A 576,716-nucleotide genomic window follows, 5' to 3' on the forward strand; every position below is an offset into this window, starting at 1 on the left:
ACCATTGAATTTGTAAATGCTTATTTGCTAACAGTTCGTTTCTCCTTTAAACTTGGCCTTTGTTTATAACCTTGACATTTGTAGATACTTGCTCTTTTAAAGTTCGTTTTTTCTTTGACTTTAATATCTTAAACAAGAACCTTGTAAACATAAGGTTACTTCATACATTAACTCTGTAGCCTTGCCGACTTCCACTGGAACGGTCTACTATCAAACTCTTCGAATAAACCTTGACAATATTTATCAGTTTTCTGTAATATAATCTTCAAATGTAATTTTACCTCACAGGAGTTTCTGTTCTGAAGCGAGCTCTCTCTCCACACAGCTGATTCCTGTCAGACCTCAGTTGAAGTGCAAGGCTTCCAGCTGGAGAGCTCGTAACCTAGCAACCAACCGATTGCAAGACTAGAACTGTAACTAACCTTCAGGACTCACAGCGGCCATCTTGGATCTTCTCTTCTTGATTCTTCCTTTGAAATAAGCGCAAGATTACTCTGCAAACCTTCTTCCAGTTTGGGCTTTGCTGTCTCCACTGAGGATATCTCTTTGCTTTTCTCATGCACTTCTTTGATTTGACTTGGCAAGTTTGTGTGGTCATGACAGTACTCCCCCTCAAGGAACAGTTCTCCAATTTAGGTTTGCATGGGTAGGTTCTATGAAAGTTTCTCACTAATCTTGAAGCATGTACATACTCGTGCGGCTCCCAGGATCGTTCCTCTGGACCATAACCTTTCCAATCAGTTAGATAATAAAGCTGGCCATTACGGATTTTGGAATCTAAGATTTGATTGACCTCATACTCTTCTGCAGAGCTAATCTGGATAGGAATTGGAGGGGAGTTTTGACGTAAATTTGGAGGACTGTTCTTTAACAAGGAGACATGGAAAACAGGATGTATCTTTAGATGAGCTGGCAACTGCAATTTAACTGCCACTGGATTGATCATCTTGTCAACTTTGAATGGGCCTATAAATCGTGGCTGAAATTTGCGATTTCCTTTGAGACGTAAATGACGAGTGGATAACCAAACTTTGTCTCCTTTCGAATAAATGGGGCTCTCTCTTCTTTTTCTATCAGCCTGAGTCTTATATGAGTCTTTTGCTTGAATTATGTTTTTTCTAGCCCTAACTAACGTGGTCTGCAAATCCCTCACCATCTCTTCTACTGCAGGCACTGAATCATCTTCTTTACCCAACATTACATTAGGATGTCTACCATGGTTCAGATAACAGGGGGTGAACCCAGTGGTGGAATGAACAGCATTATTGTAAGCAAATTCAGCTGCCCACATCAACTCGGGCCATTCCTTCTCTTTATCGAATAAATTGAGTCTTAAATACTGTTCTAACTCTTGATTCACTCTCTCTGTTTGCCCATCGGTTTCAGGATGGTAACTGGTAGAGTAACGAGAATCAGTTCCTAATCTTTTACTAAAGGCCTTCCAAAAGCGAGAAACAAATTGGGACCCCCTGTCTGAAACTAGAATTTTTGGGATACCATGGGCGCGTACTATGTGTTGTGTAAACAACTGTGCAACCTGTGGGGCTCGAGGGATTTATTTCAAAGGAATGAAATGCGCCATTTTAGTGAAAGTGTCTACAAAAACTAGGATAGTGTTAAAACCTTGGCTACTAGGGAGGTCCACTATAAGATCCATAGTAACAGTATGCCAGGCATGGGGTGCAGTGGGCAAAGGTCTTAACAGACCTTGTGAAGCTGTTCTATTTGATTTCCCTCTTTGACATTTGTCACAAGTTGACACATATTGTCTTATCTGAGTTTTCATTTTTGGCCACCAAAATTCTCGTTGTATTAGATTTTGAGTCTTTTGAATTCCTTTGTGTCCAGCCAATTGATCGTCATGATAAGCCTGAAGAATTTTTTCTTGCAGCTCCACAGTCGGAAAATACAGTGCACCTTTAAAGTATGGCAAACCTTTTTTGATTTCTCTTCCTTGGCCTTCTTTGGACCACTTCAGCATTCCTTCGAATGTTAAGTTTTCTTGAATTTCTTTGGTTAAATTTTCATACAATATGGCAGATATGAACTTCTCTTGTGGAATAATCAATTCTTTTTCTGGAGGCTCTTTAACTGCACCGGTATCAATTCGAGATAGAGCATCTGCCTTGCCATTTACTTTTCCTGGTCTGAAAGTGATAACAAAATCAAAGTCTGCAAAATATAGGGACCAACGCAGTTGTCTAGCTGTTAGAGTTCGAGCTGATTTTAAAAACTGTAAATTTCGGTGGTCCGTGTAAACGGTCACTTTATGCTTAGCTCCCAAAATGTAATGCCTCCACTCACGAAAAGTTTCTTTCACTGCCAATAGCTCCTTATCCGCAATTGAATAATTTATCTCTGGTGGTGTTAATTTTCGAGAGAAATAGGCCACTGGATGTAATTGACCTGTATCTTTATGACGCTGGGAAAGGATACCTCCTATGGCAACATCTGAAGCATCTGCCTCCACATAATATGGCTCATCTGGATTGGGGTGGAGCAAGATTGGAGCTGAGACGAAGGAATTCTTCAAAAAATTAAAAGCATTTTCAGCTTCTTTTGTCCACTCAAACTTCACTCCTTTCTTCAACAATCGAGTAATGGGTGTAACTGTTTGAGAAAAATTGGATATGAATCTTCGATAAAAATTAGCGAACCCCAAGAAACTCTGGATCTCTTTGACATTGCAAGGAGAAGGCCAATGTTGCACTGTCTTTATCTTGGCAGGATCCATACTAACTCCTTCTGGTGACAAAGTGAATCCTAAGAACTCAACTCGTTCCACATGAAATGCACACTTCTCCAATTTTACATAGAGATGGTTTTCTTGCAACCTTGTGAGGATGGATCGAACATGGGAAATGTGCTCCTGTAGATTGTCAGAAAAGATTAAAATGTCATCTATATAAACCACGGCAATCCGGTCGAGGAATTCTCGTAATATATCATTAACGAATTGCTGGAAGGCAGCGGGAGCATTGCATAACCCATAAGGCATCACTTGATATTCAAATAATCCGTATCGAGTCCGAAAAGCGGTTTTCCATTCATCCCCTGAAGCCACTCGAATCAAATGATATGCTCCTCGCAGGTCCAATTTGGTGTAGATTCTAGCATTCTTTACTTGATCTAATAAAACTGACACTAAAGGCAGTGGGTATCGATTCTTGATGGTAACCTGATTGAGGGCTCGATAATCAATGCAAGTTCGAAGACTCCCATCCTTCTTTGGTATGAAAAATAGTGGGGATGACACTGGAGATTCAGAAGGACGAATAAAACCATTAGCAAGATATTGATCCAAATACTCCTTTAAATGTTGATTCTTTTCTTCGGTCAATGCGTATATTCTGCTACATGGCAATATCGCACCTGGCTCCAGTTCAATTTTGCAGTCGTAGGGTCGATGTGGTGGCAATTTCTCAGCCTCCTTTTCATCAAAAACAGCGACTAAATCCTCATATTCTTTTGGGATTTCTGCTGTCTTTAGTGCACAGATCATTGAAGAGTGTGATGATAAACAGGCCGCTTGGGACTTGGTGGACACTTCCACTCCATCGTGAAAGCAATTCTCTTTGCAGTAAGAGGAATTCCTCTTGATCGTTCTTTTGCTCCAATCAATTTGTGGATTATGTTCTGTAAGCCAGGGCAGACCCAAAATGAGTTGAAATTGTGGAGCATCTATCAAATTAAAGATTATCTGCTCCTGATGTCCACCAAACCCTTGCATCTGAATTGGTTCGGTCTCATGGGAAATGGGTCCTGAAGAAAGATTGGTTCCATCCACAGCTCTTACTACTTCCAAAGTAGATTTCTTGATAAATCGAATACCCATTTTACGAGCGTATTTGATATCACAGAAGTTGCCCGTAGCTCCAGAGTCTATCATAACTGAGATCCCTTGAATTTCCTTCTCCAGGGTCTTAACTGATAATGTTTGTACCAAATGTGGCGCTGCGGTTTGTAAGTTATTCGCCACTCGTTGATCTAAAGGAGTTGTCTTGGGTTCTGCTTTCATCAGGGCAACTCCCTCTACTGATGAAGCTGGCCTTTTCCCGACTGAAGAGCTTTGGGTTTCTTGGGACAGTTTTTAACAAAATGCCCAGATGCACCGCAATATAAACATAGTTGATTCAGTCTTCTTTTCTCTTTTTCTTCCTTAGATAAAGGACCTCGGATGGAACCAATTTGCATTGGTTCTTCTATCGTTATCCCTTTTCCGGCTCTCGTATGATCCTTTCTTACACAATCAATTCTCAGGGGAAATGGTCGATACTCTCTTCTCTTTTCTGCTCTTCGTTCAGTTAACCGGTGGTCAATCTGTAACACAAGATCAATTAACTCCGAAATTTCGGTGGGTCTATTTGGAACTTGTGCTAAGGCATCTTTCAATTCATCTCTCAGTCCACGATAAAATATGGCTGCTCTTTTTGACTCCGGCCAGGCAGTCTCTACAATGAGTTTATTGAAATGAGCCAGATAGGCTACTAGATCTTTATTACCTTGCCTGATTTCCAGTAGTTCATTGTCAGTGGCTTGAGCTGCAGTTCGCCGATCAAATATTCTTAAGAACTCTTCCTTGAAATTTTGGAAATTATATAAAACAGGATCATTTCTGGAAATTATTGGCATGGACCATGCGGCCGCATCTCCTGTCAGATAAGACAATATAAATGCCACTTTGGACTGGTCTTCGGAAAAAATGACTGGTCTACATAAAAAATGCAATGAGCATTGGGTCAGAAAAATCTGCGCCTTATTTGGATCCCCACCAAAGCACTCGGGTTGAGCCAAAGGAATAATAGGGGAAACCGCATGAATTACTTGAGTGGATATACCTGCAGACTGTGAAGGGCTAGGGATTTGTGAAAACACAGATTCATTTGATTTAGCGGTGTTCCCTAACTCATTTATTCGCTGTTTTATTTGGACTGTTTCTTCTATGGTGTTATTTAATTGTTTCTGTAACCCTTCCAAAACGGTGGCTAATGCTTTTATATCAATTCCTTCTGCCATTCTGCTCAGGAGGAAATCTGTTTTTTCCCTAAAATTAGGGTGATGGCACTTCAATCTGCCAGGATACTTCAATTCTATTTCCTCAGAAGCAGAAGATAACTCCTCAGTCCCGACCCGAGCTACTCACAACGAATATTAATCCTTTGTGCTGAGTACCCCGGAGGGGGAAAGGGGAATGGGATGGTAGAGAGACTGCCACAGAGATGATGAACGCCAGTACTCAGTCTGCCTCTTCACATCTAAGATTGGATACAGCACCTGCAAGAGTCACAGTCGCAATTACTAGGGACATACAACATCAGTTTTTCACTTTCTACTCTCAACACTTAATTCTCTTTAATTCTATTATTTCTTCACTCACCCTGAGTTCTCTGTAGCCTTGCTTCTCTCTATAAATGATAGCTCTTCTTAAAAAAATGCTTATTACTGATTCTGGAAGAACTTCTCAACCTTTGTTAGAGATTGGTTTTATGTTGCTATATATATATATATATATATATAGTTGGTGATAATGCGTTCTTCAAATCAGCTGATGTTATTTAATTTCTCCTGTCTTATTGTGACTTCTGTCAATACTTGTATTTGTAAATGCTTGTTTATTAAAGTTCGTTTCTCCTTTCTTACTTCGACATTTGTTGATAACTTGTTTTTGTAAATGCTTGTTTATTACAGTTAGTTTCTCCTTCCTTACTTCGACATCTGTCGATAACTTGTAGTTGTAAATGCTTGTTTATTTAAGTTCGTTTCTCTTTTAAACTCTATTTTGGTTTATTACCATTGAATTTGTAAATGCTTATTTGCTAACAGTTCGTTTCTCCTTTAAACTTGGCCTTTGTTTATAACCTTGACATTTGTAGATACTTGCTCTTTTAAAGTTCGTTTTTTCTTTGACTTTAATATCTTAAACAAGAACCTTGTAAACATAAGGTTACTTCATACATTAACTCTGTAGCCTTGCCGACTTCCACTGGAACGGTCTACTATCAAACTCTTCGAATAAACCTTGACAATATTTATCAGTTTTCTGTAATATAATCTTCAAATGTAATTTTACCTCACAGGAGTTTCTGTTCTGAAGCGCGCTCTCTCTCCACACAGCTGATTCCTGTCAGACCTCAGTTGAAGTGCAAGGCTTCCAGCTGGAGAGCTCGTAACCTAGCAACCAACCGATTGCAAGACTAGAACTGTAACTAACCTTCAGGACTCACAGCGGTCATCTTGGATCTTCTCTTCTTGATTCTTCCTTTGAAATAAGCGAGAGATTACTCTGCAAACCTTCTTCCAGTTTGGGCTTTGCTGTCTCCACTGAGGATATCTCTTTGCTTTTCTAATGCACTTCTTTGATTTGACTTGGCAAGTTTGTGTGGTCATGACAATATTGCATAATTTCCTGGGTGGATGCAACACGTTTTCTACAAATGCGTCATTTTCTTCTGACACATCGGTAGAGAAATAAGCAATGCGTGATTTATGCATAATGCCTGCCAATGGACAATGTATCATTTTTGATGCATTACAATGAGGCGTGGCCTCTGACCGATGCTGTGGGTGCAATGCATCGAACAAAAGACCAATGCATGTGTTTACACAACTAACTTATTTTGTGTGGTACAGTAAAGTGAACTCTGCAATGCAGGTAAACAATCCCATGGCTCTCTTTTCCTACTCAAATTTTCTTAGCTGATATGCTTGAAGACTTGAGGTGTGTTGCATGTGTATGTTAGCAGTGTGCACATGTGACTCATTGATTTCATGGTGCGGACAGTGGGACAGGCAATATATTTCTGTAAAATACACATACATATTGTGAACTGTTGAGACCATTAAATTTTTTATACGTATTACAATTTATATTATGCTTAGCTGAACGTCATGATAAGCCTGTATGTAATACACATTGTTATACATGATTGTGCCCAAACTTGAAGATCGTACTATCTGTTTGCATTCCTGACATAGGATGAATTACACTCCCAGGGAATGACATACACTAGCTGCTTTCGCCAGTCTACAGTGTATGTGGCATCCAGCTCACAGATTGACTGTATAGATATGAAAGGTATGTGGCAAGGCCAATATGACACATGTTAATATGTGCGAGTCATCATTTACCAGACTAAAATACCCAACAACTACTACATAATGTTGAGGTACAAACACATCTGCTGTTTGGGCTTGGTATCTGGCACAATATGTGTGGCACATGCACACTACACCTGAAGAAAGTGTTTGCTAAGTATGTTAGCCTATATTTTGATCATCACGAGGCTAGCTTGAGTATCCCAAACAAGTGTGTTGACTTCCAAGTGGAAATATGTTTACAATTTCCATGCATCACATTATTCTGTAACAGAAAGGGCTGATTTGAACTTAGAATGTGAGTAGGCATTCACACCAGATGGTCATATGTGCATTTACTGACTGGTTATGCCACTCTAACCCGGAATGTGTCAGTGCATGCTATCTTGGTAGGAGTGATATTGCATTTAGTTAAACCTTGACCTCTATTTTGCTCTTTGATTTTCTTTGTGCTCTGTATGTATCAGCACACATAGTTGGAGCTGTAGGAGTCACATCATTGTATGCTTCAGAGTAAGACACACAAAATCGGTCCCATCAGTTCCTGCATGTAACAGCTGCATCCTTGCCTAGTGGGGCAAGTGTGCCTGCACTGGGTCTAGGTAGCCAATCCAGCACTGGCACAAGTAAGGACTCAACATTTATGTGTTATGTCAGATCCTACATTGATTTTACTATGTGCTTGCAAACATTGATATAGCATATAGAGACTATCTTTTTTTTCACTGTGTGCCCATGAACACCATATGGGACTCTGTTCACAGATATGGGACTATAAGGTCACTATACGGGCCTCCACAAGTGTCAAGCAGTAACACATGCCAATATGTACAACACACACACACTCAGTCTATGCACATAGTTTACATTTACACTCCCTTTGGATTGTGGTAGGATGTCTGACAGTCAGTACACTGTAGCAGCACACATACAACATTTAACACTGTTCTACATTGCTACCTTTGTTCAGTGCATGCCTTCCCAAAGCACATGTGTTTAGCACATGCTGATATGCACACATATTGTGGTCTACATGACATTGTCCTACAGTGAGTGTAGCACCTAACTACTTACCTTTGTGATTGGCTGCATTCTATTAGGTGAGATGCGAGTGTTTGATGTTGACAGTGACTGCGAAATGAAATTGGATACACAAAGGTAGTGTTCATTCATTTATTTAATTTTTGAACAATCTTTCAAATCAAAAAATAGATTTATGGGCATCAAGCTTCTTCATGTTTCAGTGAAAACATTCTGTACAATGAGGTTTCTTTGCTGAGTACCTGTAATTGTGGCTACAATTACCCCTCTGTCCTCATCTTCATCCTCATCCAGTTCTTCCTGGTCCTCATGGCCCACGTCTCAAAGGGCATTTGTCTGCACACAGATGTTGTGCAATAAGATCATTTTGCAGACCATGGGGGTGAGTACAGCAATCTCCCCACAGACATGTCCAAGCGGAACCAAGACTTAAGTACCCTGAAAGTCCGCTTCACAATACCCCTGGTCTTGCCCAGTACCTGGTTGCAGTTGCGCTCTATCCGGGGATGTGCAATGGGTCATGACCCATGGCTGCAGACCATATCCTTGGTCAGCTGAAAAGAAAAAGAAATAAACGTCCCTCAATGATCATGGTGATTGATCAACCCACATTCAAGTACATATCTGTAATGTGTACTGAATGACTCATACACATTTCTCCCAGTATTGGACACCACAGGTTACATTTAGCTTAGCACATTTAATCCCACATGTCTATTCCTGTTCTCTGTGTCATATCAAAAGAGATGCATGGCCTGCTACTTTTTAGAGTGCCACAATCACAGTTCACAGTTGGGAAGTAACTTAGTGTGATAGATGTTTTGTAGGTCCATTGCCACTGTAAGTGGCTGTATGTTGTTCACAAACTGAGATTTTTTGTCATCCATAGGTACACTGTACCAGTACAAACCTATTTTAACCTCACACATACATGTGTCCCTGTGGAACCATTGATGTTGTTGCTGCACTACTTGACAATGATAGAGCCTTTGGTTTGTTCACTTTCTTTAGAATGGGAAATCTGGTGAGTACATGTGATGCATTCTAGACATGTTACCTGGATAGCTGTATGATTCATTGTCAGCCTTCAGCTGTTCACATTTTCATTAGGCAATAAATATGTCATGGTCCACTGGGATTGACACGTAGGTATGCAATGTGGGGCAGCTCTATGTAGGACACACTGATGTTGTACTAGATAACTGTCTAACACAGATCTGTACACCATACAATGCTATTCACAGATATGTGTTGTATTGTAAATTGTACTGGATTAAGGGGGTTATTCTAACTTTGGAGGAGGTGTTAATCCGTCCCAAAAGTGACGGAAAAGTGATGGATTTACCACCAGCCGTATTACGAGTCCATTATATCCTATGGAACTCGTAATACGGCTGGTGGTATATCCGTCACTTTACCGTCACTTTTGGGACGGATTAACACTCCTCCAAAGTTAGAATAACCCCCTAAGTGTCTTTTTGCAATGGTTCTTATTTCATTATAGTCTCAAAGCGATGTTGAGATTGCTATCCTGAGTACACTGTGGTGCCTTGTCCAGGATGTATTATCATCTATGTTGATGATTGTTTTTTTGCCATATTTGCCAACATTGTTTTGGTATTTACAACTATCACATTGCTGAAGTCAATTATTTTTGCTTGAGGCAAATTAACTCCAGAACAGGTGAAGCAACACATTGTTTGCATCTGTTGATGTGGCTGTATAGCTGAGTGTATGTCTGTACGTGAACTGTCAGTATGGGTGGGAGATAAGTTGTTTTTGTACAGTTGATGTCACTTTGTAAACCTGTATAGGCATTGACCTATGTCTGGGACCTACACTGACATTGAATGGCACATATGGTCTTCCAAAGGATAATTTCTAACACTTTGATACACATGCAAGTATATTGGCATGTGTGACACACTTACTAATTTACAAAATACTTTTCCTCATTAGCCTGAAAATAATGATTCATAACTGACATGGAGAGTATGGATGCCATTGAAGAGACATTCATATCTCACTTCTATATTGTACTGGCTTGGGACACATTGGATTTATGGCCTACACTATGTTTTATTTTTTAATTTGATACCCAGTGCGGATGATGAAGTCCCATTCATTCACACAGATTTATATGTGACAGTAGTAGTCACTGATGTTTAGTAGCTACTGCCAATGATAGATTAGTGAGTGCATGTCTAAGTGGAACCTCATTGTCTACATGTTGCAGTGCGTTTGGGTCGATATGTGGACAGGGCACAAGGGCCCAATATTTAGAAATGTTGCACTGTACACTGCAGCATATAAAATATAAGCACTGCACAGCCTCACTGAGAAAGGGCAGGGTAAGACATATTTTGGGCCATACAGCACAGTCCTGAGTTTTGAAGCTACACTGGCACACTATAGGCTGCATCGCACCAAAACAGGCACAATTGCAACATGGTGATTGTGTGGCTGCATTTAATGTGAGATTTACAGTGTGCATGAAAGGCCACCTTCCTGCACAGCATGAATATTTGGAGGCCTGATAGTCGATGTCCATGTGCCACAGAATGCGCCACACATAGGTGGCAAGAGTGCGTTGATTGAATTAGGAACTTTTTCCATGGTACACATGACCTGGGCAATTGATTTTGGAAATTTCACAGTTTACCTGGTGTGGGATACATGTCATGCCTCACAAACCATGGGAGTTACATGTGGGCACACTGGCAACAGCCATGGAAGTCCTTCATTGCACACAGTGATGCAACACTTCATTTTTCCTAGCGTTGCATTGCTCTGGATGTTACCACACACAGGGCCATATTTATACTTTTTGACGCAAACCAGCGCTGGTGCTGGTTTGCGTCAAAAATGTTACCGCCGGCGAACGCCATTCCTACGCGCCATGCAGGCACCTTATTTGAAGATTGACGTTAGCCGATGCTGCGGGCTGGTCAGAGTAAAAAACTTTAACCAGGCACCGCCGGTGTAGGGGAAAATGGAGGTTGTGCGTCAAAAAATGGCGCAAGTCAGGTTTGAGCTAAAAATCATGGCTCAAACTGGACCTGTGCAATTTTTTGGCGCACAACCCCCATTGAAATGACTCCTGTCTTTGCAAAGACAGGAGTCATGCCCCCCTGCCCAATGGACATGTCCAGTGGACTTCTGTCCCCTGGGCATGGTCATTGGGCACAGTGACATGTCGGGGGCCCAAATTAGGCCCCCTTATGCCACTTAAAAAATACTTAACTCAACTTACCTGTACTTAACTGGGATGGGTCCCCCCATCCACGGGTGTCTTCCAGGGGTGGGCGAGGGTGGCAGGGGGTGTCTCTGGGGGCAGGGAAGGGCACCTCTGGACTGCTTCCATGTCAGAGACCCTAGAAGTGAGCCCACAGGCCCCTTAACGCCTGCCCTCACCCAGGCGTAAAAAAATGGCGCACATCAGGCTGGGCGCCATTTTTTAAGGCCCGCCCCCTCCTGTGCGTCAAAATGACGTGGGAATATAAATAAGGCGCACAGGCCTTAAAGTCATTTTTTGGACGGGAACGCCTACCTTGAATGTCATTAACGCAAAGCGGTTTCCCGCATCCAAAAAATTACGAACACGGACGATTTTTGACGTCCGCGGGGTCGGGCGTCAAAGTATAAATATGGGGCAAGGTTTGTGCCGAATGTGTATCAAAATTTTCTACGCACATTCAGTGCGGACAGAGTATAAATATGCCCCACAGTACCTTAGCATGTCTTCACATTCGTGACATGTGAGGTTGCATTGCACATGTGCCATAATGTATGGTGCAAGTATGAGGCACACCACCAACACATATGCACTGTCTCAGTCACCAAGCAAAGAGATGGCTATTTTGTCACACATTATTTGCTGTTATTTGGTCTGTAATGTGCTTCAGATGTACTTACCGACCAGTAGGCCATTCCCATATTGCCCATTCTGGAAGTGTTCATTGATGATTGAGTCATGAGCACTCCTAAGGTACTTCCCCAGCACATTCATGAACATCCCCAGATAGTCCACAATTGCCTGTACGTTGATGGAATATGTGTGCTTCTTATTGCAGTACAGGTGTGGTGTTGTAGCAGGAGGCACCAGATGCACAGTTTTGATTGTACTTTAAAGGGCCCTGCTAGCATCACACACAAAAGAACCTAACTCCAGGCCTATTTGGACCCAAAACCTAGGTAGTGGAGAACTGACTGGAACCAATTTTGGAGATAGGCCAGAGAATTCTCGCACGCAAAGACTGAAACCAGGTATAAAAGTGGGACCTTCAAAACCTCTCAGCAGAGCACTCCTTAATCTGCATCAGAAGAAACACTGTTCTGCTGTTTGAAGAAGGAAAATTGGACTTGCTTTCCTTGAACCAAGGCTCTCCAGAGTGACTCCAAGGGCCAGTTGACTCAACTCCTGTTTGAGCTGCAGGGATGCTACAAGCTTTCAGATGCCTCCCTCCAACCGCCCAGCTGACCAGCACCATGTTAACCTACCTTGACCTACCTGAGTCCTGCCAGTGGCCTCTGCTGGACTGAGTCCTGATCCCCAAGAGATGAATCCTTGGTCCTGGACCCTTGGATGGCATTAGAGATACAGAATTTTGGACTCCTCACAACAGCAAAGTGACCTCTTCATGTACAGAAATTACCATCTACTAAGATCGCCAACATGAACCTTCAGTGAGGTCTGCTCTTCGAGCCGACAGCGACAGCGTGTGTCAACTGCCAATGTGAAACTCCAGTGTGCGCTTCTCTTTGCACTGACAGCCTATGTCAACCTCCACTGCAAATCTACAACAATGGGTCGCTCTTCACACTACCGTGACCACCATCTATGATGCCGATTAAGCATTGTGCTGACATTGACCTTTTCATGGCTCCCGTCAACACGAACAGAACTCTTTGCACCAAATTGAGAAGGTAACTCTTCAGCAGGACTAACCTAGTCCCTATAGCTAACCCATGTTCCACTGTGGTTGGCCTAAACTTGTGGCTTTACACTAAATAACTGTGAGTCACACTTTGTGTATTTTGACACTATGTTTACCTAGATTTGTTTTTAAAACATATTTCTGGTTCTACTGATTAGATGTTTGCTGTTTTGGTGTCATTTTATTTATCAACAATTACTCTATGTTTCTATATTGGTTTGGGATTTTACTTGTGTTGTGTTTTCACTTTATTACTGTTTGTGTGCTACATAGCTACTTTCCACATTGAATATAATTTAAGCCTGATTGTTTTTGTGCCAAGCTACCAAAGGTAAGCACAGGTTTATTTAGTGACTTTTGTTGTTCACCTTCACAAGAAATGTGTTTATTATTTGAGTGAGGCGTTCACCCCTCTTGACTAATAACCTATTTTCTTACACAGGTTAATAAACTCTATATTTTTATATATATTTCTCAACCATGTAGCTGTGGAGCCTTTTCCCATCCTGGTGCTGAGACATTTTTATGTTTGGGGCGCATCACACGCCATCATAAGTTTGTGTCCTTTTTCATCAAGTATTAAAGTCTATTCAGATTCATAAGGTGCCCAGGGTTTCTTGATTCCCGAAGAGATAGCTAAGAAAATAGCCAGAATATGGTAAAAAAAATAGATATATTTTTTTATTTTTAGGAAAATGGGAAAAGGCATTTGTAACAATTAGTCACCCATGGGATTCCTGGGTTATGTTACTTTATATAAACCACTGGTGCCTCGTGGGCTTTCTACCTCTCGTGAAGAGCAGATTGGGATAAATCCCCAATCTTCCCTACGAGGAGAGGGGCAGAAAGGCTGCTGAACCCTTTAGGGGATGGGAACTTGGCTGAATGCCAGAGCAGCCCAACCCAACCCAACCAAACCCATTTTTTATAAAGAAAAAATTTTTACTAGGTCTAGTGAGCTTTCTTCCACTGGGGGAGGGGGCGGTGAAGCCAAATGCTTTGGTGGGCCCCCCCCCTATTTTTCTTTAAAGAAATCTCTGTGCTCTTTCTTCCCCTCCATGAAGAACAGATTAGGGGAAACCTCCAACAAACAAGGGGGAGGGTCAGAAACACTGTTGGGCCCTTTAGGATCTGGGGGCACAGCCATGTCAGCGCAGGATGCTCCCTTTCCATTTTTTTATTGACAAAATGTTCCTTGGGTCTAGTTTGCTTTCTGTCCTGCTGTGCAGATTGGGTAAATCCTCAATACTGCCACCCCAAGGGGGAACTAAAAGACTGTTGGGCGCTTTAGGGGGAGGGCGCCATAACTGATGCCAGGGTGGGCACCCCCACCTTATTTTTTTGAAAAGGCTCCCTTGGTCTAGTGGACTTTTGTCCCCCTCACGGCAGACAAGGGGAAGATATACTGTTGGCCCTTTAGGAATGGGGGTCATGCCCAATGCTTTGACTGGTTTCCCCCACCCCATTCTTTTTTTAAAGAAATCTCTTGTATCTTTTGGGCATTCTTCCCCTGGTGAGGACAGAAAGGGGGGTTCAACCCCTAGTCCCCCCACTGTGAGAGCAAAAAAACAATGTGATCTTTTGGCAGGTGGGGGCACAGTGCAATGCCACTTCCCGCTATCCCACCCTATTTTTTGCATCTAAAACAAATAACTCTGGCAACAGTGGGCTTGGGGCCAAGTTGGTGGTAAATCTCCCAACCTAACCAAAGGAGGGGACCCAAAAGCTGTTGGCCCTTTAGTGGGTAAGGGTTGAGGCCTGATTGCTTGATGTTTGCCCCACTCATTTTTTTAAAGAAATGCCTGGTCTGTAGTGGGCTTTTTGCCCACCAAATATCATATTTAATGTAAAATCCCCAGCCTGCCCCCCACCCCACAGTGGGGCAAGAACACTATGTAACCATTATGGAACAGGGGCATTGGTCAGGTGCCTGTGTGAACTGCGTCATCCTTTCTTTTTTTTATAACATTTTCCATTCTGTGTTGTGGGCTTTTTCCCCTCTGGGGGTGCAAATTGGTTGTAACCTCCCCCAATTTTCCAAGCCACCTGGGAGGGGCAGAAAGACTGTTATGGTGCTGTGGGGTGGGGGCCCAACCCAATAATTTGACAGGTGGCCTCACCCTTTTTTTAAAACTTTTCATTGTATCTAGGGGCTTCCTTCCCCCTATAATATTGAAAATGGCGACAAACCCACCAATATGCTTCTCAGGGAGAGAAAAACTGCTGTGGCCATAATGGGCTAAGGATACCACCCAATACCTGGTCGGGCTGCCCCATCCATCTTTTGCATGATGTTTTCCCTGGTGCCTAGTAGGCATTCTGACCTTGGGGGTTGCAAATTGGATTAAATACCATCAATATGCCCCCTGGGTGTGCCAGCAACACTACGTCTCCCCCAAGGGTGCATATTGGTGGAATGAGGGCATGTTATGATCCTTGGAATGGTAGCCCCACCTCTTCTTTTTTAACATTTTTATCCCTGGTGCTAGTGTGCTTTTTGTCCCACTGAGAAGTAGATTGAAGCAAACATCCCAATAGACTCCCTAGGGGGCACAAAGACTTTATTGATTTTTTTCTCTGTCCATGCCCGGGGAGGCATTCCAACCAAAATGTCATCCCTGGTGGCTAATGAGTGAATCCCTGCTTGAGATCACTCTCTTGTGGTGATCTTTAAGTAGAGTTCCAATTGATAACATTACCGCTGGAAAGGGTGTTGTGACAAGGCCTGTTTAGACCTTGTCTATTTTAACAATGTGCTTGCTTGCATTATATTTTTTCTCTTTTTATTTTAGAGTGTGAAGTGTTGGACACACAAAGACGAGTTAGAATAAAACCTGCCTCCTATCTTGCCAGGCATATATTTATTATTTTATTAACTGGTGCTGTCATAACATCATGGACGCTTACAGTGGGAGCTGACACATTTTTATTATAGTTATAGTGTATATTATCTATATACAAATTAAGATGACACAGTTATCTCCCCATTTCTTTAGTCTTGTTTAGACCTTCATGTCTGCAAACCATGTTTTATTTTATAAATCAGTGATCAGATACTATATGAATGCAGGTATTTGACCATTAATTAGAGTAGCTTCACTATAGACCTATCAATCAAAAGGTTAAGCTAGTTTGGAGCAACAAGTAGCCTTAGTCTGGGGCTGTTCTGGGGGCAGTGCAGAGAATTGGCCTTCAACCTGGCACTGCTCATCATTCTCAGGCAGAAACTGTGATAGGTAAATAGCGAAATTGATATTTTTGTTACCAAGAGAAGGTATGCTGTGCTATCCATCCCAAGAAGCTCAATTCATAGGCTTGCTATTATCTGTTTGTGCTAAAATTTTGCATAGCACTTACAAGTAGTGATAGTGTGTTAGGATGCTAGGATAACCATTTTAGGAATGCTCACATTATTTTTGCTGACCATGTCATGCATTACCATGCTTATTTTTTCATTCTGTATTTCTGAGTGCTATTTTAATTCTAATTGTAATTGTATTTATATTTGCCCTTACTACCCCTGATGAAGTATTGAATCAATTGTTGGTGAGTACCACTCTACTCTGGAACCCACAATGGATTAGTATAGGAAAATATAAGTTGTTCATTTGAGCGGTGGACATGTGAGCCTCTCAGTTTGATTGAATAGGATAGTGGCGGGATAGTGGAGGACAGAGTCTAGAAAGTGATATTTGGGGAATCATAGTAGTAAGATGATGATTGTGATAAGTCAAAGGAAGGCTACATTAGAGAAGAATTCAGAAAAGGGTTATTTAGGAGATCATAGTTGTAAAATAAGGTTTACTGTGAGGCAAGGAAGGATAGAGGAGAGAAGAGTCTAGAAAGGGTTATTTGGGAGGTCAAAGTCATGGAAGGCGGTTTGGGATGAGTAAGAGGGTAAACGTTAGAGGATATATTGAGAAAGGTATAGGATGAGACATGGAGTAGTGCATTGGAGAGAGTCAAATGTTTTTTTCTTTTTCTACAGAGGGAGTAAAGTAATAAATATAATAAATATATAGATACACAACTACATAGAAAATGTTTTGTGTAAAGTCTCAGATGTGTGCATGTGCAGATAGATAGAAACTCAGACACACATACACACACACACACACACACACATATATATGTAAATATATATATATATATATATATATATATATATATATATATATATATATATTATAACAATAAATAAATGGAGATTGCCTTAAACAACCCCTGAGAGTTGTCTTTTGGTATGCAAATAACGGGGGCTTGGTCTGAGAACCCCATGCCGGCACCAGCAGGCCGAGCGTATCGCAATTCAGACCAATTGTTTTGTGTGTATAGAGATATATATATATATATATGCATATATATATACATATATATATATATATGTCTATATATATATACATATATATATATATTTGTATATATATATATATATACATACATATACACACACACACACACAAATATATATATGTATATACACACATATACATATATAAAAACCATAAGTAATATATACATTTGTTAAGCAGTCCTAAAGAATATCTATGTATTGTTAAACCATAGGTCATATATATAATTGTAAAAAAAATGCACATATCTAAATACTTACATATAATCAAATTATGAATGTGAACTTACACAGGCATGTGCATGTGTTTCGGTATTGTTTGTTATGTAGGAAAGAGCCAGTTCTTGAATAGTCTTCTGAAGATAAAATAATTATCCTTGTATCGTATATCTGGGAGTAAAGAATTCCATAGTTTGACTGCTTGAAATAGTAAGATGTACCCCCATGTTTTTTTCTTGTATGCTGGGTTTTTGAGGCGAGATGCTAATCTGGAGCATAGGTTTCTTTGCAGTATGTTTTTGGTGATTTTTATTCCTGATGAAAAGTGACCCTGTTCTGTGCACCACTTTGTGGGTGATACAAACCAGCTGGAAGGTGGATATTCTGGCAACTACTTACCAACGTAGGACACACCAGGCAGAGGAGATGTGGGCGTGTGGCTTTACATGCAGGAGTAGTCTGGCAGCAGAGTTCTGAATTTGTTGTAGTCTCTTCATAGTTGATAAAGAGGATCTGTGGAAGAGGCTATAGGCGAAATCAAGTTTAGACAGTAAAAGAGAGATGGTAGCTTGGACCTTGTTTGAAAATCCTAGGTGAAGGGATATGCTTTGCAGAGTTTTCATGGTAATGAAGTTTGACCTTGCTAATTTTGAGTGTGTTTTTCATTTACAAAAGAGGGTTTAAAGTTCTACTGTGTTCATGAACTCATCTAGTTGAACTGATTGTGACCAGAAAACAATTCCTAAATAGAACTGCTCATTCGGTTGTGTATGAGTCGCAGTCCAGCTAAATTTCTAATTTATATTGCTGTCCTTGCACCAGGAGAATAGAAATCTGACAGCTCTGGGGCACCAGATTGTAGGAGGGTGGCCTAGTTTGTAGTGGGTACCTAAAGTACTTACACCTTATACCAGGTCCAGTAATCCCTTATTAGTGAAATGCAGTCAGTGTCATGAAGCCAGGCTGTCTAGAGGTAGCTGTAGGCAGATCAGCCAAGGCTGAACTAGGAGACATGTAAAGTTATTGCAATACCAATGTAGTCACACAGTACTTACAGACAAGACAATACTCAGTATTACCAAAAATAAAGGTACTTTATTTTAGTGACACAAGGCCAAAAATACCTTAGAGGATACACTCCCTTAGGAGGTAAGTATTATGCATAAAATATACACTAGTAACAAATATCAGGTAAGCAAACAGTAATAAAATAGTGCAAATAGTGAAAATCACCTTAGGTTACAATGGACCTAGCAGGAACACAAACCGTATACTAAAATAGTGGAATGGAAATGTTGGTTTACCACCTAGGCAAGAGGAGTGTGTAGAGGGGCACTGGGAGTGTAAGAAAACACCAAAGGTAAGTAAAGTACCCCACCCCAGAGCCCAGGAAAGCAGGAATCAAGAACAGCAAGTTTCCTCAGAACACACTAGAAGTCGTAAGCAACACTGCAAGACACCAATGATGGATTCCTGGACCGGAAGACCTGCGGAGACGGGAGACCAAGTCCAAGAAGAGCTAAAGAGTCCAGGAGTAACAGGAGCCCCTTTGATCCCGGATGAAGGTGCAAAAGTGGATTCTCCAGCTAGAGGAAATAGTCAGAAATGCACCAAAGATAGCTTCAGGTTTCTACTTGGTGCAAGAGATGTCCCACATCGAGTCGAAGGATGCAGGCTGGTTTTCATCAGTTGATTCCACCAACAAGCCGAGGCTCACGCAAAAGATGTGCTTGGCAGGAAAAGGCACTACCTGGACCCAGGAGGGACCTGGGGGTCTCAACTTGGACTGAGGAGACAGGGGGGCTCTCAGCACTTCAGAGAGCCCTCAGAAGACCAGGCAGCACCCACAGGAGACCCATGACACTGGGACAAAGGAGTTGCAAATTGCGATCATCGCAGCACTACATAAAGGAATCCCACACCGCCGGAGAACAACTGAGGGAGCTGAGCATCGCAGGACAGAGTGCTGGGGAGCTGGACTTTGCTGTGCATGAAGGATTCCTTGGAGAAGAGCACAGAAGCCCTACGAGCTGCAAAACACGTGGTGCACAGGGGTACTGTCTGGCTCCGGGAGGCAAGCCCTTACCTCCACCAAATTTGGACAGCTTGACCTTTGGAAAGTCAGTGTCATTTTGGTCTACCACCTGTGTTCCAGGATCCACGCTCATCATCAGGAGGGGGGACCCAGAGCAATGGTCGTCGCTGTAGAGAGGTGACTGCTGAAGCACGGAAGTGACTCTGCCACTCCACTGGAGATTTCTTTGGTCCTTCCGGTGCAGGGTGAAGACAGGCAGTCGTTGGAGCGTGCAAGACCTGGAAACTGTTGCAGTTGCTGGCAGGAGCTGAAGTTACAGAGTTGCAGTAGCCTTCTTGGATACTTTGTTGCAGTTATAGAGTTCCTGGAGCATTCTGAGGTTGATCCGTCGGTAGAAGGTGAAGCAGAGGTAGCAAAGGATCCCTGCTGGAGACTTGCAAAACCGAATCTGAGGAATCACCCAGAGGAGAGACCCTAAAAAGCCCTGAGAGGGGGATTGGTCACCTAACCAGGTAACCACTTATCAGGAGGGGTCTTTGACGTCACCCACTGGCACTGGCTACTCAGATGCTCCCAGAGTTCTCCTGACCATCCTGAAAACAAGATGGCAGAACCCAGGGACACTCTTGAGGAGCTCTGGGCACCACCCCTGGTGTGGTGATGGACAGGGGAGTGGTCACTCCCCTTTCCTTTGTCCAGTTTTGTGCCAGAGCAGGGACTGGTGGTCCTTGAACTTGTGTAGACTGGATTATGCAAGGAGGGCACCGTTTGTGCCCTTCAAAGCATTTCCAGAGGCTCTGGGAGGATACCACTCCAATGCCTGTAACACCTATTTCCAAAGGGAGAGGGTGTAACACCTCACTCCTAAAGGAAATGCATTGTTTTGCCTTCCTGGGATTGAGCTGTTCAAGCCCCAGGAGGGCAGAAGCCTGTCTGTGAGGTGGCAGCAGCTAGGGCTGCAGTGGAAACCTCAGAGAGCTGGTTTGGCAGTACTGGGGGTCCATGGTGGAGCCCCAGGGGTGCATGGAGTTGGCCCCCCAATACCAGAATCAGATTGGGGGTACACTTTCCAGCTCTTAGACATCTCACATGGCCATATTCGGAGTTACCATTGTGAAGCTACATATATGTATTGACCTAAATGTAGTGCACACTTATAATGGCGTCCCCGCACTCACGAAGTCCGGGAAAATGGGCCTGGACAACGTGGTGGAACCTCTGCTAGTGCAGGGGTGCCCCCACACACAGGTACTATGCACCTAGATTTCAGGGTCTGAAGGTTAGATATATAGGTGACTGCTAAGTGATCTGGTACAGTGAAAATGGCTGTGAAATAGTGCTTACACTATTTCACTCAGGCTGCAATGGCAGACCTGAAGAAGTGTTTGTATGAGCTCCTTATGGGTGGCAAAAGAAATGCTGCAGCCCACAAGGATCTCCTGGAACCCTAATGCACTGTGCACCTAGGTACCATATACTAGGGACTTATAAGGGGGGTCCAGTATGCCAATTTTGATTGGAATACTGGGTTACCAGTATGTAAGTACAAATTTGGCATCAGAGAGAGCACTGGAGTTCTGGTTAGCAGGACTCCAGTGACACAGTCAAGCATATTGACAAAACAGTAAAACATACTGACATGTAGGCCACAAACTATGAGCACTGGGGTCCTGACTAGCAGGATCCCAGTGAGACAGTAAAAATACACTGAAAAACACTGACAAAAAGGCCCAAAATTGTGCTAACCATGCTTGAAGAAAGCCACCTTACTACACAGATCATGACAAGAGGACATTGAACCCTTTCTAAAGGTACGTCTCCTGCACTGATTGTTGCTTGGGGTAGGGTCAGAGGTATGTCCCACGGACACCATTAAAACTGAAAGTAGTGCATAATGGCACCAACTGTTTCAGTTTTCAGTTGTACAAGCACCAGAAGGATTTTCTGCCCCTAGATGCACGACAAAACACTGATGCCCTCACCACTTGGAATGTACTGCAGAGGACATGAACATCTTGTGCTCTGCGTTAAAGGAGTTAAGGTAACAGCATTAATACAAATACAAACAGAGCATGTAATTACTTATTTGAAGAAGGGCAAAAAGATACGAGGTAAATATACCAACAATTAGATTGTGACAATTAGTCAGTAAAAAAGAGTTTACCAGAGAACGATAAGGACTAACAAGGAAAATGCTGCAAGAAAATGGTACGTATAGACCACAGAGGGTAACCCATAAACCCAAAGGGCTGGGTAGACTCCAGATAGCAAAAAACTACTTGGCCCCAAGGGAAAACAGGAACTATTTACATATAGCCTAAAGCAGCATAGGTGAACCAATAAAGAAAAAAGAAATCATTCTATTCATTAACATATCAGCAATAAAAACACAGCTCTATACATTTTTCATAGGAACAACCCATCTCAGAATGAAAAAACAAGAAGGACAGACCAAAGTGATGAAAAAGTGCTCGGGTGAAAAGTGAACAAAGAATAATCAGTATCCCAATTATAAAAAGAAAACGGGCAGCCGGTTGGTTCTATTTTCACTGCACTGAATCAATATCAAATCATCAAAGAATTTGAATCTCTTTCTTAAGTCCTTCCTTAATCCTCTACACAGAAACCAATCCAGACTGAGATATGTATACGTCGACGTTTCGACCCCTCTATATCCTGGGCCAAATCACTGCTCCATAATGGGTCTTCTTCAGGACTAACCAATGGGAGTCCCCTATCATATCTTCTGACACTCTTACTCGTTACATGTTCTTATTTTTCAAACAGTAAAATCTAAGTATATTAGAAGCGATCAGGAGACGTGTTTTGAAAAAGGACAGAGACTTCCCCGGAGATTGAATTGGATGAATTTTTGAGACGGCATCTAGGGGAAGTATTGGGAATAAAATATGGATTGGTGTGCGTCGGATTTAAAATACAGCGCATCATGGTGCAGGTTAGAGGGCAATAGCATCATTCAATGTGACGCTATTGTTGTGCTCTGCAGGAGTGTGCCAAACTATTGGCGCTACTCTTGCAGAGTACATAGGATCCCATTCTAAAGAATGGAAGCCCCTTTTAACGCCTGCTCTGAGCAGGCGTTAAAAGTGCTGCAAACAATGGTGCACGGAAATCTCATAGATTTCCTAGCGCAATTTTTTCGCCCCCCCCCCCAATGGGGAATGCCCCCTTTGCACCAATTATGCCTGGCGCAGGCATAATGTAGCACAAAGGGTTACAGAGTGGCGCAATGCATGCATTGCACTACTCTGTAAATACGGTGTGGAGATTTCGGCCACGTTGGTACACATTAAAGTAAAAAGTAATGATGTTAATGTGGCGCAAGGCAGTACTAGGGGATTATGAATATGTCCCTAAATGAACAATGGGCATATTTAAAATTATATCAGCAATTAGGAAAGCATCAATGAAGCACATTTTTTTAATTTTGACAAGTGATGGAAACACAAATTTCAATAGGATCAAAATAAATCAAGACACTTTACTTGGTAATGTGCAAATGACAAATATTCTCTGAAACCTCATTTCCTCACATTATTGCGTGCTCTGTAATGTTCTACCAGTAAAACTGCATTTGTATGCACATTTTGAGTCCTTATCAAGGAAAAATGTGCTGGCAGTAAATTGACAGTGTGCTACCTCACCAGTGCTCCAGCTACATACCACCCTTACACCCTTAACACTCTCCTGCTGGATGGGCATGGCACATTTACTAAAAAATATTTGTGACACTTGGATTTTTCACTCTCCATGTGACTCCAGTGATATTAATGACTCCAGTCCCAGTCTGAAAATGGTTCCAGCAACACTGAGCATAATTCCAGTTCCAAACCATTAGGACATCAAGTTGCGAACCATGCAGAAAAGGGTACTGCCATTTCACCCTTTTTTTTATGAATCATAATGTTTTGCAGAACGTCCATTGAGATTTGCAATGTCTGAAACATTGCAACTTTGGACTGCGAGGTCAAAAAGTCTATTTTTTTTGCATATCGCGGGTTATCAACCAGAAATCCATTAGTATATCAGGCTCCTCCTTTAGTCAGAAAAGCCATTAGGAACGACTACCTTCTCAGAGAACCATACGAGAGGTGAGAGGTGGCATAATGAACCCTGTAATGAGTGCTATTACAAACTCCTTACAAACGGTGAGGATTCTTGAGCTGCATGCATCTCTTTGTTTCATGTATTAGATGATTGCAGGGGTAATGCTGAGATAAGCTTTTATGTCTACTACAAAGCGATCTGAGAATAGTGTGGGCTCAGCAGCCAAGTATTGCCCTGGGGTATATTGTGCGTGCAGTTCAGTCATGCAGTCTTTGGAAAGAACAAGCTTTCCCGAGGTGTTCAGCACCGGCGAATCTCACATCTTTTCCCAGCTAGAACATATCCGGGGGAAACGAGTTTCTTTATTCTTGGTAAAAATATGTTTTGTGATTGTTCAACAAGCTGTATTCTCTTGATAATTTCGTCTAGAGACATGGGATCAAGAAAAGTTCACTTTTCATTGTAAATGTATATTTTCATATCAGATAAGATTGTGAAAAGAATTAGAAGACTTCAACGTTAGATGCCTGAAATCACATCATGTGATCCTATGTGCATTGTGGCATATATTACCCAATCCTCAGAAATTACACTGGGCTCACTGTAATGTGTTGTTTGTGGTGAGCAAACACGTTTTTATTGAGTATTAATAGAAAATAATTACGATCATAAAATGAGCACAAACCCGCACCTACAAAGGTTCTAAAAAGCATGACCATCCATAAATAATGAATTTGATCTTAGAATAGTTAGGACTTTTTGAAGCAGCCAGTTTAATTCATAAGAAAAGAGTGACTGTAACCTGAAAATTTAAAAGCCCTTAGCGCCATTCCAAATTCACATTAGCATCATATTTTTATGCTAATGTAGCGTTAGAAGGCATATATTTACAAAGTGGTGCAATTCATGCATCTAGGATAGGTGCACCATGGCAGTAGTTAGGAAACTAGGGTCAAAATTGTTGACGCTAGTTCGTAGCTTTGCAGGATTAGAGTCAACAATTTTGACGTTAATCCTGCAAAGCCCATTGAGGCCCATTGTAAACAATGGTGTGCCTCCTTTTAATGCCTGCTCTGAGTCGGTGTTAAAAGTGGCAACAAAATGAAGCAAATAAATCTCTTAGATTTGTTTGCGCCATTTTTTCGGCCCCTCAAATGGGAGAACATCCCCTTTGCATACATTATGCTTGGAGCAGCCATAATGTAGCGCAAAGGCTTACAAAGTGGCGCAATGTAGCACTTTTTAAATTTGGCGCAGCAATTTTTGCCTCGTTAGGCTACATTAGCGTAAAAGAAAAATAATGCTAATGTGGCACACGGAGGTGCTAGGGGCTCTTAAATCTGCCCCAAAGTGTTAAGTGTTCCAAATCTTTTCACAGAGTCACATGACAGCAAAACCCAGAATAAAAATGTATAATATTGTGTTATTTCAAGGAAAATGTTTCATCAGCATTCTGTGAAAAACTAACCAGGGGAAGGCACAACGATTTGTTATTGGAATTGTTTCAAAACATTTTGTGTGACCACTGATTATAACAAACACAGGTCCTTACCATTCATAAAATCTCTTTTCTACAGGTACAAAGGCAATATTTTCAATACTAGTTTTAACCAAATTCTGTGTTTGCTTCCTAAACCTTTAAAAGAACATTATATATAGCCTAGTACCTGTTGGCCTGACTTAGGGCCTGATTTAGATCTTTGTGGCATTGATTCAGCTGATGTATTTTCGTCAGATATCATGCGCACACCTTGGCGGTCGGCCTGTTCTATTTAGATATTGGCGGTCCCATAGACTAAAGTCCACTGGTGAACCACCGCCAGAATTGTATACCCACGTTGATGAGGGTAAAAGGGAAAAGCGGCTGGCAACAGGACCACAGACAGTTTAACCGTTGGCCCAATCAAGATGTTCCTTCACACATCAACATGGTCATCGCCGGAGCCAAAGGTAAGTGACTGTTTTACCTGTTACCATTGGAATTGTCTGTGTACATTAGCTGGACTCGTGCATGTTCCAAAATACTTGCAAGCAATAATACAATGATGTCCAGCGCATATGTGTGTAATGTGGAATTTTAAAAAACAAAGAAATGCACCTCTATATATTACTTACAATCACCAATTTTGTACCAACTGCCTTAATGCCAATGGATACTTGCACACAAAGTTCCATTAATCCCTAATTTCAATTGTGTCCATAAAGGTATGTGTGGTCATTTACCTTAAAATACCATGTCAGATCTATAAACAGTATATATTATTGTAACTACATAAATCCAAAACAATGTGATAATTGCACTACACAATGCAACAAGTGGGTTAAACAAAAGGCACATCCAATGTCACCTTTAACCTTTAAATATGTCATAGATGTATTAAGGTCTTGTGCATTTTCTGTTAACCAATAGATATCATTTAACTCCAAAACGTTATTTTCCCTGTGTGATGCAGATGTGTTTATTGTTACCACACACATCATGTTCAAATAAACAAACTTGCATTTACAAGTTACAAAAATATAAACCTATTATTTTGTTGTAAGTGTCCAGTCTCATAATGAATGTTTACACCAAAATGAAAATGTCCATCACAAATGTCCAACACTAATGTATGCACTATATAAAATATCCGAAATAAAACCTGTGGTTGTAACTGTCAGAAATGAAAATAAGTGCATGTCACACACATTTGCTTAAATAACATTGTCAGCAATCAATTACTAATAAATTAAAAACAATGCTAGGACAAAGTTAGAGAAAATAGATGAAAATGTATTCTAGGAATGAGATACGTCTCTCATATTGCATTTTTAACAAAATTATTAATGATTGTCCATAGAGTGTGTATGGAAATTGTGGGCTTCAGGCCCAGAACTTGCTTCCTAATTACACTGCCAAGTACAACATCCTCAGTAATGGGCATCTAGTGGGCAGAGCACGCGTCTCAATGATCTTTCTTGCAAGTGGTGGGTTTGGGTCTGCCAGGGGTCAGGGACAGGGCAAGAGTAAAAGTGTCTGGAGGAGAAGGTGTTGAAAGAAGTAAGAGAGGATGGTGTTTGGGAGGTAGAGGGAGCTGGAGTGGATATTGTGCATGTGCCTGCCTGCTGTGCAGGTGCATGTGAGGCTGGTGTCTGTGGTGCATGTTTGGGTGTGCATGCCTTGGAAGGTGTGTGATGTTCGGGTGAGTGTGTGCATTGGTGTTTGGTGGGTGCTAGGGGGTGTGTAGGTGTGTGTGTGTGTGTAACTGTGTGTGTTTGGATGAGTGAGATGTAGAGGTGGGTGTTGTGGTGCATGTGCCTGTGGTGGCAGGTGTTGTGGCTGTAGGTATGATGGTTGTGTCTGTGGTGGTGGGTGATGTGGGTGTGGTGGGTGCATCTGTGGTGGTGGGTGTTGTGATGGTTGCCATGTGTGGGTTTGGTGGTAGTGTGTGTTGTGGTGCCTGTGGGTGGAGTGTCAGTAGTATGTGTCTGTTGGATGGGTGTATGCTTTTGTTTCTTGGTGTGTTTGTGTTTATGTGTGTGTGTGTGTGTGCTTTTTTTGTCTGTTGGAGTGGGTGTGTGCAAGGAAGTGAGTGTGCTTTGGATTGGGATGGGAAGTGGGAGGGGACTTTTGGGGATGAGAAAGGGACAGGAGTAGGGGCACATGGTGGGGCTGGTTGGGGGGCTGCGGTCAGTGCAGGGGCTATCTTTGCAACTGATCTCTGCATACCAGACATGGAGCTATGAATGGCATCCAGGAACGCAACCATTTGTTGCACTTGGGAACTTAGCCCCTGGATGCCAGTCACAATTGTCGTCTGGCTTACAGAGATGCTGCGTAAGAGATCAATAGCCTCTTCACTGAGGGAAGCCAGAGGGACAGGGGGATGGGGGCAGGTGCTTCCAGCAAAGGAGACGCCATCCCTTTTAGTGGGACAGGTTTGGCCAATTGGGAGGGAGCAAGAGGGAGGCTGGAGATGAATATGTGGGTGGCGGGCAAGGATGCAGATGGTAAATTTTCTGTCGGGTCTGCCACCACTAGAGACTGTTCTTCTTTGGAGGCCTCCAAAGAAGATTTAGAGCTGATGGCCTCCTTGCCAGTCCTCTCACCATCTGTGCCACTGTGTCAGTCCATGTCTGATGTTTCTGCACCCAAAACACAGAAGCCATCTTCTTCGCTGCCTTCATGGCCAATGTCTCCTTCGTCTGCTCCTGACAGCATTTTTAGAATGTCTGTGCAAATATAAATTTTCATGAGGTTCATTAAGAAAACCTTTCACACTTTTATTGTTTCACCTACTGCAAGGTGTTGAAACGTAAGTATACTTCACCATTAGCCCATGCATGTTTGGGAACGTATCATGAACCCATTTGCTCACAGTTGTACATTACTTCTGAATGAGTCAGATAGGTTGTTTTGAATAGTGAGTTCATGTCACAAAATTAAATATCAAGCAAGAAAGTTTTGTAAAATGTATATTGTCCACCTGCAGAAGTCCTTTTTTATTAATACCTTTCCTTCAATGTTAATTCATCATCTGGACATAACAAAGGACATACAAATGTTGTTTGGGGTAACTTTGTTACCAATGTGTGCAAATTCTTGTCTGTTTCATTAAAGAATGTTTGCCTACTAAATTCATATTTGTTGAAACAGACTGACCTACATCCACATTTGTGAAGGAGTAAGGATTAATGCTACTGTCAACATGAACTGACTTGAATCTTGAAATGAAAATAATTTTATCATATGTCTCTGCTAAGAAATATTGCCATTGTACTCATGTAATGACTTCTGATGAATTCCTGAACCTATTACCAGAGCGGGTGGCAAGTCTCATTTGCAATAGGCCGAATTTTACTTTATTAGGAGATTTTAATATCCAAGTTGATAATTTAGAACTGATGGCAACTAAGCGGTTAGTGAATGATCTGGAAGCTCTGGGATTACACCAGTTGATCAGAGGTCCCACACAGGAGAAAGGGCATACCTTAGACCGGGTGTTAAGTAATCTTTCATCGTTGGCCGCACTACCCCCTGCCCCTGTAGCATGGTCCGGTCATTTTTTAATCACCTTAAAGGCTAATATAACTAATAGGTTTGGACACCACCACCACTCCAACAGTAAGATTAGGAAGTGGAATAAACTAAAGACAACAGAATGGGTCAATTCACTGAGTAGAAATAAAATATATTTTATGAGGGACCGGCAGATAGACCCTACCTCTTTTAATGAGTGGATCTCTGATAGTCTGGACAGAGTGCTGCCCTATACACCCCTCTCTGGGCAAAAGAAGGGAGGAAAGGCTCCCTGGTTCAATAACCACTTAATGACATTGAAGAGGAACTGTAGGAAGATTGAAAGGAAATGGAGGAAATCACTAAAGGAGGACAGAGAAGAGTACAGAGGTTCAATTAGGTTGTACCAGAAGGAGATCAGATTAGCCCAAGCGACCTTTTATGGAGATAAAATTGAAAAGGCAGCAGGATCTCCTAAAGAAATTTTTGGTGTGCTCAAGGAGCTATTGTATATTCCTGCATGCCCGGAAGCAATGGAAGCTTCAGAAGAACATAATAACAATTTTGCCTCCTTCTTCTTAAAGAAGATTGAGGACATCTATGAAAACTTCTCAGGGGAAGTAGGGGGAGTCGCAGGGCATGCAATGGAGAAGAAGGAAGGTGACAATGTTTTACAGAGTTTTCTTCCAATCTCTGAGGAAGGAGCTTTGGGGCTCCTCAGTAAATTAAAATCAGGCTCTCCACTTGATCCCGCACCTCCCCATATTATTATTCAGGGAAGAGTAGCGCTAAATCCGGTAATAACCGAGCTGTTAAACAGCTCGCTAAAAAGTGGGATGGTGCCGGACTCCTGGAAACATGCAGTGGTCAAGCCCCTTCTAAAGAAGCCTAATCTAAATGGAGCGGTCTTTAAAAACTACAGGCCTATCTTGCTCCTTCCCATGATGGCAAAACTTAGTGATAAGCACGTAAATATACAACTATTGCGCTTTCTAGAAGAACATAAGATTTTGCATATAACTCAAAAGGGCCACAGCACTGAATCTGCCATGATTGCGGTTACGGAAGAAGCGAGAAAATGAATGGACCAAGGTCAGGCAACTGTAATAATAATGCTAGATTTGAGCACGGCATTTGATACGGTCAATCATGATCTACTCATTCAAAGAATGGGAAATAGTGGGATTAAAGGAAGGGTGCTTAAATGGTTAAGCTCGTTCTTACAAAATAGAACCTTTCAAGTCCTGGATCGTTCTTTTTTCTCAGCCCAGTTGAAACATTTATGCAGAGTTCTGCAGGGCTCATCTTTGAGTCCCACTCTGTTCAACATTTACATGTCCCCCCGACATGGAAGGGTTGCCATGTGTATCTGTGACAACATGGTTTTTGATGATGTATGAACAAGTGTGTTTGGAAAGAAACATACTTGTATGGGTGATTGAGAGCCATATGTCATATGTACTTGCAGCACAGGGTATTACTTTCCTCATATGTGACACCATTAAATGGTTAAAACATACAGATACACATTTTTCTGAAAGAGGGCTAAAGTTAAAGTGAAAAAATATTCAGACAAGTCCATTACATTTCCCTCATTTCAACATATGGCCGTGTTTTTCACTAATACTTATTTTTTGTTTCAATCTGTTTATTGGTTTTACATGTAATCCACCACATTAAGCAGTACAACTATGATTTCATCTGTGCTCAGTATGACATAATCAACAGTATACAATATTGACAGACAAACATTTTCATCTAAGACTAACCATTTAGTGACAGAAGAAACATATTAGTGTAGTAGCTTTTCACTAATGTTAAGGTCAATAGATTCATATATTTAACAAACAGTTTATAAGAAATCAATTCAAAACAGTCAGCTTCTTAGATCATTAAGCTTAATCAGGTGCCATTCCATTGTTCAGGCAATGCCTTGAAAAAGTAGCATGGTTCACCCCACTATTTAGCGATTCGGAAGGTGAGATTCATATGAGATGTATTTTTCCATTTAGGGCTTAGAATACCTTGCTAGCATACATTGTTAAGTAAGCAGCAATATATCTCAGTGGGTCTGACGACTTCCATTGTCTTGTGATGAGCTGTTGGGCCACTATAAACCCTAAGTTAAGAAAGAGGGAAGTCACTCTTTGTCTCTTGTTTCTATGGTACAATCCCCTCAAGCATGATTCCCAGTTGTGGAGGGTTGCATGTCCTGTGCATGCTGTTAAGGTGGACGTAATAGTTAGTCAGTAAGTGAAGAGTTTGGGACAAGCCCATAACATATGTGATAAGTCGACATCTACTAATTTGCATCTTGGACAGGCTGCTTCTGTTCTATGATTAAACTGGTTTATATTAGCAGGAGTAAGGTATGCTCTATGAATAATATATAGCTGGATAAGTTTAAACTGGGCATTATTGGGTATGTGCTTGGGACCTTACAGTAGGGTTATCCATTGTTGATCCGAACAAGGCTGTGTGAGGTCAGTTTCACAATGACGTCACAGCTGTGCAAAGGGGAGGCAGCATGGATTCGAAGGGAGTCAGCAAACCAAATTATGATGCGTCTCACAAGTCCCATGACATGTAAATAGTCTACTGTGAGGGGTGCTGGCTGCTACTTGGATGGCTGCCCCAGTGTCACTCCAGTGTGGTTAGTAATGAATTGTAGAACAGAATTTGTCCATGGGGTAAGTCTTCTTCCCTTGTCAGTACTTTGAATGTGGCTAGGACACTGTCACTGTATAGGTCACCCAATGTGTGTAACCCCGCATCGTGCCATGTGTTAAGTTCTGTTGCTAATGTGCGACCCTTGGGGATGGGCGTTCCCAGTAGGGGCAGTCCTGGCACAAATGGAGGGGTTTGTTTGTGATGGTAAGACTTCGTCTATAGCATGGCACACTATACCTAGCAGAAATGAGTCAGGACCTTGTGTGCATGTACAGGGATGGAACAGATATAATAAAGCTGATAAACTCCAACTAGGTGACAATGTAGCTGTGTCCTGTAACTGCAACCCTGCTAACCATTTGGCAACCCATTGAATTTGGGCAGCCAAGTAATAGTGTTTGTAGTTTGGGACCGCCAAGCCTCCTCTGTCTGTAAGGAGGCGAAACTTAGTTGACGCCACTCTGCACCTTGAGCCATGCCAGATAAAGTCACAAAGCTTTTTATCAAATTTTCTAAAGAAGGTGTCTGGTATATAATTAGGCAAATTAGTTAAAGAAAATACAGTAATCTAGGCAGAACCACTATTTTTAACAATACCACGCTTCCAGTCACTGACAGTGGCAAGGTGTGCCAAAATGCCAGCTGCGATCCCGTTGAGATCACTGCATGTGTAATGTTGCTGTCAAAAAAGTCGGTGTGAGTATGGTACACACGGACACCCAAATAGTAAAATATATGCTGCTGCCAAGCTAGGGGCATTCATGCAGTAATGCTTTTGGGATCATAAACAGTAGATAAAAACGGGAACAGGCAAAACTTGGTTCAGTTTACCCGGAGTCCAGATATGTTTGCAAAGTGGGTTAATGTTTGTGGGATTGTGTCATGTATGCTGTCGGTATCCCAAACGTATAATAGCATGTCATCCGCTTATAGCAAAATCACATGTATCCCATGCCCTAGCACGATGCCCCAAGCTGTCCCTGCTCGCATATATGTAAAGCTAGAGATACCATTGCAAGTGAAAACTATACAGGCGACAGTGTGCATCCCTGTCTTGTTCCTCTATGTATGGGGATTATGTTAGATACAAGAGGTCCAGTCTTGACCCTTATTAGGGTGTCAGTATACAGCAGCTTCACCAGTCACATAAAGCAGTGCCCAATACTGTAACATGACAATGCTAGGAAAGTCCAGTCCAGAGAGTCAAAGGCCTTTTCGAAGTCTAAGACCACACAGCTTGCATGAGGCCAATTTTGATTGCCATATGTCATAACCCTGAAGAAGCAATGTGAATTTAGGGAGGTGTTGAGGGCTGGGATGAACCTGTTTTGGTCCACACAAACCAGACCTGGGAACAGTGGTGCCAGCCAATCTGCAATTATTTTTGCTTATATTTTACAATTGGTGTTGAGTAGTGCTGGGGCCGATAGAAACTGGTAAGCAAGGGGTCTTTGCTCGGTTTGGGTAAGAAGATGATAATCGCCTCCCTTTTGGAATTGGAAATTCTACCCACAGCAGAAGCCTCTTTGTACAATGTTAGTTGTGGGGCTAATGTGGGAGCAAAGGCCTTGTATAGTTCATCGGGCAGGCTGTCCGTTCCCGGAGATTTACTGGTAGCCAATGACCTAATCACCTCTGTGATTTTGAATAACACTGCTCAGTTGGGATACAGGGTACTATTCACTAATATGTATGGTACTGAGCTAACACCCACTAGAAGTAAGAGGTATGCAATTTGAAAATAATTATGTTCCCTGCTAAATTATTGAGTTAACTATACTCCAATCACAACACTTCGCTCAGGAAATAAAAGGGGCAAATTAGCCTTTGTATTTAAGAAAACAAGTAACTTAAAAACACATTTCCCATTCAAACATGTACCTGTTCCTCTGGGTTCCCATACAGCTGGATGTACAGGGACAGGACCTCTTTGGTGAGGATTTTTAACTCCTTCGGTGAGAAGTTAGGTGTCCTGTCACTTGCTTTGCCCGCTATTCTGGCTCCCAGAGGCCAATAAAAACAGCAAAAGTGGAGGAGGTGTTGTTAGCTGCAGTGTTAGTAGCAAAGCAAGCTTTTCTTTCTCCTAATGCTGCATTCATGTACATGAAGTATGTGATAGTCGGTGGAAAAGGACACAGCCCTTGGATTTTGTGGATTGCCGTCACACATGTTAGTCTATGGCTGTGTCCGTTGTAGAGTGTTCCACCTACTACATAGTCAACATCCATCAACGGCTGTCAATTTTGCAATATCCTTACAGCAAGATCAGGCAGCTGCTAAGTTAGGTTGTGAACCAGTGTATTTATTAAATGTTAAGTGCATCACCACAACTCAAAACGGTGGCTAACTTGTCTATTAATGTCAAATACACAAATTTGATTAATGTAACATATTAGAATATAATGTGTTACTGTTTTTAAAATCAACAGTGACCTGGTGTATTTTATACTTCCATTGATGAAATTATGGAAAAAAAGATTACATTTCAAATGTGTTATTTACACATTATTTAAAAAAAAATATTGGATGTAAAAATTGCAATTCTAAGTTGATGTGTACATTTATGTCACAAAAACATATGTAATTTTACAATTACATGAAATGTGTGTTGATTATCAAAGTTTTGTATGACCATTTTAAGTGATGTTTTATATTTCCTAAATGCAGACATATACATTCAGGCAGAGGTAGAAGACGACAGACTCAAGTGTTCAGACCTTTTCCAGACCTTGCCATAATGGAGGAAAGGCACATTATAAAAAAAATCAGATTGAAGAGGCAAACAGTCCTGGATGTATGGCATCAGCTGGAACCAGATCCTCTGTCTCACAATAGGAATCCCACAACAGTAACAACAATAGTGAAATTCATGGACGTGCTCCATTTTGTGGCCACAGGATCCTTCCAATACAATGTGGCAGTATCTGGAGGCATGTCACAACTAACTTTCAGTGGTGTGCTGCAAGAAGTATTTTCCTCAATGATGAGACACATCAACAACTTCATCCAGTTTTCAAGGCATGAGGATTCTGCAAATGTAAAGGGAGATTTTTATGTTTTGGGTGGCATACCACATGTGGTTGGAGCAATTGATTGCACACATATTACATTAGAGCCACCATAAGCCAGGGAACAGGTCTACCACAATCGGAAGAACTTCCATTCAATCAATGTGTACGCTGTCTGCATACTAGATTTGTGCATCTCAAGTGTGTGTGCCCGTATCCCAGGGTCAGCAAATTATAGTTTTGTACTACAGAACAGCAGCATACCCCTGCAGATATCACACCTTGGACATGAGAGAGCCTGGCTTGTTGGTAAGTACAATATGACAATAGGATGATTTGCTTTTTTATAGTTTAGGAATAATCAATGGGATGAGAATTTATTGCTCAATATATTTTTTACATTCATGTAGGAGACTCAGATTATCCTAACCGACCATGGTTCTTAGCACCGCTTTGGAATCCAACAACACCAGTGGAAGTCTGCTTCATTGAGGCCCATGGAAGAATATGAAGGCCAGTGGAGAGGGCTTTTGGGCTCCTGAAAGGCAGATTTTTTTGGCTAGATAAGACTGATGGAGCTCTCCTCTACTCACCCGCTAAGGCTTTGTAATGCCGCGCCCCCCCCCAGTTGAAAAATAAAAATCATTGGGCCCCCCCTCAGAATTTTTCACAATTATTTTATAAACATGGCAATGTTTAAATATGTCTAAACCTATTTAAACATTGCAGTTAAGTACTGTTACCTTTTTAAAACTGCTATAACATGTTTCTGCTTAAAACAAAGGCCTGTTATCTGTATAATATTTATTTTGGCCAGAGTCTGGGCCCCCCCTGGGATCACTTCAGGCCCCCCTAGGGGGGCCCGCCCCCCAGTTTGATGACCTCTGCGCTAAGGTGTGCCACATCACAGTTGCCTGCTGCATGTTGTACAACCTAGCCCTGTGACTGAACATCTCATACATCACAGTGGATGGAGTGGATGGGGACCACGGAGAGCCACCAGGTGAGGATGTTAAAATGGCAAATGAAGATGACAGTGGTGAAGAGAAAGGAACTGACATACATCAAGATGTCATTGACCAATCTTCGCATGCGTGTAAGTATATCTTTACATAATGTTAGATTCACTTCAGAAAAACTTGTAATGTGATACACATATCAGTATGCACTGGACATATTTTAGGAATGGGAAGTTCTGGAAAATTGCCAGCAAAGGATGTTTGTTGATCAAAAGTATGATACACTGACTACTGTGTTCATGTACATTGATTATCTTTGATTGATCCACGTGATTGTGTACTCATATTTGTAAGGTGTCTATTTTGTCAGGAAAATAAATTAATTTCTTCTTGCTCTTCTGTTTTAGGATTCTCCACCATGCCATCTTCATTTGGACATTTCAAAGTTGTGACATTTGCTATTATATGCTGTTTTTTGCTAAGTACAAAGGGAAAAAGTGTTGATCCTGTGAAACACAAACACTTTAGATGTACACATCTTGTACAAAGACAACTTGTACATTGATTTTTTTATTTTTGATATTGCATTAGGCTTGTTTTATGTTGTATGTTGCCACCATAGCAATACGTGCTGCTTAACTTGCTCTAACCACATTTGTGATTTGAACCATAGCATACTTATCTCCATTCACATTTACTAAATCCTCATTTTGTGTTAAATGTTCAAGGCTGTTGATGTGTCTTGTCATTGTAAGGAGAACATATTGTAGCACACCACTTTCTGTTGGTTGTGAGATTTTACCAGATACTGCTACAGTGAGTTGGATTGATCCTGTGTACACAAAGGCAGTTCTACCATTATTTTGACTATTTGTGTTATTGATGCAGGATTCCTCTTGTGAGTCTGAATTTCTGGCTCCAACGATTACATGAATCAAGATTAGTTTGCCTATTGCATCTTTTTTGTTGTATCAAATTACTTTCTTCCATGGTGTCAAAGTCTGTAACTGTACTTGTAGTAATGGCCTAGACAATTTATTTCATGCCAAATTTGTACTTTATTTTACTTTAGTGTGACCAACAACTCTTCATTAGAAAGATTTGTGCAGATACTAATCATGTTACATGTTTGGAAATGGGATAAACTTTACCTAAATGCAGCAATTTGTTTGAAACTCTCTTTTTGTTTTCTTTTTTTCAAAATAGTATGGAAATAAATAAAATTAAAACAATTATACCATAAGAAAAACAACACCATTCTTTGAATTTGTGTGTTGAGTTTTATTTTCACAAATACACAGAAACTCAAACTGGATGAAAACAATTATACAAATTAAAAACAAAAACAAAACATTCAGTCAAGGTGAATGAAACTATTTTTGTAGAGGCAAAAGTGTTTGAAGCCCAATGTATAGAATACAACTGCCCTCAAAAAGGTAAATGCGTCCAGAAATAGCCCACTGTGTAAATGGTAGTCACACACTGGAGGAAATGAAGTTCTGTGTCTGGTGGAGGTCTTGCCATGCTCTCCTGGTGGTCCGGATGAACATCCCCTCCTGGGGGAGGAGCGGGGGAATGGAGATATCCACTGTTGCACGGACTGCGTTAGTTGCAGATGTTTATACATGTGGCAGGGTGTCTCTTTCTCAGGCTGAGGCAGGTGCATGGGGCCAGATGCTGTAAGGCCACAGGAAGGGGTAGATGTTGCTGGGAAAACCCTGCACATATGGTGGGGAATGTCAAACAATACCTCAGTCAGGGAGCTCATATAGGAGTTGTGATTCTGCATTTCTAAAATGTGCTCCCTCTGCAACTGCTGCATGTCCCAGAGCTCTGTAGGGACCTGGTCCATCATGTCTTGAAACTGAAGTAGGGCTTCCAAGACTTGGTCAATGGTGGACTGGGTGAGAGTGTACCCAGTACCCTCACTTTCCTGACCCACAGATTCCCTCCCATGTCCCCTACTCCCATTACCCTGTGTCCCTCTTGGTCCTGGCTGAACTGGTAGTGGTGGTTTTGTTGGTGTTGTCTCAACAGAAACCAGTACGGGAGGCACAAGATTGGGGTGATATTACTTTGGAAACAGGAAGTGGAGGTATCAATTGACGGAGGTGTTGTAACCACTGGGTTGGGAGGTATAGGTATGGGCAGAGTGAGTCTTACTTGCGTTGTCAGTACAGACAGACCAGATGGACCAGGCAGCTCGCTATCATCCAGACTTGCAAGAGTGGAGTCCTCACTGGAGGCTTGATACTGGTCTGATGTTGAGGTATTCTCTGTGACTAATGATTGGCCACATACTCTGGATGTATGGAGGTTCTAAGATGAATTGCAAGGGAATCATATTATAAGAGTCTGGATTATGAGTGAAATGTCTTTTTAGCTACATATGGAGCAACCTGAATGGAAATACTTTTACAACTTCTGGTATGGTTAGACCTTTTAATGTATGTGGCATTTTACAAACCCATTAGTAATTACCCTCATGCTAACTTCAGAAAATACTACATACAAAGAGATGTCCTGGGAAGGTAACACTTTCTTAGGAAGGGCACATGTGATACACCACACTTAGTTGAGAGGAGAATTGTGAAAGAAACCATTCCAAGGCCAAGCATGCTCATAATTAGATTATCATACTCCTTGGAAGGATTTCTGGCATTAGACATCATAAAAACCTTGCTAGGTACATTTAATATCATTACAAAGTGGGTTCTGCATAAAACCTTTAAATCAACATACTTTGATTTGTGAGACCAATTGCATCAATTCAATGGACTGATAAGCAAGAGAGACCACACAATATTGTAAATCGTGCCATTTTCATTCATTGCATCAAACAGGGTTTGTGTAATGTGTGAGACCTCAACACGTGCATATACATTAGAAAAGAGAGGATAAGAAACATCACAGTGTAAACATGTTGTCCAGGTCCAGAAACAAGGCATCATGGCAGTTGTAGTCATTTCGACTACTTTACAAAGATGGAAAACAGATTTTAAACAGCTAACTTAAGAGCAAACACTACATTTCAGCCATTTAGAAGTATAACTTACCAGTCTCCACTTCACCAGGAATTCCAGTCAAGTCTTCACAATGTGGAATCTGCAGGATCTTCTCCTCTCAAGGAAAAGGTTGTAAGGGGGCTGGGAGAACCACCACCCATCCTCTGGGCCTCCAGGTGATGATTGGAGGCCAGGGAAGGCACTCTCCCCTACGCATTCCTGATTTCCTCCTGTGTGTGCATGTTGCTTGCTACTGCATTCACACTGTCAACCCTTCTGGCCCACATTTGCCTTTTCTGAGATATGGCCGTAATTTGTACTTGTGTTCCAAACAATTGTGGCTCTACTCGGATGATTTCATCCACCATGACTGACTATTGTCCCACTGTAAAACGAGGATCTCTCCTGCCTGCCGTAGTGAGAAACTAGAAATAAACTAAAATGGTGGCCCACAATACTTTAAAAATGAAACAAATGAAAAATGAACAGAGGAAGAAAAGAAAGACAGTAACCTGACTTCTGAGTGGCACATTCAGCAGCAAAATGGTGCTCCGAAATGGTGTGTGTTAGACCTGACAGCCTGAGGGTGGTCACCCCTAACTTTTTGCCTGCCTCCCTCTACTTTTTGGACACTGTTTTTGCTGGTTTTAGGACTCTGCACACTTTACCACTGCTAACCAATGCTAAAGTGCATATGCTCTCTCCCTTAAAACATGGTGACATTGGTTAATACCCAATTGGCTTATTTAATCTACTTGTAAGTCCCCAGTAAAGTGCACTACATGTGCCCAGGCCTGTAGGTTAAATGCTACTAGTGGGCCTGCAGCACTGATTGTGCTTCCTATCTAAGTAGCCCCTTAACCATGCCTCAGGCCTGCCATTGCAAGGCCTGTGTGTGCAGTTTCACTGCCACTTCGACTTGGCTTGTAAAAGTACTTGCCAAGCCTTAACCTTTCCTTTTTCTACATATGAGTCACCCCTAAGGTAGGCCCGAGGCAACCGCTAGGGCAGGGTGCTATGTAGATAAAAGGCAGGACATGTACCTGTGCAGTTTATATGTCCTGGTAGTGTAAAACTCCTACATTAATTTTTACACCTCTGTGAGATCTGCTCCTTTCATAAGCTAACATTAGGGCTACCCTCATATACTGTTTGAGTGTTAGATTGTGATCTGAAAGGAGTAACAAGGTCCTATGTAGTATGGCCAGAATGGTAATACAAAATCCTGCTGACTTGTGAAGTTGGATTTAATATTACTATTTTAGAAATGCCACTTTTAGAAAGTGAGCATTTCTCTACACTTAAATCCTTCTGTGCCTTACGATACACGTCTGGCTAGGATACTTGAAAGCTCCCTTGTGCATTTCACTCAGACAACCCCAAAGGGTGCTCAGTCACACCTGCACACATCTGATACTGAATGGGTCTTCCTGGGCTGGGAGGGTGGAGGGCCTGACACTTACATGTCAAAGGACAGTGGCCTGCTCTCACACAATGGACTGCCAGACAGGATGGACCTTAAAGGGGACCTTCTGCACTTCTAAGCCACTCTTTGAATTCTCCCCCACTTCAAAGGCACATTTGGCTATTTAAACAGGGCCTCTGACCCTACCAACTCAGACACTTCTGGACAAGATACCACTGGTGAAGAAACTCTGAACCAGACCCTGCAACCTGCGAAGACGAACTGCCTGGCTGTCCAAAGGACTCACCTAACTGCTTTTCTCAAAAAGGACTGCTGCCCTGCTCTTGCCCTGCCGCTTTGCTACCCTCTGGCTCTGCTGAGAAGTGATCTCCAAGGGCTTGGATAGTGCTTGGCCCCTGTTCCTTGAAGTCTCAGGACCAAAAAGACTTCCTCCTGCAAAGAACTCCTTGTGCTGTGAAAATTAGACAAACAGCCTGGCAGAAATGACGCACATCACGGTGAGAAAATCACCACAGCCTGAACTGGAACGACGCAGCCTGGCTCCCCGAGAGGAGATCGATGCAGCACCAGCATTGCGACCGGAACTTCAATGCATGGCCCACTGGATTGACGCAAAGCCAAGCTGCCACATCGCAGCCTGACTTTCTGAAAAAGAATCAACGCAGCACCTGCTGTGAGACCGAAATTTCCACGCATCGCCCACCGGATCAATGTAGCTCCTGTGATTTCGCCCTGCGCGCCCAGGATTTCTCTGCATCGTCCCCGGGGCGTTGGAAAACCCTGCAACCCGAAAAGGATCCAGGTCTGCACACCGGAAATCGATGCAAAGGCTTCCCTGCGTGGAAAATTATTGACACATCCTCTGTGTGCGCCGGAGAAATCGACGCACACCTCCCCGTTCTCCACAAATATCCTCCTCTTCGGTCCCTTGCAGAGAATTTGAGCCAAACCAGGTGCTTTGTGCTTGCAAGAGACACTTGTTGCTTTTTAAAGACTAAAGACTCTTTTTATCATTCTCTGAAGTGATATTTTAACTAGTACTTATCAATTCTTGATCTTTTTGACCTTCATTTAACAAGATAAACATTATATATTTTTCCACACACTGTGTGGTGTATTTTTGTGGTGCCATACTGTGTTATTGCATGATTCGTTGCACAAATACTTTACACATTGCCTTCTAAATTAAGCCTGACTGCTCAGTGCCAAGCTACCAGAGGATGGGCACAGGATAATTTGGATTGTGTGCGACTTACCCTGACTAGAGTGAGGGTCTTTGCTTGGACAGGGGGTAACCTGACTGCCAACCAAAGACCCCATTTCTAACAGTGTGGGTTTTGTAGTATGGTTTGCAGGTGTTCCTAATTGGCCAATATAAATCAGGTGTGTGCTGCTAGCATTTATCCAGGAGTCACAGCCATTGCACATTGGTGGGCAGATCCTACAATGGAGTTGAGCTGTCAGGAATCCGCCGTCAGAACAACGCCAGACCAGCTGTGAAACCTAAATAAGCTCAGTGCAATTCAGCTGCCCTGACGGCAATGGAGTACCTTTAGCCAGCATTGGAGCCCGCCGCACTGGAGGCAGGAGACTGCTTACATGGCAGACTCTTTCAACGCATACAGAGGTTCAGTTGCCATAGATCTAAATAAGGTGGTCAGAAATACATCAGCTTGATAGAGTACATTGAACCTCCCTCATGGCAAGATGATGGAAATCAGGCCCTTATAATTTGGTGGACAAGTTACTTTGTCACAAATGTCTTATAACAATTAAAACTAATGGCACTGTGTCCTATGGCACTTGTAATAAGGCAGATGGATATCCATCTTATAACAGGTGAATTATATCCTATGGCACTGTGTCCTATGGTACTTGTATTAAGGTAGATGGATGTCTGTCATGTTTGTTGATGGAGTAACCTGTCTGCCAAATTCTAAATCAATCTCTCTTTTATATATGCACTTAGGTTGCATTCCAGTGTGGAGTAGCTTTATCTACACCCTTATATCCTCAATTCTGCAAGAGAGATCTGAAAGAAACAAACATACATAAATGTATGTGGTAAATTAAGGAAAGAGGTTAAACTACATTTTCTTGATTCACAGTGTGTGAAATAGGGTTTAGGTTGGCTAGGGTATGCACCTAAGCCAGGCAGAATCCACCCACTCTAGTCAGGGCGAGGGAGTTACACACCCAAGATAACCCCTGCTCATCCCCTTGGTAGCTTGTCACAAGCAGTCAGGCTTATTTCAGAGGCAATGTGTAAAGTATTTGTACCAACACACACAGTAATACAGTGAAAACACTACAAAATGGACACCACACCAGTTTAGAAAAATAGGCAATATTTATCTGAATCAAACAAGACCAAAATGACAAAAATCCACTATGCAAATGTCAAGTAATGAAATTTCAATTTAAAAAGAGTCTTACTCCGTAGAAAGTAATAAAAATGTTGTTGTTGCAGAAAGTACCTGGTATGTGTCAAAAATTAGACTGCACAGATGAGCGCGCATCAGAAAAGTCAGAAATGCGTTAATTGCCTAGTCGCAAGTGAGGCCATGCGTTATTTCTTCTCCGGTCGAGTAGACGATGCACCGTTTTTCTCTTCTGCAAGACAGCAATACATTGCTTTCCAAACGGGACACCTTGAATCCATGCAGGTTCATGTTGATTTTGATGCCCAGTGACGATGCATGAAAAATACGGCTGCACAGTAATGGAAAACTGTGCTGTGTGGGGTTCGCTTCAATTTTAGTAGCCCCAATCTGGTGTTGTATGAAAATTTTCTCCACACAGCTTCCTGTGCATGGATTTCAGTCCTTGTTCTACCAACTTCACCTTTCAAGGGCCCAGGGACTTGATAGGGATCACTTGGCAGGGCAGGAGTCTCAGCAAAGAGTGCAGATGCTGGCAGAGGAAGTCTTTTATGGCCCTGAGACTTCAAGACAGAAGACAAGCTCAATCCAAGCGATTGGACACACTTCACAAGCAGGAATATACCACAAAGTCCAATCTTTGCCCTCTTTAAGGCAGAAGCAGCAACTGCAGGCCAACCTAACAAAGCACAGTCAAAGGCAAAGGGGGAGAACATCTCCTCCAGCTCTTCAACTCTTCTCCTTGGCAGAGGTTCCTCTTGATTCCAAAAGTAATCTGATAATCTGGGGTTTTGGGTCCACTACTTATACACCTTTCTGCCTTTGAAGTAGGCAAACTTCAAAGGAAACTCTCTGTTGTTCAGGCCTGGCCCCAGACACACACCAGGGGGTTGGAGACTGCATTGTGTGAGGGCAGACGCAGCCCTTTCAGGTTTAAGTACTCCATCCACTGTAACCCAGATGGCTCATCAGGATATGCAGGCTACTCCCCAGCTCCCTTTGTGTCACTGTCTAGTGGACATTCACAAACAGCCCAACTATCAGTTTGACCCAGACAAGGAACACACAAGCAGGCAGTGTCACGGAATGGTTTAAACAAGAAAATGCCCACTTTCTAAAAGTGGCATTTTCAAACAGACAATTTTAAACAAACTTTACCAAAAGATGTATTTTTAAATTGTGAGTTCAGAGATTCCAAACTCCATATATCTATATACTCCCAAAGGGAAACTGTACTTTAAGGATATTTAAAGGCAGCCAGCCCCATGTTAACCGATGAGAAAGATAGGCCTTGAAACAGTTAAAACTGAATCTGACAGTGTTTCACTGTCAGGACGTGTAAAACACATCAGTACATGTCCTGCCTTTAACATACACTGTACCCTGCTTATGGGGCTACCTAGGGCCTGTCTTAGGGGTGCCTTACATGTACAAAAAGGGAAGGCGTGTAATTGCCAGGTTGAATTAGCAGTTTAAATCTGCACACACAGACACTGCAGTTGCAGGTCTGAGCTATGTTTACAGGGTTACTCAGGTGGGAAGCACAACCAGTGGGGCAGGCCCACTAGTAGCATTTGATTTACAGGTTGTGGGCACCTCTACTGCACCTTACTAGGGACTTACAAGTAAATCAAATATTCCAGTCTTGGAAAAGCCAATTAGACATACAATTTACACAGGGAGCACTTGCACTTTAGCACTGGTGAGCATGGAAAACAGCCAAAACAAAGTCCAGCACACAGTCAAAACATGGGAAGCAGAGGTTAAAAAGGCAGGGGAGACCACGTCAAGGATGCTAGGTCTAACACACAGTGATAACAAAAGTACCAAGCACATACGCACAGTGTTTCTTTTGTGCCAAATGCTGCATGTCAGCTTAGGTTGTACCGCAGAATGTAGAGGATAAAAAAACAACCTGACAAAATATTGTGTCACAAATGTAAATAAACAGATATCATATTCACTCCATCTTTATTTGCAAATGAGAGGTACACATAAAAGCACATTAAAATACATATAACAATTATTAAATATTGCTTCAATAAAATACTTTCAACAATTTATTAAAATGCATCCCTTAAAATTAATCATTGCATTGTAACATAATTTTCCAATAGATGGACATCAAGCTTCTGAGATGAATCTGCTCCAAAACAAGCTGCACTCTGCACCAACTCTAAAAGCTTCAGTAAATATGGCACTTAAAGGGCAACAAAATGAATTACTACATTATAGCATACTTTTCTTGAGTAAGCAGCTAACTTCAGATATAATCCTACTCATTAACAAACATGTTTGATAGATCTCCCAAGAAAGGTAAAACCAGTTTGCTACAGCATATAAAATTAGAACTAGTTCTTCCCAGTCTGTAGCAGATGTCAGGTGGAAGAGCCCTAAACTTGTTCATCATAATAAGCGACAGGAAAGGACTGAGAGTTGGAAATAGAAACAATGGGTGGGGCAATGCCTTACGACCTACTGGCCACATTACATGTCTTAGGACCTCATGCCATATTGTGGGATTTACTGAAATTAGTGGTCAAAACCAAGTTAGTCATAAGTTTATCAAAGGAGTATACAAACCCCCTCAGCATCATGGATGTAAGAGTCATGAGAACAGCATTGTCTGCATAGAGTAACGGGGGCAAGGCCACACTGCCAATTTCTGGAACATCTTCACTGGCTTTCACAAGAATTGGGGTCAAATTATTGATATACAAAAGAAACAGCATGTGTGTCATCGTGCAACCCCATGTTCAAAACTAAATCCCTCTTTGATTTCTCTATCTTGACCAAACCTCACCCTTGCCCTAGATGCGCATGCAAGGAATGTAGAAAATGGACTAGGGCAACATCCAGCCCTGCATCCACCAATACCCTCCCTAGCTTAATACTGTTCGCAGTCTTGAATGCTGTAGATAGGTCCATGAATGATAGGTCCAGTGGGCAGTGCATAGCAACAGTATATTCCCCTACACAAATGTGGAGATTGAGGCTCTACTGTAACCATACTGAGTGAGGTGCAATATATTGTTCTCCCCTGCTAAATCTCGGATCCTATTAAAATGACCCTACCCTAAATCTTTACCGAAGTGTCGATCAGGAAAAAGGATGGTAACACTGGGGTCACAATCATGGAAAGAGACCAGGAACTCTAATTGATTAATACATTAGTCCATGGTGGTGCCCAGAGTTCTGTGTTACATTTGACCAGACCAATAAGTACCCTGTCCAGCCCTGGTGCTCTGGAGCTGGGGCCTTGGAGATGGCATCTTGGACTTCTTCAATAGCGACTACTTTCCTTAGATACAGGGTAGACACATTTTAAAAAGTGTAATTAGGCATTAAACTACGCTGTGGAGGGCCATATATAATGCACACATGTTCAATCTAGTCAGTAGCATTAAAATTACTACAGATCTTAAGATATGGTCCCCCAGGCTTACAATTAAGAAGTGTGCTCCAAAAGGCTTTGTGATTTGTTTTTTATTTCGAGTGGACCATGTCATTCTGTGGGGGTTTAGATCTCAGCAAAGAAGAAGATAACGCCAAAGTCAGAGCATTATGATAGTTAACTGTTGTTTTTTCTTACTCCTACCCCTGAGACTTATGACAACAGGTCCCTACTAACAAAAATATAATCTATCCTAGTTGCCCCTACCATGGAAAGAAGGGAGCATCCTATCTTTACCATGTAGATAATCTAAGGCGCTCACTAAGTGAAACTTAGTGATATACCTCCCAAACTCCTTATTCCTTCTATTTTGAGCACTGACCCTTAAACAAGGAGAAGTGTTGCATATCTCCACAGAAATAATATCACATTTTGCATTAAAAACACCACAAACCCCTGAATTCAACACATCGGTATGACACTGATCACCTAAAATACCAAAGACAATAAACAAGTCATCAAAGTACTCCTGTAGTCATAATTAAATAAATGAATCAGATTAGAGGGTAGGTTGTTTCTACCTCTATTATGAATACATTGGAAGGCTCGATGGACAGTGAGGATCTCCTTCAGATCCAGTTTAAAAGAAACTCTAACCTAAATAAAAAGTTCACCTTTTGCTCATCCCGAGAATCGCAGGCTCTGAGTAACAAACATGTTTCTCATGTGCACATGTCTCCCTAGAACTATGCCCATGGAGAGCTATATAAGCTTCTTATGTTATCCGAATGCTCCCTTGTCTGCATTACAATTGAGTATGGTGGGAGAGAACACGTCTTGTGTGGTCATGGGAACCTCAGGGCAGGCTCTCTCATGGATAGACACATATTGCCATTGCTCTTAACTTCCCTGGGCCCTTTCTCCTCATGGATGATAGTTTCCACCGCAGAGGGAGGGGGAACATCTCCGCAGAAAATGAACGATCAAATATGTGATCTTGACCTCGAAGAAAGGTTATCAATTGAATTCAACAGCTTTTGGCCATAAACCATCCAGGGTTAAATTTGGGCAAGGCACTCCACTATTGATAGCAGTTCTATTCTAAGCATGTCTTTAAACATAGTACGGCAGTCCTCCAACATCCACACTCTTTCTACCTTCCCCAAATTAAGAGGAGTATCAACACCGAAAGCCTTGTCTGAGTGCCTTTTCTTTTTCTTTTTGGTGCTGGAAAGCCCAAAGATGTATAGTCAGTGTAAATGGACTGAGAGGCATTAGTTCCCCAAACAAAATTCTGAGCTGGGGAATTTCTAGGAGTCTCTGTTGGACCTGTTCCAGCTGCTGCTCCGACCCCTGAATGTGCTCATCGGAAGGAGTCACTTTACAGTGAATCCAGTGAGAGCTTCTGTTCTGTTTGTGTGACTTAGATTGAAATTACACCCACAGCTTTTTCTAACATTTTACCAATTATTTTCCCCCTAAAGGTAGTGGTCACGCAGCCCTGTGCTCTCCTTTTCCCCAGAATGAGGGACCACAATCAGGCAGAATCAGCCAGTTAATGATCAAAAGTTGGAAGTCAAGTTGGATTTTCGGGGCCTCATTTACAAGAGTCCTGCACCACCACAGCCTCACTTTTTTAGGTGCTCCGGGGACTCATGACTTATTCATGTCTATGAGGTGACGCAAAGTCACCCTGCATGGTTTTGCATGGCCTCATCATTATGGAGTAAGGCAAGGCAGAGCAAAACCAGTGCAACACTCATGGATTTTGATGCTGCCCCAGATTTATAAAAACACATAAATCTGGGGTAGCAGCAAAATTGTATGCCTCCACAGAGCAAGCATAATAAGGAGAAATGTTTCCATTTCTCCTTGTTTTTCCTCTTACCATGTGTGCTGAACTCTGCAGCACACATGGAACAAGGAAAATGCCTCCATGGATTGTTTTTGTGCTGGACGGTGTCCCTTCCTGCACAAAAATATTCCTGCCAACAATGCAGACACCCTTGCACCTTGGTGCCAGGAAGTCTGCATTGGTGCTAGGCAGCAATTTCTGTGCCTGCACTGGCTGAAAGGACAGGAATGCCTCGCATCTCATAGATATGGTGCATTCCTGTCCTTTCAATTTGGTGTAGGGCAGTGCAGCTAAAAGACTTGCGGCGTTGCCCTACCCCAAATCTTTGGTTCTCGGACGTATTTACAATCTTTTGATGCAGGGCAGTGCCGCAAGCCTTCTTGATGCGCTGCCCTGCATCAAAAGAAGAGGGCAGGAATGCGCCATAACTCATTCCAATGTAGAACCTATTATACTCTTTAGAGTTTGCGCAAGTCTTCTATATAAACTTTTTGCCTCTTGTAAAATTTAAAAAAGTATAAATATGAAACAATGCAAAAATTCCAATACAGGACTACAAGATTGTTGACAATCATTTACCCCCTCCCGTGATCCTTAATGACAACAGCCATTGCTACAAACCACAGGCAATGGATGGTCTTTCAGTACTTTTCCTTTCTGCACAGCTTTGGACATTAAAACATAGGACTATACTTGCTGGTCGAAAGTGGTAGTCAAAATGGTGCACACCGAACCCTAGTTAAAGCCAGACCACCACACAGATGTGAAACTGTCCTGCTGCAAGCTGTGACTCGCTCGGATCCCCAAGGTCAGTCAAGCACATTGGCAATGAGGGGCTGCTGGAGCTGTGGGCCTGTAGTCACTGTCACCTTCTATAGCAGGATGAGCAGGAAGTGGGTTGGAAGTAGGGAGACCCTTATAGCAGGTGACAAACTGACAGCTATGTGGTCCGGCTGCCACCCACCAGAGAAAAGCAACCAGGAAGCAGTGGACTCCTGTGTCCTTCTCATGCTCCTACGTGGTCCTCATTCTTCTGCATGAAGCTTGCCTTTCAACAGGCTGATCTAGTCTGTGGGTGGGCATGAGCACAGCATGGTACGCTGGGAGGCTCTCTAGTTCCAGCAAACAGAATATCAAGAATGTTAGTAGATATTTACTCTTCGTATCTCCACATCTACATACTTTGAAGAAACGCAAATGTTCAAGGGACATGTACATGAAGGCAAGCATAATAAACCCAAACTTATTTATATTTATATTTACTTATCTTCATTATAATCTGGTAGTCTATATTTTTGCCGTGATGTTTTGGCAGGTTAACATTAAAACCCTAATATTTTGGTAGTAAAAAAATCCTTATGAGAGTCAAAGACTTTTGGCTTCTGCTCCTCCTTAACATTCACATGGCCCGCTCGCATCCATCATCAGAAACCACAGACTGAACATCTTCTCCTATGCCGATGACACCCATCTGATCATCTCACTGACCATAAACCCCACAACTGCCAAGAAGAATTTCCACGACTGGATGGAAGCTGTTGCCGCCTGAATGAAGAACAGCTGCCTCAAGCTCAACGCTGACAAGACCGAGATCCTCATCGTGGGACCCTTCACATCAGCCTGGGACGACTCCTGGTGGCCTACTTCCCTTAGCACACCCTTCACCCCAAACAAACACACACGCAACCACAGCTTCATCCTGGATTCATTGCTCACAATGACCAGGCAAGTCAACTCAGTCACATCCTCCTGTTTTCACACACTCCAACTTCTCTGGAAGATCTTCAAATGGATCTCAAACGACTGCCGCAAAACGGTAAGCCATGCCCTGATCATCAGCAGACTCAAATATGGGAATGCCCTCTACGCTTGCAGCACCCAGAAAAACCTGAACAAACTACTGCACAATCCAAAATGCCTCCACCAGACTCATCCTGGACATCCCCCACCTCAAACACATCACCAGACACCTAAGGGACCTCCGTTGGCTTCCTGTCGAGAAAAGAATCAACTTCAACCTCCTCGTCCACTCATACTAGGTACTCCGTGACCTAGGACCCACCTACCTCAACCACTGCATCACCTTCTATACCCCCACCAGACCCCTCTGCTCTGCTCAACTGGCACTAGCCACCGTACCCCACATAGGAAGACCTCAGCGGGAGGAAGATCCTTCACCTGCCTTGCGGCAAAGAGTTGGAACACTTTACCTCTTCACCTCAGGCATTCACCATTGTTGCCTCAATTCAGGAAGGACCTTAAGACCTGGCTGTTAAACTGAAGCACAGAGGACCAACCCCGTCAGTGCCTTGAGATCCTTATGGGTGAGTAGTTGAGCTCTATAAACCATGATTGACTGAAATGTCCAATAAAATCCAAGTCCTTCAGAGTACTAGTTAAGCAAAATGAGGGATTGGGATCTAGTCTCATTATTATCTCCATCTCCCTCCAAGCCATTCCTGTGATAGAATCAGCAGGGGCAGTCCAAGCTTTAACAAATGTTTTAATGATTAAGCCTGCAGTTTCAGAGACTGCCTCCTTAACTTAAACTCAAAGCAAATCTGGGACTTCACTACTTGGAACGGTAAGCAGAACATTGATCAGAAAACAGTGCATTGTACAAAGCATGAGTCAAATGTTTCTGCAAATCCTCCCTTCAAAGTTCATGAATCCAGTTTCAAGCCTTTCAATCTTCCCCTACAGGTCCCTGGACACTTTGTTCAAATGGAGTATCCCAGCAAAGAGTGTAATCTCATTTTACATGTTCTCCAGGTCATCTCTCTTCATCCACCAGGCTGTGTAGGCTGCAGGCAGAATAAATCATTGTTCTATTCAATAACCATCTGTTTATTTCCCTTGGGTGGCATTCCCTAAGTGTACATACTGTTAGACCTGACAACTTTAGGGTGGTCTTCCCCTAACTTTTTTGCCTGCCTCCCTCCATTTTTCTGATCTCGCTTTTGTTGATTTTAGGACTCTGCACGCTTTACCACTACTGCCCAGTGTTAAAGTGCTTGTGCTCTCTCGACTAAACATGGTAACATTGGCTCCAGCCAAATTGACATATTTAATTTGCCTAAAAGTCCCAGGTACAGCACACTACACATGCCCAGGGCCTGTAAATTAAATGCTACTAGTGGGCCTGCAGCACTGATTGTGCCAGCCACATAAGTAGCCCCTTAACCATGTCTTAGGTCTGCCTTTGCGAGACCTGTGTGCGCAGTTTCTATGCCACCTCAACTTGGCATGTAAAACCCTTTGCCAAGCCTCAAAACCCCCATTTATTGCATATAAGTCACCCCCCGGGGTAGGGCCTATGTTACCCACTGGGCAGGGTACAGTATATATGAAAGGCAGGACATGTGATAGTAGGTTTTACACGCCCTGGTATCATAAAAAATCCCAAAGTAATTTTGCACTCTTGGGAAGCCTGCTCATCTCATAGACCAGCATTGGGGGTGCCATAAAATATTTTTAAACTGTAATTCCTGATCAGAGAGGAGTGGCTACCTCATGTTTCATACCACTGGAATGCTAATGATAAATCCTCTTTCTTGGTCAGGTTGGATTTGATATTTCTATTTTAGAAATCCACTTTTAGAAAGTAGGCATTTCTTTGTCCTTAATGCTCTATGTGACTTACAGCCTGCCTGCAATCCACGCCTGATCTGTGCTGAGTGACAGCTCCCCTTGTGCATTCCATCCAGACAGCTATAAACACAGGATACTCAGCTGCATCTGCATTCATCTGCATACTAATGAGTCTTCCTGGGCAAGAAGGGTAGAAGGGCTCACACTTACATTTCAAAGGGTAGTGGCCTGAGCCCCCACAATGGATTGATGAACCCCACAGAAAACCTGGCAGACAGGTCTGGGCTGGAAGGGAACTAGTACACCTACTGGACCAGAAACTAAGACCCTGTCAGAAGAACTGTCGGGCTGCCCAAAGGACTGCTTTCCTGGAATAACTGCTCTGCTGCTTGTTGCCCTGCAGCCTGTTGCTGTAGGGTGCTGCTGTGTGAGGTCCCTTTAAGGTGGAGTGCATAGCCTTTAAGGTTACGCGTTGCACCCTGACGACTGCTCGTCATTTGTTTTCCCTTCCACAAACACACCTGTGTTGACACAACATTCTCTGTGTCGCATCTCTGAGTGCTCGGCATTCGCGGTTGACAGTGCTTCCTCATCGCAGCACCGGTTTTCTTAATTTTTTCTTCTTGCATCCTGTGGATTTCTGCAATGGAATAATCACCAAAGAATTATAAAGCACAATCCATTAACTGGGTCACATTTACAGTATATGAATGGACAAACAAAAAGAAAGACTTATTTGATTGGATTTGGTGGCAAAGACTGGTGAGGTTCACCATTTCTAAGTGATCTCTTCGCCTACTAGGAAAAGAAAGACAAGACATTGGTTATATTCGTGTTGTGCATTATTATTTCAAATGATTACATTTCAGGTAGATGCCATATGTTGTTTATAGTTACCTGCTGCACAGTGAACTTAGTAGAAACAATAACAAATTGTTCCTACAATTACAGAAGAAGAAAAAACGATAATTCTATATATCATTCAGAAACCTTGATGTGGCTGAGAACTGATTATGGCCCTCATTACAACTTACCGCCAAGTTGTAACCGCTGCGCGGGCGCCAAGCAAACCGAGTCTCCACCCGCCAGCCGAGCGGGGATGATGGCTGCAACATGGGAGCCGGCTCCAAATGGCAGTTGCACCCGTTGCGCTTTTCACTGTCTGACAGTATGCAGACAGTGAAAAGCTTCATGGGGCTGTGCCAGGGGGCCCCTGCACTGCCCATGCCCCAGGGGCCCGTGACTCCCTTTTCCGCCAGCCTTTTCATGGCGGTTCCTACCGCCATGAAAAGGCTGGCGGGAGGTCTCTTAATCTCCTCGGCAGCGCTGCAAGCAGCGCTGCCCTGGAGGATTGAATCCGCCGGAACTAACGTGGCGGAAAAACGCCGGTCCCGGTGATGTGACCGTGGCACTTCCGCCACGGTCGTAATGTGCGAGTTTGCACCGCCAGCCTGTTGGCGATGCAACCTCCAGAACAACCGTGGCGGTCTTTGACCGCCAGGGTTGCAATGAGGCCCTATGTGTCAAAAATCTAGGTAGGTGCTAGTAATAATTATCAACATTTGCACTTGTATACTATTTACATGTGGTATTACTACCTATGGGTTTTGTCCCTTAGACACATTCCTACACCACATACAGTCTCCAGGAATCAGAACCTTGCAAGAAAGGTAGAAGGGATTTGAAGTAAATCATTTGTCGGTTATATCAGATAGAAGGCATTGTATGGTAACTTCTAGGTCTGAAGGACTTTCTTTTATGTTTTCTAGACACCAAAGGCCACACACTTTGCCTGGTGGAAGTCATTGTTGGGTCCTGATCAAGGTTCGCCCCTTCATCCCGGTGGGCCAGATGTGACTTAATTGAGGTATTTAGTTAGATAGGGAAATTACATTGTGTCCAATTTATTTCTGTGGAAAGGCACAAGTCTGACAGACGCTCTCTGACCCTATAAGGACTCTACCGTCTTACCAGAAGTGATTTACAAGGGCTTGCTGGCTTGCCCCCTGTTTTTCTCTGGGGTCTCAGGGACATCAAGGACCTCGTGCATGGTGCTTCATCAGCCCCAGCACCACTCTGACAAGGTGGAACTTTGTCACGGACTATGTCAAATGAGCGTGGTGCTACTCTGCAGTCCTGCGGTGCTTTTCTGAAGTTGTGCCTGTTGTTCCAAAATAACTTTAGCTAGCGCAGTGCTTCTCTGCAGCTTCCCACACAGGTACTGTCTTAGGTCCGCATGCTCTTTCAGCTGCCCTCTATCCAGCGCCCATTCATAGTTTCTGTGCCTGCACACTGATTTACTGTACCACACCCAAGAGTAGTGCACCCAATTTGCAAAGCACTGCAAGGATACTTTGTCAAAGATTTGCTCATTGTACACTTATTAGATCTGTACCATTTATGATCTTGATTCCTACAGATGTCTATTTTTCTAACTTGGTGTGGAGTCATTTTTGTAGTGTTTTACTGTGTTGCTGTATGTGTTTTTGCACAGATACTTTACCTATTGCCTTCTAAGTGAGGCCCACCTGGTCTATGCCAAGCTAACTGTGGGTGAGCACAGGATAATTCTGCTTGTGTTGTGACCTGTCCTGATTAGAATTGTGGTCCCTACTTGGACCGGGTACATACCTCTGCCAACTAGACACCATAGTTTTTAACACATGCCACAGCACACAACTCTTTTCTGAGGTCTGTGTCTCTGAATAGCATCAGACGGTTGTCTGCAGGTGCGTATTCTCTCTGTAGTCAAGTGCTGGCCTGACTCCACTCTAGGATCACTCAGAAACCTGCAGCCTTGAATGCAGCCAGCTGCTCTCTCTCTCTCTGGGGACATTTCCTCCAGAACTGCTCGGCGCTAACACAGTGGAACTGTTCCTGCACTGCTTCCACTCAACTCCATTCACCTCACCTCACCCAAGGGAGCCTACATTAGTTTAGGCTGAGTACTTCTATGCCGCCAATCTAAACAAGTGCAACTCAGTGCTCCTGCCTGAAAACCACCATGATGTTTTTGGCTCAATCTTTCACAAGGATGGTGGGTGCCAACACCTGACAATATCTTGGCATCTGCAGGGATCTTAATGTTGGTGGACTTCTAGTTGCATGGACTGCCACCTCCACCACGCAACCTCTTGTCTCCATAGAGACTCCTCACAGGAAAAAAGTCTTCCTCATCCTCAAGATCCACTCTGGCCTGCAACTAGTCCTAATACACAATCTTAGTTTTGTCTATATTTATGAGTAATTTGCGTTATATTTCTAAAGAGCCCTGCAGCCAGTAAAATCTACATATTAGACACAGATATATTAGCAGGATAGTGCAAAAGTGATTAGTTTGTTTTGGAAAGCGGGTCGAGGAAGCAACACAAGCAAAGGTGTAGAAGCAACAGAGGGGCAAATTCAGTAGGGGGAACTACACATGTGGGCATAGGTGGGGAGAAGCAATATAGAATGTGTGGTGGGGAACAAACTGCAGAGAAGGGGTGGCAACCTGGAGTGCAAAGGATGGGGAGAGAAAAACAAATGAGAGCAATAGAGAGGGAGAGAGAGTGCATTTGGGGCTGTGAGGCTGTAAAAACACGTAGGTGAGAAAGCATCGTAGCTCGGGGCACACAAAGGTTAGAAGAGAAGCACTCTGTGGGACAGCTGGAAAACACATGCAGTATTGTAGAGTCCTTAAACAAAAAGAAAATGGTAGCGCCGGAAAAAGCAAGCAGTATAAGGATAAAGTAAAATATACAGGTTCTAGGGGAGGGATGAACAAAATAAGAGGAAGGAAAGCTCTTATGCTAAGGAGGGAGAAACAACCAAATGAGAGTGACCATGAAGGCAATGAGTAGGTTTTAAGCCCCCTGTAAGCTAACAATGTGTCTCACAACAGACAGCATATGCACTGTCTAATAGACGAAACCTGAAAATGAATCAATATGTGTGCTTTAATGGGTCAGTATGGACAGAGCCAAAAGACGGCCAGTAGTGGTCAATTAGAGTGAACCCTGTTTTGATAAGGATGTAAGACAGCCTTAGACAGTACTCTGTGCGTACCTTTTTAATTATATATGAGATTATGTAGCTTTATTCATGTGAGTTATTAATTCAATTAAACATACCCTTCTGGACAGGTAACTTTAAACCCCCAGGATTCTCTGTGTAAAATGTGGTTTGCTTTTCTTTGACATTCCTTCCATATTTTCCTCTTTTTTTTACTGTACATTTTTCACATCTTATTCAAGCTGTTTTGAATATTTGAACACATTCTTCAGGATATGCACATCTTGAACAATAGGTAATGATACGTGATATGATCTTCCAATGAATATCCTTGTTTAACAAAGTCTCTTGACAATGTATTTAAATCCTACTTCATTACAATGATGTGCAAACAATTAGAAGCACATTTGTACTTCCTTGATAGCTTCACTGTACCTGTGTTGTCTCCTTAAAAATAGATTATGAGACACTTGAAAAACCATCAAGGGTTTAGCAATATTAAAAAATTAATTTGAAAGTTGTTCAAGTACAGCTGTCATACACAGATTTTGAAAATGTCAAACCTATACAATTTTTTCACGTGTTGTTGAATCAATACCCATTTAATGTATACGAAAAACCTAAACCTGTAATAGAAATCATGAACACACTTGTGAAATCACATTATGTTTTGTATTCTTCAGGGTAGGGAAATGATTGTCTGTAACAAGTAAATGTGATATTCAGAATATTTTCAGAATGTTAACTGTGTTCTTACCAGCCCTTTCAACGGAGTTGTTGTTAATGAATTTCTTGTTTTGTTCATTTCAACTGCACCGTAACAAATAATACAAATGTGTAAATGCATGTGTGCTAAGAAGTGTGCTCTGAAGAAAGGCTCCAACAGGAACCATAGGTAAGTGATTCCACTCTTTAACAAGCATTTGCAATGCAATAGGTCTCGCATTTGCGAGAGTTTGAGCTATTGGCACTATAAATGACAAAGGCCCTCATCACAACCCTGGCGGTAAATCCCGCTTACCGCTGTGCAGAAGACAGCCAACATACCGCTGCGGCCGTGGAATTCCGCTACAGGTATTACGACCCACAGCCCGGAATCCGCCACAATACAGACACCCACACAAGTCTGCCACACCAAAGGTCAGTGATAAACTGGTGATAACAAAACCGACACCATCACGTCAACAAGCATACGCCCACAGTATCATGACCCACGAATCAACGCAGCGGTCTTTCAACCGCAGTAAACCATTGGCGGTACATACCGCTGCGCTCAAATTACACACACATATACAAAACACAACCACATTGGACAATGCGAAATACACACACCTGATACTCATACACACTCCACACCCACACACCCACAACACTAAAAAACACACACCCACATTACCCACAAACCATTACTACCAGAAAATTGAAAGCAGGCCAGAGAGAGACACTACCTAAAACAACACTAGCATCCACAGACACACAACACCATCACTTACACAACATCCACATACCTCAAACCACACACACCAATACATCCCCACACACATCACAACAGACACCACCTCACACATCACCCACACCACATCATGGCACCTCAAAGACACCACAGGTTCTCTGAGGAGGAGCTCAGGGTCACGGTGGAGGAAATCGTCCGGGTAGCTATTCGGATCACAGGTGCAGCAGACATCCATTGCAAGGAAGATGGAGCTATGGCGCAGAATCGTCGACAGGGTCAACGCAGTGGGACAGCATCCAAGAACACGGGATGACATCAGGAAGAGGTGGAACGACCTACGGGGGAAGGTGCGTTCCGTGGTCTCCAGACACCAGATTGCTGTACCCACCTCCTCCTCCACAACTAACAACATGGGAGGAACAAGTCTTGGCAATACTGCATCCGGAGGCCCTCGCAGGAGTAGCAGGAGGACTGGACTCTGGTAAGGCAAATCTTTACTTCCTTATCCCCCCCACCCCACCTGCATGCCATCACATACTCCCACCCTTACCCTCACACCCATCATCCCAACAACCCACAGATACCCCACCGACACAACCCACACATCCCAAAACCAAGCCCTGCATGTGACACCAATGCATGTACACCCTTCACACAAGCATGGCCAGTACAGACACTCACTCATGCCCCAAAATCACCAATCACACAAGGACCAAGCCAATAATACAAGCACTGGAGTAGAGGGTCACTCACCCATTGCACACGATGGCACACACACATACAATAATTATGAATTTACACCCCAACAGGACCCCTACCCAACATCACCGGACAGGAGGTGTCAGACATAGCCAGTCCCCCCACAGAAGAGGCCCACAGTGATGACAGCAGCTTAGCACGCCTGGATCAAGATGACCAGCCCGGCCCATCTGGGACCTCGGGACAGTCGGTTCCCCTGCCGCTGTCACAAGCCACCGCAGAGCCTCCTCCCTCAGGAAACACCAGCACAGCACCCACCCAGCAGGCCCATCCCTCTGTCCCCAGGACACTCAATCAGCAGTGTGTCCACCACTACAGGGAACCCAGGCAACCCCACTAACACAGGATGATCAGGGACCTGGGGGCAGTGGCAGTGGGCACACGGTTCAGGAGCCTGAGGCACAGGATAACAGGGAAGCTGGGAGGACTGCTGTGTGACAGGGGGAGGACAGGCCCAGGGAACCCACTCTCCGTGAGGCACTCTCCAACATCATGGGAGCTTACCATCATTCGCAGGAGACAATGGCAACGGTACTGGCCAAGTGTGAGAAAACAGGGCTGATTGCAGAGGCCCCATAACTTTTTGCCCCCATTTTCCACTTTTTGCTGGTGTTTTCCTGACTTTAAAGGTGCCCTGGGTACTGCTAACCAGTCCCAGGGCCTGTGCTCTGTGTAAAATGGATATGCAAATTAGGCTAATTATAAGTGGCTAAGTTAACCTACCTATAAGTCCCTAGTATATGGTAGGGCATGTAGGTTTAGGGACCACAGCATAGGTGGTGCACACCTAGGTGCATTGCTGAGGTGCCCAGTGTCATTTTAAAAGCAAGCCTGCCTTGCTGGCTGCTTTTAAATTAAAGTTATATGCAAATTCGACTTAGGAATTAAAGGTACTTCCAAAGTCTTAAACTACCTTATTTTTACATATAAGTCACCCCTAAGGTGTGCCCTATGTGCCCCTAGGGCTGGGTGCCATGTACCTATAAGCAGGGACTTTATAAAAATAGATTTATAAGCCCTGGTGAGGTAAAAACAGCCAAATTCGTTTTTCCCTCATTGAAGTAAATGGCCTTCATAGGCTAGAATGGGCAGACTTTATTTTAAATTTTAAAGTCTCCTTAAATGTTGCATACCAAGAATTTGGTATCAAATTAATTGTTGTAATAAATCCTACAACTTCCAGTTGTTGGATTTAATATAACTAGTTCAGGTAAAAAGTTTAGACTTTACCTAAAAAGTTGCCAATTTCAGCTCTACATTGTTTTTGCTGCTGTGCTCTGATTGGCCAGCCTGCAGCAGCTTCTGCCAGGCTGTCTTGATGAGGTGTGAAGTGGCCAGGCTTCACACAAAGGAATGTGCTTGGGGGAGAGAATCTCCCCTAAGCAGATGGTGAGGCAGGAAGGGGGAGGGCTGCCAAACTGGTCTTCAAAGGCAGAGAAGGACATTTGCAGCACCCAGCAACACCCCCACATCCTGCAACCCCAGACAGCTAGGTGCCCCCTTGATAAGATTAGGAGAGGGCAGGAGAGGGGTGTGTTTATGATTTTTAGCCACACCAGTGGGTGGGCACAGCCAGATGTAACCTCCAAAAATCAGATTCATCCATGTTGGATTTTTAGAGACTGTTGCCTTCTGGGATGGATTTTTGCCACACTTCCCAGGAAGTGGTCATCACAGGGGGACGACCCTGTCCCTGATTGGAGAACCAGGGCCCCCCTGCTTTTCACCCAGGAGCAAGGATAAAACTGGCAGACCTGCACCCACGCCTCAGATCCCCTCCAGAATTCAACAAGAAAGGAACTAAAGAAGAAGGACTGCCCTGCTGGACCCCTGGCCTGCACCTGGACCCTGCACTCAGAAGGACTGCACCAGCTGCACACTTGGGCTTCACCACAAGAAGGACTTTGCCTGGCTTCAACTGGTTCAAGGAGGGACTCCCTGTTTGCTACAGGTGAAAAATTGCTAAACCAGAGTCCCCTGCACCAACTCCTGAAGAAAGCGACCAGCTGACCACTGTCCAGTGGCCAAAAAGGAGTTTGCGCAAGGTGCATTCTGGGAGTTGAAGTCTGCACCCCCCAAGGACCATCACAGAACTTCTGGACCCTTGGGGTGAGCTGTGGACCCCAAAAGAACCTTAAAAGAACATCTGGGTGAAGCCCCAGAAGTTTGGAAAAGATTTGAGAATTTTTGGAAAAAAGCTCCAGAGAGGGACCGACCCGCCGCGGAAATTCTAGCCGGCTTGCCTCAACCGCAACCCGGCCTGACTTCGTGGTTCGTCCCGGTAAAGAAAAACATCCAAAAAAGAGACTAAGTCCGAACGTAAAAAGTTGACCGGGACCTCCCAGCCATCGTATCCGAGAAGGGCTCCATGGATGTCGGATCAAGATCCAGGTTTACCCCGGTCGAAGGATTTTCATCTCGAAAAAACGACTACGTCCGAAGGTAAAAGTCTCCACCGAGGAAACCCACATCGCGTATCCGGACAAGGGCTCCAGGAGGTCGGATTCAACTGGCAGGTTCGTCCCGGTGAAGAAAAACTTCAAAATAAAGACTAAGTCAGAAGGTAACTTTTTAACCGAGGCCTCCCGCGACCTGTAGCCGAGCAGGGCTCCATCGCGGTCGGCCTGAAAGTTTGACTTTGCCCCGGTCGAGGTGCAACCAGATGACCAAGATTGGCGCTTTTTGTTTCTAAGCGCTAGAAAAGTACTAATTCTTTAAAAATTCATATCTCCGGTTCCCCTGAACCGATTTTAATCGTTTTTGTGTCATTTTAAAGATAAAAATATAAACTATTTTTATAAATTGGTTTTGGATTTTTAAACTGTTTCCTGTGTTTTATTTAATTACTGTTTTGTGATATTTGAATGCTTTACACTTTGTCTCCTAAGTTAAGCCTTGACGCTCGTTGCCAAGCAAGGGTTGAGCTGGGATTAATTTACTGAGACCTAACTGTATCTACGTGGAGGTTAGTGGCTTGTTGCTAGGTGTAGGTACCTACCTGCCCTACCAATAACCCATTTTCCAACACCAAGTTTCTAGAGACCCAGCGGCTGCAGGAGGAACACTACCTTGGGATCAGGGAGGACTTGAAGTCCATTAACACCACTCTGGTCACCATTGCAGGGGTGCTGACAGGCCTTCTCAACACCAGGAGGGGCACAGTGGCACAACAAGGGGCCCCTGACACTAGCCTGGACGATGAACAGCCCTCCATCTCCGCCGCCGCTAGTGGACAGGAGGCACCACCACAGGAACAAAAGGACCCCATCCCCTGCAGATGGAGAACCACCCTGCAAACGGTCCCTGAGATCCAGGAACAAGACAGAGAACATTGCCAAGACCCCCACCAGTAAATGAGACTCCCCAAATGTCACCCTTCTGTCCCACTATGTCACCCTGTCCATCCTTAAACTGCCATTGCTCCACTTCCTATGCCCCTTTGGACAATGCACCTGTGAAACAAATAGACTGGACTCTGCCATGGACATTCCTCCACCATCCCCCCAGCTCATTTTACAACGCCCTCCACTTATTAGCACAGGAATAAACACACTTCAATCACAAAACATTGTGGAGTCAGTCTCTGCTTTCACAAATGTGTAATTGCAATAACTATGGAATATAGCAATGTCAATGTGCTTATTCACATACCAATGTAACACAGCTGTAGGCCAGCAGTAAATATAGCAGAGCGCACAAAGTGGGACCCAGATCTGTGAAATGAAAAGTCAAAGTGACAAGTCAGGGTCCATACACTAAATGAAAATGACAGATGTATGCTAGCTCAAACAATAGCATGAGATGTGGGAAGCAGTGACATCTTCTTACCTGTGTCTCACTGGAAGTATTGCATGATGATGTTGTTTTGGTTGTCGATATCCTCTTCTTCTGCCTTCTCTTCTTCACTGTCCACAGGCTCCACAGCTGCCACAAGACCACCATCTGGCCCATCCTCCTGCAGAAAAGGCACCTGGCATCGCAAAGCCAGGTTGCGCAGCATGCAGCAGGCCACGATTATCAGGCACACCTTCTTCGGTGAGTAGTATAGGGAGCCACCTGTTAGATTGAGGCACCGGAATCTGACCTTCAGGAGGCCGAAGGTGCGTTCGATCACCCTCCTAGTTCGCCCATGTGCCTCATTGTAGCGTTCCTCTGCCCTTGTCCTGGGATTCCTCACTGGGGTCAGTAGCCATGACAGGTTGGGGTAACCAGAGTCACCTGCAAATGTCGAGGGACAATTGTTAGACACACACTAACCCTTAGGGACAGCCCCATACCCAGACACCTATGTCAACTGTATTGGGACCTTTGCCTCACCTATTAGCCACACACGGTGCCTCTGGAGTTGCCCCATCACATAAGGGATGCTGCTATTCCTCAAAATGTAAGCGTCATGCACAGAGCCAGGATACTTGGCATTGACATGGGAGATGTACTGGTCTGCCAAACACACCATCTGCACATTCATCGAATGATAGCTCTTCCGGTTTCTGTACACGTGTTCATTCCTGCGGGGGGGGACAAATGCCACATGTGTACCATCAATGGCACAAATGATGTTGGGGATATGTCCCAGGGCATAGAAGTCATCTTTCACTGTGAGCAAATCCTCCACCTGAGGGAACACAATGTAGCTGCACATGTGTTTTCAGCAGGGACATCCCTGATGCCATGGCCACTGTTGTTTGAAAAGACCCACTGGCCAGGAAATGGAGTACAGACAGGTTCCGGCACTAGAGGGGGGTTCCTGTGGGATGGCGGATAGATGAAATCGGGTCTGGCTTCAACTGGGCACACAGTTCCTGGATTGTTGCACAATCAAGTCTGTATGTGACTAGGATTGGTCTCTCTTCCATTGTCGACAGGTCCACCAGGGGTCTGTACACCGCAGGATGCCGCCATCTCATCACCTGCCCGAGCACACGTGCCCTATGGAGGAGAACAGCGAGCAGAGAGTCATCCAACACTGAGGTATCACAATGTGTTATTTGCAGAAACTTTATTAATTTGCAATGTGCCGGTATCTGTCTATATTCCCGGCCTAGATAGGTGTGACGCAGTTAACATCCATACCATGTGGCCTCCTGAAATGCCGGCTGTCTGAACTGTAAGGTGGGACAAGGGGATATGAGGTAACTGCGCTGGCGTTGCACACCGTCGCAGTGGGCTGTCGAAGACCGCAGTGCAATTCTGCATTGGTTAACATTGGGCCCTATGGGTCCCAGGAGCCAATGACGATGTACGCCGGCGGTGACGGTACGCACCGCCGTGGATGTGACCGCCATTTTCTGTCTGTTCACTCACTTGATACCTGACCTTCAAAAGGAGAGGACCTACACTGCAAGTGCTGCTGTGACCTGTGTCTGGAAGAGACGATGGCTCATGTGTCTGGGGAAAGGGCCATTGCCTTTACTTTGGAGGAGTTGGAGAAACTAGTGGATGGGGTCCTCCCCCAGTACACGCAACTGTACGGTCCTCCAGACAAACAGGTGAGTACACTGTGAGCATGCTACATGGGGAATGCCTGTATTGAGTGGTGTCGATGGAAGATACATGGGGGGCTGAGGCCTGCATGTGCGGATGGGGAGTGTATGTGCGTCAGGGCATGGGTGGGAACTGGGGGGCAATGAGTATGATGGTCCAGACGGGTAAGTAATTTCCATTCTCCCTGTACCATTCTTCTAGGTCAGCGCCCACCAGAAGAAGGGTATTTGGCGTGCCATCGCCAAGAATGTCCAGGCCTTGGGGCTCTATCACAGACGGAGAACCCACTGCCATAAAAGATGGGAGGACCTGCGCCGCTGGAGCAAGAAGACGGCGGAGGCCCAGCTGGGGATGGCCTCCCAACGTGGGATGGGTGCCCGTCGCACCATGACCCCCCTGATGTCCTGGATCCTGACAGTGACATATCCGGAGGTGGATGGGCTCTTGAGAGCATCACAGCAGCCACAATGGGGTGAGTATTATGAGGAGTCTGGGTCGGGGAGGTGGGCAGTGGGTTCCCCTATGCCAGGGAGAACTTGGTAGGCAAGGTCCCTTGTGAGGCAGGCCATGTGGCACCCCAAACCCACCAGTGGTAAGAGCCATCTACACCTAGTCAGGCTCCTGTGACTTCCAGGTGTGCAGCAATTGGTTTTAAGCCTCGTACCCCATAGTCAGCTGAAATTTCTAGGAACTGTCAGGGCATGGCGTAGTGCAGAGGGCTGCTCCCTCTGTGTTGTGTCCGCCAACGGTATTGGTGTTGCATGCACTGAACAAGTCTTCCTTCTGTCTCCTCCCCCCTTTTTGTGGTCTCCCTGTTCTTGCGTGTAATAGCATCATCAGGCGGAGGAGCATTGGCACCGGAGCAGGAGGGAGCTGCAACCCACTTGGCCCTGGAGGGTGAAACAATGGAGTCTGAAGCCACCAGTGGGACGGAGGGCGAAGGGAGCTCCACAGCAGGGACAGGCGCGGACAGCAGTGACAGCGACTCCTCCTCTGATGGGAGTTCCCTTGCATTGCGGGCACCTCTGTATCAGCCTGTATTCACCTGCATCAACAGGTGAAGCCAGCCCCCCCAACCAGCACCGCCCTCCCAGCAGCCCCTCAGCATGTGTCCCGTGCCCGCTCAACCAGGAGGGTGAGCATCTCCTTCGCCCCAGGCACCTCAGGCCCTGCCCCAGTCAGCCCTGCTGCCCTCGTGAGGAAGCTATGGACCTCCTGAGATCCCTCACTGTTGGGCAATCTACCATTGTGAATGCCATCCACGGTATAGAGAGGCAGTCGCAACAAACACATGCATACCTGGAGGGCATTAATTCTGGGCAGGCGTCCCTTCATCGAACCCTGCAAACTCTGGCCTCAGCACTGATGGCAGCCATTGTCCCTGTCTCTAGCCTCCCCCCTCCAACTTCCTCCACCCAGACCCAATCCCCTGTACCCCAGCCTATCCCAAGCACACCATCAAACCAGCCTGCACACACGTCAACACACAAGGGAAGCTCAGGCAAACATAAGCACCACACGTCCCACAGGCACTCACGCAAGCATCACACACATACAGACACAGCAACATCCACCGCCTCCACTGTGTCCCCCTCCTCCTCGTCTCTCTCCTCCCTCCCAGTGTCGTCTACATTCTCACCTGCATGCACTACCACTACAGCCACTAGGTCCCGCACCAGCACACCCACCACCACACCCCGCTCACCTGCACTCACCTCCCCCACTACCATTTACACGTCCCCTGTGTTCTCTCCCAGTGTGTCTGTGACGCTCCCTCCCAAAGTAAACAAACACAGGCACACACCCACCCAACATACATCCACCTCACAACAGCCTCCAGCGCATGCACCTGCACCCAAAGCCACAAAAGTTACACCTCCTACAACCACCTCCTCTTCCTCCACTCCCAGACCCTCTCCAGCTACCCGTCCCAGTGTACCGAAGAAACTTTTCCTGACCAAGCTTGACCTCTTTTCCACCCCCCCCTCCAATTCATAGGTCCCGTACTAGCACCTCAGCCAAAAAATCTCCGGTACCAATGGTGCCTGTTAGAGGTATGCGGAGTGCACCGGGCACGAGGGCAGCCAGTGTGACACGGAGCCACAGCACAGCCAGTCCCCCCCTGTGAAGCACCAGAAGTTGGACAGTTCCCGGTGGGAGTGGGGGAAGACTCCAGCCAGCAAAGCCACTCACAAGGGTCCCGGGGGGGAGTGTCCACTCAGCTGTGACTCCTCCCAAAGTGGGGAAGGGGCAGAAGAAATCGCAAAGTCTGGGAAGAGCAGCACGGCAGAGAAGACCGCCATCATCCCCGCTGCCCAGGAGGCCACCGCCAGCCCCATCGTCACTGGCCAGGAGGCCACCGCCAGAGTCAGTGCCCAAGAGGACAGCCCCATCGTCACTGGCCAGGAGGCCACCGCCAGAGTCAGTGCCCAGGAGGGCAGCCCCATCGTCACTGGCCAGGAGGCCACCGCCCGCCACAGCCCAGCTGCCCAAAGAAGGACCGCCAGCCCCAGCCCAGCTGGGCAATGAAGGACCGCCATAGCAAGCACTGCTGAACAGGTCAGACACTGCAAACTCAAGCACCGCTGAACAGGGCAAAGACCGCTGAACAGGGCAAAGACCGCCATGGCAAGCACCGCTGAACAGGTCAGACACTGCAAACTCAAGCACAGCTGAACAGGGCAAAGACCGCCATGGCAAGCACCGCTGAACAGGTCAGACACTGCAAACTCAAGCACCACTGAACAGGGCAAAGACCGCTGAACAGGGCAAGGACCGCCACCACTAGCCCATGAGCAGCAGGGCCAGTGACGGAACTGGGACCATCACGGGGAGAGTGATGCACTCTGGGCACCAGTCCCCCTCCAGAACCAGTGGAGACGTGCATCCACTACCTCTGTCCTTAACAGGATGAAGCACTCTGGGCACCAGTCCCCCTCCAGAACCAGTGGAGACTGTCATCCACTACCTCTGTCCTTCACAGGATGAAGCACTCTGGGCACCAGTCCCCCTCCAGAACCAGTGGAGACATGCATCCACTACCTCTGTCCTTAACAGGATGAAGCACTCTGGGCACCAGTCCCCCTCCAGAACCAGTGGAGACGGTCATCCAGTACCTCTGTCCTTAACAGGATGAAGCGCTCTGGGCAGCAGTCCCCCTCAAGAACCAGTGGAGACATGCATCCACTACCTCTGTCCTACACAGGATGAAGCACTCTGGGCACCAGTCCCCCTCCAGAACCAGTGGAGACTGTCATCCACTACCTCTGTCCTTAACAGGATGAAGCGCTCTGGGCACCAGTCCCCCTCCAGAACCAGTGGAGACTGTCATCCACTACCTCTGTCCTTCACAGGATGAAGCACTCAGGGCACCAGTCCCCCTTCAGAACCAGTGGAGACTGTCATCCACTTGAGAGACTGTGACTTTGCACTCCCCAGGATGGTCCAGTGGGCAAACCACCCACTATAGAGACTTGAGAGACTGTGGCTTTGCACTCCACAGGATGGTACTATGGGCAAGCCACCCACTAAAGAGACTTGAGAGACTGTGACTTTGCACTCCCCAGGATGGTCCAGTGGGCAAACCACCTACTGTAGAGACTTGAGAGACTGTGGCTTTGCACTCCCCAGGATGGCCCACTGGGCAAGCCACCCACTGTAGAGACTTGAGAGACTGTGGCTTTGCACTCCCCAGGATGGTACAGTGGGCAAGCCACCCACTGTAGAGACTTGAGAGACTGTGGCTTTGCACTCTCCAGGATGGTCCAGTGGGCAAACCACCCACTGTAGAGACTTGAGAGACTGTGGCTTTGCACTCCCCAAGATGGTACAGTGGGCAAGCCACCCACTGTAGAGACTTGAGAGACTGTGGCTTTGCACTCCCCAGGATGGTACAGTGGGCAACCCACCCACTGTAGAGACTTGAGAGACAGTGGCTTTGCACTCCCCAGGATACATCAATGGGCATGGAGCCCCCTCGTGGATCTGGCGTGGTGCACTCATCCAGCTGAGGTGCCCCCCCTTCCCTTCCCCCTGAGGTGCCTGTTGTATTTCTATCTGATGCCCCAGCAGTGTTCTCTCCGTTTTGATCAGGTATCTGATGTGGGCCTCGCCTATGCATTTTGGGCCCAGTGGTCCACGGACAATGAATGGTGCATTACCTGCACTACTAATCGTGATGTATATTTTGCTGAATGTGTATATATATATGTATATATTTGCTTCCTGTATATTAATATATTTCAATGGTTGAACTCATTTCCTTTTGTCTTTGAATTCTTCCGGGGGGTTGGGGGTTGTTACTGTAATGTTTGGATATGCATTGGTTTGTGTGTTGTAGTGGGTGAGGGTCGGGTGGGGGTGTTCCGTGTGTGTGTCCCTGACTGTTGCCTCCCCCTCCCGTATGTCGTAGGTGTAGTACTCACCGTTGTCTTCGGCGCCGCCGTTGATGATGGTCGTACAGGAGCAGGAAGACTAGTGCAGGAAGTATTTGGAGTTCCGGCTCCGTGGCGTCCTCCTTCCTCGTGAAGTGTGTAGAGGTGAGCGTTTTCCCTTTGAAATGGCTGTTTCAGCCGTGTTTTTATCCACAGTGAATCCGCCCCGGAAAAGGTGGCGGATTGGTGGGTTGTGCTACTGTGGGCGGTATTTTGTCTCCCGCCTGTCTGTTGGCGGTGACCGCCGGCCTGTTTGCGGTCTTACCGCCGCTTTAACACCGTCCGCCAGGGTTGTAATGACCCCCATAGTTAGGAGACCTGATTTATTGGAAATTATGTTTAAGGGAGTAGGTCAGATTGGTATTCAGTGATTATATCAGTGTCTCAGTGAGTAAATTCTGTAGGAAAAATAGTCTAGTCTGTTAGGACTAGAGATGGGCCCTTCAATGATTGCCTCAGCTCTCATCACTCTATGCTAAATGGTTGTCCTCAGAATGACTAATCTGCACATCTTTGCAACACAAGGAATTTATTGAATTACTAATGGGAATCCACTGTCTGGGAAAGTAACCTCACCTTTGTCAGGGTCAGGGTTTTCTAAAATGAAACCCACAGGCTTTCTTCGTTCTGGCTCAGTCAGACACAAGTGATACATATGTCACATGGACCATCACACATACATATGCCAAGAATGTGCTGGGCTCTTAGCACAAGAATGTATGTCTAGCTTGTAGGAGAGGAACATAACAGGAGTGAGACATTACTCCTTTGACATAAATTAAAACGGTCTGGTCATGACTATGGCCCGCGTTTTGACTTTGGCAGTCTTTTTTAGAGACCGCCAAAGCCGTGGGTGCCAGAAGACCGCCAGTGCTGGCAGTCTTCCGCCCACCATATTACGAGTACTGCTGGATTTCTGCCACATTTTGGACGGGAATCCAGCAGTAGTCATGCTGGCAGGCAGAGGCGCATGTGTGGTTCTACCACCGGTCCTGCCAGAAGGACTCCACCAGCCTTATTAAGACCAGTAATACAGCCTGGCGGTGTTCTGATAGCGGGAGCTGCCATCAGTGGAAGCGCCTGTTCCCGTTCCATGCCGGACGACCTCCTCGCTGGGTAAGATAAGTCGGGCGTCCGACGGGGAGGGGGATGAGAAAGTGGGTGGTGTTGTGTGTGTGTGAGTGGATGTTTATCAAGCGTGTATGTATGCATGATTTTCTGTATTGATGCATGCATGTGTGCATGCGAGAATGAATGTTAAAGTGAATGCGTTTATGAGTGCTGAAGTGAATGCGTGTACGAATGTTGAAGTGAATGCACATATGAGTGCTGAAGTGAATACTTGTATGGATGCATGTGACTGAATGCGTGTATGTCAGTGTTGGGAAATGAGTGTATGCGGGTGTGTTTGGATGTCTGTTTGCTTGTGCATGCATGCGGGGAGGGGAGACGGGGTGCTGTACCTGGAGAGTTGGGGGTTATTGTGCTTGCTAGGGGGGGGTGGGGGAGTCATCTGCCAGTGACGGTTAAGACATTCCCTGTCACTAGTAGCCTTTCCACCAGGGTTTTCATGGCGGTGCTACTGTCGTGGAAACCCTGGTGGAAAGCCGACTCAAAATACCAACGGCAATCTTCTGTGGACCTCTGGGTCAGAGATACTCACCTCCAGCTCAGCGGCCCAACCGCCCTGGCGGTATGAGTGAGGATGTGGTGGGTTGGCAGAGGACAACCTGCCACACTCATAATGTGGCATTATTCACCGCCAGCCTGTTTGCAGTGAAACCGCCACCGTGGCCCTGGCCATCATAATGAGGGCCTATGTGATCATTGAAACATAATAGGTAGCTGCCACTGCTATACATGCTCGTATCCATAACAAAGAAGGTAGTCCACTGTCACTAAAGAGTGCAGAATTGGTGCAGCCCTCTGGATCCAAGACCACACTCCACACAAGATGCAAGCCTCGGCCTTCACACACACTCTTGAGTATCGTGAGGCCGGGTCCAAAAGCAAGAATACCAGATACTCACAGTTGGGCATTCTGGGCCCGGGACACTACTGTACCCCATCTAGGGGACATTCCATCCAGATAAATATGCCAATTTAACGAAGATACAATTGCTAGGTGAGAGTATTACTTTGATTGTATTAATCTCTACCATATTAGAAGCATGAACTTAGAGATCTGGTTAGAAATAATTTGTCTGTCAACACAAATTTGTTTGCATGTTAATAGTAATCCAGATACACTGCACAGAATTTCACATACTGCCTAAACAGCACACGTAGCCCAAGTAGCACACACACATATACAGACACACAACTAATGTCAGCCAGGAACAATTCCACACTAGGGAAAGAAATGCATTACAAAGATGTAACCAGGAGACCAACTACATTTCAATTTAAGTTATTATTCATAGCGAAATTATTGCAAAAAACAAAGGCCATAGGCCAGTCCTTGACGGATATTGTCTGTATGCACACAGTGCACAGATGTGTGCCCCAAACTTATTTGTTACTGCCATGTAACCTCCACAACTAGGGGAATCTATGGGGCAGGTAGGCACCTCAGCGGTTATCAGGTAGGGGGCAGAGGGTGGGGTTTGTGTCGAGGTCTTGGAGGGGGGTCTTTGGGATCTGGCTTGGGAGGGGGTTTGGGCTTGGATTTAGGTTTAGGGGAGGGTTGGCTTTTAGGTGGAGATGTAGACTTCTTGGCAAGGGAAGGGGCATGGGAACCTATAGGGGGGCAAGGGAGGTTTTGGAGGTAGAAGGGCTAGACTTGGGGAGGGACACAGCACATTTAGGGGTATCACAAGGTGGGAGAGGAGTAGGGAAAAGGGCAAACTCTGAAAGGAAAGCTTTCTTATACACAGCGATGGTCATACCAAAAAGGTTTGGGTGTGGAAAGAGAGGGAGTGGCTGTAAAAGGTGTTGGTGTGGATTTCTTGGGTGCATGCTTGTGCTAGGTATGCATATGGGTGGTGCATGTCTCTTGGGTGGGTGAGAAAAGGCGTTGATGTGTCTTGGGAGGGGGTGTAGGTGCTGAGGATGCAGTGGTGGGTGGGTAAGTGCCTATTGGCGTAGTGACTACAGGTATGGTGGATCTGCTGCATTTAGGCATGTCTGTGGTTGTGGTATCTGTGGGTGTGGTGACTTGGGTGGATGTCTGAGGTCTGCTGTGGTGCCGTCTGTGGGTAGGATAGGTGTATTGGCTGAATCTGTGAATATTGGTGTGGTGTCTCCAGGTGTGTCAGGTGTGCTGTCTGTGATGCTGTGATGCTGTGATGCTGTGGGTCATGGGGGTGTCAGGGCACGTTGTGACTGTTTCTGTGTGCAGGTGTACGTTGCTTGTGTGCATGCCAGTGGTGTGTCTTGTGATGCTTGTGTTGGTCAGAGCTACCCTTGGATGTTGAGGTGAATGCATGCTTGTCTGTCTGTCTGTGTACTTTGGGTGGGTCTGGAAAGAGGGGTTTGGGATTGGGAACAGGAAGGTGAAGGGGGGATGGTAGACAAATGGTGACTGTCTGCCGTCAGTGTGGAGGCCAGAGCCTGAAAGTATCTCTGTAGGCCAGCCAGTGCACTGGGAATGCCCTCCAGGAACGGATTACTCTGTTGGGTCTGAGTTGCAAATCCCTGGATGGCATTCACAATGGTCAACTGACCCACAGAGATCGACCTCAGGAGGTCAATAGCCTCCTCTTTGAAGGCAACAGGGCTGACAAGGGCAGGGACAGACATGTAACTCCCACCCACTTGGGTGAGCGGGCATGGCCAATTGGGTGGGGGGCTACAGGGAGGGCAGTGGTAGTAAGGGGGTTTTGGACAGAGATGGTACTGGGGTGGTCCCAGATGGGCCCACCACCGCCAAGGAGTGTCCACTGAAAAAGGAGTCTGAAGATGAAGACATGTCTTCCCCATGGCACTCCCCTCGACCTCCGAGCCACTGGGTCCCCAGATGTTGGTGGTTTCAGCACTCTGGTTCCCAAGGCCAGCAGCTTCCCCACTTGGCTGTTCCCCATCTCCTTTTCCTGCTGATGCTGATGCAGAGAAACAGAGAGAGAGAGAGAGAAAGAAAGAAAGAGAGAGATAAAGAGGGTCATCACATTCTTAATCTACACATACATTACACAATACACAACATTAACAACACATCTATGTCTAATGAAGCCCCTGTTAGGATCATTTAGAGCCTACATCATGTCACAACTACATACTTCCAACACTCCTATATGACAACAGTTTCACAACAACATAAGGCAACCATCTGACCACTACTCAGCTGTAACAAAAACTATTCATGCACAAGATGAATTGGCTACATCAAATGTCTCTCCCTATACAGATCATCACTGTATCAACAAATCACCCACAGAAAATGCTGTTAACTGACAGCACAATATCATGCCTACCCCTAATCCACACTAGCCCAGTCCATCACCAGTAGTCATGTTACATGAAAGTAAACTCATCTCACTTCTAATACAACACAGCATGTAACTTTGCAATCAAACACCTAACATGTGACTCTGTCCATAACATTCACAATGTCAAATACCTCAGATGAAATCACAACATGGCATACCCAAAATGTGAGCTTCATAAAATAACATAGTAAGTCATACAAACATCTATTAAAAGTATCTTTAAAAGGGTTAGAAATAGTTTTGCAACACAGTAATCTTACTCATTGACATATAGACAAAAATGACATGTCCAGCAATAGGGGCCTACATAGCACACAGGATACACCCACGGATAACCACAGGGAGCATACCAAAAACTTCAATACATTGAACACTAATCATGTGCATAAAAGCTACATACTATTCCACTATTCATGCTGAGTATAAACTTCAGCATGAATACATCAAAATACTTACATCACTAACAAATGTCCAGGCACGTGTAAACTAACACCTTAGGACTTGAGTAACACTGACATAATCCACTACTAATGTAACCATGATTGACACATACACCTAAAGTTCAACAAATCGACTGACAACATATACCATTGCATCCAATATGTGTTTGTCAAATGGAACCCAGCTACACTATTAAGTGAAGCAGAAACGTGCCGATCGCTTACAAAATCTGTCTTACCTGCCTCAGATTAGCAAAGGTAAGTCTGGCAAAGTAGAGGCTTCAACATAACAATAGGCATGATATACCAGCTGACACATGTTGTAGGCACAAAACAGTGTATGTTGCACCCATATAGGTATGGTATAGCCCTGTGTAGCATGGACAAAATACATGGCCTAAGGGATCAGCAGGCTGGCCACTTACCTTCTCAACACCATATACATGGTACAAAATGCTTAAAAGCACATGTCAATAATAGGTCTAGTACTCTTAATGCTTTATTACCACCGTGCTTTTCACTATGTAGGATGTCCACCCTGATCAACCATCACAATTGGTTGACATTGGTGAGTGGCATGTCCCTATACACAATACTATGTCCACATCTGTATATCAAAGTTGGCAACTGCAGTACTATGTCTCCCTAGGATTCCCTTTACCTGTACCACTTACCACACTGTCACAGCTGAGATACTTAGATATCATACACCTAACTGGCATAGGTGTAAACATGTGTTAAGTCAGTACTTACCCCCTTGTGGCTGATGTGCTGCCCTCAAACACCCCTCACCTCAGGATAGGCCACCGCCAAAATGTAGGCCATTAGGGGGGTCAGGGTCCGATGGGCACCCCTCCCTCGTTTGGAGGACATCCCCAGCTGGGCCTCTGCGGTCTTCCGGGCCCAGCATCTCAGGTCCTCCCACAACTTCCTACAGCGAGTGCTCTGCAGGCTGTGGACCCCCAGGGTCCCCACTTGCTTGGCGAAGGCAGGCCAGATTCTCTTGATCTGCATGGATGACACAGGCAAAAGCAAAAGGTCATGTCCACATGAACCATACCAACACAAGTGGACAGAACACTTCAGTGACAGCAAGTAGACAAACATTACCATCCTCTTAGTTCACACTCATGCACAATTTAGCATCTGCATGCATTAACACCTTCACAACTTCACATTTCAGGTACACCATCTTGCACCCCAACTTTTGCACATTGGTATACAATTGGACCCAGCTGCTCCTCTGGTGCAACATATATCTGTCCATACAGGGGTAGGACCTGGGCTGTGGCCCTATCACCTGCAGGATGTGGCATGATAGCTCCCAGAGGCATTACACAGCTGCTCAGGTAGTGGAGGTCTTGCTCGCAGCAGTGTCAGGAGTCAACTCTGCAATATTGCAGAAGATAGCGGTCACGTCCACCACTTACATGACCGTCACAGCCTGTGGACTTCACCACTGGCCCAAGTCAAAAAAAGGCAGCAATATATTTCAATGACAATTTTCACTGTGGTTGTGACCGCCTACCGCCATGACGACATCCGCCGGCGGAGATAGGTCACTTCCACATGTCCAGTACAGTAGGTCAGGTGGCTGCCATTTGGAGCGTATTTCATGTATGGAAATGTTTTTGAATCAGTGTCATTAACAAATCCCTATATTGTGCTAATTATCAGTAAGAACTGCCTTCAGGTTTATAAGTCTATTTGTGCATGTGAGTGGTTAAAGCAGTGTAACAGAGGGATATGTGCTGATATAAATGCACACCTATTCTCAACACCCTAAGTACATTGGTAATGTAGATGTAGTCTGGTTTTGAAGGATGTACTGTCAGCATTGTTGAAACACGTGGGCAGCTACTTCAGGTTACCCTAACGTGCAGATTTGGCCTATGTGAAGGCAGAGTGTTATGCAATGGGACAAATTTCACATGTGGTTGGAGCCATAGATGGCACCAATGTAGCCTTGGTTACCACCAGTGCCAATCAACAGGAAAAGCTACCACTCCATGATGTGTTGTTGGCAGACCAGTACATTTCACAAGTCAGTACAAAGTTTCCAGGATCAGTCCATGATTCCTTCATCATGTGGAACAGCAATATCCCACTGCTGATGACACAATTCAGCACAGAGAGGGCTTGGCTGGTTGGTAAGCTAGATTTGACATGTGTGTTTGCAAAGTCTATCTCATGCTATCACAATTGTGCATGTCCTTGATATATGTTTGTGTATTTCTATCTATTTATTTACAGGTGACTCTGGCTATCCTTACCATCATTGGTTGATAACACCAGTGAGATACCCAACCACTCCAAGGGAAGCCTTCTACAGTGAGGCCCATGGATCAACAAGGCATGTTGTGGAGCAGACTTTTGGGCTCCTGAAGGCAAGATCTCGCTGCCTGGAGAGATCAGGAGGAGCTCTCCTCTACTCACCCAACAAGATATGTCAAATAATTGCGGCCTGCTGCATGCTCCACAATCTTCCCTTGAAACGTCAGATACAATTCCTACTAGATGAGGGGGAGCCAGCAGAGCCTGTGGATGGAAATGCATAGCAAATTTGCTAAGTGATGATGAGCCAGATGAAGATGAAGAAGGAGACTCCTGGGCATATATCATCAATCAGTACTTCAACTGACTCAAGGTATGTGATGTATTATTGATGCAGTTATTTAAATTTGTAACCTATGATTGATGGGTAGCATGTCACCTCCTTTTTACCATCAGCTATGAGATTTTCGGTAGCTCCAATGCTTATGAGATAGTTGTGCATGCAGACTGTAATTTAGTATTGTGGACAGTGCAGAGTGGTCTACAGTGTCATGTTTGGTTAATGCACATGCAAAGTCACTCTTGTGAACATGACTTTTCTGAATTGAGGAATGTTTTCTGATATGTCATATCTCTTATCTATGTCAATCACAGATTTGCTGAGTTTCAGTTTGGCTCCTCATCCTTGGCAAGTCACAGACATTGTCCAAAGCAGATGGGAATTGCAGGCACACATGAGAGGTGGACATGACTGAAACCAGGTAATGATTGCAATGAATATGTCCAGTGTATGGCAAGACTGTCAGGACACCAGGGTGGAATTGTGTTTACCCATCAAGATAACCTACAGGGTACTGGAGGTGGTCAAATGGTATAATTTGTGAATCCATATGTGCTTGGCACACGTGAAAATGTAGAACCATAGACTCTACTATCACAAAGGTTTTTGCTGTATGCAACCTACCTTGGACCTAGCTTTCAGTGTGTTCCAATGTGCATGTCCCTTTGGACTGACATAGCTGAGTGGAAAGCCTACATGTATGTGTCCAATGTAAGTGAAAGATCCTTGGACTGGGGACATCATTGTTGATATCTGTCTGTACAATGGGGTATGTATATTAGGAAGCTAAGGGATGGTTCTGTGATAAGGTTTTACTAGGTGATACAAAGGAGCAGTCTGTATGCCCTCTGGCTTGAAGGAAGTCTGACATGTCCTTAACTTCTGTATCTTGTGGATTAGCAGTGTCTGACACCTTAGCAAACATCCCAAAGTTACTATCAGTCATAGTCTATGTGATGTTTGTATGTCTACCAGTAAATGTGTGTAGCTGTAGCATACAACAGTTTACGAATCTGCCCATGTTGGGATCCTAATTCAATGAGTCTCCTGCAGACAGAGTCCATGTGTGATGTTCATAACATAGGTTGTACAATATAGAGGGACATATTGATAGCAAAGTTGCCATGCATATCAGTTGTACATGGTTGATAAATGACACATACACATGACCTGTGTTCAAGTGTGATTTATTGTGAACAGTAAAACAATGTGTGTGACTAGTAACTAACAAAAACACTATATAAACAGTGAAGGGTTCAGTCATGGTGGCTGGAATCATGAGGGTATCTCCTAGATACACAAGTCCAGCGTCCCACGGAAAAGAGTTTAGTTTCAGTCAACAGGGTGTATCTGTGACACACAAGGGGAACAAGTCAGGAGAGGTACACTTCCTGTCATTGGGTTTGGTCTTGGCATCTGCTCTTCTTGGATGTCTGGGTGGACATCCACATTTGCGGGGAGACGGTCCTCTGCTACAGAGGGTGGGGTGTCTGAAGCATGTCATTCCCCTGACAGGGCCTCAATTCCACTAGCAACCACAGATGTTGAAGGGCCTAAAGACTCATTACTAGTGGAAGAGGCCTCATGTTATGCTGCTGACCTACTCAGTGTAGTGTTGATGTCCCTCAGCACCCAAGGAATAGAAGCCAGGCAGGCATTTTGTGCCTGCCACTGCTGCATGACTTCCTGGTGGTGGTACCCATGCAGCTGTTGGATTTTCCCCAACATGGTCATTACCTGGCCCATCATGCCTTGGGAAATATGGTATGCTCCCAAGAATTGGGAGATGGTTTCCTGGTCAGTATTATCCCTTTGAGCACCCAACCTCTGGCCCACACCATCCCTCCCATGCACCCTAACCCCATGTGCCTGTATCCCTGGCACAGTGTGCCAACTCCCAGTGGTGGCAGGACCATCATTGTCAGGGGTGACAAGAGGAGACTCAGGTCCCTGTACCGTGGTGCACACAATGGATGATACAGACCTTGGGACACAGGTTTGGGGGTGAATACTTGCCTGTGATGTATGTGCAACAGAGCTGGGAGGAGTTGATGTGGGCAGGGTGAGACTCACAGTTGTGACTGACCAGGTGTCCCTGATGGGCCAGCTTCCTCTTCATTGTCCACACATCCACGGGTATTGTCCTCACTGGGGCCTTCATTCTGAGGGGTTGTGGCAGTCTCTGGTATCTTATCCATGGTGAAATTGGCAAGGTTACCTGTGGGAGACATAGAACACAGAGTTGCTGTTACATTTTGAGTATTATTGATGTTGTGTGAGATGCAGACAGTACCTCAACACGATCACCAGAAATGACAGCTACTGTACAATCCTGCTTTGTACAACCTGAGACTCTGTAATTTCAATGTCATACACCATGCTTGTAGCTGTTAAACTATAGTGGTAGTGATTGGACTGCTAATACCATCTTATGTTGTCTGATTATTGACATAGGTATTCATCTTCGTTGCCTTCTGAAGTGTCTGGCATGATACGTGGCATAACACACAATAGTGTCAGAGCAGTGACACAGAATGGGAGGAAGCAATAGACATTGACCTGTAAATGGTTGTACTACATGTGCATTCACTTTGGCATCTAGATTTCAACCCCAGGTGGGTATAATTCAATTTTAGGAATCTTTATTCTAAGGGCATTGTGATTGGGCTCTTAGCTATAGCTGTGTTTTGCTTGTTATGATAGTGGAGTGGGCCATTGCATTGCTGTCATTGCCATTCACTTTTTCACACTTGCACATCAAAATAGTGTATATTGGTAGTTAGTTTCACATGCATGACATCTCACATTTGGTACACTGTTCAGATTTTCACAATGGTGGGAAATTGCATTCTTGGAATTGTAGTGCCATGATTTGCCAGTACTTTATGTGCCATTTTCATTTCCAAGGGCTGTGGAGCCAGATGAGTTTAGTGGACATGTGGCATGCCAGGGAGGAGGATTGTAATATTTGGACAGAGGTGTAGTGGGCTGCATGTGATTTGGGCTGGGTTAAGATGGTGAAGGAGCATGCAGGACATGACAATTGGGTGACATGGATTTTGTAGGGACTTGCCAGACTCCACTCACCCAGGTATTCCTGTCGGGCCCTCTGGATGCAGTATGTCCAAGGTGTGAAAGTAAGGGGAGGAGGTGGGGGCCGACCACCATTCATGAATACCATCAGCTGGTACCTGGATGCCATGGAAAGTGCCTTCCCCTTGAGGTCGTTCCACCTCTTCCTGATGCCTTCCCTTGTGCGTGGATAGCTGCCTACAGAATTGACCCTGTTGACTATTCTTTGCCACTACACAATTGTGCTGGCAATTGATGTTTGCTGGACCTGTGCTCCAAGCAGTTGTGGTTGTACCTTGACAATTCCGCCCACCATGACCCTCAACTCCTCATCCGTGAAATGTGGGTGTTTTGTGAGGATATGGTAGTGGTGGTGGAGACAGTGTTGTAGTGTTCAAAGGAAAAAGGCTGCAGTAAAAGGTAAATGGTGAGGTGTAGGTGCTGTGATGTGAGTGGGTGACAGTTGTTGTGGATGTGTCTGGTAGTAAAATGTGTGTTTTGTATGTTGCACAGCTGTGTGATGTGTGCATAGTGAAATGTATGTGGATGCTTAATGTTGGTTTTTCTATATCTGCGAACAATTTAGCTTGTCTGTGACTGTGTGTGGTGTTCAGGTTGCAAAGCGTTGTTGGTTGTGCAGGGGTGTGTTATATAGTGCAGTGTGCAGGTGTGTCGGTGTGTGTATGTGTGTCAGGTGTGGGGTATGTGGTGCTGTGTTCATTATCATGTGAGTTGAGACTGCCGGTTCGCACCGCCAATGGTTTTCCACCATGCAAGAACAGCTGTTGTGATTTGTGGATCGTAATCTGATGGATGAATTTATGTCGGACTGGCGGTGCTAGTGGTGAAACTGCCTATTTCCATCCTCCATTGTCCTTGCGGTTTCAGAAATGTGGCTGTTTTTTGGCAGACTTCTCAGTGTAATAAAGTGGTCGGATTACCGCCAATATGGTGGTCTTTTGGTGGCCGCCACCGCAGCAGCCTTACCATCAGACTGCCAAACTCATAATGAGGACCACAATCTCATTGTTGATGCACTGCAATTTCATAAATAAATAGGTCTTCCAAAAACTGTGATTTGATTTTATAAATGTATAACTAGTGCTTGGAGGATAATTATGAAATATATGGAATTAAAAGGATGGTGAGATACGATTGTTGGGCCTTCAGACGGCTCATGGAATTTTTTTATAGCCCAAATATATTTGTATCTTGAACTTTATCTGTATTGCACTTCAAGTAGTTAAGACTTTGACTCAAACTGACCTTTGGGGCACCCCATATGTTATACCTTCATTATATAATTGTGATAACTGACTTTATAGTATTTTAAATGGCTTTTTGGTTTCATGAGAGATAATATTAATGTTGATATATTTATATTTGTGGTGTTAAAAGGACCAAATGAGTGATAATCACAGAAACCACAGTTATACTGAAAATGAAGTGTGCAGTTAGCAAGGTGTAGAGAAGGCCTGGTTCCCCTTGGAGGCCAATGATCATACTCACAGTAGTGGTCATGCAGTAGAAAAAGGAAAAGCAGATGAAACATGCCAATGGTCAAATTGGAGTCATTTGCAGTTCTGCATGTGAAGGGGGAAACAAGGTTAACAACACTGTATGAGAAACAATACACAGTCTTTGGGAATCAGGAGGAACTCTGTTAGTGAGAAACCCCCCAATAGGTCAACAAAGAAAAGAGTGCATGATCATACAGCAAAGGTAATGAAAGAAGTGGGGTGGGGCTTATCTCACAGGTACAACTGCAAGAATCACTGATGACAACATAAGAGCCAGAAGGTCGATATCTACAAAGAGAAGCTGTTATTTTGTGAAGCCACAAGATGCTACATGAACAGGAAGTTCACAATGTGAAAGATTGTGTGGTCTATGTTGGAGGTATTTTGGTGTTATACATGAGGTTCAGAAGTGTGCTCCAAACTTCTTGCAGCAAAGAAGAAGGTGATGCTGTAAGGGGGGAAAGTGGTTAAATTTAACAAAGAGAAATGAGGGGCCAGCAAAGGTTTCAGGGAGCATGAGCAAGTTTGAATTAGGCAGAGGATTTCTGTCCCTACCTTGCTCCTGCCGCTAATGGGTGCAAAAAGGTAGATGCCTTAAGAAGCCACCTCTAGAGTCTTCACCCTTTCACTGTATTCAGGGTCTCAATACACTAGACAAAGCCCTTAAATGAAGGAAAACCAGTCATGGAGTTTATGAAGACATTTGACATGTGTGGGTTTATTAACACCAGGCAAGGCTTCAATGGGTGGAAGGCAGGGAAAGAAAGGCCAATGAGAAGGGCTGGACTGGAAAAAGGAAAGATGAAACACAGGAAATACCAGGGTTATAGGTCTACCCCGCAGGTGAAGGATGGGACTCTGGTACATTCACCAAGGATTATGCACCCTACTAGTCTTACTTGATGCAACTAACATTATTGTTAAATGTGCTACTCATCTGTCTGTGCAAAAAGGAATGTCTGGAGATAACCCCCTCACTTTGAAAGTCAATTTGCATCTATCTCAAGGTACTGAGTTCCTCAGGCTCACTCTTAAAAAACCTCACTGTGTTACAAGAATGTGTCCTCGATGCCAACTAGAGTGTTTGGTGAAAACAGGAATGTAAAAGTGAGATTGATTGAATGTGGAGAAACAGGCATAGGAGAGTGGTTGTCCTAAAAGTGTAAATTCAGACCCTTGTCTATAGAATAGAACCATCTTCGAGAAATACATTTTCAAATATCAGAGTAGGGCTGCAACTCAGGAAGAAAGGAACTACTGCTGTTGAGCACCCACCAATATTAGGTCTTATTGTAGAGGGTACCTTATTCGATCTCACTGAGAATAAGGCCACATTGCAGAATGGATGAGTACCCAATAATATAACGTGAATTAAATTTATTTCAATAATATAACTGATATATATATACATTTATACTAATTTAAACAAACCCTTGCATACATATGTATGTTTGACTACACATATATAAAGTAAAAGTATTATGAAAATAATAAATGTAATATATGTTATATGGGTTTATATTATAATGTACACATTTTTATAAAATATAAAAATATAACAAGCATGAGCAAGTTTGAATTAGGCAGAGGATTTCTGTCCCTACCTTGCTCCTGCTGCTAATGGGTGCAAAAAGGTAGATGCCTTAGGAAGCCACCTCTAGAGTCTTCACCCTTTCACTGTATTCAGGGTCTCAATACACTAGACAAAGCCCTTAACTGAAGGAAAACCACTCATGGAGTTTATGAAGACATTTGACATGTGTGGGTTTATTAACACCAGGCAAGGCTTCAATGGGTGGAAGGCAGGGAAAGAAAGGCCAATGAGAAGGGCTGGAATGGAAAAAGGAAAGATGAAACACAGGAAATACCAGGGTTATAGGTCTACCCCGCAGGTGAAGGATGGGACTTTTATTATATATATATATATATATATATATATATATATAGATAATAAAAATAAGAATTAATTAAACAAAAAAGTAAACAATATAAAACAATACATTTTACTAAAAATATATTATACACTACAAACATTACTTATTAAAAAATAACATTTAAAGTACAAAGAAATATTAAAATAATGATTTTAATTTTAAAGAATATAAACAAAACTATAACTTTCAAGGGAAAATACATATAATATTCCTACTGCGCAGTCTGTGCAACAGTAGGGAAAGCGTTTGACTTAGGAGGGGTAAAATGTACTATTCCCACTCTAGTCTGTGCAACAGCAAGGAAAGTGTTGGACTTTGGAGGGGTACAATTTACTATTCATAATCCAATCTGTGCAACAGTAGAAAAAGTGTTAGACCTAGGATGTGTAAAATGTATTATTTCTACTCCAGCCGGTGCAATAGTAGGGAAAGCTTTGGACAAGGGAGAGGTAAAATTTACTATACCCACTACAGTCAGTGCAACAGTAGGGAAAGTGTTGGAATCAGGAAGGGTAAAATTTACTATTCCCACTCTAGGTTGTGAAATAGTAGGGAAAGTGTTGGACTCAGGATGGGTAACAAACATTTACTTTTCCCACTCCAGTCGGTGCAACAGTAGAGAAAGCTTTGGACCCAGGAGGAGAAAAAATTACCATTACCACTCCAGTTGGTGCAAAGGTAGGGAAAGCTTTAGACCCAGGAGGGGTAACATTTATTGTTCCCACTCCAGTCAGTGCAACAATAGAAAAAAACATTTACTATTCCCACTCCAGTCAATGCAACAGTAGGGAAAGCGTTGGACCTAGGAAGGGTACCGTTTACTATTTCCACTCAAGCCTATGCAACATTAGGGAAAGTGTTGGACTCAGGAGGGGTAAAATTTACTATTCCCACTCCAATCAGTGCAACAGTAGGGAAAGTGTTGGACTCTGGAGGGATAACATGTACTATTCCCACTCCAGTCAGTGCAACAGTAGGGAAAGTGTTGATTCAGAAAGGGACAAATTTACTACTCCCTCTCCAGGCAGTGCAATAGCCGTGAAAACGTTAGACTCAAGAGGGGTAAAATGTATTATTTCCACTCGCATTGGCGTGACAACAGGAAAAGCGTTGGACTCAGGAGGGCTCAAATTTACTATCCGCACTCCAGTCGGTGCAACAGTAGGGAAAGTTTTGGACTGTGAAGGGGTAAAATTTATTATTCTCACTTCAGTCTGTGCAACAGTAGGGAAAGTATTGGACTCAGGAGGGGTAACACTTATTCCCATTCCAATCTGTGCGACAGTAGCGAAAGCTTTGGACTCAGAAGGGATTAAGGGCCACATGTACGAAATTCAGGTTTTGGGACTTGCAAATTACAGGTACGAAATTCAGGTTTTGTGACTTGCAAATTGCGAGTCATAGCGACTCGCAGTTTGCGAGTTGCAAAACCTCATGTACAACAGTGTCAATGACACTGTTTGCTATTCCCAAACGGGTCACAAATGACCTACCTCATGAATATTCATGATGTAGGTCGCAATTTGCGACCCCATTGGGAATGGCCGCCCTCAGAGGGATGGTGGGATGCTGGAGACAGCAGACCACCATGTCTGTGACCGCTTTTAAATAAAGCATTTTTTTTTAAATGCAGATGCATTTCAAAAACAAAAATGAAAAGTTTTCTTTTCAGTTTTTCAGAACAGGCAGTGGTCCTTGGGACCACTGCCTGCTCTGAAAAAATATTTCCGTTGCCATTCACAAAGGGGAAGGGGTCCCGTGGGGACCCCTTCCCATTTGCGAATGGGTTAGCACCAGTTTGAAACTGGTGCTAACTATGATTGTTTTGTGACCACATTCACGGTCACAAAACAATCGTACATGGGACTGCGACTCACAATTAGGAAGGAAACACCACTTCCTAATTGTGACTTGCAAACCCTTTTTGTGATTCGGTAAATAGATTACCGAATCACAAAAATGGGTCTGTACATCCCAAACAGCATTTTTCAAGTCGCAGAAGGCCTGATTCGCCATTTGCGAGTTGAGAAATTCTTCGTACATCTGGCCCAAAATGTACTATTCCCATTCCAGTCTGTGCAACAGTAGGAAAAGTACTTCACCTCAAACACATACCTTATTGTAATAAAAGTACTAATAACATAAAATTAAATATATACATTAAAACAAAAAATTTAAATAATTATCAATGTTTAATTCATTAATATAAGAGAAAACTGTTATTTAATCATTTCATTCAAATCCCACACTATAGTAGCACATTAAACATATATAAAAATTCTAAAATTATAATATTTACACATTTTACATAAATAATAAATAATAATCAAATAATGAATTATAAATGCATCATTTCCATTTAATCAATTATTATTTAATTAACGTCCCACCCTATACCCCTTTACACCCAACACCCCGCACCTAAAATATAAATTAAAAAAATTATTAATTACATAATTTACGTTATTAATTATTAATTAACTAACTAATAATCTGTAGCTAAACAACAATTTATTATTTATCATTTAATCACTGTCTACCCTATATCTCTACAAACCCAACAACCTGCACTTAAAATATAACTTAAAAATATTATTTGCAATATTTACATATGGAATAATCAAATAAATATTTAATATTAGTTTACAAAAAATTATTATACCTAATTAACTTCCCAGCGTGTACCTCTACAAGCTTCGCAACACTCTTCGACAGTATAAATGACTAGTTCACTACTAAATTAAAATTTTAAATAAATTGCAAGCTATGTTTAAAAACAATAACAACATAGACAAATAAAATATTGCGTGAACACATAAAGAAAGCAAAAAACAATATTTCTTACCTTAAAACATCAATGTTTTTGTCAGCAATATTTTTGCACACAATATTTCTGTGTCACAATATTAAAAACTCAATATTTCTGCAAGTTAATATTTTTAAATTGATATTTTGTCTGAACACCGGTAGTAAGAGGGAATCTAAATTTAAGTGAGTCCTCCTTTGTAATGTGTTTTCCTTAGGGACATTTAATTTCTTTACATGTAATACAATTCAGGAAAAAGATTTAGCCCCTCATTACAAGTTTGGCGGTCATACAACGGGACTGCCAAACTCAGAGGGAGGGCGCCACCCCCCAGCGTATTAAAATGTTCCCACCAGGTTGACCGGCAGGAACATTGCTGAATATTTTTGTCAACAATATTTTTGCACACAATATTTCTGTGTCACAATATTGAAAACTCTAAATTTCTGCAGCTTGACATTTTGTCAAGATGTCTTGATATTTTGTCTGAATACTGCTAGTAAGAGGGAATCTAAATTTAAGTGAGTCCTCCTTTGTAATTCGTTTTCCTCAGAGCCATTTTATTTGTTTACATGGAATAAAATTCAGGAAAAAAGATTTAGCCAGGAATTACAAGTTTGGCAGTCCTGCCAAAGGACCTCTAAACTCACAGGGAGGATGCCACCCCTCAAGAGTATTACAATGTTCCCACCAGGCTGACTGGCAGGAGCACTGCAATGCGCGTTCCGGTCAATGAGCTACGATATAGCACTCAGCTCCCCTAATGGAGCAGAGTGCTATATTGTAGCACAGAGGGGTCTGTCCAGCACCCTCGGAATGTGCATTGCCTGCAAATCAGACAGTGATCATTCTGACAGTATAGGGCCCCCTCTGTGGCCCCCTGCACTTGTTCTCTGCCAGCCTTTTCATGATGGGGAAATCGCCATGAAAAGCCTGGCGGAGAACAAGGTTGTGATCAGCCAGGTGGCACTGAGTTCAGCGCTACCCTGGCTGACTACAACCAAGACTGTCATCAGCCCATCGGGAACAATGGTCCCGGTGGGGATGGCGGTCCCCTGGTAGGATACACCCACCAATGTCGTAATTGGGCAGGCAGATTGTGGTGGTACGACCATCCGCGCAAGTGTGGCAGTCCTCAGACCGCCACACTTGTAATGAGGTCCTTAAACTTAGTTGAGACCCTTTTTGTCCTAGACTTCTTTACTTTCAACAAAAGTAGAGGAAGTTCCTGACTTTGGCTAGACAGATTATCGAGATTGGAATTGCCATCATTAATAACAAGACAAACATTGATGCTAGCCTGGAAATGATCTAATAGTGACACGTCTGTTGAGGTAAAAGGAAGTATTAGAGGATATTTAATCAATCGATGAGTTTGATCATTTAGTGAACAATCCTTGATCTGAGGGAATTTAATCTGATTTGGTGTTTTTTGCATAGATAATACACTTATGAGTGATAGGACCATTTCTAAAGATTATCTTGAGCTGTGATTTTCTTTGCAAATAGTTTGACCATTGAGCCCAAAACATTTTGGATTGACGTCATCATGGCTGATAGAGTATCAACTACTGCAGGCTGAGGGACATTTGTTATGGTCAAGGCAGGTGACCCTACATTCATGTGGAGTAGGACACAATTTATCAAAGAGCGGTTGATGCTGTGGCTAAAATCAGTACACAAAATAGGTTGATCCAAATTGTTCTCAGTTAACAATAATTGCTGATACAGTTGACCAGAAGAGAAATCCAAGTAACTTGTTTGTGAGAGTCTAGGACTAGATAAAGAAACAATGATTGCATGCATTGGAATATTCTGTTATAGTCATGAGAGACAGTTGTTTTTTATCAGTTTTGTTGTTGTGAAAAAGTTCACAACTATTCGTTGTCAAAGGTTTGACTGTTTGACAGATGGTAAAATAGCCAAGGAAAGTTTTTTTTTTTTTAACGCTTCTGATCAGATTGTTTGACAATTTTAGAGGCAGCATTCAAATGATATATGAGAAAAAGAGTAGGAGACAGAAATATATGATATTTTGTGGCTACAGAGAGAGAGGTTGACATGTTTGAAAAATATCAGGCATAGAGACAGGGTGCTTTAGAAGATAAAAAACAATTTCCTAAAGACTAAAGAGTAAATGAAAGGATCTTCATGTATAATCACCCCTATATAAGTACACTAAGGTCACTGCCTCCACCTTGTGGCCTTCTTATAGCTACAAGATAAATCTCCAGCCGGTAAGGTTTGCACATCAGGGCAGCACCTTTAGCCCTCCACACTCAGGCCACCATATTATTCCTATAACACTGCAAATCTAATAGGTGGCTGAATGAAAAAGCAGCAGGGAGGTCTGAGAAACAGTAAGCAGCACTGGGCGTCACTGGCATCTGCGACATTGGTGCACAAAGATGCTGCGCACTCTGTGCGCCATCTTTGCAGACTCACCACACACCGCTTGGCACCCCTGCTTCCCGGGATGGACAATTGTTGCTCACTAGGGCAATGGCCAAAGTGAAAAATCACATGAAGGATGGCATGGATCAGCAGTGAACAGAGCAACATTGTTGCAGCAGAGAGAACCTAAGCACACCAGCCGCTTCTGAAGCAAAAGCTATCCGAGGCAAAGAACGATCCGGAACAATCCTGTGTATGCTCTAGAATCCAGAACTTCAATCCTCTACCCATCCTCCATCACTTCAGTGACTGGAGGTCCACTTTTTAACCACAGGAATGAAGTCAAGAAACGTCCACTAACTATTGTCGCTGTATCATCCTCCTTCTTGTGTCAAGGGTCAATCAAATGAAGAGCACTGGACCCAGCACTCAAATTTATGCCACACACAAAGTTTTACCATCATATGTATGTTGTACATTCCCTGTACATACACGCACTTGAGATGCATCTGAAATGCCAAAGCAAGTTTATTGGATTCTCATAAGAGTGGAACTTAGTATACGAGAAACCAGTAGGCTCGCCCCTCCTTAACACAGAGAAAAACGTCTGGTCACAACACAGATTCAAATAAGATGGTGGCTGCTACCACCGCTTTATATGATGTATTCAGGACATGGACAGTAGTCCATTGCCTTCTAAAAGGGCTTGCCTGGTGAACCCTTCCAGACTACAGAACAGATTGGGAATCTTGCATTGCAGTTCTTCTAGGGTCTAAAAGAAAGAAGAGACGGAAGGGAAAGGAGGTCGGTGAGAAAACTGAGACAACAGATCAGGAGATCTGATTGCTCAGATGCAAGGGCCCTCACATATCAAGGTGGGAGTCATGCTTCATCATCGGGCAGCTCCTCGTTGGGCCAGCGCTGTAATGCCCAACAGGCCCCTTGGGGTAGGGCTCTTTGCTGGAGGGCTTTTAAACATGACACCGTTGTGAAGTCTAAAAAGAGGTGCTCTCTGAGTAGATTGGTGTGGAGTGGATTAAAAATAATGAAGAGTTGTATGCTGGACCTAAAAGCGTCTTAGTTCCTTCTTTATGTTCGGTCTGAATCTTGCATTGCCAGGAACAGGCTTAGGCCTTAGCAGATATACTAGATTAGGAGGCTGCAGCTAATGCCAAAATAAAATCAGGATGCCAGTTTCATACGAAGTCGGGCACTCAGGGCAGGGTTATGTCCCCACTCACCCTTCAGAGGATATTCTTGTCCCAACAGCACTTCACATATGTTTATGCTTTCACGTGTTTCTCTTTACTGAGAAAGCTGGGCTGGCAAAAAGAGCTAGTGATCACCCTGGAATTGAATCCATTAAAAAAGCAGCGAGAAATTATTTTGCCTTAGTTGCATTATGAAGCACTGAGACAGCATGTGAATAATATTTTTGTGTAAGATCCTAAATGCCAGATATGTAATGGCACAAAAGGCCTGATGCCAACCTTGGCGGAGGGGATTACTCCGTCCCAAATGTAACGGATATCCCGTCCGCCGTGTTACAAGTTCCATACGATACAATGGAACTTGTAATACAGTGGGCGGGATATCCATCACATTTGGGATGGAGTAATCTCTTCTGCCAAGGTTTGAAAGCAGAGGCAGTGATGTCGTGAGGACTTCTCTGACCTATGTTGGTTACCCCTGTTTTAGCCCCATTTACCTTTATTTTACATTTTACTTTTATTTGTTTTAGCAAGGTTGCCTTTCGCAAAGACCTTTTACGTATTTCATTAGCTTACTTTTATCCTAGGGAAATAGAGAAATCGCTGCTTCTTTAGTTTCCCTTTGCCCGACATGCAATCAGTCCTTTCTGTCCAAGGATAAGTACACTGTACATGATATATTAGTTTGTGTTGCCTGTTCATCTAACTTCCGACACCTAGACACAGCATTCCATCAGGAGTGTGCTTCCAGCACAGTATGATTTTATTATACAAGAGGTGCACTGACCCAGGAGGGGCATAGGGCTTTCTGTCCTGGGACAAATGCTGTTTGACATGCTGTTCTACTGGTGCTTATCTACCAGCCCCCAAAAGGATTGCCATTTATACCACAGGCCGACTCCTGACACTTCCTCCAAGCATGGGGCTGGGGCTAATCCCTAAGATTTGGCCCGGCAGAAGGGTACACCCTCTATGCTCTTGCGTAGTTCTTAGGGTTAGGTGGGAATGTTTAGAACCTCTGGCACATCTTGAATCACACTTACCATTGTTGGGTTGTTTATTTTCTTTAGCATGTTTACAATGCTGATTAATTTGCTTTGGTTCATCTGCCTAATTATTGTAGCTCATTCACTTTATACTAGATTGTGATTTTTCCAATAAATATATTGAAAACTTATCTTGCATCTCTTTTGTGTTTTGCCTGGGCATGCATGTATAATACAACAAAAGAGTAAGATCTATTTCTACAACTTCCCTGGAGCATCAGAGTGTCCTGTTCAGGTTGCCACAATCACGATCAAACCCAATTGGACTGGATTTCAGGTGAGACGCCGTGAGCTAGCCAAGAGTTGGGCCAACAGTTTCTGATTGTGTGGAAGGACTTGTGTGGTAATTCCGAGTTTGGCACCACGCTGGTGGTGTTATCACCGCCACCAGGGTGGCAGTGCAGACCGCCATAAAACGAGTAGGGAAGTGAACCCAACATAACACAGACAACTCATTGCCAGCACCACAACCGCCGATGAGCATCACTGGCGGCGGAAGCCAACTTCATTGTGGCGGAAGTCGATGTCCCGCCCACCATATTCCGAGTCACCACGCCGCCAAGATATCCGGGACGGGCTGGCCGCTATGAAAAACCTGGCAGAAACAGAAAGTACCAAAGTAGACACCCACCTCCACGCACAGAAATGCTTCTGCGGCCGCCATGGCAAACAAACTTCTAATCTTCCCAGCATTGTATCTCACCATACACCTTCAGGACCACCCACAACAACGAAGACGACAACTGTAACTACACCTAGCACAGAGAGGAGAAAATGGCAGTGATACACTCCCACACATAACACACATTCCTCGCACAGACAGCGAAGGCCACTCACAGGCACACACAATATATGTCAATGCCAAGTACCCAATACACACAGAAAGCCAAGCAGATAGGTACCAACCATACAGCACAACTCACACCAACACCACCAACAAGCCCCATAACCACACAATGACAACTAGACCACAAACACCTCAATGCAGGCATAGACAGGTACATTGTGCGACACCGCACATACACACACACCATGAACTGTAAGTAGCAATGACACACAATCAATAGCAGCGAACACACATCCAAACACTGACATAGGTGACACATCATGTACAACCAACAATCAAGGAAATCCACAAGTGCAGCACCATACACACAGACACACACAACACCCCAAACAATCCCAGAAGCAAGCAGTCAGACACATTACAACATGCCTATGGCACAACCCATCTACCCAGCGCATGCAACAACACAGATACAACCCATACACAGATCTCACACACCGTTGCAGACAGATATCACACCACCAAGTAGAAGAAATCCAGGACAAGCATCTCACCTTGCCAACCACAGCAATGTGGGCAGATGTATTTGGAACCATAAAAAATGATTATAAATACATACAAAATTTGCCAAATGGCAAGTCCAATCTGCATTAATGTAGAACCGCATAAAGTGATGATATATCATGGCCCCAACTTGACTCCTGTCAGGAAATAGGCCTCCACTTCATAGGGGCATCAATGGGACAGGCAGGCACCTCAGGGGTTTGGGGGTGGTGGCGGAGGCTTGGATGTGGAAGGGGCACGTTTCAGTTTGGACTTGGGAGTGGTGACTTTGGAACTGGGAGGGGTGGATTTCTTGCTGAGTGAAGGAGCAGGGGAAACACCAGAGGGGGAATCCAAGGAATGAGAGGTGGAAGGGCCTGAGAGGGGCAGGGGAACACTGCATTTACAGGGAACACGGGGTGGGAGAGGAGTATTCAAGAGGTTAAGGACGGCAAGGAAAACTTTCTTAGGTACACAGGGGCGGTCACATGATTGAGTGTTGGGAGTAGAGGTAGAGGTAGTGTTCGTCTGACATGTTTGTGTGCTGTATGTGGATGCTAGTGTGTACAATGTGTGCATGTGTGTTGTGGGTGAATGTTGGCTGGGTCAGTGGGTGCATGTGCCTTCATTGGGAGGAGGGTGGTAGAGATGCCAGGAGAGGGATTGGGAGATGTGTGAGTGAATGTTGCAGTGGTTTGTGCAAGTGAGGTGGATGTGCTGCAGATGGCAGAGACAGTGGTTGTAGTGAGTGTGGATGCGGTGTGTGGTTTGTGTGTCTGTGTGTCTACTGTTATGGTGATTGGGGGCATGACAGGAATAATAGCAGGACCAGTGTGTGATAAATCAGTACTGGCCGGTGTGAGTGGAGATGTGACTGTAAGGGAGGAGGTGGAAGGGGAAGTGTCTGTTGTTGTGTTTTCAGATGTGTGTTGTGTGTGTGCATGCCTGTGTGAATGTTTGTGATGCCTGTGACTGTGTATTATAATGGGTGTATGCTGGTCTGTAGGTGTGCTTCGGTTGGGTGTAGGGAGAGGAGTCATAGATTGGGAACAGGTAGCTGGAGGGGGGACGGAAGATGAAGGGACACTGGCTGCCATTAACAAGGAGACCAGAGCCTGAAATGATCTCTGTAGGCCAGACAAGGCACCGTGAATGTCTTCCAGGAACACATTGCATTGCTGCATCTGGGATGCCAGTCCCTGGATGGCATACAAAATGGTTGTCTGCCCCATAGAGATGGACCTCAGGAGGTCAATAGCCTCCTCATTGAGGGCAGCAGGGCTGACTGGGGCAGGGGCAGACGTGCCCGCGGTGAAGGAGACCCCCACCCTCCTGGGCGAGGGGGCACGGGCAACCCGCTAAGGGGCTACTGGGAGGGTGGTGCTGGTATGAGGGGTGGCAGCTGTACCTGCAGCTGGGGTGGTCACAGTGGTGTCTGCCACCTCCAGGGAGCTTCCATCGGCGGAGGTATCTGATTATGTGTTGTCATCTTCTGGCTCTGCAGTGGTACTCGCCTCGCCCTCCGTCCCACTGGTTCCCTCAGCATCAGTGTACTCTGCCTTCAGGTTCCTGTGGGATGCAGCTCCTTCTGTCACCGGTGCCTCTGTTCCTCCATCAGATGATGCTAATGCACACATCGACAGGATGACAGAAGAAAAAATAGGGGAGAGACAGAGAAAGGAAACACTGGGTCAATTACTGCACCAACACCTCAGTTGGCATACACAGCTCTGTCACACACAGGGATCAGGATTGCGCACTATGCATTGCACTGCCAGTGATTTGGCTAGATGCCATGGAAAGATGAGTGCCACACACCACCAACTGCACCCCTCCTGGCATCAACAAAGCCCTGACTGACATGGAATGCTAACAAGCTAGGTTACCTGCATTTGCCATACACCCATTACCCTTGAGCTGGATCACGCTGCAATGTCTGACCTGCCTTTAAGGGGCAACCACTAACTCACACCCACCACCCAAATCCCATGCCACCTACCAATTAAAGTTGTAACGCCCACTGTAATCACCCCTTTGTGGCTGCTGTGATGCCCTCAAGCACCGATCCAGCTCTGGGTAGGCCACTGCCAGTATACGGGCCATCATGGTGGTCAGGTTCTGCCGGGCACCCCTTCCTTGTTGGGAGGCCATCCCCAGCTGGGCCTCTGCAGTCTTCCGTGCCCAGCCTCCTACTTTTTTCGACAGTGGGTGCCCCGCCTGCCATAGGCCCCATGGTCAACACGTCCTTGGCGATGGCATGCCATAATCCCTTCTTTTGATGGGGGCTGACCTGCAGAGGTAATACAGACAGGAGGACACCATTACACATACAATTCAGCCTGTTACACATATGGCCCACCAATCCCGTTTCCATCACCATTGGCACACACATCACCCACGCACACCATGTGCACCACCACAAGACACCCCCTGATGACATGATGCTTGCACACACATCTCCATGTCTCCTTCACACATTCATCGTGTCCAAGGTGTACTCACCTGTTGGTCTGGAGGCCCATACAGCAGTCCATACTGGGGTAGGACCCCATTCACCAATAGCTTAAACTCCTCCGCAATGAAGGCAGGGGCCCTTTCCTCGGTCACACGGGCCATGATAGGTTCCAGACACAGGCCACAGCAGCACACGCAGTGTAGGTGTTCTCCTGTTGAAGGTCAGGAAACAGGTGAAGAATCTGATGGAAAATGGCGGTCATGTCTGCGGCGGTATACACCGTCAGCGCTGATCCCCATTGGCCACTGTACTCCATGTAACCCCATATTATTCAATGAGGAATTGCATGGCGGTGCAAGACCGCCTTCCGCCATGATGCCCAGCGTCGGCAGAGTTACCTCACTTCCACCTGTCCCTACATGCAGGACAGGCGGTCCCTTTTTCGTGGTGGTGGACAACGATCATATTAACCTTAACTGCGTCACAGCCTAGATTAGAACATACCCTGCCATTCCCACTGTTCCATCACATAAGTGCCCTATGTACCAAAATGTAGTGGTTCCATTGTTCAGATTGTGACAGCCTACTCACTCTTTTGTCCCTCAGATACATTTTTCTGTGGATGAATAGGAGGAGGAGACAACCCCTGTGTACAGACCCTTTGTGGACTTGGCCACACTAGAGGACAGGCACGTTATACTCACCTATGGACTGGATAGGGCCACAATCACAGAGCTGTGTGCCCAATTGGAGCCAGACCTGATCTCAGCTATCTGTCATCTGACTGGGATCCCCTCTCTTGTGCAAGTGCTATCAGTGCTCCATTTCCTGGCAACTGGTTCTTTCCAAGTGACAGTGGGCTTGGCAGCAGGAATGTCACAGCCAATGTTTTCAATCGTGCTGGCAAGATTTTTGTCTGTCCTCGTTAAACACATGTGCAGCTACATAGCTTAACCCCAGGTGGAAGATTTGGCCACTGTGAAGGATGAATTCTATGGAATGGCACATATCCCCAATATTGTTGGGGCGATTGACGGGACACATATAGTTTATTCCACCCCGCCAGAAAGAACAGGTGTTCAGGAATCATAAGAGTCTCCACTCAATGAATACGCAAATGGCGTGCCTGGCGGACCAGTACATCTCCCATGTCACTGCCAAGTATCCTGGGTCGGTGTGTGACACCTTCTTCCTGAGGAATAGCAGCATCCCAAATCTGATGGCCCAACTACAGAGGCACAGGGTGTGGCTAATAGGTGAGCAAGGGTCCCCACCCACTGTATGTTAGTGTGTGCCTTCAGGTGTCATCCCCATAGCATTGTGTGAGGCTAAATGTTGTCCCTCAATACTTGCAGGCGACTGGCTACCTAAACCTATCAAGGCTCCTGACCCCTGTGAATAATGCCAGGACAAGGGCTGAGAATCATTACAATGAGGCACATTTGTGAACCAGAAGGATCATCGAGAAGACCTTCGGGCTCCTGAAAGCCAGGTTCAGGTGTCTCCATCCGACAGGTGGATCCCTGTCCTACTCACCCGGGAAGGTCTGCTAGATAGTAGTGGCATGCTACATGTTTCACAACCTGGCCCTCAGATGGCATGAACCTTGTCTGCAGGAGGAGAAGACTGGAGATGCCCCTGTGGCAGCAGAGGACCCTGAGGACAGTGAGGATGAGCAGGCAGAGGATGAGAACAACAGAACATCAGTTATACGTCAATACTTCCAATGACACACAGGTGAGACAGTGCAACTGACAATTTCTCTGACTATTGATGTTTTCTGTGTGGCTGTAGCATGATGGCATCAACTTCCTTTGCACCTCAACCTACTGTCGCCTATAGCTTGTCATTTTACAAATGTTGGTGATATAACAACTGTGTACTGATGTGATGGCTACAGACAGCTACAGGTCATTAGTTCTACGCTCTTACAGTGTTCAGATAATTTGCACTAGATGTGACTGTTTCCATAAATGCACATTTTCACCACATAAAATACTAGTAGTCAAGTTGTGTTCAAGGGTGTTTGTTTTAGTGCTATGAAATTGAGGGAAAAGTACAATGCAATGGGGTGATAGTGGAGGAAAGTCCATGGTATTGTTCCAGTCTGTTTGTAGCACACGTCCAGTGTCCAAGGGGCCATAGGAAGGGGAGCAAAGGCAGTTCAAAGTGGACAAGGTGACAGTGTGGGACACAAGGGGGACAATCAGGAGAGTCTTATTTCCTGGTGGTGGTCTTGGCAAGTGTCTCTGGCTTCTGTCTGGGTCGCAGGGAACGTTTGTGGGGTGGTTCACCTTCTGCAGGGGGTGGCGTGCTGGTGGCCTGTGGGTCCTGTGTTGGGGCCTCCAGCCCACTAGCTGCAGCAGAAGTGGAGGGCTGGTCAATGGACTGGCTAGTGATAGGGGCCTGCTGCTGTGCTGTTGCTTCCCTCATGATGTTGGCCATGTCTGCCAGCACCCCTGCTATGGAGATCAAGGTGGTGTTGATGGCCTGCAAGTCCTCCTTGATCCCCTGATACTGTTCCTCCTGCAGCCGTCTGTTCTCCTGCACATTGTCAAGGATCTGGCCCATCGTGTCCTGGGAAGGTTGGTAGGCTCAGAGCATCTCAGTGAGTGGCTCCTCGAGAGTTGGTTCCCTGGGCCTGTCCTCCCCCTGGCACAGCGGTCCTCCCAGTGTCCCTGTTGCCCTGTGCCTCTGTCCCCAGGACGGTGTGCCCACAGCCACTGACCCCAGTCCCTGATTGTCTTGGGGCGAGGTGTGGACTGGAGTCCCTGTACAGGTGGGCACACTGCTGATTGATGTGTCCTGGGGACAGGTTACCCCCTGTCCAAGCAAGGACCCTCACTCTAGTTAGGGTAAGTCACACACAATCCAAATTATCCTGTGCCCACCCTCTGGTAGCTTGGCACTGAGCAGTCAGGCTTAACTTAAAAGGCAATGTGTAAAGTATTTATGCAGTAAATCATACAATAACACAGTAGAACACCACTAAAATACACCACATAGTGTTTAAAAAAATCTTTAATATTTGTCTGGTAAGATGCAGGTCAAAATGATCAAGATTCAATAAGTATATGTTGAGATATCACTGTAAAAATGATATAAAGTGTCTTTAGTCCTTAAAAAGCAACAAATGTCTCTTGCAAGCACAAAGTACCTGGTTTGCATTCAAATTCTCCGCAAGGGACTGCCGAGGAGGAGTTGCGTGGAAAACGGGAAGGTGTGCGTCAATTTTTCCGGCACACACAGACAATGCGTCGTTGAGTTTTGATGCAGGGCAGGCTTTGCTTCGATTTCTGGCTTGTATCCTGGGATCCTCTTCGGGTTTAGGGGTTTTTGGACGCCCCGGGGACGATGTGTTGAAATCCTGGGCGTGCAGGACGAAGTCACAGGGGCTGCGTCGATCCAGTGGGCGGTGCGTAGAAAATTCTACTGCATGGCAGGAGCTGCGTCAATTCTGCTCCGGAAGTCAGGCTGCATCATTTTGGCTCGGCTTTGCGTCGATCCAGTGGGCCGTGCGTTGAATTTCGAGTCACAACGCTGGTGCTGCATCGATCTTCTTCTTGCGAAGTCAGGCCGCGTCGTTCTGGTTTGGTGTGCTGTAATTTTCTCACCGCGATGCAGGCTGTGCATCGTTTCTTGCAAATCCAACCTCACCATTAAGCAGGATTTTGTATCACCATTCTAGCCATACTAAATAAGACCATATTATTCCTTTCAGATCAGAATGTACCACTCGAACAGTATATGAGGGTACCCCTAATGTTAGCCTATGAAAGGAGCAGCCCTCACAGTAATGTAAAAACGAATTTAGAAGTTTTACACTACCAGGACATATAAACCTGTCCCATGGGTTACCTAGGGCCTTCCTTAAGGGTGACTTATATGCAGAAAAAGGGGAGTTTAAGGCTTGGCAATTACTTTTAAATGCCAAGTCAAAGTGGCAGTGAAACTACACACACAGGCACTGCAGTGGCAGGCCTGAGACACGGCTAGGGGGTTACTGATATGGGTGGCACAACCAGTGTTGCAGTCCACTAGTAGCATTTAATTTACAGACTCTGGGAACATGTAGTACACTTGATTAGGGACTTACAAGTAAATTAAATAAGCAAATTGGGTATGAGCAAATGTCACCATGTTTTATGGAGAGAGCATATGCACTTTGGCACAGATTAGCAGTGGTAAAGTGCGCAGAGTCCTAAAGCCAGCATAAAGGAGGTCAGAAGTTTGGAGGTGACCCTGCAGAAAGGCCATTTCCAACCGATTCTGATGGTGGAGGCTCTGTAGTGGACTGGGACTGGGCTGGGGTGACCGACTGTCCAGTGGTCCCTGATGGACCAGGTTGTTGATCCAGATCCTGAAGTCCAGAGTTACTGTCATCACTGGGGGCATCTTCTGTTGGGGGACTGGATAGTTGTGGCACCTCCTCTCTGCTGATATTGGCTGGGGCACCTATGGGGATGTAAGTGATGTATTATGCTTTGTGTCTGTGACATATTATACTTCCCTGGCTTCCACTCTATTGTTGCTGTTGCCCTGCCACCTTTGTTTGTGTATGGTTATGTATTGTAGGATTGTTAGTTTTGCTATGCTTTGTGATGGGTGTCCATGCAGGGCTGGGAGGGCTGTCCATGCATTGGTATGGCATGCAGGGTTTGGCATTGGGGTTAGTCATATGTGTAGGTACAGTGTGTGGGATGGAGTTGATTGATGGGAGTGAGGGTGAGGGGGTGTGATGGCATGCAGGTATGGGGTGATAAGTAGTAAATATTGACTCACTAGTGTCCAGTCCTCCGGCTATTCCAGGGAGTTCCTCAGGATGCAGTAATGCCAAGACTTACTCCTCCCATGCTGTGAGCTGTGGGGGAGGAGGTGAGGGTCCACAGCCAGTCCTCTTTATGTTGAGCTGGTGCCTTGCTGCAATGGAACGCACCTTCCCCTGTGGGTCGTTCCACCTCTTCCTGATGTCGTCCCTTGTTCTTAGGTGCTGTCCCACTGTGTTCACCTGTGTCCATGATTCTCCGCCATAACTCCGTCTTCCTGGCAATGGATATCTACTGTACCTGTGCTCCAAACAGCTGTGGCTCTACCCTGACCATTTCCTCCACCATGACCCTTAACTCCTCATCAGTGAAACAGGGGTGCCTTAGAGGGGACATGGGTGTTGTGTGGTGTGTGTTGGTGAGTGTGTGTTGAGTAATGTGGTGGGGTGTGTGATGTGGGGTGCGTGAGGGATGTAAGGGTGTATGTGGTGTGTGCGCCTAGTTGTCTATGTGCTGTACGTGTCAATCTCCTGGCAGTAATTGTTGTTCGTAAATGGTTGTGGGTAATGTGGGTGTGTATATTATGGTGCTGTGGATGGGTGGGTGTGGTGGGTGTATGAGTGTCAGGTGTGTGTTTTTGGTATTTGCCAATGTAGTGTTGTTTTGTATTTGAGTGTCCATTCTGAGCACGGCGGTATGTACCGCCAATGGTTTACCGCCACTGAATGTCCACCGTGGTGATTCGTGGATCATGATGTGGTGTGCGTTGTTTTGTTGGCGTAACGGTATGGGTGTTTGTACCAACACTTTAACACTGACCTTTGGGGTGGTGGATTTGTGTATTTGGCAGTATTCTGTCAGACTGGTGTGTGTGTGTCATAATATGAGGAACAGATATGCGCCACCGCAGCAGTATGTTGGCAACCGTCACTGTGGCGGTAAGTGGGATTTACCACCAATTTTAAAATGAGGGCCTACCCGTTTTACCATAACTTGAATACTCAAGAATTTCTCCAATATGAACTGATATATCCGATGCCCACTAGCATTTTGCCTCTTGATCAGTATATATATATATATATATATATATATATATATATACATATTATTTACACCAATGGCTCATCTCAACCAGCTGTAGGTACCAAACATAAATACACTGAGGCTTGCGCAGCTGTTGAGGGAATAATGAGGGATGGAGTGTTCCACCCTCAACAAACTTTCACACAGTCACTTGGGGATTGCACAGCCAGCTGAATTAAAAGCCTTGATTCTATCACTGGAACATACAGTTCCTGAATTCCTCACTCTTATTGTGTGCAATTCCTATTACTGTATCCAGTCTTTTAATTAAAATTTACACTACTGGCACCTAAATGGATTCAGAGATTCTAATAGGAATACTATAAAGCATAAAGGGCCAGTTGTTTCAAAGGATTTTAGATTCACAAGTGGCGCGAATCGGTAAATTTCACCGTTTGTGAATGCAAAATAGCCATTCACGATGTATGAAAGGCATTTGCGGTGCATTTTTAAGGAATCGCTAAAAAAGCGATTCTTTAAAATTGTGACTAGATTTTGTGAATCGCAGCCTACGTTTCGCAAAAAAAGAAACACAATACAATGAATCAAGTATTCCCAAATTGCAATTAGTCGCAAAATGGGTTTTTGCATGTGAAATTTACCACGAATTGAAATCAGGTGGTAAACAGGTGCAATCTATTTAATCTATATAAAGAGGCCCAGATTGCATCAGTCCTTTTGAACAAGGGCTGCACTCTACGTAATAGCAAGGAGAATGAGGATCCTGGCAGGTTTGAGGAGAGGGAGGAGGAGACAGGAACGCATTTTCAGAGTGCACATTGCCCAATTTGATCAGACAGAGGAGGAGATTTATGACAAGTACAGGTTGAACTCTGCCATTATACTTGACTTAATAGCTGATTTACAGCCCCTACTGCAGCGACACAGACACACAGAGTCATTGCCATACCCACTCATGTGCAGGTATTATGCTCCCTGCACCTCTTTGCCTCAGGAAGCTATCAATGGGTCATAGCAGCAGCTGGAGGTGTATTTCACATTGCACTTTCACACTTCTTTAAAGCATTACTAAATGCAATGTTAATAAAACTTCATCTGCATATAAAATTCCCAAACACCCCACAGGATTTACAAAAAACTAAGGCCCATATTTATACTTGTTAAGCGCCACATTTGCAAACTTACATAATACAATTGTATTTTATAAGTTTGTGCCTCTTTTTGAGTCAAAAGCTGTGCAATTGTGGCACTAAAAAGTATAAATATGGGCCTAAATTATATTTCTACCAGGAAGCCCAATTTCCACACATCATTGGCTGCATTGATGGGACACATATAGCAATCTGTCCACCATCTGCAACAGAATATATATGTAGGAATAGAAAAAGTACACATTCTATGAACATCCATGTCATATCCATTGCCTCCAACATCATAAATGATCTTGTGGCCAGATACCCTGGTAGCACACATGATTCATACATCTTCAGGCACAGTGGAATACACACAAGATTTATTCGCCAAACTCCCACACAAGGGATCAGTGTGATGTTGGAGGCAGTGCATATGACATGGATGTTCGGCCTACTGAAGAGTCCTTTCTGATGCCTGCATAAAAGTGGGGGTGCACTGCAATATAGTCCAGAAACCACCTGCAAGATTGTGGCCACATGAGCAATGTTGCATAACATTGCAACACCAAGAGGCATACCAGTCGAACACACAGAGACGGACTCCGCTGAGGATGACGTCCCCTTGCCACCCCTTCACCCAGCAGACAGAACCAGAGCGCAAAGGGCAGGGAAAGACGTGCTGAGATTATGTGCAACTATTTTTGATGTTAGAAATGATAACACCACATCTACTTTCATTTTTTGCTGTAGGTATCACATTTATTGCCTTGACTTCAGGACACATATGTGTGAATAGGACGTAGATATTCAAAAGACACAATCAGGTCCCAATTACATTGTGATACTATAGACATCATAGTATCACTGTATTGCTCTACAATATGCAAGGCCCTGAACTTCTCAGCATTACTTTTTACGTCCAGGCACTCCACTTAAACACTCAGTAGGCTCAGTGGCACCTCTTGTTGCGGGTTCAGAGACAGAACTGTGTCTTGAACTGCAAGGCCTATGATCCATCACAGGGGCTGTGACACTACTGAGGCTAGAGAGCTCCTCACTATCCCCACCACCCAGATCGCTGTTTGTACAACTCTGGGCTGTCTGCATTGTCTCCAATAAATTGGTGACTTGCACCAATCCTGGTGCAATGTCCTGACTGCAATGTGCAATTTCCATTTGCATGCCTATAGCACGCTGTGACAGCAAAGCAGTTGTGTTAGTGAGCTGGTTGACATATCTGCTGAACCCATCCAACCTACCCATCAATTGGTGATGGCGCCTGCCTTCCTCTGTGCTCTCTGCCTTCTTCACAATGCCTCCTGAGGGGAGTAGACTGACGCTGGAAAAGGACTGCTGTCTGTGGGTGCTTCCACCCTCTAAATGTGGTGTGGGTACATCTTCCTGCAATTCATCGCAGTCCAAAGTAAACTCAGGGAGAGGTTCCACTCTTGCCCTGCATATGGTTGGTGCTGGTATGATGGACTCAATGGTGTTTGAATCTGACTGTGGATGACTTTCGTCAATCCCCCCGTTCCATTTTCTGCTGTATCAGGGCCTGGAATATCTGCAACAATGCATAGCATGTCATTCATGATGTTCACCTTGCATTTGTAATTTTACAGTTACTTTCATGATAAACATTTCCCCTGGCATAGTGCCTCTAATAGTCTGTTGTGTTGTTTCTCTGTTTGGTTTTACACTATACTGCTATTTATGTAGTGGATGCACTTTAGGGTATGGACTACCACCCCCATAAGGCATTATTGTGTTGAATGAAAAATGTGGCATTTAGTATTTATCACAGTACACAGTACCACTGCAATTTTGTAAGGGGCATTTGTACATGCACATATGGCGATTCAAATCATTACTGCCCTTACCTTTGCTGGTGGCACGTGTGCCTCAGGTGTCTATACTAGTGACACCACCTACTGCTTCAAGCAACAGTGTTGACTCCACCATGTCCTCCAAGGGGGTGGACTGTGTCTGGATGGGTGATCCACCACCAGTTCTCCTTGCTTCCTTCAGCCTGCTTGCTACCCTCTCTTTGGCACATGATCTCAAGTTGTACTAGCGCTCACGTATCTCCTCAATTGAATGCTGCGCATCACACACCACGCAAATTTTGTTCTGGATGTCAGTCCACATTTTCCTCTTCTCACTTTCTAGGACATGTAGTGAGTGTTTGCCAAATAACTGGCCATGGTTCCTGGCCACCTCTTCTGTGAGCACCTCCAATTTGTGCTCACTGAATTTCAGTTATCTTTTTCTCCCTTCTGTGTCCTTGCCATTTCCATCAGTGGCCATTGTGTTCTCCTGGTCCTGGCTGACACCTTCTGAGTGCCTCCGTGGTGCTGTGCTGGGTCTCTGCCTGCTCCTGTGGCTCAGACTTTTGGAAAGAGCATGCACTGACTCACTTCCTGTTTGTGATGTCATCAAACTGCGCCAGAATACAAAAATCCCAATTCTCTATTTTACCGAATCGCTATTTGGTACTCGCTATTTGCGATTGCGAATTTTAAGAAATCGCAAAAAACTCTGCAATGTTATTGTTACAGCGCATTTTACGAATCCCAGTTAGCGATTTGGTAAAAATCGCTATTTGGTAATCACAAATGCGAACCTTTATATATATGTCCCAAAGTGCTTTGGGGAAACATGGTAGAACACAAAGATAGGCTGCCAAAGGCTCAGGAAATACATACATTGGGTCATCAAAGTGTTAGAATACACATTGTAGGTGATTCATTGGCTGATGAAGCTGACAAATGTGCAGTAATTACTGCAGCAGTAGCTGCAATTACTCATTCCCGTATGAGGATGGATGAAGAAATACTGACTGCCATGAACACTTCAGCAACCGACACACCTTTGCCTGAAGCATATCCAGCAAAATATTCCTACCACTTAAGTGCCCAAAACATTCCTTTTGTGACAATCTCAGAGGTAGGTGATTGGGTGATCCCAACCAAGACCTCAGGTTAGAATTAATTGTTAATTAAAGAAGCCGATAAGGGGGTTGCATATCCTCATGCTAGTGTGCGGGCTACAGTCTCTTTACTACAAAAACGCTACGGGTGGTATGCTCTGTACAAACAGGCAAAGCAATATGTCCTAGTTTTGACATCTGCCAGCAACTTAAAGGCTCCACTGTCAAGCGCCCACTGCAAACACCCCTCCTAGTCTCCAACAAGCTACTTCAGCGTGTATACCTGGACCATTACAGATCTTTGCATTTGGATGGTGCATTCAAGTATGTCCTACTTGCTTTAGATTCTTGCTACAGACATCTTTCTGTGTGGACACAACAATTGGCTGACGCTCGCACTGTTATTAAAAACTTGCAAGTCTTTGTCTGGAAATATGCAGTAGCTGCATTCCACTTGGACAAAGGCCCTTCTTTTGCTTCCAAAGCATACAGGGATACCATGGCACTGCATTATTTTTCCTCCTTATCATCCAGAGGGAAATTCAATAGTGGAGAAGAAAAATTGAGACTTAAAGCAATCCTTAACAGCTAAAATTAGGTCGCAGTTGGATCTACCACCTATATGGAGTCCAGAAAGCATTACATAATCTGCTGAGAAGATCTTTAGGTGGCCATGACCCATATAAAGTCCATTTTGGCATCCAGATGCATGTCCCAGATCTTGATGGTCCTGGTGCAGTGGAGGCAGAAACACCTTTTGACATATTAATGAACATCTCACTGTCTTACAGGAACTTCACGAATTCCGAGATGAATGTTCTCCTACACATGCCATTGCTGTGGTAATGAGGAATACACCAGCATCTACTGGCTGGATTCCAAATATTGGAAATCTAGTCCAAGAAAAGATTGTGGTGAAGAAAGAATTTGGCCCATCATACCATGAACCATTGCTAGTCCTTGTATTTCAAAGTATCAGTACTCTGATCCTGCCACTGCTTGCTGGTTGTAAAGAAAAATGCTTTGTCTCCATTGATCAAGTCAAATTGTATCATGTGTCTGATCCTACACAGTAGGCCTCAAGGATTCCTTGGTAGTACCCTTTTCCCTCTCATTACGATACAAGAAATACCTCTTATTGGGTTGAGCAAAACTAAAATTGTTTCCCCTAGGTTAGGGAAGATGGAAAATGAACTTCTGCAAATTCCAGTTACAACTACAAGCACTAGCAATGCACCTGATGTAGGTCTAAAGTTCTCTACTACTTCTCAAATCTATGGAGTTGTTTATGATGAATCACCTTTAGAGGCTTCTACCAATTTTCTTTCACCTGCTGAGGCTCCTGTTTTCAGAAAGACTGCTTATGGGCATTTTATTGACATTGATGACTTCACTTCATATTCTACTGACACTTCTTTCCATGGCATACGTAAACTCTTTAACTTGCATAAATATTATTGTTTGGGATAAGTTTCCATGTGATTTTTTTGTACTAGAGAGACAATTCAAATTCCATATGTCTTTAAACTTTTGAGGGACAATGTAATCACTCCCGGGGTTGTGTCTGATGATTGGAGGTAGAAACAGTTTCGTCAATGCTTTCTGAGTTTGAATATTATATTGTTTTTGAAAGTGAGGAGAGGTAGTTGAATTCTGCAAAATTTTGAATAGCGAGACGGCTCTCAGTTTGAACGCCTCAACCTTTTGCTGCTTTGTCTGTGTAATGCGTTTTCACTATCGATACTGACGCAACTAATACTACATCAATCCCTTGGTAAGAGCTGTCTACTTATTATATTACATAAATTACGGTCAGAATGATCAGCTACATTGGTACTGACACATGGGGTCATATATTCAAGCCCCCATGTGAGTCCCATACTACAGTTTATGAATTTATTGGAGACAAAGCCCTCATGAGGATTCCACACTGCGGGTGGGATTTATTAGTACCGATCATCGAGTTGGCCCCACAGGGTTCCTACTACCACATTTTACAGTGTTACCATGTGATAGACTGATGAGACTAATACACTGATTTCAACATTTTATGACCAGTTTTGCCATTTTCTTTATGATAGTCATCTTTGAGGTGGTGTTTCTTTAATTGGATACATCTATATATACCCAGGTATCTAGACCAGCTTGAACCACTGATGCTTGTCGCTATCCTGATAGGGCCCATCCTTTAATATAAGGAGGGTAAGGATATTTCCTCTAAATTTAGAGGACTATGGCCCTCATTACAACCCTGGCGGTCAAAGACCGCCAGGGCTGTTCTGCCGATTGCACCGCCAACAGGCTGGTGGTGCAATCCTGCTAATTATGTCCGCAGCAGAAGCTCCGTGGTCGCACCGCTGGGACTGGCGGTTTACCGCCACGTTGGTCCCGGCAGTTGGAATCCCCCAGGGCAGCGCTGCTTGCAGCGCTGCCCAGGGGATTACGAGTCCCCCTCCCACCAGCCTTTTCATGGCAGTAGGAATCGCCTCTGCAATGGGCAGTGCAGGGGCCCCCTGCCACAGCCCCATGGAGACATAGCAGACAGTGAAAAGCACAACGGGTACAACTGCACTCGTTGCACCACCGCAACACCGCCGGCTCCACTTGGAGCCGACTCCCGTGTTGAGGCCGACATCCCCGCTGGGCCGGGGGCGGAAACTAGGTTTCCGCCCACCGGGGATCTCGTAATGACCACTGCAGGAGTGCGGCCGCATGGCGGTTACAACAATGTTGTAATGAGGGTCTATATGTGTTGTCTGTGTTTGTCTCGCTACGTTGTGCACTTCACGTAAGGGATGAGTCACTAGTATGGTCCAAATCTCTCTACCCCTTCACAGTGTACTCTACTTTAATTGTGACATTTTATTATATGCTTTTCCCTTTTTAGGTTCCTGTGAATAACTCAACTATAGGCTTAATGCAATATGAGGATACGGTAGGTTTGGTCCTGATGAATCACACTGACCTTTATTGACTTTAAACATGAGAAACATGTTGAGCCTTGTTTGAGGCAGTATAGGGATCACTATACTGGCACTCCACACACTCTCTGACTGTAGGGATTGTATATGTATTGTTTTCATGACTCTTTTGATTAGAGTTGATTAGACATTACAATTAATCTTCTTCCCCTACTCTATTGTTTTTAACCATGACAGGGGTTTAATCTCTATTAAACATTGACTCCTTATACCTCTAGTCATTTTTAACTTCACACATTTTTTGTACCAATCCCACATTCTAGCACTCACCAACCGGCATTTCTACATCAAAAGATCTCCGGCAAAGAGTCCCCTTGAGGGGCCCATCAGGCATTGCAGTGCCGGCCTCACGAAGAGCAAAGCCCAATAATGAAGCATTTCACCAATTGGTGAGTGAGGGCTCTTGTTCCAACTAGATCAGACTCACAGGGACATTCCTTTATTTGTTTTGTTAGTATCTCTTTTGTTCTGGAAATGTGTACTTTCTTTTTTATGGTAAGCTTGATGGGAGTATCGTATACAGGACCATTTGTCTTGACTTAAAGCTCCTGACACTCCAGCCCTTTCTGTTTTGTTTTTGAGAATCCAGTAGTCTCCCATGTCCGATAGATGCTGCATGGCTCTCCTGGAGTTCTCCTGTATTACCACCTCCGTATCAGTGTGAACCTGAAAACCTAAGCAGCACACCGGTCTGTTGTCCATTTGAGGGGAAACTTTAGCGGTGTAGGGAGCCTGGCCTCAGTAAGCAGAAAAATCAGGGATTTGTTCCAATTCACCCACAGTTCAGAATGGCCCCCAAAGCACACCTCCTCCCTAGGGACAGGGGTTAGATTTTGCTTTAGTTCATGTATATATATAATAATAGGGTATCGTTAGCGTATGTTGATATTATTAATTTATCGGGCAGAAAGTGAATACCACGGTGGGTATGATACTTGTGTAAGGCACAGGGCAAAGGCTCAGCCACCACAGCGTACAGTAACTGGGATACCTCACTGTCCTTGCGCATCCTTCTCAGAAGAGTTGCCAGCATTGGACCTGGCCTCTCACCTTCCACATATACTCTAGCCACAGCATACTTGCCTAGATGTGTTACCTTATCCAGTGCTAATTCATTATACTTATCCAGCTTCCTACGAATCAGCCCTAGAAGCGTCCCGTCTGCTGTCACCACATGAGCCTGTTCCAACGCCACTATGTCCGTCCCTAGTTTCTTCAAGTGCCTATGTATTGAACGAAGTACTCTTGAATGCTTAACAATTGTAACCCATCTTATATAGGCCTTGAAGACTTACCATATAGTTGTGAATTCAGTGACAGAACCTAAGTTGTTGAGAAAGAAGTTGTCTTTCATCTGAGCCACATTTTCCCTGAATGCTGCACCATGCAGGGAATACTGCGGGAATCACCAGGTAAATGGACGCACAGTGGCACACGCCAGCTCCACAGTCTGCAATACTGGGGGGGTGATCAGAATATGTGAAGGGTAAAAGATCCCATCGGCGCACTCTGGACATCAGAGTCCACAACACAAACCAGTAGCTAATGTGTGTGTGTATGTTGTGCACCATTGAGTAGTGCGTGTAGCTTCTTTTCTGAGGCAAGAGGTAGTGCCATACATCAACCAGCCGGTTTGTTTCATCCACCATTGCCACGGCCTGAGTGGCTAATGAAGGACACCTCACGCCCGGGAGTGACCCAAGCCTGGATTCTGCATGCAAGTGATACCCTCCCCAAATCTGAGGCAGTTCTCCATAAGCGGCCAGCTTGGACTTCAGGGAGTAGTAAAACTGGGGGTCATCATAATAGGGACCATAAATTCCCACCAGGAGTGCATCTAACTATCCTGTGCTACAGCGTGCCACTACAAAACGGCCATTCAGGTCTACACACATTTCCTGCAAATTAACCCCAGAGCTATGACTCACCCATATGAGGACACCACATGCATGTGTGGTAAACCCTGCAGCGCAGCATACCCCTTTCATATGCCGCGAAGTGAGCACCCCACCCTGGGGAGCCAAATGTGTCTCCTGCAATATGGCTACATCTTCCTTTTGTCCTTGCAAATAAAGCACAACTTTACAGATTTTATTTCAATACTCTAATATTCCAGGTTAGGAAATTCAAACTTGACGTCAGTGATGACGGAGCACTATTATCCCCTATCATGACGAGATCGGCCCTCCAGATCCTCAGCTTTTGCCAGCAGTGCTGCCACATCCCTCTCCAGCTGTTTCTGTGCCCCTTCTGACGTAACGCGCTCATCCTCGATGTCTGAGAGGTGCCTTTCAGCCATATTCAGGTGATCCGCATGCTTATCAATGCGGTCAGACATCCTGTCCATTCTGTATAAAAGTGATCCGATTTTTCCATCTATTTTTGTGAGGTTCTGCTGCATTGTTGTGAGGATTAAACATAAAACATTACTCAGTTCATGACTCAGGTCCCCAGGGACCGACGCAGCAGTAGATGAGCCATCTTCGCATGTCCTAGGCGCTTTACCTAGCTCAGATTTCAATTTTGCCTGGGCTTAATCCATTTTCACCATGGTGGACAGCACAAAACAACTCCTGGCACAAGTCAAAGATGAGAGTTCATATCAGCGCACAAAACCAGGCGTAGGCCAGGAATGTGCACGAGCAGCTGGGTGCCCCAAACATTTAATGAGTACAATGTCTTCTGTATTGTTACTTATAACTGCACTGCTAGGCAGCCTGAGCTCACTAGGATAGACTATGACAGCATGCTGTGGCCTTCATATAGCGCTACTGATGCTACTTAGCCATATCACAATTTGCACTATACACGCCGATTATAGCTGAAAAGTAGCATTGATTAGGCAGTGGAAGATGGCATCATGCAAGGCCCCCAGCCTAGTCTCTGTCTCTTTGAGCTGGTCCCTCGCATCAACTCCATGAGGCCAGAATCACAGCTAGGTGGTCAGCAGCAGCCAGGCCCCAGCATCCACACACCGCCTCTTGCGCACATTGTCACACAAGGCCCCCCAGTCACCATCCAGCAGTGGAGGCGAATCCTGAATGGGGAGCTAAAGGCCGATTTGCGCCACCCAGCACAGATCTCGAGTGGGGGGGAAGGCCCCAAGCATCCACAATTGGCCAGTGAAGCAAGGCCCAATCGTCCAGCCGATATAGCACATCTCGTGGCCAAGCCAACAGGCCACTGTATGCCCCCCCGGACTCCCGTAGTTCACCTCCAGGCACAGGCTGGTCCCACCAGGCCTTCAATAGTGCCCCACTCTCCTCCGGCCAGGTCCACATTCAAGGTAGCCCCGAATCCCCCGGGCCCAGTTGACTCAGCAAGCGTCCGGCAGTGGGGCAAGGATCCAGTACAGCCCAGACGTCATGTCAGGCGTAGTCTTTCGCCGTCACCCAGGTCATGCCGACCCCCAGTCGCCAAAGCCGGTAAGGCCTCACCGGACTGCCGCAGGCCACCAGTGCCCTCCGAGAAGCCAGGATCACAACTGCAGACAGTTCGTCAGGAGAAGCTGCAGCAGTCTACTTCTTTTTTGTGCAAATTATATTCAGTGGAGCAAATATTATTAAGGATTATTTGAAAATGCCAGAGGAGCTTGCCTAACAAGTGGCCATCATTGGTTCAGGCAAACTCTGCCCCCCAAACAAATTCCAAGTTAAGAGCATTTCATACATGTTCTTTGGTTTGGTCAAGTTACTGTGAACTAAGGTGTGAACAGAATACCGCTGAACTGTGGTTATTGGCCAGTGAACAAACCAGGATAGAACTCATCATGCTGTCAATTATGACTGCAAGCAGCTATGCTAATTGTGCACTTGAAAGGCTGTCATAGAATCCTCAGGTAATCGATGTGTGAGCTTGTTGAAGGCAATTAACATTTTTTTCTTTCAGTTAAGTTCATACTAGCTACCTCATCTATATGTATAACATATAGTACCTCTAGTGGGCATAAAGTGATTGTGCTAATCTCAAGTGCCATCTCATTCCAGATCTCCCTCCCTGCATTACCCTCCTTAATACCTTTCTCCTCATCCAGCCACTCTGATCCTCTGTTTAAGAACAAACAGAGTTAGTGCTGCTGGAAGGTTGGCTTTTCAGGGGATTGCTCCCTTGAAGCTGTGAGCCCGCACTCCTCTGCGGAGGCAGGATCTCTTGGATTCCATCTCCACTGATGTGTTGGCGGCCTCCAATGACTTTTAAAATCCTGCTGTTTGTTTTTCATGAAATTTGATGTTTTAATTGACTTGTTTTAATTTTGTTTGCTCAGCTTATTGATGTGAACATTTTAATTAATTTAGTATTTTGTTTCTTTTAAGAATCTGTCTTTCCTGACTGGTGAGGGGAGCATGGCATTTGGAACTCTTGGAGCTGTGTTGGTTCCCCCGTTTCAGCTCCATTTAACTTTATTTAACATTTAATATTTTATTAATTTTAGCCAATCTGCTTTCAGCAATGAACTTTCACATATTTTATTAGCTTTCCTTTATTCTAGGACTATAGAGAATTCACTCCTTGTTTAGTTAGCCTTTGCACAACATGCAATTAGTATTTTCTGTCCAAGGCTAAGAACACTATACACAAAATAATACTTTGTGTTGGCCATTCAGATGGCATCTTCTAATACCTATACAAAGCATTACATCAGGACTGTGCTTCCAATGCAGTCTGATTTCATAACATAAGTGATGCATTGACCTGTGAGGGGCAAAGGGCATTCTGGTCACAAGAGTACTGGGACTAATGCTGTTTGACATGCTGTTCATCTGGTGTTTATCTACCAGCCACTCAAAGGATTGCCATTTACATTGCAGGCCAACTCCTGAAACTGTCTACAGGTATGGGGCTAGAGCTAATCCCTTAGGTCAGGCCAGGCAAAAGGGTACACCCGCTATCCTTTCGGGTGTAGTCCTAGGGTTAGGTAGGAACTACTAGAACCTCTAGAACATCTAGAATCACATTCGCCATGGTAGGATTACATAATACAACAAAAAGGTGTGATCTGGTCCTTAAGGAGTCAGAGTGTCATGTTCATGTTGACACAATCACCTTCCACCCCAGTTGGTTTGGGGTTCAGGTGATGCACTGTGAGCTAGCCAAGATTTGAGCCAACAGTTTCCGACGGTGTGGATGGATTCAGTCTCTCACAATCCTATATACTATTATCATAGTAGGAACCATATAACAGTGCCAGGTGTTTACCAAATAAGCAGTGATACTGGGTTTCAGGACACTCATCTTCATTACATAGAAGGGGAAAGTTGAGAGCAGTGCTAACAAAGTGGAAGTGTGGACAGTGGTCTTCTTCACTGCAAAAGTGCTGCAGACCACATGAAATGCCCTTGATGGCCATATGGTGGCCCGCAGATTGTATGTTGTTCAAGACTATTTTAGGCATGTATGTTAATGCTTTGCCTTTCCCATGGCATTTACCACATATTACCAATCTGCATCTATATCTCACATTTGATCATTTGGGGTGTGAGTGCAGATGTCACAAAAAGATTAGTAAAAAGTTTGGTTATGGGGTGCAGGTATCAACACTGCATCCAATACAGGGGTACATCGGCCAAGGGGTATCATGGGCTCACTTCAGTGCAGAGAATGATAAGCATACCACTGGATCCCGGTTCCAGTAACTACTACTGAGTCACGTCTGAGTTCTGTCCACCTTGGAGAAATATGCTGTATTTGTCCTGGTGTCATTTTCTGAGGGACATTTTCAGCAGCCCCCACATGTCTATTTGGAGCAGCAACCTGCAGGTGGCAAGGTGACTTTCTTACTTTCTCTTCCAGCTGGGCCCAAAACAAAGGCCTGATTTAAAGGGTCATCAGCCTTACTTTTGTTCGAGTAACACCCTGACTGAAAGCCATCTGCAGCCTAATACCTATACGCCAGGAAACAAAGTCACACAGCTTGTTAACACTTCACAAGAGCTTAAGAGAAACTATGATTTGAAGCCAGGTTTCTAACTTTGTGTGAATGCCAGATGTACCTGTGTGTATGAGTAATTACACAAACAATGATTTAAGTGGTACTTACCAATATATATTTTTTAATGTTTTATCATACTATTCATCCCAGTGAAGGGTGTCAGAGCACTTTACACAGGGAGTTAGAGCAATTTACATCACACACGGAGAGACCACAATTCATACAAAATGTGTAAATCAATGAACAGAAAATGTTATATAAGACAATGACGTTTATAAGATGCATGGGTCAGATATATTCGAAATGAGTCAAAATTGTGACTAGACAAAAACAGATCTTTCCAGTAAGTGTGTTCACCACCAAAGTTATAATACGAATATTGTAATCCCCTGAAATTTGATAAGCACACAAATATATCTGAAGAAAAAGCAATTATCCATGTTATTTTAAAATGTGACTTCTTTAAGACCAATGAATTTAGCCAACCAGATTTACTGTCACATTTGTCTTTATTATCAATTTCTTTGCAGAGACCACTGTTCATGACTCCACCCCTTGTAACTCCATCCCTTTTCTTCTGCCACACCTTGACCCCCAATTTATAGGATCCCAGAGTGTTTTTTCCAGTTCCAGCACTGGTTCACTTCACCCCGAGGAGTAGTTGATATTTAATATGAAAGCAGATGATATGCTCACTTTCCTTGCTTGCATTAGTGACCATGGCAGCCTTGGCACTACATTGATTGGTTAAACTTTAAATCAGTTCTTAACTTTTAAATAAAAACGTGCCGGTGCCCAAAACCCTCCTCTTAAACATGTGCGGCTGCTGCAATTAAATGTGGGAACACAGAATACTATGGCAGCGTAATCCCGAAGCCATCTCAGGCCTCTTCAAAACATATAAAGCCACTGCCTGCCCCTTCAGCTCACTCTAGCAGCTTTGTGCTTTTTCCCATTGTGACGCTTTTTCGTTTTTCCCTTCCTCCGTTTTTCCCATATGTGTCTTTCGCTCGTAGCAAATGATTGAGGCAGAAGAATAAGGCCCGGCCCGCAAAAATAAGTGCGGGTGCTTATCACCGGAAACAACAAGCACAAATTAAGCACTGCTTTAAATATGGAATGGAAGAATGCACAACAAGCTCCTGGAAAAATACATTGGCTGTTGACGGGAATGCCTGAAAAGACGATTCACCTCTATGTCACAAAACCAGAAGGTTAATTAAAAAGAAAATCCCCAAAGGAATATGTGCCTATTGCATATCAAATGCGCCTGGGTAAGTGATCTTCACACGTACTTTTTCTGGACATCGACACCCAAGGAAACCTCTGCCTATCTTTTGCTACATGCCCACTGGATAACTTTGGCTTCTCGTGGCCGTGGGACCAGACATTTCCTGTACGGTTCTACCTCTTACTCCCCGCAACACAACTCATTCATGACCAGGGCCACTGGAATTATGCAAGTGTGCGTCCGTGGACATTTTCGCATTATTATGGATTTGACGCATTTTCCACTTAATCAACCATCTGCTACATAATATGCAGATTTTAACAACATGAAAGGTGGGTTTCTAGCTCTAACGGTTGAAACATTACTACAAATGCAGCAACATGTGTTGCCATGCACAGCAAGGTCCTTTGCAAAGCTGGGCTGGTCCTCTTTTTGTTGTTTATTGCCATAATTGGGTATTTAAATTGTAGTAATGAGGTGCAACAAATACCTAGATAGTGTTACCAAGTTTAAAAATGACGAAATGACGAATTACTGTTTCTACACATTTTTGCCACCTTATGGCGCATAAATTTCTCAGCCCTGACACATAATTTGGCACTCTCCTGCCGCATAATTCCAGGGGTCCTGTTCATGACCTCCCCTTTCTCTAGAGTTTGAGCGTGAGGGCGGAGCGCCAGAGGCAGACGAGGCTCCTTCCGCTCTCTACCGTCCTCAGGGTGTTTGCGAGAAGTAGGTGCTTCATTTCCTCTCAGTTTCGCAGCTGCATCCTCTTGAGAGACTCGCCAAGTGGTGCGGTACATACCGCTTTCCGAACCATGTCCACGTTTAAGACTTTCATCCAGTCCCTGGACCCCAGGACTCTGCCCCGCGTGCTGCGCATTCTTTCTGGCGTGTACTACCAAGGTGAGCGAATTGCACAGGAGACACGTTAGCCTTGTGGCCCTCGGCAGCACTGTGGGCTAGTTTGTTCCGTTGCTGATCTATTTAAGCCACGGTGCATGAAAGGAAACTGTTTAATTTGCCCCGCCATGTTAACATATAGCGGGGCATAGGTACCAGCCTTACAAAAAATGCCGAAAGTAGTGTACGAGACACAGGTTAGGTAGGTTTGCAATGTAGATGGAAAAAAGACACAGCTCTGCAACGTGCGAATAAAGAATGATGGAAATTATACATAACATTATATGGCATGGCCAAAGAGAAAATGGAAAATTATGGATATTTCTCCTAACTTTAGTATCCACGAGAATATCTGGAATGTATGACGCTAGCAAAGCTGATGCGCTGACAATTTATATGTTATGAATCACAATCAACCTTTGCAGAAGTCAAGAACGCGTTGTTTTAAAAACATTTAAAAGTATGTCTGAGCCTTTTAGAATAAAGTCTGCTACATCTAGACAAGCTACTTTCATTTTTTCCTTTTGATGTATTATTCCAAACAACCTTAAAAAACATAAAGAGCGCCACTCACGCTGGTAGCAACATTTTGAGCAATTGAAAGCCAATGCTATTAGTGTTTGTGTGCCGCATGTAAAGAAAGGAAGACAGAAATGGAAACCGAAGACAAAGGTGTCGTAGATAAGACTTGCCGTTCCCTTACAATACAACCGAGTGCGAACAGCTGCTCAACACTAACAAAAAAGTTACCTCAAATCCCACAGAGCATATTATGTACTCTCCTCGGAAAACTGCATGGTGTTCTAGCACCCTTGAATTTTTCAAAATTCCTACGTATTTGCTGTGAAATAAGCTCTAAAACGTGTATTGCAATTTCAAGACAATTACGATTAAATATGTACGAGAGACCATTTGCTCGGATTCCGGATCTACCTTTATAAGCGTCTTTAAGGGGCCAGCCTATTTCGTTAGAGTTAGTTGGTGTGCTACAGTTACTTCTAAAGAGTATAACACCATTTCCTTCTCAAAATTCATATTTTTTAGGACGAATTTATCAGCGTGCTTCTGTATACTTGTTTGACCCCAGGCTTTAGCACCCTTATTCGAGTGAATGTCTAAGGCTTTCAACGTGTGGCGAACCCACTGTGCTTGCTTGACCACTTCCTTGCATGGCTTCTATAGGAGTTATACTGAATGAAAGGTCTGATTCTTGAAGGGTGCGACTCACAATTATAATTGAATCATGATTTAACTCGTGTACTGTGCGTGCTGAGGTGCACATTTTTAATTTTTATTATTTTATTTTGTTTAAATTTTGTAAACTTTTTTTTGCCTTTTTTTTTTTTTAAATATTTTTATTATTTCAACAGTGAGATACAAAGATCAAACGACAGTTGTGATACATATTTGTACTATTATTTATGTGTTCTAATGCTAATTCTTCCATTGTACATGCATACTTACTGGTATGAATACGATTATGCAATTTGAAAAGGATTCTTGGAAACATTATGTTCACACTGAGTGCAAAGCGAGGTAAAAGAGAAAAAGAGAGAAAGAGAAAAAAAAAGAGAGAAAACAGGAGAGAGAGAATTGTGTAAGGAACAGAAAGAGTGAGGTCGTATTTGGAGCTGGAGCGTGCAGCGGATGGGGGAGGGGCAAGGGAGGGGGAGAAGGGCGCCTCCAGGCCCCCCCATACACACAGGGCCCCTTGAGGTAGCTGGAGCATGTGTTCTTATTATAATAAAGTGTTGGGGAAGGCCAGAGGGACCCAGTAGTCGCCCACATCCCGGGGTGGGGCAGGGAGGAACGACTGCCCAGACGAGGAGGGGCACGGCAGGAGGGACATCCAGGGAAATCTACAGCTCCGGGTGCGTATTCACCCAGGGTCTGATCTATTACCAGCAAGCGCCCGTTTCTCATTGTAGTTATAGTATACACTTCCGCAGACTCCACAGATTCAATTATTTCTTGTTGGTACGCCATTTGATTATGTCTTCCGGATTAACCTATAGTGTCCATATTTCAAGACTGAGCTGTCAGCTGTTAGGTATTGCCCGTCATTGACATTTGGTTGTTTATTTATTTAGGGGGGTCGTTATCATCCTTGCTTTCCATGATTATCACGAAGGAATTCCATGTGTCCACTCCTTTGATCTAGATCCCTTTATCCTGGAGTGATTGTAATGTCTGTGCTTCCGCCTTGGCCCAGCTCAGCAGCTCAGATTGCCACTGATTAATACTTGGCGCGCTAGGCGCCTTCCAATGCATGGCTATTAAGCGTCTATACATCACTAGTGCTAGTGCTATGCATCTGTGAGTCTGTTTCTGCATTTTGGATCTAATCACTATTCCAAGTAAACATAATTCGGTATTTGAGGGACGGCGGAATGTCAGTCCATTCGGTTAGCATGGTTAATATGTCGTTCCATGCACACAGAATTGGAGGACAGTCCCATGTCATATGGAAGAAGGTGGCCTCTGTATTGCCGCATCTGGGGCACTTCTGTAGTGTCTGGGGGAACATGCGCTCTAGCCGGTGGGGTGATAAATATGTTTGATGTACATAGTTGAACTGGGAATAGCGGAAACAAGGGTTATGTGAAACTTCATGGATCATTTTCATGGCCTTGTTCCATGCGTTCTGTGAAAGTGGTTCTGGCAGAACCTGATCCCATCTGTTTTTTGCTTGCTCCTGTCCGTGTTCGATATGTGTGGTCAGAATTTTGTAGGTCCTCGATACATTCATTGGGGTAGCTATGTTATCAAGCAGATCATGTAATATAGGGGCCGTATTTGGTTCCCCATTTCTGCGATTCCAGACTGAACGTACCAGGTGACGTATTGCACCATAGGCGCGTAAACTACCCTGACCCAGGGTGTATGTATCCGCCAGTGCCTCATATGTCAAAAGATGCCCGTTACTGTAAATATCACCTACGGTAAGTATGCCCTTCTCGGGCCATGTACTCAAGCCTACCGTGGTTGCAATCTTAGTAATTTTTGGGATAGCCAATAATGGGATCCTGGGGGAATACTGTGTTTTTTTTCTCTCCTATGAGAGCGTAGCGTCCCAATGCCCAGTGTGCATTATTCAGTAAGATATTTCGTGAGTGTTTAGCTCCATCTCGGTTCATCAGGTGTTGCAAGATGTTAGTGTGTCCTAGGTCTGAGTGTATCATCTGTGCTTCTACACTCGTAGGGTTTCCGATCCATTTAAATATCCATTGCAATTGGGTGGATGCGTGATATAATTCAAATCTTGGTGCCCCCTGCTCTCCTAATCTAAGTGGTTGATATATTTTGGATAATGCCACACGCCGCCGGCCATTGCCCCAAGTTAAGTCTATTAATATGCTATTCAATGATCTGAAAAAGGAGGAGGGCAGTGCCAGTGGGAGAGCCATGAAGAAGTACAGTAGACGTGGTAGTATTAACATCTTTGCTATGGCCACTCTACCCATGGGCGAAAGTGGAAGCGAGCACCAAAAAAGACAGAGAGCCCCTGGCGGATCGGATCTCTTTTCCCAGGTTGCCGTCTTTGAGGTCCTGGGAATCATGATACACATTTATCCCTAAATATTTAAAGGTGGTGTAACACCATTTCAAGCCACCCGGATTAGAGGTTAATTGATATATTACCGGAACCGGTTGCATAGGGAATAAACATGATTTGGACCAGTTCACTTTTAACCCGGATACCGAGCCAAATTGGTGCAGTAATTTCAATAACTCGGGTAGGGATTCTGTGTGGTTTCGTAGGAATATTAGTGCGCCATGCACGTATAATGACACTATACAGTGTGTGTGTCCGTCCGGGATGCCCCAAGCTGGGGCTAGTGTGCGAAGCCGGGCAGCTAAAGGCTCTATAGCTAGGGAGAATAACAGTGTGGACAGTGGGCAGCCCTGTCTGGTGCCTCTCCCAATGCTGAACCTTTCAGATATCATGTCTCCTGTTTTTACTCTCGCTGTTGGGTTAGAATATAGTACCCTCACCCAGTTAACGTATGTCCTGCCAAAGCCCATGCGGTTGAGAGTTTCAATCAGAAAGGACCATCCCAGCGTGTCGAATGCTTTTTCGATATCTAGTGATACAACTACCCGGTTGTGTTCGCCCACAGGGGAGTTTGCCATAAGGTGTAGTAGATTCCGTATGTTTATGAAAGTATTGCGGCCCGATATGAAACCGGATTGGTCATGGTGAACTAGGGCCGCCATCCATGGGAGCAGGCGATTTGCTAGAATTTTACCAAGCAGTTTGCAGTCTGTGTTTAACAACGATAGCGGCCTGTATGAGCGAACATCTAGTGGGTCCCGGCCTGTTTTATGCAGTACCGCTATCAACGCCTCGCGTAAGGTGTCTGGTAGTTGACCGGGTTCAAGAGCCTCCTTTAGCATTGCTAGGTAAGGTATTTACGTTTGTTTTGGGAACGTGCTATAATACTCTATGGGGATGCCGTCACTGCCTGGTGCTTTGCCATGAGTTAATTGTTGTAGAGCTTGTTGTATCTCTGCTATATCAATTGGTTTCTCCATGTCCACCAACTGAGTGGCAGTTAGTTGGTTTAATTTGATGCCACAGAAGAACTCTTTTAATTTTTCTGCTGAGGGAGGGGGGGGCCTTGTATAATGCACTATAATACTCTCTAAAGGCGCTGTTTATTTCCACTTGAGTATTCACAATTATCCCTGTATCCAGGCAAATGGCAGCGATAGGGGATTCCGATGTTCATTTCTCAATAGCCATGCCAGTAATTTACCTGATCTATCCCCTTCCGCATGTGTGTGAGCCACGTAGTGGCGGTAATCATAGTGCCTTAGGCGCCTATCTGCTTCGCTCCATTCTGTGCATAGTCTGAGCTCCGTGGCTGTGACAATGCCCTCTATTTGTTTACATTCTGCAATACGGATGTCCCTTCTAATTTTTGGAGCTCTTGCGACAACGTATGCCGTGCCCCCACCGTCATAGATATGCATGTGCCCCTCAAAACTGCTTTGTGTGAATCCCATTCATATGAAATGTAAAATACAAGGAAATGTGTGTGGCTATTTATTTTCTGAACGGGGGGTCTTGTAGTAATTGGGGTTGAAGACGCCAGGTTGGAATGCAAGCGCGTGTCCTACCCCACCTAATGTGGACGTTAAGAGGGCAGTGATCCGAGATTACCCTAGCGGTGTACTCTGCCGCCGTGAATCTGTGTATTAAGTCCTGCGAGGTGAGGATGAGGTCTATGCGGGTATGTAGTAAATGTACAGGGGAGTGATAGGAATATTCCCTTTTTTGGGGGTGAAGATGTCTCCACACATCCACCAGGCCGCGGTCTGTTATCCATGTTCGTAGCATCTGTGAGTTTTTCGCTACTGGGGCGGCCACCAGTGGGGGGTATGATCTAGCCATATCAATTTGCGGAACACAATTCATGTCCCCGCCCCAAATACTTGGTATTGTTAATTCGTGTGATAAGTGAGAGATCGTTTTTTGCAGGAATTCACCCTGCTTAATGTTTGGGACATACACCCTGTTTATCGCTAAGGTTTCACCGTCTAGTGAACCTACTAATTGTATGTACCTGCCCTCTTTATCCGTGGTACTGCGTTTTAATCTGTAGGGGACCCTTGGCGCTATCCACATCAGCACTCCTCTTGCAAATGTCGATGTTCCAGAGCCATATATTTGCCCCGCCCATCTTTTCTCAATCTGCGTAATATCTTCTGGTGTGACATGTGTTTCCTGTAGAATAGCTATGTGTATGTGGTGGTGTTTTAAATGTGAATATATTCGATTGCGTTTAGTTGTTCCCGCCATGCCTTTCACATTCCATGTTAGTATGTTGTAAATAGGTTCCTTGTGCATTGTATCGTGTGGAATTGCTGAAATCCACAAGGAAACACACAGCGGGTCAAGTTTCGCTCTCCGACCCGCCACCCAGCCACCCCCGCGTGCGCATCCCCGCAATCCGCTCCCTCACACCCCGAGCCCCCACGCCATGCAACATCGACCCTGGAGATGGAGAATAGTCCCCGATGTAAAGAGAAAGGAAAGGAGAACCAACAAAAAATGATATTTTGGGCAAGGCCCTATTTGAAACAAAGTGGCACAACCAGTGCCTAAACTAGAGTCTGAACAGTTCAGTTCCATTCGGGTACCGTTCAGGTGGAGGGGGACATGAGTTGGTTGAGGTAGGCACCTTCTTGGCCCGCCTCCAATATGCTTCTTTCCCTGTGTAGCTCAGAATGCAGACATGTTGTCCAGTGTTGGTTACACCGCGGCTTATAGGATCCTTGTCATTTCAGCCGTTGTCACAGGGTGACCATGTTTATCAGTGTTATAGCTCGGGGGAGGGGAGGAACCGCTCCCGGCCGACTCAGGACCAGACGGCCCGCTCGAAGCACATTCCGTGGATTCTCAAATCTCATCTGCCAGCTGCAGGGTGAAGTCAGGCCCGACGAACAATTGAGATAAGGATGAACTGGACCTGCTGTCTGGATAGCCACTATCGTTGATATCCACTTAACTCGTGGTGGTTGAGAACGATCATGCAAATGTGCTGGCTTCTTTTAAAGTTTGCGCTTGATCGGCAGCCATCTGCGACTTCGTTGGGCGCACCGTTGTGTTTTTCTTTTTCTTTCCCCTAGCACCGGGGGTGATCCATGCCTCCTCTGTTGTGTCGCCCGCCGATGAAACGGCCAGGCCCTTGGCGAGTATCCATGTCCAAGCATCCTCCGGCGTAGAGAACATAAGAGTCTTTTAGTCGATTATGATTCGGAGGCGAGCTGGGAACATGAGTGAATAAGTAATTTTGTGTTCACGCAGTATTTGTTTAATTTTGAAATGTGATGTTCTTTTACGTTGTACTTCCATTTTGTAATCTGGGTAGGCAGATACGTTGCTGTTTTCCAAGCTAATTATGCCTGTGGATCTGAAATGTTGGAGAACTAGATCTCTGTCTCTTTAATTTAGGAACCGCACTATCAGAGGTCGAGGTGGGGCGCCAGGCCGGGGGGGTCTTCCTGGAATTCTGTGTGCTCTTTCTATTACCGGAGCCTTGGTGTTGTCCTGTATTTTCATTATATTTTTCAGCCAGTTTTCTATAAATTCCTCTGCTTTGGGAGTCTCCAAGCGTTCCGGAACACCCAGGAATCTGATGTTATTACATCTGGAACGGCCCTCCGCGTCCTCAGCCCTGCACTGCAGTTGCGTCAGTTCTAGTTCCATTTGTTGAATTTTGACTTTCATGTTTGCGACCTCTAGTTGGACAGTTTTTAGTGCAGATTCTGTGTCATTAACCCTGTCGGTAAGCTTACGATGATCTGCACGGAGCAATGAGACTTCTAACACCACAGCATAAATTTTGCCTTCAAGTGATGTCTTAGTGTCCATTATTGCTTGCAAGAGTTTATCGAATTGCAGGGAGTGCGTGCGCAGCGTTTTGCTCACCTGAAGAAGTGTTGTGATTTGCGTATCAGAATGACTTGCGGGAGGGAGGATGCCACCATCTATGCGGCTCTCCGATTTAGGGTGTTTTGGCTTGACCATTGCGACACGAGACGATAGTCACCGCTGGGCTGCTCACTGAGGCTAGTTTCAGATAAAGTTGCCAAAGGGTGCAGGATAGTCGTTTAAGGTTGCTCACGATGGGGCGTACGGGCTAGCACCCTCCCAGGTTGATATTTTTTAAAGAAAAACACCGTCTTGAGGGCCAGGATCAAAGAGAAGCGGTGGCAGGCCCTCGTCGCTAACTTTACGCCCTGGGGCCCGGTGCCAGCCCACCCGGCCCGGTCCCAAGGGCACGGGTGCAGGCGTCCGCGGCGAGGGAGCCAACCTCGACTCACCGCAGTAGTTGGGGTCGACCAGGCCGAGGCCCGAAAGATGGTTGCTCCGATTTGGCTGGGGTGCTTCTGCGTGTTAATGCACACGGCTTGAGTCTTACAGTTCCTATTCACTCATCCACGTTTCAGCCTCTGCAGCATAAAAGCACTATTGCTGAACCTTGTGTGAATTCGCCGGCCCCATAGCGTTGCTTAGACTCCTCAATCAAGAGGTTCTACAGCCTCTGGGAATCGGCAATCCTTTGTAAGTCTGCTATCTTTGAGATTATTTAGGCTCCCCCGAGAGATCATCGTTTCAGTACTGATGGCCCTGGGTGACTTTCTGAGGCCTCTCACGGGTGCGTGTTGGTTCAGCCGTAGTCTCCACGGACCGCCCCGCCCCGCCTCAGGGGGCCCAGTCTGGGTGGTCGCAGCTGGGGGGGCGGCCTGCCCCAGCAACACGGTAAGGGAAGGTCCGATCCGGGACCCAGGGAGACCGCATCCGGCAGCAAGCGCCTCCCGCCTCCCCCGCGCTGAACGCAGTGAGGCCCCACAGGCCCAGTCGTCGGCCGCGGCGCCTTCTCAGCACAATAGTTGGGGCCTCCCAGGCATGGGCCCAAAGGATGGTTGCTCTGTCTTAGTCGGAGCACTCTTGTATCTGGGCGCACACAGCCCTGCACCCTCCTCACGGGCGCGTTTGGGATTAGCTGCGGTCTCCTCCTCGGGCACCCGCCTCAGGGGGCCCGGCTTGGGCGCCCGTGACAGGGAGGGCCCGTTTCACCACGGCATAACGGCAGGGGAAGGTCCAGTCCCGGACCGCAGAAGGCCGAATCTGGCAACGCACGGCTCCCGCCTCTCCCGTGCCGAGCGCAGGGAGGTCCAACAGGCCTGATCACCGGCCGCCGCAGCTCCCCGAGATCGGGGAAGCCGAGACCCGTCCAGGCAGTGCGCGAGCCCCTCCGGTCACCGGAGCATCCCGACACCATTGGGGGTCCCCGTGGGTCACTGGCACGGTGGAGAAATGCCGCAGGGAACAGGATATATGCCGTATTTGGTGGGTCGCGAGCGGAGCCTCGGAATCAGGCGTCCGCTCTGGCCGCCATCTTGGCCACGCCCCCGAGGTGCACTTTTTTTTATACATGTCTGAAAGGCATTAGTAGCTGTGATTGTATTTATGAAGCATCTTACACTATTGACAAGGCTTCATAGCGCTTTCAGAGGACAGGTAGTATGCTCCAACAGAGAGCAGTCCATATGAATTCCTCAGTGCAGCAGTCCCCCGTGGCAGAGATTTGGCCCTGGTTCCAAAAGTGCTCTACAAATCATGGGGCACGAGCATCTCTACTTATACTCAATAATGCCCAGTCTCTAGAAGGTGGGAGAAGGTTCCAGCCAAATCCGGCCAATTGTAAGAATTTCCATTCTCCTCTACCTTGGCTCCAGACATCAGTAGAGGGTAAGCGAGCCCTTTGAGTGTAAAGTGTGTAAGGCCTCCCTCTCTCCCAGCCCAGAAAGACCATCAGTATGCAGATCTAACCATGTCACACCTAACCCTCCCTGATGGATGGCTTCCTGGGGGGTATGCACAAGTGGAACCATCACCCTGCCCTAGATGGGGATTGGAGTCATGCTGCAAAGCACCAGCGTTACAAGCACAGAAAAGTGCCCGCTTTCTAAAGGTGACATTTCTAAAATAGTAATGTAAAATCTACCTACAACAGTAAGCAGGATATCTCACTACGATTCCAAACATACCAAACATGCCCACATTGCTCCTTACAAATCAGAAATTACCACTTAGGCATATATAAGGGAATTGGCAGGCCTGAGACAAGTTTGAAAGGCTACTTCTATGGGTGGCGCAATCTGTGCTGCAGGCCCACTAATAGAATTTCATTTACAGGCCCTGGGTATACAGTATACCACTTTACAAGGGACTTATAGGTAAATTAAATAAGCCAAACAAGAGTAAACCAATTATACCAAGTTTTAGGGGCGAGAGCACGTGCACTTTAGCACTGATTAGCAGTAGTAAATTGCCCAGAGCCCTAAAGCCAATAAAAAGAGGGTCAGAAAAAATAGGGGGAGAAAGGCAAAACGTTTCGGGATAACCTTGCAAAAAGGGCCATTTCCAACAGTTATGTAAGCAGCTAGGAAGTGATTTCAGGGGTTTGCTACTGCTGATGTTTCCAGTTTCGCTCTATGACTGCTTTGTCACCAGTTTGCAATTTCCATTTTGAGGATTGTGGAAGGAAGCATGTGTCTATAAGGCTTAAAAAATGGAAGTGATATGTGATGTATTTCGGTCAGAGTTGGGCTTCTAGATAATACAAGCACATTGAGGAGTCTGGGTGGGGAAACATGCAATGTGTTCCATGCCAGGGTCTGATTGGGAGAAATGAGGGAGGCGCCACGGAATGACACTGACTACCAGATGGCGTTATTGCATTGAAAGTGTGGAGAAAACACTTTCTCCTCATGACTGAAGTGAAAGGATGGAAGGAGCAGAAGCTCCTTTGGCAAAAGAAGTTGAGCAGTCGGTCTTGGTCCTGTGCGTAGCAGGCCACTTGCTGCCTGCACTCTCAAATGAGGCCCGAGGGCAAGTACAGGTGGGTGCCCACTTTGGGTGCCTCGATAAGGATAAAGGAAGCAAGTTATGTGTGTGGGTCACCGCTAGACAGGAGAAAGAGCATGCCTCAAACATCAAAGGCATGCAAAGAAACTGCTAAGGTGAACAAGGGGTTGCTGGGAGCAGAGGCAAACCAATACAGCTTTCGGCGTCAACCAGTAAGCAGAGAAAGGGCAGTGCCCCAGGCAGCAGTGTTGCAATGCAGTCAGGATGAGCCACCTTCTGGAGCTCCCTCCATTTCGGGGGGATCTTCTAGGTAAGGTTGAGGCAGCGACAACGAAGAGTGTAGGCATGAACATAGGGAGCAGTGGTGTAACTACTGAATCAGTCAATGAGGTCCCTTAGAGGTAATCAACAATGGATCTTTCACTAGCACCTGTAGTGATGCAGGATGAGCCACCAAGGTCAGGGGTATGACAGATCCTCCTCCAACACAAGAACCCAGCCTGGGCAGCCAAGGACAGGTAGAAACAACAGTGCCCTGTAAATAGCAAAGCGCATGGTGGCAGCCCATGACGAAAATGTTCAGGGTGGGGCCCTCAAGAGTTGTTGGGAGGTCCCAGAGGAAGATTGGTGGTCCAGAATTCCAGTTCAAAAGGGCAGGTCTTCTGACGTAGACACCATTGATTCAAAGAAAACGCTGAATTGGCAAGGGCCAGGTGTACCAACTCCTTGGTGCGAGTACACATGGCCGTGGTCCAGGATGAAGAAGGTGCCAATGTGGACCAAGGCAAGAGAGGGAGAACTTTTGAGGGATGGCAGAGTAGGGGGGAATGTGCCATATTGGTCAATAGCAGTTAGGGTAGAATGTGCCATATTGGTCAATAGCAGTGAGGGTGCATCACCAGTATGGGCGTTTGAGTGAAGATGGACACACAATGTTTGCTTTGGAATGGCAATATGGGGGTGAAGAGATGAGATCTAGCAAGGGAGAGTCAGGGCTGGGAACAACTGCACTGGGGATAGTCTGCTACAAAGAGTGTGTCAGCTGTGGACTCAGAGAGGGCAAAGGGGTGTCAGGAGAAGGGGTTGGGAATTTGATGAAGAATCCAGTGACAGTGGTATAGTAAACCCTAGGGGTTTTAGGGAGGAGCATGAACCATTTGCCATGGCACAGACATGGATAGCGAAATTAAAATCACAGGTCTGACAGAGGGCAAAGAGAGATTGGAGCTGGATACACAGTGTAAGGGGCAGGGATGTGACTATAAAAAAGACTGGCCACATGCTTTGGTTAGAGCCATGGGTAAGAGGGGTGACAGGGCAGGTAGAGTGGATCATAATTAGGGGGAGCGTGAATATGTTAGATAGCATGCAGAGAGCATGGCGGGAAGATTCTGAATGCAGCACATTCTTGCAAAAATCTCATTGGGACAGACACAAGGGGTAGCCAGTACTGGGAATAGTCTGAGTGGTAGGGTGAAGCAGAGCTGGAGGCTGTGACCCCCTGTGACTGCCAAGGCTGGGTGATAGACTATAATAAGAAAGAAGGACAGAAGCACACCCCAAGGGAGGAGTCATGTACAGGGAAGTGTATAACTATGCAAGTGAGGTGGTTATTCCATTTATTGGGACTGGTGAGCCCAGCATTTGCTGGTGAGTATGAAAGAAGGACTTAGGCAAATTAGTATGTGGACTTCTTTAAATTACTGCATTGGGATGCAAAATGCAAAGAATGTGTAAATACAGAGGAAAGAGATTTGGCAAAGTAGTCAATAATACTGTAGAATATACAGTAGACACATGAACAGTACCATTTTTAATGTACAACAGCATGAATTGCGAAAAGACCCAATACTGCAGCATAGTACTGTGGAAATATTTAGGGGCAGATTTAAGAAAAGTGGTATTGCACCCATTGCATCACCACTTTTCTTGCACCCCTTAGTGCCCGCCTACTCCACCATGTGTGCACCGTATTTAAAATACGGTGCACCATGGTGCAGCGTAGGGGACAATAGCATCAGAAATTTGTATGCTATTGAAGTACTGTTCAAGGTGAATGCCAGCATACTGGCGCTGACCCTGAACAATACACAGGGGCCCATTGTAACCTATGGTGTTCCCCCTTTTAACGCCTGCTCTGAGCAGGTGTTAAGAATGCCGAAAAAAATGGTGCAAAGATGTCTTTTAGATTTCTTTTTTTCATCCCCCCAACAGGGGAACACCCCCCTTGCGTACATTATGCCTGGCGCAGGCATAATGTTGCACAAGAGGTTACAAAGTGGTGCAATGCATGCATTGCACCACTTTGTAAATCTGGTGTGGCGATTATGGCCTCGTTGGGCCACATTAGCGTAAAAAAATGATTTTAATGTGGCACAGGGAGGCGATAGGCCCTCTGAAATCTGGGCCGAAGTTGCCATCAGAACACCGAATATCAGTTTCAGTTGTTATGATTGGCTCTGGTACCAAACAGCAGTCTTGCACCTGAAAGAGTCTATCACCAGGAAAGTCTTGGGAAGAAACCAACAATAAACTGAGGATAAAATGCAATGAACGATTTACATATAATGGTTGAAGCACTTCACATCGGCAAGAGGCAGGTAAGAGGGCGTTGGCTTTTTGATGATTTTTTGGCTACTAGCAAAATTGTGTTTTAAAGATGAATTTATGAAAAAAGGATCATGTGTGTACCTGAATCGTGGACCATCAAGAATTCTTTGTATATAATCTTTTTACTGAAGTCAGAATATTAATACTTGTCTGGCAGGCTATCATATTATATGAGAATAGACTTTACCTTACTCATACTCCGGTAAGCCCCTTCTTTGCATTACTATTGCCTTCACTGATTTAGGCAAATTATGACCATTAGCGTTGGTCATTCTCCATTCTATCAACTTAACCCACATTTAAGTGAGTGTAGCTTGTTCGCTTCCTTTTACTATACACATCTGTTCACCAAGAGAATCTTTGTGACTCATTCTTTTTCTCATATATAGCTCAGTGCCCAGTACAGTTCCAGATGGTTTCATATCAGATATTTCTATCTGTGAGAAACCTTGCTGACATTACTAAGTGTAGTAAGGTACTATTTGTTGCCAATAGCACCTTAACAAACAAGTCGGTGCCTTCCTGTTTCCTACTAACCAAGCATGGATGGATTTTTTAGGATCTCTCAGTCATTTCTGTCGCAGGCATGAAACCACTCAGAAAGGTGTGACCGTTACTCTTCCAGCTTAGGGAATCTTTTCCTAAGTGCATGCAGCTTTTATCAGTTTTAATGAGGTTTGGTTTCTTCTTTTTCACCAACATCAGAGCAGTATCTTATTCTTCACTGCTCTATTCAGCACAGATGTATTTTGCGCGGTATAGGCAATTATGTTAGATGTTTTATATCTTTGTTTTTGTATCATTTAGAGTTGAATCTTCTTTATATCTGTGCATAAACAACACAATTCTGAAGATGGTCTTGTGGATACTTACTAGTTGAGACCGAAACGTCAACACACAAACCATTACTCCTTTGGACCACTTGCGTCGCTCCAATAAGTTTTTGTTTCAATACTTTGATGGACATTCTTGTGTTGATTTGAGAGAGTGGGCTACCAAATGCCAAATGTCTTAAAATTACAAAGTTTATTCTTTGTTGTAGACAAACGCATTGCCAATGTACTATGCAATATAATTTATTTTGAACCCCGTCATTTTTTATATGTCTTCAATACAACACGCACAAGCATATACACCTGTGAGTGTGATTCATTCAATAACTGTTTTCAAAGTTTTCTCCGACTAAATACAAGACATTTCCTTAGGATGTAAGTCTTGGGCATCTGGCCTGGCAAGTCACTCAGGAGCTATAGTTTGCATCTGAATTTGTCCTTATCTGGGGCCAGTAAAAATGGATAACCAGGAAATGAAACGATTTTACCTGCTCCAGATATCCTGCCAAAGGAATGTCCTTATCCAGCTACATTAGGAAGGCCTGTTGCATCGGGGACTACGAATACAATTGTTGATCCTAGCTTAAGGATCTTAAGCTCACTATACAGGAGACTGTTCTCCCAGTAAATGAGGTGATCACGAGAGGTGTTGCCATTTTTGTGGGTCTCAGTCTGCTGCCTAAGATCCTTAAGAGGGGGGCTCTCACTCTGTGCCTTGCAGAAGTCTGCTGATCCTCCTGCAGTTTACTAACCAGATAGTTCAGCCAGGTCGCCCAGGATAGATACATCCTCCTATGTCGGTACCTGCACCCCCCACCCCTCAGGATTAGACTTCTCCCACACATTGGGGAAATGTGGGGTGGTGTCTCATGCCCCAACCACCTCTGTTCTTGATGGGATCATGGGCCACTGTTTCAGGCACTAGGTTCTTCTGACCACCCTGATGGGTTGTCATGGACCATGTGGTCATGAACACCCTCTCAGTAATTCTACCATTTCAACATGTGACATGAGTTCTAGCTCTCTCCAGGGAGTTTGCTTCAAGTTATTCCCTAATAGATAGCCTTCAGGCATAGCTGGATTCATAGCTACTTTCCAAAAACCAGAGACCCCACTATACTCCAGGGCAACCATTGCCAAGAGATAGTTGCTCACCTGGTTGTCCGTCATCACTAGTTGGTGGAGTTTGTTAGGAATAACCTGTTCTGGTGACACCAGATTCCACCTGACTTTTGTCATACTGCCTCACATGTGTATCAGAGCCTCTATCCTCTGCCTATAGTTTTTAGTGTCATCTGGCATGTCAGCTTTGGGTACCATCTCGTTGTTACCCAGGGACACTAAAGTTACTTCTGCTCTTTTCCCAAGTGTAACTGTGACAACTTTCATTCCCAGCACTACACTAGCGATATCTGGTGATGTATAATCAGTAGGAACCTTTTTGTGGCAAATAGCATCTCCCCCTTGTGCCCTGACTGGAGACAGTCAAAGCATATGGAAAGATAAGGCCTCTCAGGCTTCTTTCCCTTAAAATAATTCTTGTGGTCTGAAGAGGAATGGTAATCCCTTACCTGGGAACACCTTTGGGGGCCTTTAGCAAACTCTTTTTGGTTTTCTTGGCCACCCCCTTTTCTTTAGTTGGTGGGGACCTGGTCTATCTTTTCTGGTGCCCCCCCGGTACCATCTTGCAGACACCTGTAATGATCCAGACGTCAGCCTCCTTCCCGAGCTCTGTGGGCATAGTGAGCCTAGTGTCTTTGAGGTGCTGGTGCAACTCTGTAAAACAATTACTTACAATGTCCTCTCTCAAAATCAAATTCTGCGATCCATCATAATCTTTTACTTTGCTGCCCTTCACCCAGCCATCCAGTACATTACTAGATGAGTCCACAATGTCCACACATGACTGATGTGGCTGCTTTTGGCTCTCCCAGAAATGTAGACAATACTTCTCAGGAGTCAAACTAAATGTAAAATAATAGCTTCCTTCATGGGGCATATTTCATCTGGGCAACTACCTCTAGGTACCCCTCCAGCACTTAATACGTTCTTTTAGATACTATCCCCCAGTCCTTCTCTGGGACTCTGTGCATACACAGGGCCACCTCTGATGCTACAAACCATTTACCTATGCCATCCCCAACACATTGCTAGGCACCAGATATTTGAGGATGTGTACTCTTTTACTTCTCCTAGGCATTACACTCCTTCTGCAACTATTTTCATTGGACTCAGAGGACCTCTTGGACTTCAAATCCATCTTGTGGTGTTTTTGCAGATGAGTCATCAAGGCCTCCACAAAGGCCATGTTAACTTTTATTTTCACCAGTAACAAGGTTGCTGCTGCCACTTTCTCTTCAGCAGCCAAAGCAACTTTTTCTCTTACCAGAGTAGGCCATTCAGGTGCCCTCTCTGCCTGTCTGTCCGATGCACTGGGATGACACACTGCTCCCTGCCCTGGACAATGCATCTGAGGCTCCCCTTGAGGTTACACACTTCTTTGGCACTCTAGCTTCCTCAATGGTATCCTCTTCTCCCTCTTCCACTTCCTCCTCCTGCTCATGTATAGTGAATTATAGAAGCCTGATATCTTCCACATTTTTAGGGAAAGATGGTAGTCCTTCCTCTTAGACTCTCTTTTCAGCTTCTGCCTCCTTTCTTTGAACATTTTCCTCATCTCTGCCATGCTAAGACCCTCGTGCGTCTCCAAATCACCCCCATTTTACCACAGCCTCAAGGTGCCAAAATTGTGGGAAGGAGTGAATTTAGGAAAAACAAAAATGACCCAATAAAAATCAAAAGACAAATTAAAAATCAAAATATCAATTTTTGCTGCTAATTTAAAAATGTGTGTTTTAATTTCAACTTAAAGTACTGAGTGGCCCAGGATTTCACCACTGAAAACCAATGTAAGAAATCAGTTTGTTAGTTAAAGGGGGTGACTATCCACATCAAGCTAAAAATGCAATCCTTCTCTGGGCACCACTTAAGTCACTAAATAAGTTTGAGCACAACTCTCTGGTAACTATGGCAGAGAGTAGAAGGCTCACTTACAGGCAATGTGGGAAATATGTATGCCACATTAGAACAGTAATAGGATTATAACACAACACAGGAAAAAACTGTGACAGGGGAAGCCCTTTTGAAGATAATCAAATTAGTTAGCAGTGCCTGAACGGTCATCCTGCAAGAGGGACAGAAAGACACCCAAGCCTTTGTCTACGATCTGGGAGCAGTTTTCACACCTCATGAAGGGCTTGACCTTTCCGAGAGCTACACCAGAACGCTAATGCAAATTAGCATCCAGTGACTTTAGACAGAAAAAAGTTAACATTCTAAAAGTACTGTTTCAATAATATTTATCAAAATGTGATGGGAGGGTGTTAGTAAGCATTACAAAGAGTCCACAAATGATATTTCTAGGTGTTTCCTAACCATATTAGCATTTTTAAATGTAATAGTGTGTCTTATTGTTTTTCTCTGGCACAGCAAGTCTTGTTACAGTGAAGATAGTATTTAGGTTCTAGCCACTGTAAGGCCATGTTCAAGATTAGGGTCCAGATTTATGCTAACATGGTGCAGTGCAGTGCTGCCCAAAAAATAGCAGTGCTGCACCGTGCCACTTCTGAAACGCAGGGGTGTGCTGTATTTAGATGAATATGGCGCACCCCTGCATTTCCTCCTGTGCTTGCGCTGAATTAGGCTGCCTAGCGCCAAATGCAGGCATCCTTGCTGCACATAAACAATCTATAATGGTGATTTGCACTTCTTTGTGTGCTGCAAAATGCAGCACCCATAGAATCACAAAATCGTCATTTTGAATGATTGTTTTTGTACAGGGGGTGTCCCTTCTTGCAAGTAAAGAATCCGCCAGGACATTTTCCTTCTTTTTACGTGTGATGCAGAATGCAGCACACATAGAAAGTGCAAAAAACGAGGAGGCATCAAAGCATTCCTTCTCATTTTGCCATGCAAACACCACCCCTGGGGTGGTGTTGGCTTTTGGCGCTGCCTCAGATGTACAAAAACTCGAAAATCTAAGACAGCGGCAAAAGCAATGGGTGTTGCAATGGAATGCCCACTGTAACACCCATTGTACCTCCCTCTGACACTGAAAACTGCATCGGAGGGGCCCATATTTACAAGGAGGCATAGCACCACAAAAAAGTGGCGTTACACCTCCTTGCAAATATGGAGCAGTGCTTAGCGCCACCGGAGCGTCACAAAAAGTGACGCACCGGTGGCACTAGGGGCTCCTAAATATGCCCCTAAGTTTCTGAACATCCTACTTTTTAATACAGTGCACTCTGCCTTATGGGCTATAAGGCCTGCCTAGGGGTAACATATTAATGTTAAAAATGAAGTTTTAGATCTGTCAAGAAGTATTATTTAAACAGGTCAAAGTGCCGTTCAAAAAATGCTTCAGTCAGGTTACAGTGGTATTCCTGATGCAATGTTTACACCCCCCCGGCAGTAGATGGCACCTATGGTGACATTTAACTTGCAGACCATAGGTACCCTGAGAACCATATACTGATGGCTTATATATGTTACAAATGCTAAATAGGGTTATTCCATTTCAGCTATGTGAAAAGGGGCGCACTGGCACTTTACTGTTGCTTAGAATGGGTAAGTAGTTTTACAGCCAGCAAAAACAGGGCAAACATCTAGGAGTATACCATCCCAAAAATATTCCTACTGTCACTGTTGGCAACATTTGCAATACATCGACTATGGAGGCTATTGCTGTATGCACAGAACTCAATTATCGTGGTCAGTACACTAAATGTTCTTCAGATGCAATCTTAAAATATCCTGTGCAATATGACCAGGTATTATATCACTGTGTGTGGCATGTAAAGGTTGACAACAAAGTGAAAAGATTAAAAACCTGATCGAAAAAGGTTATTGTCAGAGGACTGAGTATTTCTGTTGCTTACGGATTACTAATGCATCAAATAATTCTTGAAGTTTTCACACCAAAACAGCATTTTGTTTAAGGTGGAAGCAGCTGTCAACTGGATCAAATGCTTTGGCATAAATCATGTACTTTAAAACAACACTCTCAAAACAGTCACAAAAAATAGATCAGCCTCCTACTCTATTGCCATGTGACTTTGTAACTGGTAGCAAAGCAAGATCCAAATGCTACAAATCAATATACTGCAATACTTGTCCCACATCTTTGAAGAATGTAGTATATGCTAATCAATACGAGTAGCACATTGCAGAGGGGTAACATCCTACATGCCCATCAGCCTCATCAATAACAAAGCAAGACATTTCTGGAGGATGCTTTTAAGTTATCTGAATTACTGGATAGATGATAAGATGATAATATCACTACATCAGGGAATTAACCTACTTTATACAACCTGTCTAGCTTTAATCTTCACTACCTTGATTCATATATTTGCAGAATAAAAATATCAGCAAGGTTATTTTCCATTCTTGGGTTAGTCATCTGCTGTTGATTTAATACCAAGACTCCAGCTGTGGAAAGAATTGGAGGAAACCTCCATGAATAAAGATACTCTGGCATTGATTCAAGAACTATTTCCTCACAGAACACGAAAGGGATAATATGATCTGAAAGGTTGATTGTCATCCATATTGGCACTGAACAAAGAAGTTAAACAGGGATCAGTGTACTCTTCAATATAATTTTTAAAGTATGTTAATTGCTTAGAAGAACCTCTGCAAAGAACACTCTTTTGTGTTCTAAATATAGAAGGACGAACATTTCATCATCCCTTTACACAAATCACACTCAATTCTAATAGTATTGAAAGGAGAGAATGTACAAATATGCCCTGCTAAACCAAATGGTAATGTATTGAAAACTAATCCAAATAAATGAGAATTGATGGAACAGGACATAGAGTTTAGTTTCCTGAACTGTAAGCAAAAGGTGTATAAAATCTACCTGACATGAAGAGACCTAGAAAAGTTCTTTAACTTCAGCTCCCCAGCCATAATGCTCAGTTTGCCCTGACCAGACATGAGGACGCTTCTAGAAAGCAAAGGTCGATGTGGGGGAGTGTGGTCCAAAAAAGCAACGACACAAGTCAAAAATATCTGTCAGATGAAGTGTGAAGTTATTTGCGCTCTAGACAATGAAGCATCACAGAAGGCAATCTCCAAAGAAGGCAAAGAAATTTGGAAAGTGCAAAGAAGATTCTAGAGAAGGACATTGTAATTGTGTCAATTTTTCACTTGAACTTTGTTACACTCTGAACGTTGATATTCATTGCTAGACATTATAGCTACAAAATCTCAAAGTTTAACATGGACCAATCCTCAGAAGTCAAGAACAAAATCTATCTGTCCGACCCGCTCGCCTTCATGCAAACAAGGGATTTATCCGAGAAATATATTGTGATGGAGGTGAGCAAGGGATAGAAGGGAGACAGTGTGCCTCTCCTCTTACTTTTCATGTATTCCTTGTATTGCTGTTATCATGCTGGGCAGCAACTGTAAAAGCAAGTGGGCTATCAAGTAATGGATACCTAATGCACATAAGAACATTTGAATGGTGAATTGAAGTGCCTGTGACGCTATTGCAGCTATATGGAAATTAAGTGCTCCAGTTCAGGAAGTTATTTATATGGAACTGTGCATTATGGGAGTTGGAGTTTGGTTATTGAAGTCACATGACTGTGTATTTAAAAAGCACTAGCTCACTCACACCTGCTCTACTTACCTGTGAACAAGGCATGCTGTTGCCGAAACGCGTCAGGATTTTTTGTCTTGCTACTCAGAAATGCTATTAAATGCTTGGATTTTAACATGGACTGGTGCCTGGTCTTTTTGTGTTTAGGAGATATGTTCTGTGGGATGCTTCGCCTCAGTAACCCAGGCCTCCCTGCAGGGTCTGCTGATAATCCTGCAAGACCGACTTTCTTTAGGGGGGTTTATAGCTGTACATTGGATTTCGTCCTTTTTGACCTAAGGGTCTGGCATCATATAAAAGATATGAAAGTGGGAAATCAGTATACTAGTGACCATGATCCCCTTCTAATAGCATATGATAGACAATTCTTTTTAGGCATTGTGCCTTCCCCTTTTCCGTATCCTTTGGAGCGTTGAAGGTGTCCGGCAGTAAGCGTGTGGTGAGATGGGACTCCTTTCAGAACTCTAACAAATTGTAGGGCAAACTATGCATTTTAGTGTCTAGTTACCAGCTCTTCTTTGATCCTTTTTCACTTACTCCTACTAATAGAGCGAACCGTAGTAATAATTTACCTGTGTTCGGACGCTCTTTAGGCCAATGAATCTTTTGACTAAGTGGGAACTCTCCGTACTCTTATATCGATCAGTCGCATCAAATCAATAATCAATAACGAACATAAGCAATACCTTGATCAACATAACACTTAACAATTAATCCAGAATACATTTCGGCGAACCCTGACCTTTCAGTCAGGAATAACCACACCAGTTTATTGCAAAGTTAGTGAATTTATTTCCCTATATTAACAAAGCTAGCACAATATATATGTGTCTCAACACCAAATGATAAACATAAATGAACATTAATAGCTGTCCATAACGGCGAAACAAGTGTAACCTATGTAGCATTTGAATCACAAGGCATTCGATAATGGCAATGCAAATCACTAATACGATAATCTGTAATGAGCTAATTGCGTACATTTAGTCAGCATAACAAGATCTCAAATTGCATCGTGCGACATATGGAATCCTCGTCTAACCTCAAATTAGCATCGGCATGTGGGACTTCATGCAAAAACAATTTAGCAACATAAATTTAGAAAACTCCTAGCTAGGGCTCTTATCAAAATCAGCAGTTGGTTACCTAAAAGAAACACAATGCAATTTTACAATTTTCCTTTCATATTTACCAATTACGATCAGCATACAAGGAAGTCTTCGTCTCACAGGTACCGTTTCTCGATCAGCATGGGACGGGGCAAAGGGGCAGGGGTGGACGGGGCAATTGCCTCACGGCGGCAATAAAACTACTACTTCATGCAAAGGGCATTTCAAAGTTAAAGTCTCTAGGGCAAGAATCATTTAAAGTCTCTTTCTCTCGATTAGAGAAAGCATCAAAGTCTCTTTCAAAATGGCGTCGCAGCAAAGTGGGCCATAATAGCTACGAAATGACGCAATGTCGGGCAATAGCTGGTAATGGCTTAATTTCTTCTTGTGCACCTGGTTTTTATAGACAACAGTTCGAATCCAGTAGGGTCTTCCATTGGAGGGTTCATAGGTTAGCTTCAAATTGTCCAATCAAAAACGACAGTTCTCAAGCTTTTACTTAAGCATACATTATCCTTGGAGATGGGTACGCACGTTGCAACATTGTATACCAATTAGTTCACTTTCAGAGCCTCCATTGTCCGCACCTGCAAATCGACCTTGGAGTAAAGAGAAAATATGCCAGGCTGGCACGAAACTTTAAGATAAGCATGTGAACGGTCTCAGTGGAAAAGTACAGCTTCAAGCAAAAATACACGTTTAATAGCACATTGGAAAAATACGAGCATCTAAACCGTGAGACCAGGCAACTAGGCCAAAGCCTCCATTAAAGTAATGCTAAGCTAAAGCATTTCAAACAAGCAAATCGTAGCACACGTTTATGATTATGTCGGATTAGTGCAATTCTAATACACCACGTTATATAACGCACGCTTATAAATGTTGGCAAACTACTCTAAGGGCACATTTTGTCCCCGTACAATCTTTATTAGTTCGGTTAAAGTCACACATGATTATTTCACACTACGTTTATGCGTTAATAAATCAAAACCTTCATTTTCTGCTTCATCAATCCCTCCTCTGATGACTACTGGTCATCACACAAATTAAGCCCACAAATTTTATTCCATTAAAATTCTGTCAGTTCTCTTTTCCTTTTAGTTCCCCTAGTTTGCGCTTTGTATTCTTCTGCCATTCTTTTCATAATTTTCTCCTCCTTTCTTCTTTTAATTCTTTCCATAATCATTATTATTCCCCTTTTTATTCCCCAAATTCCAAATACACAAATTATCACTATTAAAATTCCCTCTATTATTTTTAACAATATTCCATTCCAAATTCCCCCAATCCAATGTCCCACGGAAGCAAGTCCTTTTCCAACCTTCTCCCACACTCCTGGTTCTTTCAGTTCCTTCAAATCTGCACTTTCTTTTGTTAGATTAGCAAGCATAGTTTTAATTTTCACACTATTGTCAGGAATATATGTACAACAGTGTCGTGCACCAAGCATTTTGCAAACGCCACCATCCTTTGCTAAAAGAATGTCTAAAGCAAGCCTATTTTGAAGAGTCATAGCTCTTTCCGCTGCAAGTTCAGCATCTATCAGGATTATAGCACCTGAAAACTTTGTCAACATGTTATCCACTATAGTAGACAACTTTCTTATTTTGATGGAATTCAGCACAACTCCCAATGAAGGAATCATGGCTCCAAATATATCTCCTACCACAGCAGCTGCGGTCTCTCTTTTCTGGATACGATGGGATCCAGATGTCTTTTGAATCATCGATAGGTCATCCAGTTGATAAACCTTTGGGAACACTATACCCAAATAACATCTCCCCCACCATCCCTTTGGAAGACGATAATAGGCATTATACCCACAAATGTAATATACACCTGGAATGACAGGGTCAAGTCCATCCATCATGAATGTCCATTTGGCCTTAAAGATAAACGTGTGTTTACACTCACTCGCTCCTACAAAAATGTTGTCATAATAAGATTCACCTCGATATATACAAAACTTCCCTACATGCCAAGCATCTAAAGCAATTTTCCCTTGTGTCTTTATTGCAGCAAAATCATAATTATCTACTGAAGTCCTCTTATGTAACTCCTTTTCTAATTTCGCCTTCATTTGTGCCCTTCTATCATCTGTACGATCTAAAAAGCTTATTTCTACTGCAGAGAGCGAGCAGGTAAGATTTTCCCTATGAGCGTGAGCCGTTTCAAAAGGTAGCATTGGCTCGAAAAATTCCCTCATTATCTTAGCATCCCAATCTTTAGCAATCTGGCTTAGCTGCGCTATTATAGGAACATAAGCAAAGGTAACATCATAATTTGAGTAAAAATACTGTATGTTAGTTTGACCATAAAACCTAGACATTACTATACTACATGTAATCCCGTATGTAAGAGGCATGTGGTGATATGTCACCCCTTCCTTCACTGATGTCGATATCTGTGTACACACATAACAATCTTTCGCATCCATTGTCTCAACATATTCTGTTAGCAAGCGATAGAAAACATTATACGAAAGCTCTTTCTTATCGTGCAAGAGTCTCTCATCCAATGCTAGCCTCTTCAATGCGGTTAGTTCAGTGACAGTAACAGGAGCAAAAGTAGAAGCAGCAATTTTCTCATTCTCACCCTTTCCATGCATTCCAAGCACAATTGCCATTATTATTAGTACACATGCAATTACCAAGCCTATACACACATATTTACAATATTTCTTTCTATTGTTTTGCGTCATGATCTGTATAGAATCAGAGAGCTAGAAGCACCTATAAATGAAACTATTTAGCAATTCAGTTACAAAGCTGAACGAGCGCAATGTTCACACAGTTTTCTTCAGGAGGCCAGTCACTTATCGGTTAGCAGCATTTGTCTCAATTCGGCAATAACTCAGTCTTTATCGGTTTAGCAAAGTCTCAGCTGGTTGTTTGTTTCACTTTAGATTGTAGCAAGCAGTATCATTTATCACCCTTTCAATCAACACTGTCCATAAAACTTTTCTTTTCTATTGGTATCTCTTCCTCTTCTTCGTTCTCGATGCTTAGAGATACAAACTCGTCAGTCCAATCGTCATTGACTGCATATGCCCATTCAGGACCGGAATACCTTCTGTTCGGTATCCTTTTCCTTTTCAATTTTGCTTCTCTTTTCGATTCTGCCTCGCTGGTACTTTCCTCTTTTGTCAAGTCTTTTTCTTCACTCGAGGTTGGTACCACGACAGACACTTCCTTTCTTTTCTCTTTCACTTTTGGCCTTTCTCCGTCGTTCAAACCTTCTCCAGTCCTTTGTTTTACTGGTGATATACTTAGTCTCCTCTTTGCACCGTGTCCATTCGATGGACCTGCGACCTTTTCTGTAGAAGTTTGAACCTTTTCGCTCTGTTCTGCCTTGTCCCCTCCCTCTGGGGAATCGATCACGTTCTCTTTTTCTTTTTCTGTATCGTCTGTTTCTGGGAAAGCCCTCCTCTGATCAGGCTCTCCTGCTTTTTCACCTTTTTCGAGCCCTTCTTCACCGTTACTTTCGTCAGGCTCTGTATCACTTTCAGCTGCTTCAGGTTCTTTGTCACCTTCAGCTGCTTCAGGCTTTTTGCTACCCTCAGCTGCTTCAGGCTCTTTGTGACCTTCAGCTTCTTCGTCGCTGTCTGAACTTTCTCCTTGGTCTTCCCCAAGTGAGTCGGACTCTTCGTTCTCCAATAATATCTCTCTCTCTCCTGCTTCTGCCTGTCCGCTTTCAGTTCGGTTTTGTTCTGTCTCAGCACTCGGCACTGTTTTATCAGGCACTGGCAGTTTCAGCGCTTCAACTTCCTCATCTGTGGGACACAACACCTTCTTTGTGTGACTGGCGTGAATCCAGTTGGGAACCCCCGCACACTTCACAGCGGTAGTTGTCGTCAGGATCACTTGGAAAGGGCCTTTCCAACGGGGTTCCAGACACGACTTTCTCACGTGCTTCTTTACCACGACCCAGTCACCTGCTTTCAGTGCGTGTCCTGGACCTTGGATCGGTGGCAAGGTGGTCGCTTCCACCTGGTGAGAGAAAGAGCGAACCACGTCAGCCAGTCCTTTGCAGTAGTCTAACACCATATCATCTGTAATATTCAAAAGCGCGTTTGCGGGAACTGCAGGAAGTCTCATAGCCCTGCCCATGAGAATTTCGTGCGGAGACAGTCCAGTTTTTCTATCAGGGGTGTTTCTCATTGACATTAGCACTAAGGGCAATGCGTCAGGCCATTTCAAATTTGTCGATGCACATATTTTCGCCATTCTTGATTTCAGTGTACCATTCATCTGCTCCACCAATCCTGATGCTTCAGGGCGATAGCTACAATGCAGTTTTTGCTCAATGTTCAGCGCTTCGCAGAGTAACTTTATCACCTCGTTATTGAAGTGACTTCCCCTATCTGATTCTAAAGAGATCGGGAATCCGAAACGTGGTATTAATTCTCTCAACAATAGCTTTGCAACTGTAAGGCTGTCATTTCTACGTGTGGGGTATGCCTCGATCCAGTGACTAAAAATGCACACAATCACCAACACATACTTTAGACCTCCATGCACAGGCATCTCAATGAAGTCCATCTGCATACGACTAAAAGGCCCGCTTGCCCTACCAATGTGGCTCGCGTTCACAACTGTTCCCTTTCCTGGGTTCATCTGCTTGCAAGTGACACATCGATGGCAAACTGCTTCTGCAGCTTGACGAAATCTGGGGTTAAACCAATCAGTTTTGAACAATCTTATCATGGCATCTCTTCCTAGGTGAGCTTGCCCATGATAGAACCGCGCAAGCTGTGATAAGAGACTGTTTGGCAAAACAAATTTTCCCTCATTTGAAACCCATAACTCGTCTGGTCTCTTTATACACTGTGATTTAATCCAGGAATCTCTTTCATCCTCCCTGACGTTATTCTGCAATGCTTTTAATTCATCTATCGTATCTACGACCTTCAAGGCAAATGCTTCAGCTGGTTCTAGTTTTGGCTCACTTATTGAATTCCATTCATCTCTGAGTAATATACAGTTCAAGGCACAAAATCTTGCGACTTGATCCGCATATGCATTTCCCAGAGAAACATAGTCCTGTCCTTTCGTGTGGGCACTGCACTTTACCACTGCAACTTCAGCTGGCACTTGAATGGCGTGTAACAATTCCCTTATCCTTTCCCCATTCTTCACTGGGGATCCTGAAGAAGTCAGGAAACCTCTCTGTGACCATAGTTGTCCAAAGTCATGCACAATCCCAAACCTGTATTGACTATCAGTGTAAATGGTGACTTTCATCAATGCAGACAGTTGACATGCTCTGGTAAGGGCTACAAGTTCTGCTACTTGTGCAGAATAGACTCCTTGGAGCCATCCCGCTTCCAAGACACCTGTTACAGTACATACAGCGTATCCTGCTTTCAAAATCCCCATCCCGTCTCTTAGACATGAACCATCAACAAAAAGAATTTGGTCATTTTCATCAAGCTTAGTATCCTTAATGTCCGGTCGGGGTTTTGTGCAAAATTCAGTCACCTGAAGGCAGTCATGCTCGACGTCTTCAGCGTTCTCAATTTCAGCATTTTCTCCAGGAAGCAAGGTTGCTGAATTCAACGTAGTGCACCTTTTCAGCTGCACATTCGGTGAGCCCAGAATAATCGTTTCATACCTTGTGAGTCTTGCTCCAGTCATGTGTTGTGTTCGGGAGCGGGTCAAAAGTATCTCAACTGAGTGAGGGACCATGACTGTTACTGTGTGTCCCATCACTATTCCTTCACTCTGAGTGAGGCTGATACCAACTGCTGCTACGGCGCGCAAACACCCTGGAAGTGCTGCTGCGACCGGATCCAAAGTAGCTGAAAAATACGCTACTGGTCTGTTTACGCCACCATGGGCTTGAGTCAAGACAGACAAAGAACATGCATCACGTTCATGGCAAAACAATGTGAAAGGCTTTGTGTAATCAGGCATACCTAAAGCTGGAGCCCTGCACATGCATTCTTTCAGTTCAACAAAAGCATCCATCTCATCTCCTTTCAGCTCAATTTGATCCAAGGCATCCTTCTGGGTCAGCTTCAGTAAAGGCTTTGCTAGAGTCGAGAAGTTGGGAATCCACTGGCGACAGTAGCCCACCATTCCCAAAAACTTCCTCACCTCCTTTCTCGTCTTGGGCGGACTCATTTGAAGTACACTTGTTATTCTTTCCTTCATTATTCTCCGTGACCCCTTCTCTATCTGGTGACCCAAGTATTTCACTTTCTCCTGACAGAACTGCAATTTGGCAGGAGACACCTTGTGCCCATTCCTTCCCAAATGGTTCAACAGAGCAATGGTATCGGCTGTGCAGCCACTTTCTGTCTTTGATGCAACCAGTAAGTCGTCAATGTATTGTACTAGGGTTGACTCGAATGGCAATTCTAACTCTTCCAAGTCTTTCTTTAGAATCTGATTGAAGATTGACGGTGACTCAGAAAACCCTTGAGGAATTCGACACCAACTGTACACTCTGTCTAAGAATTTGAAACAAAAGAGGAATTGGCTGTCCTCATGAAGAGGCACAGAAAAGAATGCTTGTGACAAATCGATGACTGAGAACCATTCAGCGTCGCAAGGGACTTGAAACATTATCACAGCTGGATTCGGTACTACTGGGCAACATTTGACTATGATGTCATTTATTTTCCTCAAGTCCTGCACAAGTCGGACCTTTCCACTCGGTTTTATTAGTCCCATTATTGGTGAATTACATGGACTGCTTAACACTTCTTTCAGTACTCCCTGTTTTACAAATTCATCAATAAGTTGGGCAACTTTCATGAGGGTGTCTTGTGCCATGTGGTATTGTGGGGTCTGGGGAAAGATCGCATTGGGCTTTACAGTCACTTTCACTGGTTCCACTCCTTTCATCAATCCCACCTCTTTCCCTGTCATGTCCCACACCTCCTTTCCGACTGTTTCCCGTAATTCGGCTGGAATATCTTCTTCAGTTATCATCGGGAAAAGACAAATCAGAGGATATTCTTCATCTACCGTTTCCATCTCATCCCCCTCTACACTGTCCTCTTCTTCCCCATCACTGCTCGTCTGGATTGTTATTCCTTCGTTCGAACACATGATCGAACAACCCAATTTGCACAATAGGTCTCTCCCTAACAGTGCTATCGGGCTTGAGTCACATACCACAAACTGATGTACCCCTTGATAGTTACCGATGCTGACTGGTACCGGATCTGTTATTGGGTTCGTCAGGTGCCTGTTTGCTACTCCCACCACTTGAACTGTCCTCCCTGAGAGTGGCAAATTCGGTACTTCACTACTCTTAACAGTTGAACGTGTGGCTCCTGTGTCAACCAAGAACGAGACACGATGACCCATTACTCTTCCCTCTACGTACGGACCCTTTTGATCAACTTCCAAGGATGTTGCAAGCACACAATCTCCTTCTTCTTCTGAGCTCTCACTCTCCCATACATTGTTTATTCCACTCTCACTGTGTAATGGGAACTGTTGTACGGTGCCATTTGTACTCATTACCTGACCCGAGACCTGTGGAGGAACCATCACTTGCTGCTGACTCATTGGTGCCAAAGGTATTTGCATTTGCTGATTAGGTACCATGGGTAACTGCTGTTGCATTGGCTGCATTTGCGTCATCTGCATACGGGGCATCTGCATCTGCTGCGGCTGCATAGGTTGCAATCCCTGCAATTGATTTACGGTCTGAAAATTTGGGTTTGGACCTCTCATTTTCGGTCCCCTCATTGTCTGAAATGCATTGACATCATTGTTTTGCTGACCAACACCTACACCTGCACCTGCACCTTCCTGCACCACCATCGGGCACTCGCGTTTCCAATGACCGACAATTCCGCACACGTGACACGGCATCACCTTCTTCATTGCCTGCACTCCAGTCACAACAGTGTTCAAATCCGGACCATTATTCACAAAACCTCCTCTGCCTCTGCCTCTGGCCTGTGGCTGAAACGCCATATTTCCCTGCAACTGCGGCTGCGGTTGCGGTACCTGCTGTTGGAACCCTTGCATCCCTTGCAAACCTTGCAGACCTGTCTGAGCTGCCTTAAGTTGCATCATCATCACCTTCTCTTTCAACTTTTTCTGTTTCACTTCAATTTCGTCTCTACAGTATTTCGCATAATTCAACACCTCATCAATCGGTTTCGACTGCCAACAAATCAAATGCGACTTTATCATCTGACTTATCTCTGGCTTCAGCCCTTCCACAAATCTGAACACAAAATTAAGCATGTCCTTCGCCTCTATTGTTTCCGTGCCACTGTAGTTCTTGAACGCCTTCAACAACCTCTCATAGTAACTATGAATCGACTCTTTAGCCTCTTGGGCCGTTCGATCGATCTTCTGCCAATCCACATTTTTCGCGGCAACCTTCGTCTTCAAATGCTCAACCACCTTGTAGTACAAGCTCATCACCATAGGTGATGGTGCACCCGTCTCCCTGTCTCTTTCTGGTTCACTTGTCGGCCAACCTACAGCTCTTTTGCAATCCTCCCACAAATCTGCTGGAGCTACAATCTCGAAGAGAGTGTTCAGGTCTTCCCAGAGACATTTTGCAAGCTTCACAAACCTATCGGTCTGTTGATACCATTCAATCGGTTTCTCTCTCAGTTTGGGAAAATCATCCGTAAAAGACTGAATATCGCTTCTGTGCCATGGTACATGTATTAATTTTCCCCCTGCTGTCTCCCTCATTGGTAACATGGTTACTGTTTCGCTACTCTGTGGTCTTTTCTCATTATGCTCTGTAGCACTGTCCCTCCTCTTTTCCTTCCTCTTTACCCATCTGCTTTCCCACTTGTCTAAGCACCTCCACACTTGTGCACTCTGCAGCAATTCTCTAAGGTGCGCCTTCATGCCTGCTGACCTCATGTGTTCAAAATCTGTGGCCCCAAAATCCAACCTATAGCTTCTGCTCAAGTGTTTCATCTTGTCTATGTCAATCCCGTTTCTGTCCGCTACTTCCTGCAAGCTTTTATATACCTTGTTCACTTCTTTCGTAATCTTTGGACATAGGTATCTCAACTCTTCTTCCGTGTAGGACTCTAACCTATTCACACCCATAGTCCCTTCCACCAATTCTTGTGCTTCCATGTTCAGCCTCATCCTATTCAGGTAATCTTCTCCTTTCCCACTGTCTGAACTTTGTGTGGAATTCAAACTGTTGAACCACTGTGTCAGCTGTTGCGCATTTACCCCCATCAGTGTAGCATTCACATCGACTGCCATTGATGGTTGCGGCAACTTTTCAGTATTCGATGTTAGAGGTATTATCAGTGGGGGCTCGACCTCACCAGTGTTGACTGAGCACATATGGGACTAAACTCCATCAAGGACCCAGATCCATTTGGCTGAGCCGCTATAGGAGTTATCCCTGGAGTGTTTTCTATGCACCTCCTCTCTGTCCCATTCTGCAGCATTGATCCCTGACTGCTCATACCTAAGTTAGGCTGACTATACAAAGGTACCGGTGGACCTACAGTAATGGGTAGGGATATCGCATCTGGGTTCTGTCCATTTCCCATGTTCTGAGGCATGTTCATTCCCACACCATGGGTCATCATTGCCGGCATGCCCATCTGACTCCCCGTCATTTGAGCATGTGCGTTTCCCCCCTGCATCTGCTTCTGAGGCATCAAAAACTGAGTTGATTCAGCTTGTGTCATTGTTGGATTGTGACCATTCTGTACTCCCCTTACGGTTGGATCTAGAATCATTCCTGCACCGTTGTCACTGCTGTAGTACCATGGCATTTGCGGCTGATAATTTTCTGCTGGTTTCAGCATGGGCACATCTGGGTATATTCTCCTAACCTGCGGTATCTGCGGGGTGAACAGTAAACTCGGGTCTTTAGATCCCGATGATGCTCCTGAACTCTGGGTTTCACTGTTCCGTACCGGTGCCGGAGGGGCAGAACTGGTACTTGGACCTTGTCCATTCTCCGCATAAGGTGGTGGACGGTCGTTCAGCAATTGCATTATTAACTCCTCATCCTCTAACTCCTCTTCTCTTCTCAACTTTTCCTCGTCCTCTCTATCCTTGGAACACTTCCTGTCTGTCTTACAGGTAGCTTTCTTGCCTGTCTCTTCTTCTTCCTTAGTAATTGCGTGAAACAGTTTTATTCCCTGCAGTACATCTGACCTCCACACCTTCTGTGCATTATCCCACCTAGCATCCGCTAGTGTCTTTTCTACCTTTCTCATCCTGGTCTCAAAATTCTTCTGCTGTTGCTGTCTGGCCATTAGTTCCCAAATCGCTAGAGCCTCAAACTGTGCTGGCCTTGGAGGTACCTTCATGTCGTACATCGTGAATCTCAAATTCTCTAGGATCCTTATATTGAATGTCCCATGTATCGGGAACGCTACGCTCCCATGTTTCTCTGTCAGTTTGTGCCATTGCTTTAGCCAAAGACACGGAGCTACCCCCTTCTCTTCCATTACAATGTAAGCTGGTGCACCTTCGGGCGGCGTCTCCTCTCCTACGCTCGCTTTAATGTAAGACTCCCCCTTCATCGCACTCCTAAATGCTTTAAGGAATTTCATTTTCTCGTCTTTTATTTCACAAAGTTTGTAATCAATAGGTGACTTTGATTCCCGGAATACTCTTCGCTTGCCTTTCCCCTTCCAATCGAGCCCCACGGACTGCGTCCAATCCGTGCGCGACCCTTCTCTGCAACCAACCTATCCCAGCGCGGCTCCTAGTGACGTCACACTCACACACACTGCGGCTAACAAAGCCTCGCGGCTAGTCTTCCTTCACTCACCTCTTTTCGTAACAACTTCTTGCATATATTGCGAGCTATCAAAAAATAAAACAGATCTGTCGGTTTACTACAGGAAGGGTAACACAGTCGCTTCAGGACCTTAGGGACCTTTCACTAGCCTCGGCCGCTATTCCGTCTTTCTCGGTCCCCACGTTCGCAAGCAAATCTGACCCGCAGACCTACTCTCAACTTGTCAATGATCTATTCTAGTGCACTTAGAATCTTGTCAAAGCCCGAAGTCGAAGTTCCTTTCACTCCCTAACACCCGTACCGACTTGTTGACCACGCCCGATCAACCTACTAAACCGCCCAGACCACAACATGGATCAACATACTCCGGAGTCTCTTGACCTCGCAGGGCCCGTCTCAACAACAACAACCATGTGGACCTTTTTATGCACAAAGCGCCACATGCACATGAAGTTCGACGACTTCCCTACTCTCACACTCGGAGTCGCACCTCCGCTATTTCTATGAAGTTCGACGACTTCACTACTTCTACACTCGGAGTCGCACCTCCGCTATCCTCTAAAAAAAAAAAAAAGATTCCTCGCAACCTTTTCATACACCCTGCGGCAATAAGCTGTGCAAGCGCAAAACCCTAACTTCACTCATACCATCACTAGTACCGCCAACGCCGAATCCACACCTCCATTCTCTCCATTCGCAAGCTCCGAGATCCCGGGAAAGTCGCGGTGGACCTAGCCCATCATCATTCTGTCAATCTATTTTATCCAAGAAAAATCTAATTCAACTTCTCGAGTGGGGTCTCAAAATGCGTAACCGTTAATTCAACACCATGTACTTTAAGAGTACAGGGTCCCAAAAGAAGTAACCGTCCTCTGCTACCATCTACTGATAGAGCGAACCGTAGTAATAATTTACCTGTGTTCGGACGCTCTTTAGGCCGATGAATCTTTTGACTAAGTGGGAACTCTCCGTACTCTTATATCGATCAGTCGCATCAAATCAATAATCAATAACGAACATAAGCAATACCTTGATCAACATAACACTTAACAATGAATCCAGAATACATTTCGGCGAACCCTGACCTTTCAGTCAGGAATAACCACACCAGTTTATTGCAAAGTTAGTGAATTTATTTCCCTATATTAACAAAGCTAGCACAATATATATGTGTCTCAACACCAAATGATAAACATAAATGAACATTAATAGCTGTCCATAACGGCGAAACAAGTGTAACCTATGTAGCATTTGAATCACAAGGCATTCGATAATGGCAATGCAAATCACTAATACGATAATCTGTAATGAGCTAATTGCGTACATTTAGTCAGCATAACAAGATCTCAAATTGCATCGTGCGACATATGGAATCCTCGTCTAACCTCAAATTAGCATCGGCATGTGGGACTTCATGCAAAAACAATTTAGCAACATAAATTTAGAAAACTCCTAGCTAGGGCTCTTATCAAAATCAGCAGTTGGTTACCTAAAAGAAACACAATGCAATTTTACAATTTTCCTTTCATATTTACCAATTACGATCAGCATACAAGGAAGTCTTCGTCTCACAGGTACCGTTTCTCGATCAGCATGGGACGGGGCAAAGGGGCAGGGGTGGACGGGGCAATTGCCTCACGGCGGCAATAAAACTACTACTTCATGCAAAGGGCATTTCAAAGTTAAAGTCTCTAGGGCAAGAATCATTTAAAGTCTCTTTCTCTCGATTAGAGAAAGCATCAAAGTCTCTTTCAAAATGGCGTCGCAGCAAAGTGGGCCATAATAGCTACGATATGACGCAATGTCGGGCAATAGCTGGTAATGGCTTAATTTCTTCTCGTGCACCTGGTTTTTATAGACAACAGTTCGAATCCAGTAGGGTCTTCCATTGGAGGGTTCATAGGTTAGCTTCAAATTGTCCAATCAAAAACGACAGTTCTCAAGCTTTTACTTAAGCATACATTATCCTTGGAGATGGGTACGCACGTTGCAACATTGTATACCAATTAGTTCACTTTCAGAGCCTCCATTGTCCGCACCTGCAAATCGACCTTGGAGTAAAGAGAAAATATGCCAGGCTGGCACGAAACTTTAAGATAAGCATGTGAATGGTCTCAGTGGAAAAGTACAGCTTCAAGCAAAAATACACGTTTAATAGCACATTGGAAAAATACGAGCATCTAAACCGTGAGACCAGGCAACTAGGCCAAAGCCTCCATTAAAGTAATGCTAAGCTAAAGCATTTCAAACAAGCAAATCGTAGCACACGTTTATGATTATGTCGGATTAGTGCAATTCTAATACACCACGTTATATAAAGCGCGCTTATAAATGTTGGCAAACTACTCTAAGGGCACATTTTGTCCCCGTACAATCTTTATTAGTTCGGTTAAAGTCACACATGATTATTTCACACTACGTTTATGCGTTAATAAATCAAAACCTTCATTTTCTGCTTCATCACTACTGAGGTCATGTGTCTTCACTTGGACCTCTTTCGACTCTTAAAAAATTGTTTTTTAAATCTGCCAGGGTCGTAGCCCACTCATCTTTCCATCCCAGCAATAAGTGGTTTGACAAAAGATGTAGAGAGGCCAAGTGTTCCTTGATAAAAGCACTCAGAACAAAAGATAGAGAAGAAATTGTTAAAGCTAGACAAAACTATGCCTCCATGTGTAAGTCTTGTAAGAATGACTGGGAAGAGGCGCTATGGAGAGAACTGGCACATGCCACTAGGGTTTCCGACTCCAAAAGTTTTTGGTCTCTGGTGGTCCGAAATGTTCAAAATCAGGCACCAAAACCAGAGTGTTACATTCCTCCTGAAGTTTGGCTTAACCACTTCAAGGAACTGTATGGATCTCTATCCGACTGTGACTTTGCAAGTCCGCGGGAGCCACTATCCCAAAATCTGGCCCTGACTGTCCTGGCACCCTTCTAACTGAAAGAAACCGAGCTTGCCATTATTGCGCAAAAATCAGTGAAGGCTCCATGGCCAGACGGCATCCCCTCTGATATGTATAAAGCTGACTTGAACAAATGACGTGAACAGGGTCTCAAATGCCGCTTTGGAAAACAGATCATGTCCTCCATCTTGGAAAGAAGCAACCATTGTGCCTATCACAAAAAGGGAGAGAGAGGAATTCCAGGGAACTATAGACCCATACGCCTTTTAGATAATTTACAAAAATGTTTTTGCCATCAGCTCCTAAATAGATTTAAAAAAATGGATAGTGGATAATCAAGTGCTCAGCCATCTTCAGGCGGGGTTTAGAGATAAAGTGAGCACAATTGATCAGGATGTGGATTTGAAATCTGCCTTTGATCTTGTCCCACGCCAAAAGTTATGGGTAGTCACGAGCACCACAGGGGTCCCTGGTTCCATGGTAAACATAATTAAAGATCTTTACACTGATAATTGTGCTAGAATCCGTTGGGGCCCGGGGCCCGAATGGTGAGTTAACATCTGAGTTTCCTACAAATCGTGGTGTGAGGCAGGGTTGCGTCCTGGCTCCTACACTATTCTTTTTATTTATAAACGCTTGCATCCCTTACCTTCTAGAATGCTCCGATGATGCCCCCAGACTGGGAGGGCAAAGGATCCCATGTCTGCTATACGCTGACGACACATTGTTAATATCACAAACAGCCACTGGTCTTTCCAATCGGCTTACGACATTCGTCGCTTTTTGTAAAGACCATGGCCTAGAAATTAACTCAAACAAAACTAAATATATGGTATTCGGGATGCAAGGTACAAGATGAGGAGACACAGCTGCCTGGAGGGCACCCTATTGGAAAGAGTGGGAGCCTTTGATTATCTAGGTTTAAAACTGGAAGATTCACATAAATGGCATGCCCACCTCCAAAAATCAGCAATGTGCCTAAGACAAAGGGCGGGTGGCATTGCAAGATTTGCAGCCGGGTCCCCCAGATTTGCAGTTACTCCGGCTATAAAAATATACAAATCTCAAGCAAGCGGGTGGGCTCTTTTTGGAGCCGAACTATGGGGTTACTGCAACCTGGAGGACCTGGCAAGAGTGGAAAACTCCTTTCTAAAGAAGCTATTAAGGGTTCCTCCTAGAAGTCCATCTTTGCCAATTCGAATGGATCTAAATCTTTTTCCAATAAATCAGAATGCTGCCCTAAGGCCATTGTTGCACTGGATTCGGATCTGGACCTTGGATTCTCTTATACCCTACAGACTTGGGCTGAGAAACCTGGCGAGCACCAGCACCACTGTGAAAATCAAGCGGTGCATTTATGTAGAGTGAACTCTTTTTACACTTGGGCTGGGGAACTACTGGACAGATCCACTTTCCATTCCAAAAAATGCCATCCAGATCCTAAAGGATGCATACTGACTCAATGTCCAAACTTTGAACTTAACTGATGCTTCTCTCTCCACTATGACTAGCAGTTTTTTGCAAATTAAATGCAATTATGAGTTTGAATATTATATGGACACAATACTTTCCCCATTTGCATGCACTTTGTGCATCAGATTCAGAGTAGGCTCTCTCCCCCTGCGCACTTTAACTTACAAATGGCCCAACTCAGCTGATAAGTCCAAGGTATGTCCAATGGGATGTGGCTACGAAGAATCCATGACCCATGTCCTTTTCCAATGTCCTGCATACTCAAACAGAGGGTTTGTTGGATTATCCCTTTGTGCAAGCGGATGGGATTCAGGAATTGCTGACCAGCTTTAAGGATACTAAAATCAGATCCATCTGCGCTATTGACATGCTCTTTGGCAAAATTCTTTGAATCAATTTGGCCCTTCCGACTTGGAATTTTAAAAGGCAAACTTTAGCCATTGCCACAGACAGCAGGCAATACAACTATATAGCTGTGCAATATAATGCAGGACTAATTGTATAGACTAGACAATGTGTGCCCACACCTACTCATTCATTTAAACCTTTATGTACTTTTGATTCATTCCCTAAATTGTATTGTATTTTAAAGTCTTGTTCTCTTTTTTCTCTTTTAAAATGATAGATTTTATGTTTTATCTTCTTAAATTGTTTTTGTACTGTGCTTTTAAGGTATATTGTTACCGAAATAAAGCGGATGATGATGATGATGAACACTATGTTACACTTTTGTGGGTAACAAAATAGCGCTCTTGTTGGGTATGTTGCCACGCCATGTGTTTATGCAAAGCAACAGCCTGATGTGTTTCGGCACAAGGCCTTTCTCACAGCTCTAAGGAATCTCATTATAGTAAATCATATATAAAGTGTACCTTATTGTGAACATAAACCAAAGACAAGCATACAGGGGCATGTGGCCGTACATTGCAGTGGGGCATATTGAAATAGTATAAAGTGCATGTTGTTAATGCTGCTCAATTTGGTCAACCAACCATAAAGTAGCTTCACACTTTTCTTGAGCCAAAACATTCTTCCTCGAGCTGACAAGTATCCATTAAAAAATGTACAATTAATAATTCTTTGCAGATTGAGTTCAATGAAAAACATTAACCACATGTACATTATACTATTCCATGAGAAAAGTCTTGTGCTGAAAGGAGTCGGGCCTTTGACAACTTTGGCTAAACATATGTCATAGCAGCATATCGAGTGAACACAGTATTTTGTTATCTACAAATTTTTCTGAAAACAGATTCCAATTGCTTTTTGTTATGTGTGTTTATGTGTGTATATATATATATATAGATTATACATATGTATATAGATTTACCTGCTGGCAGTCATCAGGAGGTAGGTATAGTTAGGACCTAGTTTCCATAGGGAAAACATTTTTTGTTTGGCAAATAACTTTCGTGCCCTTTGTTGAATCTTAACGGAACTTAGTACGGCACTTCTTCAGCTGGGGTCTGAAAATGTTTTTTTTTTCAATGTTGCCGTTATATTGTGGAGGGTCTGCAAATTTGTGCAAAATTGAAAAAGTGTGGTCTCCCGCTCTTGTTTTCCTTTGAGCCACTGGGTAGGCCAGGCCCCAGGGGCATGCCATTTTGTAAACATAAGAGGAGCACAAGCAGCAGGATTTATATGATCTGTAACCTATGTTTTTTTTTTTTAAAGAAAATATATATTCTGGTTAACAATTTTTTGTATTTGCATAACGGGTAACAGTATTCTAGTAACACATTTTTTGATAAGACACAAGTCAGTTAATATTGTTGTTCAAAATATTTTGTCAAACATCCCCCTTAGTACTGCTTTTTAATGATTACATTAGCTCCGACAAATGGCTCAATCTGTCTCTAGTCAATCTAAAATGTAGTTTAATTCACACATATCTACATATTAAAAATAACATTTCAAATATACTCTGTGAAAACCAGACCTCTGTTTCCCCTCTTGAACCAGATCTCTGTGTAAGACAATGTCTCTTTGTTAAAATTCATAATGGTGCTTCCTTTCACAATGGAAAATCTCTTTGTTTTGTATTTGTCCTGTAGTTGCCCTTCATATTGGATTTGTCAGATAATTGACACTATAACACCCATTTCCATTCAATTTAATAGAGAGTTCACATGTAAATAAATCTCCTTCCAACATTTGTCTTCTGAGTACACATTGCAAAGCCGCATCCTTTAGTAATTGAGAAGATCTGTGGTAACAATGACTCTTACAGTTGAGGAATGGAACTACTTTGTACGTGGGTTATGATAGCTGATGACCAACCAAATACTTGTAAAGTAGAAAATTGACAAAGTGGTGAAGTTAAAGCCCTGGATCACCTTATTGATGGACACAAACTGAACACCAACTATACCCCTTTTGCCTCACTGTGCTGAGTGTAAAGTGCTAATCAGTCTAAAGCTCACTATTGGAGGTGGTGCATAACTCATAACTTCACAAAGCACAGAATAACATAGACATAATTAATTAATGTCAATACTTTACTTTTTAAAAGAGAATGTATGTTCATTCGGAACCTTATCCTAAGCAAAACATTGATAATGTACAAAGTGAAACTGACTTCTCTAGCTTCTTTTGAATGAAAGATATGACTATGAATGTCCGTCAATGTTGACAGCGTAAAATGGTTTCCTATTGCATTTTGCAAGAGAGTTTGCAATTTAAAACCTATTCGTATTGGAAAGGTTTCAAAATGTAAAGCCCTTTCTACTGTATTTGTTATGGAATTATGTCATACAAAGCTCTATCCCACTGCATTACAGATAAGATCAAAATATATAATATATAATTTATGGAACTACGTCATAGATGTGCTAACACGACTGCTGCCATATCTATTGAAGACAGTCTCTCACTGTTAACAATGTATACACACATTCCAATGGTGCTTGTCACAATGTCCATACTGTAGAATTTGTTCGTATTACATTTTTCAAAGAGTTCACAATACAAATCATCTGCCTATTGTACTCTTCATGAAGTTCCACCAGAAATACCTTTCTGGTCTCTACGGAGCCAGAAAAAATTATAGGAACCTCTTTCAGTGTCAAACAATGTAAACTCTCTTTTTATTATATGTGTCACAGAGTTCCCCTTCCTGTTGAATTCATAACAGAGCTCATAGCGTAAACCAGCTTCCTATTGTATTTGGCATGGGGGAGTGGTACCACATTACCCTAACCAAAATATTGTCTGACAGAAAATTCTTCCTAAATATTATTTACTAAAATTGACAACAAATGGGTCAACCTTCTGTAAGTGATATTATCCAATAATATTTCTACTAGTGATATTGTTACATACAATAATCATGGGCTAACACCAGGCAAAGTGTCCAAAAAAGTGATGGATGGAATGCTTGAATTAATCTCAGCCAATGGCGACTACTTGGGCTGCATCCCAGTTCATTGTTGTTTTGCACACTGAGGCCCTCATTACGAGTGTGGCGGTCTCAAGACCTCCACACTCGCAATGGCGGTCAGACCGCTGCAGACAGGGCGGTCTGACCGCCCCATTATGATCATGGAGGAGCCGCCACAGTCGAACTGCCGACACCGCCAGGCTGCAGCCAGCCTGCAGCCTGGCGGTCCCAGCAGTTGTAATCCCCATGGAAAGGCTGGTGGAATCGGGATGTCGGGGCCACTGGGGTCCCTGCATTGCCAATGTACTAGGCATTGGCAGTACAGGGCCCCCCATGGACAGCCCCATCATGCATTTCACTGCCCAAATTACGAGCATTGAAATGCGCGACAGGTGCTGTTGCACCTGATGCATCACAACATTGCCGCCGGCTCAATTATGAGCCGGCGTCAATGTTGTAGTGAGTGTTCCGCTGGGCCAGCGGGCGAAAACAGCAGAACACTCCTTACTTTGGCGGGCAAAAGACCTCCAGGACTGGCCATCTTTAGCCTGCAGCGGCTTTGGCGGTCCTAGAAAAGGACCACCAAAGTCGTAATGAGGCCCTATGTCACCATAGTTTTCACACAGATGTGGGTTCTGTGCTCAATGTGCCACTGGAATCAAGCTATACCTGGCTTAAGAGCCAATATTTAGGGTGAAACCAGACCCTTGCTTGTTTCCGAGGTCGGGGAGAAACTGGCCTGGTAGTTCGGGCTGGACTGGTCTGATTAGAGCAGAGTCAAGACTGATTTGCATATGGCTTGGTCCAAACTGAGGTGCCACAATGGGTGAAAAATGATGGAGTGGGATGAGGGCCAAGCGATTGCCAGTGGCTGGAATTCATTCAAGCAGTCCCTCCATCCCACTGTTGTTGGAACACCAGGCAAAGCCCCTTCCTACTGCATTTGACACAAGGTCTGCGCTTACAGTGTCTCTGTCAGTTAAGAGGATGAAACTACTTCATAGAGCTAGCACAGCTGTGGAGACTATAAACATAGGAGCAAAGGCATCATGTTGCGCTCAATAATCCTTCCTAAAGCTTTTTTTTAATGATTATACCTTAAAGGTTTTTTTAGCGATTACATGAGCTCTGGCACACAGCTGAAGCTGTCTATGTTCAGACCGAAGAGTAATTAAAATTAAAGGGTCACAAAATGTTCAGGGTGTGGAGAACTATCATATTAACATTATAAGTAATAATAACAAGAATAAATAATGGGTTCACTCTTGCAAAACTAGTGTTGGCTTTGTGATGTTCTTCTAAGTTTGCTGTAGGTGTGCACGCTATTTCCAAGCAGTTGCAAACACTGAAATATTTTTTCTTTTATTTGGAAAAATGTTTTTTCACATGATTAATTAAAATGAGATTCTCTCTGGCCATTTTAATGCAAAGGAATGTCACTAGGGCAACTTTTCAAAACAAGAATGAATGATTGCAAAGACATTAAGCAAATTGGTTATGAAAGACTGACTGTTGATTTCTTCAATTGGAGGAAAGACTTTACATGGTTATTGGCTTCTCAGAGTAATAGCCAATTGAGCGATAGTTATTGTACTCCTCATCCTCCAGTTTGTCACTTCAGCTATCCCATTTGGAAAAAGATCATACCTCGTTGTCAACAGATAACCATCTCTCAATGAAAGTTTTAACAGGTGATTTTAATAGGAAAAGTAATTGTCCCAATTTGATGAGGTGTGAGTTATTAGATGAGCAACTGTCTTCTTGTGATATACCAAGAAGATAGTATCATCCCTTGATTATGGAGGTAAAGGCAGTGGTTCATGGATCTTTGTTGTCAGAATGAAGCTTCATTTGAATGAATAGCTAGTTTCCCTATGACATGCCAGCGCAAAAAATCGTTATCCTAGTTTAGCCATGGCCCTAATTGACAATAATTTAGTTTTTGTTCAAGCAGTTTGATCTTATTTATTAACTTTGTTATTTAGGAGAGAACAAAAAGCATCATTTGAAAGTTAGTGTCAAAATTCAATCCGGTCTCAGAAATTATTCTGCCAATGACCCATCCTTAAAGTTAGGTGGTCCTCAGAAAAGTGCAAATCTGATTATCAAAAGAGACATTAAAGCATCTTATTAAGGTTCAATTAAATCAACCTCTTCTAGAAGGTTGGATCCCCAGGGTCTTGCTGGATAGGTATGATGAATTATTAACAAGGGTGGCAGCAAGTATAATGGTAGTGGCAGTGTCTCACAAAAGTGATGCAGGTGGCTTACTGCTGCAATTTTTTAAATCTTGGTTTAACTCAGAGTGTGGGACAACAAAGTCTTAACTGCAGTCCAAATAGTGAGCCTTTAAGAAATCTCCTATCTGTGAAATAGTTGCTAAGATCCAGTCTATAAAGCAAAAATTCTGATATTGTTTAAAGATAATAAGCTTGCTTTTGTTATGAGTAAGTAGGAAGAGTTGATGGAAATATTTGGCTCTAGAAATACATAACCCTTTTTGAGATTGGGGAATTAGACCTATAATGTCACTATTGTTCTGTCAAATTTGCAATGTGTTAAAAACTACTACATTCAGTTGGAGTTTGTAAAATATGAAGAGCTTCTCTTCCTCATGGAGCCTAAGCTGCTTTTAGATGTAATCATGTTAATAAAATTGATTCGGACCATTTGCCTGATAACGCACCAGCAGAATTATTAAGACAGCAGCTTCAGTGGTATTTCACAGCACTTTCCCAACTTTTTGAATTAGTTGCGTGTGAGGGGGTAATTCCCGCATCATAAAAGGCAGCAGTTATTAACCCCAGCCACAAGTGAATTAAATGGGCCCCGGAGAAATATTTCTTAATCTCCCTCCTCAATAGTCCCTCAAAAGTATCTGCTAGACTAGTTGTGTGCATTCTCTGCACATGGGTAAAGAAAGAAAAATTGTCCCCTTCTGAATACGGGGGTGGGGAGGTTAGGTCAAATTAGTCAGCAGCTGACCATTGCTTTTCCTTAGGGTCCATAGCTCAAAATGCAACTCATTCAACAGGGCGGCTGTGTTGCTGCTTTGTCAACCATATAATTTTGGACTATACACCATTTGGTTCACAGCAAAAGGCACGTCTTTGATAAATAGGGTATGGGTAATACAATAGTTATAGCTGTGGCACCAACTAACACTGATATTTGCCTCAAGGACACAAAAATGTACAACGTGGCTCAAAGGGCTTAGATTGAAACAGATTTCCAGTTTTTAAGTTATAGGGGACAAATTCCTTATGAGTTATAGTGGCTTTACACATTATCAAAATCACTGGAGTACGTGTGGGAGCTCTTTAGTATATTAAATTATTACAGCTAATGTTTTCATTTTTATTGGCTCACTCTGTGCATTTTGCACTTTGGGGTTTCTGAGAAACATTTCATGTTACTCTTATTTGGAGGTTAGATATTTCGAAGAAATCTTCATGGTTTTCCCAGTCCACCCACACTGTTTGTTTCTCTGGTGATAGGAAGGAGAATGTACCACTCTGACCATCGTTTTTGTCAGTTAGCAGTTTAGACTTGGCAGTGAACATAGGGCAGATCTCTAATTAAGGATCTACACTCTGTGAGTCTGGTCAGTGCGGCACTCCAAAGGCAGACCCATCTGTGCCCATCCACACCTAATCCGTGCAGTCGGTTTGAGATGCTGCCGGTTTTTCAACTTCCTCAAAGGCCCTGTGTAAGTGTAACTACACTCTAGAATCTTTTAAGCTACGCAGCTACTTTTATCGATATTGATTGCTCCTTTAAAGAACATTTATTGATGTTGGGTATGTATTCTAATCTATCAAGGGATTCTATGTAAGTTAATGAAAGTCTTAATTATGTTAAGTGGAGCTCTGGATGAAGCCAGCTTACTGAAAACAATAGCAAGCCAGGGACAGAAACTGATGGTTTTGAAACTTTGCAAATAAGACTTCAGGGATTCTGACTGGAGTTCACTTTCAGATGGATTAATTAGTGTTTGTTCTCCTCCTGAGCATGTTATGGCCATTCTGGACCTCCTGCTCTTTGGCAGCTGGCTCTTTTTATTTATAAATGATGTCTAGTTGCATGATGAGCCATCTCTGAACTAACTGAAGCAAGTCCTGGCTGTTTTAAAATTCTTCATGTCAACCTGCCTGCTGTGGTGGCTGCGGATAGATGGTGGGAATAGAGATTGTCTTTAGAGAGGAAATACTTTGCACAATTGTCCCTACCCACATGTCAGGTGTAGTGGATGGTCTTGTGCAGATTTTCACCTTCAGCAACTTGCTAATTCATTTTTTTACTTTTATTGCTCACCTAATGAGGAGATAAATTACCTCAGACAGCTGTTAGATTTACTGTAAACATTTCTTTTACAAATTAAAATGTAATCATTCTGGGTGAGGTTAATGTGCACATTGATAAGTTTCCTAAAACACAACAATTTATTGAGGCCATTTATTTCTTTGTGAGGGAGCAGATTACTAATTCTCCTTCACATACTAAAGGTAATTTCTTTTTGGTCACATTTGGAGTGAGAGCCTATATATTTCAATCAAGGATATTGTAGCCTTACCCTGGTCTGACCATAATCTATTTATTTTCAGGTTTGCAAATAATTTTGGAAAGGATGCTACTGTTACTTACCTTACTTGCCTTACCTAAACTGGAAGCAAAAATCATGCATTGGAAGAAAATAATCCTCAATCACTAAGGGCTGATTAAGACCTTGGCGGTAGGAGTACTATGTCACAAACATGACGGATATCCCACCGGACATATTACAAGTTCAATTATATCCTATGGAACTAGTAAAATGGCGGTTGGTGTTGCATAGCTATTTTATCCATATTTTAGACATGTTAATTTAGCAAACTAGGCCTGCCATTCAGCACTTTAGCTCAGATACATTTTATTCAGCATCGCTTTATTTTTCTAGCAATAGCCACATTTGCTGTGTTGTTTTATTTTTCTCTATCTAATTGTTCTTTCATCTAGGAAAGCGTTACGGTCTTAGTAGGACATTCATTTCACTTTGTGCTTTCTTCAAGCCTGCAGTCAGATAGGGTTCTCTGCAAAAGTGGTACGATGTGTCTCCAACATTCACAGAAACATAGACACTCATACAAGGGGACCATTTCTTAGAATGTCAACTGTTTTCTTATAAAAATGCTCCTTTGTCCCATTAGAGGGAGATTCCAGCAGGATGGCCACGACTGATTGATGATTGCCTCGCTACAGCTTAGACTGTCGAACCCCTGGCCTACATGGGGACGGTGTCTCTCTAGACTTCAGGCTTCTTTACTCAGGCATGAGGGATGATGTTTTCCCAGGGGGGAAACCTGAAGGGCGGATTAGGCTTCTAATGCTGTGCTCTAACATAGCTGAGGTAGGAGAACTATATATCACTTCTATTGACAGTGTTAGCACGTCTGACCTTATTAGGTAAACTTACAAGGGGACGCAAATAGGTCGATGAACCTTTTGAATCGCAATTAAGATGTTCCCACCATAGATCCAGTACGGGCAGACCAATAATCAATCAATAACATCAACAATCAATGATAATCAATTATGTTAATAATCATTGGAGTCAGTAATTGTTACACACCATGACCTTTCAGTCATGAATAACAACACCTTTTAGTAAAAGTTAGAATATTTATTTCCCTATATTAACAAGGCTAAAGTCACGTAAATTTATCTAAAAATCAAATGATACACATATAGAAATAGCACTGGCTGTCCAAACCTGCGAAAGAGATGCAATCTAATCAAAGCTTGAACTATTACACATTCTAAGGTTATGGTACAAATTAATAACAAGAATAATTACGCAAAAAACATCACATACATATAGATTCAGCAGAGAAATTCATCAAACATTATTCCCTATTGGCAGATTTTCATTAGTGAGAATCCTTATAGAACATCAGATTAGCATCAGCATGTTGGGCTTCATGGAAAATAATTTAGTAACTCAAATTTGGAAAACATGTAACTATGGCTCTATCAAAACAGTGCTGTTGGTATCTAGAAAGAAAAAAAGCAAATGGGCATAACAAACACATGGGTACAATAATACCTCTCCTCAATTGGATCGACAAGCTAAGATAGTCTTTGTCATCAGGAAATGAGTTCAGTCAGCAAGAATTCAGGATTCCGCATCAAAGCTCAGAAATGCAAAGTCTTTAAGAAACTTGAAAGAATAGAGGTAAACCCTCAAGTAGAATAGAAAGAATGGCAACAGCACAATGGCAAACGCGCAAAGGTATGCTAGCTTCTTTTCAGTGCAGTCCTGTTTAGTTAAATTCCCTAAAACAACTTCCCAAGTCCCTATTGGTCAAGGCTTTTGCATGTTCAGACTTGTCCAATAAAACTAAAACTTCAAATCTATGAATTCTACCACTACTCCGTTCACATGTCGCTGATTGGTTTCTCCTGCAATGTCCTCATCATCCGGCTTGTCAGGTAACAATATTGCTGCAGCTTATACTCCAGTCACTGTCTCCATTGTTCTGCTCCTGAGAAAGTCAGTCTTACACACATTACACTCATAATGTTATATTCTAGCAAGAACAGCATCTTCTAGCAGTCGATTCTCATGAGAAAACTTTTAGCTACAAGCACATTTACACTATACAATGGAAAATCTCAGTTTAACTCTCTAGGACAGCCATTTTACTAAACGTTAAGAAATACAACTTGACATGAGGCCGTGCAACCAGGCAAAGACCTCCACTAAGTTAAGGCTTACACTTAATAAAGCTAATACATAATGCATAACCCTTAATATGACATATTACTACATTAGTCTAATATATACTCCACATTACTTATTAATAAACTATTAATAAGTATAGTTTATGAACATAGGCGGCCCCTCATCATGATCACATTTGCAAATGCGTGCATTATTTTTCAATGTTATTACATTTTCTGTGCAAATCTGTTACTCAGAATACATGAAGACTCATTAATAATTTTTTTTATTAACATACCTACGCTAGCAATATTATGGTGGGACTGTTTTTGGGTCTCACTCTCCTTTTTACAATCTCGCTTTTATTGTCTTTTATCATCCTAGATATTGCAATACATGCCACTTTATCTAAGATACAGTTACTTCAATAAACCCTTATTGAACTATATTCTGCCTCTGTTTGTCTTTGCCTGTGTGAGGTTAACGTAACTGAGAGAAAGGGATGAGAGGTGATCAACCACAATTTCCCTGAGGAGTCTTTCTTGTCATGTGCTCAGTTGCCACAATCATCCCTGCTCTTGGGTGGAGATAAGGTGCTGCTAGTTAGCTGGAAAACCCGGATTAGGCCAAAAGGTGTCACATGATGTGCAACTGTACTTGAGACCCTCCATTCCATGGGATCCTACTGCCCAAATCCAGTAGCCTCATTAGGATAATGAGAACCTACGTGACAGTGGGCTGTCCGTCTGGTCTCATAGCTTTCTATGGCAATGCAAATGGCATCTATCAGCTAACAAATGAAACAAGCCTTGTGGTTTCTTTCCTTCAAGTATTTAAGGGTAAGTGGTTACCTCATGTGTTCTTTTTACATTAGATTATTACAATCTTCTCTAACTTGGTTGTCCAGAGTTTTTGTTTTGTCAGCTAATGAGAAACATTACAGTTAAAGTTGTGCCTGGTCTGAAAAGAAATGATCATATCACAAATGTTTGCATCAGCCTGCATTGGATAGCTTTGAAATGGAATGTCATTCAACACTATTTACTTTATGCATAAGGCTTTTCATGAACAAATGCCTATTGGCTTCTCGATGTTAAGTTCATTCTCCAATTATGAACCTCTGCTCTCAAAATATCATGCTTTTTTCAATTCTTAGAGTGACATAGTCAAGGATAGGTGGAAGATCTCAGACAATATGCAGTCCTCAATTTGGAATAAGCTGCTTATCAGCCCTTTCTTCATGGCTTCATTTCAGTTTTAGGAAACCTTAAAAAGTCTCTCATTTGCTAAGCAAACAGGTCTCCCCTGATGTAGTGACTAAATAAGACTTGTGCTGGCACCAACATACCTTTTTCAGGTGAAGGTTTGGGATCTCTAAGTTTCTTATTCATTCATTACATTTCTTCCAACCTAAATTGCAATTACTGAAACAAGAGTAGAAGAAAAAAATGTAATTTTCCAGTTTAATAGATATTTTAATGCTGTTTGGCTGGAACTCTTTCATTTGAATTAATTTCATTTGATGTCTGTATTTAAAAACCATGTTCAAACACCTTCCAGATGGGTTAGCCAAGAATACAATTGAGAATATTTAACTAGGTAAACCTATAAAAGTGTTGTTAAGGATTGGCTAGGGCAGGGGTTCCCAACCTTTTGACTCCTGGAAACCCCCACTGAATCCCAACTGGGAGCCGGTTACCCAAAGAAATTTGTAAAAATTTCAAAAATTAAAACAGTAATTTGCAAAAAATACACAAACAAGTACACACCAAACAAATACTCAAATTACTAAAGATGTGTCGGAGCACTCTACAAGGGACTACAGGGCATAGGATTCACATGTCATCCACACTGGTAAGCATTTTCTAAGAGTGCTTGGTCTGGAGAAGCAGAAACTCAGGATTTAGAACATAACACAGTGGATAGCATTTACTTTAATAATAAGAATATATTTCTATGCAAGCAAACCTTTTTTTAGCAGCATAAGGATAATGAAAGACTGGGAAAAAAAAACTTTCTAATTTGTGCCATGCAGTTTGCATGCAGCTCTTTGATGTCAGTTCGTAGCTCACTGTGCTAAATTATGTTTGTAACTCATGAACTGCATTGTAACAAAATCATTTCTGTGACAAATGCAATATCCACTGTGTTATGCAAACAAAATACTTTTCTTTGCAGGATACACGTTCTTTGCAGCAGGCATAGTAACCATCTGTGCTACCTTAGACGAGTAAAAACTGCTATGAGACATAACTATCTCTCTCTAGCAGAAATAATAATCACCAGAGTTATCTTGATGCTTTTTTTTGCCCGAAAGCTGATGGCTGTGCAGGGAATTTTGCAGTGCTTTTAAAACTGCTGCACAAATGAAGTCTTAAACATAAAAAACATGCACATATTTCTGCGCAAAGGCCCAGTCCAGCGGACCCCCGGGGCATTTGACACTGAGGGAACCACAGTTTGGGAACCACTGGGCTAGAACATTAAGCAATACTTTCTAACTTGCAGTGTTTGCCAGAAATGATGCAGAGGCTTGAGATTTTATGTTTAAAGGTATGCCTAAATCACATCTGGCACTCACCTTAACTTAACATCAACTATAGTGAAGGTCCCATTTGGCTAAACTCAAAAGCTTACATAGGTCATGTACTTTTTTATTGCCTATTTTATTTTTCTTTACATTGTTTTTATATCTGACTGATGTTCTTATAATACATTTTAAATCTAACAGCAATGCATTATCCAAAGCGGGTGTCTTTATTTGATATTTCAGTAGATTTAGGTAAATTCTTAAATATGTTAAATAAATTGCGTGGCCAATGTGATTGTATAGCAATTAATAATTTTGAAATACTGTGGGGCTTATTTAGTGGTTCATAGATCGGATATTCTGACACATGCATCTTGCAAGTGCTTTAAAGCTAACAAACCTTGGAAGATGGTCGACTAGATATCCATCACTTTTGATGGAGTATCCTGTCTGCCAAACTGCCAAACAAAGCTCTTGTCTTAATAAACACATTTTAAGATGATGAAGATGAACTGGAGAAAAGTGCTTATAAAAGATGGGAGGGTGATAAAACATAGACTTATCTGTGTGAAATGAAGTGAGACAATGCCTAACATTTCTTATTAGGATGCTGATACTATAATCTGTAGCACCTCAAACTCAATGTTTTATACCAGCAGAACTTATATGCCGGGGCAGCTTCTTCGCTATGGCGAAGGAGCGACTCCCCACTGGCTGTGCCAGAAGCAGAAAAATAAAAAGATAGCCCATCAATCCTGGCGCTGCCTTCATGCAAGGTTTTTCATGAAAGCAGCTTCAGGTTTGCTGGGGAGCCTGTGCTGGTGTCCCAGCAGTGAATGCTGGGACACCGGAAGAAGAGGAGCACGAGGCGGCAGGAGGCGGCAGGGATGGAGGCAAGGTAAGTGCTTATTAAACAATTATATTCACCTTGTCTCTGTCCCTCACCCTCCTCTCCCATTGAGTTATGCAGTGGCCACTGCTGCTTATTTGTGTGCTACTAAAAGTTGGGGGTCAACATATGCTGGCGAACTAATGCTCAGATTTTGAAGAAGTCCAAGATTTGCATTTTTCATGATGGAGAACAAAACTTATAAGGGGATATAATAAACTATTCAGACTTAACAGTTAACATGACCTGAATGAGTTCTGATGGTTGATGCTAGTGATGAAGAGAATGAAAGTATTTATTCAAATAGAACAAATGACAGTTTGACTAGAGTCTTTTACCTTTTCAATAGTCTAAGTCTTTATATTTGTCAGAGGTCAGTAGACAAAACAGTGTTGGGTGTATTGTATGTAAATCTTATATTAATCACATTTTGATTTCAAATTCAAAGTATAGCATTACACCTATAGCAAAACTTTCATGTCTGTCATTTGTAGGTTGATATTGAATATGTCTCTGTCTCTATGATAAACATTCACTCTGTCTACCAGGCTAACACTTTGGTTGTCTGTGTGAAATATGGCTGGGGTTTTGCATAAATGTGTGTACCATAAGTGAATCTCTTCGGTGATCAAACAAACTTAAATCAAACCCTGAACCCAACCTTACCCTAAAACTAACCCTCAGCCTAAATCTGATCCTCAACTACTTCTTAGCCCTCAACCATACCCTAAACCTAGCGATTACCCATTACATGCTGATATTTTTGATGATTTTATTATGACTTCATGACTCCCGATAATTTTGGCCACAATATTTTTGCCCAATCATATCAAAAGGTTTCTATTTTGGTGGTATGCCTAAGAGTACTAATAGTTTGGGATCACTGACAATATATTGATGCATACAAAATTGAAACACAAAAATATTGAAAATTAAATATTGTTTACAACAATATCGTCTTTCTCCACTGTACCACAAATATCAAGAACACAAATATCATTCTTAATATTGATTTTAACATTTATTGAAATATATTAGCTACAAAATATCGTTACCTTTAAATAAATATATCATATGTCAATAATATTGATTCACACAAAATCGACTCCAGTATTATCACCAAAATAATTAGTCATTAATGAATATTTAAAAAACACTTTTTACATAAGACAATTACTTCAAATAAACCCAAATAGTTTATACAATATTTAAACTGAATAAGAATATATCACATCTACAAAATATTTACTAAAACCCCAATAAAGTATGTAACTGAAATATTAACAATACAAGTCCAAAAAGATAGCATCAATTACAAACATTTAAACTCAACCCAAATATTTATGAAAATATATATAAATACATTTATATTCAAAACTATGTATCAAACATGAAAAATAAAACCTTAATTAGCATTTACCGTGGAAGGACTCAACTGATAAAAAATTCAAACTAAATCAACCAATAAAACACAACTTTAAACAATGTTAACCAATAAAAACAAACACTAATTAAAGCAACAATACAAAAGCCACCCTAATTTAAACAACTAAAAACCTAAAAAAACAACAAACGCTGCAAGATGAGGAAACTCTCACCAGACCATTAAAGAAGAAATATATGCATCTAAGCAAATATTAACCAAGTAAGTAAAACTTATATGTTCAACAATAGCTTTATTTCAGCCAAATAGGCCATAAAAGCATACATAAACATCAAAACGCACATTAAATAATTAAAAAATTAAATAGAACATTAAACATTTCTGACTTCATCAAGGGTTAAAAAAGTAAAACAGTATTTTCAAAATGATTAAAAAGTAATACATCATGTGAAGTTAATACTTTGTCTTACGGATTCTGCACAGGGCGCCCATAAATTTTGCCACAGAAACAACAAATATTGAAAATCAGACCCAAAAATGCATAGGGCCATACAGTGCTTACACACACCCAAACGTCTGCAGATGAGAGCCAACCAAACACTACCTGGACGAGTGTAGACTGGACAGACAAAGAAAACGTGGGCAACACTGAGCAGGTGCAGACTGGACAGACGTCCAGAGACCCAATAGCCAAACCTTGCTCTAAAGGATCTCAGCGGGTGGGTCCCTTCTCAAAATTGGTAGTATAACTTTCGGTCAAGAGGGATGGTCATCAGGTCTCAGAAATCATACTTACTGACAGGCTTAAAGTCAAGAAAATCATTAAAGAGCCTGGCAGGAGCAGCCAGTCTGAGGTCGGTCGTCACTACGGTTTTCCAAAAGAGTGACTTCAATGCATTCTTGTGTGGGAAAAGGGAAGAGGCAGGGTGTTCCCAAAGATCTATCAGCCCAAGGGCATCGCGTAAGTTCCTATGGTGCAGGAGCCAGGGTACTGTGTGGAAATGATCAGCCGCCATACGGTCTTGTAATGCTTATGTATAATGGGCTAGCTCTAGCATAGTCTGCAGCCTCCTCCAAAACAACAGAGGGCGTAAACTTGCTTTCTCTGTCAGACATCTCAAGCCCAAGTCATAGAGGAGCGGATACAGAGGGGTACTAGCAGGAAGAGAAGTAAGTTTATGAATCAATTTGTTCACCACACTAGTGAGTGAAACGAAATTCGATAAAGCCCACAATTCTGACCCATAGAGGGCCAAGGCCACAGTCTTGGCTTCGTAAATACGAAGGGCCGGAAGAATTTGTCTAGAATGAGAAGAACAATATTCTTTGTAAAGGGCACTAGTGACTTGCCTGAGCTTCAGTGCTGCTCAATCTAGGCGAAGTTTCCAAAGATGTGATTTGGGAGTGTGTAATAGGGAAAACAATCAACCATCTCCAGGGGCCAACCCCATAACAAAGCAGTTCTTGAATAATCTGTGCAGATTGAAGAATATCAGCTTAGTTTTTATTGTGTTGATCTCCAGACCCGAGCGAGGCAAACCAATGGAAAAGCTTATGCAACCCACTCGGTGTCTTGGAGATCAGCAAGGTGTCATAAGAATAGGAATTTTAGAACCAGCCAAGAATAGGGCGTCAGCATCCACCAAGGATAGAAAGGAGACAATATTGTTAATAAATAATGAACACACAGTAGGAGCCAAATATACCCTGACCTACACCATAAAGAACATTTCTCTGTCAGATCCCTCTGATTCCCCCATCTAATCTGTGCAAAGTTGTCCTCATGGAGACGTCTGACCAAGGACAATAAATATGGTGGCATTTTCATATTGTGAAGAACCTGCCAAAGAGTGAAGCATGGAACCAAATCAAAAGCAGATTTAAGCTCTGTAAAAGCAACATACAGAGAACCCTTTCCATTCGTAATAGTGCGCCAGGATAGCAAAAGAAAGCAAAACGCCTGGCTGATGGTAGAGACTTTTCATTGAAAACCTGCTTGAAAGGAGTTACGGATATCCTCGTCTATCATTCAGTCCTTCAACTTGGCCAAGAGGCATCTGGAGAGTACTTTTTAGACACAGTCTATTAGAATGATAGGTCTATAATTGGTGGGGAAAGACCTATCTCCTTTTTTACAGATAGGAACAATGGCTGTATCTTTCCTTGAATTGGGAATATCTGCCCCTGCAGCAATAGAATTAGCAAGTAATAAGATGTAGTGAGCCCTCAAATTGATGTCAGATAGAAAAACGTCATCCAGTATAGCGTCTGACCTTGCAGCCATTCCGCCAGGAACAGATGCGAGAGATGCAATAATATCGGAAAGAGGGAATACTGGTGTCAGAGAAGGCAAATATGATGGCGACTCTGTGGTAGTGTTAGGATTTTTTGTCCAAGCTTCCGAATAAAGGTCAGAAAACCCAACAGGCTGGAGCAACATTATTTGTGGGTTGTGAGCTAAAAGCTGAAAGCTGCCAGAACAGTAATGAGTCTTTCTCCAGGCAAACATCATATAAGGCGCTCACCTCTGAAAGCCCCACTCCCTCTTGGCATGAACAATAGTCACTTTATAAGCCTGCCTAATGAGACTTTGGAAGGGTCATTGATGCAAATTTCACCAGCAAGAGAATACTATGCTTTCCTGCACTGTTTGTTAAGCCAGGGATTGCTTATATGAACAGTACGTCCTATCGGTTTAGCTGGGATGACAAAATGCCCTGCAATGCTTTAAAAAAAGTCCTCATGAAGGCTAATCGCTTCTACAAAAGGAGTAGGTCGTCCATCTAAAAGGCCTGTTAAAGCAGCTGTAACTTCAGCAGAGAGGGTTAACAGAAAATCTGGGCGATTGACCATTTGTCACCACTTCAAATGACGCATGTCAGATGTAACTGTGACATCCTTGGAACAAAACAATGGCCCAGGAGCTGAAGGAATGGACGTGAAAAGCGCCTTTGAGTCCAAAGAAAGAGGATTATGGTCACGTTCACTCCATTAGAGGACAGTCATGTTGATAACAGAGGGCCACAATCCAAGATCGATAAGAATGTAGTTGATCCTGATAGTATGGAATGGCTTGTTAAATGTGTGCCCCCAAATTTATCAGAGAATGAACACCACCAGGCCGTATCATGTGTCATGATACGGTCAGCGGCGTTCTACTGGTGTGGCGCTGCTGCTGGAAGCAGCACCACCTTACCGAAGTCCACCGCCATGACCGTAGCCAGATTTTGCCAGCCTTCTGGTGGAATTCCAGCTACCGTCATAATATGGCAGCGGCTAGGTAGCCACTGTGATGGTCTTTTGGAGGCCATTTCTGTGGCGGTAGGTGGCATTTATCACCTTGGTCATAATGAGGGCCTAAATGTTGAGTGGTGGGGCATTTTATCAAGATGATTTTCTAAGATCTGCAGAGTTCTTTAAACCACTCCTCCCTTTGTCCCCTTGATGTAAATATCGTAGACATTGTAAACTTAGACCAGCTTTGCTACTCATTTCGATCATCAGAATATCCAGTGAGGCAATAGATAATTGAGTCACTTGGCAGTTTAGGGAAGCTTTAACCTATGAAACTAAGCCCCTAGAGGGCCTGTCTCTATGACTCGAAGTAGCTAGGACATAAAAGTTCAAGACCCAGGACAATGAATTGATGTAAGAGCCTATGTTTCCTGGAAGAGACATATGTCATACTCTTCCACAAGAGAAATCCAGTCGGGGGATACATTTTTGACCTGAGGCTCGCCAGTTTCCATGAAATAAGCTGTAGCTTGCCAGCAAATGGAATGGTAGTTGGTGAACTAGTGATTCCAAGAGGCTCAGTCAAAGCTATTGATTGAAAGGACATTGAAATAGAAATAGAAACAGGAGCTTTGAGGACTGAAGACTCAAAGGTAGACACAACAGAGCTCCTGTGGTGGTATCCGCTTGAAAAAAGAGTATCTTTAGGGAGAAAAATGGATGGAGTAGTTAGGCTATGGCTGTATGTTGGTATGCTATGCTGGCAACTAGAGCCAGAGTAATTCCTGGACAAGTATTGACTTGAGTTAGGTGGTTTCAACAGTCAATCGATTTCTTTAAGCGATAAGGTTCTGGTGGCCACTTCTGGATAGTGATGAGCATCGCAGAGATTACTTGGCCTTGTGTATTTAAACATGTCGGATCCAATGGATCACTTCATTGTTAAGCGAATCTTCTCCTTCGTTGTGGTATGTGAGCTTAACTTTGGAATATTCACCCTCATGCTGAAACCCATTGAGGCTTGGCTATTATTATGTGTTAGTTTGAGATATTCTGGACTACTACTATGAGTGCCCCTATAGCCCTGAGAGCCTACACAATTACGTCAATTGGATGGTTTGTATGGATAGTATGCTCTTGAAGTAGAAGGGCACTGAGTATCGAAAAAATCAGCCCTATGGGCCCTGGGCCTGTTCGCATGATGAGGAAGGCCTCCTGTGGGCCATAAGAGCAGGTGCAATTTAGGGGGTTCAGCCATCAATTTGGATGTCATTTTAGAGGGTCTAGGGGAAGGAGTTTGAGAATGTGAGAGTGAACATGATCTCACTTTGGGAGGAGCCTTTTGAGCAAGAGAAGTGGATGGTGTGGGAACAGGGCATAAAGAAATTAGAATGGGCAACATGTGAAGTGTGTGGGGTCCCATTGTGTGGAAGAAGCTCAGAGTATCAGTAAGGGACAGTATTGATGATCTTAAACTAGCAACAACGCCCCTCAGGTTGGAGACCAGGGAAGTAAGATTTTGTTCATTTGAAATTGTAGGCCTAACTGTGATGGGCTCGGGGGCACAGCTCTGCTCCTTACCCTCAACAGGGACCCACTGAACTGCCTGGTCAGATTTGAACTTTGACAGGGGGCAAAGCGGTTACTACAAAGGAAACCATCACCAATAGGGTCCTGGACTACAGATGCAGGACTGGGTGGTTTGGGAATAGAGGATGAAACAGCATCAGTAGAAGTGTGGGATTCACCCCTCCGCTGCCTGGACAGGGTGAACATTCCCAGGATCATCTTCTGACATATAAAAGAAGGCTCAGCGGGAGGCTTGAGAAAGGCAGAACAAGAGAGGCCTGAGCGGGTTCGAGGATTTTCGAACATTCTGTCAGTAGGTTATCCATTCTATTAAGGACTCGATTAGCCCCAGCAGATGTTGACAATTTTTTAGATTTTTTAGTTTTTATCACTTTCCCTCCCCCTCAGTGGCCTTCCTTTTCCCTATGGAAAAACAGAATGCTTGTAAGTGCACAAAAGTGTGTTGATAAGTCAACTCCTTAAAGGGAGACTCAATACAGACAAATGGTGGGTCACATGAAGGCTAAGTAGCAAACACAGTACCTTTTAAACTACAAACCCCAGGGAGATGCCCAGCCTTCTTTGGACTCCAATGGTCGTGGAAGGGCCTGCCCATGGCCTGGGCTTCTCCCAGGCATGGCCTGCATGCTTCCCGCACTGCTGGAAGACAGAATGCGCTTTGTAGCACTCATGTGCTGGTGCTGCTGCTGGAAAGGGACCGCTTCGTGGGACCCCTAATGCAGGATGGGACTTGCAGTCCCTCGGGCTGTCCTCACAGTAGTACTGTGCCGCGGGAGTTCGGAATGCACTTTGTCGCACTCAGGTGCTGCTGCTGCTCGAAAAGGGCTGGTTCTGGGTACATCCAATGCAGGCTAAGACTTGCAGTCCCTTAGGATGTTGTCACAGTAGTCCTGTGTGGTGGGAAGACAGAATGTGCTTTATAATGCTCAGGTGCTGCTGCTGCTGGAAAGGAGTCCCCTCCTTGGAACCCCAATACAGGCTGGGACTTGCAGTCCCTCAGGCTCAGTTACACTATGTCCCAGTGCTGGTATGGAGAGAGCTACTTCACAAACATCCTATATAATCCAAACACTGCATCTCTTTTGCCAGAATCACCATCTTATCACAAGATTCTGATATCTTGATGCATGGTGCTGTTATCTGCCGGGAAGGTTTAAATATGGATTCTTTGGAGCAGCCGAAAGCTGTAGAAATTGCAATGAGTCAAGGTAGTATGCAGTGATGGGGAACTTCAGTTTGACATTTCTGGCGAATGGCAAATGTGTTGCAGTTTAGTGCCGCTCCTCATTGATGATGGTGTTGTACTTCCCTTGGACAGGCTTATCTAACATTGCAGCAGTGCCTTTGTGAGAATGCTTCACTGTGACCCAGGTAGGCTACACTGCCCATGTTGGGGCCCCGGGCAGCAGCATGGGACAGAGGTGGGTTGCAACTGTGCAAACTGGTTGGAGAGCCACAAAGTCTGGCTTGAGCCATGCACAAACAAAAGGAACTTTGCCGCCAGGCATAGGGTGGTGCTTGGGCCCAGAAGCAGAGCTGCAGTACTCAGGAGTTTTAGTACAACTTATATTTAGACTAAAATATGATTGTTCTTAAACTTAAAAATGTGAAATAGAAAATAAATATTAAAACACTTTCCATCTTCTATCTCTTTACTTAAAGTTCCTGAAAGAAAAAACTAAAATGTGAAAAAATGATAAACTGCCAGAATATAACAACTATCACAAACCACCAAAAATATATAGCAAAGGTATTTAGGAAAGTGAGAAAACTAACCCAAATAGCAAGCAAAAATAAAGCTAATGACCTCAAGCCCTAGAAACAATCAACAAATCTTCAAAACCATGTGAAACATGTAAACAGATCATACATCTAAGTATGGAAAATAGAATCAGTTGCATATCTTTACATATAAATGACAAACTGTAAAATATTTTATATATTTCTATTATTACACTACTTTCAGATACAATGTTACTAAATCACATGGGTTACACCTACAGCCAAGAAAGTATTTAATCAGAAAATATGAACTGGAAGTGTACTAAATATTATTCTAATGCATGCTGCGAGAGGGCAACCACAAAAGATGATGTTGTAATTCATGTAAGAGAACACAACCACCTTTCAAATGTGACACAAATAGAAATAAGTGAGATGTGGCAGGATATAAGAAAGCCAAGCACTAGCTGTCAGGAGCCCTCAACTAAATAGCTTTTTTTAAACTTTATTTTTAATTTTCATTGGCATAACATCAATTAACAAGATGACTATGCAACAAGCAGACAGAAGATGAAGACTGGTAACATGTTAGCAATCAAGCATATACAGCAATTAATATTGCAAACTTATGCATTTTGCAGGTGATTAGTCTCCAAGGAGCGTTTGGTAGCATGGTATCCAATCATGTGGTTGGATCGCAGGTACTACCGCGTACATGGCATGGGGTCATTAACACAAAGGAAGGCAGAGCCAGGGGGCCTGTGGCACTCCAGGGAAGAAGGGTGTTTTGTCTACTCAATGAGACATATAAGAGTCTAATGTCAAAAGGTAATCGCACAGTGGCTGCAAGATGTCTTTTGCTATGATGTGGGCAGTAGAATCTAGCGTAGTTTCACAATAGATCATTGTTTTCAGCCAGTCTGGTGTCAGTGGGGCAGTGTTTGCTGCCCCAGTGTAACACCAACCCTCGTTTTGCAAGCAATAGTGCAATGGTGGTGAATCTGCATATGCCTATCTGGATATCTTTGACATAACCTGGTCAGCATTTATGGCATTGGAATGATCACGTGGGGTCAATTCTAGCCAGGCCACAAGGTGTGGTGTATGCTCAATCTAAAAATTTATAATGCAACGGTTTTTGCCTGTGATTAGGGGAAGTAAGCTTTGTTTGGCTACAACAATAGCACCAGATCTTGCCACCCTAACCTTTCTGTTGTGCTCTGGTTTTAAGGCAGTGCATGCCTGGTACAGTTTGGAGACCAGGCATGTCCCTCCCATAATGGTGATGACTAATGTCAGCAGTAGGAAATTATCCGGTGCCAGTGGGTAGGAGAATATCTTAGCACACCGCATGTTATGCAGGCTCTGGTATATAAAATGGTCCACATGTGGCATTCCCAAAGTGGACATCCTCTGAGTGTGTGATGACATGGCCATCCGGGAAGAGTTCCACAGTAGAATGCAAGTTATGGTTCAATAAAGTACATTTAACAAGCTTTTCCTGAGTGTGCAGGAGCCACCAGAAACCTTAAAGATAAACTACTTAAAGCCTCCAAACACATAACAGTCCAACTACCATCTATCAAGTTTCCATGCTTGTTTCTAAGGTGAATACATGTTAGGAAGGTTTTTTTTGGAGCATCCAGTGCACTCTGGCGTCATAGTTCTATGAACCTCACATTATATTGCCCACTTCTTAATGTATTGATAAGAAAGAGGAGACAACTGTGTTAGCAACATCATGATGTTAATAATGGGTCCATTACTAGAGAGGACTGGCATAAAAACATCAAAGGTAGTTGAAAATATCTTCAGTGAAAGGGCATGGCAAATTCACAGGGCAAGAGAAATTGCTTCTGTTTGCCAGTGAAGCTGTGAAGCTTACGTATGGTGAGTGCAGAGTGCTCTTCTGGGTTTAAAGCGGAAAAATATTTTTGAAGGAAAATTATTTTTGCATTCATATATTCATTTAGTATTTTAAGTATTATTATGTAGCTTACAAGAAAAATCAATAAAACAAACATAAAATAAGTACCAAGTTCCAAAAATAAATCAAATACAAACAAAGAAGCGTATAGCTTGGAGGAAATGCTATCCTTTTTAAAGCCATGCAAAAAGAGAGAGGAATAATCCACTAACTAATATTTATTTTTCACAGTAGTAAAATTCTAAAAAAAAGTGTAGTTTAATAAACGTCTTGCAGGTGATTACAGAAAGTCAAAGTTGATAATAAATAAACAAGTTGATGGAGGAATGCTTGAATTAATCTCAGCCACTGGCAATGGCTTGGGCCGCATTCCAGACAATCATTTTTCAACAGATATGCCACTCTTCACAGAAACCTACCATTTGCAAATCAGTCTTGGTCCTACTCCAGTAGGAACAGTCCAGCACAAACTGCCATACAAGGTCTTCTCCAGATGGCAACACAAGCAACACCAGACTAGTTTCAACCTACTTGGTTCTCATCAGGTATAGCTTGAGTCTTGTGGCACAGTGAGCATGTCTTGTGTATCTGTCAGACTTAGGGTGTCTTCTGCAATAAACATCAAGGTGCTGAATTGAATGTTTGAATTATTCTCAGCCAAAAGACAGTTGCTCAAGACTTAATTCAAGATTAACTTTTTTTCTGTTCTGCTCCAATGGGAATAGACTAGCCCAAACTATGAGTTCTGCTGAACATTCGCACAACCAACCCTGAAACTGTTTTGACCTATTTGGGTCTAATCAGTACGTTGCAGCTTTGTTCTATTGGCACAGTAACCATGAGTCAGGACTTCGCAAAAAGAATTATAAAAGCCTTTAAATTTACAATTTATTTCTTTGATAGACACGGTCACCAGCTTATCTGATTTGACAATAGAGCAAATAATCTTTAATTCTCTAATTATTTCAATTTGAATGCTAAATATGTTCCCTTTCTTTCCCTTATACTGGTACTTTTGTTTAACTCTACACGCTGCACTTTTTGCCTTTTTCTGTGTTTCTATCATAATTGGACATTTTGGCCTGTCATATTAGATAATCTGTTGTTCCTTCATCATTCAATTCCCATATTTTTCAGATTTTTCTTATGGATAGTCAAACTTCTTTATTTCAACTTTTTTTGACTCTAGACTTTTGTATGTATGTATGTATATGGAATTTCCAAAACCCAAACCAAGCCAATAGGCAGCTGACAACTGTACATTGTCAAAGACAACCACAAACCTAATGAGTAATATGAGAGGTAGCTGAGTTCTGGATGATGAATGCATTATGATGCAGTATTCTTTAAAGAAGTGTGTCTTCAACTCTTCCCTAGGGGCGGCTCCTCCGTTAAGGTGGAGTATTGCCCCACTAACTAAATTTCCCCCAGAGATGAAAAATAAAATGATAATAAAAATAATTTATTACCATTTTTATTTTTCAATAACCTTGTTCCAAGCCGAGGTTCAGGTTGATAAGTTTAAAGTGCACATGTCTCTTTGGCCAGCAGTCTTGCGATAGCCAGCCTGACATGCACATTTAAAATCTCTCAAACCCAGATGTCCAAGACAGCTGGGTTGGAGAAAGCATGGGCCTCCAGTGCTCTTAGGAGTGCTGGGAGAGTCTGCTCTATCTAATCCTGACACTGCTTTCATGCTGGTTAACAGCATGAGAGCAGCACCAGGATTGAGTAAGGGAGTTGACTGGAGCTTCGAGGGGAGCAGAAGAGGACGAGAGCAGAAGCATGTGTTATCGTGTAGGCTGTAGCAAGGAAGGTAAGTTTTGTTTTTTTTGTTTATTTTTTAATTTTTTTTATTTCCACCCATTTGCCCACCCTGCCTCTGCCAGAGTTGCCAGCCAACACCGCTCTTTACTGCATTGGAGTAGCTACTTGGGCAATCTTGATGGATAAGGGCATGTTGTTCCAGATCCTGGATGCATAAATGGAAAAGTCCTGCTGTCTTCCTGCTAAGCTCCAAAGTACAGCATTGGACTGGTCTGATGGACTCCGGCATGTTGTTCCACATCCTGGGTGCAAAGATAGAAAAGGCATTCTGTCTTTAGCTATTCTCCAACTCTCCAAAGTAACAAAAGTTATCTTCTCAATAGTAGATTAGCTTCTTAAAGGCAAGGTTAAATTTGCCATAGTGATGTTTTATAGAGTTATTTTGTTTAATTCTAACCTCAATTTACCTCTGCGTTATATTAACATCACATAAGAGTAAACCAATTCTTGGGTAAGATTTGTGCAAGGCACAATATATGAAATAGGTTTCAGCAGAGCCAAGCACCCTCCAGCCTTACGTTTCTGCAGAACTGCATACATCTCCTGTCCCTGCTTTTATTATCATTTTCTCATCATTGACAGCCTTGAGTACATTTTCCAATCCTCTTGCAGAGTCAAGGGTATGGACAATGATAGCTATACATTTAAATTTGCATTCTTTACTACCTCTATTAGTGTTTTGAAGGTTATCCATCTCTCAATAATGTCATATTTAATATTTTCAGGGATGACTTACAAGCATGTGTAATATAATATACTACATAGTGTTTGCAAGCTTGACAAGTATGAAAATCAGCACCCACATTTTTTCTTTTCCAAGCTTTTGCTTTAGTTTTACCAACTGAGTTTTGTAAAAAAAACAAAAAAAAACAATCACTTCTCAAGTTTTTGTAAGATAAAATATTTTTCTTTTTCATGCTATTCCATTAACATTTCACAAAGTACTTAAAATGTCCTGTTACCACATTCCTAAGCATGTATGAAGTGATAGGTTGGTAAAATACTATAATATAGAAGCATATAATACACTATTGCAAACTATTCTCAAGTGCAAAAGGGAATATCTACCCCAGTGATGAATGAATAGGACTGAAGGCAAATCTTACTGAATCAATGTGGCCCTCGCTATAGGAACACAAATTATGAACTAAATATGTTTGTATCAAATTTAAAGTGTTTTAATTGAGCATCATGAATCTATATATAAGTGAATGTTGACATCATTAAACAACTACAAGGTATCGGAAATCTGGCAAAGAGCTTTAGTAATAACTAGAAACAATATTTTATAAATAAAAAATGAATCCTGCCAAAACACGTCTTATTCTTGAAGCCCTATATGCACAATTCCTTAATCTGTGTAACTATTACAATGGAATAAATAATTACACAAAAACAGTGAACATGAATTCCAGACATCATGTGCAAATGTAGGCACTCAGTTTAAATTGGTTATTGGTCAAGCATTATAATAAACACATTATAAAAAGTTCTCAAGTGATTGAAAATTAACAGTAATACTTCCCAATCATACAGGCATGGCCACTTATTAACATGACACATGTAAAAAATGCACAGATGTTTTATGATCAAATTATCTGCCTCCTTTCAATTAATTACCACTATCATGCTAACTATTTAAAAGATGAAATCATCAAAAGAGCAAAGGTAGTTGAATGTGTTCAACAATAACTCATGTCATGTCAATGACTTCTATTACACAAGAGAAAACGAAGATTAGTTAATCTTGTTTATTTGCAAAATAATTAACAGGGAGAACTAAAAAGACTTATAATGTCTCACTATATAACTATTAAATAATCTCGCTTTCAAATAAAGACCTGCCTGAAGTCCATAGAGCCAGTCTAAAATTCTGCAGAGACACATAGGGACTAGCACATGTGGCTCTGTTATAAATGTCTTGGAGAGCATTCAGAAAGTGCTCTTCCCATGATACTTCCCTGAAGAATTAGCAGTGCTGGTGAGTCAAAGGAAGAACATTTTGGACAATATAGAATAAAAAATAAGGAGAAAACTGTAAATATTCAAGAACTTAGCTCAGTGGTGGTTGACAATATACCTAATTTGACTGCAAGTGATGTGAGAATCTTGTAAAAGTCCAGGCCCACAGCAAGGTTCGTATAACAAATTAGATCATCATTTGGTAGGCCCAGGACAATATTTTATGAGATAATATTAACACTGATGCCTGATATTAATACCTTCTTTTTAATATAGCATGACACAAATATTGTCAAAAAATATTGCGGTGACAAGCATATTGTGGTAATGAATATGACAGATAGGAATATTGCCTTTTGAAGTTTGTAACTTTTTTAAAAAATAAAGTTGTATTTAATACATGGAATTCTGCAATACCTGTATAAAAATCCCACGAGCCATTCTACCAGAATTCAACTGTAATAAATTATTTCAGCAGAGTTCTGATGTCACAATGCTTGCTGCCAGAACCAGTAGCTGAGGGAAAAGGAAAGTCAGAGCATAATTAAAGACCTGTTTAAAGAAAAAGGAAAGTTACTTGTCTTACTTCTGCTCTCTTTTTCTGTCTTACAGTGACCAGCAGGAAGGAGATGTTTATGACAAAATATTTATTTTTGCATTCCTTGGGTAATTATAGAAAAATTAGAATCTCTCTTTATGTTTCTACACAATCCGTGCTACTGTGCCTTTAAAAAAAACAGACACTTACTAAACTGCTTTTAATATCTGTTTTGCAACAATTTTTTAGCAGCTTTTTTGATTCTATTTATATTCTTCATATAAGCTTGCTGTCATATGAAAGACTAGGCACTAAAGCTCTGATTACGCAGAAACAACTGACTACTAAACTCCTGTTGAGGAGACCACCACAGTGCTGGTGGGCTCCCCAACGTCCCCATTACGAGTTTTCCACGGGGCTGACCAGCAGAAACCAAAGTTTTTGCTGGTCAGTCAAGTGGAAAACATGCAGCAGCATTGGACTCGGCTCCACATGGAGCCGAGTCTAATGACGTTACACAGGGTGGGCCCTAGCACTCTTGGAATGGTCACTGTCTGCTAAGCAGACAGTTTGCATTCAGACAGTGCTGCAGAGGGGGACCATGCACTGCCCATAACACTGCCATGGGCAGTGCAGGGGCCGCCCTGTGGCCCACAGCACGCGTTCCCCACCAGTATTTTCATAGCAGTTCAACTGCCATGAAAAGGCTGGCAGAGAACACAGTTGTAATCAGCATGATCGCACTGACTTCAGGGCTGCCGTGGCTGATTACAACCACAACTGCCTTCATCCCATCGGGATCAAGGATTCTGGTGGAGATGGTTGTCTTTTGGCAGTCCGCACACCAGGGTTGTAATGTGGCAGTCGGACCACCACAGCCGTGGCAGTCCAACCGCTACCTCTAGTCTTGCAGTTTTGAGACTGCCAGACTTGTAATAGGGACCAAAGGATTTAAGTGGTTTGGGGGAAAGGTGAAGGTGACCATGTATCATATAGATAAAGTACTTCCTACTGTGCATCATGAGGATATTGCAAGTCATCTCTGAGTTCCAAAACCATATAAAGGAACTTGACTTTCTGCCTCATTCCTTTATATGGTCATGAAACGCCTCAGTAACATGCAGTATCCGTAAAATATTCAGCAGAGGGTATTTTATCCCATATCTAATATCAATTTTGTGTTATTGTGTACTGTATGTTTTTCTGTGTTTTAAGTTAATAATATGTTAATTTTAGTTTTTCTTTATTATTTTCTGTATTAATTTTATTAGTTCTATTTTTTAGTGATGCTTGTAAGTGTTTTTTACTTTATTTTTATTTGTTTATATTTGTTTTATATTTTTTCATGTTCCTGAATTTGTGTACTGATGATACCATTATTTACAATTTGCACAAATTTCATTTTTATTTATATTATTTATTTTGAAAACTATTTAATTGTGACATTATTTATAGGTTAATTAAATTGATACATATGTAAATTATTTTTGACATTCCTGAATGAATATTATTACAATTGCCATTCAATTCTTATTTCAATTGATAAATTATGTTATGTACATTTTTGATTCATTATTTATGTTTTATGTTAAATTGTTTTTCTTAGATCTTTATTGTTTTGCCGTAACAACCTAATCCAACACATACATAAAAGTTTCAGCTCATCGACGTGCAGGTCATTAAATCAACATGGCAGAATTTTTTTTACATTTCTTATGATGGAGCAAAGATGTAAATGGAGGGCGAAATCAAAATTCACACATTAATAGTTTACCCTCCTCCTTCATTTCACTGCCTTATTTGTATCCCCACTATATGCGTTACTCTTTTCAACTTTCCACGCTCCAAGGAGCTTTCAGTTTGAGTCCATTCCAATGTGTCACGATCAGGCAAGCTGCAACCAATGAGGCTACCATGTCCTCCCAAAGCCCGAAGTCCAGCTGTCTATTTTCATTGCTTCATTGTCGTCCCTCTACCACTGTAGGTTCATTTGCATCCATATTCCAAAAGTGAAAGCTTGGTGAGCTCGGCGAAAGCCAGTGTGACTATATGTCTCCTAACCAATAATTATCCCAAGTGAGCATAACTATTCCTGTTTCTAAGCCTTTTTCTCAGTGCAGGTATTTATTCCAAAATGCAATACTTAATCATCATCTCCACCTGTATGTCTGTCACCCTTCTAATAGCCTCTACCACTGTCATTCAGTCTTCTTGCAATCTATTGCATGTCCCTGTCACAGAAGAAATGGTGCCAAACCCGTACCACATCTCACCCAATTTGTGGACCTAGTAGGACGTATATCATAAAGGGGGTCATTTTGACCTTGGCGGACGGCGGAGGCCGTCCGCCAAGGTACCGCCGCTGAATGACCGCACCGCGGTCAAAAGACCGCGGCGCCCATTCAGACATTTCCTCTGGGCCGGCGGGCGCTCTCCAAAAGAGCGCCCGCCCAGAGGAAATGCCCCTGCAACGGTCTGAGCCGGCGTAGTTGCAGGGGTGCGACGGGTGCAGTTGCACCTGTCGCGTATTTCAGTGTCTGCTTAGCAGACACTGAAATACTTTGCGGGGCCCTCTTACGGGGGCCCCTGCAGTGCCCATGCCATGGGCATGGGCACTGCAGGGGCCCCCAGGGGCCCCGCGGCACCCCCTACCGCCATCCTGTTCCTGGCAGGAGACCCGCCAGGAACAGGATGGCGGTAGGGGGTGTCAGAATCCCCATGGCTGCGGAGCGCGCTCCGCAGCCATGGAGGATTCACAAGGGCAGTGGTAAACCGGCGGGAGACCGCCGGTTTACCCTTTCTGGCCGCGGCTGAACCGCCGCGGTCAGAATGCCCTCGGGAGCACCGCCAGCCTGTTGGCGGTGCTCCCGTGGTCGGTGACCCTGGCGGTCACCGGCCGCCAGGGTCAGAATGACCCCCAAAGTCTCTTGGTGCAAGGGATGTATGATGCAAATAATAAAAATGAGTCAGTTTGAAATGTGGCATTTCTCCCCACATCCTGTACCCAAATGCATACCCTGTTTGATTCTCTATAAGTGAACTTTTTGCGCCTCGCAAACGGCGATAAACGCCGTTTGCGAGGCGCAAAAGCCCTTACGCGATGCAGAAACACATTTTGCGAGTCGGTACCGACTCTCAAAATGTGTATCTGACTCGCATTTAGGAAGGGGTGTGCCCTTCCTATTTGTGAGTCGCACCGCGATGTAGAGTTGAATTGTGACCACGAAAGCAGTGGCAAATCAACTCGCAGTTACCATCCACTTGAAGTGGATGGTAACTCATTCGCAAACGGGAAGGGGTCCCCATGGGACCCCTTCCCCTTTGCAAATGCTCACAAAATTATTTTTTCTCTGAAAAAAAACAAAACAAAAAGGTTTCGGTATTTTTTCTATTTGCAGCTTGTTTTCCTTTAAGGAAAACGGGCTGCAAAGAGAAAAAAAAACCTGCTTTATTTAAAAGCAGTCACGGACATGGTGGTCTGCTGTTTCCAGCAGGCCACCATCCCCGTGAGTGCCTGGACTCGCTATGGGGTCGCAAACTGCGACCCACCTTATAAATATTTATGAGGTGGGTCTTTGCGACCCCATAGCGAGTCGCAGAAGGTGTCTGAGACACCTTTCTGCATTGCGAATTGCGAGTTGCAATTTGCGAGTCGCTCTGACTCGCAAATTGCAAGTCGCAATTTGCCACTTACCTACATCTGGCCCCTTGTCTCATGGATTAGCATTCCACTGACTACATTTGTTAAATGGGTTTGCTTTTTTACCTTTTAATTTTAAACCTACACAAAATTCTACTTCTGCTGGACTCCACATCAAGTATCAGCGACAATGTGTGTACTCGTGTGTATCTGCAGGGCAGTCATTTCAGATCCCCTGCAATGTACTGGAAGCTGCCCCGGCCCTTGATGGAATAACTGTTTTGTGACATCAAAAATAATATAAGTGCCATTCTGGTACAGGTCTCACAATGCCTGGCATCCCCCCTCAGTCCAATGTCTTATACTCATCACATTCGGTATCCGACGGAACGGCCACATCCATCAGATATTCAGCAATCTGGCAAAGGGTTGGTATTGCAGGACCTGTATAACAGTCGCTTCCCAGAGCTACAAGACTTGTTGCACCAGAAATGGGCCCCCTCTCCTGCATGGAGCCAACCATTAGTTACCTAAGAGTGCACCCCACTTCACCATGTCCTCTAGTAGATTTTTGTCCCACGTACATCCTTTGACGCACCATTGTACTGACTACTGCAGTAAACTAACAATATAATACAGTTGTAAGTCAGGTAGTCCCTATACTCCTTGATCCTTATCAATTTGCAGGGCCTCGAGACTGATCCTGCTTCTCCTGCCAGTCCACACCAGAGAAATAAAGGACTATCAAGCTCCTCAAACTTTGGTAACAGACAGAGGTCTTACATGACATACAGACATCTGTGCAGGAGCACTATTTTACTAAGTGCCATTCTACCCATGACCAACAACAGTAGAGTATTCCAGAATTTTATAGATTTGCCCAACCCTCGTATGATCCTACCTATATTGTATGCATATTGATTTCCAAGGATGCTTGCCATCTGGATACTCAGATATTGAAACTCTTGTGTCTCCCATGGTAGGCTTACATCCAGGATTCACAACAGAATCCTGCCTACCAACCCGGCCAATAGGAACAACACAGTTTTTTACTGACATAATGTCCTGAGGCAGCACCAAATGTGTCCACTGCCTACAACAGGAGAAATACTGAAACTTGTGGATGATCCCCAGCATACATTGAGACAATATGTTTATTATTTCTGACACTTAGACCTCATTCCACTAGCTTACTCCATAATTATATTGCAAGCTGATGCATTGCTAACTAAGGTAAATCATGAAAGGGACAAAGAGTATTCCTGATACTAGTCTCAAACTCTAGCCACAGGTTCAGGATGCAATAGTGTTACCCATCCTAGGAACGGTGGTCCGAATCACATTTATCAGATCACCACCCTGAGTAATTCCTCATCTTGGAGTGTTAAAAGCTTTCTCAATGTCCTGAGCCACAAGTGCACTTTTCAACTCCTCTTCTTGGGTCATCAACAGAACATGAGAAAGTCTTGGTAAATGCATGTGTTCTCCTCCCTAGTAGAAATCCGTATTGATGCTCACCAATCTATGGGTCACCACCCATCTCAAACATGTAGCCAGGTCCTTCCCCAATACTTTCACTTATACATTCATCAATGACAATTGCCTGTATAAGTTTGTATCCTTCTTACCCCTACCTGGGTTCGGCATGATGGTAAATAGTGCTGCACACATAGACGGCAGAAGTACAATAATGACCCAGACCTCGGTGAACACTGCCAATAATCTTGTGTCAAGCTTTGTCATGCACGCCTGATAGAATTGTGATGTTAAGACATTTGTGAATGGGGCTTTACATTAAGGCATACTTTTAGGGGCCTCTGTTATTTTCTCCCCTGCAGCTCCACCTCTAATTCACAATACAGCTCCCTACTTATACTCAAAACATTTAAAAGGTCAAGAAAGTCACGCACCCCGTCCTGTTTTAAGCCTCTGGTTTCCAATGCAGCATTGCCAGGTGTGCACAAAGCATTTCACTAATATCAGATTGTGTTAATAGTAGTAGCAGCCTAGTATCAGGAGTGGGGCTGCTCTCCCTTATTAGCCATGCTAACAATTTACCCACCTTGTCTCTGTCCCTGTGGAGCTTCCCTCTATAATCATGGTGAGTAGATCATTCTAATCTATCCCACAGGTCTCCCAATCTTCGCCTATCAGTGAGCGTTTCTACTTCCCCTACATAGTAATGTAGTGCAGCACATTGCAGTTGTATCAGAACTCAATCTTCATCACTGAGATCTTTTTCCTGTTGTTGATGAGTGACTTGAACTTTAAACATGCATTCTCCTTCACCCCCCATTGTTTCAGTAGTGCACCCGTTATTATCTACATTTTTTAAGATGTCCCCCTCTAGAAACAGAATGCCATATCCTATAGAGCCTCTGGTCATAGCCTCCAAAGGGGATACAAGATCGTCCCCTACACATATCTATGTTGGCTCAAAAAGAATTTATATAAACAACCAAAAATAAAAATAAATTATTTTAAAAATACTATAGATGAATGTACGTAATATAAAATAATTATCATTTTAAACATATCCTACCGATTAAAAAACAGCCCAGAGCAAAAATTAAGTTATAGTAAAAGAATTAAATAAATAACACATTTTTTTTTTTAATTCTTTAAAGAAACATAACACATTCAAAAAGAAAAAATCTTGATGTAATCAATTAAATAATGTACACAATGCAATAATTCAATTACAATAAAAAAAATAACAATTAAAAATAAGGCAGATGTAGCCCACAGGATGGGTGACAGCAAACTTTAGGCTTCTGGACCCCTTTAAAAATCCTTTCACATCCTTTGGCCCTCCTGGCTTCAGTTGCCTACAAGGCATGTATTTTGTGCTTGACAGCATTGGGACAGTGGAATAACCCTAATTATTCCCCTCTGACTCTGGAGGTACCTTGTGTTGAACGTCAGGGATGGACTGCATGCTATGTGTGGAGATGAATTGTGCGAGTACTGAAGGAGCGGGATTGATTGGGCATATGGCTGGATGAGTCAGAGGTTGGAGGTGTGCCCATGCTGTTCTTAAGGGCCCCATTACCGGAGTGCGCTGAACACTGTGTCAGGCGGGTGGCCCAGTGAGAAGCAAGATGAATGCCTGGACTGCAAAGCTCTTCTGGCAGCCATCTGTGGGAACTGGAAGAGTTTGGAGGCAATCTTAGGTGGCAGCGCTGAAGCGGAGACTACTGTGGAGCATGTTGGGAGAATGGTGGACTTGATCTGACTCAACAGGTACATCAGAAGCCTGAATTGTGCTCAGGTGAGGTGAAGATCAGGGTGCTCCGGCACTGCTCTGTTGAGTCTGATTACTGGGGTGCTGCTGCACACAACCTCCTGCTTCCCTTCTAAACTGACATGTGGAAGAAATTGTCACTTTACCTGAGGCCAGTGAGACTGGCTTTGTTAGTTGCACTGAGTAAGCCTGCTGAATAAGGTAGGTAACTCAACTAGGATTGCATGTCTGTCCCCAGGGTTATGGCATTATTTGCCTATAGTGCTTGTGCATTGCCCCTGCTCTCCCTTCCCTATGTGGGATGTAGAACTGCTCTACAGAATTGACCTACTTAGTGGCACCTACAGTGATTGGTTCCTCTTATGCTGGGAAAAAGAGAACCCCTAGTTGCATGGCTGCACTGCCGACCGATATGCAGAGACTATGATCCTGGGTTAGTGACCCTCCTTGCAGCCATGTGGTAGGCTGGGTACATTGATTGATAGTCACCCCTTTCACCACCCAACAGCTATAAATGTTCATATTGCAGCTAGCTGCGAAACGTGTTCTTGGACATGTAGACAGAGCGCCACTCATGTAGCAGTACTTAGACAAAGACCGGTCACTGCGGTCCATGAAACAAACTAGGATTCAGTAGTTAGTAGTCATTGGGAGTTGATTCAGTAGTTTGTAGTCATTGGGAGTGGAAGAGGGGCAGAGTAGACCGTTGCGGAGGCACACAGTGACCTGCTGGATATGCAGGGGGAAGCCACTTCTGCTCAGATACTTGCAGCCATTGAAAACTCTAAGGGGCTCATTACGAGACTGGTGGTCTTGAGACTGCCAGCCTCTTGGTGACTGTCAGACAGCAGCATTCCAGTTGGTCCAACCGCCATATTACAACCCTGGTGGTCAGACCACCAGGGGACCTCTGTCACCACTGGGAGCAAGATTCCCGACGGGCTGACAATGTGTGGCTGTATGGTCAGCATGGCGGCGCTAAGCTCAGTGCTGCCGGGCTGATCACAACTCCTGTTTCTGCCAGCCTTTCCATGGCAGGGAATCCCGATATGGAAAGGCTGGTGGAAACACAGTGCATGGGGACCCCTGCACTGCCCATGCGTGTGGCATGGGCAGTGCAGGGACCCCCTGCCAGCACCCTTTGCAAACAGTGCACATTCAGAGGGTGCTGGTGTGCTAAGGTATTGGCATTGTCTCCCTTGTGGGAGCCGAGGCCAATACTGTAACACGGTTCCCGCCGGTCTGACAGTCGTGAAGGTCTTAATACGATGTTCATGCCGGTTGGCCCAGCAGGAACTTTGTAATACGACCAGGGGATACAGCCAATATGATGGCTGCCTCCTCCCCACCACTATGGTAGTCTGAGTTTTCCGACTGCCAAAGTCGTAATGATCCCCTCAGCATGCACCAGTAAGCAAAATTGACACTATCTTCCTAGAGGTCAATCTTCTTCAGGTAGACCTCGAGAAAGTAGCAGAGAAATCCTTAGATTGAGCAGTGAACAGAGTGTGATTTTTCTTTAGGAGCATGTAAAGTCTGTCAAATCAACAGTGGCCTCCTTGTTGGAGACAACATAACTGGAGGACAGAGTGGAGGACACAGAGGACGCTCCAGATGTCTAGATGTCTATGTTTTGTGGGAACCCCTGAGGTTGTTGAGAAGACGAGTCCAGATATTTCCCTAAAACAATGGATTAAAATGAGTCTCTGATTTCTTTGTTCTGGAATGGGTGTATAGAGCCTTGGCCCTGCTGCACCTACCTGGTGCCCACCCCCAGAAAAATGATTGCAAAAATAATCATTTATTGTGACAGGGATGTGATCTTACAGTGTGTCAGGAGACCGGTGACCCCAAATTTGAGTGACATATATGTATTTTCCCAGATTATAGGCAGAGGGAATTACATGCTCCTATTTCCTTTCTCGAGGAAAGACCCGCTGTTTTATCTTTCTGGAGGAGGTTTGGGGCAGGCTTGAGGTTTGAGACGAGGGCCGCACTCTAACATGGACTGATGGAGCTGAGCGCTCCTGGACTTCTCGTTGGAAGAGATTCTGGTTGGAAAGGAGGGGGGTCCCATGGAGGTCAGAGACTCACACAGCTTGAAAACAAAATGTTGGTCAGGCAAGATGAGACCTTGAAGATGGAGCATGGACTGGTGCCATGGGAAGAAAAGGAATAGATAGATGAAAAATGAAGAAACATGAATGGATGAGTGAATGAATGAATTAACTAACTAATTTTAAAATCATGAGCTGCTGCCCCCAAAAGGAGCCAAATAACTAAAAACACTGCTTAAGCACAACATTAAAAGAGTGAACAAAAAAGTTTTCAGAAGCTTCTGAACATTATTTTCCAGTTGTATGGAAATAAATGCTAAGAAGGAATTAATTCCAAGTCTTAGCTGCCAGGAAAGAGAATGACATTTCATCCCTTCTTTGCTGTTTACACTTTGAAATTTTAAATAATAAAGCCTTACTTGATCTGAAGGGTCTAGCTGGAGAAAAAAGAAAAAGCCTGTCCTGGTGGTATGTTGGACCAATGCCAAATCCACAGCTTTAAATTGGATGTGGGTAATGATTGGTAACCAGTACAGCTGTCTGAGAAGATGTCACATAGACCAGTACCAGGGTAGTGCTAGGGCTAGGCGAGCTGTAGCATTTTGAGTCATCTGTTGTAGTGTTCAGAGAAAATCTAAATAAAAAAATATTGAGTTGCAGAAATTAAAAGTTTGTAATATCGTGACACTGAAATATTGTGTGCAAAAATGATGTGGACAAAAATATTGATATTTTAAGGTAGAAAATGTTGTTTTTAAAGTTTCTTTATGAGTTTAAATAATATTTGTATTGTCTATGTTTAATATTGTTTGTATAGGTGTTGTTAATGGTTTTTAAACATAGTTTGTAATTTTAACTTATTTATATTTTTAATAATTTATTTGTAAATATAGGCCCTCATTCTGACCTTGGCGGTCTTTTCGCAAGACCGCCGAGTTACCGCCGCGGTGAAGACCGCCGACCGCGGCGGTATGCCGCTGTGCGCATTCTGACCGCTGGGAGCGTTCCGCCGGAAAACCGCCAGCAGCCACACTGGCGGTCGGCGGGAAAGTGGAGACTGGTCAACCTCCACCGCCACGCCAGCAGAACACCGCCCACAGAATTACGACCCACATTTCTGTGTGGCGGTCTTCTGTTGGCGGTCTTCTGTTGGCGGTCACCTCCCCATGGCTCCTGTCACCTCCCGGAGGACCAACGCACAAGGTAAGTTGATCGTCCGTGAGGGGAGGGGGTGGAGGGGTGTTGTGTGATGTGTGCGTGCATGGGGGTGTGCGTGTGAGTGTGTAGAGGGGGTGTGTGAGTGCGTGCATGCGGGCGGGGAGTGCTGCTGTGCCTATGGGCAATGTGTTTAGTTCGGCGGGTGCGCATGTCGGCATGTATGTGTGCGGGTATGTGTCCCCGTTATGTATGTGTGTGTGTAGGGGGTGTGTATATGTGCATGTTGGGGGTGTGTGCATGTCGGGGTGCGTGTATGTGCATGTCGGGGTGGGGGTGGGGAGGGGGTTCGTACCACCTCTGGGGGGTGGCAGGGGGGTGGAGGGTGTGGGGGGAGGACTCGGGGGGGCAGTGGGGGAGACCCCTATCAGTGCCAGGGAAGGAATTCCCTGGCCCCGATAGTGCCTACCGCCATGGTTCGCATGGCGGTTCCCGGACGCCAGAAACCGCGGCGGTAAGCAGGGTCATGATACCGTTGGCGGTCTTGGGTCGACCGCCGGACCGGAGTGCGCAGACTCCAGCCCGTCGGTCATGACCGCCGTGGCTGTCGGAGTGGGGAAGTGGCGGTCGGTCGCGGCGGTGACCGCCGCGGTCAGAATGCCATTTTTAATACCGCCGGTCTGTTCGCGGTCCGACCGCCGCCTCTCCGCCGACCGCCAAGGTCAGAATGAGGGCCATAGTGTTGTAGCTAGTTGTAATTTTTGTAGGGGTGCAGGGTGGGAGTTAAGTATAATTAACTTATATATTTATTAAATTAATATGAATTATTTATTTGATTGTTAAGTATGTAAACTGTGCAAATAATATTTTTTAAATTATATTTTAGGTCCGGGTTGTTGGGTTTTATAGGAGTATAGGGCGGGAAGTTAATTAAATAATAAATAATTATGTGTTAATTATTTATAAATTATTACTTAACTGTTAATTAATTATGTAAATTGTGTAATTATTATAATTTTTTTATTTACATTTTAGGTGGGGGTTGTTTGGTCTGCTGGAAGTTAAATAATAATAGATTAATTATTTACTTATAACTAATTAATGTTAATTAATTATGTAAATTGTGTAATTATTATAATTTTTAAATTTAAATATGTTTTTTTGTGTGAATATATAGTGGGAATTTAATGAAATAATTATTAAATAACATGCTTTCCTTAAATTAACTATTTTAAAAATTGATATGTATTTTAAATGTTTAATTGCTCTTTTGATACATATTTAATTTAATGTGATTACAGGGAATGAAACTCTGCCAATTGTGCCCACCCCCAGGCAAAGTGTTCACTAGCAATTACATTTCTCTTTTTTCAGGAAAGAGGTGATGTGAATGAACTTTTATTTTGGAAAGTTTTGTGGAGATTTATCAAATGGCACCATAGGTATTAGCAAAACAAAAGGAGCTCTTCCTATGGAAACACCAAATAAATATTGGAGACCCAAAAGTATGATTTTTGCATGTTTATTCACATAGGAAATATCACTGGTCAATATAAAACAATACCTGAATTGAAGTACACCAAATGTGGCAAAAAGTTACAACTTTAATCACATAACATACTTTTTGTGATTTGGTGTTAATACATTTATCCATTTTTGAGAAATGAGTGTTTAAAGGGGGACTTGTGATGGGAATAAAGGGGTTAATTTGAAAATAAAATAGGTATATCTGGAAAGTTGCTCCTACAGGACTCCTGCATGAGTCGTGCGGTATCCAAAGATAAAGAAAATATAATCTGAGTGGCCAGCTGAGCTTTTTATCCTGTTAGCCTTTTCGGTATCGATGCCAGTACTGTAGGACTAAGTGGTCCGATTATCTGGCTGCAAATGTAACCAAACTTTTTTTAGCTGTCAATATAGGACTTGGCCACTCATGGCCTGATTCAGAAAGGGCCTCTACACTCGTAGCGGAAGCCCCACTGTCATGATGGGGTCTCCACTCAGAGATAAACTGCTGAGATTTTGCCCCAAGTGCGGAGACTCCCCCAAGACTGTGGGGCTCCGTCTATAAGTGCAGAAGCCCTTTGTGAATCAGTCCCTCAGTTTCCATATCCTGCAAAGAATCCCATAATGGGCAAGGGTGGACACATTTTGCTCCCTAGGGCCATGTGGTGGGTAGAGAAGGAGTACTAAAGTGGCCCCACAGAAATTAAATTAAAAAAATCAGGGTGAAAGTACCATGGTACCAGTGCCTGACACAGTGGTACCTAGCATAAGGCCCCTGTGGTTTGGCAGTTCTGGGGTACTAAATACATGTAAAAAAATAGTCATAGACCAGACCCTTCTGTGAACAGCCACTGTACAGGATGTAGTCTGTATGCAATGAGGAGTGGCTCTTTGCAGTGGATTAAGTATAGGGCAAACCTACCACTGCACACTGCTGAAGCGTGAAGTGAGCGCTGGGTACCATTGGGATACTGGGAGCCTGATGCTAGACACTATGCCAAACTTCCTGCAGCACACGGCCAAAGTTTGTTTGAAGTGGAGTTTGGGTGCAGGGCCTGCCCGAAGTCCATGTGTAGCAGGGGCTTGGCCATCAACTGGGTAGTTAGCTGTTTTAAGTGGGGGATGGGGTTACGTGCAGAGCCTGGCCTGGCAAATTATGTTATTTGAAATGTCATCAGTAAGGTTATCAATTATGTCATTGAACATGTCCTAAGTGATGTAATATGTGAGAGTATAAGCAGCACATAGCGGCGTTGCAAGCTATAGTTGGCTCAGTAAAGCATAACTTGTGAATTTCCGAATTTTTGGGTTCTAAACATTAGTTTTGAGCTAAGTTCATCATTTAACTGTAGCATCAATGTAATCTTTTTTTTCAGTCACCATCATAGAATCTTTATTCGGTTATAAAAAGGAATAACTATAAAAGAACATTAAAAGCACAACCTACAATCTTACACTTGTAAAACAAATATGTAAAATGGGGAAGGTTCAAACTGAATTAACCAAGCAGCAATAAGAGAAAATCAAGCAGTTCTAGAGTGCCTGGATCTCAGAACAGCTCATAAGACACCTAAAACAACAAATAAAGATCTGTGCATTTGAGAGGCATCTGCAGATATATAAGTGCTGGGCGTACTTGGAAGGAATTCAGGCTCTACAATAAAGGGACAATGATCTGCTTTCTAGGGAACCTAAAATATTGACAGAACATAACAAAATGCAGTGTCCTGTGGAGACCTATTGTCACAGCCGCAGGGCAACATAAAACTAGAACAAACCCAAATCTTAGGTGATGCCATATAAAAGATTAAGGGCACTGATTACGACCTTGGTGGATGGGATACTCTGTTACAAACGTGAGGGATAGCCTGTCTGCTGTATTACAAGTTCCATTACAGCCTATGGAATTTGTAAAATGGCAGGCGTGATATCTGTCATGTGATGTGCGATGGAGTATCACATCTGCCAAGGTCGTAATCAGGCCCTAAATCTAAACCTGGTCAAAACTAATCTAACCCTCCTGTTGACGACCAGGGGTAGATACGGCTTAAACCCCTTAACTGTTTCAATTAACATATAGCCTTGTAACTGAAGGTTTCTTCAACTATGCCTATTCACAGGCTAGCGTGACATGTTCTAAAAACTGGGACTTCACCCTTTTCAGTTCCAAGAGCGACAGCGAATGTGGGTTGGAAAATATATCCGCTCTTTCTATCTTAGCAAATACTTCCTTCACATAAGTAAAAACAGGGAATTCAAAGCATGTGGTCGAGGGACATGCAGTCCTGAAAAATCTGTTTATTAAGTTTAAACCCTCCTTAGCCCAGATCTTAATTCAACACAGAAGGGGACTAAGGGCAGCTCTTTCCACCAAATATTGTCTCTCTTGCTCCTTATGGGCTTAAAACGCCTGTGTACTATGAGGTACCTTTGCAAACCATCTTAAAAATTGTCTTTCAACAATCTGGATATTATTATACCCCAAATAACCCAAGACCTCACTACCATACAGAACATGTGACACACATTTGGCCTGATAGATCATAAGAAGGTTACACAATGACCCTGAGCCCAACCTACATGCAGAACTGGTCACTGCTCTAATAGCCTTAACTAACGCTGACCTTCTACCTTCAATCGGGTTTCCAATTTCTGGCCCCATCAAAAAATACCCCCAGATAGGGAAAGGCTGGTACTTTAGTCAATGGTATGATTGGCCACCCTATGAGTCTTCGAGCTATTGGTATGCCCACAGCCATGACACAAGAGTTAGTGAAATTACCTGCCTGATTCAAATACCCCATGAAAGCTACAATCTTGATTTGTTGCAATCCTATGGCCCTACGTGTCATAAGGACTGCATCTTCTGCATAAAGCTAAACTGGTATTGATCTCAACTCTACTGTTAGACAGTCTGCCTGGGCAGAAAGAAGGGCTTGCTTAAGACCATTGATGTAAAGTGTGAACAGAAAGGGTGCAAGAATGCACCCTTGACGGAAACCCCTACTAGTGGGAAAAGGATGAGAGTGGCTAGCTCCTTGAGTAAACTGCACCAATGCGGAGGTACCAGAGGGCAGATCCATTAGAAAAGCCAATATTTTTGGATCAACCCCTAACTCAAAAAGCAAACCTCACAGCGTCACCTGATTAACCCTATTGAAAGCAGACATAAGGTCCATAAATGCCAGCAGGAGGGATTCTGTCCGAGCAACTGTATACTTATTGATGACTAAATAAAGGTTCAAACACTGGTAAACAGTCAACCTACCTGGCCTGAAGCCATATTAAACCTCTGTAAATATGTTATTGGCATCAGTCCATTTGGTCAGTCTACTTAAAATTATTTTTCCTAGGACCTTAACTACCTTGACAATCAGTGAGATAGGGCACCAGCGGTTGTTCTTACCCCCCTTCTTGAAAACTGGCAGACACACAACTTCCTCTAATGTGAAGATCGCACTGGCCTGACTGCTCTCCAACTCCTCCCTGTCTTCTCCATCAGGAACCTCAAAGTTATAAACCCCTTTAAAGTAGTCAATCTATTGCAGCTCTGAAATGTGGTAGCATATTTCTGGACCATTACCTTCCGTGAAGCAGAGTCTAATAATCACCCTCCAGAACAGAGAGCTGTCTCTGAATTCACACTCTCAATCTAGCTCCTCCCATGCAGATTCTCACAATGAAGATTTACGATTGGCTAGGGCCTTTTTATTTGCCTGTTGACATGAAACAACACAATTACTATCTCTAGGGACCTGCTTCAGGGCCACCTTTAGGCACTGAGGAAACGTGAATAATCCCTATCAAACCTCTGTTGATCCTGTGATGCCGGCCTTAACACTGGAACCAACTATAACTCTAGAACTCTCCGGGCGATATCTGTAAGTGCTTGCAGAATATCTCTCCATGGAGCACTCGGGTCCAGACAAGTAGAGATCCCATGCTGAGAGCTAGAAAAAAGTGAAAATTTTAATTGTGAGAGTTCCACCTGAGCCCACTCAAGTCTCCCCCTGATCAACAAGGGAGAGCCCCCTTTGCACCTCACCACACGCCTTATGGACATTTGCTCCAGCAATACCTAGGGACAAGGGATTATGATCACCGAAGGGGCTGTGAATAATATCATTGGTGATATACAAAAACAAGGGAGGCTGAGAAAAATGTATAATCTTTAATAGATCTATAACTCCTCCCTATATATGTAGGCACAATATCTGGGTTTGGGGAATTAACCAGCTTCACTAGACCAAAAACAAGGTTTTTAGAATTTGAAATAGAAGGGAACTCTGGACCCTCCCTAGTATGAGCCAAGTGGAGTCCCTCCTTCAGTGTACATTTAGGCACAGTTGCATCTACTGCTATAGGGCAATTACATAAATGACAGTTAAAATCTCTCACAAGCACTCAATCTCCCTCTTGGGGCCCCACTTCGGCAATGAGTCCATAATAGATGGCATTGAAAACTGGGAACCCCATGTTGCCAAACCTTGGTGTTGTAAAAATTAATCAATACTATCAGGGGAATGCCCAGGACCACAATCCTCAACCCTTGCAACACACCCATGTCCAATTCAAGATCCTTGACATAACCACATAGTTCCAGTGCAACAAAGATGGTCACCACCCCTCAGCCCTCCCTTGAGGGAATTGCTGGAGAAACATAGGTCTTGTAGCCATTAAGAAATAGGAGTTGCATACTTCCCAGGTTTTCTGAAGACAAATAATCTGATAACACCTGACAAGCTGCAACCACGTCTGATCATATAACCTGGCAGATAGGCTGTTTCTTTCTCCTTTCTTTCCTCCGCCAGCGTGGATGGTAGCCGTCGGTTGAAGTCAACCTCAAACCCGAAGCAGGGGCATCTTCCTCCAAGCCCAGGATCCAGTTAGCCTCCGATATTGACTTCACCTGGTGAAGCTGATCCTCCCAGCGAAAAAGAAGGCGGAACGGATGGCCCCACGAGTAGGACACCGCCCGCTCGCTCAGGTGCTCTGTGATGGGTTTAAACTCACGCCGTCTTTGCAAAGTCCGAACCGAAAGGTCCTGGTATAGTTGAAGCTGATGTCCTCTAAAAAGGACCTGTGGGAGATTGCACGCCTTTTGCAGTATACTTTCTTTCAGCCCAAAATTCTGGACACGTGCTAGGTTATCTGGCGGGCAATCCCCAGCTCCTCCAGGTCAGCCCACACGGTGGACTCTATCGAGGGTGATCTCTCGGGTCTCTTCAAGTTCTAAGACCGAGCGAAACAGCGCCACCACGAAGGCTCCAATGTCCTCCTTCTCAGCCGCGCGCGGCACTCCTCTCATGCGGATGTTGTGTCTGCGGGACCGGTTCTCCAGGTCCTCCACCGTCATCTGTAGGAGATCCTGCGGCTCTCGCAGGTGCAGAACCTCCTGCTGCAGGTCCGACACCTCCTCACCGCGGGTAACTTCACCATCCTCGACCTGCATCAGCCGCTCACCCAGGGATGAAAGCTCAACTCTCAGCTCCTTCACCTCATGGGATACGTCTTTGCGGAGTGCGTGGAGGTCACTCCGAAGTGATTCGAACAGGGAGGTAAGAAAGCCCTTAGTGACTGGAGCTGCCTCGTCCTCCGTCACCTCCCTCACTGTCTCTGGGGTCCTCGTGGTCGGCGGCTCCTCCAGAACCCCTACTGGCACCTGGCGCCCACTGGTCAGCATATCTTGAACCATCCGGTCCCGCTTGGGCTTAGAGGTCGCCATTCCTTCTGCCCACTCACTGCAAGTAAGCAAATCTCCGACTGTCCACTTCCCAGAGTCACCGCAGGCCACTTCTTCTAGGCCTCAATCCCTCAAGGACATCAACCCTCCAGCTAAAGATAGTCCTTGGGCCTCCTCGTGGCCCGCTCACCTCTGCTCCGAGTATGGCCCTCACGCGCCGTCTGCTCCACTGGACTGCAGCCCTGGTCCTCTTCGGTGCTCAGGGAGCTCAGCTCCAGGTCCAAATGGCAGGTGGACCCACCTATCCACTCCCTCTCTCTTCTTTGGGGTCCCCGGACGGGGCCCAAAATGGTCTGCCCCGCCGTCACCCGGGCCCGACTCCAGGCCCCCACCAGGCCTCTAACACCGGTCTCACCTCACCGCGGGGCTCAGCTCCCTCCAGGTGCGTCGCCGCACCCCTTCACCCAGCCAACAGCCTATCGGGCCCGGGCTCGCGGCACAGAAAAGCCTGCTGCCCCCTGCGCTCCACAGCCTCTGGCGCCGGCCCGGCACTCACGGGTCCGCGCATCTCGGGTGCGGCGACCTCGCACTCCACGAGGTCGCAGAGAGCCCCCAATGTCCCCCTGGTCCCAGGCTTCACGTCTGGGCACCTCCGACCGGCCGGTCCCGCATCCAGGCAGCAAATTTCGGGCCTAGGCGGCGGAGCTCGGACCAACGCGTCCGCTCACGCCGCCATCTTGGCCACGCCCCCCCGGATAAAATGTTTTAGTGTGCGGGGGAGAGCTGAAAGACTGTTACCCCCTCCAGTTGGGATGGGGGCATAACCAGGCCCATACTGGTTGGTAGCCATGCCCCACAATTTCTTTTTTAATTCCCTGGCATCTAGTGGACTTTCTGTCCCTCGGGGGTGGATCGGGGGTAATTGCCCCATCTGCCCACTGGTGGGCAGAACAACTTTGACCCCCAACATCTTATTTCGAAAAAAAATCTTCCCTGGTGTATGGTGGGCTTTCTGCCCCCCTTGGTGGCAGATGAGCCTTCCAAAATATTCCCCCATGGGGAGCGACCCTTGCCCAAGGGGCTGCCCCCACCAAAACAAAACTCACACATACACACACACTAATCTCTGGTGCCTAAGTGGTTTCTGCCCCCCTGGCAGAAATAGGTTGAGCTGCCCCCAAGGGGAGCAGAAATGGCCTAAAATAAATGTGCCCATCCAGGGGAGCAACCCTTGCCAAAGGGGTCTCTCCCCCTGCGTGAAATTTATGCAAAAAAAATCCCCTGGGCCTAGTGGTTTCTGTCCCCCTTGGGGCAGATCGGGCTAATAAAAATTGGCAGATCTGCCCCCAAGGGGGACAGAAATGTCCTACAGCAAATATCCCCCCCCCAGGGTAGCGACCCTTGCCTAAGGAGTTGCTCCCCATATATAAATCAATAAAGTGAACAAAAACTAAAAAATATCCCTGATGTATAGGGGTTTCTACCTCCCCGGGGACAGATCAGCCTAATGATAATAGGCCGATCTGCCCCTGGGGTGGCAGAAAAAGGCCTACAAATATTTTGCCCCCCCGGGGCCACTTCCCTTATACACAAATATATTAAAAAAAACAATTCCCTGGTGCCTAGTGGGCATTTCTGCTGCCTGATCGCATCGCGACTGGGCAGCAAAAATGCTTGCACAGACATGAAAGGAAAGGAAAGGCCTTTCCTTTCATGCCTCTGCCTGCCCCATTGTCTCGAGTGCAGGAGAAATGCTATGCATTTCTCTTCCACATCGCGATGGAAGCATGCTTCCAGCGTGATGGGAGGTGCCCTCTGAAGAGGTCAGCACGCAATTGCATGCTGACGTCATCAGACATCACTGGGGGGGTGGCGGAGGTCGGGGTGGAAGGGGAAGCAATTCCCCTTCCATCCCAGACGGGGGTGTGGGTGGGAGGCCCACGGGGAGGGTGCTAGCCCTCCCCCATAGCTGGGTGCAGGACGAGCTGGGCTTGTCCTCAACACACGGCAACCGTGGCTGAGGGCAAGCCCAGCTCGTCCAAGGCACCCAAGGGGTTAAAGAGAAAGGTGTATTGTATTGTGTGAAGTCCATGAGGCAGACCTATTGTTGGTCACACAGAGTCCCCAAGACAGCTTGCTTGCACATGGGCCCTTTGAGGTGTGTCAAATGTTCATCTGGACTGTTGGTAGGAAACAATGGTTTCTGTAGAGAGCAGTCGCTCTTCTGCAACTGTTTTATGATTCCTACAAATTAAGTAGGGATGTGTATCAGGTCAATATAAACTTCTGGATGTAGGGACTTAGGGCCAGATGTACGAAACAATTACTTTGCATTTCCTAAATAGCTACTCCTTAGAAATCGCTATTTAGGAAATGCAAAATGGTATGTACAATAAAGGAGATTCCCTAGTAGCGATTCTTACATTGTAGGAATCGGTATTAGGAAAACGCTAATTGGGTAATACCAAAATATTTGTTCCTATGGGCTTGAAGGCCTAAAGGCCCAACGTTGCAAATGGTTTAGCATTTGCTAATTTGTAATTTCCTAATTGGAAATTGCAAATCAGGAAATGCTAAAGCAAGGGTGACATTCTGCCTAAAAAAAACCCTTGCTGCACCATGAAACAATTGGTGCACGTGTAAAGTGCACACATGCTCTAGGGGAATGTGTTCGTTTTATTGCTCTTTAAAAAAAAGCATCTTGGGTGCATCTTTAATTTGGATATGATTACCATCAACTTGAATTCAACATTTTGCATTTAGGGATGCTTTGTACATGTGCCAAGAAATCGCAAATATGAAATCCCTATTTGCTATTTCGTATTTACGGAATCGCGAATTGCGATTCCTAAAGGGTAGTAATCACATTTTGTGATTCACTAAAGGCCTTTGTACATTGGAAAAGGCTGTTTTGCACTTCTTAACGGGCCGAAATTGTGATTCAGCCTATTAAGAAATGCAAAATGCCTTTGTTCATTTTCCCCCTAGTCCACCCCTAACCCTACCAGAGTAACTGATAGAATCTTCAGCCATGAACATGACTGCCCTGATTCCCAAGGAAATCATGGAAACAGATCAACCGTTTTGTTGTTACTTTGCATGCCCAAGGTAAGGCACAGGACAATATGAAAATGTTTTTTCAAACATTTATCTAAACAATCATATTCTTGCATAGAAAGCATGAGCTTTGATTATTAGGCAGATCAACCAAACTAGAGTAACCAGCGATATAAGAATTGTAAAAAGATAAGTAATTCAACCATGATAATGATACTACGTGGTGACATTCACCTCTGTTACTACCTGCACTATCGAGAGCATAGTGGAAGTACCCTCTGCCAGATCCATTTGGATAGCCTAACTCCCCATACCTGAGTAGGAAGTGCCACAAAGCTGGTCTGTTGTAGTACAGGCTATCGTCCTTTGCAGGATGGAGGTGAAAGTCAGCAGGGCTACATCTCAGTCACAATTCACAGCGTTTCAGGATAATTCCAGCAGAAGTGCTCTTCTGCCGAATGTAGCACAAAAGCAGTTTATAAATTGAAAAGCACTGTTCATATTTTACTGTGCAAGAGGTGCAGTGCTGATGCGATGATCTGTCTAAAACCCCAGAGCTGTCTCCAATGGACAATTATGAAACAAGGGCATCATATTCTGTGTGCATTGGAGGGGTTATACATACTGCATGGCAGCAATGCTTACAAGAAATAAGCTTCATGTACAGTGTCTTCTCAATACATTATTGCATACGTGTAAAATCATGTATAGAGTCACCATTATAAAAGGATGACAAGCTAAAATGTGCAGTCCAAAATGAAGACTCAGCGTGGGTCCTGATGTGCTTCACACCACTCTTCTTAAGGTCTGGTTACTTTTTTGAACAAACATGCAATTCATGTACCTCATTTTGGTGATCTTTCCAAATTCGCACACTGCCTGAATGCTTGTACCTCTGCCCCCACCGTTACCCTGGGAACTCTTCCTCCTCTTTTACTATAGTTCATTTAACCCTAACTATGCTCAGGTACAAATGCCCACTGCATACCCTATCACAGCTACCTCCGCCATTACTTCTGTCTCTTTTTCACCCAACGTATTTTCTTGTACTGCTTCCTTGTCTTTGATCCCCCTTTTTCTGATGTATTCTTGTGAAATGTTTTCATTTTTTCTAGGAAATCTTTTCTCCAAATTTTTAAATTTTATCAAAATGTGCTTACCCTCCCCCACTGCTGTAAGAAATCACTTTTCTTCATTTTGGTCTTTTCTCAGAAATGACGGAACTAATGTGGGGCATGGGTGAGGAAATAAAATAATAATGCCAAATTAGCAAATTGCAAATTAAGACTTAACCAGTGATGCATAGTAACTTAGAAGGAGTCAGCTCCTTCAAATCACTCCTATGATTCATTAACCCCTTGACAGCCCAGTTATGCTATAAGAGGATATTTCTTGTATGCTGATGAGTTCATGCTATTGTGCTTCATCAATCAAAACTGAGTTAAAAACTAAAAATATCATTTTCCAAACTATCCATTTTCAAACATATTGCCGTATGACAGACCAGGGAGGCTGTAAAGTGAACAACTCTACCGCCCGCGCCACCTCCCCACCGTTTCTTTCTTTTTCTCAAATCCCCACCGCTGCCATCCCCTGCGGCCCCTCCCGCCTCCCCCCTCCTCCTCACCGTCTTTCTTTTTCTCAAATCCCCGCTGCTGCCATCACCTGCTGCCCTTCCCGCCGCCCGTGCCACCTCCCCACCGTCTCTTTCTTTTTCTCAAATCCCCGCCTCTGCCATCCCCTGCAGCCCCTCCCGCCTCCCCCCTCCTCCTCACCGTCTCTTTCTCTTTTCTCAAATCCCCGCAGCTGCCATACCCTGCGGCCCCTCTCGCCCCCCTCCTCCTCGCCGTCTCTTTCTCTTTTCTCAAATCCCCACCGCTGCCATCCCCTGCGGCCCCTCCTGCCTCCTCCTCACCGTCTTTCTCTTTTCTCAAATCCCTGCTGCTGCCATCCCCTGCGGCCCCACCCCCCCAGCCTTCCCATTTGACCAGCCTCCCTCATCCCAGACCCCACTCCCACCCTCCCCTCCTTTTTATGGCAGCTGCGGCACGGTAACGGGGAGCAACCCTTGACCCTGCTTCTGCAGGCAGGTCGCTCCCCGCTGCCTGCGCCACCTCCCCACCGTCTCTTTCTTTTTCTCAAATCCCAGCCGCTGCCATCCCCTGTGGGCCCTCCCCCTCCTCCTCACCGTCTCTTTCTTTTTTTCAAATCCCCGCCACTGCCATACCCTGCGGCCCCTCCCGCCGCCCGCGCCACCACCTCACTGTCTCTTTCTTTTTCTCAAATCCCCGCCGCTGCCATCCCCTGCGTCCCCTCCCGCCCCCCCTCCTCAACGTCTCTTTCTCTTTTCTCAAATCCCCGCCGCTGCCATCCCCTGCGGCCCCTCCCGCCTCCCCCTCCTCCTCACCCTCTCTTTCTCTTTTTTCAAATCCCCGCCAATGCCATCCCGTGCAGCCCCTCCCGCCCCCCTCCTCCTCCCCGTCTCTTTCTCTTTTCTCAAATCCCTGCCGCTGCCATCCCCTGCGTCCCCTCCCGCCCCCCCTCCTCAACGTCTCTTTCTCTTTTCTCAAATCCCCGCCGCTGCCATACCCTGTGGCCCCTCCTGCCTCCTCCTCACCGTCTCTTTCTCTTTTCTCAAATCCCCGCCGCTGCCATCCCCTGCGGCCCCACCCGCCCAGCCTTCCCATTTGACCAGCCTCCCTCCTCCCAGCTACCACTCCCACCCTCCCCTCCTTTTTATGGCAGCTGCGGCACGGTAATGGGCAGCAACCTTTGACCCTGCTTCTGCAGGCAGGTCGCTCCCCGTCGCCCGCGCCACCTCCCCACCCTCTCTTTCTTTTTCTCACATCCCGCTGCTGCCATCCCCTGCGGGCCCTCCCGCCTCCCCCTCCTCCTCACTGTCTCTTTCTTTTTTTCAAATCCCCGCTGCTGCCATCCCCTGCGGCCCCTCCCGCCCCCCCCACCGTCTCTTTCTCTTCTCTCAAATCCCCGCCGCTGCCATCCCCTGCGGCCCCTCCCGCCTCCCCCCTCCTCCTCACCGTCTCTTTCTCTTTTCTCAAATCACCGCCGCTGCCATCCCCTGCGGCCCCACCCCCCCAGCCTTCCCATTTGACCAGCCTCCCTCCTCCCAGCTGCCACTCCCACCCTCCCCTCCTTTTTATGGCAGCCGCGGCACAGTAACGGGGAGCAACCCTTGACCCTGCTTCTGCAGGCAGGTCACTCCCCTCTCCGCCACCCGCGCCACCTCCCCACCGTCTCTTTCTTTTTCTCAAATCCCCGCAGCTGCCATCCCCTGCAGCCCCTCCCGCCTCCCCCTCCTCCTCACTGTCTCTTTCTGTTTTCTCAAATCCCTGCCGCTGCCATCCCCTGCGGCCCCACCCCCGAGCCTTCCCATTCGACCAGCCTCTTTCCTCCCAGCTGCCACTCCCACCCTCCCCTCATTTTTATGGCAGCCGCGGCGCAGCCGCTCAGCAGACGCGCACAGCGGGCGCCGACCCAGTGCCAGTCCCCCTGGCCCTCTCAGACAAACCTACTCCCCCCTCACCCTCCACTCACTCAACCCAGGCCCCTGCCCCACGTGCACCCCTTCTAGCCCCACACACACTCATGGCCCCTTCACCTGCCACACCTGTCATTTCTCCTGCTCCTCATCCCTCACATCACACACCAACCATAGCGACCCCACCTTCAACAATCACAACACCCCCAACGCAATACTCACCTGCTCTGCCCCCACCCCCACCAACCAGCCTCACCACACACCAGCCCACAACCAGAACTCACCCAGCAACAACACCCTCATGCACCACAAGGATACCACCCACCACAACCACCTCAACTGCCTGCTCCTCAACACTAGCTCCCTTCACAAACATGCCATAGAACTATGGGACCTCATCACATCACACTCACCTGACATCGCCTTCCTCACGGAAACCTGGACCAACCCCTCCTCAGAACCCGACATAGCCATCGCCAGCCCCAAGGGATACAAACTCCAACGCAAAGACCGCCTCAACAGGCCAGGTGGTGGCATCGCCATCCTACACAGGGACACCATCAAAGTCACCACCAGCTCCCAAGACACTATCGACAACACAGAACACATGCACTTCCTGATACACATTAACAACATCTCCACCCTCAAAGGTACATTAATCTACAGGCCACCAGGACCACGCCCCGCCTTCTGCGACACCATCGCCGACACCATCAGCTCGCACGCCCTCACCTCCACAGACTACATCCTCCTCAGTGATTTCAACTTTCACTTGGAAAACCTACAAGACCACAACTCTACCTCCCTCACAGACAACCTCACCAACCTCGGACTCAAACAACTGGTCACCACACCCACCCATTCAGCAGGACACACGCTTGACGCAATTTTCACCTCAAGCCAACACATAGCCTACACCCACACCACTGAACTCCTCTGGACTGACCACAACTGCGTCCACTTCCCCTTCACCAAACACCCCCACACACCACCATCAACATACCAGACCCTACCGCATGTGGGACAAGAACCCCACAGAATGACTAAACTCCCAACTGACTCACACCCCCCCCAACGCCAACGACCCCAACACAGGAGCACACAACCTCTCTAAATGGATCACCACCTGCGCAGACACACTAGCCCCCCTTTCAGAAAACACATCGCCACCCGCAACATCAAGAATGCCCCATGGTTCACCCCTGAACTCCAAGACTCCAAGCGCAAATGCCACCAAGCTGAGAAAATATGGCGACTAGAACCCTCTACAGCCAACTTCTCCACCCTCAAAACCACCATTCGCACCCATCACCAACTCATACGCACCGCCAAAAGAGATCACTATAAGACATGACAACAACTCTTAAAACAGCAAAGAACTCTTCACCATCATTAATGAACTTGCCAAACCCAAAGCCAGCAACATAGACCCCTCATACACACAGCCCCTATGTGACGCCCTTTCCAACCACTTCTTCCACAAAATCCTGGACATCGACAACAGCTTCATACCACACACACACCCACCACACACACCCCTCACTCACCCAACCCAACCCCCACTCATGACCCCCACCACACTCACCACCTGGGCCCCACCACACATGAAGAAACCAAAAAAAACATGAACTCCATCCACTCCGGATCCCCCTCCTATCCCTGCCCACATCACATCTACAACAAAGCCAGCCCAACCATCGCCCCCATACTCTGCAACATAATCAACTCCTCTTTCGACTCCGTCACCTACCCAGATCCCTGGAAGGACGCGGAAATCACCGCTCTCCTAAAAAAAAACAAAGCCGACCCGGAGATCCTCTCCAACTACCGCCCCATCTCCCTCCTCCAGTTGCCCCCCAAGGTTGCCGAGAAACAAGTCAACGCCCGCCTATCCCACTTCCTCGAAGCAAACAGCACTCTTGACCCCTCACAATCCGGGTTCCGCAAGAACCACAGCACGGAAACCGCCCTCATTGCATGCACTGACGACATCAGGACCAAAGTCGACAAAGGCGAGACCGTCGCTCTCATCCTCCTAGACCTCTCAGCAGTCTTTGACACCGTCTGCCACCACACACTCCGCACACGCCTCCACAACATAGGAATTCACCACAAAGCCCTAGACTGGCTCACCTCCTTCCTCACCAACTGGACCCAGAGAGTCTGCATTCCACCCTTCCACTCCACCACTACCAAGATCTTCTGCGGAGTCCCCCAAGGGTCCTCCCTCAGCCCCACACTCTTCAATACCTAGATGATCCCCCTAGCTAACATTCTCCGAGCACACGGAATCATTATCCTCTCCTACGCAGATGACACCCAACTCATCCTCTCCCTCACCCGCAACCCCACCACCGCCAAAACCAACCTACACGCGGCTCTCCTCGACACCGCCAACTGGATGACCACTAACCACCTCAAGCTCAACTCCAACAAAACCGAGATCATCATCTTTGCCCCCAACAAAACCACATGGGACGACTCCTGGTGGCCCACCGCCCTAGGCCCGCACCCACCCCGCAAACCACGCACGCAACCTCTGCATCATCCTGGACCCCTCCCTCTCCATGACACAGCAAATCAATGCTCTAACCTCCTCCTGCTTCCACACACTCCGCACTCTAAAAAAATCCTTCAAATGGATCCCCCCAGAGACCAGGAAGACAGTCACCCATGCACTCATCAGCAGCAGACTAGACTACGGTAACGCCCTCCATGCCGGCACCACACTCAAACTCAAACACAAACGCAAACTCCAGAGAATCCAGAACACAGCCACACGCCTCGTCCTTGGTCTCCCCTGCCACGAACAAATCTCACCACACCTCAAATCCCTTCACTGTCTCCCCATAGACCAGAGAATCACATTCAAGATCCTCATCCACGCACACAAATCCCTCCACAACACCGGCCCAACCTACCTCAATGAAAGAGTGAACTTCCACACACCCACACGCAACCTCCGATCAGCCGACCTCGCCCTGGCCACAGTCCCCCGCATCCAACGCACCACCACAGGAGGCAGATCCTTCTCCTACCCCGCCCCCAAAACCTGGAACTCCCTCCCCACCAATCTTCGCAAAACCAAAGACCTCCTGCTCTTCAGAAAGAACCTCAAGACATGGTTGTTCGAACAGTGACCCTCCCTGCTCCACCCCTTGATTCCCGCCCCAGCGCCTTGAGATCCTCACGGGTGAGTAGCATGCTCTATAATGTTTTTTTGATTGATTGATTGATTGAAGAGCAAAACATCGATCATCCATCATTGTCTTTGAGGTCAGGCACTGCAGCTGAACTCTCTGGCAGTTGATAGGTGCCACCAGATTTTCAGAATTAAATGTAAATGAAAACCAGACATCAAATTTCACAGTGGATAGCTGCTCAGGCTATCACTCTCCCGCCCTGCCCGATGGAACTCAAAGGGGAGGGACGATCATGAAATAAAAATAAACCATATAACAAAGACGCTGCTTACATTGACTGCGGGTCACCATACCTGATCTGAGAACTCGAAGTCCAGCCTCCTCCATCCCTTCCCGAACCCGATGCATATCAGACACAAGTGCCTGCATCGGGCAAAACGGCGCACAAACCACTAACACACTGAAATGGGGGTAAAAGGCTGCTTTCATAGAACAGTTCTGGACAATAACCCTTGGCCTTACAAAACTAGAAAACTCCTCACTAATACATAAAACATCCTAAAAATCCCACTCACACCCAATACAAAACCTACCCCTCATCAATGCCCCATTTCCATCAGCACCTTGACCTGACCAAACCAGCACCCATCTGTCCTGCTGTCCATCTTCTGTAGTTACCCTTTTTACTCCCTTTTGTTCCTTGTCAAAACTCCCCGACCTCTCAACTTTGTGCACCCGTACCCTTCCCCCCAAAGCATGTCTGTAAAGACCCCACCTGCCAGACCTGCCTACCAGCGACAATATTAACATTGCAAAATCAACAAACAATGACCTGTCCTCTTAAAACGATGTCCAAATAGACTTAAAATATACCCATTCACTCCCATGAAAACGCTACATTACATAACCCAAATTTGGAAAAAACGAAGATAAAACAAGATTGAAATAAGCTAACGAAATAGACCAGACCCAAAGCGTACCCTAACGAAAGAAAAAAGAAAAAAGAAAGAGGGAAAGAAGAAAAAGGAAGAAATGGGGAGGGCACAAAAAATAGGAAACAAACTACCCTTGGTGTGGCAAAACGGCCAAAGAGGCCGCCCTCGTTCATGCCCCTTCTTTATAAAGCCACACCTTAAACCCACCCTTCCAGCCTAACTAACCAATTGGAATCTCAGTGGTGGGTTGTACCACCGAAGCCCAATCTGCCCGGGGGGAGACCGGGCAAGCCCTCTCTGCCCCCAAACTCCCATTAAAATAAGAACAACACTCGAAAGAAATCTTGTGATTTCACAAAACTCATACTGATAAAAACTTATTCGATGTAGCAGTACAGGCCATCCACCCATCAATGTCTGTGCAGAAGCAATACTATGGGGATATTTTTGAAAAATTCCATTAACCTCAAACACCTGACATTAAATATGTGAGGAAACCTAGGCCCATATTTATACTTTTTAGGGCCGCATTTGCGCCGCTTTCTTGAGCAAAAGTGGCGCAAACTTACAAAATACAATTCTTATGCGGCGCTAAAAAGTATAAATATGGGCCCTAAAGTCCGTTTTCAATAAAGTTTTAGTACTTTGCGCATGACGTCTCCATGGGCTAAACTCATTCTTTGAAGTGCAGACGTCCAATATCTGTGACACCTCTGCTTCTGCTTAGGCCAAGACAATCACAATGACATGACATCTTACACTGAAGCACAACATTTACTTCGGGAATCTTTTTAATAGTTTTGGGCGGCAAATTTTCGGTCATTATTGTGCATTATCGGCTTAAGCAGTAGCCAGACCTTTAAATGTCGTTTGATTTTCAGAGCAGTACGTAATACATATATGTTCACTTGCATAGCATACATGTTTTACAATTGCAACATATAGGTAGTATGTTCTGTCTTAGCGAAAATATCCTCCTACTGTCACTTTGGTTGGAAAATGTCTGAAGCCTGGCAGTGATGACAGCAATACTGCAAGGTTCAACTCGCAGTCAACAAATATCTACCGAAACAGGGTCTTGTGCCCCACGCCCCCCCCCACCCAATTTTCATGTACGCTTTCCAAATTAAAAAATATATTAATTTCATCGTATGATATTGGAATATTTACATAAGCGTGTTCCTTTCGCTGATGTGGTCCCGAAACGATGTCCGTAAACGTTCTGGTTTGTGGCACCCCTGCCTATTAGGGATGGTTTACAAAGTTTAGGTTTATACTTTTATTAATGTGGGCCATTTTAGGGTTGCTTCAGTCTTGTTGCTGCGGGCTTTGCAGTGAGCCTTTACATGCTGGTGACATAGGAAGATCTCTGTTGATCGGGATGTGCTTGTGGAAGGAGACACCTAAGACCTTTATATGTATGTTCATCTGTGCAGGCTGTCACCGTGACTACTGGGAGGAATCACCCTGCCTTTCTGAACTTTCAGGGCCTGTTCTCCTTGTCTTTATAACTCTGGTTCAGATCTGCCTAGCACTGGACTTTCTATTCCTAGTCCTCACATCCCTTGTTTTCTTCTTGGCTTTCTACCCACTCGACATGTACCTCTTGCTCCTGGTTCTCCTTATTCAGATCTTTGACTGCTTAGTTCTCTTGGTCCTAGACCTCCTGGCAATCACAGTATTTCCAGGCCCCATTCTCCTAGCCCTTCCTGGTCCACTTTACCCTCATCCCCTTGACTTGATCATCTAATTCAAGGTTCTCCCACTTCTCATGTTTCATATCACCCTTTTCCATGTAGTCCTTGTCATCCTAGCATCGATCTGATCCCACTGGACCTTCTTATCCTGGTCCTGCTTTCATGGCTGTGGCTTCCAGGTCCTGATCATTCTGCTTCTGGTTCCTGGTACTTCTAGATCTGATCACTGTACTCCTGGTCTTCCTGTCCCTGGCCCTCCTTTCCATTGTTTTCCTGGTACTAGTCTTTTTTGTCTGTCATTCTGGGTCTGCTCAATCTGGTCCCGTTCTTCCCTGTCCATTTGTTCCTGCTCCTCTAGGGTCTTTGCCACCTGGGTCTTCATAGATTAATTCCCCTTGGTTCTAGTTTATATTGTCAAGGTCTTCATTGCTCTGGACATCAAATACCTTCTCTTGGTCCACCTCCTGGTGCCCATCATCCTACTGGCATTCATACTTACCAAAGGGTGCCTCCCCTAAGAGTGCTAGAGAGAACCAGGACCACATTTCTATGTACTTTACCATGCAGACATCTTCACCCTGATTGTGAAGTCTCTCTTTTATACATTTAAAAAATGCCATCAACTCAAAAACAAATAATACAAATATTTTTATGTTACATATTAATTCAAATTTATTTTAGGTAATTACTTTAAATGTAGAAGAAAATAGAATCTATGGAGCAGAACAATTAATTTTGAATTAAAACGTTAATTCATGGTAATATAAAATAATTTTATATAAACCTTATTTTTTGAAGTTTCAATTCAAGAAATATATTCTTGACTGAAAAAATAAAACTAATTGTACATAAATAATTATTAAAAGTAAGGCATAGAATTAACTAAAATTAATGTAATTATGTTGATTTTTTTTTACTTTATGTGTTAAATTAAAAATCGTTATCAGAACATGTATAATTAAATAATAAATATGTACTTTTAAAATATTTTTTGATGTAATTTATATTCATATTATTAATTATTTGAAATAATCTAATTTAATTTAATAATTTTGTGTACGGTTTTTTATTTTAATGGGAGCTTTATTTAGTTCTCTACCTCCATTTTTAGGTCGAGCAGAGCAACTAGAAGAGGAGCTAATCATCTACATGTGAAAGACAGTTTAGATATATCTTAGATTTTAAGTTCTATTTTCTTTGGACTAAATATAAACATATGATTTTTTGACCAATAGCAATGTGGGAAGAGTTCTAGAGAATTTTAACTTAGCCTGACTGCACAGAGAGAGGAGAGCTAATTTTCTTCTTAATCCTTTGCTGAGAAGCGCCATTCCAATTATGCCCATTCTAGATATTTTTCCGTTTCCTTCTTCACTGATGAGGTGTACGTGCCTTGATCCTTTCTATCTTGAAATTTATTGCTAAATTCCGATGCTGACCAAACAGATGTCTAATTGATGAAGACAATCGCAACTTGCTGATCCATATTGAGGAAAGGTATAATAAAATGTTATTGTGTGATGTAATTTGTCTTTTGTTTCTAGGTACCAACTTCTAATTTTGATAGAGCCATAGCTAGATGTTTTCCAAATTTGTGTTGACTAAATTGTTTTGCATGAAGCCCAAACGTGCTATTCTAATCAGAAGGTTAGCTAGGGACTCACAGAAGATTTTTGCTAATTATTAACAACAGTTGATGAAGTTTCTTTGTTGAATCTAAATGTATGCTATTTCTATTGTGCTGTTATTCTTGCTATTGAGTTGTACTGTAATCCTAGAATACATGCTTTGATTAAATTGAGATTATTTAGAAGACTTGTCAACCAGTGTTGTTTCTCTATGTTTATCATTTGATATGGAACTTAAGTTACGTGATATTAGCATTGTTAATATAGGGAAATAAAAATTCTAACTTTTACATAAAGGTGTGATTATTCATGGCAAAAGAGGTCATGGTGTGTGGAAATTACTGACTCCCAAGATTATTGATTGATATTGTTATTGATTGGTAGTATTGATTGGTAGTGAAATTGAATCCTATAGTGGGATTTACTCTAAGCGCAGTCAAACGGTCCATCGAACCTCTAACGTGTCCCCTTATAAACTAAAGATAAGAAACCAAATAAGGTCAGACGCGCTAACAGATCCATTATTACACTGCTGTCTACTTGCTAAACTTCATCCTGGTGCTGCCTTTTCCAGGTAAGACTCTGGTAGGCTGGACATACTTTGCCACATGTCAGAGGGACCCAACCCACATGAACAATGTAGGGAATGCTCTACAGACTACTTGAAAAGCTGTAGAAAGCATGATATCCAGTCTCCCAGAGGGGAGACCTGTTGTCTGCACATCTTGCTAGGAGAACGTATAAGCCAGCATGCCTGCCTTCTTAAAGATGGAAGGAAAGTGCCTGATCCTGCAGAAGGAGAGATGTTCTAGAAGGAGTAGCCCAGTATATCCCCTACAAGTCAACCAGGACAAGATGACTGTCACAGGGAGTGAATCTAGGAGTTGACCATTGTTGTGAGGGATCTCAATGTTTCCCTGAGTGGTTACTGTAATGAACTGTGCCAAGACAAGACTAAAGGGCAACATCGAGTCATCCATTATCCATGTCATGTGCTAAGAGAATGGTGTGCCGCAGCCTGATGTTGGGGCTACCACACAAGAGGAGTCGTCGTTGCTCTGATGTAGATGCCCCGTTCCATCATGGGAGTCCTCTATTGCTGATTATGAACACCCAGCTGATAGCCTGCCCAGTGGTGAAACATCTAAATCAAAGCTACAGTCTGTTCTGGATGGTTGCACCTACTGAAGATGTGCCCCTGTCATGAAGGACTGCTACACTAATCTCCACGAACCAGGTCATGTGCTGAGTGAAACTGCCACTGTGGCTGCATTATCAAAATCGCTGCTGCAGGCACAGGTTTGCACAATGCATCTGCTAATGCCACAAGAGCCTCATATTGACCAAGCTGATAAAATGGGGTCTATTTATCAGAAGACTGAGAAACTGAATGTGCAGATGCACATCAGCCAATAAGAACCATAGGCTTTGTCTGTGTGAGCCAGTGAAGCACAAACTGTTGAACTGATCTACCCATTAGACAGCTAAACCACGACTGCACCCATGGAACTAGATGGAGGGTCACCATAGGGGGTGTAGCACTGCACTGAAATTTGTAGATGAGATTGCAACACAGTAACTGTATTCCTATGTGAATTGTGCAGTAATTACTTTTGCTGTGTGATGGAAGTGTGAAATTGTCTACCAAACTGAAAGAAAGGTTTGCACTTAAATATGAGTATGTTGTCTTTATTATTCTATAAGATGAGTATATTGACTGTGTTCGGATTACACTGTTAATATTCACAGCTAAAGATCAATATGTTAAAATGTATTGGTTTCCACATTTGAAAATTAGTTAGTTGAGATCTGGTGATGATATATTTGGAGATATGGACACCATATATTTGGACAACAATATTTACAAAATTCAAGCTCTCGCCCAAGAACTGAAGTTGTTTATGCTGCACATATATGGGCACATATAGCCAAATACTTGAAGAGCATTCATTATAGTACCATCATCTTTTTAGAAAGTATTTTCAGAATTGTATTACCTAATATTGACTGTGATAATATGGGAAAAGTGCTTGGGAACTGGGGGAACAACTGAGCCAGTCACTGTGAGATATGTAAGCATTGTAATCTGGTTTAGAATCAGGCTACACCGACACCTAGCACATTCTCTGTTTGATTGTATTGTGCCTGAGTCATAGGGAGGGTACTGCTGGTCAGATAGTCTCACCTTCTTCTATTGAAAGTTCTCTGTTTTTTGGCTACATTCAAGGAAGCTATTGCATGGTGTAGCTACAGTTATTATTGTGGGAATTATCTTTGCTGTTCCCATTCATATGATCAAATATAGGTCAAGTTGGGGGATGTTGGTAAATAGTTACAGGTTTGACATCAGTCATATACCTTCTGCCACCATCCATGCATAAGCACAGCTTTAAGACTGTTGTCCTGTGAACCCCTAATGTGATAGCTAATATTTTTGATATAGGCTGAACTACAAACCCACAAATTACCAACCAAGCACAACCACCAAGATGATGCTACTTGTCTAAAAATGCTACTCTACTTCCCGTAAAGATGTATGCTTCACTTCAAACTCACTCACATCTTTAAGTTTGCTATGAAATGACTGAAACACATTTCCAACCCTAACACGTGATATGAGCTTCTTCCAGCATAGGCCACACAACATCAACCATACAGACCAAACACTGATGTTTTTTATCTGATGACTGAGAAGTTCTTTGGGGCTTTATGGGAAGAAGCATGATACAAATCTTGCAAAGTAGTACAATTCTGGAGAAATGCTTTTTCCCTATGTTGCCCATTTTTTGTATTCTGAAGCCAAGAATCACTGATCAGACCAGAATGGACTGTTCAAGGTTGTTTTGTTGATTCCAGCCTTGCTCCATAGGGCTACTCTCCATATCTTCTCGTAGCCTCAGAGACCAACAACAACCTAGGAAATGGGGGATAAGAGCATCAGTAAACCTAATGTAACAAAGGGAATACTTTGGCAGCCTCTCCTCATTCACAACCTACAACTGGTGTCAGGGAGGTGTGCTAAGGAACCAGTGGTGTGCAGGTTGGCTTGTGCATCATGTACTTAGGCAGCTTACTACATTACACCAACTTGTGCAGCACATACTGGAGCTCAAATGAACCCCACCATTTGCCCACTATCAGTAACCACACATACTGAACTTCCATACATGACAAAGTCAAGAGACTACAGCATAGCACTCTGGAAAGCTCATGTCTCCTCAGTGACAGAGGTTAAAAGTTATGTGCCATGCAATATTAATCTGCTGCTCCTAGGATCTGTCACAGTATAGTCTTGGTTGATATGCAAGTAGCCAGTCTTACTAAGATTGGGTACAGTTTTGTTGTCGTCCAGTCATAATGGCCCCACCAAACAGAAAAGCTGAAGAATGGTTCACTTTCAGATCTATCTACATGGCACTTATAGAGCACATAGCTACCCATAGGTGTCCTGGCACTAATTAATGCGATGCTACTTAGCCAGGGGAAACTAAAGGGGGCAGTTCAAAAGCCAAGCTGTAGATTACTTACTACCTATTTTGAAGCTCCTAAGTACAATGAGGTTCTGTAGTCCCGAGGAGAGAGAATGAGTGCCTGGAGCACAATCCTTTTAGAGGAGGGAGGAAGCAAGTGAAAAATGTTCCTACGCATCCAGAGGATGCATGACAGGTTGCTGCTAGCTTCATTGCCTGAGTTTCCATAGTCAAGGATTTATCTAGCCAAGCCCCAAGACTTTTTATATCCATCTTAGGGGTAGGCGGGGGAACTAAGTAGCTCGACCATCCAAGGCCCATGTGGGGATTCGGGGTATTGCAGAGGATCATGAGTTCGGTTTTATCCCCATTTACTTTCAGGGACATGTTGTTCATCCAGTTGGCATCCACCTCTAGACAGGAGCCAAGAGTCCGGGAGCTGGGATCCTGGCTATGGGAAAGGGAAATTACCAATTAGGTATCATCCTCATAGGATATTATGGATATCCCAAAAGGGAGGACAATATCATCCAATGAACGCATGTAGAAACTGAATAAAGTGGGACTTAATGAGGAACCTTGCGGCACTCCACAATTCAGAGGAAAAATATTGGAACTATAGCTACCCTCAAAGACCTGGAATATCCTATTTATCAGGAAGGATTGAAGCCAAGAGAGGGGCCTTCCGGTGATTCCCTCCAAGTGGATTCTTTCTATAAGAATGTCATGATTGACGGTGTCAAATGCTGCACTGCAATCAAGGAAAATAATGGCTGCCAATCCTCCCTGATCCAACAGCATTTTGGTCTCCTCAACAACAGCAAGGAGCGTGGTTTCAGTATCATGTTAGGGTGTAAACCCAGTCCGAGTGGGGTGAAGGATATTATTATCCTCCACATATTCTGAAAGGGACTTGTTGACATGTCTTTCACGCGCTCTACTGAATCCAGGGACCAGTGAGATTGACCTGTAATTTTTCAGATTGAGAGGATCAAGATTAGGTTTCTTAAGAAGTGCTTTTACCATGGTGTGTTTCCAGGTTGTTGGTACAATTCCTTCAGCTAACAAGAGGTTTAGTACTTCAAGTAAAGTGGGCAGGATCAGGTCAGCAACATTTGCTAAAATATGAGGGGTGGACAGGGTCCTAAGGTGATCCTAACCTGACTTTGCTAAACTTTGCCAAAAGGATCTCTAGTTTCATGGGGGTAAGCCTGTAAAGGTAGTATTATGACCTGTGTTACCTTTGTCTTGTGAGGGTGTTGCTTGTGGGATGAAGTGGCGCTCTAGACAATAAGGCGAATAAAATTGCAAAACAATTAACAATACGGTGCACTCTAAGGGTCCACACCCTTAATCTCCAACTGTGTGGCGATCCAAACAGCTACAATAGGAAAACAAACAAGAGGCACTCGTTAAATCAACAATGAAACATCAGACAGTATTGCAATTCCCTCATCCCTCTTATTCTGTCGGTCTTGACTACAGATGTAGTAGTCAGAGAACAGTGCTTGTGCTAGGTCTGGCCCTGATTCTGGGTGGAACCAAGTTTTCATCAAGAAAACAACATATGGTTTATTGTTTTCTATAAACAAAAAATGCAGATGCAAATGATACCCATTATTGTTCACCAGGGGAACACAGGGTTAGCCAGAACAACTGACAGGGTAGGACTGTATAGCATTTTCAAGCCATGCAATGGACTTTCCTCCCATTCATTTAGTTAAACTTTTCTGGTCTTGGGGGTGCACTGAAATAAATGAAATATTCACACTCAATTACTCCCTTTGCCTCAATCTCTCCTGATGATTATTCTGAGCTTATTTAAAATGTTTCTGTTAGATTCCAAAACCCATTCTTTAAAATGTACCACAACACTGGTGTAGAAGTGGAAGAATTGTCAATGACAGCCCACTTACATGTATGTACGTGTGTGACTCTATAGCCTGAGTCCTGGCTGTTTGAAATCAGTGCTAAACTATATGTTAAAAACCTACAAAGCATTAGAGAGAGAATAATTAATACCCACTGAACATCAACTGCCTCAACAGATCCATAAACACAAAGCACCAAGGCTGCCTTTTAAGAATCACATATATTGAAAGCAGATTACAGAGGATAGGATATATCCCTGAACCACTGTCTCTGACATTTCTTTTCAAAGTCATTACCAACCATATAGCCATTTAGTCATATTTAATATTTTCTAACTGAACACAGCTACGAAGGCATCTGACATGAACACTGAGTATCATTTAGGTAAGCGCATAGATTCTATTTGTTAGAGCTGCATAGTTTTTTCTTCTGTCATGATATTGGAATGAAACATCAGCCTTAATATCTGATGGCACCCTGTCACTGGGATACATGTTTTCCAATTATAAACTTTGTTTTCACAAAACACTGTTCTCAGGTGTTTTAGTCTGATTTATTTATTTGAATTACACTCAGAAATACTAATTCCAGAATACACTGATTTTTGCACACAATTGAGGGCCTAACGCAGGTGTTCGGATAACATGGAGCCTTTTGGTAATCCTACATCTGGTCCTGGTAAATTCCCATTACTTTGTGAGTAAGAGTGAATAAGTATCTGTGGAAAAGTAAACAACTTCACTTAAGCTTGCAAATGACCTAATCATCTTTATCATTAGCCAACTCATCATGTAACCCTAAAGTAGCAAGATCATTTGAGGAGTATGTGACAGCACCACAATTGACCTCTTGCATTACTGTGTCTTGGGCCATGGTATAATGGAGTAGCATTGTGTACCCTGTCTTCATCAGCTTGGAAACATTTAGATATTCTCTTTGATTTCTGTTGGGTCCTTCAGACCTATGCATGTGTGCTGTTTGGGTTCAAATTGCATTTAAGCAAGCTTTAGCACTAACCTGTGTTAGGAGATAGGATCCAATTGTTTTCACTCTTTGCAGTTCTCCCTGATGGAAAGTGCTTTGCGAAATCTGTGCTGCTTATCATATTTTAGCTGTTGAGACAGCATTCGGGTACACCATGAAGTATTTCTGTTGTTCACATGGATTCTGGCCAAATTTTGACGGCAGTCAGATATTTAGCCAGGTGACTACTGGAGTGTTTCTACTATTTGCATGGCTGCTGGCCAAACCACACGTAATGTCTGCTATTTCACAAATAGCCAGGTAAATAATAAAGTTAATAATTTGCCATTTGAATGGTCATTGGCTAAGCTGTATGTAATTTTTCCTATTTTGCTTGCAGCCAGGTAAAAGAAAAGTTTCTTGCCAATTTGCACACTGCTTGACAAATAGTGTGTATTGTTTCCTGTTTAACCAAAGGGCGGATAAATAGTAACCATTTTTGTTATTAGATTGACCACCAGCCAAACAGTACATATTGGCGGTCATTCTGACCGCGCGCCATGCGGTCACTGCCGAATGACCGCACCGCGGTCAAAAGACCGCGCGGCCATTCTGGCTTTCCCGCTGGGCCGGCGGGGGCCTGCCAAAGGAGCACCCGCCGGCCCAGCGGGAAAGACCCTGCAACGAGGAAGCCGGCTCCGAATGGAGCCGGCGGAGTTGCAGGGGTGCGACGGGTGCAGTAGCACCCGTCGCGATTTTCACTGTCTGCTAAGCAGACAGTGAAAATCTTTGTGGGGCCCTGTTAGGGGGCCCCTGCACTGCCCATGCCCTGGGGCCCCATGACACCTGTTCCCGTCATCCTGGTTCTGGCAGTGTAAACCGCCAGAAACAGGGTGGCGGGAAGGGGGTCGGAATCCCCATGGATTCCCTGGGCCAGGGGAAAACCGTCGGGAAACCGCTGGTTCCCCTTTTCTGACCGCTGCTTTACCGCCGCGGTCAGAATAGCCCAGGAAGCACCGCCAGCCTGTTGGCGGTGCTTCCGCTGCCCTCCGCCCTGGCGGTTTCAAACCGCCAGGGTTGGAATGAGGGCCATTGTCTCTTACTTAGCCACAAACTAGGTAAATAGCAAAGGTTATTTGAGTCAAACAAAATATAATCTGTGATATTTAGTGTGCAGTGGGCCAAACTATGCAGAATCGCTAATGTTTAGTTTGCTGCCAGGTGAGAACTGAAGTTCCACTGATATTTGCACAGCTGCAGGACAAACAGTGCAGAATCTCTGCTATTTAGCAAACTGGCAAGTAAATATTGAAGTTTATTTTTTACTTCAATGGCATAAGAACAAATAGTAAACAACCTCTACTGTTTAGCCAGCGGCTAGGCAAATAGTGAAGTTTTTCTTCTGTTTGCTGGACTGCCAGACAAATAGTAAAACATTCCTACTATTTAGTTATTTGCTGTGTAAATAGCAGAGACAATTTACTATTTACCTGGTGGCTGGCTAAATGTCTTTCACCATAAAAAGTAATATACTGGTATTTCCATCAAACCCTTCTGCTCACAGAGCTATATAGTGTTTGTTGGTTGTTCAAACATGAGATACTGAGAGCCATCAAAAAGTTGTTACTTATGATGATTTATCATTTTGTATCAAAGTGCATCAATTTACAAATCTAATAAATAAAAAATGGACAAGAAATAGGTCTAAGCTTTTTTGAAAATATGCTGGGAGTCCTAATTGGACTAAGTGGTATTACTTCATACCATTCTGATTTTGGGATTACCCATAATTTCTGGTGATTTTGAATGCATATTAAAAAGTGCATTCTTTGTATACACTGACTTAAATTTGGGAAGCCAAAAATGTAGAGAAACTCATTAATTCTACTAATCATCTTTTTCACACATCTCCCAATAAAAACGATACCATACATGTGTGAGATGGTCTATTGAATGGGTCAGACAAGCTCTAAAACACAGCATGGCGACATCATGATTTTGATTTAAATTTCATTGATTTGTTGGTTGGGAGTAGCTGCGGTACTTAGGGTCCAGGTTGGCAAGCACCTATGGTTACCTATTAGCTGGCACTTAAGGTGACCTACTGACTCCAGAACTTTTTGAAAGCTAGGCACCCCAGAATCTGAAGAGATCAACAAAAGTCCTAACACTGACCATTTCCAGACTGCATCCAATAAAGACATTACGCACTTATGGGGTCGAGCCAATCACCAGCAACAAGAAAGGCTACAAAAAGCAAAATGGAAACATTAAGATTTTTGCTTTAAAGTTTTATCATTTTTGGAGAGTTGGTAACTGGTATTTTGGTCCTGGGTGGCTGTCACCCTTCAAAAATTATCAACCCAGGTATTTCTAAAAACAATACACCCATTAAGTACAGGGTGATGTGGCTTGTACCTATCCTACTACCTTTCCTTACCCAAAATGCCTCGCAAGTGTCAAATTGGATAAAATCACAGAATTCCCTCACATTTTTGTGATGGATAGTTCCAGAAAGAGGTCCAAAAATGCATAATTTTCATTTGAATTTCAATATTTCAATCTGGATTAGCCCATTACCCTGTGAAAGCTACCAAATCCAGACATTTCTGAAAGTTAGGCAATTGAGGACGCATAAGATGATGCAACTTAAATCAATGTCACTACTTTTTTCATCCTGACTCTCAAGGTCCCAAAATGCAACATGAAAGCCTCAATAATTTTCACTTGAATTTCTGTCATTCTGGAGATGTGAGTAGCTGTGGTATTTGACCCAGGGTCAAAAGATACCTAGAAAACCCTACCAACCATTGACGTTTCCCTAGACCCTAACCACACCAGTGTGCAGGGTGGTGTGACTTGCCTGAATTCCATTACTATTTCCAGTGCTTAATTTGAGCCAGTGGTTGCGGGTGGGGGGCACAGCCACTTATTTTTGAGGGACGGTATTATATTTCTGCATCAGGTAATTACTGCGAGCAAAAAACACATATGAGAAAGACTGAGGAAAGAAAGATGGAAAAGCGGCACAAAGGTTGAAAGTAAAAAGCTGTAAGAGTGAACTGAAGGTGCAGGGAGTTGCTGTAAATGGATTAAAGAGGCCAAAGAAAGTTTAGGGTTACGCTGCCTCAGTATTCTGTCTTCGCACATTTAATTCCTGCAGCCGTGTGTTTCGGATGAAAGCTTTGAGCACCGGTACGTATTTATCTACAAATTAACCACCGACTAATTCTTACCCCGAACACCCTGCAAACATTAATCTTAGATTAAAATGCAAAACACATAATTTCCTAATGCACCTGAGAGGAAAAGAGCTGGAATCTGTGGGGATTGACAAAAATCCTACCAATCCCAACATTTCTGAAAACTAAACACATGGAGTCTCCAGAATAGTGTAGCTTGCAAAGGTCCCACCGATTTATCTTACCCTGTATGCCCTGAAAATGTCAAAGTACGTGTGAAAAAACTCAATTTGCTCATATTTATGCAACATGAAAATATGGGCCTTTCAGACAACACCTAAAGTTATACTTTCTTCATTCTTACAGTTCTTCCAACCAAAATGATGCCCTACGTTTAAAGGTGGGCCTGTTGTAGCAGACAGGAACTGGTCACAACTTGGCCTATTCAAATAGATGTAGTTTCATTGCTGTCTTATGGGTATGGTTTTGGTCACTTCCTATCATATGTATGTTCTATCCACTGATGTGCGGTAATTTTTATCTCAGGAAACATATGGTAATGCAGCATGGTAAGTCTTTTGTCATCGGCTTGAAGTTCTTGAAATTTGTTTCACATTAATATGGTGAAAATTGCATTTTTGAGCTGTAGTTTGACATTTGCAGGTCCTTCTGGGTACAAACTCTTGCCAGTGTAAGCAACCCACACCGCCATGGATTCCCCAGGGGCTCTAAGTCTCCCCTGTGGCTCTAGGGTTGGTAAGGGTTCTTGTGTGATGGCCAACCCAGGCTCAAATGTTGCAGTTGTCTTTTTGAAGAGACAGGACATGGGATGTTTTTTGGCACAATTTTGAAGTAAGACATGGTGCTGGAATTCATGCAATCTGCACCACCACAGATTTCCATGGGAATTTAAGTTTCAGGAATGCCCAGAGTTAGTAGTGTTCCCTGGGTGCCAGCCAACCCTAAGTTCAAAGAGCATATTGCATGATTTTTTAGCATAGTTTTGACCCTCTCAGGTATTCTAGGAAATACATTTTGCTGGGATATACACGTCACACAATTCTGAAGTGACCTGATCTCGATCGCTAGTTTTCAGCACTGATTGTGGGTGGTAAGATTCTATGAACTGTGGCCAAATTAAAGCTGAAATACTGCAGCCATTCCCCATGACAAGTAAGAGGAACATATGATTTCTTTGAGGGTAGATTTGACATGTGGGCTGGCCGAGCAGTGATAACCTCCCATTCTGCCTCTCACTTATGGGTAGAAAGATTGTCTGGTGCTTGAGTGAGACCCAATGCCAAGACAGGTCAGTGCCCCACCCCATATCTAGTCACTTTTTTCCCTGATGGTCTGATTAGCTTCCTGCCCCCTCAGGCTAGCCAGACAGGTGGTAGGCATCTCTATCTTTGTCTAGGCCCTGGCGAATTGGGGGCTGTCTGATTCCAGGACCCGGTAGCCCTCCACATGTCATGACTTTTTTCTTTTTTTTCACTCTTGGTCTGGAAGACCTTCTTCCCCTCATTTGTCTTCAGACCGGGCTGTTTTTCTCCAATCTGTCCAGCCCAGTAGAAGCAGAAATCCCACAAACCTACCATGGGAAAAAAGTGGGAAAATTGATGTAGTCAGGGCTTCCATCCCCATCATTGGGATGCTGTCTTTCACTTGGCACCAGACAGTCTTTTTTTCCCCTAGGAGCATTTTAGAGGGTTCACCTCCAATCCCTCCTGCCCTAGTAAGGCAGAACATCCATTAAATAGGAGCCATGGGATAGGTGTCCAAAAAAGGAATGTTGTGGGGCACTGACCTGTCTTGGCATCAGACTCTCACTTAACATTAACTAGTCTCCCTTCGCTTGGGTAGTCAATAGGGGGTTTAGTCCAACTCTGAAGGTCCAAATGGCAAAACTTTTTTAGAAAAGATATTCAAGTTTTTCTTAGTCATGGGGATGGGGTGGAGAGAAAAAACTACCATGGCCCGAAGGTGGTAGGGATGAAGGGTGGCCTTAAGTAAGTCAGTGTGGCCACCCTCCCATTACTTTTTAAATGTATTCATTTTCTCTCTAACAGAATCTCTCCTATTCAGATAGGTGCTCAAGTGGCTTATCTGTGAAACCAAGCACCAGTGATACTGAAAGTAGCCATAGTTTTCAGTTTCACATTTGATGATGTAAGTCCATATTGCATGCTGATCTTTATGAAGGAAAAATATGTAGTTCATGAGAAAGCGTTTTCTTAGTAATCTAAGGTAGAGCCTTTAGAGGGGAGTCTCTCTGGTACCAGCACAAGAGGGATTCCTAGCTCTAGGTACTTTGACCTTACTACATTGACTACAGTGCCTAATGGCATGGAAAAAATGTTAAACATGGTCGAATGGCGGTAACTTTTTCAAATACTGGAAAGGGCTAGATTGAGCCAAGGCTCTTAGCAGAAAGTAGCTACATGTATGCTAACTCCAATGCCCTAGTGGAGCGCAATGTGCACATGTCCCATGTTTTTGACAACCGTAGAGGGACACGGCAAGGGTATCTGTTATTCCCATTGCTCTTTCTGCTGGAACTGGTGGTGGCGGCCATCCGAATGTCCAACCATATTTGGGGTGTTACCATTCTTGGAGGACAAAAGAAAATCTTTCTTTATATGGATAATATCCTTTTAGTGGTCAGTGATCCAGATATATTAGCACCCCCTCCATGTCCCTAGTTGATACCTTCAGGACTTTTTCTGGGTACAAGATTAATTGGGATAAAAGTGAGGCCCCTACTATCCTGGCCTACTAGGCCAAGCATGTGACTGGCAGTGATGGCTTTACATGGAAATTGGTTAATCTAAAATGCTTAGGTTTTTGGTCAACAGAGGGCTAGAATAGATGGTTATGGAAAACATACACCTGCACCTCACTAAGATGGATAAAGATTTCCTTCGACTCTCACTCTTGGGGTGGGTACCAGGCTGCAAAAAATAGTGAGATGCTTCCATGATGTTTTTGACATACTTACACTCCCACCCAAAGCACTGCTGGGTGAATTTAACAAGTGCATTAAGACATTTCTGTGTGGGGGCACAAAACCATGGTTGAAATCCTCCAAGATTCATACAGACACTACGGCGGGCAGTCTCAGTCTACTGGACATGTACCTGCATCATCTAGCCCACCATTTGTCGCAAGTGGTCTACCTTTTGGTGGATGGGATGGAACAACTGCCATGGGTTTCCATAGAATAGGCTGCAGTATGAGGCCCGCCCCATTCAGTATACTTTAAAGGGGCAAACCTGCAGGTTGGTGACTGCTTGCCATCAATTACAGCCATGTGGCAGGCATGGAGCACTCCTATAGGCTAGTGGGCATAGACGGGACCCTATATGATATACACCCCTTTGGTCCAATGCAGAAATCCGAAATGGGAATCAGACAGTCCAGTGGCCACTTTGGGACACTTCGGGATATAGATGATAGGTGATTTGTATGAATAAGGGACTTACACATTATGCTCAACATTCCACTTACCCACATCTCAATGCTGGCAATTTTGCAAGCTCGGGCATTGTTTGATTAGGAGGCTGCGATCCAACCCTATTCCTCTGTTGGTCTTCTCGACCCCTAAATAGTTGACATATGGCAAATTAAGTGACACGATCTCCAATATATACCCCATTAGGTTAGACTCTGTCTGTTCCTCTGCTACATGAGCCAATTCTGGCAATTGTGACTTCAGATATGATTTGAGGATGAGGACTGTCAGGGTATTACAGAACCTTGAAGGAGTTGAGATTGAAGTTCTCCTACTTTAGATTGTACATAACTGATATTGATCCTCATATAAGCGTAAAAAAGCTAGACTGGCACTGGATGACTGTTGCTAGAGGTGAGCGGGCCACAATATGATCTTTATCATATCCTATGTTCTTTCACTAGTCTCTGAGGCTATTGGGATGCTATATAGAGTAAAGTACATGCAACTAGTTTCTACCCTTTTAGTGAATCTGCCAAATTAGTTTTCTTAAATGAATTAATGGAGGTAGAGGAAGCTTCCTCGCACTAGCAACGGTAGATAGCACAGAACTCAAGTTGGCACAAATTTAAATTTTGAGAAATTGCCATACTCCAACCATGCCTCCACACCTAGAATGGTGTATTTGTATACAGATCTGGAGAAAGTGCCCGCGATGATGCTGAGTGGCCATGAAGGGAGACTGGGGTCAGAGGGGAGCGCCACAATAACTTTGGTATAATACTTATGGCCCACTGAGTGTTATGAATAAGAAAGGTATCAAATAAAACAGTGTCCCATGGATGACGCCATTAGCACTGAACAGGTTAAATGCTTTCTTGGCCCAGATCGTATCCTCCTGCTGGCTTACCCAGGGTCCCCACAAAGTTTTGGAGGATAAAGCTGTACTCAAAGATTTTCTAAATGATTTAACCTCTACATTTTCCTCTGACCTCCATGTATAGACAATCATTTATGATCTCTCAATTAGGGCTATTACCTGGATTGGACCAGCGAGCGATTCATATTAGAAAAAAAACTAAACGAATTGTATTTTCTGCATACCTGAGGCCCAAATCCTCATGGCAAGGAAAGTGAAGCAAACTATAGGGTTGATGCAGGACATGCCTGCAGACTTTGTTCTGTTCTACCTATAGTGAAGCTGTGTAAGCATAACATAATTGGGTTATTGGTTGAAGAAGGTGGAAACCCACTCAGGCACCAACCACAAATGTTGCCAGGGTGAGCCACAAAAGCCACTAAATTAACCAGTGTTTCACCCTCTGGTAGCTTGGCACAAAAGTAGTAATGCTTAGCTTGGAGGCAATGTGTAAAGTATTTATGCATCACATAAATAGTAATAAAGTGGAAACCTAACACAGGAAAATTGCAATACCAATTTAGAAAAATACAGTGAACTTTAATAATAAAATGATATCAGAGGAAGAAACATACAATCAGTAGAACTGGAGATATTGAATTTCAATGTTTTACGTAAGTATGGCACCTAAAAGCATAAAGCACACACTTGTGGTCATCTGGTTGTGCTAGACCTGGGGAAAGTCACAAGTTCAGGCTGACCACGATGGCATGTGTGATGGATACAGGGACCAGGTTAGATCCACTCAAAAAGTTACCTTCCCAAAGGTTAGTTGTCACTTTAGTGGGAAAAGCAGACCTGTTGTTGCACACAGTCATTGTTGTGGCATGAAGATCTGGTCTGGCTTCATAGATGGTCATTACTGGAGCTTCGCATTGGCAGTCACTGTGGGCTGTTTTTGGCTGTAGCAGGTATTACAGATCTTGCTTTGCCTGATGTTGCTGGTGGTCACTATATCACGAAGAGTCAGGTTCACAGGAGTTTCATGTTGGCGGAAGACGTGGGCTGCACATTGTTGGCACAAACAGGCTCGTTCACAGTCACACACAGTGCAAAACGTCTGGATTTCTACTTTTTTCACAGGAAAGTGTACCCTGATGCCAACCTAGTATCCAGGACCTTGGGGGGCACCTCTTGGGGACCAGGGACTGACTCCAACAGACGTCAGCAGGTCCAGGCAGGACCAGTTGCAGCAGGTTAGCTCTAGGAGCCTCTGGAGCTTGTTGTGTTTCTATAGCTCACAAAAGGAGTCACTCAGGTTAGCCTGGGATGAAGGGAGCAGGTCCAGTCTTCCTTCTTAGAGAACTGGGCAGGCCTCAAGCAGCAGGGTAGTTCTTTAGGGAACAAGGCAGGCCTTAAGCAGCAGGCACTACTCTGGGGAAAAAGCCCGGCCTCAAGTAACAGTGCCGTCCTTTGTGGAACAAGACAGTCCTTCTTCTGTAATGTCCACAGGTCTAGGAGTATACAGAAGAGTGACTCTGGAGATCCAATATACTAGGAACTCATAAGTAAATTAAGAGTGCCAGATAGGCGCACTCCAATTGTACCATGGTTTTAGGGAAAACACACATGCACTTCAGCACTGGTTATCAGTGGTAAAATGCAGGGAGTCCTAATGCCAACAAAAGCAAATTCATAAAATGGGAGGAGTGAAGGAAAAAGGTTTTGGGGTGACACTTCAGAGAGGCCCAATTCCAATATGACCCCTGTCCTGTCAAAAACTAGGGTAGACCAATCAATACCTTGATGGACTTCCCTGATTAAGCAATAGAACATGGACAATTGTCCTCTACTGCAGTGAAACCTGCAAGTTATATGCCCTTCTTACCCAGTTGGATCCCTCTTTCAACATTGTCCTGAGCCACTGTACCTACTGATGGCAACTGACTGTTAACCCCGTCTGTGAAGCACTTAACCTTAATTTGCTAAAAAATGCATCCCAGTAAGGAAACAGCACCACTATGGCTAACACAGTAATGTGACCCATTCCGCCACTTGGATCAGGCTTCTGTCCACAACCCAAGCAAAATTGTGCCCATAAGGACACAACCAGAAGAGGTCACTGACAGCTGTCACTGTTAAGAGCAAGGCCCCAGGCTATCAACTGCCAGGTAGAGGCTCCAAGCGGGTCATGTAGGCAGGCCCCTCTTCTGGCTTCAGGGATGGCAAGGAGTTCCCTTACTGCTCTTCAGGGTTCTCTGACCTCTGAGATGAATCCGAGTTGAGGGGCAACAACTCTGCACCCTGAGGCTCAACAGGTGCCTGACAATCTAGGACTTCAAAGGGAGAATCATCATCCCCTCAAGGGTGGCACTCTGTCTGTGTCATGCAGGGGTCTGCCTGGTGCAAGTATCTGGCCCTCTGCTTCTGTGGCAGTGCAGGGAGCACCTTCAGGTCAAGAGTCGCCTCTCCAGAGTGAGTCTTGGGTGCCTTGTCCTCAGAGCTGATAATCCCTGATCCACTGGTCATCCCACTGCTGACTTTAGTCACCACCTACCCTTTCCTTTTCTTCAGAGCAACTTGGCTTTCCTTATGGGAGTACTACCCCCACAAATAAGAGCCGTCAGGATGTCCTGGGCATCACCCCACCAAGCTTTTCTATCACCTTGGCAACTCATTACCCAGAATGCAGTTAATGCGGATCTGGCATCTAACTATGACCTTTTTCTGAGCAACCTCCCCATACTATTCCAGGGATACCAATGCCATAATGCCAGGGATACCAATGCCATAATGCCAATACCAATGCCAGGGATTACCCTACTTACCTGTCCAGTGCACTGATCTGGAGAAACCAGCCTTTCCACTTCCATATTCTATTACCTGCCCTTTGGGACTGTTTCTCCCTCAGGCCACATTGGTCACCCCTGTAGAGTTCTAATCGGTGGATGGTTTCTTAGGACAGAGTCCCACTGCTTGCGTTGCAACTGGGAACAATCAAAGCACTGGGGTTGGAAATGGGGCACCCTGAGCCACCAGACACCAGAATCGCCACCCTATTTTTCAGAAGGGGCATGGGAACTCTTTGCCTCACCTCATTCTTGGATCTGTCTCTGTCTCCTTGGACCTCCCCTTCACTCTGCTGAGGGAAATCTAAACCAACCTCCTTGGGATCAACCCCCAGGTGTCTTTCTACTGTCCTCAGTGCTAAAGCAGCTGTTCCCCTCCTTAGCAAGCTCTATGGTGTCAGTGAACTTGCTATTCAATCGGTGTTTGTTCAGCTTATAAAACAACTACTGAAAATGTGCTCACTTGCAATCACATTGTACAGTCTCTTGTAATCACTCACAACTCTGCCCTTCAATCAACCATTCAGTGCATTGCAAAAGTGATCCACCAACTCCTTCAGGATTGTTGGGGTAGCTTCTGGCTGCCCCTAAATTTCTGCTTATATTTCTCAGGGGTGAGATCATACTTCCTGACAAGGGTGTCTTTCATGAGGGAATTCCTCATCCTGTCACTCATTCCTAGGGATAGTAATGCATCCCTTCCTTTACTGAGAAGGTGCCTCAATAAAGTGGCTCCATAATCCTCCTTAGGGACCCTGTGCATCTCCTAGAAAAATCATAAGTCTCAAACCACTTCATATCAATATCATCCCCCACTATAAAGTTAGACACCAAGTCACTGGTGATGTTAACCCTCCTGTCTCCTCTGGACCCTGGGGTATCACTATCACCATTGCTGCTGATTTCTGAGGTTTCTCTTGCTTTATGGTTCAGCTCCTTGAATGCTTACTTCATGAGCCAGTATCAATCTTCTTTAAGCCAAGGCCCTCTGAGCCTTAGCTTTCTCCCATCTCATGCAATCTCTGCCTCAGCCTCCCCCTCCTTCCAGGCCCTCTTGACAGGAGCCTCCGCTGTCGCCCTCCTGGCAGTAGCCTCTTCTGCAAATCTCCTTGCAGAAGTCTCCTCCTTCTTTGCCTCCATTTTCAACTTGGCAAGCGGCAGCCTGAACTTGCTTTCAGCCTTCCCGTCGTCTAGTTTCTTAGGGGATTGGTTGCCTGAAGAAATTATGCTTCCTGCTTCGGATCTTGCAGGGGACCTCACTCCTGTGGGTCCTCCTTATTCCTCTAGGGTCATGATCAGGAGGTGTTCTCTCTCCTCATCCTCGCTTTCCTCCCCCTTGCACTCCTCCATCTCTTCACCCTCCTCCTGAGCTGTGGCTTATTACTGGAGGGCCTCCCCCCAGGCTCTAAGGGCCTTCTGAAGCTATTGCTCTTGGTTGCTCAAAACCCCCTTTCCTTGCAGAATCCATTAAGCTCAGCCACAGTGCAGAACCCAAATTTGTTAAGCTCAAACTACATGCTTGTAGGCAGAATCGCAGGTGTGCGAAGTTAGGCAGAAGGGAAGTGAATTTTGAAAAAACGAAATAGGCCAATCGAGAACAATTTTAAAAAAGAGTTTGAACTCAATGACAGATTTTTTATATGGGATTTTTATGTTTCACAAAATCATTGAGTGATATTGCACAAACATAAGTACTGCATCTTACCACTGAACACCAATGTAGGAAATCTGGTTATTAGTTTAGGGGGGTGAAAGCCCCATTCAGGCAACAACCACAATACTTCTCAGGGTGAACCACAAAAGTCACTAAATTCACCTGTACTTAACCTCTGGTAGCTTGGCATAAAGTTAGTTTGGCTTACCTTAAAAGAACTGTCTAAAGTATTTATGCAACACACAAACAATAATAACGTGAAAACACAACACAATAAAAATCCCTCACCAATTTAGAAAAATAGAGTAAACTATCAATATAAATTGATACCAGAATGGCACAAATCAAATCAGCAGAACCGGAGGTATTCAGTTTCAAAGTTTTAGATAAGTATAGTGCCACTCATGGTCATCTGGTCGTACCAGACTGGGGGGAAGTGACAAATTCAGGCACACCGTGATTGAGCATGGGCCAGTTACAGGGAGCAGGGTGTTCACGCTCAAAAAGTCACCTTCTGAAAGTCCATAGTCCAGAGTCCAGAGTTCTGTTCGCAGTGAAGGAGGTTGTGAGGAGCAGGGACAGCATTGCGGATGGTCATTGCTATAGTGAGAAGAGCAGGACTGGTGTCACAGACAGTTGCCATGGTAGCACAAAGATCCATACGGGCATCAAAGGTCTTTACTGGAGATTCACATTGACGGTCACTGCTGTCTGTCGTTTCTGTAGTGCGAAGTGCAGATCTTGCATTACTATCATCATTGGTGGTCACTGTAGCACGAAGAGTTGGGCTCACTGGAGCTTATTGGTAGGGGCTGTCGCGGGCAGTTAAGATTTGTTTCAGATGGGCCGTTTGCAATCGTGAAGAGCATAAAACTTTAGTATTTCTTCTTTCTTCACAGAGGAGTGTAATCTGATGCCAGTCAAAGGTCCAGGACCTTGGGAGGAACCTCTTGAGGGTTAGGGATTCACTCAAGCACAGGGCGGCAGGTCCAGGCAAGTACAGTTGCAGCAGGTCAGCTAGGCAGTTGCAGGGAGGCTTTTGAGCTTGTGTCTCCATAGCTCACAATAGGAGTTCAGCTAACTGACCCTTGGGTTCACTGAGTTTAGCCTGTGATGAATGGAGCAAGTTCAGTATTCCTTCTGAGAGTGCAGGGCAGGTCTTAAGCAGCAAGACAGACTTTGGAGGAACAAGGCAGGCCTTAAACAGAAGGGCAGTCCTCTGGGGAACAATGTAGTCCTTCAGTACACCTCAGGACCTGCATACATTACAGAAGAGTAACTCTGGAGGTGACAATATTTATACTGTACTTTATACTACCCACACATCTGGTTCTAGAAAAGTGCCCTGTCAAGGCTCAATGAAGTCTGGGGTGACAAAAGACTGGTGTTGAGTTTCTTGGTGCTTGCTGGAGGCAGGCCCTTTGAAATATAAGTGGGACAGGGAAAGGCTTCACCCCACTGATCCTGGAAGAATTCCCATCCTGCTTTTATCAAGTCCCCCATTGTCTCACTGTCTGGGAGGAATACAGAAAGGCCAACTGCCAAGCTATTCAGTCATGTGACCCAGGAGCCAGACAGCAGGCTCAAGACAATGGCAGCTTTCAAAAAGTAGCATTTTCAGAATTGTCACTTAAAATCCAATGTAACTATTAAAGAGAAATTTACATTAAAGTCCATGTGAGATCAAACGTGACCTTCTTTCATCTTCCCAATCAAATGTTAGCACTTATTTACTGTCGTAAAGTAACCCAATGTTATATAAATTTAGGAGTTTTTCACTACCGGGACATGTAAAATTAAAAAACACATTACACTTTTTAAATATAATGCACCCTACTCTGTTGGCTCCTTAGAGGTTTCCTTGGAGGTGACATATGCATTAAAAGGAAGGTTTAGGCCTCGCAAAATGTTTATTTTGCCAGGCCAAATTGGCAGTTTAAAACTGCACCACAGGCTGCAGTGGCATGCTTAAGACAAGTTTCAAAGGGCTGCTTCAGTGGGTGGCACAATTAGTGCTACAGGCCCACTATTGGTAGAATGGCTAGATTCCAGTAGGGAGAAGAAAACAACGCTTAATTTCAAGTGTCCTGTAATTGTAAACTTGATTCTGATGAATGGTGAATTTTTCTTGTCACAATGAATAGATTGTATTCCCTCTCCTCTACAGAAGAAAGGTTTGCTGGATGGGTGGTGTGCTCTTGAGTAGAGTTCAGTATCTCATGAAGAAATGAATGACATTGCTAAATTGACTAATTTCTTGTAAAGATGATAGGCGACTGGTTGAATGCACTGATCAAAAGTCAGGTTTGTTATTCAATAATGAAGAAATTTCTTAATGGGCTTGGCTTGCTGGTTGTTTAAATAGGGGAAAACCCTTTACTTCACACTTTTTAAAGAGGGGTGTTTACTAGTAGGTTGGATAATATTAGAACACTGTCATGGAATATTGCTGGCTGCTGGACTAATTTAGGGAAAATCTGGAATCTAGACGCATGGGATCCCGCAATAATTTGCCTTCAATAAACTGGGGCTCCTGCCCCTTTTGAGGTTGAAAATGTTTAGATCATTAGGAGTCCAGCAAAAAAATCAAAGAGTGGCCATGCTAGTGTCTACAAAATTTCCTAGGGTTTATCACGTCTTTAATCATCATTCAAATTTATAACATTGTATTGCATTCCTTGAGCAGAACTGGGATAGATGTTGCCTTGCTCCTTTTGTCTTAGGCAATTTGTATATCCTAACAGGTCAAGAAAACACTTATTTGCTGAATGATTCTTTTGATTATATTATCCTGGTAATGTCTAATGTGGGGAGTTCTATGGTCATAATTATGGGAGATTTTAATACCACTATTTCTAATCACTCCCTTGCTCTTTTTGCAGATAAGGAAAGGGAGCAGGCGTAAAATATTCTGGTTGCTGTTTTCCCTCAATTCTGTAGGACAAATTGAAGGGGTGCTCTTCTCATGGGTGCTTGTAGGGAACACAATTTTGTCATTCTTAATGGAAGGCTTCAGAGCGGCACTCTGCATTGTTATAGCCACACCTCGACAAAATATGCAACGGTTACTGATTATGTTCTTAGCTCTTAATCGGGTTTCCCTTGGATGTCCGATTTAAAATTAATAAAGAACGTCTGGAGTGATCGTAACATAATGCTCTCTACTATCTTAGGGAATCAAGAGCTTAGTTTCCCCTGGCAGATATCTGATGACGAGGAGGTATTGTTTAATACTGTGAATGGGAAGGTTTTATGGACCATGAAAGACAAGCATTGGCTCACCACTGAATTAAGGAAAATTACTAAGTCTGTGTCCTCCTCTTGTTGGCTACCGATCCATGTTTTTGAGGAGGATATTGGGATATTTGTGTGTAGATCATCAACCCAGAAAGGCCCTATCAGGAAGACAAATCTAATGCAGTCAAATAATTTCAATAAAATGTTCCCTTTTAATAGGATTATTAATCATCTACAAAGAAGGCAATTCGTCCATTATTCCAAAGAGAGAAATAATGGATTGCATGTTTAAAAAGAAGAAGGACTAGACGATTCAGAATCCAAAAAAGGTGTAGTCGTGATGATATTTGTATCAAGCTAACAGATGCAGTAAAGTGTAACAATTCAAAAGCTTTCTGGAGAATTGTATGGGAAAAAGCAGGTTCTCTGGGTGAGCCAAAAATAAATACCATCACAAGTTTGGAATGGCAGGAATATATAATTTCTTATATGCCATGAATACCCATTCCTCTTGCTCCAAGGTGTTGGGGTAGCTGAGAGGACTTTCTCCCTTTGGCCCCCTTTGCAACAGGAACATCTTAAGGCTGCTAGGAGCATGGGTGCTAGAGGTCCGGACAATTGCCTATTTCTATTTGAAAATTAGATATAGATTGTTGGATCCATACCTATCTGTGCTTTTTCATTATTGTTATTCCACTGGGAGGGTTCCAAAATCATGGAGAGAGAGCATTATAATGGCACTCCATAAAAAGGGATCTATTAATTCCCCGGGCAATAGTGGGCAGATTATCTTATTAGATGCTATAGGAAAAATCTTTGCCAGATGTATTTTAAATAACATGTTAGACTGGGTAGAAGAAAAATATATCATCCCACTGGAACTGGCTGGGTTTAGAGCTGGGCATTTGACCCTCAATAATAATTCATCTGCTGCTGGAAAAATATGTGAATCGGAAGAAAGTGCCTGTCTGTGCACTTTTATGGATTTTTCAACTGTGTTTGATCGCGTGGACAGGCCAGTTCTATAGAAAAAGTTGAATGGGTATCCCTGGGCGCCTTTTAAAACTTATTATTGCCCTTCATACAGACAGATGGTGTAATTTTAGGGGGTAGGAGGGAAATGGCAGCGGAAATTCCAACTAGAAATAGGCTTAAACAGGGCTGTTTATTGGCTCCTTTGTTTTTTTCAGTATAACTGGCGGATTTACCCTTGTCGTTGAGTTAGATTGATGGGGATGCCCTGAAATAAGGTAGTTAATCTTTGTGGACTCTGCTTTATGCGGCTGACATTGTCTTATTAGGTTTGACTCCTAAGGGTCTTCAGATGCATTTAGACGCTTCATCAACTTACTCTGATGCCCAGTTCCTGAAGGTTAATATCAATAACACTAAAGTTATGAGATGTTCTGTAAAACGTTGTCTGAGGGATAAAGGGTATAGTTAGTCCTTTAAAACTATTTGTTTAAAGGAAGTAAAATCACACCCTTATCTGGGCAGAATTATCTCTGTGAATTTGGGAGATAATGATTATATTGCCTATATTTCAAATAAGGTTTGTGCCCATGAAAATGCAATAAAATCACTCTATGGGGCAACAGGTTATAGGCATTTTTAAACACCTAACGGTATTTAGAATGAAGGTTCCTTCCACTCTTCTTTATGTTGTTGAAACAATTAAAGTTAGTGGTTGTCACTTTATGAATAAGGTGGGAGGTAAGATTTTACATTCCATTTGCACTTTAAATTCCATGGCCTTGGTGGAAGCTTCACGATTATAATTAGGCCTGGTGAGTATGTATTTTAGAGGATTAGCAACTGTCTTGATTTGGTATTATTGTATTTTAGATGCTATTGCTAACACTTTAAGGGGTTTTATAACTGTAGAAATTCTTCTTGACTAAGTTTGTTCTGGGCTGTTTTTATCAAACGTTCAATTTGCACTGGAGCACTTTACATTGTCTAAATTAGACATTCAGAATATGAGCTATGTTTGTCTTAAGTCATTTTTAAAGTGTCACATGAAGAATTCTTCCATGCTGTATGATATGAAGGTTTATAATGCCAAGCCTTGTTTTATTAATGCAATTCATTAATGTCTTCCAGCTACTCCTCAGGCATATTTAAAGCGGAATTTGGAGTATAGGGTGCAGAAGTGTATGTTGGTCTTTAGGATGAATTGCGTACTGGTAAAGGTTATAACTGATGCTTGGAGCTGCGTTCTAGGAAAGAAAGAAACCTGTGTCATTAGGATATAAAACTATTGAGCATGTTTTAAAGATATTTCAACAAGTATGTTTAAAACCATTATTTAAAAGATATGGAGTAAGAACTGCAAAGGCTGCTACGGAGTTGTTAAATTATCAGATGAATGAACTAATATGTGAAAAACGTTCTTTAATTTTTTTAGTTCCTTTATGACTTTGTACAGATTTGTTTTATATACTGTAGATCTCCAAGTATGATCTAAATCTTTAATAAAAACATTGAACCTTGAGCACAGGATGGAGTCTCTGAACTGTGTGGTGCACACTGCCAAAGGAATCTGTTGTGCACAGGAGTATCTACTGCCCTAGAAAGGGATTGTGCACCCTTCCTGCATCGTGGTTGACCTGGGCACACTGCTTGCTGCAGTATGACACTCTGAAGTGTGCTCTTCAAGGACTTGTTGGCTTGCCCCCTGTTTTTTATGGAGCCTGCAGGTACATCAATGACCTCCTGCAGAGGGACCTTTACCTTCTACCTTGTCATCTGGAGAGTGATGTCCTCCTGTACATCTACGTCGTCTGCTGGAGTCCACTGGGTAGCTGTGGCATGAGCGTAGAACTAAGAATTGTGCCTGGAAACTAGATTTGCCTCATGTAGGGCCTACAAGGGAAACATCACTTACATTGCGGTGAATGTAAGGAAATGCACTTACCACAATGCATTTACAATGCATATGCGTTTACCACGCATGGCTTTACCACAAATATTCCTTTCCACGCATGCCTTTATAATGAATTTCATTGTGAAGACATGAATGGTAAAGGTGTATGCGTGGTAAAGGTTTTAAAGGTAAGTGCCGGTGAGTATTAAGTGGGTTGAGTGATATATATATATAGTGTTTAGGGTGGGTTATTGGTGGTAATTGCATTTTTAAGTTTTAGGGTATGGGTTTTGGGGGTGGTAAGGGCATTTTTAGGTTTGAGGGTGGGTATGGGTTTTGGGGGTGGTAAGGGCATTTTTAGGTTTGAGGGTGGGTATGGGTTTTGGGATGGTAAGGTTTTTTTTTTAGGTTTTAGGGAGTGTATGGGTTTTGGGTTGGTAAGGGCTGTTTAGTTTTTAGGGTGGGTATGGGTTGTGGGGAGGTAAGGGCATTTTTAGGTTTGAGGGTGTGCATGGGTTTTGGGGTGCTAAGGTTTTTTGTAGGTTTTAGGGTGGGTATGGGTTTTGGGGTGATAAAGGCATTTTTAGGTTTGAGGGTGGGTATGGGTTTTGGGGTGGTAAGGGCATTTTTAGGTTTTAGGTTTTAGGGTTGGTTTGGGATTTTGGGGTGGTAAGGGCTTTTTTAGGTTTTAGGATGGGCATCGGTTTTGGGGTGGTAAAGGTATTTTTAGGTTTTAGGGTGAGTATGGAGTTTGGGGTAGAAAGGGGTGTGTAGGTTTTAGGGTGGGTATGGGTTTTGGGGTGGTAAGGGCATTTTTAGGTTTTAGGGTGGGTATGGTATTTTGGGTGTTTCATTTTTAGCATGGGTATGGGTTTGGGGTTTATCTGGAACAAGAACTGATTTGGGGTCCAGTAGGCACAGCATGGAATAGTAATATTCTGTTTTGGGGCAGGTACATTGATGATTGCCTTATGATATGGACGGGTACGGTTTCAGAATTAGGTGAATTTTGTGACTATTTGAACTCTAATTGGGCTGATATTAGATTTACATGTGAACACAGTACTACGCATATTTCATTTTTGAGGTGGAACTTTTCATTGAAGATCCAAAAATTCACAGTCCTTTATACCGTAAAAGCACATCATGTAATTCCCTGCTACAGGCCTCCAGTGCTCATCCCAAACATCAGATTTACGCAATACCATATGGAGAATTAATACGTGCAAGACGTAATTGTAGTAGAGATGTGGACTTTCAACAATGTATAGAAGACATGGATAGACGTTTTGTTCAAAGGGGTTATGACTCAACCACTATACATAATGCTCGACACAAAGTCAAGAAAATTGATAGAAAGGATACTCTCACACATGTTTCAAGAACTAAAGATGATACTATTAGATGTATAGTGGATTATACACAGGCCTCTAGAGATTTATTGAAATGTATGCAGAAACACTGACACGTGTTACAAGCAGACAATAGCCTATATTAATATATTTTGAATTGTCCATGTTTTACATATTGTAGAGGGAAGAACTTAAAGAACATACTATGCTCCAGTTACCCCAGGAACAAAACGGTGAACAATTGGCTAATGACGAAAATGAAAGGTTTTTATAAATGTGGGCATTGTGGTGTGTGCAGATTAGCACAATCTGGGATCGTTTCATTTAACAACAGTATTGGTGACAAAGTTTACATTCAATCGCATATCACATGTAACAGTAAATATGTGGTTTATGCTATTATTTGCAAATGCAACCGTGTCTATGTGGGAAGCACAATTAGAGCTCTAAAATTGAGGATTAGTGAGCACTAGAGAGCAGTAAGACAAGAAGATGCTAGGTATCCTATTGTACAACACATGGGTCAGTGCGCAATGCAAGGTCAGAATAAGAGTTTTACATTTTATTGGTTTGAACAAGTACTACCAGACCCTGAGGGGGGAACAGGGAACTATTCCTTAGAAGAAGAGAGTGTACTTGGATATTGAGATTGAGATCGGTTGAGGAGGGACTAAACACAAATCATGAGATGGAATTCTTTTTGGGAGATTAATTGATGGTTTAAACTATTATAATATGAACTTCACCGTTTCGAATGTTATATCATGAAATGTTTTATTGTATTGGGGCCCTAAACATGCTATCTCTATATAGGTGACAACTAATTTTTTGATAGGACAAATTTGATATTGGATTAAAAGATCTATAATTACGATGATTTCGATCTTGTTCAAATTTAGTATTACCAATGGAAAGGCATGAAATATTGGAGATTTCAGTGATTGATCAAATTTATCTATCATAGTTTAAAAATAATCGTTTTTTGGAACTAAATTTGAAAAATAGTGTGATTGCAGCTCAAAGAAAACTGAGATTTACTACTAATATGGAGGTTGTGAGGGCTCTTTATAGCTCTTTTTTTTAGTAACGACATCGGCTAATTAAATATAATTACAATGGATGGAAATGTAATTATTACATCGACACGCTGTTATAGATCGTTCAGGATATCATTGTTACGACATTATAACCAAGATTGTGATGATTGGTACTTTTCCTCACTAGAGTGATGCGAGTACAGTTCAGTTATTTGAATTGGACTGTCAAAATGGCGACCGCAAAAGCAATTTACAGTCCTCTTTCTAGGTTCATGCATTAGCTATTTAAAGTCAATTACAATGGCCGGCGAGTTCGGATATTATTCGGACACGCTTTTGATGATGTTTTGAATTACTGCGGCCACTATGCTACTATTGAGGTAAATATTATGAAAAATATTATTTTTTCTTTACATGGTGAGGCGAAAGCACATTAGATGTGTTGGTTGACGAGTGTTTCATTATGACAGAGATTCAGACGCTCACGTATTTCTGTGCCAAACAGCTACGAATAATAGCTGAGAAATTTATACAAGTAGATAGATGATGGGTTGTTGCCTTTGCCCTCGCGCGCCATTAGTTTATAATATATCATTTCTGATGATATTATGACATTTTGCTGCACCTTAGCATCTATTATCAATTAGATAGATTAAAGAGAAAGAGTTGAAGTGAACACTTGAATATTATATTTTGGAGCTGCGGTCGCGATTTGACAATACGAGGAACCATATTATATTTTGACATATGAGGACCGCTATACTCACGATAGAGGCAAGTTTATTTACTGGCATGATATGATTATGATCACAGGGATATAAACAACCATGAAGCACTTTGGGATAATGGAATGGGTGTTGTCACCTGTGTGGATATAGCACGTGGGGCTGGAGATATTGAACCCCATGTTTATTTTTATTTTTACTTCATAACTCAGCGAGAATGTGCGTATTTCTACAATGCACCACCTGCCACTTGCTTTAATCGTTGATACTTCACTACAATTGGTCTATATGGATAAGCTACTAAAATAAAGCACTTTAATACAAGTTATGGGTATAGTACCACTTTAGACATCTGATGACTTGATCACTGGGGAATACATTTAACATTATGTATCTGAATTTATTTGAATAACAATGGACATTATATAAGAACCAATTTTTGTTAATTACAGCCTTGATGAAGTCAAAGCAAAAATGTGTTGCATGACGAAACACGTGTTGGCTGGAACGGATGGAATTTTAAGATATGTTACAATAAATATAACCAGACTTATTATTTATGTGACTACGGATCGGACCTTTAACTTCTTACACGAGTGCCTTGGAGTTTGTTTCCTGGCTTTGGGGGTGGTAAGGGGTGTTTAGGTTTCAGGATAGGTGTGGGTCTTGGTGTGGTAAGGTAATTTTTAGGGTTTAGGGTAGGTAGGGATTTTGGGTGGAAAGGTGTATGTGTGTATATATATAAATAGCGTTGCTTGAATGTATTACTGGTTGCAGGATCCCCTGTGGCCCCCAAGTGTGATGCATTTCTCTTGTGCGACACCCAACTGCATGCTCATTGCATGCAGTGTCTATGTCACTAGTTGCACCCCTTGGAGGTGGGGATGTACCCAAAGCAGTGCCACATTCTACGTTGTGCGGTACTGCTGAACTGGCATCTCTGTGTGTGTGACCAGACTGACCAGGTGCAGCTCACGTCGTTGCACACCAGACATGGTGCCTCATTCCAAGGAGGTACTGAACGGGAACTAATTGTGTGATCAGATGTGCCTGGTGCGACTCAAGTCATCGTGCACCAGGCGTGGCGTCTCATTCCCGGGAGGCGCTGTAGGGGTGACCTTTTGTGTGTGAGCCGGATTGTCTGGTGTGACTCAAGTCATTGTGCACCAGACGTTGTGCCTCATTCCGGGAGGTACAGCATTGGAACATGTCATGTGAAAATGGGGTTGTCCGATGCGACTCAAGTCATTGCACACCAGATTTTATGCCTCATTCCAGGGAGGCACCACATTGGTAACTTTTTGTTTGCAAGCAGGATTGTCTGGTGAGACTCAAATCATTGTGAACTAGAGGCTGTGCCTCATTCCAAGAATGCACAGCAATGGTACTTGATGTGTGCAAGCAGGATTGTCTCGTGCGACTCAAGCCAACTGGCACCAGATGTTGTGCCTCACTCCAGGGAGGCACGGCACTGGTAAACTTTTATGTGTGGGGTTAATTGTCCGGTGCAAATCAAGTCATTGCACACCAGACATTGGGCCTTATCAAATGCTGGCCAACCATTGAGCACTTTGTGTGTGCCTTCAGAAGTGAATGGTGTGACTCAGATCATCGCTCACCAGATCTTGTGCCCAAACCAGGAGGGCATGGAATTTTGTAAACTCTTCATATGCAAGTCGGAAGCCTGTGGTGGACCATATCATCGTGCCCCAAACAATGTGCTTCCTGTCCTGGTAGGTGCTGGATTGGTAACTATCTGTGAAGTGGAATGTCTGGCTTGGTGCCACTGTGAACAGCGTGTCCCAAGGCGACCCTACCCCTGTACTTTGCAAAACAGGCCCGTGCCGAAAGGTTGGTGTAGAGACTCCTGAGTGAATTTCCTGAGGCAGAACCAAACCTCCATTTTCCAACTGTTGCCCGACCAGCTATTCTGTCTTTCTTCCCCTATACCTTTGCCCCCTGATCCTGACTTAGTGTAACCACTGTCCGCGGGCGGCCTAGTATGTGGGGAAAGGTTGCTTCATTTCTAACTCTGAAGGGGTGGGAATTGGTTGGAGGGCACTTTGTGTCCAAAAAGGGTCTGAAAACTCATTTTCATCTCACCTGCCGTCTGTCAAAGCACCGCATTAGGGTGCTGGAAGAGAGTGTATGTGCAAGTACGTGTATGCTACTTAACAGATATCCGTGGCATCCCATAGCTGTGTGAAATGAGTGTGAACAAGTGTCTGGGATTGATCTCACTGTGCGTAAGCATTGCCATGTATGTTGTTTGTAATAACAGTTGACATTGACTTTTATTAGTGCAGCCGAGGCCCCAGAGCTATTTCAACGTGCTATTGTTCTTTGTATGTATACATTGCTGCTATTGTTGGGAGCTGGGATGCATCCTACAACTATTCTTTATTGAATTCGGATTAATGGGGTGGGTCTCATGCTGCCAATGTGGTAGCTCTGCATGTGGGTGTGGAGAGAGAAAGTATTATTTTTTTCATGTGTACATTCTGCAGATGCAGTTGTCATAATAACACTGTTGGGCCTTGTACTAATAGTGATCTTTCTAAATATGATTAATGACCAGATTTACATGATGTTCATGTGGTGTCAATTCATGTGCGTGTCAAATACAAACCTTATTGGTCAATGACATATCAAAATTCATACGAAAATCGGATTTGTTCAGGACCACATTTCATTTGACTTTGAAGGGGCATCACCCAATAGCAATCAATCACACTACTCCAATTTGAAGCAGTCATCTTATTTTCCAGGTCTGTCATGGGGAAGGAACCCATCCATGTGACCCCACACGAGCTTGAAACAAATGCTTAATTTGCTAGTCCACACTCCAGGAAGTTCGACATCCAAGATTGAATTGTATATCTCTATGTGTAAAACAATAGGGATCTATTACCAAAGCTAGTCTTCTCATGGTAAAGAAGTTAAAAACAAGTTCACATTATAAAAATGACTTTGCATTTTCTGCACAATCACGACATACAGGCCTACCATATCCCACTTAGGCTAATGCAAGTGAGTTACAACAGTACATTTAATTAATACATTTTAATAAAAACATTTTTAATAGACAAACTTATAAATGCAACATTAATAATTTTTCATTAATACTCATGTTACAATAAATTTAAACAACTGGACAGTTAATGCATTACAGTCTCTATAACACAGAATGGCTTTTCTCTATTTTTGCACATATATGTATATAATAATTCAATAGAAATTCAATTTCATTTTAAAACACACTATTAGTCTAGAGTATAAATCATAACATAGTATCAATAAAATCCTTCAAACATTTAGTTGTTACTTGACACCACCATGGTTTCTAACATTAGTCTAAACTAATGCACATTTAAAATGGCTTCTTAGTGCATCTTTCAACAATCAAACTATTAATACTTTGATTAACATAATGCATGAACTGAAACGTATAGACAACTTCTGTGACATAAGGGAGAACACTAAAATCTTGACCACATCAAGGGTGAGTCCCAAATATAAATAAGTCTCCTTCTAACTGGGGTTCTCCATGAATCTTGATAAACAAGAAAATGAGAATATGCAAGTATATCAAAATAATTATTCTAAAACTAATCAGAAATTCTCTTCTTTTTTAAATCTAAGACAGAATATTAAAATGTTTTGTGAATGTGCCCTAATAAGGATCACTTCACTGTAGAGAGTGACTGAAAGCCAAACTAAAAGCCCCCCTGCGCTCCTTCACATGGTGAGACTGCAGCATAAGTCATATATATGTTGTGAAACCATAATATGTGATCTGGTGCATTCCATGTTTCCTGCAAAAAAATATGTATGTACTCAAACCACAGTGTATTTTCAATTTTAGAGCTTAGGACCACAATATTCAAGGATTAAAAAACAATAGTGTTAACCAACATATATCCACCTTTTCCCTACTAACATTATCCATTAAACTATTAGACATAACACATAGGGAATGCTGAAGCACCAATGGAGGTTTGAGGAAAAACAGTCAGTCACTTTCATCAGTATGTTTGCAATATAGCGATTGTTACAAATGGGGTCTCTAATTGGCAGTCAGATCACACCCTGTCCAAGCAGGAACCCTCACTCTAGTCAGGGTAAGGGACCAACACACCTAAAACAAGCCCTGGTCACTCCCTTGGCAGCTTGGCATGAGCAATTAGGCTTATCTCAGAGCCAATATGTAACGTGTTTGTACAAACATACACAGTAACACAGTGAATACACCACAAAAGGACAACAAATGGGCAGTACTCCTCCTCACTGCCCTTCAGCTTTTCTCCTTGGAGGAGTCTCCTCTTGATCCAGAAGTGTTCTGAAGTTGTGGGGTCAGCAGTTCAATACTTATACTCATCACTGCCTTTGAAGTAGACAAAATTCAATGGGAAGTCTTTGTAGTGCCCAAGATCCTGCCTTTCCTGCCGTAGTCCCAGACACAGCCTAGGGGGTTGGAGCCTGCATTGTGTAAGGACAGGCACAACCCTATTCAGGTGCAAGTGTCAGATCCTTCCATCACTCTAGCCAAGGAAGACCCACCAGGATATGCAGGACACACGTCAGCTCCCTTTGTGTGACTGTCTAAAGTGAATTCCCAAATTGTCAGTTGTCAGTCTGACCCAAACGTGGATTCAGCAACCATGCAGGGGCTCAGAATGGTTAAGCAAGAAAATGCCCACCTTCTAAAAGTGGTATTTTCAAACTTACAATCTGAAAACCAACCTCCCAAAAGATGTATTTTAAAATTGTGAGTTGAGAGACCCTCAAATTACATATCTCTATTTGTTCCCAATGGGAAATTACACTAAAAGGATATTTCAAGGCAATCCCCATATTAACTTACTGGAGAAATAGGCCATGCAATAGTGAAAAACAAATTTAACAGTATTTCACTATCAGGACATGAAAAATACAGCAGTGCGTGTCCTGCCTTTTAAATACACTGCACCCTGCAAATGGGGCTATTTTGGGCCTACCTTAGGAGTGCCTTACATGTACTAAAGGGGAAGGTTATGGGCCTGGCAAGTAGGTGCACTGGCCAGGTCGATATGGAGGTTTAAAACTGCACACACAGACACTACAAGGGCAGTTCTGAGAAAGGTTTACGGGGCTGCTCATGTGGGTAGCACAATCAATGCCCACTAGTAGCACTTGATTTACATGCCCTGGGCACACATAGTGCACTTTACTAGGGATTTAATAGTAAATCAAATATGCCAATCATGGAGAAACCAATCACCAATCCCATTTAGCCGTAGAGCATATGCACTTTAGCACTGGTTAACAGTGGTAAAGTGCCCGGAGTCCTAAAGCCAACAAAAACAGGTCATCAAAAATAGGAGGAAAGATCAAAATGTTTAGGGATGACCCTGCAAAAAGGGCCAGGTCCAATAGCAAATCTTCTGGAAACAGGCGAGGTACTGTACTTAATTTGTGAAAAAAATAAGTGTCAGCGCCCTTGTCAGAAAGTGGCTACTAGGACTGCCAGTGACAGTACCTGCACAACATGACCATCACACTCATATAAGTGTAAAAATTCAAACTTTCAATATGCAATAAAAATGGCAAATACATGCAGCCCAAGCAAGCAATTCTTATAGCTTGGGTGCCAGTTATTAGTGATTTTAATGTATATTTAATTATTAAGCCATTGTTGTGCTCCACACAGAATTAGACAAGCAGCGCCACCATGTGGTGTGGCAGGCTGTTGTAAGAGTCGGTGATGAAAATAAAGTGCTGGTGCAGAGCACTGGAAACCACTGGCTCAAATTAAGCACTAGCCAGGTATTAGTATGTGGGACTGTATGGCTTTTATCTGAGTGTGTGTTACTAACACTCTTTGGCCTACAACCCTAGAGGAAATACATGAATGAATGATTGAGCACAGATTCCCTAATCGAAGCAAAGTAAACAAATAACTCAAACAGAAAGGTTTTTTTTAAGTTCACGGTACTGCTACTTTCACTGATTTGTGACGAGGTACCAACCTAGGAAACACAACTAACCAAAAATAATTTATTAAAGCCCACTTTCTATCAACATTGCCTTTGAGACCATTGATTCCTTTGTTCTTTAATTGCTCAAGGTTCTCCTGTTTTGAGTTTGTTAGGAGGGAACATCTAATAGCAAAACCGCATAAGGAGCAGTCTCTAGGGGCATCTGAATAAGTAGTAAACGGTTTCGTGTATTCGCGGTGTTGATTACAACATTAGTGATTGATCATTATAGTTAATAATATTAATCAAGATGTTTTGCATTCTGGAAAGTTATGCAAACACGTTCAAACGAACGACCCCCTATCGCATATTATCACTAGATGGTGAAATATGGCTATAGCAAAAGAAGAAAAAATCCGTCAGGGTCCAAGAAATGACTCAGGAAGACCGACTGAAAAGAATGGAACCTTTTGCTAGAACCTGTACTGCCTTCACCTCTTTATGATCTTATGAAATAATGTCGATAAAGTCTCTTTCGGGTTTACTGAGGTGGTATGCACTGAAGCCCCACTTTTACGGTAGTCTTTTTTTCAACAACATTCTTCTTCGGTTTACTGACCTATTTTGAGTCATTGCTTTATATTTGACTGCTGTGCCAGGGTATTTCCAATAAATGTTGTCTTTTTATAGGTTCCGTTTATGAACTGTTTGGAAATGAATGTTGCCTGCCTACAGGAGAAGAGATAAAAGTAACTGGGATGAAAATTCACAAGGTCACAGCAAGTTTCCATGGCAGTGGAGACAACCAGGGCCTGCAGACAATTGATCTTCCACTTGATTTTCCAGGTAAAGTATACACCTTATCTGGTCTTTATTTGGTTTTCATGTTTCTGCTTTTTTATGGTCGTTTGCAAAATAGCCAGCATTGCTTCACTTGCAGTGTGGACTCCTACATTTGTGTTTTTTTGCCTCATACAATGCACATAATCTGAAGAGTGAATACATGATGACGAGCTTGAGAACACCAGTATCAGTTAAACGACATTAAAGAGATCATGACTTAACACTCCGACTGAAAGTGAACAGGAGAATCAAGTCGTGATTTCCTAAGTGGTAATGGGCTTTAAAAAGGATTACCACTCCTTATTTCTGTTTTTAAACTTTTCAGGTCCTCATGATTTGCATCTCGAATGGGAGAGTATAAGGGCTATATTGTACCGAAGAGGCAAGTAAGCACACATTTGTGGCATGCTATTCAGTAAGGGCTATGGGAGGATTTGATCATGCATTGCAGTAGAGGATATAGGGTAGGAAAGTAAGGTGCTTCTCATGGACGGTAGAAGTGACCTGGCACCAGGAGCAAATAAATCTCTTACCGTCACTAAAATGCAAGAGATTGTCTAAGGCAGCATGGCATAATGTGGTGGAAGACAAAAGTGAACGTGGATATTTTTTTGTACTGACCAGTTGCGGGGGTACAGATACCATGCTGACATCGGTTTGATTAACATCTTTAAGTGACCGCTCCCATTTCAATTGGTTTGCATTCACTTGTGATAAACATGAATAGAATTTTCCACTTGTATTAAAGATTTATTGCTGGAAGACATGGGTTTCCATATGATTATATAATTGTTGGGTCAGGATTCCCTAATATTGTATTAAACATATTGACAACCAAAATATTGAGGGGGTAAGAATATCTAAGTAAGTATAAATTATCTAAAATTAACTATAAACAATCCCACATCTATCTATCTATCTATCTATCTATCTATCTATCTATCTATCTATCTATCTATCTATCTATCTATCAAATTCACTGACAAAGGTTACATGGTCGTTATATTTAGTTTCAAATTTAAAACACACAAAACCATAGAAATTCAGCTTGTATAGTTAGAGTTATTTCAAGTATCTATAACTTGTGCCCTGAGGTAACTAGAACTTGCACCCTCGCCATGCACAGTTTTCTAATTAATAATTTTTTCTGCAAATGTTTAGTGATATTATCAATGATGTCGTAGAAGATGTAAAAGGAGATGTAGTATCTGGGGCAATTTCAGTGCATGGTGAGGGCACGAGTTATAGTTACCTTATGGCACAAGGTTTTGTGCGTGTAAAATCTGACCCTAAGTATAATGTCCCTGTAAGCCTTGTTTTTTTCAGTTAATTTCTAGTTTTTTATTTTAATGTTAAGCAAGATGCCTATTGCAATCCACGGGGAGGGGGTGTTGGCCGCAGGGTCTGGCCTGCTATTGTTGTGCCCCACCAGCTTGCTCCTCTTTGCCATCCATTGCCCAAGTACATGCCCCTGCTTCCACATTACAGCCCTTCATGGCTGTTGTTCTGCCACTGCCCTTCACGCCTTCCTGGAACAGTTAGCTTCCTGCAACATCCAACTCATCTCTACCCTCTGTTGTCTGTGACCAAGCACCAGCCCCCTCCCTCCTGCCCTGCACGATCCAATGTGCTTCCACTGCCCTTCATTTAGCTTGATGTCCTTGCCCACTCCTCCTGCCCTCTGTTGTCCAATTCTATGCCCAATCAATGCCCTCCTCTTTAGCCACTATGATTAGCTTGCTGCACCCACCCTCCTTTCCCCTGCCATCCTTGCTCCCTCCTTTTTGCCCACCATGTTCCATGGACCTGCCTCTGCCCCTCCGATCTACTCAGTGTTATGTTGAGTGCCACTGCCCCTCCCACTTACTGAGCATGGTCAGATGGCTGCCACTTGTCCTTGCAACACATACCCTGCCTGTCTGTGTTCCATGCCCCATCCTCTCACTCCTGTCTTCCACGTCCATTTTGCTGCCACTCCCTTCTGCCCTCCATGCTCTGTTGGGCTGCAACTGCTCCTCCTGCCTACACTGAGTGGTCTTTTGTGAAGCCCCTTCCGCTACCCTCTCTTGTCTGTCTCCAGCCCCTGACCCTCCCTTCTGTCCGCATTGGTCCTTTGTGCATGTTCCTGCCCACTCCCTCTTGCCCACCATTGCTGTTGTGCTACCACTAACAATCTTGCTTGCCATGCATGGTCTTCTGTGCTGCCATAGCCCTCCCATCTGCTGTGTGTGGTCAGCTTGCTGCCCCTGACCCCCAACCACCTGCCCTGGGTTTTCTGTGTGTATGCCCTATACAGTCTCACTGTTGCCTTCCATGATGTACTGTGCTTTCAGTGTCCATCCCAACTGCCCTGCACCATCAGCTTGCTGCTCCTGTCCTGCCCCCATGACCCCTGCCCTCCTTTTTCCATGTGCAGGCCTCTATCCCCTCCCTCCTGCCTTGTCTGGTCCGTTGTCGTGCCCTTGCCCCCTCCCTCCTACTCTTCATGGTTCATTATGCTGCATCTGTACCTCCTGTCTGTCCAGTATGGTCAGTTTGCTGACCTTGCCTCTTTCCTCTCTGCTCTCTGTTAACCATGTGCATGGCCCTGTCCCCTCCTTATTGCTTTCTATGGTCTGTTGTGCTGCACTGCCGTCCGTTATGAAAGTGGCACTCCTGATGTCATCTTTATGTAATCAAAACTGTAATACCTAAAGCATTTCTCTTATAAATTATAAAAATGTAAGGGTCTTATTCCCATAGAAACTATGGTTAGAACTCTAAAAAACTAAATTAGAACATATTTTCTGAGTTCTCAAATAGTGACAAAGCACTTTTAAATTATTTGCTATCTTTGTTTTTTTATCCAGTTGTCACTTGATTTTATGTTGCACTTTGGGGAGAGGATGTGGCAATACGGCCAGAGATGCAGACTTTGCAACTGGAGAACCAGGTTTGATTTTGATGTCAGCTCAACATCCTGTGATTCTGGGCAAATCACTTAATCTCCCCATGCCTAAAACCAAAATGAATGTGTCCTTTTTTAATGTAACTAATGCTCATGTAAAGCCCTCCACTACCTTTCGGTCAAGTCTGCACTATATTGAACTGCAAAAAGAAAACAATTACATGTTTTGCACAGTTCTGTCATTGGGCTATACTTGGACTACATTTGGGTGATATTTGTGCTACACTTGGGCTCTTTTGTCTCTTGTGGCAATCTTGGGAGACTTATTTGTTATGAAGCTTCCTAGTTTCCACAATTACTGCAGTATCCTCAATAGAAAATGCTTTCAGTTTTCCACTTCGATTCCATCAAGATGGCATTCAGATGTGCCACACTTTTGGCATAAATTCAGAATGTTAGCACTCTAGTTGCTCACTAGAACCTTATAGTAAAGTTGGTGATCACTAGGGAGTTCACTGGCAGTCTGCTGCTCATGTGAAAAGTGCAAGTTTCAATCTGCATGTCAGAATGTTTTAATGATATAGAAGAGGAACATATTTGAGAACTCACTTAAAAATGTGTCCTAATTTTTCTTTCTACAGCACAAACCACAATTTGTGTGACAAAATTAATCGCTCATTTTGTTCCTTTCTAAATTAAATGTTTTAAGTTTTACCAGTTTGATTCAATCAAGATGGCTCAGGTGTGCCACACGTTTGTCATAAGTATGACTGTTAGTGCTCTCGTTGTCCTTTAGAACACTCTGGGAGGCTGCAGTAGAACATAGGGGAACTGACACGCTGCTCCTGTTTGAAGTGCATGTATCACTGAGAATGTCAGACTTCATTCTCATATGGCTGAGAAAGGTAGTGTGAATTTATAGAAAATATGCTCTCATTTTAGTGTCTGGAGCACCTTCCATAACCTCTATGAGCAGAATGCTTTTTCACAGGGTAAAATCACATTAGAACACTCAAGTGTTCCTAAAATCACTATGGTAACATTAACAAGTGATTTATATTATAACTTAAATCTTTCATCACACTTTATATGTTCCTCTTTTTTGTGACCCTCAAAACCTGCCACTCACTAGAATGCATTTCAGTGGGGTACTATCATGTATGTTGGTCCCAAGATGGATTCCAGCACTTCCTAGTTGAAGTGCTGACACCCAATCAGATCGTACCAAGAGATCTGCACTTAGGCTCCGTCAGATATACAAATTTATTTTTTTCTTTAATTCTCAAAAACTACTGAACAGATTTACCTTAAGTAATAAAAAGCACACTTTCTGGTCGAAAAGCTACCTTTTGACAAATTTGATTTAATTCCATTCAGCGGTTCAGGGTGTAGACATGTCTAAAAATCCCAATGGAAATTAAATGGGGACAAAGTGTTCCGCCCCCCCCCTTTTTCTCAGCTCTCCCTGACAAAACACCCTGAAACTTTGAAGATAGCAGCTAACGTGAGTGGCAAACTAGTTTTGAATTTGTTTTGAAGATTCTTCAAACTGCGTTCAGGTTATTATCAAAACAAAATACTCCTTCCCTATGGAAGCTAGGTCCCTACCTACTGGCAAGCTCCAGTAGATAATGCATATTTGGTCACCAGTAGGTAGTTATAGGTGCGTCCTAGTTTCCATTGGAAAAGCATATTTTGTTTTGCCAATAACGTTGACGCCATTTGGCAAATATTCACAAAATTTTCAAAACTAGTTTTCCATTCATTTCAGCTACTTTCTGGAAAGATTTGGGGTGATTCATCAAGGTGGGGCCAAGAAAAGGGTGAGGCCCCATACTGCGGTTTCTCCATGCAGTGTTCCATAGGGATTTCAGACACAACTGAAGCCTGAATTACTGAACGGATTTACACCAAATTTGTCATTAAGCTAGATGTTAGACCAGAAAAAGTGCATTTTGTAATTTGGTGTAAACCTATTTACTAGTTTTGGAGATATTAAAAATAAAATATTTATGTATATCTAGAGATGTGGTTCCACTGCTGATCAACTGCAGTGAATCCGCAAATCCATGTGGCAACAACAATGCCATGATTTGGCTGGCCGCAATCTGGGAGGAAAGTTGCAGCTGCCATTTTGTGTATCCGCTCTCAGTCCTGCGGGGGATAAAACTTGAAAGTGGTAAGAAAAGTAGAGGTACCCTGACCCTGTGGGACTGATGAAGGAGTCTGTGAGGGACCCGTCTTGGGTAAGAAATTGCGTAATCAGTGTGAATCCACAACTGATCTGCAGATCCAGACTACAATTTAAAACAATTCACCCATTCACAGACCCACTCACACACTCACTCCCACACCCATTCCCATACACACACACACACCCACAAAACCACTACCATACTCAGTCCGAGACCCACACAGACATTTTCACATATGCTGTCACACCCCCACACAACCACTGACACATCCACTCACAGATCCACACAATCACACACCCACTCACAGAGCCACACAACCACTTATACTCACACTCACTCACAGTCCCACAACTCCACTACCACACCCAGTCACAGGCTCACAGCCACTCACATAGCCACTCTTACACCCACTTATACCCCCACAAAACCCCTCACACACCCATACAGCCACTCACACACCCACTCACATACCCAGTCATACACCCACTCAGAATCCCACTCACAGACTCACACACCCACATATACAGCCCCACATCCACTCACACACCCATACAGCCACTCACACACCTACTGAAGACTCACAAAAGCACTCACAAATCCACTCACAGAGCCACACAGCCACTCAAATTCACACTCATAGACCCACTCATACACTCACACACCCATTTACATGCCCACACAACCATACACACCCAGTCACATACTCATACAGCCACTCACACACCCACTCACAGACCCACAGCATGGGGTTGTTTGTTTGTGGGGGTTAGCCAGGCATGGCTGAAGGCCATGTGCAGTAGCAGCTGGTAATTAAATAATACTTTACATTTAAAAAAAACCTAGAAAATCACTAAAAAAGCAAGGGTTGCTGGGTTGTTACAGATAGGATACAGAATTTTTAAGAAACTTAGAAAGTCAGTAAAATAGTGAAGGTTACAGGGACATTATAGTTAGGTTCAGATTTGACACACACAAAAACATAGAAATGTAGTGGTTAGAGTTAAAGTTATCACACAAATTCATGCCGTAAGGTAACTATAACGTGCACCCTCACAATGGACTGCTAATTACCCCACTTATTACATCAGTCATTACATCTTCTATGACATCAATGATAATATCATTGCAACATTTGAAATACAATTATTGATGAGAAAATTGTGCTTGACGTTTGTAAATCCGTTCTGTTGATGCTACCAACATATCTCTTCCAGTGGTTAATTTTAGCAGAGCCCACTGGAATTCAGTTTTGGTGAATGGCACTTATGTTTCCTCATCAGATATTGACCAAGAGCAAGAAAGGAAAACACATCCACACAGGAAAGAAGGAGGAGGAGGAATTTGGAAAAAACATCACAAAGGGAGAAAGCAGGAACCTGCTACAGTGAGATAAAAGGGCAGGAAATGTCTGGTGGTAGATTAAAGAGAAGTGAGATGAATTCAAAACCACACACCTTTGATATTTGGCACTCCAGCATTTAGTAGTGATTTCTGAGGAGAACTGTGGGCACCAGAACTCATTATTTTACAGATTAAGCACTGATCTCTTCCAGCAGTTACAGATCACCGGAAGTCAGCAGACTTACTTGTTCTAGGATTAAAGTAAAATTTCCAAATCTCTCTTCATTTGAATAACCATCATTGGCTTTCAGTTGAGAAAATACATTTTTAAAGCAGCACACAAGACTGGTACCCTCTACATCCACAACATTTTTTATGTTATTAACCTTTAAGATGCCTTCAGTCCTTGTCTACACACATTCTTTAGTAGTTTCCAAAGTCAGATGGATCGGAAAAGGGAGGGGATCTTTTTTTCCACTTACCTTCAAAGCCTCAAATTCTCTGTCTTTAAACTTACATCCCGTGACTTCATTGTAATTATTTCACAAACTCCATAATGGAACTCATAAAGATTCTGTTGCTGCTTTGCTATACTTCAGACTGAGAAAAGATTAAATGAAAGGAATGCCAACAATGTAGCACTCCTAGTCTGAGTAATACATTTAATAAGACACTTCCCAAGGTTCGTACAGGGAAAGCGTGTGGGTCAAATGCAACAACACAAGTACAGTTCTGAAAATAATCACAGCATTAGAATAATAATGATCATTGAAATAAAGAAAATACACTACTTCAATCATGGATAATATATATATTTATTTATATATAATTATTATATATATATAATTATTTATATATATATATATATATATATATATATATATATATATATATATATATATATATTGTGATTATATATTCATGCACAATGCAAAGCTAAAAATAAGAATTAAAAATGCATCTCCATGGGACTGGATAGTGACATAATCTCTTTGCCAACTTCAAGTTGAGAACCCAGATGACTGCGGAAAGAGAACCACCCTCAATGGGAATCTGGGCAAAGGCGTCCCCTTCCCAGAATGAGTTCTGTCTAACCCCAGTCATTAAGCTTCCCTCTGAAATATCCTAAACAAGCTATAGCAGAGAATTCTAGAATTCTAGAAACTCCCCCTCCCATACTGTACATTGTTCAAACGCTGGCTGAACTAGTCCATGTGGAAAGAGCACTCTTAGACATTGACCACATCCCAAGGTGCGCTCCCAAGACCAAACTGTTCCCTGCCATAACATAAACATTTTCTGGTACATCCCTATCTCTCCCTCAAATCTCCGTGTTATGTCCCTGCCTTGGTGAGAAAGAGAACAAGAGGAGCGAAAAACATGTTGCATAAGTTGTGCATGGAAAAATACCTACAACACCAATATGACGGTGTTTGAAGCTAAGCTAAGCACAAAATGGAGTCAGTGGTAAAGATGGAGCTGAGGGTAAAATACAGATAGCATTACAGTTGAACATTAGGTGATAGATTAGCCCATATTACCTTTAGCATACTCAATAAGGTAAGCTTGAAGCCCCTAGCCACTAAAGGCTTTTGCAGAAATACCCAGTTCACCAGGTTGACGGCCTTCTCTGTATCTAGAGGAAAGAGCAGCACCTTCCTATCCCTTCTGTGTGCTAGGTCAGAGATGCTAAAGATCCTTTTGATATTATCACCCACCCAGCCCTCACGACTGGTGCCAGTCTGATACATGCGGATCAGATGGAGCATATGACCCACTAAAAAGATTTTGGTAAAAAGCTTCTCAAAAGGGTTCAGCAATGACATCAGTCTATATGACCCCAGAGGAGCTGGCTTGTAGGCAGAGTGGGCAAATGTAGTGCTGGTGCATGCATGCATGCATTCAAGGTGAGTAGTGTGTGTAACTAAAAAGAAAAAACACTCACCTTGCTTGCTGCACAACGTCTGACTTCCTCCTCTCTCCAGTCACCTCGAGCTCCATCAAATTCCCTTATGCAATCCTGGTGCTGCTTTCATGCTGGTAACCAGCATGAAAGACAAATCAGGTTTAGAGGGAGCAGCCTCTCTCAGTGCTCCAAAGAGCACTGGATTCCTGTGCTTTCTTTTACTCAGCTGTCTTAAGACAGCTAGGTTAGAGAAGTTTAAAGTGAGCATGCCAGGCTAGCCATTGCAAGACAGCTCACCAAAAAGACATGCACACTTTAAACTGTGCAGAGCTCTCTGCTGCCACTCAGCAGAGTAAATGAACTTTATCACCATTTTATGTTTCATCCGTGAGGAGCATTTTAGGCAGAGGTGTGGGGCTCCTCTGCCCTAAAAGAGGAACCACCCCTGTATGACTTACATACTTCATGGTCTTTTCCCAGTTTGTGGAAGAGGGAAATCTATGTATCCTACATGATGGATGTAATCCTGGCTTTGGATGCAAAGTTGTTGTAGTGCTTGCTATGGAGTGGATGGGAAGAAGCATTTAAAAATGGTAGGTGCAAAACCATCTGGTCCAAGGGCTTTTGCCACATGCATGGCTTTGATTTTCTTCACAACATCTTCCTCAGAAATAGGCTCTGGGGAGCCTGGCTTGGTGACAGTGTGTATAAACACATCCCTTCCAGATTAATTTTGACTTTACCAGTTGTTTCATTGGCTGTATATACATGGTGATAATATGGCCAAAGCTGTCTAACTTTGCCCCTTTTGCTCTCAAGGCGGACATTCTTTTTATTCCTTACTGCCTGTGTGTACAAATGGGTATGTTGAGCTCTTGATGTCTGAAGATTATAGCCTCTGTTGTAAGTCCCTAATAATATATTTTCCACAGCATAACTCTTAGTTGTACTCCTAACACTTGAGGTTTATGCCATTATCCCATGTAATTTTTTTGAGACAAGCTGCTTCAGCAGTGATCTACCTACCAAAGACTGCTTTAGAAGTACTCCATAATATCTACAATACACCCCAGTTTTGACGAAGAATAAGAGCTTAAATATTTAATTTTTAGTATCCACATAAGCTACCACAACCCGTAAGAACATCCTCATTGGTTTTCCAGTTTCCATTCTGAGACTTCTGTCTACCCTCCTAGTTCACAAAATATACTTCTGGACAGGGTGTAATGCTATAATGAAATGACCCCATGGAATGCCTTTAGCAGGAGGGAACCAGTCTCTGGTCCACCAGTAGCAGATCCAGTCTGATATATGAATTACAGTGTGCAGAAAATGGAAGAAATCCATCTTATTCTCATTGAAATGGTGGAGGTTCCCACACATCTAGCATTCCCACTTCAAGAAGCCACTGATTGCTCTCCTTTGATGAGACTACTGTGAACCACCAGTATAGCCTTCCCTTTTCACTCTTCCTATCTTTGACTAGGTTCAAGTCACTTCCCTATTATCAGAGGCCCTGAGGTTACCTTTTGTAGCGTTGGGAAGCTTCTTGAACAGTGTTTGGAGCTTATACAGACACCAGTGCATGTCTTCCACTGAGCTAATAACTAGTCAAGTCCCCTCTTTTTCTGCCCTACCTCCAGTAGATAGAAGCATGCATGTTTGATAAATAAGATTCACAGTCGTGCTTTCTTTGCATTTGTGGAGGCAAAGCATTGACTAGAAAAATGTGTGGAGGTTTCATTCTTCAGTATTGGCTAGGAAAATGTGTGGAGATCTCATTCCTCAAGTGTTGCACTTTAGCAGGTGAGTGTCATGAAGAAACAATTACTATTTCGGAGAGAGTATGGCATTATTGTCCACGGAGGGACATTAAGGCCCTAACAAAGAAGGAAACCAACCAAAAACCTAGTGATTCAAAAACAACATAAAACTGCCCAGAACCAAATACTCCCACTACCTCCACAACAAAGACAAGCTGAAAAGGATTTGCTGAAGCAAATGTCAAGTAATGAAAGGAATTATTAAATTAATGTTAACCACTGGTGAGGACTTGGGGCTTCATAAGTTTTCACCAACTTCATACTCTTGACAGAGACAAGCTGTGTCTTGGTTCAGTCTTGGTTCTGCTGTAATAGGAACAATCCAGTCCAAACTGCAAAGCGGGCTCCTCTTCAGATGGGAATACTAGAAACCCCAGACTGGTTTCTGGGGCTAGGCTAAGAACTATGCATGATCAAAGTGTAACAACCCCTCTTTTCATAACCATCCCCTTTCGTCACACCTTCATGTCACAGGCCTAGGAAAAAAGGAAACAACTGTGACCAAACAAACCCTTACATGACAGAGTGAACACCATATAGCAGTAACTAATTTCCATCAATAGCTCTCTCTTCTTTCCCAGTCTACCCTCCCATAAAGTAGAAAAGGAAAATATAAATGTGTCATAACAGCAAGAAAGAAGAAACCCTCTCTAACAGTCACTCCTTCTAGGTAACTTCTTCCATTTGCAACCACAGGATGGCCTGGGTGAGTGTTTTCCCCTCCACCTATCTCCTCCTCAAGTAGCAGAACTTTTTAGGTTCTTCAAGGAATTTCAGGATGACCAGTTTTTTCTCAAATGAAAACGTAGATAGATGGGGTGTCTCCACATATATGATATCTTCTTGTAAAGTCTGTGTTGGGCTTGAATGGTTTACTTTCCTGAATTGTCTCAATGGACAGATATTTCTTGTACAGGTCAGCTTTGTAAAATTTGAAAGTAAAATCATCTGATTTTGTTGCTGCTGTCATGATCTTCTCTTTCATACAGAAAGGGTGCATTAGGTGAATGATGTTCTGTGTTTCTTTCCAGTTCAATCACCTCTGAAACACCCAAGCCCAAAAGTGTATAAATAGTCTTCTACTCTGCTATACACACCATACCTGGGATGCCTCTTATTCAGGCATTCCTGAAATAGTTTTGTAAATCCTCAAATTTTTCCCGGAGGATAACAATTTGCTTCTCAAGAAGAAATGCTTTGAATGTCATTAGATGGTTCCTCTGGGAAGAAAACGTGCGCCTTAGGTAGTTCATGTCTTTTTTTTATTTATTGCAGAACTTGTTTGAGGTCTGCTTTAAGTGAGAAGAGGTTATCTCTTACATTCTTGTACTATACCGCCATCACATTTTTTCATAACTTTGTTTCTATCTCAATCTGACAGACCAAACAAAATCCCCATCTCTGTGTCCCATCATAATTGTACTTTTTGAAATAGTCTCATTCTGGTCGACTTGTGCATGTAAGTACACCCTTTATGGATTTATTTTTTTGTTAGAGCCAGTCCTGATTCAAAGAAGTCTGCTGGATATGATCATGTGGGTCTCAGAGGGGCTGGCCACTAGTATCTAGGCTTCTCCTCATCACTCTGAATCACACTATCCAGAAGGGGCCACCAAGGTTTCCACAGTAGTGTTTCAGAAGTGGAGTCTTTGCTTTGCTGTCTAATCCCATTGAGCTCCCCAAAAGTTGCACCTCCCACCCACCACTGTCTGTGCAGCCATCCTGATAGCCTTATATCCTGCTTCCTGCACCAGTTGCCGGGGAGAAACCTGCCAAAGTCCAATAAGGCCTCTCCCTCACTTCAGTTGCGTACTGATTGACCCAGTCATTGCATGTGATCAGACCATTCTAGCTAACAGTCTTTGTGTCACTGTTCTCACTGTGATAGTGTGCTCCGTCTATGGGTTTTAACAGTCTCTTGATGGGCCACTGTCTTCCCTTTACCACCATTATCTGGTGCACAGGGATATGCCAATGCAGGTAACGGTGGTCCCGTCAAGCCATCAACCTTGCACCCCACCGTCAATTGAGTTTGCAAATCTCCTCCAATTCTGCTCCACAACATCAGTCTATTCTGCTGTCACAAATGTTGGATTAAGGTGATTTTCACCATTTCGTGAAACCACCAAGGAGTACAATATTGCTCAAAGGCTTTGCCCTAGGTGGGTTCTGCCATTATCTGTCAAATTGTATCCTTCAGCTGTCCCCTGATTCCACATATCTCTAGGATGTTTTTCGATGATTAGTTTATGTGGGAGGCTGGACATAAGTGATAAAACAGGAAGGCTGGGATAGAGACCCAGAGTAACATGGTCTGTAATTCCATTGTGATGCCGAGGCCTCACATATATTTTTTTTCCTGCATTTTTTTTTCTACAGGTGCAAATTGGACTTGTGTTATGTGTAACACCTTCAAAGTGTTATGGCCCTTTAGCCAGCAGTAATTTCCATGCTGGGACTTGTAGTTTTACATTTTACATTATAAATATGGCCCTGCTACTCCAGCATGCAAAGTGTTGCTGTCTATAAAGCCAGGACTGTCAAAGGTGTCATGCATGCAAATTGCAAAATGGTTTCATCAGCACTTACTTGAGCCTAGGTTCAGGGATCTTGGAGGCACCAGCGGGAACATAGTGCAACATATGGACTCAGTTGTCATTTTGAAAACTTCACTGGCAATTCTATCAGTAATAATTTATTTAGCATTTGGAAATGGAAAAAGCACTTAAAACTTGCTGGGACCCCCAGTAAACGATACTATAGGTGACTGCCTATATCTCTGTAAGCGTCTGCATAATATTTGTAATAATTATACTCCAGTCTCTCTTACTTCAATTAGTTTGTCTTCCTGTTTTGCAGTTCACAACTCTAATGAGTTTGTATTTCTTAACAGTCCAAATCAGTATTTCGGGCCGTTAAGAAATGCAAACTGGGCTTTTCTAATGTACAAAGCCCATTAATGAATCGCAAATTGTGATTTCTACCCACAATCTGTAATTCTCAGAATAGGAAAAGCAAATAGGGATTTCCTATTTGCATTTCCTATTCTGATGTACCATGCATTTCGAAAATGCGATTTGGGCATTCTGGAGATGCAATTACCACCAACCAGATGCAATAAAAAAAAGTACCCAAAGCTGCTTTTTTTAATAGGAATAGAGCATACACATGCCCCTTAGGCATATGTGTGCTCTACAGGTGCACCTCTATTTTTGGGGTGCACAAGGGGGGCCTTTTTCCCATTGCCATCCCTGGTTTTTCCTTTCATAAACAGCGATTTCTTAATAAGAAATTGCTATTTAGGAAATACAAAACCAGCCCATTGGCTAAAATGCAATGGGATTTCTTAATACCGATTTCCTAATAGTGATTCTTGCTTTGTAGGAATCGTTATTAGGAAATCGGTATCTTTGTACATACAATTTTCCATTTCTTAAATAGCGATTTCTATGAAGTCACTATTTAAGAAATGCAAAATTGCATTTTCGTACATCTGGCTCCATCTTTTGCCAGGGTTGTGCTAATTCTCCAGGTAAATATTTCCAAGAAAACTGCTCTTTGTTATAATGTTATCTCTGGTATAATAATACCTAAAACTTAAAAGAATATACGATTCTTTTTTAGGATTTATTTAAAAAACAATTTAACACAAACTGCCCCCTTAAATATATATCCAACATTTTTCAGCGTATTCAGTTTGCAGCTAGAATCTCTGATGCCCCAAAATATTCTTCTACAAACTAACCTGACCCATTTCTTTTGACAAAATGATGTTTTTCTAATGGAACATTTGTCTTTCTAATAGAATATATTTATCCATTGTTGCCAATGCTTCTTTACAAACATTTCAAATTCTGGATGAAATGCAGAGAGCTTCTAATTCTGATAAATTGTGACATTCTTTGCTCCACATCTTCAAGACAAAAAAGCAGCAATTGTTTTTTTTCCATTCAGCATGTTAGTGTCAATACCAAACAAATAATTCTCAAATGTTCTGTGCCGACATTTACACTTTATTATTGGCTTTCCACGAAGTGGCAAAAACAGACTGGGCTGCACATGTGTTGAGAAAAACTATCTCTTAAACTTTAAAAATGTTTTTCTCATAAGGCAAGTTAGTCAATCCATAATATTAGATCGAGTTGTAAACATGTACACAAAAAATAATGTAGGGCTCAGGGAACGTCCTTGACAGAGCCCATGCATCAGTGGGCTTCACTGGTTCTGCTGAAAAAGAGAAACATTCAAGAGAAATGACGTGTTCTGTCAGAAAGAAAAGAAACAAGACATCTAGGGGCCTTTCAACAGACGTCTATCTTACATAAGCATTCCAATAAAATAGAATTGGCAACAGCGTGAAATGTAGAAGGAAGATCTAAGAAGACCAGGATAGCAAAATCTCCATGATGCATTGTCACTCTCAGGTTGTCATGGCGGTGAGTATGTCGGTTTCTATAGTATGATTAGCCCAGAACCATTGATTGAGCTGGATGTAGAAGTAGACTTCCAAATAACTGTTTGTCCATTGCGTTTTCCAATAATTCAGCAGGCAATAGCAGTAGCAAAGTGTGGTGGTAGTTAGGCATGACCTTAGGATCAGTTGAGGCTTTTTTCAGTAGGAGAAGAAACTGCCAAAGGGGAAAAGATTGCCCTTGAGGTAAGGGAAAAGTAGCATGGGTGGCAGGGATTTAAAGGAGAGCAAGACATAATTGTAAGGATAACAGCTTCCATGTCCATTTCTTGAAAGTGGATGAAAGATGAAGAGGGAAGCTACATTAGGGGCAAAAGAGTCCCAGTTCAGCAATTCAGAGAAGATAGAGAGGGTTGATTTTCATAATTGCTATAAAAAAATAGCTGTTTTATCTGAAAAACAAAAAGAGGTTATTGAGGGGAATTTGTAATACCCTCAGTGCTGTAGCATTTGCAAACCGTCTGAATCAGTAAATCATAGAGTTAGAGATTGCTAAAACCCAATTTCTTATATACTAAACACATATAACAAGTCAGACGTGCTTCCTGATTGCTAAACGAGTTTAAAAATGGATAGCAAATCGGTATTTGGAAGGGGTGTGTTTTGGGTGTCACTTCTAAACACTGGTTGCAAAACACTGAAATAGACCTCTTTGTACTTTATGGAAATTTTCAAAAACGTCTACTGTATTTAAAGGTGATCGCCGACAATAGCAGGGCATAATCTCTGTGCTGCCAATTCTCAGAGTGAATTACAATTTGGAACCTACCTCATGAATATTAATGAGGTAGGTCTGATTGTGACCCACTCTGATTCCTTATTTTGTGAAGCAAACTATTCATGCATAGATCTGTGTGTAAAATAAGTGGGTCTCAAAAATTGGTACCCATATTGTGACAGCTTTTTGTGACCACATTTTTAGTGTAGCTAGTCTCTAGATGTGCAAAGAGCAACTTACATATGCCAAATGTCTGGCAATTTTCATGCAGATTTGCCAAATGTTATAATTAACTGAATAACCACATTTGTAGGGAAACTGCTACTGAATTCCATCATTTACAGAAACAAGTAATTTTCCTTACTCTTGGATTGTCCTGTGACCCTCTTTACTTAAAAAGAAATTATCATGCCTCCTGATTCTTTTTTTTTCTTTGAACATTTATTTATCACTTTTTCCCAACACAGAACACACAACTATGTAAATGGTCTATAAGAAATCATTTAAACGTTTGGAAATCTGGTGCACTACAGGTGTACAACTTGATACAAGCAATGAGTCATACAATGAAGCACATCAAGGTGTTGCCTTACTCAGCGTGAAACAGAGTCCTCCAGGATGTCAGAACCTCCTCAACTTGATGAAACGGGGCTACCAACCATAACGGGAGCTCCCTGTGGATCAGAACTCTCCTAATCACAGCCATAACCACCTTCTGCGAGATCGCTGTTGTCTGCCGCACAATGTAGGGCTCCCATCCTGGTGTTTCTGAGTCTGCCATCAACATCTTAGGGAGGTCACCATCCAGGACCAGCCCTGCCTACGAGGTCCTTTTCCCAATTATCACCCTCAGCTAACCAGTGAGCTACATGCTGCATTTGGTATGTATAAAAATAATGCTCCAGATTAGGGGTATGTATTCTCTCATCCAGGTGACCCCTTATCAGAGTTGTTCTAGCCACCCTATTGTGTTTCCCCACTGACAAGAGTGACGTGACAAGGGTATTCAGCTGCCAGGAAATCCTCCGCCCTGAAGCGGATACAGCAAGTTCACACTAGTGAATAGGCAACGCAGCAGCACCACCATTTTATCTGCCGCTATTCTGCCCATGAGAAACAACAGGAGAGTATTCCAGAGTTTCACCAAACCCTTGGGCGGTCAGAAGCCATTCAGCATTATACCACCGCTGCTCTGCTTCCATATGTGCCACCATCACTCCCTGGTAACAGAACCGGCCAATTTCTCAGCTTTGTCCTAGATCTGGAAAGTCCTCCGGCGGCACCCCCACCAATGCCGCCAATGGGAACAACAGCAACTTCATCCTATTGAGCCCAAGCCCAGAAACCTCACCAAAGTCCTCTAGAGGCCACAACAGGATCAGCACAGATTTCCTCAGCACCCTGACAGTCGGCACCAGACATAGGCCTGTCACAACCGCCTTCATGCCGTTCCATTCTACTTGGCGTGGCCCAGCAGTGCCATCAGTTGCCCTCCAGGTAGTCCATCAATACTTGCTGTCCTTGCACGTGTCCTTGCCCACTGCATCAGTTGGGATGGCAGCCAAGAGCTTCCACAACCCGACCCACACTTCTACCCCCCCCTCCAGCCAGCTCACAACACACCGGTGAAGGATCTGAGAAAATCATACCAAATGTGAGCCTTTCCCTGCAGATCATATGACTGCACATTCACCAATAAGATTCTATCCAGCATGCTGTAACTGTTGTGTGCATGTGAGTAGCAGGTAAAGTCTTTATTATACGGTTGGCGGGCTCTCCAGGCATCCTAAAGCCCTAACTTATCCATCACCTCTAGCAGCACCTTTAACATGCAAGGCTGTGTGTCAAGTCGAGAGGTATGTCTGTCTTCCTCCCTATCCACAGTTATATCTCCCAGCCACAACACTGGACTTTCTAGCCCCACCCGATTGCTTCCTTGAGCTTTTAAAAAATGTTGGGATTGTCCACAGTGGCAGCATACACATTAATTAGGGAGATAGGCTTCCCATGCAGCTTTCCCTGCAGTACCAGGTATCACCCCTCAACATCTGCATACGTATGTGCAAAGGGGCTTCCTGGGGCCACCCAAACTAGTATCCCCCTAGCATAAGTAGAATAGGATACTTGGAACACCTGCCTCTTCCAAAAGGACAAAACTCTGTCTTTTGATGTCCGTAGCCAGTCCCTGGACATTCCAGATCAAGATTTTAAGGCCCCCACTCATACATGTACCCCATCCAGAAGCTGTGTGCTTCCCTGTAGTGCCCATATTTATACTTTTTGACACAAAACTGCCTTTGCACAGTTTTGCGTCAAAAAGTATAGCGCTGTCTTGCCCCATTCCAGGACGCCAGTCGGGTGCCAAAATAATGGAATGGCGCAATCTGGCAAAATGTGTGGGCTAACATCATGGAACATGACTTTAGCCGGGTGGGGGTCGTGGTCTGGGAGAAGGGGGTTTTACATCCAAAAATGGCATTAGGCTAGTTAGAGTATAACAAAAAATGACTCTAACCAGCCTAGCATCATTTCTTGATCCAAAACCATCCACACACCATGACTCCTGTCTTATAAATGACAGATGTCATGTCTACTACCCCAATGGCCAGCACAGGGGACAAGGGTCCCCCGGGTATGGCCAGTGCACCCAGTGTCATGTAGGGGCCCATTTCAGGGCCTCCAATGGCACTTTGGAGAAATAAAATACTTACCTCTACTTACCCTACTTACCTGGGATGGGGTCACTCATCCGGGGGTGTCCTGGGGCTTGGGGAGGGCACCTGTGGGATCTTTCCCTGGTGTTTGACCATGGAAATGAGTCCGCAGGTGCCTAACGCCTGCCCTGGCCCAGGTGTTAAATAATGGGGCTAAGCAGGCTGAGCACCAAGATTTAGACCTGCCTCCCTCCTGTGCATCAGTTTTGCCCTGGAGGAGAAATAAGGCTCTACGGCCTTAGAGTCATTTTTTGAATGGCAACACCCACCCTGCATCTCATTGACGCAAGGTGGGTTCACGCATCCCAAAAAATGACTTTAACTCCAATATTTTGACGTTAGACTAGTTTAACGTCAAAATATAAATATGGAGTTAAGTTTGCGCTGAATTAGTGTCAAACAAATTATGCTAATTCAGCGCAAACAGAGTATAAATCTGGGCCCAATAGATACAATGATAAGAACTAAAACTACTTTAATGAATATCAAAAAACAGTTTGCCCTCTCCCCGTAGCAAACATAGCAAGGACATTTTTCTACATAAGTATACCTCTCATGTGCCAGGCCCATAGGTACCCCATGCTTCCAACCAGGATAGTAAATACCCCCACCTCCTAGCTGGCACCACCTATGCCTTAAGGAACATATATTCGGCCAGCATGACTACAAACGATCATCATGCCATAGCCCCTTCCAAACTGGCCACAACATATTTGTGCTGGATCGTTCTATCCTATGTCCGTGTCTGGAATGGCATTGATGTGTGTAGACTGAGTGTCTGACACCAGGACCTCCTACGTGGGCAATTGCTGCCCCAGCCTTGTCAGTTGCAAATTTCCCGACCCTACCACCTGCATTGTACAGTCTTCCTGGATCGTGACCCTCTGCACATCTGAGGCAGGTTCCCAGGATCTGTCCCTCCTTAAGTGGCCCCTCCAATTATCATTCGCCTACTATGTTTTTGGATGACACCCAGTGCCCATGTTTCGAACCCGGGGCCTTATCCCACATTTCCAGCAAGTCCATAAACTCCTCAGGATACTCAAAGAATTGTGCCTTTCCATTGGAGAGGAACTTGAGTTTGGAAGCATACAGCAGCATGTATTTGAGGTGTGTGTTGCACAGATGCCTCCTGATTTTTGTACAAAACAAAGTTGAGAGCACAAATTCATGAGAGTTGTATAGCTTTCAAAATAAAGATGGCAGAAAAAATTTGTATAAGCCCCTAATCCAGCAATCGTATCTCTCCAAACCCTCAAATTAGCTTGATGGAACTTGAAAGTTTCATGCTACATAGGCAACTAGCAAGCTATAGAAAAAAATGAAAGCCTGCAACCTTTCAAAACATGCGTGACATATTTTTGTAATGCAAGGTTCTCAAAAACTACAGAATTGCTTTGTACTAAACTACAAATACTATGTTCTCTGAGTAAAGATTAACCTTTATTCCAAGATTGGTTTGGTTTGGTTTAGCTTTTTTTGCTGTGGAAGAGAACGAATATCCCCATAGGAGTGAAGATGGAAAACACTTTTTTAAATCTTCCCTCCTTAATGTGTTCTCTCTTGAATGGAGCTGCAAGAAACATGACAAGCCAAAACCGAGTTGGATGTACTAAATGAGTGCCAAATTCTGTGCAGATTTGTCAAATGCTGTCAATGTTATTGACAAGCCAAGAAATGCCTTTTCAATGAAAGTTCATCTGAACCATAACCACACTATCTATTGCTGAACATCTGATGGTATGTGTGTGTGTTTGTGTGTGTGCATGTGTATTTTTGTGTTAACTGTAAAGAATGACAGTGATCAGTGCTAACATTGACACAAAAACTCAAAAGATAGGAAATACAAAAGGGGTTGACAAGTTTAACATGTGTCTACAGAGATATCATGCTTCAAAAATATAGCATAACTATTGACAATAAAAATATATTAAGATAAAAATGTAGGTTATTATAAATATACTACTACACACATTGAAGTAAGTTGAGGCGTCATCAGTGATGTTATCAATGATGACATTGAACATGCTATGGATGATGTAATATGTGAGGTCATAAGAAGTGCATGGTGGGGGAGCAGGTTACAGTTAGCCTGCTGAACTGTAACTGAATAATTTCAGTGTTTTTTGGGGTTTAAAATGTTCCATTATGGGTTACTGTGTTCCATAACTATAACATCCTTTAAACCTTCGTTTTTTTCAGTGAATTTGTAGAGGTTTTTTTGACACAAAGATCTTCTTACAATACCTAACTGAAACGTCTGTTTAACCTTTGTATTTGTAGTCAATTTCTGTTTTTTTCTAATATACATATATTATTAGGATGTCTAACTCACATCACTTAAACATTTCGTTTTCTGTAGGGCTTTTCTCTAAATGTAAAGTAAGATCTTATTACTTATACTTAACTATAATGTGACACCCGTGTTCAGTTTTTCAGTGAATTTTCATGGACATTATTTCACCAAACAGAAGTGGCAACACATGCCCTTTGACCTTCACTTTAACACATGCTTACACATACACATGCATTCACACATACGCTTACTCTCTCTCACACGAACACACTCTCACCCACAAACATGCACACAACATACATTAAAAAATATTTTTTCTTTCCTCAGTTGCCAGGAAAGGTCATATTCCAGATTTTTCTTCTCCATTTTAACTACACTAATGGTGAATAATGCAATGATATTGGCGATTAGTCTAATAAAAAAATTGACAGAAAACAAGGAGAGTGGAGCCTCAACTGATGTCGGTAGGAACAAGCTGTACTTGTGTTTCTGGCACTGATTTTGCCACCTCGGAAGCCAGGGTTGCAAATGCAGTGCTAGGAGCTACAAGGGGAAAGTTAGGGGTCATAGCAGCGACCCCTGGCAACCTTTAAATGGTGTCCATGTGAATTTTAAGTACTGTCTTGTAAATTCTCATCTACATGCCTGATATGAATTTTATTTATGTTTTTTACCTCCCATAATTACTGCCGTGCTACCACTGGGCCCATCGAACCAATGAATGGGTCCCACAGAAGTCCTGTGTGGGGATTTACTTCCTGTTGCAGGTACTGCAAAAGTACCATGGCACACAATAAAGATGTCTTGTGTTTTTTTGTGAATTTTCTGCCTTTTCAGTAGTAGCTGTACCATAGTGCCTGGATGATATTGCAGTACTCAAGATTGAAAGGAAAGACAACTGATTGGTTAAAATACGTGTCTTGCTAAATTTACATTTAGTTCCAGCCCTTCAACAGCATTAAAGATTAGCACTTGGGCATGTCCACAATCAGTTCTCTGCCCTGATCCTTTTATTTTGGAGAGGTCTGCTTTTTATGGGGGGCTCAACTTAAAAAGGAATGGGATCTGGGGAAGAGAGATCTGAGGAGTTTGAAGAAGAGCAGAAGAAGGAACCAGGACCACGTAGGAGTCCATTGTGAGGCAGTTCTTTACCATCCCTGTAGGATGAAATAAGGTGTCTGCTTGGGTAGAGAAATGTAGCTCGCGCCAGAAGTTGAGAAGCAGTACTGCTAAAAACTACTAATTTGGAAGATCTGATCTGAAACAACATGAGAAGGCTTGGCACAGCAAACAACTAGCTTGTGCAGAATGAAGGTGAGATGAGGAGGAGGAGGCATCCATATATACTGCTGGACCCAATTTGCAACTGGGAGACTTTGTATGCATGAATGGTAATTTATTGCAGCAAGTGCTCTGTGCCATCTGTGGTACTACAAAGACCAAGTGATGTGAATCCTCTGTATGCCACAATGGTAATTTTCTACGGCAAGTGCTCCAAACATTTTTTGTTGCTGGATATCAAAGTGCCCCTCTTATAGAAATGGGTGCAAAATATTATTTTTTTACTTCAAGTTCAGATACCCTCTTTTCTTTTTGAAGTGGAATCCCTGAAAAATAAAAAATCTCTAAAAACATTACAAAAGTTTAAAAAGAGAAAAAAAAAAGGTTATTTTAATGAACCCCCTTCATTGGTTAAAAGCAGAAAATGATTGTGTTGTTTGTCATGTTTGCCTGTTAATATTAATAAATCATTATAGTGTGCTATAACGGACTGTAGATTACAATAAGAGGTTAGTGTACTGTCATAAGCGTAAGTGGGCTCTTGTGAGCGTTGGTGTACAGGGCAAACACTGTGGACAGCAGGGCTTGCTCATGTGTGTGCAGTTGGTTGCCCACGAGAGGACTGTTGCTTGAGCAGGATTCAAAACAGGGTGAAAGCCTTACATTGGACAGTTTCAACCACATGGGGAAGCTAGGGTGCCTGGGGTTAGTTGTTGGTTGAGTACATAGGGTTGGCTGTCCCGTAAAGATTCAGAACATGGTGAAAACTGTGCATTGTATGGGGTTGGCCACCTAACGGGGCTTGGGTGTCTAGAGAGAGTGGAGTCTTTGTCATAGGTAATGTATAGGGCAGAGAAGATACACAGCAGCTGTTTACCCACCTGTGTGTGGTTGGTTGCCCAAAAGAGGTTGGCTGTCTGAAAAGGGTGCAGAACAGAGTGAAAGCAGTGCATAGTAAACATTTGGCAACCTAAGCACACTTGAGTGTCTGGAGGGAGTGAGATTCCCATGATGGCTTTTGCACACAGTGAAAACCGTGCACACCACCGGCTTGCTCACCCATGTGTAGCTGGTTGGGCACAGTGGTTGGCTCTCCACAAAGGATTTGGACTAGGGCAAAAGCCAAGTGTTTTAGGTGTTTGACATTCTAAGAAGCCTTGGGTGTCAGAAGGAAGAGGGCTCTCCATGAGGGGGTTTGCACGGGGTGCATTCTGCATGTGGTAGGGGTTTGCTATCTGTGTACAGATGGTTGGCCACAAAGTTTTGCCCATTTACAAAGCGTTCGGCACAGAGCACAAGCCATATGTACTGTGTTTTTACCCACCTAAAGGGGCTTGAGTTTGTGGAGGGAGTAAACTGAATGCAATGGGTTGTTCACAGGGCAAAGACTTGGACAGCAGTCCCTTGCCCACTGGCGAGCAGTTCGTTGAGCACAGGAGGTGCTTTTTGCTTAATAAGGTTATATACTGGCCAAGAGGCCAGCGGAAGTGCCTGTCTGTTATCAGTGCAGATATTGTGGAGGTGGATCAACACTCTCTGCCTGGATCTAAATTTGATTTTATTTCTATCTGTTTTGTGGACAGGCTGTTAGTGAACAACCTTATTGACTTTGAACTGCGCACTTGCAATCTTCGGCAGCCCAGTCGGAGTGGTATTAGACTTAAATCTACTCTACCTCCCGCCATTTGCTCTGGCGGGAGGGTTGACATTAGCCACAAGTATGCTTTGACCTCTACAGGAGACAATTTGCACTCATTATCAGGTATTGACTGACTATTCACTGATTCTAATTCAACAATTACCATCTGGGGCGGTAGGTCGGGCGTCTAATAAGTCTGTTGGTTATGGGGAAGCCCAGTGACCATCTTGTAGTTGTATTTTATTGGCTGTTGTGAGGTTTCTTGCATGTAATATAGCCAATTTTTGTGTTGCTCATATTTTTCTTTCCACAGTTGTGTGTAATCAACTTTTTTTGCTGATCCCTGCCCTGAGTTTTTGCTGTTTTTGGACTATATTTTTACTTTTAGACCTGCCTGTGCTTATCCTAGGATGGATTTCTCTAGTCCTACAAATATCTCTTGGGGCACATTGCTACACCAATGAAGCCCCAGCAATGAATGTGGGGAGGGACGGCTCTATCCATATCTAATGAATGCCAATCAGGGTGGGCTTCTGTTTTTGCACTAGTCATTAAACATCATCAACTACGTCTATGTTGCCACAACTCTCTTAATGGGATGATGTGACTGACTTCACAGTTCATTTTAATTTTCACAGTCCTTCGTACCCCTATGCTCTTTCATTTTCTTGCTATTCTTCTATTCCTTCCGTACCCTAGACCTTCAAAAGCTACTTATCTTCACTAATCTGAAAAACAAAAAAGAACAAAATGAATAAAACAGCTAGCCACCTTGGAAGGGTCGTTAGCCCCACAGGGATTCTGACAGGGTTTCCAAGTTTTCATTCTGATTGCTAGTCACATTTCCAAATGTGAAGTTTAACTATTTGTGACATTTCCATAACTTGTGTTTACAATTAATAGCAAAATTTGCATACCCTTAAGTAACCTTTAGTTATACCTGAAATTGTTTCCAAATATAGCAATCCCAGCATTGCCTCTGAATGTTTTTCAAAGTGCCCTGTCATTTGTGACAGGTAACTTGGAGAATTCAAGGTTATTTAATTCAGAACCCTATGCTTTTACCACCCACCTTCTGCTAAACAGGCTTTACTGCAGTGCTTTTGACTACGTGTAGTAACAACCCTCTGTAACCCTTATCTCACACAAAATGCCCATCCTCTTTCCAACCAGGGCATCTGAGTAAGCTGTATGCTCATAAATCCAATCAATACATTTACAAGTCAGACCCCACAAGTGACCCTCATTTATAGGGTCTACTACTCAATCAACTGATACGTTAATAAGGATTTTTGATGCAGCAGTCATTAAAATAACATTACATTTGAGATGATTTAAATGGCGAATTTTAGTTAGAACAGAACTTCAATGTCAAAGGGCAATTGTAAGTGGTTAAATAAAATGCTGCTTTCTCCGTTACCTCTGCAGTTCCATCACTCAAGGGGCCATCTCTATCACTGTTCCCCTTCTAACCATACCCTCTCCCAGACCCCCAACTCTGGCTCCTTCTATATGCCTGCAGCAATTATCCTCTTCTCGGTAGTGTTTGTTCTAAGTGAGCCTTAAGGACCCTGCAATTTTATCTTAACGTATTTTGTCAATTGAGTACAATTTTCATACACCCACTGATAAAAACTACCCCCAAAACCTGCCCCAACCCCACTTAACTCACTGCGTTCACTCTTGATCCTTCCTCCTCATCTCTCCTCCCACCCTTCCTTAAACCTTCCCACTCCTAAAAAATAAACTACCCCACCTCCCCACCCTAAGCCCTAAAAAAAACTACCTCAAACCCCCAGCCCTACCCCTAAAAAATAAACTACACTAACCCCCACCCACCCTAAGCACTAAATACAACCCCACTTACCTCAGTGCATCCTCTCCCGATCTTCTTCTTCTCCAACCCTTCCTTAAACCTTCCCCACCCCTAAAAAATAAACTACCCCAGACCCCACCCTAAGCCCTAAAAAACAAAAATACCCCAAGCACCCAACTTCCGCTCCTAAAAAATAAACTACCTAGGCCCCCCACCCACCCTAAGTCCTGAAAACGGAACTTTCCCAAACCCCCCTGCCCTACCCCTAAAAAAATACCCCAAGCTCCCCACCCACCATAAACCCTTAATTCACCCTCCACCCCTAAAAATGACCCCAACCCTGCCACACCCTACTTGCCTCACTGCGTCCTCTCCTGCTCTCTGTCTTTTTCTCTGCCTTAACCACGCATATGAGTAGTTTGGCACATGCATGGTTCAGGGAGAGAAAAAGGCAATTGTTCTGGCAAGTGTTGTTCCGCTTGCATGGGAAGCATCCACGTTGTTTATGAAGCGTTGTTTAGGATGTTTCCCGAGAATGGCACAACAATGGAATCCCTGACTAAAGGTAGCTCAGAAACCTCACATCCCATTGGATTTGAGTGAGGAGGAAAGTGTGTCATGGAGCCTGTATGGCCATTATGATGTCAAGGAGCTGGCAAATGGACATATTTTATATGTGGCACCCTCTGGGAGTGCTCCATTTTTAGTTAGCTGCGCTTTACATCCTAGGACTTTGAAACCTAAACTGGGTTGTTTGAAAGGAGAACTACAAGTCTCGGAATGGAAAGTGCTGTTGGAAGATTTTAATCATAGTTGACCACTTGGCAGCTAAGGAATGGGCTTATTGCATTCCTCATCTTCTCTTTCTCCACACATATGCACACATACACACAAATACACACACACACTCTTGCACACACACTCTGATGCAGACTGGTAGTTGTATTGTGCTAGTGCAGGTGTTTTAATAGAAATTATTAATGAGTGTTTATGTATTCTAAATAATAAGTTTATGTAGGAAATAAAATAACGTAGAAAAATAATGCAAGCATTTGAAAATGTGATTATGAAGAGTGACCGCCAATATTCACAAAGTGTACTTACTAGAGAGTTAATATTATGAAATGTTGAATATATGTTTGACTAATGTAGTGGTATGTCATATTAAGGGTTATGCATTATGCTCTAGCTTCATTAATTGTAGGCCTTAACTTAGCGAATGTCTTGGCCTACTTGCCAGGCCTCATGTCACAGCTGTATTTCTATTGTATTGTTTAAATGTGCTCATAATGGAAGCTTTCTCATGAGAACCAACTGCTTCGCTAATGTAACATTTTGTGTGTAATGTGTGTGAGACTGACTTTCTCAGGAGGAGAACAATGGAGATATTTACTGGAGTGGAAGCTTCAACAATACTGTTACCTAACAAGCCGGATGATGAGGACATTGCAGGACAAACCAATCCACGACATGTGAACAGAGTAATAGTAGAATTTATAGATTTGGAGTTTTAGTTTTATTGGACAAAGTGTGAAAATGTGATTAACTGACCAATAGGGATTTGGATGTAGTTTTAGTAGTTTTAACTTAACGGGACTACACCGAGAAAAGACACCGCCAGTGTCCATTTTCTTCCTGACCGAAAGGTTATTATTTTCTTGTGCGTCTTGCCAAGGGACGTGCTAATCTTTAATGCTTAGAGGCTTTGCGTTTTCTGAACTTTGATGCTGAATCCTGATGCCTTGCTGATCGACTGATATCCTGAGGACGAAGACTGAATCTGCTTGCTTGTATAATGCAATAGATTGTTGATTTTTATGCATTTTTAGTTTTTCATTCTAGGTACCAACTGCATTATTTTAATAGAGCCATAGTTAGATGTTTTCCAAAACTGTGTTACTAAATTGTTTTTGCATAACGCCCAACATGCTGATGCTAATCTGGTGGTAGTTAAGGATCCTCTCTAATTAAATCATGCTAATAATGTTGTGTAGCCATTTTAGTTATAGCTCCATGAACGTTAGTTTGATACACTAGGCCGCTGTGCACTTTAACCTAGATATATTTTATTCGGCTTCGCATTGTTATTTTTACTATAAGCAATTTTACGGTCTTGTTTTATTTGATTTCTCTAACTGTTTTTGCTTAGCCTAGCACTGTGTTCTCAAACAAGACATTCTTGATCACTCTGTGCTTCATTCAAGGCTACAGTTTGGTACATTGCCGGTGAATGTGGTAGAAGTTTAGTCTCCAACATTCGTAGGAAATACACATCCTTACGTAGGGACATTTTCTCAGAACATCAGCTGTGTTATTATAAAAACACTTCCTAGTTCCATCACATGTTAAGAGGGAGATTCCAGCCAGGGAACCACGACTCTATGCTGATTGTTGAATGCATCGCTGCAGATGCTAACGCAGACTACAGGCCTTTGCTCCGGTATGAGGGTTGATGTCCTCCTGTGGGATCCTGAAAGGCAGAATTAGAGCTTAACATGCTGTGCTCAGATTATGCCTTAGATAGGAAATAGTCCATCAATCCTAGTGACATTATGATAGCGTTAGTCTTATACTTCACCCTCCTCGTCACCATATTAATACTGTCATGTTGTGTCGTCCTGGTTATTACAGCTCACGCTTTGCTATCTAAGATGCAATCGTTTTATTAAACCAATCATTGAAACATATACAGCTTCTGTTTGTCATTTATATATGAGACTAAATTGTGAATGAGCGAACCGGATGCGACCTGAGTCACCACGACTTCCCTGAGAAACCTAATATGTCATGCGCTCAGCTGCCCAATCATCCCTATCCGTTGGTAGAGATGAGGCACTGCTAGTTAGGCGGAGCAAAACTCGGATTTAGAGCGACAGGTGTCACCCACAGTGGGTCAGACTCAGTCCCCCACACCGTGGACGACCATGCTGCTCAAAATCCAGTAGTCTCATTAGAATAATGAGAGCCTACGCGACATGGTGCTGCCAACGTTTGGTCAGGCTCTAATTTTCGGGTCCACCGGAGTATGTTTGTCTCATTATATATAATGACACCTCAATGCCGTATGCGGAGACGTCCGTGGTGCTGAGGATTTCCACCACAGCTGTGTAGGTGATCCTAATACAGCTGGCGGTTGTTCAAGCTTGAACTTTAAAAGGAAAAAAACCCATTTTGGTGTGCCTTTTCTGAACTCATAGTGTTACTATTATGCCGAATCCCCAACAGGTACAAATAGCGGTTAACATGAGACAACCTCTAACAGCACATTTACTAGCGAACGTCCTAACGGCCCAGGGGGGGTCCAGTCACATTTGTGGTGGATGCCCATGCAGCTTATAGAACAGAACTTTTTTACTCTTGGGTCACATTTCCAGCAGTTGATGGAAACACAAATACATTTCACCAATATACACCTGCGAATGCACCTGGACAATACAGAGCATACACATATTTAGAGATACCTCTATCTTATCAAGAACATAATAATTGGCTTGAAGGTGCCCTACCCCACACAATATTACCAGTAAGGTTAGGTCCACTAAGTAATGATGGTCCTACCTGGCCTTCATTGGCCACCTATACACCACATCCTGCGGTTGCAAATTTAGCAGTAGCTGAGGCTCGTCGCTTATTTATTGAATTAATAGTGATATATAGACGATTGGTACAATTTGTGATGCAAACACTAAACAAAAACCCAGCACATCCACATGCAGCAACGCCAGGTATAAATCCTGCAACTGTACATTCCATTATGGGTAAAGTACCAGCCAAACGAGAGGAAACTCCGTTTTGGTTAGCACAGAAAATTAATATGCTGGAAGCAGTATTTCCCCATACGGGACCTCAGGATAAACATAGAATATTAACAATGTGCTTGCCTTTTGGGATGGTCCCTACAGTAGAAAACTGTAATACTTGGGGCACAGTATTTGCCGTGCTCTATACAACCGCACACGGTACACCGACACTGACACTCGTCAACTTACCAGAAGTGTTGAAACAAATTCAAGATGAATATGGAGCTGCCCCAGCCCTAGATTTGGGGATGCAATTGATGGGCAACTTTGCCACAGTATGCTCAATCATTTTAAGCAACCTTAAAGGGGAAGCGGTCGCACTTGCAGTGCGCATGCAGCTCAGTGACATTCCACAGCAGGATCAGGAACGAGAGCTGCCTAAAATAATAGCAGAGACCTATTCAAGTATTGGTTGAGATAGCATAGGTGACAGACCACAAAAAACACAATTTCAGGGTAAATCAAACAAAGATACCCCCAAGCAAGCACCTGAGGGTAATAAGAAACGCTGGGAAGAAAAACAACTAATTCCTAAGAAAGAGAGGGGAGAATCTCTGCTTTTGGAGACCCCACAGAATAGGTGTAATCTCAGAAATAGACATAACATCAAAATGCCTGATAGATATCAATATACTGATACACGACAATCTTGTTCCTTTCAGGACTCATTGGAAAAAAGAAATGAGAGAGGTGGGCGATCAGAGCGAAGAACAGAGTACGTGAAACCGAGACAGGAATCACAACGCTCTTCTGAAGTTTCTGTTAAAAAGGAAGAGAAACCCGCCCAACAAAAACAACAATTTAAAAGGAAAAAGGTGGCAGCGGTCGCAGTCCGACATGCTACACAGGAAGAGGGTCCTCTTGAAGAAGAAGAATTGGGCTCTAGCCTTGCTAGACAGCGCAGCAGAGGTCACAATAGGTTGCCGAAATCTTCTAGAGCATCTGGATGTGAAAGCAACTGATGACTTTATACAAGTTGAAACTGTGGACATGCGCGTCTCCACGCCTGATAGGGTGTACAAAGTAAAGCTATAGTTAGAAGGAGACATTGAACGCACAATAGACGCAATCTTTTGGGATCGCATAGTAAAAGTATATGATGTCTTGTTGGCCGAACAAGTTTGGCCACCTGACTTTATCCGTACCTGCCCATATAGAGAAGATGTCATTAAGCCTTCTTTTTCACCCCTTGTTCCAGAGGAACTCGCTGAATACTATTCCATTGAATGGACTTTGGAAAAAGCACCTTTATTATACAGAAATCACATGGGATGGGATAAAGAATCCCCCTACCATGTAATTCAAATTAAAAGTGAACCTCAGCACCAACTGCAGTATCCAATAAAACATGAAGCAAAAGCACCAGTGAGAGAACTACTAACGCAATTAGAGTACCAGGGTGTGATTGAACCCTGTGTCTCGCCAACGAATAACCCATTATTCCCCGCTGCTAAACCAGACCATTCATGCAGAATAGTCTTAGACTACAGACATCTAAACATTCATACACATACCTATGCTATCCAAAACTCGCATAGCACAGCACTAATGAACAACATAGTACGTAAAAAATACAAACCAACACTAGGCATTTCCAATGGGTTTTTCTGCCAGAATATAGCGCCTGAGAGTAGAGATTTAACAAGTTTCAGCGCACTAGGCTCCCAGAAAAAATTCTGTTGTTTACCTCAGGGGTATAAGAACAGCCCAGGACTGTTCGCAGCTCTTGTCACTGCTATTTTGAACGAGATTGACCCTGAAGCGTTGTCCTGTGTAGAAGATATCTATCTCACGGATGATGAATTACTACAACATTTAAGACGGGTAGCCCGATTTGTTGTAGGGTTTGCTGAATTTGGCTACAAATGTAACTTAAAAAAACAATAATAGCCTTCCTCAGCATCCTGTCCCTAGGATATGAGCTGTCAAGTGAAGGGAAGAGCCTAGCACCATAATTCTTGGAGAAATGCGCACAATTACAACCACCGAATACGATTAAAAAATTCCAATTATTATTGGGTTTCCTAAATTTTGGCAGAACCTACATTCCAGATCATGCTACACGCATAAAACCTTTGTATGACTTAATACGCCCTGATTTTTCAAGTAAATTCTGGACAATTGAACATATACGTATACTTTGGGAGTTGCAGACAGATATGCCTGCAGCACAACACCTACATACGAGGGACAACAAAACACATTTTGTCATCAGAGTAACAGCTGGGGCCATCGGTTTAACCTACGTGACGTTTAATGAAGATGAGACAATCCCGATTGCATACAAATTGCACTTGTACTCAGCAGCAGAACAATGCTTTGCTCCCACTGAGAATATTCTCACTGCTGTGCAGATGGCTGTCATTAAAGAAAGACCTCTTGCCCAAGGAAAACGCATTATTGTCCTTTCTCCAATCCCAGCCCTAGAGGCTAGTACAAAAGCTAGCGTTCCAAATGCAAAAGCATTACATCCACATTGGATACAATGGGCTACGTCTCTGACAGCCACTGATGTAGACTACATTTTTGACCCACAGTTACAAACTCAGGAATTTTTACAATATAAAATAGAATATCCAGTTCCAGCAAACACCTTACCTATTGAGCAGTATCATAGAGTCATGTACACCAATGGCTCTGCACAACCTGCAATTGGAACTAAACATCAATATTCTGCTGCTTGCTCAGTGGTAAGTGGCTCTATGGAGGGTGATACATTTTGTCCTCTACATACCTTTACACAGACCCTTGGGGACTGTACAGCACAATTGGCAGAGCTAGAAGCTCTGCTGATGGCACTGGAACACACGGATCCTGCACAGCTTACGCAGATTGTTTGTGATTCATATGATTGTGTCCAGTCCTTTAATGAATACCTGCATTATTGGTGCCAGAATGGGTTTAGAGATTCCAAAGGCAACACCATTAAACACAGACTACTGTGGGGGAAAGTAGCTGACCTGAAAGAGACGCTACCAAATGGCCATGTTGTACACACACTTGGACACCAGCGCGTTGGAATACATGTTGCTGGAAATACACTGGCTGATGAAGCCGCAAAGTCAGCAGTGGTAGTTGCCACTGTAGCTGCAGTGACTCGCTCGAGTTCCAAACCAGACGCAGACATTTGGGGTGCCGTGACAGCTACGGCTGATGGTATGCCCTATCCTAACAGATTTCCTACCAAATACCACTATCGTATAGGAAGTATGCTGAACGTTGAAGTTAAGATACCAGGCGTAGGTGTACGAGACATCCCCAACAAAGACATAAGATCACAATTGATTAAAGCAGTGCATGAAGGGGTGGCATCTGCCCATGCTGGTGTGGCGGCTACAATTTGGATCTTGCAGGCCCGTTATTGGTGGCCAGGTCTCCATAAAGAGACTAAGCTGTATGTTATTTGTTGTGACATTTGTCGACAAATCAAAGTTTCCACTGCCAAGCACCCGCCGCACACACCCCTCTTAATTTCAAACAAACCATTACAATGTGTGTACTTGGACCACTGTGGTCCCTTATCACCTGATAGTGCATACAAATATATTTTAGTCACTGTTGATTCATGCTCCAGATTTATATGGGTGTAGCTACAACGCTTGGCTGACGCTCGGACTGTTATTAAAGATTTGCGAGTCTTTATCGGTACATATGCAGTTGCGGCTTCCCATACGGACCAGGGCCCTGCTTTCGCCTCAAGGGCATTCAGGGACTCCATGGCTTCGATGGGGGTCCAACTCCAGCACTCGTCTCCATTTCATCCCAAGGGAAATAGTGTTGTGGAGCGATTAAACCGTGATTTAAAGCAATCCTTAACAGCCAGAGTTTTAGGCATGGGTCGTAGTTGGCTTAACCATCTGTATGGAGTCCAGAGAGCACTAAATAATCTGCCTATAAGGTCCCTGGGGGGGTTGTACTTCATATGAGTGCCTGTTTGAAACTTGAATGTATGTTCCGGATCTTAATGGTCCTGGCGTGGAGGCAGCAGAAACACTTTTTGACATAAATGAATGTGTCACTGTCTTACTGTCTTACCGGAATTGCAACAGTTCCGTGGTGATAATTCTTCCAAAAGTGCGACCTCCACAGGAATTAAGGATGTGCCTGTAACATCTACCGGCTAAATTCCCAGAGTTGGGGATCTTGTACATGAGAAAGTCGCTGTGAAAAAGGAATTTGGCCCTTCTTATCGAGCACCAGTCCCTGTACTAGGGATACAGAACTGTTATTTTACTACAGTTGGCCGGTGCCAAAGAACATCGTTTTGTCTCCATTGACAATGTCAAACTACACCATGTGGCCGATCCTGCACAGCCGACCAAGAGGAACAGCCAGTAGTTCCCGAATCCCTCTCATTACTGGCGAAGAAGTTCCTCTACAAGTTGTTTATACCAACACTGACACCTCTCCGAGCTTGGGGGGGGTGGAAGATGATCTTGCATTAGTTCCACTAACGTCAACTAATTTAGAAACATTTGACCAAGTCAACTCGACTCAAACACAAATAGATGGTGCTATCTATAGTGTGCCACTGCAGGAAACACCACTGGCAACGTCTCCTCCATCTGCACAAATTGCCTCTGTTTTTTTTGCCGACTTCAACGATGATTTCTCAGACCCATTCGCCTCTTCGACAGCTGATTTGTCAACTACATGTAAGCTAACAAACTGGCTTAAAGAAACGTATTTTATTTTTCCATGGAATTATCTATGGCTCTCTTTGACTGTCCTAGCCTTTCTACTTTGGATTGGTTTTGTCATTACCTTTTTCTTGTTCATACATGGTCATTTTTTACCTGAAAGATCGACAGTTGGACTGGTGGAGGAGGTTTTGAAACCACATTTTTCTACACATAAAGTCCGAAGAGACTTATCCTTTGTAAATATTTCCGCAGTGCCAATTACTGATGGGATTGTCTGGGACAAAGTTATGTTTGATATATGTGGTCCCACAGAAGCTATTCAAATACCGTACATGTTCAAATTATCAATGAATGATATAGTAATACCAGGCATTGTTTCTGATGATTGTGATGTGAAAACAGTTGATTCCATGATGACTGAATTGCAATATTTTACTGTCTTTGAAAACAAAGATGTTTACCAATTTAAAGAAAATTATGGTGATATGTTTTGTTATAATTATTATGGGCACCATTTCATACATAGAGCGAGCAGTCCCAAAATGTTTTTTAATTACACGTAATGGGAACATTGCCCGACTCCGGCGCAAAGGATTTTCAAAACATATTCTGAAAAGTTTGCATATTTTTCTGGGTACAATCAAAAGAATGCTGAGTCATATTATTTTAAAGAACCACCTACTAAGGATATATATATCTTATTGACCAATACGAAATTTATATATTCGGAATCCTTCGTTTCCCGGTTATCGATAGAAGGCTAAGAATATTGGTTCAAATCAATTGATCTGAAAAGTGTGTGGGGAACAAAAAATTGGCAAATTAAGGGAAAGGAAACCTTGTTTAGAGCATGCCTTATTCCTGTACAAATGATCTATTTAAATGAAACGGTACAACAAACAAGTTGCTTAGACTTAGCTAAAATTAGGGAATTAAACATGCCCAGTATACATGCCTTGCAAAGTTTTATAAATGGCAAAAATATACGAATGCAATTGAAGATGAGCTTGATGAGTGGGTCCAGAATGGTATATTTAATGCTTCACTGACAAGTCCAGGTGGGTGGTTATTGTGGCCAATAGATACCAATGGGTGTCATCAACATTTTATTAACTACTCAGGGGGTTTTAGGACGAGTAGGCCAGACCCTTGCTATATATCACCAGAGCATGCGGATATAATTACAAAATACAGGGCCTCATTACAACCCTGGCGGTCAAACACCGCCAGGGCTGTTTTGACGATTGCACCGCCAACAGTCTGGCGGTGCAATCTTGGGTATTACGACCGCGGCATAAGCACAGCGGTCGCACCGCTGGGAACAGTGGTTTTCTGCCACAGTGGTACTGGTGGATTTAATCCTCCAGGGCACCTCTGCTTGCAGCGCTGCCCAGGGGATTACGAGTCCCCCTCCTGCCAGCCTTTTCATGGTGGTGGGAACCGCCATGAAAAGGCTGGCCGAAAGGGGAGTTGCGGGGCCCTCTGGCACAGCCCCATGGAGCTTTTCACTGTCTGCATAGCAGACAGTGAAAAGTGCGACGGGTGCAACTGCACCCGTCGCACCGCCGCAACACCGCCGGCTCCATTTGGAGCCGGCTCCCATGTTGCGGCTGACATCCCCGCTGGGCCGGCGGGATGTCGTAATGGCCACCGCAGAAGTGCGGCTGCATTGGTGGACGCGCGGTGGATACAACTTGGCAGGCGACAAGTTGTAATGAGGGCCATAGTGTGGTAAAATTATGCCAGCAGTGGCTAAAATCATCCTCACTAGACGTAGTTAGAGAACACCTCAGTCTCCTGTCTAAATCCACTGACCTATAAGATTTCTTGTCAGGCCCTAGAACACCACATAAGAATCGTTCTTATATGCAGTATACAATGAGATTTGGAAACTTTCCCAACAAGATGCTGCTGCCCCGTTTAGGCAAATAGATCAGGAAAATCTAAAAAAGGCTTTAGCTGTTGTGGATAATGGGATTAACACTTTGTCCGATCGAATATATCCCTTTAATAATATTGTCTCTTATGCTATAGACATTATACACTCAGATATGTCTTCTTTACACCATGGACAGAGTAAGATCAGGTCCATTATGCAGTTGGGTTGGACGCTTCAAACATTGAAGGCGGGTCGTGTCCCATGGCAGCACGTTAGTGCAAGGGAGATATTTTCTTCTTTTAATCTAACACAACAACAACAACTAATGGCTAAGAAGGAAGCGACTTATGTCATGCTGAACATCGAGAAGCTAGAAAAGTGCCTTTTACCGTGGCCGAAATACCATCTGCTGAGTGGTTAATACATGGGGTTATTAATCTGACTATTTCCACACTACAATTCACCTCCTGTTTAAAACACATTCCGGTAGGCAGATATGAAAAACTGAGAGATAGTTACATCCATGAGGTGTGGGGGCTTCTCTTCTCGTACAAATGCTTCAATGGAATGAAAGAGGTTTTTCTTAGCGGTAGTGAATGTGAGACATCAGTCAGCCATTCGATGATTTGTAAACAGCTGTCCTTGAATGGGGCGTGTAACCTGACTTGTTATCTGAAGGGAGTCCCAGTCCCTTTGATTAGACCTACGTTCCAGGTGCTTTCAAACGGCAGCTACGTCCTTCTCACTAGTGAAGGCTGTTGTGGCATGCGGGCCGGATTAGTTTACGTTGTTTCGGTCTCTAAGGTCGTTACATGCTGCAGTAACGTACTGTTTCCCCCCACTAAATTTATGGGGGTAGCTGATATTTGGCCTTACATTGCTACTTCAAATGTGAATTTCGACAAGTTCAGTAGACTGAAGGCTTTATTGTTTCAAAAGCATGTGGCCCTTACATCTGCTCGCAAGACCTACGCACTTCAAGTGGCAGGGTCATCGGCAGAAATACAGTCCCTGTTAAACACAAACTTTCCGAGACACTTTGGTGAACTCGTGGGACGAATATTTAATGCGTCCAGTACAACTGGAATCACAATTTTTTTCAAAGCTGTTGGTTCTGGTTTTGTTCACACCTTCTTCTCCATATTCGGATTGATACCTTCAACTATCCACTCAATTTTCGGTAGCATTTATGGGGAATTTCCAATAACTTTGGCTTTATTAGCTGGCATCCTGCTGTTGCTGTTGTTTATGCGCAATGGCTGTCCCGCCGCAAAGAGGAGAAATGACGGTGCTCCCATCAGCGCAGCTATGTCGTGAGCGAATGATGCAGTACTTTGGAGCAACACTCCTGGAGCAATTGGAGTGTGACAAGTCTTTGTCATTCAGACCGGTTCTGTATTGTGTGCAGCCAGTGTTTCGGTGCCTCTGGTGCTCTTTCGAATGTGCACTGGAAGTCTGTCTTTCACAGCAGCGCTTGACTGCAGTAGATGCTAACCTGTTGATATTCTTGATGAGGGTTCATTACCAGACGTGCGCATTGAGGTTGCGTTTGCTGCATGAAGCTAATTATGAGTTACCCTTCCTGGAGGAAGTTGTTGACAACTCATCAATGGGCACTCCATGGGATGCCGCCTTGGTTGACACTGGGGCTATTGTGCACACTTGTTCCTTGATCCTTTTTGGCGAGGACTTTCCATTATTGACATCTGCCGAAGTGGACGATCTCCTGTTCTCCATGACTCGTACCTAGTTTGGAACTTTTCTAAATTGACATATCTTTTGAATTTGGTTATAAGTCACATGCTCATGTTTTCAATTGCCACGTAGTATGCTTGTGTGTCTTTTTAACTTGTCCAAATTGACCTGGCTTTTATATATATCTTAGGTTGAGCTTGTAGCAATGAAATTTTAGTTTTGGCTTTGAACCACTTTCAACCGACAAGGGGAGGGTGTTGTGTAGCCATTTTAGTTATAGCTCCATGTACGTTAGTTTAATAAACTAGGCCGCTGTGCACTTTAACCTAGATATATTTTATTCGGCTTCGCATTGTTATTTTTACAATAACCATTTTTACGGTCTTGTTTTATTTTATCTATCTAACTGTTTTTGCTTAGCCTAGCACTGTGTTCTCAAACAAGACATTCTTGATCACTCTGTGCTTCATTCAAGGCTACAGTTTGGTACATTGCCGGTGAAGGTGGTAGAAGTTTAGTCCTCAACATTCGTAGAAAATAAATACACATCCTTACATAGGGACATTTTCTCAGAACATCAGCTGTGTTATTATAAAAACACTTCCTAGTCCCATTACACGTTAATAGGGAGATTCCAGCCAGGGAACCATGACTGTATGCTGATTGCTGAATGCGTTGCTGCAGATGCTAACGCCGACTACAGGCCTTTGCTCAGGTATGAGGGTTGATGTCCTCGTCATGTGCTCTGCTGCCCAACCATCCCTATCCGTTGGTAGAGATGAGGCACTGCTAGTTAGCCAGAGCAAAACCTGGATTTAGAGCGACAGGTGTCACCCACAGTGGGTCAGACTCAGTCTTCTACACCGTGGACGATCTTGCTGCTCAAAATACAGTAGTCTCATTAGAATAATGAGAGCCTACGCGACAATAGGGATTAATGCTTGATTAATTTCTCTGCTAAACTTAGGCCCATATTTATACTTTTTGACGCTAAACTGCGCTAACGCAGTTTAGCGTCAAAAAATTTTGCGCCGTCTAACGCCATTCTGAAGCGCCATGCGGGCGCCGTATTTATGGAATGGCGTTAGCCGGCGCTAGCAGACCGGCGCTGCCTGGTGTGCGTGGAAAAAAACCACGTAGACCAGGCAGCGCCGGCGTAGGGGGAAAATGGCGTTAGGGCGTCTTAAAATGGGGCAAGTCAGGTTGAGGCAAAAAAATCGCCTCAACCCGATTTGCGCCATTTTTTTCGACGCCCAGACGCCATTTAAATGACTCCTGTCTTAGTAAAGACAGGAGTCATGCCCCCTTGCCCAATGGCCATGCCCAGGGGACTTATGTCCCCTGGGCATGGTCATTGGGCATAGTGGCATGTAGGGGGGCACAAATAAGGCCCCCCTATGCCACCAAAAAAAAATTAAAAAAATAAAAAATTATACTTACCTGAACTTACCTGAATGTCCCTGGGATGGGTCCCTCCATCATTGGGTGTCCTCCTGGGGTGGGCAAGGGTGGCAGGGGGCGTCCCTGGGGGCATGGGAGGGCACCTGTGGGCTCATTTTGAGCCCACAGGCCCCTTAACGCCTACCCTGACCCAGGCGTTAAAAAGTGGCGCAAATGCGGGGTTTTTTGACCCGACCACTCCCGGGCGTGATTTTTGCCCGGGAGTATAAATACGACGCATTTGCGTCGCCGTCATTTTTTTAGACGGGAACGCCTTCCTTGCATCTCATTAACGCAAGGAAGGCGTTCACGCAAAAAAATGACGCTATTTGCCCATACTTTGGCGCTAGACGCGTCTAACGCCAAAGTATAAATATGGCGTTAGTTTTGCGCCGAATTTGCGTGGAAAAAACCAACGCTAATTCGGCGCAAACGGAGTATAAATACGGGCCTTAATGTATGTAATTACTTTGACACAGTTCACTTTGTTATTGATTTGCACCATAACCTTAGAATGTGTTGTAGTTCAAGCTTTGATCAGATTACTTTCCTTCCGCCGCTTTGGACAGCCAGTAATGTCTCTGTATGTGTTTCGTTTGATTTTGAGGCTAATATACATGACCTTAGCATTGTTAATATATAGAGTAATAAATATTCTAACTTTTACTAAAAGGTGTGGTTATTCATGACTGAAAGATCATGGTGTGTGACAATTACTGACTCCATTGATTATTACTGTTATTTATTGTTGTTGATTATTGACTATTGTGCATTGGTTATTGATTATGTATTGGAGCCATGGCAAGAACATCTTAATTGCGATTCAAAAGGTTAATCGACCAATTTGCGTACCCTTGTAAAATTTACTTATTAGGGTCAGACGCGCTAACAGACGTGGTAGCAGACTGATGGTTCGTCTCCTTAAGAGCTTACCACAGACATCCGGTATAGAATAACAGATGAGCAGACATGGTAACAGCTTAATGAGTTTGTCCTTTGAGAGTTTATTATTATTGAGATTTTGATTTTATTTTTCAATTATGTTAATTGGAGAGAAAATGTTTCCTTAAGTCCAGAAATGACTTTCCCAGAATCCTGGTTCCTGAAAATGGTTGTTTGAGGGAGGTGTCGGCATTCTAGTGACAGTATGAATGAAGTAAGTTGCGCTTGCACAGCTTATGCAAATCACTGGTGAATTGTGAGGTTTGTGAGGGTTTAGGGCGTTTGAGTACTCCAAATGAAGTTGTAAAAGGAGTGTGCATACTCATCTGTGTGAAAGTAGGGAAGTCGTTGAACTTCATATGTGTGTGTGGCCCTTTGTACTCAAAAATTGTCCACCTGGTTGTTGATGTATGGGCCCTGCGTGGTCGAAGACTCCGGAGTATATTTAAAAGTGTATGAGACACTTGGTTTTATGTTGTAATCTGTCTGGTATAGTAGGTTGATCCGGCATGGTCAAAAAGTCTGAGAGTGAGTAAAGTGAGTGAGAGAAATTTTGAAAGAGATTTGGCGAGTCCTATGTTCACCAGGACAGACCCATTGATCAGTTGAGAGTAAAATTTGCAGGTCGAATTTGCTTGCGAATCTGGGAGACTGAGAAAGAAGGAGTAGCTGTAAGTGCGGGAATAGCTGTCAGTGCAATATTCGTGAGGTTTCTGACGCGATTGTGTTACCTTTCCTGTAGTAAATCAGCAGATTAGTTTTTGGTTTTAGGTGTTTGATTAGTGCTTGCAATTTTTGTATTAGTTTGTGTGAATCAGAAGTTGGGAGGACAAGCCGCAACGCTTTGTCAGCCGCAGTACGTGAGTGTGACGTCATTGGAGCCACACTGGGATAGGTCGTTAGTGAGAATGTTCACACACGGATTGGGAGCCGTCCATGAGAGGCAATTGGTTGAGAATGTAGGTCAAAGGAATCTTGGGATTAAAAGTCACTTCCTGATTTGATTTTGAATAACAAAAAAGATTGAAAAGATGACATTTTTCAAAGCTTTAAAAAGCTTATATTACAATGAGTGTAGGCGAGGCTACACCACCAGAAGGTACACCAGCTTCCATTGTAATGGAAGAGAAGGGTATCGCGCCATGTCTTTGGCTAAAGCAATGGTGCAAAATGACAGAGAAGGATGGGAGCTTAACATTTCCTACAAATGAAACGTTCAATTTGAGTGTCTTGGAGCATTTAAGGATGGTGATATATGAATCGATGCCCCTTCCGAGACCAGCACAGTTTGAGGCATTAGCAATTTGGGATCTAGTAGCCAGACAGCAACAGAAATTCGAGAGGGGGTTGAGAAAGGCAGAAAAGACTCTAGCGGAGGCTAGATGGGACAGTGTTCAGAGAGTTTGGAGAATGGAGACTTTGCATGGAATTAAGTTGTTTCCGGCAATTACGCAGGAGAATGAGAAGGAAGGAAGGAAAGCTTCTAGGAAGACTAACAAAAGTCCGTCTGAGAGTAATCAGGCTAGAAAGTCTTCAGCAGTGGAGGAGGGATCGGATGATGATGAGTCTATTACACAGTTATTGAGAGATCACCCACCACCATATACAGTACATGAGACTGGTCCGAGTATCAGTGCTGATCCGATAGCCCCAACACAGGTTATTGGGACAATTAGTCTAATGTAGATTAATGCTAGCCTGACACAGAATGAGATACTGAGTGGTCTTAATGTGCCTAATACTCCTGTAGTACAAAACCAGATGCATCGGCCACAGGTTCAGAGAATTTATCCTGATGTGCCCATTATGGAAATGACTTCAAACTAAATGGTGCCTATGGAACAAGTTTACCCAAGACCGATGTTGGTTCAGACTGAACCAATTCTAATTTTACTGCCCCAAGTGCAGCTGCAGGTAATGCCAAGATTTACTCCAGTAACAGGGACACAGTCAGATATGACTCCGATGATGAATCAAAATATAGGAGTTACTCTCCAACAGAGTGTAAGTGCCAGAACAGCCCCAGATGCTACATCGCTACCTATTACTGTTGGTCCAGCAGTAACCTTACTTGCACAGAAGAAACGTACTGTAGGTGATCAGTGAGCAATGTCGCAGAATATAATGAGGGGAAGACATAAAGAAAATGTTCAAGTAGTCTCTCCTGTGGGACAGACTTTTGATGGATCAAAATCATTGTTAGACCTTAGTCCATTTGTAACACTTCCAGACAGTACGGCAGGGCCACACGTTGGTCAGAGTTAGAAATTATTGACACCGTAGACCACGAATGCAGTTGCACAGCAGGTGCCACTGGTCCAAACGAGTAACATTTCTTTGCAAGGTTTGACAGCTCAGCAGTTGACTGGATGGTTAGACAAGCTGAATACCCCACAGAGTGCTCCTAAGGGAGAGGAGTATTTGGATGATGCTAGGCTAAGCATGGAAGTGGGTGAACCCATTAAGGAAACTATGGGGGTGAATAGGTTAGAATCCTACACAGATGCAGAGCTAAGATATTGGTGCCCGAAAATTATGAGAGAGGTCAGCAATGTACATCAGAAACTAGCGGACATGGCAGAGAAGTATGGCATAAAAATAGAGAAAACAAAGCATTTAAAAAGGAGTTACAGATTAGATTTTGAGGCTAAAGATTTTGAACACATGAGATCTGCTGGAATGAAGGCACACCTTAAAAAATTGCTTCAAAGTGCTCAGACCTGGGAAGCATTAGACAAATGGGAAAGTAGATGGGTAAAGAAGAGAGACAAGAGAAAAATTAATTTTTTGGAGCTGATTGCAAATGTACAGCAGGAGAAAGATCCAGTAAAACTTTTACCAATGAGAGAGATTCCATGGGGGAATTTTGTTCAAGTCCTATGGAGCAGAAGTGACATTTAGTAATTCACAAATGATTATCCAAAATTAAGAGAAAAGCCAGTAGAGTGGTATCAGCAGACAGACAGGCTTGTAAAACTCACAAAGTGTCTGTTGGATGACTTGAACACATTACTGTAGATAGTAGTTCCAACTGATCTGTGGATCAAGTGTAACAGGAATGTAGATTGTCCAACAAGTGAACCAGAGAGAGACAAGAATACAGGTGCACCATCTCCTGAGGTAATGAAATAGTACTATAAGGTGATTGAGTTCTTGAAAATGCGAATTTCGCCCAAGAATATTGATTGGCAGGAGATTGACAGCGCAGGAAGCAAAGAAGTTGACACATGCGTGTAATGAGAGATTATTGCAGGCATTCAAGCATTACAGTGGTACAGAGACAATTGAAGTGAAAGACATGCTCCATTTTGTGTTAGGATTTGTGGAAGGATTGAGCCCTGAAATTGGCCAGATGATTAAGATTCACTTGATTTAGAGGCAAGCAAAGCCGACTGATGAGGTGTTGCAGTATGCAAACTGTTGAGATTGAGTTGAAGCAAAAAATGTTGAAAGAGAAGGTGATGGTGATGCAGATTAAAGCAGCTCAAACAGGAGTGCAAGGGAATTTTCAACAGCAGTTGCCACAGCAGCAGCAGGGAAACATGATATTTCAGTCACAGATGAGAGGTAAAGGTCATGGAGGAAATATTAATCGTTGTCCAGACTTAAACACTGTAGTGGTTCAGAATGATGTGTAGGAAATGAAGAAGTTATTGTCATGTCATATTTGTAGAGCCGTTGGACATTGGAAATGGGAGTGTCCAATGATGGTGCAGAAAGGAGTCGTTCAGCAGAGTAATGACATCAATTCATTCCAGAATGTGAGAGGACCGAGAGTAAGAGGTCCTAATCCAAGTTTTCAGAATAATGTGAATCAAGTGCAAAATTTTCAGCCCATGCAGCAGGTGCAAATGCCATGTGCACAAATGTCACATTTGCAGCCAATGCAACAGCAGGTTCCCATGGTACCTAGACAGCAAATTCAAATACCTCAAGCACCGATGGAACAGCAACAGGTGATGCTTTCTCAACAGGTTACAGTTCAGACGCATAACCAAAGTAGTAACACAGTGCACCAATTCCCGTTACACTGGGAAAATGGAATAAATGATGAGTGGACGAGTGACAGTTCGGATGAGGAGACGTGTGTGCATGCAACTCTCTAAGAAGTAGACCAAAGTGGTCCCTATGTTCAGGGTAAGGTCATGGACACAGAGTTTCATTCTTGGTTGACACAGGAGCTAATCGCTCTACAGTGAGAAGTGCAGAAGTTCCAAATTTGCCCCTTTCAGGTAGGACAGTTCAGGTTGTGGGAGTAGCAAACCAGTATTTGGCAAACCTGATTACAGATCAGGTTCAAGTTGAGATTGACAACTTTCAGGGATTGCATAAATTTGTAGTTTGCAATTCAAGTCCGGTATCCCCACTGGGAAGAGACTTGCTGTGTAAAACAAGTGTTCGATTACCTGTTTAAATGTTGGGATTGAGATTCAGACGAATAGTGATGATGAAGATAGCCAAGCCCCAGAGACAGAGTGTGAAACTACAAAGAGGAGTACCCTTTGATTACATTTTTTCCAATGTTCACAGTGAAAGAGATTCATCCTGATTTGCAGGAAACTGTTAAAGAGAAAGTGTGGGATATTTGACAGTAAAAGAAGTAGGTTTGATAAAGGTAGTTGAGCCAGTTAAAGTTACTGTGAAGCTGAATGCAGTTTTCCCTCAACTTCCTCAGTATCACATGCCACAAGATGTCCTTATGGAAGTAGCCCAGCTAATTGCAGACTTTGTAAGGCAAGGGGTACTGAATGAAGTATTGAGCAGTCCATGTAATTCACTGATAATGGGTTTGAAAAAGCCCTGTGGGAAAGTAAGAATTGTTTAAGATTTGAGAAAAATAAATGAGATGGTGGTCAAATGTTGTCCTGTGGTGCCAAATCCAGCTGTGATAATGTTTCAGATTCCATGTGATGACAAATAGTTCACTGTCTTCGATTTGTCACAAGCTTTCTTTTCTGTGCCTCTTCATGAGGATAGTCGATTTCTCTTTTGTTTCAAATTCCTGGATCGAGTTTATTGCTGGTGCAGAATTCCTCAAAGGTTTTCAGAGTCACCTTCCATATTCAATCAGATCTCGAAAAAGAATTTGGAGTTGTTGGAATTGCCTTTCCAATTGACCTTGGTGCAGTACATTAATGACTTGCTGATTGCATCCAAAACAAGGGACGAGAGCAAATATGATACAATTGCCCTGTTGAACCATTTGGGAAAGAATGGTCACAAAGTGTCTCAGCTTAAACTGCAATCCTGTCAGAAGATTGGGAAATATTTGGGTCATCAGATTGAGAAGGGATCAAGAAAGTTATCCAGAGAAAGGATTACAACCATATTGCAGATAAATCCCCCGACCACACCAAGAGATGTCAGGATGTTTTTAGGGATGGTAGGCTATTGTCGCCGATGGATTCCACATTTTTCAGTCATTTCAAGACATTGCAGAAGCTGACTCATAAGGAAGTCACTGATCCAATAGTGTTAGACCAAGCTGAAATGAAAGCGTTCACTGAATTGAGAGAGAGTCTGTGCAGGGCTCCAGCGTTGGGTATGCCGGATTACACAAAACCGTTCACATTGTTTTGACATGAGCGTGATACATGTTCCTTATCTGTCTTCACACAGGTCCATGGAGGTGTAAACCGCCCAGTAGCAACATTTTTCAGCTACTTTGAACCCAGTTGCAGCAGCCTTACCGGGTTGTTTGCGTGCATTTGCAGAAGTTGGTCAGAGCCTCACACAGTGTTAAGGAATTGTGATAGGACATCCCCTGACTATAATGGTCCCTCAATCTATTGAGATTCTACTTACAAGGACAAAAACCCAATATTTGAGTGGTGCGAGGTTGACCAGATATGAAACAAGTATTCTAGGGTCACCAAATGTGTCATTGAAAAGACGTACAGTGCTGAACCTGGCAACCTTACTTCCAAATGAAATTGTCAAAACTGGAAAGGTGGAAGATGTTGAGCATGAGTGTCTTGAAGTAACTGACTTGTGCACTAAACCGAGATCTGACATTAGAGCTATCCGACTGGAGGAAAATGACCAAATTATCTTTGTTGATGGTTCTTGTCTGCGAGACAATACAGGGACACTGAAAGCAAGAAATGCTTTGTGCACAATTACTATACTTTAGAAGCTTCTTGGCTTCGAGGAGTGTATTCTGCCCAAGTAGCAGAACTGGTAGCCCTTACTAGAGCATGCCATGTTTCTCCTCAGGTGAAAATTACAATCTATATGGATAGCCAGTATGGATTTGGAATAGTCCATGATTTTGGCCAGTTGTGGTCACAGAGAGGCTTCCTGACCTTTTCTGGTTCTCCAGTGAGAATTGGTGAGAGAATTAAAGAACTGTCACATGCCTTTCAAATGCCTGAAAGATTGCTGTGGTGAAATGCAATGCACACATGAAGTCGCAGGACTTTGTGTCATTGGGAAATGGATATGCGGATCAATTCGCAAGGTGTTGTGCATTAAACTGTACATCATTCAAAGACAAGTGGAAACTGTTACCTGAAAAAGATGAAACTTCTACAGGCTCTGCATTGAAAATAATTTACACTTTGGAAGAATTGAAAATGTTGCAGAAAAATGTTGACAGGGAGGAAAAACATTCATAGAGCAAAATGAAATGTGTGCAAAGACAAGATGAATTGTGGGTTTCTGAGGAGGGTCAATTGGTTTTGCCAAATAGTCTGTTGTCTCAAATGACAAGGTACTATCATGGTCAAGCACATACTGGGATGGATGCAATGATTTGTTTGTTCAAACATGATTGGTTCAACCCAAAGTTTAGACAGGTTGCTGAAGCCATTTGCCATCATTGTGTCATTTGCCAACAGTTGAACGCAGGAAAATAGACAGTGGTTAATTTGAGCCACATTAGAAGAGCGGGAGGGCCACTCAGCAGAATGCAGATGGAGTTTATTGAGATGCCTGTGTGTGGAGGTTTGAGATATGTGTTGGTGATTGTCTGCATTTTTAGTCACTGGATTGAAGCTTACCCTACACGAAGAAATGATAGTCTCACAGTAACAAAACTACTGCCTAGGGAACAGATACCGTGTTTCGGATTTCTGATCTCTTTGGAATCAGATAGGGGAAGTCACTTCAACAATGAAGTAATTAAATTACTGTGTGCAGCATTGAAAATTGAGTAGAAGTTGCATTGTAGTTACCGCCCTGAAGCATCAGGACTAGTGGAACAGATAAATGGTACCTTGAAGTCAAGAGTTGAAAAGATGTGTGCATCCACAAATTTGAAATGGCCTGACGCATTGCCTTTAGTGTTGATGTCAATGAGAAACACACCTGACAGGAAAACAGGATTGTCACCGCATGAGATCATAATGGGCAGAGCAACAAGGTTGCCAGGAGTACCTGCAAATACACTTGTCAACATTACAGATGATATGGTGTTGGATTAGTGCAAAGGTCTGACTGATGTGGTTCGCTCTTTCTCTCACCCGGTGGAAACCACCACACTGCCACTGATCCATGACTCAGGGCACAATCTGAGAGCTGGAGACTGGGTTGTTGTCCAGAAACACAGGAGGAAAAAGTGTTTGGAGCCTCGTTGGAAGAGACCCTATCCGGTAGTTTTGACAACTACCACAGCTGTGAAGTGTGCTGGAATTCCAAACTGGATTCATGCAAGTCACACGAAGAAAGTGGCATGTCCACTGGATCATAAAGAAGAGTTATTGAGAGTCTTAGCAACAGCGTGACAAGTCTCAGAGCCGGAAAGAGAACAAAGGGAAACTTAGACCAGATCTGAGCCAGTTGAGGATGGTTCAGTCACTCCTGTGGGAGACGAAGGAGAAGGACCCCAGGATGGTGATGGAGATCCTATCTCAATTGAGGCGACAAACAGAGCAATTGCCAGACCGACAGGAGAAAGGAGTTGAGGTGGATCAAAGTCATTGTGAAATGACTCCTCCTAAACCGATTGCAGGTCCGTCAAGGGAAAACACCACAGGACAAGGAGAAGGTTCAAGTTCAGCTCTGAAGAGAACACTGACAAAGGGTCACTGAAAGGAGATAAGTGGCCAGAGTCGCAAGTATAAAGAGGAAAAGAAGTGGTTGTTGAAAAAACAATCGAGGTAGAAATGGATACCACAAGGAGAGAAGATCTAAGTGAAGGAGAACTGAATGGTTATCGAAAATTGAAAACAAAGATAATAGCAAGTCCAAGATATGCAGATCCTGAATGGGCGTGTGCAACTACGAATGAATGGCAGCAAGAGTTTTTGTCTTTTTCTTTTGATAGAGGCATTCCGGGTCAGTATTTTGGCACCTGAAGGAAGTTGATGAATTGAACTGTTGAAACAATTTGAGAGAAGTTTTTGAGAAAGAAACTGTTGAAAGTAACTAGAAAAGATACTGATAACCTGATTTGACGTTTGAAACCCAATTTTTACAAAGCTGCTAACTGATTTTGACAATAGATCCTGGAAGTGAGACTGAGAGCTGTAAGTAACTGCTGAAAGAAGAGTTGCCTATTTTAGATTTTTGCTGCAAGTGTCCATAAATTTTCTTCTGCTTTCTGCTTCTTTACAGATCATGAGTAACATTAGTCAACAGGGTAGGGATAATAGGCGCTGTAAAGATATGAGTATTGGTTTGGCGATTATGTGTGGGACATTGTTTGTGGTGTTGATTGTGGGTATGTCTGTCCTTGATAAGAGTGAAGCCAACTATACTTCTGCTTTTGAGATGACTACTACACTAACAGCAATAGAAGTTTAGGATAGATGAGAAATATTTGCATAATGATACTAATGCACAAGGAGAACTTTCTTTTAATGTTTTCTATCGCTTGTTGAGTGAGTATGTTGAGACAATGGATGCAAAGAATTGTTGTGTGTTTATGCAGATTCCTTCATCAGTCGAGGAAGGAGTCACCTACCATAGCTTGCCACTAACTTATGGAATACGTTGTAGTGTGCTACTAACAAGATTTTATAACCAGGAGTACATTCAGTACTTTTACTCGAATTATGATGTCTTGTTTTCGTTTGTCCCTACAATTGGGTATTGGAGTAGAGTAGCTAAGAATAATGCCATAGTAATAGTTAGAGGTTTCTGTGAACCCACGTTGACATTGGGCACAGCTTATACACACCTTAATAACATACATGCTTATACCTTTAGAGAAAAGCTTCTTAGATCACACAGATGACAGGAGAAAGGCATTAAAGAAGAAATTAGAAAAAGGCTTAGAGAAAAGGACTTACATGAATGATTATGCTTATTGTGCAATTAAAACGCAAGGGAAATTAGCTTTTGATGCACAACACGTAGGGAAACTTTCTTTATATAGGCCTAAATCGCACACTGACACTTTATTTGTGGGAACAAGTGTATGTAGGCATGTGTTTTTGTTTCAGAGCAAATGGACGTTTATAATGAATGGACAAGACCCAGCTATTCCAAGGATTTATTACATCTGTGATCTTAATGCTTATTACCGTCTTCCAAGAGAATGGTATGGGACATGGTATTTGGGGATAGTTTTCCCAAAGATTTATCAAATGGAGGATCTGAAGAGGTTTCTGAAAGTGACTGAATTACATTATAAGAGACAGAGGAAGGAGTCCTCTTCTGGTATAGTGGGAGATATATTTGTAGCAGTGATTCCTTCAGCGGGAGTCATTCTGAATTTGATAAAGATTCGAAAGTTATCTACTACTGTAGATAACATACTGACAAATTTTTCAGGTGCCATACTCCTGATAGATACTGAGTTAGCTGCTGGAAGAGCTATGACTCTTCAAAATCATCTTGCTTTAGACATTCTTTTAGCGAAGGATGGTTTAGTCTGTAGAATGATTAATTCTAGGCATTATTGTTCGTGTATTCCTGATAATAGTAAAGAAATAAGAGACTTACTTACTAATCTGACTAATGAATGTGCTGATTTGAAAGAGTTGAAAGAACCAGGGGTTTGGGAAAAGGTTGGCAAAGGATTTTTTCAGTGGGTAAATTGGATCAGCAACATTTGGAATGGGATTCTATTGAAACTCGTGCAGGGGATATTAATTGTTGTGGTTTGCTTAATTGGAATATGAGGATTGTGTAAATTATGCAAATGGATCAAATTGAAAGAATAATCAGAGGAGGGAAAAAAAGAAAAGGGAAAAATTGAAGAGGGAAAATTCAAAGGGGAAACAAAAGTATGCAGGAATTGAATTGACAGAATTTTTGCTGATACAAAAAATGTGGGTGATAGTGTGATGACACATTTAGTCATCAGAGGAGGGATTGCTAGCGCAGGTGTTTTAATAAAAATTATTAATGAGTGTTTATGTATTCTAAATAATATGTTTATGTAGAAAATAAAATAACATAGAAAAATAATGCACACATTTGAAAATGGGATCACGAAGAGCTGCCGCCTATGTTCACAAAGTGTAAATACTAGAGAATTAATATTATGAAATGGTGAATATATGTTTGACTATTGTAGTAGTATGTCATATTAAGGGTTATATTAAGGGTTTGCATTATGTCCTAGCTTCATGAATTGTAGGCCTTAACTTAGCGAATGTCTTTGCCTACTTGCCAGGCCTCATGTCAAAGCTGTATTTCTATTGTATTGTTTAAATGTGCTCATAACGGAAACTTTCTCATGAGAACCGACTGCTTCGCTAATGTAACATTTTGTGTGTAATGTGTGTGAGACTGACTTTGTCAGGAGGAGAACAATGGAGATACTTACTGGAGTGGAAGCTGCAACAATATTGTTACTTAACAAGCCGGATGATGAGGACATTTCAGGACAAACCATTCAAAGACATGTGAACGGAGCAATAGTCAAATTTATAGATTTGGAGTTTTAGTTTTATTGGGCAAAGTGTGAACATGCGATTAACTGCTCAATAAGGATTTGGGAAGTAGTTTTAGCAGTTTTGACTTAGCAGGACTACTCTGAAAAAAGACACCGCCATTGTCCATTTTTTTCCTGACCGAAAGGTTATTATTTTCTTCAGCGTCTTGACAAGGGACCTGCTAATCTTTAATGCTTAGAGACTTGACGTTTTCCAAACTTTGATGCTGAATCCAGATGCCTTGCTGATCGAATGATGTCCTGAGGATGAAGGCTGACTCTGCTTGCTGATCCACATTGAGGATGGGTATAATGCAATAGACTGTTGATTATTATGCATATTTATTTTTTCTTTCTAGGTACCAACTGCATTATTTCGATAGAACCATAGTTAGATGTTTTCCAAAATTGTTTTGCATGAAGCACAACATGCTGATGCTAATCTGGTGGTAGTTAAGGATCCTCACTAATGAAATGATGCTAATAGGGATTAATGCTTAATGAATTTATCTGCTAAACTTAATGTATGTAATTACTTTGACACAGTTCACTTTGTTATTAATTTGCACCATAACCTTAGAATGTGTAGTAGTTCAAACTTTGATTAGATTAAATTTCTTCTGCCGCCTTGGACAGCCAGTATTGTTTCTGTATGTGTTTCATTTGATTTTGAGGTTAATATACATGACCTTAGCATTGTTAATATATAGGGTAATAAATATTCTAACTTTTACTAAAAGGTGTGGTTATTCATGACTGAAAGGTTATGGTACGTGACAATTACTGACTCCATTGATTTTTACTGTTATTGATTGTTGTTAATTATTGACTATTGTGTATTGGTTATTGATTATGTACTGGAGCTATGGTAAGAACATCTTAATTGTGAGTCAAAAGGTTCATTAACCTACTCGCGTTCCCTTGTAAGTTTACTTATTAAGGTCAGACGTGCTAACAATTGTATTTCAAACAATGTGGAGATGAATGCCAGTTTTGGCTTTTTAGCTATAGCTACATCACAAAATATGATGATGGAGGAAGTGTTGACACTTTTCAAACACCAACCCCCCAGTCACAGATCTGGGTTTAGTCCATTTTGATTTTTAATGCAACATTACCCCAGTTTGGACCCAGCCATATGCAAATCAGTCTTGACCCTGCTCCCCATGGGAACAGTCCAGCCCGAACTGCCAAGTCAGGTCCTCCCTGGACCAGAAACACACATTCTGGGACTGCTTTCTGGGTATCACCCCTCATTAGCCAGGCTAGCTTGAATCCTGTGACACAGCCTGGCCCAGCTGTTCAGTTCACTTTTTTTACTTCCCCACCAGCATCCTCCTGACTGTTAGCCGTTTACACTTGATACAGACTACACGTGTCAAAGAGAGAAGCCAAAGCTCAATTCCTTTAAAGGTTATGTTCTGCTAAAGTACCTAGAGCTGAGCAGCAGCCTGGACACAAGCTACAATGCCCAAAATCTCTTGAAAGGCACAGCTAGCAATCGGTCCTGACATTCTTCCCACATAGCGACCCTATGTTTGTGACTATCAAATGTTAGTCCTAGCTGAGAGGTCTGGTTATCACTTTTTGCATAATTCTGGTGAAGTTTCTAGTGAGTGGGGGTGACTGGTCTTGTTATCAAAACCTGCAGCCAGATCGAATAGCATCTGTCCAGTGCCACAGCTCAGCACACGTTTTGCACACACAAAAAAGTCTGAACCAAAGCAGAACACAAAGCAATTATACTAGTATTCTCCCAATCAGTGCTAGAGGAGAATTGACAAAATTCCTTTTACTTAGCTGTCGTGCTACTTGGGGCAGGCTTTTCTGGCCCAATATCAATGGTGTTTCCTAATTGGCATTGATAGAGGGTGTGGGCCCAAAAAGTCACACGAGGAGAGAGGATGATGGTTTTGAAGACGAGAACACTGTCAAATTAGCTCACTTGACTGATTTATGTGACTTAACTCAAACGCTGCAGCTCTATTAGTCTAACATGAGATGTGTGATACTTGACAGACATGTATCCAAAGAATCGTAAATGCTTTAATGAAAAAGTTTGGGTATAATTTGTCTTCGGATTAAGACTATGTCCCTCTCCTCCAGAAACACCATCTTGGTCTAGCTGTCAGGATTTTAAAATAGTAAGGAAAAGACTATTCAGGGAAACTCATTGAAAAAATAGGAGCTACTCAACTAAATAGCCATGTAGACTTCAGAAAATGTCTTCTTCCATGGCTATCGGGCTGCTAGCACAATACAGAGTGTAAGTGTCATGCAGGAGTGGACGAATGAAGACATTTACAACATCGTAATGGTAGCTCATGACCACTGACAGTTGCAGCCTTCAATTTGGTCAACCATACCACATTACTTTTGAACAATTTTTTATAGGATCGTTGTGGTAAGAAACTCCCAATCTGGCTTTCGTCCTTTCTCTTAGGAAGATATTCATTTATTCAAACTGACAGTATTTAATTTGTAAAAAATATATATATATATATATGTGTGTATATATATATATATATAAATATATATATATATATGTATATATATATGTATATCAGACCCAAATATTTTTTTTTTAAGTCCGCTGCCGGAGTGTTAGAAATGGGGTCTTTGGTTAGCAGTCAGGTTACCCCCTGTCCAAGCAAGGACCCTCACTCTAGTCAGGGTAAAAGAGAATCACCCTCAGATAAGCCCCCGCTCACCCCCTTGGTAGCTTGGCATAAGCAGCAGGCTTAACTTCAGAGTGCTAGGTGTAAAGTATTTGAACCAACACACACAGTAACTTAATGAAAACACTACAAAATGACACAACACAGGTTTAGAAAAATAGGGGTTGCTATGAGTCAATTTCACTCCTGAGCGAGTCCGTGTGTCTTTTCTCCTTCAGTCGAGTTGGTGTGAGTTGTTTCTTCTCTCTGCAGGAGAGCGATATGTCGATTTGAACCAAACTCTCGGGCCCGGGCAGGCCTTTTGTCATTTTTGCATGCCCAGCAATGTTTGCGTCAGAAATCCTGCCGCACGATGATCCGAAAACCACGCAGCGCAGGTCGCGATCTCACCAGCCTCCGTCAGCGATGCTGCGTGTCGTTTCTCCAGCCACGTTACAGGCGACCGTCGATTTTCAGCTGCAAAGCTGGCGGCGCATCGATTTTTCAGCCACGGATCGGAGTTGCGTCAATCTTTTCCCTGAACGGCAGTTGGTGTGTGGATTTCTCACTCTTGGCCTGTCAGCTTCTCCTTTCAGGGTCCCAGGAACTGTATGGGCATCACTTGACAGAGTAGGAGTCTCAGCAGAGGCTCCACGTGCTGGCAGAGAGAAGTCTTTGCTGTCCCTGAGACTTCAATCAACAGGATGCAAGCTCTAAATCAAGCCATTGGAGAAGAAGAAGGCAACATAAAGTCCAGTCTTTGTCCTCTAGCCCCGGCAGAAGCAGGGACTGCAGGAGGGCTCCACAAAGCACAGACAGGGCAGCTCTTCTTCCTCAGCCCTTCAGATCTTCTCCAGGCAGAGGTTCCTCTTGGTTTCCAGATGTGTTCTAAAGTCTGTGGTTTTTGGTGCCCTTCTTATACCCATTTTGCCCTTTAAAGTAGCCTTACTTCAAAGAAAAGTCACTCTTGTTTGTGAAATCCTGCCTTTCCCAGGCCAGGCCCCAGACACACACCAGAGGGCTGGAGACTGCATTGTGTGAGGGCAGGCACAGGCCTTTCATGTGTGAGTGACCACTCCTCCCCTCCCTCCTAGCACAGATGGCTCATCAGGAAAGGCAGACTACACCCCAGCTCCCTTTGTGTCACTGTCTAGTGAGGGGTGCAACCAGTCCAACTGTCAAACTGACCCAGACACGGAATCCACAGGCAGGTTCACAGAAATGGTTTAAGCAAGAAAATGCTCACTTTCTAAAAGTGGCATTTTCAAACACACAATCTTAAAATCAACTTTGCTAAAAGATGTATTTTTAAATTGTGAGCTCAGAGACCCCAAACTCCATACGTCTATCCGCTCCCAAAGGGAATCTACACTTTAATCATATTTAAAGGTAGCCCCCAAGTTAACCTATGAGAGGGACAGGACTTGCAACAGTGAAAAACAAATTTAGCAGTATTTCACTGTCAGGACATATAAAACACATTACTATATGTCCACACCTTAACCATATCATGCACCCTGCCCCTGGGGCTACCTAAGGCCTACCTTAGGGGTGCCTTACATGCAGGACAAGGGAAGGTTTAGGCCTGGCAAGTGGGTACACTTGCCACGTCGAATTGGCAGTTTAAAACTGCACACACAGACACTGCAGTGGCAGGTCTGAGCCATGTTTACAGAGCTACTAATGTGGGTGGCACAACCAGTGCTGCAGGCCCACTAGTAGCATTTGATTTAGAGGCCCTGGGCACCTCTACTGCACTGTACTAGGGACTTAACAGTAAATCAAATATGCCAATCATGGATAAACCAATTACATACACATTTTGAACAGGAGCACTTGCACTTTAGCACTGGTTAGCAGTGGTCAAGTGCCCAGAGTAACAAAAACAGCAAAAACAGAGTACAGCACACATTAACAACCTTGGAAAAAGAGTCAAAAAGTTAAGGGAGACCATGCCAAGGATGAAAGGTTTAGCACGGAGCTTCTGCTGAAAGTCAGGGTTACAAACTATTAATCGTGAGTAGGCCACCCCAAACCTCTTTCAACCACCACCATCCACTTCTTTCCTCTTTATCTCACATTGGAAAGGTTCTTTTTCCGTCCCTGCTGTCTTTCTTTATGACTTTTTTGTCTCCTTTTTCCTCCTTTTTACCCCTTTCTGCCTTTCCATGGATCAAATTCTGATGATGAAAAATAAGCCCTGTCATAAAACCTCAGTACACATGGGTCCTGCCTGCAACCACATGCGCTAATAATCAATACAAATTGAGTCCTCCTGGTTAACCCTCTACCTCGGCCTTGTTGAAGGCCTATGGGCCAATTTTAACTGCTATGCCCTTTTCTTTAGATGATAAGCCATTGGAAGTCCTATAATAGAACTTAAATAGAAAGTTCACTACCCTGCAGGTACCAATAAGCTAACGTCTGTTTTACCAGAGTTCGATGTGATTCCTTGTTCTTAATCTCGCAAAAATGTGTTTTTCCTATTTCAAGTCTAATGACTAAGAATTATTTTATGCATGCAGTTCAGCTAGGAACTTATTTATTACTTTCTCATCGTGTCAAACCAAAGGGATCTAAATAGAAACCAATCTTTTACTACACAAAAAGTGTGCTACCCTCAAAATGTTGAATAAAATGTGCCTTGGCTTAAGCTCCTAACTTCTCATAGTGACCTTCATGTTTCACATTCACATTGACAATACCTTACTTTGAAGTCTCCTTAACAACATTCGCTCCTTTAAAAGCCATGATAAATGCGTCAGCCAGCCTCAACCTTACTCTACTTATATGTCACATCTCAAAAATCATGGCATCCTGTACTCCAAGCACTAGACTACATGTGCCTGAAAACTTCCAGTTCTGTCCCGTGTCATCTCAGGAGCCTGGAACAGTCTATCCTTCCATCCTTCGTGAATCCCACTTCTCAGAATTCCTTTTATTCCACCCAAATTCACAGCCTCATGGCTGACACCCGCTTTTAATTGCTGGATGTGTCGGTATTTTCTTTTGTTGAACTGCTTCACATGTCAGACCACATAAGCATGCTTCTTTTACCTGTTCTGTATTACTCATGATGTGATGTTTCCCAAGTTTCAGTGCATGCACTTCTGCATGAAACAAGGCTATGAGCAATCGAAAAGCATAACCTATGTGTGATTCTGCAATATGATTAATTTGCTAATTTCTCCCCAGGGTTTTTTCAGATCGAGGCAGACACTGCCCCTTATCTTTCTGTCGAAGAGATTGTCAGCACTATTCCCTTCGGACCTACCCGTTTTGGACACCCTTGCTTCTACAGCCCTAAGGATATAAAACTTGGAAAGATCACCGTAAAGACTGGCGAGAAGATAATGTTCAACTCGGTGGAAGAAGTTGATGGTGTATTGTATGTGAACTGCGGAGTGTTGCAAAACACCCAGAATCACTCTTTTCCAATAGCCGTGTCATACAAGGGAGAATTTTATGAATGTGAGGACGATCAGGTTTATACACTGAAAGAGATCGTAGAAAGAAAGATCCCTCGGAGTAGAAAAAGGACAGTCTTTCTTCACAACCTTGTTAATACATATGAAAATGTGACTAAAGTTTTCCCCGATAATTTTAAAGGACCAATAGTGCTCTCGCCAGTCTATGAAGTTCAAGCTGTGATGAGATGTAAGTACAAGCAAAGCTTATTATGTGTATCTGGGAAACCAAGAGTTCAGGGTTGGGGAGGAGCAGACCTCTTTTGTTGGCATCAAAATATCTGGATTGATTCGTATAACCTTATGAGTCGATAGATGTATATTGAATCACTTATAGCATGTGATCTCTACTTAATGCCATTTCATATGTTGAACTTCATTATACCCAGCATAAGTTAATGATTTTGGCTGCTGTGTTTGATGACCAGTGTGTCCCTTACCAGCCTGTCTGCATTGATCTAATCTAGCTTTTTTACATCCTGCGGCCTCATTCCTCTCGCATTCACAGCCAGCCTCCTCCTAAAGCAGGGATACTCAAAGTACGGCCCGCGGGCCTCATACGGCCCCTCTGACCTTTACATGCGGCCCCTGGGGTAACAGGAGCACTGGGCAGCTGTTTGCTCGACTCCAAACTAACAAAAATACTAAATACACACACAATCTTTTATTTCAAACTTAATTGGTGCTAAAGAAATGAAGAAGGGACTCCTCCACTTAACTTCAGAAACGCCTTCATTTTTAATGACACCTTGCAGCATAAGTGTAAAACTAAGAGTCTCTTCAAAATTAATTAAGTGTATTTAGTTAACATGCAGAACCTTTTCGCCTTAGTACAATTTATTTTATCAGTGGATTGAGATGTATTCCTTTTAAAGTGATAGTTTTCAAACATAATATTTGGAAACATTAATTATTTCCCTTACCCTGAGAACACCACCTATAGTAAATTAAAGAGGCAAGTCACTTGGTATGTGCACTTTATGGGTGGCCTGGGTTCCTATCATACATAAACAACATTATAGTTTATTAAATCAAACATAGAAGCAGGTTATGTGCAGCCCACACCATGAATCATGTATTTTGAGGACATCTTAAATGTGATATGCAGAAAAAGGAGGGAAAGTGACACTAAACAGTTGCCTAGGATCACACAATTTGGAAAAGTGGGTAAGCTGGGATTAATTCCAGGTTTTCTGGTTTCCCATTGTTTATTTCAGCCACTAGATGTATATCCTTTGTTTGTGGATGCTTCTCTTGTCTCCAGCACTTACTTCGCATGTTTTGCTGAGAGAGGTTTCCGACTGTACTCCTTTTTGCCTACGTGTTTCGCCCCACAGGGTGGGACTTTGTTGCTTTGTGGTGCATATGATGGTAGCGTGGTTGCCGGTGATAGTTTATGTGCATATGTGTCTGCTCATGTTCATTTGTAGTTGGAGGCAGATTCTGCTTTTATGGGACTGAGTAGGCCTTTATTTGTCTCTAAATTCAGATACACTGCTCCCCTGTTTTTTGCCTGTTGAACGTTTGTTGTGCAACGAGATTGGGTCTGCAAGTCTGGAGCTGATTTGACTTTTGCCTGCTTTTTTTGAATGAGTGGCAGCTGCCTGGTTCTGTTATGCTATTATTTAGGCGCAGCAGTTCTCCTGTCAGACCCTAGGATTTGGATAACCTCTTCTCCACTGCACGTCCTAAAGTCATGTTTACCTCTGCGCCCATGTCCATAATACGATGTGGACGCAGAGGCAAATTTACTACTTCATTTGCAAAGGACCACGCTCCCATGCAAATGAACAAACACTTTCTCATAAAAGCTCTGGTGCTACATATGCGCCAGCGCTATCAATATTACAGGAGAGGACGCACAAGTGTCTGAGGCACATTCTTTAATACCATTGTGCCCCAGGTCACACAAAGCAGGCGCACATGTCTGTTGCACCCAAGCTGCACAATGTATAATATGGCCCCAGATGTCACAGTAAAAATTTGTATTTGCAATGAAGAAAAACAATAATTTATAGACACAAAGAAAAAGAATACCAGCACTATCGTCCTTATACAGAAACAATAACAAGACTTCCCTTTACGAAGCAACTTAATTGATACCTGAATGTTTAACCCATTGCAATGCACCAAATGCATTCGCAGACCAAAAACAGAAAATCGCAAAAATTGCGATTTTCTGCGTTGCAACCTGGATTTTGCGAATCCCAATTTGTGATTCGCAAAATCAAGGTCGCTATGCAATTCTGCAAAAAATGGCAAATTGCGATTTTTCGCAGAATGGTATTTTGCAAGTGCAAAATACCATGACCTGCAACCAGGTGGTAACCTGGTGCAAAATTTTAAAATGCAGTAAAACTGCATTTTTTAATTTGATATGTAAAGCACACATGCCCTTTTGGCATGTGTGTACTTTACATGTGCCCAAAAAAAAAAAAAGGGGTGCAGGAGAGGGGGCCTTAGGCCCCCAGCACCCTGGCCCTTTGCTTTTCCCAAATTGCGATTTCTGTTTCAGAAATCGCAATTTTCGAAATGCAAAAAATTCGCAGCTATGGGCCAACAGGCCCATAGCTGCGAATGGGGCCAGTATTGCAATTTGCGATTCGGTAATTGCATTTGCGATTTTTAAGAAATCACAATTACCGACTTGCAAATGTGATACATGGCCCTTTGCGATTCGGTAATTGCGATTTCTTAAAAATCGCAATTACCGAATCGCAATGGGCCAGATTCATACATCTGGCCCTAAATATGGTGAATTAAACGTCATAGGCAGATCAACCTGTCAAACAATGTTTTCTCCAACTGGCACCTTTTATAATGAGGAGGACTAACTGAAGTCTAAAGCAACAAATAGTACATTTTCTGATTCTCATTCAGGCCCAGCCTGACCATCTAAGTTCAGAGAATCCATGTACTCTCGTTTGCAATGGGTTAAACATTCAGGACGCAATTGAGTTACCTCAAAACCGGAAGTCTTGTTACTGATACTGCATTATGAAAATAGGGCTGTAATTCTGAAATGGCGATGTTTGGTAATTTCAATATCCTGTATTAACTGTCTGTGTATGCAATTAGAAGGTGTTTCTGCTGAAAAGGATTCATTCTGAGCATACTGTTGTACCTGTCTATATATGTATTCAGTCAAAGAAGGTAATTATGGGGGGAGGTGTTGGCTACCTGCCTGCAACAAATCAACATTTAAAACTGCTTCATGTAAGGAACGTAAATTGTCTGGGGAGGAAATAAAAAAATGTGTGCAGGCCGTCAACAAAAAACTCTTCTGCCATCTCTGTCCTGGGCTTTTCTTTCAATCTGACTTCAGGTATAACCCATCTACTTGAAGTCAGCCTCAAGGCCTCGGCACCAGGGTTTTCTTGGCCTTCTTCTTTCCCATTTCCCTTCAGGGATCCAGGTCAGGGCTTGCCTGATGGGATTTGATGCGGGCTTATGGAGGGTGTGATCTATCCAGCCCCAACATCTTCTCATGATTTCTTCATGCGCAGGGCTCTGGAAAGTCTTCCGCCATAGGTTGTTCATGACCTTGTAGGTACAAAAAGTTCTTCACTACCATTGTATATACAATTCACATTTTGTATGGTACCTATGTCTTATATGCCTTGAAAGAAAAAAGCACAATGAGGAATGTATCCTTAGTTCCTCTTCTTTCTTTGGTTTTGGGCTCCAAATGGCATGTAATAATATTGACAGCACCCTTTGTAATTCACTTGCAATACAGTGATGCTGTAGGCTTGTTATAGGCCCCCTATGAAGGACGAATAGGACATTAGATATTGAGGGTTATTTTCTTTTCTTTTTTTTTCTTTTTTTTTAGCCCTCATAATATGTCTGACAAGGCTACAAGAAGAGCAGGTTTGGATCACCAAAAGCATGACCTCCACCAGAGGGGATGTCTCCTCCGATGTCCCTACAACCGTCAATAAGCTATTCAGGCAGAGACAAACTCCGCCTGTAGTCTCCGCGTCAGAGCAGCCTATTCATCTGATCAATACCAGCTCTTATCACACAGGGGCTTACAGGAATTCATAATCATTGGACTTTCCCTAATTGTTCGTCTGACCATACTCAGTTCAATGCAAACTCTCATTTTCTCCCATAGTACTGAAAAATTATTCCTCTTCCTCTGGAGTCCACTCTTTTCTAAATGGTACAGTTTATTCACTGATGTAACCCACTCATGTATAGTTGGTGTATGGGAGAGGATTCACTTTAAGCATATCTCTCGTCATGCCAGGAGAATTAGTACAAACAGCATACACCTTTGATATTTTTCTGGTTTCTCTGTCCAATCATCCCCAATGCTAGTCCCAAATTTTACTAGTGAGAGGCTTACCTTGACTTCTAGACTCACCACGTCTCTGAACACCTTCCCCACCTCCGTCCAAAACTGATCAAGCCTCAGACACCTCAAAAACATGTTAATATGGTCAGCCTTTTCTTCATTACATCTTGGAAAATATGTCTTTGCCTTTCCCAGAGCGGTCATCTATTCAGGCGACCAATATGTGCACTGTTAAAAGATGTTTTTTCTTTAATGTGGCAGATTTAACTATCACCTAAAGTGTAGCCATAGATACTTGCCAAAGATTGCCGATGTCCAACAATGCTAACTCCTTGCTCCATTTCTTCACTGGCAGAAGGGAAGAATCTTCTCCTGCCTCCGTTAACATCCGCCACCATAGGGCAACCTTTTTATGATAAAGGTAGTTTTGACATATCTTGTCATCCCAGGTATCATCTCTTTGCCCTACTTTAGAAAGCATGCTTTCCAAACTCTCCAGTTGGTAATATTTAAACTTGGAGACTGTATTTTCTACTAGTTCTGTAAACGTATTGCAAGGTATCAATTAATGCTCTGTTAAAATGTGGCCTCACTTGACTACCCCTTTTCCTTGTAATGGAAGCAATAGCTTATCCTGAAGGCATTCTGGGCTACCTGGTGAGTTCCATATGGGCACCAAAGCGCTATAGTACGGTATCCCTAGCGCTCGCCGTATCTGGACCCACATCTTACAAGCTGCTCTGAGACTCTGTAGTCTGACTTTCTTAAAATACTTCAGGTGACCGTACTTAAAGAAGAAGTGATCACATGCCTTCGGGATGTATTTCATCATAGCTTTGAAAAGAGGGGTATGACTGTGTCTGTCATTCAAGAGTCTCCTTACGTTTTTCAACTGAAAGGCTGTATAATATTTACAAACATCTGGAGCTAATATTCCCCCTTGCTCCTTTTTTCTGAACAGCTTCTTCCAAGCAACTCAAACTCCCCTTGATGCCCAAACAAAGGAGGTCAAGTCTCCCTGTAATCTTTTAAACTATATTGATTTAAATTATTTTGGGATAGTATTAAATAAAAAGGTGAATTTTCAGAACATTCGATCTGCCAATGAGAGACAATGGAAGGGCAGCCCATACTTTTAACAGCTTTTTTGTTAGTGTCCACGCTTTATTAAAATTAACCCAAGCAACTTCCTCCAGGTTTCCTGTAATGTGGACCCCTAAATATCTAATCTCTTGTTTAACCAGAGAGGAACCATCTGAAATATTCCACTGCATTATCTCTGTCTTCTGATGGTTAACTAGGTACACAGACACCCTATCAAACTCTTCCAACAGGCTCCAGATATTTGGAAGCAAGCCTGCCAAGTCGCTAGTATATATCAGTAGGTCGTCTGCATACAATGCCACTTTTTTCTCCCAATCTGTCAAAGTAAAAGGTATTATATTTGGGTTTGTCCTGATCATTAACACCAAAGGTTCTATATATAAATCAAAGAGGAGGGGAGAAAATAGACAACCCTGTTGGGTCCCTTGCATAATTTTAACTTGTGTCGACAGGTTGTTATTAATCAATATCCTAGCTACTGAATCCTTGTATAAAGCCTCGATTGCTCTAATGAAAGTGCCTCCAAACTTGTTTCCCTCCATGACTCTTAATGGAAATGACCAACTAACCCTATCAAAGGCTTTAGCAGCATCAATGATAAGGATCGCAAGGGGGGATTTATTCAGCTGTGCGAGACCTATTGCACCCAACAGCTCATGTGCCAATTCAAAGAGTTGTCTACCTTCAATAAAACCCTTCTGGTCACCATGCACCACTGTGTCAATTTCCCCTCCAAGCCTTTTTGTTAAGATATGAGTATAAATCTTATAATCTGAGATAAGCAGTTAGATAGGTCTATAGGACTCACATTGTGTTGGATCTTTATTCGGCTTCAGGTTCAAAATAATCGTGGCCTCATGCCAAGATTTAGGCATTAATAAACCTCCAAGGAAGACCTCATTAATTAATTCTAACATGGTTGGGGCCAACTCATTCATGAGTGACTTACATAGTTCATTAGGTAAGCCATCAGGGCCAGATGATTTCCCCCCCTTTATGGTCTTTATTGCTTCCTGAAGATCCTCCATTCTTATCCTTGCTTCCAAGTCCTGTCTTGCTATGTCTTCTAGACCAGCAAGAGAAATTTTACCTAAATACCCACATCTGATCATCCGTGGCCTCTGATTCCTCCGTATATAGTTTCAACCCCCATGTCTTCAATTTGGAGTGATTTAATACTGCTTCTTGCTTGTTCTAATTTTGTTTTTCCAAGCTAAGAGCTTACTACACCCCACCCTGTACTCATAATGTGCCAGCCTGCTGTTTTCCCATCTTTTCCTATTCTTCACTTCTAAAAATTCCTCTAATTCTGCCCTAGCTTCATTTGAATAATCGGCCTAGTCCCTTGAGATTCATTCAGAGACATGCCAAGCTGTATCTCCAAAATTGTAGATCTGAGCTTGTGCATCCGTTTCTACTCTTCTCTATATAGGCAGCTATGCTTATTAACCTTCCTCGAATGTATGTTTTATAGGTATCCTATAGAACCTTTAAGGTGGAAGACCCATAGTTTATAGCAAAAAAAATCTTTGGTATCTTGTTTTAGACCTTTCAAGAATACCCTCATCAGAGAAAAAGACCCGATTTACTGTCCACCTGGGATGAATGGTTGGTGTGTCAAAACTAATATGTAATTTTACTTCCTAGTGATCTGATAGATGTCCCGGTGTGACCAAAATATCTCACTTTTCCACACAGGCTTCTATGTACCAAAACAAAATCAATCCTAGAGCTGTGACCATATTTTGTATAATAAAAAGTAAATCTTGGCCCACTGCTAGACTTCCTTCGCCAAACATCTACCAAACCCAGATCTTCCATTGCCTATTTCACCCAGATTCTTGTTTTGGGGAAATTTACTGTAGCTTTAGCGGTGGACTTATCCAGAATTGGATCCAGCAACATATGAAAGTCACCCTCTAACACCACTGGGTGCTTACAGGTTATTAGTTGGTTATACAAAACTTAGAAAGGTGTTGGATCATCCGTATTAGTACCAAAATAGCCTCAATCATAAACCAGGTACTGCCTACTTTAATTTCCACTGTCAGCCATTACCATTAACAGTACCCAAAGTTGCCTTTATGGATTTTTTAATCAAAATAGCTATACCTTTGACAACTCCAGTTTGTTTAGTACTCACTCTGGCCCTCATTCGGACCTTGGCGGGCGGCGGAGGCCGCCCGCCAAATTCCCGCCGTCAAAATACCGTACCGCGGTCGCAAGACCGCGGCGGGTATTTTGACTTTTCCCCTGGGCTGGCGGGCGGCCGCCGAAAGGCCGCCCGCCAGCCCAGGGGAAAACGACCTTCCCACCATGAAGCCGGCTCGTAATCGAGCCGGCGGAGTGGGAAGGTGCGACGGGTGCTACTGCACCCGTCGCGTATTTCACTGTCTGCTATGCAGACAGTGAAATACTAGCGGGGCCCTCTTACGGGGGCCCCTGCAGTGCCCATGCCATTGGCAGGGGCACTGCAGGGGCCCCCAGGGGCCCCGCGACACCCCCTACCGCCATCCTGTTCCTGGCGGGCGAACCGCCAGGAACAGGATGGCGGTAGGGGGTGTCAGAATCCCCAAGGCGGCGCAGCATGCTGCGCCGCCTTGGAGGATTCGTTTGGGCAGCGGGAAACTGGCGGGAGACCGCCAGTTTTCCCGGTACGACCGCGGTGTTACCGCCGCGGTCGGAATGCCCAAGGGAGCACCGCCGGCCTGTCGGCGGTGCTCCCGCCCCCGTTGGCCCTGGCGGTGCAACACCGCCAGGGTCAGAATGAGGGCCACAGTGTTTTACCCATCTAAACTGCTTCAATATGTCCCTCCGCTCTTCCTGTAATAGGTGGGTCTCCTGTAAAATAATCACCTCTACATTTAGCCCTCCCAGGAACTCAAGAACGTTTCGCCTATGTCTTGTTACCCTAAGGCCATTGACTTCCATGATAGGACCCTCAGATGGGCAGCACTATTACTATGATTTGCGATAAAGTGATTTCATACCGTTGATGCCTATTCTAAGTATGGCCTGCTCTTCCGTCTTGGGCTTCCTGAGGACTAATGTTTTCAATTTTGTTTCCATATGCTTCCACACCTTGTGATGTGTTAATTAATCTAAACTTAAATTGTGACCCTCCCCTATTCCTCCTCCCCCCACCCTGAGGAGCCCTCCCTACGTCCATTAGGAGAATCAAAGAAACTCCCATTTGAGCTCTCCAGGACCTAGCCAATTAACTCACATAAGCTTACTCCACTGCCTTCATCTGTTCCAGAAAAGTGCGAACTTCATTAGGTTCTCTTATATTGAACATCTTATTGTTCTATCTAATTCCAAGAGCTGCTGGAAATCGCATCTGGACAGTTGCCCCTAGTGACCTAAACTCTTGCATATATATCCCCCCTGTTCCCAATGTCTATCTTGTGTTACCTTGGAGATATCCAACCTACTACGGGAGGACCAATCCCCTTTGGAAAATTTGTTAACTTTCAGACACATAGGGGTCGGGTGGGAACATGGCGACTGAGTGACCAGTTCAGTCGCAAGCTCCCGGGAACCTAGGCAACAGTATGTTCCTTAAACCCCTGACTTAGTTTGCTGTGTGTTTTATGCTATAGATTTGAAAAATTACTAACAGAGTCGTATGCAGGTGCTGGAGTTTGGACTGGACGAAGTCCGGGAGACACTGTGGCAGAGGACGAGTAGCCGTGGAACAGGCTTGTGGGCGGAGGAGGTATGGCGCGTGACTTGGGGAAGCCACTTCTCGCCAAAGTTTCATTTCCAGGGGACGAGAGGCAGTGCGGATGGCTCCTCTCCTTTTCCTTTAGAGGCCAGAGCTTTGGGTGAAACAAGGGCTGAAAGCCCAGGGCAGCCCCAACACATGACACTAAACCGTGCCCAAACAGAGAAAATCCCAGAAGAGCCCCCCCCTTAGCCCAGCGCCACAGAGTCAGAAATGCATTGAAGGTAAGGGGGCTTTTAACAACAGTTGAAGGCAAATAACGAGGGAGGAGAGCCCTTAAGGAGTTAAGGGGCACCGGAAAAGCCCAAGGCAGGCAGAGGGAGGAAGACAGCATGAAGAGGGTCTACATGGGTGAAAGAAAGGAGGGCATTGATAGCAAAGAAGATAAGCAGCAATCTCTGACCTATGGGGACAGTAAAAACATCTCAGTGGAAAGAACACCCGCAAGAAACCTCAGGACAGAATCATCCCAGTATTAGTTTTTTAAAGCAGTGCCAGAGGAACTGGGGCTATGGAGAGTAAAGCTGATTATCTCTTAATGATAGAGAAGGCAACCATCAAGATGCAGACACAGGCCTGGTTTAACTCAAGGGAATTGCTTAGATATGTCTGCCCCCCAGAACAGTATAGGGGTCTGTCTCAGAGCCTGTTATCAAGTCAGGTATTGAGCTCAACACCGCAGTCCACAAATTTGCAGCCTATACATTCAGGCGCTCAGGATGTATCAAATCTTCTGATTTCTCTGACAGAGGAAATTAGAGGAAAATTCTTGATCTCAGAGCAGAACCAAGCAAAAATTAAAGCGTTGTGTGAAATTATGGAGAGTAAAATAAACATATTAAAAGAAAAAATGGTTAATTTGGAAACTGCGGTAAACGAGCTCAGTAAGTAGGTACTCTCAAATAAGCAAGAGATTATATAGTTAAAGTCAGGGGGGAAGATCATACAAGATAGGTTGGAGTTCCTGGAAAATAATATGAGAAGGAATAACATTAGGCTGTTGAACGTCCCGGAGGAGTTGGAAGGAAAAGATAATAAAGCCTATGTGATTTCATTAATCAGATATCTCATCCCTGCTTTAAAACATAATAATTTGGAGGAAGACATTCAAAGAGTACACCGAGACCCCTTTAAGAAAAATCCAGCTAGGAAAAACCCCAGCAAAATATTGGTCATTATTAGATCCTATTCCATTAAAGAAAAGATTTTGACGGAAGCTCAGGGTTATTCTTGAATGAACAGTAAAATAACTTGCTGATTATTTCCCCTTCTAAAATGGTGTTTTCTTGCCAGTGGCGCTCTTATGGATTTACACCACACTGTTATCATGTGTAATCTAGGCGGGAGGTATACTAACTTCTGTTGCTGATCACCTCTGGGTCTCCACCTTCATTATTAGAGACGTAGTTCATGACCAAATCAAATATGAGTGTGCCATAATTCTGGCCTTGATACTTATGACTTTTATTCCCGATCACTCAATGCCTTCAACTTCATTATTAGGGACTTAACTTAAGACCAAGTCAAACATAAGTGTGCCATATTTCTGGCCTCAGAACTTTTTATGCCAAACCTCCCCATTCTAAGATAGCCACCAGGGTTAGAAGTGGCAATAGATGCCTGATAAGATGAAGCATTTGGATGTTTTAACTTTTACCTCTAACACTGACCCCCATCTGGTATCTGCCGTCATTGTTAGGGACTCAATCTCAACTAATGACCATGCTAAACCTACTTGTGCCACACACATTGCCTCTGGTTTTCTGTACAGTCCTCCCTATTCTAAGATGGTAGCCAGGATTTGCAGTGACAATCATACTACTGACTTTGGCACCCTGAGAACATATGTAAAGCTGCTGTCAGCAGAATAAATAGAAGCACTCATTTGCTGGAATATAAACTGCATAAGACATTGTCTACGGCAATGATGCATTCATGACAACATTTTAGAGGAGGACAATGTGAGATTTCTAGAATAAATTGGGAGAATGCATTTTCCCTATAGACTTCTATAAGGGCCAGAATCAGGTTACAGTTATATATGGAATTGGCAAGTCTTCTAAACATACGTTTCTTCTCTTTACCTGTCAGGAGCACAGAGAAAGCACTAAGGCAGGCAAAGAGAGTGTGATGTAAGTGTTGTGTACTGGCCTGAAGAAGCAGGGTACTGGCAGTGAATACTCTGAGTTACACAAGACCAGGCTCTGCCAGCTAAAACCCACAGAGAATTGGGTTTTTACATGCAGGAATCGGGAGGCAGGAGACTAACCTTGAAATCCGTAGTCTCCTGTCTGAATCAGGAGGTTTGGCATGTATGATGACGCCCGCCACTTTTCCATATTTATGTCCTCAGTTTACTCTATACCATACCTACCCACTCTACGGTGGTGGCCGTGGTTTGCAGTGACAATCGTATTACTGGTTTTGGCACTCTAAGGATGTATTTAAATTTGGCATGAGCAGGAGAAGCATAACTATTTGCTTACTGGGATACGGGCTGCATGAGACACGCAGCATGTGCAGAGACTGCCCCCTCTTTTTTTTCCTGACAGGGAGTACTAGTTAGTACTCTGACACTCGTTCATCCAATAACAGAGAGTTTTGTCCCTATATTGCTCCATCCCTGATTTCACCACCTTTCTTACCATCAATGTGATTGTGTTTTAGGTGACCAGTCTTGTTTCTCCAGTATTTCTCTTGTGAGGCTTACATTGCATGTTTTATTTACAGGTTTGTGAAACCTTTTTACTGCAGTTTTTCATGAATGATACTCATGCTTTGACAATTAGTGAGTGTATATCACAGTTACAATTTTGTTAATGGTTTATATAAGATTCCTAGTTCTTTAATAGATATGGCATTTACTGGCCTTCACAGGGCCATACGATATGTATTCTCTTTTATCCACCATATGCCCTTTATGAATTAACTGGTCCGTCCACAGAAGTGATCAAACATTTCACCAAGCTGTGGGATTGGTGTATCATGCTCCAGTTTGTACTTAGTTTTGAGTATTACACCACACTATGCATACTTAGATTATGAATTAATTTCTTATGGGCACATGGTATATATTTTTATTGATTTTTCACTTGTGTTGTCTTTATACCTCCTTAGCTCCTCTGCTTCACTTATTCTAAGTGATCACTTCCTCCTCTTTTCTTGCACTTGAGCATCCATACAAGTGCACCATGATGGGCTGAAATTTAGGGCCCTATGTACGACTTGATTTTGCGGTCGCAAAAGGCGATTTTTGCTTTTTGCGATCTGCAAATACCGACTCACAAAATAGAAATTTTGACTTGCAATTAGGAAGGGGCATTCCAACTGCATCCCTTCCTAATAGGGAGTCGCAGTGGCATGTATGATTGCTTTGTGACCACAATTGTAGTCACAAAACAATCGAAGTTACCTCCAATTTCAAATCGGTGGTAACCCACTCGCAAACGGGAAGGTCCTTTGTGAATGGAAGTTAAAATATGTTTTCAGAGCAGGTAGTGGTTCCACAGACGGTTGCCAACTCTGAAAAAGTGAAAAGAAAAGTTTTCATTTTTTTGATTGAAATAAATTCTATTTTCCTTTATAGAAAACTGGCTTTATTTAAAACGCAGTCACAGACATGGTGGTCTGCTGTCCTGAACAGGCCACCATCCCTCTGAGTGAGGCCATTCCCAGTAGGTTTGCAAATTGTGACCTACCTCATGAATATTGACGAGATAGGTCATTTGCTACCCTATTGGGAATTGCAAACAGTGCGGTTAACACTGTTGTACATTTGGTTTTGCGACTCACAATTTTCGACTCACAAAACATAAGGTAACATATCTGGCCCTTAATCCTTACATAAAGTTGCAGTGCTTCACGGTGTGTGACATGAAATAATACTAGCCTGTACCAGGTGCGTGTTTGCTTCACCTCCTTTGGCTCCCACCCTTCCCTGCCTGCTAATCACGAGCCCCAGGGCTTCTCAACCTAGGCCCCTAGCTGAGCCATCACTGCAGACCCCCCCATGCGTACAGAGGACTCAGTCAACACCTGTGGTCCCACCTGATCATTACCTCGCCACCTCCTGAAGCCCCCAAATTGGACCTGCTCCTCCACACTGGTCTTCTTGGAGTCCGGCTGCCAACGAAGAAGTCATATTGCAGTTATTGTACAGCATATTCACAGAATTTCATCTTAAGGCAGTAACATCCTACACTGTGGAATTTGAAAGTATATGCCTACATCTTGGTTACTGGACTGCTATGCTGCATCGAGTGGGTCTGCAACATTGCTGGAACTCTGGTGCTGACTGGTGAGTTGCTGAAAATGTGGAAGCCTTTGGCACCCAGGTCATTGGGACATAGGAGGAGGGGTGTAGTCCCATGCAAAGCTTGTCCTCTGACATGCTGGCCTATGCTGCACGCATGCATCCAGTGGCTGGAGTGGCCCATGAAGAACGGTAAGATTGCCTGTCTGATGCTACCACTCAACCTGGGTCTGCTCATTAGCTGTTCCTTCTCCTTCCCAAGCTGCACACACCCAACCCTCATGCAGACACCACTGGGAAGGGAGCAGGATCCCTAGTCCAAAGGATTGTGTTCCTGATACTACACTCCCCAGCATATCATGGTCAGTGGTACCCCAGGATCAGTTAGCGGACTGTCGAAGGAGAGGAGGCCGACTGTACTTGTAGTGCATACAGAGGGGGGACATGCACACAGAGAACTCCCTGTCCCAGAATCCTCCCGAGAACGACAGAGGCAGGGACACACACATAGAGGACTCTCTGGCCCAGACTGCTCCTGACAATTGGTAGAGGCAGGGACTCTTGCCACAGTGCTGCAGGAGCAGTTAAAGGGAGCACTTGACCCCACAGCTTAGATGATAATTGGACTAGGAGCGGGCCCACCTTAGCCTGCCAGAGCCAGGAAGAGGAAGGCAGGGTGTACCTCCCTAACCTCTGCTACTTGGGAATTTCTTGGGGATTACACTGGCACAGAAGTTTGACAACTAGAATGTTTTCTTTTGAGCTGAAGGTGAGTGATTTGGAGTGGTATTGAAACTCTCTTATTCTTTAAAATTTCGTCTTATGACTGTTGTTGCCTCCCTTCCTGTTTTCTTAACTCTATAAGCTACTATGAGCCAATGGATTGCTAAAATGGTGTCCCACTGTCAAAGGCAATGGGAAAAAGGAAAGCAAGGGAAAGTCTGCATGGGGCAGTGAATAATAATAAAAAAACATACATGACACCCAGAAGAGAACTGCACAAAATTGATAAACTCATTAAAGAAGTGGAATTTGTCTTAAAAAAGGGAAACCACCTAAATGTCTGGATTCTGGCCTAAAGATAGTGAGCACTTTTATAAAAGGAAGCAATTCTGTACCATTGAACAAAAACAGAAATTCCCCAATTAAATAACAATATTTGAAGGTTTGACAAGATTTAAGCGATGGGCAGGGGGCCCCCATACTAATTCATCAGTAGTTGAAGAGGTGCCAGGGAAGAATGGAGATGAGAGTCAATTAGTTGTGGACCTTATGATTCCTGGAATAACTTGTACAAACAGGTATAGCTCTCCTGCAAAGGATGAGACTGGGAGGAACTCCTCTGCCAGTGATGTAAATAGGAAGTCAATAACCAATACATCAATTTTGTTGGAAAATTAGACATGATACATGATGGTAATAAGAGTCTCCAGCAGTGGCTTAATGAAACGTGTGCCCCCCACAAAGTACAGGGAGGCCCCACCTTACCCAATCAGGAGCTCTTAAACCAGTGGCCCCCCACCTATTCAGAGTGTACTGTGCTGATGGGACACCTGGAGCTCAGGGACCCCCATGCTGTGGGGGCTGCTGGGGCTATTGTTATGCCACTGGTCTGAAGGAGAATATTCTCTTCATGAGGGAAGAAATTGGTCAACTACATGCTTTGGTATTAAGTCTTACAGACAAGATAGAGAGATTGAAGTCAAATGTGTTGAGTGAGCCCAAGGGGGAAGATGAGCAAAAGAGGTGGGTGAATGGTTCCAACAGAGAGTGTCAGAGGGAACAACAAGAGATGTAGATGCTAATAGACATAAAATATTACCTCTTTAGGCCAAATGTCAAGACCGGGATGATGGAAGGGGTGTCTACTGGTGTAACAGCCTGGTAAGGGAATATATTCTTAACTCCTCGTCCTTGCTTTGTGTCTGCAGTCACTGTAGTAGAGAATATCAAAGGAGTGACCAACAAATTTGCCAAAGGGTACTCAATTTTGGACACAATTTGGAGGACAGGAACATGAATGGGGGAAGTGGAGAGGGGTGAATAATAAGAGTTGTTCATGGTAAATGTACCTAGGTTTGCATCAGGGGACAAGGAGGATAATGATTCACTAAAACACAAAGTGACCTATTGAATAAGGAACCATTGACATTCATATTCACTGATTAGATCAGATCTGCATTGCTCTCTATTTAACCCCTTCTGTGCCCAGGACGTAATGGTTACGTCCTGAGGCACAGTGCTGCTGTGCCCAGGACGTAACCATTACGTCCTGTGCACAGAGCCCAGAGGGAGCGCTCTCGCTCCCTCTGTGGGGTTCCCCCCCACCCCCCCAAGTCAGGGATAGAAGGGGAAGCCCTTCCCCTCCCACCCCCGACCCCCCCAACCCCCCCTGTGACGTCAGCGCGCGAGCGCGCGCTGATTAGTCACAGGGTCTCCCCCATCGCGCTGGAAGCAGAGCTTCCAGCGCGATTGAAAAAGAAATGCTTTTGCATTTCTTTTTCAATCCCATGGGGGAGGCCCCGAGAGGCTTCAAAGGGAAGGAAATGTATTTCCTTCCCTTTGAAGTCTCTCACAGGTTTCAAAAGCCGGATTGCTTGCAATCCGGCTTTTGAAACCCCACTAGACACCAGGGATTTTTTTTTTTCTTCTTGAAATTGGCAAAAGGGAGCGACCCCTTGGGCAAGGGTCGCTCCCAGGGGGGGCATTTTTTTAGGAAGGCCTTTTCTGCCCCCCCTGGGGGCAGATTGGCCTATTATTAGGCCGATCTGCCCCCAGGGGGGGCAGAAACCTCTAGGCACCAGGGACCATTTTTTTTTTTTTTTTTTTTTTTTGTGATGAATTCTTTTTTTTTAGGTGGGGAGCGATCCCTTAGGCAAGGGTCGCTCCCCTACGGGGCAATATATATTTAGGCCATTTCTGCCCCCTTTGGGGGCAGATTGGCCTATTTTGATAAGGCCAATCTGCCCCCAAGGGGGGCAGAAACCATTAGACACCAGGGAGTTTGTTTTTGCGCGCGAATGTCACGCAACAAAGCGACCCCTTTGGCAAGGGTCGCTCCCAGGGGGGGCAATTTTTTGGGAAGGCCTTTTCTGCCCCCCCTGGGGGCAGATCGGCCTATTATTAGGCCGATCTGCCCCCAGGGGGGGAAGAAACCTCTAGGCACCAGGGCAAATTTTTTTTTGTGTTTTTTTTTTTTGTTCTTTTTTTTTTTTTTAGAGATGGGGAGCGACCCATCAGGCAAGGGTCGCTCCCCTGGGGGGGCAAATTGTATTTAGGCCATTTCTGCCCCCCTTGGGGGCAGATTGGCCGATTTTAGGTCAATCTGCCCCCAAGGGGGCAGAAACCACTAGGCACCGGGGATTTGTTTTTTGGTGCCAATGTCACGCAGGGGGAGCGACCCCGTAGGCAAGGGTCGCTCCCGGGGGGGGGGGTGGGTGTTGGGGGGGCAAATTTATTTTAGGGCATTTCTGCCCCCCCCCCCCTGGGGCCGGCTGAGCTACAGGCCAAACACCACAGGTAGGCACCTTGCAAAAAACACCTCTGTTTTCTGTGAAAAAATATGTTGTGTCCACGTTGTGTTTTGGGCCATTTCCTTTTGTGGGCGCTAGGCCTACCCACAGAAGTGATGTACCATTTTTATCGAGAGACTTAGGGGAACGCTGGGTGGAAGGAAATTTGTGGCTCCTCTCAGATTCCAGAACTTTCTGTCACCGAAATGAGAGGAAAAAGTGTTTTTTGGGCCAAATTTTGATGTTTGCAAAGGATTCAGGGTAACATAACCTGGTCAGAGCCCCGCAAGTCACCCCATCTTGGATTCCCCTGGGTTTCTAGTTTTCAAAAATGCACTGGTTTGCTAGGTTTCCTCAGGTGTCGGCTGAGCTATAGGCCAAAATCCACAGGTAGGCACTGCTTTTTATAAAAAAATGTGATGTGTCCACGTTGTGTTTTGGGCCCTTTCCTTTCGTGGGCGCTAGTCCTACCCACACAAGTGAGGTATCATTTTTATCGGGAGACTTGGGGGAACGCTGGGTAGAAGGAAATTTGTGGCTCCTCTCAGATTCCAGAACTTTCTGCCACAGAAATGTGAGTAACATGTGTATTTTTAGCCAAATTTTGAGGTTTGCAAAGGATTCTGGGTAACAGAACCTGGTCCGAGCCCCGCAAGTCACCCCTCCTTGGATTCCCCTAGGTCTCTAGTTTTCAGAAATGCACAGGTTTGGTAGGTTTCCCTAGGTGCCGGCTGAGCTAGAGGCCAAAATCTACAGGTAGGCACTTCGCAAAAAACACCTCTGTTTTTTTCCAAAATTTAGGATGTGTCCACGTTGCGCTTTGGGGTGTTTCCTGTCGCCGGCGCTAGGCCTACCCACGCAAGTGAGGTATCATTTTTATCGGGAGACTTGGGGGAACGCTGGGTGGAAGGAAATTTGTAGCTCCTCTCAGATTCCAGAACTTTCTGCCACAGAAATGTGAGGGACATGTGTTTTTTTAGCCAAATTTTGAGGTTTGCAAAGGATTCTGGGTAACAGAACCTGGTCCGAGCCACACAAGTCACCCCTCCTTGGATTCCCCTAGGTCTCTAGTTTTCAGAAATGTACAGGTTTGGTAGGTTTCCCTATGTGGCGGCTGAGCTAGAGGCCAAAATCTCCAGGTAGTCACTTTGCTAAAAACAGCTCTGTTTTCTGTGATGTGTCCACGTTGTGTTTTTGGGCATATCCTGTCGCGGGCGCTAGGCCTACCCACACAAGTGAGGTATCATTTTGATCGGGAGACGTGGGGGAACGCTGGGTGGAAGGAAATTTGTGACTCCTCTCAGATTCCAGAACTTTCTGCCACAGAAATGTGAGGAACATGTGTTTTTTTAGCCAAATTTTGAGGTTTGCAAAGGATTCTGGGTAACAGAACCTGGTCCGAGCCCCGCAAGTCACCCCTCCTTGGATTCCCCTAGGTCTCTAGTTTTCAGAAATGAACAGGTTTGGTAGGTTTCCCTAGGTGGCGGCTGAGCTAGAGGCCAAAATCTACAGGTAGTCACTTTGCTAAAAACAGCTCTGTTTTCTGTGATATGTCCACGTTGTGTTTTGGGGCATATCCTGTCGCGGGTGCTAGGCCTACCCACACAAGTGAGGTATCATTTTTATCGGGAGACGTGGGGGAACGCTGGGTGGAAGGAAATTTGTGGCTCCTCTCAGATTCCAGAACTTTCTGCCACAGAAATGTGAGGAACATGTGTTTTTTTAGCCAAATTTTGAGATTTGCAAAGGATTCTGGGTAACAGAACCTGGTCCGAGCCCCGCAAGTCACCCCTCCTTGGATTCCCCTAGGTCTCTAGTTTTCAGAAATGCACAGGTTTGGTAGGTTTCCTAAGGTGGCGGCTGAGCTAGAGGCCAAAATCTACAGGTAGTCACTTTGCTAAAAACAGCTCTGTTTTCTGTGATATGTCCACGTTGTGTTTTGGGGCATATCCTGTCGCGGGCGCTAGGCCTACCCACACAAGTGAGGTATCATTTTTATCGGGAGACATGGGGGAACGCTGGGTGGAAGGAAATTTGTGGCTCCTCTCAGATTCCAGAACTTTCTGCCACAGAAATGTGAGGAACATGTGTTTTTTTAGCCAAATTTTGAGGTTTGCAAAGGATTCTGGGTAACAGAACCTGGTCCGAGCCCCGCAAGTCACCCCTCCTTGGATTCCCCTAGGTCTCTAGTTTTCAGAAATGCACAGGTTTGGTAGGTTTCCCTAGGTGGCGGCTGAGCTAGAGGCCAAAATCTACAGGTAGTCACTGCTTTTTATAAAAAAATGTGATGTGTCCACGTTGTGTTTTGGGCCCTTTCCTTTCGTGGGCGCTAGTCCTACCCACACAAGTGAGGTATCATTTTTATCGGGAGACTTGGGGGAACGCTGGGTAGAAGGAAATTTGTGGCTCCTCTCAGATTCCAGAACTTTCTGCCACAGAAATGAGAGTAACATTTGTATTTTTAGCCAAATTTTGAGGTTTGCAAAGGATTCTGGGTAACAGAACCTGGTCCGAGCCCCGCATGTCACCCCTCCTTGGATTCCCCTAGGTCTCTAGTTTTCAGAAATGCACAGGTTTGGTAGGTTTCCCTAGGTGCCGGCTGAGCTAGAGGCCAAAATCTACAGGTAGGCACTTCGCAAAAAACACCTCTGTTTTTTTCCAAAATTTAGGATGTGTCCACGTTGCGCTTTGGGGTGTTTCCTGTCGCCGGCGCTAGGCCTACCCACGCAAGTGAGGTATCATTTTTATCGGGAGACTTGGGGGAACGCTGGGTGGAAGGAAATTTGTAGCTCCTCTCAGATTCCAGAACTTTCTGCCACAGAAATGTGAGGGACATGTGTTTTTTTAGCCAAATTTTGAGGTTTGCAAAGGATTCTGGGTAACAGAACCTGGTCCGAGCCACACAAGTCACCCCTCCTTGGATTCCCCTAGGTCTCTAGTTTTCAGAAATGTACAGGTTTGGTAGGTTTCCCTATGTGGCGGCTGAGCTAGAGGCCAAAATCTCCAGGTAGTCACTTTGCTAAAAACAGCTCTGTTTTCTGTGATGTGTCCACGTTGTGTTTTTGGGCATATCCTGTCGCGGGCGCTAGGCCTACCCACACAAGTGAGGTATCATTTTGATCGGGAGACGTGGGGGAACGCTGGGTGGAAGGAAATTTGTGACTCCTCTCAGATTCCAGAACTTTCTGCCACAGAAATGTGAGGAACATGTGTTTTTTTAGCCAAATTTTGAGGTTTGCAAAGGATTCTGGGTAACAGAACCTGGTCCGAGCCCCGCAAGTCACCCCTCCTTGGATTCCCCTAGGTCTCTAGTTTTCAGAAATGCACAGGTTTGGTAGGTTTCCCTAGGTGGCGGCTGAGCTAGAGGCCAAAATCTACAGGTAGTCACTTTGCTAAAAACAGCTCTGTTTTCTGTGATATGTCCACGTTGTGTTTTGGGGCATATCCTGTCGCGGGCGCTAGGCCTACCCACACAAGTGAGGTATCATTTTTATCGGGAGACGTGGGGGAACGCTGGGTGGAAGGAAATTTGTGGCTCCTCTCAGATTCCAGAACTTTCTGCCACAGAAATGTGAGGAACATGTGTTTTTTTAGCCAAATTTTGAGATTTGCAAAGGATTCTGGGTAACAGAACCTGGTCCGAGCCCCGCAAGTCACCCCTCCTTGGATTCCCCTAGGTCTCTAGTTTTCAGAAATGCACAGGTTTGGTAGGTTTCCCTAGGTGGCGGCTGAGCTAGAGGCCAAAATCTACAGGTAGTCACTGCTTTTTATAAAAAAATGTGATGTGTCCACGTTGTGTTTTGGGCCCTTTCCTTTCGTGGGCGCTAGTCCTACCCACACAAGTGAGGTATCATTTTTATCGGGAGACTTGGGGGAACGCTGGGTAGAAGGAAATTTGTGGCTCCTCTCAGATTCCAGAACTTTCTGCCACAGAAATGAGAGTAACATTTGTATTTTTAGCCAAATTTTGAGGTTTGCAAAGGATTCTGGGTAACAGAACCTGGTCCGAGCCCCGCATGTCACCCCTCCTTGGATTCCCCTAGGTCTCTAGTTTTCAGAAATGCACAGGTTTGGTAGGTTTCCCTAGGTGCCGGCTGAGCTAGAGGCCAAAATCTACAGGTAGGCACTTCGCAAAAAACACCTCTGTTTTTTTCCAAAATTTAGGATGTGTCCACGTTGCGCTTTGGGGTGTTTCCTGTCGCCGGCGCTAGGCCTACCCACGCAAGTGAGGTATCATTTTTATCGGGAGACTTGGGGGAACGCTGGGTGGAAGGAAATTTGTAGCTCCTCTCAGATTCCAGAACTTTCTGCCACAGAAATGTGAGGGACATGTGTTTTTTTAGCCAAATTTTGAGGTTTGCAAAGGATTCTGGGTAACAGAACCTGGTCCGAGCCACACAAGTCACCCCTCCTTGGATTCCCCTAGGTCTCTAGTTTTCAGAAATGTACAGGTTTGGTAGGTTTCCCTATGTGGCGGCTGAGCTAGAGGCCAAAATCTCCAGGTAGTCACTTTGCTAAAAACAGCTCTGTTTTCTGTGATGTGTCCACGTTGTGTTTTTGGGCATATCCTGTCGCGGGCGCTAGGCCTACCCACACAAGTGAGGTATCATTTTGATCGGGAGACGTGGGGGAACGCTGGGTGGAAGGAAATTTGTGACTCCTCTCAGATTCCAGAACTTTCTGCCACAGAAATGTGAGGAACATGTGTTTTTTTAGCCAAATTTTGAGGTTTGCAAAGGATTCTGGGTAACAGAACCTGGTCCGAGCCCCGCAAGTCACCCCTCCTTGGATTCCCCTAGGTCTCTAGTTTTCAGAAATGAACAGGTTTGGTAGGTTTCCCTAGGTGGCGGCTGAGCTAGAGGCCAAAATCTACAGGTAGTCACTTTGCTAAAAACAGCTCTGTTTTCTGTGATATGTCCACGTTGTGTTTTGGGGCATATCCTGTCGCGGGTGCTAGGCCTACCCACACAAGTGAGGTATCATTTTTATCGGGAGACGTGGGGGAACGCTGGGTGGAAGGAAATTTGTGACTCCTCTCAGATTCCAGAACTTTCTGCCACAGAAATGTGAGGAACATGTGTTTTTTTAGCCAAATTTTGAGGTTTGCAAAGGATTCTGGGTAACAGAACCTGGTCCGAGCCCCGCAAGTCACCCCTCCTTGGATTCCCCTAGGTCTCTAGTTTTCAGAAATGAACAGGTTTGGTAGGTTTCCCTTGGTGGCGGCTGAGCTAGAGGCCAAAATCTACAGGTAGTCACTTTGCTAAAAACAGCTCTGTTTTCTGTGATATGTCCACGTTGTGTTTTGGGGCATATCCTGTCGCGGGTGCTAGGCCTACCCACACAAGTGAGGTATCATTTTTATCGGGAGACGTGGGGGAACGCTGGGTGGAAGGAAATTTGTGGCTCCTCTCAGATTCCAGAACTTTCTGCCACAGAAATGTGAGGAACATGTGTTTTTTTAGCCAAATTTTGAGATTTGCAAAGGATTCTGGGTAACAGAACTTGGTCCGAGCCCCGCAAGTCACCCCTCCTTGGATTCCCCTAGGTCTCTAGTTTTCAGAAATGCACAGGTTTGGTAGGTTTCCCTAGGTGACGGCTGAGCTAGAGGCCAAAATCTACAGGTAGTCACTTTGCTAAAAACAGCTCTGTTTTCTGTGATATGTCCACGTTGTGTTTTGGGGCATATCCTGTCGCGGGCGCTAGGCCTACCCACACAAGTGAGGTATCATTTTTATTGGGAGACATGGGGGAACGCTGGGTGGAAGGAAATTTGTGGCTCCTCTCAGATTCCAGAACTTTCTGCCACAGAAATGTGAGGAACATGTGTTTTTTTAGCCAAATTTTGAGGTTTGCAAAGGATTCTGGGTAACAGAACCTGGTCCGAGCCACACAAGTCACCCCTCCTTGGATTCCCCTAGGTCTCTAGTTTTCAGAAATGTACAGGTTTGGTAGGTTTCCCTATGTGGCGGCTGAGCTAGAGGCCAAAATCTCCAGGTAGTCACTTTGCTAAAAACAGCTCTGTTTTCTGTGATGTGTCCACGTTGTGTTTTTGGGCATATCCTGTCGCGGGCGCTAGGCCTACCCACACAAGTGAGGTATCATTTTGATCGGGAGACGTGGGGGAACGCTGGGTGGAAGGAAATTTGTGACTCCTCTCAGATTCCAGAACTTTCTGCCACAGAAATGTGAGGAACATGTGTTTTTTTAGCCAAATTTTGAGGTTTGCAAAGTATTCTGGGTAACAGAACCTGGTCCGAGCCCCGCAAGTCACCCCTCCTTGGATTCCCCTAGGTCTCTAGTTTTCAGAAATGAACAGGTTTGGTAGGTTTCCCTAGGTGGCGGCTGAGCTAGAGGCCAAAATCTACAGGTAGTCACTTTGCTAAAAACAGCTCTGTTTTCTGTGATATGTCCACGTTGTGTTTTGGGGCATATCCTGTCGCGGGTGCTAGGCCTACCCACACAAGTGAGGTATCATTTTTATCGGGAGACGTGGGGGAACGCTGGGTGGAAGGAAATTTGTGGCTCCTCTCAGATTCCAGAACTTTCTGCCACAGAAATGTGAGGAACATGTGTTTTTTTAGCCAAATTTTGAGATTTGCAAAGGATTCTGGGTAACAGAACTTGGTCCGAGCCCCGCAAGTCACCCCTCCTTGGATTCCCCTAGGTCTCTAGTTTTCAGAAATGCACAGGTTTGGTAGGTTTCCCTAGGTGGCGGCTGAGCTAGAGGCCAAAATCTACAGGTAGTCACTTTGCTAAAAACAGCTCTGTTTTCTGTGATATGTCCACGTTGTGTTTTGGGGCATATCCTGTCGCGGGCGCTAGGCCTACCCACACAAGTGAGGTATCATTTTTATCGGGAGACATGGGGGAACGCTGGGTGGAAGGAAATTTGTGGCTCCTCTCAGATTCCAGAACTTTCTGCCACAGAAATGTGAGGAACATGTGTTTTTTTAGCCAAATTTTGAGGTTTGCAAAGGATTCTGGGTAACAGAACCTGGTCCGAGCCCCGCAAGTCACCCCTCCTTGGATTCCCCTAGGTCTCTAGTTTTCAGAAATGCACAGGTTTGGTAGGTTTCCCTATGTGGCGGCTGAGCTAGAGGCCAAAATCTCCAGGTAGTCACTTTGCTAAAAACAGCTCTGTTTTCTGTGATATGTCCACGTTGTGTTTTGGGGCATATCCTGTCGCGGGCGCTAGGCCTACCCACACAAGTGAGGTATCATTTTTATCGGGAGACGTGGGGGAACGCTGGGTGGAAGGAAATTTGTGGCTCCTCTCAGATTCCAGAACTTTCTGCCACAGAAATGTGAGGAACATGTGTTTTTTTAGCCAAATTTTGAGATTTGCAAAGGATTCTGGGTAACAGAACCTGGTCCGAGCCCCGCAAGTCACCCCTCCTTGGATTCCCCTAGGTCTCTAGTTTTCAGAAATGCACAGGTTTGGTAGGTTTCCCTAGGTGGCGGCTGAGCTAGAGGCCAAAATCTACAGGTAGTCACTTTGCTAAAAACAGCTCTGTTTTCTGTGATATGTCCACGTTGTGTTTGGGGGCATATCCTGTCGCGGGCGCTAGGCCTACCCACACAAGTGAGGTATCATTTTTATCGGGAGACGTGGGGGAACGCTGGGTGGAAGGAAATTTGTGGCTCCTCTCAGATTCCAGAACTTTCTGCCACAGAAATGTGAGGAACATGTGTTTTTTTAGCCAAATTTTGAGGTTTGCAAAGGATTCTGGGTAACAGAACCTGGTCCGAGCCCCGCAAGTCACCCCTCCTTGGATTCCCCTAGGTCTCTAGTTTTCAGAAATGCACAGGTTTGGTAGGTTTCCCTAGGTGGCGGCTGAGCTAGAGGCCAAAATCTACAGGTAGTCACTTTGCTAAAAACAGCTCTGTTTTCTGTGATATGTCCACGTTGTGTTTTGGGGCATATCCTGTCGCGGGCGCTAGGCCTACCCACACAAGTGAGGTATCATTTTTATCGGGAGACGTGGGGGAACGCTGGGTGGAAGGAAATTTGTGGCTCCTCTCAGATTCCAGAACTTTCTGCCACAGAAATGTGAGGAACATGTGTTTTTTTAGCCAAATTTTGAGATTTGCAAAGGATTCTGGGTAACAGAACCTGGTCCGAGCCCCGCAAGTCACCCCTCCTTGGATTCCCCTAGGTCTCTAGTTTTCAGAAATGCACAGGTTTGGTAGGTTTCCCTAGGTGGCGGCTGAGCTAGAGGCCAAAATCTACAGGTAGTCACTTTGCTAAAAACAGCTCTGTTTTCTGTGATATGTCCACGTTGTGTTTGGGGGCATATCCTGTCGCGGGCGCTAGGCCTACCCACACAAGTGAGGTATCATTTTTATCGGGAGACGTGGGGGAACGCTGGGTGGAAGGAAATTTGTGGCTCCTCTCAGATTCCAGAACTTTCTGCCACAGAAATGTGAGGAACATGTGTTTTTTTAGCCAAATTTTGAGGTTTGCAAAGGATTCTGGGTAACAGAACCTGGTCCGAGCCCCGCAAGTCACCCCTCCTTGGATTCCCCTAGGTCTCTAGTTTTCAGAAATGCACAGGTTTGGTAGGTTTCCCTAGGTGGCGGCTGAGCTAGAGGCCAAAATCTACAGGTAGTCACTTTGCTAAAAACAGCTTTGTTTTCTGTGATGTGTCCACGTTGTGTTTTGGGGCATATCCTGTCGCGGGTGCTAGGCCTACCCACACAAGTGAGGTACCATTTTTATCGGGAGACTTGGGGGAACATAGATTAGCAAAACAAGTACTATTGCCCCTTGTCTTTCTCTACATTTTGTCCTTCCAAATATAGGAGTGTGTGTAAAAAAGACATCTATTTGAGAAATTCCCTGTAATTCACGTGCTACTATGGTCACCCCGGAATTCAGAGATGTGCAAATAACCACTGCTCCTCAACACCTTATCTTGTGCCCTTTTTGGAAATGCAAAGGTTTTCTTGATAGCAATTTTTTACTCCTTATATTTCAGCAAATGAATTGCTGTATACCCGGTATAGAATGAAAACGCACTGCAGGGTGCAGCTCATTTATTGGCTCTGGGTTCCTCGGGTTCTTGATGAACCTACAAACCCTATATATCCCCGCAACCAGAGTAGTCCAGCAGACGTAACGGTATATTGCTTTCGATAATCTGACATTGCAGGGAAAAGTTACAGAGTAAAACGTAGAGAAAAATTGATGGTTTTTTCACCTCAATTTCAATATTTTTATTTTTCAGCTGTTATTTTCTGTAGGAAACCCTTGTAGGATCTACACAAATGACCCCTTGCTGAATTCAGAATTTTGTCTACTTTTCAGAAATGTTTAGGTTTCTGGGATCCAGCATTGGTTTTATGACCATTCCTGTCACTGACTGGAAGGAGGCTGAAAGCACAAAAAATTGCACAAATGGGGTATGCCCCAGTAAAATGCCAAAATTGTGTTGAAAAATTGGGTTTTCTGATTCAAGTCTGCCTGTTCCTGAAAGCTGGGAAGCTGCTGAGTTTAGCACCGCAAACCCTTTGTTGATGCCATTTTCAGGGGAAAAACCACAAGCCTTCTTCTGCAGCCACTTTTTCCAATTTTTTTGAAAAAAATGAAATTTTCACTGTATTTTGGCCAATTTCTTGGCCTCCTTCAAGGGAACCCACAAAGTCTGGGTACCTCTAGAATCCCTAGGATGTTGGAAAAAAAGGACGCAAATTTGGCTTGGTTAGCTTATGTGGACAAAAAGTTATGAGGGCCTAAGCGCGAACTGCCCCAAATAGGCAAAAAAAGGCCCGGCACAGGAGGGGGAAAAGGCCTGGCAGCGAAGGGGTTAATGAACAATGTGATTATATAGCACTGAAATTGGCCAATGTGGACCTTGTGAAAGGTTTTGTGAGTCCAAAAGCACGTTTGGACAACGCAGAGATGGCGGCATCTCGAGTGGCGAATTGGGAGCTTGCCAAGTGGACCCCGGGTGTGGATTCACAGCTAACTTTGCATTATGCAATGAAGGATATGACACACGAATTAAGAGCGCCCCATTGACCATTATGGCTACATAGGATTTTAAAGTTGACACAATTTGATTCACCTTGAGTAGTGAATTTTTCCAACTGTGAAGATAGAAGGTGTGAAAGGTGGACGACGGTGTCCTGAGGAGACCTCAGAAATTGGTTGGGGTTGAAACGCCAACTATGGTTACCCACATGGTTTAAGGACTTAGTTTTACGATAGGGAGGAGATTTGACAGACAGGCTATCCCAGAGTAAAAACATTATTTTTCAAACAATTGGGAACCAATTAATGTATTAAATATTGTTTTCGTCAAATGTAATTATATGTGAGCACTGCATCAACTGCACCTTCTGACTCAGTTTCTCACACTATATCTGATACTAATTTGGAATATTATGAACATGAATATTGTTTTGGTAATATAATCTAGCCTGTTTGGCGTTTATGTTATTGTGGCCTTAGCTGCCATCATTATTTGTAAGATTATTTGCTAAATTCAGGATATGAAATAACTTTTATAATTTTTCAACAATTACTGAGTTTCAAGACCTTTAGGCATAGAACTTGGTCCTAATGAGTCCCAAGGACCTTTGTTTGATTCAAACCTTGACAGGGTTGATTGGCTTGTAGCTGATTGGGTAATAATGAGAAGAGAAGAGAGGTTATCAGAACTATGGCCCATCACATCCCATAACTGCTGGAGGAAGCGTTTAAGAGAAGTAATATTCTTGTTTCTACTTTTTTTCTTCAAAAAACATTTTCTGTCCTGTTTTTTCTTGTTTTTTTCTCTATATGTAATGTGTTTGTTTTTATTTGCATTGCCATTGGTTTTTGTGTTATTTATTTTTCAGCCTTAAAAAATATCTAGGCTTACTTGCCCCTAAAGGCTGAAACATGTTTTGGCTGAGCACTAATAATAAATATTACCACCTGTATAAAAACTCAGATTAAAGATTGAACTTAAGCATGACCCCATTACGAGTTTGGCTGTCCCAGGGCCACCATGTTGGCTGTGGCAGTCGTACCGCCAACAGGCTGGTGGAGAAGACCATGACAATATTCACAACAGAATACAGCCAGAGCACTGCTGGCACCGCCACTGTGGTCTTGCCTCCACAGACAATGACAGCCACCTGCAGGCTGGCGGGAACCATGTTTCCACCGGACAGAGTAGGAGGTTGCACACTGCCAAGGTTTCTGCTGCGGTCGCACCCCTCCGGAACCCCAGGTGGAAACCAATTGCATAAAAGGAGTCACCCACCTTCAGGAAGCCATACTCGTCTGGAGCCGCCATGGAACCAGAACTAGACGTCTTCCTGCTGCTCCTGCTCGCACAAAGACTTCAGAATCCCCAACAGCGACAGCAACCGTAAGTATACACAATTACCTGTTATTGTTGTGCATTGTCAATTTTTGCACACCACACACACAACATACATTCCGGAAAGGGGTGTAAGGGCGACACTCACATCTAACAGCACACTAACACATACACTTACAGACAGCCACACACAAGCATATACATAACAAACATTGCACGGCCACCACACACACACACACACACACATATACATGCAAACATCACAAACACATACAGGTACATACTGTAACACTGCACAGGCCTACACTCACACAGTACCATACAACACCACAACACATCTCAAAAACAACACAACCTCACCATCTCCAAACACTGTTCAGGGACCTACAGGGGACACTACCCAGGGACACATCACACAGACATCACAACGTAACACCAACAGGCAAAACACACATACAAATCATACTATTTACTGATCAACCTACAAAGAACTCCGTGTCCAACATTTCATGCACATAACGCTCACACAGTCAATGCACACAAAGCCACCCAACACACCAACAAACACATCACAACATCAACAGCACACAATACCAACACAACTAATCCCTTGGTATACACAAATGTACATCACACAACACATACCCTATCACTTTCAGACAACATCACTGGACACAACCTCACATACTGCCTAACCAACACATGTAGCCCAAGCAGAACACACAAGCACACACACATACACATGTAGACACACAACTAATGTCAGCCAGGAACAACTACATTCTATGAAAAAAATGCACGACAGAGCTTTAACCAGGAAACCAACAACTGGTTGGTTTGCATTATTATTTTTAGCCTCAAATTTATAAAACAACGGCCGTAGGCCAGTCCATTTGTTAAAGTACACAATGCACATAGTGCACATACCTGTGCCCCAAACTAGACTTATAACTGCCATGTAACCTCCACAGGGAGGGGCATCGGTTGAGCAGGCAGGCACCTCATGGGTTATCTGGGGGGAGGAAATGCAAAAAGAACAATTGATGGACGGAATGCTGAACAATGTCAGACATTCACCCCCAGTACAGAGATCTGGGCCTAAATCCATTGTTTTTTTGCCGCCCATGCCATTCCAGTTTGGACCCAGCCATATGCAAATCAGTCTTGACCCAGTTCCCTCACGGGAACAGTCCAGCCTGAACTGCCAAGCCAGGTCCTCCCTGGACTGGAATCAAGCATCCTAGGACCGGTTTCAGGGTATCACCCTTCATCAGGTAGGTTAGCTTGACTCCAGTGGCATGGGGAGCAAGGGACCCACGTCTGGGCATACCCTTCCCACTTGGGGCAGCAAATGCAAAAAGAACAAGTGATGGACGGAATGCTGAACAATGTCAAACATTCACTCCCATTACAGATATCTGGGCCTAAATCCATCGTTTTTTTGCCACCCATGCCATTCCAGTTTGGACCCAGCCATATGCAAATCAGTCTTGACCCTGTTCCCCATGGGAACAGTCCAGCCCAAACTGCCAAGCCAGGTCCTCCATGGACTGGAATCAAGCATCCTAGAACTGGTTTCAGGGTATCAGTCTTCATCAGCCAGGCTAGCTTGACTCCAGTGGCATGGGGAGCAAGGGACTTATGTCTGGGCATGCCCTTTCCACTTGGTGCAGCAAATACAAAAAGAACAAGTGATGGACAGAATGCTGAACAATGTCAAGCATTCACCCCCAGTACAGAGACCTGGGCCTAAATCCATCGTTTTTTTGCCACCCATGCCATTCCAGTTTGGACCCAGCCATATCAAATCAGTCTTGACCCTGTTCCCCATGGGAACAGTCCAGCCTGAGCTTATCTTGGGGGAGTGTCAAACGGGGTTTGGGTTTTGGAGGGGGGCCTTTAGGATCTGGCTTGGGAGAGGGGTTTGGGTTCGGATTTAGGATTAGGGGACGGTTGGCTTTTAGGTGGAGGGGTAGACTTCTTGGCAGGGGGAAGGGCATTACAACTTGCAGAGGGAGAAGGGGAGGTCTTGGAGGTAAAAGGGCCAGACTTGGGGAGGGACATAGCACATTTAAGGGTGTCACAGGGTGGGAGAGGAGTAGGGAAAAGGGCAAACTCTGAAAGGAAAGCATTTTTAGACACACTAGGATGGTCATGGCAAAAGGGTTTGGGTGTGGAGGGAGAAGGAGTGGTTGTCTGAGGTGTATGTGTGGATGTTTTGGGTGCGTGTTTGTGTGAGGTATGCTTGTGGGGGTGGGTGTCTCTTGGGTGGGTGAATGTGGGCATTTATGTGTCTTGGGAGGAGGGGGGTGGAGGTGCTGGGAGATGCTGTGGTGGGTGGGTGAGTGTCTGTTGGGGTGGTGACTGCAGGTATGGTGGATGTGCTGCATGAAGGTGTGTCTGAAGTTGTGGTGTCTGTGGGTGTGGTGACTTATGTGGATGTCATAGGGTCTGCTGGGGTGCTGTCTGAGTATGATAAGTGGAGTGGCTGGAACTGTGAATGCTGGTGTGGTGTATGCAGGCATGTGAGGTGCTATGTGTTTGATGTTGGGGTGGTTGGTGTGTCAGGGCAGGTTGTGACTGTTGCTGCGTGTGCATGTGTATGTTGTTTATGTGCATGCCTGTGGTGTGTCTTGTGGTGTTTGTGTTTGTCAGAGCTACCCTTGGATGTTGAGGTGGATGCATGCTTATCTGTCTGTGTGCTTTGGCTGGCTCGGGAGAAAGGGATTTGGGATTGGAGCCTTTCCAGCAATTTTGCTAACCACTGCAACTGTGAAGCCAGAAACTACAACTCATAGCCTGGGGCTCCCAAATCCACTTCTTTAGTGGGATGTTGTAGTATAGGGAGGGATAATATCAGCCTCTTTCTGTCCTGTAGGAGCATATTCAGTATTCTAAACCACATCTGTGGGATCCAAATCTCGAGGTTAGTGCAATAATAGAGTTCCCACAGCAAGATCATAATTTCAGGTAAATTGATTCTGGCCCTTGGCCCTTACCAGCGATTTAAGTGTGCACCAGAATTCCATGTTTCTTCACAGCAACCACAGGGCACCTTCCAAGTTCCCTTCTCTAATGTATTTCTCACAGTGAGTGATACATCATAAAAACTCAAAGGTATGGCAAGATATGAGGTTCCCACTTTCCCCCCAATTAGTCACCAGCCCAGATGGACGAGACATAGTTGGGAACACCCGAAATGCACAGGTTTTTGCAGAATTAATTTTCAGGCCTGAAATTCTCCCCAGCTCCTCCAGACATTGTTTGCTCAGTGTTATCCCTCTCTTAACATCTCAAAGGCATATGAGCTAATCATCACCATATGGCAAGATAACAAACACTTCTATCAGTGGGATACCATTCTTGCACCCCTTTCTCCTTGTAATATTAGCAAAGGGTTCCACTGCTAGTGCAAATAACATGAGAAAGAGCAGGTTGCCCTGTCTATAGCCCTTATGCATTTCGTACTCAATAGAGATATACTGGCGTATTTGCACTCTCACTATGGAGTCTGCACATAGGAGCTCTAGTCAGCTATCTAATTGCTCTCCCATGTTGAAATGGTGCAATACGGCCCTCAGATCACCCCAATGTATTGAGTCAAATGCTTTTTCTAGCTTGAATGATAATACTATGGCCTCATGGTGCACTACTTCTGCAGTTTCATCAAGTAACCTGAGCAGCCTCCTGATATTAAGGGACATATTGCTGTTGGTGAGGATCCCATTTTGGTATCCTTAGACTAATTCCTGCTTATGTGGTCAATGTGGGCAATGGTCAGTTAAACTCTATCCACCTCTTCCTGCAGTACCACATCAACCTTTTCTCTCTATCTGAATGTGAATAGTCTCAAAGGGTTTACCAGGTCTAATCTATATGAGAGAACTCCTGCCACAGGATGAGAAGCCTTTGCATTAATTGGTCACCTCTGCTGTCTCTCAAACTTTACCCCCTCACTCGTGAGGTGTGTCTCCTGTAGAAATGAACACGTACCCCTCTACACTTCAAATATGTCAGAATTGTTTTACTTTTTTTATTTTTGGATCCCTCTTCAGGGGGTTTCACCATATGTGGAAAACGGCTGACCCCCCATAGGATATGTGATGCTCAGATTACATCTCTTCTGTTTGCATCAAATACAATAGAGCTGGGCCATCACAGTGCAGTATTCCTTGACTACTGCATCCCGAGGGTCGATTGGCAATGGCTTCTGTCAAAAAAAAACTCAAACATAACTGACCATTAACTGTATTTCCCAAGTGTTGTACTCCCAAAGTTATGCTAGGGGCTATTAGGAAGTGATCTAGAAACATGTCTCCAACCACCCACCACTTATGCTCGATAGCAAAGTTGTAAGTTCCCCTATTCTGAAGGCTGCTCACAGTGAGTCTCAGGAGTCTCACTTAACAATGTCCTTTAGACCTTTACCCTCAGTATAAGTGTATCACACTGCTCTTCTCAGTCGAGTATCATGACGGGGAAGCCACAGGCGTCATCCTCAGCTCTAGACATCAGATTAGGTTTCAAGACTCTATCTTTCATATTGTGTCAAAGTCTCCGAGATGAGTCAGTTGTGAATCTACTTAATTCCTGTTCAGATGTAATGTGAAAGATGGTGGCCGCTCTCACCACTTCGGCTTGTTGCCATGCTCCTTGTGATCTGGTGGGCTGTTCCAGTATTTTGTTGTTGGGTCTTTTCTGTCACCTTTTATTCAGTAGTGCTTGCTGCCCCAGGTGGTGGTGCCATTTCCCATCCTGTATATCCTCAGGCAATCCCATGCCTGTGTAGGTTCATCTAAGTATATTCACTGTCCATCAAGCATTATCTTCAGCCTCACGGGATGTGGTAGCATGAATCCCAAGCATGCATCCTGGAAGCCTCCCTTAACCTCCAGGTATTTCCACCTTATAGATCTTGGTCTCTAGGGCTTCCTTTTTAATATTTGTATTTATCCTTTATATTTCTGTCTGTTCTGTGGCATCCTGGTGTCATTCTTCGTGTAAAGTAGGGCACTCCGAGCCTGAAAGGAGCCTGAGGGCTGCTCATGCTCTAATCTACTTCTGCTCATTTTTTCATATTGTCTCTAAATTCAATCTGCCTAATTAGTTAGTACATTGGTTTCTTTCCCTGACACTTTTCCCTTAATGGCTAAAGTTTTGTTGGGTGCACCATATTGCGAAAAGGTCAATCAAAGCTTCCAGGCTCATTCCTAAGCCAGATCTTAGTGCTGGCTACTCCAGGTGATGGTGTCAAGGGCTCCAGGTCCAAATGTCAACCTGAATTCACAGTCATTATTGTTGGGTCCCCATAACTTCCCCACTGTCCAATTTAGTCTCCTCTGCATGTAACACTATGCAGACTGCCAAGACCCTATTCGTGCAGGCTCTGAGTCCTCTCCAGCCCATATTTGCATGTGGTGCCCTCAGGATATCCATACTCAGCACATATTTGGGGTGGCCTGTCAGGCCTTGTTCTGGTCTTTCTCCTCAACATCTGTGTACAGAACCTGACTTGTAAAATGTGCCCCTCCTTTCTGTGGTCTGATTCCTAGTCTCTGTGGTGGTCATTATGAACACAGCGGTAACAACCGTCTGTTCATGCTGGCGGTCAAAACACTGACCGCCAGTGGCCCCGGAACCCCACCGGGCAAATAATTTACATTTTTGTGGGCTGGCAAAGTGCATGGGCAGTGCAGGGGCACCACCTCCGCCAGGGAAAGGCTGGTGGAAATGGAAACATTATCTGAAGGGTAGCGCAGCTACCCTGTCAGATAGTGTTTCCACTCACCGCCAGGCTGCCTGACGGCAGAAGCCTCGCAGTGAGTGATGGCTGCCAATGGTGGCCCTCACCCGGTCTATTATGGGGCAGGTTGTCTCGCCATGCCGGCTGGCGGTTTCAGCCACCAATGCCGGCAAGGCGGGACAACCCACCATGTTCATAATGAGGGCCTGTGTTTGGGGGAGAGGAGGAGTGCATGCTCCACTTCCACCCCCAAAGGATCATCAGGAATACCATGGTGTCCAACTATATCTTCTCTGGGGCAGAAACTCCTAACAGCTTTGTTGAAGGGAAGCCATCACAATCTTGTCTATGAGGCCTGGTATGTAAGCATGCCCCTCTGTGCAGACTTAAACCCACTCCCAGATCCCAAATCACATGTGCTACGCTCCATAACCACCCACTTAGTCAACGTATTTTGGGGCAGCCGGTTAGGCGCCACACAGTAAAGTTTATATTATTGTGCCATTGGAGCAGGGCCAGCCCCTTAGAGAAAGAGGCATGCCATTGTTGATTCTTTGTGGCCCGCAGAGTAGGGGCACCTATATGAACAATCCTCAAAGGCCCAGCAAGCAGCAAGCAGCTGGAAGAATGCTTCCCTCTGCACCTCTTCACCTCAGTGAGCTCCTAATTTTTCTTGCATCACCACTGGTGTGGTGGCTGCCTTCTTGGCTCAGGAGCATAGCCTCTGCTGTCTATGACCCTCCAGCTCTCAAACAGTATTTCCTCATTGAAAGGAGGCTTTGCCAACTTCAACCTCATGCAGCCTTCGCCTTGCCCCCACTAGGGTATTTCATTTGGCTTAGGATCCAGGATGCTGGGGAGAAAGGACAGGGGGCCTAAAGTTCTCATTAGGGCAGTGTTTGAACAAAATATTTAGTTTTTATACTGTGATATAGCAAGAATATTGTGATGTTGAAAACATCAACAACAATATTGCAGACAAGAACATTGTTTTTATTGTTGTTATTTATATCATTGTTAAAATTTTTACAAGCCCCTAGCGCTGCCTTGCGCTGCCCCAGTGTCATTTTCTTTTTACACTAAGGCGGCGTTAAGGAGGCCTTTCTCCCACGCCATATTTACAAAGTGGCACAATGCGTGCATTGCACCACTTTGTAAACCCTTGCATACATTGGCCCATATTGATACTTTTTAGCGCCGCATTTGCGCCTCTTTTTGACGCAAAAGCGGCGCAAACTTACAAAATGCAATTGTATTTTGTAAGTTTGCGCCGCTTTTGCGTCAAAAAATGCTTTGGTTGAACGGCAGAATGTTGTCTGTAATCCAAGTCTCTAGGTGGTTTAAAACACAAGATGAAAAATGCTCTAGGAGAGCTATGAGTCTGTAATTACTTTGAGAAGCTGGGTTCCCTCCTTTGTAGATGGGGTGAATTATTGAGCCTCTCCAGGTTGCCGGGACAATTCCCGTTGTGAGCACACAGTTGAAAATCGCTGCCAGGAACGTGGCCCATCTTTCTGTTTCCTGTTTAAACAGTGCCTGTGGTAAACCGTTAGGCCCTGGAGCACAATCAGTTCGCGACTTTCCAATGATGTTTATTAATTCTGATGCTGAGATCTTCAGGCTTTCTACAACCTCGGGTTCCTGGGTTTTCGGGGACCCCTGGGTTTGCGGCACGATTTCGGTGTCCAACTCCTTTAGATGCGACTTTAAATGGCACACCCTTGCTTCCTCTGATATGTTTGCATTATTAGCTGCCATTAGGCCCTTGTCCATTGTATTGATGATTTTCCAGAATCTTTTGGGGTCAGATGATTTAGATGCATAGAGTAGTTTGTCCCAAAGCGTCTCCTGCTGCCGTTTTTTAAAGGACCATAATTCGCCTTTTATTAGTTTTCTTTGCTCTCACGAGCCCGCCAATAGTGGTCTATTGTCTGGGTGTTTTTGCCTTTGCCTTAGTAGTTTAGCCACGGTTGCTTTCCTTCTCCGTACAGGCTGTGGTAGATGTAAACACTTTTGGTGGATCAATTTTGCTCCCTTTCTCGTGTTTCCTACGTTGACTTTGTTAATAAGGTTTATGGCAGACCGTTGTCAAATTCGCCCTGCCCGTGGCCATTGATTCTAGCCTTAGTAGAGCCCCTTCCACTTGGCTTTCAATGGTATTGGGTGACCATTTAAGTCGCTTTAGGTTTTTGGAGCCAATTACCCCTTCCAGGGCTACGCTTTTTGTGGCATGTATTGTGATAAGCAGATCCTGATCACCAGTGGCTTGTGATCACTTTCTACTCTGTCCAAAATGCTGAAATCACTCACTAATGTATACAGGGCGGGTGTTACCAGTGTATAGTCAAGGTGGGAGACTGTTTTCCCAGAAGATCTTGTCCATGCCGGTGGAATGTCCGGCAACTTTCAACCATTTAATGCAGAAAGGCCTACCCCTTCGCAGGTGCGTATAAAACTCTCACCTAATTTGTCTTTCCTGCTTTTTGTTGGGAGGGTTTGGGCGGGCACTGTTGCCACTGATTGGATGTGATTTTCACCAGGTATGTGGAATAGGTTGAGGTTGTAATCACCCGATATTAGCCAATATGCTGATTGTACCATACCTTTCATCCTTATCAGTTCAGTTAATAACTTATTTGCTTCATTTATTTTGGATTTTGGGTTGATGTATATATTGACTAAGATCAGTGGTTCCTGTGTATTCTTTCCCCATCCATCAAGCCTGACTAGTTTAAAGGGTAGATCTTCCTCCTTGTCATCTAAGATCTTTGCTAGGATGCTGTGCTAATATATGTCACTAGGCCTCCCTTTGGCCAACCGGGCCTGTTCGTTTTTATGGCTGGACTGAGATATTCTATGAATCCTATTAATGGTATTGATTCCATAGCCCAGGACTCCTGTAGGAATATCTAAGGTGCTAAAAAACTTTGTTGCCTCTGGGTACCCCATTTTTGCCCGCAGGCCACCTATGTTCCACGAGCAGATGTTCAATACGCCTTGTAGGAATGATTCTCCAGCTGTTCAGCTGTTACCCATCGCTCCTGGGAGAGGACTCAATGCTACCCATTCCCTTCCGTGGTGGGATCTCTGACCTTGAACTAGTCTTTTCCTGCCTTCTTCCTTCCATATGTGGACTTTCAACTGGGATTTGGTAAGCCTTCTCTCGATAATTGTTTCTTCAGAGACTCTGCTGTCAGGGGTGGCTGCGCAAGCTCCATGCAGGGCGGACCGCGTGCCTTTTGGCGTTTCCAGATGTAGAGAGTCTAATAGTGGGGGTGGATATCGTTCACCTTTATAGATGACCACCTCAATACTCCAGGCTTTCAAAAGGTCCCTTCTTGCAATAATCTGTTTGGGTAGGACCGTCTCTGCAAAGATACTAAGCGTTGGGTCAGTGTGTTTGCTACCTCTGGCTTGGATACATTTAATTACAGAGATGTCATCTGAGGCCACGTGCTGTAGATCCGGGAGTGCCTTTGAGTCTTAGGATAGTAGAGCGATTGAGAACATCTGTGGAGGATCTTGAGTTGAATTCTGGAACCCAGAGCAGCTGCAGGTTTGGTTCATCGTTCTGGGTACCTGCATGAGGGGCCTGGATTTGCTCTGCGTGCTCAATATGTTCCATGTAGACCAGTTCACCCAGCCTCGTGCCATGGACGTTCCTCTTGCCGCTTGGATTTGCCTATGCGGGCTGTCTGAATTGTCCGAGTGTAGTGGTTTTTGATTTTGTGCTCTGCTGGACACTTTGGGGAGTTGTACAATTGTCCGTATGTTTGCGAGGCACAGCGGGGGGCCTCAACAGGGACTTTGTTAGCTGTACCACCCCTGTTGGGTCCGAAGTGATCTTTACTTGCTTGAACGTGGATATCGCTGTTTTGCCTTCCACTTGGTGCCATATGCTCCTGACTTTGATCATTTAAAATAATTTCTGAGGTTTTTAGGATGGATAGTTGAAGTGATCATGCAGATCTCCTTCCTTTCCTTGCCTGTTTTCATTCTCTTTTCGATAGAACCCGTGTTGAGGGTTTCTCAGAGGTCCCGGGGTTGGCGGTAGCTTGCGCTGAAAAGTGATTTTCCATTCTGAAGCTTGCTGAAGCATTACTATCTGCCTGAGTTCTTTTCTCTCTTATGGTAGACAGTGAGGTTGTTTGAGGGAAATGGAGCCTATCCTCTTGTTTTTGCACAAACAGGGCAGATGTTAGCATGGTAGCGAGGGGAGTTGTATGTGTGTGTTCATCATTCCCAGGCGGGGCCGATTTCTTTTAGTATTACTTCTAGGATGTGCGGCAGTTGAGACAATTTATCTACCACCTCCTTGAAGGAGCAGATGGTAAAGTCATTGGCTTGTGCCCTTGTAATTAAGGCGTTTAACTCTTCCAGCTTGCTGACGATACCGGAGACAAATACTGCCATTGTATTTAAGAAGTCTACTTGGATATCCATTTTATTTGAGTGGAACTGCAAAGCCATAACCGTTGTTTGCATGGAGTTTAGGATTGCAGCCCACATGTCATCTGCCCTTATAACATCCGGGGGTTGTGTTTGTGATTGTGGTTGCAAGTTGGATTTGTAATCCCCGCTTAGGGTACTTTCAGTTTTAGTTGCTTTATGGGCATGGTTCTGAGTGACTATCTCGGTTTCTTCTTTGGGTGATCTAATTGTGCCACCCTGATTTGTATTCCAGAGCTCTAATTCCTCACTTTCATGCCCAAATGCTGGGAAGGAATGGAGTTTGAAGCTTTGCCACAGGGGGTCGCCTTGCCAGGGGTCTTGTTCTAGAATTTCCACAGTTTCTACCATCTCGGAGTCCAGAATTGATTGATTTACTGAGCTGGATGTTCGATGGAGCTGTGTCCGGATCGTCTGATTTCCTCATGCACACTATTGTTGGTGAAAGAGGGACAAGGACAGGTGAGTTCACTCTAGGACTCTCTCCGACGATTCCTTGCATTTTCAAATCGAAAATGGGTGATAGGCCGCCCCCTATGGATTGATTGGTTGGTGCCAGTGATGTGGCCCTTTTTCTGGCACCATCAGTTGTTACTACAGCGAAGTAGTCAGTTATCTTGCGGTGATTGGGTGGAGGGTTCCCAACTTCCCGAGCGTCCTGTTCACCCCAGTTTGTTTCTTCCATGCTAGGGAATTGTTCAGCCTGCCCCCTGCCTGGGCCATTGACTGGGGAGAGACTGGGGAGAGTCTCCTGCTCGGAATGGGGTGATCCAAGTCCAAGTCGCTACTTTTTACTGCCACTCCATCCGAAGCCGGTTCTCTTTTCCTTTTCCTCTTTGCTTGATTTGTGGGTTGACTGGCGGCATTTCTTGGTGCTTTACCTGATCTCATGCTCCTTCCCCTGGTTGGTCACTCTGTTTTCTAGTTTACTTGTGAGAGGTTGGTCTACTCGAGAAGACCTTCAGAAGGCTTTCAGTTGAGAGTGGTTGGTGATAGGCAATGGGAGTGTCCGCACGCTGTTTTTCTCGCAGTACAAAGTTGCCCGAGGACACTCCAACTACTGCTGGCTGCTGACTGTGCAACCTCCTTATTAGAATTGGAATTGTGGGTGATATGCCACTTTGCCACTTTGCTTGATTTCTCCTTGCGTTGCGTTGTTGAGGGATGGGCAGGTGTGGAACTACTAGGCCTGTGACGCCGAGGTGCGGGTGTGGTGATTCCGGTACTGAAGCTCTCAGGTATTTGCCTATCCGCAAGGACGTCCCTCACCGCTTTCTGTTCCTGGTGGGATTGAGTTGAGTTGCAACCGTGGTTTGTGGTTTGTGGTTAGTACTCGATCTGTTAGTGGAGTCGTATGTCTGGATTGAGCTCCTGCTCGCTGCTGTTGCCGAACACTGAGCTGGCGCTCTTCTACATGCACCTCTGTGCGCACTTTCACGCTCCGCTCCGTGGTTGCACTGCTTAGGGCTGAGTGTTGAGGGACCGAAGCAGTCGGGGGTTGCTGTGCCTGCATGCGCCTAGGGGGCAGCCCTAGGTGTGGAGTTGCCCTGGTCGGGGACCAGGTCCAGGTTAGGTTGGGTTGGACTGCGCAGGTGGGGGCTGGGGTAGGCGTAGCAGGGTTTGAAGGATTTGCAGGGGGGTTGCAGGTGAACAGACGGTGTTTTGATGTTTCCAGAGCCCACAGCAGAGCCCAGGGTGTTGCTCCCCCCGCCACTCGCCTACCTCCAAAAGCACTTTTGGTGCTGGGGGCCCACTGCTGGCAGGCGAGATGGATCAGAGCCTTGAACTTTTAAAGCAGGGGCTCGGCGCTTGGCTTGGCTTAGAGGGGCCTGTCCCCTCAAGTTGCTCCCCAGCTGTTAAGGATCTTATGGTAAGGGCCCTCGCCCCCTCACCCTCTCGCCCCGCCGGAAGCCTCACCTGCAGTCAGGCCGCTTCCACAGGGGTGCGCGGGGGGTTGCTGGGGGCTGCTTGCCTGGGGATGATGTGGTGTTGCAGCTGCCACTCGTGGGCTGGGAGAGGCTGTGAAACCGGCGTGCACACCTGGGGAGGAGCTGCGGCGGCTCCGGCGGTGGCTCCGGTGCTGCCTCAGTGGGTGTTTTGCGTGGGTGGTGCAGCCTCATGATCCCCTTTTTGGGACTGTCACCACGTGGACTCCCCCAGCAGGCTCTCTGACCGTGCGCCCGGGCTGAGGCAGCTGGAGGCTTCTGTGGCGCGCAGGAGACGGCGGGTGGGCTTCTGCTGGAAGGAGTCACCCGGTCTGTACCCGCGTCAGCAGCAACCCACGTAACCTGTAGCAGCATCGTTGTCAGCTCCTTCCTCCGTTCGAAAACACAATAGATAACAAACAGCGTTCATAGGTTGTCTAAGTATTGCATGCATAGAGTGTTTTGAATATGTTTCTACCTACTTCTAAAAATAGGTAAATGAATAAATACATGAATAAGTGCCCGGCTTGTGGAGTACAAAATAAAGCAGCCAAAATGTGCCCACATCTTTACAAATGTGTCCATGCTTAGGCATCCCTGAAAGATCTATTATGGCTTTCAGTGGAATCAGGATATGTTTTAAAACATTTTGTATTATGCATAAAGCATGCTAGAGGAGAGGTCCTCCCTACCTCTAGAAAACAGCTCAGCGCTACCCTATGAAATGGCAATCTGTCTCAGCTCATCTGATTCTCCACAAGAGAATAAAGCATGGATGAAGTGCCATTGGGATTCACAGCCTGAAACTATGGAACATCCTTAGACCTCATCTCAAAGTGGAATCTGGCTTCCCTCAATACATTTTCAGACTGGTGTTCAAATAAATACCAAACCTTAGTATGGAAATATTTGAAAAATGCTTGATCCTGCCACTTTTTTTTTAACATGAATGTAGTAAGTTCTGGTTTGCCTACTTCCATTCCAACTGTAACACCATTGTCTGTGGCTTTGTTTATGATGTAATGCACTATTACCATATAGTGCCTACCTAAGGTGATTTTAAATTATTTTAGTGATTTTAACAACGTCATTCTGCTATAAAGCAATTTCATTGTGGGGAAAATATATGCCAAGAGCTAAACCACTCAGGTATTTGCTTTTGTCTCATCTTTAAAGATACAGGGAATGTGTGCTTCTAACTATAATCCTACCAGCCTAATTCACAAAAGGAATTTTGGAGTATGTAAAGCATTACTCAGCAATACTAATCCATGTACATAAAACATGTAATTCACAATCCTATTATCTTTTCTGTGGGATTGATCTCTGCCCCAGTGGCAGAGATCTCCACATAAGTAGGGATCCACTGTAGTAGTTAAAATGGAAGGGGAAACAGAGAGTGGTAGTGAAATGGGGAATAATTATAACTAAATGGGACAGCTTTAGAAACATTTAACTAGAGGTTTAGTAAGGAGCATTCTAAAACAAGACACATTTAAACTAAAGAGTAAGTCAATTGCATTTTCCAAACTAGACTCCTTATTCTACTGCTCTAATAGTTACAAAAGAGGTTTAAATGAACTCTAGCCCAGTCTTGGAGTAAGTCAGTCATCACATGTAGCACTACAACACACTCCCAACAAAGGAAGCTGGCGATAACGCTAAGATCTCATGTGATATATTGGAAATAAATAAAACCAATTCTAAGTTTTCTAAATGTAAACCAGAGGTCTCCAAAGAGTAGCTTATGAGCTACTAGTAGCTCTTGATCTACTCATAAGTAGCTCTCCTGTGTGTAGCCCAGCTTACAATACTGAAAGATTTATATTTAAAAGCAAACATGTAAACCTGTCTGATGTGGTCAGTATTAAAATTCTAATAATATTCATAGCTCTGGATGATTTTCATCAATATAAGTAGCTGCTACTACAAAAAAGGGTGGAGACCCAGGTTTGTAGTTATAGGTGGGTCAGTCTCTCCTTGGAAAGGTTTTTTTTTCTTCATAACTTTGGCACCATTTCATTGATCTTCCCAAAACGTTTCCCAACAATTCCAGCAATTTTGTGGTTTTATGGAAAGTTTTGCTCTGATTTGTAAAGTAGGGGCAAAGAAAATGGGGAGGGGGTCTCATTTAAATTTCCCTATGAAGCTTTTCTCTCCCATACACTAAAAACAGATAAATGGAATCACACTAAATTTATCAGAAAGTTAGAACTTTACTTAAAAAGGGTGATTTTATGTTATTTTGTTTAAACATGTTCAGCGTTTTTGAGGAGTTAGCATTTAAAGAGTGGCTCAGGGTGGGCATGAATGGGTTAATGCTCAAAAGAAGTTCAAAACATCAGGATGGTTTGAGCCGTCATGGTAATCCTGTGGTATCCAAACAAAAAACAACTAGTCACTTCTTATTGGTCAAAGAGTTTTGCCTCATAAACACGCCTCTCTCTGATTCAAAGAAAGCCTGCAGTGAGAGAAATGTTCCAAATTGCTTTACTGACTCCAAACTGCACAAAAGAACTCTCTTGACAGGTTTTCAGGAGACACGTTTCGGCTGACATCCCTGCCTTTCTCAATCCAATCAGTACTCAGCTTTGATCGCTCCTTAAATAGTCATTCCCCATTAAATATAGAACAAATACTTACCGTTTGTTATCTGCTAGCTTCATCATCAATATAATAATATTCAACCTTGTTAGACCTGACAGCCTAAGGGTGATCACCCCTAACTTTTTGGACACTGTTTTTGCTGGTTTTTAGACTCTGCACACTTTACCACTGCTAACCAGTGCTAAAGTGCATATGCTCTCTCCCTTTAAACATGGTAACATTGGATCATGCCCAACTGGACTATTTAATTTACTTATAAGTCCCTAGTAGTGTGCACTATATGTGCCCAGGGCTTGTAGATTAAATGCTACTAGTGGGCCTGCAGCACTGGTTGTGCCACCCATTTAAGTAGCCCCTTAACCTTGTCTCAGGCCTGCCATTGCAAGGCCTGGGTGTGCAGTTTCACTGCCAATTCGACTTGGCATTTAAAAGTACTTGCCAAGCCTACAACTCCCCTTTTTCTACATATAAGTCACCCCTAAGGTGTGCCCTAGGTAACCCCTAGGGCAGGGTGCTGTGTGGGTAAAAGGTAGGACATGTACCTGTGTAGTTTACATGTCCTGGTGGTGTAAAACTCCTAAATTCGTTTTTACACTACTGTTAGGCCTGCTCACTTCATAGGCTAACATTGGGGCTGCCCTCATACATTGTTTTGAGTGGTAGCTGCTGATCTGAAAGGAGTAGGAAGGTCATATTGGGTATTTTTGGTGTTTCTACTTTTTTCTGTTTTCTAGGGCGACCTTTCTTTGACTTAGCCAGTTTACTTTACGTAAGTGACTGTTTCTTAATCTTAAATTAGGGTATGCATTTTTGTTTTGTTATTTGGAGAAGAGGTTATTTTTCTTTGGTCCTGATGAAGCGTCAATGGATCCGACTGGACCGCCAGACTCAAAACATGTTGAACCTGGATTAGAGGTACCATAATAGTTGTAGTCCTCTGAGGGTTTTTTGCTCTTTGAGAGTAATTGAGCATTATAACTCAATCTGTTACTTTTCCTCTTGGTTTTTAATCTTGGTCTTCATCTGATACGTACTGATTAAAATTATGATGTGTCTTGTGAGATGAATAACCAATTTTAAGTGTTTCTGTTCTCTCCAGCCTGTGCTGGTGCTTGGATGCAGGTATCCCTGTCTGTATAGTTTGAATACGCCAGTCACTATAAGAGCAGTACGGCTTATTGCCCCCTCTTGGGGAGCCCGTCAGGCGTTGCAGCGCTGGCCTGGCAAGGAGCATTCCCGATGATGATGCCAGCCATCCATTGTGATGCTTGAGGGCTCTTGCTCCTGAGACATTAGGTCCCCTAGAACGCCATAGTAGTTTGGAACAGTACACTTTTAATTGTTTTGATTACTAGTATTGGGAGACTGTACACTGGACCATCAACCTCCCAGTTCCTCCCCCTCCTTGTATTTACATATTTAGTATGACCAGAATGGTAATACAAAATACTGCTGACTGGTGAAGTTGGATTTAATATTACTATTTTAGAAATGCCACTCTTAGAAAGTGAGCATTTCTCTGCACCTAAATCTTTCTGTGCCTTACGATCCACGTCTGGCTTGGTTTAGTTGACAGCTCCTTGTGCATTCACTCAGACACACCCCAAACACAGGACACTCAGCCTCACTTGCATACATCTGCATTTTGAATGGGTCTTCCTGGGCTGGGAGGGTGGAGGGTCTGCTCTCACACAAAGGACTGCCACATTGGGACCCTGGCAGACAGGATTGAATTGAAAGGGGACCTGGTGCAGTACTAAGCCACTCTTTGAAGTCTCCCCCACTTCAAAGGCACATTTGGGTATAAAATCAGGGCCTTTGCCCTACCACCTCAGACACTTCCTGGAGAAGAAACCTGAACCAGAACCTGCACCCTGACAAGAAGAACTGCCTGGCTGCCTAACAGACTAACCTGACTGCTTTCTGAAGAGGACTGCTGCCTTGCTGTTGCCCTGCTGTCTTGCTGCTCTCTTGCTTTGCTGCAGAAGTGTTCTCCAAGGGCTTGGATAGAGCTTGCCTCAGGTTCCCTGAAGTCTCAGATCCAAAAAGACTTCTCTCCTGCAGCTGAAACCCCCGTGCGGTAAAAATTCGATGCACAGCCTGCTCACGGTGAAAATTTCACCGCACACCTAGTCCGGAACGACGCAGCCCGACTTTGCAACAGAAGATCGACGCAGCGCCAGCAACACGACCGGAACTTCAATGCACAGTCCTACTGGATCGACGCAAGCTGACTCAGAACGACGATGCCCGACGGAATCGACTCAGCGCCTGCACTACTGGAATAGTCGCAGCCGCTGTGACTTCGCTCCGGAAGCCCACGTTCCATGCATCGTCCCCAGGGCGTCTGAAAACCCCGCAACCCGAAAAGGATCCAAGTCCGCGTGCCGGAAATGGACGCAACGTCTTCCCCTGCGTGGAAAATATTGACGCAAGTCCGTGTGCGGAGGGGTAACCGATGCACACTCACCAATTTCCACGCATCTCCTCATCTTCGGTCCCTTGCGAGGATTTTTCAACGCAAACCAGGTACTTTGCCCTGCAAGAGACACTTGTTGTTTCTTGGAGAACTTAAGACACTTTTTATTGCTTCTTCAGTAATCTTTGAACTTTAAAGACACTTGATATCACTTTCAGTAATATCCCTACATTTGCTTATTTCAACTTTAATCGTTTTGAGCGGCATTTATTCAGATAAAAATTATATATTTTTCTAAACACTGTGTGGTGTATTTTTGTGGTGCTATCTTGGGTTATTATATGATTTATTGCACAAATACTTTACACATTGCCTTCTAAGTTAAGCCTGACTGCTCAGTGCCAAGCTACCAGAGGGTGGGCACAGGATAATTTGGATTGTGTGTGACTTACCCTGACTAGAGTGAAGGTCCTTGCTTGGACAGGGTGTAACCTGACTGCCAACCAAAGACCCCATTTCTAACAAACCTCTAATAGGTATTCTCCTCTTGCAGCATAGAAACTATTGTCCAACATTTTTAAACACGGGCTGACCAGAGCAGTTAATTCACCATATTCACCATGTCGCTCCATGTACTTTGTGCACTTTATCCTTCCAACGATATGGATTTCTCTCCTTACCGCTCGGCCAATACCAACGGTACCCTGTTCCTGATATTGATAATCCAAGGCAGGGGCTTCTCTCAGGAAGAACCAATCCATGCCATGAGAGCCTCCTGACTCTCTGCGCCGAACCTCTCCCTGCTTCATCCCCTTTTCTCCTTACTCCTAGTCCCTGTCCGAGGGAAAGCCAGTAGTTAATATCACACTCCATTCGAACTTTGATTCAAAGACAGCCTGCACTCAGCAAGAGAAATGTTCCAAGTTGCTTTATTTACTTCAAACTGCACAAAAGAACTCTCTACAGGTTTTCAGGAAACACGTTTCAGCTGACCTCCCAGCCTTTCTCAATTCAATTTTAAGTGAATTTCTATATTTATTTAATATATAGTAATTTTCATGACAATACGTTACTTCAACCACTTCCATGCAAGGCCTTCAGTCATGCACGGCAGCGGTTGGCTACAGGCCCTGGTCGCCGATAAGCACCCACCCTTGCAACCTGCATGGCCATTACCCATGTGCAGCAAATGTTGCCTGTATGACCTGGCCTGCAGTCAGACCCTGCGGCCAACCCCCCTAACCACCCAACCCCATGCTATGCACAACCCTTTGGGCAAGTGCAGCAAGAGTTGGCCCCAGTCTATCACTCTGGGTGTGAGAATAGGTGTGAGAGGATGTATCTGGGAATGAGAGTGGATGTGAGGGTCTCTAGGTGTGAGAGCGCTTACATTAGTTTTTTAGTGGGTGCATCAGAGTGCGCGGATCTGTGAGTGGGTGCATGAGGGTGTCAGAGGGTCTGTTAGTGGTTCTGTGAGAGTTTGCTTGGGTCTGTGAATGGATATGTAACTATCTGAGTGGGTCTGTAAGTGGGTACATGAGGCTCTGACTGGGGCTGAGAGCGGGTGCACGAGGGTCTGAGTGGGTCTGTGAGTGAATGCATGAGTGTCTGAGTGGGTCAGTGAGTGGGTGCATAAGTGTCTGAGTGGGTGTGTGAGTGGGAGAAAGATTGAACGAGAGAGAAAGAGAGTGATTGGGAGAGAGATAGAGAGTTTTTTGGGCTTTGATATATGATATACTTAGAATGAGATATTTCTGTACAAATTGAAAAGAAAAATGTATTTGTCAATTATGAAGAGTAAGATCACCTTTCTGTATAAGCCTTAAACAGTTGCAGTTAAAAAGAAATTAAAGGAGGGAAATGACTATGGATACTCCTGGATTCGAACCCTCAACTCTCAGTATGAAGGTTTGTGACCTTGATCATTAGGCTATGTATTTTGTTTTCTCACTATTTTTTTTTAGCCCTTTAAAGGCTATCTGGGACTGTGGGGACCCTCAAGGCCTCCCTTGCAGTCCTACCATATTTTTTTCCTCATTTTTGTGACCTTTACGGGCTACTTGGGAACATGGGGGGAGCCTCAAGGCCTCCCACGCAGTCCCAACCCGATCCTGCCTTCTGTAGGAGTTGCCATTGCTTCAGCAACCAAGAAGCTGCTTTAAGTAGCAGCTCCCTGTTTGCTGGAGCAATGTTTTCATCTCGATTCCCTGCATGAAAGAGAGATGAAAACCTGTTTGACAAGTCCCGCTGTCAGACAGCAGAGTTATGTTTGCAGTGACACAGCAAACAGCTATGTCCCGGGGTCCCACGGTGGGCACTCGGGAACATTAAGGAGAGGGCCCTGAGGGTGGCGGTCTCCAGGGCCATCAGTGGCTCCTTCAGGGGGGCCCTGGAGCCCCCCTCCAATGTGCATAGCCCAGAGAGGTGGTGGTCTCGAGGCTTGTGGGAGTTTACTGTTTGCCCCAAGGAGGTGGTGGTCACACACAGGGCCACCTGCACCTTATTAGTTAAATGCCCTGGGGAGGTGTTGTTCCCTGGGGCTGCGGGGGGCATGTTGCTCCCTGCACCATATGACTTAAATGCCCCAGGAAGGTGGTGGTACTCAGGGATGGGGGGGAGAACTTCGGGCCTCCACCACATAAAAAAAGTATTTTGCCCTGGGGAGGTAGTGGTCTCCGGGGCGAGGGCTACTGCATGGACCCCGTGGGAAATTTAGCGTATGCCCCAGGGAGGTAGTGGTCCCCACAGCTGTGGGGAGACAGGAGGCCTCTCCTATTAAAAAAGAATGCCCTTAGGACCTGGCCCACCTGGGATATTAAAAAAGAAGAAAAAAATCTCACACTTGTTTTTTTTCCAACTTTTTGCAACAAATTTGTGGCAAAACTAATATGCTTTTCTGCCTCTGGGTCTCCACCTCCAGAGCTAAGGGGTCAGGGGTTAGGGTGTATCTACCCTGGCACCTTTTTTTTTAAATTGTTTTTTTTATGGGACTCGACTGAAGCTGAGTCCCAAGCTGGCTGCTACTACTTCATGGTTTGAAATGTTGACAGCCAATCAGAGCAGTGTATTTCCCTGCAGGACCTCGTCATTATTCGCAAAGTCATTGCGGCCAGCGATATCTAAATTTATTTTCCCTTTAATAACCCCCAAATAACTGAACAGATTTACACCAAATAAGTGAAAGCACAATCTGCTTACCGAAAGCTAGCTTTCTGCCAAATTTGGTGTAATTCCATCCAGCAGTTCAGATTGTAGTCGGGTCTGAAGGTCCTATGGGAATTAACATGAGAAACACAACTTTTCTGACCTCTCCCATTTTCTTGGCGCCCGCTTGACGGATCACCCCAAAACTTTCCATGTGCAACAGGAATCACCATGGCAATTATTTTTGAAAAATTGGAAAGTGTCACTGGTGTTGCAGGGTGCTCCTTACTGGAACTTCAGCCCATCTAAACTTGGGAACTGCCCAGAGTTCTCTCTTCTATTTTGCATAATTTATGCGCCACTCTAACCCTGAAAGGGTTTTGTATTGAGATACATATGTATCTATCTATCTATCTATCTTCAATTAAAAAAACAAAGGTTATAGGGGTGTTGTAGTTAAGGTCACATTTTAAACATACATAAACATAGAAATTCACCTGTTATAGTTAGTTATTTCAAGTAACTATAACTCGCACCCTAACTGTAAGTCGTGCCCCGCCATGCACAGTTATCTGATCAATAATTTTACTGCAGATGTTACAGTGACATTATCAATGATGTTTTCAAAGATGTCATGAGTTCTGTAATTTGTGGGGTAATTTGCAGTGCGTGATGAGAGTGCAAGTTATAGTTATACTTACAATATCTAAAATATATATATTTTACCTATAGGTGGTCCCCAATAGGTAATTATAGTTAGGTCCTAGTTTCCATAGGAAAAGTGTTTTTTGACTTGTCTATATCTTTGGCACCGTGTGAGGAATCTTTGTGCAGAGATCCAATCGTCTGCCAGCACTTCAGTCAGGAAGTTACGGACGCCATTTTGAGACTTGGGGGGTGCCTCACCCCAGAGCCCTGGGGCTGCAATTCAGACACTGTGGGGACCACTACCACCCTGGGGTAATCCTTTCAATGTATGGAGGGCCGCACAGCCCCCCTGCGCCCTAGGTACCACCACCTCTCTGGGGCTGAAATAAAATAAAGGGGGTCTGTCTTGGACCCCAGGGATCACCACCTTCCTGGGGCTAAATTTAATGAAGGAGGGGGTGTGTACAGACCCTCATGGAGCAATATATGGTCCTGGGAACAGCCACAACCCAGGGCTAGATCCTGCTACCTCCCAAGGTGCCCACCCTTGGGAGGTAGCTGTTTGCTTTTGCTTGGTGGGAGCTGTACTCTGCTTCTTGCAAGCGGGAGCTATCAAACAGCTCCCACTTTCAGAAAGCAGAGTTTTCATCTGTTTCCCTGCACGCAAATGTGCGTTGCTGGAAACAGATGTCAACATTTCTCCCACAAGCAGGGCACTGCTATTTAAACTGCAGATCTGCAGTCCTACCTTGAAATTATTGTGATGAAGATTCTCGTCGAGCATTCACATTGACAAAGTTACAAACACAGAAGGTCAATGGAGACATTTCCCCCCGTCCTTCACGCAGCTGTAGCGCAGGAGCTGCACTATACATTTGCCTATGGAGCTAGCACTCACTAAATAGCCAGTGGAAAATATTCCATTTGGAACAATACTTAGGGCAGGATTCATTCTGGCATAATACTCATTTTGCAGAAATTAAACCTCGGCGGCAAGCATTTACACATACAAACAAAGCAGGTGCCCACATTGAAGTTTCATTTTCTGTAATGTACTAATCATTCTAACTTTGTGTGCATCGCCAAAGCAAGTGTTTTTTTCTCTGCATTTCAACCTTGAAAAGTTATCTGTAATCCTTGATGGAGGTGTTTGCATCCTTGGCTTTTTTGAGCGCAACATCTCATGTGGCGACTGTGACAGGTGTCTTCTTATTTGTCAACTCCTGCTGAGACCCAACATCGCTATGCATGGCTGTTTGGTTGGGTGGTTATGAGGGGTTGGCTGCAGGGGCTGGCTGCAGGCCAGGCCCGTGGCCAGCCCCCACCATGAACTGCCAAAGGCTGTGCGCGACGTGGGGTTGGGTGATTAAAGGGGGTTCGGCGCTTGCCCTGGGCACAGGCGAGGCCCTGTAGCCAACCCCCGCTGTGCACAGCCGAAGGCTATTTGTGGTGGTGCCTGAATTAACGTATAGTAGCTCAAACTACTTTATGCTACAAAAACATTGAAATTCACTGTAAAAAGCAAAGGTTACAGGCACGTTATAGTTAGGAAATAGAAGTTAAAAAAACATTGTTTTTTCAAGTGAATTTCAAAGGTTACATGGACATTATAGTTAGGCTCACATTTTAAACCTACAAAACCATAGAAATTCACCTCTTATAGTTAGAGTTATCTCAGGTAACTAACTTGTGCCCTAATGTAACTATAACTTGCGCCCTTATAATTCACTGATAATTACCCCATATATTACAGCACTCATGACATCTTTGATAACATCATTAATAATATCAATGTATTTGAAGTACATTTTTTCTAAAAAAACTGTGCATGCCACTGAGTCACATGAGGACCATATACTACGAACCTTGCCTCTGATTATGACCAGAAAATCACAGCTAGGAACAACACAGATGGTAGAGAATACAGAGAGTCAGAGACACATTTCCCAATTATTTTTTTATACAAAGCAGTAAAAGAACTTGAATCACAACATTTCAGAAACTCTTTCGAAGAAGTGTACATTAGTCAAAGGCTGACTAGGAAAAAAGCTTTAAAGGGGTGAGTGGGCTGAGTTGTTTTGTTTGGGATCCAATCTCAGAGAAATAAACAAGCATTGGTATTGCCAAGAGGTCTTGCTTTTGGGACCTTATAAGTGTTTAGCCATGCAGAATATTATCCTGCGTGCTGTGGGGCCAGGGAGTGAAGGGGCATGAAATTACTTCACAATGGGTCATGCAGTCAGCAATATATACTTCTCTAAGGAAACATGTATGGACACGTTCTAAGTGTTTTTAACTGCTGATAAGTTTGGATTGGGTGCCCACCAAAGTAATTTTGTCTAATGTGGTCACTATTGAAATAGCAGCTCGTATTACAGAAAAGGATAGAGACCTCTGGTTTGTGTAATGATCAAAGAGTGGTTTACCTGTAAGGATAGAGCAAGTCAAATGTACCAACAGGTAGTAATAAAAGGGAATGGTAATAAGGGTAACGTTTCATGTGGAACCGACAGCCTTCCCTCATCTTGCTCAGTCGCTGTTGTCCTTAGATTAAGCACTTTAGATCTCTGTACATGGAATTCACAATCTCAAAGCCAATGTGGCAATGCTACTACTAGAAGCAAGCACAGGGATTTTACGTGAGTGCTCACCAAGCAGCTGAGCATTCCCTGTTGCAGCAGCTCCGATAGTCAAATAAGCGAATGGTATCTAACACTGGCTGGCTGCCCGTCATTTTCCAAGTCGAGCATACCTATCTTCCACTGTGTGGGGAGTAAAAGAAGGCAGGCCCACGCCAAGGAAGTGAAATATAAAAAGAAAAATGTTTCGGAAGACACTTAAGGCAACCGTTAAATGCAGTACCTGATCTCGATGCGAAGATAGTGATAAGTTGTGTCACAAGCTATGCATTGAAAACGGGCATGCACCTTTGACAGGACTTGCCATAAAACGGTCACTTTAAAGGCCATATTCCTGCTGGTGAAGTAAGTGCAATTTTGCCTTCTTCCTCTTGTCTATTTAAATAGTTCCTATATTTCAGGGTATACTATAAAGTTGTCTTTTGTGAGACAATAATTTCTTGCATTTCTTCATACTTGTCAACTTGTGTGAGGATGCCAGGCTATGTGGCTACAGAGAAGGGAGATAAAATCAGCTGGTTCGAAATGAGGCATGTTTACAAATTAATTCACAGATTTGTTAGTGACTGTCGTTTGATACCGAGGGTTACAGTGCACCCAACTGCTGACAAAATAGGAAAACATCAAAAGAAAAAAAAGACTGGGGTTACCATGGATAAACCCACCATGGGCCCTACCATGAGCAGCCTGGGACAGCAGAAGCTGCTTCTGTTGAAGTATGTTTTAACGCCCCCAGACGGGCCCTGTCATTTAATTGAGCTGCTGGTCTGGCAGCATGGAAGTGAACAAACACCTGACAATTTTTTTTTTTTTTTAGAGGTGATTACAAGACATGAGCACTTAATGGAAGCGAAGTGTAATCCGCAGTAAGAGTGCACATTGAGCAACGGGCGCCGGCAGGGCTGTTCTCACCAACAAATTCTGTGCTAACGAGCAGAACGTGAGATGTATTGGTGTTGTGTGGGGGTTGTGGCCTTTGCACGAAAAGGAAAATGGGTTTGAAGTGGAGATAGGAAAAGGGGCCACCTTCCTTTCCTGTACGGGCTCTCTTTTGCTGGTAACAGTTGTAAATAGAGTGCTTGTAGAGGTTGTGTTTGTGAGGGGGAAGGTGTGAGGGGATGCAGTTATTCGGATGCTGCACGTGTGGTGCAGAAGCAGTGCTAAGAGAATGCACAGGAGCTCCACAGGATTCCAGTGGTAGCAGAGTAGTTAGGAAGACAGATGTAGTCCTGCTACGATGTGCACAGCAGCTAGAGCTGCACTGGGAATGCCATGTTGTGCGATGGGTTGTTGAGAGTCTGCAGAAGTTGGCATAGGGCCTAAATGGAGGTTCATATTTTACACTATGGTGCACATGCGATGTTGTGTAGGTCTCCAAGACAAGGCCTGGGACCGATGCTGTGTGGGGGGTTTTCGGATGGCACAGGGGGTCTCCTGGAGCTGCTTAAGGGTACCAGGCGATGGCATGTGGTAGACAGGGCTGCAGGATGAGGCACGGGTAGGTTCAGCACAGGGGCAGGACTGGCTGCCTGTAAGTGTAGGGGTTGAAGAAGGTGAACAAGGGCTGCAGGAAAGGCAGTGGCTGAGCTGGGGGCCTCACAAAGCGCAAGGAATGCACAGGCTGTTCAGCTGGGTAGACAGTGCTGTAAATAAGGGGTAGAGACTGCACAGGGACAGGAGAGATTGTGGGTGTACTCAGGAGCGGGGGTATGAGGGCTATAAAATATAGGCACAGAATCAGAGGAGTGTGGATGGTAAATGTGAAATACAGAAAGTCAGGTAGAGCTACCTGGGCTTCGAATGGGATAGATTAGAGAGTTTGCCTGCACTCACCAAGCTGCAGAGGGCCTCCTTTGCAGCAGCACCGATCGGAGCCCAACAGTTGGTAATTTCGAACTATGGCCTAAGGACAATAAAGGAGGGAGCCCAAAGGTTAAAAGATTCTTAAAGAGGCAGTCTTTGCATGGGCCCATCAGCCCATGAGGGAGCAGCCTCTTCACACATGACAAATAAAAGTGCAGACAGTAGGGGTACCTTTTCACCTCTCTTTCATGAGAGAGCACACTTGCCCTCACCAGGGTGCTGAGCACCTCCATCAGAGCAGCTCCAATCAGAGCACAACAGATGGCTGTTTCTGACTACGGCCGAAGGAAATTAAAGGAGTGTACCTTAAAGGCACAAAGATTCCTAAAAGAGCAGTTTTCACATGGGCACATTAGCCCATGGAGGAGCTGACTCTCCGCACATGGTGAATAAAAGTGAAAGCAGTAGGGGCCCATTTCCACCTCTATTTTATGAGAGAGCCCACCTGCGCTCACCGAGCTGCAGAGCACTCCTGTCCCAGCAACTCCAACTGGAGCACAACAGCTTATCTTTTCCGGCTTGGGAGGAGTTGGGAGGGAGAATGCTGCAATAAAATTCAAGCAACTATGGCCTTAAGCACCCCCAGTGCAACATTAGCATGAAATAAATGATAAAGTAGTCTCTCAAACCAAGAGATAAAGAACCAAAGTACTAAGGGCCAGATGTAGGAAACTAACATTTTGCGACTTGCAAATTGCGAGTCTGACCGACTCGCAATTTGCAACTCGCAAAACCATATGCAGAAAGGTGTCTCAGACACCTTCTGCGACTCACTATGGGGTCGCAAAGACCCACCTCATTAATATTAATGAGGTGGGTCACAGTTTGGGACCCCATAGCGAGTCCCTGCACTCACAGGGATGGTGGCCTGCTGTAGTCAGCAGACCTCCATGTCTGTGACTGCTTTTTCAATAAAGCAGTTTTTTTTTTCATTTTGCAGCCCGTTTTCCTTAAAGGAAAACGAGCTGCAAAATGAAAACTAAACCGAAACCATTTGGTTTCGTTTTTTTCAGAGTAGCTCTGAAAAAATATTTTTTTCGGCATTCACAAAGAGGAAGGGGTCCTATGGGGACCCCTTCCCTTTTGCGAATGAGTTACCACCAGTGTGACACTGGTGGTAACTGCAAGTTGGTTTGCGACCGCATTCACGGTCACAAAGCAACTCAGCATGGCGATGCGGTCGCAAATAGGAAGGGAACACCCCTTCCTATTTGCGAGTCGCATCCTCAAATTGTGAGTCGGTACTGACTCGCAATTTGAGGATGAGCATTGCGTTCAGCCTTTTGCATGCCGCAAACTGTCTTTTTCACAGTTTACGACATGCAAAAGGCTTCCTACATCTGGCCCTTAGTCCCTCTCCCGGAAGGGAAGGAAGGAAAAAGGAGAGACAAAGAGGCAGTAGTGACCACTAGCAAAGGATTTTTAAAGGACACTGAAACAAACAAATGAAATAGCTTTAAGCCCACAAGTGAAGTATACTATAGTATGCAAGGGGTTGAATGTTCAGCCTAAAGAAATGACCCGCTCCAGAGTTGTTCTTTCTTGGTTTTCAGGGGTCAGCCACAGATCATAAAAGCAGGGTGTTGTTTTTTGTCAGTTCATGCAGCCTGATGAGCAACTGTTCATTTTATATGTGCCTAAAATCTGTTTTGTCAAATATAATTTTAATGTATCTATGTATAAAATGAAAAAAAAGTTAATGTCCCCCTAGGGAGGCATACACTTATTTATAGAAAAGATACGTAATAAAGTTTCCAAGATCCCACTTATGAACAAAGATATTCAATGTTAATGAATATTATTAAATGTCTTACTTTGGCAAAGATAAGGAAACAAGGTTGATAAGAGTTTATTGTCTATCAGTACACAGACAAGCAGGACTTTACACCTAGACCCACCAGGAAGGGGCTGTATTGTAGACTGAAACAGTGGCTAAAACCCAGTTTATTAGAGATGTTCTCCCGGTTGAGGGAGAGTTGTAATAGCTTTCTGGTTTAATGCTAGTTCTCATGCGGGCCTCAGGGCCAACTTGGCCGCCTAGGCCTAAATATTATTGCATGGATATGTGAACTGCATGCACAAACGTGGAATCCAACTAACTGGTGGACGTCATGTATCTTTAGCTTCAGACAACATTTGGGAGAGATGTAACATGTATGATTGTGCTTAAATTCTCTGGCGAACTCTATGCAGCTGTTTTTGGCAGAAAATCAATAAAGCGATTCTGGAAAAAAACAAGGTTGAGTTTGATGTACTACAGACCAGCCTCAGTAAATGAAACATCTACCGTCTGTTGCGGAATTCCACGGATTATGTTCTGCTTCAATAAAAAAAACCAATAACAATAGAAAAATCTTACACACTAGGTCCATATAAAGTAATACATATGGAGTGAGGATGAGTCCTAACAGTCTGACACACGCAATCTGTAAAATCAATCAAAACTATTTGCAAATGGTCCGGGGGTTGACAATAAAGTGTATATTTGAGACACAATGTTAGATATGATTTTTTTCAAGAAAATAGATATTCTTTGTTGGAGGACATCCATGGGGAAAAGGGGCCTATCAATGCCTTCTCAAATAAATTCCTTTAGATGCCCTCACACATTTTTCAAATCCAGCAGTGGAACTTTTGAGTTGTGGTCTGACAAATTATGTCTAATGCCACAGTCTAATGTAGTCCTTAGCCAAACATAGATATTGCTGAATGTAAATCACACTGGGCAGCAGCACTCATGGACACAGATGGAAATAATTCATAATGTTTCTAGGCTCTAGATTGAATGCTGTTTACCTTGCCTTTCAATTAACCATGTCAAAAAAGCATACTTGCAGTAAAGGGAAAGGAAAGGCATTTGATTAGTTAAACTAAAAAGTGGCAGATTATTTTGGCAGATCTATTGCTTGATGCAAAAAGGGTTCATTGGCAAACGTCTAGGCTTGGGGGTTTGACTGGGCTGAATCAGAGATTTTTTTAGAACTATTGTAAAAAAAAGGCTTAATTGATTTTAATCTAGAATATTTGTGCTGTAGAGGAGATTCTTTTTATCAAGTTAAAAAAATCTTTTAGCAATTGCAAAAGACAGAATACATGTTAGCCAATTCATGTTTCAGGTGGCACGATATTTGACCAGGTGAAAACCACACACAGAGCCATGGTAAACACCAGGTTAACATCAAGATGGTATTGTATTCAGAATTGAAAAAAACTTAAAGCATGAAAATTAAAACCAATGGAATAAAAGTCATAAGCCACAAAAGAGCAGACTAAATTAACACAACAACTCCTGTTTTTGAAAAAAGTCAAATTCAAAAAATACATCTATAACCCATGATCACTCCAATACCATTCCAAGTAAGTCGTCACTTTGACCTTCTGTAATGTGTCTTTGCACATATGATCTTGGACCAAAAAACATCCTAGAGCATACATCACCTGTGGGGATAGATCAATACATTTGAAAAGCAGGGATTTTTGGCCTCCACAAAGCATCTTTCAGAATGGAACACTTATTTTCCCCTGAGCATGTAAGGAGCTGCACAGCACTAAAAGCATATTGAATCTTTAATACAAAATACACCACATCTTAAATATGGGGAACACTTGTATAAATGAGCTCCATTTGCAGGAAGATACTAGTAGACATTTCTCAAAAAGGTAAATTAATGGATAAGCCATAAAGACACTCCCAGTCAGATCTTAAGACTTCCATATTAACCATGACCTAGTTACAGCGACTGGTGTAGGACAGGCTAGCTAATTTCCATGTGTCAATCACATGATCATAATTCTAGAAACCACAAAAAGAAAATGAGTTAGAGTTTGGTGACTCTGTTGAAGTAGAGGACTGCTGAGGGCTAGGCACAGGGATCAATCATTCACCTCTTTTTTACAGGATCTGAAGAAAGAATAATCTTTTTCAGAAAGCCACTCTTGGGGGTAACTTTGATAAGAGAGAGAATGCCACCCGGAAAGTAGTACCTGCAGCCTAAGAAGGAAAAAAGCCTAAAGTCACAAACTGCCTCCTAGGTGCTCAGTCTCAATTGCAGGACTATTCTTGCAAGGCTGAGGTTTCATATCTGGGCAAGACCAGAACTGAAGTAGATAGGCTTCACTGGCAGGACTGGAAGAGAACTGGACATGCCAGGACTACTGCAGAATTGGTAGGACTGGATCAGAAGATTCCACCATTAGGAGCAAGTTGGAGGATATGTCATGCATCAATACACTGATCAGAGTCTCTTTATATACTTTATGTACTGATGAAACTGGAACGACCTGGCAGGAATGAGCGGGTATCAAAAAAGGAACCATCCCATCAGATGGTTTTGGTCCTAGAACTAGAGCAACATGGCAGGAACGTGCTGGATCCAGAGGAGGAATCACTCCATACTATAACGATGTTCATTCTGAGAACTACCTATAGAAGAAGTTGACTCAGCTTTTTATGAGGTATGAAAAACTTGGAGCAGTGTAAGCTTTATTACATAGGTCCATTGGAGAAGAAGAAAGGGTGCATCTGGACCTACTCGAGCCTTTGAATGAATAATAGTTCTAGAATTGGAATAGGGATTTAAATGATAAGATAATGTTGATCCTAAAAAAGAAGAGAATTTTTCATTATCTGACACAGAGGACTACACTGTCTCTCTGGACTGCAGAGTCAAATAAGGACTCTAACATTATACCTAAGATTTCAATTCATTTTGTAGCGGGGTTTGTGAATCCTAGAACCCTGGGTTCTGTAAGTCTTCCTTTGGTGTTTTCACAAATTCAGCTTCGGGTTCACAAGTTCCGTTCTTTATAAAATAATTTGGTGCACTACAGCTGTGCACACATAACTCCCACTACGCATGGCCTTACATCATATTCAGCTGGTTGTGACTGCCCACTGTAGGGTAAAAGCAGGCACTCTGACCAACCCCTGCTGTGCATGGCTTTAGGTCATGCATAGCAGGGATTGGCAGTCCATGTTGATGAGGGGGTTAGTGGAAGAGAACTGTTAAATCTGGTATATGATGAAAACATTCCAAAAGATTCACTGAGATAACATGAAGGTTAAATGGACCTAGTGGTTAGCTTTGGTAATATATTTAAAAAAGAATTCTAAAAAACTCCCCAAATTACCTAAAAACACTATTAAAGTGCAATTATGGTTATGAATGAATTGTAACTGAAACATCATTGTATTATGCAATTTATGGTTAGGACAAAATCCATAACTTGCCCAACAGCCAAGCAAAACGTAGCTTGCCCCTTAATTGCAATGCATATTGTGACCTCTGCCATGGCTAAATAAACTCACTGACGCATAACCGACTCTTGAGTTCCCCCACAGTGCATGCAAGCAAGGGAAATTTCTCACAAATTTAATGCAGGACCTAGTGGCGGTCACCACTAGGTAGTTATAGGTAGGATCACGTTTCTATACAAAAGGGATTTTTTTACTTGTCTTTATCTTTGGCAGCGTTTGACGAATCTTCCCAAAACTTTCCAAAACAATTTGCCCGTACAGTCATCTGCTGCCTGGAAAGTTTTGGGATGATCCGTTCAGAGGAGGCTGAGAAAAAAGGGGGGCCCCAAAACACATTTTCTACATTCATTTACCCATAGGGATCTTGAACAGCAATAGTGCAAAAACTACTGGACCGAATTACACTAAATTTGGCTGGAAGGTAGGTCCTGGTCCAGAAAGAGTGCTTTTTTTGTTTTGGTGTAATTCCGTTCAGTAGTTTTTTGGAAATAAAGTGGAAACAAATTTTTATATCTAGGGACGCAAAGGATTTGCAACCCCAACGATCTCGGCTTCAGCCAAGTCCCAAAATTAAAGTAAAAAATATACAAAAGAGGCCAAGGTATGAACACCCTGACCCCTTAACACTGGTGCTGTGGTTCTAAAGGGACCCCTGCCAAAGGGCTAAAAAAACCTTTTTTTATTTATTTTACGAGCGGAGATGCAGTGGATCCGTGAATCAGTTCGTAAAATTAAAAAAATAGAAGAAGCATGGTCTCCCAGGTGGGCTGTGTCAGTGGCTGTTTGACTGAATGAGTGTCTGTATATCACTACTTTTATGCACCTCTGAATAAGTGTGTGAGTAAGTGTGTGTGTGTGTATACAAGAGTTTGTATCAGCAAATGAGTGGGTGTGTGACTGTGTGGATGATGTAATCAGTGATGTCATTTGAGAAGTCATCAGTGATGTCATCAGTGATGTCACTGACCATGTCATGAGAGTTGTAATATGTGCTGCCACTGCCGTTCATTTAGCTTGATGTTACTGCCCACATCTTCTTCCATCCATTGCCCAATTTTATGCTCTATCATTGCCCTTCTGCATAGCCTCTATGCTTAGCTTGCTGCCCCTACCTTTCTTCCCCCAGCTCTCCAATGTCTGTGTGCATGCCGCTGCTCCCTCTTGCTGACCATGTTCCATGGACCTGCCTCTGCACATCCTATCTACTATGCATGTTCTGTTCAGCTGCCATTGCCCCCCCTACCTGCCCCGCTTAAGCAGATGTCTGCTACCTGTCACTGCCACCTCCACCCTGCCTGTCCAAGTTCCATGCCCCTATCTTCTCCCTCCTGTCCCCCATGGTCCATTTTACTGCCACTCCCTTCTGCCCTCCATACCCTGTTGTGATACAACTGCTCTTCCTGCCTGCCCTGCGTGGTCTGTTGTGAAGCCCCTTACCCTGCCCTCTCTTGTCTTTGCCCAGTCCCAACCCCTCCCTTCGGTCCTCCATAGTCCTTTGTGCATGCTCCTGCCCACTCCCTCTTGCCCACCATGGCCGTTGTGCTCTCACTAACACTCCCGCTTGTCATGCGTGGTCTTCTGTGGCGCTACAGCCCTACCCCTGTGTGGTCAGCTTGCTAACCCTGACCCCGTCCCACCATCCCTCCATTGTCTCTGTGTATGCCATTATAGTCTCACTGTTGCCTTCCATGGTGTGTTGTGCTTCCAGTGCCCATCCCAGGTGGCCTCCATGGTCAGCTCGCTGCTTCTGCCTTGCCCCTTTGCCCCCTGCCCTCCATTTTCCATGTTCAGGCCCCATCCCTTCCCTCCTGCCTTATCTGGTCTATTGTCATGTTCCTGCCTCCTCACTTCTGCTCTTTATGGTCTATTATGCTGTGACCATCCCTCCTGTCTGTCCGATATGGTCAGAATGCTGCCCTTGCCTCAGTACCCTTTGCTCTCTGTTATCCATGTGCATGGTCCTGTCTCCCCTTTGTTGCTTTCCATGGTTGGTGGTGCTGCACTGCCGTCCTTTTTGCCCTGTGTTGGTTTATAGAGCTGCTACAACCCTTGACCCCTATCCTGTAAGGTCATTCTTCTGCCTCTACCCATCTCCCTCCTACTCTCTGTTATCCAAGTCCATGTCCCTACCCTATTCCTCCTGCCCTCTGTGATCCAATGTACTATACTTGCCAATATTTTGAACTTGGCAAGAGGGAGGTTTTGGAAAAAAAAACCTGGGGAGTTGATTTACCACATAGACTTACATTGAAAATGAGGAACTCTTAGGCAGGAGACAAATAAAATAAAGCCCTTTTGAACTTAAAACATCGGGAGTCTCTTGCCTGAATTGGGTCTATTGCCATATATGGTTGTATTGCCACTGCCTCCTACTTCTGCCCCAATGGTATTTTACAATGCCTTAGCCTCTCATGCCTGTCCTGCCTGGTTGGTTTGTTACCCCTGCCCCCTTTCCCTGCCCTGCATTGTCCATTGTGCTGCCACTGTCTCTCCTGCCCTCCTAGTGTGGTCAACTTGTTGCCTTTTCAACCTCTTTCCTGCCCTCAATTATCTGTGCCCTGGACTGATGCCTCCAAAGTATTCTAATGAACAACTAGATTGCTAACATTCCATATTTATTACAAATGTGTGGCACGCCTGACTTCATCTTGATGAAATCAAAACTGTAATGCCTAAAGCATTTCCTTTAGAAATTATAACAATGAGTGCCTTATTTCCATAGAAACTATGGTTAGTGCTCTAAAAAACTAAAATGAGGACATATTGTCAGAGTTAGTATGTAGTGACAAAGTACTTTTAAATTATTTCCTATCTTTATGTTTTTTTATCCAGTTGATCACTTCATTTTATGTTTCACTTCAGGGAGAGGAATGTGACGTTACGGTCAGAGCTGCAGAATTTGCAACTTTAGCAGGTAGCTAGATCGAGTTTCGGCATCAGCTAGAAATCCAGTGATTCTGGGCAAATCACTTAGGGCCATATGTACCAAAGCTTTTTCCCATAGACACAGAATGGGTAAAATCCTTTGGTACATCTGGCCCTTAATCTCTCCATGCCTAACATCAAAATTTATGTGTCTTTATGTAATGTAACTGATGCTCGTGTAAAGCACTCCAGTGCCTTTTGGCCAAGTCTGCTCTATCTAAAACTGCAAAAAAGCACAAAGAAAAGAAGGGCCAGATTTACAAGACCCTTGTGGCATTGGAGCATCACTTTTTGTGACACTTCAGTGATGCTGTGCAGTGCGCCACATATACAAGGTGGCGCTAAACCACTTTTTGTGGCTTAACGCCACCTTGTAAATATAGGTCCCTCTAATGTAGATTTCTGCGTCAGAGGGGCATGCAATGTGTGTTGCTGTGGGTGCTCCACAGCAACACCCATTGCTCTTGATGCTGCCCCAGATTTACAAGAAGTCACAAATCTGTGGCAGCAACCCCCAGGGGTGCCGTTAGCATGGCACAATGAGGAGGAATACTTTTATTCCTCCTCGTTTTTGCTTTTTCCATGGGTGCTGCATTCTGCAGCACACATAGAAAGAGCAAAACCCATGAATGATTGTTTATGTGCAGGAAGGTGTCCCTTCCTGCACATAAACAATCATTCAAAAATGACGATTTGCTACTTCTATGTGTGCTGCATTTTGCAGCACACATAGAAGTGCCAAATCACCATTGTAGATTGTTTATGTGCAGGAAGGGACACCTTCCTGCACACACACAATCATTCCCTTCAACGTGGACACCCTTGCACTATGGTCCCGGGATGCCTGCTTTGGCACTGGCAGCTACATTTATCACCAGCACAGGGGGAAAAATAGTGATGTGCCATATTTGAGTAAATACGATGCATTACGCGTTTCTAAATTGCCGCAGCACGGTGCTACAAATTTTGGAGCAGCACTGCGCTGCACATCTTTGTGGTAAATCTGGCCCTAAGTGTTTCATACATGTCTGTCATTGGGCTATACTTGGACTACATTTGTGTGATAGCTCCCTAATTTCCTCATTGACTGCAGTACCGTCAGTAGAAAATGTTTTCAGTTTTCCACTTCGATTCTATTAAGATGGCGTTCGGATGTTTCCACACTTTTGGCATAAAGTCAGAATGTTAGCACTCTAGTTGCTCATTAGATTATGGTAGTAAAGCTGCTGATCACCAGGGAGTTTATTGGCAGTCTGCTGCTGGTGTTGAAAGTGCAAGTTTCAGTCTGCATGTCAAAATGTTTAATTAAATAGAAGAGAGAAATATTTAAGAGCTCACTTAAAATGTGTCCTAAGTTTTCTTTCTACACCATCATTTCAATGATAAAATGAACCCCCTCATTTTGTTCCTTTCTAAATTGAATGTTTTAAGTTTTACCAGTTTGATTCAATCAAGATGGCCTCAGGTGTGCCACACTTTAGTTATAAGTAAGACTGTTAGTACTCTAATCATTCTGTAGAACACTGTGGTAGGCTACAGAAGAACACAAGGGAATCAACTTGCAGGCTGCTCCTGTTGAAAGTACATGTTTTACTGAAAATTTCAGACTTCCTTCTCATGTGGCTGAGAAAGATAGTGTGAATGTACAGAACATATGCTCTCATTTTACCTTCTGGAGCACCTTCCATAATCTCTAGGGGACAATCATGAAAAAACTGTTTTCTCTGAAACGTGATTCATGACTTCCAAGGAGAAGGCTTTTTCACAGGTTAAAAATACTTTAGCAACAAATGATCTATGTTGTACCTAAAATATGTTATCATCCTTTATATGTTCTCCTTTTTGTGACCCTCAACGCCAGCCATTCAGTACAATGCATTTCCATGGGGTGCTATTGTGCATAGTGGTCCCAAAATGGCTGCCATCACTTTCTAGTTGAAGTGCTGACAGCCAATCAGAACTTACCATGAGATTTGTGCTTAGTCTCCTCCCAGATAAACCCCTGGCCTTGAGGACTACTGCCTCCTGGGGCTACAATTAAAAAAAGATGCAGAGAGCAGTGGACCCTCCCGGGCCAGGGGATCACCACCTCCCGGGGGCCAATTCATGCTTAAAAAAGGAGGACATGAGTTATAGTTGCCTTAGATTTAGTTACTTTAAATAACTGTAAGCTGAATTTCTATAGTTTTGTACATTTAAATGTAAGCCTCACTATAATGTTCCTGTTACCTTTGTTTTTGTGAACAACATATATAAAAATATATATATATATATATATATGTATATATATATATATATGTGTGTGTACATTTGTGTATATATATATATATATATATATGCAAAAAAAGATTAGAGAACTCTGGGTAGTTCCCAAGTTTAGGTGGAGAGCAGCTCTAGTAAGGAGCACCCTGCAACACCAGCGACACTCTAGATTTGCTCACCTCAAATGTCTGTTTATCTAGCAAAGTTTTTAAGCATTGGATCAGCACAGTGCTATCCACGCCGAGCTAGATAGTGACAAAGTCTTTTGCCATTTGTACAGCAAAGTCTTTAAGTGCTTAAAAACTTTGCTAGATAAACAGACATTTGAGTTGAGCAAATCTAGAGTGTAGCTGGTGTTGCAGGGTGCTCCTTACTAGAGCTGCTCTCCACCTAAACTTGGGAACTACCCAGAGTTCTCTAATCTTTTTTTGCATAATTTATGCGGCACTCTAACCTTGAAAGGGATTTGTTTTGACTTATACTGGGTGCTCCCTTGTGTCTGGACAAAGCTAAACCTCTCTGATGAGCTCTAATGAGAGCGAAACACGTGTCAGGGGTTGCTTTTACTCATTCCAGGTTGGCTTGGATGGTATTTTACCAGTCCAAAGCTGTAATACCGTGCCTGGAGTGGTAAATGGCTTTTGTCATTTTACAGCTCGGCAAGGTTGACACTGTGTCAAACCTATGCTTAAAGACTTTGCTGTACAAATGGCAAAAGACTTTGTCACTATCTAGCTCGGCGTGGATAGCACTGTGCTGATCCAATGCTAAAAAACTTTGCTAGATAAACAGACATTTGAGGTGAGCAAATCTAGAGTGTCGCTGGTGTTGCAGGGTGCTCCTTACTAGAGCTGCTCTCCACCTAAACTTGGGAACTACCCAGAGTTCTCTAATCTTTTTTTGCATAATTTATGCGGCACTCTAACCCTGAAAGGGATTTGTTTTGATATATATATACAGTATATATATATATATATATATATATATATATATATATATATATATATATATACATACTACTGGTGGTTACCAGTAGGTGGTTATAATTATGACCTAGTTTCCACTGAAAAAGCATTTTTTGATTTGGCTATATCTTTGATGAATCTCTAGGAAATTTCAAAAGAAAAGTGTGCCCAATGGTCTTGTTGTACATGTACATGTTTGAGATGAGGGGTTGAGAAAAATGGGGGCTTCAAAAAAACTGTATTTCCCATTTTAATTCCCATAGAGATTTTGAACACAACTACAGCCCAAACAGATGGACAGAATTCCACCAAATTTTGCAGAAAGGTAGCTATTGGTCTGGAGATCAGGCTTTTTTGTTACTTGATGTACATCCATGTATTAGTTTTTGAGATATTAATGAAATCCACATTTGTATATCTGGAGGCGCAAACACTTTGCAAATTCTCCTGATCTTGTGAAGAGATCTGATTAGATGCCAACACCTCCACTAGGAAGTATTGGCAGCCATTTTGGGTCTCGGCTTCAGCTGAGTCCGCCGAATAAATGCAAAAAAAGAAAAGGGCGAGTGTAGAAATATCCTGTGCCCCTAACCTTGCTCCAGGGGACCCTGCCAGGGCACAAAAGTATTTTATTTTAAATTGTTGGAAAAATCCATGGATGGATCCGTAGATCGGCTGAAAATGAAAAAAAACAGTGCGGGCCCCAGTACTTGCTGTTTTAATAGCCTGGGGTGGGCCAGAGGGCATTGTGCAGATTTAAAAAATGGAGGGGCACTCGGATGTTCCACCTCCCGAGACGGAATCTTATGTTATGTCGGGGCCTGTGTTGAACCCCCAGGGCCCCGGGACCCTGGATCACCACTTCCCCAGGACTATAACAAAATCATGTGTGGGCTGCAATGTCCACACTGGGCCCAAGGTCCACCACTTCACTGAGGCTAAATTTAACGTTATGTAGGGGGGCCGCTCCAAACCCCTTTGGGCTCCAGGGACCACCACTTCCCCAGGGCTACATTATTATAATAAAGCAGGGGGTATTGAGCCCCCCCCGGGTTCAGGGGGACACAACCTCCCTGGGGCTATAACAATAAAATTATGCTGGGTCTGCATGGCCCTCCCCAGGGTGTGGAGACCACCACTTCCTTGGGGCTACAACAAATAAATTATGAGGGTGGGGTTGGGCAGATTCCCCTGGGCCCCACGGACCACCACCTCCCTGGGGCTAGAATAATGAAATAAAATGGGGGCGTATGGACCCCCGGGCCCTGGGGACCACCACCTCCCCAGGGCTACATTAAAAAAAAGATGCAAGGCACGCTGACCTACCAGGGCCCAGGAGACCACCCCCTGCTGGGGGCCAATTCATGTTTAATAAGGGAGGGTGTAAGTTATAGCTACTTAAAATAACTCAGACTATTCCTATGGCTTTGTACTTTTAAATGTGAGCCTAACTATAAAGTCCCTGTAACCTTTGTTTTTTAAGTGAATATATATATATATATATATATATATATATATATATATATATATATATATATATATATATATATAAATATAGATATAGATATATATGTATAAATCCAAGAGTCCCACTGGCCGATCACTCCCACCTAGCGAGGCCGGTGTGGATCCGCAGGAAGACAGAGATCAGCTAGTATAAATCCAAACAATGCCGTGTTGATTCTACGGACATCAGAGGAGTGCAGGTGTTTCATGGGAATTAGTTTATTTAGCAACACGTTTCGATCTCAACGATCTTCGTCACAGCCAAAAAAATGAGTGTGCCCACTCTCCCTTAAAAATAAATCCAACACAATCACCTCCGTGAAAAAAGGATAAAAATAGAAAACAGACCCTTAAACGATCAGAAAACAGACCTCCTCCCACACAAAATGATCACATATACTTGTTCATGGTCAAATGACCAAAGTATCCTATCTTATAAACATTTTTGGCAGCAGATCTATTATTTATGTTCAATTAAACAAATTTTAACATAACTCAAAATGTTCCCCCTTGAACTCGACTCGATAAAACTAAAAGGCCGAGTGGCCATTCTGATGCAGCCATTGTTTAAGCATAAATTGGGGAGATTACTCCTGATTCTCAATATTGATACAATTTATCTTGATCTTCATAAATTTACATTTTTTCAAATATCTCAAACGTACCCAATTTCCCTTTAAAATATATTTAACAACATAATCTCCGTAAAGAGAAGGGGATGAAAATCGAAAACAGACCCATATGGAATCAAAAAACAGACCTCCTCCCACACAAAGTTATCACATATACTTGTTCATGGTCACATGACCAACATATCTTATCTTATAAATATTTTGGCAGTGAATCTGTTATTTACATTAAACTAAATACATTTTAACATAGCTGAAGAGATTCTTCCTCATTGTTATTAACATTCGAAGGCCAAGTGGCTATTGCTATGCAGCCTTTATTTTAACATGATTTGGGATTTCTCCTTTTACTCATTCATTCATTCATTAAGCTTTATTTCGGTAATAAAAGTACCATAAAAGCTCATCCTACAATACACACATAAGAATAAAAAAGAGACATAGTATAAAACACTCTAACTGGAAAATGTTCAAGAAAAAATAATTAAAATGCGAAATGCAAAGTTCTAAAACATAGTCAGGAATTATAAAAAATCACCAATATAAGAAAACAATAAAATAAAAACCTTCACCCAATAAGCTTAAAATGCAAAATAAAAATCACAACATGACAATTTTAGAATTAAAATCAAATATTCCCTATAAAAGCAGCATATCTAATTTTGTCTACAGACTTAAGCTTGTTTTGATGTAATAGATTGCAAGCTACCCCTAAACATTTTGCTCTTACGTGCCAAATTGCATCTAAACATCTAGCCAAAGCACATACCACAATGCCCTGGCTATTCGTTTTGCAGATCCTAAGAGCTAAGAGCCGGTTGTTAATGCCCATGGATCTGCAAAGGGGTATAATCCATCGAATCCGCTGTTTAGCATATGCGGGGCAATGAAATAACACATGAGCGATACATTCAGATAACCCACAGCCCATTGGGCATAGGTCTTGTTGGTTATCCTGTTGGGACCACCTGCAAGTAAAAGTGCGTAATGGTAACGATCCCAACCTAAACCTGATATAAAGTGCGCCTGCTCGGGGGGATAAGATCAAGGCCATGTAGCTTTCAAATTCATAGTGACATTTGACTGATATAAACCTATCTGTCAAGCTGGACGAAGGCACCTCAGTTAGGTTTCCTATTTTTAAGTTTAGCCAATATTAATCCTTAACAACTTGTGCCGCATTTTTTGGAAGACCATGAGGGTCTGTCCAAAACTGGGCCAACCCTAAATTGATCACAGTGTTTTCAACGTGATTACACCAGGGGATTTTTCTTATAATATTTGTAATCAGCAGAGCATTCAGCCATGTTCTATATGGGCCGAAGATATCCATGTACCAAATCCTGATCCAATACAATATTGGTCTTAAAGCGGCTATATGGGCGATGGAGTCTAGATTTAGGTCCATCCGAATAGGCAAAGTGGGGGAACTAGTAGGTATTTTTAGCAAGACCTTTATAAATGAGTTTTCGGCAAGCTCTAATTGCCATTGCCCCATAGCTCTGCTCCATACAGAGCTCCCCCTCGAGCTTTTATTTTATATATTTCTATTGCGGGGGAGATTGCGAATCTGGGAGATCTGTTGACAAATCTCAAGACACCCCTGAGTTCTGTTTCAGTCTCATGTGTGCCTCCTTTTACTCAATATTAATACAAATTATCTTAAATTTCCATAATATTAAAAAAAAGTCTCATTAGTCTCAACCATTATTCACCCTTCACTACACAAATCACAATAATAATTACAAAGAAACACACATTTAAAACATGTCCAGGGAACTGGAAATGTATCACTTGTAGCAAATCCAAAACAAATCATTCCACTACTGATACTTCTTAACCAATATGAACAAAAAGTTCCTCATCTGTGTTCAATTCTCCAGGTCTACGACTATTCAACTGAATAATGTATTCCAATTCCATTATACTGAGTCTCTTAAACCTGTCTCCTACTCGTTTGCTGAGTACAGCCCTGTCAATACCATAAAAAGACAAATCATCAGCATTTTGTTTGTGCTTCATAGACCAATGTCTAGCCATAGGATAATTTGGGTCAACATTCCAGAGACCTATTCTCTATATCCTCACATTTTAAGGACAGACATTTTTATTGATGCTCCATGTTGCATATTTTGATAGTCATGAGCTTGTCAGTGTCCATCGAAGTTCTCAACTGCATTCTGCTGATTGTGCACGCTGGCCAAGTGAAAGTATATCTGCTTTGACCTATGATAGGTCCTTACTTACCTCTGTGCACTGATTATATGTTGTCAGTTATAAATTTATCTTTGTCTGCTTTTAGTCTTGCTAGTCATGCCTTCAGAATCTCCTAGTGGTTGCTTACATTGCCATGATGTTTGTGCTAGTGGTAGGATCAAATATTTGGTGCTAGTGCACCGTGTGGGCCCTTGGAGTACCTTTGACATGAACAACCATCCGAAAGCCTGTACTATGAAGCACAGATAGGGCTATGACCACATCCCATAGATTGCCATCTGCTCTGCATTCCAACCATGCGTGCACCTGTGTTACTACACTAAGGCCAGTGTTTATCTGCTTTGTGGTACCTTGCTTTGATGCCCTTCTTCACTGGGAAAGGGAAGGAATGCACCATATTCATCTAATAAACACATTCTTGTCCTTTTGGCAATGTTGCACCAATGCAGGCACCCTTGCACCATGGTACAAGGGTGCCTTCTTTGCATGCAAGCTTGTTTTGTGCAGGAAGGGGCCCCTTCCTGCACAAAAACAATACAGAGATGTTTTTCTGCAGCACACTCTGAAAGAGGAAAAACGAGGAGAAATAAACATATTTCTCCTAGCTAAGAATCCTTTTGCCACATTCCCACGTTTACAAGTTCTTTTAAATCTGTGAATGCATCAAATTCCATGGATGTTATGTGGAACACCCACACAACACCAATAGAAATGCCTCCCTGGTGCAGAGTAAGGCAACACAGCGATTGTGTCTTGCGTGGCTTCATAAATCTTACTTAAGGTTTGGGTCACTCTTGCACCATGTTGTTTGATGCAAGAGCAACCCAAACTAGGCCATAAATATGGCTCTGCGTATCTGGCAGCTACAAGCGTTGATAGTATCGCAGAGCTTGCTTTTCCAGAGTTTCTTTGTATCCTTATAGTGCCCCCACCCGCAGCATCCTATTTGACTCACCCAAATATTAAGTTACCACTTACCTGGGAATCCATCAGAAACAAACTACAGGCTTCGATAGTGGAGTCAGTGGTTGCTAATATACAATTTTGTTGTCATTGGATTTAGTCTACATCACCTGGTTTACTCCATCTGAATCGGCAGGTCCTGCTCATTGTCAGCCATGCCCCAATCTGGAATGCCTAAAGTGATCACAACCAGGACCATGTAGGCCACCATGTGGCACAGTGTTCTGTTTAGGGACTCCTGCACTATAAACACATACCAATATGCAGCAGGGCCCTGCAATTAACTTCCTGCCTGGCCCTCTTCATTAGAGCCTCACCCGGGCCCACAGCACTTTCCAGTTGTGGGTTCAACCCTGTTTACCCTTCACTTCCTCCAACGTTTCTTCAGCGTCCCAGAGCTGCAATAATCTCCCAGAGTACTCCCTGTCCCCACATCTGGTAATTTGGGACCCTCTAAAAAGGGTGCAATAGTGCCTGGTGTAATTGGGCCCAAGTGATGCAGGGAGCGACTTGGAGCTAGTTCTCTCCTGTCACCATCTTGGGGCAGAGTTTGTTATTTTTCTTTTAAATGCAGTCCAGTTTCTTTTGAGGGTAATGGCCTGAATTAAGAAGATATTTAAAAAGCAATTGCAGACATTAGTTCTGCTGAACCTAGCAGAACACCATCCCTGTGATGGACACCAAATGGATTGAGTTGCAATTTTCAATCTACTTCATAATAAGGAGGTCAGATTTTGACCCACTCTGAATCCTTACTTTGCAAAATGACATAGGTCAGTTTGTAAAATAAATGAGAGCTCTCAAAAATACTGGTAGCAAATTATGACCAGTTTCTTGTTACCACATCTAGATACTTCTGGCCCTCTGTTTCTAGGTCAACTGGATCAAAATATTATTGCCAGAGAATGTGCCCTGCCCTGTAATGCTGCATATTTGGTCTTTTCTTCCAAGTCCTTGTTAAGCATGAATTAGCTTACCACTGAATTTTGTGAAATAGAATCACTCACAAAATATAGCCTGACAAATATATATATATATATATATATATATATATATATATATATATATATATATATATATATATATATATATATATATATATATATATATATATATGTAGTTGTGATGAAAAACCCAGGCCAATTTAGAGTTAATTAAATTGAAAGTGAAAGGATCAACCAAAAGAAATTAAATTTATAGTCCAATCATTAAAAAACAATTAACACCTCATGACATTGTGTAAAACACATTTGCATTCAACACACCTGGGATCTACAATTTCTCACCATTAAAACACTTAAACTGTAAGAGAGGGACATTGATAGACAAATGGTAAAATCTCAATTATGGTAAACTAAACCAATGGTAAGCTCACGCAAAATGGCGATATGCCATTGTTTGAGTTGAAACAATGTGGTATTGCAAACCTAACCACTCAAGCAGGTAAATTATCCCAAAACATGGCTAAGAAATTCTTAAACCAAACTTACCTCGCCCCATGGTTATTTCAAAGGAACACAGCACTCCTATGTATTTCCTCCTTGCCTTAGTCATAACCTATGAGGCTGCCTCACCTATCAAAAGGGAAATGCTAAGCTTTGCTCTATTTCTATTAAAACAGACTCCACCAATAAGGTAAAAGGCACTCCCACTAAACACTTCTTGTCCATTCGTTTTTTGAGTCTGAGGTAACTCTATGCTTTCGGCATACTGGAAAGCTGATTTTCTTTTCTTCATTGCTTAGCTGTATGTTTACAATTACTGTTTTACTTACCTTCAGTGCTGCTGCCAGGACTCACGCTCCTCACTCAGGTACTTGAGCTGGGGAGACTTTTCCAATTTGCATGTCCTGTCACCCTTTGAGCCTGAGTGCGATCCGGTTTTGCACTCTGCCTTGCTGGCCTCTGTGCTCGTGTGTGAGCACGTGTTAGTCAGCCATGCACTCAGGCACCAGTGCATTTCTTTGGGAATATGATCTCAAGAGCTGTGATTTGGTTGCTTGACAACCTATTTAAACAGGAAGATGCTGTTTTAGTGCTTTTTCCTGATTCAATGGAGCCGATTCATAGTACAAAGCAGTTGGGGGAGGAAGAAGTCTTTCCAGCCTTTCGTTCAGAGTTGCAGAGTTTAATTAATGATTCAGTTGCCTCAGCCTTGGCTCAATCCAAGAAGCAGGAACTGTCTCCTGAAGACGAAGAGGACTCGGATCCCAAAGGCAGACAGGTCCAGAGCTCTCAGTTTCAGGACATGTTGAAGCATATGAGTGAAACGTTGTGGTTCCAAGAGAAGCAACTGGTGGGGGATGAATTCCTCTCAAATTACAGGGCCCCACTGGCTGATGACTTACCCAGTAATGAGGTGATTGAATGTGTTGTTTAAAGACATGGAAGGACATCGATAAGGCCAGTTTTAAACGTTTCCTGGTAAAATGATGTGTGCCTCAATCATTCATGGAAAAATTCACACAGCAGCCATTCACTTTTGGCTAGTATGGTATCCTTTTAGTCTTTGGGCTCTGAAGAGGCATCTTTGACATATGCCATTGACATGACAGTAAAATTCTCCTTAAAGAGGCTGCATCCTGTCTCTAATTTTCAATTAGGGCTGCCACCTATGCAGCATATTGTTCTCAGACTTTGCTGAAGGATTTCCAGCTTTTATTTGACGCCCTTCAAAGCATTTACATTCTAGCTAGTATGGAAATGTTGGCTCAGTTTTTGTCAGATGCCTCATTTGATTTTCTATAGTCTTTTGCTACTGCAGCTGGAGCTGCTGTTGCTGCTCGTCACCATCTGTGGCTAAAATTGTGGAAACTGGACCAATCCCAAAAGTCACTCAACCTGGGACTTCCTTTTACAGGAGATAACTTGTTTTCCCCTCAACTGGAAGATTTTGTAAAGAAGGCTGCTGAAGAGAAGAAGGTTCTTCAGCCTTTTCATCCTCAACAAGGGAAGACATCTTTTATCTACAAGAAATACACTCAGGCTCTTTGAAATAAACAGCCCTTTCATGACTGGGCTCAGGGTGGGGGAACCACGGCGAGTGGCAAAGCCCGACTGCAGTTGCAGTTCCAACAGCAGCTTCAAGCAAATGAATGACGATCAATCAGATATGGTGAGAGGAAGAATAGCCCTCTTTTTTTCAACTTGGCATGCCGTACTTTCAGACAGATGGGTGCTCAACGTTGTCCAAAAGGGCTATCAAATTGTGTTTCACACCCAACCTATGGAACCATTCTTTGTTCAGACACAATTACTAAAGACTCATGTGAAACTTCAGGCCATTCATCTGGGACTACACAATGTGCTTCAGAAAGGCGCAATTATTAAAATTCCTCCTCACCAACATCGGCAAAGGCTTTATTCCACTTTCTTTTTGGTGCCAAAACTGGACAGAAGTTTCCCACCCACTCTGGCTTAACGCTTTTGTACAGGACCTTCCATTCAAGATGGTGACACTGCAGCAGATCCTTCCAGCTATTTCACAAGGGGATTGGATGGCCACCATAGACTTACAGTACGCTTATTTTCACAACCCTGTTCAACCAAGCTCTGAGAGCTACCTTCATTTCATTGTGGCCGACAACTATTTTAATTTCAAAGTGCTACCTTTCAGCCTGTCATCCTCCCCGAGAATCTTCATGAAAGTACTGGCTCTGATGGTTGCTCACTTGCATTTGCTTGGGGGTTCAATTATTTCCATTGTTAGACAATTGGTTAACTATCGCATTTTCTTTTTCTAAGGCCCAGGAAGATATTTCACCAGACCATTCAATTGCTGTCATCTCTTGCTGCTTCTGAATCAGGAGAAAACAGATCTACTCCCTATACATCGCAGATAGTTCATCGGGGAATTGTTTGATTTGGAGAAGGCAAGGGTTTTCTTGGCGGAAGACAGGATGGACACTCTCTAGTCCAAACTCTGTCACTTGTTGCAGCAGACTGCATCTACTGCCAGGCAATAGTTGTGACTCCACGGTCTCAGGTCTGCTGCACGGCAGTTGTTCCTTGGTGACATCTTCACCCCAAACCATTGATCCATCATGTTCTAGCTCTTCAGACTTGGGGCACAGACTCTTCCATCACCACAGAAACTGCTGTACACCTTTACTCCTCCCCCTCCTCTCCAGAGGTTGCTAGAGAGGATTTGGAAGGATACTGTCATGGAGCTTCTTGTGGCCACGTTCTGGCCACAGTGCCCATTGTTTCTGATGCTGACGCAGCTGGCTCTAGCGTCCTGTCTTCACCATACTTTCTCTCCGAGACCTTTTTGATTTCTTACATTAACTCAAATCCAGCAGATGTATTTGATGGCTTGGATGTTGATAGGTCTCGGCTGCAAGACCCAGCAAGACATATGTTGTTTTAGAGTAGTTGCTTGTGATATCTATTCAGCAAAGAGGAATTCCAAGCTAAGATCTTAAGCGAAGCACGGGAAGCTTGTTTCTTCTTAGAGCTTCATTTAAAGATCTAGATTCCGTGTCCGGGGATCCTTTTTGGATCTTGGATTTTTTGAGGAATGGGTTTGCTAAAGGTTTGGTTCCTTCCACCTTGGTCTCCCAATGAACAGCCATTATTTCATTTTGCAGAGATTCTAGGGGGATCTCATGGATATTCTCCCTCTCGTTCAGAAACTTTGTAAGAGTTTTGAGTTAAGTTACCTGTCATGTCGTCTTCTTTGCCTTCTCTGTCTTACTGAGATCTTTTGCTGGTTTTGGAAGGGCTCCCGAGGGAACCTTGTGAATCACTGAAACAAGCTGACCTGCCTTGGTTATCAGCCTAAGTAGCTTTTTCATTTACTATTACTTCAGCCTGGAGGTTGGGTAAGTTGTCAGCCCTCATCATTACTTACCCTTCCTTAAAGTTTTTTCCAGTCAAAGTTGTTTTGCACCGTGATCCAGCTTTTAGGCCAAAAATTCTGTTCAGTTTTCACACAGATCAGGAGATAGTTCTTCTGGTCTTCATTTCAGATCAGAATGTTCCAACTTCTCTGGATTTGAAGGCGGCGTTGCATGTTTATCTGAATATGACTAAACCTTATAGGTCCTTTCTGTCCCTTTTTATGGGCGAGCACAAAGCGCTCCTTCCCATTCTGTAATCTCTCTTTGGGCTTCCAACCACGCCCATGTCACATCAGTCACTTTCATTGGTTCATGGGCTTGCCTTTTAAAATCCGCTTGTTTTCATTTGTGAAAGGCATGCATACGTCATGCCTTTTCCAGTGTTTAGCCCACCTACACAGCATCGGTAAACTACTAAAAACATACAAGGCTCGATATTTTCAGCATGGTGTCCGGACTACTTTATCTGTTTATTTTCTACGCAGTGCGATTGCGTTGTTTTTTTTTTCTTTACAACACTAATAGCTCTAACTCAAGCAAATGCGAGACTGGTTGCTTTGAAAATGCTTGTTGTCGCTTATGGTTTAGCTTCCAAGGGGAAGAAAGCATCTTCCCCTACCAACAGTAGGTGGGTCCGTAAGGCCATTAATAAATCCTATGACACTGTGGGTCTGCTGTTACACAGAAAGGTTTTCGCCAGGTCTACTAAAGCAGTCACAGCCTCCTGGGCTGTGTTTCCCTGCATGCAATTTGCTGCACTGCCACCTGGGCTATGCCACATACTTTTCTTACTCACTATAAGTTGCACATGTTTTAGTCAGACACTGATAATTTTGTTTTTGCATGCTTAAATCAGCTTTGCATTGATTATGGAAATAAACCTTTTCTATTTTTTGGCATTATGTGATTGTGTCTGCTGTTCATTGCTTGGGTAAATATTCATAGGTTGCGGCTATGATAAGGAGGACATAAGTAGGGGTAATGAATGGATTACTTACCCGTGATCTTCATTACCCTTAGAATAGTCCTCCTTGTCATAGAGCTTCCTGCTCACCCCCTTCCTGAGACATAATTACATGTGACTTAATTACTTATAGGAAGTGCTTTAATAGGAAATAGACGAATACTTTGGTAGTGTTTTCCTGTCGAGAGGCAAGTCGGCTTCATAGGTTATGGCGATGACCTAAGGGTAATGAAGATGACCGGTAAGTAATCCACTCATTTCCCAAGCTCATTAGCATACGTCCATGACTGTTTCAATTATATATTAAAAGTTGACTGCAAACCAATGTACATAACAAACGTGGGCAAACTGTAAAGAAGATGTATTTGTTAACATTTGACGGAGGTGTTTAAATAATCAGTAGTTTTGATTTAGTATATGAGTTTTACTTTTTATTTGGAGAAAATTGTTTGTGTTAAAAATATATACTTTCTTTTTTTACAGTTCGAAAGGATATTGTTCATATCCTATCTGATCTTGACATTGAAGTGAAAGATGTAACTGAGCATTGTGATGTGAACTGTTTTGTTCAGCCGTTTTCCTTACTGGATATTTTTGAAAGGACTAGTAAGGAGTTTCCTATGGTTGCTGAAATCATAGAAGAGCCTATTGGCTGTCCTTGCCAACAGGCATACAACGAATTCAAACACGGCAGTGAAATTGTGTTCCACAGAAAGGTTCAAGCACAACGAACCTTAGCTTCTGAGATTAGAAGCGATTCCTCCAAAAAACATTTCTTAATTCCAAGAAGCTACAAAGGAAAGTTCAAGAGAAGGCCAAGGGCTTTCCCAACCGCGTATGACCTTGAGATTGGAAAAAGCACCAATGAACCCCTTCATGTAGTAGCAACTAAAGCATATGATTCCGTTCATGAAAGGTTATCGTCCATATTAGTAGGAGATCAGTTCCTTGTCCTGCAGCGCCAGACTTTGGACATGGAAAACGAGGGAAATAAAACAGTAATTGATGTTTTGCAGTGTGAAAAAATTGGAGGAAATACCTATGAGAAATCTCTCCTGCCCATGTACATAGAAGGTGGCTTTGTTGAAGTAATTCATGACAAGAAACAATACAGTCTGTCAGAGCTTTGTAAGACAATCCAGTTCCCCTTTAATGTAAAAGTTTCTGTAAGGGATCTTAATACTGTGGGAGAAGATGTTTTAGCAGCTATTCCATGCCTACAGCTTGAAGAAGAAATCACAGATGCCTACTTGCTTGTAAGTGTGGTTGACAAGCCCAAGGAGGTCTGGGAAATACCTGTTAATCGAGTAAGCATGTCTGTCCAACTGGTTAACAAGGTTGTGGAGGAACCGGCAGTTTCACCATCGAGGACCCATGTCGAAGAGATTACTGAAGAACAGTATTACATGGTGCGAAGATATGAAAATCCTGCAAAACAACCACCACCGCGGCCACCTAAAATGCCGATGCAGATGCCAACAAAACCAACATGTCTTAGTCTATCAGTGCCGGGTGTCTTAAACGCACCAAAGCCTCCAAAGGTAAGGCAAACTGTATTGGTGTGCAACGGTTAAAAGCACATCTTAATAATTAATTTCACCCAATTGTTTCTGATTTTATTGTTGAATTTTTGTTTACTACTTTCAGCCACCTTTAAATGCGCGTGAAAATGTTCTCATAATGAACCTGTAAGATCTCCATGTTTTCAAAGAAACAAGAGTTTATGATAATATTCTGTCACAGTCGCGCATACTCACCAAAATGTCCTAATTCCCAACAAACAGTGATGTATTAAAATGTATCTTCAGCTCGCCATAAAATCTGGAACTATTAAGCATTTATTTGACAAGCAAGCCTTCAGTAATGCAGTCTATATGCGGATGTGGAAACTGAAATACTGGGACAGTTTGTTTTGTGCTGGTGCGTGTAACGCATGGTGATTGATGAATGATGAAGGAATAAGGGTGTATTACTTTGTGTAATGGATGCACTTTGTTGTCTCTTTTCTTTAACAACCTTTTGTGTTGTGACTTTGACAAACATATCTTGAAGGGAGAAGCTACCTTCCAGTAGATGTGCTCGGGTGAATCTAAGTAAAAATTTGAAACCAATGACCCAGATGTTTGATTGCATGAGGTGCAAAACATACAACGTTGTATCTATAGAATAAATGCGTAAACAAACAAACAATTCAATGTTCGTTTGAAAGGTTGTACTTTGACAATGCACTTCAACTGTGGCCTTATGTTCGGTCTTGTATTGCTCTTGGTCTGAACTTTTGTAATTTCCAAGGCTGAGAATCTTTGAGAATTCCACACTGTTTGCAAGAGGTGAAGTATACAATCTATGCATACTCCGCACAGAAACATAATCATAAGGAGAGTCCAACACGAAGGCAGGGAGACTCAACGATGGGCTTACGGAAACAGAGGTAAAGGAGCAGTGTGGCACAGCCAAAGGGGCTCTTCATAATATCCAACTTACACTTTGCTGGCTCATTCTTTCAGTACACACGATTGGTGATGAAAATGCTGTGAGTCTGGCTAAAAGTGTAAGACATGTAATTTAAACTGAAGTGGGAAAGGTTTAAACCTCAATTTAGAAGTTGAAGATACAATTCTAATAGTTGAAACGTGCATATTAAAGCTCAGAAAATTAATAGGGTTACAGTTCGAAGGTCCAAAAAGGCACAAGTAATACAATGGTAAAGTTAAAAATGTAGGTTTAAAAGTAAGAAGTTAGATAATTTAAAAATAATACATTCTCACTGGGACAGGGAGACATGAGGTGAGGGACGCACAAGGTTCAGGCGATAGTAAGATGGCATTTAAGATACACAGACATGGGACCTCAGCGTCAGATGCAGCCAGCTGAGGTTCCTCCTGATTGATGTTTAATTTCCACCTGAGATTAAAAAAAAAATAAGACAAATATAGTCATTTGTCAGAATGCTGGTTGAAAGCATTTTACAAGGGTCGATGTTTGCACTCTTGGTTGTCTTTCCCCACCCGTCTCTCTCAGTGATTTTTCAAAGGTGGTTCTGTACTTGGTATTCTTATCACTCTCTCTATGGTACAATATCAGGTTCGTGTCATTTCATGTTCTTTCTTTCTCACAGCATAATTTATTTCAGAACAGGAGCTGCCATTATTTCCCTGAGTACCCTTGCAGTTTAGTCATGAAAGACCAGTGAAACCATGTAAATAACGAAAGAAGGTCCTTGCACCGAAAGAAACTAAGTTCTGATTCACTGGAATTTGTCTACTTAGAAGTGTTTCAAATGAGAATGCTTAAAAATAGTGGAACATCCAATATTTATATACATACCTGAGTAGTACAGTGAATAGGATCACATCTTGAAACATTACCAGCCTTAATGATCATAATATCCTCAGTCAGGTTACCTGGGTATTGGCAGTCTCACAATTCAATATTCAGGTGTATGAACAACTAGGGGTGGGCAAATTGCCTTTGTTTTAATCTGCCATGAGCACATGCAAAGCTAAGGGCAAACCCATTTTTCCCAATGCTTTGCTTCCGCCTGCCACAGGTTAAAAAAGTATACAGGTGGAATGTTCTGCAGGACAACAATTTCCCTTCCACACAGTAAGGAATGGAAATAACAATTGATTTTATGGCAAGGCACATAAGCTAACATTATGCAATCCTCCTATAGTTCCAATTTACACAGCAGCAACACAGCAAGAACTTTAAAACAATATCAACATTCTGGAATCTATATCAAATCACAGAACCCTTCATTTTTTGCTGCTCACACATCAGAAAAGTATAGAGCTGCTGGTTCTCTGAGTTTATTGGATAATGAATAGAGGACTGGTAGTTTCGGCTGGATGTAGTCATTGTTTACCTTCTCTTTGATATGGTCCTATTCTGACTTCATCAGGACTTTTGTTACATTATTTTGGTTAGTTATACTGTTTTTTAAATATATTATTGATTGCCAGGATCAAGAGTTTGTCAGGTAAGTCAGTGGGTGCCTGCTTTAGTTTTCTGGTAATGATTTCTTAGGGAACGAGTTTTAGATTAATGAAGCATTCGCCTTCTGTAGCTGGACTGACCGCCTGTTAGAAATGTGGTCTTTGGTTGACAGTCAGGTTGACCCCTGTTCAAGCAAGGACCCTCACTCTAGTCAGGGTAAAAGAGAATCACCCTCAGCTAACCCCTGCTTACCCCCTTGGTAGCTTGGCAGAGCAGTAGGCTTAACTTTAGAGTTCCAGGTGTAAAGTATTTGTACCAACACACACAGTAATGAAAACACTACAAAATGACACAACACCAGTTTAGAAAAATAGGAAATATTTATCTAAACAAAACAAAACGACAAAAATCCGACATACACAAGTCAAGTTATGAATTTTTTAAGATTAACCTAAAAAATAGCGCTTAGAAACAAAAATGCTTCGATGAGATGTTAACACAGCGTCGTGACGGAGTCGTTCCCAACAAGCCGACACCAGCGGCGCCGGACACGGAGTCGTGTAGACCCCCAAGTAAAGTACCTTTGGTGAAGAGTGAAAACAAGCCGATGCGCGAAGTCGGGGATCGCGGCGTCTGTGCGAAACGTTGAGTCCACGCACTTTGAGCGGCGTCGGTCCCGACGTGGTGCAGCGACTTCCACGGAGTCGCAGACTTCAGCGGCGCTGCAGCGGCGTCAGGCCTGCGAAGAGCGTCGCATTCCAGCAAAGGTTACGGCATCGGGTGCAGGCGGCGTCACCACTTGTCAGAGCAGGAGTCTCTCCAGAGACTCCAGGTGCTGGCAGAGAGAAGTCTTTGCTGTCCCTGAGACTTCAAACAACAGGAGGCAAGCTCTAAATCAAGCCCTTGGAGATTTCTTCACAAGATGGAAGGCACACAAAGTCCAGTCTTTGCCCTCTTACTCTGGCAGAAGCAGCACTGCAGGAAAGCTCCACAAAGCACAGTCACAGGCAGGGCAGCACTTCTTCCTCAGCTATTCAGCTCTTCTCCAGGCAGAGGTTCCTCTTGGTTCCAGAAGTGTTTCTAAAGTCTGTAGATTTGGGTGCCCTTCTTATACCCATTTTAGTCTTTGAAGTCACCTTTCTTCAAAGGGGACTCACACCTACTTGTGAAATGCTGCCTTTCCCAGGCAAGGCCTCAGACATACACCAGGGGGTTGGAGTCTGCATTGTCAGAGGCAGGCACAGTCCTTTCAGATGAGAGTGACCACTCCACCCCTCCCTCCTAGCAGAGATTGCTAATCAGGAAATGCAGGTTACACCCCAGCTCCCTTTGTGTCACTGTCTAGTGCGAGGTGAAAAACAACCCAACTGTCAAACTGACCCAGACAGGGAATCTACAAACAAGGCAGAGTCACAGAATGGTATAAGCAAGAAAATACTCACTTTCTAAAAGTGGCATTTTCAAACGCACAATCTCAAAATCACCTAAGGCGAACCCTGTTGCCAGTTACGTCCAAGTTGACACTACCACGAACTTAAATATCTTTAGCGCCCAGGACACAACAAAACTTTTGTCCTGGAATGTGGCTGGCATCAACAGCAAACTTGTTGACACTGAGTGGGGGGCATTCGTCAGAAATTTTAACGTCTGCATGTTCCAGGAAACATGGGCAACACATTGCACATATAAACAAGGGTACAGCTCTTTCTTCAAACCTACTAAGCCTTCTTTAGCTGGCAGGGCGGCAGGGGGTCTAATCACATGGGTAAAATCTACAGAGGGGAGAGGTACAAAGGAGATATATGTGAATTCTCATGATATTTTGGCTGTTGCCATCTACCCAGCCTCAGGCTCTCCTGTCCTTTGTGTAAATATTTACAGTAGACCGGGACCCTCCAATCACCGCTCTCCCACTATCGAGCTATTGAATACCTTAATCTCAGACCTCCGTCTCAAATATCATATTATAATAGCTGGTGACTTTAATGTTCTACTTGAACTTAATGCAGACCACATGGAGGTCATGCAGTCCGAAGATAGTGTATGGAATATCCCTCCTCCTGTGATTTCTCATTCCATCCAGCAAAACTTATACAAACCATGTGTCAGGGCCACACAGATAGTGGATCTTATGATATCCCATGGCCTTCGTTTGGGCAATGGCCGCTTTCCAGCGGACAGTCCGGCCAGATCAACCTTTTTCAGGGGCTCATACAGCAACAAATTGGATTATATCTTTTTCGACTTAAGAGTTTGGCACTACATTTTAGACCTAGAGGTGGGTACTCCCCATACTAGCGATCATGCTCCCCTCCAGATCACATACAAGATACCTCTCCTAGTAGGGGTCGCACTTCCTCCTGTCTCCTCTACTGTTATGGAGTTGTCTAGTAACAGGCGTACAGTCAGGTGGGACTCTTTTGTGCAATCAAACAAGCTTCAAGGAAATCTGCGTGCCCTAACCTCTTCCCATCAGTTATTTGATACCAATCTCATTTTGGCTCCATTAGAAATATTGCCTCTTCATCTGGACCTCTTTGCTACCTTGAAAGAGCTGTTTACTAAATGTCCTAGGCCACTGACTATCTCTTGTACTCGACCACACACTAAATGGTTTAACAAGAGGTGTAGGGAGGCCAAAAACACTTTGGCCATCGTGCTAAGGACTAAGGATAGATTAGGTATCATCAATGCTAGACGCCATTATGCCTCTACTTGTAATAAAAGTAAACTTGAGTATGAAGAGGGGCTATGAAGCAATCTACTTGAGGCAGCTACCGTCCATGACTCCAAATGGTTCTGGCTTCTAGTTTCCTGCGGTGATCAGAACCGAGCACCTCACCTGGAGTCTTATATCCCTCCTGATATTTGGCTCTCCTACTTTAAGGAGTTGTATGGACCATTGCTGGCCAGTCATATTCCTGACATAATCTCGGGGGAGCTAATAACTTTTGACGAGCCCATGTCCTTTTTGCCTCCTTTTTCATTGAACAAAACTGTGTCGGCCATTGCAGCCCAGAAAGCAGCGAAAGCCCCTGGGTTGGATGGGATCCCCTCTGATATGTTTAAAGTGGACCAGAGTACCTGGGGCCCATATATCAACAGACTTTCTAACACCATCTTGATTACCAGAATTTATCCTGACTCATGGAAAAAGGCAATCATAGTGCCTATCCACAAGAAAGGAGAGAGGAACAACCCGGGTAATTATAGACCTATCAGCCTCCTCGACAACCTCCCAAAGATGTTTTGTTATCAGTTGTTGAGCAGGCTGAATAAGTGGCTAGTTGAAAACAAAATCTTAAATCATCTCCAAGCGGGCTTCAGAGAAAAAATTAGCACAACAGATCAGATATTTCGTTTTACTTCTATTAAATGGAAAGTTGTCGATGTTGACTTAGGCCACCTATATGTAGCATTTGTGGACCTAAAATCGGCCTTCGATCTAGTACCCCGCCAAAAACTGTGGGAAGTCTTGTCTAAAACAGGAGTCCCGCGCTCTATCTTAAATATTATCAGAGATCTTTATACTGGCAACTATGGAAGAATCAGATGGGGCCCACAAGGTGAATTAACAGAAAAATTCCTTACTGCCTGAGGTGTAAGACAAGGTTGTGGGCTTGCCCCTACCTTATTTCTCCTCTTCATAAACGCATGCATCCCTTATCTTATGGAGTGCTCTAACGACTCTCCTAAATTAGGAGGGCAGAAGATTCCCTGCCTCCTTTTTGCCGATGACACCCTGCTGGTATCTCAAACAGCCACAGGCCTCTCAACCCTACTCTCAAGATTCATGGACTTTTGCAATGACTATGGCCTTGAAATTAACCGATCAAAAACTAAGTGCATGGTGTTTGGCGATAGGAAAGGCAGAATGCGACGACCTATTTATTTAGAGGGTGCCGCGCTGGAAAGAGTCAGCGACTTTGATTATTTAGGCCTGAAATTAGAAGACTCGCACAAGTGGCAGTGCCACATCCAGAAGGCAACTTTACGATTGCAACAGCGAGCGAGTGGCATTGTAAGATTTGCAGCTAGATCCCCCAGCTTTGCCATGACGCCCGCTGTAGATATCTATAAACTACAAGCAAGAGGGAGAGCAATTTACGGAGCTGAATTGTGGGGCCATTGTTGCCTAGATGACTTGATAAAAGTGGAGAACTCTTTTTTAAGGTCACTGCTAAGAGTTCTTTCCAGCACCCCACTGCTTCCAATACGAATGGACCTAAATCTCCCTTCCATCAGCCAGATCGTTGCACTTAAGCCCCTGTTGTACTGGATTCGCTTATGGTCATCAGATTCTCTCGTCCACTATAGATGTGCGTTAGTTAACTTGATGGCCAATAACACCAGCTCCAAAATCAAGTGGTGTGCATATGTAGAACGGACCCTCTCGCTACTTGGCTTGGGGTCTTATTGGAAGGAACCATTATCCATCCCAAAGAACGCAACCCAGACATTAAAGGATGCATTCTGGCTCCACGTTCAACTTTCTCAACTATCTGCTGTCTCGCCTTCATCCATGACGGGAAATTTTCTATATTTTAAATGCCATTATGAATTTGCCCAATATATGGATATAGTATCTTCTCCGTTCGCTCGTGCATTATACATTAGATTCAGGGTGGGCTCCCTTCCTTTGCGTTCCCTCACATATAAATGGTCTAATTTTAGTTGTTCTTCTAAGATGTGTCCGATGGGCTGTGCCAGAGAAGAATCAGTAACTCACATTTTCTTCCAATGCCCCGCATACCGCAAACAAAGAGCCCGTTGGATTATTCCCCTATGCAGGATAATGGGTTTTAAAAACTGCTCGCTAGCTCTGAGAATTTTTTAATCTGATTTATCGGTTTTAGTGGTTTGTTGTCTGTCAAAATATTTAGATTCAATCTGGCGTATCAGACTGAACACGCTCAAAAAAGCAGAGGGAAGTTTAACAACGAATGTGGGGAGCAACAATTGATGAATCTATTATTGTATGCACTTACTATCTTAATTGGTTTAGACGTATCCCCCATCTGCTGTTTTTATTTCGTTTTGTTCTTAGATAATTTTTAAATAGAAACGTCTTTTTTATCTGATATGGTTTGCCAGGTTTGTATTTTGATTTTTTAACACTCACAATGTGTTTTTATGCAAAACTATAAGGTGCGATTTTCCAGTAGGGAATTGCTCATGTTTAAATATTTCTCTCTTCTTTTTCCTTTTCTTTTTAACCTTTTATGACTAAAACTGTCTATTATGTAGTTTGCTGTTCCTTTTTTATGTGATGTGCTTTTATGGTATTTATATTTACCGAAATAAAGCTAATAATGATGAACCCAACTGTCAAATTGACCCAGACAGGGAATCCACAAACAAGGCAGAGTCACAGAATGGTATAAGCAAGAAAATGCTCACTTTCTAAAAGTGGCATTTTCAAACGCACAATCTCAAAATCAACTCTACTAAAAGATGTATTTTTAAATTGTGAGTTCAGGGACCACAAACTCCACATGTCCATCTACTCTCTAGGGGAATCTACACTTTAATCATATTTAAAGGTAGCCCCCATATTATCCTATGAGAGAGACAGGCCTTGCAACAGTGAAAGACGAAGTTGGCAGTATTTCACTTTCAGGACATATAAACCACATTACTATATGTCCTACCTTATCCATACACTGCACCCTGCCCTTGGGGCTACCTAGGGCCTACCTTAGGGGTGCCTTACATGTAAGAAAAGGGAAGGTTTAGGCCTGGCAAGTGGGTACACTTGCCAAGTCGAATTTACAGTGCAAAAATACACACACAGACACTGCAGTGGCAGGTCTGAGACATGATTACCGGGTTACTTGTGTGGGTGGCACAACCAGTGCTGCAGGCCCACTAGTAACATTTGATTTACAGGCCCTGGGCACCTCTAGTGCACTTTACTAGGGACTTAACAGTAAAACAAATATGCCAATCATGGAGAACCAATTACATACACATTTTAAACAGGAGCACTTGCACTTTAGCACTGGTTAGCAGTGGTAAAGTGCCCAGAGTAATAAAAACAGCAAAATCAGAGTCCACACACATCAATAACCTGGGGAACAGAGGTAAAAAGTTAAGGGAGACCACGCCAAGGATGAAAAGTCTAACACCGCCCAAGATGAGGCGATTGATGTTTCAGCTGTTGCATTGGGTTACAGTCCATGCGCCTGCTTTGCTTCCCATCAACATACTGGGCACTCATGATCAGTGTGTTGCTGCATTCGCCAAGGAAGGGCTGGTGCACATAAGCACCTTTCTCATTGTTTATTCTTTTTATGCCACTTCAGCTGCCGTACGTTTCTTGTCTTTATGTTAGCATTTGGCAGCAATTTATGGGTTTTGGAAAAAAAGCCCTGCTAATTTCTTTGCATTTTTGTCACCATACTATGAGAAGTTGTCTTTTATCACAGTTAGGATGTGGTGTAATCGAATATTTTTGCTGATAGGAATGAAGATCTGGGAGATGCAGTCTTTGATTTCCTTCATTTTAAGGATTATACTTGTGTAGATAGTCATAGTTTTATGCGATTAATATAAATAAGGATATGAACTGTGAGAAGAATCTCAGTAAAAGGGATGATAAGGAGATTGTAGAGAATTTGTGAAGTATGGGAGACAAGGTGTTTGCTATTTTAGAAGATACTTTGGGAAAGAGACTGGATGATTGTGTTTTCCAAACATATGCCAATCAGAAATAAATATCTGGTTAGATAGGTGGATTATGAGAATTTTCAGACTGTGTGGGAGTCTGGGACCTCAAGAACGAGTTGGCATTCAGGCCAAGAAAGCATCATGTAAGAAAAAACTTGTTGTGGTGAGATCCTAAGTTAAGAAACATAGGGGCCAGAATTAAATGAGTCACGGAAAAGAAATAAGGGCCAAAGAACTAAGTTGTTCTTTTAGTTTTGATTCAGATTCCAAATCAAAAGAATCCATCCAAGGAGATGAAGTTGGAGAAAAAGACAAAAAGCAAATAAAAAAATAGTATTAAGGACCTTTGTGGGGGGCTGTATGTTTGACCTGTCTCTGATAAGAGCTTAGGACATGGATGAGATCTGAGTGTTAAAGGCCAAACCAATAAAGTGGCATATACTTCTGAATTATATCCTAAATTGTTCTTATTTTTAAATTTTTATAGAAGGGATTACATAAAGGCTTAAAAGGCTTAAAAGGCTGTCAGGATAGATTTTGGATGCTTTCACTCCACTAACCAAAATGTTTGATATGAGTGAGGATGTTAGTGATGCTTCTGTTAATGTGGATCCTCTGTGGCAGTAGGTCTAATGGACTCAATCTTTTAGTAACTCCAATGCAGCCCTTTTTTTTTAAAGAGGCTGAATTGGCAAGAAAGGAAGGAGGAGCTTCCTGTAAGGGATGCTTTGTGGAAAGATAGAGATTGATATTAAAAATATGTCCCATTATGCGGAACTTGCAATTCAATACAGAAGTTCCAAAGAGATGTCTAGAAAGTCTTTGGTGAAGGAAGGCAGAGTCAGTTCTCTGACCGAGGACAGTTATTTCATGTTCATGATTTGCAAGATGTTAAAGACCCTATTATAGACAGCGGGTATCTGTGGTATTTTCCCGAAATGACAGTGCTGCAGGCCTTGATTTACCCATGGAGAAAGAACAGCGAAAGGATCTCAAGGTATGTGTAGACAAAGACCCTCTTTCTATTCTTGCAAAGTTGAGAAGTAGACTAAGCCATCTTGTAGAGAAATGGATGTAGATTACAATAAATCATGGATGTTACAATCAGTTCAAGGTTACAGAATATATTTTGTGTTGCATCCAATTCAGTATCAAACACCTTGGGTACCAAGGTTCACTATGAAAGAGGAGTTTTTGGTGGACAAAAAAAGTGAAGGATTTGTTTTCAAGAGGAGTAACAGAAATAGTGAAGGACAGTGAAATGTTTTTTTGTGCAGTATCTTTTTGGAGGAATAGAACTGCAAAATGATGAGGCCTGCGATAAATCTCAGGGATTTGAACAATTGGGTAGTTTGCTGGTATTTATAACTGAAGGGGATTCATTTACTAAGAGGTGCGTTGAGGAGGAATGATTAACAAGGTCAGGTTTTAAGGATGTTGATCTAACCATTTCAATGTGACTGGAACATAGGGACTATCTTCAGTTCAGTTGGAGTTCTGTGTCTCTCATTTGGACTGCTTGCGCTCTCACCATGCACTGCTAATTACCCTAAATATTACAGCACTCATGGGAACTTTTATAACATCATTAAAAATAACAATGAAACATTAGCAGTCAAACAAACTGAGCATACTTTAGGGCCTAAGTTAAAGTTACTTGAAGTAACTCTAACTGCTGAATTTCTATGGTTTTGTGTGAGTAAATTCAGAGCCTAACTATCACGTCCCTGTAAGCATTGTTTTTTATGTCTATCTATCTATCTATCTATCTATCTATCTATCTATCTATCTATCTATCTTTCTATCTCTCTCTATAGATCTAAATCTACATATCTATATCTATCTATATATATATAATATATAAGTATATATATATATATATATATATATATGTAAATATATATATATATATATATATAGATATATATATATATACTCCAAAACTCCTGCTGTTTACTGACTTTTACAGCCAAACGGGGTCAGTGCTTGGCAGCAGGCACAGGACCGGCTAATATCAACAATTGCCTTCCACGAGTTCTCAAAAAAAGGAAAGCCGGCACTCCAGACTTGCTTTCCAAATTTGTTTATTTTACATTCATCATCGGGTGTATCGTACCGGCTGACGCGTTTCAACTGTTGCGGTCTTAGTCTTTGTCCAAAATTCTTTTACAGAGCCCACCACCATTAGAAACTATTTCTTGCAGTTTGATAGACATAAAGGACATTCTATCCGCTTTCTTCATAGAGACAAAACATGTTCGTTTTTTCTTTATTGATCAACATTAATCAAACTACCGCCCATAATTTCACATTAAATATAAATTATTCATTCAAAAATTTTCAGCCCAAAAAATTATAGCATGCCAAATTGCAGTGCCCAGTGGCATGGCTTGTTATGTACAAACAAAACATGTTTGTTTTTCCTTAATCAAATACCGCTTATAATTTCACATACATATAGATTTGTTCATACAAAAATTTGCATTCAAATAAATTTAAGCATTTCAGATTGCAGTGCCCAGTGACATTGCTTATTATGTCCATAAATACGTCATATAATGGAAAAAATGTGTCGCCAATTATAATCTTTCCCATGTGCAAATACAGAGACAATTCCAAAGTGATGTTAGCATAGTAGTACAAAAAAGCCTATTTCACAAAACCAAAATATCGAACAAAAGAACCTAAATTGTATTAGCCATTTACCAATGGCCACCATCCTGCAATCAATTTAATCAAAAACTCAATTTTATATCCGTATTCATTTTCTCAACCCACAAGTACAAAAAGTTCTTTATCATGGTTCAATCCCCCTGGATATCTGCTGTTTAATCTGACTATGTACTCAGATTCCATCTTCTTGACAGTACAATCCCCGTCTTCTCCTCTCGGGGTCTGCACCACCCTGTCAATTCCGCAAAAAAACATGCCATCAATCTTTCCATTGTGTACTTGTCTACAGTTGCATGCTACTGGAGAGTTCACATCATTATTCATTATGGCACGCCAATGATCTAGGATATGTTTTTTCACAGGAAAAACTGTCCTACCACAGATCGGAGTTCACACTTACACACTCAGTAAAATCAGAAATACAATTCATGAATTTATTGATCTTGACTTCTTCACCTGTGGGTAAATCATATGTTTTACGATTGACAGTATGTGTGCAGGCCTTACATTTGGTACACCTATAGAATCCTTTCTGGCTACCAAAGAATGAACCCTCCTTTTTAGTTGTAAAACTATGTACCAATATATACTGCAATTAACTAGTTTTCCTGTATGTGATTCTAGGATAGGGGCTCACCAGCTGACCTATCACTCTGTCTACTTTTATCAAATGCCAATATTGTTTCATAATCCTCATCACTCAATCTGAATCCGAGTTATAGGTAGTAATACATCTCACTGTATTTTCTTCTCTTTCCTGTATTTTAGGGAAAGGAGACTATCTCCTTGCACAAAAGAAACCTTTCCACAAGCTTCTTTGATAACTTTCACCTGATACCCCCTAGATCTGAATCTTCCCACCATGTTCCTTTGTTCTTTTTAAAAAAAATTGAGCTCTACTGCAATTCCTTTTTGCTCTGAGTAATTCACCATATGGAATACGCAACTTAACTTTTGGTGGGTGATGTCTTTTCGCATGTCAAATACTGTTATGAGCTGTGCCTTTTCTAAAGAGACTGGTATGGAGGGTGTCCCCTTCCACTGTCACTAGAACATCTTAAAATTACATAACAGATCTATCACTCTTATACGTGAAAGTTAAATTAAAGTCATTGTTTGATAACCAACCTAGAAATTCCTGTAATATACTCTCTGGACCATCCCAGATGATAAATAAATCATCGATATATCTTGTCCAAAGAATAACATGTTTCATCCATCCTTCCTTCTCTTCTGACATCACACACTGTGTCTCTCACCAACCCATGATTAGACATGTATAACTTGGAGCAAAGCAAGTTCCCATTGCCGTCCCCATGACCTGTCTGTGCAATTGGTCCCCATATAGGAAATAATTATACTCCACACAAACTCTCAGCATTTTCAAGAGCATTTTAGAGTGATCATATAGACTCAGTGGTTTATCCCTAAAGAAACATTCACAAGCCTTAATACCTAAATCATGTTTGATACAAAGATACAACATCTATGATGGCCATAATATAGCTGGATTTCCAAGGGATATCCTGTATTTTGGTAATAAAATCCATACTATCCCTACAGTATGAGGCAAGACATAGTACATAAGGACATAGAAATGAATTTTCCTTGAAAATACTTCTATATATCTTGACCATGAGACTATGTAATATAAAATAGATATGCAGAATGAAACAATGAGCCTGCCTCTTGATCAGTGATTTGACAACCTACAATGATATAATAGTTTGACACGGTAAATGAGCAATATGAATAAATGTGTTTTTGAGGCTTCCAACAGACAGGCCTTAGTAAATATTTGGTCTCTAATGAGTTTTTTTTTGCTGAAGATAATATTCTGTGTGAAAACTACAAATAGAATTTGTTTTTTGTATGATTGTAACCTTGAAGAAGTCCTTATGGACGAAACACTTTGGCTACTATGATTGGCATGAATTGGGAAACATTTTTTTTCATGGACATTATGAACCATAGAGGAAAATTATCATAATGAATATTTTTTTAATAAAGATTTGTTCCATTGAGTTGGAAGTGTTGGAAATCTGTGCCATTTACTCTTGAAATAGACTTTGTCGAATTACTTACCTTAGTGTGGAACACATATGAGTGCTGAGTCTTATAAAAATAATGGCTTTCCAGGACTTTGTCCTGGTGTTTTGAGGACCAGGAGGGCTGGTCTTCAAGGCATGTGCCCCATGCACATGAATGAAATTTAAAATTTAGATATTTACTAATATGGGAAGGTGCAGCACTAATCGCCTTGGCCCTTCTTCTTTCTTGAAAGTGATCATTAATAATATCACTGCAACATTTGCAAATCAAATTATTGCTGAGAAAATTGTGCATGGAGGAGGCCCGAGTTATAGGTACCTTGGGCACAAATTATAGTTACTTGAGATAGGTATAATTATAACTAGTGAATATTCATTGTTTTTATAATTTAACACATTACGTTGGTACTGAATATTCTATCTAACTATAACGTTAATTTAACCTATGTTTTTTTAGTGAGAATTGTATATATACATATATATATGTATAGATATATATATATATATATATATATATATATATATTCACTTAAAGAAACAAAGGTTACAGGGACGTTATAGTTAGGTTCTGAACTTACTCACAAAACCAGAAAAATTCAGCAGATATAGTTAGTTATTTTAAGTAACTATACCTCACGCCCTAAGGTGACTATAACACATGCCCCCGCCATGCACAGTTATGTGATCAATAATTTCTCTTTAGATATTACAGTGACATTATCAATGATGTTATCAAAGATGTCATGAGTGCTGTAATTTGTGAGATAAATAGCAATGCATGGCGAGGGTGCAAGTTATAGTTACCTTAGGCCACAAGTTATAGCTGAATACTTGAAATACCTCTAACTACTACTATTGAATTTCTCTAGTTTTATGCAAGTAAATTTAGAACCTAACTATAACGTTCCTCAAACCTTTGTTTTTTTAAGTGAATTTTCAAGATTTTTTAATTTTATTTCCTTACTATAATGCCCCTATAACCTTTGTTTTTTTTCCAATGAATTTTTATGTTTTTTTTAACATAAAGCCATTTTAATTACTATAAGTTGATTGAACTACCACAGAGAATGGTCTTTGACCATGCGCAGTGGAGGTTGACTGCAGCCAACCCCTATAACCACCCAACCCTGCGCATGACCTTCGGCCATGCACAGCGGGGGTTGACCACAGGGCCTGGCTCATGGCCAGGCCCTGCAGCCAAGAACCTATAGCTACCTAGCCCTGTGCCGCATACAGCTTTCAAAGAGAATGAGAGGGAAAGAGGTAGAGAGTTTATTAGGGTTTGAAGAATGACATACTTAGAATGGGATATTTCCAGACAAATTAAAAAGAAAAATGTATTTGTCATTTAAAAAGAATGTGATCACCTTTCAGTGCATATCTTAAATATTTCAATTTGAAAAGAAACTAGGGCAGGGAAATGACCACAGACTAAACTAGGGCAGGGAAATTACCACAGATTTATCTAAACCGGAACCCTCAACCTTCAGTGTTAGGCTCTGAGACCCTAACCACTAGACTAGAAATGACTGCTTATTGTGCATTGTCCAGACTAACCTATGATATTCAACACACAGATTTTGATGGGAAAAAACTTCAATGTTCCATTACTAGAAATGCTCAACAGTCAAAACACTAAAAAATAAACAGAGACACTGCCATAAGATGCTAGCACTTAAAAGTTCAACCTACTGAGTCACAGTCCAAGAGTTTTACCATTAGGCCAGAAGTGTCCCTGGTCTGTTGTCCATCAAAACATAACCATACTATTTGAACCAAACATGTTGCCAGTGTGACACTTGGAAGTTATTGCATGGAGAGACCATTGCAATAAAAATCTCTCTCTCTTCCATCCCTTTGTTGGATGGGAGAGAGAGAGAGAGAGAAAGAGAGAGAAAGTGATAGCACCACAGGGGGAGCCTCAAGGCCCCCACAGACCGAGCTGGATCCCCATGTCCTGGGAGCAATGTTTTCATCTGTTTCCCTGCATGCAAATATAAGTGTGCAGGAAAATAGATGAAAATTACACTTTCTGCAAGAAGGAGCTGTTACACAGCTCCCACTTGCAGAAAGTAAAGTTATGTTTGATTTTGCTTGGTAAAAGCAAACAGCTATATCCCAGGGGTGGGCACCCTGGCATATAGCAGGATCCAGCCCCGGGGGGTGGTGGTCCCCAGGGCCACGTATTGCTCCACGAGGGGGGCACAGCCCATTCCAAAGTTGTGTTTCCCCCGGGGAGGTGGTGGTCCCTGGAGGTCCACAGCAGACCCCCTTCATTCATTTATTCTAGCCCCAGGGAAGTTTTAGTTCCCTGGGCTGTGGGGGGCCACGCAGGCCCCCACATACAATTCAACAGCAGGCCCAGGGAGGTGGCAGTCTTCATGGCTGCAAGGGAGCCACATGGCCCCCACATATATATTTAATTTAGCCCCTGGGAGGTGGCGGTCCCCAGGGCTCGGGGGAAGGCCATAGGGCCTCCCCTACATAAAAAAAATGGTTTTGCCCCAGGAAGGTGGCATTCCCCAGGTCTAATAGAAGCCCTGAGGGGGTCCTGGGCACCCCCTCCTTTTTTAATGTCTCTGGGATCTGGCCCGCCAGGGGGCTTCATTAAAACAAGCGTGGGAGCCTGTGCTTGTTTTTTTAAATCAATTTTCACCAGATCTACTGCAACTCACTGTGAAAACATTTTTCTAAGAGGGGGGGGGGGGGAGGGGCAGCACCAGAGCAAAATGGTAGTTTTGTTCCTATCCTGTCCTTTTTCTTTTTTTTTATTTACCTATTTTCTGGGACTCCACTGAAGTTGAGTCCAAAGATGGCTGCCAACACTTCCTTGTTGAAATGCTGGCAGCCAAGCAGTTCTCAACACGAGACGAGGAGGATTCGTGAACCTTCGCCTCCATATATATACACTTGTTTTTTCTTGAATTTCTGAAGAACCACTGAATGGTTTACACCAATTATCAAAATGCCCACTTTCTGGACCAAGAGGTACCTTTCTTCCAAATTTGGTGAAAAATCTGTCCAGTGGTTCATCCGCTGTTCCTGTTCAAAATCCCTATGGAAAAATGCACTGGGAAAAAGTGTTTTGGGCCCCCCCTTTTTCTCGGTCCCTGCTTGATTGATCACCCCAAAACTTTCCAAACAGCAGCTGAAGTGAGCGTTTTATTTTTTGGGAACATTTTGTGAAGATTCATCAAAACCGCGCCAAAGTTATTAGAAAAACAAAAAACACTTTCTGGACACTTCAATTGGAGAGACTCTTGCGAATGACCCTCAAACCAAATTTAGAGAAAATAGACATCTGATTGGCCCAGAAAGCTTAGGCCATCTTGCTCCTGCAGGAGTTAGACTCCCACAAGAGCAAGCACTCTGATTGTCTGCTAGCAACATGTGAAAAATTCCACAATCCCTCAGGACTCCCACTGGCTCAAAAAAAGTGGAAGCTCCGGGTGGCATTCTTTAATTAAGGGGAGGGGGCGTGAGACCAGGGGACATTTTCATCCCCAGGTACCCCATTCCCACAGACCCAATTTATTTAATATGGGGAAGGAGGCTGTGCGGCTTCCACTGGCCCAGCTCACTTGGTGTGTCCCGGGCAGCACAACCCCAGGACACATCAGTTTACCTACCCACACTGGGCCAAGCAGGCAAACTTGTGTTTGTTCCCACCTGGCCGGAGCATTTTTTAAACTCCTGCCAAATGGCAGCAAACGCAAAGCCTGCTCCTAGCATGCAGAAGCCTTTAAAATGTTCTTAACAGCTGAGAGCATACTTGAGATCTGCTTCCCTGCCCACACTGATGCTGGCATTGAAACAATTCAAGATATTGCTCCCTCCTGTGCAGAGCAGCATAAATAGCTGCTCCCTCTAGGTGGGAGCGATACCGGCTCCCACAGCAAGCGGGAGCTGGCTGGGCCCATTGAGATCCTTGGGCTCCCCAACATTGTGCATGGAGGGTGCCCTGGGTATGCACTGGGGCACCCACTTTAAATTAATGCAGGCTTTGGGGGATAGGGTACCCGGGCCAAAATAGGCTCAGGGTGATGTCATCAGTGATGTCCTCAATGATTTAATTTGAGATGTCATAAATGATGTGATAGAACATGTCATGATTTATTTAATATGTGTGGTCATAAGCAGTGTATGGTGGGGTCGCAAGTTATACTTAGCTCTTCAAACTATGACTAGTGAATTTCTGTGTTTTTTAGTTCAAAGCATTAATATTTTAACTTACATATTCACCTAACTATATTGTTACTTTAACCTTCGTTTTTTCAGTGTCTATCTATCTATCTAGATCAATAGATATATAGATATATTCATATTCATACATGTCTATCTCCTTCCAGTTAATTACACCTCATCATTTTCCCTGGGTTCCACTGATGAATACATGCTCATTTCGTTTAGGTTAGTGACTGCCTTCTGTTATTACAATTACAATTGTGGCGATAGTGATAGTGGATAGGTTTTTCAGCTTCTTCAGCTGGAAAAGGAATAATAATGGGAAAGGGTCTTACGGAATGTGTTTGAGATAAAAAAAAAAACCTTATGCTAAATGCATTTCAACAACCAGTGTATCATATCAAAGATTTTCTCTTAGCTTGATTAGATTTTCTTTATAATGGGCTGAAAAAAGACTACGATACACTTTTGGCCAGAAAGCACTTCCAACAGAATACTAAGTCAAATGTTAAACATGCACTCATAAGGTACTGTTATTTGTAGTTTGGAGTGGACCCGGAAACTCTAGATGCTGAAGGCCTTGGATTGTATTTCTACTGTTTTATGTTACCTTGTACCTTCTAACGTTATAAATTTCATGATAAACTGGCGTAGTCTCCCATGAATGGGTCCCAGTCTTGATTGTTTGAGGGGCCCAGGTTAAAAAAATGCATACACGGCTGCACTTCTATTTATGCCAGATTGTATGATCACCTGACTCACAGTATAAAAAGATATTATCCAGGGAACGGGAAAAGGTGTTTCGAGTTTTGTCCAGCATCATGTACCATCTAGGGGCACTTCTATGCCAGCTGCTCCATTATTATTAATAATTAAACAATAGCAACATCGCTTTGAATCTATGCATTGATTTTGAAGCACAAATGTGGGTCATACAAAGGTGCCGCTCCTGAAGTATAAGCGGGTTCTTAGTCTTCTGTGAGTGTATTGATCAGTTAACATCACAAAGTAGCATGGCCCAAAGTGACATTTTGAGTCACTCTGGCAAGGGTAACATTTCAGACGTAATTGATGATTCCCAACAAAATGCATGGATTTGAAATACTTTTGTTGGTACTATACAGCATAGACTGGCCTGGCAGTCTGATAAGAGGGTTAGTTCTCTAGATATGTTGCATAGCTATAAATGGTGTCTCAGAATATGATGGTGTTATAGGCCCCAAGGTTGCTTCAGAAACTAATGTAGACGTATGCATATGTTAGCACGTCAGAGCCTTAATAAGTAAACTGACAAGGAGACGCGTTTAGGTCGACAAACTTTTGGACCTCGTTCGGGGACTTCCCAGTACGAGATGTCTTTTTTGGCATCACAAATCAATAGATCAATAACCCAATCAATATTCACAGTAACTAATCAACAAGCTAATCAATAACATTTAATAAGAATCAATAAGTTGATCACACCATGACCTTTCAGCCATGAATAACCACACCAAGTTAGTTAAGTGTTAGGATATTTATTTCCCTATTGATTACAATCTAATGTCATCTCTGTTAATCTCAATTTTAATAAACTTCATTAGGAACTCTTAGCAATTTGAACGCAGTTGATCAATGCATAGAGAATATTCATTCAGTATTTAGGCACATCATTAATATGAAGCAACTTAGCAAAGTCTCAGTAATACATGATTCAACAAAGCAAGAACTCAGTCATTTGTCTATTTGCATCCGATAATTGTGAAAGCCTTAACTAACCTCGAATCAGCATTAGCATGTTGGGCTTCATGCAAAACATTTTAGAAAACAAGAATTTAGAAAACATTTAAACTATGGCCTCTATCAAAATAGCAGTTGGTACCTAGAAAGAAAAGGCAAACAGACCATTACAATTTTGCATCAGATAGTTACCAATTCAACAGATCAGCAATCAGCGTCAGTCTTCGCCCTCAGGACATCAGTCGATTCACCATCAACAGAGATAGGACGGGGCAAAGTCTCAATATAGCATAGGTAAGGAATAGGATCTTCCCTCATATGGAGGAGAAGTAAGTATCAGGTAAGGATGGGTAGAGGATGGCTTAAAGTATCAGGACAAAGCAAAGAGTGAAAAGTCTCTGTGAGTGAGTGGAGTCTCCCTGTCTAAAATCTCTGCGCTTCTTCTTCTTGGGTCACCCCGTTAATTCAAAACTACCTAATTAGCCCATAACTCCTCATTGGATGATAATTGGTGCATTGTTATCTTTGTCCAATAATTCTTCACGCATCTCGCCAGAATTTTCCACAAACCACAGTTCACATGTCGCAGATTGGTCCATGTTATTGACGTCTTCATCGGTTGGAATGTCAGGTAGGAAAAGTTACACTTTGGGCTCCAGTCAGTGTCTCCCTTGTTTTCTCCTACTACAGTTATCCTGCACCTGTTACGAATTACACTGTTGCATTCAGCAAGAACATCTCCTTGAGCAAGTCAGTTCTCATGAGAAAGAATTTACTACGGCTGCACACACACACATAACTTTTGGAAAAGTACAGCTTCGTCCTTCAGAAAAACAGCACATTGCACGTTAGAAAATGCAGTTTAATATGAGACCAGGCGGTTAGGCCCAGACCCTCGCTAAGCTAAGGCCTTCTAATTTTAATAAACAGACTCTTAATACATAACTCTAATTATGCTTTGCTAATACAAATTCAAAATAATATTGCATAATAATTCAGAATTAACAAGCGTTTCATTAGTCTTCGTATACATTGATAGCCACTCCCCGTGGGCACATTTCAAACGCGTGCTTTATTTTCTATGTTAACACGTTTTCTATGCAGCTTCATCACACACTATATTGCAAGCTTTTCATGTTAATATTGTTTTAAAAAAACACACTCCAACACATACATGATGTAAGTTGGAGCACCTAGGCTCCAAACTGAACAAAACAACTCTGAACTAGTGTGTCCTTTTCCGGCAAATGGGTCAACCTTAGTCTGCATGGTGATATAGGGGCATATTGATGAGCCCCTTGTGCCACCTTTATAAGGCCTGAGTGGCTGTATAGGGCGTGGTTGTTTCCCCGGGAGGCTGTAAGGGTGGGGGGACTGTTTTGTAACAGTGCATCAGTTTTTAAAGCACTTCTGAGTTCCGTGTATATTCGAGCACGTTTTCAGGCAACAATAAAAGTGCAGAGATAACCCTTGTGATTAATGTACCTGCTGGAGAGAAATCGGAGTTTTGTCTGATGGCAGTTTTTACTCATTTAATGTAGCGCAGAGAGTTAATATGCCAGCTGCAAAGAAAGTGCACTATGCAGATTAGAGATGAGTATTTGAGCAGTGGGATACTCTTTTTGTATCAGAGATCCTTTTGCTATTGTGCAGCTCCTAATTTACAACCATAATCTAGCACACTGAGCTGTGAAGTGCCATCAAAGAGCTGCATGCAAACTACATGGAATAGGTTAGAAAGTTATGTTTTCCCAGTCTCTGTTTATCCTAATCTTACAAAAAAAGGGTTTGTTTGGGTAGAAGTAAATTATTAGGAAAGTCAGCCCGTATCACTATGTTATGCTCTGATTCCTGGGTTTATGCTTTCCCAGACCAAACACTCTTAAAACATGCCTGCCAGTATTGAAGACATGTGAATTCTACACTTTGCAGTCCCCTTTGTCACGTATAACATTTTCAATACGCTGATTTCCACATGTACTGTATGTTTCATTGTCTCCGTGTCTATTTTGTAAAGTGCTCCAACACCCTGACATTGGTAAGAGAGGTGCCATAAAACAAATGAAATACATGTGAGAGAGGGCTATGGTGAAATGAAAGGCACTGTTAGAGGGTGATGGGGAGGGACTCATTAAAGAGCCTCAATGAATCTTGCTGTAACCTTATGCACTGTAAGGCCATCATTTACTATACTTTAAAAACTAATACAATTGAATATGTAATGAAAAATGTGTTGTAACATGCACAGTTTTTGACATTTTTTCCAACTTTCAAAATCAGTTGTTTTCATTTGGTAAAAGTGTCCCTCAAAAAAAGGAATAGTGTGCAAATCATTCCTTTGCTAACTAAGGTTAGTTGTTAAAGTGTCCCCACTATGAATTTGTGGTGGGTGACTGATCTCTTACCTCTGTTTTCATACAGTTTCACTAAAAACACGGATGCTACAGTCACATTTAGTAAATGAACTTGGATAATCTCAAAGGGAGCATAGGTCTTGGTTTTCTGTTTATGTGCTCTCCTCCTCTTTGGGCAAAAGATTGGGGGTTACCTGGCATCCTCCATGGAAAAGGAAATGGTATTCTGTTTTTTTTATCCATCATCCCAGCTCCCCTTCTCTTTGGGCACAAGATGGGGGTTACCTTGGATCATTCATCTCACTGAGAAATTAGTGTGGTGCTGATGATGAAGCACTTTTCTTTGTGCAAATTTGGGGCCCAAAAAAGTGCTATCTGACACATTGGAATCTACAACTGAGGCTAGTCATCAAATCAATGCATTTAACCACCTGGGTGCACGGTACAAGCTGATCTCATCCTTGGCCACAGTTCCCGTGTGCCAAGGACGACACCAGCTCGTCCTGCACACGGCCCACGGGGGGAGTGCTAGTGCTCCCCTGTGGGCCCCGCACCCACACCCCCTGTTAGGCATGGAAGGGGAATCACTTCCTCTTCCACTCCGCTCTCCCCTCCACCTCCCCCCAGTGATGTCTGATGACCTCAGCACGCAAATCGTGTGCTGATCTCATCAGAGGTCACCTCACATCATGCTGTAAGCTCAGCTTCCAGCACGATCCAGAAGAGAAATGCCAAGCATTTTTCTTCAGACCGGGAGGTGGGGGGCAGGCAGAGGTATGAAAGGAATGGAAAGGCCTTTCCTTTTATTTCATGTCTCTGTAAGCATTTCTGCAGCCCATCGTGAAGTGATCGGGCTGCAGAAATGCCCACTAGGCACCAGGAATTTAGTTTTTTGGTGTTGTTTATGTGTGTTTATACATAAGGGAAGCGTCCCCTTTGGCAAGGGACGCTCCCCAGCGGAGCAATTAATTTTAATTAGGCAAATCTGCCCCCGGGGGGGGCAGAACCCACTAGACACCAGGGAACATTTTTTTTATTTTTTTTATATGTGGGGAGTGACCCCTTAGGCAAGGGTTGCTTCCCTGGGGTCAAATAATTTTTGGGCCATTTCTGCTCCCCTTGGGGGCAGATTGGCCTATTTTCTTTGGGCCAATCTGCTGCCAATGAGAAACCACAAGGCACAAGTTTTATTTATTTATTTTTGTACAGACGGTGAGCAACACCTTAGACAAGGGTCACTCCCCTGGGGGGGCAATTTTATTTTAGGCCATTTCTACCCACCTTGGGGGCTGATCGGCTTATTTTGCTGAGGCTAATCTGTCCCCTGGGGGGCAGATACCACTAGACTCGAGGGATTTTTTTTTTGGGCCATTTTGATGCAAGGGGAGGGACCCCTTAAGCAAGGGTCACTCCCTTAGGGGGAAAATATATTTTAGGCCATTCCTGCCCCCCTTGGGGACAGATCGGCCTATTTTAATTAGGCTGATCTGCCCCCAAGGGGGGGCAGAAACTACTAGCACCAGGGATTTTTATTTTTTTACAGCTGGGGAGCGACCCCTTAGGCAAGGGTCGCTTCCCTGGGGGGCAATTTTATTTTAGGCCATTTCCGCCCACCTTGGGGGCAGGACAGCCTATTTTTCTTAGACCAATCTGCCTCCCAGGGGGGCTGATAGCACTAGGCACCAGGGATTTTGTTTTTTACATCTGTTTCATGCAAGGGGAGCGACCCCTTATGCAAGGGTCGCACCCCTGTGGGGAAAATTTATTTTAGGCCATTTCTGCCACTGTTGGGGGAAGATGGGCCTATTTTAGTTAGGCCAATCTACCCCCAAGGGGGGCAGAAACCACTAGGCACCAGTGATTTTTTTCCCATTTATTTACAGATGGGTAGTGACCCCTTAGGCAAGGGATGGTCCCCTGGGGGGCAACTTTTTTTAGGTCATTTCTGCACCCCTTGGGGGCAGATCGGCCTATTTCTAAAAGGCCCACCTGCCCCCGGGGGGGTGCAGAAACCCATTAGACACCAGGGATTGGTGTGTGTGTATGTGTGTTTTGTTTGGGGGGGCAGCCCCTTGGGCAAGGGTCGTGCCCCATGGGGACACATTACTGCTGGCCATTTCTGCCGCTCTTAGGGGCAGATCAGCCTGTTTTTGTAAGGCCCATCTGCCCCCTAGGGGGGCAGAAAGCCCACCAGAGACCAGGGAAGAAGTTTTGTTTTTCAAAAAAAGAGGGTGGGAGTATGGTCATACCCCCACCCCAAATAATGGGGACAGAGTTGTTCTGACCACCAGTGGGCAGATGGGCCAATTACCCCTGATCCACTCCACGGGGGAGCAGAAAGCCTAATAGATGCCAGGGAATTCAAAAAATAAAAAATAGTGAGGTGGTAGTTACCAACCAGTATGGGCATGGTTATGCCCCCATCCCAACTGAAGGGGGTAACAGTCTTTCAGCTCTCCCCCACACACTATAACATCTTATCCCAGGGCAAGCAAGAGGGAATTTGATTATTTTGGGTTTTGATTTTACATTGGGCCATGAGAGCTTGTCTAACTCTCAAAATTGTCCTACTTGGAATATTGAGGGCTGTACTTTTTGGACTTTGGGATTCTACCATGTAGAAAAATCCATGAGACTTGGATACATCTGAAAACTAAACATCTGGGTGAGTCCAGTGTGGTGTGCTTCACATGCACCCCACACCGTGTTCTTACCCACAATTCCCTGCAAACCTCCAACTTTCACACATTTTCCCCACATTTTTGTGATGGAACGTTCAGGAATCTGCAGGAATCCACAAATTCTTACCACCCAGCATTGTTACATCTATATCTATAACATTTCTGCCCCACTTGTCAGCCTAAAAACGTTTTTTTTCTTCAAACTGTCTGTTAGAAATGGGGTCTTTGGTTGGCAGTCAGGTTACCCCCTGTCCAAGCAAGGACCCTCACTCTAGTCAGGGTAAGTCACACACAATCCAAATTGTCCTGTGCCCACCCTCTGGTAGCTTGGCACCGAGCAGTCAGGTTGAACTTAGAAGGCAATGTGTAAAGTATTTGTGCAATAAATCATGCAATAACACAGTATAGCACCACAAAAATACATCACACAGTGTTTAGAAAAATATATAATATTTATCTGATAAGATGCAGCTCTAAACAATTAAAATGCAATAAGTATATGTTGAGATATCACTGTAAAAGTGATATAAAGTGTAGTGTCTTTAGTCTTTTAAAAGCAACAAATATCTCTTTCATGCACAAAGTACCTGCTTTGCGTTCAAAATCTCTGCAAAGAACCTCAGAGGAGGAGATGCGTGGAAAACTAGGAGGGGTGCGTCGATTTCTCAGGCCGCACACAGCGATGCATTGTTTAGTTTTCACACAGGGACGGCTGTATGTTGATATCTGGCGCTCAGTCGTGGATCCTTTTCGGGTTGTTGGGTTTTCGGACGCCTGGGGACGATGTGTGGATTTCCGGCACTGACTGGACGAGGACCTGTTTAATACCCAAATGTGTCTTTGAAGTGGGAGAGTCTGCAAAGAGTGGCTTAGAAGTGCACAAGGTCCCCTTTCAGTTGAATTCTGTCTGCCAGGGTCCCAGTAGGCGGTGTGGCATTCCTTTGTGTGAGGGCAAGCTACTGTCCTTTGACATGTAAGTGTCAAGCCCTCCATCCTCCCAGCCCAGGAAGACCAATTCAAAATGCAGATGTATGCAAGTGAGGCTGAGTATCTTGTTTTTGGGGTGTGTCTGAGTAAGTGCACAAGGGAGCTGTCAACTGAACCCAGCCAGATGTGGATTGTAAGGCACAGAAGGATTTAAGTGCAGAGAAATGCTCACTTTCTTAAAGTGGCATTTCCAAAATAGTAATATTAAATCCAACTTCACCAGTCAGCAGGATTTTGTACCACCATTCTGGCCATACTAAATATGACCTTCCTACTCCTTTCAGAATCAGCAGCTACAACTCAAACAGCATATGAGGGTAGCCCCAATGTTAGCCTATGAAAGGAGCAGGCCGCACAGCAGTGTAAAAACGAATTTAGGAGTTTTACACTACCATGACATGTAAACTACACAGGTACATATCCTGCTTTTTGCCTACACAGCACCCTGCCCTTTGGGTTACCTAGGGAATACCCTAGGTGTGACTTATATGAAGAAAAAGGGAATTTTAGGCTAAGCAAGTACTTTTAAATGCCAAGTCGAATTTGGCAGTGAAACTGCACACACAGGCCTTGCAATGGCAGGCCTGAGACAATGTTAAAGGAGCTACTTAACAATCAGTGCTGCAGGCCCACTAGTAGAATTTAATCTACAGGCCCTGGGCACCTATAGTGCACTTTACTAGGGACTCAGAAGTAAATTAAATAATCCAATTGGGTATGATCCAATGTTCACAAACAATAACTAATTTCCTTAAATAACTCCATATCACAATATTTGTTTGTGGTGTAATGCTAATATTTTCATGTGACAGTATTGTTTTGTTATCTGTGGATTTGCAATGTGCTAAAACCAGACAGACATAAAATTATTTGTGCACATTTAACAGTTAAATAAATGTCCAAATTTACAACTTAAAAGTGCATTTGGCCACAAAGCTCAAAACAAAGGTGGGTAAATACAAATACTGATATGATGGACAAAAAAGAAATGTAGATAAATACAGATACACATGTTAAAAAATAAATACCATCAAACCGAGAGACCTGCATTTGATGCACCTACACCTGGTTCCCATAAAACACTTCAAAGAGGTAATGTACACAGAGATAAACTAAGTTAATTTTAGTGTCTAGCTGCTACTGAGTGAAGCTTCCCTAAGTGTCTTTCACACATACATCTCTGTGCAACACACTGAGATACTTTGAACCAGCGTGTTCTCTGCTGGGGCACTGTAATAGTTTGTTAGTATATTCTATAATTATTATCACATGTAAGGAAAATATTTCACATAAGAATGAAAACAAGGACTCATTGCACCTATGAATGTAAAGTCGCTTTCTCATGAAAATAAAGAAAGATGTGACTCGAAACATGATGGCAACCATAAATTTGCCATTTTAAGTACAAGTCTACGTTAGCTCTAAGCATGAAAAATACATATCCATTGAATTTGCGTGAGCACTTGTTAATGTCAATATAAGTGCAAAGTATTCTTTATTACAAAATCACCTTTACTGGTAAACTCCCTTTGTTGTAAGTCTGGTCAGTGATAGAACAACTGTTTTGATTTTTGCATTTTGGAACAAGGATGGAAAAAATATTCTCAAGAACCATATTTCATTGGTCCAATGGACACTGAAAGGGACTGGGTCCAGGTGTTCAGTCCACAGCATTGAAGTCTATGAATTGCTCAAAAAGCTGAGATGGCCTCATTTGTTGCCTGGGAAATGGATCAGAGAATCCGCTAGGGAGCTGAGCAACAAGACAGGAAATTGGAGTAGACTGCCTTCTCTGGCCAAAGTTATTGAGTTTCACTACCCAGCTAGGTGAGACATACTGCTAGGATAATACCCTTTTGTCACATTCTGATTTCTCTCTTTGTCCCGCTGTCCCTATTCCCAGAAACATGCCACAAGTGAGCACCCATTTGTTTACTTTTGCCGGTTAGTGAGGTGAATTTTGTTTATTGAAAAATTGCTTTGGTGTGTTAGGTTGTATTTACTCCTTTTTCATTTCAAAGGGTTAGATTTTGTTAGGCAGGGCATTCATTTATGTCTCTTTGGGCCATATGTATGAACACATTTTCCCATAGACACAGAATGGATAAAACCCCTTGCTACATCTGGCCCTTAGTTTTCAAATATTGTGCTTACTTAGGTATTATTAATAATGGCTTGAATAATTTTTCCCTAGTTACAGGCAAATATGTTTGTTCTCTCTTTTCAGGGAGTTGGGCCATGAGTTTTTTGATGCTCTTTCAGTGCCACTTGCAGTGCACCTGGTAGGTGGTGATATCTCTGTACCAGAACACCTTAGATTGACAGTTCCCCAGGAGTCTCTACAAAAATTGCGCAATATACGCTTTAGAGCTCAACTTTCGTTGTGCTCTTTACAATGACTGGATGGTTACATTAGATATATGAATTGGCTTGCAGTTTTTCCAGGTATTCAACCCAAAGCATTAATGTCTATGAATTGTGTGAAAAAGCTGAGTTCACCACATTTTTCAAATGGGAAAATGGATCAGAGGATCAGCTAAGGAGCTGAGCAACAAAAAACGGGGAATTGTGGAAGACCGCCTTCTCTTGCCAAAGCTATTGAGTTTCACTACCCAGCCAGGTGAAGTATGTATCTAGAATAATACCATTTGTCAGCTTCTAATTTCCCTCTTTGCTCTTGAACTGTCCCTATCCCCACAAACATGGGAGTACCCAGTTGTTCAATTTTTCTGGTTGGTGAGGTTGTTGTGGGTTCATTGCGCACCTTTCTTGGGCACACATATTGTAGCTTAGCCTAGTCCTGCATCCTGTGCCTTTTTACCCAGATATATGGTCTAATTTCAATTATTCATTTTAGCTCACCCTGCTTTTCAGTGGGGATGTTTCATTTCTTCTAATCAGCTGTGATTCTGCAAAAGTGTTGTTATCATTTTTGTGCATGACATTTCACAATGTACTTCTGCCCAAGGTGACAAGAACAGTGCATGATAATCGATCTAGAATTGTTGCCGCAACAGTACCTGAACTGTCCGACACTTAGGCACATGTTTACGTCAGGCCTATTTTGCAGAATATAACCATGTTTCTTATAAAAACGTTATGCAGGCGTTCTAAGGTTATTAGTATCATGGACTTGAATAATATTCAATGGCTTTCCATCCCCTTCTTGTGTTTGTACATCACCTAGAGCCTAGCGTCTTCAACAGGCTTTTATGGTCTGACCTGCATACTTCTACTCCTCACTTTTAGGGAACAACTTTTTTCACTAAGCCCTCCATAAAAAATGCTTGTGTGCTCCACTCTCTCCCTCATATGGCTCTTCTCCATCAAATGCCTGACCTCCTGCTCCATGTTGTTCTCTCCTTTGTGTGCTGCTCGTCCTCTCTTGTGCTACTCCTCTTACCAAATATCCAGTGCTTTTTGTTGCTCTCTCTCTTGTGTGTAGCTCTTACCCTCTTCCATCCCTTCTTCCCTGACCTGGCTTTGTTTATTTTTATTTAGTCCCCTCCACCACGTTTACCCCATCTGTTCCACTATTGCTCTTCTGGTCCTTAATTATTTTGTAAATGTTTTACATTTCTTGGAGGGCCACACAGCTCCCATTTGATGCATGTTTGCTCTGCATGCCGAAATGCACCTAGTAGGCTCATGGATGCGTCATAATGCATGCATGCTTCTATCTTATCATGCCTGTGTAAGTCTACTGAATGACGAGGGCACCAGTAGTGTTCTGATGCCTATACACTATGTGTAATCATCACTTTTACATTTATTTGCTATAGTGCCACGACATCCGCAAAAAGCGTTTCGATTTTTACCAATGGTGTACAACATCCCAGAAAGCATAGACAAGGTCGACATGTATTGGCAATATTTTTTAATCAGACAATTGTGTCCTCCGGGGGCAGAATGTTCAAATATTCTTATGGTGTGTTGCAGCAGGCTATACAAGACATTAAGGTTCTTCTCCCTTCTTCGTGCCCCCTCTCTCTTCTTCATGCCTTTTACCATTGGCTGTAATGCTTTAGTGGCCCTTAACTGGCCAGTACAGCCCCTGTGGCTATCATATAATAAATAGGTCCTTAATTTATCTGTCAAAATTTTTTGGTGTTGTACCAATTGTTTGAGCAATATTTTTATTGTATTATATAGCAACCCAAAACTTTCCACCTTCATTGTACACATATCAAATATTGCCCACAACACATACCCCAATGCTGGTCAGGGTACTTTATACATGCATAAAAGTCCTCAAGCAAGGTTATAAATACTTCTGGGCCATCAACTCACTTACCATCAGATGAGGTGGTAGCAACTTCTTTACTCTCATGATTGGATCCAACAACTTGAATGTTTCTCACCACCACGGATGATTCTGGGGATGCCTGGAAGTTTCCATCCAGCTCCATCCCATAATGTGCTTTCCAACCCCTCACATCTTTCCAAACATACCTGGGGATTCCCTGGCTTCATACACAACAATTCACTGTGCTTCCATGCAATAGGTCAGGTCAGTAATCTGCATCTCTTTCGGGGGTGTCATTTGGCTACCCCACTAAATCACTATGGCCCTCATTATGACACTGGCGGGCGGGGGAGAAGTGGCGGTAAAACCGCCAACAGGCCGGTGAAAAAAAAAATACAATTATGACCATGACGGTTACCGCCATGGTCATCCGCCACTTCTCCACTCCAACCGCCAGGGCATGATGACGGCTGGGCTGGAGACTTCGGTCTCCAGCCCAGCGGCCGTCACCAGACCGCCGGCGGTATCAGGACTCTGCATACCGCCATGGATTTCGGGTGGTTTGGAACCGCCACGAAATCCATCGTGTTAGGCACTATCAGTGCCAGGGAATTCCTTCCCTGGCACTGATAGCGGTCTCCCCCACACCCCTTCCCCACCCCGAGTCCTCCCCCCACAGCCCCCACCCCTTACCACCCCCAAAGGTGGCAGGACCCCCCTCCCCACCCCTATCCCCAACATGCACAGACACACCCCCCCTCCCCACCGACCCCCAACATGCACAGACACACACCCCTACACGCACACATACACTACAACAACCCATACCCGCACACATACAAACGGACATGCACACAGACCGACCCGCACACATTTCCCATACAGACAACACCCCCCCGCATGCATACACGCACTCACACACCTCCTCTACATACTCACACGCACACCCCCATGCACGGACACAACACCCCCTACCCCCCTCCCCTAACGGACGATCAACTTACCTTGTCCATTGATCCTCCGGGAGGGGACGGGATCCATGGGGGCTGCTCCGCCGCCCGCTGCCCGTAACCAGAACACCGCCACACCGAATCATGGAACGTATGGCTGCTGGCGGCTCTCCATCCGAAAAAGGACAGAGGGCTGCCAGCAGCCATAATACGCCGCACGGAAAACCACCTGCACTGGCAATCTTCAGCACAGCTGTACCTTGGCAGCCTTTGAAAAAGACCGCCGCGGTCGAAATGAGGGCCTTTGTCTCTCTTTCCCAGACAAGTCCAATGACTGTCATTTCTTCTAACTTTATTCTGTGCTTGAAAGAGCTACTGTCTTCCAGGACTGCCCACTGTATTGAATCCACCTTTGGGCTGTGCTTTACCAGGAGGTATTGAAACTCTTGCGAGGAGATGCAATCTCCTTCTCTCTGGCTTGATCCCCCCCACGGTGGAAATGCATAAGAAGTCCCATTTTATATATCCTGCCAGCTTTCATATCTCTGTCAGCTTGTTGTCTTTCCAAAGGGAAGAGGCCAGAGAGAGCCTGGTTTCCCCCAATGTATCTTCTGGCTTTACTCCATGCCTCTAGGGAAGCCTTGCTCAGCCCCAGAAACACTGACGTGAATGATACACTGTGTATATATAGAGTATATGTGTGTTTCCTGCTATCAGGGCCCTTTCAAACCATGTTGCTGGGTCTGTTCTGGGGGTGAAATCCCCACTTGTTTATTGCCTGTAACTGGGGGACCCAATAGTATGCCCTAGTGGCCGGCAATGAGATTTCATTATTATGTGCGTTTCTCTACACCATTTGTATGTGGGACCATATTGTCCCACTGTTCAGGGGACACTTCCATCTCAAATCAGTATACGTAACATTCCATCCACCCTGTCAAGTTTGTTTCACAGTATTAATTATCAAAACAACGTGGGACTGATTTGTATGTCCCTGGCTTAGCATGGTACAGGGTGGGAGTGAGCATATTTCTACAGACATTTGAAGTGTAACTTCAGGGAGGAGACCCAGGCACTGAAGTGAGGTGGGGGAGCCTGGGCTCCCCTTAGAAATTGCATGAGGCCTTTCGTTTAACAAGTAGATGTAAACTAGTCTTCCCAGACTGTGCCATTTAGTCAATAGTCAGGTTGATAGATTAGACTGCGGTGTCTGTTTTTCATGGTGAAGTAGTTTCCAGGTCAGTACTATCCTTTGTTTGCCCTTAATTGCTGCTTCAGGACACCGCCAGGTGATGAGATTCTATATTTCATTATGACATTGTTGTGGGTCCTCCAGCTTACAGTCTGCCCAATAAATCTTGATGTGAGAAACACCACTTTACAAAAAGGCGGTGTTTCAAGAGCAGCCTGAAGAAAGAGAACTGGAAGAGAAAATAACCCACCCCAATGCGCACTCTACAAAATGTTAAATTACATTGTACATTTGTGAGCATGAGATAAAATAATCAATATATAAAATGTTTTCAAAGTATTTTACAAAACAAACAAGAATGTGCCCAGTCCCTCTCCCCCAGGGGTAGAGATCGACTTATCTGAGACGAGTGAGCTTTGAAGGGAAGTGAAATGTGTGATCATGAACCCTACAAAATATAGCTGGACTTGTTAACAAAAAGTAATAGTTTGCTCAGGGTGGGTGCTTCTTCTCCTGATGTTCACCTTCAACTACCCCAAGCATCAACCTTTGGTGGCCTCAACATGAGTGGTAGCATGTCCAACTCAGGACTTGGCGAAGGGGCTCATGGGAAGTTTGGGTGTTAAGGTAGGAGGACAGTAAGGTGTCCCTGCCTGACTCGTCTGCTTTATCTTGCAGGTCTAACGCCACAAGAAATTAAACCCAGATCTGTGACTGGGTTGAATGTTTGATTTGTTCAGCATTCCATCCATCATCTGTTCTTTTTTCATTTGTTGCCCTAAGTGGGAAGGGTATGCCTCGAAATGGGCCCATGCTCGCAATGCCACCAGATTCAAGCCAGCCTTGCTTATGAGCATAATACCCCAAAACTGGTCCCAGTATGCTTGTTTCTGGTCCAGGGAAGACATGGCCTGGCAGTTCAGGCTGGACTGTTCCTATGAGGGACAGGATCAGTACTGATTTGTATATGGCTGGGTCCAAACTGGGATGGTATGGTGTGCAAAAACAATGATGCATTAAACCTTGATCTGTTACTGGGGGCGAATGTTTGATTTGTTCAGCATGCCGTCCATCATCTGTTCTTTTTGTATTTATCGCCCTATGTAGGAAGGGTATGCCCAGACCTGGGTCCCCTGCTCGCTATGCCACCTGAATCAAGCTAGCCTGCCTAAAGAGAATGATCCCCTGAAACCAGTCCCAGGATGCTTGTTTCTGGTCACGGGAAGACTGGGCCTGGCAGTTCGGGCTGGACTGTTCCCATGGGGAACAGGGTCAAGTCTGATTTGCATAAGGCTGTGTCCAAACTGGAATGGCATGGTGAGTAAAAAAAAACTGATGGATTAAACCCAGACCTTTGACTGGGGTGAATGCTTGATTCATTCAGCATTCTGTCCATCACTTGTTCTTTTTGCATTTGTCGCCCTAAGTGGGAAGTGTATGCCAAGGCGTGGATACTGTACTCGCTATGCCACCATATTCAAGCTAGCTTGGTTGAAGAGGGGAGATACCCCGAAACTGATCCCAGGATGCTTGTCTCTGGCCAAGGGAGGACCTGGTCTGGGAGTTCTGGCTAGACTGTTCCCATGGGGAACAGGGTCAAGACTGATTTGCATATGGCTGGATCAGAATGGCATGGTGAGCAAAAAAAACTGATGGATCCACCCAGAGCTGACTGGGGTGGATGTTTGATTTGTTCAGCATTCCGTCCCTCATCTGTTCTTTTTGCACAAGAAATTCTCTAGGCAGGGAACCCCATTCTTCTCCTGCACTTCCTGAAGCCAGAGGCAACTTGAAAAGCTGGGGCCATTATCCTTTGTGGCATGATGAAAAATATGGTGCCTCTTGTCCCTGCTTCTCACAATAGCAGATAACTTAGCTGTTTGTTCTGATACATGCACATGAATGTGAAAAAGACAGTTTCATTTGCACCCCCACATGTCAGAGGTGGTGAATTTCTCTTTCTGATGTACTCACAGACCATGGCAGTCACTGACCGGAAGGGAGGCTGGAGTGGTGTCATACTGTTCCTTTACATCAATGGACGAAGTACATGGGGCGGGGTCATAGAGCATGGTGGCGAGGCCAATGGCATAGCTAATTCAGTATAAAATAAAGTAATCAGTGGGAAATTAACTCTTTTAACTGAAACCTCGATTGGTTAATGGGATCAATGTGGATGTCTATGTAGATAATCAGAGAGCGACTAAATTGAATCCTGGTTGGTTTAATGTAGAATGTTAACTTCTGTATGTTTAGTGCTAAGTGGTCCCAGTCTGTGATGGAAAGCCCTGTGAATGTGCAAAACATTCTCATTTTGAACTTGCATTGCACACAGTTAAAGGTAGGCTGCTGTAGATGTGCAAAAAGATTTTGGTTTGAGATAAAAGTGCTTTCAAAATATTGATTTTAGTAAATTGCAATCAGATTGTAGCTGTGCAAACATTTTTATAGGTGTCCATTAAAAAGCAAGAACTCCAGAGTTCCGCTTGTAACACCAATACATCACCTATCAAAAGGATAAAAAAAAGCTTTTCTCATCTTAAAACATCCAGTGACTCCAGCACTTAAAGACAATGCTGGTCATAACCAGCCTTTACTTATTTGTATTTATTTATAGATATAAAACATGATCATGACCCATGAGGGTATCAAAGTACTTTACAAATAGCCATATCGAACAATACAATTAGCGTAAACAACACCAGGTCTAAGATGATATGGGAGGTAACAGCTCCTAGGATGAGGAAAATTGCGATCACAAGGCCCAAGGTAACAGCTATACATTCAAGATAGTAACCATCAAGTGAAAGCATGGGTGATAACATTGCAGCAAAACAGTGCTCAGAGAGTAGAGTCCTGTAGATGCAAGAGTAGAGTTTTGTTAATCAATAACATTTTAACTTCATTTTGAATTATGTAGTTGAAAGGTTTAGTCTGATTGCAGAGTGCAAGGAGTTCCAAAGTCAGGGAACAATAACCAAGAAGGCTTGATTATAGGTTTTCTTTTTATAAAATTTCTGTGGTTTTCCTCAATAAAGTGTTGGTGCTTGTAGAGGATTTGCAGCCGCCTGAACGCTTCAGTTTTTGTACAAAGTATCTGTTGGTGTTGCAGTGTAGAGCATTGTAAGGCATGCCTCATATGGAAGACATTTTAGAGGTTTCAGGAGAGATGTGGTCCTTTCTTTGAGATCCTGTTATGAGCCTAGCAGCAGAGTTAAGGGAAGCTTTTTGTGGAGCCAGCTTAGCTCTAGGTAAGCAGCATAGGGTTGTATTTCTGTAATCCAGCCTGGAAATCACTATTTCTTGAACAGCTGATTTGAAGTCACCGGGGTAAAGGAAGAGTTTTATTTTTCTAAGGATGTTTAATTGTAAATTTGTATCTTTGATAACTGTACGGATGTGCTCCTCCATATTCAGGTTCTTGTCAAGGTTATTCCCAGTGATCTTTTGGAGTTTATAACGTGTGGGAGGAAGTTAGCTGTTAATTGCATCACCCAATCTTCAATTTTGCATGGATTTTTAGGGAGGGAGATTAAGAGGAATTCCGTCTTAAGGGAATTGAGTTTGAAGTGGTTGCAGGTCAGCCAGTTTCGAGTTTTTTGAAGAACTGTGTTGAGAGATGTGATATCCTCGGGGGAGGAGATTTTCAAGTATAGGTGGGTATCATCAGCATACATTTGATAGTGGATGTTAGATAATTTTAGAATTGAAATTATTCCATGAATAGGTTGAAGAGAGTGGGTGAGAGCAATGACCACTGTGGGACGCCTAGTTTGACCTGTGTGGGATTGGTCAGGGACTTATTAACTTTTATTTTTTGAGTTCTGTTTTGTAGAAATGATCTTAGCGAGAAACTTTGCTTCTTTTTTAGCTCTCCATCACTCCCTAGACTCTAGGACACAGGAAACGTCCCTCCCTTTCTATTTTAGTCAAAGAACCTAAGATGTCAGAATTAACTATTCTGTGACACTTGTCTTTTAACAAAAAGTAAGGGAACTGTTTTTGGTAATTAAAAAAGTATTGGCGGGTCAGTCCCCACTGATCCCACCCACTTTGACCTCTGCTTCGCAGGAACACACACACTGCAGTTGCCACTGAAACAGGAGTACATTTTGCTGTTTTCAAGTTCACCTCCTGATGGGTTTGGTTTCAAGAATGCCCTGCACAGGTCAGGAGCGGCTTCTTTATTAGGGCAAAAGGGCTGCTGCCCCTGCTCAATACATACTTCTTACTCATTTTTAAAACTATGATAGCAGGGAATTGTTTGGAGCTTCAGACCCTCGCTTTGTGCAAGGTCAGGCAAAAGCAGTCGCTTTAGAAAGACACTTGTTATGCGATATGCAGCCCTTCATTTTTTGATGTTGCGACTGTTTCAAGTGGGGGCCCTTCCACTCTGTCCCCTTCATTAATTTCATGGTACTTTCTGCAAGGACCCCAAATCTTATAAAACTTCTTTAGGCATCCTCTAGCCTTAAATGTCACCTTTTCAGTCATCATGTATAAGTCCATTCCTGTTCTCCATTCCCTAATTGTAGGTGTCTTTGGACCGCTCAATATTTAGCCTTATCCCTTTTGGACTCTATTAGGCCCAATTTACTGAAAAGAAGCTTGGGTTGTGGCATTTCTATGTCATATGGTATTCCCAGCAGGAGCAATGATTGAGTGGGATCTGCCACTAGTGCTTAGGTCTTGGGCATGGCCAGACTGGCCAGGAGGGTTATTGGGCTTTTGTCAGGGGGGTGGAGAGGAAGGGCAGGTCTCATCACACTGTTTCAGTTCAGAACTGGCATGGCACTATGTGCCCCCAGATTCAAAGCAGAAATCCTTGATGATATACACACTTGCGTTGTACTGTTTCTTTCTTGGGGCTGGTGTGACAAACTTGCCAGTGCTGCTATGGCTTCCCAGTCTTGCCCTGTACCTCTGGCCCTTGGTGTACTTGGAACTATGTTTCCAGGAATTGACATCACTACCTGCTCCTATTTTAGTGATACAGTACAGTCTTCTTATATGTAAGCAAGATATGTTGACCACATGTACCATAATGCAAAGCAAAGGGCCAAACTGTGCTGGGAAATGCTGTAGTGCAGAGTGTATCTACAAAACCTTCCCTTCTTCCCTTAGTATTCCTGCCCTTCTTACACGTTTGCATATGTCACACTTGTCTTTTTTTTATTCCACTCTGATTGCAAATTCTATGCCCCACATGCGGACCCTCTGCCCCACATGTGGATCCTATGTCCTGTGTGTGGAGCATATGCTCCAGGTGTGGATAATACACCTTTGGGGAATAGAATCTGGAGATGGGCTGGAACCCAATGCTAGTCAACAGGAAATCACACAGAGGAAATGCAAAGTCAGATGTCCATGACAGGAAGTTGCAGGCAGCCATTTTCTTGTCATTCTGAGTCATCCTCGCCTACCTAGAGGATCCTCTGCCATCCTGCTGCTCTGCTCACTGTAATTTCCCTAAGCATGGCTGAGGGAGTTGATGAGAGGGCACCCCCTTCAGTGAGGCTGAATTGGACATTTTAGCTGGGGGGGGTGCTAGACAATTGCACTCAGCTTTATGGGGGCCCAGAGGACCAGCTGAGCAATGCAGAGCTCACCCAAATTCTGCAAACTCATTATCTATCCCCTGGTCTGAATCATATCTCTTGCTATTGTCACCCTGTGTATGGTGCAAGCCTCTATCTCTCTTCCTCAACCATGCCAATAGTCTTCCTGCCTTGTCTCCCTCATCGTACAAGGGGTGTTGTGTTGCTAGTGCTTGGGACTTTGCTTCGATATGTGCTAACGAGTGGTAGTCCTTATGTAGAAATGCTATCCTGCACAGGATGTATGGATCTGTTCTCGCCCCTGCCACTGATGGGCCAGGACATGCCACAAGCTCTGGGAGTACCTGAAACATTAGGGTTGACTGAGGGCCGAAGAACTATTGGGACAATCCTCCCAGCTCCATGTGCACCGGCCCCGCCCCATGCCACTGTACAGGAAGGTCATGCAACAGCCGGGCCAACCCTCCATGCCCAGCTGGAGGAGTTGGAGCAGTAGAGACCTGGTATGTACAATTGCTGCTGCAATCATAAGGCCAATGCCCCATGGGATAAAATTGGAAGCACTGATAAAAGTGCATCTGGGACTTGCAGTTTCCTGAACACTACAGGGGAAATAGCCATCACTCTTGCATTTAATATAATGCCAACACCATGACTAGTGAAACAAGGGCCTTATCACTGCTGGTTGCAATGGCAAAGGGATGGTCCAGACACTGTCCAGTGTGGGGTAAAGAGGTTATTTCTTGTGTTGGATGGCATAAGATGCATGCTTTTGTGTGTATCTCTCATGTCTCTTTTCACATAATCCTAGCAACTGCTACAGCAGGCATAAGGCCAATGCCCCATGGGATCACATTGGAAGCACTATCCAAAGTGCATCCTGGGACTTTTAGTGTCCTGAACACTACAGGGGACATAGCCGCCACTCTTGCATTTATATGAAGAAATGCAATGCCAACACCATGACTGGTAAAGCAAGGGCCTTATCACTGCTGGGTGCAAAGGGAGTCAAATTATCTTCACATCAATAGATGTTACACATGTGACCTGGTTTGTGTACCCCTACAAGTGATAGCTCACACTGTGGAATTGAGGTATTCAGTGGGGATGTGAAATGCAAAAGCAAACTCATTTGTTTCAACTGCAGGTCTGTGTGGTATTGAGATCCCACTAGATGTCAGCTGCTGGACCAGGATCCTGACACACACATCACTAATCTTCTTGGGTACATTTTATACACCAACTACAAGAATAATGCTAAAATGGCAATATCTGCTCACCCCCTTCCAAAAGGATTTGGTTCTTGTTCGTGGGGAGGGTAGCAATAGATTACAACTCTATATCACACACTTACCTGATGAATGGATGGATAGCAATGGGTTTGACTGCTGCAGCCAGGATGCCTCCTGAATGGTGTCATCTGTATCACTGAAGTAGTCCTGGCAGCAGCTGTAATATAACATATGTATCCATTACGGAGTGCAAAGGATGATGGGGATGATTCTACATGTACATGTCAGAGGTATGGACCAGTGATCTACAAGTTACAGGTATCACAATTAAAGGCAAGCATGTATTGAAGGTCACTGGGTGCTATAGGATGGAAATAACTAGGGTTTCCTGCACTGGCTACCTTCGGATACACCTACATTTTTATTGGCCTCATGCATCCTATATATGATGTGGTATCTGCTAATTTGTAAAGGAGTCTCCCAGAACATACAGATCTGGTTAATCTTTGCACATCAGATTTTGTCAGTACATTGAAAAGTACGTTTGAAATACACAATTATCAACCAAGGTATGTGCAACATGTATTCAACCCCCCTCCCCCAACAAGACAACATTGCTAATTTTGGACTGTGAGGTCAGCCATTTCTGCTGTGCACTTTTCCTTTGGCCTGTGTTTCCAATGTACGTGTACAACATCATGGTCTATTTTACCTGACACTGTACATGGTCACGTACAGCTCACATCCTATAATCCTCTATTCAGATGTTCACTCATTTGTGATCCTGGTGTCAAAGTGAAATAAACATTGTTCTAGGATCCCACAATTTGGGCAAGTGGGAAAGTCGGGCTGATCCTCACTGTTTTGCCAGCGACTACCACACTCCCAAAATGCAATCCTGCTGGTATCAGTACACCCCTCACCAACATCATTACTTTAGCTGTTGTTTCCTGACATTTTGTCAGCAAGTATCCATGTCATGAACTTAGAAACAGGTTGCGGCTCCACCTCTTCATGATGGGCTTGAGGACAAATTTGTGAGACCCTCAAGGCACCGGAGGATCTCTCTTTGTGAAACTCTAGCTGCGTACGCCAGTAAATCATATCTATGAAGGCAAAGCAAGCCACTTTGAATGGTTCAAAATGATCTCCTGGACTTTGTCAAGGCTGATCAAATGACTGTGTTGCCCCACTCCCACTTGAGTGACATTCCATGAGCAATTGGGACCCTTGTGACAGTTCCCCAGAGTGACAGACCATGTTTACCTGGGAAGGCACAAACACCTTACACCTTTTAACATATAGGGCCTCATTCTGACCCTGGCGGCCGGTGACCGCCAGGGTCACCGGCCACGGGAGCACTGCCGACAGGCTGGCGGTGCTCCGAAGGGCATTCTGACCGCGGCGGTTCAGCCGCGGTCAGAAAGGGTAAACCGGCGGTCACCCGCCGGTTTACCGCTGCCCTTCTGAATCCTCCATGGCGGCGGAGCGCGCTCCGCCGCCATGGGGATTCAGACACCCCCTACCGCCATCCTGTTCATGGCGGGAAACCCGCCATGAACAGGATGGCGGTAGGGGGTGCTGCGGGGCCCCTGGGGGCCCCTGCAGTGCCCATGCCAATGGCATGGGCACTGCAGGGGCCCCCGTAAGAGGGCCACGCAAAGTATTTCAGTGTCTGCTATGCAGACACTGAAATACGCGACGGGTGCCACTGCACCCGTCCCACCTTCCCACTACGCCGGCTCAATTCTGAGCCGGCGTCCTCGTGGGAAGGTTGATTTGCCCTGGGCTGGCGGGTGGCATTTTGGCGGCCGCCCGCCAGCCCAGGGCAAATCTCAGAATCACTGCAGCGGTCTTTCGACCGCGGTGCGGTGTTCTGACGGGGTTACTTTGGCGGGCGGCCTCCGCCGCCCGCCAAAGTAAGAATGACCCCCATAGTCTTGCTGCATTGACCCATTCAACATCAACCTACATGAGGGCCAATTTGAGCCCTTAGGTAGGTACTGTACACATACATTTTTGGCTGACCTGTCATTGGCCAACATTTCATGATGTGGTACATTGTTATGAGCCATATATGAGCATATGGGAATGAGTGAGAACAGTGACATTAGATACACACTACATACTGCTGACATTTACACCACAGTTTACGAGCATAAGCATTTAGTAAAGTCTTTTTCATGTATCCTTATCAGTGTCTAACATCCGCCCAGTGTGTGGTGCCTGACCAGATGACACACCTATTGCAGGGCCTACAATGATATGTGTGTGTTCAGTTAACATACTTTTTGATGCGTGATACACAACATTACCTAGTTTATTTCACAGGTTTTCCACAGTTGATGAATTCCATGTACTATAACTATGAGTTAACTGGTAACGGTGTAGGAGATAATGTCATCCGATGGCCATATTTATTTACTATGCTGATGGTATGGGTTGTTGTGTTCTGTGATGTTGCCTCCCTGATGGAGCAGATACCTGTGCTCCAGTGTGTGACTGTTCTCTGACTGTATGTGGCAACAGATGGGAAAGGTCATCAGACATGACCAAGATATTTGATAATGTGCAACCTATCACTTAACTACACATTTCTACATGCCAGCAGCAGTGGTAAATGAATGAGGGTCATTATCTATTGCCATGCACCAGTGTTAAGTGGATGAGGCGGCAGTGATGGGCCACTGTTTGGGGCTGAGAGTTTGCAATTTGCAATTGTCATCACAAAGGTTCTGGTACTTGTAGTGTAATGGGCTAGCTGAGACACATGAGGCAGATTGCACTTACTTGGGACAACATTCATGGTCAAATTTATTGAGTATCACAAACATTACTCATTTGAGGTCATTGTTAGTATCATTGCATATTACCTGTCACCACATTGTGGTCTTGAGTCACAGGCAGCCCAAGGAGCAGGTGGGGTTGTATGATGGACAGGACACTCCTCTCAAGTGAGGTGAGTCAGAGGCAAACTCCAGTTTGTGCTCCCGGGAGAGCTCTAGCAACCTCTATCCTGGTGTACTTCTCTTTCACCCTTCTCTTCTCATCCTGCCACTTCTTCTTGATGTCATTCAGTGTCCAGATGTCCTCCCAATTGCACTGACTGTTGTGGCCAACTGCTGCCATAGGGCTTCCTTCTATGAGGAACTGCTGCTGTAGGGTGAGAACCTATACAGTGTCTTGTAGCTCTTCACAATAAATGTCAAGATCATGGTGGTCTCCTCCTCTGTATAGTTTCTTTTCCTTCTAGTAGGCAGCATGGCTTCAGGGTATGCAGTGCAGGTAGGCACAGTGTGGTTGTAGAGAAACCACTCACTTGTGTGTGCTGCTTTTATCTGATTTTTGGGTCTGGGTTGCAAGTGGGATAGAAAATATGAAGGTGCATGTAATTACACTGATCCCGGCACAGGGTCGGATGATCTGCCTCAAGTGCGAATGATCTGCCCAGAGTGCCGATGATCTGTCCGAGTGCGGAAGTAAAGAATACTATTAATAACTTATCTTTGTGAATACCTGAAAATTGTAAACTTACACTTTTGGTCTAAACTTAGACCAAAAGTCTAAGTTTACCTTTGTGAATCAGGCCCCATATTTCTTGACCCAGCTCTCCCTCCGATGTTGTTAGGAACTAATCCCTAAAACCTCCCTACCCCTCATAGTCCCCTGTTTCCCCTAAACATAACAATAACTACTCAACAGAGGGATCAGAGAGGTCTGTAGCCCACAACCCCCACCCACTAATTCAAAACCTGTAAATCAGTAGTACTCCATTTTGCTCCGACTTGGTGAGTCAGGTCTATTGGGGCTAGGAGTGACACACTTCAGTGCCCCTGAATTGCATCAGTCCCATGATCTAGGATGTCTCTATCTGTTCGGATAAGTTTTCGTTGGGAGGGATAACCTCAGGATTGTCTGGCTCACATTTCAGATTGGCTGTGGCAGCAGCCAGAGGGTGCATTCAGTAAAATTCCATCTCCTGAATTGTCCATGTGTCAGGGTCTTCACTGTGTCTGTTGTTTTGCATGTTTTTGTAGCCACTGACTGGTCTCCCTCAAAGTCTAGGGATTGTGTGGTTTGTTTCGCTGTGTTCTTGAATTGCCACAGCGTTGCTTCTCCTCTGCTGTGGGAGAATTGGCCTCTGCTCTTGGGGCATTGTTTGTCCTTGGTTCGAGCTCCTGTCTCACCGGCTGGGCATGTATTGGACCTCTGGCCCCCACTTCCCCTCATCCTGAAGAGGCATGGGAATAGTTGGAGGAGCCTGGGGTGCTCCACAAAACATTTCCGTACCTCTTCAGGAGTCTGGAAAAAGTGTGTCTTTCCTTGAAAGATTACCTCCAGTTTGGCCAGAAATTGGAGCTTATATTGTAACTGCAGACTGCGCAGCTTAGCTTTAACTGAGTTTAAGGTGTGCCTTTGACCCTGAATCTCTTAGGTTTAGTCCGTGAAGATCTGAATCCTGGATTTCTCGTGGCACAACTCCCCCATTTTTTAAACCTTGGTGAGGATCATATCCCCCTGCCTTGATAGTTCAGAAAGCGTGGGTGGGAGGCTCTGGTTGCTGGCAAGTTGCTGAGTGCTTACTGTGCTTGTTCATTTATGAAACAGGAGGAAAATCTGTCTTGGGGCAATGTTTGCCATAGCCACCCTTCTGGAAAGTGCTACATATTTGGACCCTCCATACATTCAGAAAATTCCCACACATCGCAGGTTATTCCTCTGGGCTCAGTTTTCTGCATCTTCCAATCTCCACACCACATCTTTGTTGACTGTGTGGACCTCGGTCACTTTTTTTCAGACGGTCTGCATGGTGTCTTCCAGTTCAGATATCCTAGTTTCAGCTGAGGAAAAGCTCTCTGCAACTAAGATCCTGGCAAAGGTGGGAGACCTCGGATCTAACCTCACCCAACCATCCCTTGAGGGCTTCTCGAGATGGCAGTATAACCAGCAGTAGGGCTGTGTTGTCTGGCATAGCTTGTCTGGTTGGTGCTGTGATTTCCACCACAGGGGGAGTGACCACTCTAGTAAATGTATCCATTCATTTTCACCTTGGTGAGGATTCCTGCATTCCTTCTCATGTGTTATTTCTCCTGCTATGGGCCATACCCCACCACGTTCATTCAGTCAGCCTCTAGTTGGCGCTGTGGATTCCTTGTGTTGGTTCTCTGGGCCCGTCACCCAACAACACCACTTTTTCTCAGCTCTGATATCCACGAGTAGTGTTATCTCCCTTTCCTTATTGCCTTAGCTGATGTCTTTCAAACGGGAAGGGTCCCATCCCAGTCACCAGGTTAACCACCTTTGTTTTGTGTGGTACATGGCTCAGTGACTCAACGGGGCTGCCGTGCTGCTTTATCCTCCTCACTGGTCACCCTGTGATCTTGGGAGGTGTTGTATTACTCCCTTACCGCACGTTTAATCTGCCAGGTTCAATGCCTTCTGGCCAGATTGAGGGGAGGAGTCCTCCTGCCACCAGTGTTTTGGTGCTCTCCCCTCTGGTCACATACCCTGCTGCCAACATGCTCTATTCCTCAAACAGTCCTCCATGTTGCTTCACTTGTATCGAAAGTGTTTTTTGATGGCCAGTGTTGTGATGTCCTAGTTCATTGGAGGGGGAGCCCCTCCTAGTAGTCCTCGGTCTCCTTTCTCATGGCCCGGGCCTTTGTTTTGGTGCCTCCTTTTTCAGATCTGCTCAACGGTCCGCAGTCTCGGTGATGTCTGATCTGCAGATATGAATGGAGAATTTCTCTTCTACATATGGGGTTGTGATTTTCTTGCTTCTCAATGAAGCTGTTATTTAACTACCTATTTTATTTTATACAAATGTAAACGTTGATTTGTTCATTGAGACCAGAGTATTCTCTTTTATTCATGGACTTGGGGATGGGAAGGTTTGAGCCTCATTCTATCAATCTAGAATAAATTAATTTCAAAGAGGGCATGTCGTCTATTGGTTTATTATGTATCGTGCACTTCTTTGCCATTTCACTATGCAGTGCTTAAATCTCCTTGCTTAGACTTGTGCTGGAGCCATTAAAGATGAGCCCATCATGACCCAACACATTGCCATACAGTGCTGCTATATTAGTATATGCTAAAGATGTGTTCTGGGATTCTACAGCACTCTTCAAGTAAGGTGTGGCTGCACGGATGCCATCAAAGTGCACAGCGGACTCCAGTGGAGGGGTGTCAAATGCCCGGCAGCACCTGCGAAGACTGAGAGAGGGGAAAGAGCACACAGAATGTTGCAGGTGGTGGAGAGGCTGCCATATGATGTCAGGGCATTGCAGGCACACACACAGGGACATTTTAAGTGGTGCCTACAACAAGAGAGAAGGTTGGCTATTGTTGCCTATTGCAGTCAGAGGTGGAACGGGCCATCAGCCTATTGCAAGCAGCTTGAAAGCTGCCACCTGCATTGTAACCTCAGAGAAAATCACCAAACCCCGAAGTCGGACCAAAGAGGGCTGCAGATATAGGGGTGGGCACAGCAGTGATGGCCTGCAACGTGCCTCAGAAGAAAAGCGCAATGAAAGGACAGCAGGAGAAGTTGGGAACACTAAAAGGAGACACTCAGAGTGGGTGCACGCAACCAGGCCCCTGCACAAGAAGATGCACATTGAGGAGTGGGGCACCAACCAGGACAGATTGTAAATGAGTGGGAGAGTGGCAAAGTAGTGGTGATGTCAGAGGTGCAGACAGGGCGCCCACCACCAGGAAGATATAGCAGGAGTGCAGGTGAGCCTCTCGAGGGGGTGGAGCACCCTGCCCTGAGCCTGAGGGCTTTCTGGGTGGCCAGAGAGAGAGGGTGGACTGCTGCAGACAGACAGTGAGTCCGTGTCATGAGGATCGAAGAATGCAGAAAGAAGGCCACAAGGTACACAGTAGGGAGTGTATGCCAATACACCAGTAGTGGATGCAGACCCACGAGCACAAAGTATTCAGTGGTAGGGGAGCTCAGGATGGTAGGTGGGCACCTCAACGGAGGGTCCTGGGCAGAATAGCCAGACGAAAATCACATGGGGGCATGGACCTTGCCGATGGGACAGCGAAGAGCTATTATCCAGGAACTTGCGAGACATTCAAGTGTGAGAGAAGATAACTTGATAGATGAATAAGGTGTAAGTGAAGGAAGAAAATTAAGGGGCGTGGGAGATGCGAAAGTAGGGATCAGATGTGCTGGAAAAGTGATGTGGCACTGGGTTGGCCCTAAATCCAGAGTGACAGTGGTAGACAAAATGGAATGTGACAGTGGGGGTGGTGGCAACAGCTGGTCTCATACAAGGAGGTGCAAGAAACTGGGGAGAACGAGTCAATGGACAGTGACACTTCCATAGACAGGAGGGCTAGAAGGTGGAAAAAGGGTGACAAATGGGGTGAAAAGAGATAACCAAACAAGGGCTGGTGCAGTGAAGAAGGCCCAAGGGCAGGCAGTGGACAATGCAGGAGAGACTACAGCGGTACATTGTAAGGAGCTATTTAGGTGAGTACAGAAGTGAAATTCTGTGCCGAGAAGCCTGGAAGATTGGAGAGCAGACAGAAGAAGGAAGTCTAGGATATCAGGGAGCCAAAGATGGAGTGGGTATGGTATGGTATGAGTGTATGCAGAGAAAAGGTGATCAGATTGGGGAGAGGGATATTACTCACAGACGGTGAGCTACAAAGATGGAATAGAAGAGTTGGAAAGTTGGCCAAAACACATGAGAATTAATACAGTTTCCAGAGATGCAGAGGGCTTGGTAGGAGACATGGTACATGTTTCTAACACAACAACAGCGCAAGAAGACAATAAGAGGGCAGGCAGATGGAGATCAACCAGGGAAGAATGAGGGGGAAGAGGGGGTGAGTGGTCAAGAATTGGGGTAGGAAGGTAGGCCAGCAACCACGGGCACTGGAGCAGGGATGGAAGAGTTTCCAAAGGGGTGAAAACAGGCACTTGACAGCTTTAGAAAATGAGGATGGGGAAAATGAGCACGTAATAAAACTCCTGACTTTGGGAGTGGCTGACCTGTTGGGAAGACATATTTCAGTGAGTACTAAAGAAAAGATTTGGGCATTCCTGTTCAACAAAGGGGCCTGCAACTGCATACCATGCGGTTTCTGACATGAAATAGCTAGCACAATTTGGGAGAACACAAGGATATGGTGGGAAAAAGGCAACACTGCGGAATAAGCACAGGGGCATGCAAACCTGGCTGCTACAGTACCCCCCAACAAGATAATTTTAATGCATTCAGGGGATGAGATTAGCCTCAGGTTTAGCATTTCTTGTAAAAGACAAAGGAATGGAAGGAGTTCAAGTAAGTTGAGATAATTTTTAAGAGTTGAGAGCTGTGGTTGAGAGAAAGGATGGCATGCCCTTTTTGAGACTGTCCGATGACAGATTTGATCTTTTCATAGCTATGAGTGATGTCGAAGAAGATGGTGGGTGAGCTACTCATAATAACCACCTTATATGGTCTAAATGAACATCTGTAAATATCTATCAAACAAAGTGACTGCTCAGTGCACTGCTCAAGCATCAACCAGGTGGTGCAGTTGATGTGGAAAGGGTGCAGAAATGAGAACAGATGATACCACAACATCAAGCTGCCCAGATGCTTTTCAGCTACTAGGCATACAATTTCAGGGACAGTACTATGTGGACAAGGTAATGACTATCTGCTGTTCAATTGCATGTGTGGTACTCAGACAATTCAGCATGTTTGTGGAGTGGGTGGTCAGATAGGTGGCAGGAAGATATGAGGTGATGCACAATTTAATATGACTACCGGATAGTGGGAAGGGGTATTGAGATAGGAGAGTGCCAGAGGGTGATGGTAATGTTGGAAAGGGTGGCAGACAAGTTTGGCATAACACTGGCGAGAAGGAAGGGGGGCACATGCACCAGGCTGATGTTCCATGGAATAGAGTTAGATTCAGTAAACAGGGTGCCAAGGTTGTCGAAAGACAAGTTGAGGGTACTGATTGGGCAGTTACAGGAGTTAACAGCAAGGACAAGTATGAATTGTGTAAAATGCAACAGGTGCTAGGTCACCTACATTTTGCATGCAGGGAAGTGACCCCTGGCACAGCAATCTGTACGCAGCTAGAGTTTGCCATGCAAGGGGCCATGGAGCCTCACCACTTGGTAAAAGTGCTCGGAAGAGCGAGGACAGATATGCAGATGTGGTTGGCATTTCTGGAACAATATAGTGACATCATCCTATGGTGGCAAAATGACCCAATGACATGGGTGGTGGAGATTTTCTCTGATGTGTTAGGCATGGGAAGTTTCAGGGTGTTTTGGAAAGGACCGCAATGTGCAGAAAATTGCCACAGCGTGGGAAAAGTGGAAACACGATATAAAATACTTGAAATTTTTTCCCATGATGTTGGCAGTACATTTGTGGGCAGCAACCTCAGAAACAAGAAGGTGACATTTGTAATTGATAATGCATCAGTGGTATATAGTATTAACACAATGACCACCAACGATGTGTGTGTTGTGTTTGTTACTAAAACAAGTGCTACTGTGTCTGAAGGGGAACATGTTGTTCAGAGTGAGGCACATTGCAGGATTGGACTGGTTTGTTGTCTTGTTCAGTGGTGAGGTTCCAGTGATTGTCCCCCACCACAGAAGAGATAGGCAGAACAGCACCTAGGGAACTCTGGGCGTTACAACTGTGAAAGTTGGTCAAGAGGTCAATAGCAGAGTCAACATGAAAGACATACAGACTGAGTTTGAATGAGTTTTGGATGTCAGTATTCTTTTGCTTGATGTTCAGTAGTAGAATCAGGTAGTAAATAATTTGCAGAGCTTAGGAAAGGGTAGAATTAAGGGGGGTAAGGGGCTTTTGGGTTGAGAGAAGGGTAGTGTTAAATGTTAGGAAGGAGTTTTAGGTTCATGGAAGATATTGTTAAATGGTAAATGGACAACAAGAGAAGGTGGCTAGGATTAGGGGCCCACATTCTCCAATATTATAACTGTACAATACACAGTTTCAAAATTGTTCACTGATATCTGGTGCTCAAGAAAGAGGAAGAGCCACCCTATCTTCCCCTATTGGGGCAAGCCCACATAAACCACAGAGAATCTCTGAGCACTCTCAATAAGTCCACATTGAGCTTGTAGTATCGGTAGGGCTTTATTCTAATAGCAGGTGATTCCCAATAAGTATTGGGAAGGGTGCTTTAAAGGATTGTATAGCATTTTGAGTTTCAGGGAAAGGAAGTGTTAATTGTAGTAAGGAGTTTTTATGGTAGCATTCAGGCGCAGTATCCGTTTTTTAGGGTTCAGGGGAGGACAGCTTTAATCCCTTTGGTGCCAGGGCTTTTCCCCTCTTGTCCAAGCCTTGTTTTGGATATTTGGGGCAGTTCGGGCTTAGGCCCTCATACCTTTTTGTTCACATAAGCTACCCTCTGTAAATTTTCGTTCTTTTTTTCTAACATCCTAGGGATTCTAGAGGTACCCAGGCTTTTGTGGGTTCCCCTGAAGGAGACCAAGAAATGAGACAAAATACAGTGAAAATTTCATTTTTTTCAAAAAAATGGGAAAAAAGGGCTGCAGAAGAAGGCTTGTGGTTTTTTCCCTGAAAATGGCATCAACAAAGGGTTTGCGGTGGTAAGATGACCATCTTCCCAGCTTTCAGGAACAGGCAGACTTGAATTAGAAAACCCCATTCTTCAACACAATTTTGACATTTTACTGGGACATTCCCCATTTTTACTATTTTTTGTGCTTTCAGCCTCCTTCCAGTTAGTGACCAAAATGGGTGAGAAACCAATGCTGGATCCCATAAAGCTAAACGTTTCTGAAAAGTAGACACAATTCTAAATTCAGCAAGGGGTCATTTGTGTAGATCCTACAAGTGTTTCCTATAGAAAATAACTGAAATAAAAAAATATTGAAATAGAGGTGAAAAAAACAGCCATTTTTCTCCACGTTTTACTCTGTAACTTTTCCTGTGATGTCAGAGTTTTGAAAGCAATATACCATTATGTCAGCTGGACGCTTCTGGTTGCGGGGATATAGCGGGCTTGTAGGTTCATCAAGAACCTTAGCTACCCAGAGCCAATAAATGAGCTGCACCTTGCAATGGGTTTTCATTCTATACCGGGTATACAGCAATTCATTTGCTGAAATATAAAAAGTGAAAAATAGGTATCAAGAAAACCTTTGTATTTTCGAAATGCCCACAAGATAAGGTGTTGAGAAGCAGTGGTTATTTGCACATCTCTGAATCTCAGGGTGCCCATACCAGCATGTGAATTACAGGGCATTTCTCAAATAGACGTCTTTTTTACACACTGTCTTATATTTGGAAGGAAAAAATGTTGAGAAAGACAAGGGGCAATAACACTTGTTTTGCTATTCTGTCTTCCCCCATGTCTCCCGATAAAAATGGTACCTCACTTGCATGGATAGGCCTAGCACCCGCGACAGGAACTGCCCCAAAACATAACGTGGACACATCACATTTTCACATAGAAAACAGAGCTGTTTTTTGCAAAGTACCTAGCTGTGGATTTTGGCCTCTAGCTCAGCCGGCACCTAGGGCAACCTAGCAAACCAGCACATTTTTGAAACCTAGACACCTAGGGAAATCCAAGATGGGGTGACTTGTGGGGCTCTGACCAGGTTCTATTACCCAGAATCCTTTGCAAACCTCAAAATTTGGTTAAAAAAAACACTTTTTCCTCTCATTTCGGTGACAGAAAGTTCTGGAATCTGAGAGGAGCCACACATTTCCTTCCACCCAGTGTTTCCCGAAGTCTCCTGATAAAAATGGTACCTCACTTGTGGGGGTAGACCTAGGGCCCGCGACAGGAAAAGCCCCAAAACACAACGTGGACACATCACATTTTCACAAAGAAAACAGAGCTGTTTTTTGCAAAGTGCCTAGCTGTAGGTTTTGGCCTGTAGCTCACCCGGCACCTAGGGAAACCTAGCAAACCTCCACAGTTTTGAAAACTAGACACCTAGGGAAATCCAAGATGGGGTGACTTGTGTGGCTCTGACCAGGTTCTGTTACCCAGAATCCTTTGCAAACCTCAAAATTTGGTCAAAAAAACACTTTTTCCTCACATTTCGGTGACAGAATGTTCTGGAAACTGAGAGGAGCCACAAATGTCCTTCTACCCAGCGTTCCCCCAAGTCTGCCGATACAAATGGTACCTCACTTGTGTGGGTAGGTCTAGCGCCCGCGAATGGAAATTCCCCAAAACACAACGTGGACACATCACGTTTTTCCACAGAAAAAAGAGGTGTTTTTTACAAAGTGCTTACCTGTGGATTTTGGCCTCTTGCTCAGCTGGCACCTAGGGAAACCTAGCAAACCAGTGCATTTTTGAAAACTAGACACCTAGGGGAATCCAAGATGGGGTGACTTGTGGGGCTCTGACCAGGTTCTGTTACCTAGAATCCTTTGCAAACCTCTAAAATTGGCCCAAAAACATTTTTTACTCTCATTTCGGTGACAGAAAGCATTAGAATCAGACAGGAGCCCCAAATTTCCTTCCACCCAGCTTTCCCCCATGTCTCCCAATAAAAATGGTACCTCACTTGTGGGGGTAGGCCTCGGGCCCGTGACAGGAAAAGCCCCAAAACACAACGTGGACACATCAAAATTTCCCAAAGAAAACAGAGCTGTTTTTTGCAAAGTGCCTAGCTGTGGATTTTGGCCTCTAGCTCAGTCGGCACCTGGGGAAACCTAGCAAACCAGTGCATTTTTCAAAACTAGGCTCCTAGGGGAATACAAGATGGGGTGACTTGTGGGGCTCTGACCAGGTTTTGTTACCTAGAGTCCTTTGCAAACCTCAAAATTTGGCCAAAAAAACACTTTTTCCTCTCATTTCGGTGACAGAAAGCTCTAGAATATGAGAGGAGCCCCACATTTCCTTCCACCCAGCGTTCCTCCAAGTCTGCCAATAAAAATGATACCTCACTTGTGTGGGTGGGCCTGGTGCCTGCAACAGAAAAAGGCCAAAAACCTGTAGAGATTGAGGGGATGGCACAGCGAGTTGATAAGCACAGATTTTTCTTTTATACATCTTTTAGGCTGACTCTGCTTTGGGGAACCATGCGAGTGAGGTATCATTTTACTTGGGGGACTGAGGGGAATGCTGGGTGGTAGGAAATTTGTGCCGCAGCAGTGATCCTACAAAGAAAAGTGAGGAAAACCTGATTTTTAATGCAAATTTTGAGGTTTGCTGAGGAGTCTGGGTAAGAAAACTTTGGGGGATCCAGCGAAGCCACACCTCCTTGGACTCCTTGGGGTGTCTATTTTTAAAACATGTGTGGGTTTGGTAGGCTTTCCTAGATGAAGGCCGCACCGGGACCAAAAACATAGCCCCCCACCCTCCAAACACAGGTAGATTTGTAATAGATCATTTTGGTGTGTCCACATGCTTATGGGATGTTCCAAACACTAAAATTGTGAAAAGAAACACACTTAGGTTATGTTAAAAAGACCCCTCACCCACCAACCAAGTTGGTGGCATGCTTCATCATCGGGGTCCCACCCGAGACACCTAGCATGTCACAGGTGTGCTGCGACGCCTGATTACAGCACAGCAGGCTTTGTCATTTTTACCACACATACTGGTTGGATTTGGCATGAGGGTGAGTGATGGTTCAGAGGATCATATTTTATTATCAAGAGATTTCACAAAAATGAAATGCATTGTTAATAACTGAAAGGCCAAAAAACTGAACCAATGACTCACAGCTCGTGAGCTGTAAAGCCACGGCAAGGCACCAACCGCTTTACAGTCCATTCACCCACCTTTCATTCATGACATGCACAAGACCATTCACGCAGCCAGCCACGGGCCCTGCACATTACAACACTCGCATCGACAGACAGGGCCACTCAAGGGCCCATCACTTACATACGCCCACATGCCTGGTACAGCAATCACACCAGCTGATGGGAGTGTGTGGACTGGCGTTTGGCTGGCAGTGTGTTGCAGTAGCCAACAGCAGGTCAATATGTACACCGTCAGCCAAGCACCACTCCACAAACAATGGCATCACTTTAAAAAAAAATAATAATAATAAACCACTAACTAATTAGAAATAATTACAAAACTACAAATACAAAAGCTCTAATTTAGTACATGACAGAAATGCCAACCATGAAACTGAACACACAAAATTACAAAACAGGCAGTTTACATTCATGGCTGTACCCAGTAATTCTTCGGGGTGTGGTAATTCTTGAAACAACCACCCACACACAGCCCAGGCTTTGAAGGACAATCTGGGCAGTACATTCAGGTTTCCCTTCGGATACCTCTTCGAGCACACACTCTACATTTCTTAGCTGGAAAGTCTTTTTTGGGTGTGGGAGGAATGTGCTCAGCAAAGTGGCGAACTTTCAATCTAGCCACATCCTCCCCCACTGCTTCTCTGGGAACTCTGGCATGTTCCACCACAATAAGGCTCTCTATCACTGACTCCTGAAATTTCACAAATATCATCTTTGACTCTGGAGACCTATCCTTAAACATAATAAAAGTATTAAAAGTTGCTAAGTTGAAGAGGTGAATTGCTAACTTCTCATACCAAACGTAAGACTTACGAATAGCAGTATAAGGTTCCAACCTTTGATCAACTCTATCTACACCTCCCATGTGCTTATGATAATCTAAAATGCACACAGGTTTGGGCACTTCAGCAACCCGGCCCCAAACAGTCACAGGGGAAGTACTTTCATCATGAATGGTACTTAGCATGCAGACATCCCTCCTGTCTGAAAATTTCAAAGCTAGCAGCTCATCATTCCGCAAGAGAGTCCCCTCTCAGGTGTTTTACAGACAAGCTCCCTTGGATAGCCTTTCACGTTACAACAAATTTTGCCACAAGCAACAGTGTCCACTCTAAACAATTCATTGAACAACTGCACTCCAGTGTAGAAGTTATCTGCATACAAATGGTGACCTTTGTTGAACAGTCATCTACCAAGTTCCCACACAATTTTCTCAGTAACTCCAAAAGTGGTAGGACAACCGGGGGGGTCAATACTGGAATCCCTACCAGTGTAGACATGGAAACTATACACATATCCTGTTCTACTTTCAGACAGCATATACAATTTAATTCCATATCGTACCCTCTTGCTAGGAATGTACTGCCTAAAAACCAAACAAACCTTGAAGAGGACCAAAGACTCATCCACAGCTATTTCTTTGCCTGGAACATAGAACTCTGAAAACCGATCTACAAAATGATCAAGGCCAGGCTTAATCTTAAAAAGACGGTCAGAATAAGGGTGATCTTGTGGCAAGGCTAATGCATTGTCAACAAAATGCAGCATCCTAAGAAGAAGCAAATACCGATTATGACTCATGGTTGCAGGAACTATAGCTGTTGCCATCAAGGGACTAGTAGACCAATAAGAAGCCAGTGACTGCTTCCTTATCCCCCATCAAAAGAGTCAAACCCAAAAAACCTTTTTATCTCCGCCAAATTTGTAGGAATTCACTGGGTAGCTCTAGAGTGTGGCCTAAGTCTAGCAGCGTTGTCCCTCAAATACTGATCCGCATACAAATTAGTCTGCTCAGCAATCTCTTCCAAAACACATCATCCACAAATAACTCAAAGAAACTGACAGGCATAACGTTATCTGTATTGACTCTACACCCCAGGAGGCCAGTAAAGACAGGTAACTCTGTCTGCTCCATGTTTAGGCAACCCAGAGTTCAGGTCTTCTAACGGGAAACCTTTCAGCCTAAGGTTGCTGCACTAATGCACACCAGTGTCCTCCTCTAAAACAAGCCCTTCATCTGCACTGAGTGTGGCTTCCTTATCAGAAGATTCCTCTCCAACAGAAACTTCACTGCCAGAATCTCTCACTTCCTCCGCTGCCTCAGATGCAGAGTCCGTCTCATAATCATGATCACACAATGACTCAAAAAGCATACCAACCACCTGCTGAGCGGTCATCCTGCGGCTAGCCATGATCTTTCCTATGAAAATTAACTGGACAAATGCACCACCAACAACCAGCACTGTGTAAGATAAGTAATAAAGTGTAGCTTTATCAGTAAGAGTTATAAACTTAAAAACTATACCTCTCACTTGCCTGAAAAAGCTTGACTCACCAGCAACTACTCTGCACAGACACAGCAATCACCAATGATATCCCACTAAAAAGAAAGAAAGAAAGAAAATCAAATTAGAAATAAGACAACACAAATATCATTGTGCACAGATTTAAGGACAATTTCACACACAAACCTGTATTTAGTACACCACCTATAAACATGTCATTCATGCATGGCAACAATACTCCTTTGGAGTAATTTGTTTTTACTTACCTAAAACATGCAATTATGCAAACCGCAGGTCAACCACCGCCAAAACCGCAAGGAGCCACAGCAAACAAAGCAAAAGCTTTGAACTAGAACAAAAAGGAGAACTTTTTTTTATCACAAATTCAAATACTTCGTCAATTGACAAACACCCAACCATCAAGCATTTAGAAATTGGTACCTAAGTGGATTCTGCCATCAGGGCAGATGGGCCTACTAAAAAATAGGCCTATCTGCCCCAAGGAGGGCAGAAAATACAGTGTGTCCCCATGGAGAGCGACCCTTGCACAAGGTGCCACCCCCAAAACAAAAAAAAAACAAAAAACACACACACACTATCCCTGGTGCCTAAGTGTATTCTGCCCCCCTTGGGGGTAGACGGGCCTAAAAAAAATAGTTCAATGCCCCCCTTGGGGGGGTGCCCCCTTGCCCAAGGGGACGCCCCCCCACATAAATAAACATTTTTAAAAATCCCTGGCGTTCTAGTGGTTTCTGCCTCCCTTGGGGGCAGATCAGCCTAAAAATAATTGGCCGATCTGCCCCCAAAGGGGGCAGAAGTAGCCTTGGTACACGTGCCCCAAAGGGGGGCAACCTTTGCCCAAAGGGCCACCCACCCAACCACTAACACACACTCTCCCTGGTGTCTAAGTGGCTTCTGTCCTTCTTGGGGGCAGATGGGCCTAAATAAATAGGCCTATCTGCCCCCAACGGTGCAGAAACAGTTCAATGCCCCCCCCACCTAAATAAACATATATTTTTAAAATCCTGAGCGTTCTAGTGGTAGCCTAGAAATATTAGGCCGATCTGCCCCCAAGGGGGGCAGAAATGGCCAACAGTTTAATACCACCCTTGGGGGGGCACCCCTTGCCCAAGGGGACACCTCCCACATAAATAAACATACATAAAAAAATCTTGGGGGCAGATGAGCCTAAAAATAATAGGCCGATCTGCCCCCAAGGGGGGCAGAAATGGCCACAACAAACATGCCCCACAAATGGGAGCGACCCTTGCCCAAGGGGCCGCGTCCCAACACAAAACACTACACAAATAAATTTTAAAAAATCCCTGGCGTCTAGTGGATTCTGCCCCCCTTGGAGGCAGGTCAGCCTAAAAATAATAGGCCGATCTTCCCCCAAGGGGGGCAGAAATGGCCACAACAAACATGCCCCCCAATGGGTGCGACCCTTGCCCAAGGGGCCGCTCCCCGACGCAAAACATTACATAAAGAAAAAAAAAATCCCTGGCGACTAGTGGATTCTGCCCCCCTTGCAGAAATGGCCACAACATACATCCCCCCCAAATGGGAGTGACCCTTGCCCAAGGCGCTGCTCCCCGACACAAAACATTGCATAAACAAAGAAAGAAAAAAAATCCCTGGCGTCTAGTGTTTATTCCTGCTGCCCGATCGCAATGCGATCGGGCAGCAGGAATGCTCAAAGAGACACCGCGGGAAAGGAAAAGCCTTTCCTTTCCCCGGTGCCTCTTTGTTCCAAACTCCCCACCCGCTGGAGGAGAAACGTACCTGTTTCTCCCTCATTGCACTGGAAACAAATGGCTTCCAGTGCGACCGGCACCCTGTAATGATCTTGCACGCTGACGTCATTACAGGGGGGTGGAGCGCTCCCTCTGTGCTCAGTGCCCAGGACGTAATGGTTACGTCCTCGGCACATGAACACTGTGCCGTAGGACGTAACCATTACGTCCACGGCACAGAAGGGGTTAAGGTGTAGTTAATGGTTTTAGGCGTCAGGGAAGGATAGCATGAAAGACTTGTAAGGTTCTTTAGTGTTCTTAAATGATAGCACTGCGGTAGTAAGTTTTTCTAGGTCAGGAAAAGGTGGCTGTAGTTGGTAGTAAAGTGCTTTTAGGATGCAGCAAAGGGTGGCACTAAGGAGTAGTATGTTCTTTTTAGGGTTTAGGAAAGCATGACATTAGTGAATAGTAAGGGTGTTTTGGGTTTCTTGGATGAGTAGCATTGAAGGGTAATATGCTTTTTCAGTTCAAGGAAGTTTAGTATTAAAGGTAACCAAGGAGTTTTTAGAGTTTAGTAAAGATTAGCATTAAGGGGCAGTAAGAGATATTTAGGGTTCAGGAAAGGGTAGTGTTAAATGGTAGAAATGTTCTCAGGGTTTAGGGGTGGGTACTACTGAGGGGTAATAAGTATTCTAACAGTTCCAGGCTGGACAGCGTTAAGAGATACTAAAAGATTTGTAGGTTCAAAGAAAGGTAGTATTAGGAGTACTAGAACATTTTTAGGGTTTAGAGATGGGTAGTCTTCATGGGTAGTAAGAAGTTTTTAGGATTCATATATAGGTAGCATTAAGGGGAAGTAAAGGTTTGAAAGGGTTCAGAGATGAGTACAGTTAAGGCATAGTACAGTTTTTACGGTTCAGGAAAGAGTAGTATTAAGTCGTAGCAAGGAGGTTTTGTGGTATAGGTAACAATAGCTTTAAGGGGGCATACAGTTTTTTAAGGTTTAGGGATAGGCAAATTAAGGGGTGGTAAGGTTTTTAGACTGTGAGGGAGGGTAGGGTTAAGGGGTACCTATGGTTTATAGGGTTTAGGGATGGGTATCATTAAAGGACAGTAAGGGGCTTGTAGCATCTAGGGAAGGCCTATGTTGAGGGGTACATACTGAGTACTGTAGATGAAATGTGAGCCTTCAGAATGAAACCTTGAGGCCACATATTCAGAGCTGGCATTGCCATGCCATGGCATCATGGTAGCCCTGGGACTAAGAAAGAATTGGACACTCCCTACTGTCGGCAGTTTCAGTACTTCCACAACAGGCCCTCAAAGTCATACCCTGTGTACTATGTCTTTGGTGCCACTTTTTGTTTAAATCCATGTAATTGCTAAATATCTATTAATACCTCACTAGTGAAGATTACACATACAAGGTGTATTACTTTGTTTTACAAACAAGCCAATTATTTATGCCATGTAACACATTACAAAGCTTTGCCCAGTGTTGCCAAACAAATACTTGAAAATAGCAGCAAGAAACAGTTTTCTCAAAATCCACCCTATTTCTCTATCTCTACCCCAAGCCCACCTACATTCTTTGTTCTTACTAGTTCCATGGGTGGCTCAAAAAAAAGGTAAGAATCATATTTTTTTCATTGTGGCTCCTCCACATTCTCAACTGTGTTCATAGAATGCCACCTTGTTGCAGATTTGTCACTGCTTTAAAAGGTGCTAAATCAGAGATAGGAGTGTTTTTACCATCCATGCAAGCAGTACAGGCAGAGCCATGTCCATTTTCTGCATGCATGCATGCCCTTGCTAATTCTACATTTTCTCTTTCATACGTTTGTGCTTCTTTAATGTTCTATGGTTGCTTATGAGTAACTTTATTGATATTTGGGACATGTGGGGGAAAGATTGTGTGCACCCTGATTATTGGCACAAGAATATCAATGGAACACACAAGGATAAAATATTGAAAATAAAATATTGACAGATAAGTGAGTCTAGATTTTCTATATCACATATATGTACCTTTACAATATATAAATCTTCAAGGTTTGTGGATCTGGAATTAGGAGTAGTAAAGCTATACTTCCCTATATGTAATTTTATTTTGATATTTTGTCCCTCAATATTCTGTTCTCGATCTTCTTATACCAGTATATTTGGGTGTCAGTAGTTAGTAGTACAACCAACAAAATGTATTATTAAGGTGACCTGTCCATCAAAGAAGTAATTAGCAGTAATTAAATAGCAGGCTTTGGACAGCACCAGGTACCCAGTTCAGATCAGGAAATCACTTTGGTCACAGACTGTACCAAGGAGGAGTATAAGTTAATGTTTAAACTTGATGAGGAGACAGTTGAGATGAAACTGCTGATTTTCTTGATGTTGTTGGACTTAAATAATAGTGTACCATTTTAGGATACACACTCCAGTCTAGTGTTGAAAATGTTTTTTTCTCCACTGTTATTACCTTCTCCTTGTTTTTACTTATGCATGGGTCCTCTCAGTAAAAAGGAACATTTTTGCTTGACAGCTACTCCACTGGTTCTTGCCCATACAACCTCTGAAAGTCCCACAAAACAGTGAAATGAAATATTAAACTGAAATAAGATCCAAAGTCCATTGGTGCTAGATGTCACCCTTTATTCACAGACAGACTGAAGAAATGTAGTCCAATGTGCCTTCTGACATATTGGCTTTCGTATGTCTATGCTACAAAATATGAATTTACCACAAATAAAAAGTATAGATATACAATTCCAAAAGGACCTCTTAGAAGCCCTTTATCTCAAACTAACCCAAATGTTTTAGCCTAAAGTTAAACTAGAGATTGTTCAAGAGGGCATAAAAAAGACTGCACAAAACAACACACAACAACTAAAGATAAATCCAGTGAATTCTTTAACTGTCTGAATGAATTAATGAATGCAGAAGCACTTAAAATTCCACCTTTCACTGCAAAGCAAAACCATGAGGATTTGTTGATAATCTTTGAATCAAAAATGGAAATGTATGGCATTGTAGGGGAATAGAAACTAGAAACTCTCTTCACACCCTTTCACAGACCCAGACAATTACTAACTGTTCAAATTCAAGTCTTTCTAAACATATTACGTGATTGAGCTAGCACACCAGGTCAAAGCTTTCTACCTTCCTGCACAACTTTCTGTGACCCATCTGATCCTTCTTATTGTCAGCATTGAATCTACTAAATGCCTCTTTTCTAGGGCCCACGTAATCTTGATTCAGTTTCTAACGAAAATTACTGGCAGAATCAGGATTACAAGATCCATGCTAGATCTATGAATCGGTAGCGGTTCACTTGGGACTACTCTGGCTATCAGTAGAGGCCCACTGTTAGGGGGAGAGGGGCCCCACCCAGCCATTGTTTTCCAAAACATGAAGCACATCTGTTAGGCTAAGCAAAGGTCAGCCTGACAAATACTCTTCATATGTGTGTCAAGCAGCCAGGCACTGTACATTTGCTAAATATGCAGGCTTCAGACTGCCTGATCCAAATTGCTGGTGGGCTTGACCTCTTCAGCATGGCAAACCCCTTTGAGATTCCTCCATTCATGATGAGGTGTTGTGTCATTGATAGCCTCAGAAAAGGGTGCTTCACTTTTGAACCCTGAAGTGCCTAGGCCTGAGTGTCTTTCATGATGCCTTGTTACAGAGTGAGTGGGGTCAGCAGTTTCGCTGACACTATCCCACTCTGTGATGAGTAAAAGACTGCCACCTCTCTAATTAGATTACTCATAACAAGGTCAGAACAGATGAAAGCAGGGCAATAACCACTTTTGAGCTTGTATATATATAGACAATAAAAATAAGGTGCTAACAGGGGTATTATTCACTATTCTATTTGTGGTTTAAACAAAAAATTAGTGAATATAGCATACATTCATGAGGGCATGTGCTGAATATAAAGAGACAAATACAGTAAAAAAGAAAACTGACAACTGGGTGTACAAAAATCTGAACTCTTTACAAACACAACAAATGAAGAACAGAACAACAAAACACACATAGGGGGTCATTACGACCCCGGCGGTAGGTGGAATAGTAGAGGTATTACCAGCAACAGGCTGCAGGTACCTACCTCCACTATTATGACAATGACGATTTGGCCAAAGCCAAACAGCCAATGTACCACACCGACCGCCATGGCGGTAACGACCACTGGGCTGGAGACTACAGTCTCCAGCCCGGCGGTCATCACTAGGCTGCCCATGGCATTTTGACCCCACCCACTGCCATGGTTTCAGTGGTTTCTGTACCGCCACTGGTTTTTGGTTTCTGTACCGCCACTGAAACAATGGCGGTAGGCACTATCACTGCCAGGGAATTCCTTCCCTGGCACTGATAGGGGTCTCCCCCGTCCCCTCTCCCTCCCCAGAACCCTCCCCCACACTCCCCCTCCCTCTCCCAACCCCCGCACATTTACACACATACACGCACATACATACACACCCATGCACACATACACACATTCACCCACGCATTCATACATTCATACTCACTCACAGCAACAGTCACAAACATACACCCAGGCACACATGCAATCTCACGACACAACATGCAGGTACACTCACACCCACTCATGCACACACGCATCACACATGCATGCAAGCATTCACACACAGTCACACACACACACACCCATACCCAACACCCCCACCCCCCTCTCCTGTCAGAGAACCCCACCTACCTGCATGCAGGGGGTCCTCCAACAGGAGACAGGACGCGGCGATGGTGCCAGGAGCAGCGTCCGTCAGCAAAACACCGCCAGGCAGTATCATGGAACATGATACAGTAGGCAGTGTTTTGCTGGTGTGGCGCTGCTGGCAGTAGCAACACCTTACTGCCGTCCGCCGCCATGACCGTACACGGAATTCCGCCATTCTTCTGGCGGAATTCCGTCTACTGTCATAATGGCATTGACGGTCAGTAGCCACGGGGATGGTATGTTGGCAGCCGTCGCTGTGGCGATAGGCGGCATTTGTTGCCAAGCTACTAATGAGGGCCATAATCCCATTTCAGCAGTATGGGGTTGTAAGGTTTCTACTATATAACACCAGAGTGACCGGCATTAATTAAAACATATTGGTAAGGGTCATCTGAGTGTCAATCTACTCTTGCAATTAAGTATTGGTCCTATCGTGGTCCTTTGGTGAAAACTCACTTATTTGTTTACAAACAGTTTTGTCATTGAAGAACCTAGGAGTTGAGACCATGATGTGTCTGGATCTATTATATTTAATATATGAGGCCATCCTTAGGGCAATGCTTAAATAATTTTAATCCCATTTTTTTTATTAGAAAAAATGAAAAAATGTTTCAAACTTTATTATGTATGCCTAAGACAACTCAAAATATACTATACACCTATGTATTACACCTGTCAACATGAGGCAGATTGTTGCTGATCAGCAGGTGCTCTACAGGGGTCTTCCAGAGGTGATGACAGCGATGAAAGCCCACCAATTGGTGTAGGAATCTTTGCTGTGTTTTGTTCTCCTGCGATATAGCCATTACTCCACATTCCGATAGCCATGTCACTCCACCCACTGTTTATCCATCCCAGTGTGTCTTCCTCTTCACTCCTAAAACTAACCTAGTGTGTGCTGCACTGGGATGTGTCAGGTCCCGTCTCACAACCCAGGATGCCGGTGCCAGAGTATATCTAATGTCGGACCCAGAGGATGGCCAGCACCTTTTGCCCTCAACACAATACACTAGTTTGGACATAGCATCAGTGGTGGGGAACTAATTTTCATTTTATGTTGAATTTGTTGGATTTTCCTTAAGATACCAATTTTACCTTGAATATTTGTTTGGACTATTTTTCAGTAATTTCTTTGTTTCCCTTCAGTATTCACAACAAATTTTAAATAGAATGCCTCTGTATGATCCAAATGTGTTTCTTTCTGTTGCCCACTCCTTCCAGATTGACTCTTCTTTCCATGAATCAGGCACTACATTGTTTACTTTTCCCTTACCAAGGGTCTAATGTCACACCAAACCCAGAACCCATGCTCAATATCATATTAAATTTTTTGGAAAAAATTATATCAGATTATTTATATTTGAAAACTTACTTGGGTGTGAGCATGTTAACAAAAGGGTGACTGGCACATGATCTGGACTCTAGAACACAGCCCATGAAATTACATCACAATCATGCCCTTCACAGGTAGGATGACACAGTTGAAAGATGGGTGAAAAAGTCTTTATTTAAAATTGTTAAAAAAATAATATTTTCTATGCAGCTTCAGTGGTGGGGTAACTAAATGCAAACGTTTGGGGTGAGTTGTTTAAGGATGGGTCAGTAACTGGTGGGTGAAGTGTTCATGGGTCCTATAGAAACACAAGGCCTTCTTTAGGTTTAGAATCTGGTTGTGGACTGGAGGTAGGTGGGTTATTGGTAGGTTGGTGGGACGAATGGACCTCACAAGTGATTATTGACTGCCATTTGCTGTATACCTCTAATTTGGCCCTGCCACTGGAGGCATGTCCCTGTGTGAGAGCCTGTGTGAGATGCATGACCGTGGCAAGATGACTTGCAATCTCATTCCTCAACACACAAAGATATTACTGATACAATTTTGCAATGAGCATGAGACAGTTTCTGTGTTCTCCAGGACCAAGACTTTTCTCTCAACTAGTTATGCAAGGTCTTCTGGGTGCTTGGAGATAGTGTGAATGCTTGTCCTTGTTTCACAAATCTCATCCCGCACAGCAGGCTGCTCTTCAAAGAACTGTTCTTTCCTCAGGACAGGATTAGCCTATGTCAATCCACTGATGTATGCACATCGATAACATCTAATAGGCTGCCCTTCTTGAAGGGGGTTGACATTAGGAAGTTGTGAGAGTTAAGCAGCTCAAAAGAGAGATATCAGCCTTACTTGGGCTTTCCTCTTCAACAGAAGATGGAGGGGAGACTGGAGTTGTTCTTGGAGGGTGAGGATGGAATAGGGGACACAACGGAGGTATCAGCAGACACAGGCGTGATTGGAGGTGAGTTCTGCACAACGGGAACTGCTGAAGCCTAATAATCAATAAAAACAGGCACAGTTTCAGTCAAGGTAAAATAAATTATGAGATGCACCTTGTGGAGATAGCCACCATAGGGGGCTGACTCAAATCATTACAAGTCACAGGGCTTTTCATACATTTTAGATATTTCTGTACCCATTACCATAGGTAATCAGGGCATTCTACCCAGAGTAAGGAGACAGGTTTCCAAAAATGTGTCCAGTCATTAACAACAGATGCTAAACTATATTTTGACTTACTATGAAATATGCAACTGTAGCAAATCAGCAGAATGACATGTACAGATATATCTCTCAAGATGAGCACAGGTCACCAAGACCTCGGATGTTTTGCAAGGTTCATATTCAGTGTCACAAAACGGAACCTAGAACAAAATGTATTCACCATTTCTTCCTCTGATACCTAATAATGTCATTTAGTCAATCTCAATGACCATCAATGCATTTGTTTCCTGCTTCCTGGTGATTCTGCTATAGTTTTCCTCGGAACTTGATAAACCACATTCATCTCTACATATTGTCCAGCTATTTGAGGGGGCCTGCACCTTGTAGCTTTTATGGAGGAGGCTCACCATGGCACAATTATCACTAATATGCACAGAATCACCAAAATATCAATTACCAGCAAGACTGCCTGCAGTATCTATGATACCCAAACACCCAACCAGGCAGCCAAAGAATCTCATGATTTTACCATCCTATAGAGTTCACACCTCCTTGCCTATATAGCAGATCTCATTTATTGTCTGCCTAATATTGTTACTATTGTCTAGTAAGTATGTGCAACACTTCTGGTTCACTACCTTGTACATACTGCCATCCTTAGCTATCAAAATCTCCAACAACATCCTGTTTTGCAAAGCAACCACACTTATTGCTGCATTTTGTTTATGATGTTCCCTAGCATATCTGCTGTCTCATCAGACAGGTCCTCAATCAATTTTGGCAATTCATTTATCTGAGGACTGTTATGGGATACCCCAAATGGCTGTACGATTATATCTAGGCCCGTTATCACATTACTAACCCAATTAGCCATTTTCCTATGCCTCATCATTCCTTTGATTGCCTAGAGCTGTACTTCAGTTAACTGTTGGACATTGGAACATTCTGGGAGTGATAAAATTTAAGTAACAACTTCCATGCCGCTCGTGGGACAGATTCAAACAGGCTGACTTTCCACAAAATTAAAATAAAAACACCACCTTCTATCCAATTATTTCTGTAGGAATCCCAATAACCTTCTCTTCCTTCCCACTGAAAGTGTAATAGGTAGTCAATAATATTACATTTCTTTGCTGCTTCCTCTGAAAATTTGGAAAACCTCTGGCAAGGAAGATGGGTGGTTAGTGAGGTAGCTGGGCTGTACAGCTAACTCCTTCTCCATTCTCAATTAAGTAATCTCTAAGACTTCTAAGACCCCTATACTATGATTGTTTGATCCCATCCTGTGAATTATGTCATACTGTGTTATTATTGATAGCTTTTCTGTTTTTCTTTGCTTGGTTATGCAGGAGGTGATGTTTAGTTGCCTACAGTATCCTCTTCCATCACTACTGTGGTATGATTATTGACATGCTGTACTCAAAAACTAGAAAGCATTTTCTGCATAAAGATTCAACTCACATCTTCTGTTAAGGGCACTACAAAATATGTCGTCTCATCTTCAACGCTGAATGGAAAAGTGCATCCATAACATATGGAGATATTTAAAACTGCAACATACTTGTTTCCTTCATTTTTCCATTCAAACTCAGTCCTCTCCTACATCATACTGATATCAGGAGGCAAGTCATATAAAAATCTAGAGTAAGTCAAAGTTCCTTCTCTGTCATTGATCTGTGGATTTTTTATACTACTGTGAATTGCACTGAGCAATACAGTCACTATTATTGCTGGCACAAAAGTACACAATAGGGCATCAGGTGAGGGCCACATTCTTGTGTATTATGAAAAGCTAACATTCATCACACATGGTAGAGGTCACTACTACTCAAAAGTGCACTCTATTTCTGGCCTTAGCAGACTATTGGTAGGCCTAGTTGACCTTCAGTGGTAGCCAGTCTTTTTGGTAAAAAGTCTTCCTTAGGACTGTTGATCTTCTATTTCTGCTTCGGTGGGATGGCTTTCTTTGTATGCGAGGCATAAACACAGGAGACCATTCCAGGGCTCCTCATCACTGTTCGTAGTGTCACAGGCCCGGCTGAATGCAGCAATGCCTAGTGTAAGGTTCCGTAATCTAACAGTTTTATGTATTTTACAACTATTTCTTTCATTTTTTACTTAATTACACTGTGACTTTAACTGCATGATAAGGGGAATCACCTTTTGGGTGTCTACACGAACTAATACATGGATTTTCTCGGATCACGTTTTGATTATTTGATACTAATTCATCCACAATTCTTTTGGATATTGCCTTTCACGATGGCACTAATGTTATACGTATTTGTTAATGAACTCCATACAATTAAATAAAATATTTTTCTCTGTCTTTATGATGACTATATTCCAGCCCTGAGGAAGTCAAGTGACGAAACTCGTGTTGGCTGTGAGGTCGTTGCAAGGAATTTGGACATTTTGTTTTACTTTGGATTTCTACTCGAACTAGAGGTGATAAAAAGGATTAGAGGAACACTTATGTTTGAATCAAATGGACTTTGTAAATGAATGGAACATTTTTAGTTTATTCAGTTCACTTGGAAGGAAATGGACTGGTGATTTTGGAGTTTTGTAAAAACTAACATTTAGGGGGAATTTTGAATGTTTGATTGAATATTAAAAATTTAGAAATATAAAATAATAGGAATTCAAGGTTTGTGATATTTTTAATGAAGTGTATATCAATTAGTTACTGAATCATTACAATTGTTGTTCTATGTACACTTATAGTAACACATCCAAAAAATAGAAATAAGAGTCCCTATTTCAGGGATTTATACTCCAGGTCAACGGGTGCCTCAGCATTTACATAGGTATATTGACTGTTTTTCACAGTCAACATTTGGGGTTAGGTTGTATTCTCCATAGAAGTGCACAGTTGTAGATAGTTTGATCTGATTTAACTTAATGTTTGAGAATTTTCCTTGGTGCGCCACGTCTCCCCTCTAAATACACCTCCCTTGTGTACAAATTATATGGTATAGGGGAGGGCAGCACAAGGAGTACTGTACTGAGATGGATAGGAAAAGGATGGCAGAGGAACTATTCGGGAATCTTGAGAAAGGTAGCATAATATTGTTTTCGAATCGCCCTCACAATGAGGGGCTTAGGATGAAATTTATTAAACTGGAAAGATTAAAGAAAAATGAACTTTCAAAATGGTGGGATGGTGTCACTTTGAAGCAATATTTAAAATTAAACAGGATACCAAGAGGTCTAAGGTCGCAGATATTTCCCACTTATGACGATTTAGATGCTGATCTATTTGATTTATGGGATAAAGAATTGACAGCTAGCTCACTCAGATTAATGGAAATTCTCATAACAAAGTCAGAAAGGAAGGTGGCCTCGCTACAGGAGGCAATTGATACTCTGGAAGGTGAGATTAAGGAGCTAAACCTTCCAGAGACTACAGATAAAAATTATAAAATCTTGGAACAAGTATTATTGAAACACCAGGAAGAAATCATGCAAAGGAAAACTCAGAAACTGAAGAGAGATGAGAAGGATTACCAGTCAGGTAGGATATTTACATTTGCTAGGAAATATGATCGTTTGGTGAATTATCCTCAGCCTAGACGGGGATCCCAAACATCATTGTTATCTGACTCTACAACAGCAAGTGGAATAGTATCAAGTAAAATTGAAGGAATAGCGGGTACTTCTGCACAGGCCAGATCCGACAATAGAACTGTTTTTTTACAGGAAATCTTGAGGATGTGACAGGGACAACGAGATATGAACAGGAGAAAGGTAAACCTAGGAGGAACAGAAGAGGTAGGAGAAAGGGCAGAGGTAACAGAAAAGATGGGTGTGGTAACCAGATCCAGGGACAAAAGAACTTGAACGACAGGAACACGAGTATCAATGTAGTCAACTTATCAAAAGTGACACTATCAACGGAAGGTACTTCACTATTGGAGAAGGGATTATGTTTTTGTCCCACTAGCAGGAGAGATATTTGTAGAGCCAAACTAGATCTTTTTAAGATCATTAGACGGTTAAAACTAAAAATATACTTTAAGTTAAATCCTACAGGATCTAAACTCAAGGATGCTTTGGCTCCCAATGTTGATAACATACCTTCCATACAAGAAGTATTTGACACAGCTATGTTGCTTTCTATTACGGAACAGGAAGAAGTTCCCATTATTTTTTTGCAGGTGTTAGAGGACCTAGACATTACCTGTAATTGGGGTGGTAGGAGTGGTTTGAAATGTAAATCGAGATGGATTCCCAAAACATGTGATAATAGGAATCTAGATACCTTTTTCGATTTGGTTTGTAGGGATTTGGACTTACATAAATTCAAACACGGTCTACCTAGAACCATTAGTAACTTAAATCGAGGAGAATGGAGGGCACTCATAGATTTGAGTGAAAACGATCAGATTATGATAAGACAAGCTGATAAGGGAGGCAATGTTGTTCTAATAAATAGAATCGACTATGTTCAGGAGATACGATCACAATTGGGGGACACAAAATGTTATGAAAAGCTGTACTCTAATCCTATTTTGAAATTGAGTGGTGTTATCAATAAAAAGTTAGAAATTTGGTACCAATCCAACTTATTGAACAGGGACGAATATTTATACCTGAAGGGGACGAGATCTAGATTTCCTTGTTTCTATACATTGCCCAAAATTCATAAGAATTTTCCCTTTCCCCCTGGTAGACCCATCATTTCAGGTATTGGCGGTCCAACTGAAAAACTATCTGAATATGTGGATGTATTTTTGAAACCCATTGTACAAAATTTACCATCATATATTAAGGATACAATGCACATTTTGAGTATTCTTAATGATGTGGAATGGGAGAATAGTATGTTATTAGTCACCTTAGATGTGGTCTGTCTATACACCTGTATTCAACATGATGTGGGTCTGGAAGCTACAGAGTGGTTCTTGAATAAGCAACCTGTGAATTGGTGGCAACACACGAGGACGTTATTGGAAATGATTTCCATGATTCTTGAAAATAATTTCTTTATCTTTGAACATGATTGGTTTAGACAAAAACAAGGGGTGGCCATGGGCTCCAGATTCTCCCCTTCTTATGCAGGACTCTTTATGGGCCGGTATGAGGAGAGGTGGGTCTGGGGTCCAGGAGCTGCTCATTGGCAGACTTATATTCTTTATTGGGGACGTTATATTGACAATTGTATCATGTTGTGGACAGGGGGTGTTAACCAATTACTGAATTTCGTCGATTACCTAAACTCAAATGATAACAACGTTAAGTTTACACGTCAATATAGTACGACTTGCACAGAATTTCTGGATGTTGTATTGTACATAGAAAATGATCGTATTGAGAGCAAATTGTTTCGTAAATCTACTGCTTGCAATTCAGTATTACACGCGGCAAGTGCACATCCTAAACACCAAATAGAGTCAATTCCTTATGGTGAGATGGTCAGAGCACGGAGGAACTGTAGTAATGATATGGAATTTGAGAAGTGCATTGAAGAAATGGGTAATCACTTTAAAGTTAGAGGTTATAGTGACAGAACTATCATTAAGGCACAAAATAGAATACGACATGTCCCGCGACATTTAACATTGACATCAAGGAATATAAATGCACGTGAGCATAAGGAAGATAAAGTGAGACTAATTACAGACTTTACAGACAGTACAGGGATTTTGAAGAAATATACCACTAAACATTGGCACATTTTACTTCGAGATGAAGTAATGACTGAATTTTTAACTAGTAAACCTATTTTCATTTTTCAAAGGGGGAGGTCATTGAAAGAGATTCTTAGTCCAAGCTTTCCTAGAACTATTCCCAAGACCAATTGGTTGCGAACACAGAGAGTAGGATTTTATAAATGTGGAGATTGTGGACTCTGCAAATGGTCCTGCCATGGGCAGAAAGAATTCTCTAACTTATTGGGTGAAACATTCCTCATTAGGTCGAGTATGAACTGCAATACTCCCTTTGTGGTTTATATTTTGGTTTGTAAGTGTGGGAGATATTACGTCGGAAGTACAATTCGACCTCTAAAAGTAAGAATAGGGGAACATGCTAGAGCCTTGGCTCAGCAGGATATTAGATATCCAGTGGTAGCACATATGATTAACTGTGAATCTCAAAATACAAGAGTTGGTTTTACTTTCTTTGGTTGTGAACAGGTATTAAAAGACCTGAGAGTCGGCAATAGGGAATTGACGTAACGAAGAAGAGAAGCAATGTGGATAATGTGGCTAAGGGCAGTGGAAGATGGATTAAACTCAGATAGGGAATTGGAATATTTTCTTGGAGCTTAAACACAGTAATGTATACAGATTTTGGTTACATTTTTACAAGTAGCATGTTCAAACATGATATTATAATACGATGTAACTTGTTTTGAGTATATTACATGTTACTATGTCATTTAAGGAACTGTTCAGTAATGATGATCAAATGTTAATTATCTTGTTAAGAAAGGGACGGTATGGAACGTAAAATTTCATCTGTTATTATAACTTTTCTCTGTGGAGTCCATGTGTAGTGGTATTAGGGATTGTTTCAAAATGTTTTCTTTTCACCTTAACTCGCATTCTCTTTAATGTACTCTTTCCTTTCCTTTCTATGGTTCTTTATAAATAAATTTTCTTCTCATTTATTTCACAAACAACTGTTTGTTGTCATGGTATAAATAAATGGGGCAGAGATATGAAAGAGTGTTTAATATACACTATTGCATGGTTAATTGGCTATATAAACTTAAATAATTAGTTGTGCAGGATTTAGCCTTTATTAGGTTTTTATTTTCAATGCCTGCTTGATAATGAAGAGGGAGGTATAGTCCCTTGTTCATGTTGAATGATGGATTAATGGTCCTTCGTTTATTTTGTTGGAGCAGTTTGAATTCGGTATGATAAACTTGTGGTTGTAGTCCTTTGTCTATGTTCAGTGAAACATATGGGGAGTGGTCCTTTCTCAATTTTGTTGAGGGTTGTTATTTCAACGGCGGACTATTGACACGCCGTGCACGGCGTCAACACGTCTACTTGTATCAACACACGGGAGTGTGTCTGTTTGCATGCTATCGGCTTGTGGATGTCTTGGAAAAAGATACGCGGTAAGGTATTTTTCAGGTGTGGACTATTGACATGCCACGTCTTCATCGACGTGACAGTTTTGCAATAATACGTGAAGGCATACTTACTCAAGTTGCTATAGGAACAACGTGGGCTTAAATGGAAATATGCGGTCCATTTACAGATACGGTTTAGTGTTAACTCCTAGGAATACAAATGGAGAGACTTTTGTTTATTTTTGCTGATTTGATGCATTAATAAGAGCTTGGTCGCGACGGGCTAATAAGTGATGGTTTACACAAAGATTTTTTAGAGGATATCCTTTTGTGAGTTACGCACTGGTCGAGTGGAAAGGCAGTCTGCTGACAAATTTGACTGCGGTTGCGCAGTTTGTTTGGAAATTACTCAGTTTATATTTTGGAATATTTGGAGGTAAACTACCATTGGTTTTAACCTTTCGGGTTATTTTTTTGATTATATTGGGTCTGTCCATTTGTCTATTTGTAACATGACAACAAATGGGCTATAGTTTGACTTTCCCTTTCTAAGGTTCCGTAATCTAACAGTTTTATGTATTTTACAACTATTTCTTTCATTTTTTACTTCATTACACCGTGACTTTGAGTGCATGATAAGGGGAGTCACCTTTTGGGTGTCTACACGAACTAATACATGAATTTTCTCGGATCACGTTTTGATTATTTGATACTAATTCATCCACAATTCTTCTGGATATTGGCTTTCACGATGGCACTAATGTTATATGTATTTGTTAATGAACTCAATACAATTAAATTCAATATTTTTCTATGTCTTTATGATGACTCTTGGGTTCCAGATAAACTTATTATGAGAAGCGACTATATTCCAGCCCTGAGGAAGTCAAGGGACGAAACATGTGTTGGCTGTGAGGTTGTTGCAAGGAATTTGGACATTTTGTTTTACTTTGGATTTCTACTCGAACTAGAGGTGATAAAAAGGATTAGAGGAACACTTATGTTTGAATCAAATGGACTTTGGAAATCAATGGAACATTTTTAGTTTATTCAGTTCACTTGGAAGGAAATGGACTGGTGATTTTGGACTTTTGTAAAAACTAACATTTAGGGGGAATTTTGAATGTTTGATTGAATATTAAAAATTTAGAAATATAAAATAATAGGAATTCAAGGTTTGTGATATTTTTAATGAAGTGTATATCAATTAGTTACTGAATCATTACAGTTGTTGTTCTATGTACACTTATAGTAACACATCCAAAAAATAGAAATAAGAGTCCCTATTTCGGGGATTTATACTCCAGGTCAACGGGTGCCTCAGCATTTACATAGGTATATTGACTGTTTTTCACAGTCAACATTTGGGGTTAGGGTGTATTCCCCATAGAAGTGCACCATTGTAGATAGTTTGATCTGATTTAACTTAATGTTTGAGAATTTTCCTTGGTGCGCCATGTCTCCCCTCTAAATACACCTCCCTTGTGTACAAATTAATGCCTAGTGCAATGCTATAAAAAGCACCAAATCTCCCAGTTTGCAAGGAATATCTTGGTATTGTCAGCAGATCTGGGAGGACTTGCAGTACCCGATGATGAAGAGAGCATAGCATTTCTGTTATGTTTTCCACTAATACCGGGTTATCATTTATTGGTAATGGGGCACAAATCATCTGACCTGGTCTATGCATGGGTCTCCCAAGCAATATGTCATGAAGGCTTAGTTTAGACACTTGATCATGGATACCCCTGATTACTCATTACAGAACAGAGCAAGCAGCATTGAGTCAATTCGAAGGCAGTTCAGTAGATGCACATATTTGGAATTTCTGTATCACCCCTAAACCCTTGTAGATGCCCGATATGACTTGTGAAACAAAGGTCAGTCCAATGTCAGAACTAAGAAGCTTTGGCTTTGAGGAAACATTTGTCCACAGTTAATGCATCACAGTTCTTGGTGGAATAGGCCTCAACTCATTTGGTAAACATGCATACAATGACAAGGAAATACTTGAATTTGTTGGTCGGTAGTAGTTCAATCAAATCCATCTTCAAACTTTCAACAGGTCCTTGTAGAGGTGGGAAGTGACCTGTTGCTGTGGATGCCCTCTATCCCCGAATTACATTCTGCACATACATTACACCTTTAGCACAATCTCTCACTTTCCTAGCGAAATCTTTGATGATACCAACCTTGATAAAAACATCTAATCATTTCATCACATCCAACATGCGATGGTCCTCGAAATAATCATGTCATGGACAGATGCAAAGCCATTGGTAAAAGATTGTCCCATTTCGGTGAACAGATATACCCTCTTCTGTTTGCACACATCTATCTTGGGAACAAGACTGTAATTCAGATTCTCAAACTTGTTGCCGTACATGCTGTGGTTCAAAATAATTATCACATTTATGATATTCCTCATGTGATAGTGTTTTTCTAAGCATTTTAAAGCAAATCCTAAACATGCTAGCTCTTTTACACTCAGCAAAGGCATTAAGAAGTGACACATAATCCATGGATGATGTATGAGCCACAAATTTCATCATGTACATTTTTAATACAACAAAAGAGCTTGCAAAAGCTTGCATATCAACTGTGAATGCTTTTGTATGTCTTGATAATATGGGAAAAAGCATCATAACTCAACAATTGATTTGGTACTGTTGGTAATAATGTGACAGGATTAAAGGTGGTACATCTGTTTATTTATCAATATGTGGTGCTAACAAAGGCAGTTAATATCTGGGTAATCTGCCATTAGTGAATTATTGACTTCTTCTTGTTCTCAAAAATATTTCTAATGTATGGGGAACATGCAAAACCAATTGGGTGCTAGGATACTCTCAGATTATTCAGTGACCATGGATGCAGCTGCAGCTGCTGCTGAGCAGAGACAAAGTGGCAGGCGGCCATGAATGGGTTTAGATAGGCAGAATAATAGGCAACTTGGCGAAACTAACTACCATGTTTCTAAGTTAGCACAGCCAACAAAAAGCCTTTTTTTTCTGGCAAAAAATTGAATTATTTTCAAATATCGGGTATCCCACAAGGCTTGGACCATACACAATCCTTCAATAATGCAACAAAAGTGTCTTCACACCTCTGAGACTATGGGACTGGATCTACAAATCCTTATGGATCAAAGCCTGCAGAGGGCGGACTGTCAGTGAAAAATTGGGCACCCCATGGTGGCAATAGAAGCCATACTGAGAAAAGCTCTAACATGTTTTTGCGTTAAGGGTCGATGGAACTGAGTATTGTAGATATCCCATCTGGGAATAGTGCTCTAGACCTGTCAGACAATTTGTGGCCTAAATATGTTACATAGGTGGAACAATACTGTTATTGATTAGGTAATACCTTTGTTGCCAGATGACAGAGAAGAGTGATAGTGTTTTGTTTGCAAGCTTCTGCTGATGTGGAGGCTGGAAGTAAGTCTTCTATAATCTGAATGAAAGTGGAGCCTCCAGGTGAGGTAAGAACATCTAAGCCACCTTTTTAAGGCTTCCATATACTGGATGAAAGTGGAGCCTCCAGGTGAGGTAAGAACATCTAAGCCACCTTTTTAAGGGTTGGGAAAGATGAAAGGACTTTTTGATAGCCTTTGATGATCCTATTTGACAGTATGATTTGTTATTTATTTGGAATTAAAAAATATATTAACTGTCATGGTGTAATGGGACTGTGAAAATGTGGAACTCAAATCATGAATAGTGAAATATTTGACATCAGCTGAAATATTTGACAAGACTGTAGCAAGATGTTCTACAACTGGAAAGGAGGGCATTGTCTTGTTTTTCTCTTAAATAATGTAAAACTGAAAGAAAGGCTTGATATCTGGGCCTGTAGAAGTCTTTTATTTACTGAAAGAAAAAGAGTTCTGCAAGGACTACCTTTTATCACCTTAAAATGCCTTGTTGTAGGATATTTGGAATAACTGGCTTGATGCCTAATGTACCTTCATTAGAAATCGTATATTGTGATATATTTAGTAAAATTGCTCTTGGGCATACCGTTATTTGAACCAGGGGTTAATCAGTGCGCTGCCTGCATCATTCGGGTGTTGAGCCCACACTTGTAAAGGGAGTGAATGCGGCAGATCAGGAGGTTTTGAAGATGTAATGCATGCTTGAAAAGTGTGTAATAATATTCCCTTGTGTTTTCTTTCTAGTAAAACACCTTAAGGTGTGCAATGTAGTGTGCATTGTCATTTACACAAGTCTCTTACGGGCAGATTAACAGGACAAATGTGACTAAATATAAACTCATCTTGTTCTTTGAAGGGACCTGTGAGTCTTTGAAAGGGCTGAGTGAGTTTCTCTCTAATAATCTTTCCTATGAGACCTGCTGCCTTCACGGTTGTTCCTGAAAGGAGCACATGTGGCACTTCTAATGACTTCAGTATGGATATTGTTACTTTTGTGTCTACTAGAAATGGCATGGGCCTATCCTTGATTGCCCCAGTAAGGTAGGGAACCTTTTGATCTCTGTATATTACTGAAGCTTGTAGTTAGTCATTTCCTTTTGGTCAGCCATAAAATGCCTCATGAGTTGTTCGGTATGAGTGGTTTTAACCATCTGTGCCATCTAAATAGGGACCTACTGATCCCCCTTACTGTGCAGGGGACTGGTGTGTAGGGGGCTGTTGTGATAAGGTGGCTTCCACCCATGGGTAGATAGGTGGAAGTGTGTAATTATTAAAGACGTTTGGAGGATGGGAAGAAGGTGTCCGGGCAGGTGGAGTCAGATCCCCTCTTCTGTGAGATGTCTGTAGAATGGGGCAATGACGTCGCCAGTGAATGGGCTGATTGAAGTTAAATCAATTATTTCCAAGTCCTTGTCTTCTTAGTCATCTCCCACGCCCCCCTTTTTTCTCTGACTTGGCCACACTCTTGGTTATACCGTGTGTGTACTACTATTAATCTCTCCTTCCCGTTTTTCAACTGCTCTTCTTGATCTTCAGAAAGCAGTTCTTGATAATTTGCACAATACTTGGCCACCACCAGTACCTTTTCTATTGATTCCTGTTGACAACATACAAATGTTGTTTGCAGGTATATCCTAATAGTGGGCCTAGCCCTTGCACACAACATGTGGTAGCAGAAGCCGGTAACCCTTTGCTTTAAAGATTTTTCACACTGCTGTGCTCTTTGCAACAGACTTTCACAGTATGCCTGAATGATCTCATCTTTTGTTTACATGATCTGAATGATTTTAGACCAATCTAATTATTGTTCAACCACTTTCTTTGTAGCGTATGCAAGAACCTATTGCAGTTTTGTATTAACTTCAGACCCTAGTCCATTGTCAGAAGTACAGGGTGGTTCTTCTGTGGGCCATGTTGCATCATTGTTATAATCCTTCTATATATCTTTTGGCACAATAATGTTAAAAAGAATGGGTAAGACTTTCCAGAGGAAGCCCCCCATACTGTGAGCAGATTACGCTCTATGTACCTCTGCTAGGTTTCCTTACGCAATTTGGGGAAATTCCTAGTAAAGATCGACAAATCAGTCCATCACCAAGGAAAATGAATGTAAGCAGTGTGTTTGACTGTTTGCCCCGATGAAATTTCACATAGTGGTAGGATGAGGTTAAGCTGAGCATGGAGCATAGAAAAAGAAAGGGGGGGTATGCCTGTAAGTTCAGTTTGAGATTCTGCTTGTTTAAATCCTGTTTAGTTTTAACAGTATCTATTATGATAGCTATTGTCTATTTAAGGCACAGAAGCAACTTTTGCTTATCCCAAGTGTGTAGCATTGCTGTAGAACAGTTGAACACATAAGACAGCCATTTGAACTTATCAGAGATTGTGAAAAGTAAGAGGCAGTCCTAGGTTTATGCCTGAGGTGCGGAGATATTGTTTATAGTCCCCCTAGGGAGAAGGATTCAAAGGCCCATTCATGTGCCAACTCGACGATTTTTGCTAACTCAATTTGGGGCCATGAGGAAGGGAAGTCGGAAGAAATAAAACTCTGTTCTATTAATTTGACAGGAGCTCCTGACCTTCATCCATATACTCATGAGTAACCATTTTAGAGGCATTATTAGTGGCAAACTTATTTTGATTCTTTGTTTTTTGTCAACAGCTTCTTTCTTTATTGCTAGCAACTCATAATGGTTAGCCCTTGCTAGCACGTCGGACCTTATTAAGTGAACTTACAAGGGGATGTGAATAGGCCGATGGACCTTTTGACTGCACTTCGAGTAGTTCCCACCATATAAACCTTTACTGATACAAATCAATAGCAATAACAATCAATGAGATTAATAATCAAGAGTAGTCAGTAATTTTCACACACCATGACCTCGCGGCCATGAACAACCACAACTTTACGTAAAAGTTAAAATGTTTATTTCCTTATATTGACTAATGTCAGGTAACTTAGTCTCAAAATCAAATGATAAACATATAGAAACAACACTGGCTGACCAAAGCGCTGAAAGAATCGCAATCTAATCAAAGCTTGAGCCACTACATATTCTAAGGTTACAGTACAAATTAATAACATGAATAACTGCGCAAACAAAATAATATGCATTCAGGTGCATATTTATGCCTGGTTTGTGCTGAATTAGCATAATTGTTTTTTACACTAATTCAGCGCAAACCTAACCCCATATTTATACTTTCCACTAGACCCGTCTAGCGCCAAAGTAATGGAGTTAACGTCAATTTCTGGATGTGATAACCTACCTTGCTTCAATGAGATGCAAGGTAGGCGTTCCAGTGCAGAAAATTACGATATGGCCTTAACGCCATAATTATCCTTGTTTGCTAAATTCAAGCATGGGGGATGGGGGGCTCTAATAATGGTGCCATTATTTAACGTCTGGGTATGGGCAGGCGTTAGGGGACCTGTAGGCATATTTCCATGGTCAGAGACCATGGAACGAGCCTACTGGTGCCCTTTCCTGCCCCCAGGGACACCCCCACCCACACAAGAGGGACACCACTTAGACTCAGGAAAACACCAGCAATGTGGGGGGAAAAAGTCAGGGGGCTTCTGCAATCAGCCCTGTTTTTTCAAAAGCGCCATATCACAGCGCACAACCTCCGGTTCCCCCTACACCTCCCTGCCCTGGTTAGCATTGTCTACAATGATGCTAATCGGGCATTACTGCCGGCTAGCGCCATTCTATAAATATGGTGTCCGGCTGGCATCCAGGGAGGCGCTATACTTTGTACACGCAAAACTGAGCTAATGCAGTTTTACATGTAAAAGTATAAATCAGGGCCTTAGATTCAGCAAAGAAAAGACGTCAACTGTTATTACATGTAGCGAACATCATCAATGAGAACCCTAACTAACATCAGATTAGAATAGCATGTTTGGGCTTCATGCAAAACAATTTAGTCAACACAAATTTGGAAAATCTAGCTATGGCTCTATCAAACATAGCGGTTGATACCTAGAAACAAAAGCAAATAGACATAACAATCAGTAACATTGTCTTATACCTGTCCTCAGTATGGTTCAGCAAGCTGTGATAGTTTTTGTAAATAGGACATGAGTTTGGTCAGCATGGCATCAGGATTCAGCATCAAAGTTCAGGAAAAAGCAAAGTCTCTTCATGCAGTTCCAAAAAAGAATAGATCAACTCTCAAGAAGATCGTGAGAATGGCGCATCTCCTCTCAGTGCAGTCCGGCTAAGTTAAATTTCCTAAAACTACTTCCCACATCCTTATTGGTCAAAGAATCTCATGTGTGCATTTAGTCCAATGAAAATAAACTCTCAAATCTACAAGTTCCAATAGTATACGGTTAACATGTATATGATTGGCTCCCCTTCTCCTGTTCCCATTGCTTGGCTTGTCAGGTATCAATATTGTTGCAGCTTATACTCCAGTTAGTGCATCCATTGTCTTCTCCTGGGAAAGTCAGCCTTACACACATTACAATACACAAAGTATCCTAGCTAGTACATTATCTTCTAGCAAGCAGTTCTCATGAGAAAGACTTTCAGCTACAAGCACTTGGTCAGCACAGTGGAAAATAATAATTTAATTCTCTAAGCAGCCATTTTATAAGTTGATTATGAAATGCAGGTTGACATGAGGCCATGCAACTAGGCCCAAGACTTGGGTAAGTTAAGGCCTATGATTAATAAAGCTAATACATAATGCATAACCCTTAATATGACATATTACTACATTAATCAAACATAAGCTCAACATTGTACATTAATAAACTATTAATAAGTACACTTCATGAACACTGGTGGCCATTCAGGTGGGTGCAACTTCAAATGCGTGCTTTGTTTTTCTCTATGTTAATTCATTTTCTATGCAAATTCAACACTCAGAATACATGAATATTCATTAGTAAAATTCAGCATTAACAATCCCTCCTCTGATGACTAAATGTGTCATCACACTAAATCTTCCCACACAAATTTTATGCGTCAACTAAAATTCTGTCATTTCAATCCCTCGTAATCTTCTTTCCCTCCTCGAATTTTCCCTAAACAAATTTTCCCTTTTCATTTCTTCCCTCCTCTGATTATTTTTCGTTTTCTTCAATTTGATCTTCCTATGCAGTTTACACATCCCCCATGCTCCAATTATGCAAACCACAATAACTAATATCCCTTGTATGATTTTCAATAGTATCCCTTCCCCAATGTTGCCGAGTCAGTTTCCCACTGAAACAAATCTTTTGCCAACTTTCTCCCAAACACCTGGTTCTTTCAACTCCTTCAAATCAGTACTTTCATTAGGCAGATTAGAAGCCAGATTCTAATTTCCTTACTGTTATCATGAATATACAAGCAGCAATGCCTCTAATTAAGCATTTTGCAAACTCTGCCATCTTTTGCTAAAAGATTGTCTAACGCAACGCGGTTCTGAAGAGTCATAGATCGTACCGCAGCTAATTCTTTATCTATTAGGATCATGGCTCCTGAAAAATGTGTCAACATGTTACCCACAACAGTAGACAACCTTTGAATCTTTATAGAATTCAGAACAACTCCTACTGAAGGAATTATTGTTCCATATATATCTCAAACTATACGAGAAGGAGACTCTCTCTTTTCTCTAATGTGATGTAATTCGGTCATTTTCAGAAATCTTCTCAAGTCATCAAGTTTGAATATCTTTGGGAAAACTATCCCCAAATAATATCTGCCATACCATCCTCTTGGAAGACGGTAATAAGCATTAGGTCCACAAATGTAAAATATACCAGGAATTGCTGGATCCTGTCCATTCAACATAAATGTCCATTTACTTTGAAACAAAAATACATGTCTATGTTCACTCGTTCCCACTAATAAAGTGTCAGTGTTAGATTTAGGTCTGTATACACAACGCTTCCCTATGTGTTGCGCATCTAAAGCTTATTTCCATTGTGCCTTTATTTCACTAAACGCATAATCATTTCTAAAAGTCTTGTTCTCTAAACCCTTTTCTAATTTCTACTTTAATGCCTTCTCCTGTCTTCTGTCTGATCAAAGAAGTTATTTTCTAATGGTATAAGCAAGCATGTCAGGTTATTTTTGTGTGCGTATGCTGAGCCAAAAGTTAATATAGGCTCAAAGAAACCTCTCACTAATATTATATCATTGTCCTTAGATACTCTACTCAGGTAGCTAATTATGGGGACAAACAAAAACACTACATCATGGTTGGAATAGGGGTTATAGAATCCTGTTAGTAACAGGCTACAACTAATCCATAAGTAAGGGGCAAACTTGATAGGTAATTCCTTCTTCAACTTATGAAGGAATCTGCGTACACACATAACAATTCCTTGCATCCATCATCTCAACATACTCATTCAATAAGCAATAGAATACATTAGAAGAAAGTTCCCCTTGTGCATTACCTACGAGCAGATACTTCTCATCTAACCTAAACTTCTCTGTCGCTGTTAATGCAGTAGCTGTCTCTAAAGCTGGATCATGGTTGGCTTTACTCTTGTCAAGAACAGTCATACCTACAATCAATATCACACACAATATCACACACACAATTGCCAACCAATACTCATGTATTTACAGCACTTGTTCTTCCTACCCTGCTGGCTAACGTTTCTCATGATCTGTAAAGAATCAAAAAGTAGAAGGGAAGATTTAGAAACTATGCAGCAAAAATCAAAAATAAAAATCTTTAATCTTCTTTCAGCAGTTATTTACAGCTTTAAGTCTCACTTCCAGGATCCTTTGTCAAAATTGGTTTAGCAGCTTGTCAAATCAGGTTATCTTGTCAAAATCAGGTTTCAAAAGTATTTTCTGATTACTTTCAACAGTCTCTTTTTCTTTGTACTTTTTCTCAAATTTGTCTCAACAGTTCAGTTCATTAATTTCCTTCAAGTACAAAAATATTGACCTGGAATTTCTCGATCAAAACAAAAAGAAACAAAATTGTCTTTGCCATTCACTTGTTGTTACATACGCCCATTCAGGACCTGCATACCTTACATTTGCAATTCTCTTTCTTTTCAACTTTCAGTCTCCATTCAATTCTCCTTCACTCAGATCTTTTCTCCTGGTCGTATCTACTTCCTCCTCTATTGTTGTCACAACAATTGCTTCCTTTCTCTTTGCTTGTGTCTCTGGCCACTTATCTTCTTTCAGTGGACCATTAATCAATGCTCTTTTCAGTGTTGAACTTGAAACCTCTTCTTGCTCTGCAGGATTTTCTCTTGACAGCCTACAATTGGTTCAGGAGGAGTTAGACCACATTGGCTTTGGTCCGCCTTAACTCCTTCCTCCCTCGGGGTCTGGCGTTTGGTCTGTTTGTCTCTCAAATTCATCTACTTCTGGGAGGGCCCTCCTCTGACTAGACTCTCCTGCTGCCTCAATTGAGATTGGTTCACTGCCACCTTCCTGGAGGTCTTCTCCTTCGTCTCTCTCAGGAGTGACTGAACAGTTCTCAACGTGCTCAGATCTGGTCTCAGTTCCTCTTTCTTCTCTTTCCCGCTCTGATGCTTGTCTGGTCGATGTTGGTACCCTCAACAACTCCTCTTCATTGTCCAAAGGACATGCCACTTTTTTCATGTGGCTGGCGTGTGTCCAGTTCGGAACTCCAGCGTACTTCATAGCTGTGGTAATGAGCAGAACTACCTCAAAAGGGCATTTCCACCTAGGCTCTAAACACGTCTTGCTCACGTGTTTCTGGACCACCACCCAGCTCTCAGGGTGTGTCCTTGATCTTGGATCAGTGGCAGTGTGGTGGCTTCCACCTGCTGAGAGAAAGAGTGAACCACATCAGCCAGACCTTTGCAGTTGTCCAACACCATATCATCTGTTATGTTCACAAGAGCATTTGCAGGAACCACTGGCAACCTCATTGCTCTGCTCATGAGGTTTTTGTGTGGTGACAATCCTGTCTTCCTGTTGGATGTGTTTCTCATTGTCATCAGAACTAAAGCCAGTGTGTGAGGCCATTTCAGATTTGTGGATGCACACATTTTCACCATTCTTGTTTTCAAGGTACTATTCATCTGTTCCACTGGTCCTGAGGCTTCAGGGCTGTAACTGCAATGCAACATAGTAATTTAATTACTTTATTGTTGAAGTGACTTCCGTATCTGATTCTAAAGAGATCGGAAACCCAAAACGTGATATCAGTTCCCTAAGCAGTAGTTTTGCTACTTTTAGGCTGTCATTTCTTCATGTAGGTTACGCTTCAATCTAATTACTACAGATAATCACCAACACATATCTCAAACCTCCACGCATAGGCATCTCAATAAAATTTGTTGACAAATGACACAACAATGGCAAACTGCTTCAGCAACTTGCCTAAACCTTGGATTGAACCAATTATGTTTACATTTTAAGAGGCGAATCAGTGCATCCCGCCCAACATGTGCTTGACCACGATAAAATCTACCCATTTGAGACAACAAACTATTCGGTAAAATCAATTGACCCTCTTTTGAAACCCACAATTCATCCTGTCACTGTACACATTTAATTTTGCTCGATGTTTGTTTTTCCACCCTGTAAACATTATTCTACAGTGTTCATTTTTTTCAATGTATCTATTGCATGCAATGCAAAACTTGGACATGTTTCATCTTCTTCAAGTAACAATTCACACTTATCTTTGAACGATATGAGGTTTAATGCACAAAACCTTGCAACTTGATCTGCATATTCATTTCCCATTGACACAAAATCTTCAGATTTCAGATGTACACTGCATTTCACCACGGCAATATTTTCAGGCATTTGGATAACTTGCATCAACTCCTGAATTCTCTCACCATTTCTCACTGGTGAACCAGAAGAGGTCATGAAACTTCCCTGTGACCACAACTGGCCAAAGCCATGGACTATTCCAAATCCATACTGGCTATCCATATAGATGGTAACTTTAAACTTAGCAGAAACATGGCACACTCTAGTAAGGGCTACCAGTTCCGCTACTTGTGCAGAATATACTCCTCGAAGCCACACAGCATATCCTGCTCTCAGTACTCCTGTATTGTCTCTTAGACAGTAACCATCAACAAAGATAATTTTGTAATTTCTTCCAATCGGGTGTCTCTAATATCAGTTCTCGGTTTTGAGCACAAATTAGTTACTTCAAGACAATCATGCTCAATATCTTCCAACTTTTCAATTTCAACATTTTCATTTGGGAGTAAGGTTGCCGGGTTAAGCACTGTACATCTTTTCAATTACACATTTGGTGACCTTAAAATATTTGTCTCATAACAAGTCAGTCTGGCACCTGTCAAATACTGGGTCTTGGACTGTGTACGTAAAACTTCGATAGAGTGAGGGACCAATGTGGTTAAAGGATGTCACATCACAATGCTTTCAAACTGTGTGATGCTCTGTCCAACCACTGCAACTGCACGCACACAGCCTAGTAAAGGTGCTGTGACTGGGTCCAAAGTAGCTGAAAAATATGCTACTGGGCGGTTTACACCTCCATGGACCTGCATCACGACAGACAAAGAACATGCGTCACTCTCATGACAAAACAATATGAAGGACTTATTGTTGTCAGGAATTCCCAAAGCCGGAGCTTTATACAGACTCTCTCTCTCAAATCAGAAAACGCTTACATGCAAGCCTGGTCTAATCAGGATCAGTGACGACCTTGTGGGTCAGCTTATGCAAAGGTTTGTAAATGGCAGAAAAATTAGGAATCCATTGGCAACAGTAGCCTACCATCCCTAAAAAGCCATCCTGACATCGCTATGTGTGGCTGGGGGACTCATCTGCAATATGGCTGTGAACCTTTCTCTTCATATTTTCCATGTTCCCATCTCTATATAGTGACCCAAGTATTTCACTTCTTTCTGACAGTATTGTAAATGAAGTGGAGACACTTTATGACCAATCTTTCCCAAATGGTTCAATAAGGCAATCGTGTCATATTTGTACTCTTCCTTCGTTTTGGATGCAATCAGCAAATCATCAATGTACTGTACCAATGTCGATTGGAAGCATAATTCCAACAACTCCAGATTATTTTTCAAGATCTGATTGAATATGAAAGGTGACTCTGAAACCCCTTGAGGAATTCTACACCAACAGTAAACTTGGTTCAGAGTAAGTGCTCCTCATGCACACAAGAGGTACAGTACACTCGTCATTGGTTGCTGCTGCTGTGGAAAATGTCCCTGCATCCTTGTTTGTGCCTCTTTAATCTGCATCACCATTGCCTTTTTCAGCTTTCTCTGCTTCAATTCAGTCTCATCACTACAGTACTTTGCATACAGCAACACCTCATCAATCGGCTTTGCTTGCCAGCAAATCAAATGACTCTTAATCATTTGGCTAATTTCAGTTCTCAATCCTTCCACAAATCTGAACACAAAATGAATCATGTTTTTCGACTCAATTGTTTCTGTACCACTGTACTGTTTAATTGCCTGCAACAATCTCTCATAATATGCATGTATTGATTCCTTTGCTTCCTGAGCTGACCTGTCTATTCTCTGCCAGTCAATGTTTTTATGCAAAATTCTCATTTTCAAGAATTCAATCACTTTGTAGTAATATTTCATTACCTCAGGAGATGATGCACATTTAGGGCCAGATGTATCAAAGGGTTTTACTCATTCTGTGTCTATGGGAAAATGCTTTAATACATATGGCCCTTAGTCTGATCTCTCTGGTTCTTTAGTCACCCAATCTATACTCCCCTTGCACTCCATCCATAAACCAGGTGGAACTACTATCTCTAATAAAGTGTTCAAGTCCTCCAAACAGGGATTGTGCAAGTTTCATGAATCTATCTGTCTGCTGGTACCATTCTACTGGCTTCTCTCTCAACCTGGGATAATCATTTGTAAAGGTCACTTCTTCTCCAAAGGACATGGATAAAACTCCCTCCTGGAATCTCTCTCATTGGTAAACATTTTACTGGATCCATACTTTGTTGCACATTTGCAGAAAGCTCAGCAGAATCCCTTTTCCTTTTATCTCTTTTCTTTACCCACCTGCCTTCCCATTTGTCTGATGCTCCCCATGTCTAGAAGTACCTCATGAGGTGTGCCTTCATTCCTGCAGATCTCATGTGTTCAAAGTCTTATGTGTCAAAATCTAACCTGTAACTCCTTTTCAAATGCTTTGTTTTCTCTATTTCTGTGCCGTACTTCTCTGCTAGGTCTGCTAACCTTTGTTGTATATTTCTCACTTCCCTTGTAATTTTCAGGCACAGCTATCTCAATTCTGCTTCGGTACAGGACTCTAGTCTGTTCACGCCCATAGTTCCTTCAATGAGCTCACCCGCTTCCATTACTAGTCTTGCATAGTTCAAGTACTCCTCTCCCTTAGGAGCACTCTGTGTGGTATTCTGCTTGTCTAACCATTCAGTCAATTGCTGGGCAGTCAACCCCTGCAACGAAATGTTGCTAGCTTGAGCATGTGGCATTGGTTGACAACTTCATCTGGAGTCTGTTGTCAGTAATTTCAGGTTCTGACTAACGTTCGACCCAATAACAGTATCCAGAGGAACTCCGAATGGACCAAGGTCTGGCAATGATCTTGATCCGTCAAAGGTCAGTCCCATAGGAGAGACTGCTCAAGTATTCTCATTAAGCCCTCCCCTCATTGAATTCTGACTCAGGATTCCCTATCCATTTGCACTGTTATTCTCTTGTGTGAACAAAGGTACAATAGGACCAATGCTGACAGGTACAGATACAGCATCTGGGCTTGGTCTGACACTCAGATTCTGTGGATGCATAATTCCTGTATTCTGGCTCATCAGTGCAGGCATATCTGACCATGTCCCTATTATCGGAGTGTACTTGCACATTGCTTGTGACTGCACTTGGGGGAGTAAAAGTGGAGTTGGCTCTGTCTGAACCAATATCAGTTTCGGGAAAAGGTGTCCTCTTGAAACTATTAAGTTTGTGGCAGCTTCCACGATGGGTACATAAGGGTAAATTCTCATGACATTTGACTATGGCACCTGGGTTTGTGCTACTGGAGTGGTATGTATATTAAGACTGCTCTGCATTGGGCTCTGTGTCATGCTAGGATTAATCTAGACTGGACTCGTTGTCACATTAACCTATGTCAGAGCTGAAGGATTTACACTAGTGCTCAGACCACTCTCTTGTGCTGCATATGATGGGGGAGAATTTCTCATTAACTGCAAAATAAACTCATCATCGTCTGACTCTTCCTCAAGTGTAAAAGATCCTCTAGACTCTTTTGATCTTAGCTCCATACTCTTGGAAAGGTTTCTGTTTGTCTTTCTGGTAGCTTTCGTTCCTTCTCTCTCGCTGTCCTGGGTAATTGCTGGAAACAATTTAATCCCCTCTAAGGTCTCTGTACTCCAAAATCTCTGATCACTGTCCCATCTAGCCTCTGCTAATGTCTATTCTGCCTTTCTCATTCTCCTCTCAAATTTTTGTTGCTGTTGCTGTCTGGCTACTAATTGCCAGATCGCTAATGCCTCGAACTGTGCTGGCCTTGGAGGGGGTTTCAGATCATACAGCACCCTCTTCAAATTCTATAAGCTCCTCGGATTAAATGTTCCATGGGCAGGAAATGCTAAACTCCCATCTTTCTCTGTCACTTTGCACCATTGCTTCAGCCAAAGGCATGGCGCAACACCCTTTTCTTCAATTACAATGTAAGCTGGTGTACCCTCTGGCAGTGCACTATCCCCTATATTCGTTGTAATGTATGTATCTCCCCTTCAAGCACTCTTTAAAACTTTGAAAAAATGTCATTTTTGCAACCTTTATGTTATTCTAAATCAAATCAGGAAGTGACTTTTAATCCCGGAATTTTCTTCACCCACCTTCCCAACCAATGGCGCATAACGGTTGGCTGCCAATCTGTGCGTGACCCTTCTCACTAACCAACCTATCCCAGCGTGGCTCCAGTGACGTCACACTCACACGTACTGCAGCTGACAAAGTCTTGTGGCTTGTCCTCCTAAACTCAAGTTCATCACAGTAAACAAATGCAAAATTATTGCGAGCACTAAACAAAATCAAAACCCAATTTGCCTGTTTACTACAGGGAAGGTAACACAATCGCTTCAGAAACTTTACTGATTTTTCACTGATGGCATTTTGCTCTAACAGCTACTCCTACTTTCTCGGTTTCCCTGATTCGCAAGCAAAATTTGACCCACAAATTTCACTCTCAACTGGTCAGTAGGACTGTCCTGGTGCACATAGGACTCACCAGATCTCAGTTAGAAAATTCTTCTGCTCACTTTGACTCACACTCTGACTTGTCGACCATTCCAAATTGACCTATTAAACCAGACAAATTACAACACAAAACCCAAGTGTCTCATACCTCTGGGTGACATTGAAGAATAATGTCCTGAGGGGGAGTTATACTCATTTCCTAGCTTGTTAGTGGAAGTTTCCAATATTTGGTACAAGTTAGGCATGTCACTTATAAGGAGAAAATTGGAATGTAAGAGCCCTTTTGCAACTAATTTTTCAAAATCATTGTGGGGTTTTTAGTTGGTGGTAGATGTGGCCATTCGTCCATCCTTATAATGGGAGGTTCGTCTAAGAAAGTGCCCCATAACTATGTTGTACAGAAAAGGGTCTTCCTTATCCTCTTCTTCCAATGCTAGTGCATTGGGAACAGGGAGAGAAATGCCAATGCTTGTAGTGGCCCCTACTTCTTTTCGGTACAATTTTTTGCATTTTTGAACCCAGGCCTTCGGATGAGCCTTGTTATGGATGTCTAAAAACATGAGCTCTTTTTGATACCAACCTTTTATTTTACTGGCAGTGCTCTTGTCTCTAGCTGCCAAATCCCACTCATTGAATGCTTCCCAGTAGAAACATTTGTTTCACATAGTTTAACTGCGGAAATGTGAAGGTTACATTTACAGGTAAAAGCATTTCTTCATTTTTAAGGGTTAAGGGATGATATTTCGATGTCCATGTGCGGGACCCGGACCAGACATTTATGGGCATTTCTTGTGCTGGCAAACCCTGTGGAGACACAGGTCTGCCCCAGGATCTAAACAGAGCCTCGTGCCTAAATCAGGAAACCACATCTGTAATGTAATAATTACTGAGAACGTATTGTTCTCAAAACTGGCTGCCAAAGCTTGCTCCCATGACCTTACCAAGAGGAGAAAAGAAGAGGAAAAATAAAGAAACAACAATAGACGGTAATAGGAAAAAGACAAAGCCTGAAAATTGCCATTCTGTACTGCATGGCCACTGCATTCATCGATTTTCCTGTCACAGTCCATTAAGACTCTCAGAAATCAATGGGGTTTCTAGCCAAGCCAGTGATATACAATCCTCTGGCACTCAGTTGTTAGTAAACAATCCTGATTTTATCCTTAAACTTGTACGCTTCAGCTTACCCTACTCACTGCCTCCACAATATAATCTATACAGTAATTTATTAATGTGTGCAAGTAAATGCCTCATTCATGCTTTTCAACATCGTTGCCTTGGTGAGAAAGACAGATAACCAAAACCTATGTGCACAAATAAACCATTTTTGTACCTGGGCTCCTTGCCCAGTAAGAGTTAAATATCCCTGACTTACCTACTTATGCCTACTGCCCTTCCTGGAGTATAGGCTATCAATCAGGACTCTCCAGCAATCTCTGTCCTGGGCTTTTCCTTCATTCTGACTCCAGTGTAACCCATCTCCTTGCAGACACTCTCAAGGCCACCCACAAATTGTTTCTTGCCATTTTTCTTTTCCTTTTCCTTTGAGGGTTCCAGGTCAGGGCTTGCCTGGTGGTGTTTGATGCAGGCTTATGTAGTACATGACCTATCCTGCCCCAGTGGCTGTTCATGATTTCTTCTTGAGTAGGGAATTTTAAAGTCTACTGCCATAGCTCGTTGTTGCGAATGGTGTTTGGCTAGCAGATTTGGAGGATTTTCTTCAAATAGCCACTGATGCTGATGGTGTTTGGCCAACTGATTTGGAAGATTTTCCTAAGATAGCTATTGATGGTGGTCTGGACTTTGCTGGTGGTGGTCACTTCTGTTTTCCTAGTTTCCGCTCTACACAGAAGGACCAATTTTACATTGGTGTTAAAAAGCCTGATCTTTGTTTTCAGCCTTAGTTCCTTGGAGCTCCAGATCTTATTTGGCCACAAAAAAGGTAGCATTTGCTTTGCTGATTCTTGCCTTGACGTCAACTCATGTGTCACCCTGCTTGTCTATGAAACTGCCCAGGTAGGTGAAGGCCCCAACATCTTCCAGTGCAATTCCTGCAAGAGTGGCCAAGTTGTGCTGATGTGGCTGCCACATTGTTAGTCTTTTCTAGCTTCCACAGATAGGTATGAGAGTGTAGGTCCAGGTCATCTGCAAAGTCCAGGTTGCCGTGCTGCATCGAAGATGTCCACTGGATCCCATTTCTTCTCCTTGCTATGGATGTCTTCATGATGCAGTCCATGGCCATTACTAAGAGAAGAGGTGAGCGCAACCACCCCAGACGGACTCTGGTCATCACTTAGAAGGCTTCGGTGAGTTGTCCTCTGTGGTCTATCTTTCAGAAATATCTCACAGATGTATACTGACAGGGAACCATGGCCTTTGGTGTTAGTACAGGTACCATATCCCTGAAACGTGTACTAACACCATAGTCATGGTTCCCTGGTTCCTTGTAATTCAATATGTGTATACAACCTCTGACTGAATAGGATCCTATTCTAAACAATTATAATTCTTGGAGCCAAGCTGCAAATGTGACAGAAATAGCGAGTTAACGTCAGAAGCATGATCTCTGACCTTTGAGAGAAGTGAGGAACTCAGCCAAATGCCCCAGGTAAAACCAGTTCCTTCAGTAGTAAGTTCCAAGAAGTAGTCTGCTAGAATGCTAACTCCACTCAATGCGAAGATAATTTTCTTTCCCAGCCGATCAAGATCCAAGCCACTTTGTCCTCCACAGCTTGAAGGCTAAGTCAAGGTAAAATACTTAATAAGATACAGCGGGGTTGAGACAGTCTCCCACATTCCCACCATTAACACAGACAATCAGGACATTCTAACTGGTGTAAGGAGATGTGGATTTCCAAATATTTATAAATTCATTAATTAACAACAGATGGCAAACTATATTTGCACATGCTATCATAACATGCAACTGTAACAAAGCAGCAGGATGATACATAGGCCCTCATTTGAACTCTGTCTTCTGACCGTCAGGGTAATGTGGCGGTATTAACGCCAACAGGCTGGCGGTATATACCCCCACATTATGAGATTGGTGGATTGGCGGCAGCCAACCCACCACTCCTCCACTCTAACTCCATGGCGGTATGACCCTCCGGGCCAGAGATGTCTATCTCCAGTCCGGTGGCCGACAAAGTTCTGCCCATGGCATTATGAGCCAGCCTACCAGCATAGTTTTCGTGGCATTAGCAACGCCACTAAAACCATGGCGGTAAGCCATACCAGTGACAGTGAATTCCTTCCCTGTCACTGGTAGGCGGCTCCACCACCCCCCAACACTCACCTGATGCCTCCTACCCTCCCTCCATCCAAACTGTCCCCCCACCCCCTCTGATCCAGTCACTCACCCCCACGCCCTTCGATCTACTCACTAACCCCCCACCCCTCTGATGTACTCACACCCACAGACACGCACACACCACACAACTGACCCTACTCCCCACAGCCACACATGCACACTTTACCCCTCTCCCCCACCCCCACTACAGTCACGGTGCCCCACACACCCCCTCCCAACATACATGCATTCACTTACACTGGCATATAAGCATTCATACATACATTGGCATACACGCATTCATGCACACACTGGAATACACACATTCATACACATGCATACAACCATGCATACAACACAACACTAACACATGTATTCACATACACACTCACACATTCATGCACACACTGAGACCCACCCCCTCCCCTGCTGGACGCCCGACTTACCTTGTCCGGCGAGGAGGTCGTCTGGCAGGGAATGGGAAGGGGCGCTGCTACCGCCAGCAGCACCCTGCCAGCAGAACACCACTATGCAGTATTGCTAGTCATAATATGGCTGGCGGCGTTCAACTGGCGTGGTGGCGCTGGTGGTAGCAGCACTAGGTTACCACCTTCCTCCACAATGAACACTGCCGGATTTCCACCCTCATTGTGGCGGAAGTCAGGCAGTGCTCATAATAGGGCGGACGGATGGTAGCTGCGGTGGAGGTATGTTGGCGGCCGTCACCACGGCAGTAGGCGGTATTTACTGCAAATGTTAAAATGAGGGCCATACTCTTAACTGATGATTATCTTAATTTCTCAAGGACTTGTGATTACTGCAAGCTTAGCACAGGTCAACAAGACCTCATATGTGTAAACTTTATATTAAAGGTAACAAACTGCAATCTAGAAGAAAATGTACTCAACAGAACACACCTCCATCTCTTTTCAGACAGTGCCTAGGGACTTGACATCTCTAGGAGATTGCTAGGACAGGGCCTGATGGCTAGCTGGTATTTGAGGTGTTATCCTGTAGAAGGAAAACAATCTCCCCTTTTTTGCAGTGATGGATGCTGCAGAGATGGTAGCTTGCAGACAGATTGGGTTTCTCCCAGGATTGCGTGCTGTCCTCTGCTCATGGATGATATAGCATCACTGTCATGCTGCTTGTGACAAGGTAGATAAAATCTGTGTTACTATCATGAGTGTATTAGGATAGAGTGACGTTGTGAGGGCACTCTGTGAAGACATTCTTTATGTACACTTGCAGTGGTACTGGGAGTAAGATAAACTTATCTATTAGTCACTTGCCACTGAACTCCCCAGGAACCATCTGACATTCTTAGCCGACTGAAAATATAAGTGTCATGTGTGCACTGAGGAAAGGTGGTGTAAACATCAGTAAAGCAACTCCTGGCACACCAGACCATAAGTACATTGATGAAGGGTCAGCTGTGTCTATTGTAGAAATGCTGTTTCCACAGGGGTGGCTAAAGTACTATATGTGTACAGTGCATGGTACCAACATCCAGAGGCAAGTGGGCCATGGAATAGATTTGCCTTGACACTTGTTGCCTTCCCACCAATAACTGTGGTATGTGGATATACTAATGCAATTGCTTGGTAACTGATCTCGGTACGTGGCCAAAGCACTGTGATTGGCTTGCCTGTGATATAACACCATGTCCTTAGAGGCCCTCTGGAGAGATATTGTGGCAGAGATTGCCATGGAGTGGACTGTAGGTGGATTGAGCTTCTGGTTCCAGTCTTTAACTCTGCCAAAGGTTACATCAGGAAAGTCACTTTAGTGCTTCCTTGGACATACCAACGATAGTGGTCCTTTCCTATATACCTTTTTTTTCTTCCCACGTAATTGTTCCTCAGAATGTAGGGCATAGCAGCAAAGACATTAACTAATTTGGTGAAAAAATAGTTTGGCTGTAGCTTGCTTTGCTATGTCACCAGGCGGTGCGATTCAATGGCTGCAGCAAAGTGGCAGTAGCCAAGATGAAATGACTGATAGTGGTGGGATGGGGGACCCTAATTTTGAAGACCACTCTCTGGCAACCCACCTACAGTGGGTATGTTAATGGATCTCAGGATGATACATGGATGACACTTGTTCTGGGAATGGTGCTCTGTGACTTGAAAGTTTATTTGGGATCTTTTTACATTATACTAAATGTGAACCTTGTGAGTCCCAGCTGATGCTTATGGCCGAACAGTGCTTTCGTTGGTGACACCTTATTGATCAGACTTCCCTTCATTGGACATGCCAAAACATCAGTGTATCTACTGTACAGTAAGACACTGAAGCTCTGTGGGTCACACAACACTGGAAAATTTGTTCTAAGATGGTCGGTCCTGTATTTTTGACATAATTATAGAGCCATGTAACATCCACGAGGGCCAGTTCTTGACTCACAGAATCATGACTAATACTTACTGGGCCAAATGTTATATCGCCATTGAAGAATCTCTAACACACAGCCTTACGCTGTGGGTTAGGCTTTTAAGGTAGATCACCAAGGTGCTGGGAGAGCTCACACAGGTTTCCCTGCAGGGATTGTGCAAGGTGTGGGAGAATGAGTTAGGAAGATTCTTACATCATAAGGATTGGGATGAGGCACTTTCTTATCTGTACACTGTTTCTTGTTATAGTAGATTTAAATGTATAAAGTTCAATAGCCTATATAGAGCCTACCTCATCCCTGACAGGATCAATAAGAACTTTCCAGATGCTAATGCTTCTTTCTCCCTCTGCAGATCCCCTTAACATATCTTCTGCACATGCTGTTGACCTATACGTCTTTGACAAGCTACTGGGTTGCTGTCATTGACACACCAGCATCACTGGCTCCCCAACCTAGACAGCTGGGGGGCTATATGCTTTAGGCCTGTTTAAGAAGAGCAGACTGACCATCTGCTTACTGAACTTGTGCTACAGTTGCTGTAACACATATGGAAGGCTAGCACACCCACATCGGTATGACCTCGAGCCACTCCATGTTAAAATAAGCCGAAGCAGAGAGCAGAGCTTTGGGAAATGAAGATGTCAAGGTCCTTATGAGACACTCACTGTCTATGTGCTGGGTCTAAATATCACACAGTTAAAAAAATTAATAAGAGAAGGATGTGGTCAAGATAGCACACGGCTAGGAGGTGTTTCCCTGCACTCTATCCCACCCACCTGTGGAGACCCCTTAATCCTCCCACTGTGGTAGCGATGGACTCGCTCTGCCCTCATAAATGCACTCGGCTCCACTGAGCGATATTGATGGCTGCCCACTGAAACCGATGCATGCAGCAAGACACTTTGCAGGACCATGCGGCCACCCACTGAGCAAGATGGCAGACCCCCGGGGGTTGTAAAGAAGCTTGTTGCACACAAGAGGCTCCTGACTGAGCCAGGCCTGCAGCATCCGGCATGCATCTGCACTCTACATGGTACCTCTCAGCTGGTGTGGTGGGGGTGGTGGCCCTATGGCTGAGTTGTGCTGATCCCCCAGCATTGCAGGCTCTGCTTGTGCGCTCTCTTGCCTGCCGCTGCCTATTGCACCGAGGAGGTCAAACCATAGAGGCCTACAGGAGAAGACACAAGGCGCCGCATATGATGGCGTGAAGTGCCCTCAGCCTCCACACTCATTGCGGGTCTTCAACTCAGCTGAGCTAGTGCTACACCATAGGGGGCAACTAGATGGAGCACAACTTCACTGCACAGTGGTGGCCCTGGCAGAGTGCGGATCTGCCCTGAGATAGGGGCTAGTCGGCCCACCTATGGGAAAGCCCTGGTCGTGGCGAGCCAGATGAGGCTGCCCAAATGAGATACCAAGATGGAGTCCATATGTGGCCTGGAAAGGTAGGTCTTGCACATTGCACCCCCCCACAGCTGACTGCACAGGCCCTCTTGGTGCCAAATATGAGAGCTATAACCAGAAGCACTGCACATGTGTAGACTCTACCGGCACTTGCCTACCCCTTGAGACACAGGAGGGGGCCCAAGAGCCATAAGGCCCCCCTTTGAGATTTTCCTCAGCTGATCCCAGGGTAGTCCTAGAAAAAGGAAGGGAGGACATGCCCGCCCTGTGACCACAAACCAAGGGCCACACATTGACTACTCGCTTCAGAGCCTTGGACCTCAGTGAGGGGGCAGTACTGCCACAGTGCATTCACTGCACAAACCCCAACTGAGAACCACTGGCGAGGCCTGGCAATTCTCTGATATCGAGGTCAAACGATATCCACCCATAGTGATCTCGCTGGAGCTTGGGCATGATCGTTGCAGCCTTTGGTGAACGGGAACCTAGTGTGGGGCATTGCCTATGGCTAGCTGACAAGAACCATTTTAGGGGCTTGAGAGAAAGGAGACCCCAGCAGCCTGTATTGCAGTGAAAACAATTGGAATGCTGCCACCGACACTCTGGAAAGTTGAGTAGCCACTGCGTCAGCAGGGGCTGCCAGGAGGGAGACAGAGGGCCCATGGTATTGAGGATTTGGCCCCTCCACAGTCTTACCCGCTTGGGTGTACATACATTCCTCGCTGTGATCTGCCTCAGTAGAGCCTGGATTGGACACAGCCCTACACCCGACCAGAGGATCTGCTTGCTGCTGGAGAGTCTACCAATGGTGGCAGCAAGGGCCAAGAAAGCCCATTCCCTTAAGGAGATGCTTATTAAGCCTGCTGGACAAGTGGTTGTTGTCCGGCCCTCCAATGACCAACAAGGACCCACTGCCAGGGAGCAACGGCATAGAGGATCATGTAACCCACTCTTTCCTCAAGGTTCTCTTTGTCTCTCTAAAAGAAGACCTCCAAACAGTCAAAAGAGACCTCTCCCAGGACCCGAGGTCAGTCCACTCAGATTTGATCGAGGTGCGTGACAGAGTTTCCACATTAGAGGACAATGCAACCAGTAGAGATGAAGAGATTAACCAACTCCAACAAGAAATTATCCCCCTAAAGGAGAAGCTAATTGACCTCCAAACTCACACCAGGTCAAAACGCAATAACGGCTCCAGAAGGGAACCATCTTGAGTCCTACGTCAGAGCCCTTTCACCCAAATCCTTGAGACCCCAGACATGGACATTCAGCTCGATAGAGCTTACAGTGTGGGCCTACCTTGCTCAGCAAACTCCCATACAGCTGATAACTTGGTATGTGTTCAAAACTTCAACTAAATGAGCAAATCCTATGCAAGGTGAAAGCTCTCCATCCATTGTGGTTCAGCGGCAACACCTTATTGCTGTATCAAGATCTCTCAGTGCTCACCCTCCAAAAGAGATGAGGCTTCCGCCTTATAACAGCTTCTCTACAAGAGAAGGGCATCTCCTACTCCTGCCATCAATTTCATATCATATTCTGCTGGGAGGGCACATTTCATCGGATCTGGTCTGTCACCACTGCATGTGAATGCTGAGGACTTGATCACACCATAGACTTTTCAGACCACCCTAGCCCTTCAAACCATAGAGAAACCAGATGCTCCAGATATCAGAGGAATTTGCTACCACCTAAGTATCTATGATCAGACCCAGAGCCCATCGCACAGGAGCAACGTGCAGTACTGGAGACACTGAAGGGCAACATAGATAACATGGAGACAACCTGAAGTGGTGGAGCTGGGTGACTGATACCTGTGGGGGCAGTGGGAGGTCCAGGGAGGTGGGGAGATGGGTGAGGGGCTTGCAGATTGACTTTGCCCATGGACCCTGACCTTGGTGACCTACTGAAGAGGTGATGGCTCGGGAGCAGGCTTCTATCCATCCAGGGGCATTGTTCTTATGTATGCTTTTGGGCAGGTTGTTATCAGGGGTACTCACAACACTTAGAGGAGCACCACTCACAATCCATGATCTTAAGTGACAGGCTTTTAGAGTCCAATAGCACACATGGGGTATCTGAAACACTTCTTAGAATAGCAATTACTACAACAAACGTATGCCTACATCATCATACACAATATCCTATGGATTGTCACTCTTAATCTGAAGGGCCTCAACAACCTGGTTATGAGGCAAGCAATTCTCTCCTACCTAGAACACGCTAGACCAGATATTTGCCTACTTCAGCAGACTCATTAAATCTCAGGTGATTGGCATTGTCTTAAGTCCTGAGCCTTTCCCCAGCAATTTCATTCCTCAGCAGCCACTAAGTCTGTCAGGGTAGCTATCCTGGAATCCCGTTCCTCATCAGCATCCTGGCCACACCCTTAAACCAACTGATGCTTGGCTTGGAAGTCCCAGATCAAGTGGGCTTGTTATGCAATGGCAATGCAGCGACAATATTAAGCAAATTGCTCATATTATCGACAAAGCCAGGAGTTCTAAGCATGAAAGTTTACTTCTAGCTATAGATGCCAGAAAGGCATTTGACTGCATCCATTAGCCCTACCTCTAGGTGACACTCACCCATTTTGGGTTTGGAGCCTGGTTCAGCAGCTCGATACTGAGTAACTACGACCACCAGGGGGCAACGGTTAGAGTAAATGGTCACACATCGACCCCCTTTCCCATCTGAAGGGAAACAAGACAGGGGGGCCTGCTGTCACCCCTGTTGTTTGCACTATATATGGAGCTTTTTGCCCACAGAGTACGCGATCACCCAAATATCACTGGGTTGCGCTTCGGAAGGGAAGACCACACCATCAGCCTCTATACAGATGATGTCATAGTTGGCTGGATGAACCATTGACAGCCCTGCCGGAGTTCTTCAAGGAGACAATGAGCTTTGGCAAAGCAGCAGGCTTTTGGATCAATATTCAGAAATCCCAGGCCCTCCACTTATGGGTCCCCTCCCACACAGCAGAACAGCTTGCCAACTGCTTCCTACAAAGTGGTCATCGACCTCCATCCCTTACTTTGGGATTCAATTAGCCCCAACAGTAGCTGACATGGTGGCCTTAAATTACAAAATATGAATCCAACGGTTATCTGTGATCTTGTGCAAGGGTGCCTATATCAACTTTTGTGGCTGGGTAAAATTGTGGTGCTTAAAATGACTGCTCTCCCCCAAATACTTTTTCTGTTTCAAACCCTCCCGATTGAACAATCTGCTGGAACGGTTAAAGCCTTGCAGCAAGTCATGCACCATTTTGTGTGGCTGGATAGGCACCCACAAACTAACTGCCAGCAAAGCTATCGGCCCCCATAGAAAGTGGCCAGGGTATTCCAAACCTGTTGGCATACTATCAAGCCATTCAACTCCGCTATATTGTTGAGTGGTCCAGATCTTAATCTGAGAAACATTGGTTCTTCATGGATCGGGCAGTAGCGGGCACACATTTGGGGAGGGTACCCTTTCTGTGGAAGATGCAATGCGCTTGGGGCCTATACTTCTCCCTGTTCACCAAATCCAGGCTCTCATTAGATTTCATTCCCCCCTAACTTTTATACTGGGGAATATGGACTTCACATCGGGGCTGGACGAAGCTGCATTTCAGTAGTGCCAGTCTAGCAGGTGCCGTTCTGTAGGCCACCTATATGGGGCTGACAGTATCCTTCCTTTTGATCAGCTGCATAGGGATTTTGCCCTTCCTGAGTCAGAGGGGTTTCGAAACCTACAGATACGACACTGGATCTTTCACCTTGATATGAGGGTCAGAGCTCAGTGACTTCTTAACATTTTTGAAAAGTGTCTCATAGCAAAAACCACTGACAAGGGAATAATCGCATACCTTTATAATATCTTACTACAAGCTTCCCCATTGCTCGCAACTCCAGGGCAGAAATGCTGGGAAAAAGACTTCAGTAGACACCTGACGCCTAAGGAATGGGGCGATATTAAAGGACACGTCATACAGCACTCAACTACTCAAATATGGAAATGGCTACTAAGAGTTCCAGATACTGGTACCATACACCTCTCCGACTGAAGAGGTATTATCCCTCATGTAGTGCAGATTGTTGGCATCAATGTGGGTCTCACGGCACACGCCACATACTGTGGGACTGCCCTAAAATTGTGCACTTCTGGGATCAAGTCCTTACAGACATAGATACTTATTTGGATATGCAAATTCTTCGAATTCTGACATATGCTATCTTGAGGCTGTCTAATCCACTCACCTACCCACTAAAAACTCGCAAGGGCTGACACATAGGCTTGGCTTTGTGAGTGGCTCATTAAACCATTCTCACACACTGGGGCACTGTCACACTCCCCACACACTCAGCCTGGTTGCAAAGACTATGGCATGTCTTAGGCATGGAAAAGCTATACCTGGTACTAACCACCCAAAGCAACTCTTACAGGGATTTATGGGAATCATACATAACCCTCTTATTCATAGAATTATTTGAACTGACTTGCCCCAAATACTTGCATCTGCTACGCCTTGTCGACGTTGCAATGCCTATATTAACTACTGTAACCCCCGGGACATACCCTACATACCCTACATAAAACTGTAACAAACCTGGTTTCAGGCAGCTGCATGTGAGTAGCCAGTGAAGGTGTGTGGGAGGGGTAAGTTTGGGGTTGTTTTCATATGTATTACTGTTTTTGAGCTCTGGCCGCACGCTTCTAATGCCTGTTCTTCGCTACAAGTGTGCTTCAACAACAATAAAACAGAATTGAACTATAAAAACAAATACAGTAGATGATTCCTTTAAACCTTAGCACATCAGAGGACACACCAGATGCCTTCCTTCACTGGCTCCTGGTGTACCAGATAGACTGACCTATCAGCATAAAACTCTCAGAGGGATGCCAGACACCTTAGGCCTGGAATTACTGCAGAGTCCCTCTGTTTTTACCTTGCTCACATCCCTAACCAGCTTCTCACAAGAATGTAATCACACTAAAAAGGCAAAATGTCTATCAGCTATCACACTCCAAGATTTTACTACCTTCCTGTGGCTAATTGTTTTCTCCAATCCCCATCTGCAGTGATACTTTTTGTTGTGGTTCAATTTAGTACAAGACCTCAATTTGCAACATCACATTATAGTGCAAATGTTTAACAGTTTCGCTCATGTCGGGGGCAAAGACATACATGCTTTGCTCCCACTCTATACATACCACTGACTTGTACTATGTGTGGTTTTAAAATGCAAATAAAAATACTTAAAAATGTTTCCAGGCTGTGTGCAATTGGTTCATTGGTGCTGAGCTTTACCTACTGATGGTTCTGATGGCTCATGCCTGTTGAATCTCCCACCTTCTTTCAATTGCAGAGTTGTTGAATGGAAATGTAGCCTTACAGCTATATGTGTTCTCTACTTAGTATGAAGTTAATATAGCCGTCTGTTTACTGTTGTGTGGGCCACCAGCCAATCAAATAAACCACATTGCAAGTTAGCTACTCCACTGGCCACTTTACAACAGTGATTATCCCGCTAAAAAGAAGCAGCTCCCAGTTGCATGCACACCTGAAATAGCTCAATTTGATTGACAACTGTGAGTACCAGTGCTGACCTGTCACAAACAAAGGGACTGTCAGTGTTTCATCAACACTACTGAAGCTGGTCATTTAACATGGTGCTTGCAGTTTTATGCAGAATTGGATCAGGGCTTGGTCTTGCAGGAGGTCTCTGTGAAAGTATGTTGCTCAATATTGGCTCGCTTGTGCCCTGAAGTAAACACAAGCAGAGGTGATTACACTTGAGGAACAAACTGATGTGCGGTGAAATGGAAGCTTGTGTCCCTCCTTTTGCCACCAGAGTCTGAATGACTGTCCTGCAGCAGGGACAGGACCCTTCCTTTGTTGAACTGTTGGAATCTTTCCTCCACCAAAGGTGAGTAAAGCACATGTGCTGGCAGGCCCACACAGCAGTGGGACACAGTATTACTGGTCATACTGAAAGACCTGATTTAAGGTGTTTGGGGAAGGGGAAACTAGCATAGTGCTCTACTTGAGTGCTTCTTTGCATTTACTGCTTGAGCCAAAAAATGTAGAGCCCTGCATGTGCAGAATCAGGACCTGAAACGGTTAAGTTATGCCAATTCTGAGCTCTTTTGCTCAACAACCAGTACTATGGTAAGGGAGACTGCCTCATTTTTGCCACTGTCCTAGCATCTCACGTAAACAGAGGTATCATAGAGAAACTAAAGCAAAACAAGCGGATTTAAGATCTGGTTCCAGCTAGGTCCTTGGAGGATAGTGGCCCCACGACTCACTCTCAACCGTCTCTGACCTTGGAACCCACACAGCTTTGCCAGATTAATTAGATAACATTTTATTAGCAGTTAACAATGCAAGACAAGCACAGGAGCACAAATGAATGCAGCAGCCATAGACCTCAGCTTCCTACAAGCAGACCAAAGAAAACTGACCAGCAGCATCACTGAGAATGAGAAGCAGTCTAAGCTGAATTTTGAAATAAGTGAACTACAATCCTAAATGGAAGATGTGCTGGAGAGCATCAGATACCTAGATTATTATGCTGAACATCCTGAAAGCAGGTCTAATAACAACAATATATGGCTGGTGTGGCTGTCTGGTGGAACAAAGGAGTTGAACAGCTTGTTTCTCAAATGCTAGTTGAGTGAAACGGTGGCCCCTCAGGGTGAAGAGTGTACATAGAATACCTATAACTGCTCCTGGATTGCAACCCAAACAAGTAGTAGCGTCAGAATGGGATATCTGAAAAGTGCAACTGCAGGCCTGCAACCTTACAATGACCTTCACCCGCAATTTTGCAGAAGGAAGAAAAGAGATTGGAGCTTCATTCCTGCCAAACAATCCCAGACCCACATGTCAGCACATAAGCAAGATTCTTTTATTTTATAGCAACTTCTACATTTGGTTTGGTACTGTGACTGGCAGGCCTGTAACTACCAGGCTACGCTGCTCCTAATTCTACTAGATTGGCGCAGGGTCAGGACAGAATTGCTTATATCCTAAACTGAGGTGACATGGTGTGCAAAATAACAATGGACTGGGATGCAGCTCTGAGTAGTTACCAGTGGCTGAGAATAATTCAAGCATTCCATCCATCACTTTATTTGTATACTTTAGTGTGTTACCCTAAGTGTGATAGGTATGCACAGACATGGGTCCCGTATACACTGTGCCACTGGAACCAAGCTGTACCAGGCTGATGAGGCCATAACTAGGGAAAACGGGTCCTGGGTTGCTTGTGTCATGATTGAGGGAGGAACTGGCTTGGCAGTTCGGGCTGGACGGGATAATGACAGGATGTGTCAGTGTTAGACCTGGCAGCTTTTTGGCATGTCCTCCCTGTCTTTTTGCCTTCTGTCCTCCTTTTTTTTATGGTTTACTGGACTCTGTTTTTGCTGGTTTTTTGTCTCTGTGCACTTTACCATTGCTGATCAGTGCTAAAGTGCAAGTGCTCCCTAGGTAGATTGTACTGTTGATTGGTTTATCCATAATTGGCATATTTGATTTATTGGTAAGTCCCTGGTAAAGTTCACCAGAGGTGCCAAATGCCTGTAAATCAAATGCTACTAGTGGGCCTGCAGCACTGATTGTGTCACGCATGTAAGTAGCCTTGTAAACGTGGCTCAGACCTACTACAGTAGTGTCTGTGAGTGCAGTTTTAAACTCCCAATTCAACCTGGCAAGTGAACCCCCTTGCCAGGCCCACACCTTCCCTTTTGGTGCATCTAAGGCACCCCTAAGGTAGGCCCTAGGTAGCCCCACGGGCAGGGTGCAGTGTATTTAAAAGGTAGGACATGTTCTGGTGTGTAATACATGTCCTAACAGTGAAATACCGCTGAACTCGGGTTACACTGTTGAAAGGCCTAACTCCCTCATAGGTTAACATGGTGGCTGCCTTTAAATTACTTTAAAGCGCAGATTCCCTTTAAGGGCAGACAGCAATCTGGAGTTTGGGGTCTCTGAACTCACAATTGAAAAACACATCTTTAAGTGAAGTTGGTTTTTAGATTGTGTGTTTGAAAATGCCACTTTTAGAAAGTAGCCATTTTCTTTCTTAAACCATTCTGTGACTCTGCCTATTTGTGGATTCACCTTCTGGTTTAGTTTGACAGTTGGGCTGTTGTGAATTCCCTCTAGACGATGATACAAAGGGGGCTGAGGTGTAGCCTGCAAATCCTGATGGGCCATCTGAGCTAGAGTGGAGGTAGGAGTGGTCGCTTACACCTGAAAGGAGTGTACCTGCCCTAACACAATGCAGTCTCCAACCCCTTGGTGTGCATCTGGGGCCTGACTTGGACAAGGAAGGATCCTGCAAACACTTGAGACTTTGCTTTGAAGTTTGCCAACTTCAAAGGCAGAACGGGGTATAAAAAGAAGATCCAAAACCCCAGACTTTTAAAATCTTTCTGGAATCAAGAGGAGCCTCTGCCAAGGAGAAGAGCTGAAGAGCTGGAGGAGGAGTACTTTCCCTTTGCTGTGTTGCTTTGCTGAATTGGCCTGCAGTTGCTACTTCTACCTGAAAAAAGTGCAAAGGGTGAACTTTGGTGTGTGTCCTGGTTGAGAGAGTTCTCCAAGGGCTTGAAGTAGAGCTTGCCTCCTGTTGGAATTCTCAGGGACACCAAAGACTTCAGTTTCCTTCACTTGCAGCACTGGGAACTGTGTGTTTTGTGCTGTTCAAGAGGAGAAACCACCGTGCCACCACCACTGAAGCCGCTGGCCTGCACTGTGACCTGCTGACGACTGCTCAGACGACTTGACCGGGCCGCTGCTAGCACCACGACCTGTGGGCCCCACTCTCTGGCATCTCCTGCTCATACCGCAGCCTGGGCATTCCCTCCGCCACCACTCCTGCTGACACCAACACCACTGCCTGCACCGTAGCCTCTGGACACTGCTCATAAGGTACACGAAGCACCATCCCGTCCTGCACTGCAACCCTAGTCCGCCGACGCAAAGCCCCATCAACTTCAGTGTCGTCACCAGGCATTCTGCCCGCACCGTGGCCTGTGGACACCGCTCATGAGGGTCACAAAGCATGATCCCATCCCACATCGCTGGCTTGTGTCTCCCGATGACAGCGCTTCAGCAATGACGATGACGCTTGCCTGCACCACGACCCGGTGGCACCCCACGTTGCACCACCCGGTTCACACCGCAGTCCTGGTCTCACCGGTGCTGCTGGACGCTGTCACCGAGCCACTGCCTACACCGTGCTCTGTGGGCACCGCACATCGCATCGTCCCGCTTCGCACCGCAGCCCCAACGCCATCCACACCAGTGCTCCTACCTTCATCAGCTCGGAGTTCAATCCGCAAGGCGTGTTACTTCAAGGCCCCGACGACTCCTGCACCAACTCCAGAACCAACACCATGACTCCAGTGACACTGCTCGCTGGAGCTCACCACGAGAATCACGACGCCCTGCAATTCCAAACGTACTGTTTGCGGATCTTTCCGACATCGTAGCTGGCCCACAATGCCGCGGTTGGCCTCAACTGTTTGTTTTGTTGATCACAACACTGTGATATCTCCAGGTGGAGCTATTGACTTCAAGGAACTGTATTTTTGAGTAAATCTTGCAGAATTCCTATATTTATTACTGTATGGTGGATTTATATTGTATTTGGTCTTGCTTTATATGGATAAATATTGGCTATTTTTCTAAAACTGGTATAATGTCCTTTTGTAGTGTCTTCATTTATTACTATGTGTTATGTGCAAATGCTTTACACATTGCTTCTGAGATAAGCCTGACAGCATGTGCCAGCTACCCAGGAGGTGTGCTAGCTACCAAGGTGGTTATCTGAACAGGTATTTCCCTTATCCTGACTAGAGTGAGGGTCCCTACTTGGACAGGGTACAAACCAACTGCCAACTAGAGACCTCATTTCTAACAGTCGGAAAATAGTTTGTTGCCATATCTAATGTCAAGATGAACAGACTATGGCCCAGGTTTAGAGTTTGTAGGACAAGTTACTCTGTGATAAATGTGACAGATATCCTTTCCATATAATTACAAGTGCAGTATATCCTAGCACACTTGTGATAAAGTGGATGGGATATCTGTCATTGTTGCAACAGTGTAACCGATCTGCAAAACTTGAAATCAGGCTCTTTCTTGGCTGGCAATGCTAGATATTCACATATGATTTTATTTTTGCATTGCTACCAATCATCCATTCCCAAGTGAAATACATTTGGTAGATTTGATGTGGGATCCTATTTCAAAAGAGTATCTTTTTGTTGCAAGGTTTTGGGGGGATTGTGAAACTAGGCTGCTCACCTTCCTCTTTTGTTCCTTTTGTTACTTATGTTTATTTCTCTATAGTCATACTTTTGTTCAGTTATGGGCTTAGACAAAGTTAGATATAGCCCTGGAGAGAATTTTTATCAAGGGATTTTTTGAATGAGTTTTGAGATATATTTGTATTGTAATCTCCAGAGATATGTTTATACTTCAATTGACTGAGGATGGGTACATGAGAGATTGTTAATGACAACATCAGTGAACAGCAACAACAGGCAGAGGTATTTTGCAGTCATTGTCCTCCTGATTTCAGCCCTTACCTATGATATGTTAGATGAATACATACTTATCTCATGGGTTTGAGGGGTCTGGGCAACATGGTCAAAAGATGTAAAATATACCCATACCTTAGATGACACAATGTACTTTAGTATTCTACAGAAACATAGTTAGCTGGGTTGGAAGAAAAGAGCATACTGTATCCTGGATGGGCTCTTTCATGGGTCATAAGGATCACATTGCTAGTGATGGGCAGTATGTTATCTGTGAGGGTTTGCTAAATAGAAACCTATTACTCATAAAGCAACAAATGTCTCCCAGTCTTTGTTTATGGAATGCTTGACCCACAGTTAGCTACAACACCAAAACACATAAAATCGACAGACAGAGATTTTAATAGCGTGATAGAGAAACAGTTAGAGAGATTGCACATAATGATGCAATGGCTCCTCCTGACAAGTTTTCTGAAAATTATTGGCCTGAAATAAAGTCTGGTGTCTTATTGATGTGTAGAGGCTAATACACCCACAGGAGCAGGGGTGTAGCTTCAGTGGGGAGTGTTTGTGGTGTGACATCCCACAAATAAATGCATTATTTGCTTGATAGTTGGGTCTAGGGACCCAGAGTCAGGCCTGCTATGTCTCTGATAGTTTTCTTGTCAACCTGATTTCAATAAGAGGTTTTGGCTTGTAATCAAATTCAATCATTGTAAAATATTGCAGAATAAAAATAGAATATATTAAAAGAGATGATTAACAAATGTGTGTCAGATTAAAATAAAAAATATGTGCTTTTGACAAACTACGTGAATGAAGCAAATATTTGGTACAATAAATTACTAACTTTTTAATGTACAAAATAAAAAATACAAACAAATGGTAATCATTTTTTGATATCACATTTTCTATTCCCAAAAAAACATAGCCACATTGCAGAATGTTTAATACTTTGGTGAAGGTCTAATTTTCTACTACCACCACACCAACCTTAACCACATTTTAGAAAGTGCTGCCTTTTGGTAAGGGGTGGCTATATTTACTTTTAGCTTTTCAAAATCAACCACACTGGGGAAAATATATGAGTTTTGGGGGGTTGACTTACTATTGTGATTCCAAACTTAAATACATTGAACAACGTTTTGGCCTTTAATGAGGTTCAAAGTTACTACTTCCACATTGGGGAAAGCAGTGGACTTTGTATGGGGTTCATATTTACTATTTCCACTCCAAATGTTACAACATTGGAGAAAGCTTTGGACTTGGGCGTCGGGGGCAGTTTTACTATTTTAACTCCATAGTGAACAACATTGGGGAAAATGTTGGATGATGGATGGGTTCAAAGTTACTATTTCCAATCCAAATGTAACCACATTGAGAACTTGTTGGACTTTGACTAATTCAGATTCCTACTCCAAGCATAATCACATTGGGGAAAGTGTTAGACTTTGAGAATTTCACATTCACTATTTTCACTCAAGCTTAGACTCACTGGGGAAAGTGTTGGACGTTGGGGTGTGGGTGTGGGGTCAGACTAGCTATTGTTAATTCAAACTTAACTACACTGGCCAAGAGTCAGACTTTGGAGGGTTCAGATCTGTTTTTAAATATATTTTAAACATTAAATTATATGTATTATTAGTCTTAACCAATTTAATGTAATTTAGTATTGCTTTCTACATTGTATTAGTTTAAATCCCCGCCACCATTATTTTCTGGGAGAGTATTGCAGTATTAGTTATTGGCCTTGTGTGGTGCTGGACTTACAACTGTTTCATTTTTTAGCAGTAGTGGCTGGCAGTCATAAATTTAACTCCAGCAGACGGTGGGGGCATACAAATCTACATTTTTAAGTAACTTTACACTTGGATTTTGTGAGAAGCCAAAAGTAGAAAAGTTACTCAAAAGTGTAAGAGTAAATTACATGTGTAAATTACTCACAAGTATGAGTTATCTTTGTAACTAGCCATGTTAATATCTATATTTCTGCCTATATTGTTATCTTTGCAGTGAACTATGCTGATAAATGGAAAAACAACTGAGTCAGCAAATAAAAATTATGATCTGCAGGAGGCCTTTCTTTTTTTGCCTATGTAGGGCACTCTGAATGAAGTCAGACTACAGCTCATGTAAGGTGAACTGAGGTAGGATGACCATGATGCAAGGAGTTTTCATTAATCTTGTTACTAGAGGTCCGGAGCACACCACAATTTACAGTCCAAGAGTAAAGGGTCAATGTTCCAACTGATGTCCACTCTAAGTAAGAGTTATATTTTATTCAAAGTTAGTGCTCATATAGTGGGTAGATCCCATATAAAAGAGAGGTGAGTAAAGACAGAACCAGCAATTAAACACACTAAAAGGTTGCAGTTGAAAACTTCTTGTTGAATCTTCAGCAATTCCCTAGCCTGAATATATGTAGATTTGAACTCTTTTTGTCTACTCACAATACAGCTGACACGTGTTTCATCAAAAAAACGTATTCAACCATGTAAGATGTATATACGTACTGTAAAGAAGTACACATGGTATTAGCAAATCATTTTTATTAATATTAAAATGCATAATACCAATGAAGTGATATTGGATGAAAGTAAAAAGCAGTAAAACAAATTCCAGGATTGTTCTTGCATAGAAACAATAATGCAAATATAGACCACCTCTGAAATTGATTAGCAGAGTTACTGAAGACAGAAATGCTCAGAAGAATAGGCCAGATAGTAAGATACAGAAATGGTCAATGGTGTTATATATAAAATCTAATAATGAGGTTTGACAATCCAAACATATTATCGTATGCCAAACATGATAATAAGTGATAAAGTTAATTCATATACATAAAAATTAAATGAAACAAAAGTAAACAGGCCAAACCTGTTGAACAAATCCCAAAAACGTTGTTGAGTAAACAGGTTGAAATGGACACTGAATGAGTAGTGCTAAATTTGAAAGGCTGTGGTGGGTAACAAAGCATGTATCAGAGGTGGTCTCTATTTCTATTTTTGCTCCTGTTCAGGCATCATGCCATTATTATTTTTACTTCTTTTCACTTTCATCCCTTATCACTTCATGGGTATTATGCATTGCAATAATGATAACAATTCTTTGCTAACAGCATGTGCTTTCCTTTACCTTAAGTGTATACATCTTACAGCCTTGGTAAAGTAATTTTGGCAAAACATGCATCAACTCTATTTTGAGTAGACAGTAAGATCTCAATTCTTCATGTACAGAGGTTACAGCATTGTTGACAATTCAACAACAGGTTTTCAACTGCAACCTTTTTGGAGCGTTTTATTGTTCTAGCTGTCTTTACTCACCTCCGTTGTATATATCGATATATCCAGTTTATGGATACTGTAAGATACTGGGCTCTTTGCAGATGCCCCCCTCAATTCTTGGCCCCATTTAGACTATTGATGCTTTTGTTTTTGATCTGAAAGAGCACTGAGGTCTGCTAATCAGACCTCAGTGCTAGTGCTCTTTCCCTCAAATTGTGCTGTGATTTTGTAAACCCTATTGGCAAGGATTTTACAACCGCTGTAAGGCCCTAATAAATGATACCAGTGGATCCAGGGCAGGGACGGTGAAGGGGTCACCAGGGCTACACCACTTATTGTGCCACCCTGCTTGGCCAAAGTAAAAGCGAAACCTGCAGAGCTGCAATGTCAGCCTGGAACAAGCAGCTTGACTGCTCGAGTTTGACTCTGCCCACACCAATGCATAGGCAGAGTCCCTACACTGCCCATAGTACAGGTCAATCACCTCTAAGAGAGGCTCCCTATAGCCCAGGAGGCAAGGTGCACTGTGTTATGAGAGAGGACATATATGCATGAGCATATAAGAGCCTGTGACAGCATTTAAAACGTAATGCTACAGCAAGTGACTGGAAGGCCGTAGGATAAAATGGGCAGGCACCCGGGCAAAACCCAGATGTCCAGCTCCATGATGATCCGACTGATTTCCCTTGTGTTTGGTGTCAAACACTGTGCATTTTAACCCTGATCGTGATTCTTGTGGCCAGGATTAGCTAGCATATATCCTGGAGGCATCCTTAAAGGAATCCCACCAATTTGCCAGCTTTCTCTTGCCTTGGTGGGCTCCCCCGAGTCATTTGCCACCAAGGCAAGAGTCTTCCCAACTGCTGGTTGTGCCAGCACTTCCTCCAGGACTGAGACAAAGGATTTGGGCAGGAGGTCACACCTCTGCTCTCCCAGGATGACTGGTGATGACAGTAATAAAGGCGGTGAGCCTCAAAGCTTTCACTGCCCTTGATATGTAATCCTTTGTCCCCGCACTTGAGGACAAAACCCTTCCTGCCCTGTCCAATCAACCTGTTTGGAAATCTAGTTTTACAGGAGGCATATACCTCCAAGATCCTAGCCACAACAACTTTAGGGTGGGCTAGGAAGTCTGTATAGCCAAGGAAAGGTCTTGCCATGTTGGTTGAAATTAGAGGGTTCTGGGTAGAAAAGTGATGTAGTCCAACCGGAAGTCATCACCTCAAGGGTGGACTAGGCGCAGGGACCAGTAGCCCACTGGCTCCTGTCCCTCACCCCCTTAGTCTCCCTAAACTAGTAGTTAAGGGGCTCCTCTGGCAGCAGAACCTCAATTCTGGCTTTAAATCCGAGAAGAGGCATATAGAAGATGCTGTCACCGACAACACGACTATGGACTCCATTGCAGTGCAAAGAGTGAAAACACTTACGTGTCCTTAGGGCACCATATACTAGAACTGTGTTTGACGTGTGCCCGTGGCCCCCAGCAAGAGGGACTCCAGTGGATGCCATAAACTGAAGCAGACTCCCGTGACTGGTTGAACAAGTCCCCTGCAACCTGCAGAAGAATTGTTGTGCTGGGTCACAAGAAGTACAACCTGTCAGGCCCCTCCTGAGTGAGCCCAAGAAGAATCACTGACCTGCACCCCAGGATTTGTAATGAGGCTCACCCCAAATTTTAAGCTGCTACACAACTCCTGTCAACCTCCAGCCAACAAAGTACCTGTGGATTATTTTTGCACTGCCAAGGCTTGTTGGTCACCAACCCGGTAACTGACCCTTCCATGGATGTCACTAACTCCAGAGGAACTCCCAGCAATAGTGACCAACATCGGAAATAACCCTACTGCTGAGATCCTGAATAAGGCAACTTTGACTAGGCGGCAACGCATTTTCGGCACAAGCCTCCTATGATTGACAGCTACAGGCCACCTCTGCATATGGAGCTGCAGGACGTGGTGGTGGAGTGCCAGTTGTGAGTCCAGGTTCTGGGACCCCAATGGCCTCTACTCTCCGAGGGGAGAGTGTAACTCCATCTCCAAGTGTAGTTTTGCAGGGTGCTGCAATTTTCATTGACAGCACTCACGGTTCCCGTCTTTTCTAAGGACAACAAGGCCACCTCTGCACATGGACTCCCTGGGCAAGGTAAAAAGATACTGCCTATAGAAATCTGGACTAGCGACCCCTCAGACCTTATCTCCAGGTGGGTTTCATGGAACACACCCCACAAGTGTATGATTGCACACTGGGTTTCCCCCATTGACTTCAATGGAATTCGTTTGACAACTAAAAGTGCATCCATTTTGAAATGCTTTAAAAATCTACAATTCCTGTTGTATGTAAGTGACAAAGTTTGTTTTGGTGTCTAAATTAAGATAAAGATCTGCTTCATTTTTCTAAATTGGTGTTCAATTTCTTTCTAGTCGTGTCAACTCCTTATCGCCCATGTTCTTGTTGTGAAATGCTTTACACATGTTTCTCTAAGTAGCTTGACTGCTCTTTGTCACTCTACCAGGACTGAGCTAAGGTTTACTGGTGTGAATGTGAGGTTCACTTCTGGGTAATGTATTAGTATTACTTGGTAAGACACCCACCGTTATACCACATAATACTACCACCTTGCTACAGATACTAACTTTGAATAAACTATACTAAATCTTCCTTAGTGTGGACATCACACTTCACTCCTAGACTATAAATTGTGCTGGGCTCAGGACCTTTTGTAACTTGGTTGGGTGTGGCTTCTCTGCACTAATTAGTTAGTGAAAGTGTAGTGTGTGTAACAACCAATTAAACGTGTGCTCTGCTCTATAAATACATTTTCTGATTAGTTTCACATAGTTTGTACCTCTCCAGCCACCGCTATCAAATGTAAAGCTGATGTTTTCATGAATCTTTTGTTTTTTTCTCCTCATGTTTATTTTGCACTGCTTTGCTGTGCCACATTTTTGCTTCCAAGATTTTGCAAGGACAGCTAAGCATTGATTTCTGCCAGACCCAGGAGCCTGTGTGGCCACCTTACCTTTGTATTCTGTATATTGGCTGTCCTGCATGCGCTGCTCTGATGCACTGCTCTGATGCATTTTCCATCCAGGGGAAAAACACAAACACAGCTTGATCTAATGTCAATAAATCTGGTCATAGAGATTTGTACGGGTGAAACTACCATGTGTCAAGCCATATTTCAGTACCATGAGGTCAAAGCTTCATTTTGACTTTGGAGGCAGAACGAGTTACATTCAAAATTTCTGACTACTCTAAGGCTGTGCCATAACTGCATCCGGAATCTTAGAAGGGGATCATAAAGTTTTTGTTGCTGAAACTTTGTATCTGCAGCACATACATTAACTCATCAACGTATATTGTAGAACATGATCTATAGAAAGGACAATTTAGTAACACGGAGCAGTGGTTGGCTTTTTGTTTCTGAACTGTCCTCTCAGTAAACCATACATTACCTTTGAGTTAGTGTATATACTAAAGACAACACAATTTCTGAGAACCAGTTGCATGGAGTTCTACTTATGTGGATGAAATAATTAGAGTAGAACCACAATTATTTGGAGCCCAAGTCCAGCACACTCCTCTCAGTAGGAAAATGGATATGTGGGGCAGGATAGTCAACAGACTGAAGGCTGTAGGCACCACCCAGAGCACAAAGGAGGACATCAGGAAGAGGTGGAATGACTTCAGAGGCAAGGTTCATTCTCGGCCTCCAGGATCCAGCTGGAGCCCAAGAAGACTGATGGTGGCACTCCCAGTGCCCCAATAATGCTCTTTTCCTGGGAGGAGAAGATCTTGGCCATCCTGCATCATGCGGTCTTGACAGAAAAACCTGGGGGAGTGCAATCTGTTAAGTCACAACACAAAAACTGACACAGAAATGCAATTTCCTTCATGGTCACAGCTCAGCTTTTGCCACTGTCTTGTTCATGTACATCACCAGAATTCCATACCCAGAGTAGCCAAGTGTTCACACTGTCAATCTGTATTGTTGGGCCCAACCACACAGCTACCAAGGCCCATCACATGCCATATATTCAAATGGTGCCTGTAAGTCTTATAATATCAAAAAATCATCCCAGGTCTCATGGTATGTCTCATCATGCAAATATATGCCCAAACCTACATGCAGCATGCATACAGATATGGAATACCCAAAATGTATCTAGTAGGTGTAGTAGAGAGAGTTACCTGACTGCAACTCCCAGGAGGCTCTGTTTCCCTAACTCCAACCACCAGCCCAGTGTTCAATTGTCCAAATATTTCTGATTGCAATCTCTCAATTGAAGTGCTCTCCCCTGGGATGATACCATGTGTATAGTGTGTGTAGCAGAGGGAGGGGACATGACAGCAACTCCCAGGAAGCCTTGTGTCTGTACCTAAAAATGCCAGCTCAGTGTTTACTTGTCCAAATACTCCTGTTCCTCTACTTTCAATTGAAGTGTACCCACTTGGGAGGATACCATTTGTATAGTGCGTATAGTAGAGGGAGTGACATAACTGCAAATCCCAAACGGTCTTGTGTCTGTAACTCCAAACACAGGCCCAGTGTTCACTTATCCAAATACTCCTGTTTGCAATCTATCAGTTGAAATGTATTAACCCGGGAGTATACCATTTGTATATTGTATGTACTAGAGGTAGTGACATGACTGCGACTCACAGGAGACCTTGTGTCTGTAACTCCAAACACTAGCCCAGTATTCACTTCTCCAAATACTCCTGTTTGTAACCTCTCAATTGAAGTGTTCTCACCTGGGATAATACTATTTGTCAAATGTGTGTAGTCGAGGGAGTGACTGTAGGAGGCTGGCCTGGTTTGTAGTGGGTACCTTGGGTACTTACACCTTATACCATGTCCAGTTATCCCTTATTAGTGAACTGTAGTAGTGCTCTAACAGCTTAGGCTGATAGAGGTAGCTGTAGCAGAGCAGCTTAGGTTGAACTAGGAGACATGCAAAGCTCCTGCAATACCACTTATAGTTACACAGTACTTATACACAAGTAAAGGCAATACTCCGTGTTACCAAAAATAAAGGTATTTATTTGGGTGGCACAGTACCAAAAATATTTTAGAGACTATACTCCTTCTGGAGGTAAGTATTCTACACAATATATACACTAGACACCAAAATTAGACAAGTAAATAGTCCTAGAACAATGCAAGCAATAGGAAATGCTATAGATTGCAATGGGAGAAAATAGGTCTGGGGCAACACAACCCATATACTAAGAGAATGGAATGCGAATCACAAATTCCTCCCTAGACAAGTGTAGTGTGTGCAAAATTGCTTGAGAGGAAGAATACAGTAAAGGTAAGTAAATTACCCCACCTCAGAGCCCAGAAAAGTAGGAGTAAAGTACTGCAAGTTTCCTGAGGACACACTACACCTTGTGATTGGGATTTTGCAGCAACCACCCAAGTCTGCAAAGAACAACTGCTAGATTCCTGGACCTGTAGACCTGCAAAGGAAGGGGACCAAGTCCAGAAGTTGAAAGAAGTTCCAGGAAGGACAGGAGCCCCTGCCAACCCAGAAGAGGGTGCAAAAAGAAGAGTCAACAGTTAGTCGAAGACTGCAGAAATGCACCCTAGGAAGATGCCAGCGGGTTCCTGCATGATGCAAAGGATGTCCCACGACGTAAAGATCGTTGCAGACGCGATTTCATGTTGGAAGTCACCAACAAGCCTTGGATACGACAAAAGTGCGTTTTGCATCAAAATGGTGCTGGATGGACCCAGGAGGGACCTGGGGGCCTCAACTCTGTGGGGGGAGGAAGCGAGGGCTCTCAGCACTTTAGAGAGCCCTCAGGATGCCAGCCAGCACCCTTAGAGGTCCCAGGACACAGGGGCAAAGGAGGTGCAAAATGTGGTTGATGTAGCACAACAAAGGAAGGTCCCACACTGCCGGAGAACAACTAAGCAAGTTGAGTGTTGCAGAATGGAGTGCTAGAGATCTGGGCCAGGATGTGCAAGAAGGAATTTTGCAAATAGTGCACAGAAGCCTCAGGAGGTGAAGAAGATGCAGTACACAGGGGTACCGTCGGTCTCTGGGAAGGAAAGGTCTTGCCTCCTCCAAATTGCATCAGCAGGACCTCATGACAGTCTATGTCGATGAAGTCTACCCTCTGTGTCCTTAGGAGCACGCTCGTCACTGTGAGAGCAGTCCAAGGATACCAGTCGTCATCTTGGAAGGTGCCTGCTGGAGCAGGGGAGTGACTCCGTCACCCCACAGGAGATTTCTTCGGTCCTTCTGGTGCAGGTTGAAGACAGGGAGTCCTCAGAGCGTGCACACCATGGAAACTGTTGCAGTTGCTGACTTGGAGCTGAGGTTGCTGAAGAAAGTATCACTTGTGGATACTTTGTTGCAGTTACAGCATTTCTTGGATCGGGCTGCGGTTGATCCAAGGTCAGAGGATGCTGAAGTTGTTGCAGAGGATTCCTGAAGGAAACTTGCAAGCAGAATCTGAAGAGAATCCACAGGAGAGACCCTAAATAGCCCTGAGAGGGGGATTGGCTACCTTATCAGGTATGGATCTATCAGGAGGGGTCTCTGATGTCACCTGCTGGCACTGGCTACTCAGGACCCTCCAGAGTGCCCCCACACCTTGCAAAATACGAAGGCTGAAGTCTGGGACACACAGGAGGAGCTCTGGGAACCACCCCTAGGGTGGTGATGGACAGGTGAGTGGTCACTCCCCTTTCCTTTGTCCAGGTTCACACCAGAGCAGGGGACAAGGGGTCCCTGAACCGGTGTAGACTGGCTTATGCGAGGAGGGCACCATCTGTGCCCTTCAAAGCATTTCCAGTGGCTGGAGAGGCTACCCCTCCCCAGCCTGGAACACCTATTTCCAAAGGGAGAGGGTGTAACACCCTGCTCTCAGAGGAAATGCTTGTTCTGCCTTCCTGGGACTGAGCTGCTCAGACCCCAGGGGGGCAGAACCCTGTCTGTGAGGTGGCAGCAGCTGTAGCTGCAGTGCAAGCCTCAGAGAGCTGATTTGGCAGTACTGGGGGTCCATGGTGGAGCCCACAGGATGCATGGAATTAGCTCCCTAATACCAGATTTGGAATGGGGGACAATTCCATGACCTTAGACATGTTACATGGCCATATTCGGAGTTACCATTGTGAAGCTGCATATAGGTATTGACCTATATGTGGTGCACGCGTGTAATGGTGTCCCACACTCACAAAGTCCGGGGAAATGGCCCTGAACTACGTGGGGTCACCTTTGCTAGTGCAAGCATGCCCTCACATTTAGTAACTTTGCACCTAACCTTCAGCAAGTGAAGGTTAGACATATAGGTGACTTATAAGTTACTTAGTGCAGTGAAAATGGCTGTGAAATAACGTGTGCACTATTTCACGCAGGCTGCAGATGCAGTCCTGTAAAAGAGTTTGTCTGAGCTCCTTACGGGTGGCAAAATAAATTCTGCATCCCATAAGGATCTCCTGGAACCCCAATGCCCTGGGTACGTAGGTACCATATACTAGGGACTTATTAGGGGGGGGGTCCTGAGGTACTGGGTTTTTCAGAACCGGTACTGATCCGGTAAGCCAGTGTTGCCAGGGTACACCCAAAGACCTCGGGTACTTTCCTGATTCAGACCACAGAAACTCAGAGTCTTCTAGGTGAAGTCAAAGATCGAATTTATTGGCTGCAACAAAGTAACAAGCGTCCTAGAAGTACAACAGCACGGTTTGTATGTTCTCAGGAGACTGTGGCCCTCATTCTGACCCTGGCGGTCTTTTCGCAAGACCGCCGAGTTACCGCCGCGGTGAAGACCGCCGACCGCGGCGGTATGCCGCTGTGCGCATTCTGACCGCTGGGAGCGTTCCGCCGGAAAACCGCCAGCAGCCACACTGGCGGTCGGCGGGAAAGTGGAGACTGGTCAACCTCCACCGCCACGCCAGCAGAACACCGCCCACAGAATTACGACCCACATTTCTGTGTGGCGGTCTTCTGTTGGCGGTCTTCTGTTGGCGGTCACCTCCCCATGGCTCCCGTCGCCTCCCGGAGGACCAACGCACAAGGTAAGTTGATCGTCCGTGAGGGGAGGGGGTGGGGGGGTGTTGTGTGATGTGGGCGTGCATGGGGGTGTGCGTGTGAGTGTGTAGAGGGGGTGTGTGAGTGCGTGTATGCGGGCGGGGGGTGCTGCTGTGTCTATGGGTAATGTGTGCTGTTCGGCAGGTGCGCATGTCTGCATGTATGTGTGCGGGTATGTGTCCCCGTTGTGTATGTGTGTGTAGGGGGTGTGTATATGTGCATGTTGGGGGTGTGTGCATGTCGGGGTGCATGTATGTGCATGTCGGGCTGGGGGTGGGGAGGGGGTTCGTACCACCTCTGGGGGGTGGCAGGGGGGTGGAGGGTGTGGGGGGAGGACTCGGGTGGGTAGTGGGGGGTGGGGGAGACCCCTATCAGTGCCAGGGAAGGAATTCCCTGGCCCCGATAGTGCTTACCGCCATGGTTCGCACGGCGGTTCCCGCCCGCAAGAAACCGCGGCGGTAGGCAGGGTCATAATACCCTTGGCGGTCTTGGGACGACCGCCGGGCCAGAGTGCGCAAACTCCAGCCCGGCGGTCATGACCGCCGTGGCGGTCGGAGTGGAGAAGTGGCGGTCGGTCGCGGCGGGGACCGCCTCGGTCAGAATGCCATTTTTAATACCGCCGGTCTGTTCGCGGTCCGACCGCCGTCTCTCCGCCGACCGCCAGGGTTAGAATGAGGGCCTGTGTGTCAATGCAAAGTCAGGTTTCCTTATATACAGTTTTTTAAGCTTCAGGCAAACATTCTTGACATTTTGGTTGGTCATTCACATGTTTTCACTACAAAGGAAAAAACAGTGTCATGATGAAACCTCATATTTCATGTCATCCAACCCATAATAAATTACCCGGCAAGGCCTAGTATTTTACATCAGATAAGTGTGGACCCCCAATAAAAACGGGCACCTCCCCCTCGTAAAGTAAGAAGAAAAGAGCAGGTGCAGGTGTGAGCAAGATTAGGCAGGGTGTGTGAGCGATAATAAGGGTTTTATGGCATGGTGTGCCTTGATGCTATCTGATTCGGCCACTGGGAGAGGGACTGACCAAACAGGTTTGGCCTGAGGCAATGGTTCCAGCTTGCCCAGGTCAGAGAAAAGTCAATCAAGGTGTACGTGTCCTTGGAATCAAATCTGACTGTATTATAAGCCTATGTGAGGGCAACTTTTAAAAATGGCTGCCGTGTATAAAATGGGAGCCACGAGTCAGGACGAAAATGGCGATTTCGAGGTGAAAACGCTGCTGGAATTGAGCGAAAATGCTCATGCTTAGTGTACTAGTCATTATCGGTCTTTTGATACTAAAATCGTACTGCTGTGGCAAAGTAAATTACATGGGTCCAGAATTTTTAGAACCACAAACCCTCCTTTTGCCCTTACATAGGCAATAAACCTATTCTCATGCTAATCTGAGTCCAGGTCTATGTTTCTAAAGTCGTTGAGATGTTGCTGTAACATCATCCTAGTATTTAGCTCGTCTCTTGGTGCAGGTTTCCTTATGCATGATGTAACACAGAGGCCACATATCGCAGGAGCACACTGCACGCATAGACAGAACAGGAAAAGAATGGCCAAGATCATCCCAATGACCATCAGTATCTTCCATCCCCATGCTGATATCAGTTCCCAGAACCATCCCATTAATGACCAATCTCCTCTATCTAAATGAATAGATTCGGAAATTCTATGCAGTTTGGAGATGGCCTGGTATACTGTTGGAGCGTTATCTGGGACAAAAACACAGCAACTCGATTGGATCAATGTACATACTCCACCCCGGTCTGCAAGTATGACATCTAATGCGACCCTGTTCTGAAGGGTCATAAGACGATCCGACTGGAGCTCAGCAGTCAAGTTACCAAGGGCACCAGCGGTTTCAGCCACGGTGGATTCAACCACTCTTATCAATTGCCTTATGCTCCTGCTGTTACCTATTTGTCCCCAGAACGGCAGAAAACCCTTTACGAAGTCCCCAAATTCTTGTCCTGCAGTGTCTTCTTCACTGAAGACGCCTCTAACTATCTTTGTCTTGTGGTAATCTGCCGCTGCTGTGTAGGTAGGGGGCAACAGGAACGAAACGAAGCATGTGCCCGAAAAGTCAGGGGGCAACCATGTAAAGGCTCTATCATGGCAGATGAAATAGGTACCCTTAGCTGCCAAGAGCGGAGGGGAGGTCTGAGATGCGAAGACATATGTCTCAGTGCAGATGCTTTCCCCTAGCTGAGCTCTGGGATTCTTGCCAGTACCTTGCAGACACAGGTGACCCTGATGGGGTACAACCCAAATCAGGGAAGATATCTTAGCTTGCTGTTTCTCACTCATTGTGGCTTCATATCCGGTCATGTTCCATCCTATATATGCTATTGTCTCATCTCTGGGGATAGTCTCGTAGAAGATATTGTCCTTCATCATGTCTATGATACCTTTAACTAAAGCATTTTTCTTAGGGTTGTCTTCCGCAAAACGTAGGGGGTAGTGTGCATAGATGAATATCGTTCTGAATGCCCACACAGAACCATTGTGGCTGAAAGGCAGGATCAGATAAGGGATACCTTTATCTGCTGTGTGAGGCATAAGGCCACACACCCAACAGTTAGTTGTATTTATCACTAGTTGGTGTTGGTGCAAAAGCTGGATGAAGGAGTTATTAATGAACTCTAATCTCCTAGCAGATTCATGTTTAGGGAGGAGTTGAAAAGAATGTGGGGAAACAGTGGAAGGAGGAGGTGTAGACGAGGTAGTGGGTGCCAATATCACGTTAAAACAGAATAAAACATATCCTATAAAAAACATAAGTATACTAAATAACATAAAAATGCACAGCAGCAAAAACCGTTTCCTGGTTATCGTTTCACATATTCTCTTCTTGAAACTCAGTCTTTCAACATGTTCTCCATTTTGGAAAGATTCCATCCTCTAACCGTTGCCGTTCGTGGCGGTTGGTTTACTTCACTTAGGAGTGTTCTGAATGTTCCAGGCCGCCCTAGAACAAACCAGACCTGTAGACCTTGTGTCCACAGGCTACCCCCCTAAGTCTTTTCAGCCACGATCCTACAGCTGAACCCGGATGGAGGTTCGAAAAACAAAAAAAAACAAAAAAAAAGTCATTCAAAAATAATTTTCCATATTGGAGAACTTTGCTAAAGGGAAGAAAAGTAAACTGTTTTATTTGTCCTTTATTCTTGGTCGTAGATTATAACGGTTAGTCCCAGGTATCGTATGGTCCTGAAAAAGGAGTTCAGGTTCTGTAGTGTCCAATCGAACTGACGGTGATACTGCTGATTGTAAAATGTCATCACTTTCTTTCTCAGTGAGTGTTCCTTTTATTCGTGCATTGCTGAAAGGCAGAAAACGTGGCACGGTTTCAGTCTCTGAGTCGGCGACACCTTCCTGAACCCACCGGTCATATGGCAGAGGTAGGGGTACCCTTTTGCAATGGGTCCCATGGATCCAGTGTTTCTTCCCTTCTACTCGAACAGCTGATCTTGTGGAGAGAAGAACGAGGTGCGGTCCGGTCCACCTGGGCTGCTCGTTTTTGGTTTGCTGAAAGTTCTTTATTAAAACCCAGGATCCAGGCTCAATGGGATGACCTGGAGATTCAGAGACCGGAGGCAGGGTGTCGTGGACCTGTTGATGTAAAACACGCAATTTAGCCGTCAATTCATACAGATAGTCAAGCAAAACAGGATGCTCTATCTCGCTAAACTTCTTGGGCCTGGGCACTCCCCATATATTGGCCGGGCGGCCAAAGACTATTTCATAAGGACTAAGTTTCACTCGTGAATGCACAGTCATTCTGGTTGATAGGAGTGCTAAGGGTGGAGCGTCAGGCCATTTAAGACCAGAGCTCGCTTGTATCTTGGCCAATTTTAGCTTTAGAGTGCCATTATAGCACTCCACTAATCCAGCTGATTGGGGGTGATTTACAGCGTGAAACTTTTGGTTTATGCCTAGCCCTTCGCATTCTTTCTTCATCACTTGACCCACAAATTCACTTCCATTGTCACTCCAGATCATTCTCGGCATTCCGAATCTAGGGAAGAACTCTTTCACAAGGGCTTTGGCTGTGGATAGCGCAGTATTGTCTTTTAGGGGATAGGCTTCCACCCATCTTCAAAAGGCACAAACAACAACGAGTACGTATTTTAAGTTGTTGCACCTCTCCATGTGGATGAAATCTAGCTGCAAAACCTCAAACGGATACGTAGGAGGTGCAAAATGACCAGCTGGAGTTGGGGTTCCTCTACCAGGGTTGTGTTTCAGGCATACCATGCAATTTTTAACCACATTTTCTGCGCACTTGGGAAGTCCTGCATTTTGCCATACTGGGGCCAACAACTTACAAATCCCTTTCACACTGATGTGAGCCAATCCATGAGCCATTGTAACTACTGCAAGCACATACGCATCGGGTAGCAACCATCTTTGATGTTCTGACAACTCAACCCAACAACCATTCGCATCCAATTTACCCGTACTTTCTCTCCACACACTCAATTCTCTCTCTGTGGCTTCAGCTTGAATCGATTTCACGCTTACTATCGTGTCTTCACACATTCCAACATCACCAATCCATCTTGCAGGGCCCGCGACATACATTCGGCTCATCACATTCCTTGCCGTTTCTTTTGCGACCTCGTCAGCAAATACATTCCCACGACCAACATCATCAGTCACCTTTTTATGTGCGCTACACTTCACAATCGCAACTTGCAACGGTAAAGTAAGTGAATCAAGGAGCTCATTTACCAAGTGACCATGCTGTATTTTAGTTCCATGCAAGGTCAGGAACCCACGTTCCTTCCACAAACGCCCAAAACTATGGGCCACACCAAACGCATATTGGCTATCGGTATAGATAGTCACTTTCATTCCTTTTGATACTGGACATGCTCTTGTTAGGGCTATTAACTCAGCTGCTTGGGCTGAATTGTGTGGGATACGTGCAGCTTCAACAATCGTACACAAAGTTGTCACAGCATACGCCGCAGTCGTGTCACCATTCGTGAGCTTAAAGCATGAACCATCCACCCACAAAGTACCATCACTCTTTGCAAGGGGAGTGTCCAGAAGGTCTATTCTCCCTTTCGTTTCTTCTTCTGTTCTATGGAGACAATCATGTTGTTCAGAAGTATCTAACTCCGTCACAATTGGCAATAACGTAGCTGGGTTAAGTGTAGTGCATCTTTTTATATGTACATGGCTTGCTAACAATGTCAACTCATAACCTGACAATCGAGCACTAGTTAAATGCTGTGTCTTGGTTCTGTTTAACAACGTGTCCACTGCATGTGGAACCATTACGATTAATGTGTTATTCATCACTAAACCAGCAGACTGTCGGATAGAAACAGCAGTTGCCGCTGCCGCTCTTAAGCAGCTTGGTAGTGCCTTAGCTACTGGGTATAAGGTTGAAGAGAAATAGGCGCATGGACGCTCCCTGTCTCCAAACTGTTGTGTCAAAACTGCTAACGCACAACCTTCTTTCTCATGGACATACAATGTAAAAGGCTTGCTGTAGTTGGGGGTACCCGACACAGGAGCTGAACATAATGCATCACGTAATTCGACAAAACTTTTCTGACAATCTTCAGACCGTGGGACGGGATTTGGTGTATCTTTACAAGTTAATGACACCAAGGGTTTGGCTATTAACGAAAAATTAGGTATCCATTGTCTGCAATATGATGTAATACCCAAGAAAGCACGCACTTCTCTCTGTGTTCTTGGCACACTCATTGCTGCAACAGCCCTGATTCTCTCTGGGGTCAGTTGCCTTCCCTCCTTAGAAAAGAGATGACCTATATAGGTCACTTCTTTTTGACAATACTGTAACTTTGAAAGGGACACTTTGTGGTGTAAATCAGACAAATGATGCAATAATGACAATGTTGCTTCTTTGCAGATCTCCTTAGTATCTGCAGCAACTAGCAAATCATCGACATATTGAATGAGAGTGGCGCCATCAGGTAACATAAGAGTGTCAAGTTGTGCTTTCAAAGCATGACTATAGATAGATGGACTTTCACAATAGCCTTGAGGAGCTTTCTTAAATCTGAAGCTTTGTCCTCCCAAATTGAAGCCAAAAATGACCCTGCTCTCTTCTGCAATAGGGATGCTGAAGAAAGCATTTTTCAGGTCTATCACTGAAAACCAAGTGGCTGAAGCTGGAATCATTGTCAACAATGCAGTGATATCGGGGACGACTGGAAACTGTGGCACAACTATTTTGTTCACCTCTCTAAGATCAATTACAAACCTATAAACATGTGGCTGAGTAGGGTCAGTATGCTTCAAGACAGGCAAAACAGGACTATTGCAAACGTTGCCTCTTGTCTCTTCAATTACATCCTTCTCAATCAGATCACAAATAATTGCTAACAACGCTTTTTCCCCTTCACTAGAGATCTTGTATTGGGGAATACGTGGCATTTTAACATTGGCTTTTAATGTTATCACATATGGCTGAATTTCCAAAAGACCTACATCATTAGGTCCAGTAGCCCAAAGAGTATTAGGAAGAGACGAAAATTCTGGTGGAAATCTGTCCTTTGACAAATACATTGGTGAAACCACTTTCTTACCCAATGTGAGTTGCACTCCAGAAGGAGAGCAATACAATGTCGCATACAATCTCTTTAACAGATCTAATCCTAACAAGTTCTCGCCACAACCTGTCGTCAAAATAAGGGATGTTTCAAATTTACAAGGTCCAACAGAAAGAGATATAGGGTTAGAAATCGGATTTCTAACTGGGGCGCCGGAAAACCCTACTGATACATTTGTTTCGCCAGACAAAGGTGCGGCAGGGAGTTTTGAGTGCATAATAGAACTCTTGGTAGCACCAGTATCCAACAGAAAAGGTTCTGACACACCTGATGCAATCACCTTAACATAAGGCCCACTCTGATCTACTGGAACTGAAACAACTCCCTCTCTTTGTCTATGGCTGTCCTAGCAATCATTACTGTCCAAATGCTCATCCTCTGTATAGTAATCATCAGTATAGTACTGAGCCGTCCTACCAGATGCATTAACCAGTTGATCAAATCTGTTCATTGAGTTTTGAGGGAGGAATGGGCGCGCGCTCTGGGGAACATATCCACGTCCTCTTCCTCTAGGTGCTTGTGGAACACCTCGACCTCTTAAACCAGAAGTACCATTTGCGCGCTGTAGCAAAGCAGGGCAACTATACTTGAAATTACCCTCTTCCTTGCAATATGAACACTGATTGGGACCTACTGGGATACGTGGTTGAGCATACTCAGCTCTTTGCGAGTTTCTGTGAAACGTTTGGGGCTGATAGTTATTCTGATAGTTGTTCTGACAGTTACTCTGTGCACCACTATTTTGACCACCATGTGGCGGGTACGCTTGTTGTAACAGAACCTTCGTTTTCAATTCTTTAGTTTTCTTCTCTACTCTATCTCTCTCATCTTTATCTCTATTTTCGTAGTACTGTGCAGTGGCCAATATCTGCGCTGAAGAGGAAACTGCCCAAGAACGTTCTGAATCTTTTAACTTTTTACACAACTCAGGAAGCAGATTATGCACAAATTTATCGACGAACAAACGTTGACCACCTTCCGTGCTCATATCTTGACCACTGTGGTCCACAAACGTTTCTTCAAACCTGGTGAAGAAATCTGATACCGTTTCTTCTTTCTTTTGCTTACATGCAGACAATTTATCCCAGTTTACACGCATCGCAGGCATTATAGTTTTCATGTAATCAATAATCCTACCAGGAAGCTCTGTCACTAAAGGCTCAGGTTTAGCACCACCAATTTGTCGGGCATCTGCAGCAGCAATATTAGCCCATGTGTCACCTAACTCTTGAGCATGGTCTGTATGGCGAATCTTTCCCCATAAAGGCTGTGGAACAACATTCCCAAACAACATGTCTATGTCAGCTAAATTCATAATGCAAGACCCCGCAGTCTGTGACAATTCCTTGTAATACCCTGTAGGATTCTCACGGGGATTAGGCAATATCTGCTTAAGGGCTAAAACTTCAGCTCGCTTCCATGGAACGTGTACCCATACACGTTGGAAATGAGGCAGGACAGGTGGATTAGCATTTGGGTCCCCTTCCCTCCATTGTGGGGGAACTTCTCTCATGGGGTATTGTTTCCCTTTCTTTTTATCAGAAGAATCATATTTAAACAATAACCTGGAAACACCTTCAGTCCTAAACGACAATAACATCGCAACTGCTTTCTCGACATCTGAACCCACAATCAAACCTGTCGCAAAATCGAACCGTACACGACACAACTTAGGCGGATTGGGCTCCAAACCATTTTCCTCTAAATCCTCAGAAAGAAAAGTACACATTTTCTCAAAAACGTATCTCTGTTTCGGTTCTTCCCACTGATGGAAGACATCCATAACAGACTCTAGTTCATATCTCGCTGGTTCAGTAACCCATTTATGCGCCAAATAATTCAGTGTCTCTTTCTCCCTACCATCAGGCAATTGGCTACGCAATTGTTTACGCTCTGAAACTGGGGTCGTAGCTAATGACCCAAGAGAGGGGATAAAAGACTAGTCACAGTGTTTGTCATTCTCTGATGGATAGAGGGAGAGGTTGACAAATGAACAGGAGGAAAAACAGAATGAGACAAGGCAGAGAGAAGCAGTGTCAGAAACAATACCAGGAGTGGTAGTCGCTATAGTAGTCAAAGTTGTAGGAAGTAAAGGCAGAGCAGATGTCAAAGCCGGTGGCCCTTGAGGAGGTTGCACCGGAGGAATAGGAACCAACTGAAGAATAGCTGGTGGGTGCTGTGGAGGAGCAGGAGGCAATGCAACCACTGGTTGTGCAACTAGAGGTTGCGTAGGTGCCGTGGCATTCTGCGCATAGGGTGGTGGCGAACTTAGCAAATGCGACATTAGAGGATCTTTTTCAGAGTCTTTTGCTGCATCTTGCTGAAGAGGCGGCAAAACTGGATAGCATTTATCTACTGTCATTTTATGTCGCCTATGCAACTGCTCATTCAACTGTTCTACTTCGTTATCTTTAAACTGTATAGCAGCTTGCATAATCGAAATACCTTTTTCTCTCTTATTTTTCTTAGCTAATTTAATTTCCTTTTGCTTGGCTTCCTTACGCCATAGCGGAAAGAATCAAACATTGCCGGCCGGGCTTTCTTCTTAAAAAGTCTAACTTTGAGGTTATCTAAGATTTCTGTGTCAAAGCTACCATTTTGGGGCCATTTTAAAACACCATCTTTTCTGGTGTAACGGATCCATACTTCATTATATGTGATGGGGCCTACTCCGTGCTTCACATATAGTTCATAGGTTGGAGTTCCAATCGGAGGAACCGGACATGAGTCCTCCAACCGGGAGTCCCTTTTACAACCAAGACAAAACAAATTTCCAAGTCTGCTAAGACCAGGCATCTTCGCTCACTAGTCTAGCTTCAAACTTCAAAGGATTATCGTTTACGATAGTCTCGTGAATACACGAGTCCTTCGGCTTTGGTACTTGCAAGTTCCAAATCAAAGTGATCCCGAAGGGATATCAAACCAAGCGGGTCATTCAGCCTGGAGGGAACCGCCAAATGGCCGCTCCGCGGTCGAAAGACCGCGGAGGCCATTCTGGCTTTCCCGCTGGGCTGGCGGGCGACCGCCAGAAGGCCGCCCGCCATCCCAGCGGGAAACCCCTTCCCACGAGAAAGCCGGCTCCGAATGGAGCCGGCGGAGTGGGAAGGTGCGACGGGTGCAGTTGCACCCGTCGCGAATTCCAGTGTCTGCTGAGCAGACACTGGAATTCAAAGAGGGGCCCTCTTACGGGGCCCCCAGGGGCCCCCAGGGGCCCCACGACACCCCTCACCGCCATCCTGTTCCTGGCGGTCGGAACCGCCAGGAACAGGATGGCGGTGAGGGGGTCGGAATCCCCCATGGCGGCGCAGATGGGGGATTCCCAGGGCAGCGGAAAACCGGCGGGAGACCGCCGGTTTTCCTGGTCTGACCGCGGCCAAACCGCCGCGGTCAGAATGCCCTGCGGAGCACCGCCAGCCTGTTGGCGGTGCTCCCGCATCCCCGGCCCCGGCGGTCCTTGACCGCCGGGGTCGTAATGACCCCCCAAATGTCCAACTAAGGACCAAACCAAGTGTCCAACTAAGGACTGGGAGACGCTCCACTTATACTTAACTGAAAATATCGATGACGTCACCAGAAGACTCGTCTTATCGTTTCGCTCTACCAAACATCAAGGGTCCAAATCAGGGCGATAGCCAGGGCAGCAGTCCTTCGTAGCCATCGGGAAGCGGGGAACCTCGCAGCAAAGACTTTCGGACCACGTCGACATGCAGGGGTCGATGAAGTGGCGGCCTTCCTCCAGAATTTTCACACGAAGCTCCCCACGGACCTCAGGCTTGGACCGGTACCGCTGGTATCGCCCCACGTTGGGCGCCAACTGAGGTACTGAGTTTTTCAGAACCGGTACTGATCCGGTAACCCAGTGGTGCCAGGGTACACCCAAAGACCTCGGGTACTTTCCTGATTCAGACCACAGAAACTCAGAGTCTTCTAGGTGAAGTCAAAGATCGAATTTATTGGCTGCAACCAAGTAACAAGTGTCCTAGAAGTACAACAGCACGGTTTGTATGTTCTCAGGAGACTGTGTGTCAATTCAAAGTCAGGTTTCCTTATATACAGTTTTTTAAGCTTCAGGCAAACATTCTTGACATTTTGGTTGGTCATTCACATGTTTTCACTACAAAGGAAAAAACAGTGTCATGATGAAACCTCATATTTCATGTCATCCAACCCATAATAAATTACCCGGCAAGGCCTAGTATTTTACATCAGATAAGTGTGGACCCCCAATAAAAACGGACACCTCCCCCTCGTAAAGTAAGAAGAAGAAAAGAGCAGGTGCAGGTGTGAGCAAGATTAGGCAGGGTGTGTGAGCGATAATAAGGGTTTTATGGCATTACTGACCCCTTCACATAATGTGTTGGGTTGATTCATGACAAATACATTTTATTCTATTCATAGGTTCAGAATTTTTTTTCCAATGACTGATTCTGCTGATTTTGCTTTTGTATTGAGCCATGTAGGTATGTCAGACCATGTGAACCACACAATAAAGATCCAAGGTACTTGTGCAAGATAGGATATGTTACATGTACACAGTTTCCAGCTCAGGATTACAACCATCCCACACAAACACATAAATGCAAGTGTCTGGTCAAACTGAAAAAAAATTATGTTCATTACATCACCTGTCAATATGTCAGAAATATTGGAACCTCAAATGATTGTCTCATAATGAGTAAACAAACATATTTACAGATACAGACCTCCAGACCATGGAAGGAAGGGATTTGACACACATAATCCTGTAGAATAGGCAAACATTGGCATGATAGATGTCTTCTGCTCGGGACTTATCACATGCCACACCAAAGTAATCCAACATCACATTATCCAAGATTCAGACAGATGACAGTACAAACGTTCCTGATCACAGGGCCACCCTAGTGGTGGTATGACACAAACATATGTCAGTGTTCTGGCACAGGCACTATGGCCTACAATGATGAAACACATCTTCAGGTATATACAGGTCATACAAAAAGAGTGTTTAGCCAATGTGAATGGAAAATTACTTGGTTGTAAGCTAGGACTACATATTTTATGACCACATGATGACACTTTGTGGGAAGTGCTGGTGTCACACAAGACAAAGGTAGATGTTCACTGTAAGGTTATGTGCGTGGGAATCCAATTGGTGTGTCATAGAATTGTGTTATGTTTGGTATGGTAAATATTTCATCTTGCGTTGGCCAAGGTCAGCATGTATAGTGTTAGACTTGTCCCTCTGAAATGGATTGTATATTCGTCTCATGTGTGGAAGTTTGAGTTTTGCTTCTCCATACATGGAGGGTATTGAATTGTGGGGCTTCCTTTGCATTTGAGTGGCCATATGTCCATTTTCATGTGTGTACCTTGCAGCTACTTCATCTAGATGTATGTCCATGCTGTTACATAAGCCCCATATTATGTGGATGACGGCATAACGAACTGTTGTTGAGCTCAATGACACAGGTAGGTGTATGTTCTTACTGTCAGTTGCATTCACAGCGGTGTGGATTAGGGACTCTATCGATGAGCAGCACCAGCTGCAGGAAGTGTGATGGGCTCCATGGCAGTACAGGACGTGTAACACTGTCTGCAGGTGGGTTGTTCCCTTTATACCATACATTTCCACCTGCTGGAATGATGTGGTTGAATCGTCATGGTCACATTGGTGGTGTACAACATTATAATGTGTCCGGCAGAAACACTGGGTCCGTCGGCCTGTTTAGCCTGCCTCGTACCCGCGGTGGTCGGCATTGCCTGGCCGTGCCAACAGGACTGCAGCGATCTTTGTTCTATGGGACCACCAACATCATAATATGGTGGTCCGACCCCCAGTCGATGGCGACCGGAAAGCCGTCATGACAGTGTATGGACCACCAAACTTATAATTAGGCTATAAATTAATTACACTGACCTGACTGTATATCAAAGCAAGCCCCCCATCTGGCGTCACTTTGTAGAGTGTACAGTGGAGTTTTTAAGCAGGCACTTCTTACAGACCTCCCTGAAGAAGGGGTAGCTTTCAAGAGCACTGTCAGGTGTTTGTTTAATGTATTTGCCTTAATGCAGTCATATTTCAGGTAGATGCATTGCTCTTCACTTTATGTCTAAAGGTAACAGCATTGGGTGTTTCCTACCTGACGAGCAACCCTGATTGCAGTCCACAAACAAAAGTGTGAAATTCCCAGGTTAAAATTCGCTAGAAACTTAAACACATCTCCATCGGGAACATTAGGATGGTCATGTAAGATTAACAATTAGACTACATGTGGAGCGTGGCCTGCAAGATGGCCGATCGGCTCCACTGAGTGCGAGCTCCCGGCCTGGGAAAGGTATCCTGAATAATCCTGCCGCCCTGGTGTCTTCCTAACCCAATGGCATATCTCCCAGAAAGTTGCCAACATTGCTGAGGTGATTGGGGGAGGATTGTGCACACCCGGACTGCTTACTGCGCCGAAAACTAGTGTCAGCTAATTTGGCTGCTCGGTGTAAGATGGCAGCTGCAACGGGTGGTGTCGAGGAGCGACGGAGGTGACTGGGCGAACCTGGTCCAGAGGACGTTGCAGAATGCTCACTGCCAGGACGCATCGAGTGGTGGAGTGGTGGTGGGCAGAGCTGGTTACTGCCTCTGATTTAACCCAGTGGGAGACGCAGATGAGGCTTGTCGGCCTTGGCCTGCCTGGGCCTCCCGGGAGTGGTCGGAGGGGGAGACGGGCCCAGCAGCCCTGCTGTTGGAGGACAGGACATCACTGCCAATCAGCTACTGAGGCCACAGGAAGAGGAGAGGCGGTGTAGCAGTAAGTGAGATGGGCCAGATTGGAGGTGGGGGACTGATCGAAGCCAAGAATACCCTGCCTTAAATTGCTTTGGTAGGCCCAGTTACAGTGCCTGCATGCAGAGGCATCCCGCTCGCTGAGGCGGCCCTGGGCTGTGGATGGAATAGCTTGATGGGGGGGATATGAGAGGGGCACACCATGCAGAAGCTGGAGGCGGAAGGGGCCTGATAATCGGAGTACAGCTGGGACCGGAGAGGAGGAGGAAATAAGTGGAGCTGCTCCCTACTTCCTATCTTACTGCTGACGGTCCTTGCATGTTTTGAGGAGAGGAAGCCCCCGGCGCTCATCGGACATAAGGGGCTGCAATATACAGAGTGCAGTGGAATGGTGTAGGAGGTGAGCGTGTTCGAGTTTGTGGATCTGGCGGGACATCCATCACCCCCCATTGGCTACAGACAAAGGGACCCTGCACTGCACCCCAGGGAGCACATAATTGAAGGACACACTTGCCCAGCGGTAGAGCCGCCTTTCACTGGATTGCAGTGGCGCCTCCTGCCTCCCTCCTGGGACTCTCTAGAACTGAACCACTTGGGGGACTTAGTGCTCGCCCCTGCCATGGGTAATGACAGACTCGCAAAAAACATGCATCAAACTAAAATGGACTAATATACAGCCCAAAACATGAGGGGTGGTCTGTGGAGGGATTCCAGCAGGGTCCCATGACACCCGAGTGAACCATTAGATGTTCAGATCCTGGTGGCCATCGAGGCCTTGGGCCTAGCAGTACAGGCAAAGATAGAAGCTATGGCTCTAGATGTGAATTTACTGCAAACTGATCATTCCGCATTGGCAGAAAGGTCCATTGAGACAGATCAGTGAGTGACCACAATGCGTAAGGACCTAGACAGCCTGAAAGCCATGGTGACAGCTCTTGAGACAGGATCACATAAATTAGAGGAGACAGCAGAGGAGGCAGAAGTACGATCCCACAGATGTAACTTGCAGTTTATGGGATTCCCTAAGGGAGTTGAGGGGGACAACCCAGAACTATTCCGGGAAACTTAGATCAAACAAGAATGCCCCTCTGCACCTCTATCACCAGTTTTCATGATGGAGCATGCACACAGGGCACTGACCCCCCAGCCTCCCCCGGGGCCCAACCGAGGACAATCATCGCTACAATCCTCAACTATAGAAACAGGGACATTATCTTGAGAGAGATGAGAAAACATGGAGATCCATCCTATGACAATCATACTGTACGCATATTCCCTGATCACACCAGGTCAGTCCAATCCAAAGACAATCCTTCACTGGGGTCAAACAAAAGATGAAGGCCATGGGACTTTCATATGTGCTGTTGTACCATGCAAAATTAAAAGTCCTGCATGCTGGCTGCTCACAGTTCTTTCAAACGCCATCGGCTGCATGGGATTGGTTGGAGCTTCAGGGGCAGGGAGGATCCCAGCAACACCAGTGAGGAGGATGGGGGTCCAGTGGTGGAGCCTCAGAGAAGAGGAACCTGGTGACCACCTCAAGTAGAGGCAGTGGGCGGTGACAGAAACGATCTGGCTTCACCAGAAGGTGGTGGTGCAACCGGATGCCACGTTGAGTCTGGAGCAACAAAGATTGGAGAGGGAGGAGGCTAGAGCACTGGTTGAGGAGGTGACATCTGAGAACCAAACTGGGTCTGTCCAAGGGCATGGGCCAACAGCACGGGAAGAAGACAATACCTTTTGATACACCACACCAATCATAAAAGGTTGAGTCGGTGGCTGTCATAACAGAAGAGACGTAATGGAGACCAAGGGGTGTGAGAATGTGACTGGTATACAGATGGGACCCCCCCTCTCTGATATGGCAGGCACAATGATATAGTCAACCATATTTGGGGGGATGTCGGCTGAGTTTAACTTTTTTCTTCATGCTACTAAGGGCAGTGGAGCAACCAGGGCTGTTCAATTTACCGGGCCAAGGGCTTGTGTGACTTGGTATCCCCCGTCTCATCTCCCCCCCTTCTTTTTGTCTTTCCATTTTGAGGTTATCCCTTTCTGGCTATCACATCCCACTCTCTTTCTTCCGCCCCCTTCCTTTCAGGGCTTTACATTACATCTTGATCCATTGCTTTTTACATTCAGATAGAAAACAATGGAAGAACGGATTCTAGTGCAGAGGGACGAGGTGAGGGGTGTGGGAGTGAGAGTGGAGAGAGAGCCTGTTTGGGACTTGAACATTGCTTAGTTACGTTAGGGAGTTTGGAAATGAGGCTACAGACCTCACTGGCTATCCTTGCAAAGCAGTTGTCGAAAGACTGGGTAGGCGACGAAGGAATGGGGAGTGGTGGGGAGGGATGGGATGGTAGTTATGTTTTCAAGGTACATGGTTGTTGATTTTCTTGTTGTTTTCAGCAGTTGGACAGAGGGAGTGAGGAAGACTGCAGTGCACACATACCTAGACAGGCATACATTGAGGCGGACCACATGCTTAATACCATGGGGACGACAGAGAAAGGAAGAATAACACAGCAAAGGGCCACCGTTCTATCCTGGAATGTGAATGGTCTGGGCAACAAAATTAAGAGAAGTTTAGTAATTAATTATATTAAAAGACTAAAACCAGATGTTGTCTTATTACAAGAGACACATCTGATGGGATACTACTATGGGTTGCTCCATAGAGAAGCCTATACCACCTTGGTACAATCTAGAGGAGTAGCGATCTTAATCATGAAATATCCCCCATTTAGAATACACAGGCAATGTATAGCCCCGATGGGTAGTATGTAGCTGTAAAGGGCATGTGGGTTAGGAGGGGTGTGACAATTATTAAAGTATATGCACCCCCAAGCTTACATAGGATCACTATGGAAAAGGTATCTGAAATCCTTCTAAACACCACCTCCTCTCCACGTGTTATACCAGGGGACTTTAACGATGTGATGCATGCTGAGCTGGATAGGTCTAGGATGACCCAACATGTCACACAGAAAACACCCCTGGCCCATTTTGCAAACATATTGGGGTTAATCGATCTCTGGCGCAGGCATAACCCAGAAAATCGGATGTATTCATACTATTCTCACACTCTAGGAATATTTTCGAGACTGGATTATATTTTGCCCCAGCGGGGATGGAACCAGGGATAGAACCAGCCAACTATAGGGCAAGAGGAATATCAAATCATTCACCACTCATGATAACAATAGGGCTTAACAATCGGACATGGGGTGGGGAATGGAGGCTGAGCGCCTTGGAACTCATGGACGCACAAATTAGAAGGGAGCTTTGGGTTGATACTGAATTGTATTATAAAGAAAACGTGGCTTCAGTGGATTCAGCCATATTCTTGTGGGAGACTTCAAAAGCTGTGTTGAGAGGCAGAGCACAAATTATCATTGCACACGAGAGATAAAGGGGAAAACGAGAAATAGAAATCATAGAGAAAATTGCTTTCCCTTGAAAGGAACCTAAGCCCCTTGGCAGACTCATAGGTGCTGCATACTATAGAATTACTCAGAGAAGAATACTGAGCTCTAGCTGATAGGGAGGTGAGATCACAAATTCTTGCCATGCAACATAAACTACATGATGCAGGAGACAAGGTGCACAACCTATTAGCCTGGCTGGGAAGCATAGAAATGGAGGCTCGGTAGTATTATAGGTGAGGACAGCACTAGCTATACCACTGACATGGAGATAGCGTAGCCATTTGCCAAATACTACAGGGCCTCCTATGAAGCACGTCCGTTAGCGGATGCATCACAAAATGAGTCATACTTAGCAGCCATTCCCATTCTGAGTCTTTCTTAGACTTTTCATCCTTGGCGTGGTCTCCCTTAACTTTTTGCCTCTGTTCCCCAGGTTGTTGATGTGTGCTGGACTCTGATTTTACTGTTTTTGTTACTCTGGGCACTTTACCACTTCTAACCAGTGCTAAAGTGCAAGTGCTCCTTTACAAAATGTGTATGTGATTGGTGTATCCATGATTGGCATATTTGATTTACTAGTAAGTCCCTAGTAAAGTGCACTAGAGGTGCCAGGGCCTGTAAATCAAATGCTACTAGTGGGCCTGCAGCACTGGTTGTGCCACCCACAGAAGTAGCTCTGTAATCATGACTCAGACCTGCCATTGCAGTGTCTGTGTGTGTAGTTTTAAACCATAAATTCGACTTGGCAAGTGTATCCACTTGCCAAGCCTAAACCTTCCCTTTTGTTACATGTAAGACACCCCTAAGGTAGGCCCTAGGTAGCCCCAAGGGCAGGGTGCTGTGTATAGTTAAGGTAGGACATATAGTAATGTGTTTTAAATGTCCTGACAGTGAAATATTGCTAAATTCGTTTCTCACTGTTGCAAGGCCTGTCCCTCTCATAGGTTAACATGGGGGCTACCTTTAAATCTGATTAAAGTGTAGATTCCATTTGGGAGCGGATGGACATGTGGAGTTTGGGGTCTCTGAGCTCACAATTTAAAAATACATCTTTTAGTAAAGTTGATTTTAAGATTGTGTGTTTGAAAATTCCACTTTTAGAAAGTGAGCATTTTCTTGCTTATACCATTTCTGTGACTCTGCCTGTTTGTGGATTCCCTGTCTGGGTCAGTTTGACAGTTGGGCTGGTTGCACCTCACACTAGACAGTGACACAATGGGAGCTGTGGTGTAGCTTGCATATCCTGATGAGCCATCTGTGCTACGAGGGAGGGGAGGAGTGGTCATTCACACCTGAAAGGGCTGTGCCTGCCCTCACACAATACAGTCTCCAATCCCCTGGTGAGTGTCTGGGGCCTGGCCTGGGCAAGGCAGGATTTCACATTCCAAAGAGACTTTACTTTGAAGTAGGCCTACTTCAAAGGAGAAATTGGGTATAAGAAGGGCACCCAAAACCACAGACTTTAGAAACACTTCTGGAACCAAGAGGAACCTCTGCCTGGAGAAGAGCTGAATAGCTGAGGAAGAAGTGCTGCCCTGCCTGTGACTGTGCTTTGTGGAGCTTTCCTGCAGTGCTGCTTCTGCCAGAGTAAGAGGGCAAAGACTGGACTTTGTGTGCCTTCCATCTTGTGAAGAAATCTCCAAGGGCTTGATTTAGAACTTGCCTCCTGTTGTTTGAAGTCTCAGGGACAGCAAATACCTCTCTCTGCCAGCACCTGGAGTCTCTGGAGAGACTCCTGTTCTGACAAGTGGTGCCCTATCCAGTCCTTGGGCCCTTGAAAGGAAAGCTGGTGGAAATCCAAGGAAATCGACTTCGGATGACTTCGGGCCGACGCCGCTGCTGAATCCAGTGACGCCGCCTGCACCCGACGCCGTGACCTTCGCTGGAACGCGACGCTCTTCGCAGGCCAGACGCTGCAGCAGCCCCGTTGAAGTCCGCAACTCCGTGGAAGTCGCCGCACCACATCATGACCGACGCCGCTCAAAGTGCACGGATTCAAAGTTTCGCACAGACGCCGCGATCCCCGACTTCGCGCATCGGCTTGTTTTCCCACTTCACCAAAGGTACTGTACTTGGGGGTCTACGCGACTTCGTGTCCGGCGCCGCTGGTGTCGGCTTTTTGGGAATGACTCCGTCGTGACGCCATGTTAACACCTCATCGAAGCATTTTTGTTTCTAAGCGCTATTTTTGAGTTTAATCTTTAAAAATCCCTAACTTGACTTGTGTATGTTGGATTTTTGTCGTTTTGGTCTTGTTTTGTTTAGATAAATATTTCTTATTGTTCTAAACTGGGGTTGTGTAATTTTGTAGTGTTTTCATTGAGTTACTGTGTGTGTTGGTACAAATACTTTACACCTAGCACTCTGGAGTTAAGCCTACTGGTCTGCCAAGCTACCAAGCGGGTAAGCAGGGGTTGGCTGAGGGTGATTCTCTTTTACCCTGACTAGAGTGAGGGTCCTTGCTTGAACAGGGGGTAACCTGACTGTCAACCAAAGACCCCATTTCTAACATTGGTGATCAGCGGTTGGGATTTGGACTTGTATTTGTACATGACATACAGTGATTGAGTGTGCACTACTGTTTGAGTTCAGACCACTACGTGACCACATACTACCTGTTTGGTGATCTTTTGATTTTTTCTCTTTGGGACTGTTTTTTTTCTACTTCCATTTTTTTCGCTGATTCCTTGATTGACTTTCTTTGGAACTTAATTTGGGAACTTGTTGTTCTGCCTTTGGAACTTTGCACTTGTTTTTGAATCTTCATCATGTCCAATGATGGAGATGCATCAGTTGGAGCTGACTTTGACCTTGAGAAATTGGAGAGTTATACCAAAGCTCAGTTGAAGCAGTTCTGTAAAAGTTTTGACTGTCCCATTAAGAGCTCATCCAGGAAGGAGGAGCTGCAAAAGGCTCTGAGGGCCTGGATGACAGCCAAGAGCACTGAAGGGCACACAGAGGATGAGGAAGAGTGTTCAGTACACAATGGTATTGTGGGTGGGCCTGTTATGTCCAGGGAGAAGGTCTCCAGGGCAGGTAGCAGTGTCTCATCCAAGGGTCTGACACCTGAGGAGTTACAGGACAGACAGGCAGAAAGGGAGTACCAATTGGAAACAGAGGAGGTTAGCCTTTGAGGAGAGGAAGTTAGCGATGGCTCATGAGCATAGGCTGAAAGAGATGGATCATAGAAGCCAGTCCAGTAGAGATGGTGGCAGCAACCCTACAGTGCAGCCTGAGAGGAGGGTGCACATTCCTAAAGACCTTGTGAATGATTACAAGAGGGAGGATGACATATACTTGTGGTTCAAGGGGTATGAGTCTGCTCTCCACATGAATCTGGTCCCTGAAGCTCATTGGGGGGCGAGTCTGTGGAAGCACTTTGAGGTAGAGGGGAAGGATACACTGACAGCCTTAGGGGATGCTCAGAATCTCACCTACTCTAACATGAAGGATGCCTTGCTTACAAGGTATGGTCTTACCCCTGAGCAGTACAAGGATAGGTTTAGGTCCTACAAGAAGAAGGAATCCCAAACATGGTTGGAATGTGTTGATTCTTATTGCAGGTCACTGGATGGTTGGGTGAAGGGCAGTAAGGTAACTACGTATGAGGGGCTTTACAATCTGATTGCTTGGGAGCACTTGTACAGTTTATGTTTTCCAGAGCTGCGCCAACACCTGATTGACAGCAAGCTGACTGACCCCAGGAAGCTTATGCAGGAAGCGGACTGCTGGGAGAGCACCAGGGTCCAAAAGAGGTATGGGGGAGACCACACCAAGGGTGGGCAGGGTCCCTCTCAGAAGAAAGGGAGGGGTAAGGGCAAACAGGGGGAGTTCTCTAAAGGGCCCCAAACTGATTCCCAGGGTAAGGATTCCCAACCCCCCAGCGAAAAGAAACTATGGTTCTCCAAAGGGAAGCCAGTGGCAGGTGGTCCCCCACGTAAGTGCTATGCATGTGACCAGGTGGGTCATGTGAGGGGGGACCCCAAATGCCCCAAAAGTACACCAGCACCCACTGGTGCACCGTCCCAAGATTTGGCCAGTGTAGCGCTTGGGGAGGAGTTGCTTTCAGGTGGGTGGGAACCAGCTGAGATGACCCTTGTCTCACTAGGGGACAGTGAGATGGTCCAGAGAACCCTAGTGCCTTAAAACACTAAGAAGTACAGGCAGTGGATGACCATTAATGGACAGAGGGTGGAGGCTCTGAGAGACACAGGAGCCAGTGTGACTACAGTGAGGAGTCAGCTGGTGTCTGAAGAGCAGATTGATCCCCGGGTACTTCACCAAGTAGTTGCAGTGGACAACTCAGAGCACCTGTGCAAAGTGGCGTAGGTTCCCTTTGAATGGGGGGGGGGTCTCAGGTTCCCTGAAGGTAGCTGTGAGTCCAACCATGCCTGTTGATTGTTTGCTAGGCAATGACCTGGAGGATTCCCCTTGGAAGCAGGTGGAACACAGGTCTCACTTGGAGATGTTGGGTCTGCCTGGGTGGGTGAGCGTATCCACCCGGTCAATGGCAGCCTGTCAGGGTAATCAAGAGCCCCTGGAGCCTGAAACAGTGGCCCAGGGGACCGCCAAGAAGAGGAAGGGCAGGGGGCGTGGGAAACCGGCCCCAGAAGTTCCCACGGTCCAGGAGGAGGCAGAGCCTGAGGTTGAAGCCCCGGAGCCTACAGGGGAACATGTGGCTGAACTGGGGGAGGTCCCTGAGCTGTTGCAGTGGCAGCAGGAAGGGGGGCCCACCAGGGAAGCATTCTGTGCAGCACAGAAGACATGCCCTACTTTGGACGGTTTGCGGCAGCATGCTGCAGACCAGGCGGCTGGCAAGGAGCCAGGATCACACCTGATTTATTGGGAGGATGACCTCCTATATAGCGAGCCTAAGGTTCCTGAGCCTGGGTCAGCCCGTGTCCTGGTGGTACCCCAGTGCTTCAGGGCCTTCCTACTGGGGTTGGCTCATGATGTGCCTTTAGCTGGACATTTGGGGCAGGACAAGACCTTTGAGAGGCTTGTCACCCACTTTTACTGGCCTCTAATGTGCAGGCACTCAGATGCACATTGTAGGTCTTGTCAGACTTGTCAGGCAAGTGGCAAGAGTGGTAGGAAATGTAATGCTCCCCTCCAATCTTTGCCTGTTGTCAGTACTCCCTTTGAGAGGGTAGGCATTGACATTGTGGGGCCTCTGGAACCCAAGACAGCCATGGGCAACAGGTTTATCCTGGTCTTGGTGGACCACGCCACTCGGTACCCAGAAGCCATTCCTTTGAGATCAATCACTTCCCCTGTGGTGGGTCGTGCATTAATGGGGGTTTTTACCCGCATGGGGTTCCCCAAGGAAGTGGTATCTGATAGGGGTACCAACTTCATATCCATGTATATGAAGTCTCTGTGGAAGGAGTGTGGGGTAACCTACAAGTTCACCACCCCTTACCACCCCCAAAGTAATGGTCTGGTTGAGAGATTCAACCGCACCTTAACAGGCATGATCATGGGCCTGTCTGAGCCCTTGAGGCGGAAGTGGGACGTCCTCTTACCATGCTTTCTGTTCGCCTACAGGGAGGTGCCTCAAAAGGGACTTGGGTTTAGTCCCTTTGAGCTGATTTATGGCCACCCTGTGAGGGGACCCTTGAGTCTGGTTAAGGAAGCTTTGGAGAAAGCTCCTAGTAAACCCCCCCAGGATGTATTCAGTTACATGCTGGCTTTAAGAAACCAGACTGCCCACTTCAGGAGTCTCGCTCAGGAGAACCTGAAGCGGGCCAGGAGGATATGAAACGGTGGTATGACCAGAATGCCACTCTGGTCGAGTTTCAACCTGGTCAAAAAGTGTGGGTGATTGCACCAGTGGAGCCTAGGGCGCTCCAGGATAAGTGGATTGGCCCATTTGAGGTGGTGGAGCGCAAGAGTGAAGTCACCTACCTGGTGGACTTGCGGTCTCCAAGGAACCCTTCAAGGGTCCTGCATGTCAACCGCCTCAAACCTCACTTTGAGCGGACTGAGCTGTCCATGCTCCTTGCGACAGATGATGGGGTAGAGGAGGAGAGTGAGCCTCTTCCTGACCTCCTGTCTGCAGGAGAAAAAGATGGGTCAGTGGAGGGAGTGATCCTCTCCCCCTCCCTGACTGAGGAGCAGCAAGGTGACTGTTGCCACGTGTTGGGACAGTTTTCCTCACTGTTTTCCCTGATCCCAGGAGTCACACACTTGTGCACACATGATGTGGACACTGGGGACAGTACACCTATTAAACAGAAGGTTTACAGGGTGACTGACAGGGTCAGGGCATGCATTAAGGATGAGGTATCCAAAATGCTTACCCTAGGGGTTTAGTGAGCACTCCAGCAGTCCTTGGGCCAGCCCAGTGGTATTGGTCCCAAAGGCTGCTGCACCTGGTGCCACCCCAGAACTCAGGTTCTGTGTGGACTACCGGGGACTCAATGCAGTCAGCAAGACTGACGCACACCCCATCACCCGAACTGATGAGCTCATTGACCGGTTGGGAGCTGCCAAGTACCTCAGTATGATTTAACATCTGGGTACTGGCAGATTGCCTTATCTGAGGGGGCCAAGGAGAGGTCAGCATTTCTACACCAGATGGACACTTTCAATTTAAAGTGATGCCATTTGGGATGTAGAATGCCCCTGCCACCTTTCAGAGGTTGGTCAACCAGGTGTTGGCAGGACTGGATGAGTTCAGTGCCACCTACCTGGATGACATTGCTGTGTTTAGTTCCACATGGGAGGAACACCTGCAACACCTCTGGAGAGTGTTAGAGGCCCTGCAGAAGGCCGGCCTCACTATTAAAGCGAGCAAGTGCCAAATAGGGCAAGGTTCTGTGGTGTACTTAGGACACCAGGTGGGGAGTGGCCAGGTGGCACCCCTACAGCCTAAGATTGACACGATTCTGGCTTGGGAGCCTCCCAAGACCCAGACTGAAGTGAGAGCCTTTTTAGCTCTCACAGGATATTACAGGAGGTTTGTTAAGGGATATGGTACCATTGTTAACCCCTTAACTGAGTTGACTTCTAAGAAGCAACCCAAGAAAGTGATCTGGACAGCGGCTTGCCAGAACGCTTTTGATGCCCTGAAGGCTGCCATGTGCACAGCCCCTGTGCTGAAGGCACCTGACTACTCCAAGGAGTTTGTTGTGCAAACAGACGCCTCAGAGCATGGTATTGGAGCAGTACTCTCACAGCTTAATGAAGAGGGCCTAGATCAACCAGTAGCCTTCATTAGCAGGAGGTTACTACGCAGGGAACGTAGGTGGAGTGCCATAGAACGTGAAGCATTTGCTGTGGTCTGGGCACTGAAGAAGCTAAGACCCTACTTGTTTGGGACTCACTTCCGAGTTCAGACCGACCACAGGCCCCTCAGATGGTTAATGCAGATGAGGGGTGACAATCCAAAACTGTTGAGGTGGTCCATTTCCCTAAAGGGGATGGACTTTACGGTGGAACACCGTCCTGGTACAGAGCACACCAATGCTGATGGTCTGCCCAGGTTCTTCCGCCTTAGTGATGAGAACTCCCATGAGGTTGGGTAGTTGCTCCCCACTTTCAGCTGGGGGGGACACGTGTTAGACTTTTCATCCTTGGCGTGGTCTCCCTTAACTTTTTGCCTATGTTCCCCAGGTTGTTGATGTGTGCTGGACTCTGATTTTACTGTTTTTGTTACTCTGGGCACTTTACCACTGCTAACCAGTGCTAAAGTGCCAATGCTCCTTTACAAAATGTGTATGTGATTGGTGTATCCATGATTGGCATATTTGATTTACTAGTAAGTCCCAAGTAAAGTGCACTAGAGGTGCCAGGGCCTGTAAATCAAATGCTACTAGTGGGCCTGCAGCACTGGTTGTGCCACCCACAGAAGTAGCGCTGTAATCATGACTCAGACCTGCCATTGCAGTGTCTGTGTGTGCAGTTGTATCTGTAAATTCGACTTGGCAAGTGTACCCACTTGCCATGCCTAAATCTTCCCTTTTCTTACATGTAAGAGACCCCTAAGGTAGGCCCTAGGTGACCCCACGGGCAGGGTGCAGTGTATGGTTAAGGTAGGACATATAGTAATGTGTTTTATATGTCCAGACAGTGAAATATTGCTAAATTCGTTTTTCACTGTTGCAAGGCCTGTCCCTCTCATAGGTTAACATGGGGGCTACCTTTAAATCTGATTAAAGTGTAGATTCCATTTGGGAGCGGATGGACATGTGGAGTTTGGGGTCTCTGAGCTCACAATTTAAAAATACATCTTTTAGTAAAGTTGATTTTAAGATTGTGTGTTTGAAAATGCCACTTTTAGAAAGTCAGCATTTTCTTGCTTACACCATTTCTGTGACTCTGCCTGTTTGTGGATTCCCTGTCTGGGTCAGTTTGACAGTTGGGCTGGTTGCACCTCACACTAGACAGTGACACAAAGGGAGCTGGGGTGTAGCCTGCATATCCTGATGAGCCATCTGTGCTAGGAGGGGGGGAGGAGTGGTCATTCACACCTGAAAGAGCTGTGCCTGCCCTCACACAATGCAGTCTCCAACCCCCTGGTGAGTGTCTGGGGCCTGGCCTGGACAAGGCAGGATTTCACATTCCAAAGAGACTTTACTTTGAAGTAGGCCTACTTCAAAGGAGAAATTGGGTATAAGAAGGGCACCCAAAACCACAGACTTTAGAAACACTTCTGGAACCAAGAGGAACCTCTGGCTGGAGAAGAGCTGAATAGCTGAGGAAGAAGTGCTGCCCTGCCTGTGCTTTGTGGAGCTTTCCTGCAGTGCTGCTTCTGCCAGAGTAAGAGGGCAAAGACTGGACTTTGTGTGCCTTCCATCTTGTGAAGAAATCTCCAAGGGCTTGATTTAGAGCTTGCCTCCTGTTGTTTGAAGTCTCAGGGACAGCAAAGACTTCTCTCTGCCAGCACCTGTAGTCTCTGGAGAGACTCCTGCTCTGACAAGTGGTGCCCTATCCAGTCCTTGGGCCCTTAAAAGGAAAGCTGGTGGAAATCCAAGGAAATCGACTTCAGACGACTTCGGACCGACGCCGCTGCTGAATCCGGTGACGCCGCCTGCACCCGATGCCGTGACCTTCGCTGAAACGCGACGCTCTTCGCAGGCCCGACGCTGCGGCAGCCCGGCTGAAGTCCGCGACTCCGTGGAAGTCGCCGCACCACGTCGTGACCGATGCCGCTCGAAGTGCACGGATTCAACGTTTCGCCCAGACGCCGCGATCCCCGACTTCGCGCATCGGCTTGTTTTCCCTCTTCACCAAAGGTACTGCACTTGGAGGTCTACGCGACTCCGTGTCCGGCGCTGCTGGTGTCGGCTTGTTGGGAACGACTCCGTCACGACGCCGTGTTAACACCTCATCGAAGCATTTTTGTTTCTAATCGCTATTTTTTTAGTTTAATCTTTAAAAATTCATAACTTGACTTGTGTATGTTGGATTTTTTCTAAAGTTAAGCCTACTGCTCTGCCAAGCTACCAAGGGGGTAAGCAGGGGTTGGCTGAGGGTGATTCTCTTTTACCCTGACTAGAGTGAGGGTCCTTGCTTGAACAGGGGGTAACCTGACTGTCAACCAAGAGACCCCATTTCTAACAGCCTTCCACTAGAAGACGTTATGGAATTGGAAGAAGACATCTCCCTATTGGAGGTTCAAGTGCCCATAACCTGGTTGTGAGTAGGTAAGGTAAGGTGGGATACCAGCAGAGTTTATTTTAAAGTAATTCCTCTATCCTGGCTCCTCATCTTTCGAAACTCTAAGCCGAAGCAAAGGAAGAAAGGCATCTCCACCCAATCTTTGAAGCGCCATAATTTAGGTTCTCCATAAAAAATGGAAACCACCCACTAGCTGCATCTAATACCGCCCGATCTCATTAATAAATAACGAAACCAAAATATTAGCGTCAATATTGGCAGCAAGGGTTAAAAAAGTTATCAACCACCTAATCCATTACGACCAATCAGGATTTATGCCAGAGGGGTCAAACAGACGTAATCTGCATCGCTCATGTAATTGGTTAGCGATTGTCCGTCATCGGAAGGACCCACAGGTTTTCATGATGTTGGACGCCAAAAAGCATTTGACGTGGTTCACTGGCCCTTCCTGATGCAGGTACTAGAAAAATATGGCTTTGATCCTGGGTTTAGGAGCTGGATCAAGCTCCCTATATGAATGCCCTAAAGCAGCAGTTAGAGTGAATGGTGCTCAGTCTGCCAACTTCGGGATTTGAAGGGGCACCAGACAAGGCTGCCCACTTTCCCCTTAATTATTTGTCTTGATGCTGGAACCACTAGCTTGCCTGATTAGGACCCACTCAGTCATCAGAGGTTTTCACATGGAGGAAGCCTCAGGGGAAGATGAGAGGATCTCCTTCTATGCAGATGATGTCCTTCTCTATGTACCAACTCGGAGGAGACGATTCCGGCAATACTGCAGGTCTTTGATGAATATGGGGCCCATTCAGGATATAATATCAATTGGGATATGTCAAGCTTATACCTAAATGGAGAGGAGGCATCATTGAATAATCTATCTCGGCAGTACGGTGTCGACAGAGAAGGAATAAACTGCCTGTGGATTTATGTAACATTAAATAGAGAGCGGGATTTGGACTGAAATCTCCACTGACTGTTAGCAGACTTCCAAAAAGATGTGGGTAGATGGACGAAGATGCCATTGACTATAATGGGACAAGCGCAATGTTTAAAATGGAGACTCTGCATACATTTCTATATATTTTACAAAACAGTCACTCTCCCGTCCCGGAAAATTATTTCACTAAAATAAATAGGGGAATATGCCAATTACTATAAGGGGAAGGACATCCTGGGGTGGCATTACAAACTTTACAAAGAAACCAATATAATGGAGGTCTTGCCCTCCCAGATGTTAGGGCATATTACTGAGCGGCCCTTTTGATAACACTAAATGAGTGGGGACATGCATCTTCCGATCACCCTACTTACCGAGTAGAACGTCACCAATTCCAGACAAGGTCCTATTTGCATTACTTATATGGAGGTCGGGGCTGGCGGAAGTTGTTACCAGCTACACAGGTGATGATTGGCATCTGGCTTCAGACCAGTAAATACCTAGGATGGGCAAAAAAGATCACACAAGTGACCCGATGTGGCTTGGTCGAAGTTTTATGGAAATAGGGACGCTCGAAGGGTTTCGGGCCTGGATTCTTATACGAACATCTAAAATAGGAAATATTATAAAGAATGGAGGATTGATCACTTTCACCTCCATCCTGAGAGAATATCAATGACTTTCAATGCAAAACTACAGATATTTACAGCTGAAACATGCATGGAGGGCGAAGGAAATAGAAATAGGGGAGCTCCTGAAATATGCCCAGCTAGAAGGCAAGCTACTTCAGGAGAATATACCTGAAAAAGCGGTCTCATATACATATAAAACTATAAATATTAATACTCCTGACAACCTGCAGAAATTGAGAGACACATGGTGTGTGGAATTAGGGAAGTTAGGTGACATTGAATCGGAGGCAGCTCCTACGCACCCTAGAGCAGTGCCCATTAAAACAAGACTGAAGTTTATACAGTTTAAAAAACTGCACTGCATTTATTATCACAGGAATGATTGCAGTGTAAAACGGGAGTGGCAACATTTCTACACATACTTTGGAACTGCCCAAATATTCCGAATTATTGGGAGGCGCTACTAAATGAATTGGGAAAGGTTCTTAACCCCTTCGCTGCCAGGCCTTTTCCCCCTCCTGTGCCGAGCCTTTTTTTGGCTATTTGGAGCAGTTCGCGCTTAGGCCCTCATAACTTTTTGTTCACGTAAGCTACCCACGCCAAATTTGCGTCCTTTTTTTCCAACATCCTAGGAATTCTAGAGGTACCCACACTTTGTGGGTTCCCCAGAAGGAGGCCAAGAAATTAGCCAAAAAACAGTGAAAATTTCATTTTTTTAAAGAATTTTGGAAAAATGGGCTGCAGAAGAAGGCTTGTGGTTTTTTCCCTGAAAAGGGCATCAACAAAGGGTTTGCGGTGATAAAATCACCAGCTTCCCAGCTTTCAGGAACAGGCAGACTTGAATCAGAAAACCCAATTTTTCAACCCAATTTTGGCATTTTACTGGGACATACCCCATTTTTACGATTTTTGTGCTTTCAGCCTCCTTCCAGTCAGTGACAGAAATGGGCATGAAACCAACGCTGGATCCCATAAACCGCAACATTTCTGAAAAGTAGACAAAATTCTGAATTCAGCAAGGGGTAATTTGTGTAGATCCTACAAGGGTTTCCTACAGAAAATAACAACTGAAAAAGAAAAATATTGAAATTGAGGTGAAAAAAACATCAATTTTTCTCTAAGTTTTACTCTGTAACTTTTTCCTGCAATGTCAGATTTTCGAAAGCAATATACCGTTACGTCTGCTGGACTCTTCTGGTTGCGGGGATATATAGGGCTTGTAGGTTCATCAAGAACTCTAGGTACCCAGAGCCAATAAATGACCTGCACCCTGCAGTGGGTTTTCATTCTATGCCGGGTATACAGCAATTCATTTGCTGAAATATAAAGAGTAAAAAATAGCTATCAAGAAAACCTTTGTATTTCCAAAATGGGCACAAGATAAGGTGTTGAGAAGCAGTGGTTATTTGCACACCTCTGAATTCCGGGGTGCCCATACTAGCATGTGAATTACAGGGCATTTCTCAAATAGACGTCTTTTTTACACACTGTCTTACATTTGGAAGGGAAAAATGTAGAGAAAGACAAGGGGCAATAACACTTGTTTTGCTATTCTATGTTCCCCCAAGTCTCCCGATAAAAATGATACCTCACTTGTGTGGGTAGGCCTAGCGCCCGTGACAGGAAACGCCCCAAAGCGCAACGTGGACACATCACAGAAAACAGACCTGTTTTTAGCAAAGTGCCTACCTGTAGATTTTGGCCTCTAGCTCAGCCGCCACCTAGGGAAACCTACCAAACCTGTGCATTTCTGAAAACTAGAGACTTAGGGGAATCCAAGATGGGGTGATTTGTGTGGCTCGGACCAGGTTCTGTTACCCAGAATCCTTTGCAAACCTCAAAATTTGGCTAAAAAAAACACATGTTCCTCACATTTCTGTGGCAGAAAGTTCTGGAATCTGAGAGGAGCCACAAATTTCCTTCCACCCAGCGTTCCCCCACGTCTCCCGATAAAAATGATACCTCACTTGTGTGGGTAGGCCTAGCGCCCGCGACAGGAAACGCCCCAAAGCGCAATGTGGACACATCACAGAAAACAGACATGTTTTTAGCAAAGTGCCTACCTGTAGATTTTGGCCTCTAGCTCAGCCGCCACCTAGGGAAACCTACCAAACCTGTGCATTTCTGAAAACTAGAGACCTAGGGGAATCCAAGATGGGGTGATTTGTGTGGCTCGGACCAGGTTCTGTTACCCAGAATCCTTTGCAAACCTCAAAATTTGGCTAAAAAAACACATGTTCCTCACATTTCTGTGGCAGAAAGTTCTGGAATCTGAGAGGAGCCACAAATTTCCTTCCACCCAGCGTTCCCCCACGTCTCCCGATAAAAATGATACCTCACTTGTGTGGGTAGGCCTAGCGCCCGCGACAGGAAACGCCCCAAAGCGCAACGTGGACACATCACAGAAAACAGACCTGTTTTTAGCAAAGTGCATACCTGTAGATTTTGGCCTCTAGCTCAGCCGCCACCTAGGGAAACCTACCAAACCTGTGCATTTCTGAAAACTAGAGACCTAGGGGAATCCAAGATGGGGTGATTTGTGTGGCTCGGACCAGGTTCTGTTACCCAGAATCCTTCGCAAACCTCAAAATTTGGCTAAAAAAACACATGTTCCTCATATTTCTGTGGCAGAAAGTTCTGGAATCTGGGAGGAGCCACAAATTTCCTTACACCCAGCATTCCCCCACGTCTCCCGATAAAAATGATACCTCACTTGTGTGGTTAGGCCTAGCGCCCGCGACAGGAAACGCCCCAAAGCGCAACGTGGACACATCACAGAAAACAGACCTGTTTTTAGCAAAGTGCATACCCGTAGATTTTGGCCTCTAGCTCAGCCGGCACCTAGGGAAACCTACCAAACCTGTACATTTCTGAAAACTAGAGACCTAGGGGAATCCAAGGAGGGGTGACTGGCGGGGCTCGGACCAGGTTCTGTTACCCAGAATCCTTTGCAAAGCTCAAAAATTGGCTAAAAAAAACACATGTTCCTCACATTTCTGTGGCAGAAAGTTCTGGAATCTGGGAGGAGCCACAAATTTCCTTCCACCCAGCGTTCCCCCAAGTCTCCCAATAAAAATGATACCTCACTTGCGTGGGTAGGCCTAGCGCCCGCGTCAGGAAACGCCCCAAAGCGCAACGTGGACACCACCAAAATTTTGGAAGAAAACAGAGGTGTTTTTTGCGAAGTGACTACCTGTAGATTTTGGCCTCTAGCTCAGCCGGCACCTAGGGAAACCTACCAAACCTGTACATTTCTGAAAACTAGAGACCTAGGGGAATCCAAGGAGGGGTGACTGGCGGGGCTCGGACCAGGTTCTGTTACCCAGAATCCTTTGCAAAGCTAAAAAATTGGCTAAAAAAAAACACGTTCCTCACATTTCTGTGGCAGAAAGTTCTGGAATCTGAGAGGAGCCACAAATTTCCTTCCACCCAGCGTTCCCCCACGTCTCCCGATAAAAATGATACCTCACTTGTGTAGGTAGGCCTAGCGCCCGCGACAGGAAACGCCCCAAAGCGCAACGTGGACACCACCAAAATTTTGGAAGAAAACAGAGGTGTTTTTTGCGAAGTGACTACCTGTAGATTTTGGCCTCTAGCTCAGCCGGCACCTAGGGAAACCTACCAAACCTGTACATTTCTGAAAACTAGAGACCTAGGGGAATGCAAGGAGGGGTGACTGGCGGGGCTCGGTCCAGGTTCTGTTACCCAGAATCCTTTGCAAAGCTCAAAAATTGGCTAAAAAAAACACATGTTCCTCACATTTCTGTGGCAGAAAGTACTGGAATCTGGGAGGAGCAACAAATTTCCTTCCACCCAGCGTTCCCCCAAGTCTCCCGATAAAAATGATACCTCACTTGCGTGGGTAGGCCTAGCGCCCGCGACAGGAAACGCCCCAAAGCGCAACGTGGACACCACCAAAATTTTGGAAGAAAACAGAGGTGTTTTTTGCGAAGTGACTACCTGTAGATTTTGGCCTCTAGCTCAGCCGGCACCTAGGGAAACCTACCAAACCTGTACATTACTGAAAACTAGAGACCTAGGGGAATCCAAGGAGGGGTGACTGGCGGGGCTCGGACCAGGTTCTGTTACCCAGAATCCTTTGCAAAGCTCAAAAATTGGCTAAAAAAAACACATGTTCCTCACATTTCTGTGGCAGAAAGTACTGGAATCTGGGAGGAGCCACAAATTTCCTTCCACCCAGCGTTCCCCCAAGTCTCCCGATAAAAATGATACCTCACTTGCGTGGGTAGGCCTAGCGCCCGCGACAGGAAACGCCCCAAAGCGCAACGTGGACACCACCAAAATTTTGGAAGAAAACAGAGGTGTTTTTTGCGAAGTGACTACCTGTAGATTTTGTCCTCTAGCTCAGCCGGCACCTAGGGAAACCTACCAAACCTGTACATTTCTGAAAACTAGAGACCTAGGGGAATCCAAGGAGGGGTGACTGGCGGGGCTCGGACCAGGTTCTGTTACCCAGAATCCTTTGCAAAACTCAAAAATTGGCTAAAAAAAACACATGTTCCTCACATTTCTGTGGCAGAAAGTACTGGAATCTGGGAGGAGCCACAAATTTCCTTCCACCCAGCGTTCCCCCAAGTCTCCCGATAAAAATGATACCTCACTTGCGTGGATAGGCCTAGCGCCCGCGACAGGAAACGCCCCAAAGCGCAACGTGGACACCACCAAAATTTTGGAAGAAAACAGAGGTGTTTTTTGCAAAGTGACTACCTGTAGATTTTGGCCTCTAGCTCAGCCGGCACCTCGGGAAACCTACCAAACCTGTACATTTCTGAAAACTAGAGACCTAGGGGAATCCAAGGAGGGGTGACTGGGGGGGCTCGGACCAGGTTCTGTTACCCAGAATCCTTTGCAAAGCTCAAAAATTGGCTAAAAAAAACACATGTTCCTCACATTTCTGTGGCAGAAAGTACTGGAATCTGGGAGGAGCCACAAATTTCCTTCCACCCAGCGTTCCCCCAAGTCTCCCGATAAAAATGATACCTCACTTGCGTGGGTAGGCCTAGCGCCCGCGACAGGACACGCCCCAAAGCACAACGTGGACACCACCAAAATTTTGGAAGAAAACAGAGGTGTTTTTTGCGAAGTGACTACCTGTAGATTTTGGCCTCTAGCTCAGCCGGCACCTAGGGAAACCTACCAAACCTGTACATTTCTGAAAACTAGAGACCTTGGGGAATCCAAGGAGGGGTGACTGGCGGGGCTCGGACCAGGTTCTGTTACCCAGAATCCTTTGCAAAGCTCAAAATTTGGCTAAAAAAACACATGTTCCTCACATTTCTGTGGCAGAAAGTTCTGGAATCTGAGAGGAGCCACAAATTTCCTTCCACCCAGCGTTCCCCCACGTCTCCCGATAAAAATGATACCTCACTTGTGTAGGTAGGCCTAGCGCCCGCGACAGGAAACGCCCCAAAGCGCAACGTGGACACATCACAGAAAATAGACCTGTTTTTAGCAAAGTGCCTACCTGTAGATTTTGGCCTCTAGCTCAGCCGCCACCTAGGGAAACCTACCAAACCTGTGCATTTCTGAAAACTAGAGACCTAGGGGAATCCAAGATGGGGTGATTTGAGTGGCTCGGACCAGGTTCTGTTACCCAGAATCCTTTGCAAACCTCAAAATTTGGCTAAAAAAACACATGTTCCTCACATTTCTGTGGCAGAAAGTTCTGGAATCTGAGAGGGGCCACGAATTTCCTTCCACCCAGCGTTCCCCCACGTCTCCCGATAAAAATGATACCTCACTTGTGTGGGTAGGCCTAGCGCCCGCGACAGGAAACGCCCCAAAGCGCAGCGTGGACACATCACATTTTTTCATTGAAAACAGTGCCTACCTGTAGTTTTTGGCCTGTATCTCAGCCAGCACCTAGGGAAACCTACCAAACCTGTGCATTTCTGAAAACTAGAGACCTAGGGGAATCCAAGATGGGGTGACTTGAGGGGCTCTGACCAGGTTCTGTTACCCAGAATCCTTTCCAAACCTCAAATTTTGGCTAAAGAAACGCATTTTTCACACATTTCGGTGACAGAAAGTTCTGGAATCTGAGTGGAGCCACAAATTTCCTTCCACCCAGCGTTCCCCCAAGTCTCCCAATAAAAATGATACCTCACTTGTGTGGGTGGGCCAGGTGCCTCCAACAGAATAAGGCCCAAAACTTGTAGAGATACAGGGGATAGCACTGCGAGTTTATAAGGACATATTCTTTTATACATCTTTAGACTGACTCTGCTTTGGGGACCCACATACGTGAGGTGTCATTTTATTTGGGAGACTGAGGGGAACACTGGGGAGTCGGAATTTTGTGCTGGAGTGGTGATCGTACGAAGAAAAGTCAGGAAAATATGCTTTTTTTAAGCACATTTTGAGGTTTACAGAGGAGTCTGGGTAAGAAAATGTTGGGGGATCCACGCAAGCCACACCTCCCTGGACTCCTTGGGGTGTCTAGTTTTAAAAAATGTCTGGGTTTGGTAGGTTTCCCTAGATGAAGGCCGCACACAGGACCAAAAACATAGGTGCCCTCTCCCCCCCCAAACACAGGTAGTTTTGTAATATATCGTTTTGATGTGCCCACATACGTCTGTGATGTGCCAAACACTAAAATTTTGAAAAGAAACACACTTAGGTTATGTGAAAAAGACCCCTCACCCACCAACCAAGTTGGTGGCATGCTTCATCATCGGGGTCCCACCTGAGGCACCTAGCGTGTCATAGGTGTGCTGCGACGCCTGATTACAGCGGAGCAGTTTTTTGGTCATTTTTACCACACATACTGGTTGGATTTGGCACGAGGGTGAGTGATGGTTCAGTGGATCAAATTTTACTAACAAGAGCTTTCACAAAAATGAAAAGCACTGTTAGTAACTGAAAGGCAAAAAACTGAACCAATGACTCACAGCTCGTGAGCTGTAAAGCCGCGACAAGGCACCAACCGCTTTACAGTCCATTCACACAACTTTCATACATGACACACACAAGGCCATTCACACCGCCAGCCACGGGCCCAGCACATTACAACACTCACATCGACAGACAGCGCCACTCAAGGGCCCATCACTTACATACGCCCACATGCCTGATACAACAATCACACCAGCTGATGGGAGTGTGTGGACTGGTGTTTGGCTGGCAGTGTGTTGCAGTAGCCAACATCAAGTCAATATGTACAGTCTCAGCCAAGCCCCACTCCACACACAATGGCATCATATTTTTTTTTTTTTTTAAACAGAGGAACCCCTAACTAAGTAGAAAGAATTACAAAACAACAAACACAAAAGCTCTAACTAAGAACATGATAGAAATGCTAACCATGAAACTAAACACATGAAAATACAAAACAGACATGAGTTTACACTCATGGTTGTTCCCAGAAATTCTTCTGGGTGTGGTAATTCTTAAAACAAGCACCGACACACAGCCCAGGCTTTGAAGGACAATCTGGGCAGTACATTCGAGACTCCCTCCGGATACCTCTTCGAAAACACACTCTACATTTCTTAGATGGAAAGTCTTTTTTGGGTGTGGGAGGAATGTGCTCAGCAAAGTGGCGATCTTTCAATCTAGCCACATCCTCCACCACTGCTTCTCTAGGAACTCTGGCCTGTTCCACCACAATAAGGCTCTCTATCACTGACTCCTGAAATTTCACAAATGTCATCTTTGAGTCTGGAGACCTATCCCTAAACACAATAAAAGCATTGAAGGTTGCTAAGTGGAAGAGGTGAAGTGCTAACTTCTTATACCAAACATAAGACTTACGAATAGCAGTATAAGGTTCCAACCTCTGGTCAACTCTATCTACACCTCCCATGTGCTTATTATAATCTAAAATGCACACAGGTTTGCGCACTTCAGCAACCTGGCCCCAAACAGTCACAGGGGAAGTACTCTCATCATGGATGGTACTTAGCATGTAGACATCCCTCTTGTCTGAAAATTTCAAAGCTAGCAGCTCCTCGTTCCGCAAGGCACAGCACTGTCCCCTCTCAAGTTTTTTACAGACAAGCTCCCTTGGATAGCCTTTCCGGTTAGAACGGATTGTGCCACAAGCAACTGTGTCCACTCTAAACAATTCCTTGAACAACTGCACACCAGTGTAGAAGTTATCTACATACAAATGGTGACCTTTGTTGAACAGTCGTCTACCAAGATCCCACACAATTTTCTCAGTAACTCCAAAAGTGGGAGGACAACCAGGGGGGTCAATATTGGAATCCCTACCAGTGTACACACGGAAACTATACACATATCCTGTCCTACTTTCAGACAGCATATACAATTTAATTCCATATCGTGCCCTTTTGCTAGGAATGTACTGCCTAAAAACCAAACGACTCTTGAAGAGGACCAAAGACTCGTCCACACTTAACTCTTTGCCTGGAACATAGACCTCCGAAAACCGATCTACAAAATGATCAAGGACAGGCCTAATCTTAAAAAGACGGTCAGAATCTGGGTGATCTCGTGGCAAGGCTAATGCATTGTCAACAAAATGCAGCATCCTAAGAAGAAGCAAATACCGATTACGACTCATGGTAGCTGGAAATATAGCTGTTGCCATCAAGGGACTAGTAGACCAATAAGAAGCCAGTGACGGCTTCCTTATCAACCCCATCAAAAAAGTCAAACCCAAAAACTTTTTTATCTCCTCCAAATTTGTGGGAATCCACTGGGCAGCTCTAGAGTGTGGCCTAAGTCTAGCAGCGTTGTCCCTCAAATGCTGCTCCGCATACAAATTAGTCTGCTCAACAATCTCTTCCAAAAACACATCATCCATGAATAACTCAAAGAAATTGATAGGCATAAAGTTCTCTGTATTGGCGTTACACCCCGGGAGACCAGTAAAGGCAGGCAACTCTGGCTGCTCCATGTTTGGGGCAACCCAGACATCAGGTCTTCTAACGGGAAACCTTTCAGCCCCAGGTTGCTGCACTATTGGCACATCAATGTCCTCCTCTAAAACAGAACCTTCATCTGCACTGAGTGTGGCTTCATCATCAGAAGATTCCCCTCCAACAGAAACATCACTGCCAGAATCTCTGACTTCCTCCTCTGCCTCAGATGCAGAGTCCGTCTCATAGTCATGATCAGACTGTGACTCAAAAAGCATACCAACCACCTGCTGAGCGGTCATCCTGCGGCTAGCCATGATCTCTCCTGCTACAATTAACTGGACAAATTCACCACCAACAACCAGCACTGTGTAAGACAAGTAACAAAGTGTAGCTTTGTTAGTAAGAGTTACAAACTCAAAAACTATACCGCTCACTTGCCTGAAAAAGCTTGATTCACCAGCAACTACACAGCAATCACCAATGATATCCCACTAAAAAGAAAGAAAGAAAGGCAAATTAGAAATAAGACAAAACAAATATCATTGTGCACAAACCTAAGGACAATTTCACACACAATCCTGCATTTAGTACACCCCCTACAAACATGTCATTCATGCATGGCAACAATACTCCTTTGGAGTAAATTGTTTTTACTTACCTAAAACATGCAACTGTGCAAACTGCAGGTCAACCACCGCCAAAACCGCAAGGAGCCACAGCAAATAAAGCAAAAGCTTTGAACTAGAACAAAAAGGAGGAAAACATTTTTTATCACAAATGCAAAGACTTCTTCAGTTGACAAACACCCCACCATCAAACATTTTAGAAATTGGTGCCTAAGTGGATTCTGCCATAGGGGCAGATGGGCCTACTAAAAAAATAGGCCTGTCTGCCCCAAGGAAGCCAAAAAATACCTTTAGTACTGTGTCCCCATGGAGAGCGACCCTTGCCAAAGGGGACAGCCCTCAAACAAAAAAAACAAAAAAAAACACACACAACACTATCCCTGGTGCCTAAGTGGCTTCTGCCCCCTTGGGGGCAGGTGGGCCTAAGAAAATAGGCCCATCTGCCCCCAGGGGGTGTAGAAATGGCCAACAGGTCAATGCCCCCCTTGGGGGGGCGCCCCGTGCCCAAGGGGACGCCCCCCCACAAAAATAAACACATAAAAAAAAATCCCTGGCGTTCTAGTGGTTTCTGCCCCCCTTGGGGGCAGATCAGCCTAAAAATAATAGGCTGATCTGTCTCCAAGGGGTGCAGAAATGGCCTGGGTACATGTGCCCCCAAAGTGGGGGGCGACCCTTGCCCAAGCCCCCCCCCATCCACTATCACACACACACACACACACTATCCCTGGTGTCTACGTGGCTTCTGCCCCCCTTGGGGGCAGGTGGGTCTAGAAAAATAGGCCCATCTGCCCCCAGGGGGGGCAGAAATGGCCAACAGGTCAATGCCCCCCTTGGGAGGGCGCCCCGTGCCCAAGGGGACGCCCCCCCACAAAAATAAACACATAAAAAAAAATCCCTGGCGTTCTAGTGGTTTCTGCCCCCCTTGGGGGCAGATCAGCCTAAAAATAATAGGCTGATCTGTCTCCAAGGGGTGCAGAAATGGCCTCGGTACATGTGCCCCCAAAGTGGGGGGCGACCCTTGCCCAAGCCCCCCCCATCCACTAACACACACACACACACACACTATCCCTGGTGTCTACGTGGCTTCTGCCCCCCTTGGGGGCAGGTGGGTCTAGAAAAATAGGCCCATCTGCCCCCAGGGGGGGCAGAAATGGCCAACAGGTCAATGCCCCCCTTGGGGGGCGCCCCGTGCCCAAGGGGACGCCCCCCCACAAAAATAAACACATAAAAAAACATCCCTGGCGTTCTAGTGGTTTCTGCCCCCCTTGGGGGAAGATCAGCCTAAAAATAATAGGCTGATCTGCCCTCAAGGGGGGCAGAAATGGCCCTAAAAGACATGCCCCCCAAAGGGGAGCGACCCTTGCCCAAGGGGGCGCCCCCCCCATCCACTACACACACAATCCCTGGTGCCTAAGTGGCTTCTGCCCCCCTTGGGGGCAGATGGACCTAAAAAAAATAGGCCGATTTGCCCCCAAGGGGGGCAGAAAAGGCCAACAGTTCTCTGCCCCCTTGGGGGGGGGCGCCCCTTGCCCAAGGGGACACCCCCCCCACATAAATACACATAAAAATAAAAAACCCTGGTGATCTAGTGTTTTCTGCCCCCCTTGGGGGCAGATCTGGCTAAAAAGTAGCCAATCTGCCCTCAAGGGGGGCAGAAATGGCCCTAAAGGACATGCCCCCCACAGGGGAGCGACCCTTGCCCAAGGGGGCGCCCCCCCATTCACTACACACACAATCCCTGGTGCCTAAGTGGCTTCTGCCCCCCTTGGGGGCAGATGGACCTAAAAAAAATAGGCCGATCTGCCCCCAAGGGGGGCAGAAAAGGCCAACAGTTCTCTGCCCCCTTGGGGGGGGCGCCCCTTGCCCAAGGGGGCACCCCCCCCAACATAAATGCACAGAAAATATAAATCCCTGGTGATCCAGTGGTTTCTGCCCCCCTTGGGGGCAGATCCGCCTAAAAAGTAGGCCAATCTGCCCCCAAGGGGGGCAGAAATGGCCGTAACTAATTGCCCCCACAAGGGGAGCGACCCTTGCCCAAGGGGCCGCTCCCCGCAAACAAGAAACAGTGAAGAAAAACAAAACAAAAAATCCCTGGTGTCTAGTGGGCATTCCTGCTGCCCGATCGCAATGCGATCGGGCAGCAGGAATGCTCAAAGAGACACCGGGGGAAAGGAAAAGCCTTTCCTTTCCCCCGGTGCCTCTTTAGCCCAAACCCCCCACCCACCGGGAAGAGGAACTCACCTCTTCTCCGTTCGCCGCACAGGAAGCAAATGGCTTCCTGTGCGGCGAAATCCCCATAATGAAGTCAGCGCGCGATCGCGCGCTGACGTCATTATGGGGGGGTAGGGGGTTCGGGGGTGGAAGGGGAAGGGCTTCCCCTTCCATCCCTGACTTTGGGGGGGTGGGGGGAAGCACACAGAGGGAGCGAGAGCGCTCCCTCTGGGCTGTGTGCCGAGGACGTAGTGGTTACGTCCTCGGCACAGCAGCACTGTGCCGCAGGACGTAACCACTACGTCTGCGGCACAGAAGGGGTTAAAGTGTCTCTCCCAGCAGATCCAAAATATATACTTCTGGGCCTTCCCACAGACGTTGATATCTCGGGAGCACAGCTGCATTTTTGCAATTTGGGGCTGGTGGTGACCAATAGAGATATAGGGCCTGATTCTAACTTTGGAGGACGGTGTTAAACCGTCCCAAAAGTGGCGGATATACCACCTACCGTATTACGAGTTCCATAGGATATAATGGACTCGTAATACGGTAGGTGGTATATCCGCAACTTTTGGGACGGTTTAACACCGTCCTCCAAAGTTAGAATCAGGCCCATAGTGCGTAGGTGGGGGGGGGGGGGCGTCAGAACTGCCAAGGATAGCCGACTGGAAAAAGGGAATGGATCTGCACATGGCGGCAGAAAAAGTCACATAGAAAGCCTGATGGTGCCTGAAGAAGTATGACAAAATTTGGGGCCCATCGTGCAGGTACTATGATCTGGAACATTCGGCAGAAGGAGGTATACCTACCCTGGAGTGATGTTAATAACCCCAACTCTATTGTGTAATTGAAAAATGATTATTTGTGGGCGAAAAGGCGGCTTATGTGAGTAATGGAATATGTTTGACATAGATATGCTATGCAGGTGCTCCCTGCTTGAGGTCTGTCTTTAATACTTGTTGTTTAAAAATCAATAAACACATATTTAAAAATAATGTACTACATGGGGTTTGAATGGGGCATAATGTTATCATCAATAATAGAAAAATGCTCACAGGTAAGGTTTGCATTTATAATGCTTTGATGCTAGAGAGTTCCAAAACATTGCAAGTTCTGCAGAATTAAATGTTTTTAAGTTTCTATGAAAACTAATGATCACTTCAGTGCGGTTTTATTGGTTATAATCGGGTTCTCCTGAAAACCAGAAACCTTAGAGATAGGACACCGGTAGGTCTAATCTCCACCCATACCTTAATAGTTAGTTTTTGTAAGTACATACAGGGAGTGCAGAATTATTAGGCAAATTAGTATTTTGACCACATCATCCTCTTTATGCATGTTGTCTTACTCCAAGCTGTATAGGCTCGAAAGCCTACTACCAATTAAGCATATTAGGTGATGTGCATCTCTGTAATGAGAAGGGGTGTGGTCTAATGACATCAACACCCTATATCAGGTGTGCATAATTATTAGGCAACTTCCTTTCCTTTGGCAAAATGGGTCAAAAGAAGGACTTGACAGGCTCAGAAAAGTAAAAAATAGTGAGATATCTCGCAGAGGGATGCAGCACTCTTAAAATTGCAAAGCTTCTGAAGCGTGATCATCGAACAATCAAGCGTTTCATTCAAAATAGTCAACAGGGTCGCAAGAAGCGTGTGGAAAAACCAAGGCGCAAAATAACTGCCCATGAACTGAGAAAAGTCAAGCGTGCAGCTGCCACGATGCCACTTGCCACCAGTTTGGCCATATTTCAGAGCTGCAACATCACTGGAGTGCCCAAAAGCACAAGGTGTGCAATACTCAGAGACATGGCCAAGGTAAGAAAGGCTGAAAGACGACCACCACTGAACAAGACACACAAGCTGAAACGTCAAGACTGGGCCAAGAAATATCTCAAGACTGATTTTTCTAAGGTTTTATGGACTGCTGAAATGAGAGTGAGTCTTGATGGGCCAGATGGATGGGCCCGTGGCTGGATTGGTAAAGGGCAGAGAGCTCCAGTCCGACTCAGACGCCAGCAAGGTGGAGGTGGAGTACTGGTTTGGGCTGGTATCATCAAAAATGAGCTTGTGGGGCCTTTTCGGGTTGAGGATGGAGTCAAGCTCAACTCCCAGTCCTACTGCCAGTTCCTGGAAGACACCTTCTTCAAGCAGTGGTACAGGAAGAAGTCTGCATCCTTCAAGAAAAACATGATTTTCATGCAGGACAATGCTCCATCACACGCGTCCAAGTACTCCACAGCGTGGCTGGCAAGAAAGGGTATAAAAGAAGGAAATCTAATGACATGGACTCCTTGTTCACCTGATCTGGACCCCATTGAGAACCTGTGGTCCATCATCAAATGTGAGATTTACAAGGAGGGAAAACAGTACACCTCTCTGAACAGTGTCTGGGAGGCTGTGGTTGCTGCTGCACGCAATGTTGATGGTGAACAGATCAAAACAATGACAGAATCCATGGATGGCAGGCTTTTGAGTGTCCTTGCAAAGAAAGGTGGCTATATTGGTCACTGATTTGTTTTTGTTTTGTTTTTGAATGTCAGAAATGTATATTTGTGAATGTTGAGATGTTATATTGGTTTCACTGGTAATGAAAAATAATTGAAATGGGTATATATTTTTTTTTATTAAGTTGCCTAATAATTATGCACAGTGATAGTCACCTGCACACACAGATATCCCCCTAACATAGCTAAAACTAAAAACAAACTAAAAACTACTTCCAAAAATATTCAGTTTTGATATTAATGAGTTTTTTGGGTTCATTGAGAACATGGTTGTTGTTCAATAATAAAATTAATCCTCAAAAATACAACTTGCCTAATAATTCTGCACTCCCTGTACAATATTACTACCACACTACTACTTTGCATACCTTGGTGAATTGCCCCTGTCAGATTTTCCATCTTCAAGTGCATTACAAGCTTCATTTGTTCATCCATTGCCTAATCACATACTCACTAATCAACTTTTCCTTTGATGCATGTATTCATGCATCCTTGCAATCATTCAGTGATTCGTCCATCCATTCGCCTATTTTTGTATTGGCCCTCTCCCAAACAATACACACAAATTCACCATTCTTTGGAGTACCACTTATGCATAAACCAGACGTATGGGCTCTGACAATGTATGCATTATCTTAAACAGCTAATACTATGCAGGTGCGGTTTGGTGTGGTGGAAAAAAAGGATCCAGAATCAAAAGATTTTGGCTGTTTGGGATGGAATCCTGCAGTGAAAGGAAAGATGTGAGAGGAGCAACGAATGATAGATAGTTTTGGTGAAGGTGGGGAAGGTGAGTATTTCCACTTTAGTAGAGTTGATAATGAGGGAGTACTTGCTATTGAGTCCCAGATAGCTGTAAAAAAGTTTAAGATCTAGCTTGAAGTTGAGGAGTCAGAGAGAGAATAGCCGAAGGGCTGACATATCAGATACAGACAAAGCTAGTGTATCCTATTACAAACATCACTTTTTTGTTTTTCCTTCTCTTCAAGGGCTTAATTTATGCCAGTGCAGGTTGCAGGACGTGTATAGGGTGGAACCGAGAATCATGGGTGGAATGAAGAGATGCCCTTGAGATTCTGCGACCGTAGCGCTCAGTGTGTCCCTAAACTTTGGAACAGTTTCTCCCAACAGCTAACATTTGTCCTTGCGTGTACGACAGAATGCAGCCTTGGGTGGAAATTATATACTTAGTTAATTTGCTTGATGTAAAAGAGCATTATGAACACTTTCATGCTTTTTGCAGGTGCTCTGATAAGAGTAAAATAGGAGCACATACTGAGACACACCGTTCCATAAACCGTTGCTTTATTCATGCTTATCTGGCCTGTGGTGATAATGGTTTCTCGCCAGAGCAAGCAAACAAAAACGCGGTTAGGGGCATACTCATTTTATGGCTTTTAGGTAATTTCATAATATTCACCGACCTGCCAAATGCACGTTTTGTTTTTGTTCTGCAACGAGAAGCAAACTGTGAATTTTTCTGCCTCATTTCAGTTTTATTTAAAAATGTACAGTCGCCAGAGCCCACTTCCTACCTCCTGTACTTCCCTTCTCTCATCACAACACTCTCGTAATTAAGAAAAACCTCTAAGTATTCCCGGTATATATATATACGCACACACTCAGGTACAGCGCAACTGTTCCAAAGCGGATTTGTTGGCGATGTCCTCAGTGGCCATGCACATTGCGGTAGTGACTTCAAACGTGCAAAGTGAGGTCTAATAAACTGCCTGTCTTCGTCCGTTAGACCGCTGGAGCTAGGTTTAATTCTTATGTGTATATATATATATATATATATATATAATCAAATGAATAGGTGGTGACATTTCATTTGTCAACGCTCTGTCTTGGAAAACCGAACATTGTTTTCCAAATAAAAAATACGTTCATAAGGTCCATCTGAGCGACCATCAAACTATTGTTTGGACTCAGATCTTGAAGGACTGTGGTCCCAGATACACAAACTTCAATTACTTTTTGAATAAAAGAGACAATCGCACATTTTGTTGGCACTGTCTGTTCACCATATAATTTAATGAAAATATGTGGTATTGTGGAGTTAGTGATTCTGCCCACTTGATTCTATACTTCTTTTGAGGTAGAAAGCTGTATTTCAGTTGGTCTTGGGTTACCACTGGAAAATAATCTTGATATTTCTTAAGTTAGCTGTAGTAAAGAGTCCATTTGCAGAGGTTCTTTTTTAGTACTTTTATTGATAAAAGACCGCCGTCCTTTCGTGTACGCTCCGTTGCCTCGCTCAACCTCCAACCGCCACCAACTCTCCACAACATTTTGCTCTCGAGTCCCGGCGCCCGTGCATGGCGATAGCGCATGAGACGAGAGTGGCACACTACATTATCCTCTTCTCTTACATATGGCAAAATGATTTTGAGTTTAACTTAGACTAACCTCAGATTAATAGTAAAACATAAATAAACAAACAAAAAATCAATATTGATATCAACATAAATTAACAATCCAAATAAACATACATTTCAACTGAATATGTAATGCAAACATTACTAATAACCTTAAAACTTTGAAGCCAGGTAACCAAGATCAGAAAACTCTCGAATCATAATTATGTCAAAGTTTGAACCTTTGTCGTAGTTTGGACTCTTGCTCTGAGCAAGACTGCTGGTTTAAGGATGACAGTACTTTTGTTTGTAGGCGAATGCGTCTTTCCTACAACAAGTCGCAACTGTTGTCCCAACCTTACCGGCTCACTAGCAGCACCTCACCAGAAACACAATAGAAAAAGATGATTTATGGCAGCCGTTTACGCATGGACTCGAAAATGAGATATCTCAGGGAGTGTCGTGGTTAAACCGAGACTACCCTTTTCTCACAGATATATTATGTCTCATACAAACACAGGCAATGACACAGATGCAGTAAAGTTACAATAGTTTTTATTTAACATAGCTGCAATTGCGATAAGTTGCATGGGCTGCAATGATTAGGATAATGAATAAAGCAAGAAACAGTATTGTGAAGACGAGAGTCATTATTACAAAGACCCCCACCATCTTGCAATACATAGAAAAGATATATGAGATGTATTAGGTCCTAATACCCTAATGTGAAAAGGTCTAACCTCCTACCTAAAGGAGAGCTGGGTTTGTTAAACCTAATCTGCCAATGCCATGTCCATGAGAGGAGCCCCCAACCCTCGTTACCTTGGAATGAGGTCTCTATCTCAGACTCCGCAGGGACACGAAGACTGGGTCAGCGTCAAGACGACTGCAGCATCGGTATCAGCGATGGTGATGCCCTCTGGTCAGAATCCCTCTGATTATCTGTCTAAAGTGTGATGTATTTATACAGATCTACAAGGTCCCCTGATGTAGGTGTATTCCTAAACAATAGATAACAGGCATGCTTGGGACGGCAATTAATATCAACAATCCCTCGAAAGTATAGAGAGGGAAAATCCCTAAGTGTGAACACCTACTGTTTGTTTGTCTTTGGTGCTTGATCTTGACGCCTTGGCGCGGTGACACGGATAACAAGTGGCCTAACTATAAACAACGCAGCCATCTTAGAAGAAATAAATAATTAAATGGGCTAAGACAGAGCAAGCTAAGTAGGTTAAAAGTCACTAGGTGACGGGGGCACAAGTCTACAAGCCAGAGGCTAAGCTAACTCCTGTTATCCCATTAAAATGAACTAGGATTCACTACAACTTTTGCCTACAACTTCTACGGACATACAAATCTTGATTGGAACTTTTAACATCTTTTGAGTTAACATCATGTTCACTTGAAACATTATTTTTTGGAAGAACAAAAGATTGAATTGAACCATATGTTCTAACACACTCATCTTTGACCTTGACCACCTTATCAACATTCCACCAGTTACGCATATTAACTCTGATGGCATTTTCACATATATTATCAATGACCTTCTGAAAACTTCTTCTCTCCTTTCTTTTTGTGGATGGGTGTCTTAATCCTAATTTTATCTCCAAACACCAATTGGAGGGAACAAAGTTTTATTGATGTATCATAATGACTCTTTTGCTTGGACTGCACCTCTTGAAAAAAAATTCTGACCATACCATCAATCTCTCACTCCACTCACTTTGTTTAACCCACTTGAACATCCAACCAGGACAGATTTTGGAAGAAGGTTTCCTACCACGCAACAACTCAAAAGGAGAAAACCTAGTGGACGAATGGGGAGTCATGCAATAAAACCAAAGCATGGATTGCACTGCAATTTCAACATTCAACTTATTTGAAATGGCCTATTGCACACAGTTCCCCAACACTCGATTCATGCGTTCCACAAGACTATTAGTTTGAGGATGATAAAGTAACCACCTGATGTGCTTGACATCCCCTTCTAGCAAAAAGTTTTCAAACTCATGACTTACAAATTGCACACTATTGTCAGACACAATAAATGATCGAAACCCCTCACGTAGAAACGCATCTCTCAAAAATTCAACTACATTCTTTGTTGAGGGGTCACTCATAAATCTAATTTCTGGCCACTTGGAGTAACAATCAATTAAACTACAGCAAATTTCGGTGAAGCTGGTAACATGTTGAAAGGACCTATGAGGTCAATACCCACTTTTTCTCAGGGCCTTGAAGGTAAAGCAATAGGTTGTAGAGGTGGAGTTCTTACTTTGAATCCCTTCTCACAACAGTTGCATATCACGCACTCACTCACAAAAGCATCAAAACAGTGATCCATTGCAGGCCACTAAAATGTTTCACATAACCTATGCTTTGTAAGTGTTCTACCTAGGTGACCCTCGTGCGCACCAGCAACAATCTTATGTCTTAAGCTTTCCGGGGGAACAAATCTCTCACCCCTCATCAGAATCTCATCTTCAACTGACATTTCTTCAGATTCCTTTACAAATGTCTGGAACTGAATCGGAACATTTCTTTCTTTGGGCCATCCACCTTTTACAAATTTCATGACCTGTGTCAATATCATGTCCTTGGCTAATTCCCCCGTCCACTAATTTTCACTCACTGCACACATACCCTCTAAATCAATGGCTGCTATAAAATAATTGTCAATATTGTCTCCATCTTCATCAACATCAATGCTACATTCCTCATGTGTCAGAAATCTAGATAAGAAATCTGCCCTAACATTTTTGTTTCCTGGAACGTATTGAACTTCAAAATCGTATTGCAATTACTTGGTGACCAATCTTGATATACGCAGTGTCAATTCTTTGATCTTGTCTCTTGTCAAAATAGAAACTAAAGGGCTATGATATGTGTGTAAAACAAACTTGTAACCCCATAAATAAGGATGAAACTTCCTAATGTCCCACCAACACACCAACAATTCCTTTCCGATGACAGAACATTTTTCTTCTGATCCTCTCAAAACTCTTGATGCATAACCCAAGGTATTTTCCATACCTCCCTTCACTTGAGTCAGCACAGCACCCACACCAAAGCTACTGGCATCAACAGTTATGACACATTGTACTTTTGGATCAAATGCTTTTAAAATTGTTGATCCTACTAATTGAGACTTGACCCAATCAAATGCCTCCTGACAGTCTTGTTTCTATGTAAATGCAACATTGTTTCTTAAGTTAGTCAAAGGCCTGGTATAAGAAGCATAATTATTCATGAAACAAGCATAAAATTCACACTAACCAATAAAATATTTCAATCCTGCCTTGTCACATGGTGGCACTGCATCCATTAGAGCTTTGAACAACCCAGGTTTAGGCTCAATTCCTTTTTCAGACACAACATGACCCAAATATTCAACTTTATTTCACAAAAATTGGCACTTTTCAATTCTTAAAACAACCCCTCTATCCTGCATGGTTTTCAGCACTCTTCACAAAATGAGATCAAGCTCCTCTCTATAGGCTGCATGGATCAACACATCGTCCTGAAAAACAGCTATTCCCTTAATATCCTTTAACAGCTGAGACATTGCCCTTCGAAAAACAGCAGCTGCAGACGCCAAACCAAAAGGCATTCTACAGTACTGAAAGGTGCCAATGGGTGAAACAAACATAGTAAGGTGTCTCAGTGTTAGAATTAAAACAACTTGATGGTATGCTGCCGCTAGATCCAATTTGGAAAACCATTTAGACACTCCAATAGTAGCTAACATCTCCATTAACTTGGGTAGAGTGTGCAACTCCACCCAAATATGCTTGTTCAGACTGCAAAGATCAACACAAACTCTCAAATCACAATTTGTCTTCCTGGCAACCACCAAGGGAGATAAACATTGAGAGGATTCAATGGCTTCAATATTCCTTTCTCTCTCAAATCCTTTAATTCCTTCTCTAGCTTGTCTCTCACACTAAATGGTACACTCCTGAATTTATGCTTGACAGGTATGACACCCTCCTTAACTTTTATTTGATGATTAAAGCCTTTAATGGTGCCGGAATTCTCTGAGAAAACTAATGGAAACTCTTTCTTTAGACCAATACCATAATCATCTCATTCTACAACAGATACTTGTTCTTTGGTACCCGGTCTCAATACCATTTGAAACAATCCTTGATGAAACCAAACTAGAAATGTTTAACCCTTTTATTGCAACATAAACTTTACCAAAAAGTTTCCTACTTTTGAATTTGAGTACTACCTCAAAATACCATGCTAAAATACCAAACTAATTCAATCTTTCTCCCTTCATATGACACTGGTGCTCTGTCTGGTGCATTGAGAGTTCTGTCTCCTCAAACCTCCTTAAATAATTCTTAGGTAATCATTGTGATTCTAGCTCCAGAATCCACTAGTAATTTAATAACTTTGTCACACACACCAATTTCAACACATGGATCTATGCACATAGTAGGATCATCACTCACTATTTGACCAAATGTAACAATCATAACCATATTTCTGAAATCCTCCCGGATTTTATCAACATCATTAGCAGCAATTTCCGTGACATTAGCCACACCAGAGCTTTTTGTATGCCTTCCCGAATTCTGATATGCGCCTGCAGTGATTGTGCATCTCTGACACACCTTAGCAAAGTGCCCAAATTTGTTGCATTTTCTACATACAAGCTTCCTAACAGGACACCCTGCACTGTTCTTAAGATGTTTTGAATTTCCACACCTAAAACATATATAAGTTTGCTTAAAGAATGGCCTATTTGCCTTTTTAGTCAACTTTACTGTTTTTTCATTTTGAGATTTCACTATTCAAATATTCTGTTTACCTGTACTCCAATTCCTTCACTGATAACGTAGATGTTTCTATGCTCTTTGCCAACCTTAATGTCTCATCAAGTGAGGGCTTGCTCATGGAAAGTAGTTTTTGCTGAATTGTTTTATCTTTCCATTTTGCAATAAATTGATCCCTCACTAACTGATCGACAAACATCTCAAACTGACAGTCAGCTGCAAGTTTTCTCAAGGCCGATATAAACGCATCAACATCTTCACCAGAGTTCTGCTCTCGTTTGAAGAAATTCTGTCTGATTACCACCAAGCTAGGTTGAACATCAAAACTTATTTCAAGTTTTTTTTTTTGACTTCCCGATTTGAGCGGTGGCTGTTTGCGTCTTTCCTGAGCTCTTAGGACAAGATGCAAAATTTCGCAGTTGGGGGGAACATGGCGGCTAGTTGAGAGCTGGACCGCGAGCTCCCTGGATGGGCGGGCGCTAGTCGGCGTGCGGTGATGCCAGTACGGGATCACGAACCTCCAGGATGGAGTTTTCAGGAAGTGGAGGAGTGGTGGATCTGATCCGGGATTCCCGGCTCTGAGTGGCGTGGGACGGAGACAGCGGGTGAGGCGGCAATTTCAGAGCCGGCGTGCGAAACGACAAGGAAAGTGGAGGAGTGCTGTCGGAGATGCTCGTTGGCCTCCGGTGTGTGGGCTGAGGCTGTGAGGGGTGTGCGTCGTGCGAGACGCTACACCTCGTGTTGCAGTCTCCGTGGAGGGCTATTGGAGGGCCCTGGGCTCCCCTTGAAGGGAGAGCTGGGAAGGAATCTGAAGAAAGAAGGCAGTGACTGCACAAGTGAATTATTGTGCATGTCGCTGATCAAGCGTCGCCCCAGGGGGTTTCGGGCTGAAGTAGGTGAGGTTGGGAGTACAAAGAGAAGTAAGCCCGGGCCCCTGGGGCCAAACTTTTCTTCTTTACCTTTAATTGGGGCCAATAAAGGAAGGCGTGAAAGTGGGGTCAGGCCTCGTAGTGGGGGTACTGAGAAGCCGAAGGCTGGACATAAGGACTTATTAACAGAAGGTTGTCAACTTTCACTCAAGGGCAAGAAGGGGTTACTTTATAAGGGGGTTTTGACTTATCCTTTGGAAAAGAATTGTGTGTTTCCGATTACAAAGTACTTTCAGAGTACAGTTTCTCCCCCCCCCCCAGGGTACAGTTGATGACCAATTGTCCTTAGGGGACTTGGGGCCGAGTCAGCAGCCAGCAAGATCAGATGATAATATGTTAAATCCAATAATTGAAGATTCTGCAGGGCAAATGGAGGCGTCTTCTCTCCTTTCAGCTCTGGGTATCGCTGAATCTACCCCCTCGGTCTCCTCCGCATCTCATAGTACAATGCTCCAGCAATTGTTAGTCTCTCTAACTAAAGAGATTAGGGAGAAGTTTGAGATTTCGGAAAACAATCAGGCTAAAATTCATGAAGCTTATGAGGTACTGGAAAGCAAAATTAACTTGTTGTCTGACAGATTAGGCAAGTTGGAAGCCACAGTGGAGGACCACTGTTGGCGCATAGCCAGGACATTTCACAGTTAAAACTCGGAGAGAAGGCATTACAGGATAAGCTGGAATTCTTGGAGAACAATATGAGGAGGAATAATATTAGGTTGCTAGGAGTCCCTGAGGGTTTGGAAGGTGAACATCTGAAAGGGTATGTGATATCATTGTTAAGGGAAGTTGTCCCAACTTTAGCCCATTTGAATCTGGAGGAGGACATCCAAAGGATTCATCGGGATCCGTTTAGAAAGAGCCCTGGAAGGAAAGCTCCTAGGAAGGAATTTTGCTACCTATACAATTAAGGAGAGGATTCTGGCTGAAGCCCTCAAAGCTGGACATTTTTCGAAAGGGGACTGGTCTCTCCGCATAAGATCAGATGTCTCTAGAGCAACATTGGACAGGCAGTGGGAGCTGGGGAACTTTATACAAGAGCTTCGGTGTCTGGGGGTTACGGTACAGTTGAGGGTCCGACTGCCCTTCAAATAATGTGGAGGAATAAAATGTATAATATAAGAGATCCGGGGGAGGTTCGGACATTTATAGAGCAGATAAAGGCGTCACAGTAGGAAACGGGAAATTTTTGCCCTATGGAGAGCTCAATGTGGGTAACGAGATGGTTATCCTAAAAGAAGAAGGGAGGGTTCCCCCTGGGTGGTGGGTTGGTTGGGAGGTGGTTTTTTTGGTAAAGGGGTGGTTTTGCACTAGGTGTGGGAGCATGTGGGGAAAAATAGATAAAAAAAGGAATGTCCTCATAAATTGCCTGAATAGGAAGGGTGGGAGGTGCTCAGATTCCTTTTGAAAATGGCTAAGCACATAGCATAAGCTCATTTGCGGCGGGAAGAGTGGGATAGCTGGCTCAAGCCAATGAAATGGGCGGCGTATAGTGTGAGTACTTATCAAGTTTGCGCAGTTAAAGGGGTGGCCATTTTGTTTAAAAAATCTATAAGGATAAAGGTGGGCAGTGTGCAAGTAGAATCCAGGGGTAGATGGGTGGTGGTGGAAGTGTGTTTTTGTGGGTGCTGGATTACAATAGCAGGCTACTATGGTCCTAACGTGGATGACCCAATGTTGTTTCAAGAATTGTATAACTGTCTGCTCTTGGCCAAATATCCGGTCGTGTTAGGAGGCGACTTCAATATATTATTGGATCCTGCTTTGGATAAATCTACCCCTCGGGGCACTGTTAAGTCTCCTAGAACTCGTTTACAGGTGAGGCAGGCTATTATAGATTTAGGATTGGTGGATATCTGGCATTGGAAAGGGGGTGAAGGATCTAGATTCACATTTTACAATAAGAAATACGGCCATAAATCTAGAATAGATTTTTTTTTTAGTACATAAGAGCCTGTCCGGAGAAGTGATGTGGGTTGTTCACGCGCCAGCACACCTTTCTGATCATTCAGCTATAAAGCTAAATTTGAGTTTTAGGGTGCAGATTTCTAAGTTTAGGTGCACTATAAATCGATCTTTTCTTTTAGATGACTTGATAATGGAAGTATTAAAGAAGGACACAAGAGAGTTTTTTTCACTAAATTACGGATCAGCTAGCTTATGGATTGTATGGGACACATATAAGGCATATATGAGAGGGAGGCTTATTAGTCTGGCTGCCCATAAGTGTCGAGAGGAGAAAGAAAAAGTAGAAAGTATTGAGGCGTCTATAGTCGTTCTACAAGCATTAATATATAATACAAAAGGGGAAGAGAATGAGTGTCAGCTGGAGGAATGGGAGCGCCAAAAGGAAAAAGCACGTTTGGATTTGGATCTTTTCTTAGAAAATCAAAATAGGAAAAAATGGGAAAGTGGTTGGTTTGCGCATTATGAGTATGAGGAAAGGTGTAGCAAACTTTTAGCTTGGAAGGTTAAGTCAGATCACTCAAAGAGGTATATTTCAAATTGGATGCTGCAGGTCGGCTTTTTACTGAGCAATCAGAAATAGAAGAGGCTTTTGTGTTCTTCTTCCAAGCACTTTATTTAGAGACTCTTGAGAATCCAGTGGATCAGGTAAGAGAATTTTTGAAGGAAGCCGACTTTCCTGTTTTGGACAATTTGGCTCGGCAGCTGTTAGGTAGTGAGATAAAGGAGAAAGAGTTAGCTGAAGTTATAAAGGCTCTGAAGAGAGGGAAAACAGCTGGGCCTGATAGCCTACCAAACAAATTATATAAGATCTTAGGAGAGGAACTTACACCAATCTTATTGGAATTGTTTAACAATATGCTTTTAGAGGGGGCACAAGCACCTAAACCATGGGATGAAGCTATAATTTCTTTACTATTAAAACCAGGTAAGGACCCAGGGCAGTGCTCATCATATAGACCTATTTTGTTACTTAACTCGGACTCTAAGCTCTACACAGGGATTTTATCTAGAAGACTTGGGAGAGTTATTCCTAGTTTGGTACACCCTGATCAGAAGGGATTTATTAAGGGAAGACAGATGTATGAATTAACCCATGAGCTACTTGCTGCAGTAGATTTGGCATTGAAGGGGGAAGCTCCTCTTGCGGTTATGACTTTTGATGCAGCCAAGGCATTTGATCGTGTTAACTGGTCTTTTTTGCAGGTTGTGATGGAGTTGTCTGGGTTGGAAAATTCCTTTATTAGAACTATTAGGGAATTGTATAGGTCCCCGACAGCGAGGGTTTTGGTTAATGGTATGTTGTCTTAAGAGTTCAGGATTGGTCAAGGTACTAGACAGGGGTGTCCTTTGTTACCCTTGCTCTTTGATTTGTATATTGAACCTTTGGTGATAAAGTTATGGGCCTGTGGGGATATTCCTCCTTTTCGGATTAATGGGTGGGAAAAGAAAGTAGGACTTTATGCAGATGATTTGATGATTTATACTAGTGATGTGCTGGTTTCTTTACCCATTATTAATTCATTGATGGAGCAGTTCGTTCGAATGTCAGGTTATAGTGTAAATACCGAGAAGATGGAGATTATGTATTGGAATACGGCCTATGATTCTGTATTAGTTAGAAAGGAGATTAAATATTTGGGAATTCGGCTCACGGCCAACTTTAGTGAAGTTGCAAGGGTTAACTTTGACAAGGCTTATTTCGAAACCAAGAAACTTCTGAAGTCATGGGCCGTTCTCCCCCTTTCTCTAATTGGCAAATCCAATATTTTAAAGATGTGTATTCTTCCAAAGTTCACCTTTTTATTTAATGCTATTCCATTAGAGTTTAAGTCAAGTTGGTTTAAAAAACTACAGGGTGATTTATCTACGTTCATTTGGGCATCCAAGTGAGTTAGGATACCTTGGAAGAAGCTATGTAAAAAAAAAGTGGGGGGATTGTGTCCCCAGACTTTTCTAAGTATTATTTGGCGTTCCAAATAAAGAACATTAGAACTCTATTGAAGCAGAAGCTAGATTACATTCCTGTATGGAAGGCTTTGACGGTGCATCTTGCGGAGGGGGCTGATAATTTCTTGAATAAATTTGCTGACACCAGAAATTCTTTAAGAAGATTCAACTGAAGATCCCCAGACAAGCTTGTAAGGTTTGGGTGCAAATTTGAAATGCGATAGGGATAGCTTATTATTGTAGTTCTGCCCCGATTTGGGATTCACTGGGTACCCCTGAGTGTCTTATGGATAAGTTATCCACTCCACTAAAAGCCAAAGGGGTGGAAAAGTGGGGACAGATTATAGAAGATTCTGAACTTGTATCCTGGTCTACATTTCAGGAGCAAACAGGGGGAATAGTTTCCAAGTTTAAGTATTATCAGTTATCCAGCTGGGTCAAGTCTCGTAGGGTTGGAGAGATAGGGGGAAGCCCTTGGGAGGAAAAATTAAGTCAGACATCTGTAAACAAGGAGGTTGCTCTATGGTATCAGGCGTTGCTGGATGCTGTGGAAGAGGTTCCACCCCTCCCAGTGCGGGAATGGGGGAAGATTTTCCAGAATGTAGACATTGGTGGTCATTCTGACCTCGGCGGTAAAAGGCGCCTACCGCCGGTCAGAAATCCTCCATAATCCCGCCGCGGTCGCGGAAACCCGCCACGGTCATTCTGACCCGCAGAAGGCAAACCTCCGAAAATCCGACCGCCACAACAGACCGCCAGACCAGCGGTCGGCGGAAAGGTGGAGGTGACCAAACCTCCACCGCCACGCCAACAGAAATACGCCCATCCCATTACGACCCACGAATCCACGCGGCGGTCATTCAAACGCGGTATTCCATTGGCGGGACACACCGGCGCGGTCAGAATACACACAAACGAACAAAACTCACCCACATTGGACGATTTGAATCCCACACACCTGATACACATACACACACCACTCCCACACACACAATACAATATAAAACACCCACCCACATCACCCACAAACCCCTACGCTTACAAATTCGTAAAGAAGGCAAGAGCGAGACACCAGCATCCAAAACATAACAGCCACAGCCACTCAACACCATCACCCACACACTATCCACACACAAAACAACACACACCACCACACTCAACTCACTTAAATACACATACTCCACCCCACACATCATACACACCACCCCATGGCACCCCAAAGACAACCCCGCTTCACAGACGAAGAACTCAGGGTTATGGTGGAGGAAATCGTTCGTGTAGAGCCCCAGCTGTTCGGCACACAGATACAATACACCAGCATTGCCCGGAGGACGGAGCTATGGCAGAGGATTGTCGACAGGGTGAACGCAGTGGGACAGCACCCCAGAAATCAGGAAGACATCAGGAAGCGATGGAACGACCTACGGGGGAAGGTGCGTTCCATGGTATCCAGGCACAACATCGCCGTGCAGAAGACTGGCGGAGGACCCCCACCTCAACCCCCACAATTCACATCATGGGAGGAGGAAGTCTTGAACATCCTGCATCCTGACGGCCTCGCAGGAGTCGGCGGAGGAATGGATACTGGTAAGTTGAAGCTTCAATACTGCTTCCCCCCCACCTGCATGCCAAATCAGACCCCAACCCTCACCCCCATCCTCGAACCCCACCCTCACCCCCACCCCCATCCTCACCCCCACCCTCACCCCCACCACCATCCTCACCCCCACCACCATCCTCACCCCCACCACCATCCTCACCCCCACCCCCAGCACACCTATTCCCCGCCAATGTCTCACCATCACAACCCACACATCCCAAAACCTAGGCCTGCATGCGTCCACTAAGCATGGACACCCATCACCAAAGCATGCCCAATGCATATACACATCCCCCCCACAAGCCACCCTCACCAAAGCCCCCACACACGAATGCCAGCACTTGGGGACACGAGAACCCACAGATACACCCATATGCGACACATTGAAACTATAACCATACCTCTATACCCCTGCAGGACCCGACCGTCAACACACCGCGGCGGAGGGGCCAGAATTATCCACACCCCCCACCCAAGAGGCCGTCAGCGATGACAGCAGCTCTGTCGATCTGGACACCGATGACCAGCCCGGACCATCGGGGACCTCTGGACAGTCGGTTCCCCTCACACAGGCACAGGCCACTATAGACCCTAACCCCTCTGGGAACACCAGCACAGCTCCCACCCAGCGGGCCCATGCCTCTGTCTCCAGGGCGCGTCAATCTGCGGTGTGTCTACCACTACAGGGCACCCAGGATAACCCACCACCCCAACAACAACAGGGACCTGGGGGCAGTGGTAGTGGGCACACCGGCCAGGGGGCAGAGGCCCAGGGAAACAGGGCAACTCGGCGGGCAGCTGTGCGACAGGGGGGGGAGGAGAGGCCCAGGGAACCCACTCTCCACGAGGTCCTCACCACCATCATGGGAGCATACAACCGCTCCCAGGAGACGATGGCGACGGTACTGGCCCGGTTCCAGGAGATCCAGGTGCTGCAGGAGGAACACTATCGGGGGTACAGGGAGGACATCCGAGCCATCAACACCACCCTGGTTACCATGGTAGGGCTGCTGCAGGACCTCGTAAACAGCAGGGCGGACACTGAACAACACCCAAGGGCCCCTGCCACTAGCCGGGACCAAGAACAGCCATCCACCTCCGCCGGCGCTAGTGGACAGGAGGCCCCCGCACAGCAGCAGCCCACCAGACCCCCACCTCCTGCAGGAGAAGAACCACCCCGCAAGAGGGCCCTGAGATCTCGCAAGACAGAGTAGGATGTCAAGACCCCCGCCAGCAATGGATACCACCTGATGTCATCCCACTGTCCCACATTGTCACCCTGTCCATCCTCGAACTGCCCATGCTCCATCTCTCCACAGGCCTCTGGACAATGCACCTGTGTGACTGTTACTCTGGACTCTGCCATGGACATTCCTTCACCATAGCCCCCACCCACTTGAAACCACCCATCCCATTTTGAGCACTTCAATAAACACCTATTTTGCACCAAAATATCAGGAGTCTGGCTGTGATTTCAATAGATTGTAATTGACATGACAGTGCAAATATGTCCTTGTACATGGTGAAGTCAACAAACAGCTGCCACAAAGCTGTAGTCCATGGGGAAACGAAGCACAGGACTCGTAGTGGGGACCCCAGATCTGAAATAGGGAGGGAAAAGCCAAAACTCAGTCATCATACACTGGGGCAAATAGACAGGCAGCAGAGATGCTGCAGAGTAGTTAACATTTACTAAATTATCTTTGAAATGTTACCTGTGTCCTATTGGAAGTACTGTTCAATGATTCTGTCCCTGTTGTCTGTTTCAGCCCCGTCGTCTTCCTCCTCGTCACTCTCCTCAGGTTCCACCGCTGCCACAACACCACCGTCTCGACCATCCTCCTGCAGGAAAGGCACCTGGCGGCGCAAAGCCAGGTTGTGAAGCATGCAGCAGGCCACGATGATGTGACACACCTTCTTAGGTGAGTACATTAGGGATCCACCGGTCATATGCAGGCAGCGAAACCTGGCCTTTAGGAGGCCAAAGGTGCGTTCGATCACCCTCCTAGTACGCCCATGGGCCTCATTGTACCGTTCCTCTGCCCTGGTCCGGGGATTCCTTACTGGGGTCAGTAGCCACGACAGGTTGGGGTACCCAGAGTCCCCCACTAGCCATACACGGTGTCTCTGTAGCTGTTCCATCACGTAAGGGATGCTGCTATTCCTCAGGATGTAGGCGTCATGCACTGACCCTGGGAATTTGGCATTTACATGCGAGATGTACTGGTCAGCCAAACACACCACCTGGATGTTCATTGAATGGTAACTTTTTCTGTTCCTGTACACCTGCTCCCTGTCTCTTGGGGGAACCAAAGCCACATGGGTCCCATCAATGGCACCAATTACGTTGGGAATATGTCCAAGGGCGTAGAAATCACCCTTCACTGTAGCCAGTTCGCCCACCTCAGGGAAAATGATGTAGTTCCTCACGGATTTCATCAGGGCAGACAACACTCTGGATAACACCTTTGAAAACATGGGCTGAGACATCCCAGAAGCAATTCCCACGGTTGTCTGAAATGACCCACTTGCCAAGAAATGGAGTACTGACATGACCTGCACCAGAGGGGGAATCCCTGTGGGTTGGCGGATGGGGGACATCAGGTCGGGCTCCAGCCGGGCACACAGTTCATGGATAGTGGCACGGTTAAGACGGTAGGTCAGGATAATGTGGCGTTCTTCCATTGTCGACAGGTCCACCAGCGGTCGGTACACGGGAGGATTCATCCGTCTCCTCACCCAACCCAGCGGACGGTGCCTAGGAAGGACAACATGGAGCACACAGTCAGGCAACCCACAGGTACGTACTCACAGCTAGCACAGTATACGATTCTCTATGCAGTGAATGGCGTGTCTGTGTGGCTATGCAAGGCCTAGGCCTGTGTGACGCAGTTGAAATTGAGCCATGTGGGCCCTGGAAATGGCGGCTGCCTGACCTGTGAAGTGTGACAATGGGATGTGAGGTCAATGCGCTGGCGTGGCACACCGTGGCGGGCGGCGGCCGAAGACCGCGGCGCGAAGCCGCATTGGTTAACATTGAAGCCTATGGGTTTCAGGAGCCAATGGCGAAGGGCGCCGGCGGTGGCGGGACGCACCGCCGCGGTACGCACCGCCGCGGACGTGACCGCCATTTTCTATCTACTTATCCACTTGCGACTTGAACTTTCACAGGAGAGGACCTATACTGCAAGTGTTGCTGTGACCTCGGTCTGGAAGGGACAATGGCTGCTGCGACTGGGGAAAGGGCCCCTGCCTTCACTGGAGAGGAGTTGGAGAAACTTGTGGATGGGGTCCTCCCCCAGTATGCGCTACTCTACGGTCCTCCAGACCAACAAGTGAGTTTAATTCTATCTGGATTTGGGGCCACTGGCTGGCTTGGGGGCCTGGCGGGGATGGGGGGCATGTTGGGCCTGGCGGGGGGCCTGGCGGGGATGGGGGGCATGTTGGGCATGGCGGGGGGCCTGGCGGGGGGCCTGGCGGGGATGGGGGGCATGTTGGGCCTGGCGGGGGGCCTGGCGGGGATGGGGGGCATGTTGGGCATGGCGGGGGGCCTGGCGGGGGGCCTGGCGGGGATGGGGGGCATGTTGGGCCTGGCGGGGGGCCTGGCGGGGATGGGGGGCGTTGGGCCACTGGAAAGGAAAATGCTGAGTAACTTGAACGTGGTATTTCTCCCTCCCTGTACGTGTCACATAGGTCCGCGCCCATGAGAAGATCGGGATTTGGCGTGCCATCGCCAAGGAAGTCCGGGCCCTGGGGGTCCACCATCGACGGGGCACCCACTGCCGCAAGAGGTGGGAGGACATCCGCCGCGGGACCAAGAAGACCGCCGAGTCTCTGCTGGGGATGGCCTCCCAACGTAGGCGGGGTGCCTGCCGTCAACTGAGCCCCCTGATGTTCCGGATCCTGGCGGTGGCCTACCCTGATTTGGATGGGCGCGTGAGGGCAGCACAGCAGACACAAGGGGGTGAGTACAAGCATTATCTACTCTGTTGTCGCGCAGTGGAGGTGTCTGGGTGGGGGAGGAGGGCTGTGGGTCCCCCTAGGCCAGGGCGATATCTGTAGGCTGGGCACCCCCGTAAGCCCCTGTGTCCCCAGCCACCACCCTCAGTAGTGTGTCAGTACAGCCATCCCTGGGCCGTGTCATCCATGGGTGCAGTTGTCAACTCTAGGCGTGTAGGGCATGTTCCACGGAATGCGTAGCGGACCCCAAGTGCGCAACTTAGTGCAGGGGGCATCTGTGTCTGTCATGTCCGCTAACTGTACCGGAGATCCATGTACTCAATATCCCTTTATTTCTCTCTCCCCCCCCCCTTTTTGTTTGTCTTTCTGTGCTTGTGTGCATCAGCATCATCAGGCGGAGGAGAAGTGGCATCGGGGCAGGAGGGAGCTGCATCTCACATGGCCCAGGAGGGCCATGCCACAGAGTCAGACTGGACCAGTGAGACGGAGGGCGAGGGGAGCTCCACGACGGGGACGACTGGACCCTGCAGCGACACGGACACGTCCTCGGAAGGGGGCTCCCTTGCGGGGGTGGCACCATCCGTGCCCCCCGCCATTACAGGTACAGCCGCCACCCAGCGCACCATCTCCGCCCTCCCTGCAGCCCCTCAGCGTTCGCCCCGTGCCCGCTCTGCCAGGAAGCCGGGCATCTCCTTCGCCCCAGGCACCTCAGGCCCTGCCCCTGTTACCCCCGCTGCCCTCAGTGAGGAGGTCATTGACCTCCTCCGAACGCTCATTGTTGGGCAGACTACCCTTTTGAATGCCATCCAGGGGGTGGAGAGGGAGGTTCATCGCAGTAATGCGTACCTGGAGGGCATTCATTCGGGTCAGGCTGCCCATCAGCGATCGTTCCAGGCTCTGGCCTCAGCACTGACGGCAGCCATTGTCCCTGTCTCCTGCCTGCCTCTACTAACTCCCTCCTCCCAGTCTCCTGTTCCTCTGCCTGTCCCACCCACACCATCAGACCAGCCTGCACACACCTCAACACCCAAGAGAAGCTCATCCAAACATAAGCACCACAGATCACGCAGACATTCACACACGCAACATTCCGATGCAGACATGCCAACAGTCACTACCACCTCTGTGACCCCCACCTCCTCGTCTCCCTCCTCCCTCCCTGTGACGTCTACACTCACACCTCCATTCACCTCACCATCAGCCAGTGTTTCCATCACCAGCACACCCTCCACTCCAGTCCGCACACGTGCAGTCACCACCCCCACTGCCATTTACACGTCCCCTGTGTCCTCTCCCACTGTGTCTGTCACCCCCTCTTCCACACCACACAAACGCAGCCACCCACCCACCCAACAGCCATCCACCTCACGACAGCCTATCCCTCCTGCACCTGCACCCAAAGACAGCAAACGTGACTCACCTACAACCACATCCTCTCCCTCCACTCCCATTCCCACTGTACCTACCACTCTCCATTGTCCCAAGAAGCTCTTCCTCGCCACTACTAACTTCTTTCCTGACCCTGAGCCCCCCCCTCCTTCTCGTCGGGGTAAGAAGAGCACCTCAGCCACCACCAGCCCTGCAGCCCCCTTGACAAGGGTGCAGGGGTATTGGAGCCCGCCAGCCCGCATGTCTGGATCTTCGCCCAGCAGCAAGGGGACAGCCAGCCCACCCCCTGGGAAGAGGAGCAGAAGGCGGAAGGGGCGCCGCAGGAGCCCGCCTTCTACATCCCCCCCGGACACCACCCAGAGACAGTCACCAGCCACAGCTCCAAAGGGAGGAAAGGGCCACAGGCCGACGACTAAGGAGGGCAAGGGCAGCAAGTTGGAGAGGTCAGGCAGCAGGCCTGCTGCCCAGGAGGAGCCCACAACCCCCATAGCCGCTGCCCCGGGAGGAACCGGCACAGCTGCCCCGGGAGAGCCCACCAGCCCCATAGCCGCTGCCCAGGGAGGACCCAGCCCAGCTGGCCAGGAGGGCCCCACCACCCACAGCCCAGGTGGGCAGTGAAGGAGCACCATCCCCGCTGCCCAGGAGGGCACCACCAGGCATTTAGCAGTTGGCCATAGACCGTCCGCCGTCTCAAGAACCGCTGAACTGGGCCCTTCAAGGCAAGAACCGCTGAACTGGGCCCCGCCGTCTCAAGAACCGCTGAACTGGGCCCTTCAAGGCAAGAACCGCTGAACTGGGCCCCGCCGTCTCAAGAACCTCTGAACTGGGCCCTTCAAGGCAAGAACCGCTGAACTGGGCCCTTCAAGGCAAGAACCGCTGAACTGGGCCCCGCCGTCTCAAGAACCGCTGAACTGGGCCCTTCAAGGCAAGAACCGCTGAACTGGGCCCCGCCGTCTCAAGAACCGCTGAACTGGGCCCTTCAAGGCAAGAACCGCTGAACTGGGCCCTTCAAGGCAAGAACCGCTGAACTGGGCCCCGCCGTCTCAAGAACCGCTGAACTGGGCCCTTCAAGGCAAGAACCGCTGAACTGGGCCCCGCCGTCTCAAGAACCGCTGAACTGGGCCCTTCAAGGCAAGAACCGCTGAACTGGGCCCTTCAAGGCAAGAACCGCTGAACTGGGCCCTTCAAGGCAAGAACCGCTGAACTGGGCCCTTCAAGGCAAGAACCGCTGAACTGGGCCCCGCCGTCTCAAGAACCGCTGAACTGGGCCCTTCAAGGCAAGAACCGCTGAACTGGGCCCTTCAAGGCAAGAACCGCTGAACTGGGCCCCGCCGTCTCAAGAACCGCTGAACTGGGCCCCGCCGTCTCAAGAACCGCTGAACTGGGCCCTTCAAGGCAAGAACCGCTGAACTGGGCCCTTCAAGGCAAGAACCGCTGAACTGGGCCCCGCTGTCTCAAGAACCGCTGAACTGGGCCCTTCAAGGCAAGAACCGCTGAACTGGGCCCCGCCGTCTCAAGAACCGCTGAACTGGGCCCTTCAAGGCAAGAACCGCTGAACTGGGCCCTTCAAGGCAAGAACCGCTGAACTGGGCCCTTCAAGGCAAGAACCGCTGAACTGGGCCCTTCAAGGCAAGAACCGCTGAACTGGGCCCCGCCGTCTCAAGAACCGCTGAACTGGGCCCTTCAAGGCAAGAACCGCTGAACTGGGCCCTTCAAGGCAAGAACCGCTGAACTGGGCCCCGCCGTCTCAAGAACCGCTGAACTGGGCCCCGCCGTCTCAAGAACCGCAGAACTGGGCCCTTCAGGGCAAGAACCGCTGGCCCTTTGGCAGACGTGCCAGGGCAGGATCTATCTCGGGCAGGGCTGCAGGATGTCCTCTGGCCAACTTGCCTCCTCCAGTGGCAGTGGGGTCTGTTATGGACTGTATGGACTGTGGCTTTGCTCTCCCCAGGATGGCCCAGTGGGCAGGCCACCCACTGTATGGACTGTATGGACTGTGGCTTTGCTCTCCCCAGGATGGCCCAGTGGGCAGGCCACCCACTGTATGGACTGTGGCTTTGCTCTCCCCAGGATGGCCCAGTGGTCATGGAGTCCCCTCGTGGATCTGGCGTCGTGTACTCAAGTGGCTGAGGTGCCCCCCCTTCCCTTCCCCCTGAGGTGCCTGTCCTATTTTCTTTCTGATGCCCCTGCAGTGTTCTCTCCGTGGAGTTCTTGTCGTGGGACTGGGCCTTGCCCCTTTGCACAGGACCCCTGTGATCCACGGACAGTGGTTGGACTACATTTAGTAGCTGTATATATTTTGTACATAGTTTATTTATTTTTTGGGATTAATGGCGTACATATTTCAATATATCTGCCCGTTTATGATCTCTTCTTTTGGTCTTTGCATTATTTCGGAGGGGGGTGGTTTGTGGGTTGTGACAGTGATCTGTGGGAATGCATTGATGTGTGTGTTGTAGTGGGTGTGGGTGGGTGGGTGTGTGCCGGTAATCTTTTCCCTCCCCTGTGTCGTAGGTGCAGTACTCACCGATGTCTTCCGCGCCGCCGGGCGTGCTCCTGGTATATGAGGAGGAATAGGAGTGCGGGGATGACCTGTAACTCTGGCTCCATACTGCCGGAATCTCGCGTGGAGTGCGTAGAGGTGAGCGTTTTCCCGTTCGTAGTCTGTTTCCGCCGTGTTCTTATCGGCGGTGCTCCCGCCCCGGAAAAGGTGGCAGATTGGTGGGTCGTAATAGGGTGGGCGGTACTTTGTCTGCCGCCGGGCTGTTGGCGGGAACCGCCGCGCTGTTTGTTTGTACCGCTGTGGCGGTCGGAGTGTTAAGTTGGCGGGCTGTGTTGGCGGTTCCCGCCAGGGTCAGAATGCCATTTTTAATACCGCCGGTCTGTTCGCGGTCCGACAGAAAGTTCTGGAATCAGAGAGGAGCCACAAATTTCCTTCCACCCAGCGTTCCCCCAAGTCTCCCGATAAAAGTGATACCTCACTTGTTTGGGTAGGCCTAGTGCCGGCGACAGGAAATGCCCCAAAACGCAACGTGGACACATCACATTTTTTTAAAGAAAACAGAGGTGTTTTTTGCAAAGTGCCTACCTGTAGATTTTGGCCTCTAGCTCAGCCGGCACCTAGGGAAACCTACCAAACCTGTGCATTTTTTAAAACTAGAGACCTAGGGGAATCCAAGATGGGTTGACTTGTGGGGCTCGGACCAGGTTCTGTTACCCAGAATCCTTTGCAAACCTCAAAATGTGGCTAAAAAACACATTTTCCTCACATTATGGTGACAGAACGTTCTGGAATCTGAGAGGAGCCACAAATTTCCTTCCACCCAGCGTCCCCCCAAGTCTCCCGATAAAAATGGTACCTCACTTGTGTGGGTAGGCCTAGCGCCCGCAACAGGAAATGGCCCAAAACACAACGTGGACACATCACATTTTTTCATAGAAAACAGTGCCTACCTGTGGATTTTGGCCTCTAGCTCAGCCGGCACCTAGGGAAAGCTACCAAACCTGTGCATTTTTGAAAACTAGAGACCTAGGGGAATCCAAGATGGGTTGACTTGTGGGGCTCGGACCAGGTTCTGTTACCCAGAATCCTTTGCAAACCTAAAACTTTGGCTAAAAAAACTAATTTTCCTCAAATTTTGGTGACCGAAAGTTCTGGAATCAGAGAGGAGCCACAAATTTCTTTTCACCCAGAGTTCCCCCAAGTCTCCCGATAAAAATGATACCTCACTTGTGTAGGTAGGCCTAGCGCCCGCGACAGGAAATGCTCCAAAACGCAACGTGGACACATCACATTCTTTGAAAGAAAACAGAGGTGTTTTTTGCAAAGTGCCTACCTGTAGATTTTGGCCTCTAGCTCAGCCGGCACCTAGGGAAACCTACCAAACCTGTGCATTTTTTTAAATTAGAGACCTAGGGGAATCCAAGATGGGTGACTTGTGGGGCTCTGACCAGGTTCTGTTACCCAGAATCCTTTGCAAACCTCAAATTTTGGCTAAAAAAACACATTTTCCTCACATTTCGGTGACAGAAAGTTCTGGAATCTGAGAGGAGCCACAAATTTCCTTCCACCCAACGTTCCCCCAAGTCTCCCTCTAAAAATGATACCTCACTTCTGTGGGTAGGCCTAGCGTCCGCCACAGGAAATGGCCCAAAACACAACGTGGACACATCACATTTTTTGAAAGAAAACAGAGGTGTTTTTTGCAAAGTGCCTACCTGTAGATTTTGGCCTCTAGCTCAGCCGGCACCTAGGGAAACCTACCAAACCTGTGCATTTTTGAAAATTAGAGACCTAGGGGAATCCAAGATGGGTGACTTGTGGGGCTCTGACCAGGTTCTGTTACCCAGAATCCTTTGCAAACCTCAAATTTTGGCTAAAAAAACACATTTTCCTCACATTTCGGTGACAGAAAGTTCTGGAATCTGAGAGGAGCCACAAATTTCCTTCCACCCAACGTTCCCCCAAGTCTCCCGCTAAAAATGATACCTCACTTCTGTGGGTAGGCCTAGCGTCCGCCACAGGAAATGGCCCAAAACACAACGTGGACACATCACATTTTTTGAAAGAAAACAGAGGTGTTTTTTGCAAAGTGCCTACCTGTAGATTTTGGCCTCTAGCTCAGCCGGCACCTAGGGAAACCTACCAAACCTGTGCATTTTTTTAAACTAGAGACCTAGGGGAATCAAAGATGGGGTGACTTGTGGGGCTCGGACCAGGTTCTGTTACCCAGAATCCTTTGCAAACCTCAAAATTTAGCTAAAAAACACATTTTCCTCACATTATGGTGACAGAAAGTTGTGGAATCTGAGAGGAGCCACACATTTCTTTCCACCCAGCGTTCCCCCAAGTCTCCCGATAAAAATGGTACCTCACTTGTGTGGGTAGGCCTAGCGCCCGCAACAGGAATTGGCCCAAAACACAACGTGGACACATCACATTTTTTCATAGAAAACAGTGCCTACCTGTGGATTTTGGCCTCTAGCTCAGCCGGCACCTAGGGAAAGCTACCAAACCTGTGCATTTTTGAAAACTAGAGACCTAGGGGAATCCAAGATGGGTTGACTTGTGGGGCTCGGACCAGGTTCTGTTACCCAGAATCCTTTGCAAACCTAAAACTTTGGCTAAAAAAACAAATTTTCCTCAAATTTTGGTGACCGAAAGTTCTGGAATCAGAGAGGAGCCACAAATTTCTTTTCACCCAGAGTTCCCCCAAGTCTCCCGATAAAAATGATACCTCACTTGTGTAGGTAGGCCTAGCGCCCGCGACAGGAAATGCTCCAAAACGCAACGTGGACACATCACATTCTTTGAAAGAAAACAGAGGTGTTTTTTGCAAAGTGCCTACCTGTAGATTTTGGCCTCTAGCTCAGCCGGCACCTAGGGAAACCTACCAAACCTGTGCATTTTTTAAAATTAGAGACCTAGGGGAATCCAAGATGGGTGACTTGTGGGGCTCTGACCAGGTTCTGTTACCCAGAATCCTTTGCAAACCTCAAATTTTGGCTAAAAAAACACATTTTCCTCACATTTCGGTGACAGAAAGTTCTGGAATCTGAGAGGAGCCACAAATTTCCTTCCACCCAACGTTCCCCCAAGTCTCCCTCTAAAAATGATACCTCACTTCTGTGGGTAGGCCTAGCGTCCGCCACAGGAAATGGCCCAAAACACAACGTGGACACATCACATTTTTTGAAAGAAAACAGAGGTGTTTTTTGCAAAGTGCCTACCTGTAGATTTTGGCCTCTAGCTCAGCCGGCACCTAGGGAAACCTACCAAACCTGTGCATTTTTGAAAATTAGAGACCTAGGGGAATCCAAGATGGGTGACTTGTGGGGCTCTGACCAGGTTCTGTTACCCAGAATCCTTTGCAAACCTCAAATTTTGGCTAAAAAAACACATTTTCCTCACATTTCGGTGACAGAAAGTTCTGGAATCTGAGAGGAGCCACAAATTTCCTTCCACCCAACGTTCCCCCAAGTCTCCCGCTAAAAATGATACCTCACTTCTGTGGGTAGGCCTAGCGTCCGCCACAGGAAATGGCCCAAAACACAACGTGGACACATCACATTTTTTGAAAGAAAACAGAGGTGTTTTTTGCAAAGTGCCTACCTGTAGATTTTGGCCTCTAGCTCAGCCGGCACCTAGGGAAACCTACCAAACCTGTGCATTTTTTTAAACTAGAGACCTAGGGGAATCAAAGATGGGGTGACTTGTGGGGCTCGGACCAGGTTCTGTTACCCAGAATCCTTTGCAAACCTCAAAATTTAGCTAAAAAACACATTTTCCTCACATTATGGTGACAGAAAGTTCTGGAATCTGAGAGGAGCCACACATTTCTTTCCACCCAGCGTTCCCCCAAGTCTCCCGATAAAAATGGTACCTCACTTGTGTGGGTAGGCCTAGCGCCCGCAACAGGAATTGGCCCAAAACACAACGTGGACACATCACATTTTTTCATAGAAAACAGTGCCTACCTGTGGATTTTGGCCTCTAGCTCAGCCGGCACTTAGGGAAAGCTACCAAAGGTGTGCATTTTTGAAAACTAGAGACCTAGGGGAATCCAAGATGGGGTGACTTGTGGGGCTCTGACCACGTTCTGTTACCCAGAATCCTTTGCAAACCTCAAAATGTGGCTAAAAAAACACGTTTTCCTCACATTTCGGTGACAGAAAGTTCTGGAATCTGAGAGGAGCCCGAATTTCCTTCCAGCCAGCGTTCTCCCAAGTCTCCCGATAAAAATGATACCTCACTTGTGTGGGTAGGCCTAGGGCCCGCGACAGGAAATGGCCCAAAACACAACGTGGACACATCACATTTTTTCATAGAAAACAGTGCCTACCTGTGCATTTTGGCCTCTAGCTCAGCCGGCCCCAGGGGGGCAGAAATGGCCTAAAATAAATTTGTCCCCCCCACACACCCTCCCCCCCACCTCAGGAGCAACTCTTGCTTACGGGGTCGCTCCCCCTGCAAGACATTGGCCAAAAAAAAATCCCCGGTGCCTAGTGGTTTCTGCCCCTTGGTGGCAGATTGACCTAAAATCGGCCAATCTGCCCCCAAGGGGGGCAGAAATGGTCTAAATACAACTTGCCCCCTAGAGAAGCGACCCTTGCCTAATGGGTCACTCCCCATCTCTGAAAAAACAAACAAAAAAAAACACAAAAAAAAAAATTGCCCTGGCGCCTAGAGGTTTCTGCCCCCCTGGGGGCAGATCGGCCTAATAACAATAGGCCCATCTGCCCCCAGGGAGGCAGAAATGGCCTAAAATAAATTCCCCCCATCCCCCAACCCCCCCGGGAGCGACCCTTGCCTATGGGGTCACTCCCCCTGCGTGACATTGGTGCCGAGTGGTTTCTGCCCCCCTTGGGGGCAGATTGACCTATAATCGGCCGATCTGCCCCCAAAGTGGGCAGAAATGGCCTAAATACAATTTGCCCCTCCAGGGCAGCGACCCTTGCCTAAAGGGACTCTCCCCATCTGTAAAACAACAAATAAATCCCCAGTGCCTAGTGGTTTCTGCCCCCCTTGGGGGCAGATCGGCCTAATTACAATAGGCTGATCTGCCCCCATGGGGGGCAGAAATGGACTAAAATAAATTTGCCCCACAGGGGAATGACCCTTACGTGAAAAACAAACAAAAAAAAACCTCCCTGGTGTCTAGTGGTTTCTACCCCCCCTTGGGGGCAGATTGGCCTCATAAAAATAGGCCAATCTGCCCCCAAGGGGGGCAGAAATGGCCTAAATATAATTTCCCCCCTATGGGAGCGACCCTTGCCTAAGGGGTCGCTCCCCACACCTGAAACACACAAAAAACAAAAAAAAAAGTATCCCTGGTGTCTAGAGGTTTCTGCCCCCCTCGGGGCAGATCGGCCTAATAATAGGCCGATCTGCACCCAGGGGGGGTAGAAAAGGCCTTCCCCAAAAATGCCCCCCCTGGGAGCGACCCTTGCCCAAGGGGTCGCTCCCTTTTGTCAGTTTCAGACAAAAAAAAAATCCCTGGTGTCTAGTGGGGTTTCAAAAGCCGGATTGCAAGCAATCTGGCTTTTGAAACCCTGGGAGAGACTTTAAAGGGAAGGAAATACATTTCCTTCTCTTTGAAGCCTCTCCGGGCCTCCCCCACGTGATTGAAAGAGAAATGCTGAGCATTTCTCTTTCAATCGCGGTGGAAGCAGAGCTTCCAGCACGATGGGGGAGACCCTGTGACAAATCAGCGTGCGCTGACGTCACGGGGGGGTGGGGGGGTCAGGGGTGGAAGGGGAAGAGCTTCCCCTTCCATCCCTGCCTTTGGGGGGTGGGGGGAAGCACACAGAGGGAGCGAGTGTGCTCCCTCTGGGCTGTGTGCCGAGGACGTAGTGGTTACGTCCTCGGCACAGCAGCACTGTGCCGAAGGACGTAACCACTACGTCCTAGGCACAGAAGGGGTTAAGAAGTCAGCATCTGTCCATATGATGCTGTGATAATATTGGTAGTCAACAGTACTGATTTAAACAAGGAATCTCGCCAACGAACACTGCCGAAAATGAAACATAACAACTGCAGCTGGTAAGCGGGTCTGGGACAGTGGTCTTCACTCAAGCTCGTCACCAAATTCCTTGTAGTAAAGAGTCCGTTTGCAGAGGTTGTTTTTTTTGTACTTTTATTGATAAAAGACATCTGTGATTTTGTGTACACTCTGTTGCCTCGCTCAACCTCCAACCGCCAACAACTCTCCTCAACATTCTGCTCTCGAGTCCTGGCGCTATTGGCACTACTCACCCAAAAACAAATGATGTGGAATTTGTAAATTGTAAGCAAATCATAATGGAAACAAGCAGTCTCTAACAGTATGCCTCTTTTCCACTTTTTTCCCTTATACAAGTTTTGTTTTAAGTTTACAACTTGAGTGAAGAACTGTTTTAAATACGGAATAACTAATTTAGAATTGATACTATCAAAGATGGTGTTTTGTCAATATATACAGAATTGTAATAGTCTTCTTTTAAGTTAAGCAGTATACTTCATGGAAAAATGACCCTTCTAATATCCACACTTCATGATAAAATCCACAGGGGAAATATGAGATTGCATATTAATATAGCATAGAACAAAATGTACTTATGTAATATTTGCATGCTGAATTTAGTGCACCACAGAACCACAGGAAATGGGTACATGCTCAGAAACTGCACAATACAACCAAATATCACCATTTCCAACAAATTTAGAATAATATATTTCAGCAGCGTTTAGGAAGCCTCTGGCCATATGAAGGCCAGCATTGTCGTCCCTCATGACAGAGGCAATGGAGAATATGCCCCCCATCGATGCACATTGAAGCCTGTGATACTTTTGATAGCACATTGTATGTCAAAATACCTCTAACCAAACAATGCCACCCTCTTTATCTAGATGCCCAGACAGCAATTGGAATATCTTCCTTTCCTCAATATCGACGTATACTTGCATACCCATCAGTAGGCTCCAGAATTTAATATTCCTAAACCAGTAAAATTCTCAGTATGTTTTAGCACTATTGCATGAGGAGTGTAAAACAAGGAAGCAAGGTTCTTTGGAGTGTAAAACAAGGATGCAGGGTTCTTTGGGCACCTCATCTCCAATTTCTCCCCGAAGATTTGTTTGGAATTGACAGTCCATCATAAACAGGATACATGTAGTGCCTTGATCACAGGAAGAGGATGATATAAAAAATTATGGAATTACCCCAAGAGACCTGTGCCGGAGATGATGGGAAAACAGAGCTGGAAAAATTGGACAACAGATGGTGTCGCCACACCACAACTAACCGGTAGGCCCAGAGAGGTCACGGTCATGCCCACCTTGGACTTTTTGGGACTTGTAGGAGTAGCAGGAGGCTATAAGGATAGACTCACCACTCATGAGAATGTACACTGAAGTAATCCATGTGCCAGTCCCACTGTACGCTGGGTTTGTTGCCTTTTGCCAAAAAATGGAGTATAGCCAGTGTGGTGTCCTAGTGAAAGTGTTCCTTGACATGTCACATGCATGTACTGTTCAGAGGTGGCATTCTAGATTGTTGGGAGAGATGTGAGTTATTGTAGACTGGCCAACTGGCTGGGGTGTTGAGGAATAAACTCTGACATTTGAATAAACTGTCCTGTATTACTTTTAAATGTTACATTTGTCGATGAACTGAAACAAACACCACTTGAACAACCCCACAAAACCTCCTGATGTGATAAGACAAGCTTGCCATACTTCAAACTGGTGCACTTTTGGATCAAGTGAGTGAAGCTGTTGAAGAGATCCTGCGGCCATCAGAGGTCTCATTGCTGTGGCATTGCGGTGAGGATACTGCAGCTGTCTGCAGATCTGGAGGCGTAGCCGACGTAGATTATCAGAAACCAAAAGTAAGAGGCGTGCAAGCTTTGAAGCCTCAGAACTGGCAACAACTAGAATGCTGTGGGGGCAAAGCAGGCACAATGTGGCATCATCTTAAGTCAAGCACACACTTAGGAGCATATTTATAGGCCCCTAGCGCCACCTCATGCCACATTAACATCATTTATTTTGACGTTAGGGTGGCCCTACAAGGCCAAAATCCCTGCGCCTTATTTACAGGGTGGTGCAATGCATGCCTTGTGCCATTTTGTAACCCTTTGCGCTACATTCTGCCTGAGCCAGGCATAATGTATGCAAAGGGGGCTTTTCTCCATTAGGGGAGTTGGAAAAATGGCGTAAAGAAATCTATGAGATTTCCTTGCACCATTTTTTACGACACTTTTAATGCCTGCTCTTGGACTGCCATTCTTTAGAATGGGGCCCTAGGCACTCTGCAGAAGTAGCCCAATATTTTGGCACTACTCCTGTAGAGTACATCAATAGCATCATAAAAAAATGACACTATTGCCCCCTACCCTACGCCATTGTGCGCCGTATTTTAAATACGGCACACACATGGTGGTGGTAGGGAGGTGCTAAGGGACAGAGGGAAATTGGCACTGCCCTCATTGCAGAACCACTTTCCATAAATCGGCAGTGCAAGACTAAGGCAAACAAGTAGCACCAGCCATCTTAAGACAAGCATGCACCATTTAGTGCATATGATGTCATTGAACCGCACTTGGCTCCCATTTTATAGAGAAAGATCGTTGGTGAACAAAGACAGGAGTGCTTGCACAGTGACAGGCACACCTATTGTGAGTAATTGCATTAATAGCAACTAAAGTGACAGTTTTAAAAGATGAATCAATGCTTGGACAGTGGCAAGCACACCAATAACTGTGTACAAGTGCCTGCATGACAGTGATAGGCACACTGATATTAAGAAATCAAGGAAGCCTGTACAAAGACAATTGATTTTGCAGTGACAGGCACACTGAAAAAAAGAAGTAGCATTTGAAAAACAACATAAAACAGAATAAAGAACATAAAGTAATTTTAATTTACAATAATTTAAGGATCACATTAGAATAATCTTGCCGATGAGTACATACAGTTGGGCTGTTACACTAGTGGGTCTTCAACAATAGAGGGCATTTTATATATATATATATATCAAAATAGTGATAACTCTAAGTCAAAAATTAAATGCAGAATGTAGCTCCATATCTAATTTTTCTAATTAATCTAGGAAGTCCACCCATTAAATGTAATAAGTGGAAGATCATTTTTGTAATTTACATAAGAGTATGTGGAACCAATCTAAGTGCAGAATGAGAGTACTTTTTTATTACATTGGTTGGGGGTGAGGGTCAAGAAGTCTTAGAGAATCTTCCTAACTTTAGTGCGGATGAGGAAAGAAATCTGAATGAGTGTGAAATTTGTATAGAGAAGTTGGATCTACATTATCTACCCTGGGTCAACACAATAATGGAAAGATACCATTTTGGCATGAGAAAAGAAAGCAGCACAGAAAATACTGCGGAGTATGTAACCAGTATAAGAAAACTGTCTGCTACATGCAAATTTGTGGATGCTGCTGATGAAAGAATTATATATCAATTAGTCTTAAATTGTAGTAGCGATAAAATTAGAGAAGATTTGAGGCTAAAAGAGTATTTCAAAACAAGAGAATTGAGGTAAAAATGTGAATTAGTAAGTGTAGTCAAGGTAAACAGTAATGAAAAAAGAGTGATAACGTTAAGTTCAAAGGTGAATGTTTCAGATGTGGTAAACAAAGTCAAGGCCAGTGACAGTGACTTTCTTGCCATACAGGTCACGTGTCATATGTGGTAAAAAGGGACATTTTGGAAAATGCTGATGGAGCAAAGAGAAGAAAAATGACAAAGGAAAAGTGGTTCATGAAGTACAAAATATGTGTTTTGGGTAAACAAACCTGTAAGTTTTAATGAGAAAAGTCGGAACACTGTTCATGAACATTCGTCAGTGCTGCTCAAAATCAACAATGTTGAGTTGTTGATAAAGTTTGATTCCTGCTCTCATCTGACAATTATTTTAAAAAAGGCATGTAACAGGGTCGCGCGGACCCTGCTACAGGACGATGCCCCGAGACCAACAGCCCGATACCTTGGGGGCACCGTCCACAGCCGGAAAATAGGAACGTCCAGCTGTAACCCGGACGTCTGGGTTAAATTGGAGAAAGACGACAAGCCTATGTTTGGAGTTACCATTACGTAACTGGACATAGGTAGTGACCTATGTCCAGTACACACATAAAATGGTGTCCCCGCACTCACAAAGCCTGGGAAAATGGTCCTGGAAGTCATGGGGCACCTCTGCTATTGCAGGGGTGCACTCACACACAGGTACTCTGCATCCTGCCCTCAGGGCTGGAGGGCCTGCATAGGGGTTACCTATAAGTGACCTGTTGCAGTGTAAATGGCAGTGAAAGGGTGCATGCACCTTTTCACACTGGCTGCAATGGCAGTCCTGCAGAATCCTTTGCATAGGCTCCATATATGTGGCAAAAGATATGCTGCAGCCCATAGGGATCCCCTGGAATCCCAATGCCCTGGGTACCTCAGTACCATATACTAGGGACTTATACGGGGGCACCGGTATGCTAATTGTGGGTGAAATACTGGGTTACCAGTATGCAATAACCAAAATTAGAGGAGAGAGAGCATAATCACTGGGGTCCTGGTTATCACGATCCCAGTGAACACAGTCAAGCACACTGACATCAGGCAGAAAATGGGGGTAACCATGGCAAAAGGAGGGTTCTTTCCTACAAAACCCCTACCAAACGAGGGACAATAAGGCTCACCTTGCCCAGATGAGTCTTCATTGTCTGAGTGGAAATATCTGGAGAGTCCATCTGCATTGGAGTGGTTGCTCCCAGGTCTATGTTCCACTGTAAAGTCCATCCCCTGTAGGAAATGGACCACCTCAACAATTTAGGGTTTTCTCCTTTCATTTGCTTTAGCCTTAAAAGAGGTTTGTGGTCTGTCTGAACAATGAAGTGAGTCCCAAAGACGTATGGTCTCAACTTCTTCAAGGCCCAGACCACAGCATTGGCCTCCCTCTCTGTGGCTGACCAACGCCTTTCTCTAGGGGTCAACCTTCTGCTGATAAAGGCCACAGGTTGATCCTGGCCCTTTGTATTGAGTTGTGATAAAACTGCCCCAACCTCTACCTCTGAAGCATCAGTCTGAACTATGAACTTCTTGGAGTAGTTTGGGCTTTTTAAGACAGGTGCAGAGCACATGGCCTGCTTTAGCTCCTCAAATGCTTTCTGACAACTAGCTGTCCATAATATCTTTTTAGACGTCTTCTTTCAGGTGAAATCATTTAGAGGGATAACAATGGAGCCATAGTTCTTAATGAACCTCCTGAAATACCCAGTAAGACCAAGAAAGGCTCTGACCTGGGTCTGTGTTGTAGGGGGAGCCCAGTCTAAAATAGTCTGGATTTTCCCCTTCAGTGGTACAGTCTGTTCTCCACCTTCCAGGTGTCCCAGATAAACCACCTTCCCCCGCCCTATCTGGCACTTTGAGGTCATGATATTGAGGCCTGCCTTTTGCAGAGCCTCCAACACTTTCCAAAGGTGTGCCAGGTGGTCATCCCAGGTGGAGATAAAGACAGCAATATCATCAAGAAATGCTGCTTGGAAAGCTTCCAGACCCCGGGGGACTGTGTTCACCAACCTCTGAAAAGTAGCAGGTGCATTCTTGAAACCAAAGGGCATAACTGTAAACTGATAATGTCCTCCAATGGTTACGAAAGCTGTCTTTTGTTTAGCATCTTCTGATAATTTGATCTGCCAATACCCTGCAGTCAAATCAAATGTGGCTAGATATTTGGCAGATGCCAGTGTATCTATCAGCTCATCTACCCTGGGTATAGGGAGAGCATCAGTCTTGGTGACTGTGTTGAACCCTCTGTAATCTACACAAAACCTCATCTCTCTTTTCCCATTTTGAGAATGAACTTTGGGGACAAGCACCACTGGGCTAGCTGAGGGGCTGTCAGTCACTCCTAGATCAAACATTTTCTGAACCTCAGCTGTAATGCAATCTCTGACAAGGTCATGTTGCCTATACATTTTGCCCTTGATAGGCAAACTGTCCCCTGTATCAATGGTGTGCTCACGCCATGTAGTCTGACCAGGTGTCAAAGAAAGTAGCTCAGAAAACTGACCTAAGAGGTTCCTGCAGTCCTTCTTCTGAGACTCAGTAAGGCAGTCCGCTAGGACAGCTCCATCCACTGAGCCATGAGCTGCAGTGTTGGAGAAAAGATCAGGGTGAGGGTCACTTTCTTCTTCCTGTCCCTTGTCAGTGGCCATGAGCAGGGTTAAGTCAGCCATGTCGTAGTAGTAGGGCTTTAGGCAGTTCACATGGAGTACTCTGAAAGGACTCCTTGGAGTGCCAAAGTCAACTGAATAAGTGACCTAACCCTTTTTCTCTACTAATAAGTGTGGTCCACTCCATTTATCTTGGAGTGCTCTTGGTGCCACAGGCTCCAGGGCACACACTTTCTGCCCTGATTGGTGCACTGTCAGGACAGCCTCCTGGTCATGCCATTGCTTCTGCAATCTCTTGGCTTGCCTGAAGGTTCTTAATGGCCTTTTTCGTGCACTTAGCCATTCTAGATCTTAAGCCAAGCACATAATCCACTATATCTTTAATAGGGGGCTTCAAGGGTTGCTCCCACCCCTCTTTTACAAGAGCTAATGAGCCCCTAACAGGGTGACCAAAGAGGAGTTCAAAGGGGCTCTAGTCCACTCCTCATTGGGGTACCTCCTGTAGGCAAAAAGGAGGCATGGTAACAGGACATCCCATCTCCTCCTGAGTTTTTCAGAGAGTCCCATAATCATGCCTTTGAGTGTTTTGTTAAAACGCTCAACAAACCCATTTGTCTGGGGATGATAAGGTGTGGTGAACTTGTAAGTTCCCCCACACTCTTTCCACATTGCTGTTAGGTACGCAGACATAAAGTTACTACCTCTGTCTGACACCACCTCTTTTGGGAAACCCACCCTGGAAAAGATTCACAGGAGCGCTCTGGCCACTGCAGGTGCTGTAGTGGTCCTAAGAGGTATAGCTTCTGGATATTTAGTGGCATGGTCCACCACCACCAGAATGAATCTATTACCAGAAGCTGTGGGAGGGTCAAGGGGGGCAACAATATCAGCACCTACCCTTTCAAAGGGCACCCCACCACTCGCAGTGGGATCAAGAGGGCCTTTGGGGAGCCACCTGTCTTGCCACTGGCTTGATAAGTGATACAGGTGCGACAAAACTCCTTGGTGTCTTCAGACATGTGAGGCCAGTGAAAGTGAGGGACTAGTCTAGCCCAGGTCTTACTTTGCCCCAGATGTGGCGCAGGGGGAATATCATGAGCTAAGGTCAACAAAAGTTCTCTGTACTGAAAGGGAATGACCATTCTCCTAGTGGCACCAGGTTTGGGGTCATTTGCCTCAGAATACATGAGATTATTTTCCCAGTACACCCTGCGGGTGCCACTGATATCCCCTGCTTCTTCTTTGACAGCTTTCTGTCTTAAACCCTGAAGTGTGGGGCAGGTTTGCTGTGCCATACAACTCCTCCCTGGCAGCCCCCCCCCTGCACCTAAGTGTTCAACTGTGTCAGCCTGAAGCTCCTCAGGTGTAGGTTCTGTCGAGGGAGTTGACTCCTCCTCCTCAAAGGGGGAATCATCAGTGGAGGGAGGGATAGTGGATAATTTTTTACCCTTCCTACCCCGACTTTTAGGAAGCTCTTGGTCAATTGTTCCAGGATCCAAGTTTCCCTGTCCTCTTTGCTTCTTGGCCTGAGGCCTGGGTAAAGCAAAGATATGCCCAGGAATGTCCAGCATGGCAGCATGAGCCTCCAACTCCACTTCAGCCTAAGCTGGAGTCTCCAAGTTGTTCCCTAGTAGACATTCTACAGGTAGGTCTGTGGATACCACAACTTTCTTAGGACCAGCAAAATCCCTCCCCCTCCAGTTGAGATCACAACAGCCATGCAGTGGCTTACAGTGTTGTTATGGGCGTCTGTCACTTGGTACTGATGACCAAGTAGGTGTTGCTCAGAGGCCACCAGTTTTTCAGTCACCACTGTGACACTAGCACCTGTGTCCCTGCAGGCCTCAACATGAACGTCATTTATTAGGGGTTGTTGCTTGTACTTATCCATATTAAGGGGACAAGCAAAAATGGTGTCAAGGTCAATGCCACCATCAGAGAATAAAACAGCCTCTGTGCTTTTCCTAACTAAACCAACCCTCACTACACGTCCCAGAGTGAGCCCTGCTACACCCTTGGATTGACTATTTGTAGTGTTATTTTTCCCACCACCACTGCTATTGCCAGGGGCACTAGTTGAAGCACTGGGGGTTGTGGTGGTGGGAGGCTTGATGCTTTTATTAGGGCAAGCACTATCTCCTGCCCTGTGGCCTTTATTCTTACAGATATAGCACCAAGCCTTTTTATTCTGATGGTGTGAAGAGGATTTAGACCCACACTAGAAGAGTTTTGTGAGCCGGATGACGACTCTTTGTCTTTCTTCTTGTCCTTGTCATGCCCTGTATGAACTTTTCTGCTCACTCTTGTTCTGACCCATTTGCATGCCTTTTTCCCAATTCTTGGGGAGAGATCAGATCTGAGACTACCAAGTACTGATGTAACAAGTCAGTCACACAATTCAAAGTATGCTCTCTCAAAAGAAGATTATACAATCCCTCATAATCAGACACTTTGCTCCCAGAACAGTCCACAAAGTCAACCCAATCCTGTGAGGCCTCTTTTCTGGTTTCCCTGAACTTTATCCTGTATTGTTCAGTGGTTAAAGCAAACCCATCTAAGAGTAAATTCTTAAGAACACTTTAGTTGTCTGAGTCTTCTTTTTTGACAGTGAGAAGTCTATCCCTCCCCTTATCAGAAAAGGACAACCACAGAATAGCAGCCCACTGCCTTTAAGGGACCCTCTGAACTTTACAGGCCCTCAAGTGCAGCAAACCCCTTGTAAATGTCACCCCCCACATTGTATGGGGGAACAATATTGTTCAGGTTCCTGGAGTCAAGGGAATCCTCCCTAACTCCATAATTCCTGAAACTGCTGCTGCTGCCACCATGGGGAACTAACCCCAACCCCTGCCTTTCCCTTTCCACTGCCAATGCCTCCCAATCTAGGGCTAGCTGTTGCAGCCTGGCTTCCTCCAGCCTCGGTTTCCTGAGCTCCCTATGTATGGAGTCATCTCCTAGAGTAATGCAATTGGATCCCTCAGACACTGAGGTGATATGGGAATGTGCAGAGGAAGATCTTTCCCTCGTTTTTGTAAACCTAGTGACCTGTCCTCGGAGTGTGAAGGGAGCCTTACCTGAGTGACTACCCCTCCGACTACCAGCTACACTAGTGGGTTTGCCAGGTGGAAGAACTTTTTAAGAGCCCTCTCCTGAATCTGAAGGGTGATTCTCTGATTCTTTGGGGTCGGAATATCCCTCTACCTCCTGATCACCACCATGCTCCTGATCATCGTGGAGAAGGAGACTCGAAAGGAAATTCTTGTTGGGGTTCTTCTCCACATCTAGTTTCCTGTCTGTACAAAGCCCCTTCAATTCCTTGAAGGTCATGCCCTCATAGGGAGTACCCATGACCTCAGAGCCATGCTGAGCAGTAGGCATGATGTGTGTGTATTAGGGTAGTGTAGGGAAAACCTAACCTACCTAACCTCTAGTCTCTTTGTGAGGAAAGGGAGGGACTAGAACTCTTATACTAGGTGTATTTGTATAGCTTTAGGTATAGATTATTCTTTCCTGTGGAAAGCACCAGGTGACAGAGTGATGAGGCAATTGCAAGTACTTATTCCTCTGCTGCACCACCAATGTAGGAGGCTGGCCTGGTTTATAGTGGGTACCTAAGGTCATTACACCTTGTGCCAGGTCCAGTTATCCCTTATTAATGAAATGTAGGCAGTGTCTGGAAGCCAGGCTCTCTAGAGGTAGATGTAGCTGAGCAGCCATGGCTTAACTGGGAGACATGCAAAGCTCATGCAATACCACTGTAGTCACACAGTACTCACACACATGAAAGAAAATACTCAGTGTTACAAAAATAAAGTAGGTGGTGACTCAAATGCCAAAAACACGATAGAGACTATACTCCCTTAGGAGGTAAGTAATACACAAATTATGTACACTAGTATGCAGAAATGTGCATAAAAACAGTGAGAAAACAGTGCAATTAGTGAAAATCACAATAGTTAGAAATGGGCCTGGGGGAACACAAACCATATACTAAGAAAGTTGAATGTGAATGTCGGTTTTCCACCTAGGCAAGTATAGTGTGTAGAAGGGCGCTGGGAGTATTAGAAAACATCAAAGGTAAGTAATAGAACCCACCCCGGGGCCCAGGAAAGCTGGAGTAAAACACAGTAACTTTCCTAGAACACACAAGAACACAAGAAAGATTATGCACGAACCAGAAGAGACTGCAAGACACCAACAGTGGATTCCTGGACCTGAAGACCTGGGAAGAAAGGGACCAAGTCCAAGAAGCACAGAATAGTCCCGGGAGAACAGGAGCCCCTGCTAACCCGGAAGAAGGTGCAAAAGAAGACCCACCAGTGAAGAACAACAGTCTGTACTGCACCCAAGAAGACAGATGTGGGTTCTTGGTTGGTGCAGATGATGTCCCACACCGGATGGAAGATTGCAATCTGGTTTGTGTCACTGGATTCTGCTAACAAGCCTTGGCACATGCAAAGCTCACGGTTAGCAGAAAATGGAGCTGCCTAGAACCAGGAGGGACCTGTTGAAATCTACCCAGGAGGGGGAGCCAGAGAGGGCTCTCAGCAACTCACAGAGCCCACACAAGACCAGGCAGCATACACAGGAGTCCCATAGCATGGGGACAAAGGAGGCCCATGCAGCACGACAACAAAGGATCCCACGCCGCTGGAGAATCACTCAGGAAGCTGTGCGACACAGGATAGAGTGCTGGGGCCGCAGCTGCATGGTGCATGAAGAACTTTGTGGAAGGATGCCAACAAGCCTTGGCAACTGCAAAATACGCAGTGCACAGGGGTACTGTCTAGCGTAGGAAGGCAAGCTCTTACCTCCATGAAAGTTGGACAGTAGGATGTCAGGACCGTCAGGACCACTTTAATCCACCACCTGTGATGCAGGATCCATGCAACTCATCAGGAGAGGGGACCCACGCAGCCGGTCGTCATTACAGGGAGGTGCCTGCTGAAGCAGGGGAGTGACTCCTTCACTTCAATGGAGATTCCTTTGCTCTTATGGTGCGGGCTGAAGACAGGCTGTCCTCTGAGGATGCATGACCAGGAAACAGTTGCAGTTGCTGGCAGGAGCTGAAGATACAATGTTGCACAAGTCACCTTTGCTTCTTTGTTGCAGTTTGTAGAGTTCCTGTAAGATCCAGATGCAGTATCTTCGGTGAGAAGGTGATGCAGAGGATGCAAAGGATTCCTGCTGGAGTCTCGCAATCCAAATCTGAAGAACCACCCAAAAGAGAGACCCCAAGTAGCCCTGAAGGGGGGATTGGTCACCTAAACAGGTAAGCACCCATCAGGGGAGGGCTCTGACGCCTCCTGCTGGCACTGGCCACTCAGATGCTCCCAGAGTTCCCTGCGAACTTGGAATCCAAGATGGCAAAACCCAGGGACCCTCTGGAGGAGCTCTGAGGACAGGGGAGTGGTCACTCCCCTGTACTTTGTCCAGTTTCGTACCAGAGCAGGGACTGGGGGTCCCTGTGCCCTTCAAAACATTTCCAGTGGCTTGGGGAGGCTACCATACAGCTATTAAAAAAAATATATACATCTATATATAGACTTATCTATGTAGATGTATCTATCTATATAGATAGATGTAGCTTCATATAGATATGTGTATATATATATATATATATATATATATATATATATATATATATATATATATATATATATATATATATATATATATATATATATATATATATTTCACCCAACTATTCCCGAAATACTGAGGCTCTTCACGTGGCGGTCGGAGGATGGATTCGGGAATTTCCATAAATAATGCAAACACATTTCCTTACAATCAAAGAAAAGGTCAGGACACTTCCAGACAGTTGCAGAAGAGTTTACTTTCACACAGAGAGTTCCTCCCAACGCGTTTCAGCCGTAGCCTTGTTCAGGGATGAAATAGGCTACGGCTGAAACGCGTTGGGAGGAACTTTCTGTGTGAAAGTAAACTCTTTTGCAACTGGCTTGAAGTGTCCTGACCTTTTCTTTGATTGTAAGGAAATGTGTTGGTATATATATATATATATATATATATATATAGCGATCACTTTTGTCAACGCATGTGTGGTTCCGCTGGGGGCTGCGATCGACCCCCAAGAAAACCACACCCACATATAAGAGTGATCTATATATATATATATATATATATATATATATATATATATATATATATTTATATATATATATATTTGTCACCAGTTCTCTTGCAGTTGCAGCTTGTGTCTTCAAAGCAATACACATACTTCAACTGAGTTTCAACTTTAGCTTTTAGGCAGCAATAAAAAAGTTAAGTAAGTCTTGTGATTATGGTTCTGCTACAAAAGAATCTGACTTTTGTCTACTGCCAGTTTTGATGCCATAAAGTAGCACAGAAGGTTTATATGCCTACTGCAAAGATCAAATCTGTATTTTATGTTAATAACTGAGTAGATTTTTAAAGTCAGCCACTACGTGAGCTGTAATACAAATGAAATGTATGTGCGGGGAGGCTATGGAGAGATGAAGGGCACTTTTGCTGGGTGGTAGTGAGGGAATCTGAGGAAGAGGTCATGGGAGTGGGAGCACCAATAATGATTGTTGGACTGGGCACTAGAGGCGCTAAAGACTGTGATGATAGGTATGTGACAACATGAAGTAATAGTGTGTCTTTTTTTGAGTGTCTTGAAAGAATGTGCTGATTGAGGGAAGAAGCGAAGGTAAGGCGACCTCTACTGTTGCTCGTATAACACACACACACCCACCAGCACTTTTGTGACTGTCTATGTAGGCTAGTAATTTAGAGCGACAGTTTAGCAAATAGCAGAGATGGCATCTTGTTGGATGACTGCTGCTCAAGCCCTCACTCTGGTTATAGAGGACAGCTCTGACGTAGGATCAAAGACTGAGATAGCAGATACTGAGAAAGCATCTGAGGGATAGAACAATGGCGCAGACTCTGGGAGTGATTTTTCAGCCTTCAGAGTCCTATTCGATAACTCCTCTTCCATTGATTATGAGGGAAGTGATGAGGACAGTCCTGCTGTCCCCTTGCGAGCACAATCTGTGCAGCAGGACAATAG

General features: G+C 44.1%; 1 protein-coding gene across 1 annotated transcript; it reads left to right on the forward strand.

Annotated features, from left to right (window-relative positions):
• The first annotated feature begins 113,137 nt into the window (after window positions 1-113,137).
• THEMIS (thymocyte selection associated) lies at window positions 113,138-377,564 on the forward strand. The gene is made up of 5 exons (XM_069236570.1): window positions 113,138-113,324; window positions 243,110-243,265; window positions 299,426-299,887; window positions 376,356-377,413; window positions 377,520-377,564. Exons 1-5 carry the CDS (start codon window positions 113,237-113,239, stop codon window positions 377,562-377,564), a joined length of 1,809 nt encoding a protein of 602 aa, XP_069092671.1. The 5' UTR covers window positions 113,138-113,236.
• Window positions 377,565-576,716: the final 199,152 nt, after the last annotated feature.

This window comes from Pleurodeles waltl, chromosome 5, assembly GCF_031143425.1.
Source record: "Pleurodeles waltl isolate 20211129_DDA chromosome 5, aPleWal1.hap1.20221129, whole genome shotgun sequence".
Taxonomy (NCBI): Eukaryota; Metazoa; Chordata; class Amphibia; order Caudata; family Salamandridae; genus Pleurodeles; species Pleurodeles waltl.

Bases quoted from the DNA above. Each gene is read 5' to 3' on its own strand.
- THEMIS (XM_069236570.1), top strand. From the start codon at position 113,237: ATGTCCACGTTTAAGACTTTCATCCAGTCCCTGGACCCCAGGACTCTG. The intron at 299,888-376,355 runs GTAAGTACAAGC...CTTTTTTTACAG, and splicing joins AGTTCAAGCTGTGATGAGAT to TTCGAAAGGATATTGTTCAT. The intron at 377,414-377,519 runs GTAAGGCAAACT...TACTACTTTCAG, and splicing joins ACGCACCAAAGCCTCCAAAG to CCACCTTTAAATGCGCGTGA.